The sequence below is a fragment of the Ceratotherium simum genome, chromosome 27 (assembly GCF_057802395.1).
Source record: "Ceratotherium simum simum isolate JZ-2026a chromosome 27, ASM5780239v1, whole genome shotgun sequence".
Taxonomy (NCBI): domain Eukaryota; kingdom Metazoa; phylum Chordata; class Mammalia; order Perissodactyla; family Rhinocerotidae; genus Ceratotherium; species Ceratotherium simum.
Window position 1 is genome coordinate 38728840 of NC_141926.1, and position 576716 is coordinate 39305555.

Below are 576716 nucleotides of genomic sequence, written 5' to 3' on the forward strand. Positions count from 1 at the left end.
ACTAGAAATCTGTGTATTAGCAAAACTGTTCAAAAGTCCCCGGTTGGCCCTCTTTTTGTGTAAGGCACTGATTGCTGGTGGTCAGGAGACTGGGTGATAAACTGACTCTCCCTCATTTGTGCCTTAACTAGCTGATAACTTTCCCTGCTTGATGCCTTAATCTCCACATCTGTCAAATGGGGAGAGTGATGCCTGACCTGCTTCCTAATGGGGAAGATGAGAAAGAGATGTCACATCACTACATATCTAGTGAAAACTAGAATTCATAATCACTTAATGCTGGCAAAGTGTTTTCAAATATTTTAGGCTATTTGATCCTCACAATAAGGCAGTGGTTAAAACTCTATCAGCTGTTAGACACCTTTTATATCACACATGTTTTGTAATGCCCTCTTTACAAAATGAGTTTAACAGATCATACAATTTCAATACATATGAGATTTAAAAATATATAATTATCTATAAAAAAGGAATATTATTCAAAAAATTTTTAAGTTTCTGACTAAAGTGATAAGAGCTAGTTTCCTAACAAAACACATTTATAATAATGGATAGCCTTATGAAAAATAGGCTCAATATATGTCTCTGACTTGTATAAATATATTTGTATGTTTACATGTGTGCATGTTTGTGTGTGTACGCATGCATGGTACAGCAGCTGTATATGTTTACATACACGTATGGGAGGAAGTCATCAATAAGATTTCTTGGTCTACAAATACCTCAAATAGGTAAATATTTCTACTCAGCTAAATCATTGTCAATGGCTTTGACATCGAAATTTTGAGGATGGCAAAGAATCAGTTCCAGGATATTTTTCAGTTCATACCAGTTATTTGAAATTAAGATCATTCATATTGTTTAAACCTGGGAAGCTTTATTTATTAACCCATTTAATCACTTCAGTTATTGACTACAATGCCATCAACCTAGAATTTAGATGCAATTTCCATTTTATATGTAGAAGAACAATATCTCCAGTAAAAAGTATCAAATTGTCACATGTTACTTACATTTTAATATTTCCTTTGTTCCATTTAGGAAAATAAAAAGAAGAGAGAACTTTTCTGATGCATGTTAGCTTGTGGGAAACTGTGGGTGGCAGTTTAAAAGGTGGTTAGAAAATTATCCCCTAAAGACATTTTGGGTTAAACAACTTTCAGAATAAGATTGGAACTTACCCAAAGGTATTGAAATGAAGGGGTGATGTGGGTGGTAAAGGTGGCTTGTGGCTAGAAACTAATTAGCATTGAATAAATTACTAATCAAATTTCCTTTTTCAAATATAGATATGGTTTATTCCAGGGAGGGTCTTGGTATAATTGACCTAAATATTGACCTATTTTTGCTATCTTTCCTGGTATCAAATAAAAGACTTTTGATAAATGGGATTTGTCAAGTGACTTGCCTAATATTATTTCATTAACAAATTCATATTTTTGTTAAGCTATAATGCATAGCAAATCCAATTAGAAAAATCTTGCAAAATGCTAAATTTTTGTTTATAACAGTCTTGTGTTAGTATCATATTTCATATGTGAGAATTAAGTGAGTTAGTACATGTAAAGCAGTTTAGAACAAGATTTGGCAAATGATAAGTGCTCAGAATATGTTAGCTATTAGTATTACTGTTAAATGTAGATTCATTCCAGCATATAAAGGTGTAGATTTCTAAATACATACATTTTAAAAGAGTAGTTTATTACATATCCAGCATGGCTTTTGTTTTTCTTTTCATCTGTCGAGACTATTAAACATAAATTATCATTGTGTGGAATGTTTCCATAGATTTTTTTTGAACGATTTTCTCTTAATGCTGCTTTTTAGAAACATGTCTATTTTTCTGGAATGATTTCATTCACACGAGTTTACATTGTATATAAATCTGTTTTAGTAGTAATTAATATCTACATTTGAATGTTCTTTCAAAACGTTTTCCATGCATTCTTGCATTCATTAGACCGATCAATAAACAGCAGAGATGTTACATGTTGAACCTTAGGCCTATGCACGAATATTTATAGCATCCCTTTTAGAAAAAAAGCTGATATGTAAAGATAAGACTTATATGAATAAAAATAATTATTAACTCTTGTCGTAAGTGCTAAGCAGAGACATGTAAGAATTAGAACAAATCATTCCTGAAGAAGTCAAAGATGTCTTCAAGGAAAAGGAGAGGTCTTTGAGAGTAAGTAGGAATTTATGAAGCAGGAGAATGAAGGGATCTGTGAGGAAGAAAGCATGTTTCAAGAAAGCTAGTCGTTTCAAAATCATATTTTTCTATATTTGCAACACAATGACAAACAATCCTTTGTTAAATTACTTTTCATTTAAGAAGGCTTTGGAATTGAACCCTGTAACACTTGAGAGCTTGCCCAATAATCCCCGGAGCAGAATAAATTTGCCTAAATGTAGAAAGCGGGGCTATCATGTCTTTATTTCCCAGTGACTTGCTAATTACCTGGACAATTTCTAGACAAAAGTAGAGCCAAATAAAGACACTATTATACGTTGGAAGTGCTTAGTGAGCTTCATGAGTATTTAGGCTTCACAGAAAGGTGAAATCAAGGTTTTAGCTATTTGGTATGGTTAAGATGAATTTTAAATCATAGCATTTAATTTGCAGTTGTTATTATAGAGTCACTCAGTAATATTTTGGGGAAAAATAAAACCAATAAAATAAAACAAAGAATGAAAAGTCACAATGAGCCAGAAATCGTAATTAGATAAACAAATGAATCCCAAAGTTGTTCAAGCAGATAATTAATTTAGTATGTTTGTTCAACAAAGGATTTTTAAGACCATTTATTGCAAAGGTAGTATACGAGCACTGTCTTATTCAGCTTGGGCTGCCATAACAAAATACCATAGACTGGGTGGCTTAACCAACAGGAATTTATTTTCTCACCATTCTGGAGTCTGGAAGTTCAAAATCAGCGTGGATGCATGGTCAAGTTGTGGAGAGAGCTCTCTTCCTGGCTTGCAGATGGCAGCCCTCTCGCTGTGACCTCACCTGGTGGAGAGAGAGAGCAAGCTCTCTGCTGTCTCTTCCTATAATCCATCATGAATGCTCCACCCTCCTGACCTCATCTAAACCAAAGTACCTCCTAAAGGCCTCATCTCCAAATACCATGACATTAGGGACACGGCTTCAACATATGAATCTGGAGGTGACATAATTCAGTCCATAACATGCACTTCAAGTGGGGTTCTCAGCACAAGTGAGTTAGTTACCTTAGGAAGTCTTTGGATAGATGCTGGGGAGCAGGTGGATTAAATGGGTTAGTGGACTCTCTGCTCCATCACATCCGTGTTGGTGATCATTTTGGTAAGTTATTTGCTTACTTCTCCAAGCATTAGTTTCCTCATTTGTAAAATAAAAGTAATAATTATACCTGCCGAAACAGTGCTTAGGACTGAAAGAGAGAAAGTGCTTAAGTGTTTAGACAGTTTCTGGTACACAGGAAATGCTGAATAAATGCCTATAGTTATTTTAAAACAAATGTTTTATTGTCTGTTAAGAAAGTAGTTAGAGGCCGGCCCGTGGCTTAGCGGTTATGTGCGCGCTCTGCTGCTGGCGCCCAGGTTCGGATCCCGGGCGCGCACCGACGCATCGCTTCTCCGGCCATGCTGAGGCCGTGTCCCACATACAGCAACTGGAAGGATGTGCAGCAATGACATGCAGCTATCTACTGGGGCTTTGGGGGGGGAGAAATAAATAAATAAATAAAATTATATAAAAAAAAAAAAAGAAAGCAGTTAGAATGGATTCCTAAACTGGATGAGAACCTTAACAAGAACACTTTCCAAGTCCGAGCCGGCTTCAGGTGTTCCACGGCCGTCTCGCAACCGCACGGCCCAGCACAGCAGAAGCAGCTCTCATAAGAGCTCTCAGGACTCTGAGATTTGTATGGCTTTGTAGATCTGGGGCTTCCTTGAATTAATGAAGTCCTCATTCATTAATTTCGTCTGTCAGTTATGTATAAACAGTCTTTGAAAGCCAAGGTTAGACATTTTATTAGATTTTCATTGAGGTTAAACACAATATGTTAGCTAGCAAAGGCTAATTTAACCAGATTCACACAATTGTTTTAGAATTGAAGTTTTAAAGATTTCTCTTCTGGAAGTGACTTTACTACGAAAGCAATAGCAAAGGAGGGAAAAAGTTAAAACAATAATTTTGCATATCTCAAATAATTAAAATATCATCATACAATCAACTCAACATATAAAAAGCTTTCAAGACACAGAAACTGAGCGAAGGGTTTCATTTCAGAATCATTCTGGATAATTGAGGCTAACCTTTTAAAGACTACATTAGGATTATAGAGAAAGATGTTTATTTTTTAATAGATTATTATTAAATGTGGGAGTAAATGAGACAGAAAAACTTTTAAATAATGCTTAACTGAACATTTGAAAAGGGTAATACATTTATGAATGGTACAATTTCTAATCATTTCCATATGTTAAGAATCCCTTGAAATCAATGTGTTTAAATGAGAAATATTAGCATTAATGCTATTTTTTTTTTCCAAGAAGAACTATTCAGAGATAGGTAGAATGCTTATCAGAATCAAAATATTATGAAGTACTGGGACTTTGAAATATAATTAAATTTGAAGATTCTAGATACAGAAAATTTTCTAATATAATGGATACCATTCACATTTTTAAATGTATGTTTATTTATTTAGCCTGTTCATGTGGAGATCTATAGCATCACACAAATAATTTCTACCATCTATTTCTAATATAAAATGGCATGTTATTGAAATCATGCAGGAATATTTTTAATTTATCATAATTGAGCTATTTTTAGGGTAAATTTAGCCTAATGATCATCTAGCATTTATATATATATACACACACATAATATGCATACACTTTAATTATAATATCTAATGATCCAGTTCTAAGGGCCTTACATTTTAAATAAAAAATAAGAAAAATTCAGGTGTCGGGAAAGCAGTCTGTAGAATACTGATAATACTGCACCGAGAACATTCTTTAGGAAATTAATCCCTCCACCTTAATCATGTCTACGTGGGTTCATTTTTATACCAAGATATAAAGTTCAAATTTAAATACAAATAGTATGCAAATAATATTTGCCAGCCATTTATCTTCAGTAATGGAAAGAAATTCCAAGACTTAAGTACTTAGCTTTGTGTATTTATAAATATGTTATGTATTTGTCATCAAAAGAGCATAATTAGATTTCCCTACTTTTCTGAAGACGTGACATTTAAGTTGCCTGCACCAACTGGTGATGTCTGGTGATGTTCATGTGAAAAAGTAACACCCTCTTTTTGTCCCAGATGTTTAGACGGCCAAAGTTTGTTAAAAAAAAAAAAGCCAAGGAAGAGAAACAGGGTAATGTTGGAAATGCATTATTCTTGGTGAGGGAAGCAGAATATTTTTAATTTTTATGGGTTCTGAGAGAGACTGACTCTGCTTGTAGCATCTGAAAGTTACAACCGAGACATTTCCCATAAAAATTACCCCAGGAACCTGTGGTTTTATACCATTATCCCTGAAATTCAAATCTTGTGCTTCTAAGCTGATTCCTTGTGGGAACTCTCAAGATTTTATCAATTAAATTTAATCTTTATCAGAGCATGAACTTGAAGAAAGATTTGTCAAATCAAACCTAGTGGTTTCAGAAATTTATGAAAATTTGTAGTATAGAATATGTGTATTCAGAGTGTAATTGATTTTAAAGATGGTACCAGAGCCAGAATAATAAAAGATTTGGAGTTTGGACACATGGATTTGAACCTCCACTCTTAATTACCATGTTGGGTAGGTCGCTTAACACAGCTGAGCCTTATGATCCTATAATATGAGAAGAAAAATACATGCCTTATTTATCCTCCAGGGCTGCTGGAAAGATCAAATGAGACAACACATGTGTGAAAGCTCTTAGTAAAACTTCAGCCATATAAACATAAATGTCATCATTCATTTAATAGATATGATACTGCTTAATGAATCGCATCTAAAATAAAGTAAAACCTAGCTGTGCTTCTTCTAGGGATTTTGTTTACTGGGGAACAACCACTAATTAAAGTGTGGTTGATGTTCACGCTGTTCACATTTGTCCAGTATTTTACCCATCATCTATTGATAGTAATTGACAAACATTTAAAATGTACGGCAACAGTCTGCTACAGCACAGCTGTCTCACATCCCCCTAGCTCACGCTGGGCTTTCACAATGGAGCCTGCTGAGACAAAACAGTTTCACAGTCTTCTTAGGGTGAATTACTTTCCATTTATCCAGGAAAAACCAAATTTCTAAGCAATTCATGGCAAAAGCCTAGTTTAAAAACAAAAACAAAAACAGAATAAAGCACACAGAATTTCTATGCAAAATCAAAGGTATCTGTTTCTCTTAATGAAAATGTGAATGAAACAAGGTAAGATAAAAGAATAATTACAAACACGAGGTTTTATAATAAAACTGCTATTTCTCATTTAGATTTCATTAGAAAAGATGATATGAAAAATAAGGAGAGTTACAAATATCTCAATTTTTACACTAGCTGAGAAAAAAATTCATTTTTAGAAGTACGGATACCAATTAAAGTAAGACAAACATCATTATTTCAATAAAGCCAAAAGGAGTATGGATATATTTCCTACATTGGCCAAACAGCCTTAAAAACATCTTTAAAAATCCAAATCTAAGATCAAAAGAAAATCCAATGCTAAGCATCATCTCTGAATAACTTTTTTTCATTACAAAAGAGAAAAGTTATCCAAGACACTGTAGCAACTGAGTAGCCCAGAAGAGTCTCCACCTTCTGTGTGTAGGCCTGATGGCTTTCCACTAGGTCAGGAATTCACTTTTAGCCTATAGACAATCATGAGAATGGCCATATGAAAGGCAGGCAGCTTGAGATTCCAGTACATGGGAGGCAAAATAAAGAAAGAATAGCACATGGGATTCATTGTGACAAAGTGATTTTGGTACCGTAAGTTGAAGATTCTAACCTTATGTTCACCAATCTTGCTGAGATTTAGTTTTCTAATCTGCAAAATGGGCATAGTAACACCTACCTCACTGAGAATCTGTAAGGACTAAAAATATATTGTATGTAAAGTGGGTGAGATAGTGCCTATCAGAAAATGTGTTGTCAGTAGAAGCTGCTAGGTGGTTATCTCCTGGAAAAGGTAGGAATTTAGACATAAACCAAGGCCAGGATGTCAAAAATGCAGCTGTGGTGGGAGACATTATTAATCCATCATGAAAAATTGAGCACATGACAAAAAACTTATTTGCTCCAGAATAACTAGAGCATATTCCTAAGTAATGTATTCTTCCATGGATTAAAGAATCCAGCTAGGTGTCACTTCATCCACATACTAAATAAAGGAACTTAGGTAAAGAATCCAGATCTCATATTCTTAGGAAAATTGCCTTGATGTAACCTGCCTCTGAACATATACTAAAGTAAGGTGAAAATACCAGAATTCCTGGTGAGTCACACTAAATTGTTGACTATGATCCTTGAGTGTGCACATCTCTTTGCTCTTACCTTTCATTAACCTGGTACCAAATGGCTGTCCCTGCTCCATGAGCTTATCTGGCACTCATGAAGCGCCTCTTCTGGGAGATACCCACAAGACAACAAGAAATAGTATGTCCATAAAATTATGTGAATTGATCTCATTTCAATGGCAAAATCTTAAGAAATGGTAATTATAAAATTCAAAGCTGACTCATTTCAGAAATAAAATGTGTCACAGTAAATAATGTACCCTTCACCTATTATAATGCAATTGCCACAAAATATTGCTAAAACCACACATTCAGGTAACAGAAAAATACAAACATTTGTTAAAAACCTGACCACTGTGGATGGTGCATGGAAAAATTTCATTCTAAAACTGTGGTGTTGTAATTTCAGTGGAGCTGGAAGGTGACCTGTGTGTGGTTAAGGATGCAGAGGGCTGTCTAGAAAGCATGCCTTCCCGGTGATTGGAGGAGAAGGCTCACCCCACGCTGGCACCAATGTTGCACCAGAGAGGCTGGCAAGCAGGCAGCAATAAGAGCTGGCAGATCTGCGCTAACATTTTATACATTGAATTTAATAATGTATTCTTCATGCTAAATAACTTTCTGAAACTTATTTCATCTGATTTGAGATGTGATTTGAGAACTGCCAATATGTTAGGCAATCTGCTGCAAAATTGTCTGTTTTCATCTAAGTACCTCTGCATCATCTTTAGCTGTGCTGTGTACCGATTTTTTTTATGCAGCCCTTCTCAGCAAATCAGAGAGCTTAAACTTATGTTTCCAGTAGCAACAGTATGCTAGAGGGATTATTTTAGATACATTATGAGGCCAGTAAGCAAAGGTAAATGTCAGCATCAGGGCAAACACCAGGGTATGTGCAAATGGCGCACCTGCGCAGAGAACCAATTAGATTAGACTGTAAAAGCAGGACCCCGGGGGAGGGAACTGCCCCAGCGGTGGGACTTCCTGAGTCTTGGGAATGCCTGTCCATTCCACCCACTGCTGCCTGATACATTAAATACTTTACTGGTAAAAGTTCATTCTTTTAAGTCTTATGTTTCCAAAAATGCTATTCCTATTAAACTGTAAACACCAAAGGGAGAGTTAAAAGGCTATAAATTATAATAGGCACATGCCATTTAGTATGAATGGGCTCATCAGAACCCATCCCGAGAGAAGATTTTGGTTAGGGACATGGTGAGGGAATCCTCTAAAGGAGAGAAACGTGTTTGTGTGCATGTGTGTGTCTAGGGGGTGTGTAATGGACATTCATTTTACTACTTCACCGTTTTGTGAACTGCCCAGAAGTGAGAATTGCAGCCTAATTTGGGAACTCGCATGTGTTCCTAGCTCTCTTGCCATAATATTTGAGTTTCTGACGCTAAAAGCTGAACTAGTTAGACACGATGGTTTTGAGTTGAATCATTTCACTTTGGAGAGTAGCTGTGGTCCAGTGGAAAGCACCAGAAAGTGATAATCAGTTGCACTATTGACTAGCTGCAGGACCGCTTACCTGTAACCAGCCCACAGTCATGCTTCTGGAACTGACTCCAAATCTCGCCATTGTTCCTTCTCATGGACCAGGGCTGTGTGCATCACCAGTAGCCTATGCCGGTTTACCACTGGTCTTGATCCTTGACTGAACATGATACACAGGTACGACAATAACATCTGAACATACACTTTACAAATATAAAGACAAAAACAAAAAAATAAATTTAGCCTTTATACATGCAATTTTCTCTTTGCGCCTGCTAAAAAAATTTGTTAAATTATTTTGAAATGCATTGCTGCCATTTTAAAAATAAAAATGGAAACAATTATAATCATCAGTAAAATCTTGACCAAATTAAATAAAACTTGGTAGAGTTAAGGCTGAGAATTTATAAAATGACAATGAACATAAAGAAGGAATAAGAACATATTACTGAAAATGTGTTAATGGAAGGAGTGAATAAAATATAGAAAAGGAAATAAACTTAGCGGATTTAAGGGAAAACGCCACTGGGTTAGCCTGGTCCTAAGTAGAGAATTAGGAAATATGGGTATTGCTCCAAGACTAGGGATAAGAAAAAAGAAACGTGGTATGAAGTATATCTTCAGAGATAGTTTCATGAAAGGTATATTTAAAAACAGGCTCATAGAGTGCATATTTTGTTTAGATAAGAGTAAATCTGACATGAAGCTATTAGTTTGGTGGTCATTGATAGTTCACATAGAGAGGAGCCTTTCTGTCAAGTTCACCAGAACCCACTTGAAAATACTTTTAGAACAGGCAGTGGCAATCAGAGAACTGGAAGATTATCTAGCGAAATACAGTTTGCTAGTTACAGCTATACTGAAGTAGCCTTTGACATATCCCCAAAGACCATGTTAAGGTACGGGAAATAGTTTGTCACAGATATCGAGGAGTGAAGTTTTGAGGCAACAAGTGTGGAAGCTGTAAGAAGGCGAATGCTTCCTTGCGCGTGACCACAGTGAACTCATCACCCAAATAATGCACACTTGCAGACTGAAAGCAAGAAAATCACTTGGACAGGGAAATGGACTAGAAAAATAAACACATGGTATGTTAGAGTGAATTGAAAGAATACTTGAAAGCATGACAAAGAAAGCATAATTTTATTTCTGGGTACTGTGACAATAAAACAACTAATTATATGAATTCTGTTTTAAGTAAGAATGTATGATTTCAGAACTGTTATAGAATTAAAAAGGAACTTGTAAGGACAAGAATCGAAGAAAAGGCATTGAAAAAAAATGGGTGAAAAGAGTCTGGAACCTAAGTGATAAGAAATTATTTACTCATCACAAGAGGAATAAACTTTATGAACTAAAAATTGGTCTGCTGACAGAGACTGTGTCCTAGAGGAAAGCTGAATCAACTGGTCTTCAACAAAAATAAATGTAACGTTATTTGAAACACCTTCACAGTATAAGCAAAAGAGAATTAGGAAGAACTTTTAGGTTACACCATACTCAATATTTTTAAAAAAATGAACATAAAATTAAAATATTTGTGAACCCAAACTTTCTTTTGCTTGTAATGGTTTTTGGTTAGTTGATTGATTGGTATTTTGGAGTTTTGAAGCTAGGATGATTCTGTTTGCAGTACCCTTTGTGAGAAAAACAGGAGTTTGATGAAAAGTAATATCACTGTTTTTGCCCAGTGATACTTCAACATGTCACTTCCCTGAAAATCAACAATTTGGTTGTGGGGCACTTGTCTCTGCTTTCCTAGTTTTGAGGTTTTGAGGCTGTTACTCATCTGAGCAGTCAGATGTTTTGTTTTGCTTTCAATTCCAGTGAAACTGAACCTTTACTGATGCTAAAATTCTGCGCACTCTACAAATCTGTGAAAATTAAAAAGAACTGAAGATGATCCATTTTCTTAGCGTATGTACTTTTGGAAGTCTGGACAAGAAGGAGTATATTTAAAATGCAAATATTATACTGAGATGCTAAAATAATTTACATTCTGAGACTGCAGTTTAAATATAATTGCATTACATTAAAACACAGTTGGGTTTATCGTGTGATATAAATTTGGTTTATTTCTTACAGATTTATGGTGACTAGGATTTTGTTTTGATCTTGTAGTATATACGGAAATTTCACAACCATCTCTTATAATTTGTGAAGCTTTAGCAGCAACATTTGTAAACACAAGGGGATGTTTTCACTTTTTAGTAGGGGAAGAGCAGATGGTTGGGATTAAGGGAATCACTCCTTCGTGTTTAATAATGCAGCAGGGAAGGCAGTGGCAAGCTAACTTTTCACCAAGAGAGGATAATTTTTCAGAGCATCAGCTGGATCTTTCCTAGCTAGACTAGAGCCCCTTCAGATGTATGCCATCTGCATGGGAGTGAGTCACAGCGAAAGATCTAATAATACTTGTAAGATACACTTTGTTCCCAATGAGTTCTATATTGAGAAAGTAATCTCTGTGTTTGATGGAAAGGACTGGTGAGCAGAAATTTGCATGTAAGTAGAGCACTGGTGGATAGAAATTCAATAAGACAACAGAAAACACTTGGACCAAGCAATCAAATATATAAGAAATCAAATAAAAAAACATTTAGTTAATTTTTTGGATCTATTGCAACATATAGAAAGACTCAGTAGAAAAAAATGAGGATTTTAAGAGATATTATTTAAGTATAATTTAAAATATGAATTTGAGTCATCCAGAAATTTTTGGAAAGAGAAAATTTATAATATGATTGAAATGTACAAAGTAGTTGTACATTGAGTATAATGGCATAGAAAACAATGTTAGTAAAATATATTAACATGTAATGCAAACAACAAGACAAGAGAAAAATTATGGATAAATAGTGTTTCTAATGAACACAGATTTTCATTGTAGTTGATCATTATTACAAAGAATTTGTATCCTGAAGATCAAGTGATCTCTTAACACGTACAGTTCCATATTTACTACTAAGACAAATGCAACACAATTGACCCATTTAATAGTTGTTTCAGGTCAGTTCTTCAACACCAAATTCTAAAGGAGCTGCTTTCAAACCATCAATGATATTAATGGAAGGGAAAACTATAACCACAAAATCGGTAACCAAACAGAAATTTGGCCTGAAGGAATCACAATTTGGAGGATAGAATTTAACTCTTTTTCATAGTTTTGGTCAGCAATACCTTTATATCTAGGCCTTCACATAAAAAAGAAAAAGCATGTATTGTGGTGAGTATGATAGTCCAATAGCCACAGATTTAGGCAAGACTATAACTAGAGAAATTGCCTTAATAAGAATTTTGTGAGTCCCAGATTTAAGAGGACTTCTTCGCCGAGCCTGTATTTCATCCGCCTCCTAGTGCTTTACCAGTGGCCAGTGTCATATGGCTCCTTGGTTTCAAAGAATATTTTTTCCTATTTCGTTTAAACATAGTTTGGACATTTTTCAGTTTTTTTTCAATATTCAGTCTAAGCTTTTTTAAAAATGAGATTCTATTTGCTTGAAAGTCTAGGCAATAGAATGAAAAGAAAAATAAAATCAGCATCATTTTTTTTTCCCCTTAAGTACCAATTCTGCCAATTAAAATTCCAGAGCCTTAGTTTCTTCATCTACAAAATGAACAGAATGGATAAGATGATTATTAATATGCCAACCATTACAAAAGTTACATAGCTGTATTTTGGCCTTTGTGCAGGATCCCTATAGAATCTTAGAGCATTTGCTTGGTACGGACAAAGGAATTGTTTCAAGTGATCTGCAAATACAAATGTGTAAGGGACATTTTCTGTAGACAGAATAAACAGATACACACACATAAGACCATGGGTGCTGCTGTGATGCATAAAATACAAAATATTAATTTCTAAAATGTTTCATATAAAAACAAACAAATTTGGGGCCGGGCCCGTGGCTTAGCAGTTGAGTGTGTGTGCTCTGCTACTGGTGGCCCGGGTTCGAATCCCGGGCGTGCACCGACGCATCGCTTGTCCAGCCATGCTGAGGCAGCATCCCACATACAGCAACTAGAAGGATGTGCAACTATGAAATACAACTATCTACTGGGGCTTTGGGGAGAAAAAGGAGGGGGATTGGCAATAGATGTTAGCTCAGGGCCGGTCTTCCTCAGCAAAAAGGGGAGGATTGGCATGGATGTTAGCTCAGGGCTGATCTTCCTCACACAAAAAAATAAATAAATAAAACCAAATTTGAATGTCAAATTTCTGATGTTCACATAGGGATTTTATACCTTAAAAGGCTTTGAATCTTTACATGATGGAGTGCTAAGCAGGAAGGAATCAAATGACAGAATTTACATTATGTGTTAACTGGGTCAAGGACTCTTTCCAAATACTTGAAGTAATTCTCATTGCCACCCCTTCCCTTATATGAACAGAGAGAGGCACAACTGCAGAAACACAAAGAGATTTATTTCTGTTAATCATTAGACAAGTTAATATAGGTTAATTGAAGATTAACATTGGAGTTCTATCAGCCAAATAGAGTGGAGGGAAAAAAGGTAAAGGAGATTACAGTGAAATATCCCAAGGATGTATTTTATATCCTGGCTGCTGCTGGTTCCCTGTTTGCTCATGTAAATTCTCAAAAACAGTAATTTAATACCAGACTTCCCGGCCCTGTTCTTTAAAATATATGATCTTTGATATATTTTCATTATTAGCCTGAGAACAGTTGAAAGGTAATTACAAATATTCAACATAAAACATGCACAAATCCTTAAAGATCTTTTAAACATCCTCCATTTGCCTGGTTCAAAGGCTCTAGTCTCAACACGTTAGCCTACAACAGTTGTAGTCTTTAACAAAATTAGAAATAATAAAATATAAAAATTCCAATGCTTAATTTACTAAAGTAATTTAATTTATTTAAATGAAAATATAAAAATAGAAGTTACAGGGAATTTAGTGGTCGTTTAAAATAAGACAATTGTATTTTTCATGTTTTGGAGTGGAGACGGTAGGGAGCTGTTTTGTTGCTCAAAAGTGACTGGCAGGGATGCGGAGGATTAAAATTAGGGATGTTTTTGAAAGTCAAGAAGAAAGCAATAGAACCAACTGTGTCTGTTTGTGTATGTGTGTGTGTGTGTGTGTGTGTTTGAACTAAAAAAAAAATATGAAGGAGACAATGTATTTCCATGTAAGATTTGGTTTGAAGAAAATGGGGGTATAAGAAATATGTAACTAGAAATGCAAAAATATAGAGCATAGAATAATACAAGTCATCATTCTGTTATTAGAGAGATATTTTTGTGTTTTCATAAACAAGAAATATCATGAAAATGTTTTGTTCACAGAACGTGATGACAAAGAGCCTAGCCTCCGATTCTGTTGTGTTTGAAATATTATAACCTGGGGCTGCGGGTTCATACATTAGCTATGCTTAAAGTATGCTTGTTACTACTTGGCACCGTCAGTTTTAATGCAGCTTGTGTTGGCTTTAAACACTGAAACAAATAGAAAACAATCAGGCTCTAGTGGCTTGGAACCTGGATAGCAGCCCAGCTTTCATTTATTAGGACCCTGGGAAAATAAATTTAAAAGGGGAAAATTTTCAAATCTGCTTTAGGGTTACATTTAACAAGTACTTCTCCCAAGAATCTTCAAGCCCTTTTTACTTGTATTTATTCTGTTGGTTGATAATATAAACTGTAGTAGGAACTAATGCATTTCAGGACTGAAGTGTCTATTCAAATCATTCTTGAGTCTGAATAGAGCACTGGTGCTTATAGATGATTTATAAATCATAGGGATTTATCTATTAGATTAGCAGCTGCAGCTGGGAATGGAGGCATGTGCCCTAATATTCACCTTTAGAAATCTTTGTGTTATTTAATAGTATATTCACTGGTCTACTCTGTCCACTGAAAATTATTCTGAGAATTCTAATATTGTCCAATTGAAAGACACGGTTAGACTGGCAAAATATGCAAACAACTTACAGAACTATATTTGATTGCTGCATTATTTCCATAGTTCTGCCAATGTTTGGAATATCTTAATCTTACCATTTTGTAAATGGGTTTTTGGTGAGTAGCTCCTGAGAAATTAGTCACACTTGCTAATGTAATTGTAAATGATTAGCTACTATGCATAATATTATACAGTATTCCTCTAAGGTGGGTGAAAAGTATAAGAATTATCCTGTTTTAAACCCTTCAGATACTGGATTATAATTGTCCAATGTAATATAAAACTGTTGATGAAAATAGAACCTAATACAGTTCTTGAATCTTCTCTAGGAGAAGCAGGGGCTATATGTCTAAGTTCAACACTTTCTGGGGTAGATCACTTCATTTTACCTTCCGATTTCTCTGTTAAAATCCAGTAACTTCCCATCTCTAGAACTGAAATATGTTAATCTTGCTCATAATTTTAAAAAGTAATATTTAAGTGCAGTGTGTTGTAATTCCATCTTTTAATAAAACTAAACAAATGTATATTTTCTTTGATAAGGTCTTCAACTATTACATTTTTTCTTTTGGTCAGGAGGCTCTGGTAAATGAAAAACAAATCACATCTCTGAGAGAGAATTTTGTGAAGTATTAAAGCAAATATTGAAAAATAAAACTAATTTCATCATGTGTATTTGCATTTCCAACACTGGACTTGGTTCCTGAAATCACCAAACCAAGTTTGGCTTATCCAAGCAGAGCCTCACAAGCGCTGAGCTGAAAACCAGAGCTGGTGTTGGTCACCAAACCAAGCTTGCATTTTTCTTCAACCTAAAGTAAATTTTGCTGCTATTTAAATTAATTGCTACTTGATTTCTCATAATTATTTTAAATTTTTGTTTTTGTCATATGTATTTAATTATCTGCAAAATACACATCATTCATTCTTGACCTACGCGTCTCTGTGTCTCTGTCTTTGTTGGTTTATTTATATATTTTATTACCTTATTTCATTTTTTGACCATCAAGATCCAATAGAATAACAAATTTGAGGTCTCTTATGAACCATAGTTCCCACCTCGATCTGAGTTTATCATTAAGGGACCAAATGACTAATATACAAATCAAGTATGAAATATTTTCAGTGAAACTCAGATCATGGGTTCTGTATGTAAGGAGCTTGGAAGTCGCCACTCCATCCTGGCAACAGTTAAAAAGCTGAACAGACTGAAATATCAACAACTCTTCTTGAATCCATAAAAGAGGGAAGGACATCAGGCAAAGTGCTCCCCCAAGACTGGAGAGACAGGCAAATTCAGGGAGTGGAGGCTTATCCAAGCAGAGCCTCACAAGCGGAAACCACCTTGAAAACCAGAGCTGGTGTCGGAAAACGAGGCGTAATTGTTGAAATGCCGGATGCTCAGTGTAGACAGGTCCGAGAGTTAAAAACTACAGGGGGACTCGGCCATAGGGAAGCTCTCACAATATTGTGAGATTTACCTCTGGCAGCTTAACCAGATTCCCACAGTAAATATCAGAGAAAAATACCCCCACTCCTTGGGGGAGGTGAAAGGAACCATTATGAAATACCCCAGGGCACTGTGTTCTTACCAAGACCTGCCCCCAGGGGAAACTAGTTAATCAGAGCCTAACCTGCTGGAGTATTATCAGAGCTTAACTGACCTGGGGGAGGGAAATACCCACCCCCAGCCCGCTCTAGCCATCCTGTCCCACCTAAGAGGGGAGAAAAAAATTGAGAAACTTGTGAAGTTTCCAGTCCAGAGGCACAGGCTCACCACTGACTGACGGAGACCCACCCTAGGACTATTGAACTGCTTCCCCTTCCTGGACAGCACAGAGCACATTACTAAAGGCCTGTTTACGTTAGTTCCTTTTACCTAGTACATGTCCAGCTATCAAGAAAAAATTATAAGGCATACCAAAAGGCAAAAAACACAATTTAAAGAGACAGAGCAAGCATTAGAAGCAGACATGGCAGGGATGTTGAAATGATCAGAGCAAGAATTTAAAACAACTGTGATTAATATGCTAAGTGCTCCAATGGATAAAATAAATAGCATGCAGGAACAGATGGGCAGTGTAAGGAGAGTGGAAATGTTAGGAGAGAACCAAAAGGAAATACTAGAGATAAAAGACACTGTAACAGGAATGAAGAATGCCTTTGATGGGCTTCTTAGACTGGACACAGCTGAGGAAAGAATCTCTCAACTTGAGAATATCTCAGTAGAAATCTCCAAAAGTGAAAACCAAAGAGAACAAAGGCTGAAAAAAAACCAGAATAGAATATTCCAGGACTGTGGGACAACTAAAAACATGTTACATACATTTAATGGGAGTACCAGAGGAGAAGAAAGAGAAAAAGCAACAAAATATTTGAAACAACAATGACTTAAAATTTCCTCAAATTATTGCCAGACCCCAAACCACAAATCCAGGAACCTCAGAGAACACCAAGCAGGATTAATGTTAAAACAAGCAAACAAACAAAAATCCAGAAATATCCTCTTTAAACTACAGAAAATCAAAAGTAAAGAAAAAAATCCTGAAATAAGCCAGAGGGAAAAAACACCTTACCTATAGAGGAACAAAGATAAGAATTATATCTGACTGCTCCTCAGAAACCATGCAAGCAAGAAGAGAGTGAAATATTTAAAGTATTGAAAGAAAAACCCACCAACCTAGAATTCTGTATCCTATGAAATTATCTTTCAAAAGTGAAAAAGAAATAAAGACTTTTTTTGACAAAAATTGAAGGAATTTATTGCCAGTAGATCTGCCTTGTAAGAACGTTAAAAGAAAATCTTTAGAGAGAAGGAAAATAATGTAGTTCAGAAACTAAGATTTACAAAAGAAAGTAAGAGCACTGAAGAAAGAATAAGTGAACAAAAAATAAAATCTTTTATTTTTCTTCTCCTTAATCTAACAGATAACAGTTTGTTCAAAATAATAACAACAATGTATTTAATTATGTATGCTTACATATATGTATATATATCTGTATACACATATGCTTATATATGCTTATATATAAGTGAAGTAAGTGGTACAACCAATGAGAAGAAGGAATTAGGATTATTTTGTTATTTGAAGGTGCTCACACTATCCATGAAGTGGTATAGTCTTATTTGAAAGTGGACTTAGATTAGTTGTAAATGGATATTGCAAACTCTAGGGCAGCCACTAAAAAAAGTAAAAAAAAAAAAAAAAAGTATAACTGATATACTAAGAAAGGAGAGAAAATGGAATCATCTGAAATGCTCGATTAAAACCACAAAGACAGGAAAAGAGTAGAAGACAAAAATAGGAACAAAGAACAAGGGCAAAAAATAAAAGAACTGTAACAAATATGATAGATATTAATCTAAGTATATCAATAATGACTTTGAATGTCAGTGGTCTAAATGCACCAATTAAAAGACAAAGATTATCAGAGCAGATCAAAAAACAACGCAACTGTATATTGTCTACAAGAAACCTACTTTAAATATAAAAACCCATACAGAGGAAAAAGTAAATGGATAGAGAAAAATATACCATGCTAACAATAATCAAAAGAAAGAAAGAATAGCTGCATTAATTTCAGACAGAGCAGACTTCAAACTAAGGAAAGTTATAGGGATAAAAAAATAACATTACATAGTGATAAATGGGTCAATTCTTTAAGAAGACATAACAATCCTTAACATGTATGGGTCTAACACTAGAATGTCAAACTACATGGGGCAAAAACTGATAGAACTGCAAGGAGAAATAGATCAATCCACTATTATAGTTTGAGAATTCAACACTCCTCTCTCAGAAATAGACAGATACAGCAGGTAGAAAATAAGTAAGGACATATTTGAACTCAACAACACCATCAATCAACTATATATAATTGATGTCTACAGACTACTTCATCCAACAACAGCAGAATGCACATTTTTCTTAAGCTCACATGGAACATTCACCAAGATAGACCAGATTCTGGGCCATAAGACATACCTTAACAAATTTAAAAGAATAAATGTCATAAAATATCTGCTCTTAAACCACAGTGAAACTAAATAAAAATCAATAACAGAAAGATAACTGGAAAAATCCCAAAACATGTAGAGATTGAACAACGCACTTCTAAATAACACATGGGTCATAGCGGAAATCCCAAGAGAAATTAAAAAATATTTCAAATGAAATGAAAATGCAAACACAACTTATCAAAATGTGTGGAATGCAGTGAAAGCAATGCTCAAAGGGAAATTTATGTCATTGAATGCTTATATCAGAAAAGAAGAAAGATCTAAAATCAAGAATCCAAGTTTCCACCTTAGGAAACTAGAAAAAAAAGAGCAAGGAACGCTTGTGTACTGTTGGTGGGAATGTGAACTGGTGTAGCCACTATAGAAAACAGTGTGGAGATTCCTTAAAATATTAAAAATAAAACTACTGTATGAGCCAACAATCCCACTTCTGGGTATATAGCCAGAGGAAATGAAAACAGGATACCGAAGAATTACTTGCATTCCCACATTCATAGCAGCATTATTCACAGTAGCCAAAATATGGAAACGACCTAAGTGTCCATGATCCAATGAATGGATAAAGAAGATGTCGTACAATACATCACTTAACAACCAGGATATGTTCTGAAAAATGCATCATTAGGTGATTTCATTGTTGTGTGAACATCATAGTGCAGTCACACAAACCTAGATGGTAAGGACTACTACACACCTAGGCTATATGGTACTAATCTTATAGGACCACCATTGTATATGAGGTTCATTGTTGACCAAAATGTTGTTATGAAGCAAATAACTGCATATATATATATATATAAAATATAAAATGGAATATTATTTAGTCATGATAAAGAAGGAAATTCTGCCATTTGTGACAAGATGGATAAACCTGGAGAGTATTATGCTAAGTGAAATAATCCAGAGAAAGACAAATACTGCATGGTATCACTTATATGTAGAATCTGAAAAAAAGTCAAATTCATAGAAACAGAGAATAAAAAAGTGGTTGCCAGGGGCCGGCCCCGTGGCTTAGTGGTTAAGTGCACGCGCTCTGATGCTGGCGGCCCGGGTTCGGATCCCGGGAGCGCCCCGAGGCACCACTTCTCCGTCCAACGCGAGGCCGAGTCCCACGTACAGCAACTAGAAGGATGTGAACCTATGACGTACAACTATCTACTGGGGCTTTGGGGGGAAAAACTGAATAAATAAAATCTTTAAAAAAAAAAAAAAAAGTGGTTGCCAGAGGCTATGGGAAATAGAGAAAGGTTGGTAAAAGGGTACAAACTTTCAGTTACAAGATGAATAAGGTCTGAGGATCTAATGTCAAACATAGTGACAATAGTTGATAACAGTGTATTGTGTCATTGAAATTTGTTAAGAGAGTGGAACTTAAATGTCTCACTAAAAAAAAATTATAAATATGTGATGAATGTGTTAATTAGCTAGATGAAGGGAATTCTTTCACACTGTATGTGTATATCAAATCATCACAACGTACACTTTAAATAATTTTTATTTATTTATTTTTTTTCCCCAAAGCCCCAGTAGATAGTCGTATGTCATAGCTGCACATCCTTCTAGTTGCTGTATGTGGGACGCGGCCTCAGCATGGCTGGAGAAGCGGTGTGTCGGTGCGTGCCCGGGATCCGAACCCGGGCTGCCAGCAGCGGAGCGCACGCACTTAACCGTTAAGCCACGGGGCCAGCCCACAACGTACACTTTAAATATCTTACAATTTTATATGTCTGTTATGCCTCAATAAAGCTGAAATTTTTAAAAAGAGCACGTTGAATCCAAAGTAAGAAGAGGAAAAGAAATAATAGGAATTAAAGCAGAAATCAATGAAACTGAAAATAAGAAATCAATAGAGAAAGTCAATAAAATCAAAAGCTGGTTCTTTGAAAATATCACTAAAATTGGTAAGTCTCTAGCCAGGCTAACTGAGAAAAAAAGAGAGAAGAAACAAATTACTAATATCAGAAATGAAAGAGGGGACATCACTGCCAATCCCATGGAAATTGAAAGAATAATAAAGGAATACTATGAACAACTCTGTGTCCCAAGATTTGATAACCTGAATGAAATGAACCAATTCCCTGAAAGTCACAAGTTTTCAGAACTCACATAAGAAGGAATGGATGATTTGAATAGGTCTATAGTTGTTAAAGAAATTGAATCAATAATTAATAACTTTCCAAAATGGAAATCACTAGGCCCAGGTGGGCTCACTGGTGAATTCTGTCAAACTTTTAAGGAAGAAATTATATCAACTTTCTGCAATCTCTTTCAGAGGATAGAAGCAGAAGAAATACTTCTTAACCTATGAGGACAGTGTTACTCTAATACTGAAACCACACAAAAACATTACAGGCTTACCCTGGAGATTGTGAGTTCAGTTCCAGACCACCACAATAAAGCGAATATCACAATGAAGTGGGTCACACAAATTTTTTGGTGTCCCAGTGCACATAAACCTTATGTTTACACCATATTGTAGTCTATTAACTGTGCAACAGCATTATGTCTGAAACAATGTACATATTTTAATTAAAAAATACTTTATTGCTAAAAATTGCTAACCATCATCTGAAACTTCAGTGAGTTGTAATCTTTTTGCTGGTTAAAAGTCTTGTAAAACACACAATATCTGTGAAACACAATAACACAAGTTATGCCTGCACAAGAAACGAAAGCTGCAGATCAATATCTCTCATGAACACATGCAAAAATACTTAATAAAATATTAGCAAATTGAATTCAACAATGTATAAAAGAATTAAGCGCCATAACCAAGTGGGATTTAGCCCAGCTATTCAAGGGTTGTTCTACATTCAAAAATCAATGAATCTAATCCATAACATTAATAAATTAAAAAAGAAAAATTACACGATTATATCAACAGATGTAGAAAAAGCATATTATCAAGGTGTCATTTTTTCTCAATTTGATCTATAGATTCAATGCAATCCAAATCAACATCACAACAAATTGTTTTATAGATATCAACAAACTGATTCTAAAGTTGACATGGAGAGGCAAAAGACCCAGAATAGCCAACACAATATTGAAGAAGAACCAAGTTGGAGGACTCATGTTACTCGACTTCAAAACTTACTATAAAACTATAGTAATCAAGACAGTGTGGTATTGGTGAAAGAATAGACAAATAAATTTAAAAAAAAAAAGAACAAAGAGCTCATAAATAGACTCATAAATAGAGTCATCTGATCCTTGGCAAAGGAGCAAAGACAACACAGTGGAGCAAAGATAATCCTCTCAACAATTGGTGCTGGAACAACTGAACATCCACGTGCAAAACACAATTATCTAGACACAGATCTTATACCCTTCACAAAAATTAGCTCAAAATGGGTCATAGGCTGAAATGTAAAACACAAAACTATAAAGCTCTTAGAAGATAACATAGGAGAAAACCTAGATGACCTTGAGTATGGTGATACATTTTTAGATATAATACCAAAGACATGATCCATGGATGAAATAATTGATAAGCTGGACTTCATTAAAATTAAAAACTTCTGCTCTGTGAAAGACAATACCAAGAGAGTTAGAAAATACGCCCCAGACTGTGAGAAATATTTGCAAAAGACACATCTGATAAAAGGCCCTTATTTAAAATATACAAAGAACTCTTAAAACACAACAATAAGAAAATAAACAACCAATTAAAAAATAGGCCAAAGATATCAACAGACTGTCAGCTTGAAACCTTGAGAGTTCCTTGGGTGAAATCTGAAACTGGACCCCATACACAGAAGGCAAGGGGAGACCAAAGAAAAGGGCAGACCACTCCAGATTGGTAGGTGGCAGTTTTAATAAGCAAGGGAACTTACATATGAGGCTTGTCTTGGGCAGCACAAGACAAGTAGATCTCTGCACCCGCCTGCCAGAATCTTGAGAGTTTATATAGATGCTTTAAGGAGATTCAATCATATACAGTCCAAATGGTTTCAATAACACATTACTCTCTCAAGGCTGCATCCTTAATGCAGCTCCTCTATGGGAAGATTGGGTGTAACATATATTTCAAGGATAGCGAAGGGGAAAGAAGCCGCCAATTGCCTGGGTCCAGCACACGGGGCAACCAGTGGTCATGTCCTCTCGATGACCACCTCCACCACAAATACTTCACCAAGAAAGATATCCAGATGGTAATAAGCATGTGAAAAGATGCTCTACATCATATGTTATCAGGAAAATGCAAATTAAAACAGCAGTGAGATACTACTATACACCTATTAAAATGGCCAAAATCCAGAGCACTGACAACATTAAGTGCTGGTGAGGATGTGTAGCAACAAGAACACTCATTCATTGCTGGTGGGGATGCAAAATGGTACAGTCACTTTGGAAGACAGGTTGGCATTTACTTACAAAACTAAACATACTCTTACCATATGATCCAGCAATTGAACTGCTTGGTATTTACCCAAAGGAGTTGAAAACTTACCCACACAAATACCTGCACAAGGATGTTTATAGCGGCTTTATTCATAACAGCCAAAACTTGAAATAATCAAGATGTTCTTCAGCAGGTGAATGGATGAATAAACTGTGGTACATCCAAACAATAGACTATTATTCAGTCTTAAAAAGAAATGAGCTATCAAGCCATGAAAAGACATGGAGGAAACTTAAATACATATTACTAAGTGAAAAAAACCAATCTGAAAAAGGTACATACTGTATGATTCCAACTATATGACATTTGAGAAAAGACAAAACTATGGAGACAATAAAAAGATCACTGGTTGCCAGGGTTAGGGAGGGAGTGAGATGATAGGTGGAGCACAGTGGATTTTTAGGGTAGTGAAAAATACTCCATGTGATATTATAATGATGAATATATGTCATTATACATTTGTCAATACAATGTGCAAAACTAGGAGTGAACCATAATGTAAACTACGGACTTTGGGTTGATTATAATGTGTCAATGTATGCTCACCCTTGATAAAAAATGTATCATCTGATGAGTAATATTGATAAGAGGGAGGCTATGCATGTGAGGAGGCAGGGCTATATGAGACATCTCTGTACCTCCCTCTCAATTTTGTTGTAAACCTAAAACTGCTCTAAAAAAATAAAGTCATAAAAAATTCAGATCATAATGTGGGAATTTCATATTTTGTTAATAATTAATACTTTTAAAGAAAAATATTGGTAAGAAGATAAGTAATAGTCCCAAAAACATTACTAAAGCATCGTATGCTTTTAAAAAAATTAACAACTTTAAGGTACAATTGATCTCCAAAAAGCTGTGCAAGTTTACTGTATACAAATTGACTTGTTTGGACATACGTATACGCCTATCAAACCATCACTCCAATCAAGGTAGACTTGTTTGGACATACGTATACGCCTATCAAACCATCACTCCAATCAAGGTAGACTTGTTTGGACATACGTATACGCCTATCAAACCATCACTCCAATCAAGGTAGACTTGTTTGGACATACGTATACGCCTATCAAACCATCACTCCAATCAAGGTAATAAGCATATCTATCACCTCCAAAAGTTTCTTCATACCCTACTCTTTTTTTTTTTTTTTTAAAGATTTTATTTATTTTATTTTTTCCCCCCAAAGCCCCAGTAGATAGTTGTATGTCATAGCTGCACATCCTTCCAGCTGCTGCATGTGGGACTCGGCCTCAGGATGGAGGGAGAAGTGGTGCCTCGATGCACACCCGGGATCTGAACCCGGGCCACCAGCATTGCAGCGCGTGCACTTAACCACCAAGCCACAGGGCCTGCCCTACCCTACTCTTTTTTAATTGTGATAAGAACACTTAATTTGAGATCTACTCTCTTTAAAATTTTTTCAAGTGCGCAGTACAGTATTGTTAACTCTAGGTATGATGTTGTACAGCAGGTGTCCAGAACTTACTTATCTTTCATAACTGAAACTTTATACCCATTGAATAGCAATTTTCCCTTTAAAAAGCATGTGCTTTTGAAGACTGTGACCTCAAGCAAGATATTAGAAAGTTGAACTCCTCACCAGTGAAAATTCCATGAGGGAAGGACTATATCATTCCATTTCTGAGACCCCTGTACCTGAGTTTGAATAGGCACTCAATGCACATTTGTAGAATTAATAAATATATGAATAAATGTTTCAGTGAAGTAAGGATTCCATTTGATTCTGAGGTTTTAAGATGCAAGGCAATAGTGGAGATCACAAGCTTTGAGACATTTCTCCGCCTAGATTGCATCCCTGCTTCTCTGGGTACCGCTCCTTGACCACCAAGGTTAGGCTCCACGCAATGATGCCCTATCTGCCTCCCTCTTCTTAGCTAATTGGTCTAGGTTTAACTTTGTAGCCAAATTGAACTTTGCATCCAGTTCTCATCTTGGAAACTGGATACTGGTACTTAGAAATATCCTATGTATATGGCTAAAATGGTTAGACATAAAGTCAGAAATAGTGCGACAGCCATATTTAACTCCATGAATTAAGAAGAACACCTACCTACTGAGGAAGGAAACAGATGGAGTCCCTTGGCCCTTCAGGCCTTAACCCAGGACTCCATCCTTCTCATGTGAAGTTCAGCTGCATTCATGAGGCATTTATATCTTTATTACAAATTCCCCTGTTTTTCCTTAGGTTAGGTCATTTTGGTTTGTCTTAATTGAAACCAAGCAAGTATTGACTAATACAATGAGACAGGAATATTTTTTTCCATATGCATTTAATAGCTAGGGAGACTGAAGTTTAGAAACATGAAGTTTTGTGCATGCAGGGAAAAGGGCAATGATGATAGTAAAATCATGTCTTTTGATCAATGCTTTCAATATTATACTATATGTCTTTGGACAAAAAAAAGTGACCTAAAAATGTTATCTCTTTTCAAAAGAGACTATTGAAAATAGGTTGAGAAACATTTTGTCCAGTTCAGTTAAAGGGCAGAATAATGGGAAATCATTCTATTTAGATGTGATAGCAGGCCAAATAATTATTTGTTTTAATAGACAGTTTAAAAAATCATGCACTAAAGAAAAAGCCAATCTCATGCCTATCTTTGAAGATAATTGGTGTAACAAAAATATATAAAAAGTTTGAAATCTTACTGGATATCTAGAACTATGCTGCCCAATACAGTAGCCACTAGCCACAGGTACATGTTTAAATATCAATTAATTAAAATTAAATAAAATTATACATTAAATTTTTCACTTGCAAAAAGCACATTTAAGTGAGCAGTTATTTCACGTGGCTAGTGGCTATCACATTGGGACAAGGCATTTTTAGACCATTTCTGTCATCTCAGAAAGTTCTATTAGATAGTGCTGACCTAGAATTCGATTATTTCACAGTATGTCATCCTCAAACCATGATTTCAGATTATGAAGCATAAAAAAGTCAGTGTAATAAAATTATCCTAATTTTATTAAATATGCTTCGGCAGTGTATGCTTCATTTTGTGTGTTATATGGAGTCAGATATAGGAGATATATATATATTATAATATGTACACTTTGTTTCCTTTAACCTACTTTGATTTATTCTCTATTGAATATACTCTTACTATATAGACTGGAATAGACTATCAGCCCACCCACATTTTCTTTATATGTTTATTATAGCCTTGTATTGCCCAGGATTCTGTGGTATATTAGATATTGTGGTGTTTTTGGAGAGAGGAGAAAAGAACACAAATAATTTATATAATTGATATGACATTTCTAGAAAAGTGTAAAAGATTGTCAAGAGATTAAAAATTACTCTATATAAGAAGTAACTCAGGGGCTGGCCCTGTGGCAAAGCAGTTAAGTGCATGTGCTCCACTGCTGGCGGCCCTGGTTCGGATCCTGGGCGTGCACTGATGCACTGCTTGTCAGGCCATGCTGTGGCGGCGTCCCACATAAAGTGGAGGAAGATGGGCACAGATGTTAGCTCACTGCCAGTCTCCCTCAGCAAAAAGAGGAGGATTGGCATGGATATTAGCTCAGGGCTGATCTTCCTCACAAAAAAAAAAAAAGAAGAAGAAGTAACTCAATACAGGGAGCTTGTAAAAGTCTCAAATCCATATAGTACTTGAAAGATTAGATATCATCTTAAATTTATCTAAATCTACTTAGCACTACAGTAATGCTGTTCAATAATCCAGATAACTGTGGCTTAAATGTGCTTGTCTAGCTAGGTACATATCTTAAATGCTGTTTATTAACACAAATCTGTATATAGTGTACATGTCTATCTCTTTGCAAATCACATTTTTATTTTACAACCCACCTATGTGATTTATCTGTGTAACACTGACATTTTAGTTTCCAACTCTCGAGAGATTGCATGATAGGGGAAAACAAGTTATCAATGCAATAAAAATGTTTTCATACCTAACAGGAGCTAGAAATATCTGCCTTTAAAATTAATTATTAGTTTCAACTCCTGAAATGTAGACAATGCTACAGGTACTCAGTCATGCTGTTAGAATGTGCTATTTTGAATCATAATGAAAGACATTTTTGTCAAAAGTGTATCTAAGTATTTGAAACTATCAGAAAGATTTATTGGGCTTCAGTAAAAACATCATTTAAAAGAAGCAAAGTTGATTAGAGGATTTTTCCCTTCTTTGATAAAAACAGTACAAATCTAATCACTATCTACTAAAAACAAATAATAGTAATTTTCATAATGTATTTAATATTCCTTGAAACCATCTAACTGTTAATTATTTACTTTAGGAAATATGTCTAAATGTTGAGAATCTTTAAATATTTACTTTTAAATACCTGTAGACAGGGGATTTGGAATAAATTAAAATTACAGATTCTCTTTTTGTAACATCATTTTGATCGTTTCCCATATATCTTTATATTATATACGGGATTTGCCAGGTTGGTCTCCTAGCCTGGTTCCCCCAGGTGCCTTGGCAGACGCATTTTAGGAGACTTTAAGACTGACACTGTGGTAGATAGTTGTAAATGTGACTCTTTCCCCTACCTCCTGACATTGTGCTAATTAAGAAAAAAAAGGCATCAGATAAACATTTTGAAACACACTTTTTTTTAATTAGATCAGAGCTCTGCTTCAGCATTCAGGCTGGGCTCTAATCTTGCTTTAGAAACTCGCATAGATCTTCCAATCAAACCAAAAACCAGATTAGAGACCTGGCAACTTGAAGCAGCCCTGAGAGTCACCTAAAGATAAGCTCTTTTTCATGGATGCTTCCAGAATACTAAGATCTCTGAAATTTCTAGAATTAATTATATTTAGAAATTTTCAGACAACATTTATTTCTCCATTTTGTGTCAATTAACAGCTCTATCCACATATTCCATTGTAAAACATTCAGTATTCCACATATGGAGAAAAATTCCATTAGTTTAAACAATAATTTACTTTTTAAAAAAGCATGAAAGTATAGTGAAAGAGCACTGCTCTGGTAATTAGAAAACTTGAATGCTAGCCCTGGTTATGTGTCTATTTAATTGACATAAAAACGTATTATTACTGTGCCAGACTTCCTATTCTAGGTGCTGATGACTCAGCAGAAAAAAATAATTTAAAAATCCCAGCATTCAATGAGTTTACATCCTAGCAATTATCCTTGTGGAAATTGTTTAATTTCCATATCTATACATATCCATCTGTCTTATATACATACATATACTTAAGTATAGATAGAGATGGATAGACATATATATTTAAATTCAAAGACATTATCAATATATACTGAGAATCTCTATAATATGCAAGGAAATGCCCATTTTATTTGTTGGACTTAACTAATCAAATCTTTCCTAACACTTTAGAGTCATATTGAACTTCCTATTTCAAGTGCTGAGTTGCACAATGCAGAACCATTGTCTCTGGGTTTGTTGTTGTGTAACCCACAATAGCAACGACCTTTCTTTACTGTCATATTGCGTTTATGGCAGACACCTGATTTGGTATCCACCTTAGGATTCTTTTTGGCAATGTAACCTATTCATTTTCTTTTATCCTTTGAGTCCCTACCTTTTAGAATTACTTGCTATAGAAGTTATATTTGTTAGAGCAAAGGTTAGCAATTACTCTTACTAGAGGCCACTATTAGGACTTGGATATCTTTTAAGGGCTGAATTATAACATTATATTATGGTTGGAATTACAGCCTTTTTACCTGGAATAGATCTTAAAGATGGTCTAGGACTATCCTAGACCATATCCTAGACCATATAATTTCAGAGTGTTTAACCATCTAACACAAAGTCACAGAGACACTCGGTAGCAGAGCTGGAACTCTGTCCAGAGTCCAAAGCTCTTTCTACTTTCCTCTTGTCCACAAAAACCCTCATTCATATGCATTAACATTGTTCCTCCTCCCATTTCCCTCTCTGCTCCTAATGTTAGCAATAACCACGTCCTGCTGTGGCGTAGCTTGTGATGCATTCTAACCATGTCAACCCCCACAATTATTTCCCATTAAAATTATATTCCCTAAAACAACACATACTTTAAAAAAATTAACTCAGCAACACAATTATTATCAGATATGAGAATAGCGGAATCTCAGTTGATTTTATACGAGGAAGAGTCTGGTGAAACTAAACTTCTTAAAGAACAGCAAAAATAACCACAAAATTTATGAACTATTTTAAGAAGCTTATAACTGACTTTCTCAGGTATCATTGTTTTATTCTAATGCACACGAAATATTCACTGAACTTAACACAGGACAATAAAAATTTGATTTTTAAAGTGCCTAGAAACTATATAAGTAATGAACTTAATTTTTTGCCTTATGAAGTTTCAGGACAACTCTGGAAATTTTAAAGAGCTTTGGTTATTTCCCCACATAGAATGAAATAAAAATATTTTCGTTTGGAAATTTATCAGTAAAATCTTAAAGGTAGTAGAAATATTTAAGTCTTAGTGCAATCCTATTGGACAGTAAAACTCATTTGAGAAAGTTTTTCTACCTTCAAATACAAATTATTGCCTGGTAGGTGCTGACGTATAATGTCTTTTCCCATTTTAAGCATCCTTATGTGCTTGAATGCCAACACATAGCCTGTTTCTCCACAGCAGTCAAGAATTCTAGACACAAAAAGAACTTTGACAATCGTAGATTAACTTAGACATTTTCAGATGAACTAGCTGAGGTCCTAGGGATTAAGCAAAATACTGCAGTTCTGTAAACTCCGTTAAAGGAGGGACTGTGTCTATCTTGTTCCTCAGTGCCTTGTGTGCCTGAAATAGAGTAGGTGTTCATTCAATGTTTGAGGCATAGAATGACTTGAGAGTGAATGAGGGACACCCAATGCTAAGGCCTCTAAAACTAATGAGAGGGAGTTTTTTTTTATCTGCTCCCAAAGAGACTTGATAGCAAGAATGCTTATGTTTTTTTATCTGTCTGAGGTTCTCAGAACTTTGTGCATCCAGAAGGAGTTGATCAGGAAGTAGATGCTCCAGTAAAACAATTTTCTAAGCTCTTTGTGATTCGCTGTCTGCTATATAGGTTTTCTTTGAAATACTGTTAATTCTTAGAATACCACACATTGCCAAATACAAATATAGTACAAAAATGGCTTTTGAATCAATACGAAATATTTTGAAAATTTGAATCTATCTGCATCACTGCTGTACTCTATTAACATAGATTATTTTGGGTTGATGCTATAGAATTATAAAGATTAATTTTGCTAATCTAATTCAATTTACTGCTAAAACAGAAGGAAAGGATAGTTAGATTAGGGGGAGGAATACCAATTACAATCATATCTCTTGACTTTGAATTCAGTTCCACAGACATGATTACAAAAATTAGAGAACATGGAGATTGAATATAGAAACAGAGATAAATGCCCTAGAAATCATTGCCTCCATTTTTATATATTACTATATACATATATGTCTACATGTAAATCTCCGTGTCTGTCTATCTATGTAATCTATCATCTATCAACCTATCTTTCCGTGTTGAATGGAAACAAGTAATCAATATACCCTGCATGTGTATATGTATATGTAATTTGCTCTCAAATGAGATATAAGAGAGGTAAGATTGTGTGACAATGAAGTCTTTCTATACTGAATATTTGGAAATATTATTGTTGAAATATGACTATACATGCTGTATTCATTGCACACGGATTTATTTTTTCTTTGGGGGAGCATCTTTATCAGAAGGGCATTTATATTAAAAATATTGAAAATAACCCCTTCTTTTGCAATCACGACACATTAACTCATGTAAATTGTTCTTCAGAATATCTGAGTTTTGTAACATCACATAGATAAGATATTTCTTTGTTCCATGGAATGTCTTTTTTTCATTATTTGAATAATTCCGATTTTAGATCAAGTCACAAATCCCAATTAAAATCATCATTTTTGTAGACAGTAAAATCTTTGTTTTTTTCTTCTTCAGGCTAATTTATACTAACTTTTTAAACCTATATTCCCAAGGTAATGTGCATTTGAATCTACTTCATTTATTTTTTATCTAGAGCATGTTCCTTTGTGATTTATCTACTTATCTTTTGGAATTCTTTCTTTGTATTTGTTTATGATGCATTAGCCTCAGCGAATTTTATGAGTCTGTTGTTTATATTACTTCATATTCTCTCTTTAATTGTGTCAATTTTTCCATTTCTGTTTTCTTTAGTTGTTATCCTCACATCTTCTATTTATGTACTTAAATTTCTTTAAACAGAAGTGTGACTTAAAATTGATGCCACATCAGCTGAAATCGTAGAACGGCCAGAAGAAATTCAAAGCAAGTCAAATTAAAACTGTCAGCAGGAAACAACTTCAAACATCCTTTCTTTTCAGTGGCTACTATTGTAATTCAAACTTTCGCTTAGAATTAAAAGCAATTATGATTAAAGGCTTTCAATTTTGATTTTTCATTAAAGTGTAGCAGTGTAAAGTCTGTTAATGCTACAAAGGTAAATTTGTTTCAGAGTGTACAGTTGGGGATTTAAATAAAATGTAGTTATTTAAAACCCTTTTAATTTATGTTCCAATGCTCCCTGCTGTTAGTACGTGTTTCAGAACTTAATTATCTTGATGACTACTATAAAATTCTGTGACAAATTACCCTAGGAAATATCAGAACATAATTTAGGACAAAAAGGTTTTAAATTAACTGGCTTTTGCTCACTGGAGTTCTATCAGGCAACGTTTATTTTGTAACTGAATATTGATTGAGAGAGAAATGGAAAAGATTAGAGAAATCTTCATTCATTCTTGCAAAATAAGTTGTAGTCTCCACACTCTATATCAAATAACAAATCATATGCACCATCTAAAAACTTGAGGCATTGCTTCATTCTAGATTTGCTATTTTATATAGAATTTTAGCTTATTTGTTCATTGAAGACCAAAAAGAACATGAGTCTCAGCTTGGTTGCTGAGCATGTGATATAAAATCGGATACATATAATAGAATGCTCATATTTGATTCTCATGGCCCAAATTAATCTAAGTTCCATAGACGAACTCTGACAAACACTCTGGGGGAAGCGTCAGCAACACCAGCATCAAGATCAGCAAAGGCACTTTTAGATGTGACGTTTTGCAATTAATTCTGGCAAAGGTGTTCAGTCACATTATCCCTTCAGTATAATTTGCATTTGACCATTGATAGTGCTCACTGTCTTTCATTTCAAATTCATTGTTTTCAAGAAACTATTTTCTTCAGAACCTGCTAGATTTCTGGTCTCACCTTTGCAGCATTAGTTTGCTTTTGCTTTTTTGGTGATCTTTTCTTTGTTTGTACTGACTTATACAAGCAGAAGTTAGCAAAACTCTCCTTATGCACGAGGTTATATTGTCTACTATATCACTAATCACGTTGCCTTAATTATTTTCACTATGTCCTTTACCCTACTAGATGATAAGTTTCTTAATGTCAAGAAACATGTTTCTTACATTTATATCCTTAGCACCTAGCAGAATGTCTGCCACATAATGGATCCAAAATATAAGTTTAAGCCCTGAATGCATAAAGGGGTACAAGTCTCCCAGCCTTGAGACTCAATCATGCTGAAACTCAGTTCTCGGGCTTCATTTCTTCCAACAGTGCCATTGACAGTCCTTTCTTTTGGGGAGTGTGGGTGACACGTTCTGTTTCATGTCTTTGGGCTCTTTTTTTGTTTGTTTTTTTAAAGATTTTATTTATTTATTTTTTCCCCCCAGAGCCCCAGTAGATAGTTGTGTGTCATAGCTGCACATCCCTCCAGTTGCTGTATGTGGGACACAGCCTCAGCATGGCTGGAGAAGTGGCGCGTCAGTGCGCGCCCGGGATCCGAACCCGGGCAGCCAGCAGCGGAGCACGCACACTCGACCGCTAAGCCACGGGGCCGGCCCCATGTCTTTGGGCTCTTGTTCAACTACTCAACATTGCAAACAAAACGTTTTTAAATGACTTCTCCTTTTCATTTTTTCCAGAAGGTCTTAGCCTATAAACTTTTGCTTTTCATCAATTCCAAGAGCAAACTCATGTGTCAGCTCACAGGACTCTATCAGCCTTCTTGGATAATTCCCACAGGAACTCACTTGCCGTTAGTGAACTAAAAAAATCTTTTTTGGGGGAAACAGAGGAAATGTGCATTGTTGTTAGTGATTAACTTCTTTTCACAGGCTCAGCACCTGTCTCCCAGGCAGATCAATTTGACTTTTATTAGTACTGTCTGTGTTTCCTCTGTGTTTTGTTTGTGGTTTGATTTCATATCACCTGGAGTGGCTGAATTTCAAGTAATATACTTCAAGACATGTTTTAAAAGTTCCCTGCATATTTGGAAATGGGATCTTCCAAATTAATCAATACAACCAAAAGTGGACGAGAGTTCTTAAGGACTTTCTTCTCATAAAGAAAATAATTGTCTACTAAGTTGCTTTTGCTATTTTCTTAATCCTCACTTTGAAAAGGAAAATTTGTTATTTAAAGTATTTTAAAGCTATCATTTGGTTTCACTTTCTCTTTTCATTTTTAGTTGTAAGAAGGTTGAGATTTAGAAAATATTTTCTTAACCATTTATCTCCATTTAAAGAAATTAGAATCTTACTATAAATATTCAGAATGTTTTATTTTACTTTGCTTCTCTGGTTTCCTTTCTTCCATTCACATAATCATCATATGTAAAAGAAAGGATAAATTCCATACTCTTCAGTACACATAATTTATTTAATGCTTTACATTTATTATAAGCTTTAACATATTTTGTTTAATTGTCATGCCCATCCAGTGAAATAGGCAGAGCAGATAACAATATTTACACTGGAGAAACTGATGCTCAGAGAGATGAGTAACATGGCTATCTTGAGGTGCCATGGCTTAATCTCACCTCGTCTCACCTCTTGTGCCTTTTTTATCTACTCCTGATGTATCTACCACCAAGTCCTTTCATTTCCTTCACTTATCCAGTGTCATTCCCAAAGACTCCTACTACCAAATGTACAATGTGAACCTTACATCAAGAACATACTGTATTAGTTTATCCGTATAGAATTTCTGTGTGTGTGTGTGTGTGTGCATTCATGTAATATCTGGCAGTAATATAAATTTTGAATCTTACACAATAATGTACTAGGTGTCATTGAACAAAAAACTCAGATGAACGACTGATCATTTATACTTTCAGAAAGTTTAGTGGATATTTTACTAACTCCAGGGATCAATCTCATATCAGGGTAAGGATCGATGCTAGCATCTTTTCATTGTGATGTTAATTAATTTCTGCCTAGATTCTACCATTCTTATATATTCTCCTAAAGTAATCCATCATCATGCTAAGGCAAGGGGAATTCAATCCATCACTGCTGGATTCTGATAGAGGGCTTAGGGGGAACGCAAGTCATCTCCCCAGCAGTAATCAAACAGCTGTGATACATGCCACTTTACGCTTATATCATCACATAATAGATGGCTTTCCTCTTCATGGAAGCTTGCCTCAAAATTTTCAGACAGATGGACTCTGATGCAAAGGTTTCATTTTGTGGAATTTAAGGCTGTGAACTAGTTATTGACAAATACTACATCATCAGTTCCAGTTGAAGACACAGCCTAATAAGTAGAACATTGGCACTAATCCTTATTTAATCAGCCTTAAAATGGTAATTTCAAATTGATGAGGGCACAGGGAATAGATTTTGTACTCATAAAGTGCTTCTAAAAATACCAGTAATGTGTGTATACAACCCAAGGATGAAATTAAAGAGCCCCCAGCACGTATAATAAGAAGAATAAACTATAAAGAGCATGACAAAAGTACAAGTGAAGGACCTTATAAAAACGCAGAGAGGCAAATTCCTACTGGTCTCTCCAATAACACATATTCATGTTTATAATCTCGAAATTTAATCCAGGGAACAAATATTCATAGGATTAAAAGAGAAAGATTTTTAGAATGTGAGCATAAGTATCATTAAGAACTTCTGTCATTTCTGAAGACAGTATAATCAGACAGTGGATAAGCTATATTGTTGAAAGGGATTTTAGCTCATATGGTCCAAACCAACTATTTGATAGATAAGTAGGATAAGTGAGGTTAAATTAAACAAACTGTGAGCTGCTAGGCAAAGATTAGAACCCAGACCTCCAGTTGCTCTGTGTTTTCTCTGTTTTTGCAGTGCCTCTGCAAACACAGGTCCATGAAGAGAGAGCTGGCTTGGATCTGCCCCATGAGAACTGATGGCCCCATTCCCGTTATATCTGCCTCAGCTCTCCTAATTCTGGGTAAAGCGGTGATGCAGACAAATTTGTCTACTGACATACCTTTAAAAACCTCTCTATCTCCCCTGTGATCAGCCCTCGAGGACATGTCTTTCCCATTCGCAACTTCTTGCTGAACTGATTTCACCAAAGGATCTATGCACAACTGCATATGATCACCTCACATGTGTTAATAGGGAAACTTCCTTAGTAACAAATCTCAAAGATAAAGCTTCATGGCTCCAGAAGGAGTCTAGTTGTGAAATTTTAATAGTTAAAGAAGAATTTGACAAGAAAGTCTGTGAGGTAGACATGTCTCCTGTCCTGTGTTTCAAACGACTTTCTAGAGATGATTTCTTCTTAGATACGATTGGAGTAATCTATCTATATATGTATATATATGCTATATAATAATAGCAGCAGCAACAAATGTAACTAATATAGACTAAACATGGTATTAAGAACATTGCAGACATCAGCTGTTTCTTCCTTACAGAATCTTTTTTATCTCTATTTTATATATAAGGAAAGTACGGAGAAGTTAAATAACTCCCTGAGTGTCTTAAAGCTAGTGAGTATCAGAGTAGAAATTGAACTCTTATCTATCTGGTGTGAAAGTCTCCTCCCAATGATCCTAATGAACTATTTACTACCCCACACTGCCTTCCTTATGCTAGAATTCTCTAAGTCACACTTGTTCCCTGTCTTTACATTTCTCATATCCCATCCACTGGAAGCTGACGTATGCATAGCAAAATCCTAGAGCCCACGGCTTAGTTTCTATAAAATCTGTGACTTAACAGAATTAACCTTTCAGTTTTCTTATAATAAATACATAAATTGAGGTAAATAATATATAATATAATATTTTAATAACTAATGTACATTCGTAGTAGAGGTATGTATATTTTACAGTATTTGGGGGCACCTACTTTTTTCTAACCATTGTCTTAAGCGATATGAAGCATATCAAAATAAACAAAGTCTGAAGATTTCTGGAGCCGAAGAAGGATGGATATTGTATCTACAATATGAAGCAGATTGGGGAAAGTGCCTTGAGGGTATTGCAGGGTGCTACAGGCAATCAGGCGATGCAGATCCTCATTTCTTACTGAGGTTATTGTGGAAGAGTTCATATCTGAGCTAGAGACCTTACTGTATGTGTAGGATTTTGAAGAGATGAGGTGGAAGAACTGATTTCTAGAAAACATAAAGTAATAGGTGCAAGTTGAAGGAGATATGAAGCATCCTGGTTTTACCGAGTATCTTTGGGGAATAGTGTATGTATGAGCTAGAAAGAAAGATTGAATTTACATATTGGAAGTGGGGAATATTGAAGAGATTGGAACTTGGGGCTAGTAGTTTCAAATTATTGGCAGTGAGAAAGTCTGATGACTGAATGAGAGAGAGATTAAAGATGGAGAGAACAATAAGAAGGCTATAATAGCAAACAGTGTAATTATTACCATTATTGAACTTGTATTGTGCAGTAGCTACTTTACACATATTATTTCAGCTATTTCTGTAACATCTCTAAAAATCAGGTATCAATTTTTTTTTACAAGTAAAAACATTGAAATTCAGAGGCGTTAGATAGTTTGCCCAAGGTCATAAGAGTTTTAGAAAGGAGGAATTTTTTCAAGATGTTTAAGGACATGAAGAGTAATTAACATTTGACGATTACATGGTCATTGGTCAGCAGTTTCTTCACAGGGGTGAAGAGTAAAGACAACAAAGAATGCAAAAATGAAATTCTGTTTTCATAAATGAATGAATAAATAAAATATACGATGACAGGGACACATAAGAAGCTAAGGGATTCTTGTGTGTTCATGAAGACATTAAGGAAATGGATGGCTTGATGTCTGGCAGTGTGGGAAGTGGAGAAAACAGGTTAACCAAGCAAGTGTCACCAGGGAAGTCAAAAGTTAGTGAAAGATTAAGGAGAGATCCTTAGAGAATTGAGTTTTAAAAAATTAATAATATTCGAGCAACTATAAATTTATTTGAAACTGATCCTCTCTCAGTTCATAAACTCACAATTAAATTAATAGATAAAATGATACATAGTAGAGTTATTATCCTAGCCACTACATATAAAGCTGCCTAATATTTCAATGTTCTGTTTTCAAACTATGTGGGCATGTAATGAGTCTATTCGTATGTTAACTAATTAATTTTAATTCACAGTTTCTTTTTGGCACCAATTGTCTGATAAAAGCTTGTTTTAAAAATAAGATTTATATTTTTGAAAATGTATGTACTTATATGTTGCTAAGTAATATGTTTTCAATAAATACCCCAGACTTGAAGGGATACTCTCTTGAGTAGGACCAACTATTAATTAAGTCATTGTTGGGTGGATTTAGTATAAATCATCACTTTCTGTCAGGTCTGAACTTCTGAGTTCGGTGATGTTAGATTGAATAACCAGAATGCAAAAGTCTTGATTTTGTTTGGATTTTATTTATTTACACTTTGTGAGCCGTTTTAAGAACGATATTGATTGACTTTTAAAACTTCAGTGGTGATAAATAAGTCAATCAGAATTGCTGAATTTTGTTAATTCAGGGCAGACACAAATGAATGGTATTGTAAAATACATGGGATAAAGAATACAAACGTATTAGCTATGTCAGCTTAAAAAGTCAAGGTAATTCAGTTGTAGGTTACTATTTAACAGACTTCAAGGCTTATTCTATGCTGATCAAACGAATTATACACTGTAGACTACTCTCTAGGATAATTGAAGTTCTATTTTATCACTAAGATTTCTCTTGTCCTGTTGTTTTGTTAGTAGTTAAATTTAATTTGAAGTTACTGTAGGGTAAGTAATAATCCAGTAAACAAAAAAATCCTAAATGTGAGGGAAAAAAAGTCAAGAGAGACATGTATTTAAAAGCTTTCTTGATTTGCTTTAATTTTTCTCAGATGCCTAAGTTTGAAAATAAGTAAAATTCAAGTTAAATCAATTCCATATTTTCAAAACTACTTACCTAAATTATGGTTAAAGACATTTATGTCCTTTTTTTCAATTTCAACTGAATTTTTTTTTTATTGACACTGTGTTCCCAAATTTGCTCCAAGACTTTGCAGTTGGCTCTCTCTCAGCCTCATTTCCACCTCCACTCTAGCATGCCCAGGCTGTCACAAAACTTGTGTGAGAAGCCCCATCCCTGGCTTACCAGATAGAGAAATTGCTCTAGATTCTCATCAGTGTAAAGGATGATTCCCTAACATTTGTTTCATAATATACTGACTCTGAATTTCTGTAGTCTGAGAGGCATTGGGGAAATGACATGTACCTGACCAGTCCACGTACGTGCTCAACGAATGTTGTTGAACATATGTTGAATACAAAAAATATTATAATTAACTTTACATCTTCTGTTGAAAGGTCATACTTTGTTCTGGTCCTTAAGCAGGAAGAACAGTACATGATAGATTGAGGCAATAACTCTTGATATTTGGGTTAAATTTATGTACCCAAAACATCTTTGCAAAATGGGAAAGAATAAATGTCTTTTAAAAATGATGACCAAAATACTCTTGACCTATTAGTAATTAAATAAACTAATATTTTATATAATTTGAAAATAAATAGTAGGCTATATTAAAAGAAAACATGTTTAGTCCTGGAGAAATGTGTTGCTGTCATGGTTAGATTTATAAACAGAGTCCACCACTAGTTCTTATACCAAATATATGGAAAGAAATAGAGGCTCCCAGTTTACTTCCTCGTTTGGAATATTAAAAAACAGGTTGTGAGAAACATAGCATAAAATCAAATAGGAGAGAAATATCCTCCAGCAAGTAAAGTCAATAACGGATAATCACTTCCAAAAATTTAGGAGTAGTGCCAAACGGTCATTCACTCAAAAAGAAAAGAATTTGTGCCTGCCTCATTCCCAGGATCTTTCTTGCTTGGGATACAGTTGCCCAACAAAAATTAGCTCCATATTCTCAGAATTTCTATCTACTCTACCAATGTGCTGAAAACATATCCAAAGTTATAGTTATGTTAATCTCTAAACAATCCAGCTCATTTTATAGCTTTATTTCACCTTCTAGTATTACCGGTGAAGAGTCTCAAGTCTTATGGAACCTGGTGCAGTGACGGGTACAGGAGAGGTTCTCTAAACTAAGTGTCAACTAATTTAATCAAAAAGCCTTTGGTATTTAAAGACTGGAATTTGAATATTAACACCATCTGTCTAATTGTTAAAACACCTTGTTTAGAAAATAATGTGGAGAGGTATATAAACCTATTTTATAATCAAGTCTACTTGGAGATTATATCTGCACCTCCAAAGTGTTGGTTTTTTTGTGTTGTTTTTGATAGTCAATCAGCAGTGCTGGTGCAAACTGAAGTTTTAAGCTGATAATTACAATGTGTTTTGAATTTTAAAAGATGATAACCATAATGGAGTTTTATTTTTCAGAAACAGACTCAAAAGAATAGAAGCAGCAATCACAGAAAAGGAAGGGATGTAAATGTTTTTTGTCACAAAGGGCCAGTGTATGTGAGATGAAGATGCTTGCAGTGCAGCCACCTGCATTAGCTGAATAATGTTTGCCGCGTATTTATTAGGCTTGTTTAATCCCAGACGTCTGCTTTAAGTCTTCCACTGTAATAGAGATGATATGTATATATCATTTAACAACTACTGATTGTTTCAAGCAGAACTCAAAGCAGGGTTTTCTAATGGGCCAAAGTGACCCATCTACTTTGTAGATATCTATTTATCTCTAACATAATGCCTGAACCTTAAAAGACTGAATAAAAGCTATCATAAACAATCTTTCTGTAGGTTTTTTAAGACAAAAGTGTTAGTGGTCTCTATTATATAGTTATTTAAATTCAAAGTATTTAAATATATTTCAATACTTATGCTTATATATAGTTAATAAAACGTTTCTTTTGGCAGTTTATTTTTTAAATTAATCTTTAGAATAATTAATGATGTCACAGAATAGTGTATATTAAAGAGGTGATATTAATAGAGACACAAGGTAATTGATTAAAATAAAAGCAAAGCAGGATAATGAGTAAACTATTTTGAGTGCTTAGAACGTACCAAACACTCTTACAATTGCTTTGCATGTATTAATTCATTTAATTCATGTAAAATATGATGGATGCTAATGGACAAGAATATTGAAGAATCATCACCAAGCTAGTAAGGAATAGATTTGAGATTAAACTCAAATAATATTGCTCTGTTGACTATGCCATTAACCACTTCATTATGGAAACCAGTAATAAATGTGTTAAGGATACCTTTAAATTGTTTTTAAAATTTATAACTTAAGATTATTAAGGTGGCATATTAAAAATACCGTTGTTATGAAGGTTTTTAAATACTTTGTAAATGATTATAACTAACATTGAAAATGATTATAACTAATTTTGTACTTGATTTTCAGTAGAGTAGCTTAATATGGACTATTTCACTTTATTTTTATTTGTGTTACGCATCCTCATGAGTGTTGAAACTTGGAAGAATATCATATACTCCTTTCTCTGGGTGTCAGAATGTAATAAGAGAAGAGTATAGATAAACTAATTGTTGCTATTACTCACTTTGAGATTATCAGACACTACTGACCACGTAGATCTTAAGGTTCACTTGCTGGCATATGAAAACTAAAAGCAGATAAGCAGAAGGCGTAAGAAAGTTTATGAGCAGCCAAAAGAGATATCAGGGGATTAAGAAAAAAATCTCATACATAATGCTTATCAAGATGCATTTCATGATTTGAATATAGCAAAAATGGTTTGCTTTAGTCAAATGTTAGAGTGCTTGATCACTGCTTTGTCATGGGAAATGCAAATTTTTTTTCGCTGAAAACATACATTTGTTTCACTGATGGTGATAATGATGATGATGGTGTTACCAATATGTCTCCATTACTTGTAAAATCATTCTCTTGTCAACCTTCCAGAACACTGCCAATAATTTGTTAATAACAGACCTCAGCACATGACCAAAAAAACCTAGATTTTAATTTATCAAGGACTGAGTGCCTACCCTATAGTAGAATATGATAAGGAACACATAAATGGATAGGTCATCCCTGCCTCAAGATGCACACAAAATAAAAAGTGGAGGAAAAGACCTGTAAACCAGCTCTAATAAACTGTTAAACATATAACAGTAATTTCAGGAGTGTTCCTGAACAACCAAGATGAGAGCAATTAATTCTGTCTGAGAGTGAAGAGTTAAGGAGGATTTACATAGGGTAGCCATCCCTGAACTATACCATGGAAGATGAGTATAAGCTTACCAGGGGGAAAGAGTATTCCAGTAAGAACAAAAGGTATGATGATATAAAGTGCATGGACAGTTATTTATCTTCCTTAGAGAATGGAGAGATTTGCTAATGCCATTGGAGGACACAAATTGGAGCCTTGAATCTTGAAGAAGATGTATGTGTGTTAGGCGAACACAGACATTAAGCTGGAGAGCAAGTAGATGTGGCAGCTGCATTTGGATGAACCAGTCATTGTCTAAGATAATAAGATGTAATTGGAGGCAAAGGTTTAGAGCGCAGAAGAGGGCCTTAGTTTGAAGCTACCAAGGCCAAAATAAGCTTCTCCAGGGAGAAGAAATAAGTCTCGACCCTAGTCATTCATGAATAGCCAGGACAACGAGGAAAGGTGGATAGACAACTTAATCATCGTTTAAGAGCTGCATACTTGTAGAAAATCTTATTAAGTCTAGCAAAGAGATCAAGGTTGATTCACATGGTGCATTTTGGGAACTTATACAGATGTATATTGATGAGATTAAAGGAATAAAATTGATTAAAAAGCATTTCTTACTTTATGTAGTTTAGGGAAAATATCTCTTCTTTGCTGCAGAAAATAATAATTATAACTGTAAGAACAACACCAGCAACTAACATTTAGCGATTACTAAGCTCATAGCCATAGTTAGCACTCTGTTGTGTTCTTTCCATGAATTTCCATATATTGCAAAAGCTGACCTATTTAGTAAACTATAGTGTCTGAATTTCTAATCCCATTTTCTTGCAAAATAAGAATTGCAAAGTGTATTCACATTTCATTTTTAAAACTATCTATTGATACTACTAATATAAATAATGGAAATTTGAACAGCAATGCTCTAATACCATAAGTCACATTTGTACATTTTAAAAGTCATTGGTATTTACCTCAGCAGTTATCCAACTGCAGAACTGAAAAATAAACCAATTAGTTGAGTATATTAGGCTTACAAGATGAGTTAGCAGATTTAAGATTTAAATACCGTGATGCCAAATTTTAAAGATTTTGAAAAAAGTTAAAATATCACCCATGGTAATCTGAAATTGAAAGTAACTTTACAATTTCATTTAACTTAGTAACGTAATAGGTTTTTTATGAGGGGCATTTATTGAAGTATAATAACTGTAATGCAAGAAAAAGTAATGAAAAATAGCTGTATTGGCAACAAATTTTTATTACCTAGCTTGATAGTTAAATCTCAGTCAGTATATTAATCACATATTGATGTGTATTTACCACAAAGTAACTGACATTAAATTGAAATCAAGTCTTTTTTTAAGATTCTTAATTTGCACTGTGACCAGTCATCCTGTTGATTACATGTTTAAGTACAGTCCTAATTGATCATGGAGTCTTTAGCTATAAATTACAGAGAGGGAATGACAGATTTCACAGGTTGGTTGTGGCTTAATGACAAATTTCACAGTTTGAATGGAAAAAGGATATGAACACACACAGGAATAAGGTAGTTACACGGATTCGTGATGCGAAAAGTTCTTTTATAATGCTTACAGGCACATTGACAAATCAAATGTGAGAATACAAAGAGAATATTAAGGGGTGAGGAAATCAACAAAAGTGCTATCAATTGTATCTATCCAACCTTTTTGTTTCAAAAGGATGGACAGATATATATGGGATTTAATGTTTAAAATCCGTAATCTTAACCCATTATACAAAAGCATATAGCTTAATTAAATAAAATATTACTGAGTAAAAAATCTAGAATTACTTAAAAACTTACAGTAAATATTTCTTATATATATATATATATATGGTGTTTTCCATCCATTACGCCTTTGCTTTTGGAAGGAACCGATTCATTGCAAGGATGCAACGCCTCGTGAATGCGCAGCATCTTACCCTCCACACAGCACTGAGCTCCCTGTATCAGATTCAGAAACACTTGAACGGCAACAGAAGTCCTTGGGTGCTGGTCAAGCTTATAAGTTTCAATCATCAAGATGCCAGTGTTGGCTATTGTGAATAACGCTGCAATGAACACAGGGGTGCATGTATCTTTACGCAGGAATACTACTCAGCCATAATAAACGATGAAATCCAGGCATTTGTGACAACATGGATGGACATTGAGGGTATTATGCAAAGTGAAATAAGTCAGAGGGAGAAGGTCAAATACCGTATGATTTCCTTCATTAAGTAGTAGATAATAACAACAATAAACAAACACATAGAGACAGAGATTGGATTGGTGGTTACCAGAGGGGAAGGGGGGAGGGAGGAGGGCGAAAGGGATAATTCGGCACATGTGTGTGGTGATGGGTTGTAATTAGTATTTGGGTGGTGAACATGATGTAATCTATGGAGAAATAGAAGTATAATGATGACACCTGAAATTTATACAAAGTTATAAACCAATGTTACTGCAATTAACAAAAAAATTAAAAAAAAATGAATCCAAGTGTACACTTTAAATATGTGCTGCGTCCTACATGTCAATAAAGATGTTATTAAAGAAAAAAGAAAAAAAAAAAAGATGCCAGTGTTCAAGAGGCCAAATTCTGATTCTTTCTGTTTGCACTTGAGAGTGATATAATATCCAATATAATTTTGAAATTTCTTCTTTATGGCTAGTTTTGTGAATCTTTAAAATTACTAAGAAAAAGTTAAATGATTGCTAATTCCAAACTAGATAATATAATAAGAAAAATTGAAGGATTAAAAATAGAATTGTATAAATAAGATATATTTTCTGATTAATATCATAGATTGATAACGTAGTAGTTAAATGTTCAGTCTCGGAGTCAGGTGGCAGCATTCAAATACTTCCAAGCGATGAAACCTTAGACACGCTATATGAATTCACTAAGACTTAGTTTTTCTGTGTTTAAAATGTTGCAGCAATGATTTTGTAAGAATTAGCTGAGCACCTAATAAATAAATATTCATTAAATGAACTTAGTTTTATCACTACTAGTAGTAGAATTTGTATTCATGTAGCTCATGGATATACTGGCAAGTATATTCGTTGCAAAACTGTTTATATTAACCAAATATTGAAAACAACTGATATATAAATCTAATAATTCACAGACATTAAAAGATAAGATAAATCTAAGTGTATTGGCATGAATATATGTCCACTATATGAAGGCAGATACCTAACTGTGTGTGTTTTATGATTCAATATTTTAAAGAAGAATAATTATTCATTAAAGATTGTCTGAAAAATTTCCACAAATAGTAGTAATCTTCTTTTTTTTTTTTAATTCACTCTTTTTTTTTTTTTTTGTGAGGAAGATCAGCCCTGAGCTAACATCCATGCTAATCCTCCTCTTTTTGCTGAGGAAGACCGGCTCTGAGCTAACATCTATTGACAATCCTCCTTTTTTTTATTCCCTAAAGCCCCAGTAGATAGTTGTATGTCATAGTTGCACACCCTTCTAGTTGCTGTATGTGGGACGCGGCCTCAGCACGGCCGGACAAGCAGTGCGTCGGTGCACGCCCGGGGTCCAAACCCGGGCCACCAGCAGCAGAGCGCAGCACTTAACCGCTAAGCCACGGGGCCGGCCCAGTAATCTTCTTTAAATAGCAATGTAGAAGACCTTATTTTACTTTATATTATCCCCTTATCCTTGATTTTTTAGTTAATATATAGTTTTGTAGTTAATATATACATATATAAATTAATGTATATATATTAATATAAATAACTTTCATGTTCTGAGAAAAGTAATGTTTCAGTTAAAAAATAATGTAATGGATTGAAAAGCTCTTAAGTGGTCCCACTTGGACTGCAATATAAATAAAGCAAAAGAAAAAAAAGAAACAATTTTACTTATATTCTACTCCTCTTCACTGTAAAATACCTTCCTCATAAATTTGTGCAGTCTTTTCTTCAATTTCATTGCCTATTAATGCCAACAGTCTGCAGGGACCGTGAGATATACTTGTGACTTGTTCATAATCCCTAGCTTTGGCATGTGTCTACAGAATGCATGTGAAAAGGGGTTGACTTTGTGTGTATATACTGTCTGGATGTTGAAAATTTGTGTAGATTTGTGGCTACATGGCCACTTGATTTTTTGTTTTGCTTTGCTTTTATTGTGTTGGCAACAGGCCCTTTTATTTCTAGGCAAACTTAGTGTCTTTTCATATAAATGTGAAAATGACTACTTTCATTGTAAAATATAGTCATAGCCAATTATAACCGTTGATATAGCTGTCTTTTAGCTAAGTGAAGCGCATGGCATTCCTCTAGGCACTTACTTAAAAGTGAATATTTTCTTATCCAATTCACTGTTAATATATACATCTTTTATGATATATCACATATTCTTTATGTACTTCTAATTTCATACTGGTTATTATTTACTTCTTTGACTTAGATGTCTTTGTGCCTCTGAATATTCTCTTTAATTACATCTTGTAAAAAAAAAAAGGGGGAGAAAAGTAAAAGAAAAGAAAAAATACAGTCTTTGATTTCCTAGAGCCGATATTTTCTAGAATATTTTTCTATTTCAGTGAACTTTTGTGACCTTGTGGACCTTTCTAGTCTTTCTAGCTGCTTCTCTTTCATATCCCTAAATTTGAGCTGCCCTCAAATATCCAACATGGATTTAGAATAAGAATTATTTATTCCAACCAAAACAAGACAATCTTGATGGACAGAATTGGATCAAATTAATTCCAGATATTGTAAAATCTTATTAATTTTATTTCTTTTCCTAACTATATAAATTTCTTTCTTTTTGTATTTTTTTGAGGACAGAAAAAAGTGTGCAATGCAAACTAGAAATAGAAATAATGATGGCACGTTTTTAGGCAAAGACACTTCCTTTAAACTCATGGGATTTCCTTTGCAATACCAATTCTGCATTCACATGATGATATCCTGTGGATCCCCAGTTCCTACAGCTTCCAAAAACGCATAATATTTACAGATAGTTACATGCTGAGAAGATTGACTACATGTAATTTATGCATTTACACAGCTTAAAGCATACTTTGATTGTTGTCCATCTCATTTCAGACCATGTAAAAAGAGACAGTGCTCTCAATAAAATTCCATGAAAATCATTGACCCAGCAGATTTTGGGAAATCCACTAAAAAAGTATAATATAATAAGGTAGAGACCTCTGACCTTCCGCTCTGGGGAGGATAGGCTGGCTTTTAGTAGTAGCTGATGAATCAGAGTTGACTGTGTGAAGTTATGCGGAATAGGAGAGGGTTGAGTTAAGCTGTGAATTGTCAGGCATTTGTTACTGAACTGATCTGAATTTTTAAAAAATTGACAAAATTTGATAATCACTAGTAATGATATACACTAAGATCTGATATACTAGGTAATGACTGGGATAAAAGCAGCTCACAAGGACATATTAATATCCCAGTTGCCCAATTTCATTCTGAATTTTCAAAGCAAAATCTTAGGCATGGCATAAAATATAATTTATATACATGTAGATGACACACAAAGGAACACAGAAATATCATTCCCACATTAAATAAAGCTAAAAAAAATTAAGTAACTTCTACCAAGACATTTCCCTCTTTATAATTTAATGGTTATAATTATTAAATTTTGCTTTAAATTTGATGCTTTGGAATATTTTATCCCTATGTCAGGTGACTTTAATGTATTTAATTCTTAAGTAATTGATATTATTCTCCCTTTTCTATAGATGTGGACACAAAGTCTAGCAAACACTAAGTGAAAGAGCCCATGTCTATGTGACCTAAAACTCGGTGGATCTTTCCATCATATACACTGTTTCAAAATAACATAATCTAATAATTTAAATTCTCTGAATAATAAAAATTATAACAAGTTTCTATGTCTGTCGTTATAGTAAGACATTATTAAGGCAATTAAAATATAATGTATTATTTATAATTGAATGCAAATACGTATCATAATGCTGGTGATGACTATGCCATTGTGTGGTAAGAGGGGAACCCGTTACTCTGTCCATTACATGAAAGACTGAATCAGCCAAACACACTGGAGACACTAACAACAAACATGGGTACAAAAACACAGTCCAGACATATTTAGCTTGGTGATCAGGCTGGAAATAACTAATTACTATATAAATAAAATAGATAAAATAAATTATCTAAAAATAGAAATACTGAGATGCATTAAAAGTATTATGGATTATAATGAAAACAGAAGAGGTGATTAATTTTTTTTAAATAATGGAAGAAAGATTCTTGCTTTGCTTTCAACTCTGTTCATCTCCATCGTACAAAGTCGTTTCCCCGATCATTGTATCAAACAATTACCTGTTATTTTAAAAGTAGAACCATTCTTTTGGGAGGAGGCTGTCCTAAAATATAGGAATTATTTTATAATAAACAACATAAAACATCTTAAACACTTGGGGCTAGCCCTGTGACCTAGTGGTTAAGTTCAGCCCACTGCACTTTGGCAGCCTGGGTTTAGTTCCTGGGCACAGACCTATATCACTCCTTGGTGGCCATGCTGTGATGGCGACCCACATACAAAATAGAGGAAGACTGGCACAGATGTTAGCTCAGGGTGAATCTTCCTCAAGCAAAAAGAGGAAGATTGGCAACCGATGTTAGCTCTGGGCCAATCTTCCTCAGCAAAAATAAATAAATATATAGTAATAATAATATAAAAGATCTTAAACAGTATTAAAAATCTCTGTGAAATAATTCACAGAGCTAAACAAGTACACACAATTTCATATAGGTTATAGTCCCAAAACTGGAGTTTTGAGGTATTCTGGGACCAGAGTTAATCATCAGAGGTACCCTTTTGCCCCAATAAAAGATATTGGGGATCACAATGTACGAATAGGACGAAGCAGAACAGCCCAGGTGAAGCGGGGGGAGAGGCGGCACACTGGCCCTCTGAGCTTCCATTATTCAAACTTACACTACAGCCAAGAAAGTCTTTGAAATGGCTTAAGTAATAAAATAGCAGGAATGAAATAAAAGATATTTGTTTTGTTTATATGTTGGTAAAATTTAGTATTTTTTGTACTGTTGCTTGATACTCTTAACCACCTTTGTAATTTCACTCTTTGTTCTACTCAGTTGATTTCCAGAGGATAATCCCAGTCCAAAGGCTTGGCTCACCTGCCTAGATCTTTACCTTGATAATATATTTGTGTGTGCACGCATGTGGATACACACACACACACACACACACACACAACAGCGAATATTAACCCTTGTTATACTTTATATGTATAAATTATTTATCTTTTCCATTTTTATCATAAATTAAGATTCTATTAAAAAAAAATTGTAACTCGAGTGCCTATTTGTTATCTCTGTTATGCGTTTGAATCAACCCTTACTTCTCACCAATATTCAGGGAGTAGTAATCAGGGAATTTGAATAACTTGCTTTTCCATGAAATAGGAAATCTTTCGTTCCAACTGTTCTTTCTCCCTATAAATGTTCATGTTCAAATTTCAATTAGTACATATATTTTAATAGATTGACATTTATTTGTCTTTTTATATAACGTTAGTGATTCTGAACATTTGTGAGTTTCTCAATGCGAAGAACTCTGTGATATAATTCTGTTTTCTCCCAGACCTTAATGGAAAGCGGCATACTGGCACTCTGTAAATATTGATGCTGCCCCTGACAGCGAGGTAATAAAGTACACACCCAAACATGTGTGCATGCACATACGTGTGTTTTCTTATATTTCACTATAATTTAGTACTTCAAATTTTTGTCTTGCTTTCCAGATCATGGAAGAAAAGCTGCCTCTTAACAATTCTCAACACTTAGGTTAATGTCTAAATGAATTCAGTGAAAAGTAGTAAGATACTTTATTAAAATATGAATATTTAAATACATGAAAAATGGAAATATAAATAAGAATGCTATTTCCATAAAAATTTCAAAAGTCATCTAACTAATTTGTATGTATGTTTACTGAATATGGAGTATACGTAGCATGGAAAACTGAGCAGGAAATAAGGAAAATTGTTCTGGGAAACTGAAAAAATATTCATTAAAAAATAAAAGATGAATAGTCAAAGAAATCAAAATACCTAAAGTCTTTGACACCAGGGTTTCTGCAGCATATAATTCGAGAAATAGAACTCATAATCCATATTCTTAGCTATTATTAATAACAATAACAAGAATTCCTCTTAAAAAAACACATTGAAAAATCCCAGAAAACAAAACAGCAAAGGTGTTCTCACTTTATCCCAAACTTTGTCATTGTTTCTCATTGCAGACAGTTTCTCTCATCCAGAGAATGCTATTTGGGTCAACAGCTTTTTCCTTTCAATTTTTTTTTTAATAGAATAAGACTTTATTGTTATAAAAGTAACTACAAAATACAAGACTCTCTCTATAGTTTCCACACTAATTTGCCAGGTTGTTCTCACTTTATGCCCGAAATGAAGCTCCAGATTGGTTTACACACTGTCTATGCCATCGGAGTGTCTTGGTGTCCTCTGACAGCCAGTTCACCCTTATATTCAGATTAGCCCTTTTATGACGCATTGAAACTATCTGTTGCAGTGTCCTAATGTGTGGTGTGAATCCTAGCCACTCATTAAATTACACCTGTTAGCACTTAACACAGTGATTAGGATCATGGAATCCGGTAATTATGACTGAATTCTAATCCACTTATTAGTTGTTAATTTTCGGTAATTTACCAAACCTCTCTCTGCCTTAACTTCCTGCCTGGTAAGATGATGACAGTAATGGTGTCATATGAGTGCCTGGCACATTTTAAGTGCTCAATAAGGATAGCAGTTACCATTTTCTCATCTGTATATCTTTAGCTCATTCAACAAATATTAACTGAACGCCAGAGGGCCAGACATCACGTTGAATTATAAATGGGAAGAAAGACAAAACATGTTAGGCTGTTAAAATCTTCAAGATCTAACAGAGAAACCAAAATGCCACCCAAAAAATTAAAACATGATTTGATAAATCCTATTCCAGAGTGCACACAGGGCATAGTGGGATGCCGATGAGAGCGTTGAGACTGCAGCACCATCCCTGTGCCTGTTACTTCATTCAGCATTGAAGGTACCATGAGATTGATGGTCAGTGTACAAAAGCACGAGCATCATTTCAGGCAGTGTGTTTCTTGAAACTAGAAAAAATAAAAACAATTTATCACCAGTGCCTAGATTTACAGATATATACTAGTTGGAAATTGATTTTCTTTAGGGGAAAAAAAGATGCTATGGGAACTTAAACTGTCAAGAAGGAAAGAAAGAAAGCAAAGGAAGGAAGGGAGGGAGGACTGGACAGAAGGAAGGAAGGAATAATCCTTCTAAACCAACCACCTTGTCATCCTCATTTTACCAGCATTCTTGCAGTTTGGCTCAAAAAAATCCTCTGGTCTGTGCAGATCACTGCATATCAGTTATATACACCACCTCACACTTGCTGTCATAGGGCGAATTCAGTTTGGGTCTTTTGAATACAAGCTCTCTGAGGGAAGAACCTGACTCATCTGAATTTGACCCATCAGTGTTATTTCCAGAGTTTGTACTAAAGGACATCTAAGGATTGGGATGCCCTAAAGATCCTTATTCCTCGCCTTTGCCTTTTTAGAAATTTGTTTCTTTTATACTCAAGAGGAGACTCTTAAAATTATTTTCATCCCTCAGAAACAGAGATTTAGATAGTGTGATCATGCATCTCATCTTTAAGGAAGAATTCCACCACCGCCTTCTGCCCCTATTCTCAATGCATGTCAATGAGGATCGTGAAATCAACATTGCTTGTATAAAAGCAAAGAGAATTTGTAACTAAATCTCCCAGATCCCAGTCTGTCAGAAATTCTACAGAGACAAACACAAACCAATCCATCAACTGATAAAAATCATTTTACAATCTATTATACAAAACCAAATACAAAGTGTGATTAAATGTCTTTTCATGAAAGTGATAGTTATGCTCAAATGTGTGAACAGACACTATAAATATGATGCCAAAGTTTTAAGCTACTGGCAAGCAGAATTGACTCATGTCCAACAGCCCAATATTCTCTCTTTTGTCAAGTCTATGGGTACCAAAGTGATGAATTCACATGGAGTGGAATTAAAGCTAAAGAGATGATATTAGAGTGAACAACTAGAAATATTTATATCATGTACTATTTTGAAACAAAAACATAAAGTAGTCAGTGTAATCAAATAAATAAAACAGCTTTATTATTTAGCTTGTATTTCACTGTAGAAACAGGCATTATAAAATTTAACATAAAAATAATAGAATGTTGTATAGTATAAAATTCTTTGAACAAGCAAGAAACACACACACACACACTAACATACATCCGTGTATAAGAAGGATCAATAGTTAGATTGATGATAGATATAATATTGGGACTCTCATAAAGAAAATAACTTAAAATTAATGTAAATTCCTTTAAGAAGTATCCATAATTTCAGATATAAAATTATAAGTAGTGATTCTTTTCCTTCCTTCCTTCCTTCCCTCCTTCCTTCCTTCCTTCCTTCCTTCCTCCCTTCCTTCCTTCCTTTCTCCCTTCCTTCCTTCCTTTCTCTGCAGAATATTGGCCCTGAGCTAATGTCTGTTGCCGATCTTCCTCTATTTTGTATGTGGTTGCTACCACAGCATGGCCACAAGTAGTGTATGTCTGCACCCGGGAACTGAACCAGGGCCATGAAGCGGAGTATTCCGAACTTAACCACTAGGCCACCATGGCTGGCCCCTATAAGTAGCAATTCTTTATTTTGCTTTTAATAGTGCGTTCTCTCAGTGCCAGCCTGTACTTTTGGAGAAGAATTAGACATAACAAAATAACATGTTTTTATCGGAAAATTTTAATTTTAGACACTTGTGCAATCCTCAAAACATCTTTTCAAGAATGATTTGATATAATCTGGATTATGACACAAAGTATTGGTTCTGGGGTATTAGTACAATTAAAAACTTTAACAATCATAAAATTTATCTAGCCTCACCACTTCTCGACACTGCAATATTTTTATGTGACTGCACTGAAGAATAGTTTCTAACTTTAGTCAAATACCTCTAAAATTTGGAAGAATACCACTTCATATGGAAGTCCTTTTTTGGAGTTCGTTCTAGTTATTAAAAATTTATTTTGAGGTGAAATCCACTTTCCAGTGACTTCCATTTTTAAGTAGATGTTCTTTGTTTTGTTATTTTTTAAAAAAGGAAGTAAAGCTCAAAATATGCTTTTTCGAGACAATGTTCTTCACGAGTGAGAGGCGTCTTCTAATATTAGTACTGTAGTCAGACAACAGACATAAATTGGCCTCTGTTCTGACAGAAATATACAATGGTTTTCTAGTTACACTGGAATGAAATCAAGTACATAATCAGTATCTGTCAGATTATCAAAACTGTTTTACAATTAAATATTTAAACATAAAAACAAGAGTAAGATGATGAATTGTGTTTCAGAGATGTGTTGCACAAACCAGTGTAGAGAAGCTGCTTTCAAGTTCTATGAGTTGTTTTTTGAAGAAAGGCAATAATGTCTGTTCGTGGATGAAACATTTTTAAAAGAAATAGAGAATAATTCTAAGGGAACATCATATTCCTATGTTAACAATTTATAAGCATGCTACCTGTTAAAATCAATAACTAACTTTGAAAGTTTGATTTTAATTCTTATTAGATTTATTTTGCCTTGTATATATAATAGGAAATAATTTATACTTGAAATGTGTTATGTCTTTATACATCCTCTCTGGGTTCAGTGCAGTTCCTCTATTGTAACAGTGAAATCCTGTAATAAAACAGACTCAAGTTTATTCTGGGCAGAGATTCATTTCTACTAAATTCTATTGCTTCAAATATTTTTTGTTTTCCTTTCCCCTGAAAATCTGAGAAAATCCTATTTGGGTAATAACAGAGGGTTTTCAGATTTTTTTTAGTCTGTCGCAGTGTTTTTGACACATTAAGCAGTCACAGAAGTGGTGCTGGCCAGGCGTGAGGACATCTCATCAGACTGATGTGCTCTGCCTGCCTAGGCGTTTTCATGTTGTGTAGATAACAAGGTGGGAAGTGAGTAAACGCTACACAATGAGCACAGAAGAATTCCCCATTTGCATTCCGTTGCTTACATCTTCTCCGAGGGTTTGGTTTTACAAAATGAAAGTGTATATTTAAGTTTAAAACTGGCAAATGAAAAATATGAATCCACATAAAACTGTGAGCTTAGAAAATTAGAAATTCAAACTATTACTTACGTTACATGATAGATGGTCTATTTCCTTATGATTACATATGGATAGGAACAAAGTCTGAATTCTTACAAATACATTTTATAGATAGATGTCCCTCTCCACCACAAATAATGACTTGGGGGATTTTTGTTTTTTGAAAGGAGGAGTGGCATAGCAATAGTTTACTGTAAAAGCAAGATAATATCATTCTGTCTTTAAACATAAAGCTTCTATCTAGTATTTCCTTATGATATATCAAATATAAATTTTACATATAATTCTAATCTTGTTTTCTGCACGAAACTAATTCATCATCTCCAAATTAAACAAATCTTGTAAATCTAAGATATATTCTAAGAATAGGATATCCTTATGTACTTTATGTAGTTTAGTTCTTTGAAACTTACTGGTATCATGTAATTGTTTTCTCTTACCTTCTTTTCATATTTTTCTACATAAAGTTATGTGTAATTTTCTAAAAGTTCTTTTAGCTGATTATTGTAGTTGATTCTTCCTCTGAAGGTTTACTATTCTTTAACCATCTTTTCCCCTTCAACAAATGTTAGCCTAAACCTACTGACTTTATTTTCTTCCACTATTTACATTTGTGTACTTATGATGGTGACTCTAATCATTATACTTCCCACTCCTTTTTCCACTGGGTTTTAAAAACCTCAATTTGTTTGTAACCGCTGTGGTCAGTTATTGCAACAGCAATGTGTTATAAACCACTCCAAAGCTCAGGGGACCGCAGGAACACACATTTATTTCTCACTCATGTGTCTGTAGGCTGTCTGTGGTTCTTCTGAACTTGGTTGCGATGGGCTTCAGACCATGGGTTGGGGTCAGGTCTGACTCACATGTCTCTCATTCTTGGGTCCAGTGTTAAGGGTCAACAGGTTACTGGAGCAAGCAGTTCTCGTGGTAAATGACAGGAGTGGAAGAGGCCGGGACGGATCACACAAGCACATTTAAAGTTTCCGATGTGGCAACATGGCTTATGTCTGCCCATATTCCAGTGGTCAAATCAATTCAAATGGCCTTGCCCCAACTCAGTGGGGCTGTAAAGTATATTCCTCAAACACCGAAGCCATAGCATGGGCTGGAAAGGAAGGAAGAATTGTGGACAAAATGCCATTTATCACAAGTAGGAAGAAAGCATTTCATTTCTTTTCAATACACGGTGACTACACATAACTTCTCAATATTTAGCACCTGAGATGGCTTAATCTGATGGCGTTGGGTATTCACTTGGTTGATGTGGGAGACATATGCCCTTTTAGGTTTACAGGGTTAATTTAAACTTTTCTTGATAAAAAAAAATATATATATCTTCACTTTGATTATGTTTACTAAAGATCCTTAATTCATTTTATTTAAATAAAAGGTGTGATTTTGACCATACAAGGATCAACATAAATACCAGGTAGTCTTCTCTTTCCAGGTATAAGAGAGGCAGATTGTAGGCACAGAAACTGAATCAATGCAGGCACACAATATAAGAGTGAGATTCCTGGGCTGAGAGCTGACAAATGGTACTTGCTGTGAGAAGACGGGGGAGATCAGAGAGCAGATGGTATGGTTAGAGAGACACCATATTCCTCTATTGCTGAGTTCCTGTTTTGTAGGAACTTGTTTTGTCTGTTCCAAACTGAGAAATTTTGAAAACACAACACCAAATGTCAATTCATATAAAATTAATCACCTAGTAACTTTAAATTATAAGACAACATTTCCATTCAGAGTTCTCTTTTAAAATTATTTCAAGAGTATTTTATTTTATGAGTAGGCCAAAGATCTAATAGTTGGAGGTTTCATAGTGGTCTCCTTTTTCTTCTAAGATAAGTAATTATGAAATCATTGTGGATCATTTGGAAGCAACTGTCTACTGAGGAAAGAGAGTTAAGTGTATTGCTCTACTTTGAGACTTGTTTTCCTTACTATTTACAAGAGTGGTTTCAATGGCCAACTGTCAGAAATGTTGGCTTAAAGTCAACTACTTTAAAACCAAAATATTTATGTTTTGTATAATTCTTCAATATTTAATTGGCATATTTGAAAACACTAAGTAGCAAACCAATTAATTCATGTAACTGTATAGAGATTTACTTTGTAACAGATGTTCATGGTGGTTTAACTGAGAAGCTAGTTTGCTTAAATATAGACATGGTATGTGTGGATATACTACCTACACTTAGGTTATTTGACAACGATTGTTATTTCAAACTTCAATTGAACAATTTCTTTTGAAAGTCCAGTTAATTTTAAAAATCCACATTTGTAATATTATCTCTAAATCAAACCAGACTATTTGACAGTTGTAGACCTGGTCCATAATGGGTTGGCTCCTCATAGAATATTTTTATAGAAACTTATCTTTCCATTATACTCCTGCCTTGTATGGAGGGACACATCAAAAACAAATCATACAAACTGTTCTTTAAGTTTACATTAGGGATCTGTAGAAGTTATAATCTACTACTTCATTTACATTGTTCCCAATCTATGCAGATCAACTGGAGAAATGTTTCTGACTCATGAACAATATTTATTGTGAGTCTGTATAGATTGGTGAAGAGGATGATGTTCAAATATCAGCTCAATATTGGACAACTTTCTCGGCTATCTAAGCTTCAGTTTCCTCATCCGTAAAATACACTACGCTCCTCACAGGATTTATATGAAGAATAAACATGTACACATTGACCATGTAAGGTAGTTAACATCACCCCTATAGCCCCTAAAATTGATCAATTAATAGTTTTGATGCTGATGCATTTTACATCTTTTTATATGTTTGCTCTCTGGAAACTCAGATCCAAATTCTTTGTCTACCTTGAGTAACTTGGCAGGACTTCAGCATGCATTTCTGTATTTTATTTCCTGTAGTATCATCTTATGATTAAATTTCTATTTTTGTTTTGCCGTTTTTTTAAATCTTATACTACATTTTATTTTTACAAATTGTCTTAAACTCAATCTGTAGGGATGCATGGCCATAAGTAGATAAGTATTATATGGTCACCTTTGCAATGAATAATTTCACTAAAAGGGATACTTTGTGTTTATTGCATCCTGTTATCCTCTGAACAAAAGCACCTATATATCCTTTAAACTTGTAGAGACTAACAGCCTAACTGTGCGCCTCAGTAAAGGTATCAACTTTCTGAAAGTGTACTGTTATGTATAATATTGACTGGCAATGTTTCAAATAGGGTGAAAATGGAGAAGAGTTAGGGTATGAGGGAAAGTGCCTATAATGATTTTTAACTTTACATAAATAATGAACTTTTATCCTATGCTGTGATCTAGACACAATTTACAATGGATTTAGGTACTGTGACAGATACCAAAACAAAGTCTCTCCCTGTTTTGCTTTAATGAAAAATAAAACACTGATTTTAAATCTGTTTTTTGTGTATTATTCTCAATATTTATATTTAATACTATAAATCAACAAGATACTTTGATCCTACTTTCCTATCAAATTTGACTATCATTCATTTTGGAAAACTGTATACAAAGCAAATTTTTTTTGAAATTATTCAATACTATTTAAAAATCATGAGACCAAATAATAATTCTAAAACTATACATATCATAGTGTTTTTAATAAAAAGAAATCTTTGTCAGGTTTGTAACAGGTGCTTAGAAATTAAACATATAGTACTGATTGGTTTGGATAAAAACCTGAAAGGTGGAGTATTATTTTACACAGTGTGTGCTTTGGAGATTTGCAATTGCAGTACACTTTCTAGTTAAATTGAAAGGTCGTAAGAAAGGAAAAAGATTAAATGATATCAAAGTGACAGCTCACCTCTGACAATAATTGCAAACATCCTGTTTAATATGAATATAGCTGATCTATCAACTCGCTCTTAGTCATCGCTGATGTCCCTTCAGGAGCAGGTAGTATTGGAAATGTTGAATTAAACAGTTTAATTTACAATGAAATGAAATGAATCTCAGTGGAATAAATCAAATGTCTCACCCATGAAGTGTAATTATCTTTCTTTTTCTCAAAAAAAGACATCCATGACCGAGTTATGTCTTCTCAGACTTGGAAAGTAATGGAAGCTATTTCTAGGGAGATATTTATATCCCATCATTTAATTTTTAATATTTTCTTTTAATTTTACCTAATTTTCTAAAAATATTGTCAATAAAACAGCAATTACTTTGTCAGTTAGTGTTGACGGCGGGAAGGTTTCTTATGTAGTTGAAAATATCAATTATTAACTCAAAATCTGTAAATTGCAGGAACTGTAATTATTACTATGAATATCTTTTTTTCCCTAACTTTTAGCATTGTGAATTCTATTGTTAATGATCCCACATTTTCTCCCCTTTCTTTTCTTAAAAGCAATTAGATATACATGAAAGAGAAGTTGAAATCGCCTGCTGGCATATCAAGTCACTGCATAGCTGGGCTTCAATCACTGAGGGTAGAAATGAAACCCGTTACTGTAGATGAATATTTAAATGTCAGAGCTAACGGCTCTGGTCCTTCACATGGTTTGCAGAGACTGTGGGGTCAAATTGGAGAAGTTTTCATTTACCGGTGTGTAGGAATTTTAGTTAAATTGTTTTTATTAGTATTAGTAAGAGACTGAAAGAAAAGTCTGCATAGCACTTTAAAATAGTAGCAATAAAGTAAACTTTCACTGAACTGTTTTTTGGTATATATCTCTTCATTATTTTGTGAGTGTTTGGAAACCTTGGGTCTGGCACTTACTGTCAACATTATTTGAAGGTCAGTAAAATGACCTTCCTATTACTGAATACAACTCAGTCCCAAGAACAATGAAGCTTTCTTCCAAATGCTGGCTTTGAATTCTTTCTGCTTCCTTTCAGAAACCATTTCACCTTCCCTGCAGAGTTCTACATTAAAAAACACTAATTTGGAGTGGGTCCTCATTGTTTTTCCTATAAGGTTCTGATTGTGTGTGTGTGGGTATGTAGATGTACACACACATCCATATATATATATATATATATATAATATCCATATGTGTATATATATGTATATATGTATACACACACACGCAGAAGGACTACCTGTATGTATGTAAAAATGATACTTTCCATAGTGAATGTTAATTAAATGGTCATAGAATAGCAAAAGGCTATTTGAATCAAAATGGCGTAGCCACTTTAGTATTCTATATTGTGAGCCTATGAAATGACCAACTGTATAGCTATAGGATATGAAAATATAATTTCTCCAGAGGTGCTCAAATGAATATAATTATGGCTTTTTCATTCACTAAAATTCCGACATTTTGTTACTTAAAATTTGATGGACAAAAAAGAAAAAGAGATAAAAATCCAACAACAAAACAAAGCAAAACAAAAGTACTACCAAAAAGAATAAGGTATATACAGCAAGGAAAATGTCAGCCTTTTAACATTTCATTTCTCATTTTAGTTGGAAATGCATTTTAAAGTTTTTATTGAAGATATAAGCTAGTTAGAGAATTTGGACAATTGCATGCAATCAACTCTGGTACAGTTACAGCAAACTGATTGCATGTTGGGATGACTTTTACTGGATTCCCCGGATTTTCTCATCCTGATGTAGTTCTCTGCTCTATTTCAAAATAAACCTCTTGCAAATGCTTCCCCAAGCGCAGGAGTTGTTTGAGTGTTGGGCCGAACAGTATGAATCGGTAGTAATAAAAGCATCAGCAGGATTCATTTGCAGCCTCCTGCCGGGAGACACTTTACCTTAGCAGCCCAAATTATATTGAATCGCAATGAATGAAGAAGTGGATCCCTGCCAGGGAATAGTTTGTAACTTGGAAAAGTAGATATAATTACATAATAATTCTGCCTTTGCAGAAGGTGGCTCTGCTTTAGAAGTACCTGATGTTATTTACAGCTGTTACTGGCAGCTCTGTTTAGTCATCCTGTTGGTATATCAATCAAACCCAAGAATTTTATGTTCTTTTTATTTCTACTTTACTGCTAAACAAAAAATGTAGTGGCATCTATTTCACTTCTGCAATCGATCTAGGATTTCAGCGCTTTAACTCCTAATCCTCCATTGCAGGTTATATTTACTGATTGTAGCTATCTACAATATGGAGGTATTTTTATAGCCTCTCAGTCTTTCCCTCTCCCTCTCTCTTTTGATACAAACATTGGCTTGTTATAGGATTTACCTGTATAAATGTTTATATATTTAATTCTTGTAGGTGTCCTATAGCAAAAAATAGCAAAAGTTCAAAGGGATTACGTGGGAGTATCTTAACTGAATCCACAGAGTTCTTTAAAGGCATGTCCAAATTTTTTTTGGTTCTTTGACTTTTATAATTTTTCTCCTAATATTCAGAAAATTAAAGGCCATAGAGGTAGTATATCTTTATTACTCTAGAATTTTCCTAATCTCTTAATGTAGCATAACATTACAAGTTTGAAACGTAGTAAAAGGGATCTATTTGAAAAAAGATATTGTCTTATTTTAGACATGAGGATTATGATTTTTTAAAAATTTAGTTATGTAGTTAGTTTTAACAACATATACAAACACATACAATAGTTCACCTACATACATGTAATAGCAATCTCTATGAACTTCTGATGGTATATTACGGATGCAGTATATATAAGCATACATAGGAATTTTTAACTAACAGTTCAAAGATACTTTGTAATATCTTGTGGATCATACTTTATTGCTAGTGCAAGGGATAATAAAATTGAGTTGCCATTTAATATTTAAATGTGAAACACTTTTGCTTCAGAAACATAACACTAATTTTGTCAAAAAAACGGTAGGCAAAGTCTCTGCTAAAAGACATAGACACTAAAATGAAACAATCAGGAGTTAAAACCAGCAAATGCTGATGATAAAGAGAACAGCAAAAAAATTGAATACAATATTTGAATTGGTTAAATTTTATAGACGAATAGATGTGAATTGTTACAAGTTGATAATAGATATTTTATTAAAAGCAGTTTGCAAGGGGAAGGGAGATTAAAGCAATGGCGATTGTCTAGGGCGTCTTAGGTGTCAGGCACGGTATTAGATGGCTTGCAGGTAGTTTATCATTTAATCTCTCAGCAAAACTATGAAGTTGACATTTTACAAGAAAGTTCCTTTAGACACAGAGGGATAAGTAACTTTCCCAAGGCAAACATCTAAACAGAGTTTTCCTGTAGGTCATCTAATGCCCGGCTAATACGAAAGCCAAACATTCTTAGTGGACGTACATTTCATCCATTCCACAGATAAACAGTGAAACAGACAAGCACGTAACAAAAGTGGTTGGAGATGAACAGATCGGTTACACAACTCTATTTCATTAAACTTTTCAGGTTCCTCACTTATAATATGGGAATAATGAAAGCACCTATTTCATAGGGGTGTTTTGAAGTTTAAATGAGTTAATTTGTGTCAAGTGGTCGTTAAATCTTTGGTTTTGTCTGTTCATTTGTTTGTTTGTTTGTTTTTCTCTACTGCCTGGTCTCTGTAGGGATTCGACATTACTACCTGTTACGTACATAATGAACGGGCATAAAACAGACATCATGTTCTTCACCAATTTTAGATATTTGCAATATACCTTTTTCCTGTATATTTTATCCTTTGTTACTTAAAAGCACGGTGATTATGTGAGACTCTAGGACCTGAATCTTTGCCACACTCTGAAAATTCATGAATTTGCAAGATTCAAATATTCCCTGGGTTGGTCTCTCTCTCCCACCCCAGCCGTGCTTCTCTAATATCCTGAGATCTAATTACAATGATTTTCCGTTCTGATCATACCTAATAATCTTTAATAGTGTATCTTGTTGCATGGAAACGACTTTTCCCGCACTTTCTTCTAACTGGCACACGCTGACTTCTCATTCAAGGTTCAGTTAAAGGATCCTCTTCTGTTGGAATCCTTGCCTGGCATTAATGCCATCTCTACATTGTAGAAACAACCACTCCCAGAACAATGGTTCTCAAACGTTCATGTACATAAAAATCACCTGAGTAGATCATTAAAAAAATGCATATTCTCAGGTTCCATTCCCAGACATTAATTCAAAAGGTATGAGATGAAGTCAAGAATCTGCATTTTTAACTAATGAAGCAAGTGATTTTTATATAGTCCCAGTATCATACTTTGAAAAACCCTACACTAGGAGGAAATGTAAAATTTATTTCGAGAATTACTTTAGAATAACTCATTAGGCACAGTGTGTGGCATTAAAACTAGATTTACTAAGAAATAAACTTAAGCATTCACCTCTTGAAATCTCTAAATGCCAGTTAGGTTTTCACCTTTAATCATATTTCTCCATATAATCCCCTCCCCACAGAGCAGTCCAAGAGATCTTTTAAAATACCAAACAGTTCTCCTGCTAAAACCCTCTAATAGCTTTCTGTTGCTATTAGAAAAAAAATTCAAACCCCTTCCTCTGCCTACAAGGCATGTCTGAGCACTTCCTGTCTTTCTGGCTATATTTCTTAGTATTATTTCCTGGTTTAAAAAATTCTTCTCAACTGGATCTCTTTTTCATTGCTCAAAAACACCAAAATTGTGCTCACCATAGGAATTTTTGTCTCTGCTATTCTCTGGGTGGGGATCACTCTCCTTTGTAGACAAATGCTCAGTCTCATAATTTCTGATCTCAGCTCAAACTTCATCTCTTCGGAGAGGCATTCCTGATCACACTATCTAAAGTATCTTCCACCACCTCCAGCCCTTCTGCATGCTACCCCACACTATCTCCAGCACCTAGGACAGCGACTGGCACACAGGAAGCTCAATAAACATGTATGGAATAATAAATGAGTTGCATGTAGTAGAAGCTCTATTCTATTCTCTATTATCTATCTATAAGATATTCTTATTCCTTTGATTACAGAATGTTAACGATGAAATATTTACATTTGTGTATTTAAATAAATCTTTCACCAATTTGAAAAAGGGCAAACTAACTACAGGAACTTCCATAGTTTGAACAAATATCTCTTCAGCTTGAGCCAGCAAGTAAAGTTATATGAAAATATAGATAAGGGAAATCAGGAGGGAAGGCAGAGGTTAGTCTCTCCTTAAAATTAATTTGTCATTGAAACAGCTATTTTCATTATAAAAAGATGTCTATACCTAGTTGCTTAAATGTTTTAAAGCAGGAAAAGTCTAACAATCATTTTGAATTTTAGTATATTTCAATAGTTTTTTTTAATGTTTTCTTACTGATAGAAATTATCTTTTTAGAACAGCAAAAGCAACAGGGAGATTTTGAACCATCAATATTTATCAAAATATATACCTTTGCGAAAATATTGTCCAATTTAAATCTCAACAGATAATAGTGAGTGAGGTTATTTTAATACCATGCAGATTCCTGTTTTTATTTTACTAATATTTGTCATATATCAGCAAATTGATTGAAGCCTAGTCCTTCAGTTCAAAAACTTGAAAATTTGTGCTATAGCTTTGATTTTGTTATGCTTTGCTTTTTCTCTATGAAACCTAAATGACTTTCCTTCTGAATTAAGCAGGTGAGCAATAATACTAAAGTAGGAATAATATATCATTTGATGAGCTCTTTTGTGACCAGATACTTTTATGGAAGAGATTTTTGGCTGAAATAAGGAAAGGTTTTTTGGCTGGTTCTTCAAAATATGGCTAATTTTCTCTATCACCATATGGTTTGTAACTTCAGCCATAAGTGCAGAAATTACAAAGAGCTAAATTTAGACTATGCCCATGACAGCAACACATTCAGAGATTCCCATGAGGTAAATGTCTTGCTTTTATTACTCCCATAGTAGTGTACTTTTGTGAGTATTTTGGAAATTTTCCAGTGCCTACAACAGGCCCCAAGTTCGCAGTCAATATCTTTAGAGTCACAATAGGGACAAAACTTGTCTTTCTTCGTGTAATGTTTACTCGAAATTATATCTCTGGAAAATATAATGTATTATGTTTGCGTAAAATTTAATGTGAGCTGTCATATCATTTTAGATGAAAACCTAGTAGAAAATAAAATAAATTGCGTATTGTCTTTCTTGAAAGATTATTGTTAATTCAGATGGCAAAACTCGGAAATCCAGTGTAGAACCTTTGGAGATCAGTATAGTAAACTATTATCAAGTACATATGTTATTCATTAAAGCTATTGACAACTATAGAAATTTTCATAGCCAGGAACAATATCAATAAATGCAATACTTAGTGTCTTTTGAAAATTAAATCTTGACTAATCATAATGTTTATGATTGAGTAATATTTGTGTCTGAGTGATACCATTAGCTAATTGTTTTCTTGTTAACTTATGACCTTTTTTTGTTACTTATAAAACTGGAAAAAAAATTAGGTAAACTTTTTTTGATTTCCAGCTTTATAACTCTAATTTTGTTGCACATTTTCCCATATGATTATTACATTCCTGCTTTAGCAAATCTATCCAGCTGAAGATAATGCCTCTTTCTTTGAAGATATTTGCATTTTTCAAATCAGAAGCCACTACTGTCTGATTACATAACCTAGTGTGATTATTGAGTCATTTAATCTCTGTGATCCTATATTTTCTAATTTGGAAAATGGAGAAAATAATTCTTATCTTAGAATACTATGAAATATAGTAGTTTTGAGAAGTAAATACGATATCAGGTTGAACCATATGAAGTTGCCAGTGAATATGTCAGTGTTGCTTGATTTTACATATCAGATTCACCAGGGGCGTGTTCAAACAATATTAATGTCCAGGTCCCACCACAGACCACTTAAATCAGAATCGTTAACGGTGGAGCAAAGGCATAAGTATTTCCTTAAAATCTCAAAGTGATTTTAATATGCAGCTAGGGTTAAGAACCACGGATGTGTATTATCCACTTTTTTTATAGAAGTTCATAGCCTCCACTTTCATAAGGCCCGTCAACGTGTGGACAGAATGACTTTGAATACAAAGGATAAATAGAAGATTAAAAAAAGAAGAAGAAAAGCTTTTATTGAGGCTGCAAAGTTGAAACGCTTTTTTTTTTTTTATTGATGTTTTAATGGTTTCTAACATTGTGAAATTTTGGGTTGTACATTTTTGCTTGTCCATCACCATATATATGACTGCCTTCACCCCTTGTGCCCACCCCCACCCCCACTGCCCCTGGTAACCACAGTCCAGTTTTCTCTGTCCATGTGTTGGTTTATATTCCACATGTGAGTGAGATCATACAGTGTTTGTCTTTCTCTTTCTGGCTTATTTCACTTAACATAATACCCTCCAGGCCCATCCATGTTGTTGCAAATGGGACGATTTTGTCTTTTTTTATGGCTGAGTAGTATTCCATTGTATATATATACCACATTTTCTTAATCCAATCGTCAGTCGAGGGACACTTAGGTTGCTTCCGCTTCTTGGCTATGGTGAATAATGCTGCAATGAACATAGGGGTGCATAAGCCTCTTTGGATTGTTGATGTCAGGTGCGTTGGATAGATTCCCAGTAGTGGGATGGCTGGATCATAGGGCATCTCTATTTTTAATTCTTTGAGGAATCTCCGTACCGTTTTCCATAGAGGCTGCACCAATTTGCATTCCCACCAGCTGTGTATGAGGGTTCCTGTTTCTCCACATCCTCTCCAACATTTCTTGTTTTTTGTCTTGGTGATTATAGCCATTCTAACAGGCGTGAGGTGGTATCTTAGTGTTGTTTTGATTTGCATTTCCCTGATGATTAGTGATGTTGAGCAACTTTTCATGTGCCTATTGGCCACATCTGTATATCTTCCTTGGAGAAGTGTCTGTTCATTTCCTCTCCCCATTTTTTGATCGGGTTGTTTGTTTTTTTGTTGTTCAATTGTGTGAGTTCTTTATATATTATGGAGATCAACCCCTTGTCAGATGTATGTTTTGCAAATATTCTCTCCCAGCTGGTTGGTTGTCTGTTCATCTTGGTTCTGGTTTCATTTGTCTTATAAAAGCTCTTTAATCTGATAAAGTCCCACTTGTTTATTTTTTCTTTAGTTTCCCTAGTCTGGGTAGGCATGTCATCCGAAAAGATTCCTTTAAAACCAATGTCAAATAGTGTGTTGCCTATATTTTCTTCTATGAGTTTTATAGTTTCAGGTCTCACCTTCAGGTCTTTGATCCATTTTGAGTTAATTTTTGTGAATGGCGATAGCACATGGTCCACTTTCATTCTTTTGCATGTGGCTGTCCAGTTTTCCCAACACCATTTATTGAAGAGACTTTCCTTTCTCCATTGCATGTTCTTAGCACCTTTGTTGAAAATTAGCTGTCCGTATATGTGTGGTTTTATTTCTGGGCTTTCAATTCTGTTCCATTGATCTGTGTGTCTGTTTTTGTACCAGTACCATGCTGTTTTGATTACTATTGCTTTGTAGTATGTTTTGAAGTCAGGGATTGTGATGCCTCCTGCTTTGTTCTTTTTCTTTAGGATTTCTTTAGCTATTCGGGGTCTTTTGTTGCCCCATATAAATTTTAGTATTCTTTTTTCTATTTCTGTGAAGAATGTCATTGGGATTCTGATTGGGATTGCATTGAATCTGTAGATTGCTTTAGGTAATATAGATATTTTAACTATGTTTATTCTTCCAATCCACGTGCATGGGATATCTTTCCATTTCTTTATGTCATCATGGATTTCTTTCAATAATGTCTTGTAGTTCTCATTGTACAGGTCCTTCACCTACTTGGTAAGATTTATTCCTAGGTATTTTATTCTTTTTGATGCAATTGTAAATGGTATTATCTTTTTGAGCTCTCTTTCTGTTAGTTCATTATTAGCATATAGAAATGCAACTGATTTTTGTAGATTGATTTTGTACCCTGCAACTTTGCTGTAGTTGTTGATTGTTTCTAATAGTTTTCCAACAGATTCTTTAGGGTTTTCTATATATACAGTCATGTCATCTGCAAATAGTGAGAGTTTCACTTCTTCGTTACCTATTTGGATTCCTTTTATTCCTTTTTCTTGCCTAATTGCTCTGGCCAAAACCTCCAGTACAATGTTGAACAGGAGTGGTGAGAGTGGGCAGCCCTGCCTCGTTCCTGTTCTCAGAGGAATTGTTTTCAGTCTTTCCCCGTTGAGTATGATGTTGGCTGTGGGTTTGTCATATATGGCCTTTATTATGTTGAGGTACTTTCCTTCTATTCCCATTTTGTTGAGAGTTTTTATCATAAATGGATGTTGTATCTTGTCAAATGCCTTCTCTGCGTCTATTGAGATGATCATGTGGTTTTTATTCTTTGTTTTGTTGATGTGATGTATCACGTTGATTGATTTGCGGATGTTGAACCATCCCTGCGTCCCTGGTATAAATCCCACTTGATCATGGTGTATGATCTTTTTAATGTATTGTTGTATTCGGTTTGCCAATATTTTGTTGAGGATTTTTGCATCAATGTTCATTAGCGATATTGGCCTGTAATTTTCTTTCTTTGTATTGTTTTTGTCTGGTTTTGGTATCAGGGTGATGTTGGCCTCATAGAATGATTTAGGAAGTGTTCCACCTTCCTCTATTTTTTGGAATAATTTGAGAAGGATGGATATTAAATCTTCTTTGAATGTTTGGTAAAATTCACTGGAGAAGCCGTCTGGTCCTGGACTTTTATTTTTTGGGAGGTTTTTGATTACTATTTCAATCTCTTTACTTGTTATTGGTCTATTCAGATTCTCCATTTCTTCTTGTTTCAATTTTGGGAGGTTGTATAAGTCTAAGAATTTATCCATTTCTTCTAGATTGTCCAATTTGTTGGCATATAATTTCTCATAGTATTCTCTTATAATCCTCTGTATTTCCATGGTATCTGTTGTAATTTCTCCTCTTTCATTTCTAATTTTATTTACTTGAGCCTTTTCTCTTTTTTTCTTAGTAAGCCTGGCTAAGGGTTTGTCAATTTTGTTTATCTTCTAGAAGAACCAACTCTTTGTTTCATTAATCCTTTCTACTGTTTTTTTGTTCTCAATTTCATTTATTTCTGCTCTGATTTTTATTATTTCTCTCCTTCTGTTGGCTTTGGGCTTTGTTTGTTCTTCTTTTTCTAGTTCTGTTAGGTGTAATTTAAGGTTGCCTATTAGGGCTTTTTCTTGTTTGTTAAGGTGGGCTTGTATTGCTATGAGTTTCCCTCTCAGGACCGCTTTTGCTGCATCTCATATGGTTTGATACGGCATGTTATCATTTTCGTTTGTTTCCAGATAGTTTTTGATTTATCCTTTAATTTCATCAATGATCCATTGGTTGTTCAATAGCATGTTGTTTAATCTCCACATTTTTGTCACTTTCCCAGTTCTTTTTCATGGTTCATTTCCAGTTTCATAGCCTTATGGTCTGAAAAGATGCTTGTTATGATTTCAATATTCTTAAATTTATTGAGGCTTGCTTTGTTTCCCAACATATGGTCTATCCTAGAGAATGTTCCATGTGCACTTGAGAAGAATGTGTAGTCAGCTGTTTTTGGATGGAGTGCTCTGTATATGTCTACTAGGTTCATCTCGTCCAGTTTTTCATTTAAGTCTACAATTTCTTTATTAACTTTTTGTCTGGATGATCTATCCATTGTTGTAAGTGGGGTGTTAAGATCCCCTACTATTATTGTGTTGTTGTTGATTTCTCCTTTTAGGTTTGTTAATAGTTGCTTTATGTACATTGGTGCTCCTATGTTGGGTGCATATATATTTATAAGTGACATGTCTTCTTGATGTAGTGTCCCTTTTATCATTATATATTTCCCTTCTTTGTCTTTCTTAACCTGTTTTATCTTGAAGTCTACTTTGTCTGATATGAGTATGGCAACACCTGCTTTCTTTTGTTTGCCATTAGCTTGGAGTATTGTCTTCCATCCTTTCACTCTGAGCCTGTGCTTGTCTTTAGTGCTAAGATGTGTTTCCTGAAGGCAGCATATTGTTGGGTCTTGCTTTTTAATCCATCCTGCCACTCTGTATCTTTTGATTGGAGAGTTCAATCCATTTACATTTAGGGTAATTATTGATATATGAGGGCTTAATGTTGCTGTTTTGTCACTTATTTTCTGGTTCTTTTGCATTTCCTTTATTTCTTGTCCCATTTGTTTTGGACTGCCAATTAGGTTGGTTGTTCTGTCTTATTATTCTTCTAGTTTTCTCTTTGCTTATCATATGTGGTTTTGCTTTGATTATTTGTTTAGTGGTTACCTTGAGGTTTGGGCAAAAAATCTTGTGTATGAGATAGTCCATTATCTGATAGCCTCTTATTTCCTTATACTAAGTCAATTCAGTCACTTTCCTCTTCCCCTTCTAAGTTGTTCTTGTTATACCTAATTCTATCTTGTGTTGTGGCTGTGTGTTTACAGTGATGAGGTTAAATTTATTTTTGGTGAATTTCTTCCTTTTATCTTTGATTTTGGTATTTAAGTGCTTGCTAACCTATTCCAGTAAAGATCTACTATTTCTCTGATTTTGTCTACCTACTTTTCTCCTTCCTCCAAGCTTTGTGTTCCCTTTCTCTTCTTTTTTTCAGGCCTGAGGGCCTTCTTGTGTATTTCTTGTAGTGGGGGTCTCGTGGCCATGAACTCCCTTAGCTTTTGTTTATCTGGGAGAGTTACTATTTCTCCATCATACTTGAAGGATATTTTTGCTGGATAGAGTATTCTTGGCTGAAAGTTTTTGTCTTTCAGTATTTTGAATATATCATTCCAGTCTCTTCTAGCCTGAAATGTTTCTGTTGAGAAATCCGCTGAGAGCCTGATGGGAGTTCCTTTGTATGTTATTTTTTATTTTTGTCTAGCTGCCCTTAATATTGTTTCTTTGTCGTTGACCCTGGCTAGCCTTACCACTAGGTGTCGTGGTGAAGGCCTTTGTCTGTTAATATATATAGGTGTCCTGTTGGCTTCGCTTACTGGTATTTCCTGCTCCTTCCCCAGATTTGGGAAATTCTCAGCTATTATTTTCTTGAATAGGCTCTCTGTTCCTCTTTCCCTCTCCTCTCCCTCAGGAATACCTATAATTCTTATGTTACATTTTCTAATAGAGTCAGATATTTCTTGGAGTCTTTCTTCATTTCTTTTTAGTCTTAGTTCTCTCTCCTCTTCCATCTGGAGTATATCTGTATTCCTATCCTCTAAAGTACTAATTCTTTCCTCCCTATTGTCAGCTCTGTTCTTTAAAGATTCCAGATTCTCCTTTATCTCCTCCATTGTGTTCTTCATCTCCATCATCACTGATTGGTTTTTCTTTATGATTTCAATCTCTTTTGTGAAGAAACTCCTAATCTCATTGAATTGTTTGTCTGTGTTGTCTCATATTTCGTTGAGTGTTTTTATGATAGCTATTTTGAAATCTCTGTCATTTAGTTTATGGATTTCTGTGTCTTCGGGGTTGATTTCTGGGTGCTTGTCATTTTGTTTCTGGTCTGGTGATTTCATATATTTTTGCATTGTGGTTCCTGTGTTGGTTTTGTTTGTCCTCATCCTGGAAATCTCTGGTTGCAATTTCCACCTGCCACCACTGTCTGGTGGTAAAGGGCTGTGTAGTCTAAAACCCTGCGCTCTGCCCCGGTTTTTCTGCTGCGATCTGCAGTTTTGTTTTTTTTTTCCTGCTGCGATCCACGAGTCCAGTTGTTTGATCAGGTCTGCCGTGGATCGCTTGGTCTGGTCTGTCGCGGATCGCTAGGTCTGGTCTGGTCGGTTGAGCTGCAGAGTCCGGGTTGCGGGGAGGGGGGAGCTCTCTCTTTTGCCCTCTGGGTCCCTGACATGGGAGGCTTCTCGTTTGCCCCTCTTTATCCGCTCTCTGGTGTGCTCAGATGTTGATGGTAGCCCTGTGGCTCCTCTGAGTCCTCTGTGCCGGAGTTTCCCACTGGCTGAGAGAGTCTGAAGAGCCTCGGTTTCCCCGCCGAGGACCGCCCCTCCCCCCTCTCTGGGAGCCACACGGACCGGGATCGCTGATCTGATGGGGAGGGAGAGGAGTTCTCCTTACCTCTCCCCACTTCCTCCCGGGGCCCAGCACATTCTGCTCTCAGATGTGCGGCAGTTTGGATCCCTCCGCTCTAGCTTTTCACAGTCTGTGATTCCGTTGTTGGTCTGTGACTGTTGCTTTTGTTGTATCTTGTCGGGGGAAGAGTTCACGGGAAAGCTCACTCTGCCATGATGCTGACGTCACTCTCCCTGAAAAGCTTTTAAATGCATTCAAATTCAATTTTGTGCCATATAGCAGTCAAACACGGACTTCCCAAGCGAGTGATGATAAAGCAATGAACAACATTTCCTAGAGTATCATTGATCCTGCCTGGTTTTTGACAAAAAGGAATGGGGAAATTTTAATTAAGTATGAGCCTCCCAAAAAGCAGCTGTGGAAGACTATGATCAAGTTTTGGAATTAAATAAATAGACAAACAAACAAACAAACAAATAAGGAGAGCTCTTTCAGTCCAAATTCCAGGGCTCTTCAGGTGGGAGGGACAGTTTCCCTTGCCTGACACTGCTGTGAGGGGTTTTGGCACATAGACCAGACTCTGGATGAAGCAGAGATGTCAGGAAGGCAGGAGAGAAGAGAGGCATAAGACAAAGTAGCTAAGTATAAACCTAGTATTTTCAATATAGTGTTAAAAATGCACTACTACTCTCCTCATAGATCAAGTAGCTTATAAAACGAATATTTTACTTAATGTATTGAAAGAATTACAATCATGTGACTTCCAAAGTTTTATTCTTTCATATAGATGTGTATATTATAAGATTAGTGGACTGAGCAAGGTACTAAATTGAAAACATTGTCTCGGGACTTCTTTTTATTTTAAATATTGTTTTCAACTTATTTTCACTTCCTGCCTCCTTGTAAAAGACGTGCATATAGTTGCACCTAATTGCTGGCTCTACTTTATGTGAGTTTTAGATAACTTCCTGAGAAGAAGCTGTCTCTGTGTAGCAACATATGTCAAAAAGGTTGCAAAATTGCTGTCAAACCAAAATTGAGTTAGTGCACTTTTACATTCTTTGGCCATTTTTGCAAACCATTGTTTCCTGGAAATAATTACAGTATGGGCCTTCAAAGAATAGAATTCTTTGTGAATAATGTAATTTTATTTATATGTTTGTGAGCATATATGTCAGAGATATATACCTAACAAGTTCTCCATGTGATATGCCATATCCATCAGTTTGGATGTAAATTTATAATTTCAAGGTTCTAACTTTCTGATAAGACCAAGGTAGATTTCTTGACAGAAACTACACAGAAAATTTAAAAATTCCATATATACTCGATGTTTATACATTTAATTTTGAAACAAAAGATTAATACCTTTTTTTAAAGTATGTGTTGATATGTGAGTACATATATTTAACAATTTATTCCAATAATTTGTGGCCCGTATTTCTTGATCTAGAAAGAAAGATTGTAGCAGTTTCTATGTCATAGGAATGTTGTGAAGATCAAATTAGTTAATCCATGAGAAATGCTTAGCACAGTGCCAGTCACATAATAAGGGCTTAAATAAACGTCAGTTGATAAAATTAAGGAAAGTAGTGGCTACTTCTTAAGGTCTCTTCCTTCATAGCGTATTCTAAAACTCCATTGCTGTATGGCTTCATTATTTTTTAAAACACAGTCTCGTTAAAATGATAGGAATCATGTCCTGCCTGATGTACAAAAATTTCCTAAGAGCACAGGCAGTAAGAGACACATCCAGTAATAGAACCTAGATTCTCTTTTTCCAACTTTTGAAATATTCTGTATGTCACACCGCCTCCACTTTTCCCCGTGGTGAAATAATTTATAAATGACTAAAAAATTACTATTACAGAATTAAGTGGAAATATTGCAAAGGCTAGTCACAATAGCCTCATGGAATAGTTTTTAAACACTATTTTTTGGTAGTATTTCTAAGATTGTTGCATACTATAAAACATTTTCTAAAAAGAGTTTTCTTTAATCTTTGTTCAACGTTTTGCATGCTGCCAATCTTACAACTAAGAGGAAAAAGATCTTTGAATTAAGGATTTCTTTTTCACTATTTTGTTGTTGCCTTTTTCTTGTTACATTAGTGTCATAACAAACTAATGTGCTATGTCATCATGGCAGAAAATTTAAACGCACACAGTGTTATAAATTAAATATACACTAATCTAGGTGTTTACAATGTATGATAATTATTTTTATTTGAATGTGGGAAAAGTATGTTAGTGATAAATATATGCATTTATTAGTTCATTCAATAGAAAACTGTTGAATGTCTATTATATTTCATTATATAATTTCTTTAACAGGCAGAATAACCAACAATTCTCCTGAAAGGTAAACATTAACCTTAAATTCTCCACTCTTTGGTACTATTTCAGTGCCAAATTACCTGACCATTACTATAATTGTGAATATTCTCTCTTCACTGGAACATGCATACATGTGTACAAAGGTTATACATCTTCTGAAATAAAGAAATGCAAAGATAATTCTCATGTTGATAATAAATCACATTGCATAAACTATGATTTCATATTAATCAAAATCATTACTTAATTTAATTCAAATCATAACCTTTTTTACATTTAATATATTCTAGGTCTTGAATTAATTCCTTTTTCATTTAATTTTCATAAAAGCCATAGGAAGAAAGTATTAAACTTATTTTTTCCTAAGAACTGAATTTCCAAAAGTGATGATAACTTTCCCAAGAGCACCTAGAAAGTGAATACAATAATGGGACTCAAATGCATGCATGTCTTCTGATTCCAAAACTTGTGAACCTACTATTCAAGGCTGCATCCCTAGAGGAAAAATAGCACTTGGAGGATGAAGTCTTTATCACAAACCTCTGGATGAAAATCAGGCCAGAACGAAGCTCCTAGCCCGACAGAATCCAGTCTAATCCAAAGGCACCAAAGATTCTCACAGCCATGTGTTTTGTGCTAGATTCTGTTGATCCTATATAGGAACAAGGAAATCTTATAAATCATGTTTCCATAGTGTACAATTGTGACAAAAAAACATGACCGTTTGAAGCAATAAACTCCCTTAAGGAGTTTTATTAATAGTTAAGGACTGTCTAGTGAATGTTGATTTACAACGCTCACTGTTACCTATTAATTGAAAAGTGGATATTACAGATGTCTCCTGAACACTCAAATAAAGCCAAAGAGAATATTCTTAAGGAGATTTCAATTCGAAGGGAAAGCTATAATTTAAACATCCGTATAAAATGCATAAATTTCAAAGTACATTGAAAGAGTATTATATTATGAATAAAGAAGTTTGCTCTAATTCTAGACTTATTCAAAAATTATAATATTTCATTTCTCTATTTCCTAAATTCTTCTACCAAATAACTATCTCCACAAAATAGATACAACTAAAGTTATGGAAACATTTAATCACTGAATGTTTGTTATTTGGCCAAAGTTATGTTGTTTAGGACAAGAGGCATGTTCTTTTCTCACACAGTTTTTCCATGTTTCTGTAGAACTACTTATAAGCCATATTTTAAGAAATTCACAGAATGTCAATGCTTTAAATATACTGAGTATCAAAGATATTCATGCTATACTTAGCACAGAGAATATGTTCTCAAGTATTTTTACTATAAACAATTTCTTACCTTATCCTTTATGAAGGTTATTTGTTTTTTTTGGTGAGGAAGATTCGCTCTGAACTAACATCTGTTGCCAAATTTCCTCCTTTTTCGCTTGAGGAAGATTAGCCCTGAGCTAACATCTGTGCCAATCTTCCTCTATTTTGTATGTGGGATGTTGCCGCAGCATGGCTTGACAAGTGGTATACATTTGCACCCGGGATCCGATCCACCAGCCCGGGCTGCCAAAGTGGGGCACACTGAACTTAACCACTACTCCACAGGGCCCGCCGTGAAGGTTATTTTTTTAGTAGATAAAATTTGAAAATGCTAGTGGATGTTTCTTAAATTTTGCTTTAATGCCTTCAGTATTCCATATACATTTTCCCTCCCTGAAGTTTTCTTTCTTTCTTTCTAAAGAGAAGTATTTCTTTTTTTCTCTCTTTAATCTCAAAATACAATATCAGCAACTCACAGGCATGCATATGTAAAAATACATAAAAAAGACAAATGTTAGGATATTTTACTACAATAGTAGTTTCCAAGGCATTTTTCCCCAATGTAAATTTAGAAAATACTTTTAAAAAGGAAGGAAGGGTGGAGTAGAACACTTTTTAAAGCAAGAATTTTTGTGATTCTAAAGGTAGAAGTTACAGAATAAATTCCTTGTCGATTTGAGGAGAGTTATGCATCACCGTGACCTAAACATCACATTGCACACTGGACTTATGTTTGCTCTAATATGTTACACCACGCATGAAATTCAAGACCAACCTTTAGTAGACATAGGGAAAGGTATTGGGTTTGTGAAACTTTTTTTTCTTTTTTTTTTTTTTACCACATGCCACTTACTTTTCCAGGTATCAAATTCAGTTCACTCGTAGAATGCTCCTTATCCTGCATTTGTATGCCATCCAGAGGGATGAAGGATTCAGGGCAGAGGTATCAGACAACATTTTTTTTCCCAATTTTGGCTGAGGCTTACCCTAATAAATAATGAATTGTTTGAAGGAAGGTAAAGCCTCCTAATAGACCTACCCCTGAATCATGGTGTAAAATGTATGATATGTAATGACCATAGTAAATCCAAACAGGATAAGAAAAGGCGATGTGAAAAGAAATAAAAATAGTGAAAAGGGGATCTTTCTGCCTGACCTCCAAACCTATTGATGGTCCAAAAGCTTGAGAAAACAAGATATTTGACATAAAATAGAAATGCAGCATCCAGGTTAGCTTTTGTCTATTAATTTATTCATTAATTAATCCAAAGCATGTTGAATGAGCAGCTACTAAGTGCCAGACAGTGTGTGAGCTGCTTGGAGAGGACCTTGTTCCTCAGTGCCCTCCATGCCCTGCTGAGGTCATCTGTCTCTGCTCTGTGCTCCCGTAGTGCCCCGTGCACTTCACTACCATAGAAATTAGCACTAGGGCTTGCGGTCATCTGTTTGTTTCTCTGTTTCCCTCCCACTAGACAGTACATTCCAAATCTCTTCTTTGTAGTTGCACTACTAAATATAATGCCCTACCAATCACAATTTCTCAAATATTTGTTGAATGAATGAGCAAAGCACAATCCTTGCTTTAAGAAGTGATCACAGGCTCTCAAACCCTTGTATAATAAGGTTCAAAACCCCAAAGAGTGGTTTTGGAGATTATGAGAAAGTATATTATGGGAGCTTTGATAATGTTTATGTAGAGGAGATTATATTTAGGTGATAGTTAACTTATAGTGAAGTATCTACCAGAGATGAAGGGGAGGGGTCAGTACTCCCTGCATTGGTGTGGAGGCTACAGGGTATAAGAGAGCACGACATTTTTAGAGAACAAGAGCTTCGGTGTGTCTGGAGCATGGGACTGGTGAGCTGGGAAAGCAGACTGGGGCTAGATGAGGGGACTCAGACAGCACGCTAAAGAATCTGAATGTTTTCCTGAAGGTAGCAAGGTGTGGGTGAAGGTTACCCAAGTCAGGTACAAGATCATTCTGATGGCATTGTAGAGAATACATGAGTGAAAAGGGACTATTGGCAAAGAGATCAGTTTAGAATTGTTGCAGAAATCCAGGAGGAAGGTTATTAAGGTCTGAACCAAGATTTTTGCTTTGGGGCTAATGTGTATCCTGCAAGGTAAGGAAGTCTTTGAGCTTCAATTCTACTTGACTTCAGAAGGTAGGTCTCTACCCTCTTAGTCCCTGTCTAATCTACACCCCATTGTGCTTACATTCCAAACCCAACTGAACATCATTTGAACAGTCAAACCAAGGAGGTAACATTATTAGCCTGAGCTAAGAGCCCTAATAATGACTCGGGCTACTAAAACCTAGCTTTATGACTTGCAGCATGTTAGAATTTAAACTAGAACCTCCACCACAGTGTTAAATATTATGAACATGTCATTGTTTTAATGTATTGCATTAATGCATTTCAACTTCTAGCCGAGCTGTTACTGCTTCTTCATTTAAAAAAAAATAAACTAGTGATAGAAAATGCTATGTTTTTCCAGTTCAGTTAACCATCTATTATATAAAATTCTCTTTTCTGCCCAACACTCTCATCTCGAGCATCATAAAACACATAGAACAGCAGTGAGAAAATTTCATAATAGGTAGGCTTCCAGAATAAGTTCCCTAATAACATGGTTTTCATGTGAAGGATGGAATAATTAGAGCTGGGCATTTTCTAACAAGACTAAAATCAGGTTGAAGCAGCCTACAGTCTTCTTCTTAGGTTAACTTTTTTCCAAAATTCTATTGTTAGGATAGGAAGAAAAGAACCTGGAGTTACTATCTAGCAGAATTATATCTAATATTTTAAAGAAGATATTTCCTTTAAACCTCTGAGGGGCAGGAATATCAGTTATGGTGGCTGGAGTATAGGTATCAATGAGGTGTGTGCACTTGGTACAGTTCTGGAGCTTTCCATCCCTTTGACCTTCAAAACAGAACTTTGAAATCCACTTCACAGAGATCAGATGGAAACGGATACACAAAAAAAGAGAAAGTCATTCATGCACTTGGCAAAGGTGAATGGAAGGCTACTGTTTGCATCGCAGACTTGCACGGAGAGCGTCTCCTCAGACTTCGATGCCAAGCATTTTCTAATATAACTCTCTAATTTCTGGCTAAATTAGATATTCACCAGGGAATTCATTCAGGATAGAATATGGAATAAGGCCAAAATTTGGACACAATAAAGATATTATTTGAGTTATAAATCTAAGAGTTACTAGTTTACTACTAAAGTTAGCAACTAAAATATTAAAGTATTACAAAAGGAAAACAATAAAATAAAAAGACTGAAGATGGAAGTAAATAAAAAATATCAACCTCACAGCAAAGTGGAAGAATAGAATGGAGAGTTTAAAAAAATAGTAAGAAAAAACTCATGCCGTTTTCATTGATCTTAGATGAATATGGGAAAAGAAATAAAGGATTTAAATTATGATGGTAAAATTTTTTGGAAAAAAATTGTGTCTATTATTTGCTCAGATAAGCTAACTTTACAAGATAATTGTCCAAAGTTTTATATAATACTTTACGTGTGAAGCTACTGCTTGGAAATGCTGTTAATGAGGCAGTAGTGATAGCGAAAGCCTCCTAGAAAGATGGTTCATTATTCAGTGCAGCACAGTCAGGCAAGTTTCAAGTTGCGTAATTGTGATAGAAGCAGAAAGTGACAAAGATAGAAGAAACTTTGTTAAAGGGTACAATTTAAATATAGTATTTGAGAAATGACTGGGAAAGACATTTTCCCCTGAAATGAGAACCCACTTATCTGCCTCACTTCCTTTTCCACAGTGTTTCATCATAATGTTTTCCGTTGTTGAATTTAAATGACTGTGACAGTCTTTTTCCTACCTTGGCATATTTTTCAAGGAGATGTTGTCTTAGGTATATTAATAATTTTTAAATATGTTTTAAAGTATTGATTGTAATTGGAAAAACCATTATAATATTGATTGTATATGGTGCAATTTCTTGACAGATATTTCTTCTGCAGACTACTGTTGACAATAAAAACGGAATTATGAATTTGAATTATATTGTGTTTGTTTAATGTAGCATGTACTCTTTCTTGGCTCGATGTGGGCTGCTTCACAAAATTGTATAAAACTGGCTTACTTTTTTTATTCTCCAGCACAGGATGGTACACCACATGCATAATTCAACTTGTTGAAGAATCCTAGAAAGATTTTTCTTTATTGTTAAAATTGTAGCAACAAGTAGAAATTAATTGTTTGTTATAACACAAAGAACTTTAATGCTATATTCCCAATTTTGTTTTACAATGAAGTCTTGATTTGCAAATGTGAGTGAAAGATTGACTTTAAATATCTAGAGATGATTAGCTGCCAGCTCTAATCAAATTGAGAAGTAATTAGCAAATCAAAACTTGATTAGCTCTTTGCTTGATTTACTAAAATTATAGTTTATGCAGTTTAAATAATGGGGGAGGGGAGTTGTCTACACTCCAGATACGGTGGAGTCGACTGTGTTGGGGCAGGAGGAGACTCACTACTTTAAATACTTTCTAAACCTGACAGTACTTTTTTGTTCCTTCGTGATACTACATTACTACACATTAGTATTTTACTTTTCCTTTTCTGAGAATAGAGCTTTCTATTAATTGTCACATATAATACAATAAGTTACATATCATTTAACTTTTTAAGGATCATTTTTAATATATGTGGAGTCATTGTTTAATCATGGATAAGTCAGGTATATCTAGGATTTTTTCAATTCTTAGATATAAAAGATTTGTGAGGTGTGCTGATCCATGCAGTAAATGATTAGATATTTAAAATTCAGCAAAAGGAAAATGGTGTACCACTCCATTAGTCTGCTAGAGCTGCCATAATAGAATACCAAGGGCTGGGGGGCTTAAAAAACAGAATTTTATTTTCTCACAGTTCTGGAGCCTGGAAGTCCAAGATCAAGATGCCAGTAAGGTTGGTGTCTGGTATGACTCTCTCCTTGGATTGTAGATGGCCACCTTCTTCTGTGTTCTCACATTCTTCTGTGTGCGAGATTGTGGTAGAGGGACCTCTGACATCTCTTCCTCTTCTTATTAGGACAGAAGTCCTATTAGATTAGGGCCCCACCCTTATGACCTCATTTAACCCTTATACCTCCTTCTAGGCCCCATCTCCACATACAGTCACAATGGGGGTTAGGCTTCAACATATGAATTTTAGGGGACACATTTCAGGCCTTAACAACCACTGACCAGTGTTTCTAAACAAAACAGACTTACTGGAACAAGTAAATGATACAAGAGAAGACAACGGTTGCTGCCCAGTAACCGTCACCTCCAGCAGCTGCAGGGCTGTGGGAGGTGCAGCGGCAGGATTCAAAGCCTCAAGTGTCCCCAGGGCTCTGGAGAAAACAGTCCGAGTTACAGAAATCCTTCTTGACCCTCAAGGAATGGGTTTTTTAGTCACAGATATCAAGCTTTTGCCCAAAAGTAGACATGGTAGCTCTTAGCCAAAATTAGATGTAAAACTAAGTGAGTCTCATTCATTTTTACAGTTCCAAGTGTGCCTTTCTATAACTCTGACATCTCAACAGCTGCCAGATCAGCAGTTCGTTACGGTCCACAGCTGTTTGTTTGGTGGTTCGGTCCTTCACGCCTTCCCAGGTAAAGCCAGCAGGTTCATAATGGCGTCTATACATCCAGGAAAACCTTCCTCTGGCTCCCAGGAAAAGTAACACAATTATATGAGGATTTTCCTCACGAAGTGTTTTTCTTTTTCTTTTAAGCATTATATTTTTGGAGATGCTTAATAATCTTAATTGTTAAAAAGTTATTTCTGGGTTTTCAAAATATAGGTTATAAAAACATTTCTCTTTCCACTAGAAATTATTCTATGGGAAATATTTAGGCATCATTTTTTATAGTTATTTTGAAATTCTGATTTGTGGAAAATTAAAATTATATCTAATTCTTATTTGATATTTAAGGATTTTACTTTTCTTCCATGTCATTTATTTTTAGATTTTTTTTCAAGTAAATCATTTAAAACACAGATTAGTTTTAGAAGTAGGACAAAACTGTTGAAGTGGTTATAAGAGCAGCTGCATTTTAGATTAATTCTAAACAGCAGTCTGTATTCGAAATAAAGTGATAAAACTACAGAAATATCTACCAAGCAAACACATTTTTTTAAGGAAATGATGTTTTAAAGACATTTGGCTTTTGAAGCAAACACTATACATTTAGATAACAGTCCTCTAGTTTTCCTTCCCACTTTGTCTGCTATATAAAAACAAATATAAATTTGCTCCTATGGTTCCTGTTAGTAAAGAGGCTGTGATACGACTATATCAAAGTCATTGAGTGATTTTCAGGTAATTTTAAAGATGTGTTTACTTAAAGAATTAAGCATTGTTTGAAACAAATGTTTCTATACCAAAATTATTCTTTGTTAATATTCCCTTTATAAAATTAATCTTAGAAATAATAATAAAACAATAAATATTGTTGAAGTGAACTTTCAAAAAGTAAAAAGAAATAAAAATAAAGAATATCTTCACATTATGGATACAGTGTTTCTTTCTGTTTTAAGAATGAGACATTTCATAGTGATATTTTAAGTGAAAATATTCAGAAAGAAAAGAAAACAACAAAGGAAAAACTGTTAATTTTGAAAAGTTGAACATTTGGGGGAAAAACCCCAAGATGCTCATAACTGTATTAGCTCATCATAAAAGAAAGCAGTTTCTTATTCAAGAGTATTGCGTTTTAAGGACTACTGTAAATAAACCATTTAAAAGCCTCGAAGACCCAAAGAAAATGATAGAATTTTAGGCACCATATGCACGGTAGGAGGGGAGCTATGTGGAATAACAGTCTTTCTGGTTGCCCCTCAAAGCACAACATAGCGGTGATCTCTTGTTATCTATACTTGAAGACCAGGCCAGATTTGAGGTTAGGAGATAAAGTATTATGACAACAATATCTTTCATATTAGCTGTCCATGTGTCTTGCTGATATTCATCTAATCTATTTTGTCACTATTTAAAAGATAGCCATAATAAATAAATTCTTTGGAGTGTCTGTCTATCTTTGGCTTACAGCAAAACATTAGGTATGATATAGGTTTCCTGTAGACATGTAGGGTGTGACTGTGTATAATATATCAGTTTTTTCATCTATGGAAATCGAGGAACCTCTACTCTAGGGCTTTCTCTAATATTAGCTGGACTTGCGATCTTGGGCAATTTAACTGTTTAGGCTTTGGTGTCGTCACCTGTAATATGAATGGGCCTGAGTTGAATTAGATCAGGAATGGCAAATATGAGGGACAACATCCTCAAAACTCCCCCCTCAACACACGAACACCCATAGAAGACTCAGACAATCAGTCAGTCATGTATTCTTTCTTGCTCCAAACTTGGAATATTTGTCCAAAATAGTGCCATATAGCCATTGCATATCATTGCCTTTAGCAGAGAAGGTGAAGTCTTTTTGCAATCGCAATACCTAGATAATCACAAAGTCTTCCTTTTAGCTCAAATTTTTTGTTGTGTGATTTCTTGTGCCTAGAATGGTACCTCGTTCATAGTAGGTGCCTGTAATTTGTTGAATATATACATTGTGAAATCCATTTGAAATTTTTAAAAATACTAAGATAAAGTAAAGCACCACCCTTATCATATCCCCAGTCACCACAACACACACTCAAGTTTATCTATTTTGGAAACTTGAGAAAATGTGGAGTGAATGTTTTTGTGATTTTACATATTTGAGGAAACATTTCAACACAAGAATATTTTTTGCTTCCAATTGATTTTAAGAAAATGCCATTTAAATGTAATGTGTATTACATCCTCACATAATACGAGGCAAAAAAATAGTCGAGATACATCTTTATTTTATAAATATGTTTAGATCACTAATTATCTTCAAACATTTCTGTGGCCCCACTTATTAAGAAAGATGAAAACTACAAAATCAAGTAGATACCTGTTCAGTCATTGCATGTCACCTATGATTGATATTTCATAGGTCTACAAAAATAAGTTGATTTGCCACTCAGTCTATTAGTGTTCTTATACCAGTAGGTGCTTCCTGGGCTTAATTCAATCTACTTTTATCATTTCCCTAGTATCCCATACATATTTTCTCCTTCATTTATTTTGCATTTCTATTAATTCCATTTATTTATTGATTTAATATACAATTGAAATGATTTATCTCCTGCCCATCAAGGAATTGTTTCACAGCCCTTTTGTCTGAACTTTAATACAGATTTCTGCCCATGTTTCGATCGTGTAATTTAGGTAATTGACAGAGACAAAGCCAGTTCACAAAGTTAATTAAAATTTTCCATCTCTTCACTTTCAATTAGTTTCATTGATATGACATATTTTTTCCTTTTTGATGTCTCACCGTTATCGCTAGGCAGTACACAGGTTATGCTAGTCTGTGAAATAAATGGTGATTATTAAAATGATCTTTAAGTAGACACTATTTTGATGTTTTAATTGTCCTCTTGTCTTTGAACAGCTGAGCGTTATAATTAGTATTTACTTCATTTATGTAGCAATATTAATTTGTTCTTAAAGGTTTTTTTTTTTTCCTTTCCTATCTGGGAACCAGAAAAAGTTTAATGGAATGCAAAGGAAGTAAGGACTGTATTATAATATCTCTAACTACAGTGTGGTAGATAAAATGTTAGTTTAAGACTACAGAGTCTTTGGGGCTGGCCCAGCGGTGCAAGCGGTTAAGTGCGCACACTCTGCTGCGACGGCCCTGGGTTCTCCCGTTCAGACCTCAGGTGCGCACCGACGCACTGCTGGGTAAGCCATGCTGTGGCGGCATCCCATATAAAGTGGAGGAAGATGGGCATGGATATCAGCCCAGGGCCAGTCTTCCTCAGAAAAAAAAAAAAAAAAGAGGAGGATTGGCATCAGATGTTAGCTCAGGGCTGATCTTCCTCATACACACACACACACACACGCAAAAAAAAAGACTACAGGCTCTTTAAATTAATCCTGACTCTTGATGCCACTCCTATTGTTTAAAGACCATTTATGAGATGGGACAGATAACTACGCTGAATTCTGTTTAAACCTAAAGGAACTTTCCTGTGAACGCTATTAAGGAAATTTTTATAGATTGTTATATTCACTCTGAGGAGAAGTCTATTAATTATTGAAAATTTTCTCAGTTACTGAGATTTCACCCAAATGGTTTACTTTTACACACACACATTACAAAAGTATTAGTACTTTTTTTTTATGTGTTTTTAATTTTGCTTTTTTGAAAGCCAGGTAAAATTCATAGAAGTGAATAATCTGTCAAGAATGCTAATTTAGGTTCTTATATTTTTGCTCATAAATTCAGACTCATAAAAGCTCCCCTACCCCTTTTTCCCTCCCACAACGGATTTAATGTCATGTAAAATAAGAGGAAATAAGTTGCTATTTTGGTGATTTATATTTCTACATATTCCACTTGTCCTCTATTCAGAAAGAAAATTAACCAGGCTGGGTGAAGAATTATTTTTTACAATATAACATCTTTCTCGATGGAAATTGAGAACATTTTAAATAAAATATGTGTGTTTTAAAGAAATAACAAATACAATTTAGATAGTGAGTACATTATGAAGAGTATTTGAATTTAGACTACTTCACTGAATCCTAAGAGAAAAGATTAGCATCATTTGTCCTATAATGGACATCTCAACATTAATCTCTACTTTCTGAGAACCACTTCTGTTTCTTAAGAGTTTGTTTTGTTTATTTAAGAGTAAATAATTATATGTGCTCATTGGTTACTATAATATTTTTGTAGAGTGCTTAAGATGATCATTCTAAATTATGTTATACAACAGAAAAGTTAACAAGTAGCCACAAAATATGGTTGAGAATATGCATTGCTTCTGAATTTTTATCTTGCCTTCTGTTTCCCAGGAAGTTCTAACTTCCATATTTTGAAATCTATGAAGAAAATATATTCTAAAAAGCAGCAACATTTAGTTATTGTTATATTCCATAACCATACAGCTCTGGCTATCAGTGTCTTAGGGTCCCTTTAGTTATAAAAATCATAAAATTAATTGTTACCTTAAGAGAAAGGGGATTTAGTATAAGGTTATGGATCTCATAGAATTAAGGGAAGGATTAACAGTGGACCTCACCAGGGCAGCTCAGATCACCAACGGCACCATGGTTCTACCATCTTGAGATCTGCTGTTGGTGTGACTCAGCTATGAGCTCACTCCCATTCTGTGTCTCATGGTTCAAATTCTAAGAGGCCGTTGGCTCAGTCCAGTTATGGGTTAGCTCTCCTTTGGTCAGGTACTGGTCTGCTGTGGCCAGACGAGGTTGTGTCACATTGTACAAGAGGACAAGCAGGCCTGTGGCAGAGGGAACGTGAGGGAAGTCAGGGTGAAAGGAGAGCTAGGAAGCTATCAATAGCCGTTAGAGTTTTAGAGTTGTCGTTGTAGACCAGGCTGGGTTACAGTTGCAAACTCTCTATGAAATTTCTTCATTTCTGGAGAGTCTTCACCTTTCCCTTTAAATCCTAATAGCTCTAATTCTATATAATTAAGTTGAACTTGTTATAATCTGCCCTGTAAGTTGGTTACTTTTTGTGACTACTTGTTTTATCTCCTCAAAAATTGTAACCATTCGGGTAATTGAATGTCCTGTACATGGGAAACGGTTGTGTTCTCAGCATTCAGCTTTCCCCTACCCCAGGGCACAAGGGGTGAAACTTTCTGAAAAGTTCCTCCAGAAGAAGTTGAGATCTTTATCTAGACCAATTACGCTGGCAGGGAAGTAGGGAGAAATATTTCTGTGACAAATGTTGCACGTAGACAAAATCTACTTTTGGAACAGCCTCCAGTAATTTTGTTTGAAAAGACAAGAAAGTACCTGTAATAACATGAAGTAATGTTATAATATTATGCTAAGTAAAAAAAAGCACTTTCAAAACAGCAGTTTCAAAAATATACAAAGGATACTGATTGTATGTGTATGACTGTGTGAATGTGTAGGTGTTTCTATACATAAATTATATTTTAGAATGAAAAAAAAAACTTGGAAAGATAAATGCCAAAATGTTAAATCTGATTTCTCTAGATCGGTGGTTCTCACAGTGGGGCTGCCAATGGTTCTCAAAGTGTGGACGTGCAGCATCAGCGTCACCTGGGAACTTGTTAGAAATACAGATTATAGCTGCCGGATCAGAAATTCTGGGTGTGAGGCCCGGCAATCTGAGTTTTAATAAGCTCACATGTCTTCAAGGAGATTCTGTTGGGCACTAAAGTTTGAGAAACAGTATCTTAGTCTGGATGAAGTGATTACAGGTGATTTATTTTCTCCCTGCTGCTTAATGACTGTGTACCTTGTTTGAATTTATAAAGCACCACAGATGCTAATTTTCTAAAGAATTGCCACATTTTCCTCTTTGTAAATCCCTCTCTTGCAGCCGTAGTTTGCATGCAGTAGCTGCAATAAATGCATCCTGATAGCTTGGGCTTCAAAGTACACCTTCATCTCTGCCTATTTCAGATTCAAAGAAATGTATTGAGCATGGTCCACCAAGGTCAAGGTTTCTGGTTTGAACAATTTTTGGTAATGAAGTGTGAAATAATTTATTTTAATATATTTCTTCATGGCTGCAATATAAGGAAATATTTCTCTTGTGTAAACTATACCACTGAACAAAAATGGAATTATTTAGTTAATTTCAAAAATTCAAATATGAACTAATTAGATACATTCTGAAAAAGGCAAGAAACATTTTCTATTGAGCTGAGAGTCAACATAAACGTGTCATTTGCTATTCTTGAGTTAGTTGATGCTTGCAGGTCAGATTAAAGGTCACTTAACAAGGGCAATCACAAGGAAGAAAGCAAGTTGCAAATTAGTCTTTGGAGAGTTGTACTCCACCCCTTTAGTTGTTCTAGTCCTTAAAGATTTTATAACAGTTGTTTTACTGGTATATTATGTACTCCAGGCAATATAAAGTCATGGTTAGTTAACAAGAAGGAATTTGACGAAAGAGAAGCTTGATAGAAATGATTTTTAGGAGGGAAGTAAAGACTGTTCCAACAAGACTAAAAAGAAAGAGATGAAGAAAGATAAATAGTGATTGCAAGCATAATAAAAATGTTGAAATTGGATTATAATAAAATATGTTGAGTTGTTTTGTCTTCTTTAGCAATTATATAAATTTCTACATAGTCTTACCCATTCTTTAAGGGAATTTCAGGTCATACTAAACCATGATAGGTTTCCCAAACCTCATTAATCTTGTCCTCCTAAACTCTGACCACACTTATGGTTTGCATTACACAATCTTAGCACTTTGTTATAATAGTCTATTGATTAAATTTTTAAAAAATGGTTTCAGATGTCACTCTTATTTACCCAGTTAAAGAGTAAATACCTTGAGAGCCAAGAGACGCAGTGAATGCTTCCTTTATTCCCTCCCATGGTCTTAGTAATTGTTTAAAAATTATATTAATTAGTTAGGTCATGAGCTTTCTAGAAGCAGGAGCCAGCAGGTGATATCTGCATTAGTTATTATAACAGATTACCCCAAAACTTAGTGGCTTTAAACAACACATATTTATTATCTCACCATTTATTTGAGTCAGAATTTTAGTCTCAGCTTAGTTGGGTCCTCTGACTCGGAGTATCCTACAAAGCTAAAATTAGGGTTTGGGCACAGGTGCAGTTGTCTCAAGGCTTGACTAGTAAAGGATATGCTTCTAAACCCTCTCATGGTAGTTGTTGGCAGGATTCAGTTCCTCAGTGACTGTTGAACTAAAAGACAGTTCTATGCCACACAGCAAATATAAAGGTCCCAATAGCAAAGAGATCACTGTGGCTGGAACACAGTGAGGGATGGGCGAAAGTGATAGAAAATGAAGTCAGACAGGGAAGAAGTGGAAGATTATTTATGACAATTTTTCTCAGATGTCAATGTGCATGTGAATAGCCCGGGGATGTTTGAAAATGCAGATTTAAGTTCAGAAAATCTGGGATGACACCTAAGATTCTTCGTGTCCAAGAATGTGATGTTGATGTTGCTGGTCTGAGGAACACGCATTGAATAGCAAGGAATGAAGTATTAGAGATTATTATGCAGATGGTTGTCTTTTACTGTGAGTGAGGTGGGAAGCCCTGGGAGGGATTTGAAGACATGTGATGTGATCTTCTCCCTGGCTGATATGTGGAGAGTAGACTTTCATTGGCAGGGGTAGAGGTATGGAAACCAATAAAAAGGCTATTGAAATAAGCACATGACAGGTGATAGTGACCTAGACAAAGCTGCAGTGGAAGCGGTAAGAAGTGGAATTATCCTAAGTGTATTTTAAGGGTGGAACGTACAATATCAGTTGATGGCTTGGCTGTTGTATGCAATGAGTAAGAGGAATGTAAAAGGACCTCAATGTTTGGCTTAAGCAACAAGAACATGTGACTGTTGGTTTTTGAGAAGGAGAAGTCTATAGGAGCAGCAGGTTTGTTAGGGGAAAGATCAGGAGTTTGGGACACTTTAGATTTATGATACTTCTTAGATACCCAAAGGGAGATGTTAATATATAATTCTGGAGTTCAGTTCATGGGTCTTTACTGGAGACATAAGTTCGAAATTTTGAAATAATCAGAATATAGATGGTTTTTAAATTATGCCATCATCTAAGGAGTGAGTTCTTGTAGAGAACCAGTCCAAGTACTGGAACACCACAACTTTAGATTTACAAGATGAGGCTAAGGCAGCAAACAAGACTGAAAAAGAGCAACAGTAACTTAGAAGGAAAATCAGAAGTCATCAGTCCCCAGAGCCAAATAAAGAATGTGTTCCACACGTTTAAGGGAGGGATCAATATTGTCAAATGTTGCTGTATTTTAAGTAAGATGCACACTGAGAATTGACCATTAGATTTAGCAGCCTGAAAGTCACTGCTGCAGTTTAAATAAGACGAGACTGAGAATTGACCATTAGATTTAGCAACTTGAAAGTCACTGATGACCTTGACAAGAGATGCTTGGTGGATTTCTGGGAGCAAAAGCCTGATTGGAGTCAGCTTAAGAGAATGAGAGCAGATAAACTGAAGATTGGATGACTAGGCAATTATTTTGAGTAGTTTTGTAGTAAATGGGAGCAGAGAAACTGGGTGTTTGTTGGAGGGGAGGTTTAATAATCCCTCAAAAGAGGGATTTATTAAGAGACGAGAAATAAGCTCATGGCTGTACACTGATAGGGAATATCCTAGAGAGGAAATCTGATGATGTAGCAGTAACACTGCTGGAGCGATATCCTTCAGTAGGTGAGACGGGTGGGACCTAGCTCATCAGAGGAACACAGGCTTTAGAAAGAAGTACAGAGAGTTCATTCATTCTAACAGCTTAACGAAGGGAAGGAAGTATATACGGGCAGAAGTGTGAGTAAATGTGTTGATTAGAGCTTACTATAGTTCTCTTCTGAGTGTTTCTTTTCTTCTCAGTGAAATTATGACGCACGGCTATCAGCTAGGAAAGAGTAAAGCAAGTGATAGAGGGGGTTTGATGAGTGAGTAGCAGGTCTGGAGAGTGATTTAGGTTGTGTAAAATGAATGTCCTAGAGAAATGTAGGAATTCTGGTTAGAAGTAAGGACTCAAGATTAGTGGTCGTGAATTTAAAGTTATACCTGACAGCCTTTGGTTGTTCTTTTTCCCCTGGTATATTTTTGTCACTCCCTTGAAATACCACATATTGCCTGTAGGCTTAGTTAATTTTTCATGTGCTTATTCCAAGTCTAATTGTGACATCAGGAGGAATGTATTTTATAACTCTTGTATCCTGTACATTATTGATCACAATGCATTAAACCTAATTATTGATTGATTGATGCCTTTAGTGAAAGAGACAACCATGGAATGTAGAGTTGGAAAAAATCTTAGACATCATTGAGGACATTCACAACATTTTTGTTTCGTGAGGAGGATTGGCCCTGAGCTAACACCTGTTGTCAATCTTCCTCTTTTTGCTTGAGGAAGAGTGGGCCTGAGCTAATATCTGTGCCCATCTTCCTCTATTTTGTATGTGGGATGCCTCCACAGCATGGCTTGATGAGTGGTGTAAGTCCATGCCTGGGATCTGAACCCACAAACCAGGGCCGCCAAAGCAGAGTGCATTAAACTTAATCACTACACTACCAGGCCGGCCCCTTTTCACAGGATTTTTTGTTGAAAAATTAAGGACTAAATCAGTTAACAAACTGGCATAACGTCACACAGTTGGTTTAGACTAGGAATCATCAAGTGATGAGGAAATTCTTATGTTTTATTTTGGAACATCACGTTTCACATTGGCTACCTTTGTTAAAACCACCAGTGTTCTTCTAACCACTTAAAATGAGAAGCAAGAACCCACTTTAGTAATTCCTTAATCTGTGCCACCTCTATCTAATTGTCACCTTGTAATACAAGCTATCATTGTTTAGTGTTTATTTCAGCCAGACACTGCACTGAACACTTTCCAAGAACAATTTCATACGTCCCTACATCAATCCTATTGAATGAGAACTCTTTTACAGATGGAGAATTTGAAGCTTATTCACTGTAAGTGACTTGCCTAAAATCACACAGCTAGTAAAAGAATCATGAGTTTAAACCTAGACCCATGCTCCTAACCGGTTGGACATACTCTCAAACTTTTAAGTACATCAGAATTACTGGAAGGGCTTATTAAAACACAGATTGTTGAGCTGCATTCCGTGAGTTTCTTTGTTAGTAGGTCTGAGATGGAGCCCAAGAACTTGCATTCCTAAGAATTTCCCATGTGGTGCTAGGCTGCTGGTCCAGGGACCCCCTTGTGAAAGCCGCTGCAATAGTCTATCCTCCTCTTACAGCAGACATCTCCTTCGTATCACTCCAAATGTCCCTCTTCTTTTTACTCTCCTAATCAAGTCTTTTGTTCCCTACTCCACTCTCCCTCTCTCCTTGGACCCTGATATTCTGAGAACTTCTCACTCATCTAACACTGGAGTATGTGAATTATCAAGTAAAAGTTACATGTTTTCTGGTATGAAAAGCAAGTATGATATTAACTTTTTATTATTTTGGATTTTATTTAAATTTCTTTGTAGCTGTGTTGCTGTATGAGCATTTTTTTGTTCTTTCAAAAATTATAAGAATAAAAACAGAATAAATAAAACTCCCATAGATCAATCAATTCATCTATCATTATCAATCATTATAGCTTATCTATACAGAGCTTTAAAATATTTCAGAAAAATGGGCCTAGACTATTACAATTGCTTCTTATGTGCATGTACTGTGTTCTGTCTGTTCCTGTTGTATTCAAGCTACACATCTTAACCGAGTCAATCACTCTAAAGTGAAATTCTCATCAGTTCATGGCTCTGTTCAAGAATTTTTAATGAATTTCAAATACCTAATGAATTAAGTCCAAACTGAACACCTTGGAATTGGAGATATACAATATGGTATCAATTAGTCTGTCCAGTCTCTCAGTTCTTTCTCCCTATATTCAAAAGATGTTTGCACTACTTCTGAATATGTCCAAAATCTAGTACTTCTAAGCTATTATTCATGCAACTCTATTTTCCTGGAATATTCTTGACTTTTTGAAATTCTACCACTGCCTCTAGGCTTAGATTAAAGATGTCTCCTCTGCGAAGATTTCCTAAACTCCTAGCTAGTAGTATTTTCTCTCTCCTTCTTTAGATCTTTTATAGCAAATTTTGCTAGTTTTTTCATTGAACTATTCAAGGTGACACAGATATGGATAACACAAACAGAGATGGGAATTAAACCAGATCTGAAAAATTATTTCCACTTATTTAATCTCCACTTATTCAGACCCTCTGTTTTATTTTCAATAAGGTGAGGATAATATTTATGTTGTAGGGGCATTGTAGTGATTAAATTAAGTAATACATTTAATAGGCCATGGCATATTCCTCTTATATAAAGAGTTCTCAGTAAATGCTAGTTCTGGTGACAGTCAGGAATATTCCAATTCTAAGTCTTCGAAATCTAATCCAAACTACCTGGAATAAAAATGAAATTTAATGTTTCAGTAACTTGATAGACCAGGAATGGATTCCAGTCTAGGCATGTCTAGACACAAGGTTTCAAATAATGTCATTATGGTTGTTTCTTTCCATCTTTTGGTGTCTCTAATTGGCTTCATTCTGCATGTGGACTTTTATTCGTGGATATGGTGATGGATACTTACACTATTATAAATAAATATTTGTTGCAAAAAATATTTGTGTACATTTCTCTGTCTCTATGTATGTGTATATATATGTGTGTATACATATGTATATATATGTATATACATACATATATCATATATATACATATATGTATACCTACATATATGTACACATACATATATGTATACCTACATATATGTACATATATGTATACATACATATACGTATACATACATATATGTACATATATGTATATATACGTATATGTATGTATAAGTGTGTGTATATGGACATATATGTACATATATGTATATGTACATATATACACATATCATTATATATTAACATCTTTCTTGATTCCTGAAATTTCCAGTAAAAAACAGAACAAAATAAACCATTGATTTCTATTAGGGCCCTCATATCATTTCAGAAGTTTCTGATGAACTCTGCTTGGATCACTTGCCCAGCTTTGGCCTAACGTGAAGGATACAGTCCTATGATTTCTCTGCCTGGATCTATGCCTCCCTCTAGGGAATTTAATTGACTACCTCATCATAACTATGTTTAGTGAAATACAGTTTAGAGGAAACCGTGATTTCCTCAAGGAAAGTATTCTAGCATACCAGAACATGCCTACTGCACTTTTTTTCCTTCTCTTTCTTTATAATATTATAATTTATGCCTGGTACCCAAGGAACCAACTGTATATTTGTTTTGAATTATTTATCTAGTCTTCTAACACTTTATAAACTTGAAGATGTGTACTACATGTTACTCATCTTTTTATCCCTTATATCACAATACTTTGCACACGGAAAGTTTTCAACAAAGGTTTTGAAATGAACTTGATTCAACTGAAAAGGCAAAGGCAAACACAAAGTAGTGCAGAAACACACACACACACACACATACACACACAGAGAGAAATGTACAAAAATGGAAGGGGAAAAATCATTTCAAGAATGCATCCTACTGGAAATTTTCATTTTCTGATCTCCTTTAGTTCAGAGTTCTAGATAAAGTTCTCTATCAAATCTTTCATAGTATTCATATTTACTAATAAATTCAATGTGTGTATTAGAAATAAACTTGTGACAGTTATCAAAGGCATGGTGGGTCCAGGCAGTGCTCATCAAAGTCTGATGTGCATTTGTGTCACCCAGGATCTTGTTGAAATGCAGATTTTGATGTACGAGATCTGGGGTAGGTTCTAAAATTGGATGTACTTAACAAGTTCCAAGATGGAACTGATGGCTCATGTGTAGACCACAGTTTGAGGAGCAATGGTTTAGACTAGAGCACAAAGTGAGCATCCCATGTAGCCTTGGACATATTTTGTTTAGCTGGCATAGATTTTCAACTTTTTAAAATGAATTTAAATGCCTTTTTATGGACTTGGAGGCTTCCATCTATCCAGTTCCTACTTTATTACTTTAAAATCTATTCTCTAATTTAAATTACCAACTTGCCCCCAGTGAATATTTATGGATAGATGCCTGTTCATTGATTCCCTCTCTTCATACTAAATGATTCCAGTGATGCATCAGGAGAACCCTTGGCTGAGGGGTGTCTTCTCTAGGTCTGAAAAAAGGTGAGAGATTCCTGAAGTCTTGGTTAAAATATTTGAGTAGGTGTAGATTTTGCTTTAATCATTTCTAGTAGTTTCTATTCTTCCAAAAGTGGATGGAATATCCAGTATGCTGGGGGGATGGGAGGCAGTGGGGAGAGAGGTGATACTTTGCAGGATTTTAATGTTTAGAGACCAGCAGACAGTCTGCAACCTTTCAGACTTTCTCTTTAAGAACTCGCCATGTCCAGATCAAAGGCATTTATTAGGCTTTTAGCTCTCCTGTTTTTTATAGCTCAAAATGAACAAATTTTCAAGTACAAAAGAAATGCTTTAAAAGAGTTCTTTTAGTCTTTATTTGAAATCCACTGCTCTCCTTCAGTTCACAGATATGTCGTACGCTGAATGGAGGAATCAGACTACTACACTTTGATCATTTCACTATCTTGTTTGATTAGTGTTTTCAAACTACGGAGTTTATCAGCAGGAGGCAGGTTGATCCCTGTGGCTTATAATGGGCAAAGTATGGGGGAAAAATAGGTTTTTAGAAATCGTTTAAGATCAATCAGTTTCCTCCTTCTTCAAGGTTTAAAAATAACATCATGGACAGATAGACTTTGACATAGAATAAGATCAGTTATTTCCAAAGGGAAAATTGGCCAGCACGCATGGTGCACTTTTTTCCCTCCATCTCTCTTTAAAGTTGTGACTCTAGTCCTTAGATTATTACAAACTATAATCAAATTCCTTAAAAAAAAAAAAGGAAGCAAAAGTACAACTGCTCAATATTAACTTTCATTTGCTGAGCAAACATCACTTTCAGAATGAAGGTTAAGGCTGTTAAACGAGATTTGAAGAACCCAGCTCTTTGGGAAAGCTCTTTGTGTTGCATGCGCCAATTTTAACTCTTGTGAACTTGGGTTATTCATTCTCCACTTACGGATCATTAATTTGCAGTTCCATAGCTCTGATTCAGGACAAATAGCTTTGCCTCTGATAACAAATTAACACTGAAACATGGGCTTTCTTCTTTGGTATTTTGGAGATATCCTGAGTGGCAATGCTGTACAGGTTATCAGCTGGTGACATTTCAATATGGCTGGCAACATGTTAGCTCAAGGACTGGCTTCTTTGTAGATGTGGGGAGTGCTGTCTGCTTATGGATTTTTAAATATGGGGGTAAATGAGATCATGTGGGACTTTCCACACTTGATCTTAGCCAAAAGGCCGAGAAGCGATGTGGGACTTTCCAGGTTAAATAAATGTAACGAGTTTTCAATTTGAAATACAACTATAGGCACAGAGAACTACAAGTAAAAGATGCTAGTCAGGCTAGGTTCTTCATGTACAAGTTTGCCATGGGCGTATCCCTGCTTCCTGATGTTCCGCTCTGAGGCATCCAGTGGGGACTTCATGCGATGGAGCCCATCTTGGCTGACCAGCTCCTAGGGTTGTTGATGATACAAATGTCTACGCCCTCTTCATAACCCTAGTTGTGTAAAGAAGAGGGGAATTCTAGATAAACTATCTCACACTAAAAAGTAAAGGACCACACCAGATTGGATGACTAAATGAAGCAAATTTTAATGAAAAAAAAATCTCAGGCAGCTTTACAAAATAAAATGAAGATTATCCTAAAGACTGTAGGAGATACTTTTGGATTTTATAGACATTCCAAAAGTCATTTTTTAAGTTTTACCAAAATAGTCAATACTGATTTTAAATTTTAGTTTCAGATAGAGACAGTAAATATAAATACATGTAATACACTATTGTTTTTAACTGAAAGCAAGACGTCATTATATATTATTATTTCTCTGTTGTAGTTAAATATAGGGTAGGTAACTTTATTTATTTTCTTGTTTATTTGTTTATTTATATCTACCTTAATTCTATTTAAGGTAATGTCTACATTAAGGATTTAATATATTTGATATACTGATATATAGAGTAGGTAACTTTTTGTTTGTTTGTTTGTTTATTCATGTCTGCCTTAATTCTAATTATGGTAATATCTACCTTAAGGATTTAATATATTTGAATTATTTTGGGACATTTCGAAGTTTGTTAGAATAAATCTGTACTAAATTTCTGTATGTCAGTTAAGTCTTCAAAGTGAGATTGCTAACTATATCACATGCAATACTTTGATAGAGGAGTGTGATATTGGTTCACTTATTAATTATTGATAAACAATTACTTTTTAAAAAATTATTTTACTGAGGTCACATTGGTTTATAATATTGTATAGATTTCAGGTGTCCATTGTTATATTTCAGCTTCTATATAGACTCCCTCGTGTCACCCAAAAGTCTAGTGTCCACACATCACCATGCATATGTGCCCCTTTACCCCTTTTGCCCTCCCCATACCCTCTTACGTTTTAACAATTAATTTTAAAAAATTATTTTTTTAACTTTAAAATGCTGAGAATGTAGGTGATTTTTTTTGGTACTAGATATACCAAGAATGGGATAATGGTAAAAAAGCAATGTGGTAAAAATTGAAACATAATTTCAAGAAATATCTGTTAGTTAGGAATTAATCTCTTCTTCATCCTCACAACTGCTGATTCACTCCCAGTTACTGGGCAGGTGTAATAATCACGCCTCAAATATCCCCTCCCACTCTCTTTCCATTATATCCTCTGAATTGAGTCCAGCATTTTCTTCATAAAATGCAAATCCTCTCACGCCACTCCCTTCTCTCTGATTTTTAAATAGCTCTCCAGCTGTTCCCAGCCTACCTTTCCCCTGTAATTTCCCTACACTTCCGCCGTTCCTCCCAGATGGAGCCTCTTCGGGCCGCTGCAAGTGATGTTTTTTCATGCCTTTGCACACGCTATTCTTGCCTGAGGACTTGGTATTCATTTGTCAGGAATCTGCCTAACCATCTTACCATCTGCAAAGTGTTTGTTGACACCTTTTCTTCCCACCTCCCCCAAGGATGGTGAACACTCCTCCTCTCTAATTCCGTTGAACATCGATTATAGCACTTACCATGGTATATTGTGGTTGTTTATTTGCCTGTTTCTCTACTAAAATATGAATATTGTGAGAGCCAGAACTGTGTTCTCTTTCTGGAAAATTCACAGACAACCACCCCCCCCAACTACAAAAGTACAAAATTGCAATAATTTCCTGGTTCCTTTGTTCCTGTGATTGAAAGCTTCTCCCCATTCTGCACTCCATATCTTGGTGAAGGGCACTGAGATCACCTAGTTGCCGTAACCAGATACTTAGTGTATACATGGAAGACAAAATTCACGGAAGCAGTAAGTGTAGTGGTAAGTGGTACAGACTATGTATGGGTTAGAATCCAGAGACTAACCCTTTCTAATTCTAAGCTCTTGGGCAATTTCTTTATCCCCTCTTTGTTCCTGCATTTCTTCAACTCTGATGGGGATGGCAATAGTATCTACCTTATAGTGCTATTGTGAAGATTATTCCATACTCTCTTGAAGCTAAATAAAATGGCAAATGAGCACACAGCATGTTGACTGGACTCCCTTTAAATTTAGGCCCCCCAGCTTTGATGATGTCTAGCAATCATACTATGTTCCCACTCTGTTCACTTTTTCTGTTAGGTGACCACGTTATTATATCTCTCCCTTTTCCTCACCTTCAACACATTTCTCATTCTTACTTTCATCTAATGATTCTGCTTCCTATTTTACTGAGAAGAATAGAAGCAATCAGCATTGAACTTTGCACACTGTGTCACCAAAGCTTCCACCACCATCAGACTCTGTGCTCATGTACCCTGCCTTTTCTCTTGCTACTGTTACTAGCTGTTACTGGCAAAAACCAACACCTCCGTTTGTTACAGCCTCCATCTTCTCTCATCTGGGGCTGCTCCAAAGCCCCAACAATTGCCCTTCCTCTTTTCTACAGTAGCAGTTTTCGCCTCCCCACTGAATTGTTCCAATCAGCATAAAAGCATGCTGTTATTTCTCTCTCCTTAAAATATAATTTTTGGTCCTACTTCATATGTAGCTACAGCCCCACTCTTCCCTCTATATGTTTACAACAAAGCTCTCCGAAGGAGTTGTCTGCAGTGCGTCTTATTCCTGTGCTTTCACGCTATAGCTTAAACTCACTGCCTCCAGCCTTCCACTGCCACCATTCCACTTCAGCCAATGTCAGTGGCAAATTCTGAGTTCTCATCTTTCGTAATTAAACAGAAGTATGGGGCCGGCCCTGTGGCTTAGCGGTTAAGTGCGTGCTCTCTGATGCTGGCGGCCCGGTTTCGGATCCCGGGCGCACACCGACGCACCGCTTCTCCGGCCACGCTGAGGTCGCGTCCCACATACGGCAACTAGAAAGCTGTGCAACTATGACACACAACTATCTACTGGGGCTTTGGGGCGAAAATAAATAAATAAATCTTTAAAAAAAAAAAAAAACAGAAGTATGTTACACAGTTGCTCACCCACTCCTATTGGAAATATTTTATTCATTTGCCTGCCAGAAACTCACCTTCTGATTTTCCCTCCTTCCTCATAGGATGCTCCTTCTCAGTCTCTTTGCGTGGTTCCTACTCAACTCCTCAACCTCTAGGCTTTGGCTCAGCCCCTGAGTCCCTTCTCATTTCTATCTACTTTCATATAATTGAAGATACTGTTCAGTTTATGCTTTTAAATACTATCCATAAGTTGGTGATTTTCAAATTTATATCTACAGCCAGAACCTCTCCTTTGAACTTCATATTCATACATTCAACCACCAGCCTCCACTTTTGTGTCTAGAGGCATTTCCAATTTAGCATGTTCAAAATTGAAGTCCTTCTCTTCCCCTAAAATGTGTTTCTTTCATATCCTTCTACTTTTCAGATAGTGGCAATCCCCTCTTTCAGTTCCTCAGGACAAAAAATTTGAAGGCATCCTTCATACCTCCTTCAATCACACCCTACTTCAGTTGCATCAACAAATGTCCTAAAGGTTCTACCTTCCTTCTATATTCAGAATCAATCCAATGCATGCTACCTGCCCACACAACCACCCTGGCACAAGCCATTACCATGTCTTGTCTTTATAACAGCCTCCCTTGTTTACCGCCAAATCCCTAGAACCTTGAAGAGAGCCTGGCATACAATAGGGTCTCATTCAGTATTTGTGAGCAATTAAATGAAGTAAGAGCTGTTATTGTTTTCAACTGTCTTTTCCATATTCTCTAATATGAAACACAGTATTTTATATTTGAATGCTGCTTAGCAACATCTGACATGTTGTAAATGCTCAGTAGTTGTAAAAATCTTCACTTTTTCGTAAGTGGAATGGTTATTTCTAAAATCTTAAAATACATTTAACTCTCCAATTTTGCTAAATATAATTTAATTTTGTCTTTTTTCTTCTTCTTCCTTTTTTTTTTTTTTTTGGTGAGGAAGATTCGCCCTGAGATAACAACTGTTGCCAATCTTCCTCTTTTTGCTGAGGAAGACTGGCCCTGGGCTAACATCCATGCCCATCTTCCTCTATTTTATATGTAAGGCACCACCACAGCATGGCTTGATAAGCGGTGCATAGGTCCGCAACCAGTATCCGAACCTGCGAACGCTGGGCCACCAAAGCAGAGAGCATGAACTTAACCACTATGCCACTGGGCCGGCCCCAGTATAATTTAATTTTTGATAATTCTAAAAACATCTAAATGTAGTGACTTGGAATCATTATCGATACTATCCTTCTGAAAATGGGTACAAGTTTGCTCTTAATCTGTGCTGGTTCTATTATACACTGAAAGTTAGTTGCTATTTAAAATAGATTTCTAATAACAGTTAATCTTGTTTTTAATTTGCTTCTTTCAAATGAGAGCGAGTGGCAGGAATTTAACTCTGATATCTAGGCTGTGCTACCCCAGTACTTTACTGCCAATAGTTGTTAAAGAAAATAGAAGAATCCTTTTACCAAGCGATTTTATTCTTTTCACTAAAGTCTTTTGTGTCTTTAAGAGTGTCCTTTGTCTTTCTGTTAATCGACCTTTTTCCCATAGTTTCAGTGGCAGTGTTAATGTATTTCCCTTCAAACTGTTGATGACATGGTACCTCTCGTCTCTACTTGTATTACATTTTTATAGTTCTCATTCTCACGCACTATGAAGTGATCTCTCCTACTGCAGCGACTCATCCCAGTCCTCTCGATTAAGTCTCGGTTACGGGATCTTGAGCCCGATTGACGACAGGAGAGCTTTTGCTTTTGTAGCCACTCTGAGGACACAGATCCGTCCGTCTCAACGTGACATCACTGCGACTTCGCTTATCCCACTATGCTGCCGTCCTAGAACCACAGCATGTAGCCCCAAATCACTTGTGGGATTTAGACATTTGACCGAGCTTCTCTTGTCTATCCTGCAGCAACCTGAGGGCTAATCTGGGTTCCTCTCCACTATGTACAGGCATGGTTAAGGGAATGGCGAGGTTTTCCTTTCCTCCCTCTATATTACTATTCTAAAATAAAACTCTAAAATTTATTTTTGTCATAAGGGGTTAGTGTTAGTTACAGCAGGTAAATAAATAAATAGGAGATTACAAGATGAGCAAGGGAAAATAACAAGACCTCTCACGTTCTTACAGCAGAATAATCTAGTTTAAATACTGTTTCCCTCATAAAATCAATATAATAGGAGCAGACAGAGAGTATAGCTCACTAAATCTCTCCTAAAAGCAAAAGGCTTGGGAGAAAGCACTTTAGATCAGCACTGTACAATAGAAATATAATGTGAGCCATATATATAATTTTAAATTTTCTAGTAGCCACATTTTAAAAAGTATTTTTAAAAGGCAACATTAATTATAATAAAATATTGAACTCAATGTATCCAACTGTTATTTCAACATGTAATCAATATGAAAATTATTACTGAGATATTTTATATTCTTTTTCTAGTACTAGATCTTCGAAATTCAATACGTATTTTCTACTTACAGCACATTCACTTCAAACTAGCCACATTTCAAGTGTTCAGTTGCCACGTGCAGCTAGTGGTTTCCTTATTGGACAGTGTAGCTCAAAGTGAAATGGATATAAGTAAAGACCACTCTTCTTGGACTGAGGAAGACAATTTGCATACCTAAAGACATCATCCAGAAGACTCTAGCCAAATCCAGATCTTTCTCCTTGAATTTTCTTTCAGTGGGGCACAGTGACAGCTCAGGGAATATTCTGATTTTAGAAACTGCTACTCTAATCTTCCTGCCCCAAAGACCTTAAATCTATTCAGGGCAGGCCTAAGAACAATGAGGAGAAAGGGATTTGTCATCTGTCAGTCCTGCTTACTGTCTAAGTAATCTTAACTTGAACTCTCTAAATCTCCACTTCCTCATCCATAAAATGGGATTCATAATATTCGCTTCCTCGCAGGATTGCAGTGGGAATTAAATGACATCATAAAGGTAAGAGATATGCACAGCATGTTTGTCAATAATTATTGCTCAATAAATGTTAACTACTATTATCCATTCTTCTATATTTTTAGGCCAATTTAACCTAACTATATGTTAACCATGCTGGCTCGTAACAGACCTTTGACAAACTTTGCTTATGGGAAGTGCCTACAAATTAAATGTCAGGTAGTTTTGACTGCAAGTTTTGGATATTTTGGTATTTTAAGAATTTTAGAAAATTACCACTTATGTAATAGTGTTGGACAGTGGTAAAATTGATGTTTTTCCCTCCCTAGCTTCCTGCTCTTCCCCCTTCTGACAGCAGACATCAGAAAATGAGCACCCAGCTTTACCATCATCTGCCCTGAGAGTGAGAAAGACTGATCATGCTTTCCTAGTGCCCAAGCAAAAAATTCTAGTAAACCTAGTGTTTAGACATAAATAAGTTAGATTATTGCATTTTTAAATGAACAAGATGGTTTATAACTCATCTATTTGAATGTAAGTGCATATGACATGTGGTTTATATATTTGTGATTCTGTGCAGTGCCTCTGGTTATTCTCATTGTTGTAATAGTCAAATACATTTATTTCTCCAGGAAGAAATGTATGTGGATTTCATAGATGATAGACTTAACTCAACTTTTCTCCTGATAGTAAAATTCAATTTTCCTTTTCATTGTTTTAACAACATAAATAATTTCACCTGATAAAATGTAAATGTGGCTAACACATTCCCTAACTCATCCACTAAAGAGCTTGTTGACTTCAAACTTGTTTACTGTACCCGTTCCTACCCTCAACTTCATTTCCCATCATTTTATCTTGACATTTTTAGTATTCTCCTTGTGCTAAGGGAAGTTTCTTTCTTCAATAATTGATAAGATAAAGAAACCTAAGACTTCACGACTAGTGACTAGTTTATTTTTTACTTAGATGGTTCTGCAGCCATCATTTGCAGCAGAAAGCACATTCTTTCCCGGAGGCCAAAACAGTTATCTCTGACATCATAAAGAAGTTAAACTGGCATGTGTGAAAAATGCTTGATGCATTTCACGCAATGAAAAGAGCAGCAAAATGTGAAAGGTCTTTTTGTAAGTGGCGTTGGGAGGCATTGAACGAAAAGAATATGCAGCTACGAAGCATGTATATATCTTTTCAAAAAATGAACACAATTTTACTTGCATTCTTGAAATGTGAGTAATGGTCAGTCAAAAAGCAGTTATGATTGTCCCAGAATAAAGAGTGATGCTTGATTTCTGCCCTGAAGGATCTCAACATAGTGTGAATGCCTAAGTTTTTCAGAGCACTTTCAAAGAACAGAGAGGCGTGTAATCGACAGTAATACATCCAAGACATATATAATAGTATAAAAGGATAGGATCTCTTTCTTTCAGGCATCCCCAGAATAGCAAATCTCCAAATCTAAGGATAATATAAATACAATCAATATACAGACAACAGAATATGAAAAAAGCAGCATCAACCAAACGTAGCAGCACTTAACATAGGGCAAAAAAAAAGACTACTTTTTCTAATATATAGGTTACTTTTTTTTTTTTTTTTGGTTAAAATCTATATCATTTTGATGAAGGAGCAGCAGCATAGTATATGTGGAAATACTGCCCTGGGATAGAAGACTCCTGGGTTCTCTTCTCAGCTGTGATCTCAATTAACTCAAATTCTCTCCTTGGGTTTCAGTTTTTGTTTGTAAAACGAAAGAATTGGATTAGATGCTCTCCAAGGTCTTTTCCAGCACAAACTTTCCCCAATTCTAATGCTGTGTTACAAACCTGCTTCTGGTCCCAGTGGAGAGGATATAGAACCCATAAATCTGGCCTCAGTGAAGAGCGTACAATAAATGAGCAATACTCTTCATGGGCTTTCTCAGGTTCCTGTTCACATATGAATTACTTTTTCTAATTAAAAATGAACTTATATTGTTTTGTTGTTCAGAAGTGAATAACTAAGTAGAAATAAATCATACAGAAACTTATGTATTCCATTTATTCTATCAACAGGTAGGAAGTATGCCTTAAATTGTTTTGCTTTTTCCAATCTCAAGTATCCCAGATACATCCCTTATTCTAAGCTTCTGTCTTAGTCTTCATTAAGCATGATTTCCAAATTCCTGTTTTTCCTGCTGATGCATTTCATTACTCCATTCTTCCCATTCCCCAAGCTCTACCTATCCACAACCTTCCATTGTTCCTCCATAGCTCAGCTTAGAGCCAATCTAGTCCAACGCAATTTCTCAGCAATTTGCACAAACAAAAGCACCAAGAGTATAAATCAATAGAAATGAAAGCTAAACATGAAATGTTAATATAAAAAAAGAGTCCAACTTGATGGCATGTGTGATCTAGGGTTGTGTGGGAGTGTTAACTCTGAGGTGGAGAGACATGATATAAAGAAGAGAGATGAGAAGCCTGCTTAGCAAGAGAACAGAGACACAGAGAGCCACTGTCCTTAGCGGAACCCTGGGGTAACTGCACTGTGGTCACCTCTGTTTTGGGCCATGTTGTTTCTGCATTCTAACTCTGCTCTTGCCCTTCCCAATCAAACTGCTTGGGCCCTTCTCATCCACGAACTGATCACCTTTCCCCTCTGTCTCCCAGTTTGACAAAGAAAAGACAAAATGTGATTTTTTGTGGCAGAAAGATTCAGTAATCTTTTTGCCCAGACAGTCCCATTTAGGTTAAGTGTCTGGAAGGTTTGGCCTTTCTTAGCCAAACTGGGCCTTGAAGTGCTTTGCTGAGCAAAAGCACTGCCAGTTCCTGGAGTTGAATAATGATTCTACCATAGAGGGAAGAATCTGCCACTGTCACTGTTTCTTTTAAATTGCATTTTGTTTTCTTCTCTACACTTATGCTAAATCCCCATCACTTGGAACAACATGAATGAATCTCTGTGGCTTGCAACTACAAAGACCAACTAAAATAATAAATATTTGTTGCATGATTTCAAAGTTTATGTATCTTGGGACAGGATAGGAGAGAAATAAGATTGTATATTATTTCTTCCTCTGATAATTCTCACTGTTTGGTCATTATAGGAGAGCAGAGAACCTATTTTCTAACAATGTGTTAATTTAATCATTAATTCCTTATGGTTGACTACTGCTCTTCTATTTTTAAGGCAGTTACTCCTATTTCAAATTTACATATGGTGAGTAGTTGGCATGTGACTGAAGTGAGAAATGAGACCTGGATTGCTCTAACTTCTGACCCCTTTTCCACTGCATCCCATTGCGTTTAAGCCCAGAAGACCTACATCATCTGACATCATTTCCTACCTTTCCTTCCTTCTCCCCTAAATCTACACGAGTCACACTGGCCTTTTTCCTATTTCTTTAATACATCAAACGATTCATTTCTCTGGGACCTTGGCACTTGATGTCCCCTATGCAAGGAAAATCTTCCCTTAGATATACACGTGGTTCTCTCTCAATTTGTTCAGACCTCTGATTAAAATTTATTCCCTCATACATGCATTCTTTAGTCACTCATTCTAAATTAGTTCCACCGATCACCCTCTATCTCCTACTGTTTCCTTTTATTTTTTCATAGTCATTAGTAGTACCCGACATTATCTTATGTATTGATGGATTTTCTCTTACTATTTTAAAAATATGCTGTCTGGAATGTCAGCTTCGTGAGTGCAGATGTTTTCTCTTCTGATCACTGCAGTATCCACAAAACCTACTATTGTGTCTATCCTAGAGTAGATATTCAGTAAACATTTACTGAATGAACGAAGCAAAACATTAGTATAGGAACATAAGTTGAAAACCTCACAGAGTTCCTCTAAAATAAGTCAAGAGAAAAATGAACAGGCAAATAAAATCTCCAAGACTCTAAAATTTACTTCTAGGTTTTTTAATGATATGGTTAAAGGCTCCCCATTTGATAATACTAATACTCAGTAGCTGGGTAATAATAAGCCTTTGCTCTCCACTTATTTAAATAGTAATATCTCCTTTAAAAAAATTATTTTATTGAGGTCATATTGGCTCACGACATTGTGTAAATTTCAATGCGTACATCACTATATTTCAGTTTCTGTATAGACTGCATCATGTTCACCACCAACGGTCCAATTTTTATCTGTCACCATGCATATGTACCCCTTTACCCCTTTTGCCCTCCCCCCCACCCCCTTCTCCTCTGGTAACTACTAATCTGTTCTCCTTATCTATAGATTTGTTTGTTTATCTTCCACATATGAGTGAAATCATATAGTATTTGTCTTTGTCTGACTTATTTTGCTTAGCGTAATACCATTAAGGTTAATCCATGTTGTTGCAAATGGCAGAATTTTGTCTTTTTTATGGCTAATATTCCATTGTATATATATACCACATCATATTTACCCATTCATCTGTTACTGGGCACTTGGGTTGCTTCCATGTCTTGGCTATAGTGAATAATGCTGCGATGAATGTAGGGGTGTATATATCTTTTTGAATTATTGATTTCATGTTCTTTGGATAAATACCCAGTAATGGAATACCTGGATCATATGATATTTCTATTTTTAATTTTTTGAGGATTCTCCATACTGTTTTCCATAGTGGCCACAGCAGTTTGCACTCCCACCAGCATTGTATGAGGGTTCCCTTTTCTCCATATCCTCTCCAACACTTGTTTCTTGTCTTGTTAATTACAGCCATTCTGTTGGGCATGAGGTGACATCTCATTATAGCGTTGATTTTAAATAGCAATGTCTGTTAAAGTGACATATCATTGAGATCAATACTCCTTTGGAGGAGAAAGGGTAAACTACTCCCTTGAGTTTCTGATAATTTTTATGAATCAAAAAATATTACAATCAAAAACATTCACTTAGCTACTAATTCAATTGATTTTTAAATTCTCTGAAAGTATGCCAGACATAACAAAAAGTTATAAAATACCTCTCCTTTGTTGACATGTTAACAGAAATGGTTGTGTATATAAAGACCTGTTTCAGCAATCTTGGTGCTGGGTTATTTAAAATATACACAAATTTTTCTTCTTTATTTAAACTAAATTGAATCAGATTTTTGCAAGTAAGCATTAATGGCGGTTTAAAAGCCTGGTAAAATCAGAATGAGTGTAGACTGTTATAATACCTTACGTTTCTGCAGTATTTCCCTTGACTGAATGTAAGAACTGTGTTAATGCAGTATTTTTTGCCTGCCTGTTTATCAAACCGTGTTAGGGTCAGGCTTTCTGGGACTAAACTAGTAGCCTTTGAGTATAAAGAATGTCAGGTAAATGGATGTAAATTGTCTGTCTTCTGACCCGAGGGCTCAGACACAGCATCAAGGGACAAGTGTTCCACAAACCCAGCCCATTAACCAAGAAAGCCCTCTGCCTGTGCATAGGGACAGAAGGTTACCAACAGCATGCGAGTAAAAACCTCACTGTCACTTAGTCACAATTTCTCTTCCAAGTGTAAAAGAATACACTCTGTGAGCCAACATTATTCAGCTTGCAAATTCTGCGTGCTCAGTTCTAAGACACTGACTATCCACCTAAATGTCTGATTAAGAAGGAAAATAGGGTAGTCTCCAGGGGTATACTAATTTCAAGCCTATGCGAGTGTTCCCATAGATAAATTCGCCAAGGTTACAATGTGCTTGCTTGGCAATTCATCTAGATTACTGAAAAGAGAGTGCTGTAGATAAAACCTTCTCCAAAAGCTAAAATAATCGTTTCCATCCATTACGTATGAAGAGGAAGTACCTAAAGAAACTCCAATCCAAACAGAACTATTGAATGATAAAGATATTAGTACTTTTCTTTCTGAAGGGCCTATACTTAAGGTATTAATAGGAAGGGAGCGAGGGAAGGAGGGAGGAAGGAAGGAAGGAAAGGAGGGAGGGAGGAAAGAAAGATGAAGGGTGAGAGACAGAGAGAGAGAAAGAGAAAGAGGAAAAAAGTAAGACAGTATACTTCCTACTGTAGATTACCAGCTCATTTAAGCCCAAATTAATTGTGCTAAACCCTTGTACTTTCTTTGAAATGTGTGGGATATGAGAAAGATGATGCTAAATCAGAAACGCTCAGTATTACATTTGAATTAAGACCTTTGTGCTAGGATTGTCATTGAAAGACTTTACCCAGAAAACCTGTAAATAAAAAGATTCTGGGATGCTTTCCACCTAAGGCTCATTCAAGTAGTTTATATATGGGTAACCTGCACCGTTCTGTTTCTCGGGGTCATTTGTTTCTTTAATGAACTGCTAATAAGACCTGGGCACTGTGTTAAGTTGGGAAAATAACAGTCAACAAAAGCAGAAAGGATTCCTGCACTCTGGAAGATAATATTTTAGTAGGGGAGACAGATGATAATAAAAATATAGTGCACACACAAAAATGCACCAGTTAACGTAAATGCACACACAAAAATCTAAGTAAAGGTCAATATGAAGAACACACACTATCAGTGTGGTGAAGGAAAAGTCTTCCAAGCTATGACATGCACATACTTAGTATGAATCAAGGAAGGATTTTTAAAGATGAGGTATTTGATGGTAATTACATGAGGTGAGGGACATGTTAACTAACCCCATTGTGGTCATCATTTTGCAATATATACATGTATCAAATCATCACGTTATGTACCTTAAACTTACACAATGTTAAAAGTCAATTATATCTCAATAAGGCTGGAAAAAAAAGATGTAATGTTTGAAGAGGCAGTAGAAGGATGTTGAGGAGATAAACAGAGGAAGGCAGCAGGAGCAGCTAGTACAGGGTTACAGGGGTAGGAGAAAGTGGGCCAAGACATCGGAAAGAGGCCTGCGGCGAAGGAGAGGAGGTCCCAGGGTTAGAGGAGGGTGGAGGGGCAGACCGTGCTGATTGTTCAGAACTTTTTCTTTCCCGTGACCCATGAAAGACTTGAAGAGGAATGTAAAGCAAAATACAGATTCCAAGTGTTTTCCCACAGTGAATTTAAAGTCTATGACATTGTAAGGTTATTATAATCTCTAGTACCTAAAACAAATGACATTTCTTTAATCAAAAACCAGTAGATTGTCAATAATAGTTTGGGACTGGATGTTCTGAATTTTTAAAATTTTTACTTTACTGAGATTAGAAATGCACACACTCAAATGATTTACAAAAACTGTAACTAATGAGTAAAAACTTTATAAAATGTTTATATAATATAAAATATAAAACCCTGTATAAAATATTTATACAGCTAAATATTTTAATTATGACACCCAAGTTAGTATTTTATATTTTGAGAGTCCTTTGTTGTGTTTTGAGTTCAAATGGTCTTGTAGAAATTATTATTTTTGTTTTATGTTTTGACTGTCTAAAGAATGAATTACTAGATTTTAAATTTGAGCTATGATACAATTGGCTAAATAGAAATCTCAAAATCTCTAAAGTATCTTACAAAGAAGTCACCAGGAATATAAATAAAGCAGAGAAGAAAAATTGCTATAGAAATGTTTTGGCTCTAGAGAGCTTTTTTCTTTTATATTTAATGTAGCTTCTTTGCTGTGACTTCTTGGTTTTTGAAATATTAAAATTAGATCATTTAAATAGATGAAGGTAAAATCATTAATTTGTGATGAACATAGTTCTCATGGTCTGTCAGCAATAAATATGTCTAAGCATGATTCCACCAGGAGTTTTAATGGTATTTTGTTGAATGATTTGTATTGATTTACCTCAAAAGTTCATCATGAAATCTTTCTAACCACATTAATGTCCTAACCACAACAGCTCTACTTTTGTGTCATTCATGTGAATAGAATTATGAACATCTTAAAGAACATTCTGTATTTAAATATTGAATTTCTGTTTATGGAAAGATGCTTGCCCTTTATGCCTATAGTAAACAGTTGTGTTTTGGGTCTCATTTTGACTTAGCCAGGCCATCCCTAAGTTTTGCTCTGAGTATAGCAAAAGTATAAATGTCTAGCCAGCTGATTTTTATTTTCACCTTACTAAATATTTGCTAATATTTGATCAATGCTCATTTATTTATCTCACTCTTAACTCCATCTATTATTAGAATAATGAAAAAGTATTCACATACCAGTTTCCCCTTTATACTAGTAGGACATATAAAATTTTAACACATCTGGTACTGATAACAATTTAAAGACTTATCCAGATTTGAATACTCCAAGTGTCCATTTTTAAGGTTATATTTAGCTCTTCTACCTCAGAATATATAAAATTTAATTGGTATTTTATAGAATTACAGGAGTTTAGTTTTTCAAATCTCAAACTTCCACTAGCCATAAAATCCATGCTTAATTTTAAATACACATATTTTAACTTTGAAAAATGCTTTTGTTTTTCAACATATCTTTTTTTTTTTTTTTTTGGTAAGGAAGATTGTCCTTGAGCTAACATTTGTGCCAATCTTCCTCTATTTTTTTGTATATGGGACACCGTCACAGCGTGGCTGGATGTGCAGTGTGTAGGTCTGTGCCCAGCATCCGAACCTGTGAACCCTGGGCCACCGAAGCGGAGTGTTTGAACTTAACCATTATGCCATCGGGCCAGCCCCTCAACATATCATATTTATGAAAAATTTAAATGTAAAAAAAAAAAAGTAGTGAATGTAAGTACTGCTGTATGTTTATACCACAGATTAGAGAACTGACTTTTAGAAGCCCAGTGATACACATATGTCCTGTTATATCTAGTCTGTTTCCATGCGCACACATATAACAGACAGTCAGAATTCTGTGTTTTATACCTCTCTCCTGGTATCTTTCCTAGTGCTTTGTATAGAGTAGTTGTTTAATAACAATTTTAGTTGGTGGGGATAAGGAAGAAGAAATGGACAAATTAGAGTGTCTCTGTGGGTCAAGTTAGCAGAAGATTTATAGGATTGTTGGGGAAAACCATAAATCCTGCAGATGTTGTCCATGAATCACAGAGGTGTACTTATCTGACCAAAATGTTATCTCAACTTTATCATAGAACTTTAGAGGTAAAAGGGACTTAAAAAAAAAAAAGTAAATTAATTTCTTCTTGTTGTATGAGTGTGTTTTTGTGGGGGGTGGAGATTGGAAGGGAGAAGAAATAATTTGCATGGCTTGAATTTGAAAAAATAGGAATCCCTGCATATTTTAACTACTGCCAGGTTTTCGGCATTTACAAGCTAATTAGAGAGATTGTCCTTTTATAGAAAGATGCAGTATCGTTTGGTTTTTGGCACTCATTTGCGCTGAAGTAGCCAGCACTCGCTGGACTGCTGGTGGCGATTGACACCACAGCAGATCCCTCACCTTGACATCTTCCTGATTCCCGCTGATAGATCTGTTGCATTAGGCCTCCACGCCTGAGTATTGAAACGCAGCCCATAAATTCCATGGAGCCTTTGTCTTTTATAATGAACAGGCTTACATTCCCTTTAAAATCAATTAGTTTTGCATCATAGAAATCTAGACTCTGAGGGTGTAATTATCATCTTGTCTTCTTCCTTCCCAAACCCAATAGAAACCTTGAATTCTATTTGGCATAAAATTCCTGCCTCCTGCTATCTGTGTTATTCATGAAACTTTTGATAAGATCTCCCTAGGAATTCATGTCTATTATTTTAAAAAGTAATTCTGTTTTGAGATTAAAAGTTTGAATGCTCTTCTTTTTCTTTAACGTGTCTTGTTGTCTGTTTATTAAAAATATTGTTTTGGTTGTTGCAGCACAGGACAGAGTAGTGTGATTTAGAAGTCAGTAATTAATATCATTTGAAATGATTTCTTGATCGCAGAGGACCTTCCCTCTTGATGTTGCCCCGACCCTTGGAAACGACTTCCTTGTGTCCAGTTGACATTCTGTGTCTTCGCGTGGGATCCAGTTACACCTGGTACAGTCTATTCGTAAAGAGCACCCGCTATTCCTCTTCCGCGTGACAATCCTTCCGCTATATGAAAACTGTTTTTTCTTTTCAAGCATCCTATCTCTTCAAGTTAGACATTCCCAGTTGCTTTAACATTTCCTTGTCATCCTGTTCATCATTTGAACACCACCCTCCTTTATACTTTCTTTATTACCTTAAAAGTGTGGCATCCTAGATTATATACAACTTTTGGATGTTAGCTGTGCAATGAACAGTGTCATGGGGCTATCACTGCCCAGGCCCACATCACACAGGACCCTTCTGATAAAGTAGCCTAAAATTGAACTAACTTTTTCAGTTTCATGACACTGTCCCTATGTATTGACCATATTTCTGATTAAGACATCAATGTTAAACTTCCTTCTATCTACAGTATATATTTACATAGCTGATTTTTTTTTTAACTAAAGGAATCATTTTACAGACTTGGGGGTTGTCATCTGGTTAGATGCAACCAAATACTTGATAAAACCAAAACTTGAATACATTTTAGCTTCATTTTGTTTTTCATTTTTTATTCCAACTTGATGTCATTCACAGTATTTACCCGTGTACTCCCTTCATAATGTCATTCAAGTCTCCAAAGGCAATGAGAACAGTTAGTGCAAAGACAGAAGAAAAAATGGTAGAGAAGCCATTTTACACAAACATGATTGGAGCAACAGCCTCAAATTAATGAATAAAATATTTAGTGAGAATTTATTGTTGTGTGCTATATTGAGATAAGCAAAGAGTGGAATAAAAAATAATTAAAAGAAGCTCAGTGAATCCCTAGCCTTAAGAAATGTTTAATACAGATTACAGGAAAATATATGCATAAAATAAGGAACTGTATTTGAACAAATATAAAGCAAATTAGGAAGCACAAAATGTATAATTGAGGGATGAAGGATGGAAACTAAGGAGATATTCTGAATGGGATATGAGTAGCCACACAAAGCATTGCTGAAAAGTTTATATTTGCATAGCTTGGAAAAAATGTTCAAGGATAAGGCTTCCAAAATGAGGTAAGATGAAATAGTGATCTTCCCATCACTAGAGAGAGACAAGCAGCATCTGGCTAATCGTATTTCTGGTTATTATGGTGAGAATCCATGAATCTTCTGACAGCTCTACTAACCGACCTCTGAAAGAAAGGATTCTTTCTACCTCTGATATCCTATGACTCGGAAAGTAAAGAATAAAATTAAAAAATCATTTCTTTCTATAGCTATAACTGTGGTTGGAAATACCAAAGAAATCAGAAACATAAAGTATAACCTCACAGGAACTTACCAAAAATTAAGGCAGAATAGTGCAATATTATGTTAAACAATGAATTGCTACACTACGTGGAATTGACTAGTGAGAAGTCAGGTTTCTCAAAGATCCATGTGGGCCAATCGTGTCGGATCGATTTTCTTTGAGAGGTGGGAATTGAGTTGTTCTTTGCAGGCAGAGAACAGGAGTGAGATTGATGGTCCAGGGGATACTTTCAGTAGGCAGTGGGCCATGGAAACAAAGCAACAGGAGAGTGAAGGAGATTGAGAAGGCCATCTTCATTGGCATCTCATCCTGGTTCAGGACCTTATCCACTCTAAGATTCTTGGTTATGCTGGAAGTTGTGGGAGTCCCAGGCTATTTGTAGAGCAGTAGTTTTCAACTAGTGTCATAGTTCCAATTTCATACTGATGGTCTTCACACCTTTAATCTCCCATTGATACTAATATTTGGGATCCTTACCCTTTAATCATCCTACATAACATATAAAATCAATCTTTTAAAATTACTGTTTAAGAATCCATGATGATAGTCAATAGTTCATGTCTGTTCCATATAGCCTAATAGTAGAGTTCATCCATAATAGTAATTGCTAATAATTATTTAGTGGAGATTTAACATGTACCAGGAACTGAGCCAAATATCTCCTATGTATTATCTCATTTAATCCCCATAAATACCCTATGAAATTGGCAACTTAACACTAGCACACATTGTCTAGCATTTGACTGTATTATGCCTGTATCAGTTCATTCATTCAATTATTCATTCAACAAATATTTATTAAATGTATATTGTGTGTTGGGCACTAGTATAGGATGGTAGATCTCAACTGGGAACAATTTTGCTTTCAAGGAGATATTTGGCAATGTCTGGAGACATTTTTTTTGTCACACCTGAGGCGTCTGCTATTGGCATGTGTTGGGTAGAAGCCAGGGATGCTACTAAGCATCCTCACATGCACAAAGCAGCACCCTACAGCAAAGGATTATCTGGCACCACATGTCAATAGTGCTGACGTTGAGAAATCATGATGTATGCTTAAGAGGTATAATGCCTAAAAAATCAGACACATCTGTGCCCTTGTAGAGCTTATGTCATTAGTTTAGGAGGCAGATATAAAATCAGTAACCACTAAATTAAATACATAGGTATTAAATGTGATAAATCAAAGGAAGGTAATACATAGAGTATTACAGAAGAATAAAAGTGGAGTGGTCGATTGGAGTCTGTTGGAGGGAAGTGTCAGAGAAACCTCTTTGAGAAAGCAACATTTAAATTGAAATCTAATGGAAAAATAAGAGTTCATAAGGCTAAGCTTGTGCAGAGGATCTGAAGAGGGAAGGAGCGTTACACATTCGAAGAGCAGAAGAAAGGCCAGTGGCAAAGGACCAGAGTAAACTGGAGTGTGTGTGGGTGAGAGATGACGCTGGTTTCTGATTGTCTTATGGATATAAATCTCTTCCCTCTAATAAGACTGCAGACTTCCCTTAGGAGAACATGACAAATACAGTATTTATTTTCTATCCCATGGAGCGCTTTGAACAATATTGGGACATAATAGGTACACAATAACTTCCTGCTAACTTGACTTGTGCATTTTTCCTAGGAATCCAATTTCTAGATTGTATTATGCCTGTTTCCACTTTGGGGGAACGGTAGTGCCTTTGACAGTCTTTCCGATTAATTCAGGGATTGTCTCCAGTTGCAGACCCAGCCTGAGCACTGCCATTTGTCAGGCAGTCACCGTGTCTGCAGGCCGCCCGGGGCTGCACTGTGCTTTCTCTGTAACCACTATTAGTAAATCATTTGTTGTCAGCTGGCCTTATTTTGAAATTTGAATAAAAACCATAGATTTTGTTATTCTCCCTGAAAAATTCTTGCTAAGTACCATTTTCCTCTCTATTGAGTATTTGTATACTGTTTAAATAGCAGGGCAAATAGTTACTTTGCTATATGAAGGATTCAGATGATTTATAAGACCCTGAATTATCACAGTCCATTTAATACCAGGAGTAAGATAACATAAATACTCATACAACACTTTAAAATATAATAAAGGAAAGAAAAACCCTTTGGAATCTAAGGTTTTCTGTGGAAAACTTTTCAATTATTATTAACATAAAAGGATGAATTTTTAAAAGGCCCTTGTTAGACACAGGGAAATGTCCTATAAAGAATACTTCTGATTTACTCCAAACACTCCCTGATTTTATATTAAATTTTATAAAGTGAAGTAAAGGTGTCCATTTAAGTCAGTGAAATTGCAAAAATTCTTCACACTTCTAAGAAATGATGATGAATACATACTTTCTTATTTTAAATACAAGTTAAGAGGATCATCTTGGTCTGAATTGGTGGAATTTTGATTAAGTTTTTTCTAGTGAAAAGATAAAGGACCGAGCTTTAAAATTTTACAAAAGGGATATATAATCTGTTCCTATTGTAATAGGTAAAGAAAATACCCTCGATGAACAGCTCTGCATCCCATACATGATTGTTCTCCAGCAACTGAAGTATGCTAGTTTAACGTTTTGTTAGCTGACTTTCTGCAGTGTTTCGTAGTGTATTCAGCATGTAGTCAGTGTTCTGTGTGCTCCATAAATGTTTATTGAATGACAGGATGAGAAATCACTATTAAAAGCCTAATTGTTTCGTACACCCTTCGATATAAACTGACAAATTGTGGGTGTGTGTGTGTGTATGTGTATACATACAGCCTTGTTCAGATCATTTTAATAGAACTTTACTGTAGGCAATATTTAAATTTGGAGGAATTCAACAATATGTCTCTAATTAGCACTTTGCTCTTTCTCCAGTCTCTTGATTCGTCAATTGATTGCTCTCTGGAGTTAGCCTGATATCCTTCTAAGGCTGCAAAAACGGTGTAATCAAACTTATCAAAAGGTCAGCTCCAGCTCATGTTCCTTTGGCCTCTTGCCACCCCAGGGATGAGGTTCCTGATGGAGGACTATGTAATCACTTCAGAGAATACTGGTGTTTGAAGGAGTGAAAAGGAGCAAAATACATGAAAAATTCATGGTCCTTCATTGGCATTCGCACTCTTATTCGCTTTTCATCAGACAGTAAATGAGAAGAACCTGAAGTCTTGTTTGTGTTAACACAGCTCTTTCAGATGCTAGACAGCCCCTGTAAATAACTGCTCAGCATGTCAGGAAAAATTCTACCACTGCACAGAAGGACAGACTTTGTCACATTGCGGCCTAAATGTAGGCAACAATTTTCATGACGGGCCACTATTAATAGAAAATTTACATTAATAACAAAACGAGTGGAGGAGAAGATGCACCGTGCAATGATGTCACTATATAGGGTCCAGGGGCAGGCGTGAAATTTACAGCTCATTAAGCGTGCTGATTACATTCAGCGTTAACTTAATACAGAGAGATAAGAAGAAGCAGATCAGTTTTTGGAAAAAAAAAAAAAACGCTGTGCTTTTTGGAAAGCACTTTCTGCTTAATCTTTAAGCTAGGAGCTGCAGGTGAGGTTGAAGAATTTCCCATCTATAACAAAATTTAATGAACATATTGAATGGCAGTGCAGAGTTAGTGGCACACCTGAAATATGCGGCCTTCTCTAAATGATAATCATCTTTAAGTCATATATATGTGAATGAGGGGTAGTGTGTGATTACGGCATTGGAGTGGCATAGCACTTTAGAGCTGAAAGTGACCTTAGACACCATCTAAAGCTCGCTGCTTCCTTTTGCAGGCGATGAAACTGACCGCAGTGCAGTCAAATGATTTCTCAGGTTTTCATGATACACTTCTGGAAGTTTTTTTCCACTATTTTTTCTACTCTACCAACTCATTTAGCTTCTTATCACAGAGAAAAATTTTAAATATCATACCTTTACTTGTAGAATTCCAAATTAAGTTTTGGTCCAATACTTCTTACTAATTATTTAGTAATTTCTGGGTTAAAATCACTGCAAAAACATAACAACAAATTTATGCAAATACCTGATCTATTCCATGTAGATGGCTTTTTTGGAAGTAGAGAAAAATATGCTCAAGGGCCAACATACGTTTTCTGACGTGTAAGAGACAGGCATTTTTTTATAGCTGTTGATCTGTTGCTTTTAGCCATGAAGCAAAGAATGTGCTTTGGTTTGTTTTCCTCACAGCTGCATTCCTCATGTGTCTCAGAGTGACACAAATAGACAGGCTGACAACAGATTTATTACCTAAAGCTCAGCGGAACAATTAAAGGATACCGCTAAAGTCATAGTCTGCCTGAACACCTACTTGACGTTACAGGAGGGAACACTGAAAAGCCAGAATAGTAAAGTGGTGAAATATTTGGTAGAAAAAGAGATTGGGAATAAATCACTAATTTGTTCAGTCTTGAATGACTGATCAAAACACGAAAATAATTCTCCCCATATTTCTACAATGTGATAGAATTCTTTAATAGAAACTTTCCATATTTCCTCAGATAAGCTGTCGAGCCTTATAGCAAGCGTTTCAGCAGAGTGGTATGTGAAGGTGTTCACCCAACTGAAGTTAGAGACCAAAAGAATGTTTGATTTATGTATTTTTAGATGACATTGCATATATTTAATACATCATTTAAGGTAGCTAAAAACAGTCATTGATATAGTAAAAACTGCAAGAACACTAAATTTTACTTTTTATTTAATTTCTTGTAATAATTTCTGAAATGAGATTGGCTTCAAAGCTTCCTTTTTAAATAAGAGCCAAATTAGCTTCTGTATTTAATACAAAGAGGTCCTGAAATCCACTTTGTTAAAGGTATTTTTGCATGTCTTTCTTTTATGTTGTTTCAACGACTCTTAGGTTCTTCATTTTTTAATTTCCACAATCATGGAAGAATCTTGAAGAATTAAAGTATCTTCAAGTCTAGGAGATTCTGGTGGGTGTGAATAACATGCCCAAAGGTAAAACTAATCTCATGTCTTATTGAATATGTGCCAATAATTTCTCCTCCTTATGATTAAGTAAAGAAGTGATTTCCAAAGAGCTGCGGGGTTTATTGTCGCAGTGTAGTTATGCAGTGTGGCTGAAATCATATGAACAGAATAAAAATATTTTTACTGTGAGTGCTATTTAGATAATAAGTATACATCATCACAAAAGTACATCTTAGAAGGCGCTACACCCTAAATCATTTAACTTTTCTGTTTTTTCTTTCAAGGATAAAAAAGGTAGAGAAGTGGGAAGGGGCAAAATAGGTTTGACAGTTCCCTCTTCCGTCTAAAAGCATCAAAGTTCCCTAATGTGTGTGTTCAGAATTATCTTAACACGACGTTGTTCTTTATGGTTGTCTGACTTGCTTATATGATGCTTCCCTGTCTTAGGTTAAAAGCAGAATGAATGCAGTAGAGTCGTGTGAGTCTTTTTTGATGAACAGAACCCTTAGTGGAAATCTAATAACTTCAAACATAAAATATTGATCTTGCTCTACTTATTCTCATGAATTATTTTAATATTATAACATCTTATATTTTCACGATTACATGAAAAGCAAAATATAAGGTTAAAGTTTGCTTTACAAATTATGACTGATTTATCTTTTGTGACGCTGAAGGTCAAATTCTTTTTACTGAATAATTTTAGTAACATTTAACATGACAAAACGCTCAGCTTGCCTAGGATAATAATGAACCAACCTGGGTCCAGTAGGAAAACTGTCTTTTTATACTTTCAACTGTGTTCTTGATTCTTTCAGGTAAATAGAAAACAGTGGAAATGTTGGTAGAATCCAGATATCCTAATGTATTGTCTTTTTCTCCTCCTCCGACAAGATGTGACTCTTAGAGAATAAATCCTTTAAGAAAGTAGTCATTATGACTATTCAATATATAATATTGGTAGGTCTAGATCTCCATGCCTCTGTGTGTGTTTGTGTGTCTGTGTACCGTAGCCAAGAGCTACCCTCCTCAGCAACCCCAGGAATTTTTTCTCCTAAATATAACTGGAACATTATGATACAATGTGTTCACACCCACTGGCAGGCCAGCCCTAACATTTGCAGTGTGGAACTAGAGAACAAATGGAAGCCCATATGCAGTAGGTCTTATTTAAAAATTGCAAATCGTGCTAATAAACTGTAAATTAGAATATGTTTGAATCTCCTATCTTGACAGAATCTCCTTAGTGACTTGGAAGAATTGGTTCAAATTTACAGGTCTTGGATTCCTTTGAATTCCTCACTTCATGTGGTGATGCGGGTAGAGCTGGCCCCTGGTCCTTACTGACTCCACTTTCCATCCCAGACTACATCTTATGCAATAGGAGTCTTTGCTTGCAAGTGTGGCCACGCCAGATCATATGTCACCTCTGCATCCGTATCCCTAAGGACACTTGTCTATCAGTTTAGCAGTGGGCAAACCAGAGGAGAGACCCAATTCGGCTCGGGACGGCTAGATCTAGGGTCTTGTGTACTTGGAACATGGTCTGGAGCCTTGCTGTTCAAAATGGCTCCCAACAAGCAGCGTCAGTAAAACCTGGGATCTTGTTGGAAATGCAGAATCTCCTGCTGCACTTCAGAATTACTCAGTCGGAACCTGCATTTTAAAGGATCCCCAGAGATTCCTGTGTGTATCAGTAACTGGGACCCATTGGTCTAAAAGATGGTGGTGTGTTTGTCACAGACACCAGCTGGGCACAGCCCCTTGCCTCTCAGACTTTTCTCCCTGTGATATCACTAACTTTCAAATCTAGGCTGTGAGATACATGAAGACATGTCTTATTTACCTCTGTAGCCACCGGTTATTTTATTTTTTTGTGTTTGTTTTTTGGATAAAATTATAGACTAAGGACATGTTCTAAAAGAATAATTTAATAACACTGTATAGTTCAAACATCTTATCTCTGACTGATAGAAAATAGTGATTGTAATAGGAGGCCTCAATTTAAACAATCAAATGATTTCATTTGGCTATAGAGATTTAAATATAAATTTGTTATTATTTGTTTTCTGCTTAAAGGCATAAGCTCAAGCTCTGTTCTAGATATGTAAATACATATATTCCGCTACATGAAGTTACAGCAGCTGTTGATTACAGCCCAAGCACCAGCTGTATGAATTCACAGACTACAACACAGCACCTTATGTTTAGCATCTAATATATTTCTAACCTTGAAGACTACAGTTCAAGTTTTATCATTAGTGCTGTTATTTTGGTTTTAGTTTTACCTCAAATCTTCCTTCACTTTCTGCCAACATCAATCATGCACAGAGTGAAAAAAAAAATCAATATGATGGCCATGTTTGCCATCTCACTTGACTCATGTGTACTTTTTAAATGACAGCACTGGTTGGTGCTCTTAGAACATTAATGACATTTTTGTGTGTGTGTGTGAGGAAGATCAGCCCTGTGCTAACATCTGCCAATCCTCCTCTATTTTTGCTGAGGAAGACTGGCCCTGGGCTAACATCCGTGCCCATCTTCTTCCACTTTATATGGGACGCCACCACAGCATGGCTTGCCAAGCTGTGCGTCGGTGCGTGCCCAAGATCAAAACTGGCGAACCTCGGGCCACCGCAGTGGAGTGCACGCACTAAACCGCTTGCGCCACCAGGCCAGCCCCGACATTTTTAATTAAATATATAGAAATATATTTCCAACATGTATCTTTAGGGTTTGTTTGATTTGTGACACTATTTTTGATGATGAATATTGATTTTTATACCTAGATGAATTAATATTAGAGAGCTTGGAATATTTAACCTTAAAAATACTTAGGGACTATAGCAATTAATTATGTAAAATATTTAGTATCTATATATCCACTTCTGTCCATTTTATATAATCAAGTATGATACTAAAACGTTGGTTTTGAAAATTTTAATTTGCTGTCAAACATCTATTTAAAATGTAATATTTGTTTCAAATAACCCTTAACTGAATTAAAATAGTATTATATGTCATAAAAATAAAAAATTGATAATTTCATTTACTAGTTCAACAGAATTTTATCCTCATTAATTACAATTACTTACTTATAGACTAGAACATTAAAATGATTTATAGTTGGAAACTTAAAAGAATGCAGTTATAATAAGTCAAATATAATTAATCTAGACAATATTTATTTTATCATAATTATTAATAATCTTCTTTAACTTTGTATAAGTTAGGAGACACAAAAACAAAGAAATGAAAGATTGTGGAGACAAATATAATGGTGAAACAGAAGTAATTAAAAATGTGGTAAAGGGAAAAATATGATACAGTGGATTTCTGTTTCATCTAAGAATGGGAGATTTGTTAGAAATAATATAATTCAAGAGGAAAGAAAGGACATTTGGAATTTTCACATTCTTAGAAGGAAATAAGTATATGAGTTTTGTGATTCATTAATAAGCAGTATTTGATGTGTTTTATTTTCTTTTATTAATTGGAAAAGGAAGACATTTCAAAGCAAAAGAGATCAGTGTGTCAATGTGAGAATACGAGAGTGAAATATGTGGATGACTTAGGTATGCATAGTTCTGCTGATTTAACCTCAACAGTCTAGAGTTTCTCAGCTTGATTCTACAGAAGCTAACAGTTATGAAACATAGGGACTCATGGACCATGGGCTTGAAATAGGCACCAGGTTTATATAGAGAGATAAACATATATATATTTATTAATATATTTATAATATTTGTATATATTTATATAAATTATATATATTATAAATATATATACATATATTCACTCAAAACTCAATAATAAAACAAACACCCTATTTAAAAATAGGTAAAAGATGTGGACAGTCACTTCACCAAAAAAAGGCAAATGAATAGAGGCTTCCCATCATTTGTCATTAGGGAAATGCAAATTGAAACCGCAATAAAATACCATTACATACCTATTATAATACCTTAAATGAAAGAGGCTGAGCATACCAAGTGTTGGTGAAAATGCTGAGGAAATGGAACTCTCATAAACTACTGCTGGGAATCAAAAATGCTATAACCACTTTGATAAACCATTTGGCAGGTTTTAAAAATTAAACACTCTTAGCATTTGGCTCAAGCTTTCCACTCCTAGACAATTACCCAAGAGAAATGAAAACGTATGCTCATGATAGGACTTGCATGTAAATCATCATAGCTACTTTACTTTTAGTAGCCAAAAATTTGAAACAACCCAAATGTCCATCAACAGGCAAATGGGTAAACAAATTGTGGTGTACCCATACAATGAAATAGTACTCAGCAATGCAAAGGACAGATCTGTCAACACGTGCAACGACATGGATGAATCTCAAACTTATCAAGTTGAGTGAAAGTATCCTGACAAAAAAGAGCACATGTTGTATGATTCCATTTATAAAATTCTAGAAAATGCAAGCTAAACTATAACGACAGAAAGATCAGTGGTGCCTGGGGATAGAGGTAGGGGTAGGGAAAGGCAGAAGGGTGGTATCAAATTGTACACTTTAAGTATGTGCAGTTTATTGTATGTAATTTTTATAACTCAAGCTATTTTAGAAAACATTGTACAGATAAAATAATGAAAAGTTGGCACCAATGCAAGAACAATGAAACATAATATAGCTCAACATTCTATATTCATATGTAACATATGTATATGCATGTGAGTGTGTGTGTGTATGCATGTATACAGTTAAATACAAAGTGAGGTTAGTTAAGGTGGAGCACTCATGGAGGACAGATAAGATGAAGTAGTTCAGGATACTTGACCGGAGCAGAGGTTATCAAGAGTTATTGAGGGATGGATTAAATAGGTGCAGAAAGATAGGTTGAAGCTAGATTGGAAAACAATATGGATTTTTACATCAAAAATAAGGAACTGCTGGGTCATGGCATGTTTAGAGCTGTTCTTTAGGAATTTCTAAGGTGTGTGGTATAGATTTGATTAAAAAATATAAAGATAGTGGAAATGAGAAGATCATTTATGAGACAATTATAAAAATGTAGGAAGAGCTAATAAAATTCAATTGTGCCTAAAGGCAGGGCCTGTGGAGAATAGGGAGATGAATAAGGCATGATTCTTCTTCCCAGAAGACAGACATATGAAATACAAGTATAAACTCATTTATAAAGTAGTGAGAAGCTTGGTAGGGTGGGGACAACAGGAATGGAAAAACAGAGCAGGTTTTGAAAAATAATTGGAAAGTATGGCATTTGGATACGATTGGATCAGGACAAAAAGAGAAGCCAAGGATGGCTTTGAGATTCTGGACAGTCACTGAAGAATGATACAAGGAAAATGCAATAGGCACTTGATTAGACATGAGTTCCTTCATGATTTTCTACTATGGGAGAAGAAACGGAGAAAGCAGATGGTAGAGCTTTCTCTGGATCGAGACTGATAAATTAGTGATGGGTAGAATCAACAGAAAGATTCTACATCTAGAACCAATCTCAGTGACTTGCCTGCCTGGGGGATTCAGATTGAATGGGGAACCCAATAAAGCCCATGTGTGTAAAGGCGGAAGAATGAAAAGTAAAGGAGATTTAGAGAGAGGTAAACATTTAAGATTTGGTAAAATTTCAGATGACTTTGGTGACCTAAGAATTACATGAGATGTAGTTGATAGGATTCTGGTATGTAGCTGAAGCTAAGTGAAGACCTGATGAATGTTATAATAAAAGCAAAGGAATTATGAGAGTCAAACTGATTAATACAATTAAGAGAATGAAAACAGGGACTTGCCCCATGGCCTAGTGGTTAAATTCAGTGTGCTCCGCTTTGGCAGCCCAGGTTCATGTGTTCAGCTCCTGGGCATGGACCTACACTACTTGTCAGCCATGCTGTGGCAGTGACCCACATATAAAATAGAGGAAGATTAGCCCATGTTAGCTCAGGGCTAATCTTCCTCAAGCAAAAAAAAAAAAAAGGAAGACAATGAAAACAGGAAAAAAAGACACGAATAGAGGGAGGAGAGATATTAATAGAGTAGAAATCAACATCATGATATCCTAGCTGAGGAGAGGAGCAAAGTTGAGTATATCCATCGACACGTTGCTTCCAGGCAGCCAAGATAAAAAGAGAAACGTGTGTTACATGGTTCTTGTTGTCTATTAGGAGTACATTTGATTGTTAGGAGACGCATACTTTTCTGGGACACTGGACAATATTCTTGTTGGCCAATTTTCACTTAAAACTGGGCTGTCTATTGCATTTATGTAGAGCAATGACTATCTTATAGGGCAAATGAGAAAAAGCTGCCTCCTTCCTGGCAGGCAGGTACAGACTATTGGGTGTAGGGCTTGGCAAGAGAATGGTGGCTCTGGGAGAAGACAAGCCTTGCGTAGACTCCGCAGAACCTGTACCAGGACCCTGTCTTGGCCGATTAGGTGCAGGCTAACCTTCAGCCAGACATGCTTTTATGAAGTGCACATTTTGCACCATCTAGCAATTCTGCATATATTAAGGTCATTTGAACCACAAGTTTTGTGAAATCTTGATTTTATGATACTAAAAGAAGGTGTTGAAGCCACTAAAGGAAAAAAAGTTAGGAAGTCAGATACCCAGTTGTAGAAAATATTGAGAAAAAGAGTGAGCATGTTAAAATTTTGATTATATTTCAGTATTTTAACCTCCAGTCCTTCCTTTTCAATTAGTTCTACCTGCAGTTTTAATCCTTCTTTTGCTTTATTGAATTTTTTATTTTGAAGTTTGGTCTGATGAAATCATCAATTTAACTATCAATTGATTTAAGGCATCCTGTTTATACACAATCAGGATTGAATAATTTTCCATCTGGTTACTCATCACCAGTTATTTTCTATTCCCAGGACCAGAGGCCCTTATGCTTTCTTTAACTGTCAGATAAGAAATAGTGTAAGCCCTACTTCAACACTATTCTAATCCTAATTCATCTTCCAGATGGAAGCTCATTGGTTTATTTTAATGATGCGGATTGAAAGGATACCTTCACCTTCCACAACCCCCACCCCATCCATTGTTCTAAACTCCATAGAAAAATTACAAAGAAAGGAAGGTGTTTTCTTAGGAAATAGAGAAGAGAAGAACAACTGGCTGTTGGTAGTTTTGTGAAATTCTGGAGGTATTTCTAATATCCTTTATAATTTTTAGTGTTTTTCTAAAGATATCTGACCTGTCTTCAGACCAAACAGCACTTTGTCTTTGTTGTCATCTCTTATGACAGCATCAGCAGCAATTTAAATAAAATATACAACAAAAAACTTAGTGTGTGCTATGGACTGAACTGTGCGCCCCCACCCCCAAATTCATGAGTTAGAGCCCTAACCCCTAACATGATTGAATTTGGAAATAGGGCCTTTAAAAAGGTAATTGAGGTTAAATGAGGTCATAGGGTGGGGCTCTGATCCAATAGGACTGGTGTCCTTGTAAGAAGAGAAGGGACGGGGAGTGTGAATGCACAGAGAAAACGCCACGTTAGGAGGCAGTAGGAAGGTGGCCCTCTGCAAGCCCAGGAGAGCGGGCTCAAGAGAAACAAGCCGTGCCAGCACCTTGATCTTGGACTTCCAGTCTCCAGGACTGTGAGAAGAGAAATTTTTGTTGTTTAAACCACCCAGTCTGTGGTATTTTGTGATGGCAGTCCTAGTAGACTAATCCAGTGTGTATATTTTTCAACATTTAATATAAAATACCAATAGGCACTAAAATACTACTTATAAAAACTTATTCATGCATTTTTTCATTTGCTCATTTAATTGACTATGCATTGAGCACCTACTGTGCTCCAGGCAGTTGCTAGGCCCTGGGAGTCCAAAAATGAGTGGCCTAACCTGTCCTCACTGAGTCAGTGGAGTACATAATCCTTTCCAGTTATTTCACTTATACGGATCCTGAGTTACATGGAGTGAGAACTAATTGACCCTAAAGTGAAAATCGTCTGTCCCTTTCCTTGACATTCTGTCTTAGAATCTAAGCTCCTGAAGTCTAGTGCATTTGTTTTTCGATTATTGCTGTGTTCCCAGAGTCAAGTACCAGATCATAGTAGCCCACTCTTCCCTCAAAAAATGTCAGAATAATGACTTACATATTTATTGTTTCATAGTGATGATTCTTTAATTGCAGAAAATGTGAAAAATTTATATTTAGGTTATATCTTTTGTTAGCATTAGATTTATTAACAAATTTCTATCATTTTTGTGTTAACACTTCAATTGATAAACATTTTAGAAGTAAATAATAATGATAAACACTTTTTTGTTTCATCATTTGTTCTCATTTTGTTGTGCTTTGTTTTGAAGTTTGTAGCACATCATATTTTTTAAACGTATACTAAACATTGAATGAGCCAAAACAATGTTGTTTTGCCCTTCATGATAAAGAAACATTTTGACTCCTTATTTACATTTTTCTTGACATAATTTATTTTGGGCTTCCATCATACTGTGTCTGAACTCTTATAAGAGCCTCCTAATTGGTCTAATTTTCCTCATACTTAATACTGATGGCAAAGTTACTATCTTAGAAGATAACGTTGATTGTCTCAATACTTGACTCAACAAAAAACATAAAACAGAAAACCAAAAAATTTATAATAAATAAGATGTTTCTAGAACCTTCAAAATTCAGTTCAGTTCAGGCATAATATTTACTGTCCTTTATTTTTTCCTTTGGCCCTGATCTTCCTTGCACTGTCCTCAGGTGCTTTAGAGCCCACTCAGAGTGGAAGAGTATAACACTCCATGTTCAAGTGTTTCTCTCCATTCGTTTGTGTTGTTGCTGAGGTGTGAAGTGTGCTCCTACCCCGTTTCTGCTGATTGAGATACTGCTTATTTTTCAAATTTGATCTCTCATAACACTCTCCTAAAAGGATTCTCCCACCATCATAGGGAAAAAAATTGTTTCTCATATTTCATCCACTATATTCTGGTTTATAACTCCCTTATAACCATCACATACCATATTGAATTAAAAATTATGATCTCTTTAGTGAACTTAAATTTCTCAAAGATCTTCCTTATTTCTGTGAAATAATAGTAGGAAAAGGATTACACATATTTGGTAAATTGACTTCAAGTTATAAAATAATTTGTATTTTATTTATTTATTTTTATTTTTTTGTGAGGAAGATCAGCCCTGAGCTAACATCCATGCTAATCCTCCTCTTTTTGCTGAGGAAGACCGGCTCTGAACTAACATCTACTGCCAATCCTCCTCTTTTTTTTTTTTCTCCGCAAAGCCCCAGTAGATAGTTGTATGTCATAGTTGCACATACTTATAGTTGCTGTATGTGGGACTCGGCCTCAGCATGGCCGGAGAAGTGGTGCGTCGGTGCGCCCCTGGGATCCGAACCCGGGCCGCCAGTAGCGGAGCACGCACACTTAACCCGCTAAGCCACGGGGCCAGCCCCAATAATTTGTATTTTAAAGAATAATATTGCACAGAAAATAATTGAAGTATAGTTTAATATGAACACATAAAGCTAAATTTTATGTATGTTTTATAACAACATATTAGAAGCATATAGTTTTCCCCCTATTTAGTAATCAAAATTCCTAGTAATTGAAATTTATGCGTGGAATACTTTTGTTAGTGGGTCAGTACATTCTTTTGCATCTTGATGTTTATTAAAAATTTAAGAATAGGTTTACTCTTAAACTTGTCTTTAGATTTATTATAAGTGTGGTATCTACCAAAAGTATTGTTCATCAATAAGGATTATAACACCTTGTCCATGTCCGTATTGGGCTATAGTGTCACATAAGTACCGAGTGATACCCAGGGTGGCCTATGAAATCTAGATGATATGCTCAAAAATGTCTCACCTCATTTTAAAAACTAAAGGCATAGATTTTGTGCTATAGTGTTTTATCTGTGAAATGTTTTCATAAACAGAGCGATATTATTAAGGTTTTTGTGACTATATTACAAGTTGGAGATTCGAAATGCTAACTAAACTTGATCGAGCTCTATTTGGTGCCACAGGCACTGTTTTATTATCTAAGTTTCTGATTGCAGGGGTGAGAGGCTCCATTTAGCTAGTCTGCACATAATATGAACAATATTGCAGCTAGATTATATCTGTCATAGATGAAAGTAATATATTTTTCTCCTTGTAATTCATTCATACTTTTCCAGATCCATAATCCTCTAGGGAGTGTCATTAATCCATGTAATGTTCCAAAATGCTAGATATTGCACTCATATATGTGATTTAGCTGACAGATGTATAAAATCACGTGCAGCTAGATAACCTCACAATGACCGTGCAGCTGCGAATCCTGAAAAGTGCAGTTATTCCAGCTGAGGAACACAATACATATAATACAATCAAAATAATCCAATTCCAGTTTATTCCCCCCTTTTAATTGCATGTATGCTAAAGATCTTAGTAACGGTAAAGCAAATGACCTATTTTTGAATATTTGTAAAATAACACACACAAACAATGAATAGAGATAAAGAAAAAACACTTATGTTTTTGTTATGCTTCTTTAGGGGGATTGTAAACTTTATAATTATTTGTGTAGTGCAGCAATTACTTGTCTATGTGGCAATAGGTAGATATCAACATGGCCTTCCCATTTCCCTAATGGTGTAAAAGGCAGGGAGATTGGAATACGGAATAGGTGAGAAGCATATGGGTAGATACAAATTATTGGTAATGTTCTATTTCTTGGACTGCTGGTGTATGCCTCTTGTTCGCTATATAATACTTTATAACTGATGTGTGTGCATTGCATAATTTTGTATACTCAAAAATTATATTTAAAACTTATATAAAAGGAGAAAACAGGGAGACAGTGATTTCTTTGCTCCTCCAGCTGCAACAGTCACTGAACTTAGTGTGTGTGCTTGCTGAAGAACTAGGGAGGCACAGAAGGGCTGCATCTACCCAATCATTTGTATCTTTGGGTTGCTTGTTTACTGATTCGATAATAACTTGAAGTTTAGGATCAACTGTAGACAGATCTGACTCATCATTCTCACTGATCAGACCTATGATCTTGCCTAACCTAGTTATCTACCACAAAACTTAGTGGCTTAAAACATTTTATTATATCTTGTGATTTTGAGGATCAAGAATTTGGGCAGGTCACTACTGGGGAATTCTGCTTTTTATGGCATCAGTGGAAGCCACCCACTGATATTCAGCTGGCAGAGAGGCTAGTCTGTAGAGTCCAAGCAAGTTTCTCACAACCGACATGTCTAGTGTCTTTTGGCCTCTGTCACATGAGTGCCTTAGGACAGTCAGATTCATGTGAAGGCTCAGGCTTCCAAGAGTAAGTTTTCTAGAGAGCAAGATAGAAGGTGCATGGCCTTCCTAGCCTGGGAAGTCTTCTCGCATCTCCTTTGCTGTACTCTGTTAGTGAAGAGGTATATGCTTGCCTGGATTCAAAGGATAAGGGCAGAGACCCACCTCTCAGTAGGAGGAGTGTCAAAAAATTTGCAGGCATGTTTTGAAACCACCACATTCATACACATACAGCATTCTGTCCTGTGCCATCATTTTATGAATTTCACATATCCACCTACTTTTTCAGTCATTTCTCCTAGAGGTCTCTGCATATCAGGTCCTAAACTGGTAAATTCTACCAGGACCCATAATGAAGCTTGGGTAGAGATGCTGTCTACTTTCATTCATTTTTCTTTACATGTCATTGCCACTGCTCAACCCTCTTTCGTTGGTATTAATTGGTAAATTGGTCTGTTATACAACAACGGATACATGTCTTTGACAATATATGCATTGATCATCTCTGTCTTTCATTCCATGTAGCTGCTGTTAGAAAAAAAAAGTCCTGGCCTAAGCTTATGGATAGCATGAGGTTGTGCTGCCTGCCGCTTCAGCAAGTGTACCTTTATTTTTGTTGAAATTCCTCCCAGCCTCACAAGCACTCCTTACTTTATCTTTGTCTTCTCCATCTCTGTAGACTCCTGCCCCAAAGCTGCTAGCAACTCTGGGCCGCAGTCAGGAATGCAGCTCATTTACTCTCTGCGCCATTCCTTTTCTCCTTTTCCCGTTTCTTTTCTTATATTTGTACCACGGCTCCTTCTATTAGGCTGTTCTTGTTCAGCCTCCTGTTGTCATCCTCACTTTAATTCTTTTTATCTGGTCCACAACTAGGAGGCTTAAGAAATTATTATGAAAGTGTCAAACACAGATGCATATATTCTCATGACCTGGCCACAACTATTGTCAGTTCATGGTCAATCAGGCTTCCTCTTTTCAACATCGAGATTTCTTTTTGTTTTTAAAACAAACTGTGATTTTCTATCATTTCCTCTTCATCCGCCGACTTAGATACTTCTATAAAGAGAAACTTAATTTCATCAATGATTTGTATCCCTCAGGTACTATTCATATAGGAAAGGCAGGGTAAATGCTTGATTCTTTTGCTTGTTTTTGACAGTTTTAAAAATAACTAGTTGGTCGGCCCCGTGGCTTAGCGGTTAAGTGTGCGCACTCCGCTGCTGGCAGCCCAGGTTTGGATCCCAGGCGCGCACCGACACACCGCTTCTCCCGCCATGCTGAGGCCGCTTCCCACATACAGCAACTAGAAGGCTGTGCAACTATGACATACAACTATCCATTGGGGCTTTGGGGTAAATAAATAAAAAAAAAAAAAACTAGTTGGTTCCCTGGCATCTTCCAGAGGTAAACAAAGAAGTTTGCTTGTTTATATGTTTTCTTCTTTGTTTTGAGGATCAGTACGTGTTCATAAATTTAAGCATGTTGCATGTGTTTTAATCCGCTGGAGTAATTACTCAAACAGTCCCATATTTGCCCAGTGAGGGCCTCTTCAATTCTTTTGACATAAAATCAGTAGACTTTTATGGCTTCCTAGCTTTCTGGACAGTACATTTCTTGTTCCCTGAAAGCTATTTATTCAAGAAGTCCTAATTGCTTTTAACGGAGATGTATTTAGAGACTTCAATTATGGTACTAGAGTTGCTAGTTCCTGCTAGATGTGCCATTGTTCTGGGCCTTTTCAGTGGCAGTACACACAGACACACAGGCACACAGACATGTATGTATATTTTAAGACGAAATACAGTATGTCTTTGTATTGATACTTTCAACTCAAATTTTGGACTACAGAGATTTTACTTACTGGTACTAAGCTTACCTTGCTTTCTCTTGTGCCAAAAATGCGATGAGTTTTTACAGTCAGTGAAAAGACAGGAGGGAGGAGACAAGAAATTTTGTCATGGAGCCCTTCCCTCAAACCCCAAAGAGTGAAACGCCATTCAGTGGATTTACAGGATTAGCTTTAAGAAAAGTGCAAATTCAGGATTCCTCCACCCATGGAGCCTTTTCTCTACTTTGTGCTTGATGACATATTATTTTAATGAGGTCAGAGTTCCACTGCATAGAGATTGAAGACTTATATGTACACACCTAGTATATACAACAAAATGTCTAAAATCCATTCACACTAAGAGAAGAACCAGTTTATCAACACAAAGGCAAATGACTTATCAAAGCCTTTCCTATTTTCAAATGTGGTGAAGGTGGGGCAGATTCCTACATAAGGAGCAGTTTGGAAGAGAAAGGAGAGTCTGAGGATTCTGAACACATTGTAATTCGTGATCCTCACTTCCTGCAGTGTTTTACTGCCCAGTCACACATAAACGTAGCTACCAGAGGCCTAGACAATGAAGAGAAAAGAGCTGACTGAAATGAGAGATAAGGCTGTATATAGTTGAAAAGAAGCATTGAGTAATAAGACATAAGCTTTGCAAGACTCAGTTTTTTCAAAATCTGTCCCTATTCACATTCAACAGAACCTGCATGACCCAGAATCCTCATCTGTCACCCTAATACAGTCTTATACTATGCAATGTAGCAACATGATCATTCAAAATTCAATAAAGTGTTTCCTGAACACCTTTGATATCTGCTTTGTAAGAACTGTTCTGCTAGCCAGTCCTGCCCTGAATAATTTATGCAGGATTTTTAATTATTCTTTTTTGTAATGAGCCAACTTGCTTTTAACAAAGCATAAGCCCTAGAAGATCTACTCATCAAAACTGTGCGTTAGATGAGTCAATACTACAGCACCCAGAGTCCATAACCACCTCACATATGGTGGGTGTTTTCTTCTTTTTTTTTAAATGTGTATTATGACACATATTTCTTAGCCCTGGGTCTTTCTATTTATACACGTGGTTTATCTTTTTAGGCCCCTTTTGTTTGCAAGAAGCTGAGGCACATTCACGTTGCTCCCCATAAATGGTTTACTGAATGAAAATCCAGGGAATCTGGAAGCAGTACAAATATGTCTCTGGAAGGAAAGCCAAGGCATTTACAAGGAACCGTATCATCTGCATGTTTCTCTCCTTTCCATCCATTTTCCATTCTCTTTCTAGTTTGGCTTCAACTATGTACCGTGTAAATGTTTCGATTTCGGCTCTCTCACTGGTCACAGTCTCTGAGTTATCCAAGCATACATTTCTGAGAGAATCTGACCGATCCTTTTCAAAGCAGGGCACTCACATTATATATCAAGTATGGTGAAGGAGAAAAGGATTGATTGACAGTGTTTTACGATAACAAAACTCAATAGGGCCCACTCAGCAGGCACTTCATCGGGGAGGGATATCTTACCCTTTTCTCCAGATGAAAGTCGAGTGGCAATGGGGAGTCAAGCAACTCTAAATATGTCTAATACCAGATCGATTTATGTGGCAATTCTGTGATCTATTTACACTAGTCTTTTTCCTTATCTGCTTTAAAACCAAGCCCTTGATAAAGGTAGAGCGAGGACAGATAATTTCTATACGAGGCCGTTAAGTGTACAATAAAAGAAGCACGATTTCTGTGCCCTTAGTACTTGCCAGACTCTGTTCTGAGTGCTTTATATATGTATTGATTCATTTATATGTTATAATTCAATGAGTCAGGTACTGTTATTATCATCCCATGTTAGAGATGACGAATTTGTGGCTCAGACAGATGGCATATCTTGCTCAAGTTCACATCAGTAAGTGGCGAGAGCTGGTGTTCTAAACGTGGCATTGAATGCTTCTGGCAAGTATATGTGTTACATGAACATGACAAAAGACTGTGTAGGCAATTTTAATAAAAAATCAATCACCTGCTAAAAATCTATTCTTGCATGTCCATTCTTTCCATGGTACTTCCTCAATTTGTCTGTATGTACAAGGAGTCAGCTCCTGAGTGTAAGCTCTTTTGGGCCTTCATTATACGTTCTCTTGAACGCCACATGTTGAGACATTTAACTAGACCTTGTCCCACAGAATCTCCTGCCATTTGTGAGCTTGGCTCATGAAATATTTGTTAACAGTCCGAGGAATCTGGTTTCTGACCCCCCCAAACTGTACATTCAAAAGGCCTAAGAAAAAAGAAGCTAATTGGAGTCTAATTTAATCTGAAAAATTTATTCTGGAGTGACATATGGATTCTTTTCCTCTCATATTTTACCTTTATTTATAGTGAATCCCTTCTCATTCATATAATTTGGTCATTGTGGCATAAAACCTAGAGAAAGTGTCTGTGAAATATGTACACTAACTGTTAGCATGACCTCCAACTTATCTCTTAAAAAATGTTGCTTAAAACTATATTCACCCAAATAAGTTCCTTTTATAGATTCCGTGTCGTTTGATTTTCCTTAGTAAATCTAATAATATGATTAGAGTTGCTCACATAATCTTCTATCTCAAGGTTTTATTCATTTCTAACTGATTGTGTCTATTATTAAACCCAGCTGTTGATGTTTTTGAACAAACTGATTTCTGAATTAACTCTGCATTGTGTTCTATAATAACCCCACTTCAGTATTATCATGGGTTGCTCCCAATTTACTTTTAGATAATTAAAGCCTCTCTTTATTTCTATCCGAGTTGCTTGTTTTATTTCCCAGAACACAAGGATGTGATTTCATTCATGTTGCTCTAGGGGTCTAAAGTTGATAATCATTTTTCTACATCTGCCCTTATCAGTGTCTGCTTGCATTGTACTTCGCTGTATCCGCATCCCTTGGCTTCCTCTCATTAGCATCCACATTCCCACTGATAGAGTGTGTTTTTCTGCCACCAGCTATTCCTGGTTGTTTTCCTATAAAGTCAGTACCTTTGCCTCAGAATTGTCCTAATTTTCCAAGCATATTTGATATTTTCTCTATATTGACTTGTTTGTGATGATTATTTACATATGAATGCATCTGCTTCAGAATTGATGACATCTATTACTGAAATATGAAAAATATATACATTTCTCAGTATCTGAATAAGCAATTCATAAGTTGGTATAGGGAGAGAAGAAAATCTAGGTCATCACAAAAAGCCTTGCTTATTTCTCTTCTTTTCATGATGAAAATTTGAAACCTATTAAAATTTGTATATTATTTGTTAAATCAGAACAAAGAAAAAGTGGTTTAGATAATTGTCATATTCAATATATTCTAATGGACATTTATTTAGAGAATGTCATAGCTATAATGATATATAAGTATACATATTTAAATGTGTATTTGAATGTATACTTATACAAGTACTGGTATACTTTATAGTCTATGTATTTTGTAGGTTTACTCTTTATTGATATTTAATTACTACATGATTTCTTACTAAGTACCTGCTCCTAAAATGACAAAACAAAATAATAAAATTTTCAAAGCATTTGTGGAATGGCTAGTTCTCTGTAGCTATCATTTAGAACTGATGTGTCTGATGAAGTTTCTTAGATGTTATACACTTCCTTCTCTAGGGTTCCATTATTTTCTTTGATCACCAACATGCAATTTCCTAGGAAGACTATGTGATTATATAGTTTTATTGTAAAATAGATATTGAAGAATACAGTTGATGTAGTTAGGAAATTTTCACAAAGGTAAAGTTCCCTCTCCTAATATATTTCTGTATTACTTTGTTATTTAATATCTTTTTTTACCTAATTGCTTTTTCTTAACCTGAAGAATAATATCTATACTGAAAAGTTCATAAACCCAGAAAACAGGAAGGCGCATTTTAAGACTTCACAGATGAATTTAATGTTATGTAGACATAGAAAAACACTTCAATTTTACCTCTTGGAGACACTCAAACCTCAATACTTTTCCACAATCTTTATCAAGTAAAAATACAGCTTCCTTTAGTTGAGCATTTTTAAAACAATTTATCAGTACGATTTGCCTTTTAAAGAATAAGATTTCCTTCATTCTTGTATTAATCTTTCTAACAGCATGCACTTGAAAAGAATTAGAGTTAAAATATCAGTAATCCAGATTTTCCTCTTACTTGCTAATATTCTCCATCTATGTGGGATAACTTATAAGAATCACCATAACCAGATGTGAAGGGTTTTTTGGAAAGCTTTTCTATTTTGCAAAAAGAAGACGAGAAAATATTTTCTTAAAACTTGAGGCCTTCTATCTCTTGCTGGTAGGGGATAAGATAGTTAGAGGGTTTTTTTTCTGCTTTTAGAATTTCAGATATTTAATTCTAAGTATGTGAACAGAATTTGGGTGTGGATATCTGATGTCTAGAGATTTTTCTGTACAGTACCTGGGGTGTCATGTATTTCCTATACTATAAGCATCTCCAATCTCTTTAGTACATAGGAAGGATGTAGATACAAAAATAAATAAAGTTAACTTTTACAGCCATCATGATGACAGTTCCACATGAAAGTACAATCTTCAATGTTTTTGTTAATGTTAATTGAGGACACGGAAATGACAAGGAACTTAGTGTTTGCAGGAGAAGACTTAGTAAATAAACCTGCCCAAAATATACACAGGTTGCATGTTGGGGAAATAAAAAAAAAATAAGATTGAACATGTGGGACAGTTTAAATTATGGGAATTCTATGTTATATTTATTTGTTTTGTTTTTTATTTTACTACAGCTCTCTCTAGCCTCTTGCCTAATGCAATTATCGATTTCCATATAAAAATCTCTCAATATGTGTAACTCAATGATATTTCCTTTTAGTCAGTGGGAGCTAGAAAATTAGTCATAACATCTGTTCATAATCTTTAGTAAAAATTTAGGTCCCCCCATTATCAAGGTCTTTTACAAATTATTATAACATTTCTAAACCTTTGGTATTTTTCAACTTGATTTTGGCTTTTATGTTTATAATTTCACCAATGATTCCAGTTCTCACTATCTAAGACCAAGAATTAAGTTGATGAGTTAAAGCCACTTATTCTAAACTAAATGGCAATTAACGTTTTCACTTATTCCTAAACATAATTTTTAGTTTAAGTTTTAAACAAAAAAGTTATTTTTGACCATTTCTCTTGGCATTCAAGCAGGTTAAAATGTTATCTGTCCTCTTCTGTAAATGTCAGGGAAAAATGTCAACTTTGAACCAGTGACACTACAATAAGATCTTTGTATGTTTTGTTGCTTTACATACAAGGTTTTCCTTACAGTTTATTTCTCCCTAGGAGGCGGCACTTTGTTAATATGGCTATGTACAATTTTCTGACAAGTGCTGAACCTACGCTAACAAAAAATGGTTCTTATTTATGATGTGTCAAATTACTGTTCTGAGAGTAGACCTTTTAGGTTGCGTTCAGCCTTTAATTTGACTGAATTTAAATGGCATAAAATGCCTTTTAGTTGGGTCTTGGCTGGCATATTGTATGTCTCATTTCAATGGAAAACATTCACATGCAAATACGGTTTGTTTTGAGGAGGACAAATGCGACTATCATGACTGATGAAGGCTTTTGATCACAGTTCTACAAACTGAAACCTTGTAAAAGAAGAGGCTATTTGGACTGGCATCTGCAATCCCATAAATTATTTAGTTCACATTATTCATTTTTCATAAATCTCTTTGAAAAGGAGGTTTTATGAGGTTTTAAGGAGGAGTAGTCCTAGTTGCGGTGCCAGCTTCAGTGTACGCTGTAAGTGCCTGCCTGCATGTGAACACTTCCTTTAAATGCTAGGTGTTCCGAAGCCTGTAAAGTGCGTTACCTGAGTCCTCCAGCAAGTTAACCCTCAGGAGATAGAATCTGATGCCATCTCTTCCTTATTCCCTCTGCCTTTGGGTCTATTGGAAGGAAAAGTGGAATGAGTACGATATGGAGCATTTCACATAGCTTATGTATGGAAGTGGGTAGAGCACATCACCAGAGCATATGTTTTCTGTTCCAGCTGCAGAGCAGAGCAAGCTAAAAGCCCTCCTTCCCCCAACACCGCGAGCCTCCCTTTCTCAGTACCTTTGCACTGATGCAGAGTGCCTGGAGAGACCTCTCTCCTCTCTTGCTCAGATTTCCAACCAGCTTTGGTTAGCTGGTAAATTGATTTTTCTAAAACTTAATCCCACTGCTAATGACATAGTCTAGTTTTCCACTTAAGTTCCTTTTGAATTACTTGTTTACATATTTGTTTCCTTTTCTAGACAATAACATCCTTGAAGACAGGGGTCTTGTATTATTATACTCTTTGTTCCAGGGCAACATCATCCCTGCAATTTATAGGATATGTTCAATAAATGGCTGTTAGATTATCCAGATTTGAATTACCCTCAAACTCTATCATCTCCTAAATGGAACAATTGCTGTATATTATATTGTTTCCACTTTTTATAAAGGACTATAACTTCAAAATTATTTCCAAATTTGAAATATTGAAGGAAGTTTAATATTGGTTGCACTTTAGGAAAAACATCCTGTTTAGGGGTCTTCTGTTGGCTTTCAGCCGGCACGGGAATGTGACTCAAGTTCAGACTTAGTTTTCAGAGACTATATTTGACACAGAAATCTAGGTCATGTTGGTTTTTTAATTCATTTATATAATATTTTTAAAATACATTTTAAGAAATATCTAATGCCCCTGAAGTGAGTCAAATTATGGTATATTTAGTTTATCTTTTTTGTATGTCTTAAAATAGAGTTGTGAGACCTTCATCATATCTCCGAGAAAGGTCACCTATATCACTCTTGTTTTGTGGAATTGAGGTGCAGTTATAGTACATCCTCAGTTGCTCAACATTTGTCATTGTGTCCTAAATAAAATGTTGATCATATCTCTCAAATCAGTCTATACTCTAAAATTCATGTTATGATTAGCATTACTACATTAATCAAGTTAGAATAATAATATCTATTGACCCAAAGAGTTACATAGCACCTAATGAAATTTTTCTGGAAAATTATACAAAAAGCACTGACTATCTCAATATAAAATAAAAATGTTAACTAGAAGGCAAAAGCAGAGGAACATAGGAAAAGATGCCACAGAGATTCTTCATAAGACCCACTGGAACCATGTATCAACAGCCCAGTACTTACGCACCTATTTACAATCGAATCAATAATGTGATTTCTTCTGTCACTTATTAAGACTGTAAGTAAAATAGCATCTATGAGTCAGGAAACCTTAATTGTATTACACTATAGTAAAAACTACTGGAGATCATGCCTAAAGAGTTTGAAAATGACATTTCTAAATGATGACATTCCCTGCATTTGGTTTATGGAAGTGATGTGCTATAAATAGGCATCTAAGTGCTCCTTAAATTAGCATGCCTTCCATACTGAGTATATGTTAAGTGCGTGATTCTGGGTCTGAGCTCTTTCACTGTGGTTGACTTAACTTTAGGGAATCATGGCCCTACCTGAAGCAGAAGTCCGGATGAGGTCAGGGAAGCATCGGTGAGTCATGCACAGCATTCTGGAGGTCACCCTTCACCTTGGTGGAGCTCCTCTCGGGGGTGACCAACTAGAGGGCAAAACCAAGTATTTCTTGATCATATGCTTATTCACGGAGGAGCTTACCTTGCTGGCTACACTGCAATGGCTGCCTTTGGATCCCCTGGGAATGGAACAAGTTACCTGAACGACGCTGGAGCAGATGAGGTAGATTCCCTTAAGTTAATCCTAGCCAGATTCTCCATTTGCACAGCTTTTCCAGAATGAACCCATTATCTAGTAATTAGGAGTTAGGGAACATTGAGTTTATTTTTACTTCATAACTATTCACTTGAATGCTATAGGACAAACCAGCACATGCTCCTGAGTTTCACTCTATTTATACATTATACATTTTCTCTCTATTTATACATCTTCTCAAAAAATGTCACGTGAAAACATTTGATTGCTTCTGTCCAGAATTTTTTCTGTTTCTGCCCCTTGACACATCTCCTGTCACTACCCTCCCTAAGCTGAAGATGTAAACCCTTGGGGTCAGTGTAAGCCCCAGGTGGTATGCTTTCTGTTTCAGTCATCTATTATAATGGTTGGAAAACTGTGATCAGTCAACAACGTGTATTAGATGATACTTTGGTTCTGTAATTGAAAACCATTCTCAACACTAATACAGAATCCAGCAGTTATTCTTCTTAGATAAAAATAAACATTGTAATGGCATAATATGAATTGAGTGAACTGTTATATAATATGGTCATATGATTATACAAAATGATTACATAATATTGTATTCTGTATACATACACATACACACATCTATATGCATATACACACAGAGAGGACGTTTATGTCATATGATTTTTCTCCTATCATGGTCTGCCTTAGAAAGTGAACTCTTATTGGTAGATGCCATGCCGTTATTCATTCTACCAATTGGACAATTAACAATTGGAGAACTTTGTTGGGTCAGAAACTATTCAAATAAGGATATAGAATTGTTTTACTATTTTACCAATACTATTTATGGACATTTCGCGGTCTAGTGGTTAAGATTTGGCACTCTCACTGCTGCGGCCCGGGTTCATTTCCCTGTCAGGGAACCACACCACCCGTCTGTCAGTTCAGACTCTGGTGGCTGTGTGTGGCTGGGATGCTGAAAGCTGTGCCACTGGGATTTCAAATACCAGCAGGGTCACCCATGGTGGACAGGTTTCAGCAGAGCTTCCAAATTAGACAGGCTAGAAAGAAGGACCTGGCCACCCATTTGTGGAAAAAATTGGCCATGAAAACCCTACGAATAGCAGCAGAGCATTGTCTGATCTAGTGCCAGAAGGTGAGAGGATGGCACAAAAAGACCGGGCAGAGCTCTGCTTTGCTGTCCACAGGGTCGCTAGGAGTTGGAATAGACTCCACAGCACTAACAACAACGAATTTAAGGGCATAAAAATTATCATTTACTTTGTACATGTTTAAATTAGTAAAATAGAATATATTTTAGAATAAATTAAAGAGTAGAAAACTTCTAACTAGGATAGTAATTCAGTAGAAGAAACTGAAAGTATAAACATCTAGAAAATAAGAAATGTGACCAAACTCACTGATATTGGAAGTTAGTTTTCTAAGTATCCGTTTATAAAACATTTCTTAAATCTAATAGTGTTCATGTAATTGACAACAATCTAAAGTATGTATATTAAATTTGTCCATCAATATTAGCCACTGAGGATCTGGGGACTAAAATGATATGAGACTAATCTCCAACCCTATCTTTTATTCCAGCTATAGATTTAGAGTATTTCTAGAATAGCTTCCTGGTTTAGTAACATAGACATAAAGTATAACTTCAAAGGATGCTCATGTACTTTATTTATTGAGATCTTTTTATTCTTGTAGTGTCTCAAAGCTTTCATAATAATACATGACTGATACATCTAAGGGTTTGCATTTGTTTTATAGTCTCTTCTAGAGGCATGAGTTTGAGTCCAATTTATAACAAAGCCTTGAAAACTTCTCCCTGTACTTATTAGGGAGAAAGTCATAAGCCTAGAGGGAAGAATGGAATATAGCTTAAGAAAAAGAGATTTATAAATTGGTAGTGACTCATAAAGTTTAAAGAGATTCTTGAGTGCAAAAGAAATAAATATAGAATAAGGTAGTGTAAATATTTTATATGTAAACTGTCAGTGCTAGAACCATGGAAAGAGTACAGAGAAAAAAACTCTTAATACAAAATAACGGTTATTTTGATACATACAGTTAATTCAATATTTATAGAGTGAGGAAATATGGAAAAGAAATAATTACATAGATCACTTAACTCTCAAAGTATACATGAGTAAAGTAGTTGGAAGCTTAAGATAAACTTCTGTTTCATCTCTCTAGAAGCAAAATCATTATTTTATAGAGGAAATTGCCATATCCCACATTTTAAAGATTAAATTTCATAAACCAAAATTATTTCAATAGTGCCTGTTTGACTTGCACATACTATAAATAGTTTACTCACATGATAAACTGACCTCATTCAAAATGAAGACCAATATATAGCATATATTGTGCTGTTTTATTTATAATATTACATTTAATCATATTATAGGAAAATTGGTGTCAAGGAATGGTAATATTTAAAACAAATTCAGATATTTAATTGAATATTTTAAAGAATGTTTTATTATCAGAAATTTCAACCATATGCAAAAATAGAAAGAAAATGTAATAAACAGCATGCATCCCAAGATTATTTGAAATGAATCCCAGGCAACAGATCACACTTCATAAATATTTAATTTTGTGAAAAGGTAATGACTTAAAAAAAACATAGTCACAGTACTATTATTATCCCACCTAAATATTCACAATAATTTCTTAATATCGTGAAATATCCTGTGCTCAAGTCAGGATTGAAAGTAGTCCATACATGACAATTGTTTGATATGTCTCTCAGGTTCCCCTCCAACTGTTAATTTTTATCTCTGATATCTATTTGCTAAAGGAACCAAATACAAAAATTGCTTGTGTGTAATTTCTCACATTCAAGATTCTACTAATTGCATTGGTTTTATATATTTTTTTGTTCCCTGTATTTCTTGGACATTGGAAGTTCAATGAACCTATCTAGATTTGATTATTTTGGAAAGAATACTACTTAAATGGTACTGTGCCCTTCCATGAGAATGTATACAATGCCTGATGTTAGCAGGAATGGTGATCACTGCCCATGTATGAGAACTTGTTAAGAATTTGAATTCTATTATTTTCTCTTTATTTATTGGCTAGAGTAGTTGTACGAAGAGAAAATTCCACTCATCAAATATTTGGTTCCTCTGAGGTATAACTCCTTTAGCAAACGTATCTCTCTAGCATCATTTTTACACGTTTTTCCTAGTGTGAAATTTGTGTGGTTATTAAGAAAGTCAAACTTGGGAAAGAAATTAGATAAAGTCACACTTTTTCAAGTCTTCAAATTCTAATGAGCTTAGAAGAAAATTCTCGTGTTAAACGATGTTAGTTGATAGCTAAGAAAGATGTTATTTTAAATAAATCTCAAGTGATTAGTGAAGGAATATGTTTAACTTTGCATTGGATAGTTGGAGAAAAAGTGCAAAAAAGGGGAAACGTAGGTGGTTATCTAGCCCTGAAATACAATTATTTTAATTTCCATATGTTGAAAGGCAGTAATAATGTGGTAAGTATCTGATAAATTAGATCTGATAAATTAGCACTTCTTTTAAAATCAGCACAGTTTCCTTCTTTGTAAAAAGGAGTCAAACCCACCTGGTATTGGTTAGTACTACATTGCTATACTATATCTAATGATTGCATTTTGAGGTAGCAGATTTTAAAATGTATATGTTTATTCAGCATGGTGTTTTTGTAGTAAATTTGCTACCGAACAGTTGTGTGACCTAGAAAAAGTCACTTATCTTCTCTGCATCCCAGCTTTGTGATATTTTGGATCTCCTAGTTTTCATTGTACTTCTCCTAGGAAGTAGTGGTAATGTATTCTCTTTTATTTTTGTAATTTGTAAATATGTATATGAGAGTAGCTTTTTCATATATAAAAAATTTATATTATTCAGTATCTACCAATGGCAATGAGTTTTTGTTTGTTTTGTTCTGTTTTGTTTCATTGCAGATAAATTTGGGGCAAAGGAAACGTCTAACGTATCTGAATATGAAGTCACAGATGTCAGGAACCTCTGTCTTCTTGGAAAGTCTAAGCGCTTTCTAAGTTTACTGCTTCCCTATTAAGAAACAATGATCCCTTATCTATAAATTTGCCTATGGAAGGAAGAATAAAAAACACCAGGCTAAAATATCAAAGTATTTAAAAAAAAATTCTACATAATCTTAAAATAGAAAGATCTAGGGGCTGGCCCGGTGGCATAGGGGTTAATTTTGCACACTCCGCTTCGGTGGCCCAGGGTTTGCAGGTTCGGATCCCAGGTGCAGACCTGTGCACCACTTATCAAGCCATGCTGTGGCAGGCGTCCCACATATAAAGTAGAGGATGAGGGGCACAGATGTTAGCCCAAGGCCAATCTTCCTCAGCAAAAAGAAAATGGGGGGAGAGGATTGGCAACAGATGTTAGCTCAAGGCGAATCTTCCTCACCAAAAAAATAAATAAATAAAAGAAAAAAAAGAAAGATCCGTAGTGCTTTAGCATTAACTCTCTGTGAATAAATACCAGTAATGTCTTTGCTATCTACTTACTAAATGTTTCATTACCAAATAAGTTTTCAGCAAACACTTCTAAAGGCAGCCACAAATACAGTACATTCTACATTATCGAAATATTGCAAATACTAATAAAAAAAATCACCATTTTGTTATGACTAACTCAAAATAAGAAGTAGGAATTTTAGAGCAGGAAAATGTGACTAGCTTGTATCAATTTTGAGGTAGGTGAAGTTTATCTAATCTCTCCTGAGAATGCCCTCGTGCCTCATTTATAGTACCTGTACTTCATTTTTAGAAACACTATTTTAGATTTACCCATTCTTCTCAAAATTATTAGGTAGTGCTATCTTTCAAATGGACAATCAACTAATTCAATGAAACTAATTACCTACATTGGTAACATAATTTTATTTTTACTTTTTGATCATTTGCATTGGAACTTTTAGAGATAAACCTTATTAATATAATGTCTAATACTCAGCATTCATCTGTAAATAGCTCCGGCATTTCTATTACTATTTACATGCTTTGTATTCAAGAATTACATGTACAAGTTTTCACATTAACATAACTATTAGCAGTCACAAATTTAATATAACTAATCATCTCTGAAAAAATAGTGGGAACAACTCTAATGTTATAGTTACAACGTGCTGCTTTTATTATGAAGGTGGAGAAATATTGATGTCATATCTCAAACTTCTCTCTGCTCAAAGTACTTTTACTTTCTTTCTTTTCATTGTAACCAGGAACCATTAAAATTGCATTTTTAAGATCATTTTGAGTCACTTTTGGGTGGTGTGCAATGTGCACTTTACAATTGACTTATAATTGGACTGTGCTGACAATGGGAAATCCTGCAAGTATTGAACATGGCATTTATGACAGTATTGCTGTCATCTTGGCTTCTTTTGTTGAGTATGCAGTGAATTATAATTGGGCTAACAAGCCTGGTAGCCTGGTCTCTTCCCAATTGTATTCACCAGCCTGGTCTAGTGTTAGCTGTCTGAACACACACAGAAACAGGCAGAGAGGTTTTGTTTTCCTTTCTATTTTATTTTGGTATCCACCCAATAATCTAAGAATAAAATCATCTGTCTTCATATAATGTTTAAGAATTTTCAATAATTCATCTCCATTCCACTGAGAAATGTAAAGACTTGCCATCTTTATTTTTATTTCACTAATTTTTAATAAAAAGATGAATTTTTATAAAAGATTAGTTGTATCTGTTACATACTACCTACTAATTATTGTCTCAAAAATTTCTAAAGGTTTTTGGCAATTTTTCTTTGAATTCATGCTAAAAATTTTGTGATGAATTTGAATTTGAAGTGAAATTTCTTTTCATGTGAACAAGTCAATGTACTGATACAGCAAAAGATTTTCTTTGAAATTGAGGTAAATATTTTTGCATAATCTAAAAACAAATCTTTCAGCTTTATGTAGTCTTAAAAGCAATACAAAAGATGAAAATAATTCCTAATGGTTAGAATTATGAAATCTACTAAAATTCTACCCAGAGATTAAAAACTGAATATTTAATTGAAAAACAAATAGTAAGAAAAGTTAAATGACAGTTTGTGGTTTAAAAGAGCCAAGAAGTTTCAGTGTATCAGTTATTTGGAACACTAGATTCTGTACTTTCTTTTCTCTCTTTTTCTAGAAAAAGAGCATTTTAGAGCATTCAATATACCTCCATATTTCCTTTCCAAATATCCCCAACCTTTCCATCTGTAATCTTTAAGGTCTTCCTCTTTGTCAGTGGTTTTCTGGATAGAAATATGAAAACAACTTGGAAATCTGTCCCACAGAAACACAACACCACTGCAGTACCTCAGGGCTACGACATAGGATGTGAACTGCAGCATTGTCAGTAGCAGCAAAAAACATATATATACTACAAACAACCTGATTGTTTATCAAAAGGAAAATAGTCCCATCCTTCATATACACTATAGCAAAATGTACAACTATTAAAATTAGTGAGTTAGAACTCCATGTATTAACCTGGAACATGTGAAAAAAGGAGACTGCAAAGTAACGTGTATAGCATGATCCTGTTTTTGGAAACAAAATACACAAAATATATATATGTTGTTGGTTTTTATACGCATTGCAAAATTTACTTTTCTAACATTAGCAAACTGTTAACGTTGATTACTATTTCAGTAGCAGACACTGGAGAAGGATAAGATATTATTTCTTTATCTATGTCAGCTCTAATTTTTTGGCATGTATCAATTTTGTACTAAAAATAAACAACAAAGTAGAAGTATTTCATTCACTAAATAGGAGTTAATTTCTTGGTAAATATAACTTAAAATTTAAGTTTCAATGTTAAAGATTTTAGGGACTCTTATGGGCTATAAATTTTCTTATGAATTGTCACATCATAGTTAGTAACAATGTCACCAAACAGCTGGTAGTTTACTTTTGGATCTTTGCTTTTTTTAAGTTCATTTAAATTTTATCTTCACGGGCCGGCCCCGTGGCTTAGCGGTTAAGTGCATGCACTCCGCTGCTGGCGGCCCGGGGTTCAGATCCCGGGCGTGCACCAACGCACTGCTTCTCCGGCCATGCTGAGGCCGCATCCCACATACAGAAACTAGAAGGATGTGCAACTACGACATACAACTATCTACTGGGGCTTTGGGGAAAAATAAATAAATAAATAAAATTAAAAAAAATAAAAAATAAATAAATTTTATCTTCACAATAATGTTGTGAATTTTCTCTCTCTCCAACCACCTACCTCCATTTTAATGCTGTGGAATAGACAGAGCCTGGATGAATTTAAGCAAGGACTTAATCAAGGTTTCTTGAACTAATTTTGCTTTTATTTAACATATTTTTATTTGAAAAAATATTTATTATTTTAAAATATGATGTACATTTTTATGAACTAGTGGAAGATAAATGCAAATAGTGAGATAGTGTCTGTGATTGCGGATAAAAATGAAATTCTCTGTAAGTAGTCTGGAATGTACCTAGACTTGCTAGAAATTTTTCTTTAGCTCTAAATAACTTGAAAGAGTGAAGTGTAAATTAGAAGTTTCCATACGTGATTCATAGGTACTCTATCCAAAATCTAAATTAAACTTCACTTAAGGTGGGTATACTGAACTAGAGCCTGCGTATTTCCCAATTAGGGGGTGGTCCACTTCATCTTCAACCTCATTTAGAGAGTGAAAACGCACTCCTTCCTCTGTCAATCTTCATTTTTAAATAGTATTGAAATCAAAAGAGAATATATCACTTCAAAATGTTTAGGCATTTTGTCTAGATGTTTTCTTTTGAGTAAAGAACTGTCCTGTAGGACCATTCTGATTTCCTCATTAAGTTTACTTTCGCCCCAAATAGTGTTTACTGCTAGATATAAATTGATTGTAATTAGTAGTTGGGTGGCGAGCATGAGAAAATGATGTAATCCATGCAGAAATAGAAGTATAATGATGTACACCTAAAATTTATACAATGTTATAAACCAATGTTACCACAGAAAACAAAACAAAACAAAAAGTTGAACATAATATTTTAGGTAAAAATAAAATTTTAGTGGCTAAAAAAAAAAAAGCTTAAATTTCTACTTCTTAATAGAAATAATGAATGCCATTTCAAGTAACAGAGTTTTCTACTTTGTTAGCTATGTGGTCAACCAAGTTCTGCTTGCTGGAGGTTAATGAATTGTGTGATTTTGATTTGGCCTTGTAGACCTGATATTTGCAATTTAGTTGGTGACCCAGTGCCTTAAATCCTAATAGCATAAGGTAGTATCTCAGAGCACAGATTTTGGAGTCAGACACACCTAGGATCAGATCTCAAATTTGCTTCTTTCCAACTGTGTCCTAGTCAGCAAATAATTTGGCTTAGTTCTAAGTCCCACTTTCCACATCTATGAGGCAATGATAGCAAAACTTACTTCTTGAGGTTGTCATTAAGTGGAAGACGTGTGGAAAGTACTCAACCTCAATCTCTAGCATTTAGTAAGCACTCAGTAAATGCAAGTGACCTGCCTTGTGATTTATCCAAACAGATGGGTTACGTTTTAATTGTTAAATAATATGAAATATATTTAAACTATATATGAGTATTTCTTTAATTGAATTATTAACTAAAGTTTATAAGTTAAGAAGGACATAGAAAAAGAAAGATATACAGTCCTTAATAGGAATTTGGTGTCTCATGGCGTTTGGAATTTGCACTGTGTGACTCCTATCTATTTTACTCTTTCTTATTCAAGGACTTGACTCATATACTAATAAAATGTAACCAATGGTCATTTCCTTTGTTATAGGTCCTATTCATCTAAAGTGTGTTGATCGTGTAATCACAAATGTATCTTTTTAGACTTTAACTAATAGTAATAACATATCTATCTTACTAGTTAGAGACTCTGACTAATATCTAACGTGTTTATTCTCTTCTTCTTGTGCAATCTTTCCTTGGTACCAGCGGCTGCTTCAAAGAATAAAGCTAAAGGTGAGCTCCTGTCCATTCTGCATGATTCACCATGATTCATTTTTCTGCTCAGTCTTCTAAGTCCTCTTAAATGATAGAGCCAATTCTGTTGGTGATAATACTTTTCCAGTGTGTAGATATTAGTCATAAATTTCTACAAATACCAATATATGTTACTTAATTATTCAGTTTCTGATATATGTCTGTGTTTGCATGATTGTGAGTTTGTTTCTTATTTTATTTCCCACTTTATTCCACGTGGAATAAAGTGCCTTTGTGCACTAACATTTTGCCTGTTGACCTTAGTTTCCTTGATAAAATTGTGAGTTGGAAAAAATACAGCATAACATAAAGCTGATAGAAAGTCTCAAAATTGGACATGCCTTCATAGAATTATGTGAAAAGAGAATTTTATCCTTTATAAATTGAATATGATAAACTGTGGGTTTCTACTTATGGCTTTTCTTGTATTTTCTAGTTGCATTAAGTTTGCATTTGCTGGAATCCTGAAAATATATTTTCATGAGAGAGGATGCACTTGTCTAATGCCATACTGTCTCCCTGAAAGAAAAAGACTTTTGGCTTGATGTGTCAAAGTCTTTATGGTTTTGAAAGAATTCAAATATATGTATGATACTATATCATAGGTTTATAGTTTATGTGTTTCAATTTCATACTTTCTAGAACAATCTATGTATTTTTAAAATGTTTCTCCTTCTTATATAGCAAATATATGTTTTTCCTCTTTCATTTATTCTTATACAGCAAAACTGCACTTACCTTGATCATATATCTATTATCTTCATTTCCTTATCTACAGAGTGTGAGTAACAATAAAAACTTCAATAGGTTTCGAGGGTTGAGTTAGGTAAAATATGTAAAACAACTAGTAGATTTCCTGCTGCTACTAGCATTTTAAAGAAGGCTAGTTTCCTTTTGCTTCTCACAAACCTGCCTCTTCGTTGTGGAGAATTTTCTGACTCTTCATTATTTAGTATTGCCCTGCGTAATATCTTCTTGTGTGTGCTCAGGAGGAATGACTGTGTGGTGTTTATCTCTTTCTTCACTTCTCATATTCAAATACAACGCAAGGCCACCCTTCTCTATTATCCTCTCCCTCCAGCCCTCCCCCCCAGTTTCTAGTTTTACAGCCAGTTTTAACACTATGATATAGATTCAGCCTTAAAGCATTTACTGCCCTCTCTTTATAAGGCTAAGCATTTAGTGTGCAGCTACTGTTTTTCCCAGCAATATATTTGTTTTATAGAACACTAAAGATATAAAAGACAAGATGGCACATTTATTGTTACCCTTTGTTGTAACCTCCACACCTAGCCTAGTATCTTGTCTCAATAAATGTGCTAGAAGAATTAGCCAATCCTTGCCATAGTAATTCTCTGTCTGGTTGTTAACAAAAGAAATACATTCACAGAGCAATTAAGAAATTACTTGATAATGAATACATGTTTATGAATATATAAACATAATGTATTTATGTAAAAAAAGGTTAAGATGTACAGTTTTAGGAATGAAGAATCAAGAACAATGTATAATAATGTATTAATTGTGGGATATAGATCTTGAGTGCTGTAGGGGTGGAAAAATTTTCCCTTCTCCCCTTCTAGGTTCTTTGGCTGGTCTAATAATTAAATTGATATAAGACAGATTAACAGGAGAAAAACAAATTTAATTATGTATGTACAAGAGCCCTATAAAGATTTGAAGACTAAAAGGCAGCCAGGTAATTGAGGCTTATATACCATCCTGAGCTAAGGAAAGGGTTAGAGTTCTGGGGATACATCGGGGGGAACGCCATTCACAGGAAAGCAGAGGAGATGTTTGGAAAAACAAAGATTGCCCCATTATGTAGATAGGTTTCTTAGGTAGAACAGTGTCTCTGGTAACAGCCCGCTTCCCGGTACAGGCCCCCTTTCCAGTGTAAATTTAGGCAGTTGAGGGGGAGGTAAAGAGCTTTTCCTGAATCTGCTGGGTTTTTGATTACCTTTAGCTCAAAATAATCCTCATGCCAAAGCGGCATATTTTGGGGTGACAAAACCTGCTCCACTTCAGTGTAGAGGGAGTCAGAGAGGGATCTTGAAGTTGGAGTCCTTGTTCTCAGAAAATGCTTTATGTGGGAGGTGGTGCTTGAACTGCTTCTTGCAGTGCGGGTAGGATGTATTTAGAAAAAGTAGTACATAAAAAGAAGACTTTGAATGCATAAGTAAAGATATGGAAGCAGGAATGAGTGCAGCTGATTTCAATATAATAAGGACACTTTTTGAGTGAAGATCTGTGCTTTTATGAGAGTGGAGGAAAATAAATTTGATGATGCAATAGGCAATGGAGTGATCATAAGTCATTACTACATTTGATTATACAAAATTTCTCTTAATAATTACATCTATGTTCACTTGAATGAGTCTTAAAAACAATGGATGAAAATTCAAATTATAATATACAGACTCAAAATTATCATGTACAGGAAACCAATTCACCATTGGACGATTACAGCCGTAAATTATATTCCTGGCATCTGTCACGTCATGTCGGGACTCAAGCTGGTTAGGATTTTGCAATGCAAACATATTTCTGTGCCCAGTTTAGTCCTTCCCACATCACCATCCCTATTGTTCCACACCTACCCATTTTATTTGAATCTCCTTTCTCCACTTGTGTACAAACCTGTAGGGGGCTTTAGCACGTAGTTTACTCTACTAGTTTTGCATCTACAAGATGTTATATGCCTATATTTTTGCATCTATAAGGTGTTATGGAGACAAGAAATGACTTTAAAATGAACTATGACTCAAGTAGAAATTGAGATTTTATGTCTAACAATTGTTTGAGACAGATGTATATTATGTAGAGATAATAGAGAGAACTACTCAATGCTTTTATTGTCCAATTTCTATGTCAAGGCAAATGGTCTTCAAACAGGAAAAAAATGTGGGTAAGAGGAAAATAAAAACCCAAGATAATATAAGAACAGGTGGTTGCTTAAAAATAGTTCATTTCTCCTGGCCCAAACAAAGTACATCCCAGGGAACCAAAGGAAGTTTTGGAGAGGATGACATTTCATTCATTTATCCTTATGGAATCATCCAAATGTGGGGAGCTTCTGGAATATTGGAGAGAGGAATGTGTCCTGATATTTTTTTAAGGAGAAAGGATTACATAGCAGAAACCATAGCCTGGTAAATTTGACATTATCTTCCCAATAAAATTTTTAAATGGTTTCTTAAAACAACAATTTGTGGGGTGTTTAGGTTAAAAGAGAGTTCACTAGGAGTCAGCAGTGATTAGTAATGGCATAGAAAATTACTCTAATTTTCTCCCTCTCCTGTTTTTTATCTTGGTTATTATACCAGTTTCTGAGGGCAAGAGTATAAACATAATACATCTGAATTTCATCAAATCATGTAGCAACTAATTCTTTCCTTATCCATGCAAAAACTGTCATTCTGAAGATCACCAATTATTCTTTAGTAGTCAAATCCAATGGTGCTTTCCCAATCCTCATATTATGCATTTCTTTTCTATTGAATATGTATCATTTCTTTTGATTTTCCATTTCCCTTGGTTTCAGTGTCTCTCTACAGACTTGATTTTCTTTTTAGCTACTTCTTGCTTCTTTCTTTCTCTCACCTTTTATATCTTGTTCTGGAATATGGGTTTCATTCAGGTTATATCTTTGATCCCTGAAGAGATTGCTTTTTGCAGTATTGGTTCAGTTCTCCACCTCCCCTTTGAGAGATGAACTTCACTTCCTACAAAATAAAGGAAGCAGCCATTTTCCAGATGACTGTATACCCACAACCAACCTCCTGCACCATTGTTGACTGTTAAGAGAAAGACAAACAATCCAGTCAAATTCCTCCTTTAAAAACTTCGAACTGGGAAGTGGGAAAAGGAGAGAGAGGAAAACCTGAAAGGGGCAAGAGGAAGAAGAGATGGAGAATCAATTTTGTTACACTTTGTGGCCATGAATTTTGTATGTGGACTTATTAAGTCTGAGACAAGAAAGAAAAAGGAAGCAGGAATGTACAAAGAGTGAGAGGTCAAGAGACTGCCTTCATGGTGCTCAAGTCCCTTGTTCTAATGTTTTCTAAGGTTCTATTTTATCCTTGCCCCTGGGGTCTGTGACACAGCTCTTTTTTAATTAAGCTTTCTAGATAGATTTCTCTTGCTCGCAATCAAAAGGGAATCAATTAATATAACTGTCTTCTTTCTCTAAAGTTTTCTTAGTTGATTTCAGTTATCGCTTTTCTAGACTTGATCTTACTGCTCAGCTCCTATCTGATATTCCCATCAACCTGCTGAACATTTCCACCTCAATATTAAAAACTGAAACTTATTTTTCTTTGCAAATCTTAACCCTCAGGGTTGGCTATGTCTTCTTATGAACAAATATTTGCTTAATTTCCTAGTTTAAAGGATTTGAAACATCTTTAACTCTTCTGCCTTAATGCCTCCCATAACCAATAAATTATCAAATTGTCATAATTTTATGAGGATAAAATTTTTATCCTAATTATTTCCCAATTTTACTATGGGAATAGTAGCTTTTGCATGGATCTCTTTTCTTCCAATCACTCATTCCTCAGAGCTTGCCTGGAGATGTTTGTCACTTGTCTCCTGCTTCAATTCTCAACACCCTGTGATCTATCCTACATTCACAGATCACAGTGAATTTAAATAAGATCATCAGTGCTTTGTCACTTGGAGATAGAGGAAAAGGTACCTTAGAGTGGTCCTAAAATATCTTTGTATAAAATGATTTTATTTCATTCTATTATAAATTTATAAACATAGACTAAAGGTATCTTAATGATTAATATTGTTCTAGAATTTTACAAAATTTCTAAATAGTTTTAATCCAGTAAATATATTTTTAGTCATTATTCTGACTTTTAGGCTGTATTTTTTATTCAAAATTTGGCAAATATAATGAGGATAACATTTATTTCATTTCTAAAATACCAGCCATTAGCTATTACTTAACGGTTACTTTCAGTCATATATTCATTATTTGGTGCTCATATAAAAATTAACAATTATTCTGACTCTGCTTAAGAATTAAAAGATAATTCAGGGCACTCAGCAATCTAAATTGAGATATATATGTGGTTTAGAGAAGAATCAGAATTTCAATGTACTGAATTTAAGTAATAGTCTTACATAATATTATTAAATAAATGATTTATTCAGATGTGAACATAAAAAGTCTGCTATTCAGCCAAAGAATGACATTTAGTATTCCACATTTCCCATCATATTACACCTTTGGGGGTGAATTGGAAGGCACATAAGAAGTTGAAATTGAGACATTGCTTAAAACTATTCTGAGATTTTATCTTAAGCGGAGCACCTATATTTCAGTTTGTACTCTATAATATACCCTATATTTTAAGAACTTCCATTTTGTAGTCAGACAGACATAGGTCAAATTCTGGTTTTTCAGTTTACTAAATTTTAGCACCTGGACAATTTGATTAACTTCACTCAATGTTCAGTTTTTGTGACAATTATATGGAATAATGCATAAAAAGAGGATGCATAACCTAGGAAACGGCACATAACGAACATTCAGTAAATTTTACTTATTATTATTGTTATCATCACCATTAATATTGTTATTATTATCATTATTATTTAAATGATGTCTGTGGGGAAAAAAAAGACCATGTAGTCAAAGACAAGTCCAAAAACTAAAACTTTTCTGTGAGTATCAGCCGTATTTCATCTTCCTGATGGCATTCATGTTTATATTCATTACAACATTGCAATAAAGACATAAAATATAATGTGAATGATTCACTAGGTAAATATATATTTTTTCTTTCTTCATATTTAGGTATTAAAAACCAAAGTGTATAAACGCTATTGTTAAACAATTTCAATCCAATGTCAAAAGAAAGGAATAAAAAATTAAGAAAATTATGTCAGAGAGAGGATTATATAATATTTAAAATGCAAAAATAACTCGCCTTTAATATCAATGAAGATTGAGGAATAAGACTATATATAATTTCTTCTGAAAAATCACCTAACTCCTTCTGTGGGAGCTATGTTTAGATCTTAATTTAAAAAGTGTAAGGAATTATTCAAACTCTTGCATAACAGCTATAAAATCTTCATCAAAAATAACTCATCAAAAAACAATATTGAGGCTTATGCTAATTTATCCCACATAAGGCTGATATAAGGAAATATGTTGGGAATGCTAGAAATATGTAAGAGAATTTAGAAGCATATTATGTTTCTATAATATATTCACTAATGGCTATAGGTGGAAGGCCCTGAGATGGTGCCTTTCAGAAAATTAGTTTCTTAGTCTGCCTTCTACTTCATCTCATTTCTCTCGGAAAATTGCCAAAGAAGTTGTTATATGATAGTGCAATAATATTTTTAAAGATATAATTTATAACTACAGACTTTTACTAACTTGTAAAAAAGTGAGTAACAATGAAAATTATAACAGCTAATATTTCCTGAATGTTTCCTATGTGCCAGGCATTACACTAAACATTTTATATGTGTTTTCTAATTTAATCCTCACAAAACTCTTTGAGATAGGTACTACTGTTATCCTCATTTTGAAAAGTGAGGAAAGGGAAGCAAAGGGTTAAGAAATTTGTTTCATGTTCACAGACTAAGAGGCAGGGCAACAATTTCAAATCAGACGTATGACTCCTGAATTCAAGCTTTTAATCTATAAAAGTCTCTAAAGAGATCAGGTTAATCAATATGCCATTCACCTAAATCTTACTTATTTCTTTAAATGCATTCACCTAGGTCCCATCCACCCAGCTAGGACTGGGATTGGGAATGAGAGTAAAGTAGAATAAGGATGAGTTGTTATCAGGAACAAATAAATTGAACCCACCAAGTTGGGTATATTGGTGAGGAAAATATTCTCCCAGTGGACCCGTTGTTTCTCATTCTTTATCACCCTTTTTCTTCTGGGTCCCTCATTCATTCACCTCATGTTAACCTTACTTGTTCCCTCTTAACAAGGTGAGGAGGTAGTTTCTCAATAAGATGAGTAATATTTTAGAAAAGCACATGACTAATGTGAAATGCTGAACTCAGAAGAGGGTAAAAGGGCTAAAGAGCATGTTCATGAAAATTTTATTGTAAGAGGATTCAGTGGTTCAAAATATAAATGATTTTAGTTATTTTTAAAGTGCAGCTTCATTCGACATGGTTTCTGGTTTTTATTTCTTGCTGTGTAGGGGTTTTGACATGTGTTTGCTCTAGAGAGTGTCTCACTACTTACTGTTGGGTAGATGTCTCTCTTCACATTGCATAGTACAAACTAGGTGGGTCAGGATGGGAAGACCCCTCTAGATTCTCCATTGCAAGTCTATAAGAATATTATTTTTCACTTGATTTAATAGAGCTGCATTTTCCCCTGTCTCTCTTTTCTTCTTGAAATGCAAATGCGGGCTTTCCTGTGGACATGTGGATAAACATAACTCATTTGCCACCAAAACGGGGTATAACTTTGTACAGCAATTAGAAATTATTTTAAACATTGCTACTTTAAGTTTATATCCTCATTTCTATCATAGATAAATCATTGAAAACATTTTATTCTATCTAAATACATCTCATCCAAAAGGAAGGATCTTCTGGGACCCAATTCATTCAGTTGGTTCATGTCATTCTATTATGTTAATAAAATTGGTGTTTGCTTGTTCTACATCTGCTGTGTGAGGGGTTAGAAAGTCTATAATTAAAATCCCAGGGATGGCTCCATGGCTTAGCTGTTAAGCGCACGTGCCCCGCTACTGGCAGCCCAGGTTCGGATCCCGGGCGCGCACCGACACACCGCTTCTTCAGCCATGCTGAGGCCACATCCCACATACAGCAACTAGAAGGATGTGCAACTATGACATACAACTATCTACTGTGGCTTTGGGAACAAAAAGGAGGAGGATTGGCAATAGATGTTAGCTCAGAGCGAGTCTTCCTCAGCAAAAAGAGGAGGATTAGCACGGATGTTAGCTCAGGGCTGATCTTCCTCACACACACACAAAAAAATCCCAAAGTTTGTGGCTTCTTACACGTTTATAAATAGGAAGAGTCTATAATAAGGGGAAATACAGTGATTGATGTGTAATGGTTGGGCATTTAGGGGCATTTTCACAAGTGTTACAAGGACAATAGTTAAATTACACTAAAAACAAATTCTACTTTATATTTCAATTAAGATGGAGTGATGGGTATATATTTTTAGTGGAAAAAATCCTTTAACAGCAAATATAAATTATTTATCATGAGCAAATTGTACTGGTAAGGGCTTTGGGGAAGGTTATCAGAGTACCTGGGTTCTAGAATGTACTCTGCTATTTGCTTGTTTTTCAGTCTTCACATCTGTAAAACAGGGATAAAGATATCAGTATGACTGATGTCATAGAGTTATAATGATCAAAAGAGTAGGAGAAAGTACTTCTAAAACAGCCAACTGATATCCAGCTATAAATAGTTATTAACTCAATAAGGTATAATCACAGAGCCAGGAATTTGATATTGAGTGATGAATAAAATGTGGCCGCTGTTCTGAGCCCATGCTAATGATCCATGTGCATGGAAAGACTTTGTAGTACCGATATCCCTTTTATGCTTTTTCCTACTGCCCATCCTTGGAAAGGGAGTAAAACAAACATGTTCTTTCACTTGATACGTTTTTATTGAATGTCTATACTGTGCTAAGACATAATGGAAAGAAAAAAATGTATGTATTCCTTATTTTTTTACTTCATGGGGCCATCTCTCACTCATTCTTTCATTTACTCCTTCATCCAGCATTGCCAGGGATTGCTGCAAATATGTCAGTGAAAAAAGAAGTTATACACTCTAGGGTGTTCCAATGTGATAGGTATTTTGAAGAAAATATAAAGCTGAAGGATGAGATGGGAATGCTTGGGCAAAGCGGAGAAGGGAGGTGGTTCTAAGTTTGAACAGGGAGACCAGAGAAAGGGAACATTTAAGGAGAGAATTGATGGTAAGGGAGCAAGCCATGTGGATATCTGGGAGAAGCATTCCAGGAGGACAAATCAGTAGGTGTGAAGGCCTTAAGGCTGTGTAAGGGATATAGCTGATTCAAGGGACATTCAGCAGCCCTGAGGGGCTAGAAGAGCCTGAGCCCTGGGACAGTAATAAGAGAGAAAGTCATAGAGGGAATGAGGACCCAAGTCATGTGAGGATTTTTGTTTTGCTCCAAGTGAGATGGAAAGCCGCTGGAAGTTTGAGCAGAAGAGAGACATGTGCTGATTTGGTTTAAGAGGATTACTTTGGATGTTGTGGTGAAAACAGACTGCAGTGAGAGATGTTAGTGCACACCTGAAACCAGGGGACAGAAGGTGGTGGCGGAAGGCCCCGAGCTGTAGCAATGGAGGTGGTGAGAAGTGGTCTTTTGCAGTCATATCTAGTAGAATTGCTGACCAGAAGTGGGACATGAAACATAGGGCAAATTGTAGGAGGATTAAAACGTTTTATTTGTTTTTGCCTGAAAAAGTGGAAGGACAAAGTTACGTTTACAAGATGGGGACGACTTTGGGAGGAACATGGTAAAATAACGGGAGCTAGTTTTGAATATGCGAAGTTGGAAATCCTGTTAAGCACCCAAGTGAAAATGACGAGTAGAAGTTGGCTATGTAAATATGAAATGCAGGAGAAGATTCTGCACTGTAGATAAAAGATCTGGAAATTATTGTCTATGGATAGGATGTAAATCTATGAGATTGAGTGAGCTTATGTAAGGCATGAGTGTAGTTAGAGAAGAAAACAAAAACTTTAGGACTGAGTTTTCAGGTACTCAGTCCTTAAAGAGATCAAATAGATGATGAGGTATAATCCAAGTCAGAGAAGAATCAAAAATAAGTAAATAAAGTGTTTTCAAAAAGGAATTCATGTTCAACTGACTGTAAGTGTTCTTGATAGATGAGAACTGAGAATTTGCCTTTGGATTTAGCAATGTGGAATCAATTGGGACCCTGGTAATTGCCATTTAGTATAAAATATAGAGATTAGTCAAATATTCACCTGTAGGAATGATTTGTTGCTGTGAAACAATGGCATGATGGTACAATGAGATCCAATTACAGGTATATTTATCTTAGTAAAGAAAGACTATGAAGGGGGCCGGCCCCGTGGCTTAGCAGTTAAGTGCGTGTGCTTTGCCACTGGTGGCCCAGGTTTGGATCCCGGGCGCACACCGTCGCACCGCTTGTCAGGCCATGCTGAGGTGGAGTCCCACATACAGCAACTAGAAGGATGTGCAACTATAATATACAACTATCTACTGGGAATTTAGGGGAAAAAAAATGAGGAGGATTGGCAATAGATGTTAGCTCAGGGCCGGTCTTCCTCAGCAAAAAGAGGAGGATTGGCATGGATGTTAGCTCAAGGCTGATCTTCCTCAAAAAAAAAAAAAAAAGACTATGAGGAAATCTTGGAGGAAGTGACGGTAAGGAGAGAGCTGAAGAACTAGTCAGAACAAAGTGGACGAAGAAGAGAGGGAAGAACTTCCCAGGTCAAAGGAATGGCAGCAGGCAACCAAAAGAAAACCGATATAGTTCCTGTGGAGGAATCATAGGGAGCCAGGGTTTAAAATGGGAGTGGATGTCAAATCCAAAAATTTATTGCCAAGACCAATGTTAAAGAGTTTACCCTCTATGCTTTCTTCTAGAAGTCCTATGGTTTCAGGTCTTATGTTCAAGTCTGGCATCTGGAGTTGATTTTTGTGTATGGTATAACATAGTGCTCCGGTTTCATTCTTTTGCATGTGGCTGTCCAGTTTTCTCAGCACCATTTATTGAAGAGACTATACTTTCCCCATTGTATATTCTTGGCACTTTTATCGAAAATTAATTGACCATATACATGTGAGTTTATTTCTAGGGTCTCTATTCTGTTCCATTTATCTACATGTCTGTTCTTATGCCAAACCATACTCTTTTGATTACCATTGCTTTGTAATCAGGAAGAGGGAGGCTTCCAGCTTTGTTCTTCTTTTGCAAGATTACTTTGGCTGTTTGGGCTTTTGTGGTTCGATAGAAATTTGTGGATTGTTTGTTCAATTTCTGTGAAAAATGCCATTGGAATTTAGGGATTTCATTGAATCTGTAGATCACTTTGGGTAATATGGACATTTTAACAATACAGTCATGCATTGCATAACCACATTTCGGTCAACGATGAACTGCATATATAACGGTGGCCCCATAAGATTAGTGCCATATAGCTTATGTGTGTAGTAGGCTATACCACCTAGGTTTGTGTAAGTACACTCTGTGATGTTCACACAACAATGAAATTGCTTAGACACATTTCTCAGAATGTATCTTCGTCATTAAGTGATGCGTAACTATTAATTCTTCCAATCCATGAATACAGAATATCTTTCTATTTATTTGTGTCCTCTTCAATTTATTTCATCAATGTCTTATAGTTTTCAGTGTACAGGTCTTTCACCTCCTTGGTTAAATTTATTTGTATTTTATTCTTTTAAATGCAATTGTAAATGGGATTTTTTTTTACCTTTTTCTTTCTGATAGTTTGTTGGTGTATAAAAACACAACTAATTTTTGTATATTGATTTTGTATCCTATAACTTTAATGAAATCATTTATTCGTTCTAACAGTTTTTTGGTGGAGTCTTTAGGGTTTTCTGTGTACAATATCCCACACAGTACCTTGAAAGTTCTGTTACAGACTTTTTTTCTATTCTAAGAACAATGAGAAACCATTAAAGGGTTTTAAAAGGGGATAGATATAGGGATGGTAGAATATTCTTACATTTATACTTTGAAAGAGATTACTGGGTGTTCTTGTAGAATAAATTAGAAGAGATTACTATAGATGACAAAGAGACAAGTTGAATTGTCTGGAAAATTGCAGTAGTCCAGGGAGAAATGATGGTGGGTTGGCCTAGAGGGTTACTGGTAACATCAGGGAGAAATAAATATATTTGTGAGAACAGAACTTCGTTTTAAGAACACAGTTGAGACATTTAGCAGAAAAACAATCCCAAAACTGAAACACGAATTAAGTAAATGCCTCTAAATATTTATAAAATATTTAAAATACTTTATTATTCTCCATTTCTCTTCATTGTAATAAAAACTGCAGACCAGAAGTCAGAAAAACTAGAATGGCAGTCCTGATCGTGTCAATATGTTAGCCCACAGAAAATATGTTTATGTTGTACTGTGGAACAGAAGTGAAAGTAAAAGAAAAATTGTAAATTGTATTACTGGAAAAAATATTAGATAATATACTTTTTTCCTAAAATAATTCTTATTTATATTATTGACTCATAATTGAAATAATTGGAAAGTTTCATATGTCTAAATAATTCAAGGGGGAGGAAATTTTATATTTAAAAAAAAACCTTGTCAAGAATAATATGCTAAAAGTCATGTAAAAAACTGCTCATCTTCATTGTATACTCTAGTTGGTTTTATTTTCAACACAGCAGATTAAAAGTTACTTATACATTTGATTCTTGACTATAATTCAATACAAAATTATTTTAGTGACATCAAAGCAGTAATAATGTGTGTGGCATAAGTTTCAAAAGGTTCATGAATTTAACTCACTACTTTTGTGTTTTCTCATTCTGGCCAAATAAAAACCACCTACTGGCAGAATAGGATTCCAAATCGTTTCCATGGAATCTGTTTTCTCCAAGATGGGATAATTATCTGACGGGAATTGGGTTCACTTAATGAACAGGCTGTCTAGATGCAAGGCAGAAATACTGTTTGGCTTGAACAATCACCAAATAATTCAGTAAGTAGTTATCTTCCACCTCAGCCAGAAGTCATCTTGGGAAAGACTGTCAAATCTCTCGGCTACCTAATCAGAGTTTGGGAATCTCAATAATATATATTCACAATGGCGTATGCAACTAGTTTGTGATAGCAAATTCAAATGGAAACTGGGAAATAGGGAGCTAATATCTGTGTATATCAGGATACAGCTTGCCCTAGAAATAGAGTTAGATCTTTCTATGTAATCTGATGTTGGACTCATTGAAAACTGGAAATTTGCTTATCTGCAAATAAAATGTTACTCTTCATGCATCAAATAGATTCTTCCTTATAAAAGTGAGGGATAAATTTAGATTTAGGTGAAATATAGCTATAGATATCTATATATATCTAGATATTGCTATAGATAGAGAGAGAGAGAGAGAGAGAGAGAGAAGGGGAGAGAGAGATTTTAAAGCTCCTTATAAACCTTTTGGGAAGTGTTAACAAATGCCTTGGAATTGTTCATGCTCAAATGTTATTTAATACATCTGGCATGGCCATGAGGTCATTTCAGCATGATAATTTGACCCCATATTTATTAGAGCAAAATATATGTTTGATTAGTATTTCTTCTATAGCTAGTTCAGTAATCATAATTCACCTCACCTCTTGTTTTTTTTCCTTTATTTTTTTAAAAATAAAGCAGATAAGTTGGGAGAAGCCACGTTTTAAAAAGTCCGAGTCATATTCAGGAGATTCCTTAAAATAAAACAAAAGTAAACACGCATACTCATAGTCTAGTAAGATGTACTGAAAGAAAGCATTTCTTATAAGCTGCAATTTTTCCATTTTAAAACCTATCAACTAGAAATGCATTTAGTGACATGTTAATTCATTCATATTTAATTATTCATCCATTCATTTCCAAAATATTTATTGAATTTATATATAATTCGCTAGTCAAAAATAGTGATGGTGTATTTTATATCCTGAAATCAAATCTAAAATCTTAACAGACATATCAGTCTCAATGATTTAAAATAAATTATACGTAGCAGCAAAAATGAATATATGTTTAGAATCTAATTAAAAAAGACTACATATGATTTTTGCAAGAAATTACCTCAAGAAAATAAGTATCACAATTTTGTCATAGATTATCCCATTTATCATAGACTTTGTAATAGCAAAATGGAATGGAAGTTTGCTTTATCAGTTTATATATTCTATTATTAAACTTGGACTGGTACTGATCTACATACCAAAACAAACTTGAGGGGATAGAGTCATGCTGCTTTTGTTGTTGAAAAGTTCTCTGTAGCCTCAGAGGAAACTGTCATCTTAAAGTAAATTGGAGTATGGCAGTGAGTTTTAAGATGTCAATCATATTACCACTTCTAAAACTGGTAGAGAGATGAATACAATAAGATATATTTTATGTTAGCAAAGTTTGAACAAATTAGACAGGATTTGTTTTCTTGTAAAATTACATAACTGTCTCAGCTTCATCAGTAGTTTGTGCAAATATAAATGACAAGTCTGAAATTAACTTGGACGTATAATTGAAGAAGAGAAAAAAGTAATTTAAGGGGAAATAATACAGTGGCTGGGAAATGAATAAGATGACAATGAAATTATTGAAAATACATATAAAATGCAAGTTGCATTCATTGTGGGGAACACAATGAGTGCACTTATTTTGAAAGAGATAAAACTATTTTAATTTTAAATATCAAAGCATTTATAGTTACAGGAGAGAAAACACTGGAAATAGATAAAATTTAAACAATTATCTGAATATGAATAAAAGATATTAGCTACCTCATGAGACGATCTATTATTGGTAATTTTAAAAACAACAAAGACATGTCAGAAAATCAAAATTTAAAAATGTGAATTCTTATTATCAAATCCTGTGACATATGACACCCCCAGTCTGCGTTCAAAACAATTAATTGTTTTTCAGTTGAGAGTCATATGTAAAGGGCAGATGTGATCTCTGATGTGAAATGAAAACATTAAGCCTTACTCTTGCAAAAGTATTTAGTTTAATCAGATAGTTTTACCTGAGTAACAGATCTGATATGAAAAATGGTTTTAGATATTAAAGAGTAGCCAAATGCAGTTAATCTCAGAGTCAGGCAACTTAAAGGAAAGAAATTAATTGCATATACATTCTAGTTGGAATGGATGACCAAGTTGGTAACATTTCATTGGTAAACTAGTCTGTGTATGCTTTCGATATCTGTAGATACAGTGTGCTATTCCCACTCACTTTATCTCATAGGATGTTTCGCTCTTCCAGTTGATGAACTGCGTGCCCTGTTTGCACGCCTTGTCCTGATGAGAGATGCAGTAGCATTTGGTCCAATAGCTTCAGTAATAGATCAGGTACAACGAGCTTTCCTGACAGCGTGGAGATCAAAGAACTCACACTTGTCGGCACTGATTCCAGGTTTGCTTAAGTGACCATTACTTCAGTCCACAGTGACTATTCCTCAGGTTTGTTATTTGACTTTAATTTTTGCTCCACTTTGGTACTTATGTTATCATTACCAATTGCACCATCTTTTTACTCTCTTCTTTTTTCCCCATTTTTCCTTCTTGCAGCTATAAGGAATACGAGGCCCTAATCATCTTCTTGTATCAGTATAGCAGTTGACCACCAGATTCCCTATTTTTTTCAAATTATGGTACCAATTCACATCCATATTTAAGAGTTTCAAGTCCCTACCGCATCAGCTAGCTGCCTTCCATTAATTTTTTTTCTCCTACGCAAGGAATTTGCCCCCACAGCCCTACCACAAAGTATTCGGAGCCAATTTCCTTCTGGCTCTCAGTAGCAGCTCTGCAGTTCTGATTAATCTCTGACATCTGATAGTGATGTGTATGTTCACTTTTAAATCATATTCTTTGCATTCAGAGCTCAATTATATACTCACCAGCTTTTTCCAGAATAGTCCAAGCAGGCATCAGTAATTCTTGACCAGGACAAGAGTTCTCCTGCCCCTTTCTACACAGGGCACTCTTGGGTTTCTTTGTGCCTCTCGAATATCCACTCACTGAGATACCTAGTATCAGTCAACAGGATCTAGTTGGATTATGATCCATGCTTTGTTCAGTCCTGTCATAGGAATTAATAGAGCCTTAGGAAAGAAGAGGTTGGAATTCTTCCACCACTTGAACTGAGCATCCAAGATGTTTACATATCATCTTCTATTTCAGTATAAGAAGATATAAGTTCAGCCAGTAGCTGCCTTGTTTATATTTTTGAAATCTCTCTATAATTGTTAAGTGCATTAATGCAAAGACACTTTCTTCTGTCTTAGATAATTTATTTTCCCCAGGAGAAAAAAATAGTGACTCTTACTATTTGGTTGCCAAATATCAAATTATCTCACGTTTGGAAAATTCCCTATCTGTGCCACTACAACCTTATATTATTCAAATTGAGACTTAAAAATCAAATGTATTTGTTACTCCGCTTACTTGAGTTGTATATTTTACTCTTTCACTCACTTAGAAAACAAAATTGGAACTAAAGTACGTATAATTTACTTTCCTTCAAAAGTCATGCTGTGGCTCACAGATACAATTGGAAACTACTATTTCATAAATCATTCGAATTACAAGGAATCATGTGGTGAATTTCTAAATTCAAAACACTTGTTTTTCAAATTATTACTTCTTTAGAAGTCCTTGAGGGATACAAGATACATGTTTTTCCAGGAAGTTGACTACCTGTTATGTGTAAGCACTGGTCTAGCAACAAGGAACATAAAGGGCTTCGGTATCTGACACTTTCTCATTTCCTATTACCTGATTATAGAATATAAGAACACACAGTGACATTTTCATGAATTTTAAAATACGTATATTGTTATTTTATTTTCCTTGTTAGAGGCTTTGGCCATTGATCAGAACTAGCATTATGATAGTGTCATCTAGTGGTTCCAGTGCCAGGTTGAGGTGTTCTGTGGAGGTATTCTTTTCCTTTCAGTGGGTGAATTTCATCTGATCAAGCATGCTATGGATGTTATGCATCCGTATCTTTCTACATATGTTAACTTTTCCTGGGACCTTGTATTGAAAGCCACCATAATGAAATATTCTCAGTAGGTGACTGAATATAAGGATCTTGTTGTATTTGCTAAGAAGCACATGATAAACCCTTAAGAAATAGATGATAAATTAAGTTGAATTGATATTTTTACATTAACTATCAATGACTTAAATTATAAATTCTATTTTCATTGCAGTTTTTATTGATAGTATTCTAGACAGTAATTATTTAGGAGCAGGAATAAAAACATAACCTGAGACATCATGAAAAATATGTTTGCAAAACAGATCCTTTGCAACAATGGTAGTTTCTCTCAGCAGCAGTTATGGCATGTCTGAAATCTTCTATTTGAAATTTTATCTTTCTCACATTAAAAATTACTCAACTACTGGTATAATTTTAGTGTTTCAGTGGGCAATCCTGCGACCCCCCTGACCCACAGACAGAGGCAGGCTACAGAACACGGATAAAACTGCAGATGGAGGCTTTCCGGAGCACTGCTCCAGTCCCAGCCCCACCATTCTACGATCTGTTTTCTTTAAAAGAGAATATATTTTCATCTGCCATTTTTCTCCTCCGACTAGTTGTTATATCCATACTTCACTGGTTTAGTTCTTTCTACTTTGTGAATGCATTTTTCTTTTTCTGAGTCTACCAATTTCTGCAAAGTTATGGCCTGAGCAGCTCGCATTACCCTCTGAGTGGTTTATGTAAATAATAATAAAACCCTCCGGAGCTTCATCCCTGTTCCCGGTGGTCTCCCACTGACCTCTGTTCAGCTTGAAAAGGCTCTGCCTGTGGCTGATTTTTTTTCCCTTCCCACTGGCAATGTCCAGCCTACTGTGCTGCTTCATCTGATTTCTTGACTCCTTCTTGACTTAAGAATTAATTATTGAAATGTATCAGATGCACTCTGAAAATGTCAGTGTATTTGGTTGGATTTACTAAGAAGCACAGCTTTTCAGCCAACATGATATTGGAACTGAATTTCAAGTAGTGCCTTTCTCCACACATCCTTTTCACAGGCAACACAAAAACATAATGCAGATGATCTATACCATCTCTGAAAAGGTCTGTGCGGTAGAAGGCCATTTGTCTCTATCACTTTAAAGCAGAATGTTTACCTTGCATTTTAGTGCCTTTTTTCTTATTGAAACTTTAACAAACTCTTTGTATAGAACTACAAGAGACTCACAGAAGCTGTCCATCTATCCTCCTGCCTCCAAGCCAGCCTGTGGCTAATTTAATCTGTCCAATTCAGATGGTTATTGATCCTGGTATAAAAGGAATTCACAACCTCCCTTGTATTTAGTAGAATATTCTACAAGCCTTATTCTCACAAAGTCAGACACAGGAATTCATACACTGAATAGCACAACGAGGCAGCATGAGTAGAAGCAATTTAAACACAAAGATTAAAATCATCTGAAAAGAGATTCAAAAGCATTTATTAAAACATTCCAGGTACGAGTTTGAGAACAATTTAAGAAGAGAAGAGATGCTTTAAGACACAGGACATAATTTTAAAAAAATATTAATAGAATAATATTTTTAAATAGCTTAAATTCCGTACTTAACTCATTAACTTGTAAAACAATTATGAGGCATCTACTGTAGGCCAAGATGTGTTTGGGTGCTTCCATTTCATTGGTGTAGACATCCAACAAAAGAGATGACATCCCTATTCTCACAGAGCCTATATCCTCATGGGGGAAGACAAACAACAATGTAGCAAAACAAGGAAACACTGTAGTTAACCTTTGAGGGTGATTAGTACTATGAGGAAAACACAGGGAATGGGGTTGGGACATGCCTGGAGGTGGGAGGATTGCTTTTATAATGAAGTAGTCAGGGTAAGGCCTTATTGAGAAAGAGACGTTTGGACAAACTGACAGTGGCGAGGGAGCAGGCCATGAGAATCTGGGGGGAAGAGTACTATGAGTGAGGAATAAGCCCAGGGCTGAAGGCCTGAGGCAGGAGTGTACTTGCATGCTAGAGAAAGAGCAAGGGGTCAGGAGTGGGTGGAGGCCACTGAGGCAGGAAAGAAAGGAAGTCAGAGGTGGGGAGGCGTCAGATGAGTTCATGGGTAACAGGACCTGGCTGCACAGGGCCTTGTAGGCCAGCTCATGGACTCAGCTTTTCCACTGAGTGCAGTGAGATAGCACTGGAGGATTTCCAGCAGAGGATTGACATGATCGGCTTTATGCATTTAAAAGATAATTCTGGCTGCTGTATTGGGGAGTGCAGATGTTAATGTAATATTACAAGAAAGATAATGGTGGCTTTTATCATGTGCTAGCATGGAGTTGGTGAGAAGAAATTGCATTTGATTTGAAAGAATAGCCAGTGGAATTTTCTGATAGTTTGGAGGCAGAATGCAAGGGAAAGAACAGTCAAGGGTGTCCACAAGCCTTTAGCTTATGCCGCGGGAGGAATGTCCTTCCCATTAGCTGAGATGAGGAAGACTACAAGAAATAATGTACAAGTATATCTGGAACAGTTGCTAGTTTATATCCTATCACCCCAGCTTAAGTAAATAGCTAATTGATGTATATTACAGACATCATTCATAGCTATCTATGTATATGTATAATGCAATATATATATAATATTCATGATATTATACAACTGCATAATATGAATAATCCAAAATATTTCCCAACTCATGGGGAAATTTATGTTTTTTCCTTCCTACCTGCCCCCATCATATAAGGTGCTTCAATAAACAAATTTTAGATATGTTGTTGTACTCTGACTCTTTTATTTCTGTGGGATGAGTACCCAGAAGTTAGGCTCCTAGGTTAAATGACACAATGATTTGTAAAATTTTCTTTTACCTTACTCCAGATTACTTCCATATAAGATTCACATTTTTACCAATACAAATTCACAAATACAAGAGTTTCTACTTCCCTGAATCTTAGCCAGCATCAGATATAATCACTTTAGAAAAAGTATTTTGTCCAACTTGATAGCTAAATATTATTACATTCTTGCTTCTGAAATCTTCTTGACTAGTTGATATAATTATTTAACTGGAATTCCTCTATGCACTTCTGAACTTTCTGAAAATAAAGAGTGGTTACTCAACATATTCTTCTCTTAAATAAATATTTAAATATCCCTTTTTTTCCCCAAAGGTATTTCAGAAAGACAATATCATTTGATAGAGTTCTGAGAACTTAGTAGGTACATTTTTTTTCTAATTTAATTTAATATAATCTTTAAAACTGATGTCAGAGAGTTTTATATTCAAAGATTAAGAAATTGAACTATAAATTATTTATCTGCTCAATTATACATTTATTGCTGCTTGACACTAACTGCTTTTGTGTTACACGGGATTAGCTGTAATAACAAATGATGGAAAATTTATATAAATTATTTTACATGAAAGTAATCCTGAGTGTGAAATAAAATTGGATAGTCAAATAGTTTCTTTCTGAGATTCCTCCATTGTTAATCTTTGTTTCTTTCACTTATTTTTCTTTCCCCATTTCTCCATGTTCTGTTTATTTTTCTGTTGGAATCAAAGCCCACCCCCAAGCTTACCCTGCCTGGCTCCAACACAACGAAAAGATCACAACATTCACTGTCAATTAGCAAATACAGGGGATGTGTGTCAGGAAAATACAATGATCAAATGAAATAAACTTCCTGAATTATTAGTACTTTTTTCCAAGCACAAGATATTTTTATTTTAACCACTTTGATGGAAAACTTCCCCAAATTGTAACTAGGACATCATTACCAACACAGATCATTTCATGGCAATCCAGTGGCACCATCAGAGGCAACAGAGGTGGAAATTGCTTGGGTTTCTTGACAGGTATTACAGCTATTTAGAATTCCTTTTTGCTTATTTCCAGTTTCTAGAAATATACCAGTTGATAATTAGGATTATTTTATTATATAAATAAAACTGATGGATTTTTGCGGGAACCCTGTGTCTTGTTCTCTAGCTCCTCATTTAAAACGAAGTATTTTAGAAGTGAAAATAAGGAGAATTCTTATCGTAACATCATGATTCTAATCATAAAGACAAGAGTACAATGTAACTTGAATTTTTCTAAATTCAACAAAATATCATTTTGTGCTCTGCTTTTGCCATGTGCCTTCCCTCCCCCTTCACACCCCCTTCCTTCTCTCCCTTTCCCCGTCTCTGCATTTTCCTCACCCCTCTCAGGCCTGTGGTTCCATCCTGCAGCTCTGAGCAGGCAGGGACCACAGAAACTCTGAAGGGCTGCTTGTCGCAGCCCCAGGAGCTGCTCAGGCAGAATTGCTCAAGGATCCCTCAGAACCATCTGAAGCTTCTGTTTCTTCTTGTGACTCAGAGGGTGACCGGCCCCCTGACTTCCAATCTCTCTCCTACTCACAGAATTTTCTCCTGTGGATGTGTCCTATCTCCTCACTCCATCTCTATCATGTTTCTTTCCAAATCTTTTTTTTTTTTTTTTTTTGGTGAGGAAGATTAGCCAGATTAGCCCTGAGCTAACATCCGCCAATCCTGCTCTTTTTGCTGAAGAAGATTGGCCCTGGGTTAACATCTGTGCCCATCTTCCTCTACTTTATATGGGTCGCTGCCACAGCATGGCTTGACAAGCAGTGCATCGGTGCACACCCGGGACCCGAACCTGCCAACCCCGGGCCGCTGAAGTGGAGCGCGCAAACTTTACTGCTATGCCACCAGGCCGGCCCCCTAAATCTTTTTTTTAAATACAAATTTTTTCTCCTAAGGCCTAGACTTTTAAAATCTGAAAACCAGGAAAACTTCATTTTTCTCTAATTTTTGAACAGGTATTTTTCCTTTATTGTGATACTGAATAGCCTAACTACTGCCTGATTTAGGAGGGTGGGGCAGGGTGAAGAGGAGACCTAAGTGGATCAGAAAATACAAGAAAGAAATGTAATAATATTTTGAAACTATGCCACCATATTACAATGACTACCAGAAGTACTACAAACAACATCCTATACCTGACCCTCAAATGTTTACCAAGCATTTTCACTTAGATTTAAAAAATTATCCTTTATTCAACCTTGTGAGATAGTAGCTTTATAGATGAGGAATGTGCAACTAAAAAATATTACGTAATTTTAAGATCATCTATGAATAAATAGTTAATACATTGCTGAAACCCAAATCTTTATATTGCATGACAAATACTTTTCTACTTCATACTTCTTTAAATGTTTGTATATTAGTAGAAATAAATTGTCCTTCCTCCATTTAAAACGGAAGGGGAATATGACACTTGTAGGAAATAGTGAGATTGATAAGTGCTGGAGAAAGTGAAGGCAACATCAGTGGAAAGGGGAGGATGAGGGGCATAGGATTAACCCCAAACCTTTAGTCTTCTATGATGTTCTAGTGCCTTAAAACTGAAACAAAGGATATTAAATACATATGATGGCAGCAGTGCAATAAAAAATATAAATCAATGGTCCCAGATGTGATATGCAGACTTTTTCATTGTTTTAAATACAATGAAAACTTTGCAAATTTATGAAGACTTTGGACCCTGTTAGTTCCACAAATATTTAACCACTGTCTTGAGATCATCAAAATTGCTAGCATAATCAGTTTCTTGTTTGTTTTTATATATTACTTATTATGAGGAAAAGTTTTCTAATAGGTTATGTACTCTAGGATGACTTTCTATGGAAAGGACAGGTAGTGTGAGCCCAGTGTAAAGAGGCACAGCAACGGATATATTAAAAAGCTGATATAAATGAGTTTCCTCCTTAAGATGTAATAGCATTTGAATTAAGGGAATATTATTAATTTTTAACATTTTGCTATAATATTGAATATCTTTTCAATGTGTTTTTAAAAATTCATGTGTATGAAATTGTTTTATAAATTGAGAACTTTTTTTTCTTTTTCTGTTGAAGCATAACTCCATAAGTGGAAAAAGAGAACTCTTTTTGTAAATTTTTTTCTGTATGAAACTTTCAGGAATATTCCTTTTCTACACATCAAAGCCTTTCTCTTGTCATACCGCTCTTAATACCTCTCAATACTGTTAGCTTGTAAAATAAAAGCACTAAAAATCTCATTTATATTCTTCTTATAATCAACTTTATCTCACTTACGTCTAGACAACCGTTAAAAAAACTAAGCACACAGCATTGCCAAAAGAGACTGAAGCAGACAAAATAGCCTAAATTGTCCTTGTCTCTCCTTTCTAGTCAATTTGTTTCTCTACCCAGGTTTCTGATGGGTATCTGTGTTTGTGCAGAACTCCGACTGTATCTACTCCAGCTGAATGCTCACTTATCTGAGTCTAATAATATCAGGGCTCTAGATGCAAATGGGATGGAGAAGACCAGGGGAGAGAGAGATTGTGTGAGTCATACCCCATGTGGCTCAGTTTCACTTTGTCTGACAAGCCTTCCCTGCCGGGGACTCACTCTTTCCTCAGCTGCTCTCCTCCCATCCCATCTGGGGTCTGTTCCTTTATGTGCTCACGTGGGGCAATGTACGTGCCTCTCTCATAGCACTGCCACCCTTCATTGTCTTTATTTACATGTCCCCTTATCGTCATAAACTGTAAGAACTTTATAGTCCCTAATACAGTGCCTGGTAATCCGTAGGTGTTCACTGTATTTCTCTTGAATAAATGAATTATGAAAACATTCAAGCCATGCACCTGGATGAAGGCAGGCAGCCCAAGACGTGCTGTAAATATAAGACCAAGAATAACAATACTGAAAATAACAGCGAACTCTAACTGAGCACTTACTAAGTGCAGAGGCTTTTCAACCATTATCTCGTTTCATCTTTGTTACTATCCTAGAAGAAATAGAATTGTATGGGCTTCATTGTTATGAAAATAATTTGCATGATAATTATTTTTCTGATATCTCCACTTTCCTAGTATAACTTATTTTTTTCCTACTTATCTCCACATTATTAAATGCTTTGATGAAGTCCAGATCAATTTTGTTACAAATTGCCAATCTAAAAAGAGGGTATTACCTGTTCTAAAATAGACACAGTTTAGGATATATCTGTATCTTAGAACAGTTGTGGTACATTACATAGAAAAAGTGCTAGCAGGACGGTCTGTGCAGTAGGTAAAAGGACGAACGTGTTTTGTGTATTTATGCCGTGTGACTACGCACAGGGGAGAAGACGCATGTGGTAGAAAAGCCACTGTCACTAAGCCGAGAATATTGTCATTTGCAGATGTCCAGGAATCCATTTGGGATTGAAATAAATTAAATGTGTCTACCTGATTTTACCATTCTTTTTTTCCATTTCAAGTCTAATATTTACTTCTTAAATCATTTTTGTTTGTTTGCTTAGTTAGAAGGATTAGAGATACATTTGCTATAAATTTTTTATTGTTGTTGCTGTTGTTTGTTTGCTCTCTTTATGGTGTTAGTTTCTTTTGCTTTAGTAATATATAACTGTTCTGTTTTCTGTTTGCTAATGATGAGGAGTCAAGTGCAAACCTGTTCCTTTAAGGTGATACGATTTTTCCCATGTGTGACTCTTGTTATTCTCCGTTAGATATGAACATTGAGAACCATTATAAGCCCTCCTCTGAGAAGTCTGTTGAACTATCTGAAGACACTTTTTCTATTCCATTTCCACTTAATATCAAAAGTTCAACCTTGATCATACATTTTCATTTTGCTGAAAATGTCTAGTAATTTTCTTGCCAACTCCACATCATTTGGGACTTGTTTTCATCTTGAATGAGTTTATTTTGATGCCCAGTTAGCATTTTCTGAAATGTGAATGGTGTTTTCTCTGCTACTTAATTTTCTGAGGTCATCCCCCAACCTTTCTAAAATTTCCTATTTATCTTTCTGTCTTTAATCCTGCATTTGGCAACTTGGGAACAAAGCTAAATTTTTAGAGCTCGCAGGAGTGAACACCAAACACTCTTCCTCTTGATTTCTTGCCATGTTTGAAATGTCTGTGATTCACTGAAGAATACTGTGAGTTGCAGCACCAGGCATTATGGCAAATATATCTAATATTTAATTTTTATGTTCTTTAAATACACGTGAAATACATATGGAAAATAAGATGAGAAAAGCATTTTTATTATCTCCTTTTCCAGTGGTAAGAAAAACTAAATTCTTTAGTTGGACAGTTTTATAGTTTAATAAAGCAATTTTATTAAACCCATTTTAAGGTTTTATTAAGCTATTTTACGAAAGAAAAAATGTCAAATGCCATGGTGCAAGATAATTAGAATTTCAGACTTCTGATGTTGCTCTGACACTGAAAGAAAAAATTCAAAGTTTATTTTATCAACTAATTTACTAAGCTAGGCTCCTCCATGCCCCAGTGTGCCTGTCCACGGGGCACAAATAGAACTTCAAATGTGACACTATTTACCATATCTTATAATGTAATAAGCTTCGTAAGAACTTGATTCATGAAAAGTAAACACTCATAACTCTCTTTCTTAGAAGACTCATTAGAAAATTAGATATAAGTATTGGATTTGGAATTCAGAGAAGAGAGGAATTCAATATTAACTAAAATAAATGCAATAGATCTTTTTAAAAAGTAATTAACCAGGAGTCTTTAGAACAGGAATGAGAGAATGTAGGTTTAAGTTGGAGCTGATAAAGCCTGGGGAGTCATCAGCTGAGGAGAAACCCTAGAGCTGAGGCAAGACAAGGACAGTGGCAGTCGTCAAGGAAGGGCATCTAACCCTTACCCTCACCCTGACCCCTCACCCCTAACCCTGACCCTCACCCTAACACCAACCCCTAACCCTCACCCTAACCCCTAACCCTCACCCTCACCCTAACCCCTACCCCTCACCCTAACCCCAAACCCTCACCCTAACCCTAACCCCTAACCCTTAACCCCTACCCCTCACCCTCACCATCACCCCTAACCCTCACCCTCACCCTAACCCCAACCCTAACCCTCACCCTAACCCCAACCCCTAACTCTCATCCTCACCCTAACACCAACCCCTAGCCCTCACCCTAACCCAAACCCCTAACCCTCATCCTCACCCTAACACCAACCCCTAACACCCTCACCCTCACCCTCACCCTAACCCCTAACCCTCACCCTAACACCAACCCCTAACCCTCACCCTCACCCTAACCCCAACCCCTAACCCTCACCCTCACCCTAACCCCAACCCCTAACACTCACCCTAACCCCTAACCCTCACCCTCACCCTAATCCCTAACCCTCACCCTCACCCCTAACCCTCACCCTCACCCTAACCCCAACCCCTAACCCTCACCCTCAACCCTAATCCTAACCTCTAACCCTAACCTTAACCCTAACCCTAGTCTATGAGTCTCAAACACATTGAGGCAGTATGTTTGGGGAGGAAAAGGAATGCATGTGCCTGATCATAAAGTGAAACAGTTGTAAATTGAGCTTCATTTTTCCAATGGAAAATATTTTTCAAATGTTTTCACGATTTTGAACAAACTCTTAAAGATGTTCTTGGCATAGTTAAATGTCATCTTACAGTATTTATTTATAAATTTAATAATACACATATTTAAATTAGTAGATTTTATAAAATCCATAAATTGAGAAATGGTACTTTATTTCTATTCTCATATTTCATGGAAGTTTTCTTAGTTTTGTGTTTTTTTGAGGAAGATTGGCCCTGAGCTAACATCTGTGCTAGTCTTCCTCCACTTTTTGTATGTGAGATGCCACCACAGCATGACTTGATAGGCTGTGTATAGGGATGTGCCCAGGATCTGAACCCGCGAACCCCGGGCCGCTGAAGCAGAGCGTGCAAACTTAACCACTAGGCCACCAGGCCGGCCCCTTCATGGATGTTTTATTCAAAGTTCTCACATGTATCTTTGTCATCAGAGTCTTGCCGTCACCAGAGCCACTGGCATCACTTAACATGATTTTCCCAGAGCACATCTTCACATCTATTTAAGTTGTTTGAGATATGGCAGCACTTTTCGATTTGAGGCAGGCACTGGACATTTTAGTGCAAGCCTCACATATCCATTTACTATTCAAAATCTACACAAGGTAACCACTTAATATATTTCTTAAAGGATCTTTTAAAAACTTGACAGCCAACTCTTGCAATTATGAAGGCATATGTTATAACTAAGTCCATGTTAAATTCTGTTTGCTTTTATTGTTATGTTTGTAAAGATTCTATCAGGTGGCTTTTAGAAGTATTCAGAACTAGCACTAATCAAGGTCATTTGGTAAATGTGTAGAGTCTTTATAAGGATTAACATCTAGAGTAACTTTTCTCAGAAATAATTTTTAGATGGAATAAATCCCTCAGGGTCCCAGCAAGAAACATTCAACTTAAGATAATTTGAAGAGATTTTAACAAAGAAACTATTAACAAAGGAGTGGACAGGGTATAGGAAAATCACAAGGTACAGTGCACCACCCCCTGGTTGGTAAAGAGGAAGTAATTACCAAACTTCAGCCTGAAGATGCAAGAGGAGATGATGATTTCCAAGATAGGAAAGGCAGAGCAGTGCAGAGAGGTCCACTTTCAAAGGCGAGACCGAGGCAGCTTGATGGGACCCTACAGGAAGTGAGATTCTGACCTCTCTCTCCTTCTGTCCTCTGATCTCCTAAAAGGGGTCTGCACTTGCCTAACTTAAGCAGAAGCCAGAGCAAGAAAACCTATCCTGTAGGTCAGCCTCCCAGGGCAGAAGCTGGAGGAGAAGGGTAGAGTGTGGCACGTGGATCTGGACAGGCAAATGGAAGATATCGCAGGGAACGCTTTAATCCCTGTCCTGTCCTGTCCTCTCCTCTTCTTATTTTACACATGTACACATATACACACATGTGTGTGGATGTCTATGTGATAACAAACTAACAGGCTTTTCCAAAATCCATCGACATGAGGCATTTAGATTCTAGTTATATTAAAGGGTTAAACTTTTGAATTGTCAGCCAGGAAGAGGGAAGGCAAAGAGTTATCTGGAGAGAAGAGCATCCACTCTTATACCTCCTGTCTCATAAAGCCACTTTCAAGTCTCACTGCCAACTCCAAACACTAATAACCAGATCGCCCCATGTGTGTGAAAGGAAAAGAGCCCTGGATTTTTTATTCCGCAGGTAAATAAAGAAGCTTCATTATGCAAATATAGAGTTGAGGTCACAAAAAGAATTTTCTAGAAAGAATTTAATCATTCCATCATTGAATGTAAATAATAATCTGGAGAACACTGGCCAACTAAGGTGGATAAAGGAAAAGAATACCTAAAACAGAGGTTGAAAAACAAACCAAACTGAAAAAATGCTTAGTAGACTTTTTGGGATTGCCTGTGGTGCCTGGGTAGGTACAAATAAAAGATGTGCCCAGAGATATTTTTGTCATGCAGCTGCAAAGGTAGGCAGGTTGGCTTCCTATGATTGATGATATTGTTTTTCCTTTTAATATGACAGAATTTGGTAAAAAACAAAAACAAAACAAAACAACTGTGCTCCCAGGGGTATTAGAAGCTGTGCTACATACAGCAGATGTATGGTGTGTATACAATATTCAAACCCATGAAACACTTTTCACATGCTGTGGCATTATCAGAAAGTGGTAAGACAGTCTGGGCTTTGGGTAAGGCAAGAAAAAGGGCACATATAAAGGGATGCTGGAGGAGACAAAAGGAGGAAGGAAGAAGGGGGAGGAAATGCAAGACAGAATAATTATGAGAAGGTGATTTTTGAGAAAGAAGAGCGTATAAAAGTAGAAACAGAAAAAAAATTGTGATTGGAAGGAGAAATAGGCAAAAAGCAGGACCCCTGAAATGCCACATATAATTCTTTTTTTTTTTTTTTGTGAGGAAGATCAGCCCTGAGCTAACATCTGTGCTAATCCTCCTCTTTGTGCTGAGGAAGACCGGCTCTGAGCTAACATCTATTGCCAATCCTCCTCCTTCTTTTCCCCCAAAGCCCCAATAGATAGTTGCATGTCATAGTTACACATCCTTCTAGTTGCTGTATGTGGGTCGTGGCTTCAGCATGGCCGGAGAAGCGGTGTGTCGGTGCGCACCCAGGATCCGAACCCAGGCCACCAGCAGCAGAGCCAGGGCACTTAACCGCTAAGCCACGGGGCTGGCCCCACCACATATAATTCTAATGAGAGACAGTGGCATTTTTTCCTTTCATAACAGCCAATGGCTTAACAGGCACACACACACGTACATACACACACACTCTGTGTACCTGTTGGCATGATATAAGAAGTCTGACTCTTTCTAGACTACCTGCCCAGTGTTGCTCTCTGCCACCTCAGTGGAGGTGATCTAGGCTAGTAGGTAACAACCTGAGCAGAGAAAGTAGGAACTAGAACAGGTGAGTACAAAGTGTGAGGTAGGGGCAGTGAAATCATGAGGCATGCATGGGGGCAGCACCCACAGCCCAGAGCTTCGTTAGATACCATCTCCCATGGGAGTCGGTCCTACAAAGCTAGTTGAACAGTCTTTGATTTATCCTCTATGAAACCTTTTATACATTTTCATATGTTTTCCATATAGATCATTATCCATATAAGCCAAGCAACCTTGGGTCTTCACTTCTTTGTATTTGCCAGTCTGAGCATTTATTCCACTTGATCACTAAGTAATGCAAATCAATTTCTCCCGCTAAAGACAAAAAATATTCACGCCACTTGTTGAGGATGGCAAAGCAGACATTATTCAAGGTGGGCCTGGTAATAGGTGTAGGGACCACTGCAATGGAGCCTTTCAGTGGGGAAGACATATTGAACTCTTCCCCACTTACGCACAGGGAAGTGGGAATTTACATCCAAGGAGCAGGGTGGAGGTCAATGAAAGGAAAATTATGAAGAGGAAATATCAGAGGTAAGAGGGGATTCTGGTGGGGATTCTTGCCAAAGGCAGAACTGAACGAGCAGACACCACCTGGGGGATGGTGGAGGATGAGTATCTCGATTAGATATTGAGGGTCAGATATGGAGGATGAGAGATTCTGGCTAAACAGACTTAGCAGGATTCTTGCAAAAATTGGGCAATGCAGAGAACAACACAGAAGTCCAAAGGCAGTGCATGCGAGCCTGAGTAGAGTTTGGTCAAGGAGAGAATTTTTGTCATCCAGAACAAGTTTTGTAAGAATGCAAAAACAAAACAACAACAACAAAATTTTACTGATAGTTGTCAATTTTTCTCAATAAAATGAACATTATTATCATCATGTCTTTCTAAATGTTTTTAAAAAGAGAAACTAACAGTTCAACAAAATTTTAAAAATATCATTACAGGGCATTGACATTTTTTAAATAGTATGCAATTCAAAAGGGATCTTGGCTTATAGAAAGTTAAAATAGAAATACCCTTAGGAGGTAAAAGTCATGGATGTAAATTAACAGTAAGTTATGAATGGTGAAGATTCACATTCTTTTTAGTTCCAAGCGACAGAGAGCCCAACTCTAACCGGTTAACTGTATGCGGCATTTTCAGCACCAATTCTCTGACACCAACTGGGTCCTACACTTTAACTCAGTTCTGACACTAACCATCTGGGCTTAGCACAGATGCACAAGACACGGCTCAGTCCCACAAGACTGTCCCCGCTTCAGATGCTAGGCGAAAGTCTCAGTACCCCCAAGTTACCCAGACTTCTGCCTGGCTGACTATAACCTTGGGGGCTCCCAAGACCCCCTGTCAGGTTAGAAAATTTGCTAGAATGAGTCACAGGACTCAGGAAAGCACTACACTCATGATTACAGTTTTATTATAAAGGTTACAACTCAAGAACAGCCAAATGAAAGAGATGCATAAAAAAAGGTGGGCAGTGGGTGGGCACAGAGCTTTCGTTCCTGCTTCTGACTTGCCATCATCCCAGCACATTGATGTGTTCACCCACACGGAAGCCCCCTGAACCTCTTTGTCCAAGAGTTTTTATTGTGACTTCATTACTTAGGCACGATTGATTAAATCATAGCCATGTGACTGAACTCCATCTCATGCTCTCCTCTCCTCCCTGGAGGTTGTGGGGTGGATGAAAGTTCCAGCCCTCTAATCTCTTGGACAGCACCTCCCTTGAAACTATCTAAGGGCCCACCGTAAGTGACTCTATTAGCATAAACTCAAGCGTGGTTGAAAGGGGCTTATTATGAATAACAAAAGACATGCATATCACTCAGGAAATTCCAAAGGTTTTTGAAGTTCTTGTGCCAGTATCCTGGAACAAAGACCAAATATATATTTTTTATTATACCACAGTATAAAAAGGGATTTTTTGGTTTAGATATCTGGAAAGTCCAAGGCGAAGCTGGCTTTAGACATGATTGGATGCAAGGGTTCAAGTAACATCCTCCTTATATCTCTTTCTTGTCAACTTTGGCTTCACTTTCTTCTAACTTGGCTTTATTCTTAGGTGATCTTTGACCAGAGTGGACAGTGATGGATTCTAATAGTTCCAGATCTTCTTTATCTACTCATGTAGATGAATATCTACTTGTTTATCTACTCATTGACTCTCCCAGTGTCAGAATGAGAAAAAGACTTTGTGTGTGTGTTTGTATCAGTCCCTGAAAGCAGACAGTGGCCAGTTTGAGTCATGTATCTGTTCTAGACTAATCACCATTTCAGAGGAATTGGGTACTTGGAGTAGCTGGTATGAGTCTTGTGTTCACCTTTATGATGAAGGAGTAGAACCAAATGATTGGCTGTTGCCACCCTCAACCCACCTGGTTGGAAGAAAGTCAGTTCCTGAAAGTAAAAGATGCTAGGCAGAACGGAAAGTAGTACATGTCTACTTCAAGCCTTTTGGAGGTATTTCCCTGAAGCATCGTTTTTAATGAAGAAGAGAAGGTAATATAAAGACACCGAGCACGATGTACAACTTGAGGCAATTAAAGAAACAGAGTAAAGCCTGAAGTGTTAGAGTTAAACATTAAATATTAGTGAGAATAAATATTTCAGCAAATCTCTCTTATAGTTATTTTTATTAAAAGCCACAAAAAGTATGTTTTATTGCCTCTAACAGTCTTCCTCTGTCCAGAAATTTTTAAATGTGTTTGCAGAAATAAACTCAGGACACGAAGTATCCAGTCACTCCAACTTCAAGATGAAGTTAATGTTGTGATTTTAAACTTTGCTTTAAAATTAGAAAATTAATTTCCCTCAACCCTTAAAAGGAATTGTTAATGTATCACAATAATTGAACAAATTGAGAATTCTGTTTCAACTCAGCATGAGGTGTTTCTTGTTTATAAGTTTATTTTTAAGGATTTTTGAAGGAGTTGATTAATTTCGATAAAATCTGATGACTTGCTAAAAAGGCAGAAAGATGAATCTTTCCACGGGTCCTGCAGTTTCTTATTTTGAAATGACATACATTTAATGGCTTTAAATGATTGGGTTTTCTTTTTCCTTTAAAAATAGATTTCCATGAAATTTGTTTAATAAGTGGAAAACAGAAAAGTATGTTATTACACTCATTATGGTTTGCCAATAAGAAACCATAAGTAATTTCTAAATGACAAGATTGTTATAGTAGATGATACATAATGATTGAAGACATTACTTATTGAATAGACATATAATTAGGTTATTCAACTACATTGGTCACAATAGTTCTACTTCATATTGTATTTAAGCCAAGAATGATATTTGTAAAAAAAGATCTTGTGGTAATTGCTTGATATTGACATTATATGTTTTACATTTATTTTTCAGATATATAGACACCATATTAAATATGAAAACTATTTCTCAGACTGATGTCAAGTAATTGGTCTTCTTTCAAATTATTTCAGCATACATATTAGGATTATATTACTAATTTTTTAGTCTTCTCTTATTGTGATCCAATTAAACAATGTTGAATAGTCCTCTGTGATGGAAAATGGATTAGCGTTTTATTTTCACTCTTTAACTCTATGATTTTAAGAACTCTTGATAGGGTTATTCCCTAAACTTGAATATGTAAGATAGAGAAAAATTTTCTATAACTGAATCTCCTGCACAGTAGAAAGAGTAGAATAGCATGGTTTCAATAAAAGTATTATTTGAATTTTTGGCACAGAGAAGTAGACATTTCAGATAACTCATTAATGTCTATTTGGGTTGTCCGAGCTCAGGAGAGGAAGATTATCTTAAGTGGAAATTGCTGAATATTGTCTGTTTATGGCCTCATAAAATATTAATGTTAAGTAAAGGAAAGTCTCCACTAATAAAATTTGCCATGTCCTTGGATTTAAATACCATAATGACAATTAGAAGAAAAAATTAACATGTGTAATGTACTTGGAAGATTATAGAAAAGGGACTAAAGAAGAGTTTGGCTTGTAGATGCATATTTGCTCATCTTTTTATTGATTCATACATTTGTATACTTTTATTGAACACCTACTACATGAAGAGCAAATTGTGTTAAATTCTCAGGTTATAGAAGTAAAGAAACATGGTTCGTATATTTCAGAAGCTTACAACTGAAGAGGCACAAAGACATAATTCCAAGAAAATGTGATAAATTTTAGGTATTTATTGTCACTGGATATTATGGGAATATAAGTGGAGGCATTTTTCATAAACTGGAGTAAGAGCTTGAATAGGAGGAGTGACAAAGGCTAAGTTTTGAAAGCTTAACAGAAATTGAGCCAGATGCTGAAGGGAAGGGCTAAAGCATGCAAATGCATTGATTGGGAAGGGTCATAGTATAGATCCTGCGGACTTGAAGTTTTTTATGGCGTGAGAGTATGGTACAGAGAATGGAGTGATGGGAAATGAAGCAGGGGAGTAGAGTGAGAGATGATTCAGATACCAAAGGAGGATTCTGAATTTAATTTTTATGATTCATTGAAGAATCTTTAATTAGTAAGTGACTTATTCAGATTTATGTTTTAAACAATTTTCTAGGTAGTAGTATAGAGGATTGCTTTCTCTTAGGCCAACTGAATTTAGTAACTAAGTGGGAGTTTTATAGATTTCACCAGGGTATGGAAAGGATATAAACTACCACAGACCAACAGATGGAAAAGTGTAAAGTTGGGTTGCTTTATTTGTTTTTTAATTACTCCAGATATACTATTGGCTTGGCAGTGCTCACTTAAAGACAAAAGGAGGTAGAAAAACAATAATGGGCAAGGATATATATAAACTGAGAAGGGTTTTGTTGGTAGCAGAGTTCAATAAATTAGCACTAGGTTGGTGCTGTCACATAATTTGCTGGTAGGAGCACAACAGAGCAGCTTGTAAGAACAGATGAGCCAGGGCACAAATAAAGCAATGAACATAAATCAGAGAAACTTAATGTAGCATTGGACATCTAGATGGCGGTCAGTGAGCGGATCATTATTACCATACTGCCAGGCACAGAGGAGACTCAAAAAATATTTGTTGATGGTAATTATAAACTCAAAAAAAACATGACTAGCATTTTTGACCCAATTTAGACCATCTTTGCCCAGAAAACGTTTAGATCTTCATCATGATTAGTCAAAAATGCCTTGCTGAGAAATATTTTCACCATTATCTGGACCTTAAGATATTTTTAAATATTATGTATTTCTTTCTAAAACAGAGGCAAATTTATTTACACACTGTATTCCATTTCCAGTAGAATGTCTCATCTGTGCGTGTTTCTGATGATTCAATATTTAGTTTGGTTTTATTTGAAACAGAGGTTTAAGTATATAATCCGTTAAATTTTAAGGCAAATACTACTAAATATGACTGAGATTTTCAATGTAGCAGTAATCTCACACTGGATTAATCTCTTTGACTATTATACAGATCTTCTTTGACTTACCATGGAGTTATGTCCCAATAAACCCATCTAAATTGAAAATATCATAAGTCAAAATGCATTTAATACACCTAACCTACGAAACATCATAGCTTAGCCTGGCCTATCTTAAACATGCTCAGAACAGTTCCATTAGCCTACAGTTGGGCAAAATCATCTACACGAAGGCTATTTTATAACAAAGTGTTGAATATCTCACGTAATTTATTGAATATTATACTGAAAATGAAAAACAGAATAGTTGTCTGGGTGAAGAAATGTTCTAAGTGTATCAGTTGTTCACCCGCGTGATCACAGGGCTGACTGGGAGCTACGGCTCAGCTGCCCTGCTCAGCATCATGAAAGAGGATCGTACCACATATCACTAGCCTGGGAAAATATCTAAATTCAAAATATGTTTCCTACTAAATGCATACCGCTTTCACACCATCATAAAGTCAAAAAGTCATTAGTCAAACCATGGCTAAGTAGAAGACCCTCTATATTGCCAATTTTATTTGAACTTGTCAGTGTCACATTGATTTCTCATCTTTTTGTGCGCTGAAAGTCTCAGTGTTCTTGCTTGACTGTTGAAAAGGCTTGCCTACATGTTTATTTCGCCAGGAAGAAAGAAAAATTATAAATATTATTTTTAATGCATGGTCCTGAGCATCAGAAAAGGTGGAGTGGGACACAAAACCTAACATAAATTTATTCACTTCTGGTATACTACTCAAACCTAATCAAGTTCACTTCGTTAACAGGAATTAGAGAACACTATCGCACATGTAGCTCAGGCTATTGCTTGGGACAGATTGTCATTCTCTGTTCAGATTCTCATTTACTGTTTGAGCTGGGACTCAAACGGAAGCTGATTTCATTTTTTTTTTAAATTACATCAGTATACAATAAATGTTTTGACTTTGATCTTTCTTTTTGTTGTTGTTAGAAATTTTTACCTGAATATAAACAGCACTGTTTGAATTTCTCTGTTAGAGCTGTTCATTCCTGCCTAGCTCTCTTCTGCGTTGTTCCAATTATCCCCAAATACATTCATTTAAAGCATTTAAAATTCAAGCGGGGAAAGAAAGGCAACAAAACATTAAAATACTTTCACTTATGACAAAATACAAGATAAATATAACACAATTCCACACAACATAATAAAATAACTTATGCCGTTTTATAAGCAATCAAGATCACTCCTACCAGGGCATTAAAAACACTGTTCTCTAGAATTTGTCTGCTCTCAATACCATCATTGTACTGTGGGGGAGGAAAATAATTTTCCCTGTATCCTTCTATGTCCTTGGCTGAGACACCCCTGTAATAAAAAACAGATCAACAGGAGAAAAAGAAAAGTTTGATTACATGTATACCTTCTATACACATGGGAGAGACCCAGAAAAACTGAGTAACTCTCTGAAATGGCCCAGGCCACCACCTTAAGTCCCATCTCCAGCAAAGAGAAAAGCAGATGCTGTGAGGGGGAGGCAGTCACAGGAGCTGACCTGGAAAGGCACAATAAACAAGGGTGAGGTTGTTATGCAGATTTAAGTTGTTGCTTTTCCCATTTATAGAGTTTCTAGGATTTAGAGTCATCCTTCTCGTCCTGGCGCAGAGAGGGAGGCATCCTTACACATGGAGATTTCCCTTATGAATGTAAATGTGTTTTACACAAAAGTAACTTCCACTCGGTTTTCAGAGATTCTCCTGTGTCTGCTGTTTTATAAAAATACTCAGCCTAAAATAATCCTTATGCCAAAGTGACGTATTGTGGGGGCAAATTCTGCTCCTCTTCAGTAGATGGCAGCGGCAGCTTTTCTTTTAAGCATGTCACAAGGGAAGGAGAAGCAGGAAACAGGAGGGGTCTATATCCTGTTTATTCCTAAGTTGCCACATAGCACTTCTGCTTACATTCCATTGCTTATAACTTAGTTACATGGCTATACCTCGCTGCAAGAGAATCTGGAGCACAGTCTTTATTCTGGAAGTCACATGCCAGATAAAACTGGGGAAGGAGAGCAGTTACTGGGAAATGATTAACAGTCTCGACCACACTTGGGAATGTTAAGTTGTGTCCTGTCTCTATTTTGATGTTCACTTGCTGGTTTAAACAACAGAATTACAAACTCTTTTTCCATGAACTTTCTCCAAATTCTATTATAAATATTTTCTACGAAAATAAAAAATTTATTGTAGTAAATAAATGCACATGGTAAATATATATACTTAAAAAATAACACACAAATTTATAAGAAAGAGACCCAAGTAATTCTTTTCTTAGTGTTTTACCATTCTATAAAATATTAGAAAGACCTTTTGTGGTCTCTATTTGAGTGTTTTTATAATTTCATTTTTATAAATGAAATATCCATATGTAATGTCAAACTTGCTAGAAATACAAAGTTTTCTGAATTCTCACTGCCCTGAAAGAAATGCTTTTCTAAAAATAAAATGTACATGTTGGGAGAATGTTCAAATCAATGTGCTATTGCTACGTTCAAAATTCCATTACTGTTAATGAGATTTGCAGGCATAACTTGTACAGCAAGTTATTCTGAAATTTTTCCCAGCTGTGTCCTTGAAAGATGGATACTTCTTTCTTTTTTTAAAGAAAATCATTTTATTGGAGCAGTTGCTTTTCAGTTTATCCATTTGTGTGTTGATGGCATTTATTCTTCACAAAATGTTGGACTTATATGTAAAGGAAAAAATAGGGTATTTGTCCACTACACTTGTGTGAGTCACAAACAACTCACTGACATGAACTTTAGCACTTAGCATAGTGCTGGTGTGGAACTGCTGCATAATTCATTATAAAAGAACACGAAGCACTCAGAAGTCAGTGCTCATTCAGCGATGTGGTGCAGTGTCAGTAGCACAAGGAAACATGCCTGTTTTATACATAATTTACACAAGGCAGCTGATAAGTATTACCATTCGTGGTAGAGTTATTTTGCTCCCTTTATAGTTGTTTAGAAATGATTTAAAAATAATACATTAGGAGAAATTATATTAAAACCAATTTTCTCAGCATATTTTATTTTCTGCTTTGTGTACATATCCTTGGAAGAAAATTAATAGTGATTAAATCCAGATCTCTAAAAAAATTTTATTTAAAAAATAGATAGGGGCCAGCCCGGTGGTGTAGCAGTTAAGTTCATGTGCTCCACTTCAGCGGCCAGGGTTTCGCAGGTTCGGATCCGGGTCACAGACCTACGCACTGCATATCAAGACATGCTGTGGCAGGCATCCCACGTATAAAGTAGAGGAAGATGGGCACGGTTGTTAAAGTCCAGGGCCAATCATCCTCAGCAAAAAAGAGGAGGATTGGCAAAAGATTTTAGCTCAGGGCTAATCTTCCACACCAAAAAAAAAAAAAAAGATAACATATTCACATAATTCAGAAAACAAAACTGTAAAAAGGTATACACCCTTTAAAAATTGTTAACATGATTTTTATCTCAACATCTCTTACTTATACCTCACAGACTTGCTCCTCCCTAAGAAATAGAAAATCGATTTACATCATGCACAAGTCCTACAGGCAGTATTTTATATTATTAGAACTAATGCCTTTGGCCATTTGCTTTAGTTTGATTTTCCACAAGGCAGGAGAGGAAGTGCATATCAGGATCACCTGCAGACACATTTGCAAAACACACCCTACTACCAGCACCACCTCCCCAAACGCTGCCTCACTGAGCCACCAATTGTTATCATTGATTGGACTTTTTGTGTTCCTCTGTTTGGGACATAAATAGAGATGGAAACCTCTTTTTTAGAAACTCTAAAACACATGTATGTTACCCCTTTTTAAAAATAATTACCAGTTGCTTTAGAGGAAAAAAATATGTAATTATCTGCCACGTATTGGTAGGGAAACACCCTAAATAAATGCAATTAATCCCATGAATAAAAACTGTCGATACAGAATAAAAACTTACAGAGAAGGACGTTAACAGTAACAGGCTAATGAGATCAATCATCAGAAAAAGAGTAGTCACATTCTTGTCTGTTTATAGCATCAGTGAGCTGTCTTCCCTACAGATCCAGCTTATACTACTTATGAATTTTGCCCTCAAAGAGCTTACAATATTTAATGCTTTTGTGATGGACATCTAAAAATAAGTCAGACAATGAACATGCTCAGTAACCTATTTCATATGGCCAGAGAAGAATCTGGGAATGGTTATTCATTAAATAAATATTAGATAAAAGCAATGCAATAAGAATTAAAAAGTAATATATCCAGATAAAAAGGATCAATAAAATTTGCCTATTGTCCTAGGTGAGGTTCCCCAGGAAAAGACTGAGAGAGATTTGCGTGTAAAGAAAGCGGGATTGGTCGGAAGTCAAAGTTGTGGTGCAGTCACAGGGAAGGTCTCAGCGACCCCTCCAGGTCTGTGGAGCTGGGATGACTCATGAAAGTTGTCTCTCCTGAGGTACCACATGCTCTCAGGGGAGTGTGACACTGGTGACTTCGGTTTCTTCGGCTGAAGACAATTCTGGGAGAACGGCTCAGCTGAGAGTCACGCAGCTGCTGGGGAATGAGTGCCACAGCCAGAGGTGGGATGTGGGTGATGCTGGTGCCCTTCCACATCCATTCTCCCTAATTTGCTTCAGATAGTGAGTTGTGAATGGATAACCTGAGCTTTGAAAAATTACTAACTGGAAGGAGGAAGACTTCTTGATCTGGATCGAGAAGATTATTCACAGAAGTAGGGCATAATTTTAAACTAACGCTGGGAGTCCCTGACGCAGGTAAGTGAACCAGGGCACAAGTAACGGGTGGTGGAAGAGGCCACGTCGTATCGCAGTAGGAAACCCCCATTTCGTACAGGAAGGTTTGTGACACATGAAGGAAAGAAACCTGTTAATGGTGACATCATATTCCTCCTCGAGGCCCTTCGCCATTTGGCACTAACCTCTCTTCTCCAATGTTACTTCTTTCGGCACAACTCCTAATTTGTTTCTTAAGTATTCACTATTTCCTGGAAAGAACACTAATTTCACAAATGTGAGAAGTTTCTCCAGCTGCTCTCCCACATCCCCTTGTCCATTTCAAGTCCTCCTGTCCTTAAAGCCCTATCTCAGTCCCCATGTTCCCCGAGGCCTTCCCTAGTTCCCTCCCTCCCTGGAACTCTCTCCTAGATGTTCCCGGTAATTCACTGCATGTTTTCTTTCCTCCCCTCCCCTCTCTCTTCCTCATGCCCTCTCTTTTCCTCTCCCTCTCTCTCTCTCGATTTTAACTTTACCATTCACATTTTTGTTCTTTCTACTTTTAGCATAAAAGCATAAATAATATACTATGTACATTTATACACTATATATATATACATACACATACTCACTATGTACAGTGTAGAAATGTATATAGCATATTATTTATTATATTGTAAACTATTCCTATACTTTGGTGTTTATTTTTTTCCCATTTATCATAGTATCTTATGAGATTTATTAATATTAACACATTTAGATATGTTCATTTTAACAGCAATATAGCATAATATATGAATGAACTAGATTTTCTTTATCAATATCTCCAATGATGGTTCTTTGAGTTATTTCTGATTTTTCATTACAAGAAAGCTATAATACATATCCCTAGATATTATTGACATGTGTTTGTTAGAGCTCCCTAACAAGAATATGAGTTCCTCGAAGGAATGAATACTTCTAATTCCCTATGATTTCCAGCACAGAGCTGACTGTGTGATTGTAATATCCTGCTGACAGATTGGATGGAGAGCAATGGCCTCAGATCTAGAAGCAGGAGCTTCTGTCCTATGTGAAAAGAAGACTATTAAGCAGGCAGTGATCCCAACTATGTTTTTTTGGTATCATATACTAACTACTCATCATACAGGTTTTATCAACTAGGATTGTGTTGCTTTCTTCTTTATTTATGTAAGACTTACCCTTAGTCATTTCATTTAACTGCCGTATATCCATTTACTGATATATACACAATACTCAAGTTGTTTGAAAATAATGTCATCTTCTCCTATACAAAGGTGGCTTTATATCAATTTCCTTTCTAGTGGCTCTTCGGTAGAAGTGCATGATTTATTGCCATCTTGCCAATTTATTCTGAGTGAGTCAACTGTGCCTTCTTAGAAACATTTCTTACAGCTATTTAAGTAGGTCAGTGATCCGGCCATCTCTCATTTGACCACTGCACAACTCCACCCTGGCCCGCCTGCTTTAAACACTGTCCTGCTCTAATCAGTTGCCAATTTGCAGCTGCCAAAATGATCCTTTCCTCCCATAGCTTTGACTGTGACTCTTGTCTCATCTCTTTCTTCCTATAACGTCAAAATGCAGACATCAGGCTAGAGAATGGTAGCTTCTATCCCAAAACTTTTCATCAAAGAGCTTTACTTTTGTTTTCCCTGTCCACACCTGCCTCCTCATCGCTAGGACTGCCTGGCAATCTTCCTCATCACATACCTTTTTACAATTGTCCTACTTTGCTTCCCTTTCTTTTTGATGCATTCTCTGGCTTAGCTTGCAAGAACTCTGTCCTCCTTTATTATATTCTTAATAGGCATTTTCTACGATTATGTAATTTATGAGATAGAGAGAAATAAGAAAAAGAAGGAAGAAAAGAATCTCACCATCTAGGGATGTCTACTATCATCATGTTAGCATGTTTCTTTTCTTCTTTCTGAGTTACATTTAAAAAATCAGTCTCAACTGTATACTTAATTTGCATCATTTCTTTTCCTAGTATATCATGAACATTTTCCATATACTAAAAATCCTTTTGAGCAACATTTTTGCAGAAGGAAAAAACAGTACATGGAGATACACTATAAATAGAATATTCTACTCCATTCTAAAATATAAGTAAAAATGAAATAAGTAATGTGACTGAAAAATTCAGATAATCATTTAAAAGGAATTACTGATTATTAGTAACAAATGGAGTCATTGAGAGAGAGGATATTTAAATCTATAAATACAAAAACATCGTGAAGGAACATGCTCTGTACAAGGAATGAGCGGATAAAGCATTCAGTAAGGAGCTGGACGGGAGCTTCATAGGAAGAAGCAAACAGGAATAATTGTAAATGCACAGGGTTGAGACAGACAGTCATGTTACAAGTCGTCTTTAGTACCAGGAAGTATTTGTTGTTACATAACCAAACCTAAAATTAGCATTTGAAAGACTTGACAAGGAATGTTTTCTTATGTGACATGCTTATTCATTCCAAATTCCTTATTCCTTGAGAGAGGTGTCATGTACTAGGAGTAGGGTCATCTCCAGAAAGGAATGTGAAAATGGCTGTTGTTCCTCTTAAAGAATTTGCAAGCCCTAAATGATTAATAGCAATTCCTTACATTTGTATAACAAAAGTTTTGTAAGTTCACTTTCATATTAATTATCTCCTTTTATGCTCAAAACAAAGCTGTGAAGCAGATATTATAATTATTCTATTTATAAATGGATAAACCAAGGTCAGAGAGGTTAAGTGATTTACTGAAGGTGGTACTGTTAGCAAAGGGTATCCAAACCTAGCCTTCTGATTCATCTTGGGTTTTTTTTTTAAGTTATGTTTTTCTAATAATGTTAGGGAAGTGGACTTGGGTAAGGATGACAGAGAATGTCATCTTTTTATAACACAGAGACTTCAACCTTAAATCCTTAATATGTATTCCCTTCTTGATTGTTTGGTATATGCCCCAGTATGTAGGAAATAATACGTTTTCTAAGCTTTTACAAAGGAACAACTTTAGTGGATATAAAACATCTTCTCTGACTTACAGCTATTATTACTCTGATGTCCTCTGGCAATTACCACTGATTAGAGGTCATAATCCTGCTTCTTTTAAAAATTACCTACTTGGATGCTTCTAGGATTTTAAAATATATTCTTAAAATATTAAACATTTTTAGCATCTGCCTAATTGAGGTTTCCTTAATGTTGTCTATGAGGTGGTAGGGACATTCAATCTTCACGTAAAGCACATTTTTATTTCAAGATTTATTTTTAACCATCACAGCCCCAATTATGCTTAATTCTCCCTTAGATGCTCCTGAGGTTGTGCCCAGCCCCATCTACCGTGTCTATCCTTTTCTTTCCCTCTATTTTAATTCAGTTGTCATAGTATCTCTCCTGTCTCGGGAGCTTTCAATTTTTCCTCTAATCCCTTTATTTTGGTATCAAGATGCTCTGGATTACCTCCAATTCAGATTTTAGTTGTTCAGTTCCTTTTTAAAAGTTCCTTGCATTTATTTCTTATGTTCTTTCTTATATTCCTTTCATTATGTTTTTGATTTTTCATATAACCCTATTCATCATTCTTCTCCCGTTTCATTGAGGCCATATTCCTTGTGTCCAGCAGAGTGTATTACTAAGAAATTGTCATTTATAGATGAGTTACTATGCATGGCAAGGCCCCACCTATATTTGTGTTTTGTTCACTCATCTGAGAATGAGGAAATTTTATCCAATAACTGTGCGTCCAACAGAGTACTCAGATTTTCTTTGATTCCACTTTCTTTCAGCATGAATATTGGATGAATACCCCTTATATACAAACCGGAGGGGGAAAGATGTGCATAGTTTCTGAACCAATTCATGGTGTCAAACTGGCATACAACTACTATAGACCTATTAGATTAAGATGCAGTCTTCTTCAATTCTCATGACCTTTTGGCCTGATACTCTGAACATAGGAAGTACATAAAGAATGATAATACTCAATAATCACAAGGGCAATTCCTGCATTAATTGTGTTTATTTTAATTTAAAACGTTGGCATTTCCTTCCTGATTCTGCAGGCAACTGCCATTTTCCCACGTAACCAGCTGTATCATGTACATAGAGCATATATATTATAGGTGTGGTAAACTTACAAGTTATTGTCCAAAAAAGGAGAATCTGAGAGTGAAAGGGGGCTCTGTTAATAATCATGCCAGGGCACCAGCATGTCCTAGGATTATCCCGGCAACTGGGAAGTATGGTCACCCTAATCCCAGGGTGTTCAGATGGATGTGGAAGAAGATGTACTGATTCAAGAATGAGGCAGCTGGAGTTCTGCTCGTGTTCTGCTCCTTGAAATGGCAGCCACCATCTAGTAGGAGGATGGACACTAGGACTTCAGAGCGGCACACACCTTGCACTTTCGGAGCAAAGAACAGACTCTTGCAGAAGTTCCAATTCTGTGATTCTGAGAGTTTACTCTTGTAATTACATAAAAGAGGGAAACAAACAATTCGTTATCTCAGTTCAGTTCCCTTGGCCTTGTAATTCACAGATATTTTCCTGAAATTCTTGTGATATATTGATGATTCCCATTGTTCAGTTTTGTCATGAGTTTTCATTTTTTTCTGTGTCTCTATAATTATTTTGAGTGCTGGGAGAAAGTGAGTTGAGCAAGATTTAATTTAAATTTCTGTTCCTATTTCATACAAACTGATAATACGTGTCCTTATTAGTACATTAAAATGTACTCAACATTCTCGCTTTATGTCTTTACGTATTACATCTAACAAATATATGTTCAATATTTTTCCATCATCTTTTCTATAGATTAGCAACTTCTACAGAGTATGGAACAACAAATGGATTCAATAAATATTTATATTGAATATCTGCTAGAGTATCATATTTTTTAACTTGCTTGGAATATATTTAACGCTTTACCCCAACAAATAGGTATCAAACATTTTGCTGCTGGTAACAAAAAGTAAGCTCCATATAGTGAAAATTTTGTAATTATCTTATTTAATTCTGTTAGTAACCACCTTAAAACTTAATCTAGCGTTTTAAATATATTATCTGATTTACCTGGGTGTACTCTTAACTTCTGAATGGCTGACTGTGCTAATACTGAGCAAGAGCCCATAGGGCACTGCTCCCAATGTATAAATAACCTGGATGGCTGCTTTGAAGGCATTTAGTGAAAAGATAAAGTCTGCTTAAGCAAAAGAGGTTTTAAAATGTAAGATCCTGTCTTCATGCTCATGATCTAGCCCTAAGTGATATATTTAGTTGCACGCTATATGCAGCCATGCCTATTGTTATTGATAAGAAGAAATACAAGTTACAGAGTAGCCAGAATATTAGTGCATATTTAATTCATGAACTTTTCTGTCACTAAATATCTTGCAGCAGGGTGGACTATTGTGATCTCTTATTCTATCGCCCAATGTCTAGTCTTCTCTGCAGTAGATGTCAGTTCTACCCGGGAGAGGGGCACCACCTCCAACCATGACCTTGTAGCACCTCCACTTCCCCCAAAAGTCATGTGACATTACAGAAACAGTTTGAATTTTTTAAAATTTCACAGGCACAAAAAAGCCTCTGGCCACATTGAGAAGCAGGTTAGAGGAAGACAGACCCATGTGCCTTTCCTTCTTCATCCCTATGCCCTGCAGGAAGTCTCACCAAAGATAAAGCATAGGGGATGCCGGAAGAAGAGCTATGCTGTTTGATGAGTGGTCAGAGCAGATGGTATTTTAACATCCTAAACTGATATATGTTATCTAGACTTTCACATCTGGTTCTTTTAATAGTTTTATACAACAAAAGAAGTAAAGTCTTGTATTTGTTGATTTTGTTGCTTATATTATAATTTATTATCGCCCAGAGGATCATGTGTCTTCTCGTTTTCAGTTCTTCTTTCTTATGGCTTCTATGATAATTCATCAATTAAGTCTCATATTCATTCATTTGCTGTAAGCTCGTTTACAAGTGGTTTTCAGGTAATATGAATATTTATTTAAAATATATTTTATCACTGAGGCAAATAAATCCCTTTCATGTGTAATTTAAACCATTAAAGCATCATTTTTGACAAGTGGAACATAAGATAAGAGTAGTTTAAATATTTTATTATTATACCCACCAACTGGTTTCATTCAGGCACACAAAAGAAAAATTGCATTTGTGGTTTGCTTTTCTTTTTCTCCAACTGGGAGCAACTAGTATTTAGCAAATCTTCTTGACTAGGTTGAGAAACATACACAATAACAATCACTACTAAAATCTAACATGCATATTATAAAATTATATCTTAATTCCTAAATTGGAAATTATTTCTGGATATCTACATGCTACTGATGGAATATTTATAGGTAAAGAATCTTCCAGTTTCCATATATATGTATATAGAAATATGTATACATATATATCTATATAAAAATATAGATATATAAAATTTTTTTTCTTGTCCAGATAATCCTAGGCCATACAATTTATTATCCTATAAAAGTTATATAAAAATATCTTATTAAGGAAATGCTGTGCTTTCCATGCTTAGTTTGTTCGTCTATGTATTTTAGATACTAATTTGATATTTCACATGTTAAGAAGAAATGCTTCTTTTTCATTTTAATAGAAGATAACGCTTGTTTTTGTCTCATTTTATCTTATAAGTCAAAAATGCAGTATTTTATTATATCTACGTTGCAGTGCCCAGACTTCAATGAAAATAGGAAAAAAGTAGCAATTAACTTTGTTTGCTATTTTGCTGCTAGAACGTAAAATATTGATAGCTCAATTAAAAATATGAGTTCAAATGAAATGTGCTTGCTCACTGCGAATTTATATGCAACTCATAAAAAACAGCTTTTCTGCAGGGGCTTTCAGTGGGAGGTTGTAGAAAGAGGATATTGGACTGGGAAGCAGGAGACCTGGTTCCTCTGACAACTCTTCCAGTAACTGGCTGTGTCATGGTGGCCATCACTTCACCTCTGGAGGCCTCAGTGTTCTTACCAGGAACATGACAAAGTAAAATTGCACTATCTTTAAATGCCACTTCTAAACAAAAAACTAAATTCCATGTGCTTATTTGGGAAGGTGGCTAAAATTTCAACTATCTTCACACTGTCGTATAAACCACTAAAACTGAACCACAACTACCAACATATCCAAACATATTGATTTTATATGATAGTAAGGTGAAACATGAAGATTGCTTTATGATTGTTGTTCTAGAAATATGTGAAAGTCCTAGCCAGATAAAAGTGACAAGGGATGGCAGCTAATGGGAAACATAAAACCATTGAACTGTAACATCTGGAGTATCCCTTCTAATTCTCTGTTTTCCGCTAAATGAGGTCATTTTCTTTTTGTTGATACCCTCATTTAAGGCCAGCAAATGGTTTTCCACTCTTCTAAATACGGACGTGTTTTTCCATATACTTTGATAATTTGCTGCACAGCAAGAGCAGACATACAATGTTCTTAACTTTTGTATTTAGCAATGCAATGATGTAGTGTTTGGACTTCATGCTCTGTGATAGATTTCATCTACAATGTGTTCCTCTATGGCTCTGCTAACCCCTTTCTCATGTGGAGTGAGACAACCCTCTTATTTTTATGAATTAGAAAACAATAATTCTTCTAGCAAAGCTGTGTGAACCCTGGAAGTGAGCACTTTATCAATCTAAATTAGACGATAAGCATTTTGTTCAGTGAAGCATAGGCTACAGTTCATTGGTTCAGTAACATTAAATAATTATCACGTTAGAATAACAGCACTTCTTGAACTTCTTAAACTCATTGGTCAATCCAAGAATCAATCCATATCTCACTTCAGAGAAATGGAATAAAAATTAATGTTCCTATGGATGCATTAGCAGAATATGTATTTGCTACCTTAAGTTTGAATGAACGGAAACGATCCTTAAGGAATATTCTAGAATCCAGTATTTTTGTACTGTCTGGATGGGGGAATCATAGCTTGTTTATAAAACACTTAAGTTACTTGAGTATAATATATATCTTTCCAATGTTATACTATACTTAACGTTATTAATCTGGCCTCAGGTTTTGAGTATAAACTTACATGTTACACTTTAAACATTGTTGATATATTTGAAGGAAATGTTTAGGAGAAATGAAAAGAGCTAGGTGAGAGTGAACAAAGGAATTCAAAAAAGCTCTCCCTTTGCAGGTAAATATTCAAAAAGATATGGAGGACAGGCCAGAAATTTGTGGCATGCTGACAGAGTTATTTCTGAAAAGCATTTTTTTCCAAAATGAAATATCTGTCTTTATGTTCCATGTATCTAGATAGCTGATCTATAATGAGCTGAAGAAGAGATTTTGATCTTTCCTAAGAGTATTTTGTCAATGATCAGAAAGAACTGGTTCCATTTCTTTCCAAGTTGAACCAGAATGTCACAAATCAGGAAAGGTGAAGTTTTTCAGCAAAATGGGTAGTAAATGCACTGAACATTTACAAGCTGGTATAACATTGTATCATTTTTTTTTTTTTTTTTTTGGTGTATGTGTAAAATGTATTGATAAAAGGATCTCTGCACCTCTGACACTATTGGAGGCAAATGGAAATATCATGGGGAGAGAGCCAAGTTGAGGTTAGCAGGATTATTCCTACCCAAAGCATTTATGAGACATAAAACAAGTTGGACCAGTTTTAAAACTGTGAGATAAGACACTCACATGCATTCATATGGAAAAAGAGAACTTGCATGGTGTTAACTGATCTTTCTGTTTTCATTAAAGCTCTTTCCAATCATGTTTAGTTTTGAAATTTTTGCGTATGAATATTGAAAGTTTCTTCGACTTACTTAATTCTATATTTAAGTGTATGTATATGGAAAGTATGTATAATTGTCTTTGTCTCATATGTCTATGTTTATCTAAGCAGAATTTATGGACTACCTAAGTTCTTGAATATAAGCCATGAATGAAGATACAGACTGCTTTTCAGAAACAAAGTACATCTGTATATTTCTAACTCAATTTCACTTCCTTTGGCCCTGGTGACCAATAACAAATATAGTTCACTACAGAGTTCCAAAGTGCCCGTTAATAATTAGTCATCATTAGAGAATATTAACCTACCTTTTTTTCCAGCATCCAGGGGACTGGCCTCCAGGGTTAACTGAGTTTAGAGGAGGAGGAGGATACTTATTCGGACCTCAAAATACGAAATGCTCTTGAGGGTCAACAAGCATCTGTCCGTATTTCACTTCTATCTTGGTCTAGTCTAGAGGCCAGATTTTGGGTTTTCCCTCACCTTTGCTGAGAGCAGTCTTTCATGTTCAGCAATTCAGGTCTCCTTCTGATCTGTTTTCATTTCCAGTTTTCTTCATTTCTTCACTCCAAATCCTCATCTTCCTTTTTGTTTCCAGCTAAAAATGTGCTCTTTTTGTTGGATGAGTGGTTTGATAAATATACTAATTAGGTAATGCTAGCTGCTATAACAAGTAAACCCCAGATTGTATGATGGTTTGAACATATTTGAGGTTTTTTTTTTCTTGTTCACTTATTGGTCTGAGGTGAGTGTTCCTGATCTGTGCTGTGCTCCACCTCAAAGAAACTCAGGGAAACAGGTTAAGGAGGGCTTTGTCATCTTCTAAAAAAAAAAAAAAGCCCTTAGATTGCCATCCCTGTCAGCTGGAAGGGGAGGAAAACACAGCAGAGTGCTGTGGGACTTTTTAGTGGGTCAAGCCTACAAAATAAACAATCCCTTCATCTCACAATCCTTTGTGACTTCACGATGTGGTTAGACTTAATTGAAAAGTAAGATGGGCAAAGCAGTCTGGCTGTGAGGAAAAGAAAGGGAGAAAAAACATTTTCATGAATAGCAGCTGCACTTCAAAAGAAATTTGACACTAAAGGCTGCTTTTAGTCCATTTTACCCTGCTACAAAAACACCTATATCCCCAAATCTATCTTTTCAGATGAGAGAAATATTCACCTAAAAAATCTTTTACTTGTGTCAATATTCGAATATATCAATATTTTTTAACTTTACTGGTCAAATATGCACATGTATTAATCACTTACTTAGGATTTACTTAGTTGGATTATCACTTTTCTATCCAATGGTAATGCTTTCAGGCACATTGATGTCTGAGATTTGATCAATTACATAGGATATTGTTCAGAGAAAGACTGGAGATTGCTGCTTATTGGTTTAATGTCCTTGATTGTCCCATACTTTAAGTTGCTTGAGGGCTAGGGTCCATTTCACTCTTAATCATTCCTGATACCTAGTATTAAGAATAATGCATTGTTCATGGTAAGTACTAAAATAATATCTAGAAATATGTGTTGAATGAATAAAAAAGACTAAAAGTTCATGAGATGGTGTAATTTCTTTTAAGTAATAACTATATTATTAACTTCAATAGACTGGATATTTCTTTTTTAAAGGGAAGACGTTATACCTAGCCAGAAAAGCATAAAATTAGTTTTTGAGGCTGATACTTCTTGTTTGGAAAGTTATCCCATAGTCGTGGAACTTGCCTTTGACTTCCCTTAGTAGATAGCTTTTGCACTTTCATTGGATTCTTTTCTTGTGTTTTTCAGCCTCACACCACTGTTTCCTCTACATCCTTTTATTTTCTCCAAATAGGAATTTTATGTCTCTATCTGATAACTTACCAGAGTCTGAGAACAAACATGATAGACGCTGTCTATCAACAAACAAATGTATGGTCTCCTACTTTAGATGGACAAGAGAAAATATTATTCATTTGATTTCATATGCATATGGATGTTTTAAATTTAATGTGAGTAGCCTAAAGACATTTTATACATCATTATTCATGGTGGAATTTCTTGTCGAGAAAGAAGCAATTAATAACAGAAAGGCAATTATTTTCAGCAGTTTAAAGAGGAAGATTCTGTGAACATTTATATATGGTAGTGCAGTCACCATATGCACAACAGGATACACAAAGATGCATTTTAATGCAAAGATATTCAAGAAGTGGTTTTCATTTTTAAAAATAATTCTGTGGTATATTTTATTTAATGCCCATTCTTTATTTACTTCAGTTGCAAAAAATATTATCCTCATGAAACATTTTTATCAGTCTTTTGCAACAGACAGATTAATACGTCTTTTATACCGAGAAAAGCTCTGGAATTAGAAAAATTGAAGTTTTTTTAAGGCTTTTATCTTTATTTTCTTGAAAGATGATGAAGTCCGCCATCCTAATATATCACCTGATTTAAGTCAAATATAACAGCATGTGGCACAGTTGCTCTGGATAACATTGGTGACTGTTGTTAGGATTGGGAAGACTATGAAAACATTGGGAAAGAAGCAGAGTTGTATAGTGTATATATAATAGCCAATAGGCCCACCAGGCTCAGTGTGATAAATCTTCATAATACTCAAAAATGATTTAAGAAGTTTCTATTCAATTTTTATGCATATGTAGCTAAATTATTACCAAGCAATTGAATCTAGAAACTACGCATACATACACACACAAAATTATATATATGTATATACACACACATAAACATACAGCCATAATGATGAAGCTAAGTCCTTCACTATAGAAATTTGATGTGATTTTAATAAACTTACATCAAAAATAAGGTATAAACAAACTCAAATTTAGAAATAGGTAGAATGTTTAGCAGACATATACTTAAGGAGGCATCTATGTAGAAAAGTAAGGAAACTTAGTGTCAAATATTAAGACCCAATCCTTTAAATGCTCATTCACCTGGATTGTTTTGTAAACTTTACAATTATTTCAAATCTTAAAAAGGAGTACATTTGCATTTCTGCAAAACAATTAGAATTATCCTGTTTAAAAGCTTTTTGCCCTATAATCGTATAATGGCATTACTACTGTTATCATTGGTTCTATTAATGCAGGAATTAGTAATATATTGGTACCTGGCTCAGGTCTTGAAGACATAGTTCAAGAATTTGCACAGCATTCAACAGATTGTGATGACTATATTGTAGCTTTATAAACCTGAAAAATAAAATTCATTTGGAATGCCTTATTAAGATAGTCATTTTTATTCAGAATTTTATAAACTGCTTTTTCTGTTTGTCCATGCTGACTTCTGTTTTTTAGCTCTTAGATAGTTTTGCTTCCTCCAAGTTCAGCTCTGTAAAATAGATTTCGTGCTACACCAGGTGAATTTGTGTATTACAAGATTACTAGAGGTTGATTTTCCATTATTTCAGTTACATACAATCTGATACAATAAACTTACTCACTGACACGCAAAACGAATTATACTCTCATTTATGAGAAAACTATGCTCCAACACACAGTTGCTATTCAGATAAATCCATTCACGTCTACATGTTATTAGGTACTAAATTACCTTTAAAATAATTCAGTAATTTAAAAAGTAGAAGATTTTTGTTAAAGGATTTTTAGAGCAAAAGGAGAAATGTAATTTTGTACAGGCAACCATTTCTAACATGAATTCGCTGATCTAGAAAATTACTTTAATGCACATATCAATATACAAGCCAGTTGCTTATATTTCAGCAATTTAAAAAAAGTCTATGATTTCTTTTTTTGTGCATAATAAAAACGCATAAGAACTTTTTATAGTAAAATAATAATTATGCATTCATTATTATTATCCCAGTAAAATAAAGTTTTAATTAATAACTTTTTAATTAATTAAAAATTAATAAAAATTAAAAATGGGAAAATAATCATTCATTCTAGGTTTAGTATAGTCTTCCTATATTGAGAAAAATTAAATGTGTTGATAGAAAAATATGTCTTTAACTTTTTTATGATAAAAGAGACTTGGTAGCCCTTTAATTTAAGAATTGAAAATAAGTACATTGCAAATCTTAAGAATAGGAGAGAGAGAGAGCTAGCATGAGCAAATTCTATTTTATTAAAAACCTCTACTTAGATTTCTCAAATTCATGTCTACTACTGAACTCAAATCATCATTTTCATTTTTAGTATTGTAAAACTCCATGCCTGCCATAATGTTCGGCATACAGTGGACACTGAAATAAATTGTTTTTGAATAGAAAATTATTTAATGTAAAATCTAGTTTGAAATTCCCATCTTGCCATGCCTTAGTTATTTACTTTTAGACATATTACTTGTCTTTATTTATATTGTTGATGACAATAATATACACTTTGAGATTATTTCTGCTCTTTAATTATAAAGGATTATATTTTTGTGCATTAGAGAAATGTAATATTTCTACAAAAGTGGTAAGGCATTTTTAACAAAATATTTGATTTCTCATATCTTAAATAAATAAACACTCATGGTAATTGTTCTTACTTACCAATCATGCTGATTATATCTGTTTAACCAAAGATGCCCATGTTGAACGAGAATTATGAATCCCTTATAAATTTAGTTATATGGTAAGTATTTGAAAAACAGGATGTATCTCTGATATGCCTGGAAGTTCTGCTAAATAATACAACTTGATGTGATATGGTCCTTGAATCAGAATTTAATTCATTCCTGTTTGTTTGTTCCTCTAGTATAAATCAGGTTATACATTATTTATTCATGTTTCCTTTTAAACCATCTCAAATTCATTGCTTATTATATTTCCAAAATGTACATAAATATGCATATATTTCTGTCTCTTACTTTCATCTACTTATGCAAATTTTTCATTTTGTATTTCAGCATTATCATTTTCATGAATACATTCTTTATGACATTCCTTTCGTGGCATTCCAGTGCATCTAGTTGCATAGAGCATATTTGCTATATTTTAAACTCATGTTTTCCTGGTTGGCTCTTCTCCTCTCATCAGTCCCATATTCTTTGCTATTCTTTTTATCTTCTTACCCTTGCTCATTTCAGTACGCCTGACAAAGTGAAATTCAATTTATGAAGAGTTTTCCCACAATTTACGTTATTTAGTATAAGTGTGTAAACTCAATGTTCAGTAAGAATACTTTATATCAAATTGTCTAACTTATGGGCAAACCAGTTTATAAAATAGCCTTTTTTTCTTTTTTTGTGAGGAAGATCAGCCCTGAGCTAACATCCATGCCAATCCTCCTCTTTTTTTTTGCTGAGGAAGACTGGCCCTGGGCTAACATCCATGCCCATCTTCCTCCACTTTGTATGGGACGCTGCCACAGTGCGGCTTGACAAGCGGTGTGTTGGCACGCACCCGGGATCCGAACCTGAGCCGCCAGCTGCGGAGTGAGCACTTAACCGCTATGCCACGGGGCCAGCCCCTAGAACAGCTTTTTAAGTGTCCCAGTTCAGAGCAGCAATAGAAGCCAGTCCAGAGGAACAATCTTTGCAATGCAAACTTTAAAATCAAAGTGGATGAACTCACCAATGTTACATCCTACCTCATTTAATATGCATACGTTGTACTTACGTACATAGGAATGCATGTTCCTATCATATATGTAAAGGAAATAGTACAACAGGCAGGTTAGCAATGATTGGACTGGTGAAGATGTAAAAGACTAAGTAACATCTGGAGGGCCAATGGCATTTTATCAACATACTATAAAGAGAAAAAGAAATATGTCTTGGGCTTCCACAGCACTTAGGAATTAATAATAATTTCAAAATAAAGACTAAGATTATTTAAGAGAAATCTGCAATGTGAGGTGAGGTGAGGTGAGTATTATTACCCTCATAATATTTTGTATTTTTATTTTAATGTAAGTTCTGTTATTGCTGCCATTAAAAAAAATAACAGTGTGACCATTAGTCCAACACATTGATTGTAGGAGGACTGTGCTGACTGGACATGTAACAATAATGCTACTGACCTAAAAATAGGGCATCTGTTTTAAGGCACCTTTTCTGAAGTAGGAAAATCCTGGTGCTGGGTACTCCCATTCTTAACAATCTGCCTGGGATCAAAGCAAAAGTCTGTGGAATAATTATCCGTAGAACAGACAGATGTCAACTGAGTCCCAATGAAGGTTATGCAGCATTATTCCTACTAAGTTATATGAGGAAGTAAACAATAAAACAACAAAAATCTCCCTCAAGCTCTATACTCTCTTTTGTCTTTTGTTAAATCTTGTTGTCAAGTTTCCTGAAAAGTGTTGGTTACACTCAACATCTTTATCTGATCACCTCTCATTCGTTTCCTGAAATACTACACTCTGCTTTCTCTTTTCATTTTTTCAATTAATCTCTCCATAGCAAAGCTCGTAAGGACATTGGTGATCAGTCCCCTTGGACACGTTTATAAACTTTGTTTTCTGCAACATTTGAGGTATGAGAATCTCTTTCATTCTTAAATTTTTTTTTGCTTTGGGATCTACCACTCTCTCTCCAATAATCAACAACTTTAATCTCCTCCACAAGCAATAGCTGCTGTTTTGTTCATGTTACCCTATATCTGTTCCCTTGGGCGGTCTCTTTCTACCTTGGCTCTGGGCTTGAGTCTGTGACTTGTTTTGGCCAATGGGACAAGAACAAACTTAAAGCAAAAAGACACTTGGAAAGTGCTTGCTCTTTGGGCTGTACTCTTGGTACCCAAGCACCATGAAGTCAAGCCCAGTCACTGCCTGCCACGCCAGCTGACAGCCTGACTGTCCCCAGAAGCAGAGGCCCCCAAAGCAGATGACCAGCAACTGACCATAGATGTCCTGGGGAGCACAGCCAAAATCAGAACTGCCCAGTGGAGCCCAGTACAAATTGTCGCTTCACAGAACTGTGAATTACAAAATGGTTGTTGATATCAGCCAATATGTTTTGGCGTGTTTTGCTAAACAGAAAAATTTAACAAATGCACTGGTTTTCCTTTTGTATCTAGATCTTAGTAAGTGGCCCCCCCATCTATTCTGTCATCTCTCTGGAGACTCAAGGTCATTTTCAATTGTTTTCATTCCATTCTGTCCTTCATCTGATTGGTCTTTAAGTCTTTTTTTTTTTTTATAATTTTATTTATTTATTTATTTATTTTTCCCCCCAAAGCCCCAGTAGATAGTGGTATGTCATAGCTGCACATCCTTCTAGTTGCTGTATGTGGGACGCGGCCTCAGCATGGCTGGAGAAGCAGTGCATCGGTGCGTGCCGGGGATCCGAACCCGGGCTGCCAGCAGCGGAGCGCGTGCACTTAACCACTAAGCCACAGGGCTGGCCCATGGTCTTTAAGTCTTGCTGCTATTTTTAAACCTCAAATTATTTTAATACTAAAATAATTGCATATTTTATTAACAATATATATTTGTGATTATTTGACATATGCTAGAATTACTGCGTCAGTAATTAGAGGTAGAATGATTTGTTTATTTTGGAATGTGGATTTAAACACCTCTCCCTCCATTAGGCTCTATATTCCACTGTCTCTTTCATAACACACAGTATTTCTGATTGTCTTATATGGTGCCGGTATGAGCCTATTGTTAATTCTTTTATTTTATTTGTTATCTAATTAATTCTGAGTTTTCTGAAAGGTTTTTGTAGTCTTCTTTTTAAAAGATAATATAGAGAATAAAAAGATATTCTATTTGTTGAGGTTTTTTTTTTCATTATAAAAACCAAAAGTTGTGTCTGTGGTTGTTTCACTGAGATGTAAAATCTCCAACATCTCGATTCTTTGTTTAACCAAAGACTGTTTGCACAGCTTGCAAAGAATACTTTTGTAGGAAATTAAATCTCTATAGTATCTCTGTCTCATGGCCATGTTTGCCAGCTTTCTAGACCAGAATTTCTATTCCAATTCACAAAGCTAAATAATACCCACAAAATCCTTGAAGGAATTTAAAATTAAGTTTCTAACAATTAGAATACAAGAGGGAAAAACTGGTAAATGCTTGGCACTGGAAATTTATATGAATGAACGTCTTTTCTAATCACACCCATCATAAGTGCTATGCACAGGAAGCATTTTAAAATATTGCCAACGTTTTTTTAGCTACTTATGCTTTGCTACTTCACTGGAAGTGACGTGCCCTTTCTAAAGTAATCATGGAAACAAATGGAATCAAGGCTTCTGCCGAGCAGCCACTGGATACAGCTTTTGGAGTTGATTGAATGTGTTCTAGGACATTGTTAATGCTGACCTGCTTGAAACAACTCCTATCAATTCCTATGCTATGTAGGATGCTTAGGCATTTTGTTATTTCTTTTCATTTGCATTTAATGTGCTTTACTCATAGTAGGTGTTCAATAAATAATGTTAGAATAAATGAAAATTAGCAAACATTAAGTTATTTCTTTATTCAAATTTGTGCCCTAACTTTTTTATCCCTTTGTCAGCAGGAAATATGTCCTGTTGTGCTATAATAAATGGGTGAAATCCATAGTTTCAGAGTCTAGGAAACACGGTTCACCTCTTTTAAAAACATTGCCTCCCTTTAAATTAGTGTGTTGGTTAGAGGAGAAAATCTGTGTGGAGGCAATATAGAATATAGAATTCTAAAATATCGAGTTTGAAAATAGGTGATAAAAATCTAAATCTTACAAAATTGGATGTGCACTCCATTGGGTCAGTGTAATTGAGGGTGGGGAGAAAGAGGGAGAGATGAGGGACAGATACAGGAACTTAACCAGATTGCATTCTTCAGAAAGTAGACTTAAAATTCAACTCAACAAGAATGATATTCAAAGAAGAGTGCTAAGCTTAACTCTTTAATTATTTTTTCCTTGGAAATTTTTATCGAAACTGGGCCTGTTATTGCTACTTTTTCACATGAGATCAATAAAACATAAATTAAGTCTAGAAAACTGCAGGGTGATGATTAAGTGGTTTTTCCATTCATTTAAGAAAAAATTTATTAGAAATAAACAATTTTCCTACTTTATATTTTCAAATTATTATTTTTTTTTTGGATTATATCTTGAAACAACTAGCATACACAAGGATGAGATTTATGTGTTGAGGATAAATGCTGTTATATAAGAACAGAAGGGCTTATAGGGGTTTGGTTAAATGGAGTAGCAAAAGCACAAAAATAAGCCATTAAAAAATGGCTTAATAGTCAATTCAAACCACTGATGACCACTATTTATGGATAAGAGTGGACCCTACTTTCTCACCAACCTTCTGCTTCCTATTTGGCATGCATCCAAATTTCTGCTGTGTTAACATTTGCTCCTGGGAGGAGATGAAGGCAAAAAGGTTCATAAGGTTTCCATTGGCCCAGATAGTAGAAACATCTGCTGGATTCATGAGCAGCTTGCTGGCCCAAATCAGCAGAGAGAGCTGATGGTTATCAACTCCGCCATATGAGTCGATATTTCCTGTGCCCTGGGCTACACAAGCTTAATCAAGAGAAAATAAGGAAGCACATTATGTGTCAAAATTCCCTCATTAGATAAGCATTATATATTTTTAAAGTAACTATCATGGCATTATAAATTGAGTTTAGGACTAATAAAATTCAAATTCTAACATATAGCAGAGTTTATTGGATTATTTTATCATTAATTAGATAACTTTGAGTAATGATGGATTCCATGCATTTGGAACTTTGCTTAGAGAGACTTGACCCTTAAACTTGAAGCATTGGTTATTGCTGTTCATGGCAAGAAAAAGTTTGTAGGAAAAATATGTACCACTTTTCTTTCATAAAGTCATCTTTGTAGGTAATTTTAAGATTAGCTGGTCAATGATTTCAGTAGTGAGAGTTGGGATATAGTCCTAAATGTGAACTTACTTAATGAATTGTTACTAAATATAATTATTGATTTTTAACACACACACATATATTTGCCATTTCAAAAGTAGTTGCATTCAAAAGTGTATACTTTCCTGTGTTGCTGCCAATACTCCAAACGCTTGGAATATTTTTGCAATTGCCCTCTGAGTCTGTGGCTCATCCTATTCAGTGCCCTAAATTTGAAAAATCTGTACCTTCCAAGAATTTATTAAAATTTTTGAAAAGCACAACCCTCGATAGATATCAAAATTTGAGCAATGAGATGTATCAGCTATTATTAATAATCTATATCAGTGTAGTATATAAATTTTATTTATATACAATATACATTGTATATAAAGATATCTATCTATCTAAATCTACCTATATCTATCATCCATCTACCTATCTATCTATCAACATAGTACACATCTTTGGTTTCAGATCTATCAAAGCATATTAAGACTAGGATTTTGAAATGAACACCTGTTGTCCAAATTGTAGATAGAATTCAAGAAATATGTCATAATCTATTTAGTTCCAATCTGATATGGAAAGGAAACAAGACAAGAACAGTTTTGAGCATGAATAATGTGACTACTCTACTCTTCTTGGAAGAGCCTTTACTCAGCAGATAGACTATGTAGAAATGTTACTTTTTGTTTAACTGATATTATAGTTGCAATGCCCACTGCGCCAAAGCAGCAGCACAATTCTTGGTTTCATATATAGGATAACACCCATTAGACATAACAGGCTTGATCCAATATCAAGTTTACCTAAGGGTCACAAGACAAGTGATATGCAAGGATGTCCACAACTAGCAGAGGCCCTGTGACTCCCTGAAATGCTTCTGAATGTGCGCAGTCACTCCTTACCCAAGACTAGGCTGAGTTGGTATGGGTACCTCACCTCAGAGAAGCCTCCGGCTCTGGGGTCTGTTCAGCTTTTTGCCTTCCTAGTCACACAGCCTTCTCAGACTTGTGTCATCAGTTCCCATTTTCTGGTACAACTACATCTAATCAACACTGATAACTTATTATTCAGTAAGTAATCTCGATGATGAAATGCAGGTGCTTAGTCTAGTACATAACAACCTCCCCAGTTCTCATTTACTTTGGATCCAGTATACACGTAGGAATTCTTCGAATAGCAAAGATGATTCAACCAACAGTCAACTTTTTAGGATTTCCTGAGACTAGAGAAAAGACCAAGAGCCAGCTGCTAACCTTTTCTTTCCAACACTGTAGTGAAGAGACCATCGGCTTTGCTACAGATATATTTTTTTTCCAGTTATCATTTTGTGACCATCTCTCCAGAACAAGCATTCTTCAAATTTAAGGAATCAGACGAGATATTTTTTAATTTCACCTGAATTTATTTTATTGAAGTTTAATTTTAATAATGTCCATGAAAAACACTTCAATTCATTATAATTTCTAATTAAGAGATTAAAAATGTAGTAACCTCAAAAAAGGATATGAGAAGATGGTATTAATTCCTTCTCTGCCTTGTCAGAAGTATAATTCCTTGAGCTGACTTATCTGTACAAATCTATACAAAGTATCAAATTTCATTTTAATATTTTCCCACAGCAGTTTCCACTTGCTCTCATAGGGCATTGTTCTCCTGGATCTAACGTGGCACTACAAAGGACTTGAACATCAAAGCACGTAGACATGGACAAGATGGGTGAAATCAACATTAATGAAATCTTTGTGCGTTCAGAAATGATCAAACAGTGAAAAACACATCCCATTAACCGCTGTGTTATTCAAAAGGGAGCTTGTTCCTTAGGGAATATTCCAAGTTGATTCATAAGGTACTAGATATTGATCAACACTTAAATAATTAAGGTAATATCATTTTGAACACATGTTCATGTGTTCAAAAATTTGTGCCCACTATGGCCAAAGCAATTTCTTATGCCTGTTAGAGAACGAAAAGTGATGCATGTTTCTGCCTCTGCTGTCAAGGATTTCCAACATGTCTCAGGTTCATATACCAATGGTTACCTTGGGCATAAAAATTCTGTTATTGGGAAAGAAAACACCCAGTTCTATGACATTAGTCAAAGGAGGAATCATTTTATAAAGTTTACAAAATGTGCTCTTATACAAGGGAAAAACTCAAATGTTTTGTTACCTCACTTTTGTGAACTCATTTATTTGAAAGCATAGTATTGTTATCCACTCAGGGAAATATATCTTTGAAAAAGAAAACTGTTTTAAACTCAATGTTTACATCCACAGGTACGTTCACCAGCAATCCTTTCCTTTCTCCCAGATCACTACTGCAGTTTTAAAAACAAGCAATAAAATGGAAGTCCTCCATTAGTAATAGCAAGGGACTTCCCAAGGCAACGACATTTTAGAGTGGAAGTAAGGGATAAATTGTCTATCAAGGAGTAAGAGGTATATGGGAATACAGGTAACAATCCTGTTTTAGTACAAGCTCAAGTCAGTAAAATATGGGTTTCCATTTACTAGAAGGTTATTTACAGTGTAAAATAAAATTACCAAGAGATTAGCTGCCTTTATAAATAAATTATTCCATGATTTAATGGGTTCTTTGATATTTTCTCAATAAGGTTCTTGATTGTAAACATAATTTCTATAGTGATTCAACTCTGAGATTAAAAATTTTTGGTTTAGAGATAATTATTAATTAGCAGAAAAATAGTATCTTCTGAGAATGTACATTGTGTCGCGTTGCTTCCTTCAGTGCCTTGCCATTGGCACTGGAATAATGCCGTTGGCATGTGGAATAAATGTAAGCTCCTTATTATGACATAAATGCCCTGCATGATTCCGCCTTGACCTTGTTTTCTACCCTGTCTTGGGCCATCCCATCCTTTGCTTCTCGTGCTCCAGACTCATTGGATTTTTTTCAGTTCCTTCAAGACCCAACCTCTTTCCTGCCTCTGGATCAGGACTTTGACATCAGCTGATTTGCTTTTTGGAATACTGGCCCTCTGTCCAACATTCTTGTCCTCTGGCAATTTTTAAATGACTAGTTATTTCTCCCCATTTAGGTTTCAGCTGAAATGTCACCCCTCTCTGAGCCAGGCCTTTCCTTTATATATGTGTGTTTTCTTGTTTTACTGCCTGTCTTCAGGCTGTAAATTCTAAAGATAGGACTTGACATCATCTTTAGCTTGTTCACAGTTGTAACTCCAGCACCTACCATGTGAAGTACATTTTAGGCATAAAACATATATTTGTTGAATAAATTAATGTCATGGAAGTATATTTTATAGGCGAAATTCATTATAAATGTGAAAGATAAGTTTCAGAAAGTATTATTAACATTATATATGTCTAAATATATAGTTCATATACTTAACATACTGATTATACTTTATTAAATGGCATACGATTGATATTTTTTCTTACATGTATCTTGTAACTATGTCATCTTAAAATTTCTTATTACATCTCATAATCAAAAGAGTTATAAGCCAGACAGACATCTATGTTGCTCTTTTATGTGAATATCTCTATTCAATGCACCAATGCAATTATTTAAATTTTCTGCAGAAAATAATACATGAAAAGAGTATTAATGTATAGGCAACTTGAATAATAGTGAACATAATTTTATGCTTGCAGAGTATGCATATATATGGCATAATCCAAAAAAATGATGTTACCAAAATATGTCTAGGACTTTCAAGTCAAATCATTAACTAGCAACAAAATATTAGGCAATTAATAATTTGAGTTGGCATACATAATTTTTTCATTTGGCATTAGGGAAAATCAGCATGAAAACCAGACTGAAGTCCTAATATCTTCTCAATTTGTAACTTTCCTCATTAGCTTTATTTTACTAGTTGTATTTCGTATATTTGAAACAATTGTATATTTGAAATTAGGATTTAATCATACTTGCTTTATTTTCTTACTTTTTTTAATTTAGTTTGCTCCTAGAAATTTTATTAGGAATTTTAATTTTCCTTGAGGTTATTAAATATTTTAAAATGTATTACCATTCAATATTGTTACTTTCTTTAAATATATTGACCTTCTAAAGCTACTAGAAGAAACAGAAAATATATGTTTCACTATACCACTTTTTAGTCTTGGTTGAAGTTTTTCCGAGGGACTTCAATTTTAAACAGTTATGTCCCACCCAGTCCATTTTTTGCCTCCAGAAGATTGATTATTGTACGTTCAGCACTATATTCCTCACCCTGTCTTCGGAAGAGTCCGACCATCTGTGTGTTCCTTTCCAGAATATTTCCTCCAGGTTGACATCTCAATTTAGAATTTAGTTACGTGATTGAGCTTCACTGTGAACCAGACTGTGATTGCGGTCATAAATTTCTTTTTTCTGGAAGGCTGCCTCTCCAATATTCATCAGTTAGCAAGTAAAGCTAGTCAGTTCTAGGTCTTGTTCATTCACCCTGAAAACAGTATTCTAGAAAAATATAATGACTTTATGCACACATGATAATTACCATGTAAGCCTGTTTTGTAGTTACAGAAATAGTTTTAAAATCCTCTTATTCTTTTATAACGCCTTATAAGACATACAGTTTTCTTGTCATATAAAAATTCTTTCCTTTGCTTTTTATTCTTCTATGTTACAATACTTGAAGATCTATTTGTATAGGAAGAAAAGTAGCCTTGTGCATATAAATGTGAATAATTCATCAAATTTACTTTTTCCTTGAAAAATTATATGATCTCATTCAATAAACTATTGTTTGAATTCTTGAGAAAACTCAAAACACTTTAGAGTATGAATGAAATATAGATTAATGAAAACAAAGTATTTTTAATGTTTTTATTTCAAAAATCTATTTTAGTCGTAAAGCTAGATATATTTGTATTTAATATAGTTCACTAAGTCCATGGTACAGTAACAACTTTTTATTTATTATGAATTTTAGCAGAGTAATAAGCAGAAAAACTAAGCTAAGAATGAAAGATAAGCTAAATAAGCTAAGAATGAAAAAACTGATTTTGTGCAGATACGGGGTTAAAAAAACGTTGGGAATATTTTTTGAAATCAGATAATGTTTTAAAATATGCTAAAGCAATACAACCACTAAGCAAGAACATAAAGCAGCCACAAAACAACATTTCCTAGGGTTTTATAAATATTCTCTGAAGCTTAGAATTGTGTAAATTAAGAAAAATACAAATTTTGTGATATGGCTGAGTAATATAAAATTGATGGAAGAAATGGGGAAATCTACTTTATGCAGAAAGAATAACTGTGCCGGGAACATTTATAATATAGAAGGCTGAGGTATACAATCGCACAAAAACATTTTTGAAATGGACGGGAAGGCACTGATATTATTTTTCACCTACATTACAAATTTCTCCAGGGCCAGCGCTGATCCTGATAAGCAAGAATTAACTCTAATTATAAATCCTGTCACAGACACAGCAAATGGTAACTAGTTTTGATACAGCGTTAGTTAACTGGGTCACCTACTCACAGTCACTGTGTACGTCAATTGGAGACAATCTAATAGTTATCCCCTATCCAATAGGTCCCCTGGTCTGCTATGAGTGTCCAGGAAAACCTGTTATCACATTCTGGAAAAGAGAAAGAGAGGTGAAATTTCTACAGGAGAATTATCATTCTCTGGGTCAGGAGCTGTGGGAGCCACTGTAAATCTGAAAGAGCCTTTTGTCATGGATCAGAAGCCAACAAAGGACTAGGGCCAAGCTTTCGGTACACAGTTTCTGCTCCAGGAGATGGGAGCAGAATGGGTCTTTCACAATGACCATAGTGAACACTAGGGGCTGGTCTACAGGATTGTAACTGCTGAAGCTGACAGTTTGGCACTGTTACACTCTGATATCAGGAGGAGAAAGCCCTTCCAACCTTTCCTGGCCTTGCAAGACCCACTGCCCGCCAGCTTTCCTTCTTCCCTGCCTTGGTCTGGCAGTTGAAATGGAACACAGGTCTCCAAAGTGCTTCCTGTCTCTATGGAAACTGGCAAGCAGCACTAGACTGATGGCCATACTCCGTGGTGGCAGGGCAGAGGGGTGGCACAGAAGGTGGATACCAGGTGTTGTATTCTAAAAGGCAAGCTGAGTCATGAAAGGATGAAGTAGAATCAAAGAAAAATAAATTATATGTGGTAGCCTAAGAAAACAAGTAACTAAGTTTTTCAGACAAACTCAAAAGCAATGAAATGATGGGGAAAAACGACTAGAGCATTCTAAGTATTTGAAAGAACAGAAGGGCATTCCAAAAGTGGAAACATTTTGCACTTAGTTATCAGTCTTAATTTTTTCTCCAATTTCCTTTCTTACATGATAGAGAATTCCTCACACTTCGCTTGAGAATTATAAGCTTGCATTAATGACATTTGTGCTTTTCAATCCAATAGGCTTTAGTATGCAATATGTGTTTCAGTCCACACAACTACTGAGCCACAACTTTCACATTAGAAGGTTATTTGTTTAGAATGCCTTCAGTAATTTAGTGGAAGTAATAGCATGCTGTGTGTGCATTTAGATATATTTTTAGACTCTAATTTAAGCAACAAGAATGATCTTGAACTTTCTAAGATGCAGGTTCTTTGTATAAATACCCCAAACCAGTTGATGGAACAGATGAGAGAGAGAAGGAGAGAGAGAGAGATGCACAAAGCTGAGAACAGTTGAGGGGAAGACCCTCAAGAATAAATAGTAGGCTACCTTTGTATTTCATTTAACAATGAGTTGCCTATTTCTGTAATTTCCTATTGAGATTTGTATTTAAGAAACTTTAACTTATTTTATATCTACTGATCCATTTGGCATCTGTGCTTTTCATAACCAAAATATGAGAACCTTAATATAAGACCAGTATTTTGCATTTTAAATGAGGTTCTTGAGAGGGCAAAAAAAATATTTAAAAACAAACCAGAACATTATGTACGCCGTTTGATTCAGGTGCCAATAACTCTGTTGAATTAAATAATTTTGTAGACTAAGTTGACATTTTCACAAAGTATAAATATATTAAAAGGAAGGGTCAAAACTCATGGCATTGTTTATCTCATGAGAAGTTTACACCTTCTTATTGAAAAACTGTATATTAAATTCTCTTCACATTTTGTTTTTATTTGTTCTCCTCCACTGTTTTTAAATCTGGTTCTTCCTTTGAGAAAGTTTTGCTCATTTTCAGAAAGAAAAAATAATGAGGGTCTTCAGTACCTTTTAAATAGCCTATAAAATTTGATCATTTACCCTGAAAAATCACAGACTGTAACTCACTCCCTCTCAGATGTGCAAAGCCTCAACCTCTGCCTGTCTGTCTACACATATCTCAGGTGATTATTGCTCTTAGTAAGTAAGCACTCATGCACAGTATGCACTGATCCACTGTTGTGGTCCTCACTTAATCTTTAGCACAAGAAGAGAGACGCAGAAAACCAATGCCTTCACTCATCCATGCAGGAGATAGCAAGGCTTGAATGACACCGTTTTTGGAAGCAGAGCCACGCTTTGGGACCAGTGATTAAACATGCATCTTCTCTGGTCTGCTTTCTTTCAACAATACTGCTGGCTTCAAAGATCTCTCTTCACTGTTTTGCTTCTTGCCTCTGTATGCTAATGGCACGTCACAGCCTGTCACCAAGGTCAGGTGGTCATAATCTTAGAATTTGCTTCTTTATGTCCTGTGTGACAGTGTGCTAGGTTCTGGGTGGTCAGATAGTGAAGGCATGCGTGAATGTGTGAAAGAGGGACAACTCTTAACTAACTGAGGTCAACAGGAGTCAAGACTCAGTTCACTTGATTTTGAACTTAGTAATACCTAATCTAGACAAGGAAAGGTTTGAAACGTTCTTTCCCTAAGTACAGGACAGACAGAAATATTGAAAGAATAATGGCAGCTGCTTGGTCTGCTATTTAAAGACAGGGTCAGGAGAGCCATCTTTTCAGAATACTGAATAATTGCTCTTCATTAAAATGTCTTTCACAGCAATAAATTAACAAATTTTCTTTATATAACTACTGAAACTAACCTAAATACTTTTCAACCACTGATGTTAGTTAGAGAGAAATAAATTCGGCAGCCTAAGAAAAACTAGCGGTTCGAGATCATTGTCCACAGACTATAGAAAAAGGGAATATTTTGAAGAAGTTTTATTGGAGGAATAGTGGGTGGAAGGGAAAAAAGACTGTTGGAAAAACGATTTGAGGAAAAAGGGAAAAAAAAGATTGAGGAAGAGACTCAAAATGTGAAGAAATAACTACACTGTATTGGAAAGAGTTAATTGGTTTTCAGGTGAAAAAACTTATTTATGCTAAAAATGTAAGCAACAGCCTTAACAAGAGGCATCAAGAGGGGCTTTTTCAGTGGTGGGCTATAAATGTTTAACTGGCTCTGTGGAGAAAAACATCGACTGGAGGTGTTTGCCAATTTCGGTGGTGAAAATACTCCCACTGTGGTCAATTTCAAGCTCCCACCGTACCTCACTGAGCACGAAGTGAGAGGAGTTGTACTCAGTTGACTCTCAGTAGCTGGTGTGTGCTGGCTCTAGCACATCACTGCTTTTCCTTGCATTTAAAATGTTTCTTTACTTCTTAAAAATAGATGTAAAAGGTCGAAATGCACCTTTGAAATGTCTGACTGCAAACTGTGTGCTTCTTTTATAACAGTTATTCAGTCAGAGTTAAGTTCACTTTATTTTCAGAGCAGCTCTGTGGTTAAGCACTTGAGGTCTGAAGACAGAGTGCAAGAGTTCAAACCCGGCTGCTACACTTCCCAGTGATGTGACTGTGGGCACGTTATTTTAGGTCTCTTTGCATTGGTTGCATGTCAAAGTGGAGACAATGACAAAATTGGCGTGAGGATTAAATCATTGATAAAGGAAATGCACTTAGCATCATGCTTAGCACATCGTGAATGCTCAGTTAAGGCTGGCCGGCTTTTCATATATTTACCACTGGCTTAATAATGTTGAGGGATGAGATAACGTAGGAATGGTCCTACTTAAAACGGTTGTTGATGCATGGGAAGTTGGACCAGGAAAGGAAGGTAAAATACTTTCAATCACAGAAGTCTATCTACCTAAGAGGGCTTAGGTAGGGTTATTATATTTAATATTCAAGAAAAGTTGTATTCTATGTTTTCTTTCCCCTTCTGGGGTATAAATTTAGCACAGTTCTGTCTTTTCATGTCCCATTTTGGGGGCTAACAATGGTGCCAGATATGTCTGTTCTAGATCACCATCTGTTATATCTTCTTACACACACTCCCCATGTATTTCAAGTAGAATTTAAAAAAAAATCTTAAGACAATAAACTAATATATCTTTAGGCTCTCACAATTTAATTTTTCCATATTTTTTTTCTTGGTGAAGAATTAATCTCTACTTCTGCCCCTCCATTTTGGCTATGAACAAATGCAGCAGACTTGAGTTACTCTGGTCATTCTGCTGTTACAATTTCCCCTACAAATGCCAGTCACTGTTCTAAGAAGATGCTTCATTTTTGCAATGAGCACCTAGTAAGAGCCCCAATCCAAAATACAGAATGTTAAGCAACATAGCTGATTTGAAGATAAGTAAGATGTTCTCATTTCCTGACTTTTAATTAGCTTAGAAACAAGTAAGGGAGACTGCTATTTTTACAAATAATAAAAGGAAGTAAACACAAGAAGAGGAGGAGGAAAATGATGGACATAGGTTGCCTGGAAAAATAACCAACTTCTAAGATTCCAAATTGAAATTTTTATTTTCTTTAAATTTCATCATAAACTTGTTTGAGTAGAATGACTCCTCTGCAATCAAGGAGGGTGATGAGTTTAGCCAGAGGAAGGATCATTTTTAAATAAATGATATGACCAATGCATTTTCGAAATCCATACTATACCACATCAGAACCACCTTCTCCCTTGCCATCATACTCTCTCCTATTTTCTGATTACTTTGCAGTCTCCTTAGCAAGTTTCTCTTCCTCTCTGCATCTTTCAGATGTTGATTCGCACAAGGCAAGACATGTAGTAGGTCCTCCAAAATATTTCTTTGATGGATGCATTGAGGATGAATCCTTAATTTGGTAGCATACAAATTTGCTAATTGGGAAAACTAGTAATTTCTTTGGAAAGACTCTCTGAGATTGAATTAAATGATAACCTTGAGCCACCAGGAGTTAAAAGAGAAAAGTAGCAGCTAAGTTGATGCTCTCTCCAGGTTATAACCAGAAGTAAAAGGCAATTCAAAGCTTTGAGAAGAAGTTTGACTGCCTACAACACTGGCTTTCAAATTGATTTTGGAAACCACATATCCTAAGGGTATCTAGGATTAGTAAATTCTCCACATGAGTTTGCTCTCTATAGGGAAAAACCAAATTATTTGACTGCAGGGATTTTATGCCACAGGTCCTAGGGAATTGAAATCATCATATTTTAAATTCAGAATCCATGTGGGGAGAAGACGGAGGGAAGCTATCCTCATCTCCTGCCTGGAAGGACAAGGTGTAGGTGTGTTAGTGTATATAGAGTACTTGGGATGTAGAAGACCCTAACAAATATTAGTTTCTTTCTTCTATAGGCCAGTAAGAAAAGATCAACATAATTACGGAAAGTAAGTTCTGAATAGGATAGGATATTTAAGGGCAGTTAATATTGACATCCTCTCTTATATGATGTCGATGTTATAACTGAAATTTATGAGGACATAGTTCAGCTAGATATGCAATTTAAAGTTTCGTTGTTAAAAGAGTTACTCATTGTTTTTCATTGTTGTCTAATTCACATTTAAACAAATAGTGATAAAGTTACTGTGACCCAGCAGCCTTTGTGGAAAAATAAGAATAAAATTTTGAAATTGCAGAACAAACTCCGAATGGTTCATTGACTTTGTTTCACCATGGAAAAATCACTTAACCTCCCAGTGTCAGTTTACCCATCTGTGAAATGAGAAGGATAATATTTTCTTATGGAGATGTTTTGAAAATTATGTTGCAAATGTGGTGGATGAAATTGTTGCAAGCATCACTGCTCTTTTTCCACTTCTTCAAAGAAGCAGACAGTATTATTTATGTACCTGTTGATAGTCAAATTGTCATCTGGAATGAACTATGTATATTTATTAACAGTTCTGTGCTTTTTATTACTTAAAAATCCCCTCCTCCCCCAGATTGCTCAAATTATGCATTACTTCAATACCTGGGAAACCGAGCAAAGTATCTTAGTATTGTTCTGAGCTTTGTATTTATGAGCTGTTAATCCCATATCTCTGGTAATTATTCCTTCTTTCTGTTGTAGCTCATGTTTTCTCTGATGTGGTTTTTTGCCTCACCTCACTTTACAAGATTGATAGTTCTCCATGTTTCCCTGCTAGAGGTCACCTCTGAGCTGAAGGCAAAACACATCCCACTCTGGCTCCTGTTGACTTTCAAGTCAACTATCAAAGAATTTATTCCAGACATCTCCTAACCTCAATTTAAAAACTCCACCCTAAAGATTATAGGGAGATATACTGGGGAGTTGCCATAGTGACTCTAAGAGGTTGGCATTGAGGAGACAAAGCTACTGGTATCAGATTTTTAGACTTGATAGGCTTAATTATATAACGTTGTCATGAACCTCTGTGCTTGTGTCATTTAGGTCTGGAAGGAAATTTTCCCCTTCAGGCTCTTCTGTCTCTTATGGTGCCAATCAACAGGCTTCTTGGTAATAAGATTCTTTATGCCAATAGCTCCCGTATAACCTCAAGTGGTGCTTGTAGTAATGATAGAATCATTACAAAACTAAAGAAGAAAAGGGAAATATATTTCATGGGTGTGATTAAGTCATCATAATGTTCTTGCATATGTAAATTATCCTTGACTTAATGAACTATCTTGCTCACATAATAGTATTTTAACCTGGCTCTAGAAAGTCATTTTTTACCTATGTTGATAATTGTTACCAGACTTGGCAGAGCTCATCTCCAGATCATCTTGCTTAGGTGAAATTTATGCATTATATTTCTGTGTGCATGAATTTTGTTTTAACTATTGGAAGTGCTCTTATTAAGTAAAGTTATTACATGAATTACTTTAATAAATTAGTATGATACTTAGGAAGATAGAAAACTTGATTACATTCTAATAATATCCAAATTGACAAGGGTCATTTAAAAATGTTTTTTCTTGACATAAAAGAAATATATATTCATTGGAGAAAATCAGGAAACTATAGGAAGGAGTAAAGAAGGATATTCTCTCTGTCTCCTGGGTTAGCGTAATCACTTTAAGGTTTTGGTGGATATTCTACAAGGTGAACACTTTTTGAAGAATACTTACATTGTTTTCTCCAACACATTTTGTATTTCTAAAAACAGCTACATCTGCAAGAAACCCTGGTCAAATAGGATTCTTTTTTATTTCTTTTATCAGAAATTGAATCTAAAGTTCTAGTATCCATATTTCGTAGACTTTATTCAAGATGATAAAAGCTATCAGGGAAATATTTTATGTGTTTCCTCTGCTGCTGTAGAGGATTCAATTCATCCCAAATTATTCCAGTGCCTTATCTTCAAAGATAACCAGGTCTAGCACCATATAATTAATGCAAGGCCAAGGGAAACTAATGATAATCTTGTTGCTATTTGAATGTAAATCTTTATGTGTGCCTAGGAATAAATGAAGGTTTTCTGGAACATGTCAGGGAGTATCAAGGAGTCCTAATGGTATGTTGAAACTGTTTCCTCCAATTAAGGATTTTCAATTATTTTTCTGTCTTTTTGTAGTATATAGTTTTGCTGCTGTTGTTTGATTGGTTTAATTTTATTTGGAGTGAGAAGTTAAGTCTAGTGTAGCTCTTGGAAAGTTAATCATTTTATAACTTTCATTTAATCAACATTTTCTTTAATCCCCCTTTAGGCAGCCAAGGGCAGTTTCCACTAACACAGAATGTAACGGTCGTGGAAGGCGGAACTGCAATTTTGACCTGCAGGGTTGATCAAAATGATAACACCTCCCTCCAGTGGTCAAATCCAGCTCAACAGACACTGTACTTTGATGACAAGAAAGGTGAATACATTTTCTTTTAAATGTTTTAATCATATTCTGAAATATCCTAATTATAATGAATTTATTTTTCTGAGATGATTCAAATTACTCTTTTTGATTACCAAACTGCTGCTGCTTGTATTTAAACATGTTAAATATTAAATACTTTAGTTTGCAAGTCATAAACACTAAAATAACCTATGTCAACTTTTTAATAAAATAAACAGTTCTAATTCTGTTTCAAAAATAGTTTTATGCCTTCTCTGAACAATCATCTTCTCTCCAGATACCATATTCTTTCTTTCTCATAGCTGCCTTGTGTATGGATTGAATATTTTTTCCTCACTCCTGGTAATATGATATTTTATTAAACTTAGTTTAATATGTTTAGAAGATGCTATTTGATTTTGGAAAGTTTTGCAATTTTATTCTCATGAATTGGGTTTGAAAGTGAGTATTGCAGAAATGATACCCATAATAAGTTAGAATAACTCCATGTTTCTAAAATAAACTGAAATTAAATAAGAAGCTGTATTTACTTCGAGTTGAGTTGGACGTCATTGAGTTACTGAGCTTTCTAATTGGATGAGCGATTTTGATTTAACTTTTTTAGAGAAGTAAGGCAATTCATATTATATAACTCAAGCAAACAACTAAAAATGTACAGTGAATTTCTAAGCTTTCATCCATTGTTATAAACATTGGGGGGGGAAGTGAGTTCATGAACTGTAATAAAAATATGGAGCTGTTGCTTTAGTTTAAATTATATAGGATATAAATATCTATTTTTATATTAGCTATTCAGCATGATCCTAATATCTGGATTTCCTATGAATCTATATGGATAATAGTAAGATAATTTGAAATCAGCTCCATTTTAATAATTAAAGTGTAGTCAAAGTAGTCCAATAAATATGCCCCTTCCACCTAAAATATGAATTCACTGTATTTTGTGCATTATTATAGTTTTTCCTCTTTGATGTACTCTATATTTAACATTAAATCTTTAGTGTATTTTAAACTTTAATATATGATGAAGTATTGATTAAAAATCTAATTCATTGATTTGACAAAGTTTTTTGAGAGTTACTTTGTACAAGGCATTAGAGTTAGAAAACAGACAGATAAAATCCCTGCCCCATAGGCCATGCAGTATAGTAGGGAAGACAGGCAATGAACAAACTCATGAACAAAATATATCGTAGAGTATGTTGGTGGGGGACAAAATTTCTCCCCTCTCTCTCGCGCGAGAGAGATAACTGATATATAGATGATAGATGGATATTAAGAGAGAGACTTTAAGAAATTCACTCAAGTGAATGTGGAGGCTGGCAAGTCTGAAATCTGCAGGGCAGACCAGCAGACTGGAGACCCAGGGAAGAGCCTGTATTGCAGCTAAAGTCTGAAGGCAATCTGGAGGCAGAATCCCTTCTTCTTCAGGGGACTTCAGTCTTTTTCTCTTAAGGATGATTCTCTTTCTCTCTCTTTTTTTTTAATAGATATACTTTATTTATTTATTTTTTTGAGGAAGATTGGCCCTGCGCTAACATCTGTTGCCAATCTTCCTCTTCTTCTTTTTTCTCTCCAAAGTCCCAATACATAGTTGTATATCATAGTTGTAGAGTTGTAGCTCTTCTGTGTGGGACACCGCCTCAGCATGGCTTGATGAGCAGTGAGTAGGTCTGCACCCAGGATCCGAACCTGCAAACTTCAGGCCGCTGAAGCGGAACTCGGGAACTTAACCGCTATGCCACTGGCATGGCCCTTGGGATGATTCTCTCTTAATTGATTGAATGAAGCCCACCCACATTATGCAGGGTAATCTGCTTTACTCAAAGTCTACTGATTTAAATGTAATCTCATCTAAAAATACCTTCACAGCAACATCCAGACTGGTGTTTGACCAAATACCTGGGTCGTGGCCTAATTAGTTGACACATAAAATTAACTATCACAGAGGGTTGGAATGCTGGCATTTCTGTTGAACTTTATTATTTGGAAAGAGCTTTCATTTACACTGTTTTATTTTGCTGTGTAGGAGACAAGTAGAACAGATATCACTAATGGCCACACTTTCATAGGAGCGTATGGGAGGAAAGGGTTAAAATCTCACATTTGTGTGAGACTTAAAGCCAATAATGTAACTCAAATATTGGCCAGACTTAAAGCCAATATTGTGATTCCATACTTATGTTATGATTGTTTTGATTGTTTTGATTTGATTGTTTGATGTGTAATCATCCACGTTTAACAAGACTTCCAGTCACAGAGATTTCTTTTTTTGTACTTCGAGAATATTTTAGAGTCTGAAAATGGATTTTAAAACTTTCATCTGCTAAACATTCATTATAGCTTATTAATGTAATTTTAATCCTTATTAATATTATTGATTATTTAATACTTGTGATAAGGGCTTTTTTATCCCACCATAGAAATTGTTAAACATACATTATGAGACTGTAAAGTATCGCTTTGCACTTTGAGAAATAACTAAGGAATATCTAATGTAATATTTTTAAGCCTTTTTAAAGAAAGGATATTATTCAAGAGTAAAATGCTAATTTTATGAATTAATTGCTTTAAAATTTCCCAAATAGAACCCACATAAACGATATTTGATGGCAGTGAAAGTTGTAGAGTAGAAAATGAAGTTTGAAGACTTCTTTTGATTTCACTGGTTTCTAACACAAATATACCTAAATTTTATCATGCTAATATTATGTAAGCTTTATGTTTTGATCTTCAATTTCCTAATGCTTTTGGAGTAGAGAAGGCATATCTCCTAAAAAAATGTTCTATCGTTGACTTTTCTTCTCTCCTTCATTGTTGGAGGAATTTGTTGTCGTTGTTGTTTTAAATCATGTGATCTGTGTTGCTTTTCAAAGAATGAAGTTCTATTAGTTAAAAAAATTAAATGCATAAGCAAAAAGCCACCACAGAAATTTAAAAACCTCTTTTTGCTTTTACTATTAATTGATTACAAGTATTTGTAAATAAACATTTAAAACATTTATGCCCACATATAAGGTGACTCCAATTTTAAGGAAATCTCTCATTTCCCCAATGATATAATGCAAAAGAAAATATTCTGGGGAAAAAAAGACTTTTAGGAATGTTCATGGAATAATTAAACATAGAGTTATACTATTTAATTTATCAATTTGTTTGTATGTACATATTTAAACTAAAATAAAAACATATGTTAATTTAGAAATATTGCTTTTTTCCACCCCTGCATTGATTAAATAATCTTGCTTAGCAGCACTTTTTTGAAATTGTAAGATACTATCAATGAGAAATTTGTCTTAAGCAACAACTGTAAATTTTTATAACATTAGAACAATTTTTTGTTATACATTAATCCTGCAGGAGGATAACAATGATCTCTACTATGTAACAACTTACTGCACCGCTTTTTAAGGAGATCTTGGAGAGTCATGTTTACAGTGACATCTACAATTGTGAGGTCAAATCCTCAGGCAGAAAAACAAAATCTATATCAAATGTCTTTGCTTCCTTTTTTAGTGATTCCATAAGTTATCCTCTGTAGAACGTCTAAAACTAGAATTGATTCAGGGTATTTCAAGCTAGTGCATCTTTCCTGTAGAAAATAGCAATTTGTAATATGAAGTTTGCAAAGAATTGGAAATAAGGAAACTCTTATTTTCTGAGGAAGAATTATGGTGACAAAAACCCATCATGTTATATTTGGGATATTTAGCAATATATTTCTGCATCTTTACAAAATATCAAATACATCTGATCATGTGAATTACTGAAGTATGCATTTGCTTTATTTCATTTTTCCTTTCCCAATTGCTATAATAGTTTAGAGTTATGTTGAAAAAAGCCAGTGTGTGTGTGTGTGTGTGTGTGTGTGTGTGTATGCGTGTGTGCGTGTAGTATAGCAGGTTTCTGTTTTTGATATTAGACTTTTTCTAACTCTATTGTGGTTATAATTGTCAGTTGCAACAGAATAATGAAAAGTATTGAATAAAGAACCCCTTTCATGAGCGACAATCTAACATGTCTATTCCCTCACAAGTCATTGCTTGGGTTCTTGTGTGATGCTATAGTGGAAGGGATCCTTGACAGGGATGTCCGTCAAATGCAAGGGTTTGAAAACGAAAGCGTTTTTTGAAGATTCCGTATCACAGTTTTTCCCACACTGTCTTTTTGTCTGCATTTACCTGCCTAGCCCTCCTCAATCCTTAAGGCTTACCTCGAGCCAACAAACATGCTACATTGTGCTACAACAAACATGCTAACCCAGCTAAGCATGGGTTAGCATGACTAGAGAAACCTGTACGTGTTGCGCAAGTGATAACTGCTCAGGAGAACAATAGAGAAAACAAGTGGGTTGTCTGTGTCATTGATTGCACCAGCTTCTACAGGTAGCTAAGGTTTTATCCACAGCACTATTCTTATTTCTGTCTCAGATTATGTTGCCAGTTCTTGGGAGCTTTCCAAACAGAATCCTTCAAGGGTGTGCAGTATCACAGCGTTTTAATTGCGTCTGAAATGAGTATAAAATGCAGCTGAGGTTGAGAAGCTTTGGGTTAAGCAAGTCAGTTTTCACAAGAGTTCTGTATTCCTAAACTTAGATTTCTGTACTGACCTAGGTTATAGAGAAGGAGGGAAAGAAGGAGGGGGGCGGAGAGGAAGGAAGGAAGGAGAGAAAGCTGCCCAGAAGAACAGAACCAATGTTTCTCATTAACATTGCTGCTGCCACTATGAGCTCAGAGAGGCCTCAGTAGCCTTTCCTGCTACCTGGAGACTGTGAAGGTTGAACAAAGATCTCAGGATGGCAGCCCATTGGTCCAGTTAGAATTGGAAAAGCCTTTCTTGTTTACTTGGAATTGTTAGCTAAAGAAAAGCATGCAATGAACGAGCAGTTGATAATCAGCTAAAGGAGAATTAAGCTGAACCTCTTTTCCTACAAGTTTTTGTCAGGGGGGTTAAATGTGAGTATTCAGGAATCTCTTCACAAGGATGATAGGTGTCTGGGGAGAATTGGCTAAAGTGAAACTAATATTGTAATATTTTTCATTCAGGAGAAATAAAGAAGAGGACAGCAAATTTGGGCTTTTGCTACCTTGAGCACATATAATGTGATCAGTAGCTTACCCCATTTACAAACAGAGAAATTGAGGATCAAACACTGGAGGAAATTTGTCCACAGACATTCAGCTAATGACTCGTAATGAAGGGATTTGAATCCAGTTGTCGCCTCTGTGTTAGTTTTAACCAGAATGCCCCTGAGACAAAGTTGTCTGGGCACCAGGTCACTTTAGTACAACCCAGTGGCCTCTGCCATTGATCTTGGCAGCTGCCTTTTAGTTAAAGAGCAGCAGTTCCTTTCAAACTGTTGAAGACACACATGAAGTAAGACAGAGCGCTACATGTAGTCAGGACTGTCCAATAGAATTTTCCATGATGATGATGACGTTCTATATCCGTGTTGAACAATTCTGTAGCTAGCAGCCACATGCAGATATTTATGTCAATTATAATTAAATAGAATTAAAAATTTAGTTTCTCAGTCAGGCTAGCCATATTTCAAGTACTCAATAGCCATGTGTAGCCAGTGGTTACTATTTTGGAAAGCATAGTTCTAGATGCTGATTGGCTCTGTAGGTGCCATAATAGACCTTGTCCAATGCCAGCCTTGGCTTAGATTTTCCAACTGAGAAAACCCTAGATCATCATAAAAACATGTATCGAATATTAAATAAATGAAATTTTGCTATTTATATTGCACAGCTTTAATGGGGATATTGTAGCATAAGGGACAAAGAGTCAGATCTGACTTCTGATCTTTCCTCTAACACCAACTAGCAGAGTAATAAAAGGGGTTCATTGACACCTCACCAAATCAGATGTTCTGGTGGTTGGATCAGAACTGCATTTTTAACAATTTCCCTATCTACTTTGTGTGCACCCGAAAACCAGAAATTATTAACTTATGAAGTAGATATTCAATTACAATTTGATTTCATTTCTGCATGGAAATGCATACAGAAGCCTTTTTCTATAACACTTAAGAACCTGCAAATCTAAAGAGAACATAAAAATTAAGAGGAAAATTTACAGGTTCTTGTGGGTCAGAGGGACCTAGAACAGATGTAGCTGAGGCAACATTCACTAGTTATGGCCCTCTTCTTTTTCTTTTTTCACAAATCTTACATCTGTTATAAATAGTAGGTAAGCATTTGGAATAGAGCAAGTATAGGGAGACAGAGAGAGTAGGGGGTAGAGTTTGTTGAAACACCCATGAATGCTGTGTTGTATGTGGCGATAGAAATTAAAAACTCAATTAGATCATTGCGTCTGTTTCTCTGCAGGTGTGGGGAAAAAACAATTGAAGTAGTACAATTTGATCACTTAATGTTCAGGGAAGAACACTTCAGTTCCTTCCTATTATTGACAAAAATACTTTGGACAAACATCTCCAGGAGCGCATAGTGTACACATTCAACAGACATCTCTCTGTGTGCTTGTATTTGTCTCTCTATAAAAATGTAAAATACGTTACTTTTTTGTGATATTTCTCTTCATAGTAGTTTTGCTTTTTTGAATTATGTTTCAGTGATTCCCAAAAATTTCCTGGAGGAAATTCCATTCCTGAAGGAATGAAAATAAAATTTTATTAAGAGCATAGCCAAAAATTGCTGGTGTTAATTATCCAATTATTCTGCTGCTAATTTTACATTAATACTGGGGACAATGGGAGGGAAAGAACATGAATAAAGTGCCCAGAACAAGGAGCGATAAAGAGAAGAAAAATGAGATGAACCTGAAATGAAGGTACAGGTTCTCCTGCCCACCAATGCCACCTGACAGTGTGCATCCCCACAGCTGGGTTCAATCAGTGTGACAGGCTGTAAAATATTAAAGATTGACTCAGTAAAGCTAGTATTAAAGCAGCCAATAATACTCTTCTTTGTGCTTTCTTAAAAAAATTCAGATATCATGTCTAAGTTACAATAAAGACATGAAGTTAATGATGATAACTTGCAGTTACACAATACTCTGCAATTTTTAAATAACTTTCCACATGTTTACCTTTTCTCATTGGATTCACAACCCTGACAGTAGACATTCCCATTTTATATGTGAAGTAACTGAGGTTTGCAGATTCAAATAACTTGAGTGGTAAAAGACAAAACCATGATGAGACCTGAGTTTTCTTAGCCTAATCACTTCGTGCTAGGTCATTCTGCTACGGACTTTATTTTATTGCTTTTTGGATTTTTTGTTTTTTACTTCTCCTGTGGAAATTATCACTTCTTTTAGATCCAAAGTCACCTTCTCAATGATAGATCTCCTGAATACATCTTATCTCATATTTCAACCCCATCATACCACAATAATTTCATCTGTATTAGCAGATTTCCTAGCAAATGAATACATATTAAATGAGTATGAATCACGTTCCCATTAGGAAATAAGTGATTCACTTGAGTTACTGAAGAATGAACACACTATTTACAGATGTACAGACATAATAAAGAGAACTAGCCAAGATGATGCAGCATCCAGGAGCTAGCAACAGCAGGAAACTGTTGAAAGGGTGACTGAGGGAGCTAAAGCTACAGTTGTGGGAGAAGGCTTCTGGTTAGCTGCTGTGATTGGTTGGGAAGGAGAGGGATGCGGAAATGTGTAAATTGACTTCTCTTTCCTCCCGCCTCTGATCATTTGTCAATGCCTTCCATGAGCTGAGCCCAAATGGAAAGCATAGGTGAAGGGATCCTGGATAGTTTTCTCTCTCAGGTCAAAGAGAAGGGAGGAGAATACATCTGGAAAGATAAGCAGACAATAACCAGCACATCTTACCATGAGTAAACAGATATTTCTCCCTACCCAATTTTAAGTGAAGATAATTTCCATTGAAAACCTTGTATCATTCTATGTTCACAACTACCTACAACTGGATTGCTTCTTTTTGGGAGAGGTAATTTGCAACAATGCAGTACTTTTCCAAAACATATTAATTTTTTCAGTGTTCTATTCCTCAAATTTAATATATATGTTAAGCTGTGTGCTAATAGATTCCTTAAAGAAATAATTGGCTTTCACATAATCTGCTACTGATAAGGCCATTATTGGAAATTCTTATTAAGCATAAGCAAAATCTTCAGTTGTACATTATATAATTACTACCTTTATCTCTTTATGCTAGTGTGGTTTAAGTCCAGCAACTTGGGGGAAAACATAAAGATAATCATATATACTATACATGTTATTGGTTATATGGTAGGTTAAGCTGTAACAGCATCAAGATTGGAACTTGGACATTCAAAGCCACATGTATGTGCTGAATTATTTCAGCAAATTTTAATTTTTGGACATTTTAGAATTCAGCATAATTTCCATACTTGATATTCACTATTTCACTAATTTTACTACATTCACTAATATTTCTACTTTTTGCAATACTTTTTTTGTTATTATTTAAAAATAAAAGTGAAATTTATCACAAGTAAGTCAAGTCATGGTGCCTCTGTGAAAATGACCAACCTCCTAAATTAACCTCCTACTTATTGCACATTGCTGTTCAACAACATTTTTTAGCAAAACCCAACAAAGAGAAAAATTATTTCTACAACTCTGAAATATTTTATTCTACTATCTGATGATTAACTTATGTATTTATTTAATTATTCATTCAATAAATATTTGCTGACCATCTACTCTGTAATTAATAGGCACTGTGTTGTTTGCAGTTATTTTAGCTCACTGATTTTTGACAAGTCCATTCCATGTTGAAGAGAGCTACTTAAAAGAAAGCTCATCCTGATTGAAATTAGATTTCCTTTATCTTCTAATCATGTATGTTTCTGGGCATATATTTTATAAGTATGTTTGTATGTTGGTAAAACATACAGAGTGAGCAATTATTGGAAGGCTCTTAAACCATCTGGGGAATGCCACTTTCTATAGTGATGGCAGTAGAAGTGGGGTGATAGCTAGAGTCAGCCTAGATGGATAGTAACCACATTGTGTCATCTGTTTCCATCTCCCAAAACAATTACAAAAAATGCAAATAATGACCAAACAGATTCTGGGGAAATGCCTCAATATCTTTTGTGATGTTTCAGATCCTCAATTTTGGGAATTAATAGTTATTAAAGAAAGCAAGCTTCACTAAGTATCCTTAATCTATAAACATCTAAGCATATTGGATATTTAAAGGATTTCCAAGTCACAATTTCGGTTCAATTCTGTGAATATTTGTGAAATATTGCTATGTTACCAGGAATTATGCTGAGCATTGGGACTACTAAAATAAGTAAAACGTCGATTTTGCCTTCAAATAGCAAGTTGTCATATATCACCTATATATAGGAATGATGGAGGATATAGGGGAAAAGTATTGGGTCAAGCATTCTACAGGTAGGTAACTGTAATTCTACTTGTTGCATAATAAGCCTCACTGTAGAGGATACAAAATGCCCAAATAATTGATAAATATATCCTCCATGAACCTAGGAAAAAATAATTTGACTTGAAAATATGCATGACTGAAAACATACTTTTTTGATGAAATGAATTTCTTTATAGAAACAATTATAGCTAAACTATTATATACCATTTGTCAAATATGAAAGGTAACAGTGTACTGCACAGGGACCTGATTTCTGGGTGACATACTGATATAGTCTCTATGCCGAATAGCCTTTTAATTGGGATCAGCACAGAGACCATGGAGAATTTAAGATATTCTAACATTTTGAAATTAAGTTTCAAAATTATCATTATCATTAAAGTTCCTTGATGAGTGTAAGAAAATCTTAACAGTATCAAAAACTACTGTCCATAATGTATAAATTTAGTTTGATTTTTAATTACATAATTTTGATTCATACCAATATAATTTGATTTTAGATAAAACATAGTGTTTAAAGTTTTACTATTTAAATTTTGGTGTTTTAGCTCATTCTGTGTTTTTCTTAATAATTTACACCAGATTTTGAGAGAGTGATGTCCCCACTTACGGTGACTCTATGTTGTAGAAATGGTGCTAATTTTTTCGAGTTTGAGGCTGATGAAAACTTAACCCTAGAACACTGACATAAATGTTATTCTCCTCAAAAACTTAGACTCCACTGCATTTCTCCGTTCTAGTTTCAAAATCCCAGGAGAGAGAAATGGATTGGTTCAGCTTATACCAGGTGCCTCCACTGTGCTTTGGGGCATAACTAGGGGTGTGTGGCCACTGAGCCAGGCAATCACTATGATTGACAGCTTCTACATTCAGTGAAGGTCCCATTCAGTAGTCTCAGTGTATAGAATCTATGCAGAGTGTTCTTCTCTCCTGACAGAATAAGTTTTTATGAAAATAACTTTAATGTGAAATACAAAATGAATAAGAAACCTCTATTTCAAATATTATTACTTAGATACCCCTAATGAGTAGAGCTGTGTTCTTTAATCCCAAGGAGTTGTTTTTGTAAGTACACTTGGAAACATTGGTCTAAGTACCAAAGGGTAGAAATAAAAACACAGTCATTCATTAATGGCAATTAATTTAAAAACTATTAAATTATGAATTTGTTTTGCTTAAAAATGTTAATGAATATGATCTAATTTTCAATTTATTTGCTTGGTTTTCTTCAAGTATTTTGGATATTTCTCATATTTATAAATACTGAGTGTTTTTCCTCCCCCATGCTTCTTCAGGTAACATTTCTCCACTATTCAAACAAAATAATACAATTTAGAAATACCTTTTCCTGAATAAATATTTTTAATGTATTGTTTTGTAATGTGTGAGTGTGAAGAGCTATAAATTAGTACCAGTACTCTACTTTTCTAAATTTATTATTTCTTTAGTCTCAGCAGGCTCTTGTGAGTGATCCTTAGAAACAACAGTGAATGAGCATTTTGCACCACTGTGAAATGTAGGAGGCAGCGTTATTTTAGTACCAAAGTGTGGGTGTTTGTAAGAATTAAGTCTCCTGGTTTGACGCCTATTTATATTGAGATTAGTGAATAGACTCAAGTACAAACGGAAAATGTGGAGGGGAAATGCTGAGTGACTGGTCTGCATGTTCTGTAATACTCACTTTCACATTTTAGAAAGAATGGTAGTAGTTCGAATCTAGACATAACGTATTGTGTTTGGACTTTCAAAGCCCCTTCAAAAACATATAGCCCACCTTTCTTTTAATGCTGAAAGTTGCATGCCATGAGATTGAAGGGGCTATTTCCTAAATAGTGAATTGTGATAAAAATATCTTTTAAGGACCAGTAAGTATGTTCTCCTGTAGAGATGATCACCCGTATTTAGTCACTTATTTCTTAGTAACTTAAAATCCTACCGCATGAACTTTTGCAAACATTATAGATGAATTGGTTGGTGGAAGTTTATAGGCTTGGTAGCCAGGGCAGCTGCATTTGAATTCCAGTTCCACCATGGAATTGTGCTTGATTCGTGAACAACCTTGACCAATTATAGTCTGCCCTCCATATCTGTGGTTTGGCATTGCGGATTCAACCAACTCAATTGAAAGACCTATGATGGTTGCATCTATACTGAACATGTGCAGATTTTTTTTTTCTTGTCATTATTCCTTAAACAATACAGTATAACAACTATTTACATAGGATTTACATTGTATCAGGTATTATATGTAATTTAGAGATGATTTAAAGTATGTGGGAGGATGTGCATAGGATGCAAATCTACTTTATATAAGGGACTTGAGCATCCTTGGATATTGGTATCCAGGGGGTCCTGGGACCAATCCTCCACAGATATGGAGGGACGACTGTGTGTAAGTCGGTCTCAGTTCCAGCCTGTATGCCTCTTGAGGCCCTGGTTGTGAGGGAGCACTTGCTGCTATGTCTGGGTTTGCAGGCTGAAACTCCTCTTAGAGTTTGTTTCGAGATTTTTGAAATGTTGGAAAATCAATGCTGCAACATCAAACAAAATAAACAGCAAAACAAAAGTCTACCATTGCAGTCTTAAGCAGATTCTATCTAAGAAGAAGTTGAGATCTTAAATACACCCTTTAGACTGAGAGTGACTATGAAAGGGTAAATACCTGAAACGGGCCTTTATTTATATATTTATTTATATATTTAGCCCCCCAGTTTCCTAGGTGCTCTAACTATGTTGAAGGTGAATATACAATGAAGGTTTCTAATTTGGAGGCTGAGTTGATCCTGTAAAGGCTCTGGGGGAAAGGACCTGAGTTAGGGCGAGAGAACTTAGGAGGTGAAGGCGAGTTCTCTCCCTCCCCTTCCTGCCTCTCTTCTTTCCCGTTGAGGGATGGTGAGCTCTTGCGGTGTGAGATCTTCATAAAGAGATGTTGAGACTCTCCCACCTCAGAGCTGTCGCTGAGTCCACGTGACCAAGGGTGGCAAACGAGAAGGAAGGCCAGTCCTGGTGCCCCGATCCTGGCCGCTACTTTAACTGATTTCTTTGTCCCTTTCTATATGTTGACTGGATATCTAGCAGGTCAAAATGCACGTTTCTATTTTGTTTATTACCTCTCACTAAATACTTTTTTTTTTTTACTAGTTCGAACAGTGTTTTGAACGTCTTTGGGGATTCTCATTGGACTACCCTGTATTGTCCAAAAACAACTGTTCTTTTGCCCTCAGTAGCCACAGCTCTACTCTAGCCAGCCCTCATGATCTAGTGATTAAGATTTGGGGCTCTCACCACCATGGCCCAGGTTCATTTCCAGTCAGGGAACCACACCACCTGTCTGTGGGTTGTCACACTGTGGCAGCTGTGTGTGGCTGGGATGCTGAAAGCTGTGCCACTGGGATTTCAAATACCAGCAGGGTCCCCCACGGTGGACAGGTTTCAGTGTAGCTTCCAGATCAAGACAGACTAGGAAGAAGGACCTGGCCACCCACTACCGAAAAAACTGGCCATGAAAACCCCATCAATAGTAGCAGAGTATTGTCTGATACAGTGCCAGAAGGTGAGAGGATGGTGCCAAAAGACAGGGCAGGGTTCTGCTCTGCTGTCCACAGGGTCTCTAGGAGTAAAAATTCACTCCACTGGCGCTAACAACAACAACAACAAGCTGTACTTTTGTCTTCCTGCTTTAGCACATCAGCTACAGTACAAATTCTTTTAAAATTAGAGAAATGAAAGAAAAAAAGTTCTGTATTTGAACAGCTGTGAGAAGGGAGGCTTTGCATATAGAGAAGTAAAAGAAAGATAAACATGATTTTAGCAGCTAAGGCATGACGTGATGATGACCTACTTGAACCAAAAAGAGAGCTAAGGAAGTAGAGAGAAAGAATATGTTTGAAAGGTATTCAAGCAAGGAATTGATCAGGCTAGATGATGTGCTCAGGCAACCAAAATTAATTTCTAGTTTTCACACCAGGAGCAAAGTTGTCTAATTTTGAGTAGCCATACAATTGACTATTTTAACCCACTACCATCTATTTATGTCAGAGAAGGTGTCATGAGGAAATTAATATAATTCTCAGTTTCTAAGGGATCCTAGGATTATAGATTCAAAATAGTGAGTGGACGTTTCATTTCATTACTATGTCTTTACAGTTTGACACCACATGCGTCTTAGAGTAATTAAGATTCAGTCATTCGTTCAATAACGCTCACTGAGCTGCCTTTTACCAGGAGTTGTTATAGGCACTTTGGCTATAGCAAAGGACAATACAGGCAAAACTCTGGCCTCATTCAACTTACATTCAAGTTGGAGGGAGCTGACCATAAGTAAAATAAATAAGGAAATATATAGTATGTCCAAGGGTGATGAATTCTGTGGAAAAAAAAAATGAAGTAAAGGGAGAGAGGACGTGCCATTTTAAATGAGGCAGGAGAGAAAGCCTCATTAAGAAAGTGACATTGAAACAAAAACCCAAAAGAGGATAAAGAGCTAGAAGGGGGCTCTCTGTGAGGACAGTGAGCCAAGCAGAGGAGCAGCCTGAAGTGGAAGCTCTCTGATAGGTTTGAAGAAGAGCTCAGCCAGTGTGTGCAGATCAGAGGGAGGGAGGAGAGAAGGATGAGGATGGAAAGGTGGGAGCCTGAGGAGTGTGAGCAGGTGAGGCCTTATCGCCATCGAAGGGTTCTGGCTTTTTCTCTGATGAAGGTGAGAAACCATTGGAGGGTGTTGAGCAGAGGAGTGAGGTGATCTTATGAACATTTTATCTGTATCACTCTGGCTGTTATGGGGAGGACAGACTAGGAGGTGTGGTGAGGATCGGAAGCAGAGACCAGTTAGCAGACTATGCAATAATTCAGGCAAAAGATGAAGCTGGTTTGGACCAGAGAGATAGCAATGAAGGTAATGAGAAGTGAAATTCTATGTTTTGAAAGCATTTTGACCAGCTGATGGAAAGAATGTGGGGTAGAAAAGCGAAATAGGAATCATGAATGGCTTAAAGTCTTTTTGTTTGAACACCTGAAATAATGGACTTGAAAAGGAGATGGGCAAGATTGCAAGGGGTGGGGGTGGTGACTATTTTGGGGAAGTTTTGGATTTGGCCTCGTCACATTTGAGCTTCGTAAACATTCAAGAGGGGGTTATATAATAGGCAATTGAGTATAAGAGTCTGGAATCCAGGGACTGATTCAAGTTAAAGACCTTAAACGTAGAGTAGGCATGTGTCACCAGACTGGACAGTATTACCAAGAGGATCGAGACAGAAGTGGTCCCAGGAATGAGCCCTGGAATCCACTGCTAACAGCAGGTTAAGGAGATGAGGAGGAAACAGCATTTGAATCATGCATTTAAACACTTTTTTCCTTAAAAAAATAAGTTTACAAAACAGCTTTCCATATATTCTGACATTGAGCCTACAGAATAATTCTGAGAAGCATGTAGTGATAGAACTAGAGGTTGGTTAATATTTTCCCCACAATTTACAAGTTCCAAACATTCTGATTCTCATTTTTTGCCTTTGATGCTTATGAACTTTCTCATTTACATCCAAAAAATAAATCAAAGTTTTTGTGGTTCTCTGCACACAGCATGTTTCTTCACACTTATAAGTATGTTAGATGAGGGTCTCTCTCCCAAGGGTGCCCTTTCCTGTCTTGTTCACCCTCAAAATCCTGTATAGCCAGGCAGGAAAACTTTGTCCTCTTTCCCAGGGAGATGGCAAGGTCAGGGAGAGGAGGTTCAGACTTCAGTGACCCTACTGGGGCTGTGGCCTCCACCAGAGGGCCATGGGAGTGGCAGGAGATCAACCTCACATCTACCCTAGGCATCTATGCAAACTTCTAAGAACACCTCCAACTTATTATGGGACTGAGCCATGCACTTCATACTCTTATGCCATTTAAGTTCCCTCCTGGCAGTGAAGAAAACAAAGTGAGAACAAGAGCCACTGAGAACACAGCAAAAGCCTCTCTAAATCCTAGTCTTCCCTTAGCTAACCCGGCGTTCCTCCAGGAGGTGGAAAGGATGGGAGCTGCTTGTTTCTGTTGCATGCGGGGGAGTTGGGATGTACCCGTCACAATTTGTGTGAATATTATACTTGTAATTTTTTTGTTATTCTGCAATCAAAACTAGAACAAAAAGTTATGAAATAAATAGTAATTGTTCATATTAAAAACCTACATGCACACTTTGAATGAACATCATATATATCAATTATTTAAATTTTAATGTGACATATGTGCTTGCTTCTTGCTTGTTAATATATCTAATCTCTGTGTATTGACTACAGCATTTCTTGCTGGGAATAATGTGTAATCTAAACTGTTTCCATGTCTTATATTAATAGCAGTCATAGTAGAGAAATAAATCTCAGACAATTATGTTGACAGGAATGGAGAAAAAATTTTGAACTAATTTCATCGATCTTAAGATATTCATTTTTAACTTTTATCTAAAATGAGGAAAGTTTTGCTCAAAATTTTTCAAAATTCAGCTTCAATCCTTCAGAAGTAGCTACTTCTAGTATTTATCCTGTAAAGTAAAGTTAAATACATTTTTTGATGAAAGAAATTGATTCAGGATCCATGCATTTCTATATGTGGATCTTTTTTGATGGAATATATAATTCAGAATGTCCTATCAGTATCATAAGATGATCTGTGATAACTTTTTGCAAATGTGCAGTGTCAAGGTCATCGTATATTTTACTGATAATTATACTTAAATTATGGATCATGTCATAAATAATTGTAGAAACTCTGTTCCTCCAAGCTTCTAACTTTTGCTTTGCTCCTTGATCTTACCTGCCATTGCAAAACATGTTGCTTTCTTTCCTTGCAAGAAGTATTAAGATCATTGAAACACCAAACATATCAGATAAATAAGGAAGGCTTGCTCTCTAACTTACATATTTAAAACTTGGGAAAAGATTGCTTTCTTTTCTTGTAGAAACAAGAGCTTTTTGGTGTTCAAACATTCTCAACAGAGGTTTTCACATCTATAGCTTTTGTACCTCAGTATGCAGTAAAGTTATTTATCAGCAACTTCTATATTATCCTATAAAAAAGAGAATAATCTTGCATTAAAGCATTAGCTTTAATGTAATTCACAATTTTTGCTACATTTCTGAGAATCCTGATCTTTTTATTGTGTAGCGAGACTTTGGTGATGAAGGAAGCAGCACAATGGTTTATGGTCTGCATTAGCCCCTTCATCCAAGTCCTCCAAAATGTGTCCCTGCCATTGTAGCTTGCCAGTGTACTTCTACAAAAAACTTGAGCTACAAACCAAATTTTCTGACACAGATCACACACTTAGAAGTCATGACAACGTCAAATTGCCATAAAAGTTTCTAAGCATTTGTTCTTAGCTTCTGTAGTTATCTTGTTTCAGGTCAGTAATAAACAGTTTGTGACTGGCACTTTGGGAAGCACTGTTGTGTATGAAGTGAAGAAAACGCCTACTTTGCAGAGGTGTGGTTAAGAGTACCAATAATCTTGGAAAAGTGCCTATCAAATAGTAGGCATTTGATTTAAAAGAGCTATTAAACTGCATTGTACAATTATACTCCATTTTAAGCTAACCTGTAGTTGCAGGAAGGGATACATAAAACACTCAAACTGAAAAAGTGGACAATCTTATAGAGAAATGTATCTGTCTATCTATACCTATGATCTACATATACATATGTAAAGGTAGAAATATATAGTGATTATAATATGAGTATCTTCTGTAAGAAAAATCTAACAAGCTGCTAGAGAGTGGTGAGAGCATAGGCAGAAAAATTATATCAAATTAGGGAGATTAGAAAAACTCAAAACAGGAGATGGATTTTGAGATGGCCTAAAAAGATGGCAGAGCAAGTCACTGCGGTTTAAGAGAGCGCTGAAAGCTTTCTCTGCGTTGTGCTGCTGTGCTCCTTTCCTGGCATGGTTTTTCCACATAGGACATTCTGGGGAAATAGTGGATAGTCTCTTTGCCTGAGAGTGCCTGAAAAGCGTGAACTCATATAGTACTCACAATGGAGGTACTGTTGTGTGCAATTTACGTGTAAGAATACTGAAGCAGAGACAAGTTCAGCAACTTGGTTAAGTCTGAAATATGGGCGGTGGTGTAAGGATATAATCCTAGGCAGTCTGCCTCACTCACAGCCTACGCTCACAGACAGATTACAGTGCCCTCTCACAGGGAATAAAAGGGCGCTAAGGACGGAAAGATTGGAGTGAATTTATGTGGGGAAGATAACGGACAGAGGGTTTTTCCAACAAAACTCAAGATGGGCTCAGAGTACAAAGAGTGAGCTGTGAAAGGCGACTGAGGGAAGGAGGCAGGACGGTCCTGTGCACGGGGAGCATTAAGCTGTGCATGAGGAATTAGAGCTCCAAGTGGGGCAGGAAGGAAGAACGAAAGCAGGGTAGAGTCTCATTTAATTCTTGGGTTAGATCTAAAGACATCAAAGGTGTAAATTAATTGTAAAGTTTAAGTAGTTTGAAAGTGCCTAAAATCGTCCCTGAATGTGAGCAGCAAGACCAGCTGAGGAAAGAGCAGCTGTGATCCCTCAGATCTCCCCTCCACTCCTGGGTATTTGCTTGCTGAGTGGAGTGGCAGTCTTTCCCACACGGAACAAGGCCACGTAATTCACCTGAGAAGCAGTTAGGACCCAAAACTAGGGTGTGGGAAAAGAAAAGAAAAGGCAACTCTGAGTGACATTGAGAACTTTGACTTTATATTGGCGGTGAACTGGCTGAATGTATAATTTAGGGGGAGGCATGGGTAGGAGTCAGGGATAACTCAGGTCTCAAACCTCTGTGAATGTGGTGCCCTAAACAGAAATAGGGACGTGAGGAGGAGGAGAGGAAGGTAATGAGGAAGGGTTAAGTTGAAAATAGGGAGAATAATGAATGTTTTTGAAAACTTTTGAAAGGAAGAGTAATTTGTATTGAAAATTATGATTTGCAAACATGAATGCATGTATAATATAAACTGAAATCTACTTGGTTTGAGTGTTTGAGAACATTTTAAAACTGAGAACCGTTTATAGTAAAATTACCATGAGAATATGTAAATTGGATCACAGCAGAAAACACACAGCACCTTCAAAAGGTTCAAGTTAAGAGGGTTTGGTAAAGGTCCTGTTACAATGGTGTGGGAAGGCTTTAGGGAACCAACAAAAGACTAATGACTCAGGGACCGACAGTGTGAGAAGATATTACTGTCCCTAAACCTGAAATGGCATGTGACCTAAGCTGTAACCAAAACATGCAGCCACTAGCAGAGCCCACAGGAACATCCGACCTTGCCCTTCTCCTACCCTGCAGTATCCGGCCATTGCCTTTCCCTGGCTGAACCTAGTTGTCAGCCAGAGGACAGAGGTGCTGGGGAAAGGCGTCCCGTAGGGGTCAGCTGCTCAGGCCATATACAGTGAAGGGGTGAAAATGGTGGAAGCAGACACAAGCACAAAGAGGAACAGAAATATTCACTGAATAATCTTAAAAAGGACTATCTGCAGGATTTGGAATATATGGTTTATTAACGTTTTCTAAATGAACTTTATCTTTTTTCAAGTCACTCTGTGCAGATACTTTGAAGTAGAGGTTAGGTATTAAAGCTTAGTCTCAATTCTATAATGCTTTTTAGATTCATTTTTGTTACTGATGAGAAATGTGGATTGTACTCAAGATGATTTCGAGTATTAACTATTTTAATTAATAATTTCTATGTTTCACAATTCCAGTAATATATCTTTGCAAGTGAAATAACATAGCTAAGAGATTACTTTTGTAGTTGTATCAAGACAGTATAATTACTGACCTTTAGTATTATCGCATATTTTTATAGAAATTCAGTGTAATTAAAAAAAACTCCTCATTCTGATATGACTAATTAATTATAAATATCCCAAGTATATTATCAATCACTTTACTTGGAGCATTATATAGTACCAATGAGTTAATCATGGCATATGTGTAATTGTTGGCAAGCCTAACTCTACTTTTGTATAAAGCTGCCCACTGTACTATTTAATGAACAAATGCACTTAGACTTAATTATTACTTTACACTATACTTCTGTTAAAATAATGAAAAATCTCATGTTCACATTTTAATCATTAAAATCACGATAATGAAATGAATGGGTTTCCTGATTGTAGGGGTTTGGTAGTTTTTAATTCCAAACAATTTTTTGTATCACTTATTCTTTCATGATTAGCATAAATGCATATAATAGGGATACTTTTAATAGGCAAAAATTGTTAAAGAAATTGTGAACTGCTTCCTCTTTCTCTTAATTGCAAGTTGAAAAGATTCCCCCTACAGTTACCAAATGATAGTGGGGAAATAAAGGATAGGGGGCACAGAAAAATAAACAATTTTCTTTGAATTGAACCATAGGGAATTTCTGGAAGATTTACAACTATATCGGTTCATTGATTACTCAGATGGCAGAAAGATATTCTCAGTGTGCGCTCCTTTATCCTAATGAAAAAGACTATTAACCCACCTCAAAATGTATATTAAAAGTTTTGTTTTGGTTAAATGGAGAGCTCTGTTTAACCCATTTGGAGAATTGGGCCTCAATTTGAAAATTAGCAATCATTTTTGAAGAAATATCACTGCAATTACAAATCAAGTGGAAGTAAGAATTCAGATAGCGTTGTTATATTCTGATTGCAAGATAAATGTAGTCAGGAGCTATTGAGTTCTTCGTGGTCCAGAGATTATGCAGGAAATTCTAATTTCACTAAGTTACCCACATTGACCCCCAAATGGAAGGTCACATAAGCAGGCTAGAAATTGCATCAAGGACGCTGAAAAGCACCATTAATACTGCCTCTTTCAGTGACCTTAAAGCGAGTGTATTATGTAAATCACAGTAGATTCCATTGAGATCATTCTTTTCATTGAATAAAATTGAACATTTAAGTAAATGAATAATCATTTTTGGACAGTATAATATGAAAATATATGACCATAAAAAGTTGATAGCCCTCCAGCAGTGCTTGTGGAAATCGTAGTCTCTTACAAATGTTATAGTGGGTGGTGACTCAGTAGAAAATTATAATGGCTGCCTAAATTCTACTACATTTCATAAAATATGCATTTTTATTACTTCTTCAGGTGCATGTAGTAGTGCATATACCCTGCACTGTGTAGTGGGCTGTGTAGATCCAAGGAAATACTATATTTTCTCTAGTATCAAAAAATTTCTCCAAGAAATTATAAAATTTTCTTTAGAAATTCAAGTGATTCTCAGTAAATTAGGCAAGGAGCAGATTATTTTATTTATAGAAAGCTTAATTGTTTTCAATCTGTTTTATCACTTTAGAGATTCCTTTTGTTTTATTGTGTAGGAGTCAAATGAGAGGCTGCTAAAGGGACAATTGATTAGAGAGGTTCACTTGAAATGCTTCACAAGGAAAGTCTTCCTGAGGCTTATTTTAATATAAGTGGTTAGAAAGAATAGTGAATGCTTCCGTTCTGTATTTTCTCCAAATACATTTAACCATATAAAGAAATCTCTCTACATTTCTACCGGGAAATTTTATAGTATTTAACCTCCAACCAGCTATAAAATCTCTACTTTATTAAGAAAACAAAAGTCCAAAAATAGAGTTGCTAAGAGTGTCAAAGATTTCTTAAAGCAAAGGAAAAAAATCACGGATCTAGTATTTACTTACATTTTTCCATTTGACTTTGAGAAAAATTCTTATTGCATACTCACAAGTCTTTTAGTGTTCATAAATGTCATGCTGTCTGTCCTTAAGAATTGTAAATCTGGGAAAAGCAAGCTAAAAACAAATACTATCCTATATGCAAATCAAAGATTGCATGGAGCTTTTAATTGGTTAGAGTTTTTAATTACCTGGCCTTAAGAAAATTGGCTATAGCACAGCCAAAAAACTGTAAAACACAGTTTATAATATAGAAGTTAAAAGTCGTCAACTAATGAGGTGGATTTGGGGACATAAACAGAAAAATCCACTTTCTACTTCTTAATCACATTTCATATTGTGGGTTTGTGTTATTTTGATATACTAAAGTCTTCTAATCTTTCTGTGTTGGGCAACTATCTTTCTAGAAATAATGATATATTTTTGCTCATCAGTACTTACTCCTTATTCAGTCCTATGATCCATCTTTTGAGTTTGGCTTGTAGTTACATCCCCAGAGGTGATAGAATGTGATGAATCTACTGGACACATGGGGAGCAGAATGCTTACGATAGTGGCCTGGTTTCCAGGGTTAAGTACTTCATCCTCAGTTCTCTCCATTTCTCTTCGGGGAAGAGAAGGTCGTCCTTGGCTGTATAGCAGTGGAATTAACCTTCACTGGGTGGTTTCTGTATATCACACACAGTGTTGCGTCTTCATGGGTTACATCTTATTCAATCTCCTCAACCTGAGGAGACAGAGGCCCAGAGACGTTAAGTAAATTGTTGATAGTTACAGAACTCATAACTGACACAGCTGAAACCTAACAATATTTGCCAAGCAATTAAAATGAACTAATTGGATACTCATACAGTGTGTATGTGGGAGAATGTTTGCACATGCAGGTGCATGTGTGTGAATGTTGAAATCACGGGTGTGATGCCTTCTTGGTCCCACTGAGATGACAGAAATCAAAATTAAAGACGTATTTAGCTTCTTGAAGGACGTCAAACCTGCAATGGCCAAAAAAAAAGGAAAAACTTTACTCTGCCCACAGCCCTACTAGTTTTGTTGAGTTTGCCTTTTTCTTCCCCTCATATACTTGTGATTAATGTTTTGATAGATGTATTTTGATAGTTTTTAAAAAGCTTGACTTTAAAATTTGAAATGTGTGAGAGGTAGCTACTATGAGAACGGTTTCTGCTTCGTTTTTTTCTGACTTATTGGCCTTATTCTGTTAATCACTGTTTACTTTGAGCTGTAGGGAAATAATCAAAGATTGGCTGGAACTCGAGCTCACAGGCGCATTCTTCATTTTGGAAACTTCGAAAAGCTGTGCTAGGGACTGTGAACCTGTAGGCGAAGCAAAGCCACAAAAACTTAGTCTGAATTCTGAATGAATTTTGCTTCCCCTGTAAATCAAGTATATTTTAAAGAATTGTGATGTATTTTGTTAGTTTATTTTGATTGCTTTTCTTTCCTAAGGATCCTTATGTACTTTGTCTTTTATTACTTTTCTTAGTAAAGGAACTTGCAATTTAATTCCCAAATGGAATCTTAGAGACCTTGTTTGTAACTACAGCAAGCGTCAGATAGATGGATAGATGGATGGATGGATAGATAGATAGATAGAATTTCTTGCTTACACAAAACAAATTTTATATAGACTGATTCTACTAAATCATATTCTCCCTGGCATCAAATTCTAACTAGTGAATTTTCCCTTTACTAGGTTTATTTCTACTGAAAGTCATCATATTTCTAGTTAAGTCCTGGCTATAAAGCACTGCATGTGTTTAAAAACTCTCAATGGAAACAAATATTTTCCTACTACTGTCGTATGGGCTGATATTTTAAATATCATAATTGCCCACAAATGTCAGTTTTGAAAAAGAGTTTTAGTTTTGAGGTGCCAAATGGAGTAAAAACGATGTTATTGACTTGTAATGAAGGGACTGATGCACATTGATAGCATGTGATCTTTTTTTGTTTTGGGAGATCAGCCCTGTGCTAACATCCGCCAATCCTCCTCTTTATTTGCTAAGGAAGACTGGCCCTGGGCTAACATCCGTGCCCATCTTCCTCCACTTTATATGGGACACCACCACAGCGTGGCTTGCCAAGCGGTGCATCAGTTCACGCCCGAGATCCGAACCAGAGAACCCCGGGCCTCCGCAGCGGAGCGCACGCACTTAACCGCATTCGCCGCCAGGCTGGCCCCTAGCATCTGACCTTTTATCATCACTTCTTTAAAGAGGGACAAAGAGAAAACTCCCTTTAAAAAGTGTGGTACGATGAAATCCAGCCATTTGTGACAACATGGATGGACATTGAGGGCATGATGCAAAGTGAAATAAGTCAGAGGGAGAAGGTCAAATACCGTATGATTTCCTTCATTAAGTAGTAGATAATAACAACAATAAACAAACACATAGGGACAGAGATTGGATTGGTGGTTACCAGAGGGGAAGGGGGGAGGGAGGAGGGTGAAAGGGATAATTGGGTACATGTGTGTGGTGATGGGTTGTAATTAGTATTTTGGTGGTGAACATGATGTAATCTATGCAGAAATAGAAGTACAATGATGTACACCTGAAATTTTTACAATGTTATAAACCAATATTACTGCAATAAACAAAAAATTTAAAAAAAAAAAAAAAAAAAAAAAGTGTGGTAACTTGCTAGTGAAGTGCATTTTCTCTCACTGTAGTGAGCTGAGAATAGTCAAAGAAAAAAAGCCCAGAAGGCGTGTTTGTAAAAATGACCATTTGCTACTGGGTAGATAATAATGTATTCCAGTGAAAGAAAGAAGATATTGTGGTCACATATGGCTTCGGGTTCTGATTCTTTCTACCTTCTGCTGACTGCTAACAATAATTAGAAATTTTTAGCGGCAAACTGAGCAAGGCCCAGATCAGGCTCCTTCTTCAAGAGTCAATAGGGGAGGTGACGATTAATTTGTTGCTTTAAAATGTGGAAATTACTCTCCATGTTTGAGAGCAGTATGTGGCACCCCTTAACTATATGATAAAAAGGGCCTTGAATTTCACTGTACATGTGTGACATAAAGGATATCTATTTGGAAAGATTTAATGGACCTGGAATAGAGGGTAATAGAAACGGAATTGGAGTAATTTATGTTGTGCACTGAAGAAGATGGCTAGGGAAACTTCAAAGACGATCCCTCCTGCATGACTAAAACTGAATAGGCATTTTAAAGCTATCTTCCTTTTGCATGAAACTAAGTATCAATCTATTGACTCCAGAGTTTATATCTATAAAGATTTTGAAATGAGCACAGTGGCATTGATATAGCCGTGTTGCAGCAGGCCCACTGAAGCGAGGGGAGCGGTATAGCTCAGATAATACACAAACTTATTTCAGGTGACTTCTAATTAACCATTTGAGAAAGAAACTGAACTTACTGATCATGGTTGTCATCGGAGAGACTGTCTTCCTCAGCTCTAAAAATGAAGGTCTCATTTTCCATATGGAATAATTCAGTGAATTAAAAAAGAAAAAAAAAAGAAAACGGTAACAGTCTACTACTCCTGGGTTGGTTAATAAGGGACATTTTATGGTCTGAGATATGATAAGGAATATGTACAAATCATATTTATTTTAAAATATTCCTTGTGCTCCAAACAACACAAATTAAAATTAGCATAGCTAACTACATTAGGAGCTTCTATGTTTACTGAGTTGAAGTTGGGGATCTCTGTCATTCAGTGGAGTGAACCAAGGCCATGACGTGAGGGAAAATAAGCAGGATAGCTGTTTAATGGAATTATATAGCAGTTTCCTGCTTCAGAAACAGAAACCCATCTAGGCATTTATAATAGTCTTAAGTGACTGAAATATTAAAAATAATGATCTTTCTCCTTTTGCCTAAAATTCCATTAGGAAAAGAAATTCAGTTACAGATAAATTCCACAAACTTAAAGAGGAATAATTTACCATGGTAGGTTTAAATTGTTAGAATCGGGGTGGAGCAAAGGCTGCCTGGGAAGGAGAGATACTTTTGTACACAGTGTTTTCTGTTTTTGTTTTTATTTTGCCAAGTGTGTGTCAGGCCTTATCATCATTCTTTGGAGCTGACTGACATGCTTCAGCAATCATTTTTGAGGTTCTATACACATGAGAATCTTGGACTAGAACAGGAAGCATTTCTTAAAAATATCTAAGTGAACTCTGACAAACAATATACTATTTAACTAAAAAATGCTCTACTCTGTTGCTACTCTGCAGGCACATCACCTTAGAGTTTGTTTTTACCATATCACATAACTTCTGAAATTAAACTCTACTAGAAGGTAACCATTTCAATCAAAATGTGCTGGCACCTTTTATAATATTAGGAAATTATTTAACAGAGATATTGTGATATAGATTGAAGTAGATCATCCTCATGATAGCTAATTATTCATATAGTTCCTCCCTCTCTAGCCCTCATGAGATGTATCTTACTGGTATAAGGCACACAAGTACCAATTCACTGAGGCATTGTTATTGGTATATGAATCAGATGAAATGTTTGGTCATTTAGATAATCTTCAAGTCATTTTTTTTTGACAACCATATTTTATAGTAACCTCATCTACACGCTCAATTCAAATTTCAAGTGCCTATCTCATTTATAGTGGCTGAGGAACTAGTCAATGGAGCTAAATGGCCAATGTGGGAATCACATTGCACCATTTAATAGCTATGTGAATTTGAACAAAGGCCTTGAAGTTTCTGCATTTTTAAAAAGAGATAAAAATCAGGGCCAGCCCTGGTGGCCTAGTGGTTAAGTTCGGCACGCTCCACTTCAGTGGCTGGGTTCGGTTCCCTGGCGCAGACCTACACCACTTGTCTGCCAGTGGCCATGCTGTGGCAGCGGCTCACAGACAAAAAGAAGAAGATTGGCAGTGGATGTTAGCTCAGGGAGAGTCTTCCTCAGCAAAAAAAAAAGATAGAAATCAAACTTATCTCGTGGATCAACACCAGCTACTTAATCTGCAGTTCTCAGTGGAAAATGAAAATGCATGGCTCCTTATTCAAAATTCGTGACCAGCTTCAACGTGGCAGTAGCAGAACATTAAACCAAACTATGGACAGCAGAGCCTCAGGCCAAGCACGGAGCCCTTCGAAACAAAGAGGCCCTGTGCAACCCAGTTTGGAATTGTGAAAGTTAAATGAGTTTGTAAAGGGAAATTATATTGACTACTGGCTGGCACATGCTAAAAACTCAAAAGTTTTAACAAATATTTTCCACAAAAGTTTTGTGTAAGGTCCTCTGGCTATATTATGTTTTTCTGAAAAAGAACTTTAGCCTAATAATCTATATTTTGTTTTGTTTTGAAATTTTGAAGTGATTGTAAGTAACAACAGAATGTTGCCTCTGTAAAGCCAGGTGGTCCAAGGAGGGCGCTCCTCACCCCAAGGAGGGCGCAGAGTAGGGGCGCTGAGAGGGAGGGCAGAACACCGTCACACTGCGGGATTGTCCTCGGAAGACCTGCAGGGGGAACAACCTGCTCATGGGATGCTGGGCTATCGGGAGATGCTGGGTTAGACCAAGATTCTCACATGCAGGACTGTTTTGGGCACAAGCGATGGAAGCTCAAGTTGATACAGGGTCACAAAATAAGGATATATTGGTAATTCAACTGTGGTAAGGATTGGGATCAAGTAACGTCTTAGAATCAACTGCAATCTTGGACTTGAATGCCACTGCTCTCTTGTTCTTATGTCGTTGCTTTTTTCTGCTTATTGCCTTCATGCTCTCTGAATAGAGACTGGCTTGTTAAATCTGAAAACAAGCAACAAAAATCTCCCAACGACTTGTGATGTTTACATCATTTGATTTCTGAGAACAGAGAGGGACTTTTTTTCTCTTTTTTTTTGCGAGGAAGATCAGCCCTGAGCTAACATCCACACCAATCCTCCTCTTTCTGCTGAGGAAGACTGGCCCTGGGCCAACATCTGTGCCCATCTTCCTCCACTTTATATGGGACGCCGCCACAGCATGGCTTGACGGGCGGTGCATCGGTGCGCACCTGGGATCCGAACCTGGGCCGCCAGCAGCGGAGCGCGCGCACTTAACCACTATGCCATGGGGCTGACCCCCAGAAAGGGACTTTTGTTTTCCATTTTTGCTTTATGAAAAAGGTTCAAGGAAAGAGGTACAATTCTATTGTATTTGGTCACCGAAATCCTGCACCCCAGACTGCTAAATTATGGTTGGTTTTGGGATGAGTGCTCACAAAATACAGACATGGTCAATGAGAGCCGAACTGTGTCTAGAATAGGGCAACCCCACGTAGCCTAAAGGATAAGGTGTCTGATTCCAGAATAGGGCAACCATTGTGAAGGCAGACATGATAATTAAGCTCTAAAGAGAAACCATATCTTCTCTGGAGAAGAGAGAAATTAACCTAGGGATTTAAAATTGCAATTGAGTAAAAATTGGAAAAAAAAAAATGTCAGAGCCTTGCTATCATAGCATAGAATAGAGGCGAGGAATGGGCTAAAGCAGAGCATACAGTAATTAAATTTATCAGAAATTTCAGGATTTCTTATTAGAAACTTATTACTGTTGATAAATTGCTCTACCCTACTGTCAGTGACTCGATTTCTACTGTGCCTCGGTATCACCTAGGGGAGATTTAAAAATACAGATGTGCAAGGCCGACCCCTTGAGATTCTGATTCAACGGGTTTGGAGGCTGGCTCCAGCAACAATATTTTAAAGTTCCTCCTGGTGTGTCCGATGTGCAGCCAAGATTGAAAATCACCAGGTATTTAACTAAATTACTCATTGGCTCTGTACAATATTTTTATATTTGTACAATATATGTGACACCAGTCAAAGATTTAAAAAATTATTTTTGCCCAGTTACAATAATAGAATGGAGATGGGGTTATGAGGGTGACTAAGGTGACTGGGATGGTACAAAGGTAAATAAACAATTATTTTCCTTAAGGGACTTATAACCTACAGCTCAAAATGTAATTGAAAGGACCTGACAGCAAATCCACTTGGGGTGCTTGTTCAAATTTCAGATGCCTTGGACTTACCTGACCTACCGAATCCGAGTCTCCGAGGGTGGCCCCCAGAACATACGTTTCACCAAGCTCCTCTCTTGAATATATGTGCATGGAAGTTTAAGAGCCATGGTCTAGTGCCACATGCCTACTTCTCACAGCTCCTCTTTCCTGAAGCAAACCCAGCAGACAAGACTGTAATCCCCTCATTAGCATTGCTGCTCGCCTGGCGACTATAACTCCTTGTGTAGCACAGTGCGCGGGAGGAATACAAAAATCTGCTTTGATTTCTTCTTCCTGACAGGCTGCATCAACTCTTTATTTAATTAGTAAAATAGTACCGTTTCCTCTTCATTCAGTTAAAGATGGCTATTCTGGATTATGTGGAAATTGGTATATTTATATACCCTTGTCCCTTTTGTAATATTTGCTATAGTTATTCTAAGGAGCTATATGTTTTTCTTCTCTGCACTTAGGTCTTATGAAAAAAGGCTAATAATAAATAATAATAAACAATAAAAACATGTGTTTATTAGTTATTCTTTGCCTTTTTTCTGGTTTAGCCTTGGGACTATTGCTTTATACTAGCTATTCTGCCCCCCGTGCTATGGAGCTCAATGAATGCACACCACAATTGACATACTTACCTTATGTACAAAAGTCAGCTTTCTACATAATTGACATTAACCAAGATAAAGAGAAGGGAGACTGAAAGAGTAAAGGCAATCATATCTCATAGTCACAAACATGGAAGTCAAGGTCACTCATTTCACAATGAGAAGAAAAACATCAAAATCCTATGTCCTTACATTACTCATTAGGGAAAAATATTGAATTTTGTTACCATCTCTTAGATTAAGTAAATGTCTCTGTACTCTTTATATATCTCATGAGATAGTTCATCCAGTAAAAAAGAACTAGTTTTTCATTGCCATTTGAGACTTATAAGTGACTGGAGGTAGAAAACGAGGGACAATAAAGATAGCATCATTTCTTGCCATCTCTTATTTCTCATGGAGGCGTGTCATTAACTAAAATCAAGATTCTACTAGGAATTGTATGTTTCCAATTTCTCTTTATTTGTATATACCAGTGCATTCTATGTTTTAACCTTTTTCTGTAATCACCTGCATTTTATTCCACATGTGTCCCTTTTTTGACAGCCATGTTTCTTTAGTTCAGTAAATGTTATCAAGCATTCTTTGACTGTTCCTATTGCATCAACCTTAATTAGCTTTTGATTACTGTTAATTTCACAGCATTTTCCCTTTAATAAGTTGCATCAAAATGCTTTCATTTCTGTTGCAGCAAGTTTAATTAGTTTTTGAGCCTTGTTTCTGTTTTCCTTCCATTTTTAGAAAAAAAATGACACCCACTTTCTTTGTTTCTATGAGGATATCCATGACTTACAACTTGATGTTCACCAGAAGCCCTCACCTAAAGCTTACAATACAAAATTGTGGTAAACTTGTAGCCTTTTCATTTGTATTAGGAATGCTCTCATGTACTTACCTACTTATAGTTGCTTTGATTATTTAAAAAAAATAGTATAATTTGATTTTCAAGTTTTAAAAGGGAAAAATAACTTATTTAAAACAACTCAAATTCTCGTTGGTCCATCAATTTAGTTAAAGAAACTGATGAGCGCTTCACGTGTTACATGACACAAAATATCTGCATTCTCTTTTAAGAAATTTATTGTGCATTTTGTCTTGGAGAACAAAACTGTTACTTATAATATCCCTTAGGATAAAATGATACCCAAACTACTTTTTGTAACCCTATAATAATGAGTTATAATTTTAAACATACTGGATATAGTCACTGTTTTTTAAATATGTATAAAATTATAATAATACATTACATGTTTATATCATATATAATTATTAACTCTTTGATATTAACTTATGTGACTTGAACTATGAACTGGGTCATCTGCGGGGATTTAAAACTTTTAATTACTTCTCATCAAAAAAAATTAATAAATAAGAGCAAAACAACTGTGCATATAGTGCATATTATTATTGAGTGACAACCATTCAAATCTCAATGATTCTAAATTGGTTTGTAATATTCTATATTACAATCAATATTGTAATGATTGTAATAATAATATACTAATCAATATTATATAATTATTGGGGTTCAATGAAAGAATAGCAAATGCCCAATTAGAGAATTGATTAAATTGAATGTTATGTTATGCGCACTTGATAACATGAAACTTTTGAGAGAGAAAATTGACAATTGCAAAAATTGAGCATTACAGGTAATGATGTAATTTGGCACATATTTTAATGTATTTTCCAGTGCCAGGCTAGAACTACATGTGAGGGAGAAAGGGGAGTAATGGAGCAGACAAGAGGTACAGGAGGTACAGAGAAGAGAAGTGGCTGCCCGCTGCGTGTCAGATGAATTTAGTGTACCTTGCTTAGGAAATAGGAACCCTGGCATTTGAAGGAGTTTAAAGTTCATCTTGACATACAATCTTTCTGATGTTACCTTCATTTCCATATCATTCTTCCAAATGCTCATTCAAACTTTGACTATCTCTGTTAGAGGAAACTTCCTACTTTCAAAGGCAGTTAGTCCGTACTGTCTTCAACCAGTCCTAAATATTGGTTTTAAGATAAAATCTGTCATGTTGTTGTTTTAGCCTTGGGTTCTAATTTTACCCAATCTATCCATATGGGTGGTAGTGGCAGGGGGCAGTGGTTACATCTAATGTTTTTAGTACATCTTACATAATTAAGGTTCAGAACAACATGATATTTGTTTGGAGGAACAGATTTTATTAGTAACTATATGACAATAAATATTCTATACAACAATAGAAACACACGCTTACAAAATTTTTCCTTGTTTCATATTTAGGCAGAGAATCATAGAATCTGTCACAGCTTCCTTCTATTGACCTTAAAATTACTCTCGTCTCTCTAATTTCATTGATATGCTTTTATTAAGAAGCCCTTATAATAGTATTAGAAAATTTTCAGGGTATGTAGTTGTAAAATCACAGTTTCTGTCTTATAACTAATTTTAATGTATGTTTATTTTCTATAATAAACCCTTCTATCATGCACACATTACTGGTATGTTATGCCTTTTACATGTTTTTTTTAATTTAATTGCTTTAATGCATATATTTTCCAATCCTGCAGCTGCTGCAGAGGTTAAAAAAAGTCTACCAAGAAAACATTCACGATCAACCATCACGATTAGTGCCTCTGCCTATTGCTCCAGAGAAAAACAAATTAGGACTAGAAGGAAAATCTGTTCTGGGAAGTCCCACATTGCTGGTGTAATGACCTATCCCCACAAGAGGATTGAATAGAATAGATCCATTGTGACTTCCCAAATGATCATGGCTGGCAGCCTCTCGAGATGAGGAACAGCTGAAGCGATAGAGAAAATAAAATGTTCTGCTTGAATGTAAGCTATATTTGCCTGCTTTCTCCAAGCCTCTTTCAGGAAATGTTGCCCTTTCAGACCAGGACACCTGCTATTTTTTTGTCAAAGCTTTGTGGCAAAAACTAGACTTGGATCAATGAGATATATCTTCTTGAGTCAAATAATTTCCTGTTCATGGTCACTTAAATTCATCTCAGACCTAAATTTCTTTCAGAAACCTTTCCTAAAGACTAGGCACCATCACAGGTCTTCTTGGCAAGATTAGGAGGCAGGAAAGCCACATCTCCACACCCCTTCTTTTCTGAGACCCGACCGAGGGATTGAGGATGAAGGGAGGGTGTCACATATGTTTTAATTCAGTCTCTCGGCTGTTCGTTGACCTCATCCTTATGTCTCTCTCTCAGTTGTCATGATTATACCTTTACCGTTAACTTCTTGCAGGAGGCAGGATTATGACTCACAAATGATTATAGACTAATTCAGTAGACATCAGGTTCACAAATTATTAGAGTAGATACTGCACACAAAGTTATTTACCATTGTTCCCTACACGTTAAATAGCAGATTAAAAATATAAAAGAGACATATAATTGTGGTCATGAATTCACATAGCCACCAGTTACAGGTGCTACCTGTAAGAGTAAACATAGTGGCTAATTGTGATTCTACACTAGTAGTACCTGTGGACTCTAGCAGAGGAGTTAGGAAGGGGAAACCACACAACCGTGATGGAATTTTCAGTGTCATCATGGCTCTGGGAAGCTGCAATGACATTTAGATACACTAGTAGCGTCTTTTAAAAAATACATTTTGGAAAAACATGGAATAATAACCAAATATGCTATTCTTACGTTATATTTAGATCATGTTTATAAAACTGAGAAGTCTTGTATTTTGTTTAGATAATTTATTTTGTTTTCTCAGCTGATATTAAGTACATGGAATCAAAATAATAGCAGAACCATTGCTCCAACTCTAAAGGTATCTTAAGTCATAGGATATGGTCTATTGTTCGCCCTCTCTCTCCTTTTATTCTTCAGTGTATATTTATAATAGGATATATGGTAATTCTTTATATTTTTGTCATTAAGCAAAAGGTTAATTAACACTTTAAAAACTAATCCTATGTTGTTTTATTATTTAAAATAAGATACAACACAAATGCTTTTTTTAAATAACAAATACTTATATGAGATTTTCTAACCATTCCATTATCTTAATTTTAAAAGATAGTAAGTATCTAGTTTGTCTCTCATCAGTTTAATAAATATCAGGAAAATATTCTCACAGGATTCGGGGAGAAGTGTTAACTAACTATATGCAGGATTATCATCAATAGACGTTTAGGCTGGCTTTTCTCCCAAGCCCAGCAGTGCATCTGAAGATCACCCTAACACTCCCAGTAAAAGACAAAAGCTCCAACTCCAGGAGGAACTCGAATGCAAATGTGCTTTATACCTTCCCCAAAATTAGGCTTGAGCAAGAGTTTCTATGAAAATCTTTTCAGAAAATGGTTCAGGGGTGTGTGTGTGTGTGTGTGTGTGTATCGAGGGCAGTTAATAAAAAACAAACCTGACGTTCTTAATTTAGATATTAACAGTACTCCCCCCACCCCCCAGGAAGTGCAGGGTGGTTAAGGACTGGTTCTGCCTCAGACCCTCCGGTCCAGCCCCAGCGCCACCTCGTCACAGCTGCATAACCTTGGACAGGGTACTGAGGCTCTGCAAACGTCAGTGTCCTCATCCCTCTAAAGTGGGTCATAATGTTAATATCTTCCTCATAATAGAGTTCTTGAGAGGAATATCTGAGATAATCCAGGCATCAGGGATTTTTGAACCTCAAAGAAATTTTTCTCTGTATAACAGAATAATAGTCAATTACAAAAGATCACTGAATTTGTTACCCTGAAGAACAGGTTGTGGCTTGATAGGGTGAGTTTAGAGTTCTCTATCTATGTTTTGGTGTCTTTTGGCAAATATTTCCTTTTTTAGCTCTTATGGAGTAAAGAGAAACACATTTTTTCATTTTGAGCAAGATTGGCCCTGAGCTAAGATCTGTTGCCAATCTCCCTCTTTTTTTCTTTTTTCTCCCCAAAGTCCCCAGTACATAGTCCTATATCCTAGTTGTAGGTCTTTCCAGTTCTTCTATGTGGGACACCACCTCAGCATGGCTCCATGAGCTGTGAGTAGGTCAGCACCCAGGATCCCAACCCAGAACCCTGGGCCGCCGAAGTGGAACGCGCGGACTTAACTGCTGCTCCACCAGGCGCCCCGAGAAACACATTTTAAAAAATAGAGTGAAAGCCATGAAAAATATAAAAGACATATTTGTTGCTGTAGCTTTAAGGGGATTGAGATAGTCACAATAAAAACTCCTAAAATGATGAAGGAAAAAAAAGAAAATGAGAGGACAGAATTGAAAATGAGTGCAATTTTCTTTTCAATTGTACTTGGAACAATGTTAAGTAGAAGATTTTCTGAAGTAACTTTCAGCTCAATGAATAAATGATTCAAATCAGCATTTGTTTTCCGTATATTCCTATATATAAAATGACCATAGTCGAAAACAGATCTAAAATGTATACCTTTAATGCTGAGAGTTTAATCTCCTACTCATTCCTGATTTATTAGGATACGTGTATACTGTATGTAATGAGAGATGGTAAAACAAATCTTAAGTAACATAGTTACTTTTACATTGTGGTCAGAAATTTGGATGACATCTTCAAGGCTCTTCAGGAAAGCCTTATTGGTGGTGGCTCTGAGACTTGGTTCTGTCTTGGAATCAGGCTTCGCTGGCGGCCCTGGACTCCAACTGACCTCTTACAGCTGTAGAGCCAATGTCCTGGTGGGGGTGGGGGTGGGGTTGCCTGGGCGATACCAGGTCCTGCCTCTGGGTCACTGGAAAGGGGAAGAGTCCAAGGGAAGAAGGAAATCCCAGTCCCTCCTTCCTGTAGGAGAGATCAGAGGAGGACAGAAAAGGCATTTGAATTCTGAAGTTTTCCTATTACGCCTGCATTATTTTATATTAGGTGTCAAACTTAAGAACACAAAGAGTCATAAGATAGAACGTTTTTACTAACAAAGATATTCCTACATTTTTAGTGAAAAAAATATGACTTTGGAATTTTTTCTAGCCTTGCATTTTAGTTTCTATTTATAAATGCTTAATTTAGAAAAGTCAACATTCATTCATTTACTTAATCATCCAACCAGTATAAATGAAGCACCTACGATACTCCTAGACGACTGAGCAACAGAGTCGTAGAGGAGCAATTGGGGACAAGTAGATTTTTTGTTGTTTTAATTTCTAATATTCCTATTTGGTACTCTCCAAGTTGGAGATGTCCGAAATACATGTGTTGGAAATTTAAGAAACAGGATGTTCAGGGAATATTTTGCCAAAAACACTGAATTTTGAGGGTATATAAGTGTTTGTAATTAAACAAAAATGAAAATTGAATTCAAGATTATGTGCCTACTTTTCTCTTTGGCCATTGTCACATTGCCTGGGTATGTAAACAAATATGGAACCCTACCAGGGTGAATTTAGGATTAGGATGAGATCTGCTTGGTTAATATGATTGTTCAATTTTGTTGCCACAGCCCTGTGAGTCAGAATATTATTTACAAGTCGTAGTGTATTCTGTATCAGCACCGTGGTCTTCAAGGGACCTGTTCATGTCACTTAGGGGAAAAAACGGTATGACAGCTTGTTAATAACTTCCACTCTGGCATACTAACTTAAACATGATAGGATTGTTCAAAATGGTGATTGTTTCTCCTATGAAGAATTTTTCTCATTACATATTAGCTAAGCCCTACCCCAAAGCATTATCTAGACTGGCTAACGTAGTTAGTAAAAACTGAATAGATCCATTAGGAAAATAATTTATCTCAGATCATTCTTCAGTATAAATAGAAGCATGGATTTTCAGTGTAGGCTCCAACTGAATTACCAATAATTTTTATCTCAGTATTTGATATATTAACTGTCATTTCTAATCTTATAGGTCAGAAGTTTAGGGAGTGACTTAACAAAGATTTTGCTAATTTCCTCTATTACCATGTTTAAGAAATACATCTTTGGGTAGATTCATTTTATGTCTTTCTTAGTTTTATGCAATATTTAACTTTCAGCATACAATATTTCCAGAAGAAAACTGAAACATAAAAAAAGAAATGAAAAAAATTAAAAAACCTGAATTTCATTTCTCAGTGCATTTTTTGAGCTAATACCATTTAAGATAAATATATATATATATTTTTTGTGTGTGTGAGAAAGACTGGCTCTGGGCTAAAATCCATTGCCAATCCTCCTCTTTTTGCTGAGGAAGATTAGCTCTGAGCTGACATCTGTGCCCATCTTCCTCCATTTTGTACATGGGAGGCCACCACAGCATGGCTTGATGAGTGATGCGTTGGTCCACGCCAGGGATCCAAACCCTCAAACCCCAGGCCTCCGAAGCAGAGCACGCAAATTTAACCACTACGCTACTGAGCTGGCCCTTAAGATAAATATTTTAATGGAATGAAATATCTTTATAATAGTATTATATCTTCTGGCAATCGTTAATTACAGACACCTTTATTAGTACATGTTGGCTTTGCCTCAAGTCCTTAACTTGAGTTCTTAACTTGAGTCATAATGAAAAAAATGTAGTTAATCTTATTTCACTATTTTTTCTAAATAATGTTTTTAAACAATTTTTCCCCCAGATTGGAACCTGAATTTAAGAAATATACATAATAGAATAACTGGAAGAAAATATGAATACCTTTTTTTAAATTGTGTTTAATGGACAGCTTCATTTGCTTACTATGTGCCAGGCACTGGTCTACTTCATTTAATCCTCATGAGCAACCTAGAAGTGAGGTCTTTCGTTAGCCTCTAGTACAGATGAGGACACTGAGCCTCAGAGAATTTAAATAACTTGACTAAATTCACACCATTGATAGTTGGCAGAGTCAAGATGTGAATCCAGGCAGTCTGTACCTCTCATATTCCATTTAGTGAAAATTATTGAGCCATAATCATATGGCTCAAATTGATGAAAGGGGACTAGAGAATGTAGTTTCTGCCCCCCAGAGACAATTCCACAGAATGGTCGAAGGAACTGCATTTTGGCAGGATGGCCAGCCACCTGTATCCCGTCGTATTACCTAAACACAAGCCAATGCTTATTTATATACAGGGGAATGCTATTGGCCGGTTCATTGATTAGAGTCAGTCTCATAGGGTTATGAGGGATCAGTAAGATTGTATGCTTTCCTAGAACAGTATTGTTCAACAACTGTATTGTTTTAATTCCTTTAAATCAAAATCAACATTCTTGTCTTGTAAAACATATCTTGAATTTCAAAATAACCTTCTCCCAAAAGATACTTTCAGTTTCAGAATTTGCCAACAGTCACACCGGTTTAATAGCGTGAGTGGAATATATATATAACACACTCAGAAATGAACTCTGCTAAAACAGCTTTCTCTATTTCTTCTCTGGTTAGCTCACCAGGAGCACCATGTTTTGAGTCTCACTCATCATGTGTAATCCACTCCAGTTTAGGTATCTATTTAGCACCAGGATTTCCAAACTAGGGAAATTATTTGTTTGTTGGTTTGTTTAGTTTTTTTTATGTAGAACATTATTGTGCCCGACTCTAATAGATGCGCCCTGAGGTAAGATGTGTCCAAATTTAGTACATACTAGACTCAAGAGAGTACAGTGAATTTAGGAGGTGCAGGACTTCTCAGAGACTTTGCTCTCAGATGCCCTTGCACACACAGAATCACCAGGAAGTGGATTTATCAGGCAGAGGTTTCAGTCTGGGACACACTAATCCACAGGAACATAACTGAAAGTATTTTAAATTCAGGATGTTGTGGAGAATGGTAAGGATGACTGAATCTGTAATAAGGAAGGAAAACTTTGCATATTTTACTGTCCATTAACTCAGTGCTTCCCAAGTGTTTTCATGTCTTGGCGCAGATAGAAAATGACAATATTTATATGGCCAACAAGAGTAAACAGACAAGGCTACTTGTGGCTGGAAGCTATAGGTCCAGAGGCTCTACCTCTGGAGGGCTGAGGGGATTATTGTCACTGTGCTGGTTAGTCAAAGAAACCAAGGCAGACTCTTAAACAGTGTGGCCACGTGACTGCTCTCTGTCCTGGTCTACTCGAATGTCACTTTCCTGGCACGCAATGTGTCAGTCCCAGGATGCTTCACCCTGTGCCTTGAGTGTATCTGTGGTGTCTCTGAATTATTTTGATTTGCATAAAGTTCTTACTTATTGCATCTTCAAATGCTGAAAGTTCATTTTAAATACAAATTTTATCTTAGTGTCTTGAAAAAGCTTCATGAAGCAAAGATTCCTTTCAATATGTCCTGCAGAAATGTGGCTGCCTGCTGTGTAACATTAGGAATGGAGGATGATCACTCTGTCTCACTAAACTGAACCATGGTGACATTTCCTTGGATGCTGAGACCTCTAGCACATTGCAGCAAAGGGAGGGGCATTGGAAATCCTTTGTGGGGAAGGGTCTTACTTCTAATTTGATCCAGTTGAAAGTAGTCCTGTCTTGTGTAAAAACTTGGGTATAAAGGCACTTCCAATGAAACCTTCAATATCCTTCCTGCCCTGTAAACTTTTTAATCATTTTATGCCCAATATTTTATAGAATATACTAAAACATTTTGATTATGTCTGTTTAAAATAAAATTATGCTTTGGATTATTTTGTGCAAGAAAATTCATAATTGAATGAGCTGTCTATTTCATGTTTAAATTTAGTGTCTGGAGGACAGTTGTGACATTCTGCAATTGTTTCTCGTGATTAATTGAAATAAGCGTAGGAAGGTGAATATTCTTTCCAGCTGTGACTTCTCTGTTGGAGTCATCTTTCTTAAATTGCTAACTGTTGTTCTACTATTTGTCTTCTCATGTAAAATCATTTTACAAACAAGGGTGAAAGTTCAGCCACTTACCATGTCCGCAGGTTGTAAAATAATTCCTGTCTCTATTTAGGAACCAGAATAGTTTTCAGGACCAAATCTTGTATCACTTTGTAAAATCCAAAGGAAACAAATATACTTCTATCCTATTAATCTATTTACTTTATCATTTTCCAAATTATAAATTTGAATTTCTACTGTAAGCACAGCTTAATATAAATTTCCTGAAATCAGCATCCTGCTATCAAATATTTTGTCATACAGGAAAATGGAAATTTTAAGTTAGATATCAGAAACTAAGTACATATTAGCAATATATACAAAGATATTTAGATCTGACAAAAATAATATTAAAAATTAAGTCTGTATATACCTCTGACTATAGAACTTCCAAACCAACCATCTGATTTGTATAAATCCATGTTTACTCAAAATGATGTTATAATTAGCATGAAGTATTTCTAACGTAAGCTATTTAGCCAGTTAAAAAGTAAAAATAAAACAAAACAAATGATTCTGAAAGAGTTGGAGTTTTTAAATCATTCAGTTGCTACTAGTAAAGTATATATTTCCTATAGCCAAACCTATTTGTTCATTTCCAATGTCATCCTATGACTGTAGATAGTTTCTACTATCACTTCACCTCTTTCTACTGTGCTTTTATTTATCTCTTTATCAGGATTAGGTTAATCTTCCTAAAATATTTTTTCAGATTATTTCAACTTCCTCTAAAATCTCCAAAGCCTCCTTATCAACTGTTTGATAAGTGCTTCATTCTACTTCTCCAGATTCTTTTTTTTTTTTTTAATCATTCTAGGTCTGTTTCCCACCATTTCTCAAATAGGACTCTCCTTTGCTCTGCTAGGCTTGGACACCACAGGCATGCTGCAGCTGCTTATGGTTCTTCCAGCTGCCCACCACTTGAACACCTCTCCTGTGTTTGTCTCTCAGACCTCATTCCTTTCCAACACCCAAGGTGTGGACTCCCTTCTTGAAGTCATGACTACTGTGAAGAACATTGGCACACGTTCTCTGAGGTGCTATGAGAGTAAAAACTTTGCATTTTTTGCTTTAAGGCCTAATTTCAAACATTGATGGCCATTTTTTCACTGAAAACATGTTTATCGAGTGCTGTTATGTACCAGGTCATGTTTTTGGAACTGAGTACACAATTGTAATCAAAACAGTAGAGTTCTCTCCTTTCAACATGTTTACAGTCCAGTGAAAGGACAAACAATAAATGCTCGCCAGAAACCCTCCCAAATAAACTATAATTATAAATTGTGAGAAGTGCTATGTTAACAAAGAAAGGACTAGGTGTGATGAAAAAGGATAACAGGAAAAAACTAATTTAGATTAAGGGAGAATTTGGTAAGGGCAAGGCTTTCTTAAGAAATTACATTTACCTAAGACCAGAAAGATAAGTAATACCTAAGCCTGGAGCAAGGGGCAGCAGACGGGGTGATGAGAACTAGACAGAATCAAAGAAGATTTTGGCAATAGAGTGTATAAAATCTATCCAATTTGATGTATGTAGGAGATGAAGAATAAAGAGAAATCAAGGATTTTTAGATTGAGCAACTTAGGTGGATGGGTTGCTCTCTAGTGAGATAATAAAGAATGAAGAAGAACAGATGTGTGTCAGGGTCAGGGGGAGAGGCGAGGTTGAATAAGTAGGTGGTTCATTTTAGTTGTTTCTTAAGTTTGAGATTCCTGTAATATATCTGCATGGAAATTTCATATAGACACACGGGTCTGGAGGTTTGAAGCTTATCTGCATTACTGCAATAGACTTCAAAATCACTGGTCTTTCTCTGCAGATGTAATCTTTTTTTTTTTTTTTAATTTTATTTTATTTATTTATTTATTTATTTTATTGATGTTTTAATGGTTTCTAACATTGTGAAATTTTGGGTTGTACATTTTTGTTTGTCCATCACCATATATATGACTCCCTTCACCCCTTGTGCCCACCCCCCACCCCCACTGCCCCTGGTAACCACAGTCCAGTTTTCTCTGTCCATGTGTTGGTTTATATTCCACATATGAGTGAGATCATACAGTGTTTGTCTTTCTCTTTCTGGCTTATTTCACTTAACATAATACGCTCCAGGCCCATCCATGTTGTTGCAAATGGGACGATTTTGTCTTTTTTTATGGCTGAGTAGTATTCCATTGTATATATATACCACATTTTCTTAATCCAATCGTCAGTCGAGGGACATTTAAGTTGCTTCCACTTCTTGGCTATGGTGAATAATGCTGCAATGAACATAGGGGTGCATAAGCCTCTTTGGATTGTTGATTTCAGGTTCGTTGGATAGATTCCCAGTAGTGGGATGGCTGGATCATAGGGCATCTCTATTTTTAATTCTTTGAGGAATCTCCATACCGTTTTCCATAGAGGCTGCACCAATTTGCATTCCCACCAGCTGTGTATGAGGGTTCCTGTTTCTCCACATCCTCTCCAACATTTGTTGTTTTTTGTCTCAGTGATTATAGCCATTCTAATGGGCGTGAGGTGGTATCTTAGTGTTGTTTTGATTTGCATTTCCCTGATGATTAGTGATGTTGAGCATCTTTTCATGTGCCTATTGGCCATCTGTATATCTTCCTTGGAGAAGTGTTTCTTCATTTCCTCTGCCCATTTTTTGATCGGGTTGTTTGTTTTTTTTGTTGTTCAGTTGTGTGAGTTCTTTATATATTATGGAGATCAACCCCTTGTCAGATGTATGTTTTGCAAATATTCTCTCCCAGCTGGTTGGTTGTCTGTTCATCTTGATTCTGGTTTCATTTGTCTTATAAAAGCTCTTTAATCTGATAAAGTCCCACTTGTTTATTTTTTCTTTAGTTTCCCTAGTCTGGGTAGGCATGTCATCCGAAAAGATTCCGTTAAAACCAATGTCAAATAGTGTGTTGCCTATATTTTCTTCTATGAGTTTTATAGTTTCAGGTCTCACCTTCAGGTCTTTGATCCATTTTGAGTTAATTTTTGTGAATGGCGATAGCACATGGTCCACTTTCATTCTTTTGCATGTGGCTGTCCCGTTTTCCCAGCACCATTTATTGAAGAGACTTTCCTTTTTCCATTGCGTGTTCTTAGCACCTTTGTTGAAAATTAGCTCTCCGTATATGTGTGGTTTTATTTCTGGGCTTTCAATTCTGTTCCATTGATCTGTGTGTCTGTTTTTGTACCAGTACCACGCTGTTTTGATTATTATTGCTTTGTAGTATGTTTTGAAGTCAGGGATTGTGATGCCTCCTGCTTTGTTCTTTTTTTTTTTAGGATTTCTTTAGCTATTCGGGGTCTTTTGTTGCCCCATATAAATTTTAGTATTCTTTTTTCTATTTCCTGCAGGTGTAATCTTTTGATCTCCTGTAGTGAGTTGGATTTCCATTTCTTCTGTCCAGAGTGCACCAAGTGCTCACTGTGTTTGTTTGCTGGTTAAGTATGCTATCTATATATTGGTTGGCCCTTCTAACCTGTTTTCTTGGAAATAAAATACTGTGCCTGTAAGAGCTCCAGGTACATAATAGGTGCTCAATAAGTGTTTGTTGCATGCAGGAACAATGGAATAGATAAATGGATTAGAGACTTCAGTGAGACGTGCATATTTGTCTTTTCTCTCTCCAAAAGACTGATAGCTGGTTGCAAAGATCTTGTCTTAATCTTCTTTCAGATCCATTACCACCTGCAACACACTAATGGACACTAAGTAAATACTCATTGATTCATGGATATTCAAAGTAGATACATTGGTTCAGTTGAACAATTCCAGAATCTGTCTGCAAAAAAGTCATCTAATTTATTTTTTTCGTATTTCATAGGAAATACGTAGAGAACAAAAATGTATCAATATACAGGGATAGGTTGAGGATAATAGAAAAGTGAAGATAATACAAATCTAGAAACTGGCAATGTTAAGGCATAAAGACAAAGGGAAGAAGCTTGCAATAACTTCCTATGTCTAAAGTTGTATCTTGTGACATTTTGTTTCAGCTAAAATAATCTAATTACCATTCTAATTTGCACATAATTTGGATATAACTAAACACTTTGTGTTGTACTTATTTGTTTACAGATGATTTGCCCACTGGAAAGCTCTCTAGTAGACCTGGGACATGGCACACTGCAGTCAATCAATGCTTTTTTGCTGAATGAATTAATGAATGCATGCTGTCAATAATTTTTCCTTTTCAACCTAAAAAGTTAGCAAAATTCCTGGATGGGGGTAAGAACTCTTTTAAAATCTCAACTGGGCCAGTGATTTTAATTTTAAACAATCTTTCTAAAAATAATATCTTTCTCTGCCAGCATTGTCATTAGAACATTAACAGTAATTAAAACCATAAGTGGAAGTTCTAGATGACTGGGCAGCTGAAAAAGAGCAATTAAGCATCACAGGCAGGAAGGAATTTACATTTTCCGCATAATCAGTTGTATAGGTATTAAAAGAGGCATTGGACACCAAGGGGAGCAAAAAACAAACAAAAAAATAGAGAAAAAAGCCAAAAAAAAAAGAAGTAATGATAATGAGTAGGACATTTATTTGTCTTAAATTATTTCCATTTTTTCATTTTTCAAAATGCAAAATCCAAAATTAAGACAATTAAGCAAATATTATATCAAAGCCTTAATATTATTAGATTATAAAACATAAGCTAGATAATTCTCTTACCCTTGTGGCTTATGAAATTGCTAGAATGACTTGATTAAAATGGCCTCGATATGCATGGTTACTTTCCTTTTATCCCTCTTGTAAATATGTAATACACCCAAAATGAGAGAAAGGAAAAACAGAGTGAGTTACTTACAGAAATATGAAATATTTTTTCACTGCAACAAAATTAGAAAGTATGCAGTGAGATTGAAAGAAATAATACTCATACGATTATTTAAGAGAAATCATGAGACAATATGCAGTAGTTTAATATTTAGATCTCTTTAATAGAAAATTTAAAAAGAAGGAAACATTAAAATAATAGGTAAATGCTTTTGGTAATCAAAATAATATAGTGCTTGAAATTCCAGTTTTATAAAACAACAGAATAGACTTTTCTGGGTCATTGCTCAAGGACTGACTTTTCCAGGATCCTCCTTTATATTTATATTTAGCTCAGGTTTAAATGCATAAATGTAAAAGATATCATTCTAAGCTCTGTGGTGACCATTAAAGACGTTACATCCTAGTGAGGGAGACAGATGCATACATGGTCAGCTGACTGCAGAAGTACCTAGTTTCTAGGATATAGTAGGACATGATGTTGTGTTACGGGATTTAAATTTGAAAAAAAGCTCTGCAGAAAATCTTCGCCTGTTTATTTACCCTAGTCGTTCTATAAGCAGGTAATTAGAGTTTCCTTCCAGATGCCATATTCCACAATCACTCTGAGAGCGCTTATAAAATAATGTATGTGTGTATCATGTCTCTAACTCAGATATCCACCTCTAGTTCTTGTTTTTTTACCCCTTAGCAGTGTGAATACATCTTAGTAACTCTCCACATTGGCCCAGAATATTCTACTTTATGAATACACTATGTAGAGTTTACCAGATTTTTGTAGTAAGAGGGAGATGTTTATATCTTACGCCCATGGGAAACTTTGTATCAGACTCCATCAAAATCCCTTCCTTTCCATGCTGCCAGGAAAGGTTTTCTCCTGATTTCCGGTCTACTCTCCCCTCCCTCTACCATATCCTCTCCTCCACTATCCAGAGCTGCACAGTTTGTCCCATTAATGACCCTCCCACCGCAGTCAACTTGCTGCCCAGCAATTAACAGGGCCTGCAATGTGCAGAGAACCCTCTTCCCCAGAACACAGCAAAATCACTGCCTATTGCTTCTCAAGCTGGCCATGGGCTCTCTTTCTTCAGCCCAAGCTGCTCCCCAAACTGCGTCTTGAAGATAACTGAACTGCCCTTCCAAGGAGTCTGACAAATAAAATATTCACATGTCATGCTGGTAATGTTGCACTTCCCTTGTTAATTTAAAATTGCGTATTAAAATTCCAGAGGGTTCTGATTTGGTAATATATAGATTTCCAACCTTCCCTTTTTGACAGAATGAGGGATTTGGCAAAATTTGTCATTTTTTCTTTTGGTAAAGACTTCAAAGATTTTTAAAAATGTTCTCTATTTTTTTTTCATTTTTAAGAAGCATTTTAATCTTGAGTAGCCGTACACTACTTACAGGCTGATTCAGAGAGAGATCAGTGGAACACATTATATTAGTTATACTTATCCTTTAGTTTCCTCCTCCTCTTTTACAATTATTGGAATTGAAACATTTTACTTACAGTAATGGAAATTCTCTTCTCTTTACTATAGTCTAGTGGTCATTGGCAGTGAGAAAATATAAAGCTTGTGTAGATCCACTTAAGTGGATGTTACAAAAACAGTATCTTTTTTTTTTGTGAGGAGGATCAGCCCTGAGCTAACATCCGATGCTGATCCTCCTCTTTTTTTTTTTTTTTTGCTGAAGAAGATTGGACCTGAGCTAACATTCGTGCCCATCTTCCTCTACTTTATATGGGATGCCGCCACAGAATGGCTTGACAAGCGGTGCTTCGGTGTGCCCCGAGGATTTGAACCTGGGAACCCTGGCCTCAGTGGAGCACATGCACTTAACCGCCTGCACCACTGGGCCAGCCCCCACAGAAATAGTATCTTTCTTTCTCAATATAACTTTTTGGCCTACTATTGCATCAATATTTTAGGTTTATTCCTCTCAGAAATCTATGTTAATCTATTTTATGTCCAAATACACAGATGATAAACCACATACTCCATAATTACAATAAAGGAAAATAGCACACATTCAGTTGAATACTCTGTACTCTTTCATAAAAGGTTTATTGTGTTTTGGCCACTTTCTCTAAACCTGCTGTAAGCATGACTTATTAAACCTGAGATGATGGAACGCTTTCCCCATAGAAAAAGTTTACAAACTGTATGCTACCCATTGTTTCCTCAGGGTCATCATGGAATATTTAAGATTTCCTTTTCTTTTCTGGTCTATATCACTAAATCACTATCAGCAACATAATTGAGGATTACAGGCATCAACATATTATGTTTAATCATGAACTGTTTGGAGATAGCAAGTGCAAAACTTGAGATATTGATTTAGGTTTTGATATTGAATAATATATTGAAAAAAGCTCAACTTAATTAACTCTTGGAACTCTGTAATACAAAATGAAGAATTATCTAAATTTGTTAGTCTTCATTAGTCTAGTAAAAAATAAAATTTTGTCTATAAATCACATTTAGGAACAATGAAGAGTCAATGTGTGAGAAATGAAGAAAACTTTTCCCCCGCTTTACGTTGGGGTGAGATGGGCAAGGCAGTGCCCTGGGGTAGACCACACCAGACATTTTTTGAAAGATGTTGAGGTCAGAGACAGAGTAAAATAAACAAGCCCAGAGGCCAGATGCCCAAGAGTCAAGATCCCTAAAGTAAGGTAGGAAACTCCGGGGCACTGAGGAGTAAGCAGGAAGTTTCGGAGAACACTTGCAGCAGAGTGCTCAGTGCCTACTATAAACTGTCTCTTTTTTTTCCTTTATAAATCCCAGGCTCACTTGTGTAGGTGTGCCTGGTTAATTTAAAGGAAGAAAAAGGACAAACTGGATGAGAAGATGCACTCTGTTCTTATAGCAATATTCCCAGAAACTTAGAGCTTAAGCATTTTGACACCGTTTTTGGGAGAAGATCCTGGCATCATTGTTTTCTTTATTATTAAAATATTTTAAATTCAATTAAATTTAATTTTTTCCATCATCAGCAATGCAGATTAAAGGAGAGGAAACACCTTTGTTTCCTGACACTCGCACTGTCAGCCAAAACAACACAAAACGAAAGTCAAATTTTAGTTCCCTTTTTTGAGAATTGTGTTAATCTTATACATTAATTAGGAAAGTATTGTCATATTTATAATATTCATTCTTTCCATTCTGTTAATGAATTTTCCATTCAATACACTTTCCACTTCCATTTAACCCACTCATGTACCAAATTTTGAAAACATATCCTGTTCCTCAGTGCTATTTTTATTAACATTTGAGTAAATCTTTTGTATGTTATATCTTCAGTTGGTTTGAATTGTTATATTGTGAATCTGTTGACTTCTGTATATTTATTATAAAGTGTAGAAACTTTGCTGAACTCTATATAAATTCTAAGAGTTTCAACATAGACACTGTTTACATACTTAGTAGTATATTCATTTATTCATTCAAAAGTATTTCTTGATTACTTATTATGTGCCTTGCACTCCTTTGGATGCAGGAGGTACAGAAGGGTGATAAGTTATGAAGTGAAAAGAGTAAACTTATTTATTGATCCTACCATTAACTTTCAGTCCTAATCATTTTACTTAGTTTTGTGTTAGCGATGGAAAAAAATCTGACAACCCATTGATGGGAAATAAACATGTTTCGGTTGAAAAATGATAGTCTGGAGCCTCACAATGTCTCTGCCTTTAGCTATGAGGGGTCTAGTGTGTTTTTCTAGAAGTGAAATCCTCTGATAAGTTGTGATGGCATATGCTTAACTGCTAATGAATAGAACCTCTGTGTCATGATATTGCAGTTGGTGAAATATGTTAAAGGAAAGATTGTTCATTAACCCCTGAGGAATTATAACTTTTGTTTATTCAATTATATTACATTTACTACCATTTTCTTGTTATAAAATGCTATCTGAACATCCATTATCATTCAGACATAAGCAATTTAGTAAGAACACTAATGGGCTTAAATTAGTAAAAGTTGATGGCTTTCTAAAGTAAACTAACATTACAGAATTACTTTTCCAAAACATATAAAGCAGTTTTGTTAGAGCACATAACAGAAAAAAAATGAATAAAACTGTATTCAACTCACATATTTCATTCACATATTTTACTTGTGTACTGCCCTGAGGAAGCCCAGATGGCTGGAATGTTGGCAGGTTTCTGCACCTGCAATGATAATAAACTACTCAGTTAGTACCTGAAGTACGTGAGTCGAATGCAGTTACACTTGACTGTGCAACTGGTGAGGCAACAGTTTATATTGCATTTTATAGGGTTGGCAAATGCGTCTTGCTGGATTTTGCTGAGTTCACCTTTAGCAATAGGATGGCAAAGTCCAGTAGAGCACCTTCACGCTGACACATTAATCACGTGCCAACGCCTGGCATGGAGTGGATTGTTACTGCTATACCATATAGAAAAAAACAACTAAATGGGCTATTTGATAGGTTAATAAACAAGAGTATGCTCCCGCTGCACCAAAGGAACGAGCTTAACTCAGTGTTAGTTACAGTTTTTATCAAATACCTGTGAACAAGAAGAACGTATTGGAAGGACTTGGCCCAAAACTTTCCATTTTGCAGCATTTTTAATGTAAAATGGAACCTAGTCATTGTATTACAGTGGAGAAGGATAGAAATGATGAAAAAGCAGTAAGCATCACTGACAATCCCGTCACTGACACAACCTCTCTCGGCATTTCAGTGTTTTTCTTGTTACATGTAAACATCACTGGGAATATATATAGGTTATAATGTGTTTTTCTGAGTAACATAAACATTTTCCTATGTCGTTAAACATTCCTGCAAATTCCTCTCACTAGGAATCGTCCTCTACCCCCAAACACTTTCGCCTCGTTGCCTCGTAGTCTTCTTTCTCTGCATCTAAGTTCAGTCATCGCTGTCTCAGGAGTGCTCCTCCTCACTTCCCTTGCTGGAGCGGTTCCCCATGTTAAATACCCTCACGGCACCTCACACATTGTCTTTGTACTTCTTATGCCAATTTTTATATTATTCCTATTTGTGTGAGTTTTTAAAAAAAAATCAGTGGGATTTTGGCTGGAATTGTGTTAAAATTATAAATTAATTAGGAAAATATTGTCATATTTGTAATATTCACTCTTTCCATTCCATAAATAAATTTTCCATTCAATTCTCTTTCCATTTCCATTTAATCTACTCATATATTAAATTTAAAAAACATATCCTATTGCTAAGAGCCATTTTTATTAATATTTCAGTGGATCTTTTATCTGTTATATTTTGAGCTGGTTTGGATTGTTATGTTATGAATCTATTTACATCTATATATTTATTATGAAAGATATAAATTTGGTTGAACTCTATATAATTTTAGGAGTTTCAATATATACTCTTGGACACTATTTACATTCTTAGTAGTAAATTCATTCCTTCATTCAAAAATATTCTTGATTACTTATTGTCTGCCATGCACTCTTCTGAATGCAGGAGGTACAGAAGGGAACAAAAATAACAAAGATCTTGGCTTGCATGGAGGTTACAGATTAGTGAAGATGTCAGATAATAAGGTAAATAAGTAATGTTTATATTATGTTATATGGTGTATGTTCCATGGAGAAAAATAAAGCAGGAAAGAGGAATACATAATTTGGGGGGAATCAGATGGTCGGGAACTTCCTAAAGGAAGTGAGGGAACTTGTTTTGTGGATATCAGGGGAGAAAGCCGTATAGAACAGGACAGTGAGTGCAAAGCTCTCAGATGGGAACCTCTTCTTGGAACAGCAGCAAGACCAGTGTGGCTGAAACAGAGTGAGCAAGAGGGAGAGTAGTGTAATAGAAGATCACCAAAGTAATGGCAGGAGGGAGGCAGACTGTGTAGGGCCCGGTGGACACTGTAAGAATTTTGGGTTTTACTCTGAGTAGGATGGGAGGCCATTGGAAGGTTCTGAGCATAAGAATGACATGAGCTAATTTGGGCAGGATCACTCTGGCTGCTGTGTTAAGAATAGACTATAGGGAGTGTATTAGTCAGGGTTCTGTAGCAACAGGAGATATATACATATATATAAAAGAGATATATACATGTGTGAAATGAGATTTATTATAAGAAATTGGCTCCTGCGATTATGGAGGCTGAGAAATCCCAAGCTGGAGACCCAGAAAAGCTGGTGGTATAGTTTAAAGTCCTGACAACCAGGAAGCCAGTGATGTAGATTCCAGTCAGAGTCTGAAGGCCTGAGAACCAGGAGCGCTGAGGGTAAGAAAAGATCAGTGTCCAGCTCAAATAGTCAAGCAGAGAGCAAATTTCACCAATTCAAATGCTAATCTCTTCTGGACACACCCTCACAGACACACCCCGAAATGTTTAACCAGTTGTAGCATCCTGTAGCCCAGTCAAGTTGACACATAAAACTCACCATCATAAGGGGTAACCACAAGGATCAGTTAGGAGTCTCAGTAATCCAGGTGAGAGATGTCTGTGGCTTGAACTAGGGTGTTAGCAGTAGAGGTGGTAAGAAGTGGTCGACTTCCTGATATAATTGGAAATAGAGCTAAAAGCATTTGCTGATACTCGGATGTGGGATGTGAGCAAAAGAGAGGAGTTGAGCATGATTTCATGGTTTATGGCCTAAGCAAGGACGGAGTTGATTTAAATGAGATGAGGAAGTTTCTGGAGAAGTGTGGAGAGGAAGACCAAGAATTCTGTTTTGAACATGTGAAATTGGAAACACCTATTAGCATTCAACAGGAGATGTGGAGTGGGCAGTTGTATATATATCCTCTGGAGTTAGGGAATAGGTACAGGCTGCAGATATAAATTCTTGAAGAAATGGTTGTATATTCTTAAACATAGTAGACTAGATTTCACTCATTAGATGTTTGTCCACGGTGGTGATAATAAGAGAAATTCAACTTAACAAATATTTGTCAAGTGCTGAAATATAAAGATGAATAACAAACATGGTCCCTGCCCTTATCCATCTTTAAATATATTGGGGTGGATAGACCATTTAGCATTTGTTATAATTTATATTTCTTCTAATAAGTGAGAATAATTCAAAGCTGATAATATCATAAATAAGTCAAACATAACTTGAAACAAATTTAATATAACATATCCTAGTACATTATTAAAAACATAGACGTTCAACTTCACCCCTCACCCCACTTTGACACTCTTTCCATCTGTCTGTTCAGTCTGTTCCATGCTCCACAAGAGCGATAATTTGTACTAATAAATAGCGTGAGGAAAAAATTAATTCTATAAGTTTTTCATTGCTTGTCAGAGCTATTTTCAGTTTGGTCAGAGAAACAACTTTGATCATGATCTTGTGTATTTTAATCTCAAACTTTTCTTTAGCTGATGATGTTTCATGTTATTTCAGTGACTGCTTTTACTATTTTATTTAGCAGTCAGAGACTAATGATTGTGGTCCTCACAATTAGGATATATCTTATTTTCCTTGTAATTACTTCACTGCTATTTATTTCTGAGTACTCATCAAGGAAATACAAGTTTAAAATTACATAATAAAAGCAATACACAACGTCTACCTAATTAGATAATTCTAAACTCTTGGCATCTTATATTTTGTATACTTTCCATGGGACACTGAAGTTGAAAACTTAGAGAAAGTTTTTGAGCCATGATAATTGAAATATATTTCCAGAACATTTCCAAGCTTGTGCCAACAGAGTCTACATTGTGGGCAATGGTGACAATATTAGTTTCCAAAATGAAATAATATAAATTTATACTAATTTTTATTTTATCTAGAATAATCATAGTAACTCACTTTTTTTTGCAATTTGTAATTATTACTTTCAGTTAATCTGTTAATTGTCACATATGAGCGATACAAGATTTTAACTTGATAGAAAGTAGATAGGAGCCACTTGATATCAAGCTACTCTTTACAGATTATTTTGACTAGAAGATGAAATGCAAAATATTTAATTAACATATTTGACCTTGATTTGGTTTTTCAATAAATGAGAACCAATTTTCTCCTCTTTGTCTGCCTTTTTTTCTTACATATTTTTAACTGAGACAAAATATTTATTTTATGTTGAAAATTGATCTTAGTTTATTGAAAGAATACATTCCATGTTGAACAAAAGAAATGTCTTTCAGAGGAGCCAGAAATCAAGAATAAATTATTTTTGATGATGAATTTAATTTCTAAAATACTTTTTATTTCATTGGAAATATTTTAAAAATACAAAAAAAGTATAGTGAATCATATAACAAACATCAGTGTTCGCCCTATCCAGCATCATAAAAATTGTGTCATTTTGCAATATTTGTTTCCAATTTTATATAAGATAATAAAACATCACAAAAAGAAGTCCCTTGTTTCCTCACTCCTAGTCATGTTATTTTCATTCTCTCACAGAAATAGTCAACGCCCTTAATTTGGTGCTTATTATTTTCTTATGTGTTTTATATTGTTGCTACATATGTGTGTATCAACAAGCTATATTACTTTGCATCTTTCAAACATTGTAAGTAAAATCACATTGTATGTATCTTCCTGAAACTTGACTTTCTCAATTAGTGATGTTTTTGATATTTATCCACATTAATTCAGTGTTTACAGTCATTTATTTTCACTGCTGTGTACTATTCCTTTATAGAAAAATACCATAAGTTATGTACCAATTTTGTATCCATAGAAATTTTACATTTGTAAACAGTATTATAAGACATGTTCTTGTACATGTGAGAAGAATTTCTCTAGCATATCTACTCGTATTTTAGAATGGCTGAGTTAAAGTGAGAATGTCTTCAACTTTTCTAGATATTCACCAGTTGTTCTCTAAAGTGTTTATACCAATTTATACTCCTACTAGCAAAGTATAAGAATCCCATGATTCCATACCTTTGTCATTGCTTCCTTATACTGTCAAACATTTAAATTATTGCCAATCCCAAAAATGTGAAATAGTTTACATTTTTTTGACTACAAACAAGTTTGACTATTTTTTTTACAAATCTTGGTTATTCTATTTTTCACTCTTGCCTGTTCATATTCTTTGCTCAGTTTTTTTTTTTTTTTGGTAAGATTGTTTGTCTTTTTCTGATGCATTTGTTTTTATGTGTCCTGGATACTAATCCTTTGTCAGTGATATGTTTTGATAGTATCTTATCTAGTTTGTACCTTGTCATTTATCATTTTTTTCATTCAGTTTTGTTGAAATATAATTGGCATGTTATTGTCAGTGCCTCCAGTGGATTCTGATTCCCAGCGGCCCTGTGTACAGCAGAGTGGACCCTGCCCGGTGTTTTTGTTTTTGCGCCATTCTCTCACCTTACAGCACTGTATTAGACAATGTTGTGCTGCTAATCATAGTTTTCATGGCCAATTATTTCAAAGTGGGTGGCCAGGTCCTTCTTCCTAGTCTGTCTAGTCTGGAAGCTGAAACTTGTCCACTATGGGTGACCCTGCTGGTATTTGAAATACCGGTGGCATAGCTTTCAGTGGCATAGCAACATGCAAGCCAGCACAGTATGACAACCGACAGGTGGTTAGTATCATTCCCTGACCAGGAAATGAACCTGGGCCACGGCGGTGAGAGCACCAAATCTTAACCACAGACCACCAACAATTAGCATACGACTGCCATTTATCATTTTTATGTGTCTTTGCTTGAACTGAGGTTGTACATTTTAATGTAGTCAAATTTGGTAGTGGTCTCCTCTGGTTTGTGCTTTTGTATTTTGTTTAAGAAAAGTGTTTCTATTTTGAAGTTATAAAGATATATTCTACATTTTCTTCGAGAAGAACTGTTTACCTGTAGACATTTTATTATTTATTTGTTTATACATAAATTACTTATGGGCACATCCTCTGCGTTAGGTGCTATTCTAGGTACTTAGGATACATCTGTGAACGTAAGAAAGATTCTGCCCTTTTAGAGCTTGAATTCTATTGGGTGGAGACAGAAAATGAGAGATAAGCAATTGAAAATAATGCTCAAGAAAAAAAATAGCACAGGGAAAGAGAATATGAAATGATAGGGAAGGGTTGAAATTTTGGAAATGGTGGCCAGAGAGGGTCTCACTGAATAGGTGCAATGTGAGTCAAGACTGGAGGGAGAGAAAGAGTTAACCATTTCTGGGGGGAGAGCTTCTAAGTGCGAGAGAAGGCCAAGTGGCTGCGGAATGAACAAAGATAAAGTAGCAAGAGAGTGGACAGTAGACAAATCATGAGGGCCTTGAAGATCAGAATAGGACTTCTCATTTTACTCTCTGTGAAACGGGAATCACTGAAGGGTTGTGAACAAAAGAGTAACGTACTCTGACGTGTTATAATAGGATCACTCGGGATGCTTTGTTGAGAATAGACTGCAGGGGGAGGGTAGAAGCAGAGATATGTGTTTAGTAATCCAGGTAAGATGTCAGGTTGGCTTGGTCTGTGGTGAAAACCACAGAGGGGGCGAGAGGTGGTGAATTCGGGACGTATTTTGAATATAAAGCTGCCAGCATTTGCTGATAGATTTGATAGCTGGTAGGTGAAAAATAGAGGCATAAGAACAACTCAAAAATTTCTTTTGCCAGAGCAACTAGATGACTGGAGTTCTTAAGTGAGATGTGAAGACGAAGGGCGCTGTTTCGGGGAGGACAGGCTGTCAGGAACTCTGCTTTAGACGCGTCAGTTCTGAGCAGCCTTTTCGGCATGCAGTAGACATGTCACGTCAGTTGAACATATGGGTCATAAATTCAAGGAAAGGTCCAGTCTGGAGTTATAAACATGGAGTTGTCAGTATATGGATGGCAGTGAAGGCATGAGACAAGATGTAATTATTTTATATGCAGATTAGAGGCATGAATAGGGGAGTAGACTGAATCCTCTTTAACTCAAGTGTGGTCTTCCCAGGAGAAGATATTGAGGTAAATAAGAGAGGAGGAGGTTGCAAATGTGGCCCTAGGGACCCAAAACAGCGCTTGATAATACATATTTGCTGAGTAAATAAATTTAAAAACTGACCATGAAATCCAAGCTGAATAAGATAGGAAGAGGGGCATGAAGAGACTGGGTAACAGTGCGAGTGTGATAGGATCAAAGGATTGAAGTTTCTGCTTAGATTAAAGGGGTCCCAGAGGATTCACTGGAGAAATGAGAGCTGGTGATCAGAAAGCAAATGTGTGGAAAATACAGATGAGCTGCACGTGTAGCTTATGATAAAGTGAAGAGCACATCCACAGAGAGGGGCTGACGGAGGGTGGAGGATGAGACCTTCAGAGGGGAGGAAGTCAAGGAACGATGAGCATGATGCAATGATCCTCCACATGAAAGTTAAAATCACTAGTTCCCTTCCAATCCAAGATTTATATTAATAAATTTAATTTTATAAAATAGTTTAGTGTATCTTTTAAGATAATTATACGTTTTTCTTCCTTTATTTTTGTTGGTATGGCAAAATACATTGTTTTGTTTTTCTATATTTATGAACATCTTGCATTATTGGAATAAACTCAAATCGGAAGGATGTATCATCTCTTATATATACCAAAAATTCAGTTTGCTAAATATCATGTTTATTATTCTATGCATTTATGTTCATGAAAGATTAGCTTATACCTTTCCCTTTTAACGTATTTCTTCAGTTTTGGGAAAGTTTCAGCAATAATCTGTTCAAATAATACTGTTCCACCATTTAGTTCTTCTGGATATACTACAGTATTAGATATACGTTGGGGGCTCTCTGGTTGTTCAACTGCTGTCATTTATCTATATATGAATATAATAATATATAATCTAATATATAATAAATATATATCTTTGTCTTTTTGAGCTATTTGCCACTGAATTCCTGAAAAACAGCTACAAATTTGATAATTCTATTTTTAATTTCAGTGACTGTATTTTCTAACAATATTTAAAGTTACTTCTTCTCATGTTGACCTATGTCTTTTTTTTCTCATTTCTGTCTGTTTTTATTTTGTAATTTCTTACTTGATTTTAATGGACTTACTTTTTCATTTATTACTGGGGGCATCTTAAACATACCCATTTTATATTCTTAGTCCAACTGAGACATAGTAGTTATGCAGTTTTGTTTTGAATATTCTTAGGCAGTGGGGGAATTTTTTTTCCTGCCTCCCTTCCTCTTTTCCTTCCCCCTCCCACCTTCCCACCTCCTGTGTGCACTCTTTCCTGTCTTGAGGTTGTGTGTTATCTTATCTCTTATCACTTAGCTCCCTAGTCCCCCAGCCCAGAACCACTTTTTTTTATTAAGGCATTTCAGGGCATGATGATCTAGTTAGAGAGCCAGCTTGCTCAGTTCTTGAGAAAAAGGCTTCGTCTGTGTGCTCGCAGCCTTAGACCTGCAGGTTGTTTGAAGCCACAGCCCAGATGGTGGTGAGTTTTATTTTTAGCTTTCTTCAGAGTTGGGGAGCCCTGACTTCAAGAACTTTCTATTCCTGGTCCTATTTTTCTGAGAGCACTTTGTTACCCTCTCCACTCTGTTATATGCTCTTCTCTGCTTGTTTTATTTGGAGGGCCAGTTTGTATGTCTGTTGTTTTTTTCTTTATATTTTTACTATTATTATTATGTGTTTGCAATAAACGTGTTGAGTCAAAATATGAACCCCTGCACCCCCTGGAAACCCTGATATATCTGAATCAGTTTTTCCTGATGGGCTACATATTTGTTGGTAAAATATAAAATGTGATACAAACAAGTAACTTTGTAGTGAATTACACTGGCATTCGAGGAAAAACTTTTTTGAAAATTTTGCAGTTGGATGTTGAAAGGAAAGTTTATTTCTTCCAACTGATAATACGAATATAATATTTTCTAGTTGTTATAGCCATGTCTATTTTTTTCATGATTTTTAGTTAAGCTGTGAGGTGGATACATGAATCGGGTACATACACAGTATCACTCTTTTTTTTTTTTTTTTTTTTTTCGCTGAGGAGGATTCGCCCTGAGCTACCACCTGTGCTAATCTTCCTCTATTTTGTATGTGGGTCACTGCCACAACATGGTTTCCAACGAGTGGTGTATGTACGCACCCAGGAACCAAACCTGGGCCACCAAAGCAGAGGGCGCTGAACTTAACCACTAGGCCACAGGGCTGGCCCCCCACGGTATTACTCTTAAGGAACTTAAAGTACAATAGAGACAATATTAACACAGATAATTGTAATATATCATAGAGATTGATAAATCCCAAAAAAGAACTATATTTAAAGCATTCAGAGAAATGTGGCACCTTAATAAGGATGGAAAGCATGATTTCTATATAAGGGAATATGAGAGAGATAGCCTTTCAAAATAAAATGGATTTGGAACTGGGGGTTTGTAGGGGACACACCAGAAAGAGGGAGCCTTGAGAACAGAGGCCCAGAAGTGGGCAAGTTTGTAGGCATCTGGTCACTGCTTACACAGAGCTGAGAAAGGTCAAATAGTGTGGATGGGCAGGGACCAGAATATATTTGTGAATGTAAAAATACTTGCTATGTTTCTGGGCCCACTTACCCTGTTACTGAGACCATCCGTCCTTTTGCTGAAACAAATTCTCTGACCTTTTAGTCTCCTTTTGCTTGTAGCTGCCAGTCTATGGCCTAACTCCCTATTCAAAGTTTCCAAAATGGTTTTCTAAACTCATTAGATTCTTTTTTAATTCCTTTCTATCCCCAGCTCTGATTTAAGAATTTTATGCCACATTATCATTCACTCGTTTTCATGTTGCTTTGCAATTATCACCTACGTATTTTATATCTGTATGTTTAATCTCCTCCAAATAAATTGCAAGCTCTTAAAAATCAGTACAGGCACTTACGATTTCTTTGGAACTTCCTCTATACATATTCAGTGTTTTGAACAAATGTTTTAATTAATAATTTATGTATTTGGAAGAAATATATATTAGAAAAAAGAAGCCACATTCTAGGTGTTCTCCTTTTTCTTGTTTTTCTCAATTTGTCTCAAGTTCTCTGTGCCTTCTTTCACTAGGACTCTCCTACTCAATCTCTGCCTGAACATATAAATATGTATATATACATATACACACACATACACGAACACATATATAATCTGTACGAATAGTACACCAAGAAACAGGAGTTTCTAAGATGGGTATTGTATAGCTTTTCATACAATCAAACTATAAATTTCCTTATTTTTTTTAGGTAAACACTGCATTTTAGAAAGCTAGAAAAGTAAGATGTCCTTAAAACCATCGATACAGTACTTTGATACACGTATAAAAGGTAATAACTATGTCTAAGACAGCATTTGTGTCTGTGTGCTGTCAATCACCTTCCTTCTTTTATTAGTCTCAGATAAAAGATAAACAATAAGACTGACAGTTTTGTGTCCTTTGCTGTTTTGTGTCACCATCATAGACAAGAGGGTATTATGTCATCACTCAAGTCTGTCACAGTTGGTGTATCCTTCTGTTTGGTGTGTCCTTCTGTTTTCTTCATAATCCTCATAAATAAATACAAAAACCACATATTGATTATATATTATTATATTATGAAAATATTTTCCCATAATATAATGTCCTCTACCACAAATAAGAATATTTATGCAGCTGCCAAAGCCTCCAGAATATAGAGATGTTTTGTTTTGAAGAAATATTTCTTCAATAAAAGAGTAAATATGACAAGATATGTGGATTTTCTTTTTCAAAATACAGGGAAACTATAGAATTTCTACATCTGTATAACATGGAAGTCAAACATAGTGAATTTTAATATTTTTAAAATATAAACTTTTTCTTTTCTTTTCTTTTCTGGAACTTCATCTACTTCCACATTGTCTATTTCCACATTTTAAATGAGATTTTGTGGTATGTTTATTGCTAAAAAGCAATCTAAATAAATGAAACAGCTCTATAGCTAGTTAATAATCAATTTCAATAACCATATAATAAGGTACCAAAAACATAATTTGCTATTTATTTGCCATTATGTTTGTAAAATAGATATATTGTAACTTAGCTAATGGAAATGAGAAAATTCAGAAAAGTACAAAGAAACAGGAAAAAAATTATCCCAAATTCCAAGACTCTATTAGGTATCTTTTCTACTTTATTGTAAAATCAATACCATACTGAACACTTAATTTTTGATCCTTCTGTTTTCAATTAGGGTTATATCATTTCCCTATGTTAAAGGTCTTCATGCTTATAATATGAAGGCTTTTTAATATTCCATCCAAAAGTTTGTTTCCTAATATTGGATATTAAGTTTATTTATCATTTTTCCTTATTATAAATACTGTTATGTTGCCTATTTTTTGTGCATAAATTTTGGTTAAAATTGAAATGACTTCCACTCGGATGGAGAGACCATGTCAGTGCTTCCTTATAACTGACAGCCTGTTCTCATCATTTTCTTCCTTTCTGCGGTAAAATATTTTCAAATGGTTTTCTTAAGAAAAGGAAATAGATGGTATTTTTCTGAGACCTTGCATATCTAACAATTTTTTTCTGTTGCAATATCATGTGGAAGATAAATTGGTTGTTTATAAATTTTTTGCCTGATAACCTTTCACCCTTAGAGTTGTGATGAGATTGCTCCTTTCATTTCAGGGATTTAATAACTTTTAGAATGAAAACACAGATTAATTTTAGCTGTAGAAATCATTCTAGTGTCTTTAGTTTCCGTTGTCATGGTATTATTTTTCTCAGTAATTTCTATATGCATGTGTACATATAGACAAACTCACACGATACACACACACACACGCACTATAGTGGGGACATAGCTTCTCTTATTGCTGGTACTACCTTTTCTTCTGCATTGTGAGAGATCTCAATTGGTTATCTACATTGTTGTTTCCATTTTTCACTACATCTATCTGGCTTTGACTACTGCCTTTACTTTGGGCTTTAATTCTTTTGTATTTTTAATCGATCTTCCTCTCCATTTTTTATTGTATTCTGTTTTTGTGATATTTGAGATTATTTTTCCTACGTATCTTTCTGCTCTTTCTTTAATAGTGTTTGTATCTTCTTGTAGCCTACTGAGCATTCCAGACACTCGTCTAATGGTTTTTCTGGTTCCTATAGCAAATCCTAAAGTAATTCTTTGGGATTATATCCCTTTCTTTTGATCAATAGTATTTTTCATAAGAGCCATAATATTTTTTATCTAACTCATTTTTGTTAGTTACAGTAACACTATCTTCATTAAGAAACTTGCAAATTTCAGGAATTAAAGGCAATGGAATTTTAATTGTTTCTGAAGTGTACCGTTCAATACAAAAGTTTTCTCGTCTGTGGCCTGTCATTCTGCGGGGATTCAGGGAGCCAGAGTTCCTCAATTGTGTGACATTTCATTGCCTAGATTTTTGGAGCCTCCACTTCAAAACAGGAGAAGGGAGAAGGGAAGGTGGACGAGCTCTGCCAGCTTCTTAAAAGACTCAGCAGTGAAGTGGAATATGTCACCTTGCCTACATTCCATTGGCTAAATCTAGTCACCTTGCTTTACTCCACAGTGCAGGGCTGCTGAGACAAGTAGAACTTCATTGGGCAACAACCTCTGGGATTTAGATATGGAAGGGAGAGGGCATTTTTTTATTTTGTAGAGAGCTAGTCATCTTAGACCCTTTCATCCTTTAATAGGGAGAGATCTACCCAGATCTAATGCATGATAACGTTCCATATGTGAATATTACATTCAGTTCTCTTTTTATTCTACAACTGGATGGTATATAAATATGTTAGCTCCTAGCACAATCCCCAGTTTCTAGCTTGTTTAATCACAAGTAGCCCTGTAGATCTCAGACGGCATCTCTGAGAATTGTTCTAGAGTCTCAGGTATTTCTAAGAAATAAGAGTTCAGTACCACTGCAGTAATCATGGTGCTCCCAAAGCGCTCCCTGTTTCGATCTTCTGCCTACATTTTACTTGTGAATTCTGAACCACCTTGAATATAACATACCACTGCCACTTCCAGATCAAATTTGGAAGGCAGGATATTTCTCTTATTTTGCCTAACTGGTTATTATAACATAAGATCTCTGGGGCTCAGTAAGGAACAGAATTCTGGTTGTTTTGAAAAGCAGCACTTATTTGGTATCTGAAGGCTTTTTTGTGTGTGTGCGTGCAGTAGAGAAATCCTAGAAAGTATTTGCATAGTAGGGCTATTCTAAGTGTGTTGCAGAATGATTAAACGAAATACAGTTTTGTAGTAGATTATTTCTAAAACATGTATTTTTCTTATTCTCTCCTGCTATTTTATGCACACTTCCCTTTCATATGGTCCTCATTATATCAGTGAAATCAATCTAAGAGAGAGCCAGGGTCTTTTCCACAGTGTAGGCTGATTGTTGGGCTGCCTCAGTCTCCCAGGCCAAGTCAAGCTCAAAGCCTGTACGTCCAGATCTCAGAGCTTCGTGTGAAAGCTGTGTAGTCAGCAAGTAGAGGAGCCTTTGAAACAGGCCGTACCACACTGTGGTTCTCCCTCCTGAGAATTAGCAGGAGCAGTGTGTTCAGTGCTTTCTCTCTGGGTTTCAGAAGGCGCCTCCACAGTAGATCTCATTTCAACCCAGCTACAAAGTAGGAATTCAAGCTTACTGCTGCACCTTTATGTTTAATGAAATAAAACACAATGTGCTCTTTTATTATAGATTTCACTTGATGCGGCTAATTTGATGTATATTTTTTCTCATCTTTTCAGTAAGTTTTGGAACACTACTCATGTGAATTACTGAAAAAAAATCTCTTTCTGTACTCACTCCTAAAAGCCTTTTATCAAATTAGCTTTCATCAGTCACTCCTCATGTGTCCCAGGCTTCTTAGCTTCGGTCATTTTAGTTGCACATTGGATTTTTGTCCTACTTTATTTTAAATTGCCCCTCATTTATTTATTTATACAATTATTTATATATACAGCATATATACATCGAAGTGTATTTATATAAACTATGTGAACATATATACAATATAAATAATTGTACATATACTATTTATATATAATACTGTACTTATAGTATAATAGAAACATAAAAATTTTCTAAAATTTTGTACTTAAGTTGTAGTGACATATTAAGATCTGTTGCCTCTTCTTTTTTTACAGCCACTGAATTTATCTGCCTTTTGCTAAAATTTGTTATAGGCAAAATTTGAGTGCCATATATTTTTTACACAATGAGAGACTTCTAAAAGTTAGCATACAATTTAGTGTGAATTAGCACTTTTTAAAAACCAATTTAGATACTAAGGTAAAGAAAAATTAGATTATATAATGTAAAGAAAGAAAATTCAAACAGTATAGGAAATGCTTTAATTTAAATTTAGAAAGTAGGGGCCCGGCCCCATGGTGTAGCAGTTAAGTGCGTGCACTGCACTACTGGTGGCCTGGATTCGGATCCCAGGCGCGCACCGACACACCACTTGTCAGGCCATGCTGTGGCGGCGTCCCACATAAAGTGGAGGAAGATCGGCACAGATGTTAGCTCAGGGCCAGTCTTCCTCAGCAAAAAGAGGAGGATTGGCATGGATGTTAGCTCAGGGCTGATCTTCCTCACAAAAAAATTAAAAAAAAATAAATTTAGAATGTAGGGTGTCACCCTTCCAATTCTACATAGTACATTGTGATTTATTTATTTATTTTTCTGCTGGGATTGATTACATTCCCACTGAATGTTTGATTTATGCAAGAAGATATTTTAGAAACAGTATTCATGATCAATATTAATTTGCTGATTTTTCAGAGACAGTGTTTACTTTCTGGAAGATCCGTACACACTTCCTCCCCACAAGAAAGGGAAAAATAGTAAGAAGTGGAGAAAAGGAGGGAAGGAAGCAAGATCAAGATTAAGTTGTTAAACGTTCAGTTACAAATGTGTATTGGCAATGAAAAACATTAGACACATTTCACAGAAACCTATGGACTATTATTAATGAAATCTGTATTATATTGATATCTTCTATGGTTGTGTCTGAATTTCGAAAATGTAAAAATGATTTTCTTAAATGTATTAACAGGTCTCTAGATTTTTAAAGTTTGTATACTAGAAAATTTATTTTACCTAATAATTATGTTGTCTCCTAAATGAAGGCAGAACTGTGAAAATTTAATCCAAATTTCAGGCTGTAGGAGATGAGACTTTACAATTACTAGAAATATACACAACATAGTCTTGAGTCATTTTCTCCTCCTGTTTTACAAATACCAATTCAAGGCTTTCACAGCATATGGGGCGGTGCAAAGTTACAGGATCACACATAGCAAAGGCTGGTTCCTCTATATAATGAAGGCAGATGTTTTTCATTCCCAACGTACCTTTGTTTATACATTTCCATAATAGCACGACATATAATCTTCTTGTCTCTTTGATATAAATGCTCGATGAGAGTTATACCACATGGCTACATATGGTGGTTTTATGGTGGGATGTAAAAAATGAATTTCATATGTCTATGAGGAGACCAATATATTGAAGGTTGTGGGAAAGAATGAGAGCTTACAGAAACTGTCTAGTTCAAATACCACATCATTTTCTTGTTCTGTGAATCCAGGAAAATAGTGAGCTGTATCAAATTGTGAACTGTATCAAATGCTGAAAGATTTTTTCTCAAGAAAAATAAGAAATAATATGACAAACACCTAGGTAAATATTGTTTTGAGAAACAAACAAAATATTCACAAACTTTTGATTGTGGGAGATAAGGAAGAAAAGTTTTATGGTATAAGATCTTGGAAAATGTATATCAGAATTTTGTAGTTATTAAATTTTGATGATTATTAACAATCTTCCCTCATAAAACTACCCATATTAAATGTTGAACAGATATAATATATAGTAAATGTAATTGTGTGGTGGTGTGTTAGGATGAGGCTTCTAGTAAACATGATCTTGATTCTCCAAACAAGAATGTAGTTGTATATATAGCAACATTTGTGTATTTGGTATAAGTGATAAATCATAATTGACATTTTACATTTATAAATTATTTAAACTTTGAGGTGTAAAGAAAATTTGGAAGACTAAAGTTGCTAAAATTGGACTTTCCTATTTTTTTTTTTTGCAGGACACGTTTTATTGATATATTACTACTAGTAATGGTATATTTATTTGATTTTTTTTCAAATCCAGAGTGTATCAAGTCACCAGATAGTTGATTCTTTTGGCATTTTAGGTCTGAATTTTATATGTTCTTATGCCATCTGACAAATGGTATATTCCTTTTTCTTTTACCTATTTTTTGAAGAGAGAGATACACCACTAATGAGAATCAAATGCATCTAATTTTTATCCAGGCAAGATGATATTGGGGAAAGAGAATCGTCTGATGTAAGATGTTTTATATGTACACACACACACACACACACACACACACAGTCATGCACTACTATTTTTCCAACTCGTCCAAAATGGATTTTGTCATTTAGGATTTCACCTTAAACTGGCCATGAGTGTGTGCTTTCCCATGACTTCACGTGTTGCTCTCCCTAAATACTTGATTTTGCATTCGTTTGATGAGAATACTGAAACCTAGGAGAAGGAGAAACCGTTTTGAGTGTACGCATACTAATTTTCTAAAGAGGAAATTTTGAAACACACTTGATTATCTGAGCAGTTCTTGTTGAATCATTAACTTGTAAGTGACAATATTTTCAGCATAAAATTCAGTCAAATTAGAGTTGCATATTGAGTGCAAAGTGTAATTCATATTAGATGATTTTAAAATATGGATGAATTATACTATTAATAAAATTAAGGTATAGCTCATTATTTGAAAATGCTGTAAAAATCTAGTGAAGTTTTTTAATAAATGAAAGCATACATATAGTATACTATGCCATCGATTTAATGATTCCTGGTCACTGATATCAGGAATTATTTATGATAGAATAAATTTACGAATTGAATTTATGATTGGAAGTAATGTGTTACTCTTAAGTAAATTTCAAAGGTAGATTCCTGAAGTCATTGCAAGAGACTTCAAAAGTCACTTAGAACATATTCCCCTGCACTCAGTGTGAGAAAGACATTTAAACATTCCTACCAGGAAACCAGGTAGCCATCACTTAAACAACTTTTTTGACAGAGCTCACTATCTCATGAGCTTGTTCAACACAGTTGTGAAGAGCTCAATAAATAGAAAGACAGTCTCTAAATTAAAAGCAAATCAATTTCTCACTAGCTTCTAACATTCAATAGATTTGAGCAGATTAAATATGATCTCCCATTCATGTGTCAGCAACCACTTCCTCTACTCTCAATGTTCTCTTGTCCAATGGAAACATTCCCAGATTTAAATATATATATATATATATACTTAACATATATGGTTTATGGACTTGGAACAACTTTTACTCTTTCTTAAGATGTACTATGCAGATTGTGTGTCAGAGAGATGAAATTAGTATATGCTGATAATATATGGGTTGTGTGTGTCCGTGTGTATGCATGTGTGTGTGTGCATGTGTGTGTGGTAGCAGCAGCATTTTCCTTTTCCAACAGTCTTCTTACTGAGCGTTTATTTGGAATTCTCAAATGAGGATTTCACATTTTAGGGGATTACATCATTGTATAAAGAAATTGTAGAATTTTTTGGCAATTGAAGGAAAGTTATATTAGTTTAAGAAAATATACAGAATTTTATTTCAAATTGACATCAGAATTAAAATGAAGTGAATATTGCATATTCTATTTGAAAAATGTACACATATATGTACATAATTAATACACGTTTATAATTAATATAAACCATGCTGAATAATTTTTTATTCTAAAAATTTAATTTAGTAGATAATGAACAAAAATTCATCTCCTATTTTCTAAAACTAGGGTCATGCTCATAGCTTAGAGGATGACACAATCAATAGAAAATAACTATAGTGTTACTTCTATAGATATTTCTTCTTTGCTGAATCCAAGGCAGTATTGAGGAGAACATATGCACAAGCAATAGGTTCATGATTATTTTTCATAATTTAGTAACTTACGTAGAATTTTTTGCGTCAAAACATACCAAATGATGACTCTTTTAGAGAAAGTAAGTTATATACTGTTTTCCAGCATTCCTGGATATCTACATTAATTTGTATATGGAAGCATCAGCACGTATATAGTGGCACAAATAAGCCTACAGTAGCGAGGCAGACACTGCTAGCTGCTCAGTAATATATCTCCAGCCTGTGCACACGCGAGACTGCCTTTGCCAGCCTCCCTTGAAGTATGGCCATGTGCCTGAGCATGGAATGGGACCTGAGGTATGTGTGTACTTCCAGGTCTCTGCCATTAAAATTTCTTATACAGGCTTCCCCAGGCTCACTTTCTCTCAGAAGACTTTCACAGTCACAAGTTGAAGATGGAGTTACGTCTCTGATGCTTCTACAGTCTACATTGCCCTGGAGTAGTCCTTTACTGCTACATGTTAAAGAAATTTCCAATACTTTAAGCCACTGAAATGCAACCCTACATCCAAAAGCAAATCCATGTTGTAAAATCAGTGGATATAATGATACTTAGATGGCTAGCTAGAGATATAAAGAACAGTTAAGTGTATTTTCTTTGGCTTACAAGGTTCTTTTTGCCATATGACGTTGCCAAAGTCAGAATAAGATAAGACTATTTACTATCTTGAAGAGAAGGAGTAAATTTTCAATGTTCGAATGCATAGATTTAGGTTTACAGGCATAGGCCACTGTAAGGTATAGGATGGCAACTCAACTGTCTTAGATTTTAAAAATTTCAGTTACATAATTCAAATTATATTAAAATGTAGAAAGAGATTAGAATGGGGTCTTATAAAAATGTTTTGTTTTGTTTGAATTTATTTTATTTTATTTTTTTCATTTTGATCTCTATTAATGATATTTTGGTACTATATAAGTAGGAAAAAATTAATCTAAAGATTTAGAACCTAAAATCAAAAGCTGCAAAATTCTTCTAAGTCAAATTTTACCAAATAAAAATTTATCAGGTACAAAGAATCTATTAGAACATAAAATTTTCAAAGTGATTGTCATGTTCAAATGTCGTTTTTTCTAGAGCATACTCTCCTTACTTATCTTATGCTATGAGATGATTCACCAGGTGCACCTGCCGTTTTATTTACTCATTTGTGCTTTCACTTGTTTATTCACTCACTTATCCAATAGAGAGAAGGGGAATTATATTCAGAGCACTATGCTAAATACTGTGGGCCCTAGGAAGCACTCTCATCCATGGCTGGATGCTCCAGGAGATTACCATCTAATAAGATAAATGGTACATATCAGCATATAAATAATGGACCACATAATGTTCACTTTCAGTCTCCAATTAGCTCAACAAATGAGCTTCATGTATATTCCTGCCCTGGAAGCCTAAAGGAAGACATGAGTGTGGTTGGAGGTGGACAACATGGATGAATTTACCGAGAAAGCAATATGTTAATTAGGTGGAATGATAGGTATGATCTGGAGACATGCAGAGGGATTATATGCCTTTAGGTAAAGAGGCATGGATTACTCAAACAAATACCTGAGCAAACATTTGAACAAGTACTCACGTGTTTCTAAATTATTAGGCATTTTGAGGAGGGATGTGGAAATAGACTAGGAAAGTAAATGTTTCAGATTGCTAAAGCCTTATATTACAGGACAAACAGTTTAAAGGCTATTTTGTAGAAGAGATAATAGGATAGGAATATAGGTGTGTGTTGTAAGTGGTCTATGTTCAGGGCTTTAGGAACTTGATAAAGACTGGAGGGGTTTCCTTCAAGACAGATCATGAGGAGAACCCTCTGAGGAAGAAGGGAAGCCTTAGCAAAGACAAGAAGATTGCAAAGCAGAAATATCAGTTTACCTTCATTCTTCAAACATATTAATAAATTTTCCATGCCCAATTTTGTTTTTAGTACATTTTAGGTGTGGTAACATTTTGCTCTTTCAAATATTTCCTAATAACAGATTACAAATAAGGGATGAGAGTAGTGACTTTTTGTTTCCATGCATTTGAAGTAAGGAAAGCTGGGGTTTAAAAATTGAAATTCCACCACTGGAAAAATTTCCTTCAAAGAGTGACACGGTTTCCAGGTTTATTGCTTGGGTTCTGTTTGCATTTCTGTTCTAAAACTCCTTTTACTATGGTTTCAGTAAAAATTCATTCCAAGCCGAAACTTGGTATACCAAATATCAGCTCTGGAGCAATAGTTGTTTTTAGCAATTTTCCAGAAGATTGATTTAGAATGTTTTATGTTGTGTGAGTGTAAAAGAACAAAACAGAAAAGGATTCACTAGCTTGATATTTTATTCTGTCTATGTGTGTTAACTCTTTATTTCTGGCAATCCATAGTACTGTTACAAATAACACATACTAATTATAATCAGTATATGATTCTACTATTAACAAATAAAGTTTTTGGGTTATTAACAAATAAAATAACACTTTTATCATGAGAATAAGAGTGGCTACATTTTCTTCTCTATCTTACCTCTTCTACAATATCTAGAGGCATATTTTGACCTTATACGTGTCAATAGACCAATTGTAAGGTCTGACAAGTTAAGCCTTGAATCTGTGGCCCCTTTGAAGCTTTATTAGAGCTTATTTGACTTTTTTCCCTTTCTGATTTATTAGAATACAGATTTAATTAGCAGAAAAATCCTTGTGGTATACCAAAACAAAGCTGACTTCCCCGAAGCTTTGGCTCTTTGTCCTCATTCTTACCCTTGGGAACAGTAGAGATTTCAGCTGAAGAAACAGGGGCTAGCAGATTGCATGAGTAAATTTGGTTAGTGGTCAGTTCTAGAGAAATCAGAAGGGGCAAAGCAGAGTAGGCAATTAGCTCAGGTCTAGGTGGACAGTGTGCAGAGAGCAGGCCTGTGGCAGAAGTTGGGAAACAAAGCAGTGTGCTGGTCTGGGCAAGCTTTGGACAACAAAGTCAGGGTGGTGGGCAGGAGTCTATTGGCAGACAGCAGGCAGCAAAATAAAGCTGCTAGTGAAGCAAAGGCCATGGGCAGTTTTCTTAGACACAGCTTTCCCATAGGCAGAACTTGGTTATTGTACTGACACATCCAAATTCCCTACAGGAATCAAGTGGGGACACCTGGGTGTGGGAGCTTGAGCTGAGAACAAAGAGAATGAAGGACAACACATCTATGGTTCTTGAAATCCCATCACCTCAATGATGTTAAATTTACTTTACAAAATGGAACATATTGGTTGGATAATAACTGTATTTTAAAGTTTTAAATGTACGTAGTGATTGTTTTGGCTAAGGTCCTACGGGTATAGGATGGTGTGCTTTCAGAAACTTAGGCTTACCACTGAGAATTTAAGTAGCCAAGATGACACTTGAGATGACTTCCATCATCTTGATGCAGGTTTCTCCTTTCGTACTGTCTATAAAATATGGTGAATTATAATGATAGAATCGTTTAGTGTATAATGTTCACTTAGATGAAATTTTCTAAAATGATGTTAATATGTACAGTTATAAAATATTGTATGCAAAAGATTGACGACCCACCTATTAAACTTAATTCAATAAATTACTAACAGGCATCCATATATGTATAAGGTCTTGTGAGAAATACAAAGAGATATAATTCTGATTGGGAGAAGTTTTAGGTCAAATAGGTGAACTAGGACAAAATGCGAAAGCAATAAAGTTGTTATTTGCTGCCTTTAGTAATCTCTTAAAAGTGATTACATAATGAAATATGTTTTTATCATTATTTAAGCACTCTAATGTGTGACATGAATTATTACTCACTGGAAATCAATTTAAAGATATTTGGAAATGTTTCTGGCAAGAAGTTTGTGATCACCTTTATAAATATCATAACACGTAAGGCAGGAAAACTATTAAAGCACGTATGCACAAATTGCTATTAGGTTCTTAAATGAATAACAGATAAATTCAGTAGTATTAATGTTGTTAAGTTAATTTGGTTTAAGACTACGTAATTAATATACAACTTATTAATTATGCCAGTAACTTTTGGTAGAAATGAGTATAAAATGTGACTCAAATCCTCCAAGTACTTGTCTTAGGAATTTTTATTTTACCCAGCCTGAATTCCAAATATGCATTTGTATGATTGATGAACCATTTAGAACCAACAGTATATTGGGAAAATAATTTTTATCCAGAGTGAAGTACTATTTAATAGATTCTTACTCATTGGTCAGTGCTTCTTATTTGCAGCTAGGATTAAATCCTCCAGAGCTCAGAGTTCTGAACCGTTAAATCCCCTCACCACTGGGTGGCAGGCACCTAAGAGCTGATAAGGCAGGACCTAGAGCAGCCTACTTAACCCATGAGCTCCTCTTTAATCTCTATGATGGGTGAGCAATTGCCTTTTGTTCTTTTGTTATACATACTCATTTCTTCTCTTCAATTATTCTGAGGGTAATGTTTAAAATCTTTTTTTCAACAAAATTTTTGGGTTTTTATTTTTTCAAAAGATATTTAGAGGGGCTGGCCTAGTGGCATAGCGATGAAGTTCACGTGCTCTGTTTCGATGGCCCAGGATTTGCAGGTTCAGATCTCGGGTGCGAACCTATACACTGCTCATTAACCCATGTTGTGGTGGCGTCCCATATACAAAATAGAGGAAGATGGGCACAGATGGTAGCTCAGGGCTAATCTTCCTCAGCAAAAAGAGGAGAATTGGCAGCAGATGATAGCTCAGGGCCGATCTTCCTCACACACACACACACACACACACAAACACACAAGATATTTAGATAATAGTGAACATTCTGTGTTCTCAAAGGAAAACAATTTTTTTAAGATTGAATTCACTTCAACTGATGATATTACAATTCTTTATTTAGGTTCACTACATATCTGGGACTTACTATGTAGAAAATTTAAATAATACGGATTGTCTCTGATTAGCTCCTATCTTTTGTGTTCATTTGGAAACCGAAAGGTAACATGACAATAGCTTCAGAGGTCAGTCATTCAGTATTTCAAATCATTTTCCAATGAACTATCACTTTGTTAAAAATTTTTGTAGCATGATGTTTCCAGCTCTTTTATGCTCAACAGTGTCTAAACAGGACACTTTTTTTCTTCTTTTTGTGACTTCTGTCCTGTGGGGGAGCCTGTGGAGATATATCGAAGAGGACTTCCTAGTTCAGTTCTTTTTCACTCTGCTCTTATCGTCTACAGACAGAGTTTGGCTCTCAGTTTCAATTCAATAGCCCTTCACTGAATACCTCCTTGTGCAGATAGTGATGGTACAGGGTGCTGAGATGAGCAAGACAAGGATGCTGCTCACAGGGAACCTGTTGAGTTATATTGTATTCCACTTTGAACTATTAAAGTTTTTCCTTTATTCTTTCATACTTGAAATGCTATGATAAAGCAAACTGCAGATGACATCACAAGTATTTATAAACGTGAAAAGATAAATGCTGTGGATGTAAGATTTGTTTAAAATGTACAGTCCAGTGAGAATCTCCTTAGATAGCTCTTTTGTTTTGGCAAATGTATTATCGAAAAAATTTACACAATGAATAATCACTTTACTAATTGTGTCAATTCCCTGGTTCTTGGGAATATTTTTCAGGTTTCAAATATATGTTCATATATTTCGGTTCTCTAAACCATATTTCTTATACTTTCACTCAGTTATCTCCACCTAACACTCAGCATACTGAGGCACACAGTATTTAAGTGACTTGCTAAGTTCATATGGTTAATCAATAATAGTGCTCACATTAAAATGCAGATATTCTGCTTTTCAGAGCCTAGTTTTTAGTCAGGGCTGGTAGTGATCATAAAAGAACTCAAAATATTATATGGTTTGGTAGGCTGAATCAACTGAGACATTAAGACACTAAAATATTAAGGTTCACTTCAGGATTCCAAACCTAAAATATTTTAATAATATCCTTGTAGATTTATTTTAAGGCACTTTCCATACTGCATGATATTATTCACTTCACTTCACAATCCAAGAAGGGAGATGAATCAAGAGTTATCATCCACGGGAAACCTGACCTCATGCAAGTGCTGAGAGCAGGTCTTGGGATCCCAAAGTCAATACTTTTTGCTTTACTCCATGCAAGTGATTTAAATATGAAAGTTTTATATTTGTAAGTGTTGAGTAATTGAGTTTGACTTCAGTGATATTGTATAGTTTCCACAAAATAATCTGACCAAAAGAGAGTTAAATTCCTCTTGCCAGGATTCACTGAAAATTGTAAGTTCTGTCTCTGTCAGTGGGCCCTGTGTTAGAGGAAACGAAATTGAACACAGTGAGTGAGGAACATGTTTACCCATACAACATCACGGCAGAAACCCGAGGTTTTCTCTTTTGGTGATCACTTTTTTTAAAAACCAAGAAATATGTGATACATTTTTTTTTTAAATAAATCATAGCTTTGAAAAGTGGTTGATATAGCATGATGTCCTATTGGGGAAATAACAAATCTGTGTCCCACTGTTTTCCTCTAGCAACTGAACAAGGCATATGTATTAGGGCACGTAGGAGATAGAATATGAAACATGCATTTAAAAAAAATGTATGCTGTACCCTGATGGAGTTACAAACAATTATAATCAGACTTGCCTTATTTTTTATATTCAGTAAAAATCACTTTCGAAAATATGTGCAAGTATATGTCTCCTTATGAAATTAGAGTTAACAGAGAATAGTAGCAGAGGGACTACTATCATTAAGGTATGTGTTATTTGAACATGTAGGAGGATGATTTTTTAAAAATATATCTTAAATCATGACATTTAGAATTTTCCCAAATATTATATATTTTATAATTGCCTACTCCACTCACAAAGCATATAGGGAAGGAGCAGGCAATTTAAGAGTATATGGCACTTGGGATCCCCCTCTTGCTCTGTGGCAAATGTGTACATGCATTTTAAGCTTTGATATCCTAACCATTTCTCTACTTCATCAAATGTGCATAAATTTTTTTAAATGATTTTTTATTGTAGATTCATACCCAGTTGTAAGAAATAATTCAGAGAGATCTCATGTACCCTTCACCCAAAGAGCATCTTGCAAAGATGTCACAACTAGGAAATTGACATTTACTCACCAATCTTATTTGGGTTTCACCAGCTTTATATATGCTCATTTGTGTGTGTGTTTAGTTCTATACAGTTTTATTACACGTGTAGGTTCATGTTTCCATCACTACAGTCAAGATACAAAACAGTTCCAACACCACAAGGATCCCTTGTGCTGTCCTTTTATAACCACACTCACGTCCTCCCAATCTCCTCCACTCCTTCTATCCTTAAACCTTGGTAAACGCTAGTCTCTTCTCCATCTCTATAATGTGTTTATTTCAAGACACTAAATAAATGGATTCCATCTTTATTTATAGAAGTTTTTTTTTTTTTTTGCTGAGGAAGGTTGGCCCTGAGCTAACATCTGTGCCCACCTTCCTCTATTTTTTTGTATATGGGACGCCACCACAGCATGGCTGGTGAGGAGAGTAAGTCTGCACCCAGAATCCAAACCTGCAAAGCCAAAGTGGAGCCCATGGAACTTGAACCACTCTGCCACGGGGCCAGGCCCTATTTATAGAGTTTTTGAGTGTATCGTTTTGTATATTTTCTTAGTAGTTGTTCTGGATATTGAAATATACATGCGACTTACCTGAGTCTACTAGTAGCAATGTTTTACCATTTCGAGTTAAGTATGGAAACCTCACTTCCATTAGGTCCCTTTGCCCTGCACACTTCTCACTTGTCTCCAGTAGTCCTTCTATATATGGTGAACAGTGCATCAGTTGTTACAATTTTTGTTTCAACCATCACATAATCAAGAAAACTCAGGAGGAGAAAGGTAGTCTATGTTGTATTCACCCATATTTTATTTCAACCATCACATAATCAAGAAAACTCAGGAGGAGAAAGGTAGTCTATGTTGTATTCACCCATATTTTATTTCAACCATCACATAATCAAGAAAACTCAGGAGGAGAAAGGTAGTCTATGTTGTGTTCACCCATATTTTATTTCAACCATCACATAATCAAGAAAACTCGGGAGGAAAAAGGTAGTCTATGTTGTATTCACCCATATTTTTGTTCTTTCAGTTGTTCTTTTTTCCTTCTCGATGCTCCAGGAATTCTTCTTTTCTGTTTGAAGAAACTTTCTTTAGCTTTTCTTTAAGACAGATCTGCTAGAGACAAATGTTCTGTTTTCCTTCTTCTAAGAATGTATTTATTTCCCCTGATTCCTGAAGGTTAATTTCACTGGATAAAAATTCATCATCGTTGACAATTCTTTTCTTTCAGCACTTGAAAAATGGGCTACTCCCTCTGGCCCCCGTGATGGCAAAGAGGAAATCTATTGTCATTTGAATTGGTGTTCTCTTATAGGCAGTATGTCTTTATCTCTAGCTGCTTTCAAGATTTTTTTTCTTTGTTTTTGGATTTCAGAAGTTTAATTTTGATGTATCTTGATATGGACTTCTTTGAGTTTATCCTCTTTGAGCTTTGTTCGTCTTCTTGATTCTGTACATTTATTTATTTTGCCAAATTTGCAATATTTTCAACCATTATTTCTTCAAATTCTCATTCAGCTCCACTCTTTTTCCCTTCTTCTAGAACTCGTATGGTACCATGTCGGACATTTTGTTACTGCCCCACAGGTCCCTGCGGCTCTATTCTTTTTCTTTTTCTTCTATCTACTTTCTCTCTGTTGTTCAGATGGGGTGAATTCTGTTGCTCTGTCCTTGAGTTCGCTGATTCTATCCTTTGTCATCTGCACTGTACTGTTGAGCCAATCCAGTGAGTTTTTACTTTGGTTACTGTGTTTTTGACTTCTATAATTTCCATTTTGGTTCTTTTTTATAATTTTTTCTTTGCTGAGGTTTTCTACTTTTTATTTGTTTCAAGATAATTAGTAATTGCTTCTTAAAGTATTTTTATGATGTCTTCTTTAAATTCTTTGTCAGGTTATTCCAATATCCATTTCAACTTACTGTTGGCATCTGTTGATTATTTTTTCTCATTCAAGTTGTGATTTTCCTAGTATTTGGTGTGACCAGTGATTTTTCTTTTAGTATATCCTGGACACTTTAGCTATAATGTTAGGAGACTCTGGATCCCATTTAAATCTTCTATTCTAGGAGGCAGTCATCCTGTTTATGTTTAGCACACAGGTCCTAGCTTACGTTTGCAGGCCTGGTTCCACCAACAATTTAATTGTCAGAGCCTTTACGGTGCTTGTGGTCAGCTTGAGTTGTCTAGTTCCACTGAGGTTTACACTGATCTCTACTGGTACCTAAGGGGGCAGAGGAGCTTCCCCAGGCCAGGCTGCCTGTTGGCTCGAGGCAGGATAAGTGGTTCTCCAGCTGAAGGGAAAATCACTTCTAGGCCTGGCTACTTGTAAAGGGATCACCCAGCTGCCCATGCTGCCCAATAGACCAGTTTCTCTAGGTAGGGAAGGGGAGTCTCCAGCCCCATGGGAAAGAGATCGCCATCCATGGACCCTTGTTGTCAGTGATGCTCCCACTTGATTCTCCTTGCTGGTGGCCAGTCCTCCTGATGTTGCTGGTGGGGCTCCCATTTATTAGCAATAAAAATGAGTCCACCTCAGCCACCTTCTGTTGCTAGGTTGTGGTTGGGAGAAGCCAGGCGTGCATTGCCTTTTACTATTGTTTGGGGCACCACTGTGTTGTTCCTCAGGTCCTGGTGTCCCTAACCAGTCCTTCTTCCTCTTTCTGCATTTCAGAGTAATTTTTTAGCTGTATCTTGCTTAATTTTAGGCTTTATAGCTGTACTTAGTGGGGTATATAATGATATTTAAACTTTTAAATGTTTTTTCCCAAAATGAGTCAAAAGGAGCATAAGTCATCAAGATACTAAGAATTCTTCTGTGAAAACACATGTGCTGTGATAGAAAAGGTTGTATGAACCAAAGAATATATTAAAAGTATTTAACAGGCAGTACAGCAGTGGCACCAACCAGTCAGAGCAAATTTAAACGTCGAGAACTTTGCAGGAGCTTTTCAGCTGAATGTCGGCTCTCGTTTAAATGGAGTTCAACAGGTGTCTCTTACTGCAGAGAGCTTTTAATATACTGTGTTCATTGTGGTCTCTTGGAAGGAATACAGCAGTCATAGGTTCCCCAAATTTGTCTGTCCATAGACGTGAACCCTTCTGTTTATAGTTTTTCTTGGCGCTAGCGTTCCGTGAAAGATGTGGAGGAAAGCCATTCTTATCACCACAAACATCTACATCATCCAAAGTATTATACTAGATGCAATCATTTGGTTAAAAAGTTACTTCTGAGAACATTAAGGAGCACCTAATTCAACTCTGATTTTTCAAAAATCTGATAGACTATTTCAATATATGTAAACCATCCTCTAATAAGAAAATGGGAATTAGACGTATGGCCAAAGAAAATGTTTATTGTATTGTGCTAAAAATACGTATCTAACAGTTCTGACTTTTTCTAACGTTATTTGCATTTTCAATATTTTCTCTTTCCAGCTTTAAGGGACAATAGGATTGAGCTTGTTCGGGCTTCCTGGCATGAATTGAGTATCAGCGTCAGCGATGTGTCTCTCTCTGATGAAGGACAGTACACCTGTTCTTTATTTACAATGCCTGTCAAAACTTCCAAGGCCTATCTCACTGTTCTGGGTAAGTGCAAGGGACCCACACTATGTAATCACAAGCCAGAGAGATGCGTACTGCTACAGCAACATGATTCAATAGCACGTACACACTTTGAGATCATATTAGTAGATGTAGTTTAATCCCTTCCTGCTACGTTATAACAAAAGGCGTTTAAAAATCGCTTAGTCACTTTCCCCATTTTATAAACAGACAAAGGGAAGTGTAAACATTTGTATGCCTTCCCGAGAGCACACAGCCAAAATTGTTTCTTAGCCAGCAATAGGCACCAGATTTCTCATTTTTCAACTAAATTCCTTTGTAGCAAATCATCTATAGATTGTGTATATGGTGATCCTTTTATGAAGTGATAGAATAATGAGCATAATGAATTCAACTTGTCTTAGGAGGTGCTCCTCCATTTTGTCATGTTAGTCACCTGATAGGAGCCTTCCCTAATATCTTGTGGCTTTCAAATATGACCACTTTGTGTATTTTAGTGCATTTAAATGACCCTGACATTTCTGTGTCTTCTCACCTTTTAACTTTGTAGTTTTCTAGATTCCTAAATGAAGTACATAATGTCACTTGTGCATGCAGCTTGTAGCTTCTTTGTGCTTTTACTCTCTAAATATTGGGCTGTTTTCCGAAAGGTTAAAGTGACACAAAAAAGCAATATATTTATAGAGATTCCAAGGAAATAAAGTTGCAGCTCACAGCTCTCTGTGATTCCACAGACGTCAGCGGCCCAATCATCTGAAATTACTGCTCTTCATTGAAACACACCTGTGGACTGAGCAACTTAGAGGAATTTCAAGATTGATTTTTTTTTTTGCCCTTAGCTTGCCTTCCTTTTTTGATAGATAAAGGCATAACATTGCATTTAAAAGAACTAGTGCGTGCTATTCTTTTGGGTGGGACTACTAAAGTTAATCCAGCTAGTGAATTGGTTTTGTGCATAGGCTATGGAATATGTTTCTTTGCAAGTCCCACTAGGACTATTTTATAAAAATCTTCACACGCTTGCCATTAAGGACAAAATATACCCACCAAAAATGAAGTATTTCAGGATAACAATTGCCAAAAGTTAATGTATTGTTCTATAGAGAGCCACCTTGAGAGCCCAAGAATAGGCAACTGGCTAACTTTAGTTTGTTAAGTGATGATGTGGCATAGATTAAAAAAACAAAGGCAATATGAAGATGAATAGAAAAAAAAAAAACTAGCCAGCTAATCAGAGTATGTTGATCTGTTATTTATCTTTGCTATTGTTGTTTTAATTTGTATCTCTCTCATTGATGCTTTTCAACATTCTCACATTTTTATTCTTTTCAAACTGAATTAAGTAGTACAATAAAGAAGCTTTCAGTCTACCTTTATTATTGAATAATTTTAGAAGAAACTGTAATAAACCTCTAACATGACAACAGAATATTATTGCCCAAGAAATGTGTAATGTTCTGTTGTTTAAATCACCCATATACTATCTCTGCATATCAGTTGTCTGCTTATTCATTGGATGATTCGGACTAGAAAAGGTAATAAGTGGTTAGCATTAAAAATAATACATATCATGCTCCACAAAACTACAATTTCATTTCTAATACAAATGACAACAAGAATATTCTCTAGAAGAATAAGAAAAGTAAGTATAGTTATGATTATTGATGAATATCTTATTCCAAAATGTATTTTCTTGAACAAAGTACACAGAGGATAATAATATCTTTTTAAGCTTTAAGAATTATGAAATCAGGAATGAAAGGTGCTATTTTAGTTAAATCACAATTTGCTAAAGAATAAAGAAATGTACTTTGTGAATTTTTTCCCCAATGCAAACAATCTACCTTCTTAAATCTCTGTACTGGTAAATCTTAAGATATATTGAATGGTTGTTTTTAAGTCTTACAAAGAGTATTTTTGCAGGTAAAATTTAATTTAAAAAACTACTGTGAACTAAATGCATTTCAAATGCTTTCTGGATGAGATATAGATGTATATTCTACACACACACACACACACACGTATATATATACATACACATGTATATATGCGTGTGTGTGGAGAATATACATCTATATCTATCTATATATTTATATGTTTTAAGCAGTTTATTTTATTATATAGCAGCTTATTATTCTTGGTTGAAGTTATTGTCATTTAACCACCCACGTTAGCTTTGTTTGTGAAAGTATAGTCATAGGAAGCCATCAGCCCTGGAGATTGACGTTCACTTCATTCATTTGCTTAAACTTCAGGTGTTCCTGAGAAGCCTCAAATCAGTGGATTTTCATCCCCGGTTATGGAGGGAGACTTGATGCAGCTGACTTGTAAAACATCTGGCAGTAAACCTGCAGCTGATATAAGATGGTTCAAAAATGACAAGGAGATTAAAGGTAAAGGACGAGGAAATGTCCCCAAATCAATGAATATGCTGAAATTAGTATAAAGGGCCACCAGGGCATTTTACATTTTCTTTTTCAAATCATACACTTCGTGATCAAGTATAATTTGAACCAGATTTACCAATTTTTTAAAATTAGATAATTTGCCAAGGTGTATTCATATAATCTCTGTGTGCCCCATTTTCCTCTTATGTAAAACAGGTCTAAAAATAATATATAACTCATTAGAAAGTTGAAGGAATAAATGAGTTAATATATAAAAAACAGATTCATTTTATGATAGTAAGACTACATGTTAGATATTATTTCAGAATTCATCTATAGTATTTAGATTATAGACAGAGAAACTCCATGAATTATTTCTTCAACTTGTTGGTTTCTGGAATTACAAAGTTCCGGGAATAAAACTGGCTAAACATCAATAAATCTGATTCCTAGTAGCTCTCACAGAGGGCAAAAATACTATGCTTGTCTCTGCTTCATATACCTAAATGTAAACACATACACACTCTCACACATTCTTTTAGGGGGAAATAAGTTTATAGGGGAGATAATTAGTAGGTTAGTAGTGGGGTTTTTCTTTCTACCCCACATACAGATATCTGGGACCTGATGTCACATGTACATTAAAATCCAAGCATAAGAATTGTTTATGATTGTTAAAAATGTCTCCTATGTACATGGCAGTATGTATTATTCTTCAGGTAATCTTCTACAAGATAGGTTTATGCAAACCATTCTGACTATTTTAACTTGTAATTCTAATATCTTATATTGGATTAACAATAATTCTTACTAGTGTGCATGCAGGCCCAACAGATAGGATTCCCTATATTACTAAAAAAGTATAACTTTATAATTCATACAACTATTCTGTCTCTTTTCTATTTTAATTACTCTTTCTGTGTATAATTTTTCCTCAAACAGGGACTTATCTATAATTTACTCCTAACCACTACCTTTTTGTTTCAGAACTTCTAATAAATACATTTTATTGGACAAAATTTGGAGAAATACAAGCTCCCAAGACACAAGTTAGACACCTTGCTAGGCTAAGTTAAACTTTCAGGTTACTGTGTAACTTGATCTGATATTCTGCCAGGGCTCAGAGAGGTCTCTGCAAATCTGCCTTCAGGATATGTGTGTTTAGGCATGTCTGGACTTGCTTAGATCGTCCCTACATGGACCCTCGACACAGCTTCCAGAGTTATCTTCCTAAGGCAAGGATCTGATCCTGCCACTTTTTCTGCTTAAGCATTTCTGATGGAAAACCCTAACCTGCAGGATAAATTTAAAATCTGATTTCCTTGGCCTATAATAATGCTCCAGGCAGTGAATTCTTATACATACGTCTTTCTGTGTGAAGGGTTTGGTTTCTTCTAGAATGCTCTTCTAAAATACTCTCCTCCAATTGAAATGTTGTATTACTTACATACATATCTTCCTTAATTTTGACGTAATTAGTTATTTAGTTGGTTAGTCAGTTTCTCTCAATTTCTTAGCACTTTATTTGTGTTTGAAGGGTTTGTCTCATATCCTCAGGGAGACAACATGCTAGAGACTTCCTTGATATTGATTGATTGTTCTTAACATTGTAGTCTTATGAGAAACCCATAATGTACCCATATTTTTATAAAATCTCTTAATTTTTGACAAATTTGGCATCTGCTCTGAATGCCAAACAGATTTGATCATACATTAGGTAGGGAGGGGACTTTTGTTTATGTGTAAAAACATGAAAAGTTTGATCTTATAAACATCATATTTTAAAATCATCTGAATCAAGACTAGAACAAAAATCAAGACAAAATCATGTAGGGAATCAGCATATGGTTCTATGCTCTGTTTGTTACCGCCCAATGTGGGTCTTCTGTTTACCAAAGCAAGACGTGCCAATAGTCAAGAGGCAAGGAGGTAAGAGAGAAAAGACTTTATTACAGCTTGCTAGCAAGGGGGAAGATGGCCGACTAATGTCTGAAAGAACCATCTTAAGGGAGGCACAGAATCTTGAAGCAGTTATATAGGCTGGTGGGTTATAAGGGAGGGGATTAGGAAATGTTGAACTCCCTTGTGTTGCAGACTGGGAGTTGCCACATCAGATCTTTCAGTTCATGGATATCAGCATAGAATCTCTGTCCAGAGGCTATCACCTTCCTAGAGAACTGAAAAGAACAAAGTTATCATCTTATCGCAGCTGGGAGGGACCATAAAATCTACAGAGCCTGCCAATCCCCTGGAGACAGATCCTTACTTATCTAGGCAAACTAAAGCAAAGATTCAAAGAGGCTGGTGAGTCAGAGTTATTCATAGTTCCAACAAGGCTTTCTTCTATGAGATGGCTTCCCTTACACTAACTTTTGACTGTGCCTGTGTCAGTTAACTCAGCAGCGCTAATGTGTTCAGAAGCAGTGAAGCCTCCTTTTCCACTATGCTTTCCAATGCATGGCTATTGGTAGGGCATTTATTATCCCTACACTTGCTTTCATCTATATAGCTTTTTATTTGTTTATAACTCTTCTTTTGCATGTTTACATAGTTTGTCTTCACAACCAGATGGTGAACTTCCTGAGTGGTATAAACTTTACTTTATAAGTGTGTATGCAAATATGCTGAGTGCAGTGCTCTGTGCAGAGTGCACATTCATTTCTGTTGCTGTCCTCGGGTTATGCTAAATGCAAGCTCACTCTCCAATCCCTCAGCAAACAGTCCTCAGTGAAAGGAGGGCTCCAGACTTATCTTGCACTATTTTGTCTTTTCGGAGATGAAAATTTAACTTCCTATAACAATTTAACTATTTTTAATATCATATCACATGCCAATTTTTTTTTTATAATTTTATTTATTTATTTTTTCCCCCAAAGCCCCAGTAGATAGTTGTATGTCATAGCTGCACATCCTTCTAGTTGCTGCATGTGGGACACGGCCTCAGCATGGCCGGAGAAGTGGTGCGTCAGTGTGCGCCCGGGATCCGAACCCAGGCTGCCAGCAGCGGAGCGCGCGCATTTAACCACTGAGCCACGGGGCCGGCCCATCACATGCCATTTTTTAAAAAGACAATCCCTAATATAAAGGAATGGGGAAAGATGGGCTAATTGAGTCCAATTCAATTCTGTTGAATAACAAATTGTTAAAATGTCTCCCAATAATACAGCATTCTATGCTTGAGGAAAGATCCAAACAAAGAAAACAAGACCCTTGACCTGGAGATGTTTAAGATGTCTTTGGGGTGATAAAACAAGTTATAGAGAATATTTTCTGATAAAGAGGGATGCATGACACGATGTAAATCCCAAAGTAGTTATTACCATCAAGGGAAAAGATTATTTTCCATCTATTTTAACTAAGCATTGGCCACTTCATCATGTTGACCCTGTGTTAAGTTTCATAGTCTATATAATGGATGTATAGACCTTCAAAGTGACTTCTGATTTCACGATGAATCATTTTTCTGTACAAATCTTTGTTTTTTCTCCCTCATAATCTAACATATGAATTTAGTTCCCAAGTTTCTGGTGAAGGTTGTTTGAAAGTCCTAGTCGATCCCATTTTCTTGGCCAGGGTGTTTCTATATCAGCTTACAGTGGTTCTCAGACTTTGGCAGGTGTCAGTATCACATCCAGGACCTGTTAAATCTCAGATTATGGGTCCCTGACTTCAGAATTTCTGATTGAATAGTCTGGGGTGGAACCTGAGAACATGCGTGTTTAACATGGTGTTAAATGTGTGAGTGGTGCTGATGCGCCGGCCTGGGGACAACATTGGTATAGAGAACTCCTCCAGGCTGAGGAGTGTCAGTCATTTATATAAATGTCTTGCTTGGGGCCGGCCCTGTGGCACAGCGGTTGAGTTTGGCATGCTCCACATCCACGGCCTGGGTTCGTGCATTCCGATCCTGGGCACTGACCTACACCACTAGTCAGCCATGCTTGGGTGGTGAGCCACATACAAAATAGAGGAAGCCTGGCACAGATGTTTGCTCAGAGCTAATTTCTCTCAAGCGAAAAAAGAGGAAGATTGGCAACAGATGTTATCTCAGGGTGACTCTTCCTCACTAAAGAAAATAAAAGTCTTGCTTCTGTCTCTGAACTTTAGTTTTCTCATTTACTAATTGAGGATTATAATACTTGCCTTACACTGCTGTTGCAAGGATTTTCTTATGAGCCAATATGTATAAAATGTTTTCACAGTACAAGGAATCACTGAATACATTTTAGGTGTTATTATTATTATTACTATTTTCAGCAAACCATGATTGATGAGTTGTAACAATCCCTGAAGTAGTCCTAGAAATATAAACAAATAAACCAGAATCCTTCCTTCGAGGTATTCACAATTGGGATATGAATGTATAAACATAAGGTAACAGGCATAGATATAAATGAACTGGCTAAAGTTTTTATACAAAAGAGAAAGCAGAGATCAGCCCTGCTTTGCGGGAGAGGTGAAGGCTTAACAGTTCGTTGATGAATGTCGGCACTCAATAAATATCTGTTAAATGAATAAATGGATCTTAAACAATGAATGGAATTCATCATGTGGGTTGAGGGTAAAAGTAGAGAATTGTAAAGAAAGGAACTTCATGTATCCATGCAAAGTAAAGTATGTGATTGTTTAAGGTAACTATAAAACTTTATGTGAGACATAAACGTGAGAGGGAAACGGGCAGCCAGGGGCCAAAGAAGTGACAGAAGAGCTTTTATTCCAGACGAAGGGTTTGGGGATTTATTCTGTAAGCGATGGTGAGACATTTCTTTTTTCTGTAAGCTTTACACAGTAGAATGAAACAGTCGTAATTTTCATCTAACTCTGCTCCCCCCACCCTCAAGAGCCTGACCCGGAAGTCGCTTTGGTGCCTCTGAGCAGCTCTGCATCCAAAACCTCAGGTGGTTTCACTGCAGCGTTTAATCTGCTGTGTAGCAAGGAAGTCCGAACGTCTGCCGTTTAGTCTGTGTGACGTGGATGCGCATTGCCTTCCTAAGTCTATCAGCTCCCTGAGAATTTATACTTCTGTAAACTTTCCATTCCATGTGTAAGTTTGGTAATTTATAGTTTGAGCATTTACTGTCATAAAATCTTAAGATTTTCTTTTCCAGCTAACTAGCTTTTACATTAATGTGTTAGGCAGAACTCTATGATAACCTTCTGTGACCCAAATCCTGTATAATCCCTTTCTCTTGAGTGTAGGAGGGACTTGTGAATATGATGTTACATTACTGCCTTGAACATGTTACCTTATATGGCAAAAGAGATTTTGCAGATATAACTATGGGTCCCTTTTGAGTTCATCAAAGGGAGATTATCAAAGCAGGCCTGACATAATGAGGTGAGGTCTTTAAAAAAGAATGAAGAGTCAGAGAGACATTCTCCTCTTGGCCTGGAAGAAGGCAAACAGCTATCTTGTGAACTATCTATGCGGCCCATGTGGCAAAGAACTGTGGGTAACATCTAGGAGCTGAAAGCAGGTCCTAAGTGACAGCTCATGAGAAAATGGGGACCTCACATATAGAGCCTCAAGAAAATGAATTTGCCAACAGCCAGTGAGCTTAAAGGGAATCCTAAAACTCTGATGGGAATCATAGCCCCGGCCAACATCTTGATTTCAGCCTGGTGACTCTGAGAGGAGGACCAGGACTTTCTGGATTCCTAATCCACAGAAATTGTGAGACAGTAAATGTGTGTTGCTTTAAGCCGCTAAACTTGTGATAATTTTTTATGTGGCAATAACAGGAAACTGAAATCTAGAGAGGCAGAATTGTGTTTCATGGTCTTTTAAATTTCTAGGTGGGAATAGAGCAATACTAATTCTAGGAATTACTTTTTTCTCACTGAGGTAAATCCTTCTGAGTGCCCAGTGTAAAAATTAGGTGGTTTTTCAGTTTCCAATTATGAGATTGATTGGAACAGGCACTATTCTCAGCCCTGTGTGAGCATCATGTGCAATCCTCTAGTCACTTTAGTTGGTTCTTGCCCCATCCTGAAGGAGTTCCCTCACACAGGTGCACCGATCGGTACTTACTTTGCTGAATACTGGAGGGGACACTGAAGATGTCTGGAGTTCTCTCTTTGTGCAGCTCTCTCCTCTTTGATACTCTGCCCTGCAAACTTTAGCTGCTTTGGCCTTCTCAGACGCCCAACTCCATCAGCTTAACACAGGGAGGCCATCAGGTTCTGCAGGGGTTTCCCTCCAGGCACCGCAGCCTGGGACAATCTCTCAAGGCATTAAGCAAGGACAAATTTTTAGATTCACCTCATTTATTTTTCATCTCTTGGGGGTCACTGTCCATTATTATGATGTTCAATACCTTGAAAACTGTTATTTTCAGATGAGAGGTAAATCCAGCTTTGTTACTCTATCTAGGCTGGAAGCGGAAGACTTTTTGTCTTTGTTTTTGAAATGTAGAGAAATAATACTTTTATTTCAATGGTAGTGTGTTTTAATTTTGTCTGTCTGCTTGTTTGTTTTAAGGTAATATAATGAATTTAAAAGGATAAACATGAATGAGAGTGAAATGTATCTATACTCACTTCGACAGAATATTTTAGATGAACAATTCTGCTAGTTTTAAAGCTTAGAAATTCTTTTATTTGGCCACAGAAATTCAGTGCTGTTATGGGTTCTTATACATGGTGAGAATGGAAAGGAAAGTTCTGGCGTGTATAAAATGAGATAAATAAATATAAGTTTTTGACTGGATTTCACTTATTGTCAGGAATGAGCATTCTATCACCAAAAAGCATTTTTTTTCTTTGTTTTTAATTTAAGAGTTAAAGCAAGTACACAGCTTAACCATTCTGGACTCATCAGTCTATGCAATCTTGAGATTATAATAACATAAATATTCAAATTTGCTAGCTTTTTAGCGCTCATCTGCTAATGGAGGGGCTCGATTGCTGCTCAAATTCTCTTTAGGTTATTTTCAAAAGATCATCTATGCCTTCTTCATGTGCTAAGAAAGGTGCCTCTCCCATTCTTTAGCTTCAGATTTTTCACGGAAATCCAGTTCTTCCTGGTTTTTGTGGGATGTGGAGGGAGAAGTTCTTTTTCCCATGAACTTGGGCTTATGATCTTCTTTGGACCCAGGAGGATAGTTTACAAAATTTGTGAATCAGATCTTTCTAAAAATCATCTTTTAATTCTTTGATCTAGTAAGTGATTAGATTCAAATATTTTTTCACAATATTATGTCTAATTGACATCTTAGTGTAGCAGTTTTTAAGTGCATTGATAACCTTTCTCCCATTTCCATTTGTAATGGGGAATTGATGGAGATAGATTATTTTACTGAGATTATTCTGTAGTAGTATAGATCAGAGTTGGATCATAAAGTTCCAAGAGCATTTTTTGTCTACTATATTATTTACTAGCTTGAATACCAAATGCTCTGATCCTTGAAAGTAGTCATTACATGAAGTCTTTATCTTCCAAGAGAGTGACAATCTTACTTTTCCTTTTCTTTTTTCTCTTCAGTTACTAACTTTTGAAAGTGTTCATTATTTGTATACCTCCTGAATTAAAGCCAAACTTGAAATTAGCCATTTTTATTTTATCTTTTATACAAGTTTTATTGAGATATAATTAATATACTATCAAATTCACTTAAAGTGTAGAATTCAATGCTTTTTAGTAAATTCACAGAATTATGTAACTCACCACAATCAGTTTTACATTTTTATAATCCTGAGGAAACTTCATACCTATTAGTGGTCACTCCCTATTTATCCTTGATCTCCCCCTCCCCAGCTCTAGGCAACCATTAATCTACTTTCTTTTTTTTTATTATTATTATTATTTATTTTTTTCCCCCCAAAGCCCCAGTAGATAGTTGTGTGTCATAGCTGCACATCCTTCTAGTTGCTGTATGTGGGACACGGCCTCAGCATGGCCAGAGAAGCAGTGTGTCGGTGCCCGCCCGGGATCCGAACCCGGGCCGCCAGCAGTGGAGCGTGTACACTTAACCGCTAAGCCATGGGCCCGGTCCTAATCTACTTTCTATCTCTATAAATTTGCCCATTGTGGACATTTCACATAAATGAAATCATACCATATATGTTCTTTTGTGACTAACTTCTTAGCATAGTGTGTTCAAGTTTCATCTATGTTATAACATATATCGGTGTTACATTATTTTTCATTGCTGAATAATATTCATTGCATGCACATGGTGAATGAATAACTCTGCTATGAAAATTTAGGGGCAAGATTTTGTGTAGAAGTATGCTTTCATTTCTCTTCGGTATGTACCTAGGAAAGGTATTACTGGGTCATATGTTTTCTGCTTCCTGTACTGTGAGTTCACTGTTTTAGACGTATATATGTTAGTAATTGTTAAATTTTTTTCAATAATTGTTTCTTCATTTGCTGTATGCTCTTAGCACAGTTTTCAGAGATCTTAAATGTTTGTGCGTGTGCGTGTGTGTGTGTGTGTGTGTGTGTTTAAATAATTTCCACCAGTTCTGGTTGTTTAGCAGCAGAGAGAGTCTGCAGAGCTCCTTGTGCTAATACTCCAGAAGTTGCCCTCTGATTTTTTCTATACTCATGTATTTTCACAATATTGTCTCATAAATTATTCTAATATATTATCTTTCAAGTGTCTTCCTTCATTTATTCTTAAAAATTCTTTTATCTCTCATTTCCTGCTATTTTTTCCATAGAAGAAATCTGTATTTCTCTTCTTGACTATTTTATATTCAAAATTTCTTTATTTTTTGCCTCTATAGGAGATGGAACTATTTCATAATTTCCCTTTTTTAGTAATTATAGATGATTTTTAATTTTGTTCTTCCTCTTTTCTTTATGAACTTTATATGGAAAGATCATGTGTAAATTTAAAAAAGATTTAATAGTTTGACTATATTTTTAATGTAGTTATTTTTAATTTAGTTTTTTTTCCCTTAATGATATACCCAATATCCTTTCTTCTCATTGTTTATCTATAGTTAAATATATCCAAACTCCAATCTTTAGGAAGTTCTGGCAGATGGAACTCTGATCTTGTTGGGTTGCACTGGATAGTGAAGGGGATAAGTAAAAGACAAATACAGAGTAAATATGGATCTGAGTACAAGAAAAAAGTGATAATCCACAGTAGTCAAGAAGAATGGAAAAAAACACATCAAAACAATAGAACTGCAAAGGATAAAAATTATTAATTTATGTTTAGTATATCTAATTCTCAATCTTTGATCATCTCTCTGCAGCTTTTGTACTCTCCCAAAACAGAAATTCCTCACTCATTCAGAGATCAGACTAATGACATCTTCAATTTTTTAGGAAAGTGATGATAGCACAATTTATAAAGAGATCTATTACAAAGAAAAACAATAACAAATTGACCACTGCCCCAAAATTACACACATCGACATGAAATGAGTCTATTTACCAGAAGGAAAGGAATGCTTTACCTGACTGAAAATGGCCATTCAAAACATATTTACTAAGCATCTGCGATGTTCCAGACACTGTCCTAGGTCTGGGTATGAAAACTATAGAAGTATAAAAATTAAGACTGCGTGGAGAGAAAAGAAAAGAAAGAGAGATAAGAAGGGAGAGGAAGAATGGAAGAGAAAAAATAGTAAAAAAGCAGGAGAGAAACAAAATTAAAATTCCAAATTATCCTTTATTTTATGACTGCACGAGTTATATAGAACCTTGTGAATGTCCTAGTGGGTGATTGGAATTTAAAAATGATATTTTGCTCAGAAGATAATATGTTGAAAAATAATCAACAAAACTATGGTAGTGTATGGTAAAAAAAACATTATAACATATTCAGAAAGCTAATTTCTCAACACAGACATTTTACTGATGCAAATGATTCATTTTCACAATAGGTAGAAGAGGAGCAGGTCGGTTTTTCTCACATGTGCTGAATGCTACAAGACTTCATAAAATAAACTCTTAGATGACTAGAAAACTGCACCAGCATGGATGTTTCAAACGAGTCACACTTGCCTACTGCTTATAGAGTTTGCTCAAATGGATATTTTTATTTTCTCTCTTATAGAGTTTACTCTAATGGATGGGCTTTTGAAAATTTTTTCTGCCATCTTTTATCATCTTTTGGGCCTGCAATAAAACACATTTTTCAATACAAAATAGAAGAAATCTTTCCGTCTTCAATAGAAGAAAGGACGTTATAATCCACACAAATATCGTGACCACCCTGAGGCATCGGGCTTAGAGTGAGGAAATATTTTTTTATATTTTTCAGTCAGATGATGTAATTTTTTGAGTCAGCCTAAGGAAAAGTAGTGCACAGAATGTGAAATCTTTTCTTAGAAGAGGTTACAAGTGAAAGTTGACTTCTCATGTCCAGACTTTTGGATAATGGCACTGAGGCTCACTCGACCTACTCTCAAGTGAAAAGAGGTTATTTTAAGGTTTTCCTGACTGTTGCCAAGTGAAAGGGGCATGAGGGAACCTAGTTATAACCATCAAGGTTTCTCCCTGGATATAAAGAGTTCACTGATGGACTGGCTGTATGAAGACTTAGCTTCTTTCTGTTTCCAACTGCAACCAGCTAACTGCTTCATCCTCTATTTTGCACACCTGTTCTCTATCTCATGAACCTTGCTCTCTCATTACATTGGCTAAATCATGGCTTGCCTATAACCAGCTATGGGATGTGCGTGTGTGTGTGTTTGTGTGTGCATACACATGTGTGCTCAAGCATGTGTTTTTATCTTCTGTCTCTTTGAATTCTTTAAGTTCTCTAATTCACATTTTAGCTTCTGTCTCTTTGAATTCTTTAAGTTCTCTAATTCACATTAGGATGTATGATCGAGAATCTGAAACAGGCTAGTTAGTTACATTGTTTCTCTTTGGGGATAAAGTTTCACGCTTGCTACCCCAGAGATTAGGCACCGTGGGGTCAGGTGCCTCTTCAAGTTTAATCACACCCGGCTGAAGTCACATGTTACAGAACATGGCAATTTATGGACAAGGAATGTCTACAAAAGAAATTACATAAGAGAAGGATTTACGATTAAGGATTAAAAGGCAAACCTATTTATGGCAGGCACTATGAATTCAAATTCCTCAAGTAGAGACACTATGGAGGATTACAAAGTTATTTTCACATTTAGATATAATTTTTAGATTTTATGACTGTAATATTGTTAGATATAAAATATTAAGGAGTCCCTAATAAAATATTGTGGTCTGGGATTAGATTTGCAAAAGGCTGCCATTTCCTCTCCTCCCTACCTCTTTTTGGGGTTTTGTATTTATGAATAATTGGTGGAGTATAAACTAAGGCCAAAGAGTCCAAGATAAATTTCACAAGTTATGCAGGACATAGCTTCACAGCTCATGAACAAGCATAAGAGAGAAAGAGGAAGACCTTGTGGAAACCGACAAATGCTGCCTCTTAGCACGTTATAGCAGTGGTGGAAGAATAATAAATAATATTCATATTGCTGCTGATTATTCAAAGAAGGTGATAATAAAATAAAGAAGATGTTCTTGAAGACAAGCTATTCTCTTTCTTGAGCTATCACAATTATTAACTAATTTCCTGAGTAACCATTTTTCTCCAAAATAGTCTATCTCCCATACTCCTTTCAAAAGAGATATCTGATGGGGTGAGGATCAGAGAGGAGACCTGGTATTGTTAATACTTAAACTGTTATTCTCTTTGGTATTTTGAACATACCAATAGTCTTTTAAAAATATTTAAATAATATGTTTACATTTCTGTCTCCCTCACTGGACTGAGATTTCTTCCTTCATTTAACTTTTTACATGCGGAATCTGGCGTGGTGTCCAACACATGTTCGGAGCTCAAGGTTTTCAAATATAGGATGAATGAATCACTTGAGTCAAAGTGGTCTAGACTGGACCTTAACAATTTTTAGAGGCAGTGGCTCTCTTCTTTACTGGATGTTCTCCTGGACTGGAAGCCCAGTTCTTAGTCTTCTTCTAAGGTGCAGAAAACTAAATATAGAATTAATCAGTCACTTGGGTGAAAGTGATCTAAGATTTTACCTCAATAATTTTCCAAGGGATTGACTCTACTCCTTACTGTTTGTTCTCCTGGACTAGGCAATATTGTTCTTAGTGTTCTTCTAAGGTACTAAATCTTAATGGATATTCAAATGTTGTTTCTGAGCCATCAAGCAGAAATCGAACTGGGTCCAGTGTTTCTGAGGGAGAGTGACTCTCATAACTCATTTTGTTCTAAAAGGATTTGTGTAAATACAAAAATCACTGATTAAGATAAAAGGTAATGTTATTGAATATGGAACAGCAGCCAAATTAGTGTAGAACAAAAGATGAAACCTAAAGTGAGATTAGTAAGCCAATTCTATTTATGAAGCCTTTCACATTTGTCAGTGGTAGATCAAAAACTTTTATTAGTACTTTTTAGCTACTGCAAAGAGAGAGACGAGATCAGTTAATTGTCATGTCCACAAACCAAAGAGGTCTAATGTTTCCTGGTACTGAGTAAGGAGAGAGAGAGAGTTCCTCTCTGAGTCCATGTTTTAGACAAATGTATAGGTATTGAATTGAGTTGGCCGTGGGGTACATATAGCAAGATTCGTACAGCGGGTTCTTATAGTACCTTTGAATGCAGACCCATGGGATAACACTTAAGAGAAACCTGATAAAAAGTATAACATTCTGCTTGTCTGAATAAATTGAAAGAGAGATTTTAGAATATTTAGATAAATGAAGTACTTCTCCTCTTCAATCTTCCATAAATATTTCACTCATCTGAGCTTTTGAAGTTTATTAATAAGAATTGAATTTCAATAAAATTTCTTGCCTAGTGAAAGAGTTATTCTATGTTGCCAGTTAATGGTGGAGCCATAACTTGAAAACCCAGGATTATGACTGGCACCCTATATAAAAGAAGAGTATTATGAGAAGGATTTGTAAAAATTTACCCCTTTCAGATTGGAGTTGTATGAAGGAGTACTCATAGGCAATGATGAGATTTGCCTCAAGAATTTGTTTTGCAATCTCTCCAGTGAACAAGTGATAGTGCTTACCAGACTTTACAGTTTTACCATATAAGACATGGCCTCATTAATTTTGGTCTGGAGAAAGTTTCAAACAGATATAAAATTAAATTCTTACCTTGAATATTAAAGAAAAATGCTTTGTGAAATACCTTTGAACACTTAGCCTTAAGGAAAAAAAATACTGACATTCCCTCCAAGACAAACTGGCTTTAAAATATATATCTAAGTTACTGAATGAGTTAACCAGACATAGTTACTTTATGTCAAAAAAAAAAAAATGATGGGAGAGTTGGCTGTCTTCTAAAAATGATGCAATTCATTTTAGAAATTTTTATCTATAAAACTTCTTTAATGCAGTAATTGTGCAACACATCCAGTTGTCCAATATGGTCGCTCCAAATTTTTGACAATAAAGCCAAGTTATCTCATATAGTGCTCACAATTTCTCTTCTCTATGGCAAGTGGACATACATCCAGCTTACTAACAATGGTGTCAAATCATCAAAATACCATTAAAACAGTGGTATGAATTCAGAATAAATTCCTTGAATCCTCCTACTGAAATTATCATCTGATCCATCAAAAACAAAATCCAGGGGCCGGCCCCGTGGCTTAGTGGTTAAGTGCGCACGCTCCGCTATGACATACAACTATCTACTGGGGCTTTGGGGATAAAAAGGGGAAAAAAAAGGAGGAGGATTGGCAATAGATGTTAGCTCAGGGCTGATCTTCCTCAACAATAACAACAAAAAAAAAACAAAAATCCATTTACAAACCCTGACTCTGAAAATAATAGTAAAATTCAAGTTCTATATAAGCATCAGTATCCGGAGTACACACTAAAACCATGCAGCTTTGCTCACAGCTAGAGAATGGGAGGCCCAAATAGGTCAGGAGAAATCACGTAATGTCCTACCTGACTCCTAAGAGATATCTCTAAATGATGGGAACATATGGCACTTTCACGCTGGGAACAAGGCAGAAGTTGTATTGAAGTCCTTCCTTGTTTCCAATGTGGCCTATTGGCCTTGCAGTGGATTAAAAGGAAACTGGCCCACTTTATGTGGGTGTCTGATAGAGAGGGCTACCACAGGATGCAGGACAGGATTTGCTTTATGAAAATGGGACTATCTTCTTCTCAGGTCTGTTTAAATGGGATCAAAATCACAAAAGTGAAGAAGGCAAATCTATCAGAATAGTTCAGGCGGCACTGCTCGGGATGATTAGAACCACTGTAGAGACAAGGCAACTTCCCGTGGAACTTCACTTTAGAGGATTTTCTTTCTCAAAACCCAGTCCAAAGATGGAGAGAGACTACAGATATAGAGGCAGGTGACCTAATATTATAAATCTGAGTGATGGATGTGGAGGTATCTCCTGAGATCTGATATTTTATGAAAAGATTTGGATGTAAAAAAGTCCAGATGACTCTTTGCTTTGTCCCTTGGCTAATCTGACTCAGGAGTTTTAAACTTATTGATTTGGGGCCTCCAGCAGTCTAACTCACACTTCCAGCTGCCATTTTTTTCCCTCCTTAGTTCTTGATGAGATAAAAGATCTAAAGTCTCAAATACAAGCTGATTGCTATTCTATAATCCAAGTCTCGTAAAGATACATAATATAAAAACTGGTAGAAAATCCTTTACCTCGAGACTTCATAAAATGTTTAGGAAAATAACTTTTGTCGAGAGGCATGCTTAAGCAATTTTCCTAGGCAGACTTTTTTTTAACTTTTTTATTATAAAAAATTTCTGACATACATGATGTAAACACAACAGTACAAAGAGACAATTACCAACCAGCACCCACCCAAACCAATTACTGTTCTGATTATTTAAGAACAAGGGCTTAGATGTCCAGAAGGAAAGTCATCATACAAATTCCTCTGTTTATTGGTTGCCTTCAACTGGCTAGCCCTTGCTCCAATGCATTATATAATACATGATGTGCATACTTTGAAAAATGTAAAAATAAGAAGAAATATATATATATATTTTAGAATATTAAAGGTAGACTGGGAGCTTAGGAAGAGAGGCAATAAGGGGAGAGAGAGAGAGAGAAGAGTAGGTAGAGTAAGCCCCAATATTCTCTCTTCACTTTTGGTTATATCTCTGGTGTCAGTGTATCCACGATAACCTTCTCCCTCAAAATATGGCCCATGGGCCAGCAGCAGACTCGTTAAGCACATTCCGTTTGAGAAACACGGCTGTAGATCACAATGTAATGTAGTGACATGACAGAGGAGAAAAAAATGGAAACTCTCTAAAACAAGACAGAACATGAAACAAGAATACACATGGAATCAGCAAATTATGTGATGTAAAGAAAATTTGATTCTATAACTGTGTAAATGCATCAGTTATTTTATATAGCTAGAGAGTGAAAATAGAGATAAATTTTAAGTACTATTTCCTGTTTGGAGAGGAAGGGATCAGCATAAAATATGGAGAAAGATAATTATGATTGGCTCTTCTCAATGATTCTTCCTGTTCATCTCATGCCTTCTAGTCATCCTGTAAACTGTCATATAAGCTAATATTAAAAGCAACAAATTATACTTTTGTTTATTTTATTTGAATGATGCTCATTAAAATTTTATGTTATATACGATTGCTATCAGATTTTGTGTCCAATTAATATTACATTAAATGATACTGTTATAAAGGAAACAGCTAAAGGAAGCAGATGTTTGAGTTCTTAAAATGCAGCTGTTATTAGAATTAAACAATTAGCACAATATTTGGAATAATTCCCCATATATTATATAACATAATTATAAAAGAGGTTTGTCAAGAGATCTAAATTTTCTTTCACGGCCACTGCTTAGAGGTATGAACAAGAAAACATTAGACATAGATTTATAGGAAAGAATATAAAATGTAAAAATGAGGCAACATTTGTATAAATCTATGAGACATTGAAAAGGAAAAGAGCCTCATATTTTTTTATAGCAAAGAACTATAAATGCATCTGTATTATCCTGACATACTTTGACTGAAGGCAATCATTCCATCGTTTACCCTAACATTTTTTTTAACTGGGGTTGAAACCAATTTTCAAATGCAAGAATCTCAGAAATGACTTTGGTTAACAAAAATGAGATATTTCATAAGACACATGTTTATGAAACCCCTGTATCCTGTATGATTGATTTATAGTTAAAAGACAAAATTGAGATTTTTATGCTCTTCCTCCCTTCCCAAATGCTAGAGATTTTTCTTACTCTCATAAACGGCCTGAATTACATAAAACTTTTTGTGGTAAAAATTTTAATTAGGTAATTTTTTTCTAATTTATGAACACAATCATAGACATACATTTTAAGGAAGAAGACATAGAACATTTATCTAGTTTTATTCTTTACTAATATTATTTTATTTTTATTTTTAAGATCAATCAATAAGATAAAGTCATACTTCTCTGGAAATAAGTAAAACTCAATGGACCGTGCAAATATCTACCCCTCAAATATGCCAAATTCAATATTATTTTCAAAGTAAAATATTTTCATAGAGCACAAAAATGGAGACACTGAACTTACATTAATTTGTCATTAGTATATTTTTAAATGTTTTAAAAAAATTTAATACATGGTAAAATCAAATATTTTACACATTTAATGCAAAAGAACTCTTTTCCTGAAAATATCGTTATTCATTTGAAATGTAGGCATAAAAAAACGGAACAGCTTTTCCCCTCAACTATATTTAAGATTTTATTACAAGGATATCTTAACCTTAGTCTATCATTTTGATTTCTAATCCATTAAAATTGCCCTCTTCTTATCAGCTACTTTAGGCTTGAGAAATATCAAGTTGAATGAAAATATTATTAAACCTCTTTTCCACAGAGAACAAATAATCCCTAAGTGCCCCACTTAGCAATGAACCCAAATCAGGCACAGTAAGTTTACATATCGATAGGGGAACTCACATCTTGAGGAGAGGGTTCTCCTTCATGCTGAAATGGATTCTTCAGCCAAGTGAAGAGCATTTATCTCGATGTAAAGTTCCCTGAAAATATGTATATTTAAGTATTTGAAGCATTCAACTGACTGTCCTTCTTTTCTTTACCAAAAATGACAACTCTCTCACCTTAGGTATTCTTTAGCAATTATGTTCGCCTCGCACTGTTCATGTTAAAGTCATAGCTCAGATACGTTGTGCTTCTTTTAGGCATAACCAGATAGTTGTGGATTTGCTTTTCCCAGCAGTGCTTGTGGCTCAGAGAATTGATTATGTTTTAGTAAAACTTAATTCTAAAAAGGGAGATTATTCTTGTAAAATGGCCCGATTTTTCAAATGGAGTATAAAAAATATCTTGCACTAAAGGAACAAAAGCACTGTGTCCTGCTCTTTTATTTTATTTCTATATTTAACTTTGAAAATTTATTTTTGAAGTAGTTGTATTTTTATTTGCTCAAATTCAAATGAATTAAATGTCAAACCAGCAAATATTTGCTCTTTAAAAATTGATAAAGATAGGGAGAAGGTGCTTCCAGTAAGTGTCTCCAGTAAATTTTATAGGATTTTAAACTTTATATTTTATTTTTAGATGTAAAATATTTAAAAGAAGAGGATGCAAATCGCAAAACGTTCACTGTCAGCAGCACCCTGGATTTCCGAGTGGACAGGAGCGACGATGGCGTGGCGGTCATCTGCAGGGTGGACCACGAGTCCCTCAACGCCACCCCGCAGGTGGCCATGCAGGTGCTGGAAATACACTGTAAGTCGCCTGCTCCTCCCCTTCATCTCGCAGCGAATCTCGGCATCTACACTGAAAGTCATTTAAAATGACCTGACAGAGCAAATGTGCAGCAAAATCCACAGCAAAATGAAGTTAAACTACCAGCATTAGTGTTAACCACAGTCAAAGGAAAGTAGTCCTTGCCTGAGTACATTATAGACAGGGGAGAAAAGTAAAGGAGATAGTAAACGGTTAAAACTCCTAATTATCTTCCAAATGGTGGCTTGATGTGTGTGTGTGTGCGTGGACATGGGGCAGGAAGAATGGTAATTCCGGCGGATTCAGTGCGAGTTGGTAATCTGAGAAGGGCCTTGATGAACATTACTGTATGAAAGTAACTTTGTCATGTGCGAACATGGCTGCCCATCTGTGCTTTTAAAATTAGACTCTTTTTTACCTTCCCTATGAGATATATTGTGTGGGAATGCAGGGCGTTATCCATTAGGTTTTCTTCATCAACATCATCATTATTTACAAGTGATGAGAGCAATATTAATTGGATGACTCCAGTCATCCAGACTGGCCAGAGGCAGAGCTACATGCTTTTGGCATTATCACATTTTATGTTATCTCGTGTTAGGGCATCAGCATACCAACCTGATGAGGAGTTACTCTCTTCAGTCACAACTTACAGATGCAGACTATGAAGATTATAGAGGTTGAGTTCACTTGGCCAGGTTCACACAACTAGCAAATGGTGGACTATAATTACAGCATTTTTTGTATTTAGCAGGGTCCTTGGGATATACTGTGCAATCTATAAATATTTATCAAAATGAAAGTGAATGAACAGAAATATGTAAGATAAAGTAGAAAAGAGTAGAACAGAGGAGATTATGTTTCTGAGTTGGATTGCTTGATTTGTCAAATATTGGAGATTGTTTGCTTTTGTTGTCTATGATAAAGTTATAGCTTGAGTTTAGCATTTGTGTGAGATGTAAAATTACATTAAATCCTAAAACGTTAAATCTAAGTACTGGTCTTCTAATATGCCTCATTACATTTTATTTTCACTTATTTATTCAATAAGAACTTATTGAGGGCTTACTAAGTAACAGGCATTGTTTTGGGTACTGGGGTTACATAAGTGACAAAAAAAAACAACAGTAAAATAAATTGAGTTTGTCTCCAGGTGTCAAAATCACCACCTCTACCAACACAACAAACTCCAGCTCTCTTATAGCATCCATTCTAGGTAGGAATGGCAGAAAAGCAAAAAAAAAAAATACAACATATAGTGAGATATGTATTAAGTGCCATGGGAAAAATTAAGCAGGGGAGGTGATAAGGGGTACAATTGGAGAGGGAAATGGAGGTCAAGGAAAGTGAGTGTGTGTATATTATGTATATATAATATATATGTGTAACATATAGGTGTAATACATATTATATACGTATATTATATATGTATCTTAATACATATATATGTATTATATTATTATATATGTATACACATATGTACATATATGTGTTGTGTGTGTGTATACATATATGTGCACAGGGAAGAGCACATATAAAGGCCATGGGGTGGCAGCATGTCTATTATTTCTGTTTCTAGGAACAGCAAGAATACCAGTGAGACCAGAGTGGACTGGACTATGGGAAAAGTAGAGAGACTATTACAAGAAAAGCTCAAAGTACCAGGGGAACTAGATTTTTTTTTAAATTTTTAATAGAGAAAATGTCAATCTGATTATGATTTTTAATTATTGCTCATGTGATTTAATTATTCTTAGTTTACTAGTTATTGAAATTATTATAATTTTTAAATACTTTCAATTGTATTACTTTAGCTTCATTAATTTTCCTCCTGTTCTCGTGGAAGCAGGTTCAGAAACAAGCACATTTTATAGCCCAAACTGAGATTATCTTCAAATTACTGCAACTTCAATTACTGCAACTGCTTGAGCTTTGAATGTAAGCTAGGGAGTTAATTTCTGTGAGGAGAAAACTGGACAACTTAAGTCAAATTCAAGGCATTCAATAAACTTTCAATAAATGTCAATGCCTTCTGTCTTAGACTGTTCAGGCTGCTGTAACAAAAGTACCACAGACTGGGTGCCTTATAAACAACAGAAATTTATTTCTCACAGTTCTGGGGCTGGAACTGCCAGGTCAGAGTGCAGGCACATTTGGTGTCCGGTGAGTGTCCGCATGCTGGGTCACAGAGGACTGTCTTCTCTTTGTGTCGGCGCATGGAGGATGGGATGAAGGAGCTCTCTGGAGGCTCTTTGGTGAAGGCATTAGTCCCAGGCATGACCTTCCGAAGACCTCACTTCCTGATACTTCGTTGAGGATTAGGTTTCAATGTATGAACTTGGAGGAGACATAAACATTCAGTCTATAGGACCTTCCCTTTTCCATTTCATTTTATTTGATCAATATGTCTTTCAAAATATGGAAAGTTGTATAGTTTGATATGTTGAGAGGATCTAGGTCATCAGCATCTTAATTTAAATATTTTTAATTTACATATAAAGCCAAGAGTAAGACTGTTTAAAAATAATATTTGATTATTAATTTAACTGTAATTTTCAACATGTAATAAAAGAAAATAATAAAAATTAAGACAAAAGTAATGTTGAAGATCACCAGCCAAAGATCACCAGAAACCTACCAATAGTCTTAGGTTTATTTAGTGTGCTATGGCAAAGGAGAAGGCATTATGTTTATTTAGTGTGCTATGGCAAAGGAGAAGGCATACCCGATGAATGTAAGTGAGGTGAGAAACAGCTAGGACAGGCTTGTAGTAAGGTTTGGGCCTGTCTTGAATATTCTGAAGAGGGTTCTGGATTGGATGCTGCCAGGATTTGGGCCCATCAATAATGGGTATGTTGGTAGGTTTTACCTAGAAAGCAAAAATATTAAAGCTGAACTAGATTTGCTATTATAACCATGGTTAATGGTGCTAATTTTTGAGGTTGCTAAGTGTCCTGGTGTCTGTCCTGTCCAGACCTGGTCCTGGATTAGACTCGCCTTTGTCTTGTTCCACCCCACAGTCAGAGTGGCTTCATCTGATTGTTGTTTAGACCCTGGAGAATTGTTTATGTTTGTTGAGAGTATTTCAGCTTAGCTGTCAGATGCCAATTGTCAGCTGCCAAAGTAATTTTCAGTTTCTTGGGAATCTAAAAGGGAACTATTATATAACTTCCTGGGCACTTTTAGCTGTTCACCATATTTCAATATGCATTATTAAGCAAACTTCATGGAGGAAGGCAATTGAATTGCCTAATTTTTTAGAAAGTTTTACATAAAAAAATGCTGTACTTGCTGGCCAATTAAAAATAACAACTCATTCTATCATGGTTTAATATGTAAGTGGCTAGAAGGCAGAGACCAGATCTATTTAAATTATTTTTCCTAGCATCTAGCATACTATCATTCAAGTATGTGAAGTTAATTAAAACTAACTGATGGTAATGCTGAATGTTCCTTTAGGGATACAGAACATTCCCCGGAGATTAAATGAGGAGTGGAGAGTAGAGAGGGGACATTTAGCAACAGTCTGCATCAAAATTAGAGCAAATTGGGTGTGGTCTTCATAAACACCTAAGAATAACGGCAGATCACCTCAGCGGCTGTTTTCAGAGACAGTAGATTGTGACCCCACATAGGTGCGCATGTGGAATAATACTCGATGTGGAAATTTTTGTGGATGCAAGTGGGGAAGAGTAGAAAGAACTGGAAAACTAAGAAATTGGTTCGTCTGGAATTTATGGAACGTAAATTTAGGATTTCCACATTGTTTTACAACGTTCCTATCATGAATGACCACAAAGACTGGCCCAAATAGAGGAACATTTAACATTTTGGACCCCCAGAGCAGAAAAGATGCTATTATTTTCTGTTGTGAGTGACAAGAGTAAATATATATCCCCGCAATAATGGAAGTTATGACTACACCTGAAATAAAAATCCTGTGTTATTATGGAAAGACACGTTTGATGAGAAATCAGAAATAAGTGTTGAATACCTAGTGCCAAGGAGCATAATTAAAAAAAAAAAATAGTGGGAGGAATTATATTTCTAGGGTTAAATCTTTTAACTCTGTAACCCTGTAATATACAATTTAGAAGCGCTCAGCCTATGAAATATATCACAGCAACATTAATTTCTTTATAAAATATTAATTATAAATTTTATTACCACTATGATGGAAGAGAGTTTCTTTAATCTTGAAATTTAATAAATTTAAAGTAGACTTTTCACTGTGAACACAAATGCCTGTGAATTTCACTAATAGGTAACAAGCCTACTTTGCACCTAAACAGTGGAAAAAGCTTTCATAGATGAAACTTCTAATTCATCTTCCTGTCTTTTACATAGATCTCTTTGAAACAGTAACGTCATTTGTCTGATTTAGTTTTCGGAAGAATAGATTGTATGAGTCATATTTTTTTTTAATTCTCAGTAAGAATGATGTATCTGTACTAACAGAAAGAACTATGCAAAAAACACAGAAAATAACTGAATATTTATTTTCTCTAGTGACCTTGACAAAATTACTTAAAAAATCAACTCATTGAAAATGAAAAACATACAAAAAACAGATTAGTAAAATATTTCAGAATGAGTGTTCTGAGAAAGCGTTTTAGTACTATGACATTGAACTGCCAATATGGATAAATAAGAACCCAGATTTTAAGACTGCATGTGCGTGTGTGTTGTGAAGTACATTTTATATATAATTCATCAAGTCATGAAACCGTATGCTATCGTTAATGTGTGTTTAGTATTTTCTATTTAGTAACAGTGCCATGCTTTGTGTATAAAAACACATGCACATCATAAGCATTTTAAAACAATATATAGTTAAAATAACTCATAGAAGAGAACTTGCTGTGAGCCTAAACAAATTCAGTGTGAGTAACCACAGAGAGAGAGAGAGAGAGGGAGGGAGGGAGGGAGAAAGGGTAGGAGGAGTATGGAAGCTGCATTGTTTAAATTGTGTGTTTAAATAAGATCAATTAGGTTAATGATCACTAAAAATAAGAAATGCATTATATACCTTTAAAATAACAGAAAAACTTCTGGATTCATTTATTACTATAATTATGTCTTTATAAGGGGTTAAATGGTCAGTTGATAGTCCTGGTCTTTACCTTCTTGAGGCTTTTATTTCCGTCCTAGTTAACAGGCAAATGAATAATACAATTAATCCATTTTTTCCTTAACAGCTTACATTAAAAAATTTATTTTTAAAGAAATTTCTTTCTTGTTTTGCTCTCTTTTAAACAGAATTACGTTACGCCTAGAGGAACTGAATTCCTGACTACATATCTGCTAGTTTTCCGGATCATCTAATGTACATTATTAGTTCTTCCTTTAGCTCTGCTCATTCCAACAAAATGCAATAAAAAATAAAAGTCTGCTTATAATAGAAAAGATTCAGTACAGATAGGTTTAAGGGCTTTTAACTATTTTGCTTATGTCTTCGTTTCCACTGCAGATATACATGATACAGAACAGAAATATTTCCAAATGTAGGCAGAAATTCTTCGTTAAATGTAGTTTGGGGTTGTTTGTCTATTTTTTGTAAAAAAATAATTAAGTTCCCACCTACTCAATCCTCCTACAGAAACCTGTACACCTCTCCAGTCCAGGCAACGTCTTTTAAATTGTCCTGTGTTAGTTGAATTAACTATGCTTCCACTACTTTTTTATTATACAAAGCACTTGGTTAAACATTTCCGGCTATGTAGTTTTATTAGACAAAAAGGCAAATGTTACAGGTAGCATTTTAAAATAACCTATCTCACTTATCTGGTATCTCATTGTGAAATGCTGATTATCTAATTATCTTGTCTCCCACAAATTATCTGTGGTCCAGAGGCACAGAATTTAAAAGGAACCAGGAAAAGTGAAATGAAAACTATCTTTAGGTTAAATTTTCAGAAATTAAAATAAACTGTTCTTTTGACTAACAAAATGCCACATTTATGCCTGAGGGTTCTTTGGAAGGATTTTTTTTTTTTTGCCGAGGAGGATTCACCCTGAGCTCACATCCACTGCCAATCTTCCTCTTTTTTTTGTATGTGAGCTGCCACCACAGCATGGCCACCAACAGATGAGTGGTGCAGGTCAGCGCCCAGGAACTGGACCCGGGCCACCAAAGCAGAGCATGCCGAATTTAACTGCTAGGCCATCAGGGCTGGCCCAGAAGAATTTTTAGTAGAACCTAAAACATTTTGCAAAGCTCATGAAATATATATGTGCTAGAATCATAAAGTGATCTATGGCACTTAGCAGAAGATACATTTAACTGTAGCCTAATGTGCAACCTCTATTTGAGATCCCAATAGGTTTATAATTTTTTCCAAGGAAGATGCATTCATTTATTATATTACCATAGTAATGTATTACTGACACATTTTGATCATGAAATAAATATTTTTTTCTTTTATATGATTGGGAATATTCAGTACTTGCAATATCAAATTGTTAAACATAACTGGATCACCAAATATTTTAAGCCATTTAAATGCAAGGATTCAAAATGTTACTGTAAGGTTTCTGTTATTAATAGAAGTTAAGATTTTTTGTGTTGTTAAGCTCAATGCAGAGGAGTATTTATGTTTATGAGTAGAGATTGCAAATTTTAAAAAGTAATAAATTCATACATTAAAATAACATAATGTACTCTCAACTGGCCTTTCCTAATCAAGCTTATCATAAAGCATGTGTTTATAAAACTTTTTAGAAGTTTAAGACTATGTTAAATAAGCAAATTAATTTCATAGAAAGGCAGTCAAAAATAGCCCTCAAATGATGGAACGTATGTATAGTACAGATGCCAATATAATTTTTGCAGTTAATTTTAATCCAATTTAATAGTGCATAAAAACTGGAAAAGAAAATGAGACAGAAATGGTTTTGACAAGTAAAACCTAACACTGAGAAAATAAGCATGCTATTAATATCTAGTATTTTTAACTTTTATATTAATAACATTCTATTTTATAAATCTACTTTAAAAAAATAGCTAAAAGCTGATTTCTTGTTTTCAAAGTGACTGCATATTTAATGTCCCAATATTTTCAAACTGTTCTAGTTCTGTTTTCAGAATGAACTATAATATATACATACACACAAACTTCTAAGAGAAAAATGTATGGTTAGAAAACTACTGTAATCAATAGATAAATTAAGCTTTAGTGGATTTGCTCTTAATATATTAGGAAAAATTGTGATTACAATTTACCGTCTGAATCCAATAGACTGTTTTTCTTTAATTAATAGGCTTTATTTTTTAGAACTGTTTTTAGTTTACGGAAAAATTGAGCAGAAAGTACAGAGTTCCCATATATACCCTCATCCCACCCCCCTCGCAGTTTCCCCTATTGTTTACATCTTGCATTATTGTGGTACATTTGTTACAGTTGATGAACTAATATTGATAGATAGTTTACATTAGAGTTCACTCTTTGCGTTGTATAGTTCTATGGGTTTTGATCAATGTATAATGTCATGTAGCCAATTAAATATCATACAGAATACTTTCACTGCCCTAAAATCCCCTGTGCTTCACTTCTTGATTGCTCCTTCCCTCCCCCCAGCTCCCTGACAGCCTTGATCTTTTAACTGACTGTATAGTTTTGCCTTTTCTAGGATGTCATATAGTTGGAATTATATAAGCTATAGCCTTTTCAGACTGTCCTCTTTCACTTAGCAATATGTACCTAAAGTTCTAACATGTCCTTTTGTGTCTTTTCATATGCTTATTTTCCATTTGTATATCTTCTTTGGTGAGTTGTCTGTTTAGATCTTTGCCAATTTTTTAATTGGGTTTTTCTTCTTACAGTTGAGTTTGAGGAGTTTTTTGTACGTTTTGCATACCAGTCCTTTATTAGATATGTCCTTGGCAAATACTTCCCCTGCTGTCTTTTCATTCTTTTAACAGTGTCTTTCTCAAGAGCAAACATATCTGATTTTAATAAAGTCCAACTTATCAATTTTTTTTCTTTCATGGATTGTGCTTTTGGTGTTGTGTCTAAAAAGTTATCACCAAATCCAAGGTCATCTAAATTTCTCCTATGTTGTCTTCTAGAAGTTTTATAGTTTTACATTACACATTTAGGTCTATGATCCATTTTGAGTTAATTCTTGTGGAAAGGGTAAGTCTGTGTTTAGATTCATGTTTTTGCATGTGGATGTTCCATTGTTCCAGCACCATTTCTTAAGAAGACTATCCTTTCTCCCTTGAATTGCCTTTGCTCCTTTGTTTAAGGATCAAAGGAGCAAAGAAAAAAAAATGACTGTATTTATGAGAGTTTCTTTCTAGACTTTCTATTCTGTTCCATTGATCTATTTGTTTATTTTTTGATTATTGTAGCTGTGTCTTGATTACTGTAGCTTTATACTAAGTCTTGAAGTCAGGTAGTGTCAGTCCTCAGACTATTTCTCTTATTCAATATTATAACTTTGTTTATATTTGTAAATTTGTAATTACAAATTATTATAAATTTGATTACAATTGTAATTAAGACAAATATAATCAACCAATACATTAAACTTTATTGTATTAATCCTTGATATATCAGGAAACAATGTAATTACCATTCACCATGTGGGTCCAATAGACATTTTATTTTTAGTTTTTTAGATTTTAAGTCATTTTTTGAATTATGTACAGATGTAATAAGAAAGAGTAGTGAAAAACTCTTATTAGGATTTCTAGTAAGAATTTAAATACAGCAGACCTGAATTTCTTTCCGTATTTCCCTGGATTTATAGTATATGTATCTGAAATGGGCAGCAGCTGTCGTGTGTGACCCTGGAGCATATTCCTACTGTAAATATCTAGTCTGATTTCCGATACATCTCTAACGTGTCCAGCTAGTCACTGCTTCTGGCTCTTCTTGCACTTGCATTGCCAGAATGTAATACTTTAATAAACTTTGCAATTTCAGGAAAATAAAAACAATTTTTAAAATATTTTTTTTCTTTCCGTTAATAAAAGCTACAAATAAAATGTCCTCATCCTAAAGGAGAAATTTCATGGAGACAATCTACTATAACTATGCAATTATTTTTGATTTGACTTTTCTCAATTTAAATATATTTCAAAATATACTGCTAAATTTAAGGATTGTTATAATTATCTTTTGTTATTACTGTGATGATGATGATGGTTGAATGATGATGATTTTGACCTTTCTCATATTTACCAAAATGATATGTAAGGAGACATTTTAAAGCTTAAATAATGTATGAAATAAAAACAAACCTGATAATTGACTAAATGAGTAACAAACAGAAAATGAGATATCAACTTCCTTACTGAGTTGTATAGTTTTATGTTAAGTCATCATATTTGACTTAACTATGCATCGTCTATTAATGTTTTTTTGTTAAATAAGCATTGAATGCTTAGGCCATCCCACAGCAGATTTATAAAACCTAAACCTTTACATTAATGTGACATTTCATTGTTTGCTATTTCTTTTTGTATCCTCATGATGAATCCATTTCATGGTGCCTTTGATAAATTTTCTTTAAAATAGCATCAAAACGTAAAAAGCTTGAAAATATTTAGAGATACAATGAGCTCTGATTTTTCATTTTCTCTTTTAAGTGATGATATGGAGCCTTTTTTTTCATTAAATAAGCTTCCAGAAGTGTCAACATGTCCTATCAAGTGATGAAATTTGACAAGTGGCTGTCCTAAATAACCCATCTCCAGTGTTGAAGCTATTAACTAGTTGAGTTTCTTTCTGCCCTCCAAAGCACAACTAACTCTATTAACAATATCAAAACTACATTTTATATCACCCCATATCAACTAAGTAATACAGGGGAGTTTCATTTGATAAATTCCTAAATTTTATTTATTTTATTATTTTAATTATCATAAATTCCTTCATTCCCTAAATATTTTAAAGTTATTCTAATAACTGGAATAAAATATTGCAGAAACAATTATTCCAAGCTAAAATGTAAGGATAAAAAATGAGATATAGAGAAAGTGCACTTAAAATAATGTGCTATAGAACCCACAGTTGTAGAAGTTTATGAATTAGAATATAAACAAAAATATTGATGCATTTGTTATCTGTGTTTTTACTGCCTTTTCTTCTCCTTGAGATCCTCCCTGTGGCTCAACTCTACAGTAGAGACGTTTTGCTCCTAGCCACGCCCTGATCCATTCAGTTTTACACGATGCCACAAGTGCTCCTTAAACCTGGTTCTGAGCCTGATGCTCACTTGATTACAAACTTAGGAGGTTTCTTATTGCCTCTAACATAATGCCCAAACTCGTCAACCTTACATTCAAGGCTTTGAAAATATAACCCCCTATAACAATGCTGTTCTCAGCACTGCTGTTCAGATAATGCATCCTACATTTGACAGTGTTTCTAGATGCCTCAGGTACAGCCTATAGTCTTCTCTATGTCTACCTTTTTTCCAACTATTTGCTGGAATTCTCCTCTTTTCTTTCCCTCTAGAGAAATTCTGCCAGTTCAAATACTGTGTATTCTTTGAATTGTTTTAAGTGCCACTTCTCTAGGTAACTTTTTTTTTTCTGACAAATATGTATAATCTCTTCCTCCATAGCTCCCATAATAATTTATCAGAGCACTATGTTGTTTTCCGTTTTGAACTTTACATTATTTTGAACTATGCATGATTTATCTTTCTTATTGGGAATAAATGCTTATGGGTCATGACATTTGTGGATATATAGCACTTAAATAGTAGTAGTAATGTGTCTTGCACACACAATAATTTATATACCTTTGTCAAATAAATAAACGATTGCCGCAAAAGTAATTTTTCACTCGAATTAAAAGGAATTTAACAGACTGTTGAAGGAAAAGTACCCGATAGTTTTGAGGTTATGGAAAGAATGTTATGAAATAAAGGAAAGTGAGGTTTGAGTTTTACTGCAAAATTACAAACAGGAAAAATAAATTGGACATCTTAGAAAAAGTCAGTCTTACACAGAGGAAATGAGGAGAAGATAGGGGAGCAGCTAAAATGGTTCTGGTTAAGTCTGGGTATATCAACCCACTGCTCCTAGGAAAAAGTGGTGGACCTTGAACTGTGGCTTGAGTTTGAGCTTTTTATTTCAGGAAAGATTCATAATGGCCTTACTTAGAGTGTTCACGATTTCCTTCATTTCAGAAGTAAACAGAGATATGAAAAAAAATCAAGCATCCCATAGAAATGCACACAATTTCCCAGTTCTCTAGTGGTTCCCAATCTGTTGTAACAAGGAAGAGATAAACAGGTAATGAATAGAGTAAATGTAAACATTTTAGACGAGGGCACTATTGACATTTGGGGCCAGATAATTCTTTGATGTGGAGGGGCTGTCTTGTCCATTGTAAGATATTTAACAGCATTCCTGGCCAGTGGCATCCCTTCTACATCTCTCCCACACTGTAACAACCAGAAATGTCTCTAGACGTTGCCAGATGTCCTTGGGAGGCAAAATTGTCCTCAGTTGAGAACGACTATTTTGGAGTAAACCACAAAATGGCTTCACAAAGGTGAGTTGGTACATAATTTTCTTTAGTATTAATGTAGGTACCAAGAGATCTTTATAAGGGTACTGAATAAATCCTTCTGTTTAGAAACCTTTATGTAATAAAATTGCTATAAGGCAAAGAATCATAACTCTTTCACCTGCAAAATACTTAAAAGTTTCTAAATTTCTCTTGATAAAAATTTGTTGTAGAGATATGTTTGTGTTATTCATGGATGAGAGGAATATATGGTGAGAAGGGTATTTTGTAATGAATAAGATAAGAGAATATATTTATTTTTTACTTTGTAAAATATTTTTCCCAGTTTTATTGATATATAATTGACATATAATGTTGTATTAGTTTAAAGTGTACAACATAATGATTTGATATATGTGTATATTGTGAAACAATTACCACAACGTTCAGTTAACATCCATTATCTCACAGTTACAATTTTTTTCTGGTGATGAGAACTTTTAAGATTTACTCTCTTAGCAACTTTCAAATATACAGTACAGTATTATTAACTATAGTCATCATGCTATACATACATTCCCAGAACTTATTAATCACATAACTGGAAGTTTGCACCTTTTAAGCGCCTTCACCCAAGAGAATATTTTCATTTGTCAAAGAGGAAAAAGATGTGAGGGAGATGTGAAAGTTATGGGGGGAAGAAAAAAACAAGGACAGACAGACAGACAGACAAACCAGTAGACAGGTTATACATAGAATTCAGTAGTATTGCCAGATAGGTTTTACAACTTGTGGATCATATAGAGCCAAAGGCAAATCTTGGGCCAGGTTCCAATTCATCCAAATGAAGAAAGAGTTGATTCTGAAGAACAACAGAGGACACAGAACATACTACAAAGAGCACCAACTCCTAGTGTAGTCTAAGAGAGAACAGGAAACACAAATTTATTGATGTGTGATTAATATCACGGGAGAGAAAAATCAAACTGCTTGGGGTGATTTATGATTGTGTAACTAGGCTAAGTCACTGCTCTGAGCTTAGTTTCATGTTTGATACAACAGGTTCACAGCAGAATCTTCCTTGTATGCTGATGAAAGAATTCCATGAGCCAATGCATACAGAGCATTTACAACAATGACTGTTATTTACCAAGTATTTGATCAATGTTTACTTTTATTAGAAGATAGCTATGACAAATAAATTTAATTTTAACAAATTAGTGGTCCTAACCAGTAGTTGGACAAATTTACAAAAAGCATTACTCATTCATTTATTCAACAAATGTTTAATTGAGGTCCAGGTGTTATTCTACAACCAAGGATAAACCAGTGAGTAAAATAGAGATAATCTCTGCTCTGAGGAGCTTTCCTAAGAATATGCTAAGCACTCAGTGGCACCATTTATGAAAACTAACACTTGAGCTTTAGATATTACAATGTGAATATTACAACGCACAGTGTTATAATGTTACAATTCTAGTGAAACAATGGGTAAAAATGGGTAATGGTACTGTGCTTTGTATGTTTTAGGAACTATATCAATGTTTGTTAAATGAATCATTTGGGAGTACTCATAGGAAAAAACTTTTGTGGACAAATAAAATTATCAAGATAACATTTTCCTTTCAACCATGTAATGCCTTAAGCAATGTAAATGACTACTGCTTTACATTATAAACCATCTTTGTTCACTCAATATATTATAAAGTATGGAATGATACAGTAAACTAATATTAGATGTTAGTTTATTTTTACTTCTCTTATTTAGCAACTTGACTATCATCCATAACAGGTTAGATGTTACTTTTATATAACCTTAAAGTCATGTTGTATTTCTTTGATTACAGAAGGGCTAAGGTTCTCTTTTTTTCTTTTGTTTGGTAAAACATTTGATTTAAAACTTCTTTTATTCACCTACAAAACCCTTAGTGATGGATTAAAAAAACCACTGACACTAAATACTTTAAGAGCTTGTGCCTTCAAGATTGTCCATTAGGTGGTTTAATAGTAGCTTCATCACAGATCTTTCTCTTTTCTACAATCTTTGTTAAGGATACAGAAAATCCATTCCACTGGATCAATATCTTTACTTTGATTCAAATCCTCAGTCATTCAAACGGAACAAGAGGTGTCCCTACTTCCCAAGTTCATAAAGCTTTTCAAATTTTGGATAAAAAAGTACAATCTTTTGTCCATTAATAGTAAAAAAGTACAATCTTTTGTCTCTTAATAGTAATTGTGCTTCTTTCTAAATAAGCCCCAGAATTTGTCAGATAAGTAAAAGAAATAGTTAAGAAAAAGTGTGTCTTCATATTTTGATAATTTTAAAGAAGGATAAGAATAATATTTTTCCTACAAAAGCCTTAGAGAAGAAACATTATGCTTTTATAATATCTACATATTTTGCTTATTTGCTAGTAAGTACTGAAAATTATTTGTAGATATATGAATATATCCCTATTTTTTATACGCTTGTGCAAAATGTTCTCATTTGCTTGCATTTTGAGAGAAATAGGAAGTAACTCATTCATTTATTCATATACCATTTAAAGAACTCTTGCAATATGTCAGGCATTTTGTTAGGGTCTGAAGACACACAGTTGAATAGGTCAAGATTTTGGATCTTGAATGCTCAAAACGTAGTGGATGAAGCAGCAACGTTAGAAAAATATTTTACTAAATGCAGTGTTTTGTAATAACTGTATATATCCTGTATTATGAAATAATGTAAACCTAATTATTTACTCTTCTTTGTCATTCATATGTGTATATGTATTAATATATATTATAAACATCACATATTATGTATAGTATGTATTATATAAATACATTTATGTTCAATAAACACGGTGTTGTAGAGTTGACTTCATTGACACATTTTAAAACAGGCATAGAAATTGTTAGTTTTCAAAAAAAAAACCTCTGAGTTTGACTTATGGGACAAAGCAAATATAGATTAATAAAAATAACAATAGGGGCCGGCCTGGTGGCCTAGCGGTTAAGTGCACACGCTCCGCTGTGGCGGCTGGGTTTCCAGGTTCGGATCCCAGGTGCGCACCATCACACTGCTTGTCGAGCCATGCTGTGGCGGCGTTCCATATAAAGTGGAGGAAGATGGGCTCGGATGTTAGCCCAGGGCCAGTTTTCCTCAGCAAAACAAGAGGAGGATAGGTCACAGACGTTAGCTCAGGGCTGGTCTTCCTCACACACACACACACACACACAAAAGTAATAATAATGCACTTTTACTAACCCCCCATTTTTTTTCTGTCAATTGGTGCAATACAATACATTATAATAGAAATTAAAAAAGCAGAACGTGATACACATCCACAAAGTATTGAGGAAAGGTGTCGTCCTGTCTTGTGATGAAGCTGAGCAGGGTGACATGCAACTCGTATTGCATCCAGCCGGGAAAATAGAGGGATTATTTCCAAAACAGGCGTGGAATTACTATTTAAGTAAACTTTGGTTTCAGAAATATATTCTCAATCCTTAGAAATATATTTGAAATGAAAAACTACCATGAAGAAGAAAGTCTACAAATAACTTGAGACAGTGAAAACGATCTTCTTATAATTCTTAGTAGATCACTAGGCAAAGGCATGCAATGAAAGGCTTGAATCATGCAGTATTTACATTCTCATTCCTATTCATATCTGGGTTAGTAAAAAATTAATAGCATAATGTATGCATAAATTTAAGATTATTTTATAAAATCATCATCCTAGTATTGTGCCATTCTTGAAAAATTCTCCATTCATTTTGATATATAACAAAATTAAAAATACAGAAAAATATGTTTACATTAGGGTTTCAATTATTAAAATATTTTGAAGAAATGGCAAATCAAAGACTCGTAAAATTAACTTGGGCTTTTAGATGACTACGATTTTTGTTTCATCTTTTTGTTGGCTAACTGAGATAACTGAGTAAGTATAGGAGATCTATGCCAGTTTAAAAGTACTATTTCCAGAATGTCATTGATATTTCACTAAAATAATTCTTCCTAATTTTATCCTAAGGGAATGCTTGATCGGCTCCCTAATGGATACAACAAAGTGACCGATGGACATGAAATAGGAACGGTAATGACAGAGATCTTCACTATTAAGTAAAAACCTGTTAGAACCCAAACTACTTCCTGTGACTAAAAAATTCTTTGAGAAGGAGTCAAGTTGGGGGTAATAATAATATTACTGTAGTATTTGATGTGGTAAAAAATGTAATTTTGTGTATATTGCTAACATGGCATGTTTAAAGAGGAATGCTGGCATTTCTTGGAACTAGAATTTTGGCTGAATATTTAAATAAATCTCTTCACAATTGAGTGCTTCCTCTGCCAAAATCAGATGAGGAGAGAGAAGTAATTCAGATGTATGGTATTTGTATTAAAAAACAAATTGCCATTTTTATAATCATGGAAAGTTATCTAATGCAGAAAATTTGTAGTAAATAGAAAGCCAGCAATGGGCATTTAATTAAATTAAATATGAGCTAAGAGTAAAAGTCAGTCTAAGGTTTGTGACATGAATATTTAAGATTAATTTTGCATACAGCAGATTCCAACAATATTTCAATTAAACGTTTTTAATATTTCAGAATTAATGTACTAAACTGATAATGAACTTAAAAAATTTAGTGTGTTCATTCATTTAATAATTTATTTATTAAGCCAGATTTGTATAAAGCACTATGCAGACACTGAGGATACATCGATGACTTTAAAGATTACACAACGGTGAAAAAGAGAGCATGCTGCAGAGGTATTTGACCAAATCTGAGGGTAATGAATGTTGGCCCTTAACAAATGACATTTGAGTAAGCTTTAAAAGAGTCAAATCAGCAACGGATCCTCCAAAAATGGAGCATTTCAGACAGTTTATGTAAAGGCAAGATGAAACATATTCATTAAAGGACCTGAAAGAAAGTATAATTACTAGAATTCAAAGAATGAAATTGAATGTTAGAAGGCAGGCGAGTAAAGTATAGAGATCATGTAGGACTTAATGGCTATACTGATGATTTTGTTTTCAACCCTAACAGCAAAGATTAACCAGGCAAGATTTTAACCAGAAGATTGATGTGATCAGATTTATGTTTTGAGAAGACAGTTTGGTTTAGTTCTAGGAGTGGGAGTTAGAAAGGTAAATGACACAAGAAAGACCATTCACTATTGTGGCAAACTAGATAGAAGAAGTGGTTGTGGAGCTGTAAAAAAGGAAATGAGTGGATTTGAAAATTACGCCAATTACTTGGTGATTGATTGATTATAGAAAAGATAAGGGGACAGGAGGTGTCTGGTGTGTATAGCTGGTTAAAGGCTGGAGAATCTGTAGGACTAGAGGTCGCTGGAAGAAGAACATGTAGAGGGAGGGTTGGAGACTTTGAGTTCGTTTTGGACACATCAAATATTGCGTGTCTTTTCGACATCCAAGTGGACATGTCGAGTAGGTGCCGCGCATGCGTGAGTGTAGCCTGTGGTACAGAAGCTCTAGGATGTAAACCTGGGAGCGATTGGTGAGCAGATGGAAACTGAAGAGATGCGTGTGGCTGAAAGGACCTGGAGAGAATTATGTGAGAACAGATCGTGAATCCCATTCTTGGTGATCTCAGTATTTAAAGGCTAAATACAAGAAGACAATCCAACAGAATCTGAGAAAGAGTAACCGGAGATGTAAGAGCTGAATCAGAAATGCGCATGAGCCCGCGTGCGCGTGCGCGTGTGTGTGTGTGTGTGTGTGTGGTGGGAGGAGGGAAGGTGTTAAAGGAGCCTAGGGAAGATAATTCTTAGGAGCACAGACTAATCAGCATTTTGAGTAATTCCGAAGTCGAATAAAAGAGTATTGTTATTGTATTATATCCCTTGATTTTGGTCGCTCAGAGGTTATTTGGTGATCTTCCTGAAAGTTTCATAGAAATATATGTTAAGCATATTATATGCCTCGGCATTTGCTTATAATTGAAGTTCTGTGCTTTGGATCTAAAGGGAATGCTGAACCACGTTTCAGGGGGCCTCTTGTTACACAAATTCTCACCTCTGATAAACTACTTAAACTAAACAGGCAGAGCTAGGAGAAATCAGACCATATTCTGTTTTCCTCTCTTCTAACAGCTACCTGCCACCATCTGTTTTCACTCATTGAAGCAGATACTGTGGTGACTTGCCCATATCCCTTTGACACACACCCTTCCTGGGCACCAACTAGAGCAGGAGTGCCAGGGAAATGCTCCCCCTCCCTCCAGAGCAGTCCTCAACCACACACTCATGAGAGTTGGTAAATATTCCCTGAATACTCCTGTGCCTTGCCCGTCAGGTAAGATGGCTCTGAGGCATGTCCTGCATTGTCTCTCAGAGTTCCACAGCAGGAATGACCCTCAGTTGCCCGTGATGTAACCCATTTAATAACACACTCCCTATTTATTTCGTTCCCTTCGTATCACTTCCCAATGCTTTCTGAGATCACCCCTCAGAAAAGATATGCCTCAGGTCTGTTGGTTAGGATTCTGTATTAGTCAGCCTTCTCCAGAGAAACAGAACTAACAGGATGGAGATATATATTTATCTTATAAGGAATAGGCTCACACCGGTTGTGGAGGCTGGCAAGTCCCAAGATCTGCAGGCTGAGCTAGCAAGCTAGAGACCCAGGAGAGCCAGTGATTTAGTTCTGGTCTGAGGCCAAAGGCCCGAGAACCGGAACTGATGTAGGCCCAGTCTGAAGGCCAGCAGGCTCAAGACCCAGGAAGAGCAGATATTTCAGTTTGAGTCTAAAGGCAGGAAAAAGGCCAGTATTCCAGCTCAAAGGTCATCATACAGGAAGAATTCTCTCCTACTTGGGGGAGGGTCAGCCATTTTGCTCTATTCAAGCCTTCAACTGATTGGATGAGGCCCACGCACATTACGTAGAGCAATCTGCTTTATTCAGTCTATCAATTTAAATATTAATCTCATCCAAAAATGCTCTCATAGAAACACTCAAAATAATGTTTGGCCAAATATCTGGGTATTCCATGGTGCAGTCAAGCTGACACATAAAATTAACCATCACAGACACCCAAATCAACACACCTCTCTTTCCCAAAATCACACTTTTCTGATCTTTCTTCTTTTTTCTCTGGAAATGAAACTTTCTTTTATGTGTTGGGGGAAATTAAATTATGCTGTATATACATACAGCAAAATTTAGTTCAAAAGACCACAGAGATCAGTTTGCCCAGAATCATTCTAGTTTATGCTTGTTACCCTGCATAATTATTAATATTTCCCCCTCACTTTAAAAAATCTTCTTTTTTGAAGACAAATTATATTGATCATCCTAGTTAATAGATGTGATAATGATAATAGAAAAATTAGTGAAGTGTGTTTAAATCTTTTATTAAATTATTTTCTTCTATTAGTTAAAAAAGTATGATGAATATGTGTTATATTTCTTCAAGTTAATTTTTCTTCCTGGGTTATTTTACACTGCAGTTATTTACTATGATGTATACGGAACCAGGATATTGCTGTTGATTATCTTGAATGTATTTCTGTTTAAAGGTTGAGAAAGAATGCATTTGAAAAGTATAAATAATTTATAAGTATGATATAAGGCCATAGTTTTTTGTTCTATATATGACAAATCTGAGTAATATTTTCATGAAATAAGACAACTAACCTAAAAATTACACAGTTGATTGATACTTATTTAATTGGCTTCAAATCAGAGAGTGAGTATAACTCCAGGGTGGTTCAGTTCTTCCATCACAATTAAGGGAATGGTGAAGAGAATTGTGGCTTCTGGAGAGTTCAGAGCATCTTTTGTTTGTTGTTGAGGATGGGGACATAAGACGCGAAGGCAATTCCGTGTTGACTGTGGGCCACACAATGCCAGGACTAGAAAAAGTCTCATAAATGAATGAACGTATTTACATTGTCTCTTTTTTTCAGTTTATTTTCCATTTCTTCTATGACATATGTATCTTTGTGTTGATTGAAGAATATTACATACATAAAAGTTATAAACACAAATGTCTTAAAGTACACTTGGATCTTCTTCCATTAGGGATGATTTTATTGTTAAATGGAAATAATTTTATAACATTATGTTGTAGCATATGTAACAGAATGTTAGCTTTTAGTGGTATTCTAAATAACTATCTCAAATGATTTGCTAACTATACTTTAGAGCAAGCAGCATGTGCTAAGTGCAGCATCACAGCATTTTCGAAAAGATTGTGCATAACGCTTGTGAGACAGTAGCTGATCTTGAGTTCTTTGTGGGTTCCTTATTGTGAGTCCCTGGTATTCCTGCAACAAAGTGTTGCTATTCAAATGTACGTAAATGTATTCAGTCCATAATAATAGTATTCATAGCCATCTATAAATAGTTGAAGAAACAATTGTATGAAATGCTTGATATTCATCTGAACCACTTTTTGTAATTTCGCTTTTAAACTCAGATTTCAGAAATAATACAACAGTGGTGCTCATAAGATATTCAGAGATTTTTGTTAGCTTTTCATGGGTAGGATGGTAACTTCTTAAAATTACGTACTCTGTTTCACCAAATCTAAGAAACCCCTCATAAATATGCACAATGATAAGAAATGGCCTGAACATCCATCGTGAGGCACAATTATTAAATATATAGTTTTATGTATGTTTAATGACCTTTCTTAATATTCCTTTTCCTTTTTTTTCTAGATACACCATCAGTTAAGATTATACCATCCACTCCTTTTCCACAAGAAGGACAGCCTTTAATTTTGACTTGTGAATCCAAAGGAAAACCACTGTAAGTGATTTAATGATCAATAAAGTTTTTCACTTTTTCTTCTATTCTGACTTGATTGCAAGATTTAACTGCAGAAATCCACTTTTTGTTTGTCTTTTTTTGGTGGGCAAAATGATCTCTAGAACAGAAAACCCCCTGAACCATGTCTTCATTAAGTGTCTCTGGAAGATTGGTCTTTACTTTGTCATCTAAGAAGTTTCTGGGAAGGTTTCCAGCTGTGATTTTTTTTTTCCAGTAAGATATTTCACCCTGAAAGGAGTGTGTGCTTAATCAGTCACTGTTAACATCATCAGATTGATAGAAGTTACACATTGCTGAACTTAGTTCTCCCATGAAATACTTGGAAAATATTGAAGCATCCTCAAAATATGCCCAAGTTTGAAGTTACATGGGGAATCATGTTCATAATGAGGGGAATCAGGTCTACATTTCCTATGTAGCAGCACCCATGACACATCATTTGTTTTTGTTTTTGTTTTTTTGTGAGGAAGATCAGCCCTGAGCTAACATCCATGCCAATCCTCCTCTTTTTTGCTGGGGAAGACTGGCCCTGAGCTAACATCCCTGCCGATCTTCCTCCACTTTATGTGGGACGCCACCACAGCATGGCCTGACAAGCGGTGCTCTGTGCGCGCCGGGGATCCGACCCTGGGCCGCCAGCAGCGGCACGCGCGCACTTAACTGCTATGCCACAGGGCCGGCCCCACGTGACGTGCTTGGAGGTAACGTGAATAGAAGGGTCACAAGCTCAGTGTTTTCAGTTGTAAAGTGATTTCATTATTAGAATATATGAGTTGTAACATCACTTCACCTCTAAAATTATACTTTTTGACATTCATGTTTATAAATAGCTAACTCATAGAAAATCTATTTTTCTTACAGAATTCAAGTATGGATTATTCAAATATGGGTTATTTAAAAACTATTTGAAAGTGATTTGAGCATTCTAATATATAGTAACACTTTAGATCTAATGTAATTTATTTTATTATTAAAAAGCTTCCAATTGATTTGCATTTCTGTCTAAATTTTAATAAGAGAAATTATAGCTATATGAGATAGCTTCTGTGCAAATCAAGTTAAATTAATAAAAACTTGTTTCTAATAATGTTTGCTGTTCAAGTGTAGATTTCATATTTTCCATGAGGAATTTTTAAAAGAATTTTAAGACAGAAGGCTATAATTTCAACTTCCTCAATTGTATGGTATGTATTATACTTTTTAACACACTAAGTGAATTCACACTTTATCATAGTTTTAATATTTTAAAACTGTTCTCTCTTCCAGTAATTATTTTCTAGAGATACAAATGTATTGATTTAAAGAGCATTTTGTGAATTAATCCATTATTTTTCTTCTCTCTTTTGAGAAACATTTAAGGCATTTTAGACCTTAAAAGGAACAAATTTTTTCAGAGTAGCTTTACTACATATATCCTGCACAATTCACTTTCATAGTTTTTACCTTCTGATAAGCGTAAATTGCTTATAGAAAACATTTTTCAACTTCAGTATGCTCTCTAAATACAACAGGGCATTTCAGTATTAAAGCTTCAACAGGAACTTGGGCTATAAATTCAGTACTTCAACTAGGGAGAGAAGTGTAATAGACTCTAGTTGGCTTTAGATATATTAAATCCTCATTTCTTCACTCCTGGTTTGTGTATCTAACACCAGAACCTTTACCTAACTTTCCCTTCCATCTGCACTCCTGTTCCTTTCACTTATTTTCCAACTCTGTCTGTTCCTCGTCTCTCTCTCTTTTTGTTTCTGTTTGTTTCTGATCTTCCTTATAACCTCAGGGGTCAGCATATGGTGATAAGAAGGAATAGGATCAGGATCAGGGCATAGCAAAGGATTTTTGCTTTTACTTTCTCTCTGTAGATCTGCCCCGAAGCACATCTTTGGAATGTGTGTACAACTCCTGCAATTAAATGAGGTGAAGATGAGAAATATATACACAGAACGCTTAGACATAAATACATCCCTGCTCAAAAAGCATCCAATTACTTGTCAGTGATCTTTGATTCCACATCCACTCCCAATGGTAGAAACAACATTTTATTTATGTGAATAATTAGATTGTGAGGTCTGTTTAATTAAGTATTTAAGCCGTCCATTTCCCTCAGCTCAGATCAGTTGAATAGATGCGCCTTGTTGTGGGTCTCTGTTTCGGTTACCTGGAAATAGCTTGGATGTGTAATAATCTTCTGCACTGCAGATGAATGAAAAGTACAATAATCTCTTATTTCTTTATTTTATGTAAGAATACAAAGGTTCTAGAAGTTTAGAAAATAGAAAATGTCACCTTTCTCAGAAGGATCCTGATTCATATTGCTTTGCCAATAGGTAAAGGAAATAAGAAAGGCTTCTTATTTTACAGGAGAGAAAACTAAAGAAATCTCAACAATGTTAACCAAATTTTCCTTATGCACTCAAATTTAAAATGGATGAGTTAGGATTTAAACTCAGTTCAGTTATTGCCCAAAGCTTACATTCTTTTAGCTATTTTCTGCTACTTCACTTGCTGAGTCTAAATTGTCGCTTATGTTAGCCAGTCACTTTTGAGAAGCTGGGATGAGACCCACAATAATGCTCAGCACTGAAGTTGAGCCCCTGGGTGCCTTAAGGTGAAGAACGGCCTAGTCTCAAGACTTATTTTACTGTTGCCATCCTCTTTTATCAAGGTTTTATCTATATTTTTGCCTTTTTTGGAAACCTCACAAATTCCTACCAAACTGACCATTTCTAGCATGAGTTTATAGCCATGTAAAAAACCTCTAATTAGTATAGTATCTTCTGGCAATTAGCTCATAAGCTCCCTAAGGGTTAAAATGGTCATTATGTTCTGTCTTTATCCTTATAGGTCCCACTGTTATATTCTATATGCTATGGTCCACAAATCAATGCGTATTAACTTATTCCCTTGCATTGTGTCTTCGTTCCCAGTTCCCTTTTTACCATTTTCTTTCTTTGTAGACTGCCAGGCCATTGGCATTAAAGGTATAGCCAACTTCTTTGATTCCATCCTGCCTTTAGATTACTGCCTTTCTTAGGTCCTTTCTAATCATCTTAAAATCCACTCTTCTGCATTTTCAAAGTAACTATCATTTCCAATAAAGGAAGGTACTAACTTCTTTAAAGACAGCCTAATTTCCAGCCTCTCTTTAGTTTATATCATATCTCCAACAGTGCCAGATGAGGCACATAGGACAAAAAACATGGGAAGACTGAAAAGAAATCATTGGATTTTCCCAGAAGCAAATCTTACTGATCATAAAGAAAACAGTTTCACTAGAGCAAAGAGAACAGAAGGCAAATTGAAATGGATTAATCAGGGAATTAGTAGGTGATGGGGAAGTAAAGATAATGGGGAGACCACCCATTTCAGAAAATGAATCATGAAAAGTGGAAGAGGGGTGAGAAAAGAAATTACGTCAAACAGAAGTTTTAAAATGAAAAATAATAGAGAGACTATCCATATTTTAAGATAGGATCAAAAAAGCTTGTAAAGAGTGGAAGTAAAAATGAGGTATGTGAGGGGCCCGCCCGGTGGTGCAAGCAGTTAAGTGCGCGCACTCCGCTGGGGCAGCCCAGGGTTCGCTGGTTCGGATCCCGGGCGCGCACCAACTCACTGCTTGGCAAGCCATGCTGTGGCGGCGTCCCGTATAAAGTGGAGGAAGATGGGCATGGATGTTAGCCCAGGGCCAGTCTTCCTCAGCAAAAAAGGAGAAGGATTGGCAGATGTTAGCTCAGGGCTGATCTTCCTTACGAAAGAAAAATGAGGTATGTGGTATCACATATACCAAAGGGCAGGTTCCAATTTCCTGTTTCCCTGTCAAACGTCCGTCCATCACTTTGCAGCTTTTATACTTGGCTCCCCGTTGTATTCTGGAGCCACTGAGAAGTGACACTGTGGCTTAGCTTCTGATTGGCTCCTGAAACACGTAATTTCTATTATCGTTACCATTTACCTGATCCACTTTTAATGAGCAGGTGGGAATCGGAAATGGATGATGGATATATGATTCTTTTACATCCTGTAGCTGACATAAATAATATCTTTAATCTATGACCAGATCTTTATGGTTTCTCAAAAAATGCTTGACCAATTTATGATTTCTTGAGAGATGAGTTATTTATGGTTATTATGCATATTGATAGTACAAAATAGCACCACTATCTTTTGTATAAATTGCAAAATAATGGCGTGGCTTGACTTGTACTGAGACTCCTGTTCCTAAACCTGGCCTCGTATGTGCTAATGTTGTTTTCCTTGTTCTAAATGTGAGGGCCCCGATGACTGTTTATGAACAATCATGCCTTATTTGCCTGCTTTGGACTGAGCCTTTTGCTATTTTCCTGTGGAACAGCTGCATAACTTGGGCCAGAACCAAACGGTTCCACTTATTACTATAGAGGCATTCTGTTCTTTCCTTAAAAGAGAGGTTACTGTACATGTCTGTCTATTGTTTTCATTTTAGTTTAAAGTGAGGACCGAGCTAACGCCATCTACTTTTCTTTCAAGTCCCCAGAGTTTTCCAGCCTTCTTTTTCCTTTGGCTGAATTCCCAGACAGCTTTCAAGCAGCAGAATTCTCTATTTATAGAAACAGAGAAAAAAAAAGCCATTACATTACATTAAAGTCATGACCTTAAAAGGTGTGGGGTTGCCCCCCACATGCTATAACTAAGGAGATATCATTCGTTTTGGTCAAATGTTTAACACTTTGTCAATTTACTTCAGAAAAGCAATGAGATATTTCAGTCAAATAAATATGTATTTGGCATTTATTCTGTAAAAGAAAATAATTATAGGTATTGATAAATATTTCTGTGTATCCAGCATGTTGTTTATGTTGTACTTACTATTTTACCTTCTGATAACCACGATTTTTCTTATGTTCTTGGCATAAATCTAGTATACGTAATTGCATAACACGTAACATCCCTATTCTACACAGGAAGAAAGATTTTAATCTTTAGGAAGACAGATCACATACCATATAACAACTACTGAGGTCTTTTAGAGAAACAATTACACATCCATTTTTGAATTGATCAAGAATTTAAGAAGAAATCTGATGAGAACATATTGATGCATTTTCCTATTGGCATAAATAGACATTAAAAAATGAGATGGAAAACAGTTTTTAAGGCAAGACAAATTTATATCAAGTCAGTTTTCTCAGCCTAATACGTAGCTTTTTACAAATCACGGGTTATTTACTAATTATCATACAATTCAATCACAGCCAGAAGAAATGACAAAACAAACCAGGAGTTAAAGACGGCAAGTTATCATCCAGAGTGAAGTATTTTAGGCCAAAACAGGACAAAATATTAATTTTGAAAAAAGAATGTTGATCCACAATAATAGCAATTTTATGATTTGACCTAACGCACAGCGGATGTTAATTACAGAATATTTGTCTCTCTCCTGCCATCTATGCCATAGAAAGCCATCTAAGTAATCATCAAGGTCTATGTTTATGTTCAGATATAACGCCTAAGCTGTCATGTGCTGGGACACAAAGGTTATGTGGCACAGTGGAAAGAAAAATACAGACCAAGGTTTGAATTATAAAATCTGTGGATATCTGTGGCCTGAGTGGTCTTAAGCAAGTCATTTAACCACACCAAGTATTTTTTTTAATTAATAAACTTTATTTTTTAGACTACTTTTAGGTTCACAATGAAATTGAGTCAATAGTACCGAGTTCCCATATATACCCTGCCTGTCTCTACAGACGTACAACCTCCCCCACTATCGACATCCCACACAACAGTGGTAGGTACATTTATTAAAAATGATAAACCTGCATGGACTCATCATTACCACCCCACACAGTTGACATTAGGGTTCACTCTTATACACCAAGTATTTTTTATTCTCTAAAATTAAGAAAATAAAACCTAGTAAACTAATTGTTTTAAAGATTAATGACAATATATATGAAATTTCTGCCTCCAAGTCACTTCACAGGAAATAATACCCATCGGGATGATGATAAATTATTATTTTGTCAAAGAATTACAGACAGTGTATCTCACCAAATTTTAAACTCAGAAGTCTTAATTGTATATTTAATACACATGCTGATAATGGGCTACCATGGCAACCTTGGAAACTGAGTTATTATCTCAGATTTCTTCCTTGTCTCTGAAATTCAAGGTTTCAAGCAGAATAAACGCATTCTAGTATGACTATCTGTGACTTTTAAAAGCATGTTTGAAGAGCAAAGGTATCCAGACTAAAGTCATGGCAAAACTGATAGAGCGATGTGGCTGTTTCAGTTGAGGCTAAATGATAATAATAAACTGCACAGAAGAGAGGCAGAGGCATGAAGCCCTGTCAGGTAAAATATAATCTAGCTAGAAATGGGGAACTGGAAAATCCCCAGCCACAGGAATAGCCCCTTCATGGTGTTAAGGTAGAAAATTTTTTAGAACAATTGGAAAGGACTGGAAGGGATAGAGAATGAGTTCTGGTTCCACAAATGTGGAAAAGTCTGCACTCTAGAGCAGTTCCGTGGAGGTGAAACAGACTGCCCAGTCAGTGGGTGTTGACAGAAAGCTGAAGCAGGACATCTGGAAGGCTTAGCCCAACTGAGTGAGTGGCACGGCTCACGAGCAGTGGAGAACCCAGGCTCTGGGACATAGAAGACCTCATTTGGGCATAGTTTTCCAAATTCTCTCATGCTTATTGTCTCATTTAGACCACACAACTATCCTGTTGTAAAAGATTTACAAAGACTCTTATAATTATTTCCATTTTGTAGCTGAGGAAAACAAGTCTCGTGGAGGTTGTGTGACCTCTCTCGGTCACACAGCTGGTAAGTGGTAGAGCTGGGATTACAAACAAGCTTTTTAAAATGTTAACAACGCTGATGATTGTGTTTTCTTGTTTAGCCAGTGTTTTCAGCTCTCCTATCATATTGATTTTTCACAATAACCTGGTGAAGTTGGCAAGAATGAAAGAGTTCTCATAAACTACTAGGAAAGCCCATATTTCAATCAAATAGTTGTAAAAAATTACCAGTAACATAAGCTCAAACCTGTGTTAACATATCTAAATATTATCTAAAGAGTTTCTAAATATATCTAAATAGTTTCTGCCGAGGTTTTATGGTTAGGTATATAATAATTATTCTATTGTTACATATATTTGTTTTTAAAACAGATGATATTATATTCTTTGTTTTATATATCTTTGAGAAGATTAAGACTACAAGTTACAAACACAAAGCAATACCAATGAAATGCAATACCAATGCAAGGAATACAGTGGGAAGCCTTAGTAAAAAAAATAAGCAGGAAGTTAAAAGAAAACACTCCTCAAAAGTATGTCTTTCTTGTTGAATACTATGCTTAATATGTCACCAAAACAATTGGTGGAATAAATATAATAACGGTCTCCTTATCATACACATAGGCAGTCCTTGGACAGTAAAAATTACAGAACATTAGATTGTTTTTTTTTCCTTTGTATTCTGATATCTAGAAAGATGCAAAATTGTCTCAATTAATTAATTAAATGTTAAAGGCAACGTAGTCAGTTTCTTCTAAAATGTTTTCAAAGATGTAATATTGGGAAATGAGCTCTAAGTCTCCATCATTTTTAGAAATATATCCATGTGCTGTCCTGCCCATCTGAGTTTCTTTCCTGAGGCCCATATGGTCTTTTGCTTCCATCTCATGGCTTCAAAATTTAATCACACGTTGACTTTCTGAAAACACACAAGTGGTTATCTCGGAAATGAAACCGAATATATTTGGTTTTGTTTTTGAAACAAGAAGCTGACTCGTGGTAATCTCCACTGCTGTTATTTAGGCTGGGCATCTGTGGTGTGTTGGGCACTCAATCATTTTCAATTAAATGTTCCTGTGTCTTCTGAGAGTCCTTTAAGAGCTTGCAGAACCATGATTATAGCTCCATAGAGGAAATGTACTTTTTGAACATTTCCAGGTAAGCAGTTTTCTTGCAACAAAAAGCCAATTATTTTGAGGGATTATGTAAATATTCAGTGGGAAACAACACAAAAATGTCTCAATATGTTTAAGAAACCATTGTGGAATGATGCTGTCATATACATTGACTAGATTTTTAGGACATGTACTTTTAGGCTCATGGGTTTAAAAATGTGTAGTTTTTTATATATTAATTATGAGATTGCATCTAAGCATTTTACTCTTTATTTAAAAACCTGTAAACATTGCATTTGTGTTTTTACAAAAACAAAGTCATCAAAATGGTAATTTGAGGAAAATTGCAGAAACAAAAATCACTCATAACATTAAAAAAAGCTGAAATACTATACCTCATCTTGAATAAAGAAAACGGTAGCCCATTGTGCAACAAGTGTCGTTCAATAAGATTTGCTTTTTCTCTTTGCAATTTTTTTCTGTAATATGTGTCATAATGTTAGCATTAATCTCTTTCTGGTAGTCACCAGTCAACCTACCGAGAAGTGCATTATTCTGTCTGTAGTAAATATCTTGACTATCACTTTCGCATACTATATGGAGGAAACAAAATGTGAAAAATAAAATTAATTCAGAATCACTTGTAGATATTTGGTATTATTTCAATTGATGGTGAAACAGAAAATTTTTATTCCTGGAAAAGCTGTTTATTCAAACAATCTAAAGAAATTTTCTTGCGTTGTATGTTTTTTACAATGTATGGTATATATTAATTCACTTTTCCAGGTATAACCTCAATCATACAGAATCTCCTAAGCTTCAAAGTTTGAAAAAAATTTAAACAGCAAACAATGCCCCAAATTGTAGAAAATATGAACATTTACAAATGTCTCCAATTAGAATAGAAGAATCTGTCAGTGGTTGATAATGGTCTTAAAGCCCAACTCTTGCAAATTCTTAGTACCAGAAATATCTGGGATGCTTCAGGAAAGGACAAAGAAGAGAAACAAACAAAATAAAAAAGGCAGGAGAAAAGACTGGCCACTACTCTGACTTGTGACCGTCCCTGAAATGGAGAGCTGTGATGGACTTCAGTGCCACCCATCACGATTACCAGTACAGGGATGGACACACTGAGGTGACCATATAGAGACACAGCTGACAATACAGTAGTTTGTTAGTGTAGGGACAACAGAGCCGTGGGCCTCAGGAGCTCTCACTGTGGTTCACAAATGCAGTGTTGTTCAAATTGCTAGTTGTGGCTTATTAATGAGCCATAAGATCAATTTAAAAACCCTTTTTAAAAACCAAAATTAAAATAGAGAATAATAGAATAGGAAAGAAAAATATAGAGAATGAAAGAAGAAAAAGAAAAGTAATGAAAATATCACAGCACATTAGAAAGAGCAAGGGTTTATTTCCTGGGTGTATTTGTTTGTGCATTGTGTAAGGTTGTAAAGTATATGTTTTACTATAGGTCACACCTCAAAAGGTTTGAAAATCATTGCATTAAGACCAACTGTGGTGAAGCTGGCTCTTGGGGACATTCAGAGAAAAGGGCATGCTAAGTCCCAATAACTTCATTTCCTCTAAAACCATCACTATACCAAAATATATGTTCAAACTGAGGAGTTCCTAGCTCCAAAAAAGCAATTGAATGATACTAAGAATGTTCTGGTTAATAATGCAGAAAAGTTTGATCCTTTGAGAAGGATTTCATCCAAATGATTAAAATATGCTTTCAAATTTTTGTCTTAAATTTCAATTATCTTCAGCGTTTACTTATATGGAGCATTTAATTCCCAGCTACCAGATAAATGATGTGCACTTTACTTTTACTTTTCCAAGACCATTTGTTTTACTATTGAGGAAACAAGTCAGGGAGCAGAAGCAGTTCGGTAATGGTGACACAGTGTTTAACATAAGTATTAGATCTTATAAGGTTAGTTAGCACTATTTTATAGTAGTAGAAGTAATAGATTTTGTAAAGTAACTCTTATATGGAAAATAGGACCCTGTCATTGTAAAGTGCCCTTGAACTGAATGGCTTTCAGGCATCTGACTGATTAGGATACTTGTAGATACATTTTATAGGGCATCAAATTGTCCTTATAATGTACACAGATTGATAAAGTGGCAGATGCTGAGAAACGTAGACTCATAAGTTCTTGATTTAAAAAACAAGAAAATGTTCCAAAGTCTAGCTTAGTCAAAGGAGGTTTTCAGGAGCTACTAAGTTTCAAATAAGTTAAAAAAATATTTTCCTAAGAAATCATTTTTAAATATATCACAAGATTTTAAGCTTAATGTACATACACAGAGGGACTTATTGCTTGGATGAGGGAATGGATGTTTACTCAAGATTTCTTGATCTTTTAACCAGGAATTAATATTCTATGTTTACCAAAGAACAGAAATGTTAAGTATAGATAAGGCATGGGTAATTGTTTTGCTTTAGCATAAAGTCCTTGGGAGATTGTTTAAGCATTTAAGCATTCACAGTCTTGAATAGTTTTCCTTCAGTGCTAAAATTTGTCATTCCTTCAGGATCATAGCAATCTTATCTTTTCTGGGGATAATCTTTTATTTGTTCTGCTATAAATTGGCTGGAATTATACAGTTTGTATTATGACTGCTTCGTTTCTCAAAAGTGCTAAAATAATCATCAGTGAACACTGCCTTATCGGTAAAAAGTGGTCCAGGCTTTCATAGGCATTCTCCAAAATGCCATTATTTTCAAGTTGTCTAAAGAGCACTTACCTCTTGCATATAGATTATTTTCTGTTTCTACTATAAGCTTCTAAACTTGGAGGCAAGAAATGCCTGAACAAAGTCAGAATCAAGTAGCATATGCTCAGATTAATCAGGATAGAAGTCCATTTCTTATTTGCTATTCAGGTTTGAAATGTAGTGTTGAAGTCAACATTGATGTTGTTGTTCCGTCTAAATCTAACTTTCAGTGTAGTGGGACTCCTCCTACTGGACACTGTGCTGATACAGTAGTGGATTTCAGGAATTTGCAAGAGTAGATAAACTCAGAGTTTCAACTTGCAATTTAATGGAATAAGTAGGCTTGAATTTTCCACTTCAAACTGATTTCATTTATTACTCCATTAAACACCTTTGACCCTGTCATATAGAAGTACTAACGGTGCTATTTGAATAGGGACTTTCCTTGTTGAGCCTTTCAACAGGAACCACTGGGATTCTCAAACTGCGAACAGAAAGAAAAAGGAAAGATTCATTGCTTTTCATAAAAAGAATTATGCAGGTATAGGAAATATCATATCTATGCTGAGCAAAGACTAACACATTAGAATTATGATGTTAAAGCAAGAAATTGAAGAACACGTCCAGAAACCACTAAAAGCAGAAGGAAGTGGAGACCAATGAGGAAAAATGCTAGGGGATTATCTTACTTTTTCTATCTCACACACAAATACACAAAGACATACTTATTAAATGAGTCAATACAAGTAACTGCAAGAAGCTAGAAACACAACGGAAAATTACGTATTTAAAAGAGAAGCTGTTAAAGAATTTTCTTCATCTGGCTAATTTCCTCAAACCTCTTCTTCCTTTTTTTCCTCTTCATTTACTGTATTATTCCAACCCTAAATATTTGAAATGTTAGGACAGAGCCAATTTAACAAATGATGATACTAGCTGTATCAAAATATAGATTTTGCAAAAATATATATTGTAAATATTATGTTAAAGAGCTAAGGGAGGCAGAAACGTGTAGATCTAATTATATATTCTAAATAACATTTATAATAATGAGGCATATTTCTACATGTCAGAAAAACAAAAACTTTTTTTAAAAAAAAGAAATACTCAAAGTCACAGTAATGAAATTTACTTTAAAATCACCTTTCTCATTGCTCTTCATGTGCATTCTTGCCTAATGACTTAAAGAAGAGTATTTTTAAAAAACAAATAAACAAGGCATATACCCTCTCTTCATTTTTGCTTCAATTTGTTTTGATGTTCTGGTAAAGACACAGAGGAGATGGAAAAGTTGAGTTCGTCAGGGCTGAGAATGAATGAGATAAGCACAATGGATGGGGCAAAGAAAAAATTATTGATTGCATTGTAAGACTGGATAAAGAGAGAAGTAAAGTAGGAGGGGATTGAAGAACAAAGGTGAGTAAATGGTGAGTTCATTAGATAGGATTGGAGGTTTTGATGAGGAGCTGATGAGTGAGCTGAAAAGACGGGGTTTGTGGTTGGAAAAATTGAAAATTTTAAGGGAGTGAAATAATGACGATGACAAAGTTTAGTGTGTGGTCATGACTGCAATGGGGCTAGTAAAATAATTATTGGACATGAGAGGATCAGGGGGAGAGGTCAAGGTATTGGATGGGTTATAAATGTAAATATTTAGGTCAATGAATGTTTAAAGACATTCATTCTTGTTCCTATAGCATTAATTTCTTTTGACTTCTCTCAGGCCTCTTGGACTTCACATTGTCTTTCTTTTCTCATCCCCTAAGTAAGAGTACTCCAAGATGTTTGGTAATCTGCTCTTTTGTTCTCTTTCTCTTTTTCTTCAGAGTTTGAACATCTGCTTGGCTCTAATCTCTCTCTAAAAAATTCCAGTCATGCCCTCTGCTCTTATTTCTAGTTTCTCATTTCCTTATTGCTGGATGGAGATTGTTTCTTGATTTTCTTCTAGCACTTGAATTTAGCATTTCTCAAACTGAAATCACTGACTTTCCTTTTCTGCTGTATCAATTTGTTTTCCTCCTGGTTTCTGTTTTTTTTGTTTGTTTATTCATTTGTTTGTTTGTTTGGTTGGTTGGTTTTGTATTGCTATTTTTTTCCCTTTTAGGACTGAGATTGTTCCTACAATACGGACTGAATACCATAAAGAGAGTTTCTCGCTCTTCATTAACGTCATACATTTTCTGGCTCCAAAAAGTTGTGTTTACTTTCCCAAGAGCTCTTCTATTATCTTCTATTACTCTGTGCTTTCTTTATTACTCCAGCTGCACGTAGGGTCTTGTTTTCTCTCTTCAGAACTCTATATATGGTCTCTTCATTGAATTTCCTTTTTCAGATATTGCATATGGGTATACTTAGAGAAAACTCTGATCAGGAACACTCACTTCTTAAAAGCCGTAGCAAAGTATTTTTATTTTTCATGAAAGTCTGGATTTTTTAGCCTGGCACGAGTCCCAGGCTAGAAAATGTACAGGTTTAAGTGCACAGATTTGTATTTTTTCTCCCGCATCTCTACTCCAAACTTCCCCGTTTTGTTCATGCCCCTCTTCATGACCAGAATGTTCCCTTCCGCTTTTCATTCTCTCTTCCATATTCATAGCATCAGCAGTCTTCTGGTCTAATACCAAAATAAGACTTTTTATGTTCACCTTTTTGTCCTATAAACTTCGTCATAGACTAAACTCCTTATTTGGTCCTGTTTCTTCATAGCAATTTATATCTTGGCTTTTGATTTGATTACTCCCAACTCAATTATCGTATCAAGTGCTTTTAACTTGGCCCTTTCTTAATTTGTTTTCTTAGCCAATAACAATGTTACCTATTAACCCTCTTCTCTTTTCTTGGCCCTCACCATATTTAAATTCATCTATTCAACAAAATGGCCTCTGGAGGCCAAGCATCCTGCCCAGAGTTCCGACTCCTCTTGAGTTGGCATTTCCATTTCTACCACTCAAATCCTACCACAATTAAAGACACTAATCGAGAGCTATATCGTTCATAAAGCCTGTTGTGATGTCCCTAATATGGGTGTGATGAATCTTTATGACGTTTTATAACCCATTTATGCCACTTACCATGTCCTGCCAAATGTTATGGTTGATGACTTATATAAACTACTAAAGTATAATATCACAGAGGGCAGATATTTATTTTATTTTCCTTATATTGCTCTTAATTCCTGGTTCAAAAACTTGGGCAGATTGGTTTATAGATAACCATTAGATAATAATTGCGTGAACTCATTAAGTACCTAGTAAAGAATATATAGGTATGCTTTAACAAAGAACAACCGAAAAGTTCATTGATCTCTTATCTGTCTTAAGATATAAGTGTAAGAGTAGAACATTTCCTGGTGATTAAACCCATTGAGACTCATTGAAGACTATTCTACTATAAATGTTTCTAAAGTTTTGTTTTCCCTTGAGCAAAACTATATCTATAAAGACAGACATAAATGTTTCATTATGTTTTAAAATGAACCTCAGTTGTGATAAGTAAAACATTCAAAGTTAACTTGGCTAAGAGTAAAAGTTATTTGATGTGTTTTTAAGAATTGCTCTCATAAAAAGTATGCAATCAATATCATGAATAAAAGGAGAACAAGTTTCATTACAATTAAGTTGCACAACAATCAAATCTGAGGAAAAATCACGACTTGATGTACCCTCCAAGGGCCTCGATCAGTATTTTTTTAATAACTAAGAATATGACTTTGAATATACGTAGAATGCTATTTACAAACTATGTTCAGAAACATCTTGTTGGATCCTCAATGTCAAAATAACCCTTTGTGTATCTTTAAATTTGAAACGATCAGTGTAAAAAATAGCTCTACAAGTAATCCCTTTCTATTTCTTTGTGTTTAGCAACCACATCCTGTGCTTCCAAAAGAGACTCATTATAATATATTATAATATATATTTTATATATATTATATATATGTTTTATATATATAAAATTCAAAAAATTTTTAATCTTAAAAAATTATTGTTTTCACAGCTTTAAGAAAGGCTACTCCTTGAACTTGCTTTATATTTATATTTTAAATTTAAAAAAGGAGAAAGCAACTCTAGCTTCTAGTTTTTTCCCTTTTTTTTTCTTCCTCACTCAGTTGGCAGTGTTTGGGCTGTGTTTTCTGGAGGCAATTGCCATGTACCCAGTGGAGAACTGCCAAGGCTAGAGTTTGCTCAAAATCTTTCTCCCTTAAAAACTAAAAATATTCTACTTGAACTCAATTTCAAACTCACTTGTCAATTAATTTGCATTTAATTTCCCTCCCTCCATTTCTCTAAAAATTTGATAGCATAAACACTGAGAATTTTACGCGCTAGCTCTATGGTATAATTTCTTGATTTAAAACTTTTTGCTTAAAGCGTAAAAAGGGATCCAAGAAGTTTACATAACTCCTACCACCTTCTTTCACTTTAGAATGGAAATGTCACAGGAAATTTAGAGAGGAATTAGGCTTTAAAAAAAATTCCCTGGAATGAAAACTTCAATCACATCTGCTGCCTGTGGAATTTCTAAACTGAAATAAAGGCATTAGTCATCTTCATGTGCGGTACAAGTACATAAGGCACCGAGTTATTAACCATAAGTTCCTGCTTTGTCTTATGTTAAAGGAAATGTAAGATGTGTATATTTGCAAATTTCTTTCTTTTTTCTTTGAGTCAGAACAAGATGTTTACTTGAATCCTATTACAATGACATTTTTTTTCATCTAGGAAAAGTAAATTTAATTTTCATAAGAGTAATTTTAGTATTAAAGCCCAACATGTACTGTGCTTATTAAGGAAAAGACACTGCAGAACTCAAAGAGGAGACAGCTATTTAGGAAAAGGGAGATACTAGAGAGTGTATCCATCCCAAACTTTGGAAGATCTTTTACTTCTGTCCATTTCTGCAAGGACACCAAGAGAATTCTTTCGTAGGAGACCTGCTGTATGGGACTGACTTCTCCATAACTGAACTGCTTATTCTTTATTCTTCTCAAGCATGAGTCTAAGAGAGGATAAGAGCTATGACAGCAAAGCAAGATTCCATTCTATTCAGTATCTAAGGAGGCAGTGATCCCATATACTGCGAGAATGAGAAAGACTGTTACTATGGCATAACTTTACAGAATAAATGCCCCAACGACTAACTAAAGAGTTTCAGTGGAAGTTAGTAATCAGCTTCATATCTGGTTCAAGATATTAAATAGACTGGTAGTCTGAGAGAGTTGTGACAATTCTTTCTAACACTAATTTATAAATAAGGAGTTGTTAAAGATATCAGAGAATCTCCTATTAGATATGTACAAAACAAAACACTGAGTTAATAAAAGTTTTTAAAAAGTCTTTTAAGACAACAACAACTTCACCAAGACCTTAGAATGCAAGGGAATAAATGCATGAGCATATTTGGTTTCTTTTTTCACTTTTATTTTCTTTTTGTTTTCTGTTACCCTAGGAAGCAAGTGCTGTAAAAATGTCTCTAGGTGCACAGGAAAATAAAACATCTTTTTAGCCCTACAGATTTGGTAGACAGAAACATAAATCAAATTTCATCCTATATGGAAGGTTTCCATATAGCTTCTAATTATCTGGCTTTTAGAGGGGAACTCTCTGGACTGCCTGATTAACCTTCTCACTGTGGAGTTAGACAGTGTTAGCTTGTGCTGGATGCTGGGTCACTGTCCTGTTACTCTGGTGTCCAGCTCCTACTCGTTTTCAGCCTTATCACATGGGAACTATAGACTGGAACCACTTTTTAAATGATCTCCTTTGGTTGAACAGCAGGGAAGATTGTTATTCATTTGCAGCAAGAAACTCAATCATTTCTGGGTTCCAATTAGAGAAAGCCTAGGGGCCCTCTTTATTAACATGAAGCACAAATTGTATCAAGACTTGCTAAACCACTTAATATTTTTATGGTGATATTAAGAAGCTTGAACATTTTAAGTACTAATTGGAATATGTGTAGGCTATTTTTAATCAATGCATAAACTCTAACCTCCATTTCATTAAAATTGCATCATTTTTTGCCACCTTGAAGATTTACCATACAGAATAGGATCAGGAATCTTGCAATGTTCAGTGTCAGCAGTGACTTGTATTGCTATAATCTCCTGCTAATTATTTTTACAGGTGTTTTTTTCATTATTTCCTAAAAAAGAGAATAATTTTTTTAGAAAAAAGAGTTTTTTAAATACAGACTGGCAACTTGATCTTTAACTTCATTTCTATACACACAATTTAAAAATATATATCAAAATTTAACTACATGTTTACAGAGCCATATGCTTTAAGATGTGACTGAAAGCTTATGAACGTGAGCAGAGAAAAATTATGACAGTTTGGATTTTGGGGGTATAATTTTAAGTATGGAAATGTGTGAATACACGCATATGATTATATCTGTGTGTGTTTAAAAATCCTGACTTATACATCAGAAAGTATTGCCTCTTAATATAATGAAATACTTGCAGTGAGTAGCATTTTAAGATGCACCTTCTAAATTCATCTTATGAATTTATGAATTCATGAATTATCCTTAATATAGCTGTTATTTTAATGTTGGCTTTATGTGGCTTTGTATAAAGGAAGGACACCATTTCTAATATTTTGGGTATACGCAGTAAGTCATGGTTTTATTGTACCAGTTTTGTCGCTTCAAAAGAGGTTAAGGATGTGCATGGTACAAGATTCTTCAGGCTACCGGTGTTAGGACCGTAATGAGTAAATTCAAACAGCAACTAGCAGATGTGGAATAGACGAAGCCAGTTGAGACGCATTAATGGTTTGGTTTTTAAAAGAGATCCAATGAGAGTGAGTTGTCCATAAAGCTGTATGATATAAGTCATTGTATTTTTCCAATATTTTGGGTGACTGGCCTCTTCATTCTTTCATAGCTCTCTCTTTTAGCAGTTTCACGGGTCCAGTCCTGGTGAACTTGTCCTCTCTTTCTTCTCTTTCTAGTGTGTTTACTGCTACACTAAGAGATTCTTCCTTCACCTTGCCGATCTGCTTGTTTTGATACAATTTCCTACATTTATTATTATTTGATTCACAACTTGTATCTCTTTTACAAATTTTTTCAGGAAAACATAATATTCTTTGTCTTAGGAAAGCTGGCATAGCCATAGGCATCACTTATCACGACCTGTATCCTAACTGTATTCACAATAACATAACATAAGCTCGATGTTTTCAACAAAATAAACAAATAATTAAAGCTTTTCATAAAATAATTTCCAATGATGTGATAAAATCATGTTTTAATTAGAAAATTTGGACATAGAAGAACTAGGAAAATATTCACCATGTTTGAAAGCATGAGGCAGTAGACAAAGAATTTACTGTGGAGTCAGACCAGGGTTTGGCTACATCTCTGATCTTCTGTGTTCTTCTATGCATTACATTTTTAAAAATGATATTCACAAAATTTTCTTGTGAGGATTATAGAAAATATGTGTAAAGGATAGCTACTATTATCAACACACGGTAGTAGATATTGTTAATAACCATTCTTATCATTAATAATTATAAAAGACTGAAATCTTTGATGACAGAAATCCATGGTTCAGTTACCCTTTCTTCCCTAAGTGTAGGTTTTGAGATGGGGATTCTTTGCAAGTACTTAGTTATAAGAGAAGTCAGTTTCTATGAGTTCAGGTTTTTTTGGATTCCACATACAAGTGAGATCATACAGTATTTGTCTTTCTCTGTCTGACTTATTTTGCTTAGCATAATGCTCTCAAGGTCACAAATGGAAGATTTCCTTCGTTTTTATGGCTGAATAATATTCCATTATATTTGGAATACATTTTCTTTATCCATTCATTCATTAATGGACACTTAGGTTGTTTCCATGTCTTGGCTATTGTAAATAATGCTTCAATGAATAAGAGGGTGCAGATATCTTTTTGAAATAGTGATTTCATTTCTTTTGGATATAAACCCAGAAGTGGAATTGCTGGATCATATCATAGTTCTACTATTAATTTTTTGAGGCACCTCTATACTGTTTTCCGTAGTAGCTGTACCAATTTACGTTCCCGCAAATAGTGCACGAGATTTCCTTTTTTACACATCCTTCCCAACTCTTGTTATTTCTTGTTTTTTGGTGATGATCATTCTAACAGGTGTGGGGTGATATCACATTGTGGTTTTGATTTGCATTTTCATGACGGTTAGTGATGCTGAGCACCTTTTCATGTACCTGTTGGCCATTTGTATGACTTTTTCGGAAAAATGTCCATTCAGATCCTCTGCCCATATTTTAATTGGATTGTTTGGTTTTCTTGCTTTTGAGTTATATGAGTTCTTTATATGTTTTGGATATTTACCCCTTATAAGATATATGATTTGCAAATATTTTCTCCCATTCTGTAGGTTGCCTTTTCATTTTGTTAATGGTTTCCTTGCTGTGCAGAAGCTTTTTAGTTTGATATAGTCCCACTTATTTATTTTTGCTTTTGTTTCCTTTGCTTTTCGTGTCAAATCCAAATAATCATCACCAAGACCAATGTCAAAGAGCTTACTGCCTATGTTTTCTTCTAGAAGTTTTATGATTTCAGATGTTAAATCCAACTCTTTAATCCATTTTGAGTTAATTTTGTGTATGATGTAAGAGAGGGGTCCATTTCATTCTTTTCCAGGTGGCTGTCCAGTTTTCCCAACACCATGTATTGACGAGACTATCATTTCCCCATTGTATATTCTTAGCTCCTTTGTTGAAAATTAGTTGACCATATATGTGTGGGTTTATTTCAGGGCTCTCTATTCTGTTACATTTATCTACGTCTGTATTTATGCCAATACCATCCTGTTTTATTACTATAGATTTGTAATATAGTTTGAACTCAGGAAATGTGATGCCTCCAGCTTTTTCTTATTTCTCAGGATTGATTAGATATTTGGGGCCTTTTGTGGTTCCATACAAATTTTAATATTGTTTGTTCTATTTTTTTAAAAATGCCATTGGAATTTTGATAGGGATTGCATTTAATCTGTAGATGGCTTTGGGTAGTATGGGCATTTTCACAATATTAATTCTTCCACTCCATGTGCACAGAATATCTTTCCATTTATATGTGTTCTCTTCAGTTTCTTTCATCAGTATCTTATAGTTTTCAGTGTACGGGTCTTTCACCTCCTTGGTTAAATTTTTTCGTAAGTATTTTATTCTTTTTAATGCAATAGTAAATGAATTGTTTTCTTAATTTGTCTTTCTGATAGTTCATTGTTAGGACATAGAAATGCAATTTATTTTTGTGTATTAATTTTGTATCCTGCAACTTTACTGAATTCATTTATTCTAGTAGTTTTTTGGTGGAATCTTTAGAGTTTTCTATATATACCATGCCATCTGCAAACGGACACAGTTTTACTTTTTCTTTTCCAATTTGGATATCTTTTATCTATTTTTCCTGCTTAATTGCTCTGGCTATTGTATTTAGGACTTTAAGTACAATGTTCAATAAAGGTGGCCAGAGGCAGGGTTTAGGAAGTAGGGCAAATGGGTGAAGGGGATCAAAAAGTACAAACTTCAAGTTATAAGATAAATAAATTCTGGGAATGTAATGTACAGCATGATGACTATAGTTAACAATACTGTATTGTATATTTGAAAGTTGCTAAGAGAGTAAATCTTCAGAGTTCTCACAAGAAAAAAATTTATAACTATGTGAGGTAATGGATATTAATGAAACTTATTATAGTAATCATTTTGTGGCAATCATATTAGGGCAATCATCAAATCATTTTTTTGTACACATTAAACTAATACAGTGTTATATGTCAATTATATCTCAATAAAACTAGGGAAAAAAGAGAGAACTGTCAGGAAAAATCTTTAGGGAGGATGAGAAATGCAGGAGAAGTAAGGGGGAGAAGCTTCACATGGTTTCAGGCAAAGCTGTGCCACATAGATGGCCCCAAGAGCAAAGGTGTAATTCCAGGTGCCTCTGAGGAAGGCGACTCCAATAGCCCGAGGGCCGTCCCCCAGAGCCCAGCAGGCATGAGCCGTGAGCAGTAGGATCAGGGCCACAGGACCTGCTATAGTGTATCGCTGACTGCTGTAATGACTCAACACATTGGTTCCTTAATACATGTCTTCTTAGTTAAGCAGAACAGAATTAACTTATATTTACCGTGCCACCAAATCTTCTGAGGGAGTGCATGATTGCTCTTTCGATAAGAAGTTAGCAGATGGTTATGCACAAAATGGGTGTTAAAAATTTATAAATTGCTTGATTTTCTTAATTCACAAAATACGTAAAATTTCTTATTGTTCCTATCTATATGCATGTTTAAATCCAATAGGCCAGAACCTGTTTTGTGGACAAAGGATGGCGGAGAATTACCAGATCCTGACCGAATGGTTGTGAGTGGTAGGGAGTTAAACATTCTTTTCCTGAACAAAACGGATAATGGTACCTATCGATGTGAAGCCACAAACACCATCGGCCAAAGCAGCGCAGAGTATGTTCTCATTGTACATGGTGAGTACCTTTTTGATATCATTATACGTGAAAGAATGAATGACCTGAAAAACTGTTTAAATTTACCAAAATATTTAGAATATTAACAAAATTAAACAGGTTTTCTTTTTCTTTCAGAAGGACTTCTCATAAGTGTAAATATTTGCAAGATTCACAATTAATATGTTCCAAGTCAAACTAATAAAATGAAATCACAACATACTAAGAATAAAAATTACTTTTGTGAAAAGTCTTTTTTTTTTGAGGAAGATTGGCCCTGAGCTAACACCTGTTGCCAAACTTCCTCCTTTTTTCCTTTTATTCCCTAAAGCCCCAGTAGATAGTTGTGTGTCATAGTTGTACATCCTTCTAGTTGCTCCATGTGGGACGCCACCTCAGCATGGCGTGATGAGTGGTGCACAGGTCCGCGCCCAGGATCAGAACCGGCAGACCCCAGGCCGCCGAAGCTCAGCGCGAGCTTAACCGCTACGCCATCGGGCCGGCCCCAAAAAACATTTTTTTTTATTACAAACATAGTGTATAATTTTTGATGGTGACTAGTAAATTATATTAATAGTTTTTTTTATTTTGCAAATAAATGCTTTTAGTTATAAATCAGAATTATGAAAACTATATTTCCCTTAAGCTAATTTTGTTATATTATCATAAAAACATACTTTATAATCAAAGCCCTGGAGACATGCCCTGCCACCCTTACTGCCAGAGAACATATAACAACCACTGGGGTGTGTCAAGAAGATAAGTTAGATGCTTAGCGCAGGATCCAGGAGGAGCTTTAGTTCATGCTGTCCTGGGTGTTTAGCTCATGCGGTAGGGTAAGTGAAGCGAAGTCTGATTCACCCTTAACTTTCTAAGTGCTTCTCTCACCTAACAGTTTCTGGGCACCTGGGGGCATGTTGTATAGCATGTCACATTGTATCTAAAGCAATGTGGCATAAAAATATAGAGAATTAGAAGGGAAGTGACAGAAAAAATAATATATTTAGATGAAGAGTATGTCATTCATTTTTTTAAAGTAATTCAAGTGGGGAAAATTCATATGTTTTCCCAGTGTTTGCAAGCTAGCCAACAGCATGATTTCCTAAATAGCCAAGCTACCTTTAGGTAGTTGGCAGTTGACATATTTCTAGTAAATACTTCTCTAAGCACTTTGTAAGAAGTCATTTTTGGCTTCGCCTTTTGAACTACAATTCATCAAAAGCACCCCATAGATTAATGCTATTCGTGCTGCTAGATAAATGCTGTGAAGTTCAACAGTAGTTTACCTAAGATTATTGACACAAGAAATGAGAGGCTCCATGAAACAGTGAAACCATATTACACTGTGTTTGAAAGGGCTCCAATTGGGTTCATTACAAAATAAAGGGTTTTTTCCCCCTTTGCACACAGGATATAATGTTTCATTAGTCACTGGTTATATAAATGTAAAAAGCCGCTCTCTTCTGTTAATGGTTTGGCTGTTTCAAAACCCTACTAAATGATGAAATTTGAGTGGCATTTCGATCTGTAATGAATCCTGTATGCATTTCGGAATGGAGTGATAAGTGATCATTTGTGAGAACTTTACCCTTTTATCTTTTACACCCAGGCTGGTTTTACATTAGCTGTGATAATTTAATATAGCTTCAGCACAGAGGGGCCTTTCGTGAGCTGAGACGGTGTCTCTGACTCCACCACAGTTGCCTGGGTCCTATCGATTTTCAACTTGATGAGGTCTGAGCACTTTCCTGTGAAATCATCTACTATCTAGATGCCATCCTAATGGTTAGATTTTATTCTTTGGGTGTCAGTGGAAGTGTGTTATTTAAATGTTATCACATTTAATTGTTAACAGCACAGACATTTTGTGTTATGGACACTGGAGGGTTTTTTTCTCCCTCCTAATTACACCTTAGCAAATTTCAGCATTAGAACTACAGATGGTAATTGGAAACTGCCAGTCTAAAATACACCCTCAATGAAAGGTCTAACAAAATTCAGAGTACAAATACCTGTAGGATAAGACGTTATACTTATGAAACATTTGCATTGTAGAGATTCCTTTAAGAAAGAAAGCAGCATTTTCTATTAACAAGCTCAGCAATGGAAAAATTAATCTGTTAAATTGGTAGCCATAGTTATACTATTAATTCTGCACAGTAGTTTTTTGTTTTTTGCTTCTGTATAAAAATATTGGAGTTATTCTCATGTTATTATTGGTATCATGCTATTTATTTTTTTAGAATGGCCCATTACCTCCGTATTCATAGTTTTGAAGTATGTTGTTCCATTGCTGCTTTTACTATTTGGAGAACATGGATGAAAAGGAATATTCATTAATTCACCAAATAGGTATTTGGTATCTATCCACTGAGTACAAAGGCACTGTAGAAGCAAAGGTGAATAGCACTCAAGAAGTGTAGAGTTTAACATGGAAGACAAGTTAAGCATTCAAGTAGTTGTAGTATAAACCCAGAAGAGCTATAGAAGAATGGACATATAATGTTCATTCGACATTCAGAGCCTACAAGAATGTGGTTCAAGTGTCTGGAATTTTAAAATATCGTAACACAGCACTCCTGGATTGTTCATTAAAAAATTGTGTACATCATCATAGATGGAAGTACCCAGCACAGTGCCAGATACATAGATATGCAATAAATCAGACTGTTATTGTTATGATATTACTAGTAGCCTTATGATACCAAGGCCAATCTCAATCCAATGCTCTGGTATGAAACTTACCCAAGAGTTGCATACAGCTTACTGCCCATTGTCTTTTCTGAATGGTACCCAGAGCATAAATTAGGTTATCCCTATGGAAGAACAAGAAAATTCTAAATTCTTGCTAACTAAGCAATAGAGAAGATCTTAAAAATTCAACAGTATAGCAAATTAGTAATCTATAGAGAGCAGGATAAAATCTATAATCACTCTTGTTTCTCTGATGCAATGTCAAGTTTGGAGGGTTTAGGTACAATATCTTCTCCCTAAGGAAAGAGTACCTGAATCTGCATCTCCCAGTGTAGAGAACATAGCAGACATCTATCTATCACACAAGGAATGGGTGCAGAATTTTACAGAGGACCTTAGGCTCATCTTATTTTGTGGTTGGAAGCAATCCAAGTTCTTTTTTTTTTTTTTAAGGGAAACCTCAGGATATGTGGTTCTTTTTTTTTTTTTAATTTTATTTATTTATTTTTCCCCCCAAGCCCCAGTAGATAGTTGTATGTCATAGATGCACATCCTTCCAGCTGCTGTACGTGGGACGCGGCCTCAGCATGGCCAGAGAAGCGGTGCGTCGGTGCGCGCCAGGGATCCGAACTCACGCCGCCAGCAGCGGAGCGCGCACTTAACCGCTAAGCCACGGGGCCGGCCCTCAAGTTCTTATAATTATTTGTCACCAACTGATTAAAGAAAATATTCTTTTGACAGTGTCAGAAACATATAGGGAAGTTTTGAGAGAACATCTATGGAGAATGAGAAACACAAATTACCACATCCCCCCAAATCCTAAACTTCTTCCTTCTTAACTTTCGCAATGCCTTTTATCTCCCTTCACACTCATGCTGGAGAAATTCGTAACCACTCCTCAAAATACAAATGGTAGATGGACGGAGAAGCTGAAACTCTTTAGTATCATCTCTAGCCTCAAAGCCCTCGCTAGGATTTGGGAAGAAATACAGCAATACATGTAGAAAAAATTAGTAACATTTCTTCTTCTACCAGTAGCTGCACTGGCTGTGACAGGTCCAGACTGTAGAAGAGAGTCACCGGCAGTCTGATTAGAGCTTCAGCGGAGAGCCCACCCCACTTAGGACCCAGCGCAGGGCTGTCTCAGACAGTCACACAAAGTTGAGATGCACTATTCCAGACAAGTTTTCATAATGGTACCCATCTCTCTTCAAATACACTCTTCCTATTACCATAGTAACCCTTATATGCAATTTACAATTATTTTGCCATTACTCTAACTTACTCTATTATTTCAGTATTTTTCTACTTGTATGAATAAGCTTTTAAAACAATTCATTATTTCTTCATTATCTTAACTTTTGCTATTCTTATTTTGAATGAAATTGCCCATTATGCACCTTTCCACATTTTCACTTTTCTTTGTATGTACATATTTTGCTTTTCTAGCAAGTTTCATCTCTATGACCATATAAAAACAAGAAAAACTTGCCATAACTAGTATTATCATAGTAGAAAGTGAAAGAATAAAAAGTGTGTTTATATGTCTGTAATGCCAATCAGTTTACTGACAGTTGCTGCCTTGGTATTCCTGAGATATCACTTGACAGTTATGGTTTGTTCTGTTTATTTGTTCATGTATCTATTGGAGTGAATACTGATGAAAAATGTGATAGTACTTTTTGTTTGTTTCCGGGATAATTTACCTCAGAAATAACGTATATAGAATAGGATCCATCACCTTTTATTGTTCGCTAGTAAGAACCATTATAAAAAGAGTGTTTCAGATTTTTAATTTTAATGGTAAAAAAGGATATTGCTGCTGGAAATGTCTATGTGTTTTGGTCTAGTGAAAAGTATCAAGCTATTAAATATGCCTCTCCAGCTTTAAAGAATCAATACAACTGCTACTTTCATTTCACTCTGCTTTTATTGTCAATAATAAATGTCAAAAATACTCAGAGACAGAAAGTTGTACACTGAGGTATTGCAGACGGCCGTGTCCAGCCAATTGTCCAAGCTTTGTCGCTCATCTAGACATAGCATCAGCCCTCGGTGTCTGCGGGCTCTGCGTGCACGGGGGCAATCATCTATGGATTGAAAGGCCCAGGAGGGTTGAATCTCTACTGAACACGTACAGATTGTTTTTCTTGTCATTATTCCCTAAACAATACAGTATAACAATTATTTACATAGCATTTACATTGTATTAGGTATTATAAGTAATCTAGAGATGATTTAAAATACACCAGAGGATGTGCGTAGGTTATATGCAAATACCACACCATTTTATATAAGGGACTTGAGCATCTGCGGATTTTGGTATCTGTTGGAGTCATGGATCTAATCCCACCAATACCGAGGGACGACTGTATATCTCTTTCAGAGACTGTAGGTAAATGCGGGTTCACTTTCCCTCCTGGGTGCTGATTCTCTATTTCAGCTGATTTGCTTACCATGGGAGAGAGCCAAATTGAGTCATGGAGGATAGCCTTTCTTTTTCTGTAGCAAACATTTCCAAGCCATCTATCATCTCTTTCAAATATTTAACTGGTGTGCAAAATATAAATTCAGTCACTTTAGGATTATTAGTACCTGAGCCTAATTTAGCAAAATAATTAATACATATATAAGTGAATGCAGTAATAATTATGAAACAGATTAGGAATATCATAAAGTAATATACTAAATTTGTTTTTAAGCTTATCTTACCCTAGAACTAAGCAAATATGATTATACTACATACTTTCCTAGTCTTACAGTATATATTTTACCTATTCATGTTATGATTATCAATGATTTGAAAGCTAATGAGGACTCTCATCACATTAAAGTGAAAAATGTACTTCTGTGCTTCATAGTAAATATGTAACCAAACTAAAATGTCGGCAGTCACGTGTACATTTACTATTACGATTATCCAGCAAGGAAACATTTAGAAACATTGAGAGGCTACATGAATTTGTTTGCTTAGTTGTACTGTTAGAAAATGCAATACAGATCAGGATGGGAGTGAGACAGTGAATCTTTGAGCTCAGATGAGCGGGTGGGGAGTGGGAAAGAGAAGCCTGGATTACGGACAGATGTACAGCCTAGCAAACATTAAAAAGGGATTCAGCTAAAATCTGTTCCCTCACATGGAAACAGACCTACCAGTTGGTAAATTAATTCTGCATACTCATAATGAGCATTTTTCCTTTGGAGAAGCTTTCTTTAGAAGCATAGATGGAAAAATGTACGGTGTAGAAAGAAAAGGGTAGAAAAGACACCCATATGGAGCAGCAAACAGTGTGCTAATGGAGGAGCCCTATGGTGCTGCTCTCATCTCTGGGTGAGAGTTTCCAGACAGTAAACTAGTTGGACGAGTCTTAAAATAGTACCTTCTTTAATCGCTGAGATAAAACATATCATTTCTGGACATGAATAAGCAGGAAAAGCTGTGATGCCTGTGGGCAAGGCGTACCTCTGACTGCATGAATATGCTGTTGAACTCTGAAGAGAGGAGTGGAATGGGATCATATGGTGGAGACAGGAGCACTGTTTCCATTATAAAATGTTTAAAAAGGCATATGTGTGCAGGCAGACTCAACACAGAGTTAAGGCTTAATTTCCATCTCTCTGTTTTAAGATGAGCACGCAGTGGATAAATTAAGGTTTCATCTTTCAGAGTCAAAATTCCGTTCGGAGATACTACTCTGAAGTAAATGTTTCTATAGTACCTAGATGGACCACTGAGTAAAATATCCCTCATTCCTGAAAACCCTCATTCCCGCTTTAAGGGAGGAAAGAATTCACCACTCAACAATTTCAACATTTTGAACATCTTTTCTTACACTATTTCTATATAATCTTTTCTATCAGTTGCAGTAAGGTAAATAGAAGGATGGAACCTGTGGCACTCAGGTTTTCCAGACTTGTTTTTTAATATGCAAATAAGGCTAGGTTGTAGCTTTACAAAAATGGGCAGAGCTCTTCTACCTGAGTATATATACATTCATTTATTAGAGAAGTCAAGCAATACGCAATGGCTCCTGGGGGAAATTTTGGCGTTCGTTTTCAAAATAATGGTATGCCTAATTAGAAGAACAGATTTTATGTAAAACCTGCTTTGTAGCTTCTTTCAAATGTAGTTTTCACAAACATTGTAACAACTTATCATGTGCTTGTTCCAGAATCTAAGAATTATCCTTGATTGCTCTCTACGCCTCTCTCCAATTCATCAGCAAGTTCTGTCGACACTATTTCCAAACCATCTCCCAGTCTGTCCACTTCCCTCCACCATCTCTAGCCTCGACTATTGAAACATTGCCTAATGGGCTCCCTGCTTCCAAGCTTCCACCTCTCCAATCTATTTCCCACACAGCTGCAATATATAAATGTTTTAATGTGTATTCCTTCATGTCTTTCCCCCATTTAAATTTCCCCAAAGGCATTTCATCACACTTAGCATAAACCCCAAATCCCTATTACCCTAGTTTACCAAACCTGGCGTGATATGCTGCTACCTACGTCTATGACACTTCCTCACTCTCTCCACAACCTCTTCTGTCTTCCTGGTCCTCTTGCAACTCCTCTCAGACATTGAGCTCACTCTCTTCATTGGAACTTTGCCTCTGCCCGGAGTGCTTGTCCAGGAAGTGCGAGGAGTGCTGTAATGAATGCTGGTCTTTGCAAGAGTGATTTCTTATTATTCAGATCTCAGATTAAATGAATCTTCTCAGAGAAGCCTTTCTTGTCCACTCCAATCTAAAGTGGCCCGCAGTCATGTATCACCTTATTTTAATTCTCTTCGGGGCATTGATCATTATTTGGTATTTTAATTGTTTATTTGGATATTTGATTTTACATATAGATATAGATATATATGTGTGTATATGTATACATATGTACACATACGTGTATGTGTGTATGTATGTGTGTATATATGTATACATGGTACATATATTATATATGCATGCATTTATGTGCATATATTATATATGTATCTTTGCATGTTAATATATTCTGTGTCCACCCAGTAGATTATTATTTCCTTGAAAGCAGAGATCTTATTCATCTTGTTTGTCTCTGTATCTCTAGCTCTTAGAACAATGCCTTCTAAATAGTAGGCAATCAATAAATATTTCGTTAATGATTAAATTTCTTTGTCTTTCTGTCTATTTATGTACATACATATATACACACTCATACCCACATACAAATACATATATACACATATGTAGATGTGTATGTGTGTATGTATTGTGTGTGTGTATATATATTGCCCTAACTTCTGAGCAAAATCAAGATAATTGATATTCATTCTTTCGTCACCAAAATCAAGACCTTTAACTTTCATCCCACATCGGGAAAAGAAGTGAGAGATATTTACTTGGCAATCCATATGTAAATGGTGCCTTACAGAGTTAAGTAGTGTACAATATTAATAACTGTGTATAAAAGAATTAATGTTTCTAATAGCAATATTTGAAATTAAAGGAGTCATGCAATTGACTTCACATGTCAGTTCATATTTTGCATAATTCTGTAATTATTGCTAACTGAAAACTGGATTTGTTTGTCGGAAATATATATCACTCTTATAAAGATAACATTTATATCTAGCCAAATATAAAACTTCTCTGAGGCATGGCCTGAAAATACACATCACAATGCTATACTACCTAATATTTTACTATTCCAGGAAATCTTTCTTGAGTATCTGCTGTATACAAAGCGCTAGGCCAGGCAATGTGAATCCTGTGATGAATGGATAAGCACTCTCAATTATGCCTCTACTTCTTAGTAAAAATAAAACAGTGAAGTGTTTTCACTCATATGTTGCACCAGGATGCAATTTCAGAGAAGTTTTCAGGGTACCCTCAGTAGTTGTAATATTCCAGGAGATACATCCAGGAAAATATGAAATTCTGCAATTAGTAACATTTACTTTAGTAAAATGTTTATTTCCTTGATACCATATTTTAAATGTAAATAATTTGGGGAGGGATATCGATTTGTATTGCTCAATCCCATGTGGGAATCAGTGTATTAAATAACCTTTTCTAAGTTAGAAAGACCTTGCTTTGCATGAGAACTCTGAATGTTAGGGATGCAGGTGGTAGGAGGGGTTGTTAACAGTGGAGCCCAGAAGGTGTTTCTTCACAGTTCTGCCGAACATTATTCTTAGTGTCTATCAGGGATTATCTTCTATGGATACATCAACGTGTATTTGTTAATATGCAACGTGTTTTTATTAATATACAAAAAGTACCTGCAGGGCCCAGCCCGGTGGCATAGTGGTTAAGTTGGCACACTCAGCTTCAGCAGGGGGCAGTTCAAGCGTTTGGATCCTGGGCGTGGACCGACGCACCGCACGGCTTGTCAAGCCACAGGCGGCGTCCCATATAAAGCAGAGGAGGATGGGCACGGATGTTAGCCCAGTGCCCGTCTTCCTCGGCAAAAAGAGGAGGATTGGAGGGAGGAGGGTGAAAGGGATAATTCGGTACATGTGTGTGGTGATGGGTTGTAATTAGTATTTTGGTGATGAACATGATGTAATCTATGCAGAAATAGAAGTATAATGATGTACACCTGAAATTTTTAGAATGTTATAAACCAATGTTACTGCAATAAACAAAAAATTTAAAAAAAAAAAAAGGAGGATTGGAAACAGATGTTAGCTCGGGGCTAATCATCCTCACAAAAAAAAAAAAGAAAAAACATTAAAAAAAAAAGCAGTACCTGCCAATGGCTGTTGTTTGTTTTGTTAAATTACAGGATAGCAAGTTTATAATAATAATATTTGAAACATTACCACATTCTCCTTTAATTTTTATTTAAATAACTTTTTATATTGCTATATTAAATGTTATATTTGGATGCATTTTCCTACCTTTAAAAATTGTCAGACAACAGACATGTATGTGAAAATCGGAATTCACTAAAATTAGTGCTGTGTAATAACTTCCAATTTAATGACAACATCTTTCAACTTGTATCTCTTTAGTAACATAGTACAGTAGAACAGTTTAGTTAAGCCTTGAGGATATTTGGTTTAGGATACTGGAACTCAGTGTTACTTCTATGGAATTTGTATATTAAGTAAACAGAGGAATCAAGATAAAAATGAGAAGTATTTCTATTAAGTTCACTGATGAGAAATCTATATAGCAACGTGAATATATAAGCTAGTATGAGTTAAGTAACTATTTTGTACAATTAAAAATGAACATTAGAAAAAATAAGACCAAGCAGAGAAAGTTAAGAGAGATTTTAATCATAATCACGACATATTTAAATGTGGGTGGCTTCACATGAAGAGTGATTTTTGTCTCCTAAAAACTTCACCAACATTAACGTTTCTTATTATCACATTATCATTAATTTTTCAAGTACACATGAGACTGTCTTGAGGTTGAGCGAGTTATATGATTTACACTATCAGGCATCGTATGAGCTTACCTCATTGAATTTTTAAATCTGAACCAACACTTTTAGGGACTCTAGGCATCTCCTGAAGTCATATGCCAAAATTTTTTCATTTATAAGTTTCTTGAGTGAAGATGTTTTGCTTTTAGAAGATCAACTGCGATCCATCACTAATTGAGAACCAGGCCCAAAAGGACTCATATAAATGACCAGGTCCAAACACTTCATTTTTTGGATGAGGAAGCATAGATGCATAGAGGTTAAATTATATGCAAAATATCCATCAGCTATTTTATCACAGAATCTAGAGGAAAAATCCAAATATCTGGATTTCTCAGTCAGTATTTTTCTACTGCGTCACATGTCCTCTTTTGTATATTCATATCTGATTTGTTTTTCTTTTAATGGGGGACAGTACTATTCTCCCATAGGAAACTGACATCCTCACAGAACTTAAAATATTTGACCAAATCACCTGATTTACTTTTTGATGAAGCACTTTTCGGGAAGAGCCCGCGGTACTGACGTAGGTGGAGCCCTAGTATTGAACCTGTAGAAGCAGCTGCTTCAAAGGCATTTTTCTCTACTTTAAATTGCACTTGACTTTTGTCAGTTTAGAATATAAAGAAGTATTTTAAAAGAAAAAAATGCATACATTTTTTCAAATAACAGACTGATTTTATTCATAAACTTTTCTTGTAATTACAGAGGACTGTTGGTTACCACCTACAGTTTAAAATTGCTGTACTTTTCATTTTTCAAGAACAGCTTTTTTTTGGTTATTGTATAAGGATTCCATTTAGTATGTGAAGCCAGTGGAAGCTATCAGAGGGATGAAAAGGGATTCACTCAAATCTAATTTTTAAAAGGGTTCCTTTTTATGAAGCAGATGAGATTACCATGTGACTCTGGAGGAGAAGGCATGGGCTGGCACGCTGAGGCCTGTCAACATGGTGGCTGTCAGTGAAGTCAGATCCTAGGAGCTGTTATCCATTCTTATGCTATAATCCAAAGAGGCTGCTCCTGTAGCCGAACATAATGGGGATAGATGAACGTCCTTCTCTGCACAGGCAGAAAAGCAAATAGTAAACTTTTCCTCTTACAATTGCTTCCAATGGCAGTGCAATTATCAGTAAGAAGGTTAAGGATGCCCTATTATTTTTTAAGGTTAGGAAATGTGAATAGCTTCTATCAAAAAGACACTTCTTACCTTAATACTTCTGACATACGTCGAGTTCTGATCCTTCTGTATCTCCACCAATAATCCTTGGTTTGGACTCACTCTCTTGATTATCCTGGGACCACACTGGGGAGTTAGTGACATAAAACAGGAAGGAAGTAGACATGTGGAGCCCAGACTAAATCGTAGCAGTTTTTCTCCCCATTGAACACCAGTCCTTGGAGAGAAACAAGCAGCCTGGGCTTCTGGGACTTTTTAGACTTAATTTTGTTTCTAAAATCCATTCTGAATGGGCCTGAATGCCATTGTTAAAAAGAGAAACTGCCAAAACCAAAACAGGTTGACAAGTTAGAAATTATTGTACACTGAGTTTGTGGAGAACAGAACATACCTTTCACCTGAAAAGCTCGTTAGTGGGAAAAAGGTGATGTAGCCTCCCCGGTTTATTGTACACAGTGCTTGTCGGAACTGATCTCATTCTGACAGGGTTACGCAGGATTTGGTGTGCTCTAATAAGCTCCAATAACAAAATGTGGTTGGTGTTTTCTTGAATTTCTTCATTAGGATGTGAAAAAAAGGGCACTTTTCTATTATTTTGATATTTGATATGATTCAGAGCTCTAACACGTTTAAAAACATTGAAAAGCCACATTCAGAATATAAGATTTTTCAGCGTGCTGCATTTTAATTTTTTTTAGTAATCTTTTAGACTTGAAGACTTTTAGCAGGAATTCCTAAAAATCACCTTGTACCTGGTAAAGGGAGGGGGTAGCAATCTTTTTGCAAAGATTAATCATGTATGAGGCTCAATTACTGATTCATGTTATTAAAAATGATGCTATTCCTATCTGCTGACATCATTGTCATTATCACCAGTAGAGCATTACTTATAAAGTACCAATTGAATTCAAAACATACCTGAGTACCCTAAGGAAGCTCAGAATTATACTATGGAGTCTGTCTTCTCTGTTATCTTATCATCTTGTTGGTTCATGAAAAAAAAAAAATACAAGCAATGCATATTAAGTGCCAAATGAATATTATAGCCTCCCAGTTTTCAACCACTAATTTCATGAAGAGCTTTTATGTATATTCTGTGTACTCTGTTCTTTATTATTAATAAGGGTTAGTATAGTAGAGTGTATTAATTAATAATGTAAATTAGAGAAAAGTTAAAAATGTTACCATAGCATTACACACATATGTTGATATGTATTCTCCACTGAGGGAGAGGGAGAGAGAGAGATGTGGAGCTAGTGAGAGGCACATAACTCTGGGTATGCCCATGATAGTGTTTAATGGATGTAAGTATCATTGGTCATGAAGGGTTTTGGAAATAAAGTGAGGGAAGCAAGAGATATACCCAAAAAGCCTGATGGGTATTCAGAGAGAAGGGAAATCAGTTGGGATTTAGTTGGTCAAGGAAACCTTCACAGAGCAGGTGGCAATCAGACTGAAACTTGAGAGTAGCATTTTACTAGGTACATCAAGAAAGAGAGGCTATGCTAAGATGGGGGTTGGTCTATACTGGGGGGTTGGGTCAGGATAAACTTTGGGACAGATTTACACTGATGATATTTTAATGATATTTTAATAGTTTAAATGATATTTTAAAAATAAAGACGTTGATTTATGAAGACTGAGGCTACAGTTTATTGGAGAGATATATACGTAAATATAATAGCGATGTAACATATAATAATCATGGGTAAAGTGCTTGAAAGGGCATGGCAAGAAGATATTAACTTTGCAGAATTGAGGGCTGGTTTACAGATGAGATCATATTTAAACTAGACTTGAAGGACAAACAAGAAAGAGATAATAACTAATGTCGTTGAACAGTATGTGGCTATGTGAACACGGCAGCAAAGAGAAAACAGTGCTGAGTCTAGAACTTATGTCGGGGGTGGATGTCTTCTTGTGTGCTGGACTTCGGCTTCTTTGTGTATGATAACCTGGCACTATGAGAAATAAAGAAAAGAAGCCATGTGTTCTGAGGAACTCTAGTTCCTTTTGTTCCAGAAAACCTTACCATGTGCCACCTTAAAACAATGGTGGATGCAGTTTGGAGTTCATATCAGGGTCCTGTGGGTTGAGCAGGAGAGACGATGGACTGATGAATTTATCATAACAAAGTGTAGCCACAGTCCCTAGACAGATTTTAGTTTTCTGATTCAATAGCTTTGTTGTTTGAGCCGAAATTGTGTTTCTGCAAGTGAACAGGTTCTTATAGAAGTAACCCAGATTATTGTCATTGCATTTGTTTGTAACCCAACATTCACTCACATAATTACTTTTACAACCTACTTAGACTTTGTACTAATATACAATTGTACAATTGACTAGATGTGGGGTTCTGTCTGACATTATTGAAATACTCTTGAATTTTCCTTTTACATGAGAATAGTACTTTATATATAAGTGAAATGAAAAGTATAATTTATATAATTCACACTTTTATGTGTAGGAAAAGCTATAGGCAAATATTTTCATGTCTTGGAACCTTTACTTTTCTCAGTTTCCTATCAAGAAAAATGCTCGTATTTTCCCTTTAAAGGAAATCCCTGCATTTACTATGCCATATATATATATATTTATATATATACATAAAGTTTTAGATAATGAATCATAGACCTCTATGAATTCATTTTAATATCAAATTTAAACCATGAAGTTATTTTAGCAAGTTTTATCCATTTTAGTATATATTGAAAAAGTAGTCCCTTAAGATTGAATCTTCTAGCAAAAGATTTAAAACGCATAATCATAATTTCAGAGAAATTTGTTACACATTTCTATATATTGTGATCAAAAATTTTAACAGCTTAAAGATTTTGTTAGCGTTTGAACAAATTTCATTTTAATTAGAATATGTTTTAATTCTGATTTTGAAGAACTTTATTGAAATTTCTCTTGTTTCGATTTAAATTATATTTAAATAATTTATCCATATTTGCTAATTTCTCTGATAAAATCTTGACAAATAAAATCTAATTATTTTCACTTTGTTTACTTCTCAAAATACCTTTTTTATCCACTACATATTTTATCAATTACTAACTCTTCATTCTTTATGCTTTAATCTAGAAAACAAAAAATACAGTTAATTTCTTTTGTAAATTGTAAATGCCGAACTACTTATTTTCAACCACTTTGTTTTTTAGGCAAAATTCGATAGTATTTAATTAAATTAACATACTTTTCAAGGAAAAAAACAATAAAAAATTCCTATCTTTTGTATTGTGAAAATCACAGATGAAAAATCAGGTAGTTAATTGTTTGACCTATTAGATAGTTTTAGATATTTCTGAATTTTAATATTCATAAATTATATATCACATACCACTAATTTGTCTATTTTTTATTTATAGTTGTCTTAGTGTCCATGTTCAAATATCTTTTGCTTCATCATAGAATGTTAACCTTTAAGGCATATATTAAGATGTTCTAAAATTGACAAGTCATATTCAGCAAATTACTTGCAGCATTAATATGACTGCAGATTATCTTTCTTTATGAACAGAATTAGTAAATTAATGTTGAACCAGGATTTAGTTATTTTTATTATGTGTATGCATGTGTATAATTCTTCCATATATGAATTAGTGTATTTTTATTCTTGAGAAAAATAAAAATGGATGTCTTAGAAAAAAATAACGTGCATTTTCTATCCTGTACTGTATTTGATTGAGTATTCTTTGTATTAACAGTATAATGGTTTGAAAAATGTACAGAATTCTAGATAACTCAAAAATGAGGCAAATGATTAGTACTAGTGTTTCTAATTGTATATTTTCTTTTGAAAATGTAGCTCCATTTTCACAATCAGTGTCTAAATAAAAGGCCAAAAGTGAATGCACCAAACCAGGACCTTTTAAACAATTGGTTGGTGATGCCAAATGTTGCCACTCACTTGTCGGAGTGAAAACCAGGTTGTGTTTGGTTTGCTGTTTAGGAAGACAGCTCAGAGTATTTTACTTATTTCTGCTTTGACAAGAGTTACAATCAGGGAGTTAAAATGAATGAGATGGACTTGTTGGAGAAAATTCCCCATTACACTCATATTAAATAAAATATTATCTCTGTAACATAACATATATATTCATATATATATATATATATATAAAATTTTAGGGACAAGTTCTCTCATCCATTAAGTGAGAATGATAATAGACAACTCATAAACATGTTGTGATCATTCACCACTGATCACAATAGGAGCAGCTTAGTGAGCCCTCCTGGTCTTTCACCCTTTCTCTGAAAGCCTCAAATTAGGTGAAAATGGAGAGAGTTTATAAGGAGACATGGAGGACATGAATCTCAGGTCAGGGTCATGCTGCTGTCAAAGTAGCAGAAAATGTGGGCAAAGATTCATTTTGTTAGTAAGGAAATTTGTTGAAGAAAGAAGTTGTAAGTTATCTTGAAAATTCAGAAAATAACAATTGTCTATCTATATTGAAGACAGAGAAGGATTTTTTTGAGGAGAAATAATGAAATCTTTTAGTTCTTACTAACTAGTTGACCTTGTCAAAAAATTGGACTTTTCTAGATCCCCTAAAATATGTTATATGTTTATAATGCTATGAATGAATTCATTTAATAAATATTTATTGACCTAAATTGTCCCAACAAAAAAGTAGGCAGAGTTCTTCCCTTCAAGGATTAATTGTCAAGTGGAGAGACTGACACCGATAAGATCAGAGCAGATAGAAAGTTGAGGTAGAAGAGAGAAGTATCATACAATTTTCTTGGTCTTTCTGAGAATTCCAACTAACCTTACATTGTTGAATTTTAGTTAATTCTGATTAATCTTCTGGTATTGAATATTTAGGTTATTTAAACTTTTGCTACTTCACAATAGGGGTGAGATAATTGGATGGACATGAATGTACAATAAAAACAAAGAACAGAATGAAGAAACACTCAAAAATTTTGAAAAAATGAAAATATTTCAAATGTTTCAGAACACACAGGAAGAAATAAGGTTAGTAGTGATTAAAAACACGTGACGGTGAGTGGAAGAGATGTCTTATTGGACAGGTCGTTTTCTTGACCCAATTGTCATCTTGGCCAAGGTGCTTTCCATCAAATTGCCTTGAGTGCATTTGCTTTTAGGTTCATATGAAGTTCAGAGGAGAGGATGAGACAGGATGATGAGCAGAAAAGCGAGAGATAGACTATGAGTCAATAATGATTTGTAGTGTTATGTCCTCTATCTGGACACTTTAAAAGACTCTAGGGCAGTTCTCTTGAACTGGGTTAACAATTATTAAAACTACCCATTGTTTTTTAGTTCTTTGAATATTAGCCTAAGGAAAAACGCTACATTACATGCATTTTCACAATTATAGGAAATAGGATATTGTTTGGTTTATATGAGAATGCTCATAGTACCTGAAAATATATAGACTCTCTCTAAAACAGATCAGGATTTATTATTGCCCATTTTTGTTGATATGGAATAAGGAAAAAATCCAAATAATGTTTTTTTTTGGCTAAACTAAAAAAACATAATAATAATAAGACCTGTTATTTGTGTTTCAATTTTTAAGAATCAAACGATGTATCTGATTTTGAAAAGCTGCTTTTCAGATCCAATAGAATCTTATTCTAACCCATTGTCTGATAGCAAATAACCTAATATTTTATAATCTGTAATAGGTTTGGTAATATCAGATTCTTTATAGGGAGTTTTAAAGGACTAATATTATTGTGTGTTCTTATATTTGATAACCCTGGAAGATATTTGCTTTTGTATTAATTAAATACATATATTTTGAGATCCTACTGAGCAAATTATTTTGCTAACAAAGAATGTATTATTTTCTATTTTAGATATTTGTGAAAATTAAAATTGCAGACTTTTTTTTAATTTAGAAAATGTCTTGCATTTACCTCTAGCCTGCCTAAACTATTTAGGAAAGCCTACCATGAAAATAAGAAGGTATTATAAAATCAACAAGAAGGTATTATAAAGTCAACAAGAAGTGTGTGTGCATATATACATATTATTTATTCATTTATAAGGTTGTTAAAGTCAGTTCTGCTTTATGATCATGATAATCACACTCCAGGCAAGACCCATTTTCGCTAGTGATTAATGCAGCACCACTGAGTTTTCGGAAGGTTGTTTTCTTAATTTGACTGGCCAGGAAGCATTTTTCCTGTTGAAAAACAGGTGTAAACATCAATACCCAAGATAAGAGAGTGATCTCACACTGTGTTCTGAAGTCTCCAGTGTAGAGAATTCAGCAGGTTAAAGTCTGAGGATTGAGTAGGGCTATTTATCAGAAGTAAAGAACTACAAAATTTTTGGTGTGACTCAAAGACTTTAACTGAGAGACTGACAGGAAGCCTTTTAAGAGCAAGATAATCTGTCAAATGCTCTGAATATTTAGGGACTGTGTGGCAAACATGTGAATCAAACCCCACCACAGTAATTACAGGTAATTTGTGAACTGTTTCTAATTTCCTCACTGTGTAAATTGTATGCCTAGCCACGTGAGACAAGATTTGACTCCCTAAGGATCTTACTGAGGTTCTCATAGCTTGACACAGGCTATATTGTTTCAGTGTTCTCTATGCTGCTCTTCGTATTTCCAGCTGGTTTTGAGTGAAAGGAAGGAAGATTTTGGTGTTAAACTCTAAGCTGTTCTTTTTGTTATTATGTTCTCTACATTTGATTCTACTGTTAATTTTTGGCCATTTTGCCTAATTATGGGTTAGGGGTTGAATGTCATGGTTCAAGTCTATGTTCAATAACCTCTCCTAGATATGCCAAATAAAATAAATCATAAGCCTTTCAGAATATTGGGTTCGTGCTAGTTGACTCAATACTTGTTAAAGACTTCTAGGAACAGCAAAATTGTTAGAAGGCGTTACCAGCTAACCAGGGTAAGAACTGAAAGACTCTAAGCTGTCCATTAACATCATTTGTGAGAAAGGGAAAAGCAAGATAATATTAATAACAATTGGCTTCTTTTTTTTGTTTGTTTCTAAAGATTGCTCTCATCCTATTTCCTACCATTACGTTTTCCTAAAAGACAAAATCAAGAAAGCATTTAACATGTATATACTCATCCATTGTTATCATTTCTTTAATCTCGTATGGTGGCGTGATTTGTGTTTATTTCTGTTGTGTTGTTTCTTTGTTTCCTTCTTTGACAAAGCATGTCATTTTTCGTTTTACCTATCTGTATTTTGCTACTGCATGTCAAACTTTTTAAATGACTCAGTGAACGAATGAATTCTTGTCATTTTAAATGTCACTTTAAATATTGTGAACAATCTGCTTATTCTCAAGCATTGCTCTAAGTTTTGCTTTGTGTCGGAGCATGAAAAACAGGTGAACAAAAAAATGACAAGAACTGTGTGGTCCAGCCAGCTTTGTACCTGATAGTCTGTTTAAGCCTGTTAAAGTTAAACCTAAATAAGATGTATGTATTTGTAATTTGAATCATTTGTGTTTCTCTTTTGTTTGCATGATATGATTTTGTTTTGTATTTTGTTTTTTTCCACTCACCAGATGTTCCCAACACTTTGCTTCCCACTACTATCATCCCCTCCCTTACCACTGCAACAGTCACAACCACTGTAGCCATAACAACCAGCCCAACCACATCTGCAAGCACCAGCAGCACAGGAGGTACAGTATGCTTCTTTGTTACGGCCGGAAAACACAGTAAGTGGAGCTTTAGAGGACTTTCTAAAGAGTAGAAAGATTGAGATCCAATTTTACTTAATTATAAAAAGTAATTAACTCACCTAAATTACTATCAATTAGAGTTATTGGAATAGAATATGAGACAAGATGGTACATCTTAATTTTATTTTAGTGTCATTTATGACTATTATGAAAATATTTCAGAATATAGGTTAAAAATATATGGAACTCTACAGCATTGAGCAAATTTAAAATGTGAACATGGGACGCTGTTTTTTTGCCTTGCTTTGGAAATGCAAACAAAGAAACAAGACGTTCAAGGATGCAGAGGTGGCTTTTGCTTTTTAAAGATCCTAGTTTAATGTTAATGACCTGTTATTCCTCTGCAACTAGATTAAAATATCTACAGTGTTGAATTTTTACTAAAATTGAAATAATCTATGGGATCATTATAAATATTCACCACATAGAACTTTTAAGTAAATGTTCAACTTGTCATGCTAAAGTTATTAGCTGAGTGGATCTACATATTCTACTAAAAGAATGTTCTAAAAGCAAATATTCTAGAGTTGTCCAGGATGATAGGAACTGATTTGTGACCCCATGGGTAATTTCTGGTATCGGTTTACTAATAAGCATTTTTGCCTCAAGGAGAGCAACCTTGAAGAAGTTGAAATAATCATTAAGGGCAAAAAATCAATTACATTATGGTTCAGAAATATAAAAAAGCATTTCTGAGCAGTCATTAAGTTGTTAGTAGATGATGAAGAAATAAAGAGTTGTTTGAGTGCATTACAGAAAAACACATTTTAAACAGTTTCTGCATAAGCAATGTTCAGAGAGAATTTGTCCTATTTAAGTCTGTCTTTTTCTACTTATATGTGTTTTGTGTCATGTTGGCTATACTAATATGTGTTAAAATTAACAATTTAACTTGAAATCATGAGGACTTGATGTTAATATATAGGTAATTAAAGTAGTACCAAGGACAGGATTAACATTATTTTCCTTCATTTGTAAAAGTGTTCAATTAAAATATCTGTTTTTCTTGGGAATTTTATTAATTCTCAATATTAATTGAGTTTCTAGCTTTGACTTCACAGTTATCATAGTATTTCTTTCTCCGGTTCCAGAAAAAAATATTCTAATATCGATAATTATTGATTTTTAATAATCAGGTCAATTACTGTGCAAGGTTGATAGCTAAAGTTTAATAATAGTAGCAGTAAGAATTTCTCAAAAAAATCTAGGTTTATTTCAGTATTACTAAACAACTATATTAGAGCTAAATCCACAAGTGAGAAGAGTTAAAGATCGTTTTCATAACAATTTATAAAAAAATGGAAAGAAAAATAATAAAAATGAAGACAAAGGTAAAAAAATACCTTATGATATTATATGAAATGAAGGACATCTAAAGTTCTACTTTGCTTTAATTTATTATTTTTCCAAAGATTTTTGCAAACAGTAATTTAAATGAAATGTAATTATTGCATGCTAACAAAATTTCTATGATAATGTTAAGTTCTGGCTGTACAAACAAATCACTTTGATGAAAAAGGGAGGAGATATGTTGACTTAAATTTTATTTTAGAAGCCTGCTTTAGGTCTTTACGAAAAAGCCTAATAATCAATTATTTTTTCCTTCTTCAGTAAATATTTATTGAGTACCTGCTATGTAAATGGGACTATGCCAGGCCCTAAAATTAGGGAAATTAAATATATTGTATCAAAAATCACTAGCAATTAAATTAATTCATTTCCCCCCAAATAACCATTGTCAGTGCTTAATTAGTGAAAAGTATTTGTGTTCTTTGTGAGTATATATTTGTATATCAGATTAAAATAAGAGAAAAATGTTTTATTCCAAAATGAAGCGTTTAACAATAATCTTTTATACTCATTCATGTACATCTTAAGGGAAATCTTACTTATTGCATTTTAACCAGCCTGCTATAATGAAATCAATTTTCTACTTTTTCAAGTAAATTCACTTTTTTACAGATTTCCTAAGACATTTTGTGAACTTTATGCAATGGAGTTTAAAAGTGTGAAAATAATTAATCTTTCCCTCAGATGAACACACAAGTAAACAAAACTCAGGGAAGACACACACACACACACCATTCTCCTTCTTTTACTTAACAGTTGACAGATAATATTTTTCAAATGGCACCAAGATATATAGAAAGAAAAATGTATTTTGTTAGGCAATTCATAGTATCTATTTTATATGGAAAAACAGCAGCACTGACATTGAATGTTAGTCTAAAGCCTATTTTTCCCTCTTGTCTTCAACAAACAGCTGGGGACTAGGGAGTCACCAAGCTCACGTGCATCGTTCATGTTCTAGTACATTTTGATGGAGTGGGGGATTCAGTCAGCACATAAACATTGTGATGATTTTTGTACTCTCTCTGTCTTAAGTTACATGATATTCCTTTATTTGTGCATTACCTATTAAATTAGACCTTTCAGATTCAATTATGTTTTAAATGGAATTCATTTATTTATAAATTAGTGAGAGATGGTTCAAAATCATGGTTAAAAAGGGATCATAATAAGAATATGTCACCTAAGAAAAGCTGAGAACTCAAGAGAACTCAATATTTTCAGCTTGTGAATTTTTTTGTTTACTTGTTTCATCCCTTTCTCTCATTCAATAATCTGAAGTAAACTAACTATATTTGATTTTATTACGTTTAAATGACATTTCTTCAAATTTCATAAACTGTAACATTTATCTATATATATTTAATAAATGACCACAAATGCACCACTGTTCATATCTCCATTTACACTCTTTCACCACTCCTATTATTGCTGAGTTTTCCATCCTGAGACATGATAAAACGTCCAATTTAAAATAAATTTGAAGAATCACAGCTGTAACTCTATTAGAAATCAAGATGAAATAGAGCAAAGGAAACTACTCAAATCGTCAGTCATAACCTTGAGAATGTGCACGTCTCTTCAGTTTGTACATGAAATGCATTCCTATTTGGAGGAAGAGGAGCCTGAACCATATGGAAGAAAAGCTGGCAATTAGCAGTATCTTGTTACAAATAAGGGTGTTAAAACACAGAGAAGGGAGCAAACTTGGGCAGTCATGGGAAAGACAGAGAATAAGTGAGCCCTGAGGACATCTTTGGGTGTGAATTTTGGTTCTTCTGTTTACAAGGTCTTTGGCCTTGGACAGTGAACCAAATTGAGCTTCAGTATTTTTGTCAGAAAAATGAGAAACACTTAATAGATGCACTTAATTCCCAGGTTGTCTTGAGGATTGGATAATAGAGTTCTGGAAATATAATCAGCGCTCGATGTATGACAGGATTATTGCTCAGTTCTTTTTAGTAAAACAAATGTGTTTACATGTAGTTGCATCTTATAATTAATGAAATGGCATATTTTTCCTATAGGATTATAGTTTCAATTCTGGCAAAATTTTTGGTGTTAGTGCACTGATTACTTTTTAATTTCAAACCTATTTTTTATTTATTGCACGAAAAAATACATAAAAAGAGTACTAGAGCATGTGGAACTTATCTATCTATCCTTGAATTTAACAACAGTTTATAAACTTTCCGTGGAATTTATAGTATTCTTGATTTATATCATAAATCTAAAATCTGAACATTTTATAGATCTCTTAAAAATTTTCCATTACAAAAAAATCTTTGCTACAACCCATTTTAATTTCTGCTTTTAGAAATTGCAGTTTTTTAAGAGCAGTGGCCTGACTAGCCCCATCATTCAGAAGGCATATATATACTCTCTTACAAATGTTTCTTTAGTTCACTGTAATAAATTTTGCTGAGTTAAATATGATGATTATAAAATAGTTCCCAATAACCTGATGTGATTTCTAGTGTTAATATTTATTATTTTAGCCTGATGTGTTTAATTTGAAAGCATTTTTAATTGCTATTATAGCATGTAATTTTAATTTCATAGTAACTATGTCATAATCTAGGAATCTTTAATAGTTCCCTCATTTTACAAATGACAATACAAAGATTGAAAAGTCAGGAAATATACATGAGACATAGTGACATATATCAGTGCTTATGTCTATTTATCATGATTTTTTAAATTAGAATTCACAACTGAGTTCTTCTTTTTTTTATACTTATAGAGACAGAAAAACTCCTAAACTCCTAATTGTTATCTGTTTTTGCCTCTGCAAGAATATAAATACCCTACAAGTGTAGAAATGAGATGATAGATATGGACAGAGATGTAAAATATCTGATATACTCCCTGTCCTAATACTGGGTCTGCTCAAATACTCCATGCATTTTAATATATCAGATAGGGAAAAAAAACCCAAAAGAGATGATGAAATGGTCTATACAATCTATGTAAAAATCCCAATGTATTATTGGTTCAAATATAGATTTGGTTTTACATCAGACTTTAAAATGGTAAAATAATTTTATGTTAATAAAAATGACATCATTTGTCTAGTAATCTCCAACAGTTTATTAACTACAATGAGGCTAATTGCAATGGAAACTTATTTCCGGACCACACTGCAAAGCAAAAACAAAGGACATTTTTTTAAATTTAAGAAATCAACCATCATCAAACTGTCTACAACCAGAGTAACAGTGACCAAACTCACAGAATTTGGAGATGGGTGCTGTTGGGTGCGTCCCAGCCTATTGATAGTGATGCTCTCAGCTAGGAATGCTCATGGCACTTGGCTGGGCCCCTGTTACTTGTAGGAGCCGCCACAGATGTTTCCTCCACCGAGGCCAATGTTGTGGTTCTTGCTATGATTTGAGGATGCACTTCAGCAAGAAACCGTCAGGGAACTTGGAGGAACAAGATATATTATTCATAGGTCCTGAAGGTCGCACTATAAAGGCACAGGTAGAAAGAGAAAGAGTGCATGGACCAGGGGTTCTGCCTTTATTAGGGTCCATGGTGGGGTGTCTAGGGTTTCATGGGTTCTCTCTTTATTGGTGAATTTAAAGCATAAGTGGGGGAATTAGGGCACAGGCAGAGAGAAGCGGGGTTACTCAAAGAGATCAGTCATCTAGGTCACCCAGGGCTTTCTGAAGGAGGGCATTTTAAAGGTAGGGCAACCTAGTTCCTTTCCTGGCTGTTTTGCTGGTAGCTGTATCATACTGCTGGCAATATGTTTATTCAGAATGGATACCTTTTGAAATGGATACCTCCCCAATCAAAAGCTTAATGCCCAGCACTTACACTGTGGGTACTCGATTCTTCACAATTAAATTACACACTAATTTTGTTACTTATGTTTAAAAATGTAATATTAAATGAAATAATTAAAATCATCCATGGGGAATAGAATGAATTTTACCATACATCTAGAATGAATATAGCTACAGTCCTGAATTATAGGCCCGTAATTTTTAGCCCGTATGCTTTCATTTTATTATAAACCATGTGAATCATCAAACTTAATAATTTAGATGTAAGTGAACTCAGGGACCTGTGTGACCATTAAGTATAATCCTAAAACATTGCTATTTGAGAGATCTTAATAAATAACTATTTTCCTTCCCTAAATATTTCTTAAAGCAATCTTCATGACTTGTAAAAAAAAATCAAATACACAAAGTTAAGCTATAACAAATGAAAATAAGAGTGAAATTGAAATGAATTGTAAAATTCTACTATTATTTAATATGGACATTTTTAATGAACTACACTGCTTAAAATGTTGATTATGAAATAGTATTTTTGTATGCAGATTCCTTTACTTCAATTGTTGTTTCATTTCTGACTTCGATATACAAAAAGCTAAAGCAAAATAAACACAAAATGTGCATGTGCACTTCAAGCCACTGTCTGAAGCATCTATTTAATTAAATCAGGTTAAAAAGCAGTAACGATCTGGCTCATGTTTCTATTCTCTATCTCCTTCATATCGAAAGAAACTCCAGTCTATATTTATTTTTATTCGGTTTCATTAATGTGTCCCCTCCTTCCCTTTTTGGTGTGGATACTTTAAAAAAATAGAATACAAAGAGATAAACACTTATCAGAATAAAAGAAAAATAAAGCCAGAACTGAGAAAGAATGAATCAAGTAAAATCATGACAGCTCTGAGTTTGTCACTATAACGTACTCAAGCAGAGCATTCGTGATGGTAAATATATCATCTCGACACAGTTAAATTTCAAAGTGTGCAAATCAAGAAGTTGTTTATGAGCTTGTATTATGAGTGTTTAGCTATTAAAAATGTTTCTGGTTTTATTTGTGGTAATAAAACACAATTTGCATAGTGTTGTGAGCTTTTAAAAATTAAGTGTCAATATGTTGGTTTTTTTTCACTTGCCAAAAATTAAGTAATAATTCAGTTTCCAGATGGTCCATATAGAGAGACCTACTTATCTGCAAAAAGACAGGTTTCCATACTTAGGCTATAAGTGTAGCCAAATTTCCATTAGTCTTTTTAAAAACAGCAATTATTATATGAAGTTGACTCAGTTTTAAAATTAAATTTGTGAAACATAGTTCATAATGAAAATAAGATACTAAAATTGCTTCTTCCTTGGAAATACCAAGCAACACATGTGCTGTATAGTCGGAGGCACTTTCAACCTTGCTACAAGTACCATTTTGTTACCGCTGAAGGGAGTGGTTACAGGCTGGAGGTGGGTGGGAATACTGAGTGGGGGTCCTGGTCTTTTAGTCAGCTGTGGACCCACACATTTGAATAATGGCAATGTTGCAGATTAGGTTATTCTGAAATAGCATAGAATGCTAAAGTTATTCTTTCTATTCTAATAGATCATATTTGGAATAAGAGTACATTGTAGATAACCATTTCCAAAACAAAATGGAGCATTTGCCTCTGACTTTTATGAAGTTGAACTCTGGCATAGTTTGTAAATCTTTAAATATTTACCTAGTTCTTTATGGCATCTGGGAAATATTTGAGGAAAACCGGTATTCATAGTTTTTTCCCAATACTACCTGTTAAGGAAAGCAGAAGGCTTACTTCTATTTCATTTTCTGAGGGCGCTCTTGTGGCTTGTGCAACTTAAAACATCAAACATTTTTAAGAGTTTCATTTTAAGCTTGTTTATTTCTTTAGCTTACATAAATTTAAACAAAAATCTTTGTTCCATTAGTTTACATTTCTTTTAAGTAAACAGTTCTACTAATATTGTTTTTACTTCTATAAGTGTAGGAGTGTCTTAATTGATTTTATGGTAATAATCCTAGATTTAATATAACCTAATAATATATGCATTTCTTGCAAAACAACCTCAAGAAATAAAAGAAAATGTTCCCTAGTAGACTGTGTGTCATTTTCTTGAATTGGTTTTTATATAATATGCATATACATATAAATATTAAATTTAAAATTTTCCATAATTATTATATTCCAGAAAACACATCACTTTTAAAATATCAAGACTAAATGAGTTACTTATTATTAGGATGATAATCTGTTTTATATTTTAAAAGCTAGGCTTACATATATGAATAAATGTATTTCCAGAACATCTCTAAGTTTATTTTTAAAATCGTTAATAAACTAAACTTACTAACCAACGAATTAAATTTAAATTAAATTTATGAGCTGTTCCTTTGAAGCTGAAAAGATTGCTGGCTCTGCCCTTGCTTCTTTCACACTCCACACGAAACACAGTTAATAACCTCCTGTGTAAGCTTGGGGAACACCGAATTGATACTAATTATACCAACTTTGGGATAGAAGGTGACCTTGACTTCAGCTGGAACTTTCTGCCAGGACAATAAATAAGAGCAGATGCCACAAAGCATGACTCCTGAGAAGGGTCTAATACAATCTATTAACTTGGGGGAGTTCGTGGAATTGCAATACGTGCTTCGGTAATTGTAATATTTTAAAACATCTCTTGCTTCAATAATACAGTAGTTTCTTATTTCTCTAGATTTCAAATAATCTCCCATTAGCTTTCTGTACTCATTTAAATTAAGCTGTGGCCATAAAATTAAAAGCTACTTGATGCAAAGTGTGTATAAGGTGATTTCAAGGCAAGGAGACAGATTTTTCCAAATGACTTCTCAAATCCGTACATAATATTTGTGCAATTTTTGTATCGGAGCTGCTTATGCTGAAGCTGCAATCACACTCACTCTTAAGTAAAGAGATATAAAGTGATTAAGAAAAATGACTAAGAAAAAGCAATTGTCCCAGTAGCTACACAGGTTTAAACTATTGCAAGAAAACCTGTCAAGACCGATGATGTACAGCAGTTTCACAGTTAAAAATTTGAGTTTGATAGTGTTAAATAACAGTCAATAAAGTTACTGTAACAGCTAACTGGTGAGTAAGAACAGAAACTAAATTTTCTTCACCAATAGTGTTTAAAGAATTACATTAGTATAAAGGGAATTATGTTCAAAATATTCAGTATAATAAATGAAAATACCTAATTTTAGTCTAGCTATTTTTCACGTTAGAAAAAAGAGATGAACTCAAATATCCCGGAGTTATTTTATTTAACCCACTAGCAAGCAAAGAATGCTAAGAATGAGTGTTTAACTGGAGAAGGAGAAAGCAACTTTGAACTAACACGAGGAATTATGTGATTCGTTGAGAAACATGGTTTTTCAAAAGCATTTGAACCAAGTTTAACATCTAAGAACCAGGTTCCGTAATAAAGAAGCACGATGCTCTTCTAGAGTAGTTGGTATTAGACTAGGAAAGTTACAGTGGTCTTAATACAATTTTTTTTCCTTTTCCTTGAAGTTATGCTCTTTAAATATTGATTATAAGCTTCCCCACTCCCCCCACCCCTGGTTTAGATAGTGTGTTACTCAGGATATCAGCAGCAACTGATGGCGGTCTGGAAAGGGTGTGACTAAAGGGTTTTTAATGAGGAGGCTTTCACAGAAGTATGGGCAGAGTTTGAGGATGGAGTAGCACAGGCGAACCCACAAAAGCAAGATGCCGTTCCCAGCACTGGACCTGAAGGACCAAAGGGCATGAACGGGATTATCCCCGTGAGAGAGGAACGGGAGCCAGAAAAGGGGCAGGTTGAAAAGAGCAGTAGGCCGAGAAGGACGTGCCCGTGTCCGAACCTCAGTCAGGCTGGGACACTGGCGGAGGAGGAATCAGACCTCTTTCTTGTCCTGCCTTCCAATATCATTTCGTTAACTGAATCCTGATGAAAATCAGAGGTTAAGGAATCTGAGTGAAGTAGTGTGGGGAAGTCAGACTCCCAGAGCACAGAGCAAGGCAAAGAAGGATGGAAGATGGATTTGGGGACCGAATGGAGAATGAAGAGCCAAGACACATGTTTAGAATGTCATCTAATTTGTTTTCTCAGGGTGATTAGATGTCAGATTTTCTTTTAGTTTTAGATTTCTCTCATAGACACACATATTACAAGTCTATAATAGAAAACTAGTAGCAGAGCTAGTAATGGTCGTGAAACAGCAGCCCTCCCCGCTGACTTGAATCTATAATTTACCTTTCCAGGCTACAGATGGAAAGGGACAAACTCTCTAGATGATGGAGGGCAGATTATGAAGCTTGATAGGGCTGGCTTTGTTATTAGATACAAAGAAATATAAAAAACATTATTTTTATCATGTAAATAATCTACTTTCCAAGAGAAAACCATTTTGAACCTTGGTGTGAGGAATACCCATCTAATTCATTGCATAGTAAGAGATTCCTCATTTGAAATATTCTCAAATCTGCTTGTATGGATGCAAACTCTTTCTTTTATTTGAATTAAGTGCTTTGAAAATCTTGGTTGCAAGGGAAAAAAATCTCTAAAAATGAGCTAGCTGTAAGTTAATACTAAACTGATACAGATATGTCTTATTAACTTTCTATTAAAGGAATTTTTGTGTCACATAGACAAATAATTTTCAGTCCTGAGATAATAGCTTTTCTGAAAAGAAAATCATTTTCTTGAGAGAAGATTTCAGAAACAGCAATCATAGTCTTTAGTGTATAACATGATATATCTGCCTTTGATGTTTTTAAAGTGTGTGTCCATTATTAATTCAGTTAGACTGGCGGATGGGAAACGTAAAATAAAAACAATTCAACTGTTTTCACTCTGAAGACGCCTGATTGTCTACAGTACAGCTTGTGTTCCTTGCATTTTACCACTGTCGGGCCAGAACGTTTTGTTAAGAGTGGATATTGGGATAATTTTTTAAAGGACTAAGACCGGATATAGTTTTCTGGTTTTTCTATGTATCCTATCCCCTACTTCTGAGAGTTAGCTGGAAATTGAGCACTGCATCTCAAAACGCTGTTTTAGGGAATTAACAACAAATCCTTGGGACTGGCCTGGTGGCACAGCAGTTAGGTGCGCATGCTCCGCTTTGGCAACCCAAGGGTTCGCGGGTTCGGATCCTGGGTGCGCGCTGACCCACCGCTTGTCGGGCCATGCTGTGGCGGCGTCCTATATAAAGTAGAGGAGGATGGGCACAGATGTTAGCCCAGGGCCAATCTTCCTCAGCAAAAAGAGGAGGACTGGCAACAGATGTTAGCTCAGGGCTGATCTTCCTCACAAAAAAAAACAAAAAAAAAAAACAAATCCTCATACACTTTTCTCTTAGTCTTGCCAGTTTAAATCCAGATATATTCCATCTTAAATCTAAGTCAAAAGAAAAGAATGTGTAAATGAGAAGGAAGTTCTAATGGTTCATTTTACTATTTCATATTCATATTTCTAATTTCTCTAATATATGGCAATATATCAATGTAGAATTTTTCTATGATAATATATCAATATGGGATTTTTAAAGTAACTTTTTTTTTTGCTGAGGAAGATTCATCCTGAGCTAACATCTGTTGCCAATCTTCCTTTTTTTGCTTGAGGAAGATTAGCCCTGAGCTAACATCTGTGCCAGTCTTCCTCTATTATTTATGTATGTGGGTCACTGCCACTGCACGGCAGATGAGTGGTGTAGGTCCGCACCCAGATCTGACCCCATGAATCTAGGCCACTGAAGCAGAGCATGCTGAACTTAACCACTATGCCATGGGCTGGTCCCTAAAGTAACTTTTAAAATGAAACGGGGCTTTTCTAAAAACTAAAAATAGTATACAGCACAGAATGGTTATTGTTTCAATGGGTTAACAATGAACACCATGTCTGGACTCAGCATGAGAGGGTGGAAGTTATTGCCAAGGCCAGGATATTTCAGCGTCATCCTGATTTGGCCTCTCAAGGTGTGATCTTAGGCAAGGTAGTTCATCTCCCTTTACCCCAGGAGGCTATATGAATTCCAGGGTGTTTCTCCACTCTTGAATTCTGTGAAATATGATCTGCATATCTGAGTCCTCCACCAGGATTCAGAGACTAGTACAGTTCCTGGTGTTTTTCAACCAGAACTTGTGGATAAAATCCCTTTGCCATTTGAAATAATTTGAATAATATCCTTAACATAATTCCACACCTCCGACTCATTTATATTTGAATGTTCTGAAAAGCTAAAAGATTAAAAATGAATTATTAGACTCTGACCGCAATATTTGGCCTCTTGGTCACTGCGTCCCAGCCATATGCCCCTCTCTTGTTCCATCACTTCTATTTGCACACTCATTTCCCTCCAGTGCTTTCTCTTACAAACCTCTATATATCTAAATATGATTCTATCTGTAAAATTTCCAACCTCATGTTATGATAATAAAATAAATACAGAATTCTGGTTGTGATGTTCATAAAACTAACGTATATGGTCCATTTTCACAGTTCTGTAATCGAATCCAAGTCTGTGCTGATCAACCACTTTGTAGCTAAAGTCCACAGCTTATACAAACTTTCTGATTGTTTTCTGTTGGAATTTAAGACTGATCCAATTCAACTGGATTAAAATGGTTATAGAAAAATAGAATGGTGAAGAGCATGGCTTCTGAATTTCATATTATCTGGGCTCTTTTTTCTACTTCACCATGCATAATCTTTGTGACCTTCTTGAAACTCTCTGTGCCTCAGTTTCCTGATCTAAAAAGTGCAGATAGTAATAATAGTATCAATGTTATAATGAGTTTTTAAAATTAAATATATTTATACATTTAACTTTCTTAGAACAGTACATTGCTCACAATAAATACTTAATAAGTATTAGTTTTTATAATAATTATTAACAATTTTATTAAAATTAACCATCTAAACAATATAGGGTAAAAATGACTATTCTTTTATGACTATCAATAAGATTAACTGGCAATTGCTGGATGAAGGCGACAGTGTATGGTAGATGGACCATCCTTTAAAATCATGTAAGTACTCTTCAAAATCTAGAACTTAGGGACTTTGTCATGTGATTTAAAGTGAGCAGGATAAAGCAAAGAGTCTCACTGCAATTCCTAATTATCCATTTCAATCTGATAAATTATCAAATATCAGAAACATAATTTTTAAACAAAAGTAATCCATTTTATAACCAGTTTTTCTTACCAAATATTAACAGGCATTTAAACGGTCTTCAGTAGCAGAAATATCTAGTTTGAATCCCAGGTGCGTCATACGCAAGGTATACTTTAAGCTCTAAAATGATTATATTAATTTACTTATAGGGTTATTCTAAGCATTAAAACAAGTACTGATTCAAATTTTCTGTCATTGTCATAATATGGGTGATTTTCTAAATATGGGGGAGCTGTTATTATAAAATATATTGAAGCTACACCCATTAATCATTTTTTAAATTTGGTCTTGTTAATATCAAATGACACCATTTTAATGTTAAAATATTTCATGTTCATTAATTAGTACAACTTAATATTCATCTTTGATGTATTGACCTAATGAAGCTGCTTACTCAGCTTAAAATAACCTATTAGTAATTCAGTTGATTAAAATTTATTTAAACTCCTCCAGTAAATTAAAGAACTCTATGAATATTTGGGAAATTATCTAAACACATTCAAAATTTGGCAGGCTTATTTCTCAATGATTGGTTAAATTTCAAAATATTTTAGCTTCCTAGTAATTTTTAACATTTTCTATATTTCTCGTTTTAAATAAGCTCATCACAGATAAATCAGTTTAAAAAAATGTTAAGCAAAATGAAGAAAAAGATTGTTTCTCATCCCATACTCTTGAGATAAAATGTTACATTTTGGGACTATTATCCTAGAGATTTTATTTTAAATATATGTATGTGTAGCGTTCATACAAAAAATTATTGATATGAAATACTACTTTGCATTTTTCTTTACTTTTCTATCATAATTATCTTACTATGTCAATGATTATAATTCCACATCTCTTTTGATGTTTTCTTGAGTTTAAATGACCTTCTTCAAATGTGAAAGGACTAATATAAAGGAGTCATTTTATTTCTTCAAATGTATAAGAATTATAATTTTCATAATAATGTTTTGAACTTATTCAGCATAAATTTAATAACAATGAAACATTAAAATATAGATAAGTTTATGGTTCCAAGCATATATTCAAAATATAAACAGACAACAACTGTTGTAATTTTTTAAAGTCCAAAACAATTAAGAGACCCAATGAATATTGTGGTAAAATAGCGTTTTACCTATTTACTCAGTGGAGTAATTTAATCAAAACTCCATATTTTTATAAGATCTAAATATCTTAATAATTCACTATTCAATATATGACAGAATATACCTATTTTGAAAAGTTATTTTTTTAAAGTCACTCTAGTATTGATTTAAAAATAAAATGAGAAGTCTGCATTATTATGACAGACAGTATTAATTATCTTCTACCTAATACTAAATAATTCAACTTGAAGCTTTATTCTTACTGACGTGACACTCAAGATAACGGATTGATATACTTATCTCATGCTAAGTTTATCTGCCACAACATCCCTGAATGATTTTTACTTTTATTTGGAAATTTAAAAACAATAGTAGAATCATAGAATGACAGAAACAACCTTCAGAACCATGCAGCCTACATTATCCTTCATTTTCTACGTGAGGAAATGAAATCCCACAGACAAGAAGAGATTTATTTATGACTCTACACCATTCGATGTTATAACCAGGCCTATAACTATGTTCTTTTGAATCATTTTTTTCTTCCAGAATGATCCATGCTAGGTATTATTTTCCTATATACAGAGACATTGGTTTACAATATCTAATTTTATATCTAGTCCAAATTACATGATTTGGGAAGAGGAAATGGAGAAAAGATAGGTTTTTAAATAATAAAATATTATAAGATCTTACACATCTGCAATACCTTAATACTGTAAAACAGAATGGGAGGAATCAAAATTGGAGAATGTATATTTTTTCAAACAATGCCACTAAGAATCATTGATTATAAACCTGGAAGGTCCTTTCAAGGTTAAAAGTTTCCACTTCACTTTACTGATGATCACAAGGTTAGTTTCAAAATTAGAACTAAAATTGACAAACACACAATTCTATTTACTACACTGTGATTTCTTCCAAGTAGTACAACAGTTAATTTAGAAAATCAAGTCAAGAAAAACAATACATAAACTCTATTTTTGTTGAAACACCTATGAATGTGCAAATGTCTTGCTAATATTCTTTTAGGAATATATAGATGACAGACTCAATCTAGTTAAACCTTGATTGTTCTGAAATATTCTGAGAAACATTATAATGCTTCTGCATAAAATTCAGCAAATACATTTTATACATTATTTTCTACATATCCCCACACCCACCTGGTGGGAAGCTCATTTTTAAATCTGAAAAATGGTTATTGGGATTAGTTATTTTACTGGCTTTTACTAAACATCCAGTTTTAGCAATTCATTAACTAAGTCTTGAAACAAGATAAAGGATTCCTAATTTCAATACCTCTGCAAATCCTGTCCTTACACCTCTTGATCATTCTTCCTATTTTAGTAACTTTCTCTCCTACCCCATCCTAGCCCTGAAATCCTCATCTTGTTATCAGAAGTGCTAAGTGATACATCTGCCGCCATGGAGCTGTAATTGCTTTGTCTTCCTTATAAATGACTTCTCTGGAGTCTGTCTGAGGTCAAGCCTGTCACTTTTTTCTCTCCGTGCAGTTTGGCTTTAAAATGAAAGTGTTTTGTTTAAATTACACCTGAAGGTTTAGGTGTTCAAAAACTAAAGGGAATCACTTTGAAAGTTTGATCTATGAGACACAAAGAAAATAAAGCAACATAAACATAATTATCTGAGGAAAGAATTAATTTAAGCCTCCAGAATGAACTCCCAATGAAAGCTCATTGTACCATTTGCATAAGTATAACTTAGTTTTGTTATTAGAACCATTAAGTTTAATAACATCTCCTTAATTATTTATCCATAAACTATAAACTGGGGTCATAATTATGGATGTGGGAGCTATTTGGAAATTGTAAAGTACGACAGATACATGTTTCTCATCCCTGTTCTTTTTTTTTAACCCTTTTCTCAAACTGCTACTGGACAGGAATCAATATTTTTTTTTAACTGGAAAAAGAAAAATATTATTATTCTAAGAAAATTCCAAATACAAAATAATTATTTCTTTTTTTTAAGTGGTCTATTTTTAAAATTTAGTCCATTGAATTTTTACCCCACTAATATTTGAATAATATTAGAAGTCATTTATGTAATTGTGTAGTTGTGATATAATAATGTAAAATGGAGAGAAGGCAATGTTTTATATTCCTTAAACAATTCATCTTTAGTGTTTTTGCTTTTCATGCACTTTTTAGGGAGCCCTTCTTGCCTTTAGCAGATGAGATGAACATTCATTCTAGGAAAGCAAACCAACTTTGGAGCAGGGTCTCAGTAGGAACAGAACTTTAAAATAGTCACCAAATTCCATGGTCTGGTCTTCATTTTGGTCAATAGGAAACTTAATATATCAATGAATCCAATGAGATCAGGCTCTTAGAAGAAACAAATATATCGTTTATCATCAATTCATTCTGTAAAGATTTATTTAAGCCTTTATTTTGCACTTAAGTATTCAGTATGATAAGCAGCATACAAGGTTCACATTTCATTGAAAAAGACCACCCAACCTAAAAGGAGAGAAGGGTGAAGAGAATATTAGGAGGAGGTTTCTTAACTGAGTGATCCCTCCAGATATAGACAGTGTTAGCATAATTGAAACACTTAGGAAATGGGGATAGAGAAGCATGGATGCATAGTTCTTGGATGTGGTGTGTACATTTTTCATTTCTGTTTTGAAGAATGCCTGTTTTCATACTAGGATAAAACAAATAAAATTATAACATGTTTTATCATTTCTGCAGCTAATTTTCTAAATTTTGACACTTTTGTGACATTTCTGGCAGGTGCAGTTTTACTCTCTCTGGGAGCCTGGGGAATAGGGCTTCCCCAGTTCCTTCCACACAGTTTTTATCTGCAAGAAGTGTGTCTTCAAACACAACTAGGAACTGGATCTGTAAGCCATGAAGGGAAGAGCAGGATGTGCAAAGCAGCAGTATATAAAGAGAGCATTACACAGTCAGTCTGGCTAGAATTAAACATGAAAGAGAAGCAATAGTGAAAGATAAATCTTCATGTATCCATCCATGCATTTACTGATTCAATAAGTACTCAGTTATTCTATGAATAGGAAGGAGCAAATTATAAGAAATTTGGTAGGTCACACTTAAAAGTTTAGAGTTTATTCAGGAGGTGATGAGAAATAACAAGTAAAATGAAAGCTTAGATTGTGCTTTTGACAGAGCCCTCTGTAGTGGTGTGATGGATGGCAGATTGAGGAAGACAGGAATGACAGGGAGCCATTGAAGACGTCTAGGTAATTGATGATGAGGACTAGGAGAAGGGCAGTACCCAAAGGCGTGGAGAAGAGGGAATGGGTTCAGAGGTCTGGGAAAGTAAATTTGACAGATTTTGTAGTGATTAGGCAAGAGATTTTATTTTAAAGAGTGAGAAATACCAAAGTGGCTGCCAGGATTTTAGCCTGGGTTCTAGGGTGTTTGGTGCACTTTATCAGAATAAAGAATATAAAAGGTAGGTGTTTTAGGGGGAAAAAAGTGATATATTCCATTTTAAACATATAGAGTTTAAAATATCTTTGCAAGAGCCAAGTGAAGATGTTTAATTAATAACTAGAACATAGGATATACCATCTAGGATAGAAATACAGATTTTTGATAGACATTTCTACAGATGAAAGATAAGCAATAGAGGAGAAATATAACTTTAATAGAATATGTAAATTAAGAGAAGAATGCTAAAGTTTATACTCTGAAATTAAACAAAAATCATCTGAGGGTCATGTTGAGGAATGCAAAGGTGCAAAGATGTGAGATGACAGCCAAGAGAAAGAGTGTCATGTGAGGCTAGGGTGGGAAATTCTTAGGAATTACAGGGAGATCCATAGTGCCAGAGGGCTCAGAAAGGCCAAGTGTGATAACATGTGAAAAGGATGTATTTATTTGATTTTCATACTGGGAGTATTTGATGAAATTTATAAAAAGTATTTTTAATGAAATGATTGGATAAGAGTCAGACTGCAGGACTGAGAAGTGAATGGGGGGGTGGAATGCCGAGGAAGTCAGTGCAATCTGTTATTTCAAGAATGTTGTTTGAGAAGAAAAGGAGAGATACAAAGCAACATAAAGTCAATTAACATTTGTGAAAAATGGTATAAATAGTGTTTCTTTTTAATGCTGTGAGAAGAGAGCTAGGAATAACAGAGGTTAAAAATAAAAATATTGTTTAAAAAGGAGATAAACTAATAGAATAAAGCCCCAAAGTATTCAAGAAGGCATGGAATCCATATTTTTTTGTGTGCAAGCATTAGCCTTGAACACGTGGGGACGCTCTCTGCTCAATGAGACTGAGGAGAGAAGATACTAAGAGCAATGGACAAAGACCAGTTTGCCAGCAACAGGAAGTGTGTTCAGGAAATTAGGAGAGCTTTTACCTGATGGCCTGTGTCTTCTCTGTGAAGTAGGATAGATAATTTTCCAAGATAGATAATTTTCCTATATGGAAAATTAGCATGGAAGGGATCTTTGAGAAAATGGTAAGGTTTTGAAATAGTTGCTGTGCAAATGAAAAAGGGGGCTGAGGAAGAACACGTTGTAATTTCTGGGAAAGATTTCTTCTTTCATTCCACAAATAATTATCATCTCCTTCTATCAGGCACTGTGGTAAACTCTGGGGAGAGAATGAAGAGAGAAATAGATATAGTCAATGCCTTCATGGGGAGTAGAAGAGATAAATGCCATTTAAAATATGTACAACATTCTCTGATTTGCTCTAGGAGGTCATCACAGGGGACCTTCCTAAGGGACTGATATTTGCTAGATATGAAGGATTTGTGCAAGATGTGAGGTTGGGGAGTGGGGAGATGGGAGGAGGACAGAGCATTTCAGGGACAGGAAGCAGCAAATGCGAAGGTCCTGAAGTGAAAAGGAGAGTTGCCATTTAAAAATCCAGAAAGAGGGGTGGGCCCAGTGGCGCAGCAGTTGAGTTCACACACTCCACTTCAGTGGCCTGGGGTTCGCAGGTTCGGATCCTGGGCGAGGATCTACACACCGCTTATCAAGTCATGCTGTGGCAGGCATCCCACATAAAATGGAGGAAGATGATCACAGATGTTAGCTCGGGGCCAATCTTCCTCAGCAAAAAGAGGAGGATTGGCAAGAGATGTGAGCTCAGGGCTAATCTTCCTCACCAAGAAAAAAAAAAAAATCCAGGAAGAGCTCCATTGAGCCTGGAATGCAGATTGTCAAGAGAATGGTATGAAAGGATGTGGTAGTTAGTTGGATTAGATCCTGCAGAACCTTAACCTTATTTTAAGGGTTTGGGCTATTATGCCCAAATAATTGAAGAGGAAAGAAATGCAGGAGGGAAAGAAGGAAGGAAAAAGGAAACTCTAATTGATTTTAGCAAAAGAATACTATAACCAGATTTGGACTTAAAAATATATTTCTGGGTGTAAGGGAGCAAATGTATAAGAGACAGGCAAGAGAGGATGGTGGGAGAAAGGCTAGGAAGCTATTGAATAATTCTAGTAAGAGATGATAATGGTTTAGACTAGGGTGTTAGAACTGCTGACAGAAACATGGAATAATTTAACACGTAAAATCTGTAGTTTTCCTGATTTTGGTTATATGGATTAAAGAACAAGAAGACATCACAAACTAGCTTACCAAACTTACACAGGTTTCTAGTTTACCAAGCTTAATAGATAGTGCCATTCACTGAAATAAGAAACACTGGTGGTAGAAGTAGAATTATGAATTTGTTTTGAACATATTAAGCTTGTTGTGTATTTGATATTTTTAAATAGAATTTTAATATCGAATAGATAGTTGGATATGCAGATCTAGAGCTCAGACTAGTCATTGAGCATAGAATTGGTTGAAGCCAAGCTTGGGATCATGCAGGGAGAGTATATTATGAACAGAAAATTCAGGCTTTAACTGAGGTTGGAGACCATGAACTTGTAGTAGTGCAAATTTGCAATGTTTTCTGATTATTTTCTGTTTTCTGAATAGCCCACATTTTAAATGGATGTACAGATGCTTTGAATGAAGAATAAGTGGCATCGTGATTAGGCAAATATAGTGAGAGGAAGAGATCAAGGGTTCTAGGGAGTGATGGTTTTTAATCTAAAAAAGACAATAATTAACTGGACAAATGCAGACGAATTTAATAGAGCAGAGAGTGAGAGGAAAGGAGTATAAGATCTAGAAAGCTAAGAGTTTGTTGCCAAATAAAAGAATATTAGAGTTAAAAATTCTGAGGTAGAAAACTTCTAGGTGATCAGAGGGTGGCCGTGTGAATGCTTCGCCCAACTGCTGTGAGGTCAGAATGGGAAAGGTTTTAAAATGGCCTGATAATGGTGAGAGTAGAATTTAATGTAATAGAATACACAAGGCTGGAGCTATGAATTTGGAAGCCATTGGTATATGGTTGTAGGTGTATGAGTGTCTCTTTCATTTGGATATTGGAGTTGCCCAGGGTCATTACAGGATTTAGGTTGGAGAAGAACACTGTGAACCTGATAGGAAAATTGGTCAAGAAAACTGTAAGATTATCAGTGCCTTGGGAACAGAGAACAGGGGATGGCAGCATGAGTCACCAGGAAGAAGAGAGAGAATGTAACATATTGGTGGACTTTGGATTCCTTGTTCAATCCAGAACACTTCCTTCTTAATGTCAAAGTACCGGAGATAATTATTAATTACACGAACATAGATGCAAAGTAGGGAGATACATAAATGTAAGGGGTAAAAATTTCATCAAGCCTGTATTTGCCTGGTGAGCTGCCTGTACCCCTCCATATCTACATTTTGTGAATGAGCAAACCCTTGAGTCCACAAGAATCAATGTTACTCTTTGTTAGAGTTCTGAATTAACATGTAAGATTCTTATTCTCTGACCTCCCCATTCATTGACACCATTTTGACAGTGCACTATTTGTTAACACGTGATTGTCAGAGTGGAAAGTTGTATTAGTTTTATACTTTCTTAAGTACAATCATGATTCCACTGTGCCTCCTGGAGGTGATACCCAAGTCACTTTGATTCCAGGCCAGTTGTGAAAGGCCTCAACAATCTACCTGGAGATCATCCATTCGAGCTGCATGATCTCCAGGCTCTGTAAAGACTGCACCTCAGATTCTCCAGGGGAAATTTCTAAAATTAAATTTCCTTACCGTTATTTTAATACTATCCCTAGAGGTTCTGACACATAGGTCTAAGGCTGATCCATAGAATCTATGATTTTTAAAGCTCCCTGGAAGAGAAAGATTTAGAAACTACTTGTTCAAATTTGGTTCTTAAATAGGACCTTTTAAAATTGTGTTTCAATATTTTCTTATTCTCAGAGTTTAGGTTTCAGTTAAATTTTATGGCTACCTTGTTCTCACCTCCATCTGGTACACATACTTTCTGGTTATCATTTGTCATCAAATTTCTAATGTTATAATTATCTAGTGTGAGAAAATTGAAATGTTATTTAAAAACAAAAAGTTTAAATCAGTGTATTATTCTTTATTTATCCCTCCTCTTTCTCTCAGACCATTGTGAAAAGGCAATCCTTCTTCCATTTTAAGGATGTTTGCTTAGCAAACAGCCTTAGAAGATAGAGATAATATCGCCTCCTTGACAGAGGACCAGTTTACTGCCCAGCTTAATAAAGATGATGTCTCCCTCCAGGGCAAATGGCAAATGTGGAACAGGTTTTCTTACAGTCCATTATAAAATATTGGGCATCTCTAAACTCAGCAGTTCCTCAGCTGATAAAAACCTAGTGTGCAGCAGCGGCCACTAGTTTACGTCTCCCTTCCGCCAGGGAACTTGGGGTGTAAGGGGAATAATGCAAACTGAAGGGCATAATAGTTGCTATAAGGCAGTACATTCCTTTGTCTCTAAGCCAAGAGTCTCTTGTCTTCTGCCAGCGTCTGTGACACTGTGCCAGGTGACCTTGTTAGCTTGCAAGCAGGGCAAAACCTGAGAACATTCACAGTTCTTGACACATCTGTGACTGAAAATTAAGAACACTCACCTCATAATATATCTGTGATGATGATACTGCTGTGAAGATGCTGAAATTGCAAATGTACAGTGCTTAGAATAATGCTTGTTATCTATGGAATAATTTCCAAAAATATGTATCTATTAATGTAACTAGTATTAGTAGCTGTAGAAATACTTCCACTCTCTGCATCACTCACAGATACATGGCATAAACACACTAAAACTTCATACCTTAAATAACAAATCCCTAACTTAAAACTATTCATCACGTTAAATTAGGGGCAAACTCAAATGACGACTGGGATCAAACAGGGAAAGTAAATTAGCAGGAACTGGGCCAGAGTGAAGAGAAAAGATTTCTTCAGAAGAGAGCAGCCTTAGGGGTTTCCTGCTGACTGTTGCTACATGGGAAACCTGTGGGTCCAGTGTTGCCAAATTATCTGATTTTAAAAGGGAATCTGTAATATAACAGTATGCAATTTTGATGATTAAGTATACATTCATATGTATTTTTTGAGCTCAGGGTTCAAAATAAAATAAGTGTATCGGCCAGATGCAGACCATGGATCCTTTGTTCTAACAGGAATGATAAGGAGTATCCAAATTCTCTTATAACTGCACCACTGAGAAAGGACGGTGGATGGTGGATTGATGGAGGAGAATGATCTTGCAACAAAACAAAACAGAACAAAATGAAACAAAAAAACAAAATGAGTTCCTTTATATTTTTATTTTTTAATATGAAAATAAAAAGATTTCAGAAAAAGTGGCATACGAATTACACATTGGTGTCCACATGGTACTTACTTTTTATCACAGCAAACACTGAAACCCCAGATTTGCAAATCACGGGAAGGAATTTGGTGCTATCTAATGTTGAAGCCCTGAACTGTCACTGGGTAGTGGTTCATGTGTTTGACAAATATTGCTGTGTTTCCCTCAAAAATTTGTTACATTCCATAGTGCTCTTATGAGGTCGTTGTGGTGCCATGGGGTGCTTCAGCTCACAGTTGGGAAACCAAACCATAACACTGTGCCATACTCCACGGTATAGAGAGCATAGGATGCAAGATGAATGCTGTGCTTCATCAAGGATTAAATCTTTACCTAACATTTGCCTGCAGTTAAATCTACAGGTTTATTTTGTCCTATTCATAAAATGAGTCTAGTCAATTCTTAGCAAAATAATAATAAATATAGAGGAAAAATTATTCCTGCTCTTGGCTATTTCTGCAATAGCCACTTAGCTTTTTTTCCTCATTCCAATTTTATTTCTTCTTTTTCATTCTCTGCGCAGCATCTAGACCCCTCTCCATAAAATGGAAATTCAAGCAAAACCATCAAGGTCTCACCATCACCTTTGGGCTGATGCAAGTTGTGACTCCCTGTCTGGGCTTTTCTGCCCCCGGGCATTGCCCACTGCTGACCGAGCTAGAGCACCTTTCCTGGCTCTTGATTTGCAGAAGGACTTGCAGTTTCTCCCCAAAGCCCCTCTCCTTCCTGAGCTGCATGCTTTCCTCTGCAGGGAAAGTTCTTCTCCCCTCTCTTGCTAACTCCTCAAAGAGGCAGGAATCCTCTCTTGCTCCATCTACTGTCACCCCTCCCTCCAGCACCGCAATTGGGACGCCACCTGGTGTATCCGTGGGAATAGGATTTGGAAGCAGTCATAAATGGTTGCTACTTGTAGCTTTGCTTTTAATAACTTGTGACTAATGCTTGGTTCGGTACCTATGTTTGGTTCAGTACCAAATCATCTAATCTCCCGGGAATTATTTCAATACTCAACTTTTACAAATTTTTGAAAGCAATACTATCTGGTAAACTAACACACTACAAGGCATTAATGTGGGATGTTGCTTTGCCAAAATGTGTCCCCTTAAAGAGGCCAATCACAAACCTCAGTGCACTGACGCAATAGTTTTCACCTCTGATGACAGAATTGTCAGCATGGGGGTAGGAATCAGGGGAGAGGGTCTGAGTTTAGAAGTCCATACCCCATCCACTACACGGGCGGTCCCTTTGCCACCAACACGTAAGCTCTGTCTGACGGGATGAAGTTGTGGAACAGCACTTGACCTGCTGAGTGTTTGATTTCTCCCTATACTGGAGAGTAATGAATGAGAATAGGATGAGATTCGAGAACCGTGAAAGCAAGCGTATGTTCAGTCTTGAATTTTTTTTTCCCACTAAGAGTAAACTGCCAGATGTAACAAGTGAGGATTCGCTAGACGTTCAGGAGACCCTGGTATGGGCTTCATAATAGACTTCAAAATGGACCTCAGTGAAGTCCTGAGTAGGGGTTTTAAGGACCGTTCTGCTTTAGAAATTCCTTTGGTGGGATCTTTGTACAGCAGTGAGTCTCATTAATTTGAGAACATGAGCAGACCTCTTGGCCCTGGTCCCCCTGTCATCCTTCTGCTGCACTCTTCATCCCCCAAATCTTTATGTCCTGCTAACATGCGAGGGACAGGCTGAGCTTCACTACATCCCAGATTTGAGCAATTTAGTAGTGTTTTCTTAAACTCTGCCTGTATTCGAAGTGGATTTGACAAGGCTTATCAAATACGTATAGTACAAATAGTAATAGCGATAATATCAATGATAAATATTAGTAGCAAGTGAGGATATACTGGGGCAGGGAAAAGAAGAAAAGGAAGAATAAAATGACACTGGGGATAATGTTAATAGGTTGCTCTTTGCATGTTCCAAGATTCTGCACACTGTCTAGTCATGGAACACACATTTAAACTGAGCCTTCTAGCAGCCAAGGCCAAGAAAGAAATAGAGTTGTGGAGTTTGTCCTGTGGAAGGCATTACCAGTTTGTTCTATTGCATCAGGCAGGGAAGTACCAGATACACCTCTTTTTGCCTATTCTACACTAATCTTTTGCCAAGCAAATGACACTTGGAAGAGATGCAGACTTTCTTTTTCTTTTTTTTTTTAATTTTTTGTTTATTGCAGTAACATTGGTTTATAACATTGTATAAATTTCAGGTGGACATCATTATGCTTCTATTTCTGCATAGATTACATCATATTCACCACCCAAATACTAATCACAACCCATCACCACACACATGCGCCAAATTATCCCTTTCACCCTCCTCCCTCCCCCCTTCCCCTCTGGTAACCACCAATCCAATCTCTGTCTCTATGTGTTTGTTTATTGTTGTTATTATCTACTACTTAATGAAGGAAATCATACGGTATTTGACCTTCTCCCTCTGACTTATTTCACTTTGCATAATACCCTCAATGTCCATCCATGTTGTCACAAATGGCTGGATTGCATCGTTTCTTATGGCTGAGTAGTATTCCATTGTGTATATATACCACATCTTCTTTATCCATTCATCTCTTGATGGGCACTTAGGTTGCTTCCAAGTCCTGGCTATTGTGAATAACGCTGCAATGAACACAGGGGTGCATGTATCTTTACGCATTGGTGTTTTCAAGTTCTTTGGATAAATACCCAGCAGTGGAACAGTTGGATCATATGGTAGTTCTATCCTTGATTTTTTGAGGAATCTCCATACTGTTTTCCATAGTGGCTGCACCAGTTTGCACTCCCACCAGCAGTGTATGAGAGTTCCCTTCTCTCCACATCCTCTCCAACACTTGTTGTTTCCTGTCTTGTTAATTATAGCCATTCTGATGGGCATGAGGTGATATCTCATTGTAGTTTTGATTTGCATTTCCCTGATAGTTAATGATTTTGAACAACTTTTCATGTGTCTGTTGGTCATCTGTATATTTTCTTTGGAGAAATGTCTGTTCAGGTCTTTTGCCCATTTTTTAATTGGGTTGGTAGTTTTTTTGTGGTTAGGTTGCGTGAGTTCTTTATATATTTTGGAGATTAACCCCTTATCAGCTGTATGGTTTGCAAATATCTTCTCCCAATTGTTAGGTTGTCTTTTCGTTTTGTTGATGGTTTCCTTTGCTGTGCAGAAGCTTTTTAGTTTGATGTAGTCCCATTTGTTTATTTTTTCTATTGTTTCTCTTGCCCGGTCAGACATGGTGTTTGAAAAGATATTGCTAAGACCGATATCAAAGAGCGTACTGCCTATGTTTTCTTCTAGAAGTTTCATAGTTTCAGGTCTTACATTCAAGTCTTTAATCCATTTGGAGTTAATTTTTGTGTATGGTGTAAGGTAAGGGTCTACTTTCATTTTTTTGCATGTGGCTATCCAGTTTACCCAACACCATTTGTTGAAGAGACTTTCTTTTCTCCATTGTATGTTCTTGGCTCCTTTGTCAAAGATTAGCTGTCCATAGATGTGTGGGTTTATTTCTAGGCTTTTGATTCTATTCCATTGATCTGTGTGTCTGTTTTTGTGCCAGTACCATACTGTTTAGGTTACTATAGCTTTGTAGTCTATTTTGAAATCAGAGAGTGTGATACCTCCAGCTTCGTTCTTTTTTCTCAGGATTCCTTTAGCTATTTGGTGTCTTTTGTTGTTCCATATAAATTTTAGGATTCTTTGTTCTATTTCTGAGAAAAATGTTGTTGGAACTTTGATAGGGATTGCATTGAATCTATAGATGGCTTTAGGAACTATGGACATCTTAACTATGTTAATTATTCCAATCCAAGAGCACGGAATATCTTTCCATTTCTTTGTGTCTTCTTCAATTTCTTTCAGCAGTGTTTTATAGTCTGCAGTGTGCAGATCTTTCTACTCTTTGATTAAGTTCCTAGGTATTTTATTCTTTTTGTTGCAATTGTAAATGGGATGGTATTCTTAATTTTTCTTTCTGCTACTTCGTTGTTAGTGTATAGAAATGCAACTGATTTTTGTATGTTTATTTTGTATCCTGCAACTTTACCATATTTGCTTATTACTTCTAAAAGTTTTCTGGTGGATTCTTTAGGGTTTTCTACATATAAAATCATGTCATCTGAAAATAGTGACAGTTTCACTTCTTCCTTTCCAATTTGGATCTCTTTTATTTCTTTCTCTTGCCTGATTGCTCTGGCTAGGACTTCCAGTACTATGTTAAAAGGGAGTGGTGATGGTGGGCATCCTTATCTGGTTCCTGTTCTTAGAGGGATAGCTTTCAGTTTTTCACCATTGAGGATGATATTAGCTGTGGGTTTGTCATATATGGCCTTTATTATGTTGAGGTACTTTCCTTCTATACCCATTTTATTCAGAGTTTTTATCATAAATGGATGCTGTATCTTGTCAAATGCTTTCTCTGCATCTATTGAAATGATCATGTGATTTTTATTCTTCATTTTATTAATGTGGTGTATCACGTTGATTGATTTGCGAATGTTAAACTATCCCTGCATACCTGGAATAAATCCCACTTGATCATGGTGTATAATCTTTTTAACATATTGTTGTATGCGATTTGCTAGTATTTTGTTGAGGATTTTTGCATCAGCGATATTGGCCTGTAATTTTCTTTTTTTCTGTTGTCCTTGTCTGGTTTTGGTATCAGGGTAATGTCAGCTTCGTAGAATGAGTTAGGGAGCTTCCCCCCCTCCTCAATTTTTTGGAAGAGTTTGAGAAGGATAGGTATTAAGTCTTCTTTGAATGTCTGGTAGAATTCACCAGGGAAGCCGTCTGGTCCTGGAGTTTTATTTTTGGGGAGGTTTTGGATTACTGTTTCAATCTCCTTACTGGTGATTGGTCTATTCAAATTCTCTACTTCTTCTTGACCCAGTTTTGGAAGTTGTATGATTCTAAGAATTTATCTATTTCTTCCAGATTGTCAAATTGGTTGGTATATAGCTTTTCATAGTATTCTCTTATAATCTTTTGTATTTCTGAGATGTCTGTTGTAATTTCTCCTCTTTCATTTCTGATTTTACTTATTTGTGCCTTCTCTCTTTTTTTCCTGGTGAGTCTAGCTAAAGGTTTGTCAATTTTGTTTATCTTTTCAAAGAACCAGCTCTTGGTTTTATTAATTTTTTCTATTGTTTTTTTGGCCACTATTTCATTTATTTCTGCTCTGATTTTTATTATTTCCCTTCTTCTACTGATTTGGGGCTTTGTTTGTTCTTCTTTTTCCAGTGCCTGTAGGTGCATTGTTAGATTGTTTATTTGAGATTTTTCTTCTTTGTTGAGATAGGACTGTATTGCTATAAACTTCCCTCTTAGAACCACTTTTGCTGTATCTCATAAATTCTGGCATGTCGTATTTTCATTTTCATTTGTCTCCAGGTATTTTTTGATTTCTTCATTAACCCAGTCGTTGTTCAGTAGCATTTTGTTTAATCTCCACGTATTTGTGGCTTTTCTGATTTTCTTCCTATAGTTGATTTCTAGTTTCATACCGTTGTGGTCAGAAAAGATGCTTGGTATTATTTCAATCTTCTTAAATTTATGGAGACTCGTTTTGTGACCTAATATGTGATCAATCCTGGAGAATGTTCCATGTGCATTTGAAAAGAACGTATATTCTTTGGTTTTTGGATGGAATGCTCTGTATATATCTACTAGGTCCATCTGTTCTAGTGTATCATTTAAGGCCAATATTTCCTTATTGATCTTCTGTATGGATGATCTATCTATTGGTGTAAGTGGAGTGTTAAAGTCCCCTACTATTATTGTGTTACTATCTATTTCTCTTTTTATGTCTGTTAATAATTGCTTTATATATTTAGGTGCACCTACATTGGGTGCGTAGATATTTACAAGTGTTATATCCTCTTGTTGGATTGTTCCCTTGATCATTATGTAATACCCTTCTTTGTCTCTTTTTACATTATTTGTTTTAAAGTCTATTTTGTCTGATATGAGTACTGCTATCCCAGCTTTCTTTTCATTGCCATTTGCATGGAGTATCTTTTTCCATCCCTTCACTTTCAGTTTGTGAGTGTCTTTAGGTCTGAAGTGTGTCTCTTGTATGCAGCATATATATGGGTCTTGTTTTTTTTATCCAATCAGTCACCCTATGCCTTTTAATTGGAGCATTTAGTCCATTGACGTTTAAAGTAGCTATTGATAAGTAAGTACTTACTGCCATTTTTTAACTTTTTTTTTTCTCAGTGTTTTAGTAGTTCTTCTCTATTCCTTTCTTCTTCTATACAGAACTGATGGTCTCTATAGTTTGACATCTGTCTGAAAGCTCTACTCTTTAACTCCCCTCCTCCCTCCTTTTGTTGATGTTTCTGATATCATATCTAACCCCTTTTTTGTACATTTGTCTCTATTAGCCTCTTATCATGGAAATAGATAATTTTTCCTATTTGTAGTCTTCTCTTTTCCCCTTAAATCAGTCCCTTTAACATTTCTTGTAGCACTGGTTTCTTAGTGACAAACTCCTAATTTTTTGCTTGTCTGGGAAATTTTTGATCTCTCCTTCCATTTTGAATGATAACCTTGCTGGGTAGAGTATTCTTGGCTGTAAGTTTTTTCCTTTTAGCACTTTAAATATATCGTGCCACTCTCTTCTAGCCTGTAAGGTTTCTGCTGAGAAGTCAGCTGATAGCCTTATGGGGTTTCCTTTGTATGTAACTTGACTTTCTCTTGCGGCTTTTAGGATTCTCTCTTTATCTTTAATTCTGGACATTTTGATTATGATGTGTCTTGGTGTGGGCCTCTTTGGGTTTATCTTGTTTGGGGCTCTCTGTGCTTCCTGTACCTGGATGTCTGTTTCCTTCCTTAGGTTAGGGAGGTTTTCATCTATTATTTCTTGAAATAGATTCTCTGCCCCTTTGTCTTGCTCTTCTCCTTCTGGGACACTTACAACATGGATGTTAGTGCACTTGATGTTGTCCCAGAGGTCCCTTAGACTGTCCTCACTCTTTTTAATTCTTTTCTCTTTTACCTGTTCAGCTTGGGTAATTTCTTCTAGTCTTTCGTCCAGCTCACAGATGCGTTCCTCTGTATTCTCTACTCTACTTTTGAGTCCCTCTAATGAATTTTTCATTTCTAGTATTGTATTCTTCATTTCTGATTGGTTCTTTTTTATATCTTCCATTTCTTTGTTGACATTCTCGCTGAGTTCATCTATTCTTCTCCCCAGATCAGTGAGCATCCTTAACACTCTTAGTTTGAACTCTCTGTCAGGTAGGTTGCTCATTTCTGTTTCACTTATTTCCTTTTCTGGGGTTTTGTCCTGTTCCCTGACTTGGAATGTATTCCTTTGCCTCCTCATTTTGCCTCTTTCCCTGTGCTTGTGTCTACGTATTAGGTAGGCCAGCTACGTGTCCTGCTCTTGGATAGGTGACCTTATGTAAGTGATGCCTTAGGAGGCTTCCAGTGTGCTTCCCTCAGTTCTCAATGTTCCAGGGGGGACCCCTATGTGGGCTATGTGTGTCCTTCTGTTGTGGCCTGTTTGCTCTCCCTGTAGGCACCCAGGGAGGCCAAGTTATGCTCCTGGCCAGCAGTTGTAGTGCTCAGCTGCTGTAGTTGTTGTGGGCCCTTCAGTCTCTTTATCAGGTGTGGGGAGCCCCAGCACAGTTGACTGCATGTTCTAATACCACATCTGTGTTGCAGTATTTCTTTTAAGTGAGTAGGCCCCCAGCGTGGCAGGTTGTTAGGCTTAGGGCCTTACAAATGCTATAAGCCTTCAGCCTTTAGGTCTCTTGTCAGCTCTCTGAGGATTGCAGCTGGGTGGGGCTGGCCTCAGGCACGGGAGCACCCAATTGTTTCAGGCTTTGGAAGGTGGGGCAAACCCCCTATGTGGGTCTTTAAGAAACACAAGTTTTCTGCAGCTGACAAGCCCTGCCACCCACAGGTCCACACATACAGTCAACACAGTCTTGCCTGTGTGCATACCCCAACCTCCCGAAGCGGACTCAGTCTCTCCATGGCAGAATCACACACACTCCACCACTGCCCCACACTCCCCACCCACTCCTTGTGCACACCCTGCCCCACTGAAGTGGGCTCAGTTGCCAGGCTGCAGAGAATCCTGTCACCAATCTATGCAGGCCCACAAGTTGCCTGAGGGCTTGTTGTTGGGTGGGGCCAGTCTCTAGGGTGGGCTGCCTGCCCTGGCTGAGCTGGATTAAATCGGTGCTCTAGTGTGTGGGGCAGACCCTGGGCTAGCAGGCCTCAGGGAGAACTCCAGTGGCCAGTGGCGTCTGTGTCTGCAAGACCACACCAGGCCACAACAATGGCCGCCGCCAATGTCCCAGTCCCTGGAGAGGTCTCACCTCTCACCGAGAGGCACTCAGGGCCTATCAGGTGAGTCTCTTTTCACCAAAGCACTGTACACCTTTCTTTCTGGTGATTTTAGGATGCTTTCTGAGATGGGTGAGTTTGTGCCTGGACCCTTTAAGAGCTGGTTTTAATTTCTTTGTGAACCAGCTTTTCTGGGGGTACTCCCCAATGGTTTAGTAGCAGCAAAGTCAGATATTCTGCCACTCGTCTGGATTGTGCTGGGTCCACACAATGCCCACAGCGGGGGCGCTCCCGGCTCGGGGTCCTGTTCCTCCAGGGAGGCTGCGGACCTGTGTGCTGTTCCCGGGCGGCCGTGAGGCACTGCGCGGCTTGTGAAGGTGTCATTTTTCCTCTCCAGAAGGGAGTCTCTGCCTCTTCCACCTCAGTTAGGATTGTCCTTGTTCCAGTAGTTCCTCTTATCCAGTTTTCAGTTCTGTCTCAGGGGTAAATTTTCCACGAGTAGTTGTAAATTGGCTGTGTCCGCGGGAGGAGGTGAGTTCAGAGTCCGCCTACACCGCCATCTTGACTTCCTCCGATGCAGACTTTCTTAAAAGGGCAAATAAGAGAGAATTTAACAGACTATCGAACTGTGGATTGTGATTTGAATCTCTCCAGTTTACATACTCCTAAAGAGCATAATACTATCAAGCACAAGGAAATGTTTGAATTTCTACGAAGAATTTTTGCCTCCTTTGAGACTTCCTATTTTCATGTCCTGTTCAATAAGTGTGGGAAAAGAATGAAAGACCATGGCATTGTTACACCAAACTGCAAAAAAAGACTTTTTTATCTTGAATTTCAGGTGAATAATGTCTTGCTCTTCTTTCTATTGAACATCTCCTGCAAATTAATGTCTGACAGGCCAAGACAGAGCTAAGAGGAAATTGTGAACGTAGCTCAAGTAATTGGAAGCAGATTTTGCTAACAGGGATAGGTGGTTTATGACTTGGGAGTCCCAGGTTCATCATATCATGAAATTCCAGCTAACCATGGCATTTTAAAACATCATGTGTAATATAGTTTTGGATTTGAGAATCAATTTTGTTTTCCAAAAATTGAGGATCATTTCAAAGGGCAGCATACCAAAATGTAAAAATCAATATCTTTCCTAGTCAAGGTACATCTTACTTTGCAGACTGGGAATGAAAGAGATGTGCAACTCTTTTTCACCTTCAGATTAGCAGCATAAAGCAAACTGGCTGTGATTTTTAGCAGTTACATATCCATACAGAAGAACAACAGGGAATCTTTAGTTCATTTACACAGAACATTTGAACATCATACACATCTGATTGCAAACCATGAAAAATCAACCATTGTAGAATCATTCTACTGTATTATGTAATTTTCAAAAATGAAATTGAGACTCTCATAGTTACATTCTATCTGCATAAATGTTATTTTCAAACAAAAATTACCTACCTTATGTGATGCTTAATCCAATGCTTGGGTGAGGCAGAAGAAGGCAATGTGTAATCCATGCAAAATAGAATGACACTTTCAGAGGATAGTGAAAATCCTTAGTCACCCAAGAGGATTTAAAGGGCTGTTTTAATTTGCGATCTTGATCCATAATAATTAAAAGGCAAGAGGTTCTTTTTAATGTTTTTTCTAGTTCAAGGACAATTTGGTTGTAAATTGACTCAGATGAATTTTACGTAATTTGATTAATAAGGTTATCTTCTCACAAATTTATGAGGATTATGCTTTGAAAATGCTATTAATTTTGATCTTTTTTTTCGAGTTTTCAATTATATGGAGTATCACCTACAAATAAATGTTAAATTAACTAGTATCTTCTCAATACATCAAGGCATGTGAAATAAAATATTCTTTCTTTTCCCCAAATGTTCTCTTCAATATGAGAAAAAGAACAATTAATGTAGCAATATAGGGTATTTGGCAGTAATGGCTCTCAGTAAAAATAAACATGTAATGATATTTATTGCATATTGAAGGCTAAAGAGCTTGAACCCTAGCAGTTTAAGAAATGCAGACTTGGTGCTATATCATTTGTATTCTTCCTAGTATCAGAACAATCAAAATCAAAATGGTATACCTGCAATACACATACACTGTGGTAATGACATTACCTGTGCACATGAATGGTAGAAAATGTTTCTTTTTCTAGAACCTGATCGTCAGTTATTTTAGAAGTTTAAAAAACCTGTCTTGAAGGCTTTGACAAATTTTTTATTCATTTATTTTGTTTGTTTGTTTTCTTACTATTGTTTTTTTTTACGTAAGATGGTAACTGTATTTTTGGAGTACACGCACCCTTTACTTCAGATAGATTGTTAATTGTATTTTTAAAAGGGAAGGTTTAAATGATATTTTGTTAAATCTCTAACTTATTTTTATGTCGAGGAGGGGAAAATTTCCCCCTACTCCTCTTGGTTCCTTTGGCTGGCCTAATAATTAAAATGACCTGAGACATATAACAGGAGAAAAACAAATTTAACTACACACATACGTGAGCACATAAAAATATGATGCTCAGGGAAGTGACCAAAGCAGGCAGCTTTTATACTTTTTAGTCAAAGAAATAATACGTTTCTGAAGAATTGACAAGACTAAGAGGTTTGGGCTTGAGGTAGCAAATTAGTAAAGAGGTAACAGGGGTTGTTTATACAGCCCTCTCAGCCCTGAATTCCCTATCTCTGGTGATAAGGATGCCTTCTACTCTCCTGCTACAGGAAGGGTACTTTTCACACGGGAGATTTATCTCCTGCTTTCAGGGGGACAAAAGAGGGTCAGAATGTCCTTCCTGCACTGGCTGTTTCTTAAGTAACTTTAATTCAAAATAATCAATATGTCAAAGTGGAATATTTGGGGGCAGCCTGCCCCGAACTCCATCATTTATATGACTTATTTTTGTAAATTTTAGTCTACTTTAGCATTTTCATTATATGAAGTAATTGACAATGCAACTCCTTAATTACATAAGCTGATGCTTCTTTCACACAATATAAAAGCTAATTTTTTTCAAGAGCTGTTCAGAAACTGTTAATTTTTTATAGTCACATAAGGATTTTGAGACAAGTTCGTAATTGGATTTCATTTATATTGCTTTTGAATTTTACATTGTCTCATTGATATTTTATGTTTGATGCCCTAAATGTTACTTTGTTACTTGTTGATTGTCTTTGTAAAAGTTGCTTGAGACTTGGTGAATCTTGCTTTTCCTTTTAAGACTACCTGGGAAATATCTCATTAACTTCTACTCTATTTAATCCTTCCATGCCCTTAATTTGAATTAATGTAAACAGCAATAAATGAAATAAAAATGGCCACTTCATATTGATAGTAATATGAATTACAAAAATAATTATATTGAAACCACATATGTAATATTACATATTGTAGAAACATATAAGGAATTGCAATCCTTGACAGGTCAAATAATATTAAGAATATAAATAAACGGAATAATAACAAAAATAGAGTTGATCTCATAGACATACATCAAATTATGCTCTACAAATGAGGAATATAATTTTTTTCTCATGTATGGATAAGCCTACTTTTTTTTGTGTGTGTGTGAGGAAGACTGGCCCTGAGCTAACATCCGATGCCAATCCTCCTCTTTTTGCTGAGGAAGATTGACCTTGGGCTAACAATCCATGCCCATCTTCCTCTACTTTATATGGCATGCCGCCACAGCATGGCTTGACAAGCGGTGGATTGGTGTGCACCCGGCATCCGAACCTGCAAACCCTGGGCCGCCGCAGCAAAGTGCGCACACTTAACCTCTGTGCCAATGGACCGGCCAGGATAAGCCTACTTTTTAAAATCAATCATCTGTTGGGTAGCAAAGAAAACAGCAGGCAACAAAAGAGAATGCAAAAGAATTATTACACATTATTTTCTCTAGCATTAGTTCTATAATCCTAGAATATAATGACAATACAAGATTTTTTTTTTTTTGATAAGGAAGATTGTCCCTGAGCTAACATCTCTGCCCATCCTCCTCTATTTTGCACATGAGATGCCACCACAGCATGGCTTGATGAGCAGTGTAGGTAGGTCCACGCCCAGGATCCAAACCTGCAAACCCTGGGCTGCCAAAGTGGAACATGCGAACTTAACCACTCTGTCACTGGGCCAGCCCCCCCCAAATTTTTAAGCGGCAATATAAACAATATTTGGAAATAAACTTGTGATTCAAACATAATAAGTAAACCTTCAGTTAAAAACTACCTAGAAAACAGCAAACGTATAAAATATATGAGCTCTGAAACCTTATTAATAGAAAATTCAAAGCACTAAATATTTTCATTGGAAGAAAGAGAGAGAGAAAGAAGGAAAGAAAGAAAAGAAAGAAAGAAACAAAGATGAAGAGAGAAAGACAGACAGACAAGCAGGTACAAATCTTAAGAAAAGTATAATCAGAAAAATTTCAACATAAAGAAAGCAGAAGAAGGGAAATAAAGATAAAAGCCAAAATTAATTAGAAACCAGACTATAGAATTGATAAATTCAGTAAAGAAATCACTAAGGTTTTTGAACCACTAATTAATCTTTTCAAGAAAAAGAAAGAAATCATTAATATATAAAATTAATCAAGAGAGTAAAGGTTTTCAATAATGAAGAAATTAAAATAATTAAAAGAAAATGCTTTTCATAACTCTAGGCATAAAGATTTGAAAACTTGTATATAATAGATATGTTTCCAGGAAAAAATACATTATAAAAATTTATTTAGTAGAAAACACAAATAGACAAAATTAGAGAGACTGTGAAAGGATATGCTTTTTGTTATATACTTGCCTACTATATCAAAGCTTAAAGAAATAGATGCTATTTTAAAACTGATCCCTGGCACAGAGAAAAAAACAAAGTTTCCCATGTCTTTTTGTAATGCCAGCAAAACCTCAATAGCAAAATCTTATACAATAGCACAGAGAAAGAACATTGAAGATCACTTTTACTTTGTAAATATTGATGCAAAAATTCTAAATGAAATACTAGCAAATATAATCCAGTAACATATTAAATGAATCATGTGCTTTAACAAAGTTAATTTATCCACAATAATTCAACTTTGGTTTAATGTTAAGAAATCCATTTATGTAATTAACCATATTAATAGATCCCTTACCTATTAATATTGCATCTGAATATATATTAAGTAGATACTTGAAAATCAGCAACCCATATTCTAATTAAAAAAGAAACAAATCAAAATCTGTATAAGGGGCCGGCCCCATGGCTTAGTGGTTAAGTGTGCGTGCTCCACTGCTGGTGGCCGGGGTTCGGATCCCGGGCACGCACTGACGCACTGCTTCTCCGGCCATGCTGAGGCTGCGTCCCACATACAGCAACTAGAAGGATGTGCAACTATACAACTATCTACTGGGGCTTTGGGGAAAAAAAAGGAGGAGGATTGGCAATAGATGTTAGCCCAGAGCCGATCTTCCTCAACAAAAAAAGAGGAGGATTAGCATGGATGTTAGCTCAGGGCTGATCTTCCTCATAAAAAAAAAAAAATCTGTATAAGCATATACATGCAAAGGCTAGTGCCATGTTTAGTGGCAACACCCTAGAAACCTCCCTATTAAAATCAGGGGAGGGTGGGGAGATAAGAAGAAGGAGAAGTAGAAAAAAAGGGCAAAGAAGAGAAGAAAGAAGAGGAAGAGGAGAAGGAGAAAATAGCACGAGGTCCTGAACTGCACAACTCTGTGTGCAATCCGTGCAGCCAATTATACTGTAAAAGAAGTGAATCTGTCATTCTGTCTTGGTGATGTGATTGCAAACAAGAGTGTCCAAGAGAAATATGTAAAAAAACCCCAAAATCATAAACAGTGAGAGATTCAGTAAAGTGGGAGATTACAAGCACAAATTCAGAATTTAATAGCTTAGAAAACATTAGGAAAATGCAATGGTCTTTTCATTGTAAGAAAAACTCCATAGAATCTTAGAGAGAAATATTAATGCAGTATACACTTTAGAGGAACCCAAACGTAGAATTGAATAAACAGGAAGATGTGCTTTAATGTTGGATAGAAATATAAAATATTACAATATATAAATGTGTATATGCAATTATTTTTATTTTTGGTTTATTGCTAAAGAACATAGCAATTAGCATTCTTAAAAGACGCATTCTCTCCACATAACTCATACTAAAATAAAATATATAATTTTAGTTTATAAAATAGAGAGCTGAAATTTTCTCTCTCTATTTTCATGTATTAGTAGATCATTATCAATATACATTGTCTTCTCTTTTAAGCATTCATATATATTTTGTAATACATTTAAATTTATTATAAACAAATATGACTAAATTATAATATACTTTAATATAATTACACATAATATATATAATAAATTTAGTACTGTGTATTGTTGTTAATGAATCAGTGGAATGAAATGCAGACTGTAACAGAACAACAGATGTGGAAAGCTCCTGGGAGCCATCTTGTTCCCTATGCTTGACTTCAGTTCTCATTCACACTCATGTTGCTTAAGCCTTTTGTAGCTGTGGTCACACACAATGAATTACATCTTTAAGAAAAGTTAATTTTATTTTCTAAGTGAAAAAAATCATTTTATAAGCACCTTGAAATTTTCTTAACATGTAACTAACTCATGTCAATCTAGGTAGACGTTACTTGTTAATTAAGTTCTGTTTCTTCATAGTAGGTGGTAATTTATGTCATATTGAGGTGAAAGAAATAAACAAAGGGAAATAATATATAAAACATGAATACATTGGAAGCTATTGCTTATATATGTATGCAAACATTTACTTATGTATACTTTTATTTTTTCTATTTCATTATTAAAAGTATCTGGTAGGAGATAAACTGTTAGAACTCCTCTCTGTGCACTAATCTATCATTCGAAAAGTTTCTAAATAACACATGAGTGGGAGAAAATTATGCTACATATTTTCTCATTTTACTCTTATTATTTTGAGTTAGAGGTTAATGACAGATAAGGTAAAATTTCTGGTCAAAGAAGAAGAAAATATCATTAAATGGTGGTATGTACTACCAGTTGTAACTCATTTCTTCTTTCCTTCAAGCACAAAAGCTAGCACAAGTTTTGTTAATCACATCCCACCAAATTATCCTCCCCATCAACTTGGAGTTCCAAATGTGAGGAGGGGAGGAAAACTTAAATTTACCCTTTTATTGTCTCGGAAAATAATTTCTAAAATCAGTCTCTGGCATTTTATGATAATGTTAACACAGGGGAATCATTATGTTTTATTCATATTTAATGATGATTAATATGTCTTTGCTATATAATCAAGATAAAATAGTACAGTTCCTGAAAATTGCTCTTTTTTATGATAAAGAAAACAGAAATTACTAGGGACTCAATTAGGGATTTAAAACAAATTTAAATGTAACAAAAGGATATATTTAAAAACTTTCACCCATTTCTTTTGAAGAGGTGAACTTAGAATGAGAATATTTAGATAGAAAAACAAGGTTACATTTTTTTTTCAGAAAAAAGTCAACTCAAGTGAAGTAGTACATAATTATTTTCTCAGCACTGTATATCAAGCATTAGTGCTGATTGCTGTCAGCTGTCCTGCAGGCCCATTTCTATCCCTCAAGATAATGTGGGTTCATACCAGTCTGAACAAGCTGTAGAGAAATCATTTTGAAGACTCGGACCTAAATTAAACTTAGTTTTCAGTTTGGAGTAACTTATAAAGACAACATTTTTACAATAACGTGAGTATAACACAATCTAGAAAAGATGCCCTTTGAGTCCTTAGATTCCTATGATTTGATCAAACAGTTATTATTCCCTGTTCTTATTCTAGACATTCTGCTAATTTATTGCGTGATATCTCAAAATTGTCTTTTGATTTCTGAAAGAAAATTGCAAAATATTTTTAATTGTTCATATAATGTTTATCAAGTACTGTTACAGAAAAAAATATTTCTTCTGTGTATTAAATTGCAATTGGCTCTGGGAAAAATCATGGTATGTGTACCCTAAAAAACTGTTTCTTATGTCAATCCACTTCAATTCCCCTTTGAAAATCTTTAATGTTATTTAATTATGTTTCTCCACAGAGCAACGTATTTCTTCCTATCATATCTCAGTAATGTACCCTGGCTTAAAATAAGGTATAAATTCGTCATTGTAGATGTGGCTCAGGTAGTCTAGATATTATGTTTTTAAACACTATCTCATTACTTCTTATATTTACAAAAATATCTGTGGAAAACATCTTTACTTGGACCAAAGAGAGATTCCACTTAGGTCAAGATGTGAATTCAAATAAATGAGGTGCCATGTTAGGTGTAAACATTTCTCATGTGAAAATATCACGTTAGTTTTAATAGGCCTGAATAGTGCATTTTTCTCTCTCTTTCTCTCCGAAACTTTTTTGTAATAACTGAAAATTTAGAGGACTTCCTGACAATGTAGCAATGCCTGAAAAACTTGGCCATTAAATAGCATTAGGATTGGCACAAAAGCTTAAACTTGTTTGCAATATTCAACTATTTTGTGCTTTTCATCATTATACCTTACTTTTGTCAAAAATGTAAATGATGACCTAGTACTACAACTTGAATAAAAGCTGATACCTTTACAAATATGCATAACAGTCATTTTAATTTTTTCCGTTATACATATGTGTACATACACACACACACACACACAGATAGTGTGCATGTCCTCATTTTCTGAACTACAAATGGTTATTTAACAAATATAACCTAGACAGTTCACTTTGAAATAACTGTAGGCCTCAGTCATATTCCTGGCCCTTACTTAAGAATTCAGTTTTCCCTATCATTTTGGCTCACTTTTGCAGAAAGTATGCATAAAAGTGTGCAGACTCAAAACATAATATTCACTTTCTGTTGCGTTCCTTTTTCAGTGACATTGATGGAAATGTTCCCCTATAGGCTTCTCTTCCGAGTCCTGCACAACTGAAGCTATGCTTCAAGGAGATGGAAACCTTGACAAAACCCAAGAAAGTTATTCCTCTGATTGAGATCTTCAGGGTGTTGACTTTTTACTCTTTATTTTGTCCCCATTCCCTTTTTTCTAGTTTGTGTGCAATCAAAACCAGGCTATGGCAAATAGTATAAAAGGGAAAAAAAAGCAAAATCTCAAAAACCCAACATGCTACATGCATTTAAACCAATATTGGCAGGTATTGAGAAAACTTTTCTCTTTCAAATCCCAACATATGTTTAAACATAGTTAACACATCTAGGTTTGTACACACTATCATGTGAGCGGCAATATTCTTCCTGTGGCCAATTCCACCATAGAAAAACATGTAACTCAAAAAGACAATTATCCCGGACGGGTTTTTAGCTCTTTTTTAATACCTTTGAGAGAAGGACTTGCCTCTCTGCTTTACTTCTGAAAGAAATGTGATACCTATCTTCCAGGCTGCAGTTCTTCTAAAGGTCTATGTCCCACTTGTAAATGATACTGTCCATTTAGAAGCAGCTAGGTGTCAGAACTACCAACTCTCCCTTAATTTCAGGCCCAATCTCAAAGTTTCGCTGTGAATGAATCTGTATTAAGGATAATTATGAAGAATTCAAGGTTTGATTTAGTTCTTTCTCTCCCTTTATTTCCTACTAAATCTTGGGGTGACCAAATGCATAGGCACACCTCATATTCTGCTCCTCTCTTGTCCATGTTTCTATTTCAGTCAAAATTTGCCCTGATTTTCCTCCCCAACCCCAAACTCTACTTGCCGCTTACCAATTACCAATGTAATATTCACACAGTTTGATGAACAAATCACATTAATATGTAAATGGGACACTGTTCACCTTAGGGTCTTCTTTTTCCCAAATAGCTTCAGTAAGATGCAGCTTTGCTAACCATGCCCCCTTTTCATTGTCTAGTTGACCCTATTATGTTATGTTGGCCCCTTTAACAGGTCTAAACCTTACTACATAAGTTCTGACCTACTTTTCGCTTAACACAGGATAGACTATGTCTCTGATTTTATCACCTCGATGCATATTCTTATTCTGAACTTTATTATTTTTTACTTGTCCTAACCTAAAGGGTCATTAATTTGAATCTCTACAGCTAGGTTATACATTAGAATTTTCATAGTGTACAGTAATTGAAATAAAGGAAGATTGTATTCCTTCCAAAAGATACTTTATAAAGCATTAATGTATCACATCTTCAGGTAAAAATTGAAATTTTCTTAGGCCTGAGGTCTGCACAAATTAGGACATTGCTAATAATTGTGAGAAATTACACGTTACTTTGACATTAGTACCTTGACTCCTCAGCTGTCCATGTTCTGTAACAACAACAAACACAAAACAAAACAACAACAAAAGCAAAAATTGGCCTCATTTGATGCCAGCAAAACTTTGATCACATTAGGTGTTTTGCAAATATTTCTGCCGTTGAGCACGTTTGGGATTACTTCAGAGATCTTGCAAAACTGACTATATATTTAAGAGTCAGAGCAAAAATGAATGATGCTCTATTAATGTCAGTTTTCTTAACATTGGTCTAGAATATTAGCCTTGACTAGGAGCTTACATAAGCATCTTTACTTTTTTTGGCAAAGTAGTTTCTTGACAATAATATTTTGTTATAATAAAAGCTATGAAAAAATAAATATTTTCTAGGGATTTAAAAATGTTTTTTATTTTTTACCTAAACTTCAAGTTGTACTTATTTTTTAGATCTTTATGCAAATGATTGTACCATATCTTCCTTTCAGTCTTCATCTGATAAACACTTTCTTCTCTGGTATGGAAAGATTTGGGATGAGGGTAGATGCTATAGTGAGACAATTTGCTTTTTAGGAGAAGGGCAGGTAGATATTAGATTTTAAGCTCATAAAGTAATTTATCATCTAAATTAAAAATTAAATATAACAAATATGATTTATATAGCACAGTTATTATATGACAAGGTTTTTTTATTCCTTGCATTTATTTTACCTCACCCTGGCAGTAACTGTAGAACTAAGCATCAGGAGTATAGAAATAAGTGATTACTAACTTTTAAAGAATTTAAAGGCTAATTATAGAGGAGACATTAATTTAAACAGATAAATGCATTAAAATGTAGCTCGCAGGAGATTTGAAAATGTTTCTTAGCAACTCAAAAGAGAAAGTGATTCACTCTGTCTGAATGATATGCATATGTTCATATGAAATAAAAATAATACTGATAGTGATAATCAAATACCAATAGCTGCCATTAATTGAGTATTTATTATGTACTAGGGAATGTGTGATTTTATAAGATTGTAAGTCAGAGGTACTCTCTTCACTGGGTGGCATTAGAAACAGTTTCCAAGAAGTGAAGTAATATGTTCACGGTTTCTCAACGAGGGCAAATCTGTGATTCAAATCCAGGTCAGCCTGACTCCAGAATTTCCTTGCCTTTCATTAGATTGCATCACTGTGTCTGCATTTAAAACATGTTAGAATAAGGACTAGAGCAGAACATTGTTGTAGAAAAAGAGCCAGACTGAGAGTCAGGACACCTGAGGTTTGTCCTCAATTATGCTGTTTGCTTGCTGGATAAATCACGATTTTCACTGACCTTGATAAATTACAGATAATCATACCTGTACCACTGTTTCATGGATTTTTTGGCAGACGAATAGAAACCGTGGTGTAAGCAATAATAAAGTCCTATAGAAATTAAGACCTTCCACAACCTCAGCTATGATCGCTCTCTTACAGACATATTTGGTTGGCAGGTTATGGAATATTCTATGCTTTGTTAAATGGTGCTATTGAGTTGGCCTTTTCTCTACCTTGCTATCTGGAACATTTCTACTTATGCTTCAAACCTCCTGAAGACGTCAGTTCCTCTGATACGCCTCCTCCATCCTCGTCTTGTGCGTTCTCATAGCACTCGGCACAAGAGAGAACTACAGCACTTAACTCTCTGTGCTGTGATTGTTCTTGGTCTGCCAGATTCTGCCACTAGAACGTGAGCTGCTTAATGTCTCCTCAGTGACTGGAAAATAGTAGATGCTCCATAAGTTTCTATCCATACGATATCAAGATATTAAAATTATAAACATTAGTTCAAATATGTGCATTCTTATGGTTGACTTGGTTAAGCAAGGACCTTGTATTACAGTTTGTAAACAGTGAGAATATCTTGCAAGAGGAGAAAATAGCCTCTGATAGATTCTTAGATTCTTCTCAATAGGATATTAGATTTGTAGTAATCAAGGAAAAAAAAAAATCCAAAAGAAAGAATAGGATTCTGACTCTCTGGTCTGAAAAAGAGATTGAATTAATAATAATTCTGGTAAAAGGATTGATATCATTCATTTTTAAGTGTAAGAGATTTTTCAATTCAATTCCCCAGTGTAGTTCCCTTATCTTGCTCCTCACATTTCACTCCTCTTTCCAAAGCATTAGTTTACTCTCTTAGATTTTCTTGGATAAACCAGAAATATTCATACACAGTATACCTCTTTCTGTTGAGTTTAAAGCATCTTCCTAGCAATGTATGCCCCATATCAGAATGCAAGAATGTTTTTCTAGGATGTAATGTTATTTATAATCAAGGTAAAATGGGGGGGGGGCTCACACCCATAGTAGAGGGGAGATGATAATTTTTCATTCGTCTTTTCTGTATGTTTTATCATAAATCATCTGAGGACACACCTTTTCAGTGCTTAGCTGCTCTTAATTAGACCAGCGTTGTCATAGGAAGTGTGATTTTCTTTTTGAGTGTTGCTACCAGCAGCAAAACACCCATTTTCTTATAATTGATTTTCAAATTTATTTAAAATGCTCCATGAAGCATAGCCTATTCAAATGACTCATCATGTTTATGGGAGTATCTTGAGGATAAAAGTTATCTTTGAATGATTTTAGCATATTAAATGTAGAATAGAAACATAGTTCTTTGAAAATTATTTTCAAATAGTTTTTACTATACAGTTTTTAAATTAAGTTTTTTTCAATTTTAAAATTACTGCTCTTTATAAGAATATGAGTAGTCAATTCCAAAAGTATCAGTGAGAAGGTCTACATGAACTAAATACTAAGCTAGGCTTTAGGAATATACGAGAAAATGAAAACTTGCTTGTTCTCTCAGGAGCATTCCCAAAGCAGGTCAGTAACTATCCATATTGTCATATTATTGCACAGAGGTTCAAAAGACCCAGGATACAGATCATTTCTTCTAACTTATTTTAGAAAATTATGATTCCACTGTTCTTTGAGCAAAGAACTCACAGTCCATTTTGAAAAGTTAACATCTAGTGTCTGTTTATAATCCACTGAATTTCTTTCCTAGAGGTACTGGGTAGTTTTGAGTTGAATTTCATTTCATTGACTTCCTATAAAAGTGTGTTACGCACTCTATTTTCAGCCACAAAATAACATTTTATGATTGACTTATGTGAGTGAATTTGGAGAAGCAACCTATAGAACTACATGTGAAGAATAAAGGGTGATGATATTATTTGAGTTTATATAATTCCGTTCTTTAATATTATATACACACATATAAGGGTAGATTCATGTATTCATTTACCAAACAGTTGAGTTGCCAGTATTATGAACAACACAAAAATGAGTAAGGCATTAATTATTAATTACTTTCAATTAGTTTCTAGTCTAATAAAAAGAATGGCTAGCAATTACTATAAAAGAGAATTTTAAAATATCAAGAGCCATAAGATAAATGTTTGCAAAATGCACAGTAAGTCATACAAAAGAGGTTCAGATGTTTTTCAAAAATCTTTTCTCGAATATATTTTTCTCTTTTATCCTCCTTCTCCCTTTTAAGAGAAAATCTTCTCTTTGGAACCAAGGTAGTGAGGCTTACAACCTGCATATTTCACTTCCTCCTACCCTATAGGATACACCTAAACTACCTCCTGGTATTTTCAAAGCTGTTAAACAGTTTGAAAACAACTGCTATAAAGGAAAGAACATCAGCTTTGAAGCCTAACACAGCTGGATTAAAATCTTCACTTTTATATTCTAGCTGAGTGAGCAAGTTATGCGATTTTCTTAACCATCAGTATTCTCATCTGTAAAATGGGATGATAGTACCTCACCCAGCCTGGATTACATATAGAATGCACCTATAGTACCTAGTAAAATATTCCAGTACATTAATGGCTGCTCTTTTATAGCATGATTTCTACCCAGGGACATGAAGAAAGGATTGATAGAGTACTTAGAACTACAATGGGACTAGCTATGGATGGATAGAGATACAATGAATTGTGGGAGCCATGGTGAAAAACATGAGAGAAGAGCTAGAAGGTGAAATCCTCCTACTCTAGTTAGACTGGAAGATAAAAACTTTGATGTGGAGTAGAGAGAAACAAGCCTGGAGAGTATGAGTAGGAATATTCTTGTAGCGAGTCTTAAATGCCACGCTGAGAAGAGGTACTTAACTTCCTGGGCAACAGAGAACTGTTGAACAGTTTTGGATGGAGGAGTGACGTGATCATAATTGTGCTCAAAGCACGTTAAAGTTGTAGCTGGCCTTTGAACAAAGGAGAGTGGAGAGAGTCTAGAGGCTGAGAGGCAATTTAAGAGATGATTGTTCAAGTCAAATAAAATGAGGATCTGGCACAGACTGGGGGCATACCAGAAAGGTGGAAGTTGATAGTATGGGAATGAATTGGAAGGGTTTAATAGGTTATTATTTGTGGGGAACAAAGGAAAAGGAATACTTTTTTTAAAAAGGTCAGAAGTGGGGCTGGCCCGGTGGCGCAAGCGGTTAAGTGCACACGCTCCGCTGCAGTGGCCCGGGGTTCACCTCTTCCAATCCCAGGCACGCACCCATGCGCTGCTTGTCAGGCCATGCTGTGGCAGCGTCCCATATAAAGTAGAGGAACATGGGCATGGATGTTAGCCCAGGGCCAATCTTCCTCGGCAAAAAGAGGCTGATCGTCCTCACAAAAAAAAAAAAACAGGTGAGAAGAAGCAGGAGAGAGCATGAGTTATAAGATAATAGGATTTATTTTGGAAAAACATTTAAATAGTGATTTACACTTTTTTTCTGAGCACTTTCATCTCTTTTCCTGGTTTAGGGATAATGGGATTAGGAAAAAGCTTCTTTGTCTCAATTTATCAACTCATCAATGAGTAAATAAAGGTTAAGTGGATAAGTGACTTGCCCATGATCCCTCAGCTAGTAAAAAGATTTTGGATTTCTGTCTCCTAGACCGCAGCTGTATTCACCACTCTATGTTGGGTATTAACATTCCGGGGAACATCTTGAGAGAAAATGCCCAGTGTTAGACTGACTTTTGACACTGGTGTTTGGACTTTTGAGAGGTAAATTGTTATATGAGTCACCAACAGGGAATCAACATGGAGTCTTAGAAATAACACTGCTAAAACAATGAATACCGAGAGAGAAGTAATTTGAAGTTAGTCAAGCCCTTGAGGAATATGTACTTTTAGAAAGTAGTAAGAGGAGAAACAAAGAAGAAAAAGAATTTGATCTGGTTGATAAAAGGTAATTTAAAATAAGGCAGAGGTCTGTAGATTAAGGAAGGAGAAAACCTAAAAAAAGAAAATAAAAGTAATATAGAGAGGTTTTAATGGATGAGTTAAGAAATACCACTTGTTTTGGACTAGCTAATCCACCAAGACCATTGAGAGGGTGGAAGATAAAAACAAAACTAAGGTTCTATTGAAATGGCTTGAAACCTGGAGACGGAGAATACCAGCCTGAGTTTAGTGACACTTATTTGAATTTAGAGTTGCTATTTGTAGGCACTGTAAGAGAGATTTGAATGATCTTATAGTACAAAGAAAGAAAAAATGTCACTTTTGAAATCTTGGACCACTAACAAAAATAGCAATTTCATTTTTTCTCTTTTCTGGATAAACACCAGGGCTCTTAAGGACATTTCTAGCGCCGAAATTCAGTATGGACTTTCATGTTATAATATGTTATAATATTTGTGATTTACTGTGCTTTTCTGCCAAAGAATTTCCTATTTGCTGTTCCTTACAACATTCGTCTGTATCACATGATGTGGTATTTAAATACCAATGTCAAAGAGATTGGCTGACTGGCTTTCAGATTTGGCCACACAGGTGAGCAAGAGTTCAGTCACCAAGCTCTTGCTTTATAAGCCCAGAAACACTGTTTTATCACATCGGCCATAGTTGATAAAACTGACTTTATGAGGTAAACACTCTAAGAGTTGAGACCATGTCTTCTTTGACTTTAAACCTAGCCCAGGGTCTTGATAGAGCAGGTGTGAATGAATGAGTGAATAAAGACATAGAATGTATGCTAACATGTGACCTAGTACACCGGGCAATCATTCTTTTTAAAAAATCATGTAAGGAAACTAGTATTTTGGATTTCAAATCTTTAGAAAATACATTCAACCAGTGATGTGGTCAATAAAGCAAGAGTTATGGTACTGGTATAAATGTCCTTCTAGGCATATTGAATGAACATTTTAAGAAAAATAATAAAGATATACATAATTGCACTAGAAAAATCATTAATTACCCTAAATCATAACAGAGAACTTATTCTCGACAATTTCTTAAATGAGAAAGGGAAGAAATTGTAATAATAGATGAAACTTTTGGAGTGGGGGGAGATTTGGCTGATAAGAAGAGTAAATTTAATTTAAACAATTTATTAACTTAGATATTGTTTTCTTCTCTGTATGTGAAGGAATAATCATTCCTCCCTTGTTAGTGGTGTTGACTGAATTTATAATTTTGGGATGGACACTGATTAAAATTCACCAACCAAATGAGCATCATGTAGGCACTATGACATTATGGTTTCATATATTTCACAAAGAAAGCTCAAATATCCCTTCCATCCAATTTGAGATATAGAAGGCCATTTTTTTTTCCTGAATACAGCAGTTGATAATTTGTCTGCCAGTTATCAAACAGGTACATAAAGTTTAAAAACAGCTGGTATTTCCAAGGACATCTGTGTTATGCCTGGAATAGACATTAAGCATTCAGTAAGCAATGCTATAAAATATAAACTAGGCTTTTAATGGATAAAGGTTCTTCCTTGTCTTACCAAATTGCTGTAATAAAATGTATCAGACAGCAATAACTAAAAGGAAACTTTTTAATGCTTTTCAGATGTGCCTTTTCTTATGTAGCTATAAAGTATATTAATAGCTTTGAAGAAGTTAAAGTCAATGAACTATATATACACACACATATATGTATAATCTTGTAGTGAAAGCATGAGCTGCAATTATTTTGACTCTATACTTGTACCTATAAATGATAAACATTTGTCATGAGATAATTCAGATGTGACCAGAAGATGATATTCTGATCAATTACTGTTTTGGAGCTACATTTTGAAATGAAGTCCTTATGCAGTCAATTTTACATTTAGAACTTACAATTTGACAGAACACTAACTGGGCAATTAAATCTATTCAAATATTTTGTGAACCATTTGTTCAGAGCTAACTTCAATTAGTATAAAATAAAGAATTTTTTCCAAAATCACCTTAAAGCCAACCCTGCTTTTCTCATTTTCTGCAGATTACCTCTTCTCTTATTTTCCTGAAAATGAAAATCTTAGACGAAAGATCTTTATTTTCTTTGTATTTTAAGATCATACTATATCAATCTCTTTCTTTTTATTTGATCTTATCTCTTGTTTAAAAGTAAAAACCTTCTCCCCACAAAATCCCTCTTTTGACTCTTTCTACCCTTACATCCGCTGCCATCTTACCTTTTCTCTCCATTCTCAGAGCACAACATTCTCACCTTGTACTCGCCTCTGAACTCAGAAGTTCAGGAGAGACTGGGGAACCACTCCACAGAGCCAACTCACCCTTCACAGTCACCAAGGATTCCCATGCTCCTACATTTTATGGTCCTTACCCCGCAATTCTTGTCAAACTTTTCTAAGTATCTAAGTATGTATAAACTTTTCTAAGCGTGTATACATGTATCAGGTTGCTCTTTGGACATAGGCTAAAAAATACTATTGTAAGAACAAAACTTTTTTTTGAACATTTGGTTTTGATAGTATTTTTATATATAACACGGCATTCTTTCTTCTGAATTGTTGAACTGATCAGGTGATGATCCAGGAACATATTTTTCTCCTGGCAGACTCCGTACTGACGGTTGATGAATGTATTTATGTAAGTTTGGGAAGTTTTCTTTTGGCTGATCTCTCTTGGACATTCTTAAATAGTCTTGAAATATTCTGCACCTGTGTTTTGTGAAAAAACATTCTTTTAGTTTTTGTCTTCCAATCTGTCTAGCATCTCTCTTAGTCTCCCTTGTGGGCTTCTGGTCCACTTCAGATCTGCAAGTTGCTGCTTTTGTCCTTCTCTTTTCACTTCTTCCTGGTGGATCTCATCTAGTTAGTGGTTTCAATAAGAATCCCTATATTGATTGCCTTAGCTCTCTGTCTCCAATGTAGGGCTCAGTTGAGCTCCAGCTTTGTATGTTCAATTGCTTGATGGAAATCTACGCCGTTCTCTAGAGAGATACGTCACACTCAGTATGTCCTAAAACAAACTCATTTATCTTGCCCCAAACTTACTCCACCTCTTATATTGTCTTTAGTGAGTGGTGATCCCTTTCTCTTTATCTCCATCAACCAGACACTACACCTTCTCAATCCTTGTTCTTTAAAATCCCCGAATCTTTTCACTTCTCTCCACCTTTACTACCACTGTTTTATTTCAAGGTGCCTTTACCTCTCACCTAGATGACTGCAAAAGCTTCTTAAATGGCATCCTTACCTCCAATTTTGTTTCCTTGTAGTCTCCATATTGTAGACAGAGTAGTATTTAAATTGCGATTATGATCATTTTTTATTCTCATGGAATAAAATCCAAACTCTTTAACCTGGCATATGAAGTCATTCACAGCATGGCCTCTGTTCATTTCTTGTCACAACAAACTCGCATTTTGTGTTCCAGATATTCTGAGCTACTCTGGTTCTTCTACAGAGGCCGTGGTTTCTCTTGAACTGGGACTTTTCACATGATGCTATTATCCTAATTTCCCCCTTCCCACCTCTTGTATTCTATTTCTCCTTTTTAAAAAAATTTAGGTTAAAAAGTCCAAACAGCATCTCCTGATCTCCTCAGGCTTAGATATCTGTTCTACTGCTTCTCTTCATCTTCTCATTGCAATTCCTTGCATATCTGTCTATGTTCCTCTTCTCCCTTATCTGCTCTGAGTTCAGGTCTTTTATTTGAAAAATAAAGGTAATAAAGTCCCCTCAAACAAATATTCTAAATGAGGAAATATACATAGTGTATTTTGCAGCGTTTGGCAGATATTAAGTACTCAAGTAGTTGTTATCTTGTTAATATTATCATTAATTGCAGGGACTATATCTTGTGTATCACCAGGCCAAACATGCTGCCTGATACAGGTTAAGTTCTCCATAAATATTATTAGAGTGAATAACAGTGAATAAATGAATCAATACTGGTCTGAGGAAAAACTACAAGAACCAAATATTTTCTTTTCTAACATTAAGCCCAAGATCTCTACTCCTGATGGAATCCCTTTAGAGTTTCTCTCAGACACTGACCCCTTAATCATCCCCTTTACAGCTCTCCTTAATAACTAGCTCCTTTAGTGTTAGCCTCAAATTATCCTCTGATTCCTCCTACGCCAATTCATTGTAAGTCAACCTAGCAATCCTCCCAACCATCATGCTGTATTTACCATGCCCTTGAAAAGCCTTAATATATCAAGTCTACACCCACTGAAAACTTGTTTGTCACCCACACATTTTCGCTTCCTTGTAATCAACTTTGCACCCCCACTTCTCATCCCCAGTTCACTGTAGAATCCACTGCAGTTTTTAATTTTGCAGTTAATGTCCTTGCCCATTCAGTATTATCTGATAACTTTTGAAAAGCACTTCTATTGTGTACCGTTCTTCTAGGTAGAGTTCTAAGCATCTTCCTGGGTTTCTTACTAAGGTTCTGACCACTGTATTATCATCTTTTCCTCCTCCCTCTCGCAAAATCTCTTCTGTATTTCCTCTCTACAATATCTCCTTTAGTTTCAACTATCATGACAATGGGACGTCCTTTTCTTTAGTCTAAATCTCTCTCCAAAGTGTTAGATTCAACTGCCACATCTCTGGCTGGATGACCTCCAGAACTCCAAGGTCAGCATGGCCAAAATTGATGTCAAGTTCTTCCTCCATCAGCCAGATCCAACTTATAAATTCCTTGACTAATTTTGTGACCAGCAGAAAGTTACTTAACCCCTCAATGTCTCTGTATCCTCATCTGTAAAATGAGAATAAAATAGTACCTACTCATAAACTGTTGTGAGGATTAAAGGAGTCACTACATGTGACATGCATAGAGCAGCACTCTGAACATAGAAGAGAAGGCACATGTTAGTTATTTTTAGCTATTGCCTTTTGCTTTTAAGGGTAATTCCTTTTTTCTTTTCTTTTTTTTGGGCCACTGGCTCAAATATGCAATATTCAGTTCTTTCTAACGTCAGTTCTGGTTCTTCTGTTCTCGACTTCATTACTATTTCTCTTAATGCCCTTAACTCATCTCTTTGTTGTTAGCTACTACTCTTTTCCACAAGAACTGTCTAACTTATCTTTTCGTGTTTCTTATACATTTAATAGACAGATTTTAAGTTGATATAGAATTATTCTCTTCCAGTAATATTGCCTATACATTCTTTGGTGTAATTAAATATTTCTTGGTTTCCATTTTCTCTACCAAGTAGTTAATTTAATGATTTAACTTCAACCCCTCCCATCCCCACCCCTTGCTACTTTTGTTAAGCACAAACATGTTACCATAATGACAGCAGATAACGTGAAAATCTAAGTACAAGAAGAAAGGTTGGCAATATTTATTACAGTCTATATTTATTACAGCCTATATTAAGCATTGGGTGTCATGGGTGTGTAATAGAAAAAATTAATCATGGTTTTTCTCCATGTGCAATTTAACACTTCAGAAGTGATAGCAGTGCCTTTTAAAGAAAAAGAGGTAAATTATAATAAAGGAGAATGGAAATACAATTATGGACACCTTTTCTTGGGAAAAAGAAAGTTACCAAAAATGTATTGAATAAGGCATTGAGAGATGGAATTTCTCTGGTTAGAATCTGTAAAAAGATATCCATAACATATAAGCATACCTCAAGAGGCTAGATTTTAAATGAACAATAAATTATTGTGAAGTTCTTAGAAATATATTTTACTTATTTCTTTTTAAGATTTAAAAAAATTATATTCTTTATTAGAATACCTTCAAGCAGAAACTAAAGAAAAATATAACATATACAAAACATACACTTCCAGGAACTACTAGAAAGCAATCATTTAGGGCTAAGATTTTTATTAGGTTGTGGAGTTTTTTCCTGTTGTGAATAAAGAGAAAGTTTTAGGAGAAAAAAAAAACTACACTGTTTTCTCAATTTTTTCTTAATGTGTTAAATCCACCGAGTGGGGTCTTTTAGCTACCAGAGACTTCTAGGAAATGAAGACATCAAGTGAGCCTGGAATTCTGAGAACAATGAGCTTCAGTTGCCTCTCAGAAGTTGCTGGAGAAATTCCATGCCCAAGGAGACATTGGGGACATTTTTGCTTGTCTCTGAAGCTCTTGCTGACCCAATGACAGTTAGTCTTCTGATTCTGAATCTTCCTTAACCTGGCTTCTTCAGACCTCGCCCTCTAAACTCTGATTAATCCTCATGCTGGCTACTTCCTTTGACACTTGTCCTGCTTGACTGCAGCCTGATTTCAATTATAGTCATTCTCCCCATCTCCCCTCACCAGCACGCCCATGGTCTGGTTCTCCAAACCACGTTCTCAAGGATAAATTCCTTACAATTCTAAATTCTCTGACTTTTTTTCTAAGCTTGAATAAGAAAGTAGACCAGTATTGGTGACCACTTTTCATAATTTAACTTAAATGACTTAATCTAATTGGTGCCTACCTCCCCTCCACACCCCTTCACCCCCCTGCCCAATCTCCTGAAGTAGATGTCACTATCTTTATTTTACACCCGAGGGAACCTAAATATAGCATTGTTAAGCAATTTGCCTGAGGCTATACAGTTAGCAAATTGCCTAGGTGAGATTTAACCCACACCTGTATGAAATTTCCATCATATTTTCCTGCCTCTAGTGATGAGTATTTGGAAATCAGTGTTAGAATAAGTATTTAGAAGGAGAATCTGGAAGGTAGAACAGCAGTGGAAATTGTTCTTTGCTCTCCACTATAATTGTCAATGCTTTCATAAGCCCCTATGAGGCTCTTTCCATCACCATATTAAGATAATGTAAGTGTACATATATGTGCAGCAAATGTACATATTATTTCCATAGGAACTGTCATTATTGGGAGGGGAAGGATAGCTAATAAGCTTCTGTGCTGTTCTTGGTGATTTAAATTGATTGGCTAATTTGTTCTACCAGTCTTCCTGGAAATTGAAGATAATAATACTGGTCTTTAACATCTAGAATCACACCTTTCCTTTTACTTTTATAAAGGCAGGCATTGTTTCCAGGGATTCTGAGTTATTGAAAATAGTTGATGAATGCATTCATAATCCAGTTCTCGACTACCTTGACGTATATCACCATGTGCTGCTAAATTGGGCCACATAGGCAGATATTCCTTGAAACTGCCCTTCCTGCTTTGTTTCAGTGGAACGTTTTCTTTGCTGTCCCTTCCCATCTATCAGAAAAGAAACATTTTGTTAGACTTTCTCTTTTGTTATGTGTAACTGGCGTTCTTTTCTCTATACTATAAGGTTTTTTTTCCTTAGACCAAGACATTTTCTTCTCTATAATAACAATAATCATAATAGTATATACAAAGTTCTTTTAATGTGCTAGGCATTGTTAAGTCCTTTATATAGGTAAGTCTATTAAATTCTAATAGTAATCCTATACAGTAAATACTATTTTTGTCCTCCTTTTGCACTTAAGGATTCTCAGAGACAGAGAAGCTATTGATCCTAATTCACAGCTTGAAAGTGAAAAAGTCAAATTCTCACTCCAAAAGTCTGAGTCCAGAACCCACAGTCAACCATTAGGCTATTCTTTCCAGCCTCATTTTCTTGCCCGAAGTTCAACTTAATGCAAAGAATGTAATTCAGTTCACTTCAATAAATATTTGTTAAGGACTATTATATTAAAATTTTTTTAAAAAGCCAGTTTTACACCATAACATTCTGTGTTTTATGTACCTACTTAACCTAGATGATGTAGTTTTTCTTTCTCCTTTAGCTTTCCTATATGTATCCCGATTATATATTTTGTTTACATCTGACCTTTATAAGCATATTTTTCTGAAATTTAGTGGTATCTTCAATCATGATCATTTATTTTTAAAATATGTAATATCTATATATGTCATCCTACATAAATTGTCAAGGACCTTAATAGTTGCTAATTTATTGTATTTTCTTTCTTATCCTTATAGAACTTCTGCTTCTATTGAGCAAATTTACCTAGATGATTCATTCTTGAGCACCAGAGATTTAGCCCCTAGGGAATATTTGGCAATGTCTGGGGACATTTTTCATTGTAGCCACTTGGGGAACACTGGTATCTATTGGATAGAATCCAGGGATGCTGCTAAATATCATATAATACACAGGAGAGCACCCCACAACAAAAAATTACCCAGCTCAAAAAATGTCAGTAACGATAAGATTGAGAAATCCTGAGTCCTAGATTATCCCTGGGGACTTTTTCCTTAACATAAAAACTGGGAATGGACTGTGCATTTTTCCTTGTAGGCAAATGACAGTGGTTTGATTGTCTTTATTTTTACCCTACTCCAAAACAGCACCACCCCACCCCCGGCCCCAGGAAAATTCTCTCACCATTCCTACGGTTTACCAGTATTTTAATTAGAAGCCAATATGTTAGTTTTTTTTTTTCCTTTAAAACATAAATATATTGATGATAACAGTGACAGACATAACATCTGTGAAATTTTTGACCAAAAATTTGCTCAGCTCTCAATGCTTTTACTACACTATTGATGTTGTTTGCTAAAGTAAATATCCAGATTTCATTCATTTATCAAAATTTGGGCATTCTATAATACAACCAAACATTTATCTAGTATCTTAATTTCCAGTCCCTTTAGATGTATTCTTCTGTCATCAAGAACAAGTTTCTGGCTGCTATGAAATTGAGTTTGCCTTTTTCAAATAGTTTGAGCACAACTGTCATTTAGTAAAATAAACATGGTTCCATTATTTCTTAATGTCTTCCTTAACAAGTATAAGATTAGACTACATCTCACAAGCTCCCATTGGGCAGCACTTAAGAAGTGAGTAATATTTCTGTCTGCTAAGTCAAGTAATCCCAAATGTAAGTAATTTACAGAAAGGCATCGGGGACTGTTACAATAGACATGTTGCACTGTGTCACTGGAAATCAGCATCTCCCCACGTGTTTGATCAACAGCCAGATGGAAGCTTTTATCACATTTATTTAATCTGAAATGCACATGGTAATTACACTGGACCTTTGGTTCAGGGCCTTATTAGTGTCTCAAGAGAAGTCAGGAAATAAGCTTGTCAGTCGCAAACTGATGTATTCATGACCCTCTGGGTAGAATTTACATCTATCACTGCCTAGACTAGAGTATTGCTACAAATCACATTGTACCTCAAGGAAGTAAGAAAAAGTAAAAGCTTTGTTTACCTCCGTAAGAGAAGAAAGGGGCTCCTGATCAGTCCCAAATATTGCTTATTCTTTTATTCACTTATGTTACTCCATTTGGTCTCCCTCCAACAAGTGGTGAGTGAGTAAAGTGCAGTATGAATTATCTGGCCAATGTCTCACAAAACACAATTAAACAAAACACCAACAAAAGCACATTGAAGTGAAATACTCCCACATTTCTAGTCTGAAACCCAGGATCCTGGATACCTGTTATTCTTAAATTTAGTGGAAGTGAATGTATGTGAGGTTTTCCTGGATTAGTGATGGAAAAAGGAAGATAACACAAAGGTCACTTCTCTGAATTTTCCAGTTAGGAAAATGCTGGATAGCAAAACTTTATTTAATATTGGATAATTGAGTCTTGACTATTCTACTTCAATATTTTTACATAGTACTAAAACATGAATAAGCAAAGCTGCAACATGTTAGTATGTATAAAAACAATGAAATGATATTCCTATTAAAAGTAGATGGAAGTTATCTCTTGAAGATGAGAGTAATAGAAGACTTCATCTTAATTTACATATTTCTTTAACATTTGCAAATTTGTTATGATTATGTCATTTTATTTTCAAAGTCAGAAAAAAGAATTTAAAAAAAGAAATATGCACACACACATATAGCCTTCCAAAAGTGTTCACAAAAATATGGCATTTTCTGATATGGTGTTGATATTTTTCAAGGGAAAAATGCAATTGTCTTTGAAATCCATAAAGCAGATGATTACTAAAAAAAGAAAAATAATATGTTTCTATTAATATAGGATGATATAACTAATGACAAATAATTAAATCACATGCACATTCTGAAATGACTTCAAAAATTTTATTGCTTGATCAAAATTCTATTAATGGTTATTACTGTTGTCCTAATAAACTTGCATAGGATATTTTATTCTAATTAAAATGCTAATTAAAAAACATAAAATCATCCTATCAATAATTTATCTTTTTTTTCTTTTTACTTTAAGCCAATATGGTATACACTACAGCTATTTTGTGGCTATCTCACATCTCAGTTGAGAATGTCTTTAAGTTTGGAGACCTCTTTATTTCTATTGACATCACTACTATCATCTAAAATTAGGATAGACCTTGAAAAGTGTCAATTATATAAACAAACATAACACATATTGACCATCTACTCTGTGCCTGGCACCATGCTAAGAACTTTCCGTGTCAGATTCCATTTCACCTTCAAAGCAATTCTATAAGACAGATGATCAGTAAAGACAACGTTTTACAGAAGAGTTAACCAAGCCTCAGTGAGAGTAAAGTAAATTGTTCAGGGTCATTGAATTCATACTTGATTGAGTCTGGTTTGAGCCTTTCTGACTATAAGAGAAGATTTAATTGAGTCTATGATTCATTTAGTGTCACATTTTTATGGTAAGTCTCTTTCCCAAAATAGGCAAGTTTTTAAATTCTTCTTTGGTAAAGAACTGTTTTAAGACTCATTTTGTTTTTTCTGCTTTATGCTTACAATGACAACAGAAAATCTTACAGGTAATATAGTACTTAAAATTCCTTTCATATATAAAGTTAAAATAAACAATTAAAAATCAATGAATAAAATGGAGAAGCAGATACTAACATTTCTGGTGCTGAGCTGTAGCCTTACAATACGACCTTGAGAAGATAACTTAATTCTCTGTTATTTTATTGATGTGTTATCTTGCAAGACAATTTACTCTTGGTGAACGATAGAGTCTAGGAAAAAAACGCAGAAAAGTGATTTTATGTGGGGGTAGGAAAAGGGGAAAAGAAGGAGACTAACCAACGTTCCACTTATTATAGAAAAAGAAATAAACAATTATGCTAAATTTGGAAGAATGATTATGACTACATTAGGTTTCCAGTCACAATTAGAATATGATTATTTTAGGTTATATATTTAATGATACCTGTGAAGGACATAATCTCTATCTCTAAATTGTATGTGTTGCTTAAGTAGAGGAAAGATATGAGGCTTTGTCATTAAAATTCTAGGACATTCTTGGGTAGTAGGTACCACTTCAAAAGGTTTTAGAAATCTGCTTTTATGACTATAAGACAGTTTAGAATATAGAGTACAGGTACATTAATGTTGCCATTTAAATGTTTCTTCAGTTTAGTTTAAATGACCTTAGTGAACGCACCTCAGAGCTTTCGGGTAGGTCTTTTCTTTGGTGTGCTGAGACTGAAAGTGCTGGGTAATAACGGTTAAAATGAAAATGATATGTTATGCATAACAGGAATTTAGGCCCAGTGCTTTTCAACAATGATGTAGGACAAAACTTTACATATAATCATGCTTCATATTAACTTGTGAGGGCAGAATTATTGTATAGGTGTATCTGCCACTCATTAACATTTAAGTCAATTTCCTCTGAAGAATTTGTTACAGGCTTAGTTAGTTGCATTTTGCATACTTATTTCTTCAATTAAAAAAAAACAGTGTATTAATTCATGAAATATGCAAATTTCATATATGCTTAAATTGAAAGCATTGTTATAATTTCAGTATGGTATATTTCCTGCAAACTTTCTTTTCACTTGTTTTGGGAACAGTGGAATTTATTTTATACTCTCAAACATGCACACAATTACTTCTGTCATTATATTCAGTGTCTATAGCTGCAAGCTAACTATCTGATCATTAAATTCTTAATGAAAGTGAGGATATAGCAGCTCCTGACAGATATTAAATACATAAGTTATATACAATGGAACCAGATCTCCTAGAGTTAACTACACTAGAGTTTTACACTAATATTTTCCTCAAAATTCATGTTATAAATAATCACTAAATTTGATATAGGCTTCTTTCAAAGTTCTTTTTATAGTTGGGTAAATAAATCTACTCAATAGATCCAAGAATAACAAGTGACATTCTGAATTGCTTTCTATAATATAGTATTGGAGTTATCCTAATGCATTTTTTCATTATAACTCACCAATTAAATTGAGACTCAATTTTGTTTGTAAGTTAATAATTAGAACTCTAAACATATCTTTCTACATTACCTTTTGGATCTAAATAGATTTATTTGTGAACTTGCCAAATCTAGCCACCGTTTACAGCTTTGGCCATTTGGGGAAATAAGTTCTGGATTACGGGGTGAGGAGAAAACTTGGAAATGCTTGATCTTTGACTCTTTTCTTCCAACCTTCTCCTTGAACGGTCTCAGAAGAGAACATAACACAGAGCGAGCCAAGAGTCTCAGGACAGAAATCCTTCTGAGACCTGGGAAAGTTGTTCCCAAGAACATTTCTGTTCGGGCGTCCGTAAGTCAGGCAGCTACTGTTTAATGCACATTAGTCATGCTTTATCCTCTTGACAGCTCCTTTCCTTCTGTGAAAATACTCTCCTGCCAGTCTAACTCTGCTTGCATTAGCTTCTGTTTCCAGTCTGGATCTCGTAGCTAAGTTACAATGAAAAAAGCATATATTAAATATTTACTTTAAAATCTCCTAAATTTTGTGTGAAAATCGTATGTGGCAAGACTGACACAGATAAAATGGGTTAATATGCATTTAATAAATTGAATAAGGTGATAAGAATAATGCTTTTAATAAACATTAACCATTACTGTTATTATCTTTTATGGGACAGATGTTGTACTAAGACCTTTGTATGTATTACCTCATCTGATCCTCACAAAAGTTCCTTGTGGCTCATACTATCATCCTGTGTTGTATGTGGAAACTGAGGCAGGGAGAGGTTAAGTAACATATTGGTCATAGAGCTAGTGTACAAAGGACAAGTAAGGGCAAAATAGGAGAGGTTTACTTTCTATTTCAACATAATTTAGTATATGAAAATATAATAGAGGAAGATTCTGGTGAGCTTAAGATTTTAATATTTAAAACATGCACAGGCCTTTCCCACTGGTATGAGATGGTGTCTTCTAAATGGTGCATAGAGAGGACATGTACACTATATTCTTCTGAATATATTCATTATTGTAACTGGGGAATGGGTTCAGTGGCGATTCACAGTGGTTTTAAAAACTTATATGAACATAGTTAATATAACTATTTAATTATCACTAGAATAGTCAATTTAAAAAACAATAATACAAGGGAATTTGTTTAACTGAATTGACTAGTGATATAGCACACATTTCAGAGCTGACTGGTTTATAAAGGGAAATGATTTTAGTAGCAATGGTATTGCATTTCTAGTGTATTAGCCCATAAAAAAACGCACATGTTTCTACAGGTGATCTTTCCCCACCATTTTATTCTTCCATAACAATCATTTCTGAATATGGACAGACATCATAAACAATTGGTACAGACTAAACTTTTTAGAATAATGTTGAACATTATAAATATTCTCACTGTCAAATATGTATTCTCTATATTTTCTAAGTATTTTAAAAATAAATCTGTCCTATTTTATTGTTGTTGCCTCTGAAATCATACTTAATTTAATTACTATCCTGTCTCTTTTTTTAGTTTAGTTTAAAAAGAAATGTGCTTAAATCTAGATTTTACTCTTCTGCAGAAATCATTGCATATGATTTATTTAACCTCTAGTCTGCTTAAAAATACTTTAATTCATCTTTTTAGATTTGCACAAAATACATTGCCAAAGCAGACATATGGCAATGTCATATACTAGTCATTTGTCTTCCCTCTTAATGATTGTTCCCATTTATTCATTTTATGTGTGTAGGCTGAGACCAGTGATGTGCTAAGAGTTAGGTATTGTTGACATTGAAGGCAGATCAGTTCTAGTTAGAAAGACATGAGGCAACAGAAAACAAGACAGCAGCTTCTACAGATTACACAAATATATAAGATATTGGGCACTGTAGAATGAATTTGAGTATATTTTTCCTGAAAAAATCAACACAAAACTACAAAATACAGATTTGTGTATAGTCTCTACTCTTACAAAGCCCATTATTTTATTCACATCATATTTATCGAGCAACTATTAGATGTGACTTATATGCACAGATTCCATATAATCTGATTTTAACAATAACTCTATGAAATAGGCAGAGCAGGTATATATCCTTATTTATAGATGTAGAAATTGAAACTCTAAGAAGGTCAAACTGAAACTAGTACTTGAGTTTTATGGTTCTGAGTATGATGCTACTTCAGGTCTTCTCTGATCTTAAAGAGAGACGATTGTTTAATGCAGGAAAATTACATTCTAAGCCAGATGCCCGGTGGATAATGTAGCTGACTTTTCCAAGCAGCAAATAACCCCATGGTGACCCAAACACTTACTCTGTTCTCCCTGTGATCACGCAGATAACCTTAAAAACCATCCCTTTCTTTCACCTTCTCCTGTTATCACACAGGTAATCTCCTCTGGCAATTCTCTCCCCTTTTAGATATCTGCTAAGGGAGGTGAAGCGTTTTGTGAGGGGCCCTCAGTCCTACTAGCTACGCTACACTGCTGGGCGAGAGTCCTCTCTGGGTTGTTGGCGTTCTTCGGAGCTGAAGCGTTCCCTCATTTCAGCAGTCAAGGAGATACTGTCTGAAGTTCACCAGAGAGAGCAAGACCAGTGAAATGAAGAGAATTATGCTAGAATTTACTTTATCTGAAAATAAGAACACCTTTTTGGGAGAAATTTTCCACTTAAATTTTTGTTCTGAAGGACAGAGTCATCTGATTCAAGTATATATTTTGTTTGGGCCCAGCACAATATTAACTATTTATTATGTAAGTTAATAAAGTCAATTCTTATATAATTAGGAAACCTTGAAGTCACAAAAATTGATGAACAGACCCTGAGAAGGGACAGCTCTCCGAAGCGGGAACCTGTGGCCAGGGCGTGAATTAGCGTGAGATGCAGCAGCTCCTCACTTGCCCCTCTGGCAATCACACTTCACTTGCTGAAACATTTTATAAATTGATTATCTCTCTAAGCTAAACAACCTTGAAACACTAAATTCAAAACAAACAAACAAAAGTGATTTTATAGTTATTGTCAATATCTTTCTGAATAGGAAGACTGTACTATTTTACATAGAAACGTGGCGCATTTGTTGGTTATGAGCCTGACGTGGAAACAGATTTACAGTACAATAAATACATTTTCGAGAGGAAAAGCTAAGTTTGTGCATGCTGGGATTTTTTTTCTATTATTGAAAACCTGTTGTATGATGTAGCCTTAATTTAGAACCCACAGATTTAGAGTCCCTGCGCACATGGTTTATAGTTAAAGATATGTGTAAATCACTGTACACACACAAAGAACAATATATTTTCATGTTTTCTTTCCTTTAGAGATTGTTCTTAAGTATTTTTGTGAGAAACAGTAATTGTACATAAAATTAGAAGATAATAGATGACCCTTGAGTGAATGTGGTGATATGTTTCTCTCCAGGGACTTGGCTAATGTCATATCGTGACAAAGGACAGTATGTTTTTCTCCATGAATCACATATAACTATTTCTCATGTTTTACCGGAGTGACCCTCTTTCTGAAGCATTACTCTATTTAAAGAGGGGAAATTAGGCTCTTAACTACATTAAAAAAAATTCAAATTTAATGTTAGAATCAAATTATAGGAAGCATTAAGTACAAATCTGGATGAGTCATTTCTACTTAGCACTAATTGCTAAAATATTTAGATAGTAACAGTATTATTATATTTTAACAAATACTTTAATACCATGAAGGAGCAGCGATCCATTGCTCAGCACAGCAAATTAGCATGTAAAGATCCGTGTTCTGTCTGGAATTCAGCATGAGAATTTAATATTATCCATTCACTCACTCAATTTGCTTGTTCTAAGAACTATGTGAAAGTACTCTTGCAGCTGTATTACAAGTGTAAGACACAACTATTACCTTATATCATTGGGGGAAGATAAAACTAAAGCAAGTGAATTAATTCAAGAGAAAAAAATTCTGAATGAAATAATCTAGGGCTAATTGACATGGAGAGACTGATCCCTGTTATTTGGAGTCTGCGTGCACAGAGGGAAAGAAGAATGTCTTACAGGCTGAAGAAACAGCACTGACAGGAGGTTATTTAGCATGGAAGGGCATTGAATTCCTCTTCGTCCGAGAAGAAAAGAGAACACAATTATGTGAAAAGATAGAATGCTAGAAATTACCTCAACAAACTCTTGTTCTCAAAATAGGAGTCACCTGATGCATCCTAAAATTTGACTTTCATAATTATTTTAAAGCTTTTCAAAAATTATTCCAAAAACTTGCTTAAGCAAGCTGTCCCACAGTTTATCAATTTTTATATTAACAATAATTATGATTTTCTGAGTTAACACTTTACATGCATTGAATAAAATAAGTCATTTATAATACAGAACCTGACACAGATTAAATACTCAATAAATTATTCTCATTTAATCCTCATCCATCAGACTCCCACCAGATTCATTTTATCCAATCTCATGTTATGCAAATCTTCCTCTATTAATATATCCCCCATTTTTCAAATATCCAGACACTTAGAAGACTTCACCATTGCCAAATAGAGTAAAAGTCCTAAATGAGACTTTTAAAAAGTTGAAAAAGGAAGCCTATATTTTTCTAGACAGCAGTTTACTCTTTCCACCTTTTTCCCCCCATATAATTAACTTCTAGATAGTGCTTACATTACATTGCATCAGACATTCTTCTAAGCCCTTTATGTACGGTACCACATGTAGTCTTTGACAACCCTGGGAAATAAGTCTTCACGTTCTAAAGATCAATAAGAAGGTGAAGAAACTTGCCCAAAGTCAAACCAAAAGCAGTAAGTGGTTTAAGGTTTAGTATAAACAATTTGTAAATCCAAGATTTCGTGAGCAATTTCTTTCGCTTGAAAAACTTTTACTGACTTTCTGCTTCATTCTACCACTATCCTTCTATTTACATACGTAACATGATAGTTTCATCCCAAAATTGATTTCATCTGATGCTCCTGGCATCAATCATTACATCTTAACCACTATGAAACATTGGTATGTGAGTGGAGAGAGGGCAGAGGTTTGCAGTGTAACTCACTATAGTACCTCATACAATGCATAACTCAATTACAGGTAACTCATTAAAAGGAATTGATCTGTGCAGTCTTGGGTGTTCTGTTTGTCAACAGATCATTGGCTGGGGATGAGTATGGATTATTCAGACTTCCAAAAATCTATTTTCCATTGCCTTAAATTTTTGTATAATTCAAGTGAGATAATACATCAAAAAGATTATACTATGTTATAGTTAATTAGTTAGTTCAGGCTGCCATAACAAAATACCACAGACAGAGTCACTTAAACAACACAAATTTATTTGTTGTAGTTCTGCAGGCTAGAAGACCAAGATCAGAGTGTCACAATGGTCAGGTTCTGGTGAAAACTCTCTTCCTGGCTTGCAGACAGCTGCCCTCAAGCTGTGTCCTTACACGGCAAAGAGAGAGAGAGAGAGAGAGAGCTCTGGTACCTTTTCTTATAAGGGCACTAATCTCATCATAAGGGCTCCATCATCATGACCTCATTTAAACCTAGTTTTCTCCCAAAAGCCCCATCTCCAAACACCATCACATTAGGAGTTAGGGCTTCAACATATGAATTTGGGGGGCAGGGAGGGCTACACATTTCAGTACACAGCAGTTTCTTAAAAAAGAAAATCCTGTTTTCCAAACTCTTAAATATGCTACATAAGTACATTCCCAGCAAAGAGATAGAGAATTAACTAAAAATGCTAAATATCATTTGTAATGCAGAATCAGTTATATAGGGAAACTAAACTTGAAAAATCATCTATGCTTTGCGCTCCTAAAGGTAATAATCCCAGTTTTACACTTATTTTTCTGAGTTTAATTTCATAATTTTGAACCATTTTATTGTTAAAATGAAATTTCTCCAAGAGTTTTCAATCACTTCTAAAAAAACCCCATAAACTCCAAAATGGGCACAGGAGATCAATATAAGTGGCTTTATTGTTTAAGTGGCTCTTATCATACATTCTAACATCATGTTTGGTCCACGTTTATTCTACTCTACTCTTTATTCATTTAACTCTGATGGTAGTTACTAGCAAACTATGTTTGGTGACTTTTGTGTTGAGGGGCACTGCTTCTCTTCACTAATTCTTCTTCTATTCATTCCAGCTTTTCCTTACTCTTCTATTGACATTGAATGCTATTCCTAGATTTATCAAAGATTTCTCTAACTTGACTTTAACCTCAGACTTAATTAGCAATTTTCTAGTCTACTATTTAGTTCACTATTCCATATTTATTTCTGAATTAATGCTGAACTATTGATAATGAACCTGTTGTCTGAACCCTGACATTTAAACGGTTTTGTAGATAATTTTTATTAGATTTTAGTAAGAACACAGTAGAAATTTCTTATCAACCTCCTGAATAGGTAAATCTGTATGCTTTATATGGTGCATGTCCTTAGAGTTTTATCATTGTTTTAAAAAAATTATAATTATTAATCCAAATTTGGCTTTGAAAACATATTTATTTTAATATATATTGGCAATCGTTTTCTTTAAAAAATTGTCTTGGAAACTAATTTTAAAATATTTAAATAAAATGATTTTAATTTCAAATCTTACCTACCATTTTATTCAAACTGTAACTCATATATGATAATTTAATAAAAATATTTATGGTAAAGTAATTCTAACATGAATTAAAAGCTATTAGCATTTATGATTTCTGCATGCTGTGATCCTAGAAAGTCGGATATTCTTTCTTTAGAGTTTGTACTTCTTATTTTAAGGGGAAAAAACACAATAGACTAACCACTTGATGATAGAAATCCCCCACAATGATTTCAGAGATAGAATTATATAATCTAGGATTTCTCCACATTAAGATTTTAAATAAAACTATACTTTACGGTTATTTTCTACTCTTCTAAATATCAGAAATTACTAATCCTAAATATTATTATTTGACATAATTTTCTCTTTGGAGTTCTTTTTATTTATTTATTTATCTATTTTTTCCCCCCAAAGCCCCAGTAGATAGTTGTATGTCATAGCTGCACATCCTTCTAGTTGCTGCATGTGGGACGCGGCCTCAGCATGGCCGGAGAAGCGGTGCCTTGGTGCGCGCCTGGGATCTGAACCTGGGCCACCAGCAGCAGAGCGTGCGCACTTAACTGCTAAGCCACGGGCCCGGCCCTCTCTTTGGAGTTCTTTATTAAGGGTCCAGTAACCCTAACTGAAAGATGTTAAACTCAGAAAGTTTTAATTCTGCAATATTCTTTCTGTTTTGTGCACTATCAAGTGAAAGAGACTGCTAATACATCACTCACTCCAATGTTAACAGGCTAACTCCAGCAAATCAGGGCTAACACTTGAGAATGAATAATGGTCTTTAAAGATACCTGATATGTTTATCTGAATAATAATACAGACTCAGCTATCTGGAAAGAAACTGCAGAAGGCTGTGCTTCATCTTTTTATTGCTGTGACAATAGGACAGGAATGAGAGAGAGAAAGGACATATGAGAGAGTCCCGCTGGGACTTAGCCGTTTAAATTATATATGCTGTCTGCATTGCTCAGGGGATACTTACCTGCTCCTCAAGCTCAATCACTTGTTTTAGTAATTAAGAATAGAAATTAAGGATCGACTTTTAGTTTTAACAGTTATCGGGGGGAAATAAAAAGCATAACCAACAGTGCTAGTTTTTTAAAAAATACATTTACAAGTAGATGAACAAAGTAGCACTCTCTATACCCATATTATCTTTGAAATCTTAAAAATCCTGGAACTATATGTTGACTTATTTTGTTGATGAGATGAAGGCTAAAGGTTGTTTCCTTCATAGATTGTAAGAGTGTATGTAGAACATTCATGAAAAGGGTCAAACAAATATAAGTGTTAACAGATTACTTTCACTGTAAGTCATTAACATATCTATAAATGCACCTGAAACCAAGTGAAAATATGTGCAGTGATGAACATGATAAATTTGAAATGATCTAAAACAAATTCTAAAACATCAAATTGTCTTTATATATATATATATATATATAAAAAGCGAGATGACCTACATATTATCTGAGATTCTACTGTGAAAGTGAAGGTTATAGGCAAAAATATATGAAATCAACGAAATTTATCACCAATAATGATTTACATCCAAAGGTTCTTTCTCCAGTCCAGCCACTATGTACAGATGTCACATGATCTGTATTTCAGTTACAAGGATAGTTTCTGTAGGTGGATTGATCTGCAGCATTACAGCTGAGCAGGAATAACACCAGCATCAGAACAGAGAATCCTTCAAAACATCTCAACATCAAGAATGAAAATAAGAAAAGAAAATGGAAGGATGTGTAAACAGAATTAAAAAATATTCAATTTTCATCCAATAAAAAATGTTTGCAATAAAAGAAGAGAAATAATGTATGCTCATCAGGGAAAAACATTTCCCCAGATGTTTAAATGGAATTATTATACTAAAATGAAGGAAATATTATAAAGCTACCACTTTTTATTGTCAATACTATAAAACTATTTAAAACATGTACTAAGTGAGTATGGATTGGGATTAAATAGAGACTGTAGTTAAACTAAAGTCACAATTCATAACAAAATCCTTTTGGAAGAAATAGTAAGAAAAATGTATGATAGAAAATCAAATCAATTAAAGAGAAATAAACTTGGGAAATATAACTAAAACAAGATGTAAAATAGTAAAAGGATTATAAAAGTAGGAAAGAGGGAATGACATATATGCAACATTAAATATGGAGTTTCTACCAGTGCATAATTGGATTTTCCTAGAAAGAAGAATAATTACTAATCAAAAGTAGAGTAAAAAAAGAGTTCATAAGCCAAAAACAAATGAACTAATCTGATTTTAATAAAAATGTAGGTTTGCCAATGATGCAAAATTCTGACTAAAGATAAACTACAATATATAGCTAGGTAAAATATCAAAATATGATGGAGGAAAAAACAAAGAATCTGATAGCAACCATGCAGAGAAAGCAAGTCACTTAAAAAAAGAATGGAAAGCAAAAACCTGAATGTTTTCAGTTTATTTGGGGGGAGAGGGGAGGCAAAACAAATAGTCAAAACCCTGACACATTGTTCTGAATTATTAAGTCAAAAAGATAAAAATCAGGGATTCTTTAGCCAGTTGAGCATTTATTCACAGCAAAATAATACTTAGATAGTTGAGGTTCAACGATGTTGTTATCGTGAAATTTTCTTTTGACAAGATGTGTGCTGCATATCATCAAGGGATGAATATCTTTGCTATCAAATTTCAGATGAATAGGAACTATAAAAGTAACTCTAGCTATTGAGATAAGTACAGAGACCAACCACTGTCAAAAGGAGGATTGTGACTAGTCCATTTAGAGTTTTGATGCAATTCTGAGATCATCAGAATCAGGATGATATTTTCATTATTGTTCACAAAGCACTAACTAGTGCAGTAGAAAAAAAGGAAAATATAATACTGATATCAATAATAGAAAGAAAAACTTTAAGGGAACAACTGAAACAATGTTTAAACTAGTAGGAAAATTAAGTAAATTTGATGGTCAGGAAATAAAAATAACAAATATAATCTTGACAAATACTAGACATAATGCTTTAGAAAATAAAGTAAGAAAAGGAAAAAGTGAATGGAAATATAAGAAAAATTAACAAAAAGGCAATAACATTTTAAAATATTTTTAAAACAATATTAAAATGTTTCAAAATATTAAATATTAAAAATATTATTTTAAAATGGGAAATAGCATTAATGAAAATATGTGAGCCTATATCAGAAAGCTATGTAACTTAATAAAAGGCACTAAAGATTTGAATAATTGAAGAATCATACTGTGATCCTGGAAAAGGAACTATATAAAAGAAACCCCATGTATATATTAGTATAATCCTAGATTGTTTAATCTGTTGTATTTTTGTTGCTTGCAAAATTATTCTAAACCTGATCTAAGCTTCTGCTCCAAGACATTAAAATGATTTTTAAACTACAGTGCTAGTTGCCCAATAAATGGAGATTTTCAGCAAACTGAAGAACGATTTTTCCAAACGTGGTCTCCACACCCCAGAGAGGGTTGTTCCTACTGGAGGGTGAAGAGGAAGCAGGCGGAGCGGAGGCCTTGTGAAGGGGACCCACTGCTCTGGGGAAGTGGAGGGGGAAAACGGTGGCCTTGAGCGCACCTGGCTGGTGGCCCTGATGGAGAGGAGCTGGGTCACCTTGGTCTCCGTCTCCCCATCTCCAACACTCAGATTCCCCTCAAAACTCCAGCAAGCCTCTGGAAGAAAAACGATTTCATTTTGCCATAGGCTATTTTTTTTTTTTTTCTATTCATCCCTTCACTTTGACCTAAAGGAACACAGCTTAGGTTTTCAAAGTTCCCAATGCCTTTATTTTGAGAAACATAAAAATTGAAAACATAAGTTCAAGATTATTTCTAGTCTATTCTTTTTTTTTTAGTCAAAGTTAATTCTTCAGTTTCAGTCAGAATCAGAACTTATACAGCAACTGGAAATATCAAATCTATATTATAATTAAAAAAAAAATCTACAGTACTAGCATAGGATTGCGTATATAGATCCCTCACATAAAATAGACTAAAATATACAGAAACACATAAAATATGTAGACATTTAGTTTATGGTAAGTGACAAATGCTATTGATGAAAGTAATAGTGTGGGGGACACCTGGCTGTCAAATAAGAATTAAAGATATATTTTATACTTTAGCCTCAAACCACAGACCAAAATACAGTTTAGGTGGATTAAAATATAATAATAAATGTGTTAGATGACAACATCAATCTATATGTGTATAATCTTATCATGGCAAAAGCATTTCAAATCATGACCCACAAGTCAGACATCACAACGTAACTGTTTGACAGATTTGATTACATAAAATTGTAAGATTTATCTATGGCTGAGAAGACCAAAATGAAGAATAAATTTAAAAATATTACTAAAAGTGTTCATCTTTTTATGAAGAGAGCTGTTAAAACAGGAAATTTGAGTGGAAAAATGGTCAAACTTCATAAAAAGCATTTCAAAATTAACGAATTAATATGGGCAAAGGTATTTAGATACATTTATGTAAACTTATCATTTAATAAATACAAAATATTTAACACTTTTCAATAGAAGATTGGCAAAAAATTTTTTAATTATAGTATCTAATGTTAGTACTATATGGGGAAAAAGAATCTCTCAGGTGCAGTTGGTATGGGGTGAATTTGTACAATCTTTCTGCAATATAATTTGGCAATATTCATCAAAAGTCCTTACTCTTTGGGCCAGCAATACCACTTCTCAGAATTTACCTTCAGGAAATAAGACAGGTACAGAGATGTATGAACAAGAGTGATTTCCCAGTTCCCAAGAAGAGTACTCAGTTCTGAGAGATATTCAGCAAGTAAAATGGATGTGATTTATGGTGGTCTGTACTTGGGGACTGGAGCAGGAGGCAGGAGTTGAAACTGATTCTGAAGCGTCTAAACAAGGAAGAGGAATAGAGAATTCAGAGGCATGGAAAATTTACTTATTTATTTTGGAGAGAAAGATTGTTGCTGAGCTATTAGCTGTGCCCATTTTCCTCTATTTTGTATGTGGGACACTGCCACAGCATGGCTTGATGAGTGGTGCATCAGTCTGCTGCCAGGAATCAAACCAGTGAACCCTGGGCCACAGAAGCAGAGTGTGCCAACTTAACCGCTGTGCCACTGGGCTGGCCTCCCAAATTTACTTTGTGCTTTTTCTTTTCTTTGAGATTTATAGTCAATGTCAGAAATTAAGGGAAATACAAAAAATGTATAGTAGAAAACTAAACATAGCTGCTGTAACAGATTAACTTTAATCCTCAGTGTTTTGAAAATAAAGCTTTTATTTTTCCTCAAGCTGTCCAATACATGTATTCCTAGTTGGGCGATTTTCTTCCAGGTGGAGATTCAGTGACTCATAGCCTGACTTATTCTTGTGGCTCTCTCGTTTTCAACCTGTATCTCCTGAGATCACCTGCAGGGCTACATGTGGAAGGTTTTCATTGGCTTGGCCTTCACTCAGTTATCTAGAATACAAATCACATGTTACATCCAACTGCAAGTGACGCTGGAAAATGTTCAGCTCTGTGCACTGAAAGAAAAGGAAACAAGTTTGTCCTCAGCTAGAAATCTCTGCCCCAATATACCCTTCTGATCACCAGATATTTTTTCACCTCTTTTCCCTCCACAAACCACTACCACACCCTCTCGAAAGAGAACACCTAAAGTCCATCAAGTCAGTGTACCGAACTCAAAGACCAAGATCCTCAGATATGCACAATCCTCTTCCTCGTATCTGGATGCATTAGTCCAGGCACAAATGACCCAAAAGACAAGTTGTTAATGCTCCTCCCCACCCAGACACAAAACATGACGATAGAACAGGGCCAGGAGAACTACTCCTTAATATAAATGAGCCGATTTGGAAATAAAAGAAGATTGGGAAACACTGAGTAGTCACTTATCCATAGCAATTATGAAAACATGCCAGACTGGCATCAAAAGATCCCTCTGCCTTGACAATAGTTGTAGTTCCTTGAAGAAACTGGATTCTCCTCTGTCCATTCTTTTTTACTTTCCTCAATTCTACCCTACAGGAAGTTCAACCTTGTCAGTCATACTCCATGGCCACATCTAAAGTGGGTGTTTGGGAATATGGCCTCCATGGGGACTACACAGCTTTTATAGTCCACTCCTTGCTTTTACCAAGTTTGAATATCCAAAGGTTATTTGAAGTTTCAAATAGTCAGACTTTTATTTTCTATCCGGACATATGCTTCTTTGACACAACAGTTCCATTAAAAACACAGTAGACTTCTAATCTATTTGTCATATTCATGTACCTATAACTATACTCCAAGATCTTTTCTTGTGTATGTGTGAAGAAGATTGGCCCTGAGCTAACATCAGTTGCCAATCCTCCCCTTTTTGCTTGAGGAAGATTGTCACTTAGCTGAATCTGTGCCAATCTTCTTTTATTTTATATGTGGGACACCACCACAGCATGGCTTGATGAGTGGTGTGCAGGTCCGCACCCAGGATCTGAATCTGTGAACCCCAGGCCACCAAAGCAGAGCCCATGAATTTAATCACTACACCACCACGCTGGCCCCCTAAGATCTTTTGAAGGCATAATTGCCAAGCCTAAATTATTTCTTTACTTTCTCCCTCCTCTAAGTCCCTCTTTTAGACTATAAACAGCTACCACGAGGCTATCTGCAACAATGGGCTTTGGAGGATAGGCAGTACACACAATCTGATCTTTGCCATAGGGCTGAGCCTTAGTGGATTTTGTTGCTCAAAACTTCACTCAGTTTTATCCCTTATGGTGCAACTTCTACAAACAGTTGATTTTCCAAACTTTTGAGCTCACAAATGTGTGGGACTTCTTTTGATATTTTTGTTTCTGCTTGAAAACAGGCTATCCTTTACTGGGCTCATTTCTTTCCTGTAATATCTTACTAAAGGCAGAATGTAAAAGTATATTATTAATCTATATCTTTCCAACCACTTTCTCTAAAGCTACAAATCCAACAGGAACTTAATCTTCAACATTGAGTTTTCATTTTCCTCCTTCTATTAATAACACAACACAGTTTGTATCACCCTCCTCTCGTTGAAATATGTTCTTCCCTTTGACCAACTACAGTGTACTCTCCAGGATCTTTTCCTACCTCACTCTTCTCTCCTTCTCCATCTGCTCTGCTGGAATCACTTCCTCTTCCTAAACTGTAAATATGGGAGTTCTTCGTGGCTCAGTTTTCAGATCTCTTCTTCTCTCTATCTAGACTCACTCCCTTGGGGAGTTCATCAATTTCCAAAGCTTTAAATAATATTTATATAACGATAAATCCCAAGTTATCATCTCCAGCTCTAGCCTTTGCCATGACGTAATTTTCTTTAGAAAATGGTATAGTTGTCTTCATCACACAAAAATACACAGACACACACACACACATATTTTCAGATGGAGGAGAAGAGGAAGGAAAGGCATAAAACTATGCAAAATCATATATGTGTATTTGTTTATCCAGGCTGCCTAGTTTAAAATGTAAACTCAATGGCAACAGTGATTGATATGGCAAATGTTACATCCACAGGTATCTTGTATGTTATAGCTACACAATAAATATTTGTTGACTGGATGATTGCTGTAATACACATTAATGAAATTTTATTTTAATAGAAATGTGCTAATTTTCAAAGTAACTCATTTTAATGCAGATATGTACTCTATGACTGAATAACACACTAACTTGAGCAATATTTTCTTCTCTTCTCTAGATCCCAATGCTCTGGCTGGCCAGACTGGCCCTGATCATGCTCTTATAGGAGGAATAGTGGCTGTAGTTGTATTTGTCACGCTGTGTTCTATATTTCTGCTCGGTCGATATCTTGCAAGACATAAAGGTAGGTTATTTAGTAAAGTATTCTTACCTTTGGCAAAAAAATTCTAAAAACTAGCTTTATCAGGAAATATTATATGCATGTGTTTGTGTGACAGAGAGAGAGAGGGAGGGAGAGAGTGAACTAAATACTCAATTATTTCAGGGAGTTCTTGATTGTTTTATTCAGCTTTAAAGTTGGATTGCCTTAGCAAAATAATGTTTAGCCAATGGCAAAGGTCACAGAATGAGTCACTGGCTCAGAAAGAAAATAGAAGCAAGTTTGTAATTTATCTCTAGGGCTGAAATTCAACTATAACATTAAGCATGTGGACAATGTTTTTGTTTGTAGGTTTATGGCCACACATGTGGCCATATTAGTGAGGAAAATATGTGACTTTTTTGGAATGGCCTAAGTAGTAAACTATTGATATAATCTACTTTTAAATGGAGTTACCAAAATGAATGGTGACACATTTGATGTGATCATTATCAACATCTTAACAAAGGACCCTGATCGCTGCAGCTGCATGGATCACATGGTCTGTATCCATCATTAAAGAAATCAAAGTACTCCGTACCCATTCCAGTTTGGCTGTTGCCTCTAGTTAACCTGGCCACAGCTTTATCTACGGCATATACCTGAAAACTGAAAGAAAGTATGCAACTTCAGAAGGGTGAATTGTGTGGTTCATTTATGCCCCAGAATATGTTCCAACATATAAGAAATCTGGCATAAGTTCCTTCCCAAATGCATGTAGCTTTCATGCTGGCTATCTTACCAGTCTCATAGAACTAACATATTGTTCCTCCAATACCCACAGGAACATATTTAACAAATGAAGCTAAAGGGGCTGAAGATGCACCAGATGCTGACACAGCCATTATCAATGCTGAAGGCAGCCAAGTCAACGCTGAAGAGAAAAAAGAGTATTTCATTTAAAATGCAGGCCAACGTTCTGAGTTTTACTTACCAGGCTGGCTGCTGGAGAAAACTGGCTATCATCTTTCAGAATTCATTTCTACCATCTTCTGCTACCTTTATTAACTTCCATACCGTACTGCTATCAGTAGCCAGTGTATACCAACAATCAGCTGTCAAAAGCATCATTCTTTAATTACTGTACCATCCATAATGCAGGACATTCCTTACTGCCTAAATCCCACACCATTGCTCTTTTAACATACAGTGCTTGAATATACAGCCTTAACAATGTTAATCATCTCCTTGGATCATGATATCAAATTGTTTTTATACATTGAAAAGATGTATGCAGAGTTTTTTCCCCTCATTTTTTTCCCTTGAAATCATAGACATTTTCAGTTTGCCACTGAACAGCTTTCACAAGGAACAGGATTAGGTAATGGCCTAATGTGCTTCAGTTTAATCAGAGATTAGAGGTTTACAATGTTTTCTACGTGTCTGTCTTCAAAGGCACGTTCGGAAACACACGCCCTAGAAAACACTGTAGTATAGATTCTGGAATGTTTGAAATATACTGGTCAAGCTGTATCAACTTGCTATTTAAAAATATAGTCTTTGATACAGGAGCCATGTGTATGAATTGCAATCATGACATAACATCTTATATAATTATATAGATCCCACCACTAGGTTATTTTAGCTTCATTTACCAATAAATTCTTACAAACATTTTACTGCTTGAAGAGTCACAAAAATTTCATTCATTTCTCTAATTTGATTTGTAATTTATTTGCTCCACAAGGACTCACCTGCCTAAAAAAAATTGAAGTATCCATAGGGCACAATTTTGAGACATTTTAGTATCTGTATATAGTGCATATAATAAATCCAATTAAACATTATTTGATACATATTTAACTTTTTTGGCTGTAGGTAATTCAGTCATAAGTAAGCATTTTCTAATGTCCATTATATCCCTTTAGATATTACTTAAACCAATATTATAAGTAGATAACATGTATTAGTATTTTTGTCTGTATGTCCTAGCACTGTTCAACAACAAATTTTTCTAGTTCTTGTTAATTTTTATTTGTTATACAATGGAAGCACAATGTTATAAGGAAAGGTAATTTTAAGCTAACAACCAGTGCACAGCCTCAGGTTTTAAATTACAACCACAGTTGAAATAATAACCTAAAAATAAACTCTTAGTTTGCTACAAATTTACAAATTTTAATTTGGCAGTTCCAGAGCTGCTCACCTAAGTTTGTTTGCCAAAAAGAAGTGTTTAAGATATGTTTTCTGTATAAATGAACTAATTCTTTATATTAAATTCCTGTCTATGCATTTTGTGAGGTACAAACTTATGAAACAGTGAGTGATAGAGAATTTCTGCCATGCTTTTAACTCCAAGGTGAAAGTCTCTTTCTCTGGATTATTTCTGAAATTTTGGTGTATTTAACCATTAAGAAATGCTGTATTCTTAAATATGACACAGAGTCAATCTAAAGTCATATTATTTCTTCTAGTCAAATACAATATTGCTAGATTAGTTCTCATTAAATTTATTATATGCTAAAGATTAAAAGTCCAGTTAGATAAAAATTATTTTCCCATTCACAAGCATTGCACCTTTAAGAAGAAAATAAATATGACGATACGGTAGCTATACTTGTGATGTCTAAAAGCATGATGGCCTATGGTTTAAAAAATATCTTGGAATTTATTTTTGGGAAATGAGAATGGTTGAGTATGACATCATGTGTTAATATCAAATGAAAGACAAGGGTGCTGTTATCTTAGATTATTTATCAGAAAAGTATAAATCTTTTAAAGACATTGTTAGAATTTTTAAATTGTTTTTTTTGATTGTTGAAGCATTTATCTTGTTGATTTCTTACAAAAGCAAAAGGACGATGTCAGTCAAGCAGCACTTTTTCAGAATATACAGAACATAAATAATATGATGTGGTTGAGTGTTAACATAATAAATCATATACAGTATGACATTTTAAGGAAATAAGTCTGCATTGATGTGATTGCATGCTTGTTTTTACAGTTCACTCCATACCATCTGTGGAAAAATGCAATAATATGTTAATATAGTATGGTAGTTTGAGAGAATCAGGTAGGTGCTACTAGACACATTGAAACTAGAATAGGTTTATAAACTGTTCATATCTTTCAATACCTAATCTTTAGAAAGACTCCACAAAGCAAAACTCATCCTGTTAGTACAAAATGGAAAGGTTCTTATTACAGAAGTAGGTTATATAAACTGCATCATCTTACTATTTAAAGCCTAATTTCAGGATGCACTTACAAAATTGCTACTCTTCATCGATGCTGTATTTACATCCCTCTTCATTTCGTCTATATTCTACTTGGCTCCAATGGCTAAATTGTTGCTTAAATAACTCAATCATTATTTATAACACTGTAAAATTAGAGATCCAAAATTGGTTGCATTTCAAAATTTCTGACTCTTTTAATCCTTTAGAGTAAAATAAAAACTCATTAGAACTCTTTTAAAGAAACTACCAGTATATTACGCGATTTGTGTGCTCTAATCAAATGTTTTGCCAGTTAAAATAGATAGATTTGTATTGGGTACCATTTTAGTTAATGAACAAAAATAGCAATGGAATTATATTTTCCTATTTTTAGAAAATATTTGATTTTGACCAAACAAGAAAATAAATTGTAAATATTCTGCTCATTTCTATAAAATCAGAAAAAAAATATGAAATAACATTTCTAAATGGAACCATGTCAATTGCAGTGTCTGCAATGTGCACACTTGTATGCACAGGGAGCCAAGTTCTGTCTCTGTTTAGTGAGCACGGTAGCTATGGAACTCAATGGAAGGAGTGTGCACACACATACACACCCCTAGTACAATATGGAACGTTGTTCTTTACCCAAAGTAGCTATTCTCTGCCAGTGTACTGTTTACAGTGTAAATTGATTGTCCTCCATCAAAAAAGTGTAAACAGCATTCTTCTTTTCCTTTTTTCCATTTTTGAGTGTCCTAAATAGAACAATTATCAAAATTAGGAAGAAAAAGGAAAGTTTGTGTGTGCAAGAGCAAAGATAGCATGAGCAGAGTATTGAGATGTCCGCGCGTGCACGTGTGTGTGTGTGTGTGTGTGTGTGTGTGTGTAAGCGAAAAAGAGAGAGAGAGAGATTTCAACTTGTTTTCTTTTACCAGAGAATCCAAGAAGCAGTTTAAGGAACCTGATATTGGAGTTTATCTAGAAACTGGATGAGCTCACATTGATTCAAGATGCTTAATCTTGGATTGAAACCCCACAATTAAAATAACAAATAGAGAAAGAAAACTAACATTCCTAAATATGGCAAAGAAGTTAACACCTCATTTATTTTTATTTCTTTGTAAAAATATAAATATCTCAATTAAAAGGACAGGCTCACTTGTAATTATGTACTCATGGTTGTAACAGCGTTGAGATTCCATATAGGCACATGTACAGCAGCTGTCTGAGGTGATGGTTCTTCCATGTAACATAGCAGTTATCGTGTAATTTAGTGCCACTTATTGCAAAGTGTTACCAAGGGGAACATTTAAAATACTTTTCCTTTTTCTTTGGACATCAAGATAATTTAATGAATGATAAATATGAAGTTTCATGTTATGCTTTTAAATTGTGGAGAAAATGCAAAACATCATATCTTATTGCAACTTCTCATATCGCTAATTACTTAGAACCCTCTAAAAATGCCCAGTATTATCCCCCTTTGCAAATGGTAATCTGTGATGAATATACAAAACAAAACAAACAAACAAACACAATTGGCAACCACAGCTGAAATAAATGAAACATCTGATGAGAATTACTGAGTAATGCTTTTTATTAAGTGGCACAAAGTACACACTAAAAACTATGCAAAATATAGGTAACTACAGTGTATGTACATGTAAGTATCTTGTACTTGCTGTGTATGGATGTTGGAAACCCATGTAATTATAATATGCATTTTGAATATTGGGAAAGAGGAAATCTTAGTGTAGATAATAGAATTTGTTTTGAAATATACACTGGCAATATTGAAATATACTCAGTGCAATATCTGCAATTCTATTGCTGGATACTTAATGCAAGGGGATTTTAAAGAATTCTTCAACAAAATCCATGAAGTTGCTAATCTTCACCTCCCATATACTAAAACATTAATTAAAAAGACAACTGACTCAACAACATGTTCAGTTTTTCTTACTTAATCATTAACGTGACACAATAAAATTATTTGGCCTAGTTTTTAGCATTACTGGAGAGAAAGAAATAACCTGAGTTTTAAACTTTGATTCATATCTAATTGAATTTGGAATTCTTAAACTTTCTTTGAAATGTGTGTATGTTTTAATGGATTGTGGTACTTTTGTTACAGGTAAAAATTTATTCTATCAAAGAACACGGGTTACCTTTAATAGTTAAAGTCACTCTATCGTAATGGGAATTTTTTATATCTTTTCTTTTTCTATTCACTTTTTCACTTTCTCTCCCTATTCTACCCCAAATATGCCCTTTGCACTTATACCCTTCCAAAGGCAATGGATTGAAAGTAGCAAGATAATAAAGAGAGCTAAAGGGGACAACATATAAGAATGGGTTGTAAACTCATCAGCATTTTTATGTATTGAGATTATTAATATTGAATGCAATAGTTATTGGACATAGCTGGTAAGTTCTCTGCCATGCATACTTACAATAATCCTTCTACCTCTCACTTTTAACATGGGCTATGATACTTCAATATAAGTAGAATAAATAATTATTTACAAGATATCCCAGGCAGCACTCTTTTGGGACTATCATAACAGTCCACTCCCCACCCCCTGGGAAATCTCAAAAGCCAACTTTTAGTGTATTCAATCGTGTATGGATCTGCATTTGTTTTTCCTTTTCTATTGTTAACTTTTCCTGTAGGCAAAATAGGATAACTTTATAAGGATAGTTCTTCTCATGGCTATTTAATATTTCAATGTAATATAATTGTATTGATTTTAAAAAAATAATTTAAATGGCAACACTTTGCAGTCCGATCTGACATTTCATTGAATATTTAAAATGCAACAATCTCTTACAAATTAATGCTGTGCTTTTAAGTAAAAATCATGTGTATGATTTATTTTCCCAAGAAATGTTATCTACGTAAGACAAAAATTTAAGTATTTAAAACTGCCTCCTTATTATCAAATAATCCCTGAATAATGAGTGTAAAGTATTGCCACAAAGTATTGCCCTCTTTTATTTTGTCTGCATAGACATAATAGGAATTGTTCAAATGATGTAATTTAATTATTCTAAAAGAAAATGACGTTTTAAAAGCAGATTTTCCTCTGGAAAAAAAAATACAAGAAAATATCTCAAATTATGAAGCTGAATCTATAAAATATGCTTAAAGTTAAAGATGTTTCTATGTTATGTGGTTAAGTTACAAATAATAGTTGGTCTAATCCTTGCCATCTTTTCTTAATAGGTATATTAGTTACAAGAAATGTATGGTTATTTTGGAGAGAATGGGCCCAAATGTGAAAATGATGTAAAGAAAAAAACACTATTTTCCCCTATGAAATATACTGTATATTTCAAAAGAAAAAAAGTTAAAAGATATATGAAGATTGCAGGGGCAAAAGAAAAACTTACCAGGGCTCAGCACTTCAGCACTTTTCCCACATGCAGGGTCAGAACAGCAGTGATTCCTACGCGGACTTTCCAGTGCGGTGTGAAATGCCACGTTACACTTCTCTTACACACAATACTGTCAAACCTCAAATGTTTTCTTTCTTTAGATGCTTTCCTTGTACATGATACTAGTAGACACCTTTCTCTTTATATTTGTTGATCGTGAAAGTTATACGCAATAAAATATTTGATGGTTGAAAGCAGTGGTCACCAGTTGGTTAAAAAAAAAAAACTATGAAATGTAAACTGAATTGTTATCTCTTTATCCTTTTTGCTTTTTTCTGTGTTTCTAGTGTATTGAATGATTCTCATAGAAAGAAAAATAATTTAGAAAATTTTCAGCACTAGTACTTTTTCTCCTTATAAATGTATAAAATCTTAATCTCTTTACAAATTTATTTAACTGTACCTGCTGTACTTATTGTAGATTCAATGATGCAGTTAAGTAATAACCCAAGGATTTCTGAGTTTGGGATTGCTGACCTATTTTCTTCATATTCCGTTCACATCAATATTTGTGAATTGGTTGTTTAGCTTTTCATTCAACCAAAAAATATTCCCTCAAGAAAGCTCCATTTTTATCATAAATATTTCAATATAACCAACATTGGAACAAATCTGCCATGTTAATAAGAATTTAAAGACTTATCTCTGAAAATGGTACCTAGAAATGCAGGTGTTCCCAGTAATATAGCTTCAAAAATAAAACGTTCTATTTATATGACATGAAATTCATAACTTTTGGAAGGGTATATTTATATGACAGCATAAAAATAAATTCTGTGCTGTAAAGAAGATCCACCAAAATCAAGCATATTGCACAAAAGATTGAGAAACACAATTATTGAATCTACTGTTATCATTAACATTTTCAAAAAAAACAAAATGCATATTGTAATATTAGGTACATGACACTTGCATGTTGATATGCCTATATACTTACAAAGTATTCAATGTGTACTTAGTGGCGCTTAAAATATGTCATGTACAACTCTTATGAACATTCTTACAGGGTTCCCATTTGCACTTCATCTTTCAGTAAAGTCTTGTCAGAAAAAAAATTGTCTGATACATATGGAAAAATAAATTTTGAATTTTAGTTATCTGTTGGACATTACTGAATTGTCTATTCATTTAGTTCATTTTCTTAGGCTTGAAAACAGACATTGAAAGGTGGAACTTTCTTTTCTCCCATTGACAGTTTAAAAAAGATGTTACAAAACGTATTCCTTTATGCCAAACACATAATTTTGCATATCTTTTTTCAACTGCATACATTATCAATTCATTTTAGATTTCTTCAATGATACCCATTTTCCTTCTAAATTTCTAGGTGGAAGTTTTAAAAATTAAGCAGAAGTAAAATAAATGTTATCTTATTTGTACAACATTTAATCATTACTCCTTGGAATATAGGAACCTTGTAATATGCTGACTAAGGGTAAAAAATGTTGCTGACTTAGGGATGCAATGTAAAGGTAACTTTACATTGACTTATGTGTGTTTACTAATGTTGACTAGGAACAGAAGCAAAAATACCTAAACCTATTTTTTTTTTTAATTTTCACACTCTAACCAGTATTATATATTTCAACTACCTAAGATAATGCAATTAATAATATATCCATCCTAAGCTTATGCCAATAAGAATTTGAGATAAGCTTTTAAATTTATGGAGGATTTTCTTTGTGTCTTTGGAAGTTCACTTACCATAAGGTATTTTATAGTCTACTTTAAATAACAGATTTTGTTATACAGGGTAAGCCAAAGGCTGTACAAGAATTAGTGTCATTGGGTCTGATATTTGTGTTAGACCATGAAATATTCCATTAAAATTTATCTGTAAATACAAGGCAAGATTTTGTATCTCGTTTATTTGATTTATTTTAATTCATTTTTCCCAGCAAAAGAAGCCCTGCAATACGTTAGCAAATTTGATATGGTATCGAAAATCACATTCAACACATCTGAAAGAAAATGATGGCATTTGAAATAACAAATTCACAGGCGTGATTCTTTTTTTTATGATCCCCAAAATGCCCATTCTTATTCAGCTCTACAACCATATACCCATGACTCCCATGTTTCCTGGGTAAAGCAATTCTGTATTTTCATAATCGCAACTGTTATTTCTGTCAAAATATTCTTTGGCATTTTTTTAATCAAGGAGGCATACTGGAAATTCTACTTAATATACTTCACTAAAAGAGTCGAGTCTAAGTGTCCTACTTAATAATTGCATAACCGTTTTAGTCCATGAGAAGGCTCTTTATTATATGGCAATCCTGGGATGATGCTAAAACTAGCTGTATACCTTTTTAAACAAGAAGTTACAGGAAATATATAGTTTAAACATTTTTTAAAACCATACTTCGTTTTGTGAAATTTAAGGATACTTTTTTCCTTAATGTTTTGAAAGCTTTCAGATTAAAGGAGAAAAGCAGTTTCTTCTTTGCATTTTAAATGACACGTGGTACTACTCTATGTTGCATGTTATTTAATCAAAACATAACTGCTGAACACCAGCTATATATCAAGTCAGTCCACCTCATGAACTACACCAGGAATCTGAATACAGAGTTTCTTGCCCACACCCTCAGAACCTGTTAATAATTAAATTATCCTTCCAAGTAGTGACCACTTTCTGTATTTTTGACTTTCCTATGTTGGAAGCAAGAATGGGGAAATTCTACTAATTAAAAAAAAGTATAATTATGAAAGAAGTCTTATGATTTAATCAAGCTGAAAAACAAACACAGAAATGGCCTTTCAACCACTGTTCATGGTCTCAAATTCGATGGATATTTCTCTCTGAAGATTTTCTATGTTGATTTTTAAAATATAGATCTGATTAAGCTAATATTTTATTACACTAGAGAATTTAGGAAGTTAACTCATCCTCTGAAGAGTGGCCATAACAATGACCAGAGTCAGTACATTATTAAAAGTCCTAAAAACACATCTTGCACATACTATCAAAACTTGAATTCATTTTGTCTTTACTAAACTATATCCTTACACAGATAGAGGGTGCGTATAATATGAACACGTGGCAGATTTAAGGACTACATTTTCACATAGATTGGAGTTAGTATCCAATAATAATGTAGTGTAGCCTTTTAAACTAATGAAATATTACTGAAGAACAACACAATACCTCTGGGATACGGCAATCATTCACTCTAAGATTTGAAAACATATTTAGTAAAATTGGTATATCAGGAATATATGTCTTTTTTACTCCCAAATTAAGAGAATATCAGGAAGTGGAAATTTTTTCAATGAATTGGGAGAAAAAATGATTAAAAGGGAATTAGAAAATTCTTAAGTAAGTTATGTCTATTTGGCAATTTTACCATATGGGAACATATCCTAATACCCTTCTGCCAGAGATCACAGGAGCTTTACAAAATGGGATCTCTAAGGGTCAGCGATGCCGCTGTCAGGGGAAGAGGAAGAATCTCCCTCTGCCCTTTCCCTTAAGGTTCTTATGGCTGGCCAAATAATTAACAAGACAGGTTAGCAGGAGAAAATAATACCAAGTTTAATAACATGTATACATGGGAGAAAGCAGGGACACTGCGTTTCTCAACACAATAGCAGAAATTCTCATCTTAAATACCATGTTCAGCCAATGACAAAGGAGGATTTTGGGGGTTGGGGGAGTCAGTTACGGGAGATTACCACTAAAGCACAGTAAACAAGAGTAAGGTTTATTATGCAGCCTCAAGGCCTCACCTTCCACATTGATAAGCCTCTAGAAATGAGGCCATCCCCCTCTCTTCTCAAAACAGAGAGGGAGATACCTTTACAAATGGAGATTTCCCTTATAAATGTAAATGATTGTCTGGCAACTCCGCGCAGGGTCATCCAGAGAATGTGGCCAGAGAGACAGAACTTCTGATAAGAGGGGCTTGTTGGTGCCTTTCTTATTGTAACATTTACCCTACGTTATCTTTACAGCCATCATGATAGATCTGTTCTAGGAAGGAGCCACCATGTCAAATTCTTTAGGCAGTTAGTGGGGGAGGTCAAATGTCCTTCAGAGAAAACAATCAAGGTAAAGAGATATATTTCAGGGTGGCCAAATCTTGATCTCCCACACCGCAAACTCGGACGACTCCATAGCAGGGGCGTTGCGGATCTAAGGACTCCCATTTTAACCACATAATCTACCAATTACATATGGATTTGCTTTAAAATTTAACTCTTAAAATTGAATTTGCTTTCAGGAAAATAAAAACCTATCAACTTTGCACTCCTTGCTATGAATTATTCATTCCCATGCTTCAGGCTATTTCCAGCTCCTAAGCACCGAATAACACACACATTACCTCTTGTGACACTAAAGCCCCTTGTTTGGCCTGTAGAAGTCGTATAAGGTGTTCGTATTTTTAATCATATTATGCTTACAGATTTTCCTGCTAATCTGATGGAGTCATGTAAAATTGAACTTATGGTACTTTGCTCAGAGTTTGGGGTGCATTTTAACTCCAACCATGAACTCTAGGCTAAGAATCTGCTATAGCCTTACACCAAACTCACATTCCCAGCTCTAGAAACATTTCTCATTCATGTTTGTCTTTCTTGTACCCAGCCACTACCCATGATCTTGGTGCTAACATGTTGGAGTATAGCTCCCCCACATCCTTTCTGCCCTTTCCAGGCATACAGCTCCTAAAAGCTTTGGAATCCACAGAAGTGATAGGTGTCTTTTTATATGCTACCAAGATGACTGGTGGCTGAGGCCTCATGGATAGCCTCAGGATGGAGGCTGGTTGCCAGGGGAACCAATCAGGTGATTAGAGGGTTGAAACTTTTAGCCCCAACACCTGACCTCAGGAGAAGGGAGAGGGGCAGAAAGTTGAGTTAATCACCAATGACCAATGATTCAATCAACCATGCCTATGTAATGAAGCCTCCATAAAAATCCCTACAGTATGGGGTTTGGAGAGCTTCCTGACTGATGAACACATGGAGGTGCTGGGAGGGTGGAGAGTTTGAGGAGGGAATGAAAGCTCCACTCCCCTTTCTCTGTACCTTGCCCTATGTATCTCTGTCCTTGAGTTATATCCTCAGAATCTAGTAAGCAAACTGTTTTCCTGAGTTCTGTGAGCTGTTCTAGCAAGTGATCGAAACTGAGGAGGGGGCTGTAGAATCTCTGATTTGTAGCCAAATCGGACAGAAGTTGTAGGTAACCTGGGGACCCACCCCTTGCCATTGATGTCTGAAGTCTGGGGCAGTCTTGTGAGACTGAGCACTTAAACTATGGGGTCTGCACTACCTCCAGGCCAGAACTGAGGTGTCAGATGTCAGAACTGAGTTCAATTGTAGGACACGAAGCTGGTGTCAGAGAATGGACTGATGTGGACCCCCCCAACATACACACACACTTGGGTTATAAAAGTGTTCAGAGAGAGTAGATGCTGCTTTTCCTTTCACCTATCATGTGATTCTCTAAATTCAAATACCTTCTGCTTCTCTAGAGACAAAGAAGGAATATCATTTTCCCACTAGAAGATAATTTTGAAAAAATCTTCAAAACTAGCACGACATTTTAAAAAAGGGGAACTCAAGCATAAGAGGTCACGTACGTGCTAATTTAGTGGAAGAGCCAGATTTAGAACATAAATCTAACTACTGAACACCAACTATTGCCTCTCTGTTGTGCGATTTCATGCCATTGGGAACACATAGATTCTCCTTTCCCCAACACTGTTTGTAGAGCATTATCAGCAGTGTTCATCTGTCAGAGGCATATTCTATATTGCAGGAATCTTAGAGTGGCCGTTGTTAAAATATATAAGATTTTGAGCTTCTCTTAACCTTCTCACAAATGAATGATCAAAATACAATTGTGCTGTAATTTATTTCATGAGGTTGCTGACAGTAAGTAAGAACCTAACCAGAGATTTATATTTTTATTGGGGGTAGGCAGAGGAGAAAGGGACAGTTTGGGAACATGGTAATTCACGGAGGTAAGAACTGAACAACTTTTTACTAAAGGTGGCTTTGGCTACTACAGGGGAACATAAAGATGTTGGGGAGTGCATGATGAAAATAAGTACATTTTCCCAATTTATTGTACAAATGGATTTTGAGCTCTGGAGGCAAAGCCACCAAAATACTAGTGGAAATTATCCTACCATAGGTGCTCAAAGCCCAACATTACAAGCAAACTAAAGCAACAAACTCCATTTACTGAAAAAATAGTCACATTTTGTCAAATGTATAAATATGCATCAGTTCAAATCCCAATTGATATAGCTAACGGTCTGCTTACATTTATAACAGGTAATACTGGTTCTTATGGAACTGGGGGAATGACTCGTTAGTTGAAGCTAGGATCCAGTGCTTACCATCAGGGCTGCCTTCATGGGTAGGTGACCAGTGGAGTTGCTCAGGACTTCAAACTCTGAGTGGGGCCTCATGTTTGGGGTTTAATGCCCTGCAGTGGCATCTTGAAGTTCTTAATTTTATCTTAGAATCTGTGTTTTGTAAGTGAAGTCCGATGGGGTAATTGAGTATGTGCTGGGGTGTGGAGCTTTGGCTCATGTGTGGTTCTGCCTCTCACCACCTCTTTGCCTCCCAAGATAGCTTCTTAGCTGCCCACTCCCCTTCTCATATCCAGTAACCACTGTAGCCCTCAGACCTAGGCATGGGCCAAGGCATGGGCTTGGAGAGGTTTGGGACAAGATGTCCTTCCCCCAAGCGTGGAGTCACAACGTGGGCCGGGTACCTGTAAGAGTCTGAAATGACTCTGTGACTGTCCCCATGCTCAACTGATTACAACATTAAATGGCAAATAAAAACCACTATTCCAGGCTGAGAGAGACTGTATAAGAAAGGGAAAGCTTTTTTTTTTTCCTGATTTTTGAACAAAGGGTGCTACATTTTCATTTTGCAGAGGGCTCAGCAAATTAAGTAGCTGGCCCTGTTTACCATTTCCAATAATACAGCAACAATCTGTTGTTTTCAAAAGCATCTTCGGGATGACCTTTGACTACCTTCAGATGCCTTGATTTAACCAGTGTGTGGTAGGATATGAGATTATGATTTTTTCTCTCTTTTGGTGAAACGTGCTATAAATCTTTCCACTTGTCTGTTTCAGGAGAGGCACACAGGTCAGGTTACTGGTTCAAATTCCTAAGGCAAAAGTTACTTAGGAAATTAACATTTTCATTTTTTCTTTCTATATTCTAACCTCTGTGTGAACAATAAAACAACTACAAAAATGAAAGATGGCACATACTTTTGAAAATAAATCCAAAGCACACACAAACAATATATGACCCAGTGCTGTTTTATATAACTCAGGGAAGGGACTTGGCTAATCTTTTCAGATTATTTTCTGAGAACATCCGCTTAATGTGACAATTGCAGTGGCAAAAAAAAAAAGCCAAGACAGTATAACCTTATGAAAACATAAAGAGCAAGTAATAGTAAAAATTTGCTTCTCCTTTATGGATTAAAGTTGAGAGCCAGGTGGAACTTTATTTTCTCTCCAAATCCTAATGCCTGTGTTCCAATGAGATTCCCAACACTGAGTATCCACACCATTGTCGTTGATCTCGCTGAAATGCAAATCAGATTTCACTTATTCCCCCTGATTAAAACACTTCAATAATTCCCACTATTTTCAGATAAAACTACATACACAAATCTTTCTAATTTAATCCTAGCTTTCGATCCAATTTAGACTCCCATCATTCCCTCTACCTCTACCTTGTTACGCAGTTTTCTTAAAAATCTTGCTTTCCATGAATACTCATGTTTCTTCACTTTATTTCCTCATTTATTCAAAAAGAATTTTTAATCGCTAGAAGATCTATCAAGCCAGTCCTATGAGCTGGATGTACAATAGTGTGTAAATCAGACACTGCTCTTTCCTTTATAGAATATATACTAGGGAGAGAAACAGATATTGCCCAAATAATCATAAAAATTAATACACAATTGCTAATTCTGATAAATGTGATGGATATGTATAAAATGCTACAGAGGGTGAAAATAGAAAGTCTCATCTGACGGAGTGTGATGGTTTGAAGAAGAAACACTTGAGATGATATTTGGATGATCTGGTAGGTGTTAACCAGGTAAACATAAGAGAAAAACATAACTGAGGCAGAGAAAGCAGCAAATGTTAGGGCCTGAGGCAGGCTTGTTTTTGAAACACAGAAAGGATGCCAGAGCAGAATTACATGGCCTTTTATCCATATTTGTATCTATCACGTGACAGGATTTCTTGAACAGCTGTATTAAATGTTTTTTTACTAGCAACTATATGCCATGCACTGTACTGCAAAATGTAGGTAAAATATATAAAAGAAATGTAACAGACATGGTTCATCCACAAAAACAGAAATCACCCTAAATTTTTAAAGAGTGTTAGTTACACAGGTGAGAAGGCCAACAGGGGTGAGACAACCCAGGGATGAGCAGCATTAGGGAGCTGCTATCACGCTCAGGCTGGAGAGAGACTGACAAGCCCAGAAGCCAGGATCCTCCACCCAGAGCTGCACCAGACAGGATCTGGTGCTGTGAGTAGAAGAGGGGTCTGCCCGGTGGGTCCTTGAGTCAAGGAGGAGATGAAGGAGCCCCAGAAAAGCAGCTGGAATAGCATGTTTTCCTCCCCTTTGCTACCTTCCAGTCTTCCCTGAGAGCCCTCTAGCTGATATCTGGAAGCCCCGGGGGTGAGGATCCTGGGGAATTAGAATTTTGGGGGTTTTGAGGGGTTTAGCAGAGGTTTTCTAAGAGCAAAGAGAGAGTTTACCAGCACCAAACCCTTTCTGTATTTGTAGAACTTACAGCCTGGTCAAGGAAGATGATTTCTTGCTGGTGATGATTAGATATACCAATGATGCAAATATATTTTTATCCCCACAGCTCTTGTGTTACGCGCACAGGAGATCTGAATCAATATCCATGTTATAAGGAAAAATTAGCTCTCTCTAAATAAATTATAATCTTTCAGATGCTCAATATTATAAATATTTGATAGCTGTACTTTTTAACTTTTACTTCATTTATTTTAAGTACTCCAACTATTCATACATGTTAAACCGCTTTTGTCTATTTGAAGATGTTCCCAGATCTCTTTATTTTATTCAAACAGCATATTATACTGAGCATCATCTATGCGCCACAGATTATGCAATGTGCTACAGATATGAAGACGACAAAGATCTAATCATCTATGTTCTTGAGAAGCAGAAGTAGTGGAAGAGGCGCCTTTGAAGATAATCAACAAACACTGTTACTGAATACTACAATAAAAGCTTAGAAAAACACTACAGCATCATAACTCAAAGAATCACTATGATTGGGTGATGGTTCCAGAGGAGAAGGTAAAATACTAGCTGGCTCTTAGAGAACAAGAGTACACAATGAAAAGAAGATAGTAAAATACTTCCCAAGCTCAGGGAGTAGTGCTGGCAAACCCAGAGGGCAGTAGGACCTTGACTTGTTTCAGCAACAGATCCACTTGAGTGTGGTGTTTATAGGATTTTTCTGCGGTGGTTGCAAAAATGAAACTGGTGAGGGAGGTTGGGATTTGTTTGCCTGTAAAGGAGTGTGCACTTCATTCTGTAGGACATTTTCTAAGTCTTTGTTTTTGTTTTTATTATTTTAATTCATGAAAACTCTTATTTTTTGCAACAAAATCAAACATTGATGTCTAATCCACAGAATAGTGAAATTGTAGCTGCTTTGGTAAATGGAATTGGAGAAGTCTATATTCCCTTTTCACTAATCTTTTCTTTGCCACCCCAATTTAACTAAACTCTTCAATTCGTGAGATCCACTAGAAAATCATTGTGAGATATTAGAGTCAGCAGATATATTTAATAGAGAAATGGTATAAATTTTTTAACAAAGAAAACTTTTATGACAGCAAAGACGAAAAAGAGGAAGAGGAAGAAACCCATTCACTAACTTGTTTAACAGATGTTTACTGAGCACTTGTCTTTGCTAAGCTGGGTACTAGACTCTGTGGATACCAAGTGAACAAGGTCCAGTTTCTACTTTCAAGATGTTAGTGGAGGAGGCAAACATAAACAAGCAATCCCAGTTTATGGTCCTAAGGGCTGTGTTTGGGCTAAGTTCAGTGTGAAATGGGAATCCTACAGCATCTTGAGAAACCAGGGAGACTCCTGGGGTAAGTGACATCTAGATAGAGATCAAGAGGGTGAGCAGGGGTGCCCCTGGCAGGGAGAGCGGTCAGAGGAGGGGGCATCTCAGGAAGATGGAGCAGCATATTCAAGGACAGAAATAAAAAGCATAAGAAGGAAGATGGAAATGTGGGGGAACTGCTGTTCAGTAAGAGTACACAGCTTACAAGAAAGACGGAGAGATGAATTCAGAAAAGTAAGCATAGCCGGCTCGTGAATTTTTGCAAGTCTCACTGAGGATATGGTACTTTGCCCTTGGAGGAACGCTTTGTCATTGAAGTAGTTCAAGAGTTTGGAGGCAGCAAGAACAGCTAGTGCTACTAATGGCAGGACCCTCCACATTTGCTGAGGGATTCCAAACATTTCGGAAGTAATAACATTTGAGTCCGCTAAAATTTTGTTGTTTTTACACCTCAGCACATTGGTTGATAGGAGACGATTTACACTGAAGTGAGTTCCACCCAGAGCAGAGACAGAGAAATGTGGTTATATACTCCCATCCTTCCTCCCTCCAATTCTATTTGCCTACCATTCATGAGGAGAGTCTTACCCTCAGACTATTAGTGCATTCACTTTTATCACTTGTATTTATTTAGGTCCCTTCTATCCTTCCTTTCTCAAAAACCAAAGCCCTCTTTAGAGGAACTTCTGTTATTTTTGCTCAAGTCTGATAGTATTCTTATTAATCCTCAAGGCACTTCTCCATTCTTTGTTGATGCAGCTGAAAACTTCATAAAGTGCTAAAACATTTACATTCAGTGGGGTGTGTTAAGGCATTGGAGTGTAGCATGAACTGAGATTCCTACTTAATAGCAGAGATTCTGAATATCTAAAAATTCACTACGTACTCAATAAGTATTTGTTGATTGGATGAATGGTCCATTCAGATTATTTTCTGTATTTTGAAGGATGGTAAATTTATTCACTCATTTTTAACAAATGTTTATTGAGTGCTTCCTATATGCCAGATACTCTTATAGGCACTGATTGTATAGTTGTAAATAAAAAAGAAGATAATCCCTGATTTCATATTTTTCTTCTACTGGGGGTGAGATAGATAATACTTAAAAATTTTAAAAATGCACATTTTTTCAGATTGCAATCAAGTTTATGGAAGAAAATAGAGCAAGAAAGTAGATTAGGTCATGCAGGCGTGGAGGTATTCAATTTTTAACAGGGTGGTTATTAAAGGCTTTACTGAGAAGGTGACCTTTGAACAAAGACAGAAAGGAGAAGAAGGAGTGAGGCCTGTGGTGTTCTGGGGAGAGAGCGTTTCAGACTGAGTGAGCGCCAGTGCAAAGGTCTCAAAAATTTTTGAGATGTATTTGAAGAAAAGCAGAGTCACTTGCGAATGAAACAGAGGGAGACGAAGGGGAAATGAGATCAGAGCGGTAATGGGATGGGAGAGGGAAGAATTTGTAGGATCTTGCAGACTATTTTCAATACCTGGGCTTTTACTACAAGTAAAATCAAAACCATAGAACAGTTTTGAGAAGATGAAGGCCATGCTCTGACATGTTGTAACAGGATCATCCTTGATTCAGTGATAAGAATAGACTGAGTGGGGAGAGAAGAAAGGACCCTGGTTAAAAGATTATTGCAATAAATCGGGTCAAACATGATACTGATTTTTCAAGGTAATAAAAGAGGAGATGGTAAAAAGTAGTCTGCAATGGCTCTATTTCCAAATAAGGTGCTGGAAGTTGGGACTTCTACATATCTTTTGGGGGACACAATTCAACCCATAACAGTGTGGTTTGGGGGGAAATTACAGAAAACAATAATAAGAAACTCTTATGGAAATTTGCTAATAGAGGGGCATAGATATGGGTGGGAGCCAGGGAAAATGGTGCTACAACATGACTCATTTTTTTAATTAATTTTTTTTTAAAATAACATGTTTTTATATTGATAATTGTGCAATAGGACAAGAAGAAAAAAAGGTAATTCAGGAGAGGAAGGGGAAATTTGGGGGAAAGATGACTTTAGGTAGATAAGGATTGGAGAGGCGTAAACCACTGAAGGATTTAGGTTTATCCAGGACTTTTTTTCTTTTTCGTTTTTAAGGAAAATGGAAAGCAGAGTGATTAAGTGAAAGGGAGAAAAGGAGAAGAGGAGTTATTGGAAGAGAAAGAATAAGACATAAAATTGTCCTCCAAGGGAGTAAATGACTAGGGAAATGCAACAAAATTGCCTCAGAAAATGAAGAGCCCACTAGAGTTAGTTGTCTGCCTTTGAGGAGAGACCAGAGAGCGTCAATGTGTAGTTTTCCACAAAAACGTTTAGGCAGCAAGGGTTATATTTAAATAAGATTTTTAAAAAATTATGTAATTTAAAAACCGATCTATAAAGAAAGGCTGGGGACCAACAAAATAATGACTTTCGAGAATATTATTACGTGACGTTTCATATTTAAAGCTGTTAATGTTGCCTTGATTCCTGAAGGACAGGTTAGCTGGGTGTGTAATTCTTGTCCCACTCTTTTTGCTTTAGTTTCTTGAAAATGTAGCTCTACTATGGACTAGCAACAAATGTTGCTATTGAAAGTCTGCTTCTAACCTGATTTTCTTATCTTTTGAAAGTTATGTAATTTTCTTTCAGATCTATTGTATTCATTTTTGTTTTTTTTTTCTTTTCTTGGCTGTTTTCATTTCCTCATTATCTCTTATTATATTTTCCCACAAAACTATTTTTTCTTGTGCATCATAATTTTTTCTTTATATCTGAGGTGAGTTTTGAATTTTTCCGTTTATTTCCCTCATTTAGTGAGCTCTTGTTTCACATTTTCCTATAAAAGAAGGATATTTGTTAAGAACATACAATTCATGTTGAGTGTGGAGTTGTGATTTCTCTCTGCCATGTGTGTATGTTTATACACATTTTTAAAAGCCCAATCATACCACACAGTATAACAAAATAGTAGCTCTCTAATTTATCTTCTCCCACCAAGTTTCACTCCTCAGAGAAAATGATTTACAATTATTTTAGAAAAATTTTCCTAATATTATCTTCTATATTTTTTCTTTTTTTTATTGATATGTAATTGACATTTAACATTATATTAGTTTCAGGTATACAACATAATGATTCAATATTTGTTTGTATTGCAAAATGACCACCACAATAATTTTAGTTAACATCCATCACCATTACAAATTTTTTTCTTGTGATGAGGACTTTTTAAGATTACTCTCTTAGCAAGTTTCAACTATACTATACAGTATTATTAACTATAGTCACTATGCCGTACATTACATCCCCCTGACTTGTTTATTTTATAACTGGAAGCTTGTAACTTTTGACCCCCTTCACCCATTTCACCCACCCCTTACCCCACCCCTCTGGCAACCACCAATCTCTTCTTTGTGTTCATGAGTTCAGTTTTTTTCTTTTTTTAAAATTCCACATGTAAGTGAGATAATATGATATTTTATTATTTGTCTTTCTCTGTCTGAAATATTTTACTTAGCATAATACCCTCAAGGTCCATCCATGATATTGCAAATGGCAAGATTTCCTTCTTTTAATGGCTGAATAATATTCCATTGTGTATATACATATATACACATTTTCTTTATCCATTCATCCATTGATGAACACTTAGGTTGCTTCCATGTCTTGGCTTTGGTAAATAATGCAGCAGTGAGCATAGTGGTGCATATATCTTTTCAAGTTAGCATTTTTATTTTCTTTGGCTATATACCCAGAAATAGAAATGCTGGATCATATGAAAGTTCTAGTCAATTTTTTGAAGAAATTCTGTACCGTTTTCCATAGTGGCTGCACCAATTTCCATTCCCACCAACCATGAACTAGGGTTCCCGTTTTTCTACATCCTCATCAACACTTGTTATCTCTTGTCTTTTTGGTAATAGCCATTCTAACAGGGGTGAGGTGATATCTCATTGTGGTTTGGATTTGCATTTCCCTGATGATTACTGATGTTGAGAACCTTTTCAGGTACCTGTTGGCCATCTATATGTCTTCTTTGGAAAAATGTCTATTTGTTCCTTTATCTATTTTTTACTTGGGTTGTTTGGTTTTTTTGCTATTGAGTTGTATAAGTTCATTATGTATTTTGGATATTAATCCCTTATCAGATATAAGATTTGCAAATATTTTCTCCCATTCCATAGGCTGTCTTTTCATTTTGTTAATGATTTCTTTTGCTGTCAGAAGCTTGTTAGTTTGATGTAGTCCCACTTGTTTATTTTTGCTTTTGTTGTATTTGCTTTTGGTGTCAAATCCAGAAAATCATCACCAAGACTGATGTCAAGGAGCATACCACATATGTTTTCTTCTAGAAGTTTTATGGTTTCAGTTCTTATGTTCATGTCTTTAACACACTTTGAGTTGATTTTTGTGTATGGTGTGAGATAGTGGTCCAGTTTCATTCTTTTGTATGTGGCTGTCCAGTTTCCCAACACCATTTATTTAAGGGGTTATCCTTTCTCCATTGCATATTCTTAGCTCCTTTGTCATAAATTAATTGACCATATATGCAGGGGTTTATTTCTAGGCTCTCTATTCTGTTCCGTTGATCTTTGTGTTTGTTTTTATGCCAATACCATACTACTTTGATTATTATAGCTTTGCAATATAGTCTGAAATCAAGAAGCATGATGTTTCCAGCTTTGTTCCTCTTTCTCAAGATTACTTTGGCTATTTGGGGTCTGTTGTGTTTCTATACAAATTTTAGGATTGTTTGTTCTATTTCTGTGAAAAATGCGATTGGAATTTTGATAAGGATTGTGTTGAATCTGTAGATTGCTTTGGGTACTACTGACACTTTAACAATATTAATTTTTTAATCCATGAGCACAGAATATCTTTCCATTTATTTGTGTCTTCTTCAGTTTCTTTCATCAGTGTCTTATAGTTTTCAGGGTATAGATCTTTCACCTCCTTGGTTAAATTTATTCCTGGTACTTTATTCTTTTTGATGCAGTTGTAAATGAGATTGTTTTCTTAATTTCTTTTTCTGATACTTTGTTATTAGCGTATAGAAATGCAACAGACTTTTGTATATTGATTTTGAATCCTGCAACTTTATTGAATTCATTTATTAGTTCTCAGAGTTTTTTGGTGGAGTCTTTAGAGTTTTCTATATTAATATCATATCATTGACAAATAGTGACAGTTTTATTTATTCCTTTCTGTTTTGGATGCATTTTATGTCTTTTTACTGCCTAATTGCTCTAACGAGGATTTCCAATATTATGTTGAATAAAAGTGGTGAGAGTGGGCATCTTTGTCATGATCCTTAGAGGAAAAGCTTTCAGCTTTTCACCATTGAGTATGATGTTAGCTGTGGGCTTGTCATGTAAGGCCTTTATTATGTTGACGTACATTCCCTCTATTCCCACTTTCTTGGGAGTTTTTATTATAAATGGATGTTGAATGTTGTCAAACACTTTTTCTACATCTATTGATATGATCGTATGATTTTTATTCTTCATTTTGTTAATGAGGTGTATCACATTAATTGATTTGCATATGTTGAACTATCCTTGCATCTCTGGGATAAACCCTACTTGTTCATAGTGTATGAACATTTTAATGTATTGTTGAATTCAGTTTATTAATACTTTTTCGAGGATTTTTGCATGTACGTTCATCAGAGATATTGACTTATAATTCTCTTTTCTTGTGGCATGCACATCTCTTATCTGGTTTTGGTATAAGGGTAATACTGGCTTCATAAAATGAATTTGGAAGTGTTCCCTCCTCTTTTATTCTTTGGAAGAGTTTGAGAAGGATTGGTATTAATTCTTTAAATATTTTGTAGAATTCACCAGTGAAGCCATCTGGTCTTGGATTTTTGTTTGTTGGGAGGTTTTTGATTACTGTTTCAGTCTCCTTACTGGTAATTGGTCTGTTCAGATTTTCTATTTCTTCATGATTCAGTCTTGGTAAGTTGCATGTTTCTAGGAACTTATCCATTTCTTCTAGGTTGTCCAATTTTTTGGTGCATAATTGTTCATAATAGTATCTTATAATCCTTGTATTTCTGTGTAGTATCATTAATGTCTCCTCTTTCATTTCTGGTTTTATTTATTTGCGTCCTCTCTCTTTTTTTATTGGTGAGTCTAGCTAAAGGTTTGTCAGTTTTGTTTATCTTTTCAAAAGCCAGGTCTTAGTTTCATTGATCTTTTCTATTGTCTTTGTAGTCTCTATTTCATGTATTTCTGCTCTAATCTTTGTTATTTCCTTCCTTCTACTAATTGTAGGGTTTGTTTGTTCTTCTTTCTCTAGCTCCTTGAGGTGTAAAACTAGGTTATCTATTTGAGATCTTTCTTATTTCAAGATGTAGGCATTTATTGCTATGAACTTTCCTCTTAGGACTGCTTTTGCTGCATCCCATAAGTTTTGGTATGTTGTATTTCCATTTTCACTTGTCTCAAGGTATTTTTTTAATTTCTGTTTTGATTTCTTCTTTGACCCATTGGTTTTCAGTAGCATGGTATTTAATCTCCAATTTTCCAGTTTTCTTCTTGTAATTTACATCTAGTTTTGTACCATTATGGTAGGAAAAGATGATTGATATGATTTCAACCTTCTTAAATTTATTAAGGCTTCTTTGTGGCCTAACGTATGATCTATTCTGGAGTATGTTCCACGTGCGCTTGAGAAGAATGTGTATTCTGTTGTTTTTGGTTGGAATTTTCAGTATATGTCTGTTAAGTCTATCTGGTGTAATGTGTCATTTAAGACCAAGGTTTCCTCACTGATTTTCTGCCTAGATGACCTATTTTTTGGTGAAAGTGAAATAGTAAAGTTCCCTACTGTTATTGTATTGCTGTCGGTTTCTCTCTTTAGATCTGCTAATATTTGCTTTATGTATTTAGGTGCTCCTATGTGAGATGCATAAATATTCACAAATGTTATCTCTTTTTGTTGGATTGACCCCTTTATCATTACATAATGACTTTCTTTGTCTCTTATTAGTCTTTGTCTTAAAGTCTGTTTTGTCTAATACAAGTATAGGTACCCTAGTTTTCTTTTGATTTCCATTTGCATGGGATATCTTTTTCTATCCCTTCACTTTCAGTCTGTGTGTGTCCTCACTTATGAAGTGAGTCTCTTGTAGGCAGTATATAGATGGGTCCTTTTTTTTTTCATCCATTCATCCACTTTATGTCTGTTCATGGAGAATTTGGTTCATTTACATTTAAAGTAATTATTGATGGGTATGTACTTATTGCCATTTTGTTAATTGTTTTCTGGCTATTTTGTAGTTTCTCTCTTCTTTTCTTCTCTTTCACTCTTCTCTTTTGATTTGACAATTTTCTGTAGTGCTATGCTTAGATTCCTTTCTCTTTAACTTTTGTGTATCTACTATAGGTTTTTGCTTTGTGGTTACCATGAGGCTTACATAAAACAACTTATATTTATAGCAGTCAATTTTAAGTTGATAGCAACTTAAATTTGAACACATTCTAAAAGTCTACATATTTACTCCCTGCTCCATGTTTTGTTTTTGATGTCGCAATTTGCACCTTTTTGTCTTGTGTGTCCATTAGCAAATTATTGTAGTTATAGTTATTTTTACTTTTGTCTTTTAACCTTCATACTCGATTTATAAGTGATTAACCCACCACCTTTACAACATTGGATTATTCTGAATTTTATTATATATTTACCTTTACCTGTGAGATTTATACATTTATGTTTTCCTATTACTAGTTAGTGCCCTTTCATTTCAGCTTAAAGAAAGTCCCTCAATATTTCTTGTAAGGCTGGTCTAATGTGTGGAAAACTTTTATGTCTCAATCAATTCTAAATGATGACTTTCTTGAGTAGAGTATTGTTAGTTAGCAGTTTTTTTTCTTTTAGCACTTTGAATATATTGTGCCAATCCCTTCTAGTCTGCAAAGTTTCTACTGAAAAACATGCTGATAGCCTTGTAAGTGTTCCCTTGTACTTAACAGGTTGTTTTTCTCTTGCTGCTTTTAAGATTCTCTCCTTTTCTTTAACTTTTGACAATTTAATTATAATGTATCTTGGTGTGGGTCTCTTCTATATTTTTTTAAAAAGTGCTTATAATGTGATTTCTTGATTTATTGTTTTTAATATGATCTATTGACTTCTCAAAATGTTTCCAGCAAAACTTTATTTGATGTTGGGTGAGGAAAGCCTAACTACTTCAACTTTCATATTTTCACTTAAAGACTTCATCAAAATTGAAACCTTTTACTCTTTGAAGGACACTGTCAATAAAATGGAAATGAATGCTACAGTATGAGAAAATGTTTGCACAACTAGTGATAAAGTCATTTCTGTTTTCACAACTCTATAATAAAAAGACAAATCACCTGATTAAAATAGACAAAGCTGAAAAGACTCTTCACTAGAGAAGATATACAAATAGTAAATAAGCACATGAAAAGATACTCAAAATCATCAATCACAAGAAAAATGCAAAATAAAATTAAAATGAGATATTACTACACATCCACTACAATGGTTATATTTAAAATAACTGACAATACAAATGTTGGTGAGGATATAGAGAAACTGGAACACGCATCTGTTACTGGTGGTCACTTAGAAAACAATTTGGCAGTTTCTTATGGAGTTCAGCATGCACTTACAATATGAGGCAAGAAACCCAAGAGAAATGTATCTACTCAAGCAAAATGAAAATGTATATCTACGTAAACACTTATTTATGAATATTCATAATACCTTGATTCATAATGATTAAAAACTGAAAAGAACTCAAGTGTCCATCAACTGGTGAATGCTTTAAAATATTTTGGTTTAACCATATAATCAATTGTACTCGATAATAAAAAGGAATGAACTATTGATCTAGAGCAAAATCACCCGTATCTCCCAGACATTGTTAGTTATTTAGGAATGAGCCTCTCACACAACAGAATGAATAGGATTGAATTGCAGAAATTTTGGAAGTGAGAGCTAGGAAGTGAATTACTTTCTATTTCTTTTTATATTTTGTGAGTTTCCCATATCATTTGGTGTTTTATGATTTTTATGTACCAGGTATTCAACTATAGTCTCTTAAGAAAATAAAGTTTATTTTTCTCTTGTAATTACCACAGCATAACACAAGTGATGTCCAGTGCAAGCACAGTCATTAAAAGACATCAGGAACCCAGGCTCTGTGCAGCTCTGTTCTCTGTTCTCTCCATTACGTGTCTCTTACTGTCACAAAGTGGCTGCTCCATCTGCAGGCTGAAAGAAGGGGGAAGGTGAAGGAGATAAGACCTGGCTCAGCTCAATCTATTCAGTTATTTCAGGAAAATAGTATCATTCCTGGGTGACATCCAGCATAAATCTTCCACTTCATTTCAAGAACTGGCTGGGGCCGGCCCCGTGGCTTAGCGGTTAAGTGCCCACGCTCTGCTACTGGTGGCCCAGGTTTGGATCCTGGGCCCGCAGGGACACACCGCTTGTCTGGCCATGCTGAGGTGGCGTCCCACATACAGCAACTAGAAGGATGTGCAACTATGACATACAACTATCTACTGGGTCTTTGGGGGAAAAAAAAAAGGGAGGAGGATTGGCAATAGATGTTAGCTCAGGGCTGGTCTTCCTCAGCAAAAAGAGGAGGATTGGCATGGATGTTAGCTCAGGGCTGATCTTCCTCACAAAAAAAAAAAAAAGAACTGGCTTATACGGTCCCCCTCAGTGTCACACAGTCTGGGAACATGAATATATTTAACTGGACACATTGCTGTTCTAACTGTGCTTCTATTAGTAAAGAAGAAAGGGAAAATAGATATTGGAAAATTAATTCATTTTCTGCCAAGTTTGGTGAGAGGAGTGCTAAAGCCTAGAACTCCTGGAAATGGAAAGAGCTCAGCAGAGACAGGGCCAAGAGTCCTCCAACTTGACCCCAGTTCTGATGACACTGTTGGAAATTCTGGCTCCTCTATGCTCATCAGCTCTACTCTGGAATTTTCAGACTCTAGATAAGAGGAATTTAGATAATCCCTTAATCCAGCTGGAGTGTGTGTGTGTTTCCTTGCAATGGAAAAGTTCTAAACACACAAGAGGACCCACTGTGAGACTTCTGGCTATCACAGAGTTGCATCATGCCACAGTGGAGATGATCATGAGAAAGTGACAATAGATTAAAATTCAAGGTGCCAGGTTCTTAATCTATCCATCACCCTAACTCACTACTCCATTTTCTTTTTTACACTAAACGCTAAACTTTTGCAAAAAGCTTGTCTAGAAAGAAGTTTTCGGAATCATTAAAAAAAAAAAGAGAGAGAAATATAATGGTCCTTAGGCAAAAATACTGAAGAGAAAATGTGAAAATGAGCTTAGCATACAAAAGATATTTCTGAACATACTAGAAACAGGCTAAAAAGATTATAGCATAAAGCAGGTGAAATTTGCAGTATGCATTTCACCATTATATCAAAAATTGATGTAAATATCTCTGTGAAACAAGATATCGTAGTGAGATACAGGGACTCAAAGAAAAGTGAGACAATGGGAAGAAATGAAAAGTTATGTGCTGGAATTAATATATTTACATATTTACATATAAAGGAGAAAAATAAAATTATCACAGAAATAAAGGTTACATTGGAAGCAGACGAAGGAAAATATACCCTCCTAAGAACGGTTAGAGCGATAGAGAATTAAGAAAATTGAGCCAAGTGAAATGTAAAAGAAAATGTGTAAAAAAGATTTTTAAAAAATAATAACTGTGTATGATAGAAAAAGATGATCTAATGCATGCATTGTTGCTGACTTTTATAAAGAAAGTAAAACAAGTGGAATAGGATACATGAAAGCAGAAACAAATGGAAAAGCTTTTCAAAGAGACAATGTAAGAAAATTTGCATAAAATAAATGAAAACTTGAATCTACATACTAAAGCTACAACTTGTGTTTAGGAAAAAATTGATGCAGGTCAATTAACACAAGTGTACTTCAAGAAAAAAAATAATCCTATGGCATTCAGGGGGAAAATTCAATTTGTCTATAAGTTGGAATAAATAAGGCTGGTTTCAGAACCAGGTTGTTAACAACATGAAAATCAGAAAATGAGGAAGTATTGTTTCAAAATTATCAGAGAAGTAAAGCTTTGTTCAAGAATTTTAGATCATGTGAAACTCTTATTCAAGCATGAAGGAAACAAGGAAATTTACAAACTCAGGAAACATGATCCTAATAAGCCAATTCAGAGGACAACCTTTAGCAAAAGGATGAATGGAGCAACTTGATAAAATTAGTGAGTTTTAAAATCTTTGTAAATGCTAATTAAACTACACAACTCTGGCAATTAAGGTGACAGAATGTGGAATGAAAAATCGCTACATATAGTCGTGATATCTAAATAATAATGCAAACCAATGAAATCCAGAAGTTTCAGGATATAAAGAAAGTAAATAATGGGATAGGCCTTACAGGCTGTGGAGGAGGTGGAGGGAACACCAAGTCTGTGGAGACATCTTAACGCAGTGGTGAAGCATGGTTCTGGGGTCAGACTTTTCCAGGTTGGAAGCCTGGTTCTGCCTCTCACCAGCTCTGTGACCATGGACAAGTTGTTTCACCTCCTGGTGCCTGCGGCTTCACACCTGCATGAAGGTGTGTGGTAGTGTCCATACCCCAAAGGGCGGTTAACAGCATTAGACTAAGTGAGTCAGTGTTTGTAGGGTATTCAGAAAGTCTTGGCACATGCACTAGAAAAGCAGGCTTTAACTGAAAATGGAGGGTAAGGTAGTGTTTAAGAGCTCAGTCATTAAGACGACCTGGGTTCAAATCTCAGGTCCACATCCAGCGCTTTAGAAAAGAGAGTCTAAAATTTCAGTTTTACCTTCTCTTGCCTGTTGGAGTCTGAAAGAAAATATACTTAAATTCTTCCACAAATATGAATTATACTCTTCCTCCCCAATTTAGAGTAAAGAAGTGGCTGTAATAATTCTTTCTTAAACTGCGTACATGTATATGGGCCTTCTGGGTTTTTGTTGTTGTTTTCAATGACATAAAAATATTTGCCTTGTATTACCTTGAAAGCCCTGCCCCATCTACTTCCACTGTTTGATGTATTTTTCAACGTTGTATAATGTTCTCCTGGATGTACTAGAATTTATTTTACCAAGACTGTGTTTTGAGATGTTTAATTTTTGTTTATTTGTCATTGCAAAGAATGTTGTAATAGATAATCTCTTAGTGAAATCTTTAAGTCCATCCATTCTTATTTTTTTGAATAAATTCTTAGACGTACAATTGTTGACTCAAAAGGATTATTTAATTGCTGACAGTTGTTTAAAAAAACATTATTCGTTAAAGTTACAGCGACTTGTGTTCCCATTAGCACTGAGAGTTTCTATTTATACCTCTGCCAACAACCAATTTCAGTATTAGTTTTTAATTGAAAGTGATATCTTATTGCTTGATTTTGCATGTCATTTGTTACTAGTGAGACCATATAGAATGAGTGTTAACGGACGTGAGAGCCACAATTTTTTACATTCAAATCCTGGATTTGCTGATTTCTAGCAATGTGTCTTTATGCAAGTTAATTTCATTTACACTCCCTTTCTTCATCTGTGAGATAGAAAAATTACAGTGCCTTGCCCAAAGTATTTTTAGAGGGCTTTATTGATATATTGCATGTTGGGTTGTTTGTACATGGTATATGATTAAGAATTGGCATCTTATGTAAATGCATCCTTCATATATTAGTGATACATATATTTTAGGTGAAGAGCATCTTCATGTCCTTGCACATTTTTATTGAGGTGGTGTTTATTTTAGTGGAAGAACTAGTACATGCAAACTGAGCTCCAGTAGATTGGCCTGCCAGCCCTTCCAGCTTTCTGTTTGCTGTGACGTGACTGTTCTTGCCCTGTGGCTTCCAGAAAAGCTGCTTTGGAAAACTATTGATTCGCACTGCCAAATAGTGGTTGTCATTTCCACATCTGCACCTAGCCTGCCTTTTTCTCCTTTCCTCATAAGGCAGCATTCTCTGCTTCCTCACTATAATTCTGCTGTTTTGGGGAGGGCAGCTATGAGTGCGGCCTTGCTGTCTTCCTTCTATCTGGTTCCATCTGTACTGTGTCTACCGAAAATTAATCCACGTTCCTAGCAGGTGTATGTTATTATTTCCTACTTTATAGTTCTGATGTGAGTGTCTCTCTTCCAGGATTTGTTCATGAAGAATTTATACTCATGTTGATATCTCACCCAAAGTAAATCCAGGAAACATATTCAGACAATCAATGTTTATAAATATTGGTTTTGTCAACTTATTTATGTGCCTTTTTCCCCCTGGGGAAACAATTAATTTGGCATGAATTCTTCAGATGTTCTTGGCTAGCTTCCAGGTGTTTAAAAATAACTAGATTAAAATACACAATCGCATGTTTAATTTTGTGTCATCTTTGAACCCACGTATATGTTCTCTGTTTGAGCATTCTATTGAATATAAATATTATATTACTATTTTCTTATCAGAGGGAAAGAAAACTTTAGAAAAGAATGTTGCCTTGTTAAAGATTTGGTTCTCCAACCAAAAGTACCTCCAACTGAGGGAGCAGTACATTATGAAATATGATGTGGTTTCTAACAAATTGCTAATTAAGATCTGTTGCTCTGTATTTGTGTGATGAGTAGGAGACAAAAGTACTGAAACTTGATTCAGAATCACAATTATTATATAGGTAATATAAATTTCTTCCACTTAGTTCTGTTTATATCTTTTCCTTATTGTTTTAGAAACTAGATATGCTTTATATAAAAGAGAAAAAAGAACATCTTCAAATGTAAGAAAAAGATAAAATCTAAACTTTAGGGAAATATGTATATATAAGCAAATTGCTTTAGCCACTCTAAAAGCTAAATTGCTTCTCAGAGTCCTGCTTACCAAAGCAAAGTGTTTGTCAAAGCTAGTCTTTTATCATGATCCATCTATATCACAATGAAACAAGCAAAACTTATTATCTACTGGTACGATACTGTTACTCAAAATCTTTGGTTGATTTTTTTTTCCAACCTGGGCTTGTAAAAACTCGTAATAATTGAGTATAGTTTCTCTACTGAAGAGGAAAATTGACTATAAATGCATTTTTACATCATTTTTAGTTCCTATTACCTTGACCTTTTTCAATTGAGCTCAAAGTATCCCATTCTCCTTCCATCCCCCAAATCTCTTGAATTACAAGCAAACTCTCCTCCTTTATTTGTTTATCACTAAATCATCTTAAGCACTTTACAATCTTGCTGTGTAAGCTTTGTCCAAAAGCCAGTTGCAGTGGTATTACTTAGGAGCTTTTAAAAATGCAGACTCTTAGTCTGCATTCCAGACCTACTGAGTCAAAAATCTACATTTTAAGGTCATGGTCATACGCACATTAAAGATGAAAAGCATTACCAATATGTAACCCTCATCAGCCATTTTCTTTTTATAACTTCTGGCCTGATTTATGTCCCACTCAATATTGAGATTGATTTGAGGAAGGTGACCAAAAATTCCCTAATAATCAAACCCAGTTTTTCCACAGGTTGCCTCTTCTTCCAGCCTTTTTTCAATGTATTTCAATGTTGGCCAACATGTCTTTCTAAAGTTTTCTTTCCTGAATCTTTTATGGCAGTAGCGGGACTTCTCTTTCTTCTCTCGGAACTGTCCTCGTTCTCTTCTTTCTAGCACCAATGGTAGGAACATTATAATATTCTGAATTTTGCCATCATTTTTATTCTATTCTATTCCTTGATAAAATTGCATTTATTCTTAAAACTTGAATAATTACTTTGAAGAGTTTGACTTCCAAATTTTTATCTCTGGCCACACTTATCTCCTGAGATCTCTTTTATCTTAAACAGCTTGATGAGCCACCCAACCTGGGATACCTTCAAGAACAAGGAGTTCAAACCAAATTTAGAGCTTTCCTTCCCAAGCTAGATTTATTTTTTCTACTTTGGCTATTTGGCAAAATGTCATATTTTATTTCTCAGTACATTGTAAGTTCTTTAAAGTTGTGGATCGATTTAATCTATTTAGCACCTTACAATGTGAGGGCAGGATACTAAATAATTATCATATAGCTTACTTGACTGACCAACTTCTTGCATTCAAATGTCAATTTAGTTCTATTCTACCAAAGTGGTTTTTAGGAATACCTGGTGGGGCTCTCTAAATTAGAGTTATTATAATAACATAGGAAAGGGTTAGTTGAACTAAAATCACCCTACAGAATGAACTATATGGAGAATACCAAATAGCTCCCTAGTGCATGTAAATTACATATACATGTGTTTCTATGTCTATACAGCTATCTCTCTTGATCTACCTATCTCTCCATCTATTAAAAACTACTAGAAATATGCCCATGTGGTTATAACAAATCCTCTTTGAAGAATTGTGAAGTATTTGCTAAAAATTGTAGATGAAGTCTTATACACTGTTTGTGGTATGGATCCTTTTCTTCATTTGTTGTACTGTTGCTTCCTTCTTCACTCATCTTGCTAAGTGTTACCTTTCTATCATCTCCGTTGATACAAGTTGGACTTACCACATCTTTTTCAGGGTTGATATGCAATCCACAGGGAAATTTTGATTTCTTTAATGGCTCTAAGTTAGAAGTAAATTCAGAGAATCCAATGACTATATTTCTGTAACATTTTCTATCCATTACAGTATATGCATATGAGTGTGGGTACCGTGTCTATCTTACACAATGCAGTGCCTAAAATGTAGTGGAGGCTGAGGTCAATGGGAAAAGATAACAGGTATTGGACTTGATTTAATATTCTGTGCTTTTCTAATTGTCTGTGTGGCCTCATTAAGTAATTAAACATTCTGAGATTCCATTTCTTTACCTGTAAAATGTTGTAATCATACATACTTTGCAGGGGTCTTTTAAAGAATAACTAATGGCATTTTACAGTGTTTAGTGGTACAGGCTTTAGGGATTAGTCAAACCATTAAAACCTGGTTTTAATGGCTACTACCTATTTAATCTGGTGCTGGTTATGCCACTTCTGAACAGGTCAGTTTCCACATGGGTAAAATAGTGATAATAATTCCTATCTCATACAGTTATTGGAACTATTATACAAGGTAATGTATGTTAAACTCCAAAAAGATTTCTCTTATACAGTCATGGACTGCATAACGATGTTTTGGTCAATGACGGACTGCAAAAACAATAGTGGTCCCATAATATTAGTACCATGTAGCCTAGGTGTGTAGTACGCTGTACCATCTAGGTTTGTGTAAGTACACTATGATGTTCACACAGCTACAAAGTCACCTAATGACACATTTCTCAGAATGTATCTCCATCGTTAAGTGATGCATGACTGTAGCCTTAAAAATGTACCTACAATTATATGAACTTCTAAAATGTGGTCACTTTATGTTAATTTTTTTCCTTCCATCATTTCCTAACCATTTCTTTACACTTGCTTTGCTATATAGATTGGGTTCAGGAGCTCTGGTTTCAAGTTCTTGTTCTGTTAACTTCTTTCTGTTTGTCAATACTATCTCTGAAATTTATTTTTTAATTTGTGGAATTGGGATCATAATGCTCAGATGAGATAAACCACGTAAAAGTACTGTGACAACTCTAAAATGATATATAATGAAAGTTATTAAATTAAATTGCAGATGATATTGGTCATCCACTAATTTACCCAACAGATATTTATTGAATGCATAACAAGTTCTGGGCTCTGCATTGGACACTCAAGAATGATGCAAACAGGCTCTGCTCTAATTTGTAGGGATTCTACAAATTAGTGGATGATACAATCATATATAGAGCAGCTGCAATAGTGTGATATATTCATGATAGGAGCAGGCATGGGATGACTAAAGGATGACCCTCCATTGAGTCAAACCAGAATTCATTTGCCTGAATTTTACATGAAAATATTGCGATTGAAGGTTGATTGTTTTCCTTTCAATTATCAACTCCCATTTCACATATGTGGTAGTTAATTTTATGTGTCAACTTGACTGGGCCACTGGCTGCACAGACATTTGGCCAAAAATTATTCTGAGTCTATGAGAGTGTTTCTGGATGAAATTAACACTTGAATTGGTAGACGGAGTGAATAGATTGCCCTCCCTAATGTGAGTGGGCCTCATCCTATCAGTTGAAGACCTGAATAAATAAAAAGGCTAAGTAAGAGAGAACTCCTCCTGGCTGACTACATGAGCTGGGACATTGGTCTGGTCCACTCTTTGGACTTTGACTGAAACATTGGTTCTTCTTGGGTCTTGAGCCTCCAGCTTTCGGACTGGAACATATACATCAGCTCTCGTGGATCTCCAGCTTGCTGACTACAGATCTTGGGACTTCTAGCCTCCATAATCACATGAGCCAATTCCTTATAAGCAATCTGTGTATATACACACACATATATATGTACACACATACACACACATCCTACTTGTTTTGTTTCTCTGAAGAACCTGGGCTAATATGCCCCACTTTCAACCCAGATCTCTTATTGTGTCTCCCATCTAACTCCCCTACCCTTCTTCCACTATAGGGTCAGATCCATTAAATGACCAAATCAAAATAAAATTGTTTCATAGCCAATTCAGATAAAACTAAAGCATTTTCCTTGGAAGGTGTGAGACTGTAGAAGAATGTGAGAAAAAATGATGTGTATAACCAGTTATTGAGTATGTTTGTCCAACTTCTTTTTCAACAAAATGCCTTGAGGCCCTATGCCAGTCTCAACTCAATGGTATCTTATAATTTGTCCTTTCATCTACCTTGTCCAGAAAATGATGACCTTTTATATTTAACTTTGAAAGATATATTCCTAAATTAGCTACTCCTAGGTGAAAATTGCATGGAATCTACTAAACTACCACTGATGTGAAAAACACAGATGCAAAAGCCATTAGCTTCTTAGTCATATCCTTTTATTATTATGTTTGTCTTCATAGTTCAAAAGATGCCATATACAAAGTTTACAGCGGTGGCTGACAGAGAAATTCTTTGCCAAGAGCAAAATAGTTCAAGTGAGTTGTAAAATCTGCATGGTCAAATTGAATTTAGAGAAAGTTTGGCTTACTCCTAGAGGCAATGATTAATTTTATTAGAGGAAAAAAATGCCACCAAGTTAGTCTATCAGTCACAATGTCTAATTTTATTGAAACGCTTAAAAAGTTATAGGATATAAAGCTTAGTTCTATATGAATTCTCAAATAGTCACTGACAGTAGAACACAAACCATGTACTAGCAGTTAACTGTATATGAGATAGGAAAGGAAACACAGTTGTATCGGAGGATATATGGTCTAGACGTAAGCACTAAGCAAAATTTTCAGAGGGGTCTCCTGGGGGCTAATATCTACAGGAATACATTCAACACACATTGTTCCTTAAATAATATATGATGTTTTTGATCATTAACTATGCTTAGAGTTTAGAATCACTGTCAAAAAACGAGAAGAGAAAATCATATAAAACTGAAGTTGGGAGAAAGAACAGGTGAGAGAGGGAGAGAAGAGAAACCTTTGTAAAAAGGTGTACTTCATGTGTACTTTATTTCTGCAGTGTTAATCGTCGTGTGTGTGTGTGTGTGTTCATTACACACAAAAAAAGAACACTGAACTGAAAATTTCTGAATGATCTTAGTCACTGGAAATGAGAGCACTGGCTAGGCAATATCAATATCTCTGATAGATCCAGAATTCTAATTATCTTTCAGTATATAAGACTTCATAAACATAGAAATGTCAGTCTTAGAATTTATTTGCTTAGTCTGATGAATTTCAAATAATTATATAGCCAACAAATTTTATTCTTGAAAGAAAAAAACAAGGATACAGTCTATAAAATATAGAAACATTATATGTTGACTCAATGTATGTTAATAGGTCTTCCTTTCATTAATATATACATTTTTGTATCAATTAGCGTGTTATTTACAAATACTAAAATCCCATCTAATTATAAGGAGTTATTATCTTTAAATATTCAGAGGAATATTTTAAAGATTTGTAGCATTAAATCACATTTATCTGTCTTCCAGGATCTCATATTAAATTTGGGTTGGAATATTTAGTAATTGTGGTTAGCTAACATGGAAGAAAGAGTGAGAGATAAGTGAGCAGTTTCTTTCCATTCCCAAATTTTAATGTAAACTAAATATTTCATAAAAGAATTTACATGTAATTCTAAAAATGTATGTTATTGCATGTATGGCAAAAACTTATGCAGAATACCTCAGAGATATTATGGGTTTGGTTCCAGACCACCACAATAAAGTGAATATTGCAATAAAGTGAGTCACATGAAGTTTTTGGTTTCCCAGTGCAAATAAAATTTACGTTTACACTATACTGTAGTCTATTAGATGTGTAATAGCCTTATGTCTAAGAAAGCAAAGTACATATATTAATTAAAAAATAATTTATTGATCTTAAGAGTGAGGTGAAGAGTGACATCAGCATCACTGTGGAGTGAGCTGTTCCCTTTGTCTCTTCCCTCTAAGCTACAACCAGTCAGATATCTATTGACTAACAAAGGACTCCTTGCACAGCACACCAGAACACCTGAGAGATCCATGCGTCTATACATCTGAAGGAGAAGGGTGCCCTGACCTGAGATCTCAAAAAGCACACTGGCACATGCCGGTGACCAGATGCTACAGGACCCCCGACAACACTTGTGGCTTAGCCCCTGCCCCACCCTCCCCAGCACTGGCAGGTGGCACCTGTAACCTGGTGATTCAGGAACAACAGCAGAAATCATGTCCCAGCCCCTAGTGGTATCACCCCTGACACTGCCGCTACAAACAGCAGAGGCTGCATACAAGGACCTGGGCCCCCTGCAGCAACAGTGACATCTGTGAGCCCAGTGCTCCTGGCAACAGTGCTACCAGCACCCCTGCATAATGCAGGAGCAGCAGCACAGGTGGTGCATGGGGTAGCAGCACCTGAGCTTTTGGAGAGCCTGTGGAGAGCCAGTGGGGGAGGGCAAGACCCAGGCAAGCCCAGAAGCAGCAGAAGTGCTTGCAGCTAGTGACCCTAGTGGTGACACCTGAGACTGCAGTGATATCATCAGCAGCAAGGCACCAGCAAACTCAGACGCACAAGTGGAACAAAGAGGGTACTGACAACGTCTCTGGCAGAGGCAGCCGAGGGTGGAAAGTGCAGGCTCTCAAATGTAACCAGAAGCAGCTTAGAACCAATGTAACTGAAGCCGTACCCAAATAAGAAAGACGGTTACTACCACAAATGCACCAGCAGAGGATCAATTCATCAAGTATCATGACAAACTACAGTAACACTGCAGAATAGAAAGAGAATGACAACTATCCAGAAACCAAACCTGAAGTCACAAAAGATTACAATCTAACTGAGAATTCATAATAGTTGTCATAAAGAAACTCAATGAGTTACATGAAAACTCAGAAAGACAGTTCAATGAGCTCAGGAATAAAATTAATAAACAAAAGGGGTACTTCACCAAAGATATTGAAACTCTAAAAAAAACTAAACTTCATCTGGAGATAAAGAACACAATTAATGAGAATAAAAGTAAAGTAGGAAGCATTAAAAATAGAGCAGACCATATGGAAGAAAGAATTTGTGAGCTCAAAGACGGAAATTCAGAAATGATTCAGGTGGAGGAGGAGAGAGAACTAAGCTTTAAAAAACTGAAGAAATTCTATGAGAAATTTCCAACTCAATTAGGGAAAGTAACATAAGGATAATAGGCATCCCAGAAGGAGAAGAAAGGGAGAAAGGAGCAGAGAGCTTATTCAAAGAAATAACAGCTGAGACCTTCCCAAACCTGGGGAAGGAACTGGCTGTATAAGTACATGAAGCCATTAGAACTCCTAATTACCACAATGTAAAAAGACTTTCTCTAAGGCACATAATATTAAAACTATCAAAAGTCAATGATGAAGAAAGAATATTAAGGGCAGCCACGGAGAAGAGAATAACCTACAAGGGAACCCCTATCAGGTTTTCAGTGGATTTCTCAGCAGAAATACTACAGGCTAGGAGAGAATGGAATGATATATTCAAAATAGTGAAAGACAAAAACTATTCACCAAGAATACTCTATCCAACAAAATTATTCTTCATATATGATGGAGAAATAAAAGCTTTCTTAGACAAGCAAAAGCTGAGAGAGTTCATTGCCTCTACACTTGCCTTAAAAGAAATGTTGAAAGGAGCCCTTCTAGTTGAAACAAAAAGGCTAAGGTTTACAAAGCTTTGAGCAAGGAGATAAATAGACAGAATCAGCAAATTGCAGCTCTATATCAGAATAGGCTTGTAAACACTTTATTATAACATAAAGGATAAAGGGAAAGAAGGTATCAAAAATAACTATAACCGCTTCAATTTGGTCACAAACTAACAAAACAAGAAAGAATAATTTGTGACAACAAAAACATAGAAGGAGAAGAGGAAAAGGACGGAACCTGCACAGGCTAATGGAGATGAGAGGCTATCAGAAAAAACACTATCTCAGGGCCAGCCTGGTGGTGTAGTGGTTAAGTTCAGTACAGTCTGCTTCAGCAGCCCAGGTTTGCAGATTTGGATCCAGGGCATGGAGCTACACCGCTCATCAAGCCATGCTGTGGCAGGCATCCCACACACAAAATAGAGTAAGATGGGCACAGATATTAGCTCAGGGACAATCTTCCTCAAGCAAAAAGAGGAAGATTAGCAACAAGTGTTAGTTCAGGGCCAATCTTCCTCACACACACACAAAAAAAGACTGTCTCATCTATGAGATCTTTTATGCAAACCTCTTGGTAACCACAAAAGGAAAAATGAGAGCAGAGTCACAAATCATAAATAAGGAGAAAACTGAGAAAACTGTCACAGAAAACCACCAAACTGAAATGGCAGTCAGAAATACAAGGAAAAAGAAATAATGAAAATATAGAACAACCAGGAAACAAGAGATAAAATGACAGTGTTAAGCCCTCATATGTCAATAATGCATCAATAAATGTAGATGGGTTGAATTCACCAATCAAAAGACACAGAGTGGCTGGATGGATTGAAAAACAAGCCCCTGACACCAGATAACACATCTCAGCTCCAAAGACAAACATAGGCTCAGAGGGAAGGGGTCAAAGATGAGTCTCCAAGGAAATGTCAACCAAAAGAAAATGTATGCAGCTATGTTTATATCAGATAAAATAGATTTCAATACAAAAAAGATAACAAGATACAAAGAGGGATATTATATAATGATAAAAGGAATGTTCAATCAATAAGACATAAAAGTTATTAATTATATGTACCTAACACAGGAGCACCAAAGTATATAAAGCAACTATTAACCTAAAGGGAGACCTAAAAGGAGAAATTGACAACAACAAAACAATAGTAGGGGACTTTAACACCCCACTTATGTCAATGGATAGATCATCCAGACAGAAATTCAACAAGGAAACAAGTGTTGGAGAGGATGTGGAGAAAAGGGAACCCTTAACAGTGCTAGTGGGACTGCAAAATGGTGCAACCACCATGGAAAACAGTATGGAGATTTCTCAAAAAATTAAAAATAGAAATACCAATTGATCCAGCTATTTCACTACTGGATATTTGTCTAGAGAACATGAAATCAATAATTCAAAAGATATATGCACCCGTATGTTCATTGCAGCATTATTCAAAATGGCCAAGATGTGGAAGCAACGCAAGTGCCCATCAAGGGGTGAATGGATAAGGAAGATGTGGTATATATATATACCACATATATGTATATATGCAAAAAACAGGAAGAGTAAGTCCTCTAACTTTATTCTTCTTTTTCAAGATTGTTTTGGTTATTATGTTTCTTTGCATTTTCATGTGATTTTTAGGACCAGCTTATCAATTTATGCAAAAATTTTTAGCTGGGATTTTAAAAGGGAATGCCTTGAATTTGTAGATCAATTTGGGGAGTATTGCTGCCTTAACAATATAAGTCTTTTAATCCACGAAAAGGAATTATCTTGTCCTTTACTTAGGCCTTCTTTAATTTTTTTCAATGATGTTTTGTGATTTTTCAGTGTATAAGTCTTGCACTTTTAATTTTTCCTAAATATTTTAATCTTTTTGGCAATCTTATTGTAAAATGAATTATTTTCTTAGTTTTATTTTTGGATTCTTCATTGTTAGCATATAGAAATACAAATGACTTTTGTATATTGATCTTGTATCCTGCAACCTCATTGACCTTTTTTAGTTCTAAGGGTATTGTTTGGATTCCTTGGGATTTTCTATATACAAGATCATGTAATCTGTGAATAGAGATAGTTTTGCTTCTTTCTTTCCAATTTGAATGCCTTTTATTTATTTTTCTTGCTTATTTGCTCTGGCAAAAATCTCCAGTACAATGTTGCATATAAGTGAAGGATATCTTTTTTGTTCCTTATCTTAGGAGGAGATCATTCAGTCTTTTACTATTAAATATGATGAAAGTTGAGACTTTTCATTGATGCCCTTTATCTGAGTGAGAAACTTGCCTTCTATTCCTAGGTTTTTTAGTGTTTTTACTATGAACGGGTGTTGGACTTTGTAAAATGCTTTTTCTATCTCTATTGTGATGATCATGTGGGTTTTGCCATTTATTCGATTGATATGGTGTATTACAATGATTAATTTCCATATATTAAACCAAACTTCCATTCTTGGGATAAATGCCACTTAGTTGTGCTGTATTACCCTTTTAAAGTGCTACTGGATTTGGTTTGCAAGTATTTTGTTGAGAATTTTTTTGATCTATATTCATAAGGGATATTGACCCATAGTTGTTTCCTTGGGGTGTTCTTTTCTGGTTTTGGTATCAAAGTACTACTGGCCTCATAAGATGAATTGAGAAGTATTTCCTCCTCTTCTATGTTTTTCAAACGTTTGTGAAAGATTGTTTTTGACTCTTCTTTGAACATTGGTAGAATTCATCGGTGGAGGCATATGGCTTGGACTTTTCTTTGTAGGAAGTTTGTTTAATCGTGAATTCTACCACTTAACATAACCACTTTACTTATAATAAGTCCATTTAGTTTTTCTATTTCTTCTTGAGTCGGTTTCAATAATTTGTGTCTTTAGGAATTTGTCCATGTCATCCAGTTATCTAACTCATTGGCGTACAATTGTTAATAGTATTTTTCCCTTATTATTTTTATTTCTGTAAGAGTAGTAGTGATGTCTCTTTTTTTATTTATATTTTAATAATATGTCTTTTTTTTTCGTGGTCAGTATAGCTAAAGGTCTGCCAATTTTGTTGCTCTTTTGCAAAGAACCAACTTTTGGTTTCATTGATTTTTCTCTATTATTTCCTCTCTTTTATTTCATTTTTCCAACTCTAATCTTTATAGTTGTCTTCCTTCTGCTTGATTTGGGTTTAGTTTGTTTTTCCTTTTTTTAGATTCTTTTTTTTTTTATGTCTTTGTTTTAGAAGTCTTTATATTTTTGTAGTAGTTTTTGGTTTACCACAAAATTGACAGGAAGGTACAGAGATTTCTCATATACCCCCTGTCCCCATATATGCATAGCCTCCCTCATAATCAACATCACTCATCAGAATAGTACATTTTTTACCAAGGATGAGCCTACATTGACATATCATAATCACCCAAACTCCACAGTTTACCTTAGGATTCACTCTCGGTGTACCTTCCATGGATTTGGACAAATGTGTAATGACATATATCCATGATTATAATATCATATAGAGTATTTTCACTGCCTTAAAAATCCTCTGTACTCTGCTTATTCATCTGTCCCCCTCCCTACCTCTGCCAACCACTGATCTTTTATTGTTTCCCTAGTTTTATCTTTTCCAGAATGTCATATAGTTGGAATTATACAACATGTAGCCTTTTCAGATTGGCTTCTTGCACTTAGTAGTATGCACTTAATGTTCATCCAGATATTTTCATGGCTTGATAGCTCATTTCTTTTTTGCTGAATAATATTCCATTCTCTGGATGTACCACAGTTTGTCCACTCACCTACTGAAGGACCTCTTGGTAGATTACAAGTTTTGGCAATTATGAATAAAGCTGCTATAAACAACCACATGCATGTTTTTGTATGGATGTAAGTTTTCAACTCGTTTGGGTAAACACCAAGGAGTGTGATGGCTGGATTGTATGGTAAGAGTATGATTTGTAAGAAACTATCAAACTGCCTTCCAAAGTGGCTGTAGTATTTTGCATTCCCACTAGCAATGCTTGAGAGTTCCCGTTGCTCCATATGCTCACCAACATTTGGTGTTGTCAGTATTCTGGATTTTGGCTGTTGTAATAGGTGTGTAATGGTATCTTGTTTTGGTTTGCATTTCCCTGATGACATATGATGTGGAGCATCTTTTTATATGCTTATTTGTCATCTGTATATCTTCTTTGGTGAAGTGTCTGTTAAGGTCTTTGGCTCATTTTTTACTTGGGCCGTTTACTTAATTGTTGGTAAGTTTTAAGAGTTCTTTGTATATTTTAGATAACAGTCCTTTATCTAATGTGCTTTTTGCAAATATTTTCACCAGTCTGTGGCGTGTCTTCTGATTCTCTTGGTATTGTCTTTTGCAGAGCAGAAGTCTTTAATTTTAATGAAGTCCAGCTTATCAATTATTTCTTTCATGGATTGTGTCTTTGGTGTATCTAAAAAGGCATCACCATAGCCAAGGTCATGTAGGTTTTCATATATATATATATATGAATATATATATTCACCTTAAATGTTTTTAATTTTTTTATTATTGGTGTCATAACAGTTTATAACATTGTAAAATTTCAATTGTACATTATTGTTTGTCAGTCACCATATAAATGCACCCCTTCAATCCTTGTGCCCATCCCCCAACCCCCTTCCCCCTGGTAACCACCAAACTCTTCTCTCTGTCCATGTGTTAGTTTATCTTCCACATATGAGTGAAATCCTATGGTGTTTGTCTTTCTCTGTCTGGCTTATTTTGCTTAACATTATGCCTTCCAGGTCCATCCATGTTGTTGCAAATGGGATGATTTTGTCTTTTTTTATGGCTGAGTAGTAGTCCATTGTATATATATAAATACATATATATACACACCATCTTTATCCAAGCATCAGTCGATGGACACTTGGGTTGCTTCCATGTCTTGGCTGTAGTGAATAGTGCTGCAGTGAACATGGGGTGTCTAAGCCTCTTTGGATTGTTGACTTTAAGTTCTTTGGATAAATACCCAGTAGTAAGATAGCTGGATCATAAGGTATTTCTATTTTTAATTTTTGGGGGAATGGCCATACTCTTTTCCATAGAGACTGCACCAGTTTGCATTCCCACCAGCAGTGAATGAGGGTTCTATTTTCTCCACAACCTATCCAAAATTTGTTATTTTTTTCTTGGTGATTATAGCCATTCTAGTGGGTGTAAGGTGATATCTTAGTGTAATTTTGATTTGCATTTCTCTGATGATTAGTGATGCTGAACATCTTTTCATGTGTCTATTGGTCATCTGTATATCTTCCTTGGAAAAATGTCTGTTCATGTCCTCTTCCCAGTCTTTGATCAGGTTGTTTGTTTTTTTCTTGTTCAATTGTGTGAGTTCTTTACGTATTATGGAGATTAACACACTGTCAGACATATGACTTGCAAATATTTTCTGCCAGCTGGTGGGTTGTCTTTTCATTTTGATCCTAGTTTCCTTTGCCTTGCAGAAGCTCATTAGTCTGATGAAGTCTCACTTGTTTATTTTTTCTTTTGTTTCCCTTGTCTGAATAGGCATGAAATTTGAAAAGATCCCTCTAAGATCAATGTTAAAGAGTGTACTGCCTATATTTTCTTCTATGAGTTTTATAGTTTCAGGTCTTATCTTCAAGTCTTTGATCCATTTTGAGTTAATTTTTGTGTATGGTGAAAGATAATGATCCACTTTCATTCTTTTGCATGTGGCTGTCCAATTTTCCCAGCACCATTTATTGACGAGACTTTCCTTTCTCCATTATACGTTCTTGGTCGAAGATTAGCTGTCCTGTCAAAGATCAGATGTGTGATTTTATTTCTGGGATTTCAATTCTGTTCCATTGATCTGTGTATCTGTTTTTGTACCAGTAATGTGCTGTTTTGATTATTATAGCTTCGTAGTTATTTTGAAGTCAAGGATTGTGATGCCTCCTGCTTTGTTCTTTTTTCTCAGGATTGCTTTAGCTATTTGGGGTCTTTTGTTGCCCCATATGAATTTTAGGATTCTTTGTTCTATTTCCATGAAGAATGTCATTGAGATTCTGATTGGGATTGCATTGGATCTGTAGATTGCTTTAGGTAGTATGGACATTTTAACTATGTTTATTCTTCCAATCCACGTGCATGGTATATCTTTCCATTTCTTTATGTCATCATTGATTTCTTTCAATAATGTCTTATAATTTTCATCATATAGGTTTTTCACCTCCTTGGTTAAATTTATTCTAAATATTTTATTCTTTTTGTTGCAATTGTAAATGGGATTGTATTCTTCAGTTCTCTTTCTGTTAGTTTGTCATTGGAGTATAGAAATGTGACTGATTTTTGTAAGTTGATTTTGTACCCTGAAACTTTGCTGTAGTTGTTGATTATTTCTAATAGTTTTCCAATGGATTTTTTAGAGTTTTCTGTATATAAAATCATGTCTTCTGCAAACAGGGAGAGTTTCACTTCTTCATTGTCTATTTGGATTCCTTTTATTCCTTTTTCTTGCCTAATTGCTCTGGCCAAAAACTCCAGTACTATGTTGAATAAGAGTGATGAGAGTGGGCACCCTTGTCTTGTTCCTGTTCTCAGAGGGATGGCTTTCAGGTTTTCCCTGTTGAGTATGATGTTTGCTGCAGGTTTACCATATATGGCCTTTATTATGTTGAGATATTTTCCTTCTATACTCATTTTATTGAAAGTTTTTAATCATAAATGATGTTGGATCTTGTCAAATGCTTTCTCTGCTTCTATTTAGATGATCATGTGGTTTTTATTCCTCATTTTGTTAATGTGGTGTATCACATTGATTTATTTGTGGATGTTGAACCATCCCTGGGTCCGTGGTATAAATCCCACTGGATCATGGTGTATGATCTGTTTAATGTATCGCTGTATTTGGTTTGCCAATATTTTGTTGAGGGTTTTTGCATCTATGTTCATCAGTGATATTGGCCTGTAATTTTCCTTGTTTGTATTGTCCTTGTCTGGCTTTGGTGTCAGGGTGATGTTGGCCTCATAGAATGTGTTAGGAAGTGCTCCATCATCCTCTATTTTTTGGAATAGTTTGAGAAGGATAGGTATTAAATCTTCTTTGAATGTTCGGTAAAATTCTCCAGAGAAGCCATGTGGTCCTGGACTTTTTTATTTTGTAGGAGATTTTTGATTACTGTTTCAATCTCTTTACTTGTGGTTCGTTTATTCAGGTTCTCAATTTCTTCTTGATTCAGTTTGGGGAGGTTGTATGAGTCTAAGAATTTATCTGTTTCTTCTAGATTGTCCAATTTGTTGGCAAAAAGTTTTTCATAGTATTCTCTTATAATCCTTTGTATTTCCTTGGTATCGATTGTAATTTCTCCTCTTTCATTTCTAATTTTATTTATTTGAGCCTTCTCTCTTTTTTTCTTGGTGAGTCTGGCTAAGGGTTTGTCAATTTGTTTTTTATCTTCTCAAAGAACCAGGTTTTTGTTTCATTGATCCTTTCTACTGTTTTATTGGTTTCAATTTCATTTTTTTCCCTCTAATTTTTATAATTTCCCTCCTTCTACTGACTTTGGGTTTTATTTGTTCTTCTTTTTCTAATTCTGTTAGGTGTAGTTTAAGATTGCTTATTTGGAATTTTTCTTGTTTGTTAAGGTGGGCCTGTATTGCCATGACTTTCTCTCTCAGGACCACTTTTGTTGCATCCGTGTGAGTTGGTATGGTGTACTTTCATTTTCATTTGTCTCCAGATACTTTTTGATTTCTCCTTTAATTTCTTCAATGTTCCATTGGTTGTTCAGTAGCATGTTCTTTAGTATCCATATCCTTGTCACTTTCCCAGGTTTTTTCTTATAGTTGATTTCTAGTTTCTTAGCATTTTGGTCAGAAAGGATGCTTGTTATGATTTCAATCTTATTCAATTTAGAGATGCTTGCCTTGTTTCCCAACATATGGCCTATGCTTGAGAATGTCCCATGTGCACTTGAGAGGAATGTGTATTCTGCTGATTTTGGATGGAGTGTTCTATGTACATCTGTTAAGTCCACGTGGTCTAGTTTTTCATTTAAGTCCACTATTTTCTTATTGACTTTCTGTCTGGATGATCTGTTGATGTAAGTGGGGTGTTAAGGTCCCCTACTCTTATTGTGTTGTTGTTAATGTCTCCGTTTAGGTTTGTTAATAGTTGCTTTATGTATGATGGTGCTCCTGTGTTGGATGCATATATATTTATAAGTGATATGTCTTCTTGGTGGAGTGTCCCTTTTATCATTATATATTGCCCCTCTTTGTCTCTCATTACCTTTTTTATCTTGAAGTCTACTTTGTCTGATATAAGTATGGCAACACCTGCTTTCTTTTGTTTGCCATTAGCATGGAGTATCATCTTCCATCCCTTCACTCTGAGCCTGTGTTTGTCTTTAGAGCTGAGATGTGTTTCCTGAAGGCAGCATATTGTTGGTTCCTGTTTTTTAATCCATCTCACCACTCCGTGTCTTTTGATTGGGGAATTCAATCCATTTATATTTAGAGTGATTATTGATATATAAGGGCTTATGCTGCTATTTTATCACTCATTTTCTGGTTCTGCATTTCCTTTGTTTCTCATCCTGTGTTTTTTGGACTACCAATTCAGTTTGGTAGTTCTCTATGATGATTTTCTTAATTTTCTCTTTATTTATAATATGTGTCTCTGTTCTGATTGTTTAGTGGTTACCATGAGGTTTCTATAAAAAATCTTGTAGATGAGATAGTCCATTTTCTGATAGCTTCTTATTTCTTTTGACTAAGTCAATTCTATCTCTTTCCTCTTCCCCTTCTAAGTTATTATTGTCACAACTTATTCCATTTTGTGTTGTGAGTTTGTGTTTAAAGTGACGAGGTTATATTTGTTTTTGGTGCTTTCCTTCCCTTTACCTTTGATGTTATAATTAAGTGTTTGCTAACCTGTTCTGATAGAGAACTGCAATTTTTCTGACTTTTCTACCTATTTTTCTCCTTGCTCAAGGCTTTGTAACCCCTTTATTTCTTTCTTTTCTTTTTTTCAGGTGTGAGGGCCTTCTTGAGCATTTGTAGTGGGAGGTCTTGTGGAGATGAACTCCCTTAGCTTTTGTTTATATGGGAAAGTTTTTATTTCCCCATCATATCTGAAGGATATTTTTGCTGGATAGAGTATTCTTGGCTGAAAATTTCTGTCTTTCAGAATTTTGAATATATCATTCCACTCTCTCCTAGCCTATAAGGTTTCTGCTGAGAAATCCACTGAGATCCTGATAGGATTTCCTTTGTATGTTATTTATTTATTTTTGTCTTGCTGCTCTTAGTGTTTTGTCTTCGTCATTGACTTTTGCCAGCTTTATTACTATATGCCTTGGAAAGGGTGTTTTTTAGGAGATACATTGACTTCATTCACTGGTGATTCCAGCTCCTTCCCCAGGTTTGGGAAGTTCTCAGCTATTTCTTTGAACAAGCTCTCTGCTCCTTTTTCCCTCTCTTCTCTCTCTGGAATACCTATAATCCTTATGCTGCGTTTCCTACTTGAGTAGGATATTTCTTGGAGAATTTCTTCATTTCTTTTTAGTCTTAGTTTTCTCTCCTCTTCCACCTGGAGCAATTCTGCATTCCTATTCTCTAGATTGCTAATTCTATCCTCCATATTGTCAGCTCTGTTCTTTAAAGATTCTAGATTTTGCTTTATCTCTTCCATTGTGTTTTTCATCTCTAACATTTCTAGTTGGTTTTTCTTTATAGTTTCCATCTCTCTTGTGAAGTTCCTGATTTCATTGTCTATCTGTAGTTTCATATAACTCATTAAGCTGTTTTATAATAGTTATTTTGAATTCTCTGTCATTTAGACTATAAATTTCTGTGCCTTCAGGATTGATTTCTGGGTGCTTGTCATTTTCCTTCTGATCCGGAGATTTAATATATTTTTGCATACTGTTTGATGGTGTAGATTTATTTCTCCTCATAGTGATAATTTCTGGTCACAGCTTCCACCTGCTGCCACTGGGTGGGGGTCAAGAGCTGTGTATTCTGAGCCTACCACAATCTGCAGGCGATCTGGCCAACTGGCTGTGCTGGAGCACAAGGCAGGAGGAGGGGCACTTTCTTCCACCTGCCTGATCCCAGGGGCTTCTCACTCTTCCCTTGTTATCTGTTTTCCTGGGGTGCTATCTTGATGAAGACAACCCCACAACACTTCAGTCACCTGTGTGTGGGAGTTTCCCATGGGCTGTGAGGGAACTTGGAGAGTGATGGTTTTCCCATGGCAGGCCGCATCTCCCCCCCCCCGAGAGCAGTGCAGACCCAGAGTCGCCATTGGAGATGGATAAGAGTACTTCTTACCTCCTTCCACTTCCTCTGGGGGATCCAGCACCTCCACCGTCATACGTATGGCTGCAGGGCTCTCTCAGGCATCTTTTGTGTTGAGTGAACACCCTCTGTTGTTATATGAATGTCCTTTTCATTGTATCTTAGGGGGAAGAGTCTAAGAGGAGTGATCACTTTACTATGATGTTGACGTCACTCCTGGTTTTCTTATATTTTATCTACTGGAGTTTTATAGTTTTGTGTTTTACATTAGGTCTATGATCCATTATGAGTTAATTTATTTTTTTGCATGTGATTGTCCAGTTGTTCCAGCAACACTTGTTGAAGAGACTATCTTTGCTCCATTGTATCTATTGCCTTGCTCCTTTGTCAAAGATCAGTTGACTATATTTTTGTGGGTCTACTTCTGTGGCCTCTATTCTGTTCCATTGAGCTCTTTGTATATTCTTTCATCAATACTATACTGTCTTGATTACTCTACCTTTATGCTAAGTCTTGAAATCAGGTAGCATTAGTCCTCCAACTTCGTTCTTCTATGTTAATATTGCATTGGCTATTCTGGGTTTTTTGCCTCTCCATTTAAACTTTAGAATTAGTTTGTTGATATCCATAAAATAACTTGCTGGAATTTTGATTGGGATTGCGTTGAATCCATAGATGAAGTTGGGAAGAACTGACACCTTGACAATATTGAGTATTCCTACCCATGAACATGCAATATGCCTCCATTTATTGAGTTTTTCTATGATTTTCTTCATCAGAGTTTTTCAGTTTTCCTCATATAGATCTTGTACATATTTTGTTAGATTTATACCTAAGTATTTTATTTTGGGGTATGCTAATGTTAATGGTATTGTGTTTTTAATTTCCGATTCCACTTGTTCATTGTTGATACATAGGAAAGCAATTTACTTTGTATATTACTCTTATATATTGCAACCTTGCTATAATTGCTTATTTAAACCAGCAGTTTTTTTGTCAGTTCTTTTGGATTTTCTACATAGTTGATCATGTCATCTGTGAACAAAGACAGTTTTATGTCTTCTTTCTCAGTACGTATACCTCTTATTTACTTTTCTTGCCTTGTTGTATGAGCAAGGACTTCCACTCTGATGCTGAAAAGGAGTGGTGAGAAGGGACATCCTTACCTGGTACCTGATCTTAGGGAAAGATTTGAGTTTCTCTTCATTAAGTATGACGTTAGCTGTAGGTTTTCTGTAAATAGTCTTTACCAAGTTGAGACAATTCTCCACTATTTTTTCTAGATTCTTAAAATGGAAGGTCAGGTTATTGATTTGAAATTATTTTCTTTTTTAATTTAGGTGTTCATAGATATAAACTTTCCTTTAAGCATGCTTTGGCTGCATTCCCTATGTTTTGATATGTTCTGTTTTCATTTTCATTCAGCTCAAAGTATTTTATAATTTCTCTTGTCATTTCTTCTTGGAACCATTCATTATCTAGAATTGAGTTGCTTAATTTCCACACACCTGTGAATTTCCCAAATTTTCTTCTGTTAATGATTTTTAATTTTATTCCACTTGGCCAGAGAAAATATTTTGCGTAATTTCAATCCTTTTGAACTTATTGAAGCTTTTTTTACAGTGTAACAAGTGTTCTATATTGGAGAATGTTCCATGTACACTTGAGAAGATTGTGTAATTTGCTATTGTTGGGCAGAGTGGTTTTTAGTTGTATGATAGGTCTAGCTGGTTTATACTATCACTCAAGATTTTCTGTCTTGTTTCATGCATTACCGAAAGTTGGGTATTAGTCTCCAACTATTATTATTGAATTGGCTATTTCTACCTTCAATTCTTTCACATTTTGCTTTATGTATTTGGGGCTCTATTGTTATGTACATATATGTTTATAATTTTTGTATCTTCCTGATGGATTGACCATTTTTTACTTTAAAATACTCTTGTTTGTGCCTAGTAAAAATTTTTGTTTTGAAGTCTAATTTGTGGATGATACCATAGCCACTACAGCTTTATTTTGGATACTGTTTGCATACTATATCTTTCTATATCTTTGTACTTTCAATCTATTTGTGTCTTTGATTTCAAGTGTGTCTTTTGTATGATAGTATGTTGTTGAATAATTTTTTAAATCCACTCTGTCAATTTCTGCCTTTGAGTGTTTAGTCCATTTACATTTGATTATTGGTAAAGTAGGATTTATGTCTGCTATTTTGCTATTTTCTTTGTGTCTGTCTTATTTATTTTTTGTTCTTCTATTTTTTTGATTTCTGCCCTCTAGTATACCTGTTTAGTTCTCCTGTTTTTTATTTTACTATATATGTCTTATTTATTTTCTTATTGCCTACACTTAATGCCTTAATGACATATTATTAAAAAGAAAAAAAAACAGTAAAAAAAAATATAATGTGGCAACTCTGGAAATCAAATACCACCTTCCCCCAGGATATGTTGTTTTTGCTGTTTGTTTTTATTGCTTCTGTTTGTTTGGTGACTTTCCTGGACTAATACTGTGAAGTCTGTAGTCTATGTATGTGAGGCCACCGAAATTTCTGGTTAGTTTAGTTGCCAGCTAATGATTGCATAGAGATTTCTTTAAATGCTTTGAGCTAATAATTCTTTTAGCCTTTGCTGAGGGGTTCTGTATGTGTGTTGAGGTATGTGCTCAGTGGTTTGTCAGGTAGTGTAGTTTACAACTCTGCCTTAGCCTTTATTTGCTTGAGCAGAGCCTCAAGGTCAGTAGGAAGTAAAAGATTAGGGCCTTCTCATGTCTTTCCTGGGCATGAACACAGCCCTTCATAAATGCATGGCCTTCTAGATTCCCAGTAATATGTGAGAGTAATATGACATTTCATTCCTCAGTGTTTCTGCTCAAGATTTTGGTCAGCCTTTTGTTTGCCCCAACTCAGGCAGCTTCAATGTTAAACAATTAGCCCTGATTATTTACTACAAATGTCTTAGAGATAGGGTCATTCCTACAAAGTGAGCTCCTAGAGTCAGATCAAATAAAGACAAATCCTGATAATGGAGCTTTTGGAAAGCTGCCAGACAGGTCAAATGTTGACAGTTCTTTGAGGACAATGTTTTTGTGGAGCTCCAAATCTGTACTCACTCCTCCAATAGCTTCTAGGATGCTGGTTTTCATAGCAACCTTAGTTGCAAGACTATTGGTTTTCAAAGCTACTGAAGCGTTGAAGAGAGAGGAATGGTATTAGGGCAAAATTAAAATGACACAAAGCTCACTTTTTTCTGTGTTTTGTTTTGTTTTGTTCTTACTGAAATTAGTTTTTCTTTCTTTCTTTCTTTCTTTCTTTCTTTCTTTCTTTCTTTCTTTCTTTCTTTCTTTCTTTTTTTCTTTCTTTCCTTTCTTTCTCTCTTTCTTTCTTTCTTTCTTTTTTTCATAAATGCCTCTCAGATAGTTACAAGCCTTTAATAATTTACTGAAATAGTTAATTTTGACAGTTTTTGTTAGTGCTCTTGTTGCTTTATGGAGAAGCAAATTTTCAGTAGTCTTTCCTCTGCCATTCTGGAACATTCTTCTTTTTTGTAATTTCTGTTTTGAAGTTCATTAAATCTCTTGGCTCGAGAATATAGATAAGTAGCTATTAAATTACAAAGTGGGAAAAAATCAGAGTTGTGATTGACCCTGAGGGTGGAGTAGGGGATATTGACTGGAAAGGAGGACTGTGAGAGATGTCTGGGGGTGATATTAATATATGTCTTGATAGGGATTTTGGTTACACAGCTTTATTTGACATAGCTCTAGGCTATGTCAAAAATCAGTGAATAGACACTTAAAACCTATGCATTTCATTGTATGTAAATTTCATACCAAAAGAAAAAATTATAAATAAATATTGAACTCTAGTAATCTTGTGTGTTCTGAAGTATCTAGAGGAAAATTTACTGATGTCTGCAATTTACTTGAAAAATGTCCAAAATAAGATGGATTCATGGACGAATAGAAGAATTGATAGGTATGTGAGAAACTTAAGTTTAGTGAAAGTTAGTGATATACAGATATTCACCGTAAAACCTCTTAAATTTGTCTTATTTTTGAAAAAGTATTATAATAAAATATTAGAATAAAAACCTAAAGTAGAACACAGATATTAAGTTTGAAACATACTTTAAAAAAAATAGTGTCCCAATATAAACGATTACTATTTTTTCAGTTAGGAAACTTTGGAAACATTGATAGAAAGCTAAAGAGATCAATCCTTGCTAAAAAGGTACAGCTAGGGCCGGCCCCGGGGCTTAGCGGTTAAGTGCGTGTGCTCCGCTGCCGGCGGCCCGGGTTCGGATCCCGGGTGCACACCGAGGCACCACTCCTCCAGCCATGCTGAGGCCGCGTCCCACATACAGCAACTAGAAGGATGTGCAGCTATGACAGACAACTGTGTACTGGGGCTTTGGGGAAAAATAAAAAAAAATAAAAATAAAAAAATAAAAATAAAAAGGTACAGCTAAAATCCTCCAGGAATTGAGGAAATGCCAAAAAAAAAAAAAAAAAAAAAAAGCTACATCTCTCCTAAACTGTGAGAAGAGAAATTAGCATCATTTACAGCTCCATATAGGTGACATTTTAGAGGTTTTTCTGTAATAGAATAAAAACATGAAACACTGTTTTCCATTTTTCAGTGTAAAAATAAGAGAAGTAGTAGATGAATCAGATATCAAACTTTTATGAGACCAGTGAACACAATTGTTTAGTTCAAAGCTCTGTGAAAATTAAATTCGTTCCTAGGAATTCTGTTAGGTGAAAATTATACATGCAAGCACAAAAATGCAATCCAGTCAATGTATACTGGGACCATCTCCTTTTTCCCAGAAACTTCATTAGCCCATAGTTTAAAATTTAACATAAAGTAAAAAGGTTTGTCATCCCGATGAGATTATTTGGCTGTCTTTTGCAGAACTGCTAGGTTGTTATTTAATGTGACTGCCTGATACAAAGACTGGCTATACACGGTAAAAATGTATCAGCAGTCACCACCACAGCAGAATCTATTACATAATTGGAAGCACAGAGTAGTGCCTTTGGAGTTAAGAGGAAGAAAGGGAACAGCTGGCTCATCCCGCTGTTGAACAAAGCAGGAACCAGGACTGCAAGCTGTAACACACGGACATCATAGGTCATCCAGACTGTGTGTGGATCTCTCTACCTAAGAGAGTGAATGGAGCGCAGATACACAAGACTATTTGTGCTATTTAATCACCTTAGGAGATGTCTGTACTCTGTTTATTTTGCTCTCTTTTCTGGACAAATAGGAGCTCTTAGCACAATAAATGTACTGAATCTCTGGCTACAGAAGGAAAAAAAGAAGAACTTTGTGATAAACAGAAAAAACATTTTGATACCTAGTATCTAACATACAACCAGGCACATAGTAGTGATTCAGGAGATATTTGCTGATTAAATAAAGGCATAAATAAATTAATGCGTTTTTTTAGCAAACCTTTATGGAATAGGTATTATTTGCAAAGATCTGTGCTGGATTGCATTCAGAACACACAGATTCTTGATGCTCACTCCCAAGAAGGCTACAGTTTATCAGGAAAGATAAATTATTACAAATATTTGTACCAAAAGGCAGAAAATGATAAGAGCTATGTGAGAGATATAATTTGAGAGCTACTGAAGCATAGAAGACACTAGTGTTATCATGGAAGACTTTGTGGATTCACTTGCATTTGGAAAGATGCTAAGATATCAATAGGAGGAGATGAGGATGAGAAATTCAGGGTATTATGGGTAAATTTAGGTGAAAGAATGGGATGGAATGGACATAACAAAATATAATTTTTTAAATGAGCTTTATATAATTTAGATATAATATAGTTCATAAAAGCCTATAGTTCAAAGAAGCTTGATAGATTTACATAGTCTTCTTATAACACAACCACAATCATGATATAGACCATTTTCGTCACTTATAAAATTTCCCTCATGTTCTACATTAGTATCCTATTGCCACTGAAACAAATTACCACAAAATTAGTGGCTTAAGTCAACACAAATGTATTCTCTTCCACTTCTAGACATCAGAAGTCCAAATGAGTCTTTTTTAAATTTTTTTGTGAAGAAGATCGGCCCTGAGCTAACATCTGCCAATCCTCCTCTTTTTGCCGAGGAAGACTGGCCCTGGGCTAACATCCAGGCCCATCTTCCTCCACTTTATATGGGACGCTGCCACAGCAAGGCTTGCAAAGTAGTGTGTCAGTGCGCGCCCGGGATCTGAACCAGCGAACTCCGGGCCGCCGCAGCAGAGCGCGTGCACTTAACCACTTGTGCCACGAGGCCAGCCCCCAAAATGAGTCTCATGGGAATAAAATCAAAGTACTAGCAGAGCTGGTTCCTTCTGAAGGCTCCAGGGGAAAATCAGTTGCTTGCCTCTTGCATCTTCTAGAGGCTCTCAGTATTCCTTGGCTTGTGTACATCTCTCTCCAATCTTCTGTTGTCAAATTGGTTCTCCTCTTCCAGTCACTCCACCTGTGCCCCTCTTCCTGACTCATTTTGCACTTGGTCATTGTGATTACAAAAGGCACACCTGAATAATCCAGGATAATATCCCCATGTCAGGGTCCTTATCTTAATCACATCTGGCAAAATCCATTTTACCATATATGAATAAGGTAACATTTACAGGTACAGAAGATTGTGATGTGGACGTATTTGGCTGTGGGTGTGGGGGGCACGGAAGGGTCATTATTAAGCTTACCACATGTTCTTTTGATATCAGTCCCCTGCCCCAAACCCTTGATCCTGGAAATCATTCATCTGCTCTTTATTACTATAGTTTTGCCTTTTCTAGAAAGTCATTTAAATGGAATCATAAAGCATGCAGGAATCTTGTGTGCCTGGCTTCTTTTACTTTGCATGACGCTTTTGAGATTCATCCATGTTGTTGAGGTAACAGTAGTTTCTTTCTTTTCATTGTGGAATAGTTATGATTATATGGGTGTATAACAATTTGCTTATTCATTCACCAGGTGATGGTCTTTAGAATGTTTTTCAGGATTTGCCTATAATGAATAAATCTGCTATAAATATTTGGGTGTAAGTATTTTTTTAAATGTGTTTTCATTTCTCTTGGTTAAAAACATAGATACAGAATGTCTGTGTCATATGGTAAGACTATGTTTAACTTTATAAGAGGCCATTAAACTGTTCTCCAATGTAGCTGCACCATTTTGCATTTTCTGCAATGTGTGAGAGATTCAGTTGATTTCCGTTTTTACCAACACTTATTATTTGTTTGTTTTTAGCCATTCTAAGTGGTATGCTGTGGTATTTCATTGTGCTTTTATTTTATATTTCAGTGATGACTGACTGGTTATCTTCTTGTGTGCCTATTTGCAACCGATATATTGTTAGTTTAGTGTCTTTTCAAACTTTTTGCCCATTTTTACTTGGGATGTTTACCTTTTTTACTGAGCTGAAAAGTCCGTATTATATATTTTGGATACAGGTCCTTTATTAAAACGGTTTTCCAAATATTATCTCAGTTTGTGACTTGCATTTTCATTTTATTAACAATGTCTTATGAAAAGCAGTTTTTAATTTTGATGAAGTCCAATTTATAATTTTTTTCTTTTATGTTTTATGCTTATTGTTGTCCTTTCTAAGAATTATTTGGGTAACCCATGGTAATATTGATTTTCTCTTATGCTTTCTTCTAGAAGTTTAATAAATTTAGCTCTTACATTTAGGACTATGATTGACGGTGCTAATTATTGAATATGGTGTGAGGGAAAAAACAAGATTCATTTTTTATTTGTATGGTCAGTTGCAAAAGAAGGGTAGGGAATAGATCTGAAAGCATTTAAGCAAATGATAGAAAAATATTGTCTTAAAGAAGCTTTCTATTTTGCAATAACTTTATCAAATAATAGTTTCAAAGAGAATACAGAATTCCCCTATACCCTTGACCAGTTTACCATGCATAGAAATGCCTAGGCTTTCTCATCTATGTGTCTTTAAATATAAATGCTACTGTCTTTCTGTTCTCAAGTATTATCTTCTTTCATTGCTCCCTCTGTTTTCTCATTCTGGAATTTCTACTTGTCTGATGATGGAGCTCCTGACATCATTCTTTGTATTTTCTCTCTTTGCCCATCTGTCTTACTTTCTGAGAAATTTCATGGACTTCATCATCCCTGTCTTTTACTAAATTCCTTAATTAATTTCTTCCATCATAGTTTTAATTTCCAAAAGTCTTCCCATGAATGTTGATTGGCCCTGAGCTAACATCTGTTGCCAATCTTCCTCTTTTTTTTCCCTCCCCAAAGCCCAGTACATAGCTGTATATCATAGTTGTAGATCCTTCTAGTTCTTCTATATGGGATGCGGCCTCAGCATGGCTTGACAAGCAGTGAGTAGGTCCGTGCCCAGGATCCAAACTGGCGAACCCCGGGCCACCAAAGCAGAACACGTGGACTTTGCTGTGCCACTGGGCTGGCTCCTGAAAGTGTTTGACCCTTAATTGTCTGCCAGTATTTCAGAAAGGAACATAATGGTTGATTGGGTACTTGGTGTAGTTGGGAGGATTGAGTCAACTTCTGGGTTTTGATTTAGGGAGACTGTGCAGAGAGCTGAATGGAATTTTGTGGAACATGGAGATTTTGGCATTACCATTAAATTAATCTACTCGAGAACCTTCTGATCCCTTGCCTGGTAGAAAGATGTCATAATGCAAGCAGAGTGTGGAAAATCATCCTTACAAGACTTTTAAATAGTCCCTTGTTCCCAAGTCCCAGCCATGATTCTTCTGCAGTGTGCCCTTCCTAGCCCTGCTGAATCCTAAGTCTGGAGTCCACTGGGCAAAAGAGCTCCTTCTTGTCCATACCTACCTCAGCACATTAGGCTGCAGCTTGTTCTGTCCATCCTGTTAATTTCTACTCTTGCACAGTCAGACTTTTATTGAAATGTCAGTTTTTCTAGTAATTTCCTAGTATCTCCTTTCTTATGCCTATCATTTGTTATGGTTTTATTTAATTTGTTTTTATCATTTTATTTTGATCTCAGGATACAGAGGAATTAATGGATTTGCTATGTTTTCTAAATCTATAAATACAGAGTCAATTGATGAGAACAAAAGTTGCTGTAATGAATAAAAAAAGCTGAAATAACAGGTTATGAATGACAAGGTAAACTCATATATAAGTATGAGTATCTAATTTATATTTTTATTTTACAGTTTCTGGAAATTCTGACTCATATTTAAGTTTTTAGAAGCAGTACATTTTTAACATACTGCCCTTTTAAGAATTTTTTTTTAACTTCTGTTCATTGAACGTTAAAGCTTCTACTCAGAAAGTTGAATAAAATAGTGGAGAAATTGTTACAAAGTGAATCACAAATGATACATAACAATTTCTTAAATTCTATTCCAAAAATAGAAAAATCCTATAATAATAACACAGAACTTTCATAATAACTCTATGTAAGATGATATTGTTATGCTGTCTGTTCTGTATGCTCTTATTTACACACACTTGGTACCACACCGTGTGGATATGTCAGGATTGGGTCCTGCTGCCATCACACCTCTGATTGCACGTAGAGCATGTGCTCTATGATATGTGTCTACTGGGAAAATTTTATGAGCAGATATGCAGATATATTAACGCAAGGAAAGAAATGACACATTTACAAGATTTCAAATTTAATACCAAAGGCAGTAAAAAAAAGTTTTATTCTGATGTAGACCCTTCAAAGAATAAATCAGACAAGATGAAACAATGTATTAGTGGCATAGAATCTGCTAAAATGTGGTATTATACACATCTGACTGTTTTTAAAACATTTTTTAAAAAGTGAAGTCAGGGGCCAGCCCCCTGGCGTGGTGGTGAAGTTGGCATGCTCCGCTTCAGCGGCCTAGGTTTGCAGTTTGGGATCCCCGGCGCTGACCTAGACCACTTGTCAGCCATGCTGTAGCGGCAACCCACATGCCAAGTGGAGTAAGATTGGCACAGATTTTAGCTCAGGGCGAATCTTCCTCAAGCAAAAAAGAAAAAAGAAGAAGATTGGCAATGGATGTTAGCTTAGGGAAAATCTTCCTCTGCAAAAAAAAAAAAAAGTAAAAGTGAAATCATACAGAAAACTATAGAGTATTGAAATAACCATGATCTTAGGTGCCTCAGACTATAGCTTGTAAATTTTTGATCTAAAATGAACTTTAAAACCTCTTTAAATTGAAAGCTTACGACTCTCCAAAAATATATATACTTGAAGGTAATAAATTTGCCATCCTCATTGAGTATTTGAACTCTTAATTTCCCACTGGATTACCTGAGGTAGTGGTGCATATTCAAAAAATTATGTAGCAAGCTTTATTCGATATTTCCTAATATTTTAAAGAGGATCATAGGACGAATCATAAGTTAGAATTCTAAATTTCAGAAGGAAAGGGCCACAGATATGTCATAACAAATTATGAAACGCTCAGTGTTCTTTGGGGGATAGAATCCATGAGTACCTTACTTAAGATTCTGTCATTTCAAGTACCAGAAGTCAACTTCAAAGTAGTGTAAACAACACTGTGCGCCTTACTTAGAAATGCTGCCTGCACAGCCCGCAGGGCAGTGAGTGAGAAGAGTCGGCTCTGCGAGAGTCTAGGAGCGCTGGGCGGAGCGAGGGCTTCCCTCTGGATGCCCCTCTCCAGGCTCGGGGGCGCCTGCAGTTCTCCGCACGTCTGCTGCGGCCTCTGGTCCGTCTTTCGCTGCCTCTCCAGGAATATGCAGCAGCTGTCTACCGCCCGCCGCCCCAGCCGTGCCCCAGTCCTGCTTCACCCACGGCATTCCTGGTTGTCACACCGGTACTCAGTCCCTCTATGTGCAGGTCATCTGAGTAGCCCCGCTGCCGTTAGACGTCCTTTCCTGGTCCCTTCGACGCTGCAGGATGGCAGAAGCTACGGAGGCTGCTGCGACGCCACACTGTCGAGCGGCGGTCACGGCTGCTTAGTGAGCAGCGAGTAGTTGTAGCTCTCAGGGAAAGGGAAACACACCCTTTATCAGAGGATGTGTTTCTCCAACAGAAATAAGCAGGACCGGGAAGATGGAGTCTCTGTTTAATTATCCACAAGTGAATTAATAACTTGTTACTCTCTTATAGGAATTGCGTTGGCCTTGCTTGGTTGGCACTTCCTCCAACATGCTTTCCAAAATACAAACAAATTATTTTAGGTTTATACGTTATGGAGAAATTTCTCTAATATTGCATTGCTCTGTTATTTTGAAGAGATCATCAGAATTTGGTTCTTTGGTTATTTTGAATTTTTGAGTTTTCATATTAAATGAGATTGAATTCAAGTTTAAACAACAATGAATCAACAGTGAACCACATGATTTCCTGCCAGCTGATTGAAGTAATTACCAAAGTTGTCTTAGGGGGAGCTTTTGATAATGTTAGTAACCCTCTTATAATATAGTTAATACTCTAGCTAGGAAAAGAAGAGCACAGAAATAAAATTAACATAATAAATTCTTATCAGTGTGAGGCTTGTGAGTTTTAGGTGGTGCTTAAATAAAATCAGCCTGTGGATACTTATGAGACTAGAGAATACAACACCTCATATTGGTGTGATGCTACCAAAGCAAAAAGCATTTGAACAACAGGGATGATGGACTTTAGGAATACCATATGAGTAAATAAATAATGTAAGTCTGGATTTTTTTGACTTGCATATTTGACTGATAGCCTGTAGTTTAAATAATATCCAAGGTTTCAGTAAACTATCCATATACATAGAGAATATTAAAAAATATCACCTCAATAGAATTTCTAAAAATTATTTTTCAAATAAGCTAATCATAGATGGATTAAGTTCCAGTCAAGGCTTACTATCTAGAGACACGTTCATGTATTATAGGTATAAAGTTGGCATTTCCAAGTTGATCAACACATACTACTTTAATAATCTTCCTGTGCTGAAAGGGACAAGGAGTTGTAAATTCCATGCTAAAGCTTCTACTATAGAGTAAATATTAGAGTTTTCACTAAGAGACTATTGACTATTTTCATTGTAAAATATTAGGATACCTTATTTAAAAAAATAGATATATTGAATGCCGAAAGTGTTATTATCAGAGGTAAGATTAATGTTGGAGATGTTTCTTTGCGTTCTCTTCAGTGAGGCCCTTGCTTCTTTTGGAGGGACATTTTATTCTCATTTGAGCGACTAAAACTGGTATGTGCCTTTTTTATATATTGCAACAGGAAATACTCTTCCATACTATACATTGGTGATTCAATAATATAGTTTCTCCCCTAAGGGCTGACTTATGTATCTTTGACACAATATACCTAGTATAAAGTGCGAGGAGGTGAAATGAATCAGGCTATGCACTCTAAGGTTTTCATGGTTGGATAAGTGAATTAATGAATGATTACGCATTCCACCACCAGAAACAGCAGTTACAATAGGAAAATATCATTACGTATGATAACTAAAATTCAATTAGATGTAATAGAAAAAATAGAAACATATGCATGGTGAAAAGGGTTTTGACATTTACCCTTTTTTACACGACCACACTGAATAAGATTCACTACCACAGAGCGAGGAGCTCCTTGCTGCTGTGGTGGCGGCAGCCAGCTACACAAGAGCAGCAGGCGGCCTTGTCTGTGGCTCCTGTAGCAGCAGGAGCGGGAGCATCCAATAGATTTCTCCTTTCTCTAAGTTTTTTCTTTTCTTTCCAAGCTTTATAATGTTTGAGACTGTAAGTGAAGAAAAAGATAAGGTATATCACAATTGCCTCTATTATATTTAATTGCTCAGCTTGATTCTTTTCAGTTCATGTACCTCTTTAATAAAAGCACCAAATAGCAATCTTACCTTAGCATGGTTAACCAAGGGGTACAAGATTATACAGATAGTTAGAAAGTGGAGCTGCGATTAGAACTCATGTCTGGGTGTGCGAGTCTGATCTCAATTGTTCTGCAATGCAGATACCAGCTATAGCACGTACCATAAGTGAAAGTGACTTTAAGGGGGAGAGAGGTCGCAGGCAGAAAAGAGGGAAAAGAACCCCCTTCCCCCATTTCCACTGAAACCCATTAAAGTCTCCTTCACCTAATCAGCAAGAGCTTGTTGTCTGGGGCTTGTGGGTTGGAAGAAGTCAGATAAGCAACATGGTCCATGGGTCTGGACGTTGGAAACAGTAGCTAATCATAGGGCAGGTGCTAGGAGACTGGCTGCTTCAAAGGAAGCAGGTGATAGTTTCACAGGTAATTACCAATGAACATTTAGGGACTGCAGTTAAACCAGTCACTAGAATTCTGAAATTATGAGTTTCTTCAGCTTTTACCTATGGGTCAGGTGAGTAGGAGAAGCCAGGAATTCTCGTTCCACATGCTTAATGTTATTTTTTGTTTTAATTAACCTTCTTAATAAAACAGACCATACCTCATTTATTTCAGAGAGTTCTAAGGTTTCTTGCAGAGAGTAGGACTCCACTCAGCTAATTAATGGGGAAATCCATGAAAGTTTGCAGGAACGACTGTGCTGTATAACCAAAAGGACTATTTTGTATTCGTCCTCAATTTGGTGAAAGATCCTGTGCCGGGGGCTAGCAAAAGATGACACAAAATCTGACCTCAAGAGGGACTTAAATCTACTAGGGAGGATAAGATATGTGTAAAAATAACTGTGAAGCAAAGCATTTAAACTGGTAAATTAGACTACCATTATAGTCAGAATAAATATTTTTAGTAATAAGAGGAAAAAAAGGTTAATGAAATGAAAATTCAGTTGTTCAAGGTTAGGGAAGCAACACTGATTATTAAGGCATTTCAGTAACATTATGATTAGTGGGATGATTCAGTTTTGCACCAGGACCAATTTGACCTTACAGAAATTACAATCTCAGTCTCCTTTCAAGACAGAACCTATCAGATGAGAAATGAGCAATTATCAGTTGGCGCCCAGTCTCTGACGACTCTACTGTTTACATGAAAAGCACATCCTCTGAGCAGTGCAGCAGCATTTTATCAGACGATAATGCTTGGAGGCATTAAAAACCACCTGCTACTTAAAGAAGTTGTGTCTTGGCAGACAGGCATCAAACTGAAAAGTAGGGATACACATTCCTGTTGTTTGAAAGCCTGCTCATGGGTATAGGGTAAAACCTAGGGCTATTCGTGACATACTGTCTTTGTTGTTTAATCAATAATTCTGTCTCTAATAACCCTTTCTTTTACTAAGTTTAATACCACTTAGATTGTGGTCATGAATACGCATGTGTGTGCCTGTTCTTATTGTTAACAATGATTAAAGACAACAATTTAGGTGATAGAAACTAACTTGAACACTTCGCGAAGCGCACAGCCTCCATTTGGAGAACTGCAAACAGAGCAGAAGAGCAGAAGCTTTCGTAGGATAAAATAAAGAACGACAAGAGAAAGGTAGAAAATATCTGATCGGCTGGGCCACAGAGTCAACCTTGTTTGGAGAGAGAAGGAAGAAGGAAATAGGTATGGAGCCCAGCGGTGTCTTGGCATTGGGGGAGTGGCTGACTGGATACACTGCGTTTCTGGTCAAGCGGAGCATTTACAGGGACGTGAAATTTATCTAAGTTTTGGCTTACTGACATGGCACCCCGGGCAGAAGCAGCTCCACCTTGGGTCTAAAAAGTAGTTTTCAGTAGAATGTGTATATAGCAGCTTTGTGTATGTTCTCTAAAGAAAATTTGTCTAAAGAAAAAAATCGAGTTCTATAAGCACCAAAAGTCTTTTCGTCTTTGCCCACCTCTATAAATACGTAGTTTAAACATAGTTGTAATCTACACAATGACAATATACAATTTTGATCTCCACCATTGTATTAGTGTCTTATTGCTGCAAACTAGATTACCAGAAAATCAGTGGCTTAACACAAATTCGTTATCTCATGTTTTATAGATAAGACTTTGGGTTTCAGAGGGCTGAAATCCAGGTTATGGGCAGCACTGTTTCTTTCTGGAGACGAATCTGCTTCCAAGTTCATTTGGATTGTTAGCAGAACTCAGTTCCACCAGTCTTAGGACCGAGGTCCCCATTTCCTTATTGGCTGTCAGCCAGGGATCATTCTTATCTTGTAGAGGCTGCCCACATTCCTTGACTCATGGCCCCCTTCCTCCATCTTCAAGCTAGTGATGGTGAGTCGAGTCCTCCTCCCCTCTCCTCTGACTCTCTTCTCCCCTGACTCCCTTCTTCTCTGGCCCGCCTCTCCTCTGGCCCCTGTCTCCTCTGCCTCTCTCTTCTGCCATCTCTCTGCTTCCAGCTGAAAACTTTCTCTGCTTTTAAGGCTTAAGTGATTAGATCGAGCAGGGGATCTCCTCATTTTCAAGTCAGTTCATTAGTAACTTCATTCCATCAGCAGAGCCCCTTCCCAGCAGTACCTAGATTAGTGTGTGATGGAGTAACCAGAAGATGGGAATCGCACAGGAACCTTTCTATAATTTTGCCTGCCATAGTCATTATTATTTGTCTGGTTACTTTAGAAACTAAATTTAGGATATAATTTAAGTACCACCACTTAATTCATTGAGCTGATACACTTGAAAAACAAACTACTTCAACATAAGGTTATTATGAATATCTTTTTCCCATGAAGACTAATCATTCCTGAAAACTTTTGTCAATATTTGAAAGTCATGGCTTCATAAACAGTAAGGCCTGTGTACTTGTAAGAAAATAATATATTTTCCTGGTTCTACCTCATGAAGATAGTATTTAAGCAAGAATGTATAAAGTCCTATTCTTCATTCACTCCCCTTTCTTGACTGACACTGGAATCAAATTTAAACTTTGTCCAGGTAGAGGAAGTCACAGAATTTCAAAACGGAACTTTCACTGCACTTACTGATTGTTTCAGCTAAATTCTTCACGCTAAACCTCAAAATGTTAAATTATTCATCTAAGGTCAAATAGCTGCTACTTAGAAGCCAGCTCTTGTATTTACTTACATATCAAGATATTTCTTGGTGTAGACCACTTGTTACTAAACATAGAAAATATAGTTTTGCCTTTAATATTCACCTGCTCGCAGCATTTATTGGATTAGTCTTATTATCTTTTTTAAGATGTCTAATATTATTATCCTATTTGCTCATAGTCACCTCTTTCTCTGGCTTGGATCATGTGCAAACTTAATGAATATATACTTTTTCAGTCACCAGGTTACTAAAATGTTTAGCACTGAACCGGACTAAATCTGACAATGATGAGTCAATAACTCTGTGAGCAACCTGGTGACTAGTTACATAACCTGCTAAAATGATAGTTTTAATGTTTTACCTCAGCTACTCACAAGTTTAACAAGAAGACCAAAAAAATGAGTCTTGTTAATGCAAAGTTTTATCAAATGTTTCTTTTCCTTGAAATTCCAAGCTTGCTTTTAAAAATTTTTACTAGAAAGTGGTGTATGAGCTTTTCTATGTAACTGTTTGTTACTTTTATCTGCATCTTTTTTTAAAAAAATAATGTGATCATGATCCTTCCAGCATTTTTAGACAATTTTAACTGTTATATATAACACTAACTTATTTTAGATATTACACATTTATGTATTCAAATTGTTTGTAGTTTTCATTTTTTTAAAATAAGATCACATTACTTCACATCTTCTAGTTCATTCATCCATTTACCTGGTATTTATTGGGCAGCTATCTTGTACTCTAAGTGTTGGGGCCACACAATGAAAGAGACAAAATTCCTGCCTTAATGGCATTTACATTATAACGAGGAGACAAATAAGAAACAGATAAAAAATACTTTTGGTTTCAGAGAGTTTAAGCTCTGTGAACAAAATAAAACACAGTAAACAGTGAGAGAACAAAGTGGGACAGGTGTGCTGTTTTACATGAGATGGCTCCAGAGCAGGTGCAGGAGACCTGAGTGCTCTGGACATCTGGGCCCAGCGAAGAGCTGAGGGAGGAGCTTTAAGGCAGAAGGTCAGCAGGTGCGAGTCCTGAAGTGGGAAGGCACTTAGAGGCGTGAAGCAACCAGCAGCGGAGATGCTGGGGCGGGGAAAGGGAGAGAGTGCTAGGAGATGAGCACGCCCACCCCCAACATTTCAGGGCTGGGCTAGAGTTCAAGACGGTTCAAGATCATATGTCTAAAAGTGTAAAAGTTATCAATCAAGCTATGCTCATGGCCTGGCCAGCATTCCCGCCTCATGACCTGGAGGTTAAAGGGGCCTGTTCTCGCCTCTTTGGCCAGGCCGGGGCCTGCATGCTGGACTGAGAACACTGGTCTGTTGATGCTGGGCAGGGGAGAAGGTGGGCCCGCAGGCAGGACTCCTGCATGGTGATTGAACCCACCCGAACCCAAGCAAGAGCCGGACCCAGTCCAACTCCGCAGAGAGCCGAAATGGGGCTGGTTTTCCTCCTCATGCCTAATTTTCCTGACTTGGGGTTTCCAGGCTTCTTGAAAAGCCTTCCAAATTCACCCCAGAAGAGGCAGCACAGTTATCTGGAGTCCCTGGCCTCTTGGATGACTTGGGAAACCCCAGCTTTACACAGAGGGAGACATCTTTTCCTCAGTCCTACACCCTCACCTGGCATGTCCTCTCCTCTAATTCCTGTTTGGCAGTTACTGAACTTGCAAAAAATGTTCTAAAAAGAAAAAAAAAACCTCGTGTTTTGATGTTTGAGAAATACAGTGCTTGCTAACAGGCAGGGGGGTCCAAGGGCGGTACTGAGGGTGAGGAGGAGAGGTTGTCAGGGCCGTGCCTTGTAGTGGTTGTAAGGCTGCACAGGAAACTCAGACATTGCTCTCCATGCAACAGGAAGTGTTTGGAGGGTTGAATCTAAACCTAGGTTGAAAGCGTATCCTCCAATCAAAATGTATCCTCATTGTGAGTTGGCAGGTTGCGTGTCTCTTCTCTAACAATCTCAACTTCATTCATAGTGAGTTGCTGCATTGTATCTTTGGTGACTATAGGCTATGAACTCCTCTTAGGTGGGACTTCATCTATGGGAATCCTGTGGCACCTCTTAGGACATTTTATACATTTGTTGGCATTTTTAAGATTTTGAAACAATATCAAACTTACAAAAATGTTAGAAACATAGTGCAAATGAAACTCTTAATTTTTCCCCAGCCGTCTAAGAGTAGGTTGTCAAAATCAAGCTCTATCAATTCCAAATACTTTATTATTTCCTACAAACAAGAATATTGTCCTATATAATCACAAAATAACCATCTTATTCAGGAAACTAATATTTTCACAGTACCACTATTAGTACTCAGAGAGAAGGATACATGAAATTGAGATTATGGAGAGGTAGCAGTTATTTGTAAAGACAAAGATCATCAATTCCCATGGGAGTTAGGGCTGAAGTACAGGAGAGGACAAGACAATTGAAGGAGAGTAATTAATGGAACTGCTAGGCCAGAGTACGAAAGAATTATCTACATCTGTATTGAAATCACTTACAACAGATAATTATAATTGAGCTAAAATCGTGGAGAAATCAGAAGAAATGATCGAAGGGTTAGGTAGATTAAAGGAAAATTGTAGAGTAGTTGGTAACATAATATGATAACATGACAGTCAAAGTTGGATTTGTTGTCGTTAGAGACATAAGGAAGAATGTTCTAATGGTCTGTAAAGGGCATCATGCACAGCTGCGCCATCTCCACTCGCAGAGGAACAGGACCGTGCGGGGAAGATGCAGCTCCCGCTTGACGGGGCCACCGCATGGGCAAGGCCTTCAGGAGAGAGTCAGAATTATCTTAACAAAAGGCAAATAGAAGGATCGTTTCTTTTCTTACTTCCTTGAATTATCTTAAATTACTGCAATCTCAATTATGCTTTTAATATTATATTCATTATATTTTATTCAGAACTTTCTGTATTTTGTGTTGAGAAGTTTTTAGGATATCTAGATTGCTTTATTTTCAGAAGTTTTCTGAACTTTCTATGGATAGATAAATAGAGGGGAGAGAGACAGGGGCGGGGGGAACAGGAGAAGGAGGGGAGATACAGGTAGGGAGGGGAAGTGAGAGAGAGAGTGAGTGGGTAGAGAGATTTCTTTATGGAGATAGTAGCAAAGAATAGAACTAACTGCATTTTATTCAAAGATCTTAAAAATCACTATATACTTGGGACATGAAGTCACCCTTGATTTTTTTTTCTTACTTTCCTTTAACTTCAGACTGTCAATCAAGTCCTGTATTTTCTATCTCAAAAATATACTGAGTTGGCTTCTCTCCAACTGTCACCTGCCACCACTCTGGTCTCACCAGCATCATCATTTGCATCCTTACTGCTCTTCCGGACTCCAATTTCAACAACTTCAATTTATTCTCCACATATTAGCCAGCTTAATAAAAACACATCATATTATGTCACTTCTTAGACTTAAACCTTTCAACTGCTTTCCACCCTCCTCATGATAAATTTAAAACTCTACCATGGACAGTAAATTATTCCATGAAATGTCTGCCCACTTCTCCAATGTCATTTCTTGCCATTTCTCCATAGATAGCTTCCACCAATTCATCCACATAGACCTCCTGTCAGCCGTTAATGTATTCTAAACTCTCCCTAGTACAGAAAATGTCACATATTCTACTTCTCTCTTTGCCTCTTCCTCCCTCCAACACACACATACCTGTCTCCATCCTATTCATGGCTAATTCCTTTACGTACTTCTGGCGGGTTTTTTATGTCACATTCATTGAGAGGTCTTTTCTTACTATTTTTTCTCTTGGTTATTTGCTTATTCTCTGTCTCTGCATTCAGTGTGTTTTCTTCATAACATGTGTCTCTCACACTCACACACATACACATTTGTTATGTGATTTATTTATTGTCTACTTCCCATAGAGGCGTAAGCTGGAAAAAGGCAGAATCCATGTGTGTGTCATTAATTAACAAATGCCTAGTGTCACATAATTGGTACTTAATAAATGGTTACTGAATGATTGAGTGAATTCAGTCATCTGGGTAGGAGGTGCCTATGGAGTGAAAGACAGTTTTGAAAATGTGGCAGTACTAGGTGTAATGGAAACAAAAAAAAAACTGTGAAGGACTATTTGATAAGACTTGGTTACTATTATAGACGGAGAAGAAATAGAGATATATATTTATTCATCTACTCATTTACTAAATTTGTAACAATCATTTATTAAACCCTTCCTGACAATGTGTAGAACATGTTAATGAGTAAATTTTGAGCCTCTGTATGTTAGTATCTCACAAAAATTATTAGGTTTTGAGCCCAAGAAATATTAAAAATACTTATCAGAAATAGAGAAGTTCAGACATCTAGCTCTGGATTTATAGTTTTTGAGACTTGAAATCTGAAGTCTAGAAATGGAAAAATTGCTGATATTAATCTGCACAAAAAGAAATAAGGATAAAATCTTATGGATGACTAATATTCATTAGCCAGAAAAATCTATCAAGCAAAATGAATTATGACATTACACACAAAGTTGCACATATACCTAGTAACAAGGTATATCAGTTATGATTATTAACTAAAACAACAAAAGTGGGCTCTGGTTAACTTCAAGAGAACATAAATTATTGCAAGGTTATTGAATGGCTAGCCTAAATGATTAGAAATTGGGAGAACTGGGCTTAGGAAATTGAGAAGAATTGAATGAGCCTAAGACCTTGAGAACAAGCTGGGGTCATGCAGCAGGATATGCGGCTGTCACAGTGGGGAGCCTGCCCCTGGACACTCACCCTGCTGCATCACTCTGAGCTTAGCCTCCGCCTCCAGTCCCTTAGGAACATCTGCTGGGTTTTGTTCCCTTTTGCAAGATTCAGTCTCTCAAGCTGGTTCTTTTCTCCAAGGCCTACTTGCTTCACTTCTAGCTTAAGTAAAGGAGGGGGGTTCTTGACTCGCACTAAGGCTACAACACATTAAATGCTTTCAGCCCAAATATAAAGGATGTGTAGACACTAGTAATCTTCAAATGACGATTGTTTCCTGCACACATTATAATTTAATTTCTGCATTTTTGGTCAGTAATTGTAATGACTGAGTAATTTATTTGCATTGGCAGTGATCAATTTCATGTGAGTGTGGAAATTTGTAGGCAGTATTTACTGGGTGGGAACCTTCACCATTAAGTTTCCAAGACTGCAGCTGTCAAGATACCAAATCCTCAGGCTTGTATTGACTTCTCCCCAAGGGCACCCAGATTGAAATATCTACTAATCTTACACTTTACTTTCCTCAATAAATATTCAGAGTAGCTACCACATGCCTAATTCTAAAAATTCCCTAATTGGTGAAAGTCATTGGTCGATGATCCAGTCTTCTAAAGTACTAATTGTTCATAGTGTAAGAGAGCAAAAGCCCTGTAGAAATAATAGCCTAAGTTGGACACATGGGTCCAGCTTTTATGACAGCCAAATGGATAGGAAAGATTGTAATGGCACCTAAGCATCTGTTAAAAGCAAATGTATCAATGTTCTGTGAACCAAGCCATGCTTTTGTGATGAACTATTACCACTTCAGAGAAATAATTATAGATCGTAAGGTCAAACATTTACTTTTTTAAAAGAGCACCTAAGTATAAAATTATACATTACCCTACAGCATTTTAGGATGTTATCAAGTAGAACCATATCCACTCCAAATATAAAAATAAATGGAACAGATATGACTCAAAAGGCATTTACCATGTGGTACTTTTCTGTAGCATGAAAGAAGTTACAATTTTCATAGGATTTACAGTTTGCAAATATTGCTTCTTAATAAAGCATAACAATTATTTGTTTCAGGTCTGAATGAACCACATAAGAGGCTTAAATCAGATAAATGCTCTTTCATCCTGGAGCCCTCCTCAGGGGATGTCTAGGGATGGAGGTCTGTGACAATGGACACACTCTGGTGGCTCAGGAGTCTTATCTGCTAATGTAGTAGGCAACAGAGTCGAAGATCAATACAAAGATTAATGGTTTTAATTACCCCTCTGTAACCAGTTGTGGGTAAAATTTTGCTTGCTACTTTCACTGAGGGTAACGCGCCACAGTCAACTTTCCAGTAAAGCTAATTTGACTTTCTGCTTGGTAAATTGCTCATCAACAATCCCGTGATGAGTCTGCTCTGTGACTGAATACTGAGCATGCTTCCACTTTCTAAAATCAGGGGAAAAAGGCCATAAAACTGGTGAATGACAAAGAAACAATTTCCTTGTGAAAAATACTAGGAAATAAGACAATTTCCAGGCAAAAGTTTCCCTGCTTGAGCGTGTGGAGCAAGCAAAAGAGTCCCAAGTGAATGTTGCATTTATGGAGCTGCATGAGCCCTGCCAACACATGCTGACAAGCATCTTCTGAAGATGCATGGAGTAACCGACAGATAAAGGAGGGCAAGAGCAACTTTAGTCCATATGATTTGCTTACGATTATTGACACGTGGAGAGAAAAGTACTTCATAGCCCATGTATGTATTTGTAAATTCACATTCAAGAGTAAGTGGGGCTCTCAAAGGTTTCTAGCATTTCTTTTCAATTATACCCAAATGTGCCATCAGCTTTGGCATAATTCCTAGGTTAGCACTTCTATACAAAGAATCAAGACACTATATCCTAATATCAAGGATCCATCAAGGGAGAATGAGTAGAACCATAGGTGTAACATTTTGTTAGTTTGTTGTTATTTAGTTTTAGTTTTGGTGGTGCAAAGGGTGAATGTTGCGATGGTATAAAAAAAGGAGTCTGAAAATTATTCACTTTACCACATTTGTACAGTCTGACTGTATAATTTGTATTAGCTGTCCTCTTCTCAGTTAACATTATTAGGATGTTCTCAATATAATACTAAATTAGGCAATGACAGTCAAATGTTAATGAGCTATTGAATACAAATGCTCAGGAATGTCTGTGCTGGGGGTGTGAGTTCAGAGAGCCACTTAAGACACAAGGAAGGAAAGGCCAGGGCATTATATTAGGCAAATGCATAAGCATGATATTTTTCATACAGTCTGAAAAGAAAATAAAGACATTCCACAGAGCAATTGAATGATTTCCAAACTGGACTTGCTGGGTTTCTTTGCTCAGTGAACCTGCCCACAGCGTGTGACACAGGGGAAAACTGGCCACTCTGAAACTGTCCTGTATTTCTGAGGACAAGAAACTTCTAGAGTGTCACTATCTCTGGAAGCAAATGTTTACATGGAGTTGGGGTGCAAGATGTTTACCAGGGTTCAATTCTCGTGCAAGGAAAGGGGAAGAAGGATGAGCCAGAAGAAGAAGTCAAATTGTATTACAGGTCCGGTAAAACTCAGTCAAGCTTGTGGGGAGCTTTGGAACAAATATTTTCTGCCAGAGCTACCTGCCTTTACATCCTGGTTTTACCCAGTCACCAGATATGTGCTGCTTCGGGAAGTTCATGACTTCGGGCCAGATCTGTAGCTGAGGCCGACCTTGAAGGGCCTCATAGCTGACAGTGGTCTCCTGGCTACGCTTCTTACAGCTGGGCAGCAAGTCCTTCCCTGCAGGGGGATCTGCGCGGCTCCTCTCTGTAGCTGTCACAGCCACTCCGTGTGCTGCCCAGACGCACTTCTCCCTGTGGTTCAGGGAGCAGTTCCGTCAGGATTCACTGGAGAATCCTGGAGAGTTCTGAAAGGAGACTAAAAGAGGGCGGTCAGCGGGACAGAGTAGAGTCCAGACTGCTGCTGTTGGGTTTGGCGCTGCAATGGATTTTCTCCGTGTCCCTTCACCACCGTGCATTCTCAACTGCCCCTTCACTTAGCCACCGCCTCTGCCTGCTTCAGTGGCGTACTTGGTGATGTAACTGAGATCGTCATCCCTGAGCGATCTGAGCCCCTAGTCACCACGCCATTCTCAGGCTGGGTTGTGTTACCTGTCCATTCAGAGTCACAATGGGGCAAGGGAGGACCAAAAAGTACTTGCACTGTATTCCTCCCTGGTTCCACTGTGTGGGAGCATCCCTGCCTCCTGCTGATGGTCGAGGTCACCTACTCTGCAAAGGCCATGATCCTCTTTCTGCCTCCTGGTCTCTGGAAACAAACATACAATGCCTACACAGCAGCAGTACCTTTACTTTAATGGTCATTTACTGTGTCCCCAGATAACCTTGTGCCTCCTTGGGGGACCAAGACCCTAATACATGAGCCCGGAGTTGAGGGGACGTGAAGCATGAGGCCACATAGGGAGACACTGGGAGTGATGATAAGTGAGGCCGCTCCTGCTTCACTGCTTGGATTCCAGACCCATGTCGTCCTCATATTGGGAACCAGTGCCACCTAAAGGACTCTACATCAATGAGTACACGGCATTCTGGAGAAGAGTACCCCATCCTCAGAGTATTACCTCCCTGCTGGCTCCTCAGCTCTGTTGTCAGCAGGTCATTTTACTGCTCTGTCGTACTGGCAGCTTCTGGATGGTGCAGTGTGTGACATAACCAACAGAGCACGTGTTTACGGGCCTTCCCCAGGACCTCCTTTGCTGTCAAATCAGTCCCTGGACCCTTTGGTGTTATATGGGATCCCATACCATTGGAACAAACATTCTTTAAACCCTTGAAAGTAGTGTTGACGGAGGACTTCCAGGCAGTAGACCCCTACCTGAATTGCATGTCTATTCCCGTCAAAATAGTATTGGGGACTTCCAGGATGGAAGGGTCCTGACGTGGTCAATTTACCACAGTTTGGCCATTTGGTCTTCTCAAGAAATGGTGCATAAACAATAGTAATAATTTCTGGTATTAAAAACAATAAGACAACTAAAACAAAAGTCAAAAGTAACATGTGTTTTGTCCTTGTATTATCAAGAGAAAGAGAAACTATAATTAATTTTAAATTTTTTTATGAATGCATGTTGATATTTATTGGAACCACAAAAATCAAGTACAAGATTTCCAAACAGACTTAAAACAATGGAATGAGAACAGAATAATTAATTAAAATAACACAATAAAGGAGAAAAAAGTCAATAAGAACATGGGTAAAATAGAAAGCACAAGATAAGACAGTAGAAATAAGCACAAATGTAGCAATAATCACTATCTACCTAAATGGAGTAATATCTTCAGTTAAAAGATAAAAATGGCTAAACTAGATGAGTACACACACAATGAAACTATATACTACTTACAAAAATCATACATAAAAGTAGGGGCACAGAAATATTGAAAGAGAGAGAATAAGAAACAATATTTCATGAAAAGAAAATAGTAAAAGAATGCTTATATAACAATTGTCATATAAAATAGACTTTAAGGCAAAAAGAAATATTAAGCAAAAAATAATAAAGTATTTATTTCCTGAAAAATATGTACAATGTTAAACACGTATGTATCAATGAAATAGTTACAAAATACATAAATCACATTTTGGCAGAACTAAATAGAGAAATAGGCGTTAATACAGTTGAAAACCTTGAGGACATCTTACACAGAAAATACAATAATAGATGTTAGAAATAAATAATATTAGGATTGAAAAGTTGACATAAATATATGTATATATTCAGCAGAAGTTATGCAGTTAGTAGTTTATTAAAAGTTATAGTTTAAATTTGAAACTCAAATGAAATCGAATTATTCCTTGAGAAAAATACTCAGTCTTGGGGCTGGCCCTGTAATGCAGCAGTTAAAGTTCGGCATGCTCCGCTTTGTTAGCCTGGTTTGAGGGTTTGGATTCCGGGCGCAGAACTACACCACTCGTCAGCCATGCTGTGGCGGCATCCCATATACAAAATATAGAAAGACTGGCACAGATGTTAGCTCAGGGCTGGTCTTCCTCAAGCAAGAACAAACAAAAGAGGAAGATTGACAACAGATGTTAGCTCAAGGTGAATCTTCCTCAGCAAAAAAAAAAATACTGCACCTTTATGCAAAAAGAAAATCTCAATAGAGATAAAAATGTTAAAAATGTTGAATTGGTAAAAAAAATATATTTTTACCCCAAAATATTTTAAAGCAATACCAGGCTCAGATGATTTTATAGATGATTTCTACCAAAAATTGGTAGATATCATTTCAAACTAAATCAATTTTTTCCTAAATAATGGGAAAAAAGAACTCAGTGAAATTTTATGTGGCCAACATAACCTTAATATCAAAACTGACAAAGACAGTATGAGGCAGGAAAATTACATGTATTAAACACGTGTATTAAATGACAGTATAGCATGACCAAGGTGGGTTTATCCTTGGTAGTGCCAGATTGGTTTAACTGTAAGAAAATCTATCTTGTAATTAACCACATTAATACATTAAATGAACAGAAAGGGATGATCATTTCAATAAATGTAGTAAAAGCATTAAATAAAATTCAACATCCATCCATAACAAAATAGTAAGTTTACAGCTAACTCAGAATAGAAGGAAACTGATAAAAGTAAATGCCACAACTTAGAGGAAGCATCATACTTAATAATGAAGGTTAAAAGACTTAGCTTTAGATTAGCTAAATGATACCCGGAAACTCTTTCTGTGAGAGAGAGAGAGTGATTAGAAAGTTTGAAATAGAACGCTCATTAGTTGTCAATTACATTACACGACTAGATCTCTGTCAAAAACATACCAAAAAGTGCAGATTTATTTTCAAAATTAATAAAACGTTTAGCAAAACTCTGTATAAACGTTCAATATACACAAGTCAATTGTATTCATTTTTACCTATCAGCAGGAAAATGTTAAAAATGTAAATTTTTAAAATGCCATTTAAAATAATAACTACCTGTAAAATAAAATAAGGTATCTAAGACTGAATTCAATAAAAACTGTATTAAAATAGAATTATTAAACTTTCACTGAAAGACATAAATTCTGTGGTAGCCAGCCTCTGAAAAGGACCCCAATGATCCCCTCCTGTTGATAAACGTATGTGGTGTAGTCCCTTCCGGTATGTACCAGGGAAGGTCTCTGTGACCAATGCGTGTGGTAGACATGCTGGTAAGTTTCTTCCAAATTTAGGTTATAAAAGACCTGGCTTCTGTCTTGAGTGATCTCCTGCGCTCCTTCTTGGATCCCTCATTCTGGAGGAAGCAAGCTGAGACATTGTGCATGGTCCTATGAATACTTGAGGGAATAAAACCTCCAGCCAACAACCAGCTGAGAACTAAAGCCTACCATCAACCATATAAATGATCCTGGGAGCAAAATTTCTAGCCGCAGTCAAACTCTGAGATAACTTCTGTTCTGGCTGGTAGCTTGACGACAGCTGAGTGATGGACCCTGAGTCGGAACCAGCTAAACCACTCCTGCTTCCTGACCTCCAGGAACCATATCCTGTAACAAGGATTTATTGCTTTAAGAGTCTAAATTTCAAGGTAGTTTTTTATACCAATAGAAAACTAATATTAAAACCACATCCATGGGTAAGAAAACTTATCATAATGATGTCATTTTTGTCTAAATTTATCCATAATTTTGAGATATTCCATCCATTACATGGAACATGAGGTTCTGATTCTAATCTTCTTTAGACCATGATAAGGAAAGGACCAAGAATATCCAAGACACTGAAAAAGTACCAAAAAAAAAAAAAGTACAAAGAAAAAGTAGAGGCAACTTGAACTACCACAAATGAAGACGTATTATGAAGGGTGGAAACAGACTAAATAGGGACCAAGGAAGAGAATATGAAGCTCAGACACAGAATCATGCATAAACGGAACCTGATATATTAGAGACCTGGTTTTATATTGCAGTGGAAAGTATCAATAAATGACACTAGAACATTTGGTTAGCCTTACTGAAAAGAAATGAAATAAAAATGGATCACCTTCTCACACCACATATAGATATAAATACCCCTTGGATTAAACACCTAAATTAGAAAAACAAACTGATACTCTTTGAAGAAAATATGGAAGACCATTCTTAATAGCTCAGGAAAAGAAATGATTTCTTAGACAAAATATGAAAAGCAAAAATAATAAAGGAAAAGGTGAATAAATTCAATATAATTAAAACTCAGAACTCTGTTAACTGCAAGATTACAATAAATTGAATAAAAAGCAAACCACAACCTGGAAAAAAATATGTGCAACTCACAAATAAGACTAATATTGAAAATACATACAGAAATCCTTAAAGTAATTGGTAAAAAAAAAAGACAACCAAAAGGAAAAATAATTAGTGAAGTGTATCAATGAGGAATTCAGACATGGGCATAGGTATCCTAACAAATATATGTGGGGAAGATCAATTTTTTTAGTAGTCAAGCAAATGTAAAAGAAAATAGCTACATACATTTTACAACATACCAGATTGGCAGAAAATATGAAGGAGGACCATAACAAGTATTGCTGAGCAAGAGAAGTATAAATTAGTAAAACCAACTTGGAAAACAATTTGTCATTATTTAGTAAGTTTGCAGATACACATACAATATTAGTTTACTAGGGCTGTCCCGCTTTACAAAGTATCACAGACTGGGTGGCTTAAATAACAGAAGTTTATTTTCTCACAATTCTGAAAACTAGAAATGCAAGGTTGAGGTTGCATTGGTTGCAACTTTGCAATTGCTTGCATTGATTACTAGATTGCAGAGTTGGTTTCTTTTGAGGCCTCTCTCTTTTGCTTGTAGACAGCTGTCTTCTCCCGGTGTCTTCACATGGTCTCCCCTCTGAGTATGTAGCCTAATATCCTCTTTTTATAAGGACAGTAAGGGTATTGGATGACAGCCCACCCATGTGACCTCATTTTCCTTTAATTCTTTAAAGGCCTATTTCCAAATACAGTCACATTCTGAGATATTGATTGTTAGGACTTCAACGTATGACATTTGGGGAGACAAAATTTACCCCATGAAACATACACTTCGAATCATCAATTTCATATACAGAGTAGTATTTGAATTCAGGAAGCCTGTGTATGAATATTATGAATGTTCATAGCAACATTGTTATAAAATAAAGGGAAACAACACAATTAAATAAAACAAGCATTGGAAACAATAAAAACGTACATTAAAAAGAGAATGGATAAATAATTACACAATAAAGCAATATACAAGAAAGATAATAAAATAATAAATACAGGGTATACATACACCTTATAAATCTCATAAATATATTTTTGAGCAAAAATATAAATGTCACCCAAAAATAGGTATGATTGTATTTATAAAGTTCAAAAATCTGTAAAACTAAATGACATATTCTAAGGATATATATATCCATAAGGATATAGTAAAATTATAAAGAAAAACAAGGGGGTTTGTATTAGTTAGCTCTTACCCCATAGCAAATAATCTCAAAATTTGTGGGTTGGCAGTTTGAGTTGGGCTCACTGGGATGGCTCGTCTCAGCTCTGCAGGGCATTGGTTGGGCTTGATCATGTATTAGTGGGCAACTGGTAGTTGAGTTTCTCATTTTCATGTCTGGAAGTAGGCTGCCTATTGACATGAATGATGGATTTGACTGTGCCTCTCATCATCCAGCCAGCTGGCCCAGGCTTGTTGGTATGGTGGTGATCACAAGGCTTCAAGGAACAGCTCTTTCACAAAGAGAGGTCAAGCCTTATCAGGCAAGCATTTTGCAAACCTCTGTTTGCTTCATGTTTTTTAAATGACAATGTATTAGTCAGGGTTCTCCAGAGAAAGAACCAATGGGATGTATGTATACATAGGAGATTTATTTTAAGGCATTGGCTCATGCAATTATGGAGGCTGGCAAGTCCAAATCTGCAGAGTGGGCCGGCAGGAGAGGAGACCCAGGGGAAATCCCAGTTGCAGTTCAGGTCTGAAGGCTGTCTGCTGCAGAATTCTCTCTTGCTCAGAGAAAGTCAGTCTTTTGTTCTATTCAGGTTTTCCACTGATCGGATGAGGCCCACCCACATTATGGAGGACAATCTGCTTACTCAAAATCCACTGATTTAAATGTTAGTCTCATCCAAAACACTCTCACAGAAACATCTGGAATAATGTTTAACAACATATCTGGATGCCATGCCTCAAGCTAAGATGACATAGAAAATTCACTATCACCATCAAACTGGCCAAAATAACTAACATAGCAAAGTCCAGATTCTATCTCTTCATGAGAAGAATTAGAAGTCTCATTGCAAAAGAATGTACTACATAGGAATGGGAAAATGTGTAGACACTTTTTGGGTAATGTGCCACAGAATGGTAAATGATTGAGTATCCTGGTTATGTCTATGAGGCAGGACAGGAGGAGGAGCAAAGAGGATGCCTAGGTGTACGGGTAATGTTTTATCATATATCTGGGTGGTAAATATGAGTGCTGGTTGTATTGTACTTTATACCTTACGTGTTCATAGCTATGAATATTCACATATAAATATTCATCTTCATACATTTGTGATATTGTGATTTATAATAAGAAACGTGTATCTGGAACAGAGCTCCTCAAACCATTGGAATTTCTTAAGTGATGAGAGCAATAAAGGTGTTTTTTGTTATGTTAATGAGGTGACTTTTGGAAAATGCCTAAGCAACCTCAGGATGGGGGTTGGTTGCCAGGGGAACCAACCATGTAATAAGAGCATTAGAACGTTCAGTCCCCAACCTCTGGGGAGGGAAGAGCGACTGGAGACTGAATCAATTGCCAAGGGCCGATGTTTTAAATCAATCATGCCTATGTAATTAAGTCTCCATAAAAACCCAAAAGGACACATTGTAGGACACACAGCTGGTTTCCAAGAATTGGTTGGTAGTGTGGGGAAAACCCCACACACATTGGAAATGGTGACCAGAATTGTACATATATGCATACAGATACAATTTAAAATCAAAATATCACGGGGGCCGGTCCAGTGGTGCACACGGGTAAGTGTGTGTGCTCTGCTGCGGCAGCCCGGGGTTCGCCGGTTCGGATCCCGGGAGTGCACCGACCCACTGCTTGTTAAGCCATGCTGTGGTAGCATCCCATATAAAGTAGAGGAAGATGGGCATGGATGTTAGCCCAGGGCCAGTCTTCCTCAGCAAAAAAAAAAAAAAAAAAGAGGAGGATTGACATCAGATGTTAGCTCAGGGCTGGTCTTCCTCACAAAAATAAATAAATAAATAAAAATAAAATCAAAATATCATGGTCTATACTATCCTTTCATAAGAGCTTAGGAAAGTTTGGATCTTAAAGAAATTCATGGTTACTTCAGATATTATAGCTTGATCAGAATTTGTCACTATGAAGGTAAATCCTGCATTTTCAGCACATACATATTTTTTATATCCTATTAAAGTAAAATTTATATCATGTGCAGAGGGCCTTGTTTTCAAGTCATATAATGTGACCTCAGTACTTAGAAATAGCTAATATCAACAAAGACAAAATGCACGTGTGCACACAGTACTATGCTATCCTTTTTTTTTTTTTTAAGTTTTTTGTTCCTGAAATATTGAAGATAGTGTCTTCAGAAAGACACCATCTTTCCCAATTAGATGGGTAGTACAAACAAAACAGGCAAGCTTTTAAATATGAAATAGAAACTTATTACTCAGAAATTCTTGTTTGAACCAGGTGCGAGTGCATGAAACCTAAATTACATGTGGTAGATTGTGTGAAGTTGATATTAGAATACTTAAGACATAAAACACTGCATTCTTTTTTGTGAGGCAATTCATGTGAACCAAAATGTGATTGAATTACTAAGTCCATGATTATTTTGTGCTCATTTTAATAACTAGAGCCTACCTGCCATTAAGAATGAGACTAATTGGTAGTGAGATGCTCTGTTTCAACCACTGGCTGACAGGTAGATCTAAGCAAATCAGTCAGCTTTCAGGGCCCTGATTCTCCCATTTCTAAACTCAAATTTCTGATCTGATCTTTCTCAAAGAGTCTATGTATTATGATTTTTCATTCATGGGAAAAGATTGACTTTTCTACTTTGTGACAGGGTGTCATATCACTCACTTCTAATCAGGAAAAGATTTTCACTGTAAATAACAAGGTATTTTACTTCTAATTTTGTAGCATTTAAAACTCAAATGGTGCTTAGGGAACTTTCTGTAGGTGTAGATAGGTTACCACTCGTTGGGATCTATCATTGATTTATTGTTCACACACACTATCTCTTATAAAGTTGTGAGAATTTTTCAAGTTCCATGATTCTTTTCAAGTTATTTAAAGGTGGCTGTAAATGAAACCAAGGTGTGTACCTATTTTTATTTTTCATATTCGCAATTTCATGGCACACATTTCTGTTGGCTAGGTGAATAACTACATACCCATTCCTCCATCCAGTTTATTCAAAGAGCAGAAGTCAAAACTTTAATATAATGTTTACAATCTACATATTCTATCCTGGCTAGAGAAGATTTTTTTGTTCTGGCAAGGAATTGCATCCTCGATAAAAAAGGTATTCTTAGAAAAAAAGTGGTAAGGCTAAGTCAATGTTGAAATGCTATTTTCCAAGCTATTGCATGTAGCTATTGCAACATGTTTTGAGATAAAGACAAGAATATAAACAATTAAAAATAATAAAACTCAACAAGGTTTTTGAATATATAACCTTCCAAAGTGTTTGGAACGAGGTAATGTCGTATAGTGGGTAAGAACCTGGACGCCATAGCCAGAGCGCCATTATAGGGCTTAGAATAATGCTTTACAGTTAACAAACACCAGGCACGTGTTTGCCCAATTGATGTCCAAATGGAATCAATCATTGGCAGAATGAAGCATTGTGATAACTCTTGCATCTAAAATAAACTTTGCTCTGGAAGAGGCAGAAACTCCCTTCTGTAGAGAAAAAACACGCCGCCTTCACAAGATGCCAGCTTCATGGCCGCCCAGGAGCAGCCCACAGGTCCACAGCCCACCCTAGGGTCGGGGGGCCTGAGCCGGGGAGCGCTCCACTGTAGGCATTTTGTGGACCCAGCACAATCAAGATGAGTGGCATAATATCTGGCTTTGCCTGCTACTAAAACATTGGGGAGTACCCCCAGAAAAGCTGGTGCACAAAGAAATTAAAACCGCTCTTAAAGGGCCCACACGCCAACTCACCCGTTTCAGAAAGCAACCTAAAATGACCAGAAAGAAAGGTGCACAGCCCTTTGGGGAAAAGAGACTCACCTGATAGGCTCTGAGTGTGTCTTGGTGAGAGGTGAGACATCTCCAGGGACTGGGACATTGGCGGCGGCCATTGTTGTGGCCTGGTGTGGGTGTGCTGACACAGACTCCATTGGAGTTCTCCCTGGAGCCTGCTAGCCCAGGGTCTGCCCCACCCGCTAGAGCATCGATTTAATCCAGCTCAGCCAGGGCAGGCAGCCCACCCTAGAGACTGGCCCCACCCAACAACAAGCCCTCAGGCAACATGTGGGCCTTCATAGATTGGTGACTGGATTCTCTGCAGCCTGGCAACTGGGCCCACTTCAGTGCGTCATGGCGTGCACAAGGAGTGGGTGGAGAGTGTGGGGAGGTGGTGGAGTGTGTGGGGCTCCCGCTGTGGAGAGACTGGCTCCACTTCAGGAGGTAAGGGCACGCACACAGGGCAGGACTGTGTTGACTGTGTGTGTGGACCTGTGGGAGGCAGGGCTTGTCAGCTGCAGAAGACTTGTGCTTCTCAAAGACCCACATAGTGGTTTGCCCCACCTTCCAAAGCCTGAAACAATTGGCTGCTCCAATGCCTGAGGCCAGCCCCACCCAGCTGCAATCCTGAGAGAGCTGACAAGAGACCTAAAGGCTGGAGGCTTACAATTTTAAGCCCTTGAGCCTAACACCCTGCTACACTGGGGGCCTACTCACTTAAAAGAAATACTGCAACACAAATGTGGTATAAGAGCTTGCAGCCAAAGTGCTGGGGCTTCCCACACCTGATAAAGAGACTGAAGGGCCCACAACAACTACAAGTAGCTGAGCATTATAACAACTGGCCAGGGGCATAACTCAGCCTCCCTGGGCGCCTACAGGGAGAGCAAACATGCCAAAACAGAAGGACACATGTAGCCCACATAGGGGTCACTTCTGGAACATTGAGAACTGAGGAAAGCACACTGAAGGCCTCCTAAGGCATCACATATATAAGGTCACCTATCCAAGAGCAGGAGACGTAGCTGACCTACCTAATACACAGAGAGGGAAAGAGGCAAAATGAGGAAGCAAAGGAATACATTCCAAGTAAGGGAACAGGACAAAACCCCAGAAAAGGAACTAAGTGAAACAGAAATGAGAAACCTACCTGACAGAGAGTTCAAACAAAGAGTGTTAAAGATGCTCAGTGATCCGGGGAGAAGAATAGATGAACTCAGTAAGAATGTCAACAAAGAAATGGAAGATATAAAAAAGAACCAATCAGTAATGAATAATACAATACTAGAAATGAAAAATTCACTGGAGGGACACAAAAGCAGAGTAGAGGATACAGAAGAACAGATCTGCGAGCTGGATGAAAGACTAGAAGAAATTACCCAAGCTGAACAGGTAAAAGAAAAAAAAATTAAAAAGAGTGAGGGCAGTCTAAGGGACCTCTGGGACAACATCAAGCACGCTAACATCCATCTTATAGGTGTCCCAGAAGGAGAAGAGTGAAACAAAGGGGCAGAGAATCTATTTGATGAAATAATAGATGAAAACTTCCCTAACCTAAGGAAGCAAATAGACATCCAGGTACAGGAAGCACAGAAAGCCCCAAACAAGATAAACCCAAAGAGGCCCACACCAAGACACATCATAATCGAAATGTCCAGAATTAAAGATAAAGAGAGAATCCTAAAAGCCACAAGAGAAAGTCAAGTTACATACAAAGGAAACCCCATAAGGCTATCAGCTGACTTCTCAGCAGAAACCTTACAGGCTAGAAGAGAATGGCATGATATATTTAAAGTGCTAAAAGGAAAAAACCTACAGCCAAGAATACTCTACCCAGCAAGGTTATCATTCATAATGGAAGGAGAGATAAAAAGTTTCCCAGACAAGCAAAAATTAAAGGAGTTTGTCACCAAGAAACCAGTGCTACAAGAAATGTTAAAGGGAATGATTTAAGGGGAAAAGAGAAGACCACAAATAGGAAAAATTATCTATTTCCATGATAAGAGGGTAATGGATACAAATGCACAAAAAAGAGGTTAGATACAATGTCAAAAACATAAAATGATGGAGGAAGGGAGTTAAAGAGTAGAGCTTTCAGACAGAGGTCAAACTAAAGAGACCATCAATTCTGTATAGAGGACTACTAAAACACTCAGGAAAAAAAAGTTAAAAAATGGCAGTAAGTACATACTTATCAATAGCTACTTTAAATGTCAATGGACTAAATGCTCCAATTAAAAGGCATACGGTAGCTGATTGGATTAAAAATAAGACCCATATATATGCTGCAAACAAGAGACACAGTTCACACCTAAAGACACTCACAAACTGAAAGCGAAGGCATGGAAAAAGATACTCCAGGCAAATGGCAATGAAAAGAAAGCTGGAGTAGCAGTACTCATATCAGACAAAATAGACTTTAAAACAAAAACTGTAAAAAGAGACAAAGAAGGGCATTACATAATGATCAAGGGAACAATCCAACAAGAGGATATAACACTTGTAAATATCTATGCACCCAATGTAGGTGCACGTAAATATATAAAGCAATTATTAACAGACATAAAAAGAGAAATAGACAGTAACACAATAATAGTAGGGGACTTTAACACTCCACCAACGGATAGATCATGCAAACAGAAGATCAATAAGGAAACATTGGCCTTAAATGACACACTAGAACAGATGGACCACGTAGTAGATATACACAGAGCATTCCATCCAAAAACCAAAGAACACACGTTCTTTTCAAATGCACGTGGAACATTCTCCAGGATTGATCACATATTAGGCCACAAAACAAGTACATAAATTTAAGAAGATTTAAATAATACCAAGTATCTTTTCTGACCACAATGGTATGAAACTAGAAATCAACTATAGGAAGAAAATCAGAAAAGCCACAAATACATGGAGATTAAACAAAATGCTACTGAACAGCGATTGGGTCAACGAAGAAATCAAAGGAGAAATCTAAAAATACTTAGAGAGAAAGGAAAATGAAAATACGACATGCCAGAAGTTATGGGATACAGCAAAAGTGGTTCTAAGAGGGAAGTTTATAGCAATACAGGCCTATCTCAACAAAGAAGGAAAATCTCAAATAAACAATCTAACAATGCACCTAAAGAAAGTGGAAAAAGAAGAACAAACAAAGCCCAAAATCAGTAGAAGAAGGGAAATCATAAAAATCAGAGCTGAAATAAATGAAATAGAGACCAAAAAAAAATACAAAAAATTAATAAAACCAAGAGCTGGTTCTTTGAAAAGATAAACAAAATTGACAAACCTTTAGCTAGACTCACCAAGAAAAAAAGAGAGAAGGCTCAAATAGGTAAATCAGAAATGAAATAGGAGAAATTACAAAAGACACCTCAGAAATACAAAAGATTATAAGAGAATACTATGAAAAGCTATATGCCAACCAATTCGACAATCTGGAAGAAATGGATAAATTCTTAGAATCATACAACCTTCCAAAACTAGATCAAGAAGAAGTAGAGAATTTGAATAGACCAATCACCAGTAAGGAGGTCGAAACAGTAATCACAAACTTTCCCAAAAATAAAAGTCCAGGACCAGACGGCGTCCCTGGTGAATTCTACCAAACAGTCAAAGAAGACTTAATACCTATCCTTCTCAAACTCTTCCAAAAAATTGAGGAGGAGGGGAAGCTCCCTAGCACATTCTACGAAGCCAACATTACCCTGATACCAAAACCAGACAACGACAACACACACAAAAAAATTACAGGGAAATATCACTGATGAACATCGATGCAAAAATCCTCAACAAAATACTAGCAAATCGCATACAACAATACATTAAAAAGATTATACACCATGATCAAGTGGGATTTATTCCAGGTGTGGAGGGATGGTTCAACATTTGCAAATCAACCACCGTAGTACACCACATTAATAAAATGAAGAATAAAAATCATATGATCATCTCAATAGATGCAGAGAAAGCATTTGACAAGATACAGCATCCATTTATGATAAAAACTCTGAATAAAATGGGTATAGAAGGAAAGTACCTCAACATAATAAAGGCCATATATGACAAACCCACAGCTAATATCATCCTCAATGGTGAAAAACTGAAAGCTCTCCCTCTAAGAACAGGAACCAGACAAGGATGCCCACTCTCACCACTCCTATTTAACATAGTACTGGAAGTCCTAGCCAGAGCAATCAGGCAAGAAAAGGGAATAAAAGGGATCCAAACTGGAAAGGAAGAAGTGAAACTGTCACTATTTGCAGATGACGTGATTTTATATATAGAAAACCCTAAAGAATCCACCAAAAATCTTTTAGAAGAAATAAAACAAATATGGTAAAGTTGCAGGATACAAAATCAACATACAAAAATCAGCTGCATTTCTATACATTAACAACGAAGTAGCAGAAAGAGAAATTAAGAATACAATCCCATTTACAATTGTAACCAAAAGAATAAAATACCTAGGAATAAACTTAACAAAAGAGGTGAAAGATCTGCACATCACAGACTATAAAACACTGCTGAAAGAAATTGAAGAAGACACAAAGTAATGGAAAGATATTCTGTGCTCTTGGATTGGAAGAATTAACATAGTTAAGATGTCCATACTTCCTAAAGCAATCTATAGATTCAATGCAATCTCTAAGTTCCAACAACATTTTTCATAGAAATAGAGCAAAGAATCCTAAAATTTATATGGAACAACAAAAGACCCCGAATTGCTAAAGGAATCCTGAGAAAAAAAGAACAAAGTTGGAGGTATCACGCTCCCTGATTTCAAAATATACTACAAAGCTATAGTAGCCAAAACAGCACGATACTGGCACAAAAACAGACAACAGATCAATGGAATAGAATTGAAAGCCCAGAAATAAACCCACACATCTATGGACAGCTAATCTTGGACAAAGGAACCAAGAACATACAGTGGAGAAAAGAAAGTCTCTCCAACAAATGGTGTTGGGAAAACTGGATAGCCACATGCAAAAAGAAAAATGAAAATAGACCCTTACCTTACACCATACACAAAAATTAAATCAGAATGGATTAAAAACTTGAATGTAAGACCTGAAACTATGAAACTTCTAGAAGAAAACATAGGCAGTATGCTCTTCAACATCGGTCTTAGCAACATATTTTCAAGTACCATGTCTGACCAGGCAAGAGAAACAATAGAAAAAATAAACAAATGGGACTACATCAAATTAAAAGCTTCTGCGCAGCAAAGGAAACCATCAACAAAACAAAAAGACAACCTAACAATTGGGAGAAGATATTTGCAAACCACACATCTGATAAGGGGTTAATCTCCAAAATATATAAAGAACTCATGCATCTCAACAACAAAAAAACTAACAACCCAATTAAAAAATGGGCAAAAGACCTGAACAGATATTTCTCCAAAGAAGATATACAGATGGCCAACAGACACATGAAAAGATGTTCAACATCATTAACTATCAGGGAAATGCAAATCAAAACTACAATGAGATATCACCTCATGCCCATCAGAACAGCTATAATTAACAAGACAGGAAACAACAAGTGTTGGAGAGGATGTGGAGAGAAGGGAACTCTCATACACTGCTGGTGGGAGTGCAAACTGGTGCAGCCACTATGGAAAACAGTACGGAGATTCCTCAAAAAATTAAGGATGGAACTACCATACAATCCAGCTATTCCTCTGCTGGGTATTTATCCAAAGAACTTGAAAACACCTATGTGTAAAGATACATGCACCCCTGTGTTCATTGCACTGTTATTCCCAATAGCCAAGACTGGAAGCAACCTAAGTGCCCATCTAGGGACGAATGGATAAAGAAGATGTGGTATATGTACACAATGGAATACTACTCAGCCATAAGAAACGATGAAATCCAGCCGTTTGTGACAACACAGATGGACATTGGTGGTATTATGCAAAGTGAAATAAGTTAGAGGGAGAAGGTCAAATACCGTATGATCTCACTCATTAAGTAGTAGATAATAACAACAACAAACAAACACATAGAGACAGAGATTGGATTGGTGGTTACCTGAGGGGAAGGGGAGAGGGAGGAGGGCAAAAGGCACATGTGTGGTGATGGGTTGTAATTAGTATTTGGGTGGTGAACATGATGTAATCTACACAGAAATAGAAGTATAATGATGTACACCTGAAATTTATACAATGTTATAAACCAATGTTATTGCAATAAACAAAAAATTAAGAAAAAAGTAGAATGTAAAAATCTTAAAAAAAATAAACAAAATGAAATAAACTTTGCTCTGATACGTTAATTTCAAAATATTGAAAGACAGACAAGTAAATGTTTATCAGACTGTATGAAATATTTATTTTGCTATAGTTGTTTTAATATATACAATCAAAATACCCTAAGAAGCATCTGCAGAATAAACAGAAACATACCCATATAGAAGTACTGCTGTGTAACTACCCCAGTATGACAGCTGGCATGGTCTGGAATGAGGCTTCCCTTACCTGATAATGACTGACTTGTACTCAAAAAGAAAGTTTGTATGCGTCTTTTTCATTATTTTATATCACCTAGAAAAAATATAACTTCATGGACTTGTCTGTCAAATGGAGCATTTTGATCATAGACCTAGTGACAACGATTAGCATCTGCTTGAGACACATTTCCAAAGTAATCTCAGGGGTCAGTGACAAGGCCAACTGGGGAAAGAAATAGTATGTGACCTCTGCACTCTGTCACTTGCATGATATTAAACAATGTAAGCATCAAAGGACTAAGCTTTTTAATATTTATTGAAAATGTGCTAAATGCTAGGTAACATTCAAGCACTCTTGCAAGATGTTTCCTGCCAGTTTTTGTTGAAAGAAAGGCTACATTAGGAAGATAAAGGCTACGTAGGGCTTTATGGGGTATAATCTTCAGCCCCACGTAAATGGTTAATTTCAGGTCACATGATATCTGGAATATATAACCCTAGAATTTTGTGGGGGTACCATGAATATGATTGTAATTACTAATGATTTTGTCCTATTAGTGATATTAATAAAAGTATAAAATAATAATTACTTGAATGATAAATTACCTCAATGAGTAGGATTTGAGATGAAGGCAGTGAGTATTGAGTGTGTGTCTATCTTGAGCAGTAGGTGGAGAATGTGAATATGCCTCTGTTCTGAGGACTCTGTCCTGGAACATTAGTAAGAATAACACAAAATAAAGGAAGTAGAAATGTAACCTATTGCTTATCCAAAGGCACTCCTGATACAAAGACTAGAACTGTCCTACTATAACAATAGTGTGTCAGAAGAATGAGAAATAAATTTATAAGATGCCTTGTACCCAAAGCGTAATAACTGGTAAAATAACAGGAATTTCCATCAAGAACTAATACTCTGGGCTAGTAAAATACCAGTTTGGACTAGGATTTTTCTTTAAGTTTTTTTAAAATTCTACTAAATTTTTTATTATTCTTAAATAATTGAATTAAGGTTACATATATGTTTTTCTTCAAATAATTTTCCTGTGTTTTCGAATTTTTCTACCACGACTGTATTACTTTATAAATAAAGTGAATGAGGTATAAAAATTATTTATATATAAATATCAGTTAATGCAACATGGAATTTCCCCAGTGCAATGAACACATATGTAGCACACACAGATCTAGCATCAAAGACCCATGAAAAAAACACTTTTCAGGAGTCTGCCAGCAAAACTACAACACAAGTTTTGTCCTTCCACTCCTTGTACCTCCGCTAGTTCTTTTGTTAAGTTCAATAGCCAGTGTAATTGTAAGGTTTGAATAAATATATTGCTGTGTAAGTGTGCATGGGATTTGGGATGGAAATGTGTAAAGGAGAAAGTAGAAAATCAGGGAGGCAAAGGACGGTCTGAGGTTGAGTGTCCTGCAGGCAGAGGCTGAGACAAAGATGTGGATGAAGGAGATACACAGAGGGAGGAAGTACTCTCAGGAGAAGCGGAGTGATGGAAGCGGGATGGGGCAGAGAAATAATAGCACGGCAAAGACGTGTTCTTATCTGGGGACCAGCTTCTGCCTCATCCTATAGGAGACTTGGAAACATGAATTACATTACAGAGGAGGTCTCAACTTGAAGCATTCATGTTGTAGCCTCTGTCAGTTAGTCCTAAGCTTCAGGCTGCCTCCCTTCTGCAAGGGATCCTTCAGAGAAGGGGACAGCTGGAGCCTTTGGCAGCCAATATCCAACAGCTGGAGGATTAGTGCACCCATTAGATTAAGGAGACATTGGTGGGTCACCTACAGTACTCATTATAAGACATTTAATATTTGGAAAACCTAAGTTTTGTTTTGATAAAAAACAACAGGAAAACAAGAAAGATTTCCCAGAGGAAAGGACATGGACTTTTGAACTATATCTGGGTGATGAATTCCAAAACCATCTCATTCTAGCCTTTGTAACTCACTAAACTTTGCTGAAGCTCAGTTTCCTCAATTATAAGATGGTAATGTCAATTAGATGTATTTCTAGAATATCTTGGAACATACCTGGAACATCCTAGGTGCTCAGTAAGTGGTAATTACTTGCTTTGTGACACTAATCACTTATGTAAACGTTGTTTATTTCTTAAATTTAGCTTCTATTTGTAAAGTGCTTGAGAGTTTGCTAAGCTCTTCTATACACATTATCATATTTAAACTTTATAAAGATCCTCTGAGGTCAGTAGGTCATGTATTATTTATCTTCTTTTACAGATTAGCAAATGCAGATTCAGAGAAGGAATATGGGGGATAAACTGTATTAGTTACCTCCTGATGGATAACAAATTACTCCCAAGCATAGCACTTAAAACACTTCACCTTTACCATCTCACAGTTTCTGAGATCGGGATTCAGAGAGTGGTTTTACTGGGTTCTCTGCTTCAGGATCTCTCTCGAGACTGAGATTGAGACGTTGGCTCTGCTCCTCACAAGGCTACAGTCACGGTGTTGGTAGGGGCCATAGTCATCTCAAGGTTCAGCTGGGGCAAGAGTCACTTCCAAGTTCACTCAGTCATTATTGGTAGGATTTTTTCCTCCAAGTCTGGTGGACTGAGGTCCTCAGTTCCATGTGTGGATCTCTCCAACATTACATCTCGCTTCCTCAAAGTGAGCAAACCAAAGACACAAAGAAGAGGGAGAGAGTGCCAGTAAGAAAGTACAGGCAAGGGAGAAATCATGGTCTTTTGTAACCTAATCAGTGAGGTGACATCTGTCATTTTTACTGTAATCTGTTCTTTAAAAGCAAGTCACTGGGTCCAGTCCACACTCGATGGGAGGGGATTATACAGGGTGTGAATACCAGGAGATTGGAATCATTGTGAGCCATGTCAGAGCTGCCTACAACAGAAACCAAAGCTTTTTGGTGTCTACTATGTCAGAAATTGGGCTAATCTAATATATAATGTAATCCACACAACAACTTTGATAGATAGATATTATTTTTTCTCTTTTTACCTTTGGCAAAAGTATGGTTTTGATTAACCAATTTTTCAAGGTCACACAGCTATTGAGTAGCAAATCTGTACCCAGAGTGTAATGATGCAAATAGAGCATAGATGTCATTTAGACTTCTATTAGATGTCAAGAATGGCATCTGATCCTTTCTTGTGCCTCGCAGAGTAGCTTGTTTTATAAAGTTAGAATTCAAAAAATAGTTGTTGAATAAATAAACTGAACAGAATGCTAACCAGAGGGATATTATCCTTTATTTTCTTCATTAATCTTGTTGAAATTCCAATGTTGAAGTTCAATGATGAATAGTATCTTCAATGTCCCTTCTAACTCTTCAGCACGTGATGGGGAATTTTTCCCTTGCAGAGGCAGACTGAATTAAATTCTGCCCAATGTGTCAATGCTTATGATTGCTTTATTATGCAGGTTTATGCCACTCATAGCTTATCAGATTTTAAATTACCATATAAATTTCCATAGTTAGACAATATAGGAGACATCAGTTTAAAAAGCATCTAATCTTATTTTCAAAGTGAGATAAGAAACAATCAACACTTTAGAATGAAAGCCATACCCCTAAGCTGGAAAGTGAGAGCCTAACAATATTGTCTAATCACCATTAGCTATCACCATCATAATACTTGCAAAATAGAAACACTGGTTTAATTAATTGTAACACCTGCAGGGTGAGAAGATCCAGAATCTGCTGCTTCATCGGGATTGGGGGCTGGCAGAACATATCCCAGGTTTCATTGAACAAATCTATAAATTAACCTAAAATAAATGATAAAGGCAATGCAAATGCCATTCTAATTGTGAATTCCATTCCTAAGTCTATTCTTATTTTAACAAATGAGGTGGGTTTTTTTTTTTTCTATTTTCACCTATCCTTTTTGTATAACTTTTACATCATTTCAAATTCAATTTTTTCATTGACTTACTCATTTCACCACAGGTGGCCAAGTAGGATTCATTAACATCTAAGAAAGCAATAGGGCAAAATAAATTAAACTACAAAGTAAATTTAATGTTCCATTTGGAATTTTGTGTTTGGCAAATTTCAGCTCTGTTCCCAGCTTTGATTATATTTGGCTGCACACATGGCTTTCTACCCTACTAGATGGTCAACTACTTGAAAGTAGCGAGAGAATCACATTCATTTGTTTTTCTCACAGCATATGACATTAAAGTCTTGTATCTAAATCGATTCAATAAGTATTAAATAAAACATATTTTGTCATAAATAAAAAGTTGGCAGTGTCTATGAAACTTTCAGCATCTTAATAATGGAGTAGGTGAATCCAGTTAGGAACAAGGGCATAGTAAAAGGACTTGGAAGATTCGGATATTACTATAAAGCATAGTCACAGGAAACTGGCATTATACAGAATAAAACAATGTTTAAATCAAAAGGCTGATCTACATAAATGCTTTTGCATAAAAAGTGTGTGATCAGATTCAACTAATATTTCTATAAGAATTTCTCTGTAGTTGGCAGAATCATTAATAATTCAGTTACAATGGCTAATGAACATTTAAAAATATTCACCCTCACTAATAATTAAAGAAATGAAAATTAAGATAATAAAATTTGATTTTCACCTATAAAATTAGCATTATAAACTGCAACAATGCAGTGCTAAGGGATGCGGAGAAATCACACACGCACACCACACCACGCACTGCACAAATGCCCACATTCAGTTTGAAATAACCCAAATGCTCAACAGCACGGGAATGCATAAGAAAATTATTACAGCAGCAATAAACACAAAATAAACTTTAAAACAAATACTATATATAATAGCATATTAAATCAAACAGAAGCAAATCTAAAGAAAGATATTCAAGACAATGAAACAATATTGAGACAAACTAAAGAAGATCTAAGTAAATGGAGGAAATGTATGATGCTCATGGATTGAAATATATTGAGAAACAGAAAGAGATGAAAGGAATGGAGAAAACTTGAGGTCAAGATATTATTCTCCAATTGATTGATAGATTCAGTAAAATCACAATGAAAATCCCCACAGGTGTGTGTGAATCTGTATTTGTGTGGGAATTGACAAGTCGATTCTAAAATTCATAGTGAAATGCAATTGCCAAGGCATTCTAAAAAAGCACAATGGGCAGGAGTTACTCTATAAGGTGTCAAGACTTATTGTAAAGCTAGACAGAGTGGTATTAGTTCAAGAAAAGATTAATAAACCAATGGAAAGGAATAGAGTCCAGAAACAGACCCATGAATATATGTACTTAGTAGGAGGAAAAAAAAAAAGAATATTATTATATATTTTTATGGTAAAATGAAATTATTGAAACAAAGATGATTAATTACATAAGGGAGCACTTATTGTATGTTTGCTGAAAAAAGCAAGATAAAAAGTTTATCAATGTGATTTTAAGGGGTTCGCAGGTTCAGATCCCTGGCGTGGACCTACGCACCACTTAAGCCATGCTGTGGCAGGCGTCCCACATATAAAGTAGAGGAAGATGGGCATGGATGTTAGTCCATGGCCAATCTTTCTCAGCAAAAAGAGGAGGATTGGCAACAGCTCAGGGCTAATCTTCCTCACCAAAAAAAAAAAAAAAAAAGAAAGAAAAAGAACTGTTTAAATTGCATGCATATAGCGAGAAAAAGTCACCAAAATGTTATCAGAGAAAATCTCTAGATAATAAAATGGAAACTTTTTGTCTTGCTATACCTTTACGAATTTACCAAATGACAAGTATAACTTTTTATAATTTGAAATAATCTTAATATTTGAAAATGGAATTACAAAGTAAGAAACTCTTTAGACAGTATCTAATTACATTAAATAAGTTATCATCTCAAGTTATTACATTAAGTTTAGATATAATCCTTCTGAATTTTTTTCTCTAAAATCTTACAGAATGTGAGAATTTGGAAGTAAACAACTATTCAGGTATTTTAGAGGTGAATTTTGAATCTACGAGTCAATATTTATGAATTGAATGAGGGGTGTTGGGAAGTACGATAGAAAGCAAATACTGAAATGTAGATGATAGGGACCAGACGACTCTCCTTCTGCTTTGAATGTAATTCTCCTCAATGAAAAAATGGACAGAGCTACCAGTGGCAAAATCCAGCTCTATACCCTCCTTCAAGTGGCAAGGTTCTTTGTTAGGAGAGCAGAGCTTTTGAAATTTTACAGAAAGTTCCTTTAGAAAATATTTCTTTTGACCTAACTTATTTAACAATTTTTATTTTTTGGAATTTTTATAATGCTATACTGTATTAAACAAATCATCTAAAAGAAAAATATTAAGTGTTTTTATTCAATGTAATCTTTAGTTAATTTTCTGTACTGTGTATAATTGAAGGAGTTTAAGATATTCTTTAAATCTATTATTTTTATTCATATATCTAAATGATCTAACCTTGGAAATAAGTAGTAAGCATTGGAACATTGGGAAAGAAATAAGAAAGAATATTGCAGAGAAAGGAAAGGAAATGCAATTGTGCATATATAAGACCTTATGTGAGTCCAGGGGTTCTCTAAGGAAACACTCCTCTCCCCTACTCCATCTACCTGTCCACTGGGCTGGCCCCAAGCCCCAGTGTCAGATATGGGCATGCAACCCAAGTCTGCAAACCAGATTATTCTTCCACCTTCCCCTGATCAAGCACTTTGTCCAGGTCTAGGATGGAAGAGTTAGACAAGCAGAGCTACTCTGAATTGTGTTTGGTTCTTTAGGAATTTATGTGGCCCGAGTGGAGAGAAGCTGTGTTCCTCTAATGCTAAGTCTAGAGCTCTTGGTGTTGATCTGTGCACTGTGTGAGGCATCTCCTTAAGAATGAACAAACACAGAGAAAAGGACAAATGAGAGAGAATCCTGACGATGCAGTTAGAAATCTATATCTAGACATGTCTGAATTCTTATTTGCATGGACCTATATTGACATTAAAGTAATTTAAACTAGTTTTGTCACTTGAAACAGAACACTGTCCTATATTCAGGATTATACACTGTAAGTGACGATAACAAAAACGACAACAAAATCTACATTTTTCTCTTCCCACTAATCCCTGCGGGCGGGTGCAACTCTCTCTGAGTTTACTAAAAGTTATGTAGAAAAAAATAAATAAGAGTCTCTACAATTGCCATGTTTCTCAGCCAAGTGTCACCAGGTCACAAGAAGACATAGATCTGCCATTTTATAGCCTACACTAGAGCTTCTTCCAAGTAATGACACTAACAGATAAAATAGGTGGGAAAATGTGGATTCATAGAAACTCCATGTTTATGAAAGATATAAAAGTCAAAGGGCAAAAAGTATGGGGCACCAAAGTTCAGGCAGTCTCCTTACAATGCCTTCTATTTACAATGCAAGTCGGAACATTTATCTGTGGTCCATAGCCAAGGTCCCACTCAGCCCTCCGTGGAATTAGCTAAAACGCAGATTACCCCACCTCTTATTACTATTTACTTCATTTGCATGTGGCTTTTTGTATTATAATGTTGGTGATGTTAGGTAAGGTCCTCACAGCCAGGACAACCAGGGTTGTGCCTTGCACAGTATTCTTTCTTAGCTTCTCTCGCCTGTGTGAGGAATTCTTCTTCCTTATTCTTATGAAAACACCTCCTCCTTATTATGTGGACCAAGAAAATTCAGCATAGCAGCAAAGGACACATGGCAGCGTATTTCTCTTAGCCCTAGGTCCTCACTTATATGTAGCATAACAATTAAGGGTACGGACGCTGGGGCCAAATTGTGAGGTTGGAACACTGACCCCACCAATCACTTGCTGTGTGATCTTAGGGAAATTATTAAACCAGTCTGTGCCTCAATTTTCTCATCTCTAAAAAGGGAACAATAAGAGGACCTAATTCTTACTGATTTTGTCAAGATTAATTAAATTATACTTTTATTATTTATTTAAACTATACTTTTCTTCTTATTATTATTATATTGCCACTATTATTATTATCATCATTATTTTTACTGTATCTTTGGTACCATACATACATTTTTACATCAGAGAGGTCTTATGATTCTTTAATAGAATATGTTGTTCATCTTGAAATTACATGAAGGGCAAGAGAGAAAAAATACTTTTAAAACTTCAATTCATATTAGAGAAACTGGAGGAAATAGGCACAGAAGTTAATAAACTGGACCAAGGTCACTTAGGTGGTAAATGTGAAAGTGGACTTACATACAAGTATTTGAATATAGAACCCATATTCTTCACTATTATGCTATATTATGTGGCATCTATATATTATGTATAAAATATACTCCTTACACTTGCAAGTTTATTTGTCTAAAATGAACTTTAGTTATTTATCTAAATGCATCTTCCCTTCTCTACTCTAAGGTGAGAGAATTTCCAAATTAGTGAAGAGAATTTTTAATCACAACAACAGGGCTACAATTATCAAATTAAAACTATAACTCTTTCTGCAGCACATTGATTGGGAAGCTCTTCTTTGAATAAAATTATATTTAATAGTCCTAAGGAGTCGTCTTTATATATGTTTTTGTGGTATCTCATAAATCAAACTTTACAAAGTCTTTCGATCAATTATATGATAATATAATGATGGAAGACTCTTCATATATGAAGATTAACTTCATAAAAACCAAGGTTAACTTCTTAAATAGTAACTTAAAACTATTCTATATGATAAGTCACAAAATTAGGAATATGATGATCATTTGAATCAACATAGCTAATTGCTTAATTCTATCAGCTGCTAAGCATGTCTATTTCAACTTTGCCTTCTGGAAGTGGGAAAGCAGAGACAGACAAGGAACAAAATGCCACTTATCACCTGACATCCAAACCACAGTGTGTTGTGGGTGCCCAGAGATTATCATCACGTCAGACCCAGCATCCAGTAACCCCATTACTTTTCTCCAGTTCAGCTACATGGTAAATGATTTCAGGTCCCTCAGGGGGAAGAATCTGGAAACACATACTTGTAGCACTGTTACAGAGTCCTTTCTTAAGGTGACAAAGCCCCTTTTATAAAGGGACTCCTTGTATATAGATTGGCTCAGATCTGGGCATTGGGTGAAAGGCCACGACCATTTTTGTGGTAATTCATATTAGGCTTTTGTTCACTAAACCTATGATTTCTGTTTGTTTTATTTTGTTTTTGTTTTACTTATAGATATCAAGTAGAGTTTTGAGTCCGCTGCCCATCTGTTTCAGTCCTAGGGATCCCCCAATCAGTAAGCTACCACAAAAGACATCTAATGGCCACATCACTCTGACCGCTGTTCAGGCCCTGCTGCCGTGTAGCAACCGTGTCCACATCCCAAGACTCCGGCTGAAATGAAGGAGCCCTTTAAAGGATGCATCATCCACTGTGATTCCTGCCTGTGGAATGCAGCATTTCAAGGAGGAAAAGCTGTTCAGTGGATATACTCAATATATTTCTCAGTAACTTAGTGAAGAAGTGATTAAAATTTTAAAACTATTTATTTAACAACCATTCAAACATTTACATCACTTGCAATTATATTTGAACACTATTCCTAAACCTCTGTTAACATTCTGAATTCAGTCATTATCCTTTTGGCACATATGAATTTCTGCATAGCACTGGTGGCTGCAGAGTCCTCTGCAAGTCAGTACAATGAAGACTCTCCTCTTTTATGTTCCCATCGAATTGTCACAGCTAGTCAAATTGCATCTATAGAACAGAAAATGTTTATTATCAATGAAATTCTTAGATTTGTGTGTGCATATAAAATACGGGTACATAACCTCATTTCTGCAGTTCTATGACGCAGCAAACTATGAAAACAAAAAACAATACTTTTTTCCCCTTAGATTTGGCACGAAATCACATTTGATGGCTAAAATTGACCTACACTAATATTAACATGGATAGTTTTATTTTTCCCACTTGGTGGGAATGTTGACAAACAATGTATTAAATTACAGAGTGTGGACGGAGAGGTTACATAATATATGATATATACAAAACCCATTGACTCCAAGAGTTTCAGATAAGGTATTGTAGACCTGTATTTTGTTTCTTTCTTTATTTAATTTGATCATTATTTCCTTATTTTTCACCTACCCTAAAAGGTATATATACTTATTATTATTATTATTATTACCTATTTTTGTGAAATAAAACCTGATGTTGTTGATCTTATTTGCTACTTTTATTGGTTGACTGATTTATTGATTCTTATGAGACAATAATTCCTTTTCAAAATTACTAAATAATATTTATTTTTAAAAATAACAAATATAATCAATTTGCTGAAATTGAATTATATTTTGTCCTTTCAGATTTTTAATTATTAAATTAAATTTAAAATATAATTTCAATACTTTGTATTTTTTTATCTCATGCTTAATTTCTTAAATTTTGACATGATTTGCTTTAAAGGATTTATAAGAATACAGATCATCTCTTTTTCTATTTTTTTTTTTTTTTTTTTTTGATGAGAGAGATTGCATTGAGCTAACATCTGTTGCCAATTTTTCTCTTTTTGCTTGAGGAAGATTGTCCCTGAGCTAACATCCGTGCCAGTCTTCCTACATTTTGTATGTGGGAGGCCACCACAGCATGGCCTGATGAGCAGTGTGTAGGTCTGCACCAGGGATCTGAACCCCTGCACCCCAGGCTGCCAAAGAGGAGCACGCGCTCTTAACCACTACGCCACTGTGCTGGCCTCCTGTTTTGTGGGATTTGTTTTCCAATAAATCAATGTACTGAAACCATAAGGGTCTCTTATTTTTAAATAATTTTAGGTTTTACAGATATTTATTTTCCTACTGAAATGGTCAACAAACACAGTATTAAAAATAACAAGCCAATAATGAAACAATATAATGAGGACAATTTTAAATATTTTTATATACCTCAATGATTATTTTCTCCAGACTAAAAGTCTTATTTTTTCATTGGAAATTATATCAATTTTTCACATTGGAGCCCAGCCCAACTGTGCTAGCATCTTTATGAAAATACTCGATAATTAGCCCCAATATTTTGTCTTTGAGGCATATGATTCCTCCTGGTAGCCACAATTCATAGCCCTGAAATAGAAAAAGAATGGAGAGAAATGTATCCCCTCTTCTTTGAAAGCACTTTCCTTTCTGATTCTTCTCTCTTCCTCAAGGCTTTAGATTTCCAATGAACAAATGCAGCCAGCAGTGTCCCTGCTGTGGTCACTTCCAAGCTCTGGGATTGTCAGCTCCTCCTTAGGACAGTCCTAATAATGAGTGTGAATGCCACCCAGTGCTCTCTGTGTCACTTCCACCATGCTCTCCCAGGCACTAAGAGACACTCCTTTCCTGCTCGGTCTCCTCGCTCCCTTCCTGCTCTTGCCTGCGTGATGATGTGAGCCCTCCTCCTTCAGGTTGCACTTCTCTCTCACCTGAGAAATCCTCCCCACAATTTGTGAAAGCTCACAGAGGCTGCCTGATGTTTCCTCTTACATCTCACAGACAGGAGAATTGCAGAATTGATCCCATAGTGTGACACCTTGAAGTGAAACCTGAGGGAGCACAATAGTTTCTCATCTCTGTCCCAAGCCTTCCCCTCACATGACGAGTGTGTGGACACGCTGGGTCTCAGAACACCACACTTCCTTCTCTCCTGAGGGAGCCGGGAGTGACCTGGAGAAAGCAGCTCAGTCTTCCGTATATTCTTGCATTTTGACAGTTCCTGCTCTTGCCCAACCAATATGTAGTGGGTGATGGACTTCCAGCCCATCTTCATGCTCTTTCCCCTAAAACTTTGCTAGTTAATGAACATATCTTTCCAAACCCTACAAAGCACTCATTTTTCCAGAGGAGAAGTCCATCTAGTTCCGGGGCTTAAAATGCATATTAAAGAGTATCTTTGGCCATGCCCTCTCATTGCCCATCACCTGTGCTGTGTTGCAAAGCAGCCGTATTATTCTAGACACAGCAGCACTTTACAGTTTTACAAGGGCCCCGACTTCTGTTTGCTTTTAATCACTGACTTATAATTACTTTATAAATATATATGTGAATGTGTGTTCTATTAAAAACCTGCATCGAAAAACAACTTTTCTGTTTCAAAAGCTTTGCCCAAACAAACCCACTTCCTGTTGTTCATCTTTAAGCATCTGTTATCAAGCAAGTAATGCAAGCAGAGATGCATTGAGCACACAGCAGGCTGAGTGTTTACTTGGGTACTCATTTAAAAGCGAGACTGCATGGGGTCCAGTGTAGAACAGCCACAGCTCTTGCTGTCCAGCATTCACAAAGTGCGAGCTGAGGCACTCCCATTTGAACTGGATCACATAAGTCTGCAACATTTCACAGTATTTAGAGATGTGCTAAATACCTTGAATTCAGAGCAGAGTGGAGTTGTCCCTAGAAACAGAGTGGATGCTGAGCAAGAAGCAACCAGTTTGTGACCTAGATTTCAGAGTCGGGGGGCCTCTACTACAAACAACCTATTAACAGTGCCTACAGGGAAAACTCAAAGAAGAAACACCTGAGGTTCAAACACAGGGAATAAGTTGAGACCTTTACATCCCAGATTTCTTCATTTTAAAAGACCTTTTATAGAAAAGAATTAGAGGTAAATGACTAGATCCTGAACAGGAGAGAGTCCATTAGCACTTTCGGAGGGACAGCAGCCTGGTGGAAAGAAGAAAACCACAATTAAATTTTCTCACCAGGATTTTCTAATGTGTCACTGCTCTATGAGGATACAGCCACAGAGGGAAATTTTACATTTACATTTTCTCACTAATTTGAGAAGCAAAGAAGAGACGGAAAAAAAAGAGTTGCCTAATTTTTTAGTTGCAATTGACTTTGCGGCTTCTTGGAGAACGGGAGGAGGAAGGCAGGAGGATGTGTAATAAACCTGCTCCTGCTCTGTCGGCTGGAAGACAGTATCGCTATGCTAAGAGTTTTGAGGGCATAATCCCGTAATTCAGTGGTTTCACTACGATGCCTGTTCCACTTCTCTTCCCACTGAGCTCATTTACAGTCCCAGTTTCTCCCTGTCACTTCCCGTTTGTGTCGCCGATTTCCATGTTTTTTCTTTCCTTTAGAGATCATCCCTGTCATAGCCCATCTTCCTTCTGACTTGTTGTCATCTTTCCTTGAGCTGTTCCAACCCCTTTTTTCTGCTGTCTCCTTCAGTTGCTGTCACCTAAAGGTTAATGAGGCCGACATTCTCCCGGGCGAAAACGCTGGGTGTGGACTTGCTACAGCTTGAGAATCATGACCGTCCTTTTCCTGTGTTTACGGCATCCCTTAGCTTGGGGAGTTGTGAGCTGTTTAGGTTTTTCTTTAGTTATATTGATCAAAATGATAAAGTTAGCCTTTGAAAAATCTGAAATACTCTAAGACCTTTTGTGACTCGCCCTATCTATTCCCCTTTGCTGCTTTACTGTGATGGAACTAGTGGTGGGCTGTGTGTGCAGGAGGGCCCAGAGGTCGGAAGGATGACCAGAGGCTACAGTTGCTCCTGTCATAGTTATTTAACATGTGTTAAGAAATATTTTAAGAAATAGCCAACGTCATAGATTTTAGCCAACTGTGCATTTGGGTTTGAAATCCAAATTTCCTAAATCCTGACTTGTTCTCTATATACCAGGCTTTTAATCAAACCAATAAAATTGTCCTCTCATGACTGTGAACATAGGATTATAATTGGTGTTATGTACACAGTCTCTAGAAGCTTGTTAAGACTTATAAAGTAATTTCATTCAAGATAGTTTTCCCCAAATCCAAACTGATCAATTATGTTTGTGATTAAAAAGTAATACATGCATACTCATTCAAAAAGACATTATAAGTAACTATAATGAAGAAATTAAAACTCTTTTTAAAAAATTTCTGTAATGAGTTTTGTTGCTGGGCATGTATTTCACCACTATACAATTAGGTGTGTGAGTGTGGTACATACACATCAATAAGTAAATAGTACAAAACTGTGTTTTTTAAAAATGTGTACTAACATTTTTTAGAATACTATATAGCAGTTATGCACTCCCTACTATAATTATTTTCTTTTACCATTAATCTTAGCATTCCCGGAGTGGTTACCTCGTTCATACAACATTATATTCAAAACTCAGCTATACATAATATTATTTCATTTGCACAGAAATCCAGATGTTTCATTTTAAGGGCTACTGTAGGTAGAGATTAATTGTGTGGATCTTGGAGCTAGATTTATTTTGGTTCAAATCCTAGCTCCTCCATTTATTAGCTGTGTTACCTTTTTCAAGTTGTTCAACTTCTCCATGCCTCAGTTTCCTTACCTTAAAATAATCAGGCTAAAAATCATAACTACCTCTTTAGGGTTGTTATGAAATTTAAATGTGTTAATATGTATTAAAACACTAAGCTTAGTATCTAGCCGAGAGTAAGTGTTTAGTACACGTTAACTATTATCATTTTTATGACTACGGCTTCTCTAAGTAAACCTAATTAGTATTTCTCAAGGTCTCATTTATTTCTTTTAGCCTCTGCACAAGGCTACATGTTTCCTTTTGTTCGATATTTAAAGACAAGAGTTATTTACTATCATCATTTATTATGAAATCAATGTCATGGATTTGAGAGTGATATTCAATTGCTTTCTTAGTCTTCCCTTCTAATGCAGGACATTTGAATCTTATGTAATCCTCCTATATAGCTCTCTGAAAGCCCACCACTGTCTTCTGATGGTAAAATTTCTTCAGATCTTATGCTACAATAATTGTACCCTCTATGGGTAGTTTGACTAATTAACACATAATAATTATGTATTTACCTGCAAAGCCGAGACTCGGGGGTGGGGGAAGGCAGGGCAGATCCTTAGTTTATTAAAAGGATGGCATCACCCCTAACGGTGTTTATGAACAAATTATATGATACGATTTTTTTTTAAAGTAAATGAAACTAATTTTGGAAGGTTGGGTTATGAAACGCCATTGGGGTGTCAGAAAAGTTCTGTAACAGAAAGAAGCTAAGAGGAAAGGAATTTCATTTTCCTCTAATAGCCTTTGTTTATTCATGTCTCTACCCCTGCCTTTCAAATCTCTTTTAAATAAGCCTGAGAAAAAAAGTTTAGGCCAAATGGAAATAGGCTCTTTAATTCCACCTTTTTATTATTCTGAAGCTACCACTGACCCTCCTCAATATGGTCTCCTTTCTAGCAGTAATTACCTTGTTATCGGAGAGAGGCAGCGGCTCTCCCCTGTCTGCTTAGGCACTGTGCCAGCAGGGCAACAGTTGGAAGTGAATTACTATGATTGTTTGGGGCTTTAGAAAGCCCTCTCTGCTGTCTATTCTTCTCAGAGTCCTGGTGGAGTCACTTGGGCATGTTTTCTAATTCAGTATTCCTGTGTCCACTGTCCAGTAAATGTATGTTTATACTGTATGTATATAACCAATTATACTGTGGCTAGGGGCAATGTCTCTTCTGGATTCTTCAGATGCCAATGATTAGAAAACCTGGTGTAGGACTCCTGGGCATGCCCTCAGTCAGGAGGTGGGGGAAAGATTTATTCCATGTGTCTACATGTTTTGCTCATTCAGGTGATTGGCTGTGACCACTGGGGTGAGCAGGCATCTTGCTTTGTGCTCCTCAGTACTAGCATTTTTCCACTCAGCAGAGACTAGTGCTTATTAGCAAAAATGTTAAGACTCAGAACCATAATACGGATATTGAAGTGAACACACCCAGTCTATTTACTTAGTTTGATTATTTTGACTGCATCCATTTGTCACTTCAGCTTAAGGCCAGTTTGGCCAATTTGATTAAATTGACTGGTTCTTTCACTGAAGTGACCAATCAATGCTAACAAATTGGTTGTGTTTGTGAAACTCATTAGGTTTTATCTCTCGCACTGTGTCTGCAACAGATATGGAATCAAGAATTTGACACAGACTTCGCTTTTAGCTCTTATGGCAAGGGGTGTAGAGAAAGGATCATGTCTGGAATTTTATAGACTTGAGATGGAAAAATAACCATTATTGATTTAGGCTACAAGTTAGCCCCCAGGTATTAATTATTATCAAGGCAATCATGTTTGTGATTGCATTGTGCTTACTTGAATGGCTTTTTTTAATAAGCACTTGTGTTACTCTTGTTACTCTGAGCACCTGGGTAGTCAATTAACGTGTGACCTGGAGGAAAGTAATGTCTACAGCAAGTGTCATGCAAATCACTTCTTGGGAAAAGAAGAAACTGCTTTCTTGCCAAGAGGAGCAGTGCCGACCATCAACGTGATTCCGGTATTTGAGTTTCATTTATTTCAAACTTGTTTGCTCTCCCAAGGGCCACATATCTTCAAGGTTTCTGCATGTCAGCTGTGTAATTGCTGTAACTATAGTCTGGTATGAAAGTCAGTAGCTTTTTACTATCCAGTGAAATAATTTTCTGGCATTTTTGTGTTGTGTCCAAGCAATAGTTTTAGCTACTAGGTACATTAATCAGAAGGAATAATTTATAAGAATAAATTAGAGGATGAGTCTAACACCATCTCCTTGTGCTATTTCATTTTCATTTTAAGTGAAATGTACTCGTCTCAGTGCTTGTTGCCAGGCACTATAAGGCATGCTCTGAGTCCAGGGAATGTAATCAGTGCCTCTGGGAGAATCCATGGTGCATCTATTAGGAACCTTGGACTGCAGACAAAGGCAACTGAAGCTAACTTAAGCAAAGGGAAATTTCATGGAGTGATTTACAGAGCTCCAGGGGTAATCGGATGTTGAGAAAGCAGTGTAAGAAACAGGGCAGAACCTGGGTTCCAGGTAGCAAGAAATAACAAATAGTTTCTTTAGGTCACCATTGTGGCAATGAATCTGTGACCCACTTTTCCAATCTTGATTGACCATATCATCAGAATGTATCCAGCAGGGAAAAGGTCGTTCGCAGCACAATATCAAAATGGTTACAGGAAGAATAGGAAATGGATGTTGGATAACAAACATAATAAATGTCCTTTCTATAGGGACATGGGGTAGTCATTTGATAAAAGGGTGGAAAGTTTCAGTGTCATCAATCTCCAAGTGGAGATTGAGATCTCTGGCATTGTGTCATGTAAAAGCTTTTATTTCTCATTGAAGCAAAACAAAACAAGATGAATTGTTCTTAGGTGGGCCATGGTAATTTTGCTATTTTCTTTAACAATGAATTGAGTGTTTAAAGAAAAAATTTTTGAAAATATAGTCTTGCTTGAGGAGAAGTATTTTTATTTGTTTTGCTTATTGCCATATCCACAGTGCCTGGAACATGTAAATAATTTTTCAGTATCACCTGCAATAAACAACCTCTTTAGAAATCTTGCTTACTTATTTTTTGATATGCCTGACTCCTTAAAAAGTTTAGAAGAAACCACCTTTGTATATAAAAAATGGAATTTTTGCTTGCATTTCATCATGGCCCATAATCTTAGGCTCAGGAGAGTAATCCCAGTGCTCAGAACATGCTTTCTTAGAAGTTCAACCTCTACTGAGTTTGGGCTATAAGGTGAGAGCAAGACCATTCTGCCACCCACCTTCAGGAACGCAGAATTGTTCAGAAGATTGAATATGCCCACATTTAAAGAAGCATGTATGTAATATATGATATTGCCTAGGCATTACATTTGATGGCTTCTATCTCTTGGGGTCCTGAACATTCCATCTCATTGAGAAAAAAAGAATCAAAGTAGACTCTAGCTGAAAGAAGGAACATATTAACTGGTAACCCTCAAACATAGCTAATAGGTTATCCAAGAAAATGGTCAATCCTCTTTCTACCATTAGCATATATTAACTGGAGAGCGGCAAGCATGTGGCACTTTCGTTGATCTCGGGCAAAGCTGTGGGGATATGAGTAGGGAAGCTGGTGAGAAAGAACAACGAGACCTGGTTTGTCTTAGGCTACCAGGCGGGTGGTGGAGCTAATTCACTAAGATGGAGACTACACAAAGAAGAGCAGGATTGGGGAAGAAGCTGACTACCACTCAGGGTGAGTGACCATTCTTTACCTTCCATAAGCTCTTTTAATTAGTAACCATTGTCAAGTATTCTAACTTCCATGACAATTCTGACTTTATCTTGAAGGCCCATTTTAAATACCTTGTGTTTGTTGGTTGCTTCTTAAGTCTTAAACACTCTGTATCGCTGCTGGGATTTGTCCTATTTCTTTTTTAGGGTAAGGTGTTGGTCGTGAAGCAGATCTCGCCGAAGCCCCGGTGCCTCCACAGCACCGCAGTTGCTGCTTCCATCACGCCAGGATATCACAGTGTCCTGGTTTAGAATTCCCTGATTTCATGATACATTTTGGCAGTTCTACATCATAATTTTTTCATTTAGGTATGGAAATTACAAATAAATGCTTGGCATGGCCTGAAAAAGTCTGTATAATATTAAAGCCCTTATAATTAGAGAAATACAAAATTTACTAAGGAAAAAGTAGTCTTAACTAGAATCTGAAGCTTCATTTTCAGAATGTGTTCTACAGCCAATCTGCTGGTAAAAACAAAACGTTTTTTCAGTATAAACACATTCTTACACTAGGTTTTTTTCTTTTTCCTTTTCTGAATCAATTGTTGATGCCTATAAGGCATACTTTGCCTCAAAGAACATCAGAGACAAGTTCGTTCATTAATTACTGTATTTACTAAAAGGAAAAGTTTATGCAAAATGAAATCTCAGTAACCTATTTATGTATGCGTGCTTGTTTCAGGGAGGCCTTCTCTAAAATCACCAAAAAATATATATATTATTCTAATATTGAGTGGTCATTCTCACGTCTGTCTGTTGAACTAAGAATTGATCTAATCTATTGCTAGCGCTTATTGTTTCTACCTACTCAACACCGAACTAGATACAGTACAAGAATTGATAAGGAAGTCAGACTTACTCTGCTCTTTGCATGATCCACGGGTCTTCATTTACTGGCTCCTCCAACCCAATACCCTCCACTAATAGACAGCTTTCCCAGAGGTGGCAGGGGCTGCAGGATCTGGGGCTTCCTCATCTTTATCCTGAGTCATTTTTATTATGGTCAAAATTAGCTATTGAAGTCTAAGGGGTAAGGGATGAGTCCTTTTAGATTCTTGTAGGTAGAGTGACCATATAATTTCCCTTGAAAACCAGAACATTTTGAGAGTGAAAGCAGACAATAATAAAAACCTAATGATAAGCCAGGATCATCCTAGGCAAACTAGGACATATGCAGACCTGATTTGTAGGTTGTATGTTTTTGGACAACCTGGCTAAGTATTTTTGACAACCCAATACAGATCGCTGTACTTAATCATCGTGCTGATATTGTTCAATCTAAAATAAGCGGGTAAAGGAGCAAGGCATATGATGAATATCCAGAAATTGTAAATGCCAAGACTTGCCAAGTAGGCAGTGTAAGGCAAAGTTCCTTCAAATATGCAATGTGTTTTTTCATTTTGTTTTTGTGAGGAAGATCAGCCCTGAGCTAACATCCATGCCAATCCTCTTCTTTTTGCTGAGGAAGACTGGCCCTGGGGTAACATCCATGCCGATCTTCCTCTACTTTATGTGAGACCCTGCCACAGCATGGCCTGACAAGTGGTGCGTCAGTCTGCTCCCAGGATCCGAACCCGGGCTACCAGCAGCGGAGCGCAAGCACTTAATCACTATGCCATGGGGCCGGCCCCCAAATATGCAATGTTTTCTTAAGATCTTGTTAATTCACCTACTTAAATTTCCCTGTCTATTTGGATGTCATTATGTCACCCCTAAACATACATATGGCAAGAAGGACTCTTTATTTTGCAATTTTAGTAACTGTAGTCTTTATCCAAATATGTGGGAAATCTCTGCTGTAGAGAGAAACACCTTGAAGCAAACACCAACTTTTTCACTTGCAATTATATTAATCAGGCCTATCAAAAGCAAAAACAGTGACTGCTATTAGATATTTTGGTAAGCTATGGTTCATGCTCTGGAGCATTCATGTAACAAGAATCTTCTCTGACTCTGACATAACCATTCTAATGCAGGCTTCCAAACCCCCATCCATAAATTTTAGTTACTTTCAGCCAAAGTGTTGTCGTGGCCCTGCTTTCTCATGCAGAGCTGATGTTTATTGTCCAAGCTTGACCTCCTTGGATGAGCAGAACTTTCTTCTAGAGCAGTGTGAGGCCACCAGAATCCTGCAGCCAAATGCTGGCTCTTTGGTCAGGCCCTCCACATTTTACCTTTGCAGAGTCTATAATGCCAACAAAAATTTAATTATAAACAGGGTTTTTCCATGACCTTAATCTGAAATCATAGGAGAAAACTAGGAAATTGAATTATAGTAAAGCAACCAATATTTGAAAACTTATTCTAAATATATTTTAAAAACCATGAGATTTTAGGAAAATGTATTAAAAATTTTTCAATAAACATTTTTTATTTTTTTTTGTGAGGAAGATGAGCCCTGAGCTAACATCTGCCAATCTCCTCTTTTTGCTGAGGAAGGCTGGCCCTGGGTTGACATCCATGCTCATCTTCCTCCACTTTATATGGGACGCCGCCGCAGCATGGCCTGACAAGCAGTGTATCAGTGCGCGCCCGGGATCTGAACCGGCAACCTCGGGCTGACCACAGGGGAGCGCACACCCTTAACTGCTTGTGCCACAGGGTCAGCCCCTCAGTAAACCTTTTTAATTTGAAGAGCCAAAGGAAGTAAATTTAACTAACTAGAAAACAATAATTAAAAATCTGGACACAAAGTTCAGGTCTCAGATATCTATCATGAGTTTAAGAAGCAGATTTGGATGACACACTTTTTTGATAAGCATGCCTATTACTGCCCTTGAGAGTATCTATAAATCACATAGTCAACTTTTATCAATATAAAGTATTTAAATTTAACCCTGGGAATGCTATCAGGGTCCTTTGAACTCAAACTTTTGGAGTTTCTTTTTAATAAGTTCTATTTGTAAGGATTGATATTTCATGAATTTTGTTCTTTTTAAAAGATCTCCCAATGAATAAAGACAAAATTTACACTTTTAATAGAATAAAACTCATTTTTTCTTGCTATTTCCCTAAGGGTCCATGGGCCCTTTTATAAATATAAGATTTATTATGGAGACTTGATGATTTACTTTTCCCGTATCTTGTACACACAAGCTCCTTACGGAGAGTTACCAGAGACCTGCAACCAGGCAGAGGGAGAGTGCAAAGATGGCATCCACCGGCCTCCCTGTCTCTGGAACAGATTGCAGTCAGCCCCTAGCTTTGCATTAAATTAAGAGCCTGACCCTCTGGCTGCAGCTTTTAAGATATGCAAATAGAACTCTTTCTGGGAAAGACTGGGGGATGCGTATTTCAGTCTGCTGGCGCTATGCTGAGCCCTGGGAGGATAGCCAGGGCAGGTGCTCCCCATGAGCCCATTAGAACCGTTTCTTTTCTTGCTATAGTCTTATGGGTCTTCCGGACACAAGCTCCATTGGCTTTCAAAGCCAGGTGTTTGGGGCACCTATCCCTCAGGCAGAAGTCTTCAAAGCTGGGGCACTAGACGTTGGGTCCAAATCCTTCACTTCTCAGGGAGAAGTTGAGTTGGGAATTCCTTCCAATCCTCTGTTGCCTTGCAAGGGGTGGGGTTTATGATGAGATTGTGTCTCTGCCTCTCCTACCCGTTTCCATGTGGGTTTTTTCTTGTTTGCCTGATGTATAGGAGTCCCTCAGTTAGTTTCTGGATTTCTTTCAGAGGGAATTGATCCATATGTAGCTGTAGATTCAGTATGTCCATGGGAGGAGGTGAGTTCAGGAGCCACCTATGTCACCATCTTGAACTGCAAACTGCCAAGTTAGTCTAATAAAGATTAAAATCATAAGAAAATGAAGTAGGGTGAAATCACCTGGTAGGATGATAAAATAGTGAAATAAATGATCAACTTTGAATCATTTGTCAATTTTTCGTATTACATTGCCTAAAATATTGTATTGTTCTACAAAAAAGTTTAAGAGAAGTTTGTTATCATCTTCTTTTGTAGCACTTTTGTGTGTTTTAAGTTTTCATTGAACAGAATTAAAAACTCAGATTTTTAAAAAAATTTTCCATCTATAATAATGAGTAAAATATTGACAAAAGAAGACATCTCAAAATTATTAGGCAAATGAGAAGAAAAATGCAGAATAAAATAGCACTCAAGAGTCTAATGCTGATGGTGAAGTTGAAATAGAAATCTCAGATTATGTGTCTTCAGATGACTATAAATTACATGAATTTTCTCAAAGTGAAAAATTAGTGAGCAGTATCGAATAAGTGAATCATACTTTCTAAGGACAAAAAAGAAAATTTGATGTTCTCATGCAGTTCTTCATTCAACAGAGTCATTTCATCATGCATGTTTTATGATAAGGACTTGAGGCATGCTTTTTTCCTTAAAAAACATGACAGTATTCTCTATCTTTTATGATGTTTGTTCACTAAAATGTACTCGATATATTTCATAAGTGGCAAAAGCTGAAGGCTATTGTGCCTACAAAGATGATTGAAAGGAAATTGAGCTAATCGAAATGGAAAATAATTCATTGGCTTCTTTAATCTAATTGGTGTTCATAAATTTAAAAGTAAAAATGGCTTACAATTGTGAAGCGTAGATGATGGCCATCCTCTTTTTTAAAAAATTAAGAGCAGTCGAAAGAGTCAAAGGTGTTATATTTTGGTGACACAAGTGCAAGAGGGACAAGAGCAGCAAGAAACTGAAACCCAGTAGAGATGCATTGAGATGAGGAATCAGTGTGTACAAGATGGGTATGTTTCAGGTCCAAGCATGACGGTTGCTGAGCAGTTACATACATTCAAAGGACAGTGTCCATTTTGGGTATATATCTTCAAAATAAAAAAATATATATAATAAAAATTATGTGCTATGTTTAAAATCTTATTAAAATTTCTAATAAAACTTTTTATTATACCTTTACTCTTACATCTATAAAGTATTCACAAAATAATTCAAATGTATTTATTTAAAAAAACAATCCGGTTACTTGGACTCAGAGGGTCAGTGAGGATGACTAATTTTTCCGGCATACTGAAGTTAACTTGTTTTAACCAAGCCCATAATGCTTGAGCATGTATGTTTTTGATGAAAAGAAATCTCTATAATTTTTATCCTTCTGCCTTTTTTCTCCTCTCCCAGATGACATTAAATGGAGGAACGTGATTATCATATTACGGCACTGTGGGTTGTGTGTGCTAGTACATTTTGAGAGTTTAGATGGTGTGTCAGGGTGTTCACATTACAGAATTCCTAGCTCGAAGTGCATGGGCAATTCCTTCCTGTTGAATTAGTCAATTAATTACTGGAATATTTAAGTTATTGAATGTGATTGTGGATATGGAGGTAAATAGGCCTACAATATTTGGCATTAATATATGCATGTATAGTAAGACTTGAGATGTGTGTAAATAGCAATATGTGAGTTAGCAGTCTCCTATATGAACTATAGTATAACTTACACTATGCCATCTCTAGCACTCACTCTTATTACCCTTATAAAAAGACCAGCTTTTTGAAAGAAGCTGTTGGGGTCATTCAAACATTTTGGCAGAATTGACCATGAAATGAAGAGAGCACAGGAAACTGCATTTTTATTTTTCACGCTATCAGTAATGAGCTGAGTGAATAAATCAGCCCCTCTGAGCTGCATATATTTTGTCATCAGTACAATGAAGGATGGTAATATGATCTCTAAATTCCCTTCCACCCCAGAAAATCTCTATATCAATATTTTAGATGGCCCTAGGACCACCAAGGGATTCAATTTGGACCCATGGTCACTTTTAACTTAGATCTGACCTAAAAGGTACTTAATAATTACAAGACAGGTAGAGTTGGTAGGTCTAGAGCTTGAGCAGTTTCTTCTCTCATTCTTGCTCTATTCTAATCCCTCTCATCTTTCTTTATATGAAATGCCTGATTAACGTGCATCTTTTCCCTTAGGCTGTGTAATATGAAAATAGAGCCAAATCAGGATGGTTTACTATTTTAACTCTAGTGACTAGCACAATTCCCAGCATACAACAGGAGCATAATAAATATTGATCACATGAGTACACGAATTAATGAACAAATGAACATAATAACAGAATGTTACACCTTTTAGTTTGTCTTGTTTTCTTCTCCTCTGCCAACAGAAGGAAAAAAAAATGTTCCAGAAATTCAAATAGCACGGTAAAATATCAACTTCTGGGGACTTCTGACAACTTATAAATATTATTCCTTTCCTCCTGCAGACTAAATCTATTTCTCATGCTTACTTGCTTGCTTTCATACCCACACACAAACAATTGGATTTTCTTGATTTCCAGCTCCAATAGAATCAGGTCAGCAGTGAGGATAGAAGCAATAAATCTCTTTATCTCTGTTGACTTTTATGGAACTGACATCTCTTAAAATATTTTTCCTGACTTTGGTGCTTTTTTACTGACTGATTAGGCAGTAGGGCACGACAGTCAATTGAATCTTCCCAAATCTAATATTAAAAGCGGAAAAGGAAAGACCTGAGGGGCAACAGAATAAGTGAAGAGGACTAAAGAAGGTCCAATAATTCCTTTCCAAAAACTCGGAAATTGCATTTAAGTGTTAGCCTTTCTGTCTGCCCGAGTTAGTGTCTTTGTGGCTCTGACATTCTGTTTCCTATCATCAAGACAGCCTTCCACTGTATTATGTTGGTAACAGACTCAGCTCCTGAAAATTGATTGATGATAAACATATTACAAAGTAAAATGTACGTATCTAATGCCAAAGGGAAGGAAAACATTTCTCCATTGTGATGGCATAGACAAATTGTCTAAGATAATGGAATGTGCAGAACAAAAATGTGAGCTCTGGGAAATTTCATTTATGTTTTGGGGTAAAGTTTTTTATTTGGGCACACTGGCATTTTCAAGGATGAATAATGAGTAAAATCTGGAACATTAAACTGCAGAAGAGCATCACAAGTAGTGTCTCTTTCAACTTCTAATAAGGATGGATATGGATGACACCAAGGGCAGGAATTGAATAGTAGCCAGATGCTTGAAGATGTAACTAGATTTTAAAAAGCCACACAGAGATTTTTGCTAAAGCATCATGTCACTTAGCCAACTTTTTATAATAATTCCCAAAGTTGCTTCATTTAAATCCCTTGGACAATATGAGAAGCAAAAAGAAAAAACAAGCAAACAACAATGACAACTCCTGTATGCTCCTCCCACAAGGAAATAAATATCTTCCCTTATCTTGAGAGCTAGTCAATATTTGTACAATGACATAAATACTGCATGGTATAAGGAAGTATGACAACTTCATCTGGGAGGCTGATTATCTAAGAGCTTCTAATTTCCTATCCTTTTCATGCAGTTCTGTACTCTACAGCTCATAGAGCAGGCTTAAGTTGGAGGCTGTCACAGCACTTAATAGCTTCTTGTTTATTTGCCCTGAAAGGCCCAAGAAGGCTTGGAAAACAACCATTCAATTTCACTTTTTAAATTTTTTACTGTAACAGCTTTCCAAAAATATCCAGTAGGTAACCTTAAGAGAGGTAATCAAGAAACATGGTTGCAGAATGAAAAACAATTAGTCTTATACAATCTTTATTTTTATTATATAAAGGTTTTCAATATTGCAAAATTTGCCCAGCTTCAAATTCAACCTGAGAAATGGAAAGGTTAAAGTCATTTAAAAGATTCCATATAACCATAGTCAAAACAAAATAGAACCAGGGCCAGCCAGTGGCGTAGTGGTTCAGTTGGCATGCTCTGCTTCGGCAGCCCAGGTTTCGCTGCCCGGATCCCAGGTGCAGACGTACACACTGTTCATCAAACCATGCTGTGGTGGCATCCCATATACAAAATAGAGGAAGATTGGCACAGATGTTAGCTCAGGGGCAATCTTCCACACCAAAAAAGCCCCATGATTCCCTAGGTTTGTCAATCTACTTATTCTTAGACAGGTAGTCATAGGAATGGGTTTAGCTGATAGAATATTTCTTCTCTGAGATCGTTTGATAGAAGGGACAAATATTTAATACTTGATAATTCTAACAATAAAGAGAACTTGATGATGTAAATTATGAGTTCCTTCTTTATGTCTGAGCCACTTGGCTCTGGACCAATTTTGTGATGTGGTTCTGTGGTTGGTATAGAAATCCCCTAAAGAAAAATTCCACCTAGATGACCCTAGGATGGAAGTGGTCCAGCAAGACTTATCTAGGTTTATGTTTGCCCTGCTTCCCACTCAGTGATGCTTTGGGGTAGAACTTCAGTCATCTCAAAGATTCCAGCATGTACTGCATTCCAACTTGCCTTGGCATAGACTCAAGTCCTTATGTATACCAGTAACCTAGAACCAATTTTAATCTCATAGACCTTGCTTAACTGGATAATAAAAAGAGAAGTTTGGAATGGAGAACCTTCATTGTCCCTTCCTATTTGCAAAACCATTAGACTATTTGACTCTAGGCGTGTGACCTGGAAGATGGAGCACTGAAATAAAAATTAAGCAGAGAACTCTTGCTAAATTGCTGTGTGGGCTATTGCTGCCTTGTTTTTATCTCATTTACTAACTTCCAAATTATGATAAAGCAATGAGATTAGAAAGAGGCAATATGCAAGATTTTGAGCTAGTCAATATTTGGTTGCAGGAATCTAGCAGCTGAAACAGAAATTATTTGAAATCTAGACAATTGTCTGAAAATCAATTTTTAAAAATGCCTCTGTTTACTCAATTAATCTTTACTTTCTTTTTGGTTCTGTTCTTGCAACTGTATGTTACTACCCTAATTTTTAAATTATTTGCACAGAACCACTTATGATAAAATAGTAATAACAGTGATATTAAATGTGGACAAATAATGCACTGTATACTCTGTGACCATTTTTTTGACATTTACCTGCATATATATTTGCTTCATAACTTCAAGCTCATATGAGAAACAATGGTAGCATTTGCCAAATTATGAACTATAATCTTGGGAGAGGAAGGTATGTACAGTTTAAATTGTTAATGTCAATTTAAGGTACTTGAACTCAAATTACAGTTGTTAATGTTGAGATATGGTTAAGCAATATTATATTTATATAATTATATATTATATTTTTATTAATATAAATATATTAATATAATTATATATTATATTTTTATTAATATAAATATATTAATATAATTATATATTATATTTTTATTAATATAAATATATTAATATAATTATATATTATAGTTTTATTAATATAAATATATTAATATAATTATATATTATAGTTTTATTAATATAAATATATTAATATAATTATATATTATATTTTTATTAATATAAATATATTAATATTATATATTATATTCATGTAGTTTTGAGGATTGGCTAATAAATATAAATATCAAAGCATGTTCAAGAAACATATTAATCCAAGGAAAAAAATTTACAGTTACTATAACTACTTTTATTAATATTTGCTGTTGGAAGCAGAATTTGATGAGGTTTCGTAATGCTAAAATGATCCTTACCACCTCTTTTACAGTACACATCACCAGAGTGAATATTCAGCTTCCTTTCCTTAATGGATGAACTATTTTATACCAGGTCCTCCCTAGCATTGCTCATGATTGTTGTTAATTTTAGCCTGGTGGCAATTAAGGATGGTGGTTTTCTCGCCATCTGCAGAAGGGTAATTCATTAGGTAGGACACCATGAGGAACAGATCAGCGTAATTGAAAGTCTCTGCAATTCCCCTCAAATATTTTGCCCACCTGTCAGGCTCTTTGGCATAACAAAATTATTTTTCTGTCAATTTTCAGTTTTCCAATAGCTCAGGAGATTCTGAGAGAATATCAACCTCTTTTATCGCTGAAAAAGAAGTCTCAGAACATCAGAGGTTTCTGTTTCTCAGGGCAAAAGATTAGTTTGCTAAATACAAATAAAAATCCAATTTGCCTGACACTTTGGAATATCTGAAAGTAAATATGCAAATTGGAAAATCTCCTTCACCAGAGCTGCGTTATAAATTAGGCCAAAGCGTAAAAAAAAAAAAGCAACAGTGAATTTGAAGTCATTTAAGTAAATTCTTTTGCTTCTGGCCCCTCCTGTCCATACCCACCCCTTTCTTTGCTTTCTTTTCTCCCTTCCAACCTTTCTCCCTTTGAAGTTCACAGCTGTGAAAGGCACTATCTTCTCTCCTGTCTTTCCTTTCCTGCAGCTTCTTTCTATTACCTTTTTGTAGCCATCTAGGGGAAGTTGTGTTGTGGGTGACCTCTGAGTGGTTTTTGGCTTCAAGGATAGACTTCCGTTTTCTTAATCTGGTGATCTGGGGAAGAGGGCTTGAAAACCTGGTAAGTGAATAATAATCAACTTTAGGTTGTCAGTAATTTTTGTCAGACTCACTTTAGGTGTATATGCAAGAGCATAGGTAGAATATTCCACCACAGCCTCGTGTAACTGATAATGACGTCTCTATTCTTCAATTTAGAATTAAGTATAAAACCAAAGCACAGAAACCTTAAACTTTTTCAAATCCCAGCCAAGCATTTCCCTCAAATTATACTGTGCCCTCATCCTCTCCTCTAACTTCCTTCCCCTTAAACCGAATTGAATCTTTCACCTAGTCATCTCGTGCATCTAGCACGTTCTTCGCTGCATATTCAGAACAGGAGAGGGCTCTGGATGTGGTCAGAGCAGGGTTGTGCAGTGGTGTGCCTCCTCCACTCGCCCCATCAGTCTAGACCCTGTCCTTCCCCAGTCACTGATCACATCCATTTCACAGCACCGACATGTCACTGTTACCCTGTGGCCAGCGGGACTTCCAGGTACACCCATGCTGTAACTTGCGCCACCAATTTCTGAACTAAATGCAAGACTTTATTTGTAATATTCTGTTAAATTTAATCTTGTTTTTTTTTTTTTGGACTCAGCATTCCAGCTTGTTGAGATAATTTTGCATTTGATTCTTTCATTTATCATCCCTCTCAGCTGTATGCCATTCAGAATTTGATAAGCACACTTTCTGTGTCCTATCCTTGTCATTAAATGTTTTGTACAGAACAGAACCAAAGACAGAATCTTTCATCAAACTAGAAGGTTGACGTTAGTCAGTATGCTATTATGTATTTTTCTACCAGTTATAAATTTATTTCTGAGCCTCAAGAATGTTAAGAAAGTCATGTCAAATGTCTCAACAAAATTAAAATATACCATATGGTAGTTTCCAAATCAATAATACCAATAAAACCACAAAAAAGCAAATCAGTCCATTTTGGTGTGACTCAATAAATTCTTACTGATTTCCAATTATTTTGACTTTATTTTCTAAATGCCCCTAAACTTCTTGTTTAATAATTCTTTCTATCTCAGCATTTCATGTGCCTATTATTTTAATCACTTCTACATTAGAGATGTTTAACACAGTCTATTAAGGCCTAGTTTTACATGGAAAGAAATCTACAATTTTATAATGGAAGTCATCTAGGAAAAAGAATACATGTTATAATTAGTTTTCCTGAAACGCATCTATTCTGTTAAGGGAGGATGAACAAACAAATTTATTAGAATACAGTGGATATTTTACAAATTATGGGTTGGATTTTTCCTCACAGAATGATTAATTCAGTCAAATGACTGTGTATTCAATGCCGTACAGTAGAGAATGTGAAGTCAAAGTATGGCTTTTATAAATTCAGTACCCTCAAGGGATGTAAAATCCAGATAATGAGACAAAACTAACAAATTAGTAATATGAATGTATATATAAAATAATGTTTTACATTCTTGCTATTCAGTTGGATAGGGCTATAAATGAAAGCTATAGTAGACTGGGAAAAATAACAGATTAGTATAGTAATGTAAAAATCATATCTGTGTACTTTATCTCATTTGATCAGAAGGTTTTATGAGGAAGATGAAACATAATTGTGGTGTAAGGCCTAAAATCAAGGTCCAGGATTATGTGCTGCCTTGACAACTGGATGGCATCAAATGATCCTTCCACAAGTTACTCTCCCCACTCTGCTCCTGCACAGAGATGGTTCCCTAGTCAAACCAACCCTCCTCCTTCAAGGGACCAGGTAAATTTCTTGCTTATTCCTGAGTGGGAGGTTTCGGTTCCCTGCTAGCCCCCCCAGTTTGAGAATTACTCAAACAAGCCAATCATATCCTTCTGGAACTAGGGAGCACCTCAGCCACCTTCCACAGCCTCTGGTTGTTCACGCTGTTCCTAAGTGCAGCCCCTGTGTGCCCTCCCTGGCATGTGGTGCCCTCCTCCCCTGTGCTGTGAGGATACAAGACCAATACACTGCTGTTGATCTCATTTGTTCAGAGTTGGGTGTCGTGTATTCAGCCTTTCTCATAACCTTTGGGTGAGAATTCCTCCCTCACTGATGGGGTGAATAGGAAGTGTTTAAAACACTAAGCCAGATCTTGAAGAAGGCAGGCATTGGTCTGAACAGAAAAGTAAGAAGGCGTTCTGAGTGGGGAAACAAAAAAGGATGGAGGTAGGTATGACCATGGAGTATTTGTGGCACAAGGTGAAGACTGTCCTGGCCAGAAGGGAAAGTACTTTTGAGGGATAAATACATCTAAATAGAGATCATGGGCCATAAAAATCATTCAAAGAAATTGATTCAATATGGTTTAAATTAATGAGCCATTGCAAAAGGAAGTGCCCAATGAAAATAGTATTTGAGGAAGATAGGAAATATAGAAACTGGAAAGTCATAAAATCTCAGAGTTAGTGGAGATGCTAGTTTTATATCACTTTCAGTGCCTGAGTCTCCTCTCCCACCTTCCTGCCGTGTGACCATCCAGCATAGGCTTATGCTTGACTAGGTACCCTGCCTGCTTCCCATGCCGTCCTCAGGTACCTCTAACTTTTAGAAAGTTTTATCTTAAATTTGATGCTATCCATGTTAGTCCTATTACAACTACTGAGATCCAGAGAAACTACTTAAATTACCCTTCCATGGGACAATTTTTTAAAGTAACTTTATTTTGTACTGCAACTAGGACCCAGCAAAGCCAAGTGAATTGCTTACCATCATTTGAGCGATGACTGCAAACAGAATTCAAATCCACTTTTTCCAGTTAGGAGTCTTTCCATACACTACTGCTGTCATTGACAAAGATGGGGAAGTTAAGGCATGTGTCTATGGATTATTTTACCTTTTGCAATTGAAAAAACATGATCTAATTTTATGGTGGAAGGCTTAAAATAAAATGACTATACATATTGGTTTTTTTACAAACGTGTATTCAGATTTGTTCTTGTCTATAAAGATTACTGGATTTTAATATCTTAGAAGTGTATAAAAATAATAAAAGTAATTACTGCTTGTTTTTCAATGTAATTGGTTAAAGAAAGTTTCTGTTCTTTTGTTTTGAAATAATTATCATTGAAATTCCTTTGAAAAGATGGATATTATTCTCCAAAGGAAATTTGCTGGTAATAATGACTCTGTAAAGCACCTCTGCATTAGTCCAATTCCCACATGGAACATATGCATTCAAACACTTTCAAGTAGTTTAGATTCTCAAAATATAGAAACTGATGCTTTATAATTATTTTTTAATTAATCACCAGCATAATTATATAAAAAATACAGGTCAAAAGTCAGGAGTTGTAGCTTTCTCAGGTGAGAAGAATTGATGGCTCTACATTTTGTGCTATGTTTTGTGTTAGTGTTATTTTGGTTTTGATAAACACAGGCATTGTCATAAATCGGGTACCCGTGCCTATGAAAAGGCACTACCTTTTTTGTTTTCATTTGAAAGATTGCTTTATAGGTTGAAGTGTCTAGTATATTTTGGTATGTATTCAAGTGTAATTCATCTGTTTTCTTTCTGTCTAAACTGGAATCATAAAGTTGAATATCACGTTAAGGTCTGCATTAGTTATTCAGGTGAAATGATATTTTTTTTCCCACAGAAATGCCCTGGAGCATTAAATCTTTTTTGTATTCATCTTGGTAACTAGAAAAAGGACTTTGTAGTGGTTGCTTGAAAATGAAAACTGCTGAGAACTGACGGAGAGGAGATGTGTGCAGCTCTTTGTCCTGAGTCTCGGCTTGTGGGGCACACAATTCTACCAGGAAGAATGAGTTCTGTGGGATTTTTATGCCTTTATAATAGAAAATAGAAGTTTGAACTTGGGGATGTTTTCCCCTTTTTTATGACATTGTAATGTTCTGGACAGATAAATTCCAAACTCTAAGGAGCAATCTAAAACCTTTGAAACATAAAGACTGAGAGTAACAATAAGTTACAAACAAAAGGAGCTTTGGAAACTCTACAGTAGGAAGGCAGTTCGTCACATTACCTTTCATATTTCTCTTCAAAGCAGGCGAACCTTCCCGGTCTGAGTATATTGTTAATAAAATATGGCAGCAATTCCCATGACAATTTATTGAACTACACTCACCTTTTGTTATTATCAAAAGACTTTTCAAGAAACCTCAAGGCCAAGTGCCACAGAAAGGCCCAGAGGGTTGGGGGTGGGAATTGGAATGAAGGGAAATATGTGGGACTAAATGAAAGCTCTGACCAAGGACATGACTTATCTCATTTGTGAGTTAGTATTTCCCAATGAGCAGATTATAGGTCTAACAGGACATATTGGTCTAGCTGCTCAATCCAACATGGTGTACCATTCCTATGATTGTCTAAATCCACTGGTATTTAAGGAAGCTTTCACCTTTCTTTTTGGATATAAGAGGAATAATGGATGTAGGCATAAACAGATCTACTTCTGGAGATAACAGAAAAGTAACAGCACAGGGTTGGGATGGAGGCCATTTTCAGAGAAACTCTAGCCCTTCAACTATTGATAACTTTAGGAATGGCTAGAAAGCATCTTTGGCAGCACACCTGTATTCAAGCAATTCTCACTGTTATTATAGTGAAGATAAGACTTATTGAAGTGTTTTGGCTGGGAGTAGATACCACAATGCAGCTCAAACAGGAAAGGAGTCCAGAGGTAATATCTCCAGGTGACAAGTTCTTGACCTGGTTTATTAGGAAGAGAAAGCATCCTCTTTGGAGTTCCCAGATTTAACATAATTACACTTATATTTAAAAGATCACAATGTCTTTAGACTATAGGAGTGTAAGAATAGAAGCAAGGAGACCAGTCAGGAGGCTACTACAATATCCACTTGATAGAATGTGGTGGCGTAAAGTAGAAGGGTTGCTGCAGAGAAGGAGTCAAATGAATAGATTTAGGATGAATTTGAAGGTATACTTAACACAATTGTGGGATAGATCAATGTGTGATGTGAAAGAAAGATAGGGGCCGAAGATGACTCCACCTTTTTTCATCTGAGTAACTAGGTGAATGCAGGAATCTCATATGGTATTGCAGACCACCTGAGGAGGAGTAGACTGGGAAAAAAGAAAACTCAAACATTTAGTTTTAGATGTGTCAGGTTTGAAATGCTAATTAGATAACCAGGAGGAGATGTGAGCAGGTAGAAATATGCTGATGGTATCCTGGTGATAGGCAGAGAGTAAAGACAGACATTTGGGTGTCATCAGCAGAAAGATATTTAAAGTCATGAGACTGGATGATAACAGGAATGAGTATAGATAGTGAGGTGTTCCAGGACTAAGCCTCCGGTCATACAGAAGTTTGTGGTGAATACTTTAACTTGGGAGTCAAAACCCTGCCATGAAAATTCCTGCCACAACAATGAACATTGCTACATTTCCCCAGTACCAGGCTGATAACCCTACTGCTCCTGTCTCCTAACTTCAATGATGCATTTTATTTTTCTTAATGGAATAAAATTTTACTCAACAAGTAATCCAAGGCTTTCTTTAAAAATCAGCTAGCTTGGGCCGGCCCCGTGGCTTAGCGGTTAAGTGCGCGCGCTCTGATGCTGGCGGCCCGGGTTCGGATCCCGGGAGCGCCCCGAGGCACCACTTCTCCGTCCAACGCAAGGCCGAGTCCCACGTACAGCAACTAGAAGGATGTGAACCTATGACGTACAACTATCTACTGGGGCTTTGGGGGGAAAAACTGAATAAAAAAAAAAAAAAAAAAAAAAAATCAGCTAGCTTTTGCTTAGGTAAAGCCTCATAAGCAGACGTCAACTCTTTATTGGTTTACAGACTTCGGAGCCTAACCATATGCCTTCTGAGACAAAACCATGTTGAACAAATTCACCCACCTTGAGACCTCCAGGGAGTTGATGTCTCTCCTAAACAATGAAACGGGTTAGGAGTTTCGGTAGCGTCCAGGGCCCTATCATTGACGTCATGAACTCTGAGCTGCTTGATGCTGTTTACTCGTTCCCCACTCGACCTGAGAAGGTTGGGGAGAATAGAGAACTAAGAAACAGTGTGTCTTTCACCACATCTTGATGTGTGTGGAAATAATGCATTTCACAGGAGTGGCATAGGGCAGGAAAAGTAATTTTCCCACTATCCTTCTAAGTTATTGGCTGAAACTCCTGTAATAAAAGACAGATTAATAAGAGAAAAACAAACGGAAATTTATTAAAATGTATATCTCAGGTATACATCGGGGAGACCCAGGGAAAAATGAGCAACTTTCCGGAGTGGCTGAGAATTCAGGATTAAATATCATCCTAATTGGGAAAGGAGAGGAGGATGTAGGCCTGTTAGGGGAGAGTAAATGATTTTTAGGCAAGATGAATAGACCTGAGAAGAATAGATCGGAGAGACATTAGTTTGTAATAAAGTTTGCCTGATGTGGTGTTGACATCTCGTCTCCTCTCTCGTGATAAGAGTCAGTCTTCCCTGGTTGATGAAACTCTCAAGGACGGGATTTCTGACAACTGAGTTCCTTTTGGAGGATCTGTCTTCTGGCAAATAAGGGGGATTTAGAGAAAGCCTCTCCCTGCATTTGCTGTTTTTCACATGCCTACAGCTCAAAGAAACCAATATACCAAAGTGGCGCATTTTGGGTGGCACGTCCTGCTACCCTTCAGTGGTGACTAGAGTTACCCCCTTATCTGCAGCCTCAGAGTGGCTTTACCTGTGTGCCCCATACAGACAAGGCTCCTGTGAGTGTCAAGGTTGGTGCTAACACCTACCCAGTGCGCTGCACTGTAGCTGTTTGGCCTTCAATGTCTACTCCCTCAGAGAAAAGTACTCTGAGCCTCTGACCATGAAACATAAGGATGCTTTGCTTCAAGACATCTGACATGCTTCTATTGTGGAATATATTCTGTGGTCTTGTATTTCTAGGAACTGGGACTCCTAGTAAGTTTTCTTGATTCTCTATTACTGTATAACATCATGCCAGAAAATTTAGCTGCTTAAAATTATAACCATTTTATTAATTCTGCAAATATGTGATTCAGGAATTTGGGAAAGCATGGCTAGGTCATTCTGTCACTCCACATGGTATCAATAGGTATCACAGGGCTAGCCTGGATAGTCACAGGTCACAGATTGAGAGGGACTAAACAAAGAGCTGATTTTAATGATAAAGATTCTGGACCTTGAGCTGATGTCATAATGGGATGAGACTTCTGGGGACTTTGAAAGGAGATGTTTTACATTTGAGAAGGACATAAATAAATCAATAGAGGCCAGGGGATAGACTGTGAGAGGGAGTCATTTAATATGGCTTCTAGTGATCTCCACCTCCTGGTATTCTTGCCTTTGTATGATCTTGCTTTGAGTATGGGCCAGATCTAATGGCTGTTTATAACAAATAGAATATGGTAAAAATTATGGAATGTCACTTCCATAATTAGGTTTATTTTATTTTATTTATTTTTTTTGTGAGGAAGATCAACCCTGAGCTAACGTCTATTGCCAATCCTCCTCCTTGTTTTTTCCCTTTTTTCTCCCCAAAGCCCCAGTAGATAGTTGTATGTCATAGCTGCACATCCTTCTTAGTTGCTGTATGTGGAAAGCCACCTCAGCATGGCTGGACAAGCAGTGCATCAGTGCATGCCCGGGGTCCAAACCCGGGCCACCAGTAGCAGAGAGTGTGCACTTAACCGCTAAGCCATGGGGCCAGCCGCTCGTGATTAGGTTTTAAAAGACTATGACTCTCTCTTTCTAGTAGACTCTCTCTGTTGCCTTCTCAGCATGCAAGTTTTTGTTGTTGCTGTTGTTTTTGGTGAGGAAGATTGTCCCTGAGCTAACATCTGTACCCATCTTCCTCTATTTTGTATATGGGATGCTGCCACAGCATGGCTTGATGAGCAGTGCATAGCTCCGTGCCTGGGATTCAAACCTGCAAACCCAGAGCCTCCAAAGCAGAGCGTGGGAACTTAACCGCTGCACCACTGGGCTGGCCCCTCAGCATGCAAGTTTTTATGAAGCAAGCTGCCTTGCTGGAGGAGCCCACATGGCCCGGAGGCGATCAGTTCGACAACCCTCCAGGAACGGAATCCGACCATCAATCACATGATCTCGGAAGGGAATCTTTACTCCGTTGAGATCTAAGGTGACTAAAGCCCAGCTGACATCTTGCTACAGCCCGTCAGAGACCCTGAAGAAGAGTCCAGGATAAATTGTGCCAGATTCCCGAGCCATGGCAACTAGGAGATAATAATCGTGTGTTGTTCTAAGCTCCTAAGATTTGGGGTAATTTATTATGCATCAATAGATAACTAATATAGAGCCTTTACTGTCTTCCATTTTTGCTTCTCTCTGACTGTTGGCTTAGTTTGTCTTGTGGCTTGGCTTCCTCCACAAGAGGGGGACATGGCCTCCAACTACTTTTGAGTTTTCCACCTCTTAGCTTTTGCCACCAGAGAAGGATTGACTCTCTCTCTCTCACTAGTGAGGATAAGCATTTAGGTAGTAAACCGTCACATCATTGACCTTGTTAAACCCCTCCCTCCAATGTCTTCCCATTATACTTAGAATAAAATTCAAATTTTCCATAGACAAGGACCTTACATGAATGGACTGTTGCTTCTCACCCCTACTTCATCTCCTTTTATCTCCCCACTCTACCGTGCGACTCTCCCCTGACCCTTTTGTGTCCATCCTTGTCCTTTTTTCCTCAGATCTACACCTTACTCAGCCTACTCTCACCACACTAGATCATCTGAACTTCTGCATCCCTGCCTCAGTTGTTCTTCTCTCTGGTCTTGGTTCTCTTGGTCTCCATCCTTCTAGTCTCACCAAAAATGTTGCCTCCTACCTGTGCACACTTTCTGGTTTAATTTTCTGCATAACATTTCATTGCATTTGAAATCATCTTATTTGTGTATATACTTATCACTTGTTCCCCTCTTTTTAGACTATTAGTTCCATGAGACCAGGGGCCTAGTCCTCTGTATTTCATTGCTGTTAAGCTCAGGGTTTATTAAAGGAATGATGAATGAATTAATCAATTGACTGCAAGTGATATTGGACTTTATATCATACTTACAGCTCACAGCATTATTTCTTCTTTTTTTCCTGTTTGAGAAGCCAATATAATATTGGTAGTAGTGTGTCATGGAGACTTGTTAAAGGGAATTTGATACAGAGGAGTATTGTCGGAAATATATCTTCTATGGAGTTGATAGGAATTCTCTATGTGTTGGGTACAGTTTCTTTTGAATAATACTAAGGAAATGCCAATTTGAATGTCATTTTGAAATCCATTTCCAAGGAAGAAGATCATGAGTTTACTTTTGGGCATGTGAGCTTCAAAGGGCCTTGGAGACATCTTCATGTACATAACAAATGAAGTTTACATATTAGGTTTCTCACACACAGAAGAGTGGTTCGGGATATTTCCTTGTGTGTTTTGTGTAGAAAATGAAACTGAAGCCATAGAATGGATGAGATCTCCTAGGGAAAGAGTGTGGAGAAAGCAAAAATAGATTAGGGCCAAACTTTGATGCATTCCATTATTTAAAGGTCTGGAAGAGCGTGAGCAGCCAGCAAAGGAGACTGAAGAGAGGTGAGAGATATTAGAGCAAAATCATAAATGGAAGCTGGAGGAAATAATATTTCAAGAAGGAAGAAGCAGCAACATATATCCAAAGTTAAGATGTCAGATAAGGTAAACAGAAATTGGCCATTCATTTTAAAGTCATACAGGTCATTGTGACCTTAATGAAAGAAATTTCTGTGAAATGGGGCCTAAAGCCAGACTGAAGTGAATTAGAGAGAATGAAAATGTTAGAACTAAAATTTTACATCTGAAGAAAAATTGAGGAAAAGAGAGATCAATTTGTTGGTGGTGACAACGTTATTGACACGATTCATATGAAGCTCTGCATCCCTCCTTCAGGAGAAAGTCTGGCCATTGTATTTAATCTCCATATGGTGGAAGCAAATTCAGCCTTTGAGGTACGTTTTCACCTGAATTCTTTTCTTTGGTTGCATTTACTGGTCTTTGTTTCCCAACATCTGTTTCCTCTTCTTTATTCTTTAATAACAGACCGAGAATAATGGCAATCATCCGGGAACTGACTTTGAATTGAAATAAACCTGGAAGGGAGACTTCAGATTCAGCTTTAATATGATAAAAACTGTGTTCCTTTGGAGAAGTTACCTGTAAAATAAGCAAGTTTTACAAACTCTCTTAGCATCTTGCAATTCCCCCACTTCCATGAGAATATTTGAAGACCACATTTTACTTACCTCCACTGTGAGTAATCTGCATTTTTAGTTGTGAAATATGGGCATAGATAAACAATTATCCAACCTTCTAGGGAGCTTTTTAATTTAATTATTAGAAACCTACTCACTTATTATTTGTTTTTAGCAAAAAAATAATTAACAGATGTTATATTTTCCACATAGCTTTTAATTTTCTGCAAATAAGTTGACATTCTATCTAGGTAAACATCACAGGCATATCAAAATGGATTAATTCAAATAAAACCAGATGACAGCATGTTCTCTTTTTAAATAAATAATGTATAGTTAATATTTTATTCTAATGTGTATAAGCCTTTCGCTTCCTACATCCAGAGTACTATTAAAAAAACCCTGCCATTTTAGTTTCCACATCAAAGCAAAACCACAAACTTATCCTTATATTCAACTAAGGAATTTATTCCTAATTACAAGTTTCATAACAAAAATGATTTTCCCCCATGAGGAATAGAGACAAAGAATGACTTTTGTGAAAACACAGTATGATATTTTTTTGCACGCAGAAATTAGATTTTTCCATCAGCATCTCAAAAATAAGTTTGTCAGAATGAGAGCAAGAAGAGAACGCAACCGCCCACTTTTCCTGATGCCTGCTGTGCTTTCCAAAGATCATCTGGCGCTTGTGGCTTGCTGTAGCAAAAAAATAAAATAAAAGTTAGGTTCAGATTAGGTCCGGTTCTGCGCTATTATCTGTAACTTCTGAATGACCAACATAAAGCTGTAACATGTCCACATTAGTATTTTGACACCTAAGTCATAGTTTCCCCTCTAGGTTCAATGATGCTGTGTAGATGGTACATTTTAGAATCAAGTATTTTTATTACATTTATGAATACACATAGAAATTTGCTTCTATGAATTATGAAGGAAATGTTTACATGCATTAAAAACAAAAATCAAGACGTCTTGCTTCCAGAGTAAACGTGGATGATGTTATCTCTATGGCAACTTAAAAAAATAATTTTTTATATAGTAGTATCAGTACAAGCTTATTATAGTTCAATAATTTATTATGAGAAAGGTAAAATGTACCTTCGGTGAATATCTAGTTATACCACCTAATTCAGCAGTGTAGAAGTAAAGCCCTCATAATTTGAATAACTTTCCTGGGGCCACACAGTTTCTTGGAGCATGTCCGCAGACTAGTACCAAATCTGACTCTCTGCTTGGCAATGTTATGTATTACATATCAATACCAATTGTCCATCAGAAGCTCATGTTATTCTTCAAAATACAAATGTCAGGACACCAGTGACCGCCATTCTAATTCAGCAGGTCTAGGGAGTGACAAAGTCATCTCTGATTGTGATGTGTATACGCTTGGGGAATGACTGCTTAACACTCAAAACTTGCCTTATCTGGTCACTATAGTTCACAGAATGTTAATCTTGTTGACAGAATAGATATTTGTTTAGAAGAGTTCTATCCAGATTGGGGTAGGTAGCATAACCTTAGGACTTGTTATATACAGCATGGAATTCTCTGATCATCACTTGGGAATCAATACTTTCCTGTTTCTTCTGCTTTTACTCAGCACACATGTTGCTGCTGAGGAGTCAAAAGCTCAATAGAAAATCTTAGTGCATCATAAAATATATTTTACACATGTGTGCGTGTTGACCTTTTTCTCAGTACCAGTGTTTCTACTGAGAAACCTAGATAGTTTTATTATTTAAGAACACAGCTTTTCAGTCAGAGAGCCATAGGCCTGCATTCCGTCTCTGCTCGTTTCTAGTTTGACACTTGACTCAAGCTACTTAGATTCTCTAAAGTCTTCATTTCCTACTCTATAAAGTTAAAATAATATTTACTTAACACACTATTGCAAGAATTAAATGAGACAGCATGTGAAACTGTTAACATAGTGCTCAGGACATATAAGTCTGGTTATAACCATTATTAATTGATCAATAAGATATCATGTATGAGTCAATATAACTGAAGAAAAATGAATATTGCTGTGGGCTGAATATCTGTGTTCCCACAAATTCACATATTGAAGTCCTAATCCACAAGATGATTGTATTTGGAGGTGGGGCATTTAGGAGGTAGTTAAGTCATGAGGGTGGAGCCCTCATCAATGGAATTAGTGCTCTTATTAGAGGAGACACGAAGAGATGATCTCTCTCTCCGCCATCTGAGGACACAGCAAGAAGATCTGTGAGAAATAAATTTCTGTTGTTTAAGCCACCCAGTCTGTGGAATTATGTTGTAGCAGCCCAAACAGACAAAGACAGAAATATTGGAATACTACTGGGATATTCACAGAAATAAAGAAAAAGCTGGAGAGAAAAGCATAGGAATCATGGGATCCACGAATCTCCCTGATATTTTCCAGAAGTTTAAAAACAGTCTCTTTTGAGTGTTTCATCTACCTTTTGTTCATATGTTATTCTGCTCAAGATTCAAATTTCTGGAATATGATGGTGGATATGAGTGGTTCACTTGGTCAGGTGCGATCTGCAAGGGATGAGGGGAGGAGCTTGCAGAGTGGTAGATCTTTGATAAATGGTTCCGTGAAGAACATGGGGAATGTCAGAATTGTTCCACAAAGCAAAAGAGGCATACTGATTTTTAAAGAAAAAGGATGAGAGAGAATGGCTGGAAAACAGATAGCTACTATATTCATCCCGTGTATGTTTAAAATATAAAAAGACATTCACACACACAAATGATTCTTTTCATAGATAGATACAATTTTAAAATGTCCCCACTTTACATAATTGTATTGTTACACGCATACACACACACACGCTCACACACTCTTTACCCTATTTCTACAGAGTGATAGCTTGAATCCTAATGACAAGCCCTTGTCGTTGGGTGATGCCCCTTTCTTCTGTAGAATGTCATAATACGATGTGATAGTCTATAAACCAGGAACGTAAATGTAAATTACCTCAAATACCCTATACACATCAGTAAGAGAAAGATCAGCGACAGGTAAGATTAGCAACACATGATTAAAAATGTATTTGGAATATGAAACAAGAGTATGATTATTTTCCAGTAGGCAACTGGACCCCAAGTTGTAGTTGATTTTCTTCATACGGTGAGGATCATGGACAAACACATCTGTTAAATCACCCTCTGGTGTGGGCCTCTACCAGAGGCTGGAAAAACCTACAAACCAACCAAAAAAATTCATTTTCCAGATGGTCTTGCAACTAGTTTTTTGGATGTGACTTAATTTTCACCAATCACTACGTTTGCGTGAATTGCCAAACTTGTGTGAAGTTTGGAAGGTGCAGCTGAGTTAGGGAATGTCTTTCTTCTGCTGCTGCTGTTTATGGTGCCCCCCCCAGTCATGGAGATGCTGGATTTTTAGGTGTCAGCCTGCAAGGGTAAGGCTCGTGTGTTCATTGATTGATTGGTTAACTGTGCAGATTGAGCAGCAGGCATGGCTGTAGGACTAACAGTTGCAGAGGTGGTAGTGGATTCTGTTATTTTAAACTGAAGTGAAGGCATCTATGTTCCTGAACATAACTATCCCAGCTGCTGTTTCTTGATTTCACCACCTTACTGACTGCAGCAGAGAGCGCAGCTCCCTGGACCAGATCTGTAGTATTGTTGTTGCTCTTTCACTGGTGGGGTGATCCAAACTTTCTTTCCTGAGTGATTTGAAGCCTTAACAATCCTTCCTGTTTTGTTTTGTAGTAATCTGACCATAACTTTGGACATAGTACAGAAAAGAAAGTATCCCAATCACTTGAGCTCCAACTGTAGTTTCTAAGCTCCTATTTTATAGTGCTTATCTTATTATTCTTTATTACTCTTTTATTGCTGTGAAATACTCCATCCAACACTGAAAACCCCCCCCTTTTTTTTTCCTATTTGTTTAGTGAACAACCCTTAATGACCAGCTCTTAGATTCCAAATCACTGGAACTATTTTTGGGTCACCTAGTAGAAAGTATTTATCCCTTGAGTAATAAAATCTTAAAATCCATAGAAACTGAATTCTTGGTGAAAAACTTAAAAATATTATGAAGGTGTATAATTGGGTATAAACATGGAGTCACCAACAATTCCAATCATTGGTTCTGGGATCCATGCATTCTACCTCTGGGAGAAACTGCACCATTAATTGGCATCTGATTCCAACCACAGTCTATAAGATAGTATTGTCATTGCATCATTCAGTAAAACTGTTTCTGGATGATAAAGCAGATAGTACTAGAGAATCTATTCTGCATGTGGCAAATCTATTTATAGAAGTGCTGGCAGAGCTATTTGAAGGGAGGGGAGGCACATATGTCTCCAAAATAAAGTCTATTCCAGGGAAGAAAAAATAACTTCAATTTTTAATATAAAAGGAGCTCAGTATAATAACTTGCCTCTAGGTTGGTCTCTTGAAGACATGGTGTCATATTGGGACCATAAGTTTTATTTACTTATTTACCTGTTTATTTTCATTGCTGGAAACTTACACTCTAGATAAGAGTAATGAAATCAGTCCTAGTAAGTAGAAATCCATTTACAGCCTCCATCTGTGCCATCTTGGGCATTTTTATGAGTCCATAAAATGTCTGAAGGTCATCCATGCACTGGGTTGGATGGCAATGGTACTTATTTTTCATCCACAGAGTAGATCATTCTATCTACTTGATTGTTAAGAGCCTCTGATGTAGAGGGAGTTTTCTGATGGGCTTTTATAAGGAACATGAATATCCTTATTCTCTGAGTCCATTCCAAAGGGATCCGTTTTATGTCCACCCCTTCCTCTGGCAGACACAATGAATTCCAATACAGTAATAATTTGT

At 35.6% G+C, this 576716-nt stretch overlaps 1 protein-coding gene across 1 annotated transcript; it reads left to right on the plus strand.

Moving 5' to 3' along the window:
• Window positions 1-213253: 213253 nt before the first annotated feature.
• Window positions 213254-451116, plus strand: CADM2 (cell adhesion molecule 2). The gene is made up of 10 exons (XM_087418225.1): window positions 213254-213308; window positions 217142-217291; window positions 292855-293007; window positions 295239-295376; window positions 312906-313076; window positions 333231-333321; window positions 354279-354457; window positions 373246-373365; window positions 445785-445910; window positions 446710-451116. The coding sequence occupies exons 1-10, from the start codon at window positions 213254-213256 to the stop codon at window positions 446826-446828; spliced, it is 1302 nt and encodes a 433-aa protein (XP_087274351.1). The 3' UTR covers window positions 446829-451116.
• Window positions 451117-576716: the final 125600 nt, after the last annotated feature.

Coding starts and splice junctions, on each gene's coding strand:
- CADM2 (XM_087418225.1), top strand. CDS start 213,254: ATGGTCCTACTTAAAACGGTTGTTGATGCATGGGAAGTTGGACCAGGA. Junction 293,008..295,238: donor GGCCTATCTCACTGTTCTGG/GTAAGTGCAAGG, acceptor CTTAAACTTCAG/GTGTTCCTGAGAAGCCTCAA. Junction 313,077..333,230: donor GCAGGTGCTGGAAATACACT/GTAAGTCGCCTG, acceptor TTTTTTTTCTAG/ATACACCATCAGTTAAGATT.